This window comes from Monodelphis domestica, chromosome 4 (genome assembly GCF_027887165.1).
Source record: "Monodelphis domestica isolate mMonDom1 chromosome 4, mMonDom1.pri, whole genome shotgun sequence".
In the NCBI taxonomy this organism is placed as follows: domain Eukaryota; kingdom Metazoa; phylum Chordata; class Mammalia; order Didelphimorphia; family Didelphidae; genus Monodelphis; species Monodelphis domestica.
The window spans coordinates 366,232,770-366,719,806 of NC_077230.1; the positions used below are offsets into that span (position 1 = coordinate 366,232,770).

At 40.6% G+C, this 487,037-nt stretch overlaps 2 protein-coding genes and 1 long non-coding RNA gene across 28 annotated transcripts; all 3 read left to right on the forward strand.

The window, feature by feature from the left end:
- Positions 1-4,453: 4,453 nt before the first annotated feature.
- MACF1 (microtubule actin crosslinking factor 1) lies at positions 4,454-409,345 on the forward strand. 26 transcript variants are annotated; one of them, XM_056795190.1, is made up of 102 exons: positions 4,595-4,734; positions 10,831-11,103; positions 151,898-151,959; positions 165,310-165,399; positions 168,253-168,348; positions 170,719-170,796; positions 177,214-177,306; positions 197,092-197,258; positions 198,056-198,168; positions 198,275-198,381; positions 199,046-199,165; positions 199,297-199,392; positions 201,879-202,006; positions 202,098-202,191; positions 202,332-202,486; positions 204,245-204,509; positions 205,775-205,903; positions 206,368-206,445; positions 211,862-212,023; positions 216,150-216,254; positions 216,995-217,090; positions 217,752-217,877; positions 221,236-221,388; positions 222,278-222,432; positions 224,993-225,119; positions 225,362-225,545; positions 226,891-227,060; positions 229,265-229,443; positions 232,626-232,764; positions 233,264-233,457; positions 236,655-236,817; positions 237,006-237,089; positions 238,547-238,654; positions 239,617-239,715; positions 240,225-240,377; positions 240,882-240,970; positions 242,750-242,885; positions 245,746-250,437; positions 251,273-251,422; positions 254,954-255,169; positions 255,265-255,414; positions 258,731-258,964; positions 262,061-262,213; positions 262,750-262,983; positions 264,362-264,586; positions 266,402-266,920; positions 269,089-269,265; positions 269,517-269,640; positions 270,581-270,789; positions 271,366-271,683; positions 271,884-272,050; positions 274,366-274,522; positions 280,926-281,043; positions 282,625-282,687; positions 283,493-283,734; positions 285,479-285,608; positions 292,894-293,093; positions 299,101-299,596; positions 302,053-303,524; positions 338,260-338,421; positions 338,668-338,838; positions 341,911-342,077; positions 347,629-347,788; positions 349,224-349,550; positions 350,062-350,146; positions 350,623-350,864; positions 354,525-354,731; positions 356,568-356,687; positions 358,783-358,890; positions 359,794-360,012; positions 360,726-360,929; positions 362,861-363,092; positions 364,424-364,650; positions 365,983-366,105; positions 366,229-366,330; positions 367,128-367,229; positions 367,343-367,516; positions 367,606-367,761; positions 367,887-368,087; positions 371,104-371,232; positions 371,768-371,941; positions 374,032-374,187; positions 374,511-374,717; positions 374,822-374,941; positions 378,776-378,945; positions 380,504-380,663; positions 381,598-381,792; positions 382,286-382,414; positions 383,341-383,484; positions 384,124-384,312; positions 385,445-385,562; positions 386,244-386,407; positions 387,839-388,001; positions 388,367-388,521; positions 390,518-390,592; positions 391,854-391,871; positions 395,185-395,302; positions 395,969-396,037; positions 403,446-403,657; positions 404,003-404,113; positions 406,268-406,391; positions 407,908-409,345. In XM_056795190.1, exons 2-102 carry the CDS (start codon positions 10,884-10,886, stop codon positions 408,162-408,164), a joined length of 22,005 nt encoding a protein of 7,334 aa, XP_056651168.1. In that variant the 5' UTR covers positions 4,595-4,734; positions 10,831-10,883; the 3' UTR covers positions 408,165-409,345. The 26 variants fall into 26 exon arrangements, with proteins under 26 accessions (XP_056651171.1, XP_056651177.1, XP_056651178.1 ...); XM_056795193.1 differs by lacking the exon at positions 168,253-168,348 and having other exon boundaries at positions 4,454-4,734; XM_056795201.1 differs by lacking the exon at positions 395,969-396,037.
- A 4,200-nt stretch (positions 409,346-413,545) lies between these two features.
- Positions 413,546-461,870, forward strand: BMP8A (bone morphogenetic protein 8a). Its single transcript, XM_007492835.3, has 7 exons — positions 413,546-416,373; positions 439,095-439,287; positions 440,455-440,603; positions 448,619-448,813; positions 450,223-450,302; positions 456,982-457,092; positions 460,988-461,870. Exons 1-7 carry the CDS (start codon positions 415,941-415,943, stop codon positions 461,135-461,137), a joined length of 1,311 nt encoding a protein of 436 aa, XP_007492897.1. The 5' UTR covers positions 413,546-415,940; the 3' UTR covers positions 461,138-461,870.
- Positions 461,871-462,329: 459 nt separating this feature from the next.
- On the forward strand, positions 462,330-477,613 carry LOC130453855 (uncharacterized). Its single transcript, XR_008911485.1, has 3 exons — positions 462,330-463,202; positions 476,254-476,407; positions 476,565-477,613. It is a non-coding gene; the product is annotated as an uncharacterized LOC130453855 (long non-coding RNA).
- The last annotated feature ends 9,424 nt before the right edge of the window (positions 477,614-487,037 follow it).

Consider the following 487,037-nt stretch of genomic DNA (forward strand, 5'->3'; position numbering starts at 1 on the left):
AGAAGCCTGAATATTCTAGGACAAGTGAGACCCCAGCTACTAAGGGAAGCTCTGAGGTGAGCCAGCCATGTAGAAGTACACAAAGTCAGGGACAGAGCCAGGAGGGGAAGGAAAATAATAATACTTCATGCGTTTGTTATCAGGAAGGCATCTTGTAAAGTATGATAGAAATGTGAGTTGTTGCTAATAGTTACTAATGAGGAGGATTAGAGAACATTCCAGAAAGAGATGGGAACCCCCAAACCAGTTTGCTAGAGATTCCATTCATTCTTGGGTACTTGACCTCCTCAATGATTACCCAGCCTACTAAGGGAGAGAAAACATATTTCCTTAGGAGGAATATTGTTTTCCTAATTTATTAGAGCACTTTAAGTGATAAATTTGCACATGGATTAAGGGGAACCAATGGATATAGCTTGTTGGAAATTTCTGACCTCCTTTGATAAGACTCCATAGGAAAAGTATTTTAAATAATTGAGACAATGGATTTGAGGAGATTGTCATTATGGGAGGCTGAGGGGAGAAATAAGGGGTACTTCTTTGGTTACAGAAATGTAAGCAATAATTAATACAGAAATATTTCCCTAGTAACTCCTTTATAAATCATTGAGCAGTAGGATGATAGTATAGTGGCAAGAGCAGGGAATTTGGACTAAGAGGGCTTGGATTCATATCACAGACTTTTCTCTTGTTAATTCTGTGATTTGGGGCTAAATTATATCACTACTCTGGGCGTCTATAAAATGAGGGTCCCTATTTGATGACCTCTAACGTCCCTTTCAACTATGATTTTATGATCATATGATTCATGAAAGGGAGTTCATGGTGAAATCTCAGTTTGTGGATAATGCTAAGCTCTTCTGACAAATGAATGCCAAGCTCCAGGAGATAAAGGGTATAAAAATCAACAAAAGCAGAAAGCTTTCTGAGCAGAAAGAAAAGCACCAGGACACATTTCATTGCGTCCAAACCAGAACTTAACCAGCTGTGACAATTGAGGGGATGTGACAAGCTGGGGAAAAGAGGCTGAGGCCAAGGTCAGATTCTGGGAAAATTTGGGACTCCAGGTGCATAGAGTCAACAAGTATCTGAAGGGCAGATGCCCAAGATATTATTATACATATTGCCTCTATGGTGTAGTGATTAGAGCATAGGTCATGAGACCTGAACTTGAGTCCTGGCTTTGATGCTTACTACAAACCTTCACCAAATCACTTCAATTTGTTGAGTCTCAGTTTCTTCATCTTAAAAATGGGGGTAAAGTTTTTTGTTAAACAAAATTCATAGGATAGTTGTGGGGAAAATACTCTTTTTTTAAACATTATTTTATTTGGTCATTTTCACACATTATTCATTGGAAACAAAGATAATTTTCTTTTCCTCCCCCCTCCCACTACCCCTCCCATAGCTGACACACGATTCCACTCGGTATGACATGAGTCCTTGATTAGAACCCGGGAAAATACTCTTAAACACTATGTAAACATGAACTGACATAATATTACTACTAACTACTGACATTTATATAGCATTTTTTAAAAACCCTGACCTTCTGTCTTAGAATCAATACTAGCTATTGGTTCTAAGGCAGAAGAGTGGTAAGGGCTTGGCAATGGGGATTAAGTGACTTGGCTAGGGTCACACAGCTAGGAAGTGTCTGAGGTCACATTTGAACCCAGAACCTCCCTTCTCTGGGCCTGGCTCTCAATACACTGAGCTGCCCCCTATATAGCATTTTTTGGTTACAAAATACCTGTACTTCCATTGATTTGATTCTGGATTAGTGAGATTCTGGGGAATCGAACTATTATTCTTCCCATTTTTCAAATGAGAGAAATGAGGACTAGAGAAGGAAAGGACTCTGCCAAGGTCAGATACACTCCAAATAACATTCTTCCACAAAAACCATCTTGCATTCACCAGGGCCTCTGCAGAAACAGGTCACTAGAAGTTTCAGGATGGGGAGATGTCCATTGCTGAGTGCTGAACCCATTGAAAAGAGGCTATGTGGGATAATGAAGGTAAAACATTGGAGACAGAAGACCTAGGTCTAAGGTAATTCTGATACTTAAGAACTAGACCTGGCTTTCCTCATCTGCAAAGTCAGAGGAGAGCTGTTAGAAGATCTCTAGGATTCTTTTTAACTCAAGTTATACAAACCTATAAAGGTGTTTAGCTTATATAGTAAATTGCATCTCCTCTAATGCCTTTTGCCTTTCTGTACTAATATGTGGAATAATTCACTTTTTATAGATAGGAAGGAGGCAGGCCAACAGCTTAGAAAAGCTAATAAGTCTCCAGTAGCAAAAACTCAACCGGACTGACAAGCTGGGTACCATCACAGGAGCAAAAATGTCCTGTTTCCTGAAACCTGAACTCAATGTGGTCAATAGCATGAATAATTCAGAGGCAAAGGTAGATTTGGAGAGGGTCCCAGGGTTGGTGCATGCTAGACCTTAGCCAGGGAGGGCAGGGAAAACAGCCTTCCTATGGAGCCTCAGTAGGCTAAATCCCCCTTCCCCCTAATGGCCAATGAGTCAGGTCTGGCCACTAGCTCCAGCTGACTTGTGGGTACCCCACCAGCAGTCTCCGAAAAGGAGCAAACTGTGTGATCTGCATCCTTTGTCGGGAGGCAGCTTCTACTTCCTGCACAGATAGCATCAGGCTCACCCCAACAGCTGAGGGCATCTCTCTGGAGAGAATCTACCAATTCTCTGTGATATTTTGACTTTTCTTTGCCTGATTCCCATGGCCCAGGAGGTCCCTAGGCAGAATGTGCCTTTATTGCTTCTGCTTGATGCTTTATGAATTGAGACCATTCCCCCCCCCCCCCATCACAGTCACTTCTGGAAACACCTCTCCTCCCCCCTTCCCTCTGTAACTGAACCCAGGAATGACCACAATGTATTCAACATTCTGCCCTAGTAGCATTCACCCCCTTTCCACTCCCCAGTCCTGTCAAGCAGGGAAGTATGTTAATTGAAACAATATTTCAGTCCATGGTGTTTCTCTACCAGCTTGAAACTTTTTTTCCTGTCCTCCTCCGCTCCTTGATCCCTTCCCAGGGCCCAGGGTCCTGGGGAGGGTATACAGTAGCAAGAACCTTGAAGTCTTCCAGCTACCCGCCCGTTTCCAGTCTGGACCAAAATCCTGAGGTATAAGTGGAAGAGTTTTAGGATGGCAATCAGGAGACCTGGATTTAAGTCCTCTTCTGCCTCTATTACCCTGTGACTTTAGGCAAGTCATTTCATTTCCTTGGGTGGAGGTCAACTAGATATATCTGGGTCCATTCCAGATCTAAAATCAGGTCGTTATTCTTTCTCCACAGCTCAAGGTTTCTTCTTTTCTTTCCTTTTTTTTAAAGTCCCAATGAAAGATCTTTTTTGAAGTCTCAGTCTGTGTCCAGAATCTCTCAAAGGTGCTTTTCTAAAATGTTGGGTCTTTTTTCAGTCTGCTGTCTAAAGGCTCTTCACCTAGGGAGGCTAAATAGATCTCGGGGAATTTCTAAACATATTACATTCCCAGCCATGGGATTTAGGGACCTGGGGTTTGGTCTAGGCCTCAGCCTCTGCTAATTATGGGGACCAGCACAGGGCAAGGCTCAGAGAGATACAAGGTGAAGATCTGCCAGAGAGGGCTCTTGTGAGAGACAGTCTGGTGTGTGTGTGTAGGGCTGCTGAATAATCACAGAGTTTCAGGAACCTTATCGACCCTCTAGGGGGGGAAGGATGCTGAAGTGTGTCTTTAGTAGAGAAGGGTGAATGAGGAGAGAATGGGCTCTGGGGTTTCCCAATAAGTTTAGCAAAGTGGAACAAAGGGAGGGATGTTGGGGGAAAGGACTAGAAGGAAAGAAGGGAGCTGGGACTGGGGGAGGGAAAAGGTAAGACCCAGTTACTAGGTTTGGGGGCCAGGCCAAGGACGTAAGAAGGAAGGGGAGAGGGGTATGTGGAAGAATTGAGGCAAACTGAGCTGGTGAATGGAAGGCACGGAGCTTGGGCATCTCTCATAGAGCGGGGACCCAGAGTCGAGGGAGGGAGAGACCAGAGAAGGCCAAGGAGGGACTGGAGAAGGCAGCCCCAGACCTAGAGCCCAGGGTGTCAGGCAGCAGGAGTAGGTGGGAGGAGATTTGAGGTAGAGAAGGTGGCCCGAGGATGTGGGGAGAGGAGGGAGTCCGCAGAGTGAGGTGTAGCTGGGAGAGGAGAGACCAGCGGTTTAGTGGAGGAGAGGGTGTGACCCAATTCCTGGGGGTGAGCGGGAGGGGGCTGGGACCTCCCGCCCTGGACTGCCAGAGAGAAGGGAGCAAGGGGAAGGATCGAAGGGGGCGATGGCTGGGAAGCTGAGCGGGGCCCCGGGCTGAAAGGGTTGGGGGAGCAGCTCCCGCCCCCCGAGAGCGCGGCTTGACTCGAAGCAGAGCACTCGGTGGGCGGAGGGGGAGCCGGGAGCGGGGGGCGGTGTCGGCGCTGGGGGTGGGGGGAGCTGGCTGGGCGGCTGCGCCGGCTCGGGCTCCAGCTCTAGCTCCCGCTCGCTCTCTTGCCGCTGCAGCCGCCGTCGCTGCCACCGCCTCCGCTGCTGCGGGGCGGGAGGAAGGTTCGGCCATTGTGGAAGCCGCTCCAGTCCAGGCAGGGTGCGCCTGGCCCGCTGCAGGTTGCCGGCTGTCCGCTGCCCGCTGCCCGTTGCTAGCTGTCTACTGTCAGTGCCCGCTGCCGGCGCCTGCTGCCGGCTCCTCCTTCTCGGGTAAGCAAGAGCGGCGGCGCGCCACGCCAGGGGCTCAAGAGCGCACAGCAAGTGAGCGCTTGCCAGGGGCAGGTGGCGGGAGCGTGGAGGTTCTACCCAGAGGAGGATCGTGGGGTCGCGGCTAGGCCCTAATCTATGGGATCTCTAGGGATCTCAGGCTGGCCCAACGCTGCAGGGGCTCGCGGGGTCCTGGGCTGGGCGCGCCAACACTGTTCTTGGCGCCCTGGGGATATTGACCGCACCAAGTGACGCCGCTGCCCCTCGGGACTTGCACCTGCGGCGCAGTGGGGCTCTCGGCGTTTGCCCTGTTGGGCTCGGGCCCACGCCCTGGGTGGGTGTGTTCCGAACGAAAACGGGGCGAGAGATTAGGGGAATGAGACCGTGGTGGGGTGGGATGAGGTGAAGGGCTCTCTCCCTGGGGTCCATGTGGGAGGGGTGGGCCCCTGGCTTCCCTTGCGGTCAGTACCCGAGGGCGAAGGGAGGAGACTCGGGGATCCCCGTTACCTCTCCCGCTCGGGAGTGGATCGTTTGATCTCAGCGCGGCCTCCTCGGGCAGCCTCCCGACCCATTGACCCCCTTGAACGTGTTTCCTGCTCCCCCAGGCCGGGAGCTGGGGCGGGGGACGTGAAAGGGGGGCGGCGCCTCGATGGGTGCTCTTTGTCATCCGCGCTCGTTGGGCGGACACGCGGGGCGGCTCCCCCCCTTCCGTGGAGCGGAGCGGAGCCGAGCGCGCGTGTCCCTGCCACAAAGCGGGGGGAGACAGAATGGGGGAGGCTTCTGGGCGGAGAGAAACCCGGAGGGCGGGGGGAGCCCGGGGATGAACCCGGAGCCTGATCCGAGGTGAGGCGCTTCTTCATAAAGGGGTCTGTTTCCACAGCACCCTGAATTTATGAGATGAAATGATGGCAAGCGGAGCAGGGCTTTATGAAAGGAACTGGGGAGCATTGAGATGAAACAGGTGTTTTATGAGGTCAGATGGGCATTTTCGAATGAAGGTGGGGAAATTGCAAAGGAAGGCCGCTTGCCCCGGTGACTGACAGCAAACCTCCTTGGGAGGAGGCAAGAAGGAGACAAAGAGACGGTTTAGGAGGGAAAAAAAAAAACCCGAGCATTTCTGAAAGGGATTTGGTGTGTTAGAGAGGGAGGGAGTATTTATTTCTGAAATATGACAAATGTTCTCACTTGTCTCAGGAATACTTGAGGGGTGCCTTTATAGTACCAGGGGGCCTGAGCTCCCCTACCCTGCTCCTTCCTTCAGGATCTCATAGCGCTAGGGTTCTTTCTCCCTCTTCTTCTCTTCTCCAGGCCCGTTTTCTGTTGGGTGGGATCGAGAGAAAAGACTAGGTATAATGGGAGGGGAAGAGAATGGAAGGAGAGCCTGAGCCTGAGCCTGAGCCCTTCCTTGCCTGAGGTGTCTCTAGTGGCTCTTGGGCAGATACCACTGGGAGTAGTATACAGTGGTTGTCACCTCTGTCTAGGCCTGGCGATGGGGCACTGGTACAAATGAAGCCAGGAGCTCCCATGAATTGGCTGCTGCTGGCTCAGGGAGGCTCCGGCTGCCACCCCAGCTGCTCCGGCCTCCCTGCTGCCATGGATCTTTGCTGCTCCCCTGCCTGGGCAGGCTCACATCCAGGCTGTTCTGCACTGGCAGGTGTCGGCTTCCTTTGTAGACTTGGTCAATTTTGTGCCCATGACAGGTTGGCAGCTTTGGGGCCAGGGGAGGTGTGCTTTGGATTGGGGAAGCAGGCTCAGCATAGGCAATGCCAGCCTTCCTCAGCTCACACCGTCTTCTGAGTGTGATTGCTGGCAGCACTTACGGACCATAGACTGGATATGATTAGACTGAAATGGATTTGAATGAGATGGGATGGGATTGAATTGATTAGCAAGCATGGCATCAGAAACATCCTAGTTTCTTGCCATTTTAGAGAGATAGCTTGATATACAGTGGATAGTGTGCTGGACTGAGAGTGAAAGGCCTGAGTTCAAATCCTAACTCTGATGCTGGGTATCAGTGTGCTCCTGGGCAAGTCACATAACTTCTCTGACTCTTAGTTTCTTCATCTATAAAATGGGGATACTAACACCACACCCTGGAGGAAGGGAGTGGTTATGAGGATAAAATGAAGTGATGAATGTCAAGTATTTTGGAGTCAGAAGAGTCTGGCTTACTATTGTTCCACTTTACTACTCATCTAACCTTAAGTAAGTATCCCTTCTCCACTTTGACTTTCAGTTTTATCATTTGTAAAATGACAGGGTTGGATGAAATGGTTTCCTAAGGCCCTGCCAGTTCTGGGGCTCTCTCCTCTAATCTAATGTCTTCAGACCCTTTCAGGCTCCGGTGACACTCCTGAGCTTGGTGTTACAAAACAGGGTTAATAATACTTATGGTCCCACCTCATAGAGGTAGTCAGTCAAACAATAAGTCAAAAAGCATTTATTGAGTGGCTCTTGTGGGCCAGACACTATTCTAAACCCTGGTGATAACAAGAAAGGCAAAACTCTCTCTGTCCTTAAGGAATTCTCCTTCCAGTGGAGGAGATAATGTGCAAATACCTTTCTAGATATAAGATATGAACCGTGTAAATACAAGGTAATTTTTAGAGCAAAGGATAAGTCGAGGTAAGTAAAGGCCTCTTAGAAAAGGTGGAACTCAAGCTGTCTTTTATTTTAAATGAATTTTTATTGTTATCTCTTGTTACATCACCTAAATCTATCTTCTCTCTCTGTCTCTGTCTCTCTGTCTGTGTCTGTCTCTCTGTCTCTCTCTCTCACCTTCTGTCTTGGAATCAATACTGTGTATTAGTTCCAAAGAAGAAGATTCGTAAGGGTTAGGCAATGGGGGTTAAGTGACTTGACACAGCTAGGAAGTATCTGAGACCAGATTTGAACCTAGGATCTTTCATCTCTAAGCCAGGCTCTCAATCCTAGCTTCCCCCTATCCTGAATTTCTACCTAAATTTCCTCCTCCTACCACTGAGAGAGCTGTCTCATAGAATAGTTTTATTTAATGAAAAAGAAAAGGAGAAAGAAGAATAAAACTCAGCAAATCTAATTAACAGAATGAAAAAAGCTTACTATATATAATGCTCTACAGCTATGACTTTTATTTCAGGGTTGTTTCAGTTTAGAAATCATTAACACTACACAAATTTCACAAAGGCTATCCAGCCTTCTCTTCTCCTTCAATTCAGTTCTAGGTCCCTGTCATTAACCATTGCAGTATCTGGTCTAGGTAGGAGTGTGCTAATAAATATTTAATAACCAGCCCTGGGAGTGGTGAAAGGATATATGCATGACCCACTTTTTGGAATTTTCATTATTAGCATTTTTCTGTCATTAAATCTAGACAATTAACTGAAGAATATGTCAGACCCTGATTTGTCATGTTTGCAAAGAATAAATGCTCACACAAAATCTGAGATTTGACTTCTCATTGGGTAATAAGCACTGCCCCCAAACACATCATCCCTAGTCCTTAGGTTCATGTGGGTCCACCATGCAATTTTATATCATAATCTAAGTAACAGGAAATTTTCATCCACTTAGTTTTTCATATGTGAATTGTTAGATCAAATTCTTGTAAACATTTATAAGTCTCAAAAAAAAATAAAAAACATTTATGAATCTCATTTAAGAGATTCTTCAATATTTTAGAACTTCATACAATCAAGTATAATCTCATTTGTAAAAAGGATGTAAATAAAGTATACCTAAATGCCTATGATTATCTCTAGTTACCAAGGACTAACTACCACAGGTTCATGGAAATGAAAGACCCTAGAGATCATATCATTTTTTTAAACCCTTACCTTTTGTCTTAGAATCAATACTTCATGATAGCAGTAATGACTAACCACAGACCCACAGTATTTAAATATTGTACTCATTTGATCTTAACTTGTATTCTTTTTTTTTTCCAAATTGATCTCCAAAAGGGTTGGACTTGTTCATAACTCTACCAACAGTGTATTAGTATTTCTATTTTCCCATACCCCCTTCAATATTTGTTATTTTACCTTTTATCACTTTAGCTAGTCTGATGATGATATCTCAAAATTGTTTTGGTTTGCATTTCTCCAATCAGTAGTGATTTAGAGCATTATATATATATATATATTTCAAATTCTTATATACATTTTCAAATTTTTAATTATTCTTTAACCAACCGTTCCTTTTATTTTTTTTTTCAATTACATGTTGACCAGTGGAATTGCTCCAGCTATGGGAGGGGAAGGAAAGAACATGAATCTTGTAACTATGGAAAAATATTCTAAATTAATTAATTAAATCAATTACACGTGGAAATAATTTTTTAATAGTTGCTTTCTGACCTTTTGCAATCCAAATTTCCTCCCTTCTTCCCTTTGCCCCTTCCCAGGTAGCAAACAATCTGATAAGAGTTTATTCTAGTGTTGTCATGCAATACAAATTTTCCTATTCCTCATCTTGTGAAAAAAATCTTATGTTGCACATGTGAGAAAAAACTCATGAAGGAAATAAGGCAAGAAAAGACGTGGTTTGATCTGCACTCAGACTCTGACAGTTCCTTCTATGGCTGTGAATTACACTTTTCATTATGAATCTCTTGGGGTTGTCTTGGGTTCTTGCATTGCTGATAATAGTTTTGTCCTTCACAGCAGATCATTGTATAATATTTCTGTTACTGTGTACAGTGTTATCTTGTTTCTGCTCACTTCACTTTGCATCAGTTCATACAAATCTTTTCAAGTTTTTCTGAAATCATCTCATTTGTTGTTGTTTTTTTATGATGCAATAGTATTTCATTACAATCATATGCTACAATTTGCTCAGCCAATTCCCAATTGATGGACATCCCTTTAGTTTCCAATTTTTTGCCACCACAAGGAGAGCTGCTATGAATATTTTTGTGCAAGTAGGTCCTTTCCCCTTTTTGATTATCTGTCTGGGATACAGACCCAATAGTGGTGTTATAGAATCAGAGGGTGTATACGGTTTTATAGCCTTTTGGGCATAGTTCCAAATTGTTCTCCAGAATAGTTGCTCAGTTCACACCTCTACCAGCAGTGTATTCGTGTTCCAATTTTCCCACATCCTCTCCAGCATTTATCATTGTCATGTTAGCCAGACTGATAGGTTTAATATTTGGTACATTTATTCTTTTAAAAAAATGTTTTTCTTATTTTTCTCTTCTAGATTACATATAGGTATAATTTTTAAGAATCATTTTATGATCTATACTCTCTCCCTCTCTTCCCTCCTCCCCAAGGTGGCATTTAATATTATATAGGTTAAACATGTGCTATCATGCAATACATATTTTCAAGTTTGTCATGTTGTAGAAGAAGACATATGCTGGTTATGCAAGGAAAAAACCCGTGAAGGAAATAAAACGAAAAGTGGTGTGTTTCAATCTGTATTCAAAAACTCCCTCCGTGTTTTCTATAGTGGTGGATAACCTTTTTTATCATGAATCTCTTGGATTAAGGAGCATTGATTCTAAAAACCAGAAAAGATGTGGGACATTGTCTAGCCCAACCTCCTCATTATATGTTTTAAATCCTTACCTTCTGTCTTACAATCGATATGAAGAATCATATTGATGCTAAGCAGAAGAGTGGTAAAGATTAAGCAATTGAGTTTAAGTGACTTGCTCAGGGTCACACAGCTAGGAAATGTCTGAGACCAGATTTGAATCCAGGTTCTCCTGATTCCAGACTTGGCACCCTTCCACTGTGCTACCTAGCTGATCCATCTCTTCATTACCTCTTGAACATTCCATAATACAAAAATCTCTATTTTGAATGATTCCTCCATTTCTTTTTATGTATTTGATTATTTCTTACCACAACTTTATAGATGAGGAAATTGAGACCAAGAAAATGAAAATGATTTGCCCAAATACACAGGCAATTAGTGTTAGAACCAGGATTTCAACCCAGAACTTCTGATACCAGCTACGTCGTCCTGTCTTCTGAACCATGTTTCTTACTGGTGACCTAGTGGAAGATCCTGGGCAAGAGATCAGTTCTTCTGACTCCCAGGTGGCTTAGGGCCCATGAACATTCTTCTGAATCTTGGTCTAATCTACCATATATACTTATCCTGCAGATCATTGCCCTTGAGGACTTCCATACCATCTTGTCTTCACTACGTCTTTGGAGATGTCTTCCTCAGATGAAGAGACCCTCAGCGAGCGATCGTGCCGGAGTGAACGATCATGCCGGAGTGAGCGATCTTACAGGAGTGAGCGGTCTGGGAGCCTATCTCCCTGTCCCCCTGGGGATACTTTACCCTGGAATTTACCTCTTCATGAGCAGAAGAAACGGAAAAGCCAGGACTCCGTACTCGATCCAGCAGAAAGAGCCGTGGTCAGAGTTGCTGGTAAGAGCAGCTGGTGAAAGACACTTGATGGGAGGATTGGGCTTTCCTGGGGACCTCACACTCATTATTTGGGGGATAGATAGTTACATGTGTATCTGAAGTCTACCAAGATGGATATTGCTCAGGGGTCAGTTAGGTGAGTCAGTGGATTGAGAGTCAAGCCCAGAGACAGGAGGTCCTGGGTTCAACACACTTCCTAGTGGTGTGACCCTAGGCAAGTCATTTAACCCCCATTGCCTAGCCTTTACTGCTCTTCTGCTTTGGAAATGATACTTAATATCACCAAGTAAGGGTTTAAAATAATAATAACAATAACTACAATAATAATGATATTTAGGAAAGCAACTGGGATAGGAAGAAGACTAGACACCAGGTCTTACAAGAATCGATTAAAGGAACTGGAGGTATTTTGCCTGGAGAAGAGAAGATCTGGAGGGTCATGATAGCTTCATGAGCCATTCAAATGGTTGCCATGAGAGAGAGGGATTCGACTTGTTCTGTTTAGCTTCAGAAAGCAGAACCTCAAGCAATGAAGGCTCTTGGAGAAAGTCTTGGGTATCAGGCAAAACTTGCTAAAAGTGGAGCTGTCCAAAGGGCACTCAGATCCTTCTAACGCTAGGTCCAACATCCTATCCACTCTGCCATCTCACTGCCCCAAACTAGAAGGGGTCTCAGAGGGCTTCTAATCCAACCTGGCATGCATTTGACCTCACAACAACCCTGTGAGGTATGTGGTATTATCATTCTCATTTTACAGAGGGAGAAACTGAGACTATTAACTATTATTATATTTTATATCTATATTGTCCTAAGATTTGTAAAGCACTTTATACTTTTTATTGTCTCAGTTGAGGCTCACAAAAACCTTATGAAGTAGGTACTATTATCACCCCCATTTTATAGAGGGAGAAGCTATGTCCTAAAGAAGTTAAGTGGGTTGCCAAAATTCCACAGATAAAGACTAGAGGAATAGAGTTAAGGCTGGAAAGAGCCTATGAAAGTTACAGTATCACAGTATCTCAGAGTTGGAAGGGACTTTGGGGGCTATTTAGTCCATTGTTGTCTTTTTACAAATGAGGAAACTGAGGCCCAGAGAGAGGAAATGATTTGGTCAAGATATTACTTGGAATCAGTGACAATGACTGTCCAACTTAGCCTAACTTAGACCCTGATTCCAGGCAAGGGCTTCTATTTTATCTCATCCTATAGTTGTATTTTTGTGTCATATTATCATCATAAGGCATCCTTTCACTGAATGGTTTCCTGTGATGTTTCTTGACCTCAGGACCATAGATCCAGCAGTGTGTATGGCTCAATCAGAACATTGACCAGAATGTGACCAGAGGATGTTGGACTGCTGTGTTAGGATTAAAAGTTAAGCTATTGGAGAGGGAATAACTGCAGTCAGGGCAGGTGTGAAAAGGCAGAGAGAAGGAACTCTTCGTGGTTGCTAGAGATTGTTAACTTGATATTGTTAATCTTTCAGAAAAAAAAACAAATAAAACTTGCTTATGAGTTCTCTCATTCAAGAATATTCAGTGGCTCCCTATTGCCATATCAAATCTGAACTCTTCTGTGTGCTTTTCTAGGCTATCCATGATTTCTTTCTATCCTAAACTTATCTCTCATTGGTTCCCAACACAACTCTTGCTATAGCCAGGCCAGTTGCCATACTGTTTCCTACACATTATCTTTGTTCCCACTTCTCTGCTTTGGTTCAAATTGCCCTTCCAACCTAGGAGGAACTCCCCACTCATCTAAATGTTCCTCATATTTTAAGATTCAGGTCAAGTTCTACCTTCTTAAGAAGCCTTCCCTAGCTTTAATAATATTCCAGTCCAAATTGTTCTGAATTTTTATAGCCTATGTTCCTATGACACATAGTACCTCTGTGTCATACAATTCTGTATGTTCTATATTGTTTGATGATTGTTTCTTGCCTCTAGAGCTGGGACAAAGCAAGTGTTTTCCCAGATAAGGTTTGAAAACTGTCTCATTGCATTTGAAAGTTTCATCCCCTCTCAATATGTTACTCTCCCGCTGGAGGTTTTGAGCCTGTAATACATACAGCTTTATTTATCCAAAAATGCATGTTCTTGGGTCATGGAGAGCAAGATTTTCTGGCGTAAACAAAGAAAGTCAAGTTAAGTGTTTCTGTGCTGCCCCCTCTTGTGCATTATACCCCAGGCAACTGCCCACATTGCCTGCCCTGAGTTCTGGCTCTATTTATCTCGCTGAACTAGACGATGAATTATAATTTAATAATAACTGACATTCATATAGTGTTTCAAAGTCTGTAAAGACATTATCTCATTTGATCTAGACGCATTCAAAGAAAATTAAATTGTCTTTTCTTTCTTCCGAATCCTTTAACCTGATATTGGCCACATCTCTTGATTGATTGATGCATATAGTATATTACATCACAATGTCATAATTCACAAGAACACAGAATCTCGACATTTTAAGAAACTCCCAAGGACAGTTAGTTGAGCTCATATCTGAGCAGAAATTCCTGGTCTAGCCATCTGGGATTCATTAGATATGGTGAGCTAGCTGAATCTGCTGTGCTCCCTCTCTCGATGAGCACTAGAGCCTGGCTCAGGATAGGTGTTCCAAAATTCAGTGGATGAATGTTCTCAGTTCTTGGGGGGCATTTTTTATGGTTGTTCATTCTGGAGGTGATCTTCCAGGTAGGGGAAGCAGGGTGGGTGGCAAGATGACAGGGATAAATGGACTCTCCAGATCTTCTGGCCAGTCAGGTATGGCTCTTTCAAGTTCATGTAATTTACAAAAAATGAGTTAGCTCTAAATTAGTAGTAGATGAGATCTAGGTTTGCTCCCTCACATTATGACTCAGTCTCTTGCTGCTGCACCTCCAGCTATAGAACCACATGCTCATTCCTTTTCTCTCTGAGAGGCTGATTTCAAGTACTTTCTAGTTCAAGAATGCTCCAAGAACCATCATTACTATTTCTGGGGCTGTGTGGCTCCCCTTTTATGCAGTAAAATAAGAAGATTCAAGTTTTCGCCTCTGCCTCATAGCTCTTTGCTATGCCACCCTCTCCAGAGTTACATGCTCTTTCCTCTTCTTTCTAAGGTGAGCTCAGGAACCCAACACTGTCAAAACCACTGATGGCGAACCTTTTAGAGACCAAGTGCCCAAACTACAGCCTCACTTTACATCTGAGCTGCCCCCTTACTCCAAACAGGGGTGGGGGGGAAGCACTCCCATTGGCTGCTGGGCAGAGGGGTGGGTGATGTGAGAAATGTCCTCAGGCAATGTGGAAAAGGGAAAGGAGCAGCCCCCTCTGGCACACGTGCCATAGATTAGCCATTACAAGTCTAAATTCACCCTTCTCCTTCCTCCTCGAAAAGATGAATCCAAGGCTCTCAAGTGTTCAAAAATTTCCTCCATGAATGGGGTTTCCTCTCTGTAAATTTCTTTACCATTCCTCATGAATGCTACCCTCACTTTGGTTGTGTGTGTGTATTCTTCCTTTTGGGGTTCAAAAGCTCCACCATTGTTGCTCCATAGCTGACATTAACAGCTCTTGAAACAAAAGAAGACAAGTATCAGGTCCTCCTGAGGTCATGCTTCATATCCCATCTAGCCATTCAGTCCTTGCCTTCAGTAAGCTTATATTCTTTTGCGGGGTGGCAGTTTGGTGGTGGGGGCACAACTTACTTTACTGTTGTAGTTCATTCTAAGTGCCCCTCTTAGGATGTTGACAAGTTGGCTTGGGTTTGAGAGACGATGAGCAGACTGCTCACCACATCATTCAAAGGTTAGTGGGTGGTGGGCTAGTAGAAGGAAGTGGCTTTGTAAGTCAAAGACTTTCCTCCTGCCATCTCCTGTCTGCTTTCCTGGTACTGGCTACCACTACTAAGAAACTCAAGTAAGCAGCCCTGCCCATTCTTGTTCCTAAACCTCTCCCCCAAGTTTTTGGTCTGTTTTGGGAGGAGCAGGCTCATGCCAACACTATGCACTGGCTTACTGTTTAGAAGGCTGTGGCAAACCCATCCAATTGTTGCTTTTATAGAGTCTTCTTGCCTGATAAAACATTGCCTGAAGTACCTTTCTACTATAGGGGGGAGGCAGTGTGGTGCACTAGAAATACTACTGGAGTTAAGATTCATGAGACCTGAGTTTGAATCCCACCTTTCCTACTAACTGTGATCTTGGGCAGGTCATTTAATTTCTGGGATTCAGTTTCCATTCATTCCCAAAGTTCTTTTTTAAGAAAAAAAAAGCCCTTAAAAACCTTCCCCTCCATATATACATTCTTTTTATTGTTAAAAGGACCAAGAGACAAAGTTTTGAAATATTCTTTGCAATTGGTGACAAACTAGAATATGAAGGTGAAAAAGATAATAGACTACTTGATTGAGCTCTTGGTATACTGACAAGCACATGCAGCACAGGAATTGTCAGCCTCTACCATTCAGGCAGCAAATGCCTGGAAGCATTTTTCAACTTTTCACCTTCTACAGGCAGAAAATGAGGCTTTTATAAAGGTGATGTATAAGGCAACAAATCATGCTGGGAGATATCCTCGGGCACAGACTGCTATTGCTGCTCCACATAGAGCATCTTATCTTCCATCTTAGGATCAATACTAGCTATTGGTTCTAAGGCAGAAGAGCAGTAAGGAGTAGGCAATGGGGATTAAGTGACTTGCTCAGGGTCACACAGCTAGGAAATATTTGAGTCCAGATTTGAACCCAGGATTTCCCCACCCCAGGCCTGTCTCTCTATGCACTGAGCTCCCTAGATGCCCTCCCCCTGAATATTCTTCTAAGTCTAACCATCAGTGAAATGTGTCTGAACATATGGTAAAGACAGAAAATAAATGCTCATCAAATAGACTCTAGCTTCAATATTCTGTCACGTAAAAATTGGTCACTGTTAAAAAAAATGACACAAAACATCTTTTGTTGTTCTGGTTGAATCATTTTAAAATTGTTTGATTTGAACTCAGAAGTTCCCGACTCCAAGCCTGGCAGTCCTATTCATTGCACCACCTAGTGGCCCTAACCTTCTTTTTACCATCTAACTTAACCCCTTCACATTTCTACTTCTCACTCCTTTCATGCTCTGGGAACTAAAAATCAAATAAGTACTGCCATTGGCAAGGATATTTTCCAAACCTGGAAGGGTTTGCTAGTCATTGCCCAGATAACTTTCCTCGTTGTTCTTGTAGAGCCAACAAGATGGCTCAGTGGATGGAGAGCTGGTCCTGGAGACAGGAAAACCTGAGTTCCAATGTGGCCTCAGATAATTCCTAGCTGTGTGACTCTGGGCAAGTCACTTAATACCATTTGCCTTGGTTTTCTCATCTGTAAAATGAGCCAGAGAAGAAAATGGCAAGCCACCCCTGGATCTTTGCCAAGAAAACCCCAAATGGGATCATGAAGAGTTGGCTATGATTGAACAACAACAAAAACATTAGTGTTCTGTGGTCCGCAAGGACATGAAGAGTCAGATCCAATTGAATGACAACAACAATGCCACCCTTGTAACCCTCCAGTCACAAACACACTTTTGTCTGCCACTCCCCAACATATATGGTCTCCCCCTTTTAGGGAGGCATATATTTGAAGTTAGGGACTAGCTTGCTTTTATATGTGTATATTCTGTGCTTGGCACATATTAATGATCCTCATTCATTCATTCATTCATTCATTCATTCATTCATTCATTCTTCCCCAATCTTTCCAAGTTCCCTCAGCCTTTCAGTAGATGCCATAGTTCTTAATCCTGTCACCTGTGAACATTGGTCAGCTTATCAGTGTTCCTACCAGAATATGACATTTGCCTGCTAACATCCTGGATGTATTTCAGTCCAGGCAGAGGAGAGCGAGTCTGCAATTTACCTTTTTCTAGATAGACTTTTGATTCTGCCTAAATTGAATTGGCTTTTGTGGTTGCTGTGCCATTCAGAGTGGTACAGAGTCCCCCAAGATCCTGAGGCCTTTTCATGTGAATTGCTGTACAAGAATGTCTCATCTATCTTCTACTTATGTTAGAGATTTTTCTGAACCCAAGTGAAGGACTTTTATGTTTATCCTAGTTAAGCTTCTTTTTAGCTACGAGGCAGATTCTACCTGATGAGACCTTTTGGGGTTCTCACTGTTAGTCAATCTATTCATTTTCCTGATGGCTTAATCTTATCTGCATATGTGGTGAGTATACTATGTCCATTCTATTATCCACATTACTATTCTCTTCTCTTTGGCAAGTGTGGTACAATGGAAAGATACCCATATTTGGAGCTGGAGGATGGAGCATAGGAATATTGATTTAGAGCAGGAAGGGACCTTTTTGGTCATCATGTCCAACTCCCTCATTTTACAGAGGAGGAAACTGAGGCCCCACAAGGTTAAGTCATTTGCCCAGAGTTCACAGTGAATGTCTGAGGAATGATTCAAACCTAGGTTCTCTGGTCTCTGAAATCATAGCACCTGAGGTTTAAATCCTGACTCTGCTGCTTATTCCTGCTGTGACCTTGGATAAGTCAAACAACTTCCATGGGCCTCAGTTTCTTCATTTGTAAAATGAGAGAATTGAACCAGATGGCTTCAAGTGGTTCTAGCATTAGCTCTATGATCCAAAATACTTATGGAGTATCTTGTGTTTGCCCTGAATTCTTTTTTGCACCCTGTAATATTAGCAGTTCTTGCCTTCAAGAGCTTTAGTTTGGGAGACCAGGTTTTTAGCCCTAAAATGGTTAGGTGATAATGATAACTCATAAAAAGGAGGGATTAGTGTGGGCTCAAGTAGTGAAGGAAAACCCTCATGGAAGATCTGAGCCTTGAAGAATGGCTAAGATGTTGAGAGATAGGGAAGATGGGAAGAGCACATTCCAGAGAAGTGAACAGTAAGGGCGGGGGTACGTGTGTGTGTGTGTGTGTGTGTGTGTGTGTGTGTACACAAAATTGGGGGAGTCCTCCCAAATAGTTAGGAGAACTTCCCTGCTGGGGGTGTAGGTTTGTTATTGGGCATCCATGAAGGAGAGAAACATTAGATGGGTAAGATAAGGGTAGGGTCTTGGATGCTGGGATGACTGGTTTTGATCTGAGCCAGTACGCACTGGGGAGGCATTGGCTATTTGGTGACCTTTGTTTAGGTTGTTTGTTTATTTCTTTTTTCACAAATAGGGTTTGTGACAGGAGGGGGCAAAATTGGGGCCCAGCTCTAGGGGGAAGAGAATATACTGCTGAGAAGAGCTGGCAGTGATTCAGGGAGGTAGCAAAATGCCTGAAGTTGTATGTACACAGCTGGTTCTTAAACCATTCTCTTTGCTAAGTTATAATGTTCCTCCCTTAGGATGTCCCAGGTGTTCACTGTAATCTGGTATCACTAGGACACAACTGCCAGTGAGATTCCATGGCATACCCCTGGGAGAGCCTCATAACTATGTACATGTCGGGGAAGGGGAAACCAAAAGGGTGTGATCTGCAAACTGAGTTAAATGGGTTCCAATGAAGAGGTGGGGAGAGAGAGAGAGAGAGAGAGAGAGAGAGAGAGAGAGAGAGAGAGAGAGAGAGAGAGAGAGAGAGAGAGAGAGAGAGAGAGAGAGAGAGAGAGAGAGAAGGGGGAGAGGAGAAGGAAGGGGGAAAGAAAGCAAGAAAAAGGGAAACAGACAGAGAAGACTGATACAGAGGAAAGGAAGGTGAGATGAGGGAAAGGAAAGAATGGGGAGGGGAGAGGGATAGAGAGAGGCAAACAGAGATAGAGAATGAGAGAGACAGACAGAATAAAAGAGAAACAGAGAGGGGGGATACAGACAGACAGAAACAGAGAGAGACAGAGAGAGAGAGAATGAAGACATGCAAAAGTTGGAAAGGAACCTTTGCACATATAATTTCAGAACTGGAATCTTAGAATACGGAACCCTGAATGTCAGAGCTGGAAGGGACCATAGTGTTTGTAGAATGCAAGAACATAAAATTGAAGGCTGTTAAACCTGGAAAGGATCTGAGACTATCTACTAGAAAGCCTTTGTTTTACTGATGGGGAAACCAAGGTCCAGATTGGTGAAGGGACTTGCCCAAGATCACATAGTTTTGGCTTTGATGTTTTCTGCCTCATGGTGGTATCTTGAGGTGGGAATGATCCAGCAAGGATGTGTGCAAAAAGGATGTCATGGAATCTAGTTAAAAATAACTTGTGAGTTGCAGCTGGGCTGCAGTGAACAGGAAAGGAAGGAAGGAGAAGAGGCTGTTGAATCTGACGGCTCTGGGAAATGTGCTGAAATATTGATAACATTTTTAAATGATGTAGTGGAGACTCAGCCAGAGATTTCAAAAGGGAGCCTTTCCCCTGGAGGATATCTCTGTCAACTGCTGAGGAGAGGGCAGGAGGGATGATCCCTTAGCCTTCTTTGGGGCTGCAAAGCTGTCTGCAATTAAAACTTTTGTCCTTAACGGAAATGAAATATTTTAAAGGTATGGTGGCCAGCTGTGACCTGTGCCCTTTCCTCTCTCTCTCCACAGGCTCAGGGCTTAGCTCAGGAAATAAAGAGGGGGCTTCGGACTTGGTTTCACAAAATTCACAGTTCTCCTTTATATGGCCTCACCTGGTGTGCTGCATCTGGTTCCCAAAGCTTTTCTTGCTTGAGAAAATTGCTAATGTATACAAGGAAACAGAACTCTAGACTGCCTAAATTTCAGCCTATCAGCCCTTTCTTCCTTTTTTGAACTTCCCTTGGTTGGACTTCCAAAGTTGCCAGACATGGGAGAACAGGGAGTCAGGTGCCTCTAGCCTTAATCTAACCCAGCCTGGAATCCTCTTCTCCTTTTTTTTTTCTTTTTAAAATTTAGAATGTTTTTTCATGGTTCCATGATTCATGGTTCCCCTTCTTCCCTCCCTCCCTCCTGGAGCTGATAAACAGTTCCATTGGGTTATACATGTATTGTTGTTCAAAATCTATTCCCATGTCATTCATATTTGCAGTAGAGTGATCTTCTAACACCAAAACCCTAATCACATCTATATTGAGCTGCATGATCGATCATGCTTTTCTTCTACGTTTCTGTTCCCACAGTTCTTTCTCTGGATGTGGATAGCATCTTTCTAATAAATTCCTCTGGATTGTCCTGGATCATTGCATTGCTGCTTGTAGAGAAGTCCATTACTTTGATTGTGCCACAGTGTATTAGTCTCTGTGTACAAGGTTCTCCTGGTTCTGCTCCTTTCACTCTGCATCAGTTTCTGAAGGTTTTTCCAATTCACATGGAATTCCTCCACTTTATTATTCCTTTTAGCACAATAGTATTCCATCACCAACATATACCACAATTTGCTCAGCCATTCCCCAATTGATGGGCATCCCCTCGTTTTCCAATTTTTGGCCACCACAAAGAGTGCAGCTATGAATATTCTTGTACAAGTCTTTTTCCTTATTATCTCTTTGGGGTACAAACCCAGCAGTGCTATGGCTGGGTCAAAGGGCAGGTAGGCATTTAAAACCCTTTGAGCATAGTTCCAAATTGCCCTCCAGAATGGTTGGACCAATTCACAACTCCACCAGCAATGCATTAATGTTCCAATTTTGCTACATCCCCTCCAGCATTTATCATTTTCCTTTGCTGCCATATTGGCCAATCTGCTAGGTGTGAGGTGGTACCTCAGAGTTGTTTTAATTTGCATTTCTCTAATCAGGAGGGATTTAGAACACTTTTTCATGTGATTATTAATAGTTTTGATTTCATCATGTGAAAAACACCTATTCATGTCCCTTGACCATTTGTTGATTGGGGAATGGAATCCTCTTCTCTACCAAACTTAGCTCACCTGTAAACAAAAGTGAATTTTAAACAGGCATCTAAGAGAAGAGTAGTAAAATAAAACATGCCCTGAGCTATCATCTTGGCTCAAGAAGGAGACCTAACTGCCCCTAGGGAACTTTCCCTGGGGGAATTGTCTTGTCATGCCCCCACTCACCTGTGGATCTGACAGTTTCCATAAATCTACTTTTAAAACTCTATTCAGCTAACATTAAGTGGTCACTGTGTGGAGGCCACTGTGCCAGGCACCAGAGGCACCAAGAGTTCTCCACCAGGCCCTGTTCTTCAGGATTCTCATTCTCAATCCAATGGCTTTTGTTCTTTCCAGACAGAATCTTGGAATAGTTTTTGTGAAGTAAGGGGAAAGAAGCACATTGAGCATATGGTACTGTAGTTAGAAAGCCTGAATTCTCTTCCCTCCTTTAATGGAAGATTAAGAGCTGGAGGAGGTCTTAGAAGCTGTTTAATCCAACTCCCTCATTTTACATATGAGGCAACTGAACCCCAGAGAGGTTAAGGGATGTGCCCAGGGTCACACACATAGTAAGTATCTGAAGCAGGATTTGAACACAGATCTTCCTGTCTCCAAGTCTGGTCCTCTATCCACTGTGCCCAAAGCAGCCTCTACCACATAGCCTCTAGCTATGTGACTTTGGATAAGTGATAGCCTCTCTGCATCTCAGTTATCATCTATTTCTCTTGTAGGTTTCTTGTCCTCTTCATGACTGTTTAATGTGGGGCAGCTAGGTAGCATAATAGATAGAGAGCAGGCTTGGGGTCAGGAGGACTTGGGTTCAAATTTGGCCTCAGATACTTTCTGGTTGTGTGACCCTGAACAAGTCACTTAATTCCAGTTGCCTAGCCCTCACTGCTTTTCTGTCTTGGAACCAGTCCACAGTATTGATTCTTAAATGGAAGGTAAAAAAAAAGGATAGAAGGCAAAGATTTAAAAATAAAAGATTGTTTAATGTAAATATTCATCAAATATCTCTGCTTGACCCTCTTCTTTTCTCTTGGATGCTTTGCTATTAGCTTGGTGACCTTAATCACTTTCCTAGCTTCAACTCCTGCCTTGGTGCAGGTGGCTCTTGAATCTGCCTTGCCATTTTTTAGCTTTTATATTTTATATCTCGTTCCACTTGGATGGTCCACTAGCACCTTTGAATTAACAGGCACCAAACCACAGGTCTTTTTGTCTTTTCCGCAGAGCTTCTCCTTATGAATTCATTATTTCTCTTTGGCATCATCATTTGTCCTTTCTCCCATAGTAACACCTGGGTGTTATCTTTGAATGAAAGAAATGAAGAAAGCATTCTGAAGCACTTGCTATGTGCTAAGTCATTTGTCATTAAACATTTACGAAGCACCTCTCTTGTACTGGGCACTGTTCTAAGCACTGAGGAAAGAAATAGTCTCTTCCTTCAAGGAGTGTATAGTTTAATGGTGGGGAGGGAAGACAATACACAAAAGCAAGCTGAAATGGTTGGGGAGAAAGGAGAGAGATGTTATGGACATGGTAGAGAAGTCAAAGAAGTCCTAAACAAGAAGTCCCCAATATGCGCATCTGAGTGGAAAAGGAGGAGATGTTAGCGTTGGGGATACATATATAAAAGGGAGGTATAGAGAGTCCTTGTCCTCAAAAAGCATATACTTCAATGGGGAAGACAAACTATAGGAATAGTGGTCAGAAAAAGAGGTGTTTTGGCTTGGAATGGTGAGGGAAGTCATAGAGAAATTGATCAATATTTTTCCAATAGCAATGGAGGAATTTCATGAATCAAATTTGAAGTCCTGCCACTTAGGACCCTTAAGAATCTGTGCTTCTGGGGGCAGCTGGGTAACTCAGTGGATTGAGAGCCAGGCCTAGAGACAGGAGTCTAGGTCCTGTCTGGCCTCAGACACTTCCCAGCTGTGTGACCCTGGGCAAGTCACTTAACTCTCATTGCCTAGCCCTTACCACTTTTCTGCCTTGGAACCAATACACAGTAGTGATTCCAAGATGGATGGTAAGGGTTTAAAAGAAAATCTGTGCTTCCCTAAACCTGAACTGTACTCTTCCACCTCCATGCCTTTGCTCAAAGGCTATATTCTCCACATCCAAAATGCCCTCTTTCTCCATCCTTATCTGCTGAATTCCTACTCATAGGAAATATTACCTCAACTGTTACCTTTTCCAAGAAGCCTTCACTGATGGCCCAAAATGATAAACAAGGGCATGGCAAGTAAGTTTATTTGCCTTAGATATGAGTAACTGACAAATATGTATCTCGAGCACCTTGTGCCATTCAGGATGGTGGCTGGAGGACCGTTTTATATTCCTGTCTCAGGCACAGAATTAGCTAGTTTCACAGGCACTGCCCCCCTAGAATTAGTGAGCAAGGCTTAGAGTTTCTGGCTCGTTGCCTGGTGAAGCTGAAGACCAGCTGACCAGTTCTGGGCTCTTTAAGTGAAAATCTGGGTCAGAGTCTCTACAAGGATGGGGAAAAAAAACCAAAACCCAAAACAGACTGCCAACAGAGGTCAAAGCAGACAGGAGGGCATAGCCAGCCTGTCCCTTTCTTGAGGTTCAGGGCTCACTGTTGGGAACGTGTCCTCTGCTTGGTCCAGTAGGGTGGAAGAGTGGTTTCTGCACAGGAAAGAGATGGCTGCTTGCATTTTACAATGCATTTCCTCTTATCCCTCTCTCCAGGGAGCAAAGACCATCTGCCCAGAGGGGAGAGGAGGGTGCGCCTGGCCCAGGACTGGCCCAGTTTTTAGTAAGGGGAAGATGAGGAGGATGACTCATTACCTAGAAGCGTCGTCGTTCTGGAATAATGCTAGCTATTATAGAAGGCAGTCAGCTTTCATTTCCTCCGGGCAGGAGAGCAGGGCAGAGATTTAGCTGCCTGCACAGAGCTTGCTGGAGGAGGAGCCTGGTGCCATCCCTGGCCTCCTCCCTTCATTTGGGGAACTGGGTGATCTCTGGCTGCACTCTATTAATTTCTGAGGGTCATCTTCCCTGTGAGTCCTGATGGTATCTTCTTCTCCCTCCCTCTTTGCTGACCTGTCACAGTAAAGAACAGGAGTTGTCATTTGGGGGCTGGGTTTGCCTGTTGCTAGGTATCAGAATGGGGCTTTCCAGCCCCCTGGAATGGGCAGAACTAAGCATGTTCCTCCCCTTTCTCTTATCCCATTGGCTGCTGAATGTGGCTCATGAGAACTGGGCGGGACATTAGAACAGAGACTGGGGAGGCTGGGAGGGACCTTAATTCTTAGACTATCAGAGCTGGGAGGACGTTAGGAACGAGAATGTTGGGGAGAAAACGATATCCGAGCCGGGAGGAAGATTAGAACAACACAGACCATCAAAGCTGGGAACAGAGGATGTCAGAGCGGGGAGGGAGATTAGAACTCAGCTTAGAATGCCTAAATTCAAACCCAGAATATCAGGGTTGGAAGGGACCTTAGAACTCAGAATCTCCTAAGCCCCGGGCTCCAATCTAACCTCTATGCCACTCTCTGATCTTAGGCAAATCATAAGCTTCCTACTTTCCAAAATGAAGGGGTTGGCCCAGATGACTTTGAAAAGCCTTCCTGACTTGGTTCTATGGCCCGTGGGCACAGAGCTTGTGCAAACTGAGTGGGCTAAATAGTAGCTCTGACCCTATGACTTACACACATTGGTTAAGGTTGTACATAAATGGTGGACGTGGGAGTTGAGCTCAGATCTTCCCTTTTTTGTCTGACTCTGTTCTGAAAATAGCTGATGATCTTAAGGATTCTTATCAGACACCCCCAGAAAGTACTCAGACATTTGTCTCAGTGGCTTGTGGGAGGAATCTCTACTTTTTATGCTTTTCGAATGGGGCTCAGGGGAAGCAGCAAAAGCTATTGCCTATGTATGAATATCTTGCCTCATGGGAAGTTATTGGAATTCATTCATTCAACCACTTTTGGGGGGGGGGATTTAATTAAATTAATTAAATTAAAATTTATTAAGCACCCATTGGATGCCAAGTCCAGTGCCCAAGTCCCTGACATTGACTCCCTTTGTGTCTTTAGGTAAGTCACTTAATTTCTCTCTGGTCCAAGTTTCCTTATCTTTAAAATGAGAGATAGACCATGGGGACAGAAAAATAAATTGAATGTAGGCTCTGCTCAGAAGGAGCATCTGATATGTTTAGTTTTGTGCCCAAATTGACTTGGTTCCTGCTTATGTTTAGAGTAGGAAGATATACAATGAAATAATAAGCTGTGGCAGAGGTAGTCTGGTAAATGTTTAACAGTTGGCTCTCTTGGAAAAAAATATGCAGGGCAAATTAATTTTTAAGTTTAATTTACATTATTGGCATTTTCTCCATTACTTTCTTAAGTCTAGAACCAACAAAGCAATAAATCAAAATCTGATTCGTAATGTTTGCCTATTTCGAAGGTATATTAAATGATCGCATTAAAAAGTTAACTCATGTTCATCAAGCTGGCTGAAGAACACCCCAGGGGTGGGGGATAGTTTGGGGAAGCCCAGTGGATGGATTTGGAGGGTTCAGCCCTGGTCTGAGTCTCCGGAAAGTTTGAGAGCCAAAGCCACAGGGAACCTCTGGCAAACACATCACCCTTTGTGTCTCAGGATGTTTACCTGAAAAACAGGATTAATGCCACGTATCCTGCTTCCCAGAAAGGCCTCAGAAAGCCATGTTTGCAGAATGATTACAATGCAGTAGCAGCTCCTCCCTTGGCATCAGCTGACTGTCCTTCCTGCCAGTGATTCAGGGACCACTCCCAGGCCAGGCCCAGACAGGACAGAAGCCACACAGCTGGTTTCATTTCCGAAAAGGATTCCTTTTGAATATTCTCCAAGTAAAAGGGTTTTGTCTGCTCTGCCTCACTTGTACATAACCAAGTGATCCATTTTTAGGTTCCCTGGTCTTAGATTTAGCCTCTGGTGGTATAATTCAGGAGGAATGACTAAAGCAATTAAGATTTTGCAGTCTTTCTGGATCAAAGATTATAACATAATGAAGGGAATGAATATACAAAACATGGCCATCTTTCATTAACCCTCAGAATTCTTTTTTTTTTAACCCTTATCTTCCATCTTGGAATCAATACTGTGTATTGGCTCCAAGGCAGAAGAGCAGTAAGGGCCAGGCAGTGGGGTTAAGTGACTTGCCCAGGGCCACACAGCTGGGAAGTGTCTGAGTCCAGATTTGAACCCAGGACCTCCCATCTCTAGGCCTGGCTCTCAATCCACTGAGCTACCCAGATGCCCCCAACCCACAGAATTCTAAAAGAAGATTGATCTCGAAATTTGGGGTCGGAAGCCCTGGCTTTGAATCCCTGCTCTGCCACTTCCTATGCCTATGCCCAATGCGATTTTGGACAGGTTATTCAATCTTTCTGGGTCTCTGCTAAATGATGGGGCTAGATTCTAATCACTCCAAGGTCCCTTCTTAGCTCTAAACTAGTGCAAGGTCACATAGGGAAGGATTCAGGCCAGGCCCTCTGAATCCAAATTGCATTGGGCCACAATTACTCCCTTATCTTATATCTTAGTATCAATACTATGTGTTGGTTCCCAGGCAGAAGGGCTGGGCAATGGGGGTGAAGTGACTTGCCCAGGTAGGAAATGTCTGAGGTCACATTTGAACCCAGGTCTTCCCCTCTCTGGGCCAGGCTCTCAATCCACTGAGCCACCTACCTAGCTGCTTCCCACTCTGACCCTTGTAATGCTAATTGTCCTATACATCTCCCCAAGTCCCGAGGAAAGAGTTTCCAAACCATGTAATACTATAGAAATGCACCCATCTACAGTGGCCAGGAGCCTGATCCTCTCCTTTTGCTTCTGGAGGATAACTATGAATTACCAAGAGGGGAAGAAAGATATTACAAAGGAACTCTTCCTCTCCTCCCCCAGTAGTAATAATCATGATAATGACAAGAGCCCATACCACCCTTTGTGCCATTCACTAAAGTTCCCCTCTCTACAACCCTGGGAGGTGGGCAGGGATTATTTTCTCCCTTGCTCCAAAGCCAGTGCTATTTTTTCCTGACTCCATCCTCTTCTTCCCCTCAGGGCTCAGGGAACAGGGTGTAGGTTGATCCCTGATTCATCATTCCCTCCATTCCCATCCGCCATTTTCTTGGCTACAGTGGGATCAGCAAGTATTAATGGCCAGGCACCTGTAAACAAGGGGTGGAGGAGGGGGTTGGTTGGCTGAACTGGGAAAAAAAGGCTTGGTTGGTTGCTGTGGTAACTCAAGTGGCTGAGTAGGCATTTTGAGGGTTGTCATGGAAATGTAAACTGCTGGGTGGCCTTGGTCTTGTCTCTCTGGGTTACTCAGTGGGGGCCTCAGGGATGGAGGCGTATAACTCCCTGGACACAGAGGGGCAGCATTAGCACAGTCACAAACCCAGCTCTCTTTGGCCTAGTCCTTGCTCTGCCTGTGGCTGCCTGGGAACTCCAGAGGAAGAGTCATCACACTAGAGGATCATAGATTTAGAACTGGAAGGTATGGATCTTGGAAGTTATCCGGTCCAATCCTCACCTTCCTCACTTGATGGATTGGAAAATTGAGGCCCAGAGAAGAGAAGTTTAGTAAAAGCTTATTATGTTCCAGCTATGACTTGTTCGTTAGGAGTGCCATAAGGAAGTATCAAAAATGTGGGTGGTTGGCAAAGGAGGTGGGCAGTTCATATTAGTGAGAAGGAGGAACAGGAGATAGAAAGACCCAGTGAGATATTAAGAGAGTGTAAAGGAGGCAGCTAGGTAGCACAGGGAATAGAATGCCAGGTCTGGAGTCTGGGCCAGAAACTTCCAAGCTGTGTGACCCTGGGCAAGTCACTTAACCCCAATGGTCTAGCCTTTGCTGTTTTAGAATTGATACTAAGACAGAAGGTAAGGGTTAAACCGGATAGAGAGAGAGAGAGACAGAGAGAGACAGAGAGACAGAGAGAGAGACAGACGGAGAAAGAGAGACAGAGACAGAGAAAGAGAGACAGAGAGAGAGACAGAGACACAGAGAGAAAGAGACAGAGAGAGACAGAGAATGTCAAGGAGGACTAGTCTAACTGGGTAGATCCTCTGTGCAAGATTTATTGGGATCCCTTGAAAAGAATTGCATGGGATGACAAGGCACTGTGAATGTGAAACCTTTGTAAAGCATTTTGTGTCCAGGATCCCCTTGGCCCTCATCACAGTTCACTGAACAGATACTACATTGTGTCTTCAGTGCCTGTCTGCAGTAAGGCATTCATTTATCATTCACTAAGCACCTGCTAAATAGAGGACCCTATTTGGGATCCAGAGAGGGATGTAGGCTGGAAAGAGCCCTGATTTGGAGTCAGAGGAGCAGAGTGAGCATCCCAATGCTAACATTTAGCTAGGTGACTTTGGGGAAGTCACCCAGTCTCTCTAGGTCTCATTGACCTCATCTTTCAAAGGAGAGTTTAGGCTTACATGGCGTCATATCCATTCGGGCTCTAGATTTTTGAAGGAGAAACCATAAAGAAGAAATTGTTTTCTTTTTTCTTGCTTTCCAGAAGCTCTCAGTCTACGAGCTGTGACTGCAAAGTGTCATATTATAAGGCAGCCTGTGCTGAGTGAGAGCCATAAGAGGTACACACAAAGTGGACTGAGGATGGACCGACCATTCATTTCTGTTGGGGAATCAAAAAGCGGATTAGATGGGGCGATATTTGAACTGAGCTTTAAAGGAAGGGGAAGAGTTGGCAGTGAGGAGAAGAGAAAGGCAGAAGCAAAGGTGTGGATCTGGGCAAAAGATGGGAGATAGTAAATGATCCAGTTTGGTTAGAAGGTAGGGACTTACGAGAGGCCAGGCTAGGAAAGTAGGTTAACGCTTGAATGCTAGACATAGATCGATATCGATTTATAGATTGGGGAACTGAGACCCAGAGAAGAGAAGTTTATAAAGTAAGAGCTTATTATGTTCCAGTTATTACTTGTACACGAGGAGTGCCATAAGGAAGTATCAAGAATGTGGATGATTGGCAAAAGTTTTTAAGAGCATTGAAGGCCACAGACTTCAGCTGCCTCATTTTACAGATGAGACTACGGAGGCTCATGAAAGTTCACACAAGCTGAAAGTTAAAGAGTTGGAGATTTCAGCCCAGGTCCTTTGACTTCAAATCTTATGCCCTTTTTGCTACAGCATGCTCTCTCTAAAACAAAGTAAAGCATTGGTATAATAACTTAATACCTGACACGTTCCCCTTCTCTAGAGAGGGTCTGGCTCCAAGGCCAAGCTAGACACACACTCCTAAGACAGTGGGTGCTAAGGTACCCCCCAAAAGCTCATACTTCATTTGTTTTTCTTCCCCTCTTGAGAACAGCCCCCTCCTCCCATAAGCATCTAGTCCAAGAGAGTGCTTTGATTCTTTCTTCCTGTCTTACCTCTTATCCCCCACTAGATGCCCTTCAAATTACATTTCTTTTTTCCTCTCCATCTCCTCTGGGCTTCTCTGAGGCTGGTGATGTTAGCATGGCACTGCTATCTTGAGAGAGCAAGAGAGAATCACAGACTAAAAAGAGAAAGCCCCAACACATTTCCTGGCGGTGGGGTCTGGCCACAAATCAAGAGCATTTCCTGAAAAATTTCAAAAGAGCCCTTCATTCTCTCTTATTTCTTCCCTTCTCAACCTTCCCCTTCCTTCCTCTTCAGTGGCCCTGCTCCTCTATCCCCAAGTGATTTTCTCAATTTAAAAAAGGGAACCTCAGCAAAACCTGTGAACTTTGCCCTCCTTTCCAGTCACTAAAACAATGCCTGAACTTCCCAAGCTCCTGGGAGCCTCTAAGAACAAATGTAGTGAAGCATGACCGAGGGTAGCCCTCTGAGCATTGTCCGGATCAGGTTCTCCCTTCCTTTGTCATCTTTTCTGGTGAATTTGTGGGCCACTTCTCCCCAGGAGGGTACTTCAGCCCGCCTCTCTTACAGCTACATCCACTTATGCCGACATGGCATCCTCCTGGAGTGACTTGGGTACGAAGCTTAATCTGACCCTGGCCAAGAGACTTCAGCCAAATATTTGGCTCTGGAAGCATGGTGGTGGTGGTGGTGGTGGTGGTTTAAAGGTGTTTAGAGGCTCCTTTCCCTAATGATTAGCATTTATGAAAGTGGAGGGTGTGAGTGTGAGTGAGTGTGAGTGTGTGTGAGTGTGAGTGTGTGTGAGTGTGTGTGTGTGTGTGTGTGTGTGTGTGTGTGTGAGTGGTCTTGTATAGATGTTGTAGTCTTCTACTCTCATCTTGACTGGAATGCCAAGCCTTTAGAAGCACATTAATGACTCAGCAGTGAAGGCTTGGCTTCCCAGAAAATAGGAATGATATATCTGGGAATTTTGACACAGATATATCATCCCTATTTCCATTACTGTTTACAAGAAGAGCATTCATGCCGCCCTGTATCTGGCGTCTTCTTTTCTTTTTTTTAAACTCTTACTTTCCATCTTAGAATCAGTAATACTGTGTATTGGTTTTATAGCAGAAGAGCGGTAAGGGCTAGGCAATGGAGCTTAAGTGACTTGCCCAGGGTCACACAGCTAGGAAGTGTCTTATGACCAAATTTGAACCCAGGATTTCTTATCTTCAGGCCTCATTCTCTATCCACTGAGCCACCTAGCTTCCCTGACTTTTCAAGGACTCCTTTTCAAAGTAATTTCAAATCTATTATTTCCTGTGGTGCATGGGGAAGATTATTGTTATCCCCATTTTACAGATGAGAAAACTGAATTCCCAAGACAGGGAACTGACTTACCCAAGGTCAAATGACTCATATGGCTAGTAAGTGGGAGGACAGGGTGTAAAGAACTAAGTTTTATTGTGAAAAAACAAACAAAAAAAACCCCCAAATGGTAGCTATGGAGTTAGAGGATCTGGACTTTCAGACCTGTCTGTGATGCTCGTTACTTCTACACCTTGGAAGAACATTTATTTTCTCTGAACCCCAACTTTCTTATCTATAAAATGAAAGTTGGACTATCTGGCTTTTGAGATCTTTTTCAGCTTTAGATCTAAGCCTAGTCCAATATTCATTTCACTGACATACAGGGTCTCTTTCAGACTGTTGCTTAAGTTGGAACTTGAGGCATTTGCTAAGGCTCTTTCTCACTTATTTCCCGTTTCTCTCTCAGGTGCCTCATTATATGGTGCCACTCTTTGACATTGCTCAAAACCTGGGCCTATTCAGCAAAAACATGTTAGAACAAGGTGTAGGACTGATGCATTTAATTGTCTGAGTGGATAACTGCCCCACCCTGTTGGTGAGGGTGGCTGGTGGAGCAAACACCAGCCTGTACCTGTCTCTCACAAGTGCTACTGGAGAGGCAACATGAAATAGTGGAAAGGGCTCTAGAACTGGTCACGAGAGCCTTGGATTCAAATCTGGCCCCCTACATCCCCAGGGATGTAGGCTGGAAAGAGCCCTGATTTGGAGTCAGAGGAGCAGAGTGAGCATCCCAATGCTAACATTTAGCTAGGTGACTTTGGGGAAGTCACCCAGTCTCTCTAGGTCTCATTGACCTCATCTTTCAAAGGAGAGTTTAGGCGTCATATCCATTCCATGGCGTCATATCCATTTGGGCTCTAGATTTTTGAAGGAGAAACCATAAAGAAGAAATTGCTTTCTTTTTTCTTGCTTTCCAGAAGCTCTCAGTCTACGAGCTGTGACTGCAAAGTGTCATATTATAAGGCAGCCTGTGCTGAGTGAGAGCCATAAGAGGTACACACAAAGTGGACTGAGGATGGACCGACCATTCGTTTCTGTTGGGGAATCAAAAAGCGGATTAGATGGGGCGATATTTGAACTGAGCTTTAAAGGAAGGGGAAGAGTTGGCAGTGAGGAGAAGAGAAAGGCAGAAGCAAAGGTGTGGATCTGGGCAAAAGATGGGAGATAGTAAATGATCCAGTTTGGTTAGAAGGTAGGGAGTTACGAGAGGCCCGGCTAGGAAAGTAGGTTAACGCTTGAATGCTAGACATAGATCGATATCGATTTATAGATTGGGGAACTGAGACCCAGAGAAGAGAAGTTTATAAAGTAAGAGCTTATTATGTTCCAGTTATTACTTGTACACGAGGAGTGCCATAAGGAAGTATCAAGAATGTGGATGATTGGCAAAAGTTTTTAAGAGCATTGAAGGCCACAGACTTCAGCTGCCTCATTTTACAGATGAGACTACGGAGGCTCATGAAAGTTCACACAAGCTGAAAGTTAAAGAGTTGGAGATTTCAGCCCAGGTCCTTTGACTTCAAATCTTATGCCCTTTTTGCTACAGCATGCTCTCTCTAAAACAAAGTAAAGCATTGGTATAATAACTTAATACCTGACACGTTCCCCTTCTCTAGAGAGGGTCTGGCTCCAAGGCCAAGCTAGACACACACTCCTAAGACAGTGGGTGCTAAGGTACCCCCCAAAAGCTCATACTTCATTTGTTTTTCTTCCCCTCTTGAGAACAGCCCCCCTCCTCCCATAAGCATCTAGTCCAAGAGAGTGCTTTGATTCTTTCTTCCTGTCTTACCTCTTATCCCCCACTAGATGCCCTTCAAATTACATTTCTTTTTTCCTCTCCATCTCCTCTGGGCTTCTCTGAGGCTGGTGATGTTAGCATGGCACTGCTATCTTGAGAGAGCAAGAGAGAATCACAGACTAAAAAGAGAAAGCCCCAACACATTTCCTGGCGGTGGGGTCTGGCCACAAATCAAGAGCATTTCCTGAAAAATTTCAAAAGAGCCCTTCATTCTCTCTTATTTCTTCCCTTCTCAACCTTCCCCTTCCTTCCTCTTCAGTGGCCCTGCTCCTCTATCCCCAAGTGATTTTCTCAATTTAAAAAAGGGAACCTCAGCAAAACCTGTGAACTTTGCCCTCCTTTCCAGTCACTAAAACAATGCCTGAACTTCCCAAGCTCCTGGGAGCCTCTAAGAACAAATGTAGTGAAGCATGACCGAGGGTAGCCCTCTGAGCATTGTCCGGATCAGGTTCTCTCTTCCTTTGTCATCTTTTCTGGTGAATTTGTGGGCCACTTCTCCCCAGGAGGGTACTTCAGCCCGCCTCTCTTACAGCTACATCCACTTATGCCGACATGGCATCCTCCTGGAGTGACTTGGGTACGAAGCTTAATCTGACCCTGGCCAAGAGACTTCAGCCAAATATTTGGCTCTGGAAGCATGGTGGTGGTGGTGGTGGTGGTGGTTTAAAGGTGTTTAGAGGCTCCTTTCCCTAATGATTAGCATTTATGAAAGTGGAGGGTGTGAGTGTGAGTGAGTGTGAGTGTGTGTGAGTGTGAGTGTGTGTGAGTGTGTGTGTGTGTGTGTGTGTGTGTGTGAGTGGTCTTGTATAGATGTTGTAGTCTTCCACTCTCATCTTGACTGGAATGCCAAGCCTTTAGAAGCACATTAATGACTCAGCAGTGAAGGCTTGGCTTCCCAGAAAATAGGAATGATATATCTGGGAATTTTGACACAGATATATCATCCCTATTTCCATTACTGTTTACAAGAAGAGCATTCATGCCGCCCTGTATCTGGCGTCTTCTTTTCTTTTTTTTAAACTCTTACTTTCCATCTTAGAATCAGTAATACTGTGTATTGGTTTTATAGCAGAAGAGCGGTAAGGGCTAGGCAATGGAGCTTAAGTGACTTGCCCAGGGTCACACAGCTAGGAAGTGTCTTATGACCAAATTTGAACCCAGGATTTCTTATCTTCAGGCCTCATTCTCTATCCACTGAGCCACCTAGCTTCCCTGACTTTTCAAGGACTCCTTTTCAAAGTAATTTCAAATCTATTATTTCCTGTGGTGCATGGGGAAGATTATTGTTATCCCCATTTTACAGATGAGAAAACTGAATTCCCAAGACAGGGAACTGACTTACCCAAGGTCAAATGACTCATATGGCTAGTAAGTGGGAGGACAGGGTGTAAAGAACTAAGTTTTATTGTGAAAAAACAAACAAAAAAAACCCCCAAATGGTAGCTATGGAGTTAGAGGATCTGGACTTTCAGACCTGTCTGTGATGCTCGTTACTTCTACACCTTGGAAGAACATTTATTTTCTCTGAACCCCAACTTTCTTATCTATAAAATGAAAGTTGGACTATCTGGCTTTTGAGATCTTTTTCAGCTTTAGATCTAAGCCTAGTCCAATATTCATTTCACTGACATACAGGGTCTCTTTCAGACTGTTGCTTAAGTTGGAACTTGAGGCATTTGCTAAGGCTCTTTCTCACTTATTTCCCGTTTCTCTCTCAGGTGCCTCATTATATGGTGCCACTCTTTGACATTGCTCAAAACCTGGGCCTATTCAGCAAAAACATGTTAGAACAAGGTGTAGGACTGATGCATTTAATTGTCTGAGTGGATAACTGCCCCACCCTGTTGGTGAGGGTGGCTGGTGGAGCAAACACTAGCCTGTACCTGTCTCTCACAAGTGCTACTGGAGAGGCAACATGAAATAGTGGAAAGGGCTCTAGAACTGGTCACGAGAGCCTTGGGTTCAAATCTGGCCCCCAACAATGTTTCTATGAAATGTTTAACCTCTTATTCAACCTGTGGGCTTCTTCATCTGTACAGAGTGGATTGTACTGCAACAAGATTGTCTAAGTATTGAATGATACCTAAAGGCAGGTTCTTGACCTATTTTGAAGTGCTATATAAATGTCAGTTGCTAATCCTAGTAGAGTATCTGTGATCTTACTGGCAAGGATTCCCTCCAATAATGCTGATTGCAACCAGTCCATCTCTGCCTATCCTATGTGACTCTTCCATATTCTCTTATACATTTGACTTATGGCTGACATCATTAGGATGTCACTGGAGCCAGCAGACTGTACATCCATGACTTTTAGGATGTTGTCAGTTCACCTTTACTGCTTTTATGGTATTATTTTGGTGTTATTAGAGCATCATTTTAGTTATTATTCTATGCTATAAATTTTGTTGAGAGCAGTGACCCAGGACTTGGCACTGATTACATCAAAAACTGGATCCCTCCCCAAAAGGTTAGAGCAGAGTTTACTTTGGTTCTGGACTGGGAACTGGAAGAGAAGACTGAGTGCCCAATTAGTCTGCTCAATGTCCCATTAATGCCTTCTGCTGTTTTTGCTAATGTACTCTCACTACAAGTTCAGCACTCTTTACTCACAACCACTGCACTGAAAAGGAGGTTAAGAGCATTTATTCAGGGGGCAGCTGGGTAGCTCAGTGGTTGAGATCTAGACCCAGAGATGGGAGGTCCTGGGTTAAAATCTGGATTCAGATATGTCCTAGCTGTGTGACCCTGGCCAAGTCATTGTCTAGCCCCATTGCCTAGCCCTTACCACTCTTCTGCCTTAGAACCAATTCACAGTATTGATTGTATTGATTCTAAGACAGAAGGTAAGGTTTTTTGTTTTTTTTTAAAAAGAGCATTCATTCTATGATATTGGAGAGAACAAACTATAGAACAGGGTAGCCATGGGTAAAAGGTCTTGTCTCTACTTGTTTCTTAGAGTTTCTTATGAATAGATCTTGGGCCTAGTTTAGTGCTTTTAAAAAAAAAAAAACCTATAATTAAAACTCTGAAACAACTGAATAGGAAAATCATTGCTCTGTGGGAAGATCTATCCCGAAGTGCCCCATCCCTAAACAAATCCTCTGCCTTTTTGTTTGGCTACTTTAATTTTTCTCTTCTGGTGACCTTTCATCCTCTGGTGACCAAGGAATGGGATGTCTTCCTTTTCTTGTAAATCTCTTTCAGTCTGTGCTGGTCTCCAGAGCCTCTTCTTTGTTCTGTGCAATTGGAGTTGAGTTCTCAGGTTCCCACATTTCTCCATCTCCATTTAGCTTCTGTTCAGATTGCTGTCACATTTTAACAGCTCTGTTGGGGTTTTTTTACTTCTTGATTTATGTGTTCCTTATTTCCTTTCCCCTGTCCACTGACTCACAGTCCAGTCAAACTTCTGGTCTTATTTTTCCCACATTTGTCATTTCTTTGTGACTCTGGCTCAACATCCTTGGTCCTATTTAGTACAGTACATATTTCTAAGTGTCTCCTGGTTCTGTCTCTAGCATCTACTCTTTCTAGAAACCTTGTGCCTTCTCTTCTTTGAATTTTACTCATTCAACGTTTATTCTTTATTCTGGCTTCAGTTTTGTCTGTACCCTACTTCTGAAAGTCCTTACCCTTATCTTGACCATTCCATAGTATCCTTTGGTCTGAGATGTCTTGTTTTTTTTTTCTTTTTTCTGAATTGTATGGCCTCCTTCCTTTCTTCTATTTTTCTCCCTTGTCTCAAGGCTGCACAATCATAGCCTGATTTTTCCTCTCCATTCTTACTTCTTTTTCCCTGTGAAGGGCAGTTTTGTTATCTTTGTCACTGATTGGTTCTGCCATCTCTTTTATTGGTCCTAGATTCTAATTTTTAATCCTCTTCTTCACTGGCATTCCTATCCTTTTCCCCTGGCTTTGGCCTAAAGATTCTCCCAGAACTCAGCCCTTGATGTTCTAGGCCACTTTGATTCCTTCTGCTTTGGGACTGGAGTGCTGTCTGGAGCTGTTTTCTCAGCCTGAGTCATCACAATTTGGGGCTAGGGTCCTCTCAGTTCCCAGTTCAGACTGGGAACTCATTTAGAGACTGAGGTCCATCCCTCCTGTCCTTTGCTCATTTGGGGTGATGGTGTCCTCCCCTCTCAGATCGGGGCTCTGTTCAGTTTGGGTGCTCTTATGTCCAGTTCTCTCTGGGCTTCCCCAGAAGCAGTGCAGCACGGTGGTCCCAGCCCCATGGAATCAGTGTCGTAAGGGAGGGAAGGAAAAAAGTGTTTCACGCTACCGCCAGGGGGCGCCCGCGCCCCGGCGGGTCCTGGGTCGAGCTGGGGGCGGGGCTCGTGCTCGCGCTCTCGCTGGAGCCGCGGCCGAGGGCGGAGAAGGGGGCGGGGGGCCAGGCCGGGCCGCTCATGACAAGAGGAGTCGCCGCCGCCACCGCCACCGCCACCGCCACCGCCACCGCCAGTGCTTGTGCCTTGGTGGACCCCCGCTAGCCTTGCTGCCCAACTTCGGGCGCGCTGAGGGAGGAGCCGGAGCCGGAGCGGAGCTGGAGCAGGGAGGCGGAAGCGAGAGGCAGCCCCGCGGGAGCCCGGAGCCAGCGAGCGAGCGAGAGCAGATCCGCGAGGCCGGCCCGGGAGGGAGGCCCCCGCCCCGCCGCCGCCGCCGCCGCCGCCTCGGGGAGACGGCACAAAGAGCCGGCTGGGCCCGGGGCCACTGCCGGAGTGTCTGAGCCCCGAGGGGCCGTGCCGAGCCGGAGCCGGAGCCGGGGCGCAGCCATGGCTGGCTACGTGCCGGGCCAGCAACCGGTCAACCGGAGCCAGGAGAAGGAGTTCGTGCAGGCGTACGAGGATGTGCTGGAGCGCTACAAAGGTACCGGCCCAGCCCGGCCCAGCCCGGCCCAGCCCAGCCTGGCGCGGGACAGCCCCTCCCCCTGCCCTGGGAGGGACGAGGGACGTGGAGCCCCGAGCTGCCCGCGGGGCATCATGGGGTTAAGGCTTTGAAGGCTAGACCCTCAGTGTGGTCTGGCCGACGGTGGAATGAAGGAGTTAAAGCCTGAAGGGAGCCGGAGACCCCCAGGGTGGCCTGGCCCACCGCAGGAAGGGATGGAGAGGGGGCCCCGTAGAGAGGTGATCCTTAAGGTGTTTTGCCCCACGGCAAATGATAAGGCTAAGGCACTGACCCTTTGGGTAGCTTGACTCACACCGTGCAGGTGAGGAGGAAAGGGAGATCCTTAGATACCTTAGACTCTGTGTATGTAACAGGCCCCAGTGACTGCAAGTGAGGGGTTAGGGACCTGAAGGGAGACCCTTAAAGTCTCTTAGCCCACTGCAGGTGATAGGACTAACACTGAAGGGAGTCCCTTTGGGTAGCCTGACCCACTCATTGTAGATGATGTTTTTAGGGTTCTGAAGGGGACATCTCAGGGTGTTCTGGCTCACTGCAGTTCTTGAGGTTAGGGCCTCTTAGGGTGCCTTAACCTACTGCAGGTGATGAGTCTTTAAGGCACTGAAGGAAGACTCCTTAGGGTGGTCTGACCTTCTGCAGGTGATGAGGTTAGAACTTTGAAAGGGGACTTTTAGCATAGCTTTTGACCCATTTGAAGATGATGGAATGAAGTTCCTGAAGTGTGTATGGGGGGAACATTTTCAGGAGAGGGGGTAAGGATTTAAACCAGGGTTGCTTGCTATGGGAATGTATGACTATATTAAAAAAGTCTCAATGAGTTGTGCTCTCTTACTGTATTACACCAGTATCTAGGGTTTGGCACATTTTACCTTTTGTTGGGGAGAATTTGTTTGCTGAGTTCAGATAGGGTTTTGGAACCACTATTACAGTAGATAGTACTGGAATTTTTTTCCTTTTTCTCTCTATTGTTGGTTAAATTACTCTACTCTGTTATATGAGCCTCACCAGAAGCCAACAAAAAAAAAAGGGTCTGAGTTTCTAGGATGGTTGGGAACTTCTGAGGAGGAGGAGGAGAAAAAATTGGGTAATTGAAAGTCATGAGTTCTGGTCATTCTTACTCCTCTTCTATGACTGACATGTTTGCTAAAGCTTTTTTAAGGGCTCATGTTCCCCTTTTGTCTTCTCAGAAACTCAGAAAGAGAATAGGATATGGATAACATAAAACTACCTTTGGTTTCTTTTGTGGTTGTGTGTGTGTGTGTGTGTGTGTGTGTGTGTGTATAGTGTGATTGTGTGTCTGAACTCTCATGTGCTCGTCTTTTGCAGAGAGAAAGATTTGTCTTACAGCCCAGATTTCAGTCCCAAGAGGTTCCCTTGCTAAGCAGTTCTGCAAGTTAACGACTAACCTAAGCCCAAGATGGATAAGGAGAAAGTTTTTGTAGGCCAAAATCACAATGCATTTCATTTCTTGGACTGTTGTGTGTGACCTCCAGATTGTATCCAGGAATATATAGAGATGTGGAGCTACTAATTGAACCTTTCTGGATGTGAATGTACTTTGTATGTATTGAGGGAGATATTTTGCTGGTTTTCACAGATTTTGAGATTCTTCTAAACAACCACTGAAGGCAGTATTTTCTGTTTTGTCCCATCTTGGGTCTGTATGACTGGATCTCTCCAATTTCCTTTCCTTTGACAGTTCTGGATAGGATACTTCAGTTTTTGTATACTTGTTTTTGATACCTGCCCAAAGTAGAAGAACCTTTAAGTTTTCCTTTTCCCCCTAGTATTAGTCTTGAAGGAGAGTAATTAAGAGCTTGTTGAAATGAGTGATGGAGTTGTTTTAGCAGGGCCCTAATGCTCCAACCCAATCTGGGCTATCTCTAGGTTTTCTTCCCTATATCAGGTTTTCTGTTGAACCCCCATGGTAAGTTCTCCAAGAAATATGGAACACTCCAAAACACAAAGAAATAAGTTGTTTATAGCCTCTAGCACTCTGCATTTAAGAAGGTGGAAGCTCTGGGAAAGTCTTGAGTTGTGACATCTTTAAGCCTTTAGAATGAATACCCTTCAATATTCCCTAACCCCACCCCCTTTTATTCCCTTCCCACAAAATGTAAAAAATATTTCAGGGCCTCATTTTCATGGTTTTGAGGAGGCTTTTGATAAAATGAAGTTTGCCCCCCAGAGAGTGATTGATCAATTCTTCAGGATTGGAGTTCTGGAGAATAAAACTCTGGGATGAATTTGGCTAGGGAAAAATGGGCAGTTCTTGTTTGAGGTTCTGTTTCAGGAGCTACTGCTTGTTTTTTGCCCTTTGAGCTGTGTCACTGAGTTTGGCTTCCCTTCTGAAATACTTTGATCAAGTGTATAGGAAGGAATTTGAGTTCCTTCCCAGACCTCTTGTTTTCTTGAGGGGAGGAAAGGGTTGAAAAGATTTGGCCCAAGTAAATTGACTTGAGTGCTGCTGCTCTGCAGTGGATTCTGTGATTGCAGAGGCATTCTCTTACATCACTGGGGCTGGAAAGTCCACCTGACCTAGCATCAGGGCCCTTTGTTAGTTTGTTTTGTGGGATTCCTGCTTTTCCAGACTTGTGAGAATTCCCTTAGCTCTATAAGGAGTGAATTGTCTGCCTGAGCAGAAGTGTGAGCTGAAAGCAGTCGGGTGACTCAGGAGAAGGGAAGGTGGTTTGTATAGACAATATCAGGAACTAGTTTTGAAGAGAGATGGGAAACTGATATGGAAAAAGCTGGGGTTCCACCCTCTTGAGATAACTACTAAAATACATCTCTCTGTGTAACTGAATTTAGAGCCTTTCAAACACCAGGTTCTGCCACTATTGACCTTTCTAAGTTACAACTTCATCAGCTGTCAAGTCAAAGTATCAGTCTAGCATCCAGCTCTGACATTCTATGACTCCAGACTTTACCACATTTACTAGTTGTGGGACTTTGGGAAAGTGACTCCCTCCCAGCATCTATTTCTTTATCTTTAAAATGGGAATAGCAACATATGTACTGCCTTGATCATAAGGTTGTAAAGAAAGTACTATACAAAGTGCCAATAGGAGTATTATAATTACCTACTTTAGGCTTAGGATGAGAAAGATAATTTATAAACTATAGAGTGCATAATAAAAAGCGACCAGTTATTTTAAACTCCCTTAGCTTGCCTCTCTACAGATGTGAAGTATGCAGAAACATGAGCTGTATCCCAGGAGAAGCAAAAATGAAGAGAAGGCTGTCTTTAAGTGATGCATTTATATCATATTCAGCTTAGACTCTGCTATTTAGAGTGGTACTCCTTGCAACTAACCATATTGGGAATGGTTGTCAAACGTGGATCTGTTAGCACTGTGCCTGGTAACAGTTCTCCTACATGCTGGTAGTGAGCATGGCCAAAAAAAAAGTTAGATAATTTAGCAAAGACATGGAGGATTTTCTGCCCTGCTGCCCAATTTCCTATCTTACGGACTTTCTCCTTGATACCTAACAGGTCAGCTTAGAAGCCTTTGCGCTAATAACCCTTTAAATTGTGTATCAGCATTGGTGGATACCAACAAAACACATTCTTTTTCTTGCTCAACATGAAGACTGATGTCAGGTCTACATTGGTAGTCTCAGATGGGACTCTTTAGAAAGTAGTTGAGAACGGACAGTTTTAATCTATGGTGGATGTTTGAGCAGGACACAGAGTATGATTCAGCCTGAAGCAGACCATTTCTCTTCAGAACAGATAAATCTTTGAAGAATAAAAGCTAGGTTAGGTAAGAGCGAGGGGAGCATTGTGTCATCTTCATCATTGCCCTAGGAAATATGGTGGTCATGGAGTTCCTGGAGCCAATTAGGTGTGGCAAAGACTATAAAGTTAGGACTGATCCTTGCTTGTGGTGGAAAGTAGCCTAATGCTGCCAGGCAGAGTGAAGGAGTTATGTCTCATTTGGAATAACCTGATTCACTTAAAGCCAGGAGATGCTAAGTATGCACTCCCTCCAGGGCACTGTATTGCAGAGATTGTTCTTCTCACGGCCTCACAGAGCTTTATGAATTAGAAACTGCTATATAAAAGAGAGTGAATGCTTGAACGTATCCAGAACTTTATATTTTTCAAAGCATTTTCATATCCATTACATTTTTTTTCTAGTTGGTATTTCTTTGCATAGGATGTTTCCCATGAATGTTCTCCTTCTTCCCTTCAGCCTCTTGGGGTCCTGGTGCCTATCAATGCTATCTCAAGTGCCACTTTCTTTCACATATCAACAAGTATTTATTAAGCACTTGCCCTGTGTCAGGTGCTGTGTGGTAAGGACTGAGGATACCAAGAAAGGGAAAAGTCTGTAGGAGTCCTCCAAAGGGGCTTATATTCCAATGGCCTTTCCTGATTCCCTTAGTTGTTAGTGCACTCCCTTGAAATTATATGTATTTTGGATTTACTTATGTGTGTACCTGTGGTTCCTCCCCCACAGTAGACATTTCTTAGAATCAATACCTACATTGATTCCAAAGCAGAAGAGTGGTAAAGGCTAGGCAATGGGGGTTAAGTGACTTGCCCAGGGTCATACAGTTAGAAGGTGTCTGAGACCAGATTTGAGTCTAGGACCTCCCATCTCTAGGCCTGACTCTCAATTCACTGAGCCACTTAGCTGTGCCCCCTAGGTTACCCCTCCTCCCCCCCCTAGATTTTTAAGATGCTCAAGTACAGGAATTAGTTTGAATTTTGGTTTTATATCTTCAGCACTTAGCATATCCTGCCCAGGATCACAGAATTTTGGAGTTGGAAGGGATTTTTTAATGACTACTTAGTTTAACTCATATCTGAAAAAAAAATTTCCTTTGTTATATACCTACTAAGTGCTATGTAAGTCTTTGCCCAGAAGACCTCCAAAAAAGAGAACCTATCACCTCCTAAGGTGCAACCCATTTCCCTTTTGAACTGCACTTAAATGTTTGGAAGTTTGTTTTGATATTAAGCCTAACTTTATCTCTTTGTAACTTCAGCCTATTTTCTATTGTGCTGCTCTTGGATAGAAAAGGGAGCTAGAACATCCTATACTGTGACAGTTTGAGTACAGAAGAAATCTAATCCATCTTCCACATAACAACCTTTCAAAGCAATCAACAAGCATTTAATAAATGGCTCATGTGTGTTGGGTGCTGGGGATTTAAAGACTAAAGTGAATCTGTCCTTGTCCTCAAGGAATGGACATTCTGATTATAAAATGATTTGTATGTAAATGTGCAAAACTGACCCAAGGGGACCTGGGGGTTTGGGAAAGGCACTATCAGCTGGGGTGATCAGGCAATGCTTCACATGGGAGGTGGCACCTGAGCTGAGTCCTGAAGGACACCAAAGATTTCAGAAGGTGGAAGTGGGGAAGGAAGGCATTTCAGGCATGAGGGACAGCTACTGCAAAGTCATAAAAATGAGAAATAGTGGGTTATGTGAGGAAATTATTAGAGTTCATTTATGAGATGGGGAAAAAGTGACATGGTTAGATTAGCACTTTAGGAATGTCACTTTTAATGAAGGATAGATTGGAATAAAGAGAGACTTGAGGCAGGGAGACCAATTAGAAGGTAAAAAATATACAACTGTCCAGAGGTGATAAGGACCTGAACTAGAGCGATGTCTATAAGGGTGGAGAGAAGGGAACATTTATGAGAGACATTGTAAAGATAAAAAGGGGATGATAGATATGAGCAATGAGATTTGGCAGCTGATAACATGTGTGAGATGAATAATTGAGGAATCAAGTATGTCTCAACTCAACTCAACTCAACTCAAGCGACTCGAAGGATGGCAGTGCCCTTGACTCATTTGAAGCAATATGAACATGTTGAGTTTGATATGGAATATCCAATAAGTGGTTGCTGATCAGGATTGGAGCATTAATAAGTGATTTGAATTATTCTTTACAGCACCCTTTGAAGTATGTGGGACTGATATCTGTTTCTCCATTGAGGAAATAATGACACTAACATATCTTGTGTGGAGGTCCAGGACTAGTTCATGACAGCCAGGTTTCTAGTCTTTTAGTCCAGTTGTATTCATTGCCATCATCATGATGGTAATGACACTAATAGCTGATATTTATACAGCACTTCAAGGTTTGCAAAGTACCTGACATACATGAGCATATTTGAAGTCTAGAAATAATAGATTGATTTCTTAGTGGGTTGGGTTCTGGTCTCCAGTTTAGTGAATGACACAAAGGGACTTTGTGCTGAATGTCTTCATCTCAAGAAGGGGCTTAATTACTCCTTCCCCATGCTAATAAGAAAGATTTGTTTCATGGGTGAAAGTAATTTTTACATCTTTGAAGAGAAGCAGCTGTAAAAGTGGCAACCTTAATAGATTATGTTAATACGGACTTTTTGAATTATGAGGTTCGGAGTTTTGTGTGTTTACCCCAAGCATAGATGCAAAGTAATCTCTTGGCTTCAATGTAGCCTCAGTTGTGAAGCTTCTCTTAAGAATAAGATGGATCAAAAAAAGAATGAAATGGATCTTAGAATTGGAAGGAATGGCTTTTAGATAGAACAATAGGGTCATTAGTACTTATGGACATGGACCCTATTAATTCATAAACTATGCAGAAAGTGAGTCGGGTCAGGCTCCTGGGAAATTAAGAGTTTTGGCTAAATGTTGCTAAAATAATAAAATGTGTGTGTGAAGTAACCATTGCATATGGGAACTCCTGTTTCCATCTCCTGCTTGTTTGTTAAATGATAGAATGTGGTTAAAGGAAGTGCATCAGCACTGTCTCAGGCCACACTATTATAGACTTTTCAGTGCCTGTTCCAGTTCCAAACAGCATCAGGGAAAAATAGTGGTAAATCTGGTAAGGGCAACATCATGAAGTCAGAAATCATGAATCAAAAATCATGCTTCACAAACTGAACCATGAGCTGTCCTGCATGCTGTTAAAAAGCCAGTTCTTTCGGGCCATGTTAAAGACACATGGGCTAAATAGAGTATTTCTAAGCATTTATTATGTAAATACTTGTATGAACATGTAAATGTTCATACTGTATGTGAAATGGTATAAATAGTATGTAACAGTTCTTCAGTTCTGTGGATGGTGCATCCCTAACTCTATGACATCACTAACTTTTCTTTTCTGAAGGAGCTTTTTAGAGGTGTTTGGCTTGGGAGATCAGTCAGGATGCATTCCTCTTTCCAGATTGCCCTTTGAGAAGTCTATTGTGCATTAACACATTTATTCCTACCCAAAACAGAGCTCATTATCTTTTCCCATAAACCCTCCCCATTTCCAATCTTTTCTATTATTATCAAAGGTACTGCCATCCTCTCAGTTCCCCAGACTTGAAACTTGGGTGATATCCTTTACTTCTCACTATCTGTTATTCCTTATATTCTATCTGTTTCCTTAGCTTGTGGATTCCACCTTTATAACACTTTTTGAATATACCATCTCCTTGCTGCTAACATCAGGCTGCAGGCCTTCATCACCTCATTCCTAGATTATTGCAATAGCCTTCTGATTGGTTTGCCTGTCATAAGTCTCCCCCATTTCAGTCCATCCTCCATTCAGATACTGTAGTGATTTTCCTGACGTGTGAATACTACTGTGTCACTCCCCTAGCTTCAGAAAACTCCAGTGGTTCCCTATCACTTCTAGAATCAAATAAAAAACTTTGTCATTCAAAGCCCATCATAACCTACTCTTTTCCTTTACCTTCTACTTTTCTTACACCTTACCCTTGCACCCCCTCCTCCTCCCTCCCTACTTTCCTGTCTAGTGACACTGATCTCTTCATTGTTCCACAAAGAAGACACTCCATTTCTCAGCTCTGGGCATTTTCTCTGGCCCTCCCCTATACCTGGAATGCTCTCTTTCCTGCCTACTGCCTTTCTGGGATTCCTTCAGGTTCTAGCTAAAATTCCACTTTTAATTGGAAGCTTTCTGCAATCCTGCTTATTTCCAGTGCCTTCCTTCTGTTAATTATTTCTTGTTTATCCTGTATGTAGCTTAATTGTATATATTTTTTGCTTATTGTATCCTCCATTATATTGTTAGATCTTTGAGGGCCAGGACTATCTTTTCCATTTTTTTATTCCTAGGGCTTAGCACTGGGCCTGGTGAGTAGTAAGAGCTAAATAAATGCATATTGACTATTGATATTCTAGTCTGTGATCACTTCCTCCTCTAACAAAACGTTTTACTTTTTCTACTCTTTCCAATTACTTGGAAAACTTACTGTAGCTCTTTGTTTACTCCTCTGTTCAGCATTTGAGACCCTATCATCCAATTTTATTTTTCTGCTCATCAATACTAGTCCCCCCACCTTCCCACCCCCACAGTTTTTGAGGCCTCATCCTATCCATCCAGTTTATTTCTCACTTTTCATCAATATTAGTCCTCTACTACTGGCAGGTTTTTTTCGTCTCCATGTTCCTTCACAGTATGTGTTTACATGTTTGTGAGAACCCTAGAATGCCTCTTCTCCCTTCTCCATTCTTCAAAAAAACAACTCACATTCCAGTTCCTTCATGAAACCAGGCTGGATGGAGTTCATTCTCCCTGTAAAATAATTCTTTCTCATTCAGATTCAGTAGTATTTACAGAGTGAAGCCTTTGCCACTCCATTCAGAACATAACCATCTATCATTTTTTATCATTCTTTTATAATTTCACATGCCTTTAGTTTTATTTCTCCAAAAAGAATTTCAAGGCTTTGAAAGCAGAGATTGTAATTTTTTTCTACCTTTACTGGGTAGGTGATTTGTAAATACCTGTTAGTAGGTTGAAATTTTCTCTAAGAATGGGAATGGCCTAAAAACTTTAAATAAGTCTCCTTCCTTCCCTCCTTTCCTTCCTTCTTCCCTCCCTCTTCCTTTCTTTCCTTATCTTACATTTTAGAGTCAATATTTTGTATTGCTTCCATGGCAGAAGAGCTGTTAAGGACTAGGCAATGAGAGTTGTGACTTGCTCAAGATCACATAGTTAGGAAATGTCTGAGGTCAGATTTGAACCTAGGACTTCCCATCTCTTAGCCTAGTTCTCAATTCACTGAGTCACCTAGCTCTCCCAGTCTTCCTATATCTTAACTTTGCATTCTGGAATCAAGGAAGGTGACTATGTATGTGAGGGAGAAGAAGCTCTACCTTCATGAATAGCATGCCTTACAAGCATATTTTGACCACTTGTAAGTGGGTGGCCACAGGAAAATATTACCCTCATTAAGCCAAGGCATTAATTTTTGCTTCTGGAAATGCTATTATATTTTTTGCCAGGCAGTTATTTCAGTCCTTTTGGTGGGGGTAGACATTTAGCTTCAGGAAGGATTTGGTTCTGTCTTAAATATGCTTATTGGTGTGTATCTCTTGGCACTTTTCTTTTGTGTAAAGGTTTTTTCAGCTGCTCTTTTGGGATGAAGTTACTTGTTCAGAGTCACACAGCAGATATTTATTAACCCGATTTGACTTAGAAGTGACATGTTCTTGTGGCTTTTCTTACCTGTGGTCTTTAACCTACAAACAAGTATGAAATATGGAGTATGCAGGTTTTATTAGTCTGACCAATAAAGGCTCTTTGTCAAACTCCAGGGAGTGGAGGTCATGCCTGGGAAAGCCTCCAGGATATGTCACTTAGGAAAGTAGCTGGTTTAGGGTAGCCCATTCTTGTGGGTGAAGGGCTGGGGTAGGCCTGGTTTTTGGCAAGACTAGACAGAGTTTTTACTGTGGAAGATGCAAGCACCTCCTGTTTGTTTTGGCTATTGAACATGAGTGTAGTGGAGTTGTTCTCATGACTCTTTGCCTTACCTCAACATATTCAATATAATCACTAACTTTCAGAGTGTGGTAATGTCCTTCATCAATCTGACCTTTATATCTAGAAATAGTCTTTATTGTACTTCCCATTATTGGACACTAGTTGGGTTCATTTTCCTTTGCTCCAGAGGATATTGCAATATTGCACACTGTCTTGGACCAATTCAGAGGAAGAGTTGGGGACTTATGACACTTTTTGATTCCAGCTTTTGCCTGTTTCTGGACCTATCCTAGTGTGGGTTGTCTTCTGCTCCCCCCCCCCCTTTTTTTTAATAGGTTTTGGCTCCAAACTGAATGAACTTGACATGAGTCACCCCAGGGAGTGGAAGGTGTGTCACCACTAATTTGGAGAATCTTTGATCTTATTTCAGTCTCTGGTTTTAGAGATGGAGGTGTTTGGAATTGGTTTGTCCTTTGGAATTTTACCCTCTTTCTTCCTGATTTCCATGAGTGCTGAATTTAGTTCTGTTCAGCATATGTTTCTTGAGCCTATACTCATGCTTGGTGCTGGGATGGTGAAGCTATGACAAGGGCTCTGGTTTCAAGGATCTTATAATCTAATAGAGGAGAGACAATTTGTTGTAGTGAGGTAAGCACTGCCATAATTGGAGGGACATTAGACTTTGGTTCAAGTCCAATTCACACACTTTTTAGCTGTGTAACCATGGACAAATCACTTATTCTCTCTGAGTCTCAATTTCCTTATCTATAAAATATAGTACCAACAGTCATAGTTTGATGTGAGACTCAAATGAGATTATATTGGATGGTGCTTGGTAAATCTTAAAGTGCCAATAAATATTAGTTATTATTATTATTATTATTATTTTCATTCTATGGGAGGCCACATGGTACAGTGGAAAGAGTACTGGAGCCAGAGGTCCTGAGTTCACATTCTAACTCGGGTATTAACATCCATGTGACTTTGCTCAAGTCACTAAACTTTCCTGTTCTTCAATTTCTTGAGTTGTAAAATGAGAGTTCAGATCCCTCTGACATGCCTTCCAGGTGATCCATGATTCCTATTATCCTATGATCCAAAGAAAAACGAGCTATCTGTAAAGATGGTGGTTCAGACAAATCACTATGAGACATTTGAGAGGAGGAAGAGGTCATTTTCAGCTGAGATAAAACAAAAATCATTGAAGGTAACATGGAGGAGGTGACTTTTGAGGAAGAAGGAGCTTCAACAGCTGGGAAAAGGGACATTAGTTTATTTCAAGTATGGAAATGAACAAAGACAAGGAGACAGAGGGCAGAACTAAAATAGGAGATGGAAAATAAAGCATAGAGTATATGAGAGGGAGTTGGCCTTGAATTGAAAGGTTAGAAGCTAATATTTCAGTAGTCCATAAAGATCTATTGACAGTTTTTGAATAGAGGAGTCACCCAAGTATAGTGGGTAGGTACGTTAGAAGAATTACCTGGGTAATAGCGGTTATGTAGGACACTGAGCCAGTATTGTACAAGTTGACAAGTAGCAGGCTGATTCCCCATTGTAAGCCTATCAAGGGCAATGCCATTTTCCCAGAGGGAAATACATTTGAAAAGGAAATTTACTCCAGAATGATGACCCAGGTTCAAATTCTGGCTCTTCAACTAATTAGCTGTATATTCTTGTACAAGTCATTTCATTTCTGTGACTTAGTAATTCTTCTGCAAAATTGGAGATAATTTCCAAATCCTGTAATAAGGAAGACAGGCAGGGAGGGGCAAACTCTGAATTTTGTTTGTATTCCTGGTGCTTAGCACATTGCCTGCATATAATAAATGCTTAATAAAAGTTTTTTCATTCCTTTATTCACTTCTGGCTACACATCTATGATCTTGTCCTCTGCGGTGACCCAAATATTGCCAAGACTTGTGAACAGTGTGGTTCTTTCAAATATCCTCTGAACCTAGGATGATTTCTTCTCATTGCTATGTTAGCGTCCCTTGCACCTGGGCCAGGATTCTGGTAAGGGCCCTTTTCAGTGACCTGTGCCTTGAGCTGCAGGCTCCAGTTTCTAGTAGGGAGAGCACCTGGAAAGCTCTGGTCCTCTGGGGGTGATTATCTTTGTAACATGAGGAAACTCATCCCAGATCCGTTGCAAACACTCGTGCACACAAACACCACTAACTATCTGAATTGCAGCCAGAGCCAGCCAGAGCATAGGGTCAGTGTAGGGATTAAAGAGAGAGATAGCCTGTTCCGAATAAAGATTGGGAGTCAAGACTGGAAGGATCTGTCTCAGCCTTACTTGGCTAAGTGACTCCTTGTAACTGCACTATGAGGTCCCCATGTGGACAACAGAACAAACCACTAGCTTTTGGGGTTATATTTAAGTGCTTTGTGACTGATGAAATACAAGATTCCAACAGAAGTCTAATTCACTTTTTTTTTTAAACTCTTACCTTCTGCCTTAGAATCAATCCTATGTTTGGTTCTAAGGCAGAAGAGTGGTAAGGGCTAGGCAATGGGGGTTAAGTGACTGCCCAGGCTCAAATATTTAGAAAGTGTCTTAGGTCAAATTTGAACTCAGGACCTCCTGTCTCTAGGCCTGGCTCTCAATCCCCTGAGCCACCCAGCTGCCCCCCCAATTCACTTTTTAAAAATAATTTTTTACTGTTAAATATATAACAAAATAGGTAGAGAATAAGGTCTTTATTAGGAAGAATAGGCTATTAGGGGTAGGAATCTTGAATTAGAATTATCATAGAGATCTTGTCTCATTTCATTTTACAGATGAAGAAAACAAGGTATATAGAACTGGGGAGTTACTAGCTTTAAGTCAAGTAAATAGCTCAAGAGGATGGAAAATCAGTTTTACATTTTTAAAGTCTTTTCTGCTCTAATCAAGCCATGTGGATTCTCTTTTGAAAGATGGAACTGGGGGGCAATGAAGGAGTGTCTCAGGTTTGTTCTTTTCCTTTCTCTTATCACTTCCTCTTTCTTCCGCCTATAGTTGGAGTTTGGGGGCCAGGCCCTGGAGTGGCTATGCCAAAGAACAAGGTCACTGTATGGGATAGTATTCCTTTGCTGGCTTCAACATAAGTTCCTGTATTAGCAGAGCAAGCAGGTGTGGGGGCAGAGCAGGAATGTTGTGTTAAGGGAGCTGACTGGGGCAGAAAAGATTATTTGTTGCTGTCAACAGCTTCCCTTTAGGTTGGGATTGACTTAATGCCCTCCAGTCATCTCCATTTAAGACCTGTGTCTGCATGCAGATCTGAATCTCACTGCTACATCTTTTTTTTTTTAATCTTTTTTCAAGATCATAGCTATTCCATCTCTGACATTTAATAGGACAGTCTTCTTTATAGACAGGCAAATGCAGTGAATGGGAGTTATGGGTATTAAAGTTTAAGAGAAGAGAAAATTAAAGAACTCTTAAGATTACTTTCTTCAATAAAAAGGTTTATCTATGAGTGCATTTACAAAAAGCTGTGTAGTGACATCTTTTGTATTGTTTTGTATCATGTGCATATGCCTTGCCTTCCTAGTAAATAATATGTAAGCTTCTTGAGGGCACTCAGTCAACATGCATTTATTAAGCATCTACTGTGTGTTAGATATTGAATAGATTCTTGGCTTACAAAGATAAAAATTAAGCCCTGTCCTCAAGGATCTAACATCACACATCTTTATTTTTTGGTATTCCTTATAGTTCTATGCATATAGTAGGTGCTCAATAAATATTTGTTTTTGGAATGATCAGTTAGAAATGGTACTTTCATTGATCTCAAATATCTCACAATATGGTTATGATATTATTAGATAGTATTGCATATTTGCATCTGTTATATACTCCCTGCGAGAATGTAGTCACCCCATGGAGAGGTACTATGTTTCAATTTCTTTACATCCTTTTCAGTGCCTAGCATGGTACTTTGCAACTTATATCTCTACACTTTTATATCCTTTCTTTCTCTACACTAACACAGATACTACCATAGTTCAAACTTTAATCACCTTCCCCCCAGACTGTGACAGGAGCTTCAGGACTGGCCTGCCTACCTACTTCCAGGGTCTCCTCTCTCCAGTCTGCCCTCTACAAAGCTCTCAAACTAATATTCCTAAAACATAATTCTGACAATATCATACTTTTGACTTCCCAGTGCCTCTAACATAAAATAAAATAAAAGTTAGCCTGGCATTTTAACCCCTCTACCATCTGGCTCCCAACTTTTTCAAGATTCATTTCATTTTATTTCATTATTATGCACATTATGTTCCAGGAGAGACTGACTATCTCCCAGTTCTGATACTCCCCTTCTCTGCCTTTGGATATAGTCTATCCCCATTTCCTGGAATATATTTCCTCATCACCTCCAAAAATCTCTACCTTCCTCCAGAGTTTAGTGCAGAGACTACCATAAGAAGCCATGGCTCATTTCTCTCATTTGTTAAGGTTTTTCTTTACTTTTTGTGACCATGTTGCACATTTTTCTTTCCTCCAGCAGAATGTAAGCTTTAGAAGAGGGACTATTTCTGTTTTGTTTGTGTCTCTCAGCAACTACCACCAGCTCTGCACATAGTAGGCACTTAATATTTATTAAAGTGGAGTGGTTTGTTAAATAGTAGGTACTTTCTTAATGGCTATTGAATGCTGAATCAGGAATGGAACTGTTTGTACAAATAAGAAAAAATGGACTTATTCAAGAGGAATTTTGTCAGTAATAAAAAATAAAACCACTTCTTCCTGAAAGAGGTAGGTATAATCTTTGCTCTTAGAGATTTTAAGAAATTAGACAGCCTTTTCTCTTAGAGTGGGCCTAGTCATCCATTCACTTGTCTGGAAATAGGGGACTGGAGCAGTTTCATCAGGTTCTTCTCATGTTCATGATAAGATATTATGAAGATCAGATTAGTGTTTCCCCTGGGAAGCAGTGTAAGGTAACTGTCAGAACCTTGGCATTTGATTGGAGGCTTTCTTTTGTTTGGAGGTTTCTCTGGCTTTTCTTCCTCCTCTCAGGATGGAGATTATGAAGCCCAGAATATGAACTTCTCACAAAGGATTTGTCAGTATGTCTGTCAAACATACAGCATTAGAGCTGGATGGAGATTGGGGTTTGAATCCTAATTCTCCTACTGCCTGAGTCAGTTTAGATGAGTCTCTTGGCCTCTAGGACCTCTAGATCCTCATCTGTAAAATGAAAGTTTCAAACTAAATGATCTCTAAGACTCCTTTCAACTCTAAATTACCTAGTTCTCATTTTATAGAGATATTTATTTTATTTATCTTAAAACATCCCCTGAAACCGGCACCTTTGTATTTAAAGCAGAACTTGTTAAAATTGTATCATTGCCTGTTGCCCCAAGGGATCCTGGAAACCTATGGAAAAATAATCACATCACACCCTTCTTTGTTGTGAGTATTTCTGGGGTGTGTGCAGCTTTACTCTTGAACCTTGGAGTGTGGGGTGGTCCCCCACATTCTTCTGCATTGTTTTCAAGGGAGAGGGCTGAGCTCAACTGAAACTTCAAGAGAGTTTCATTCATAAGTAGGCTGTGTTAATTATCCTTGTTACCCAGATGTCTAGTGGGTGGGGTTGGGGGTAGGGTATGGTATCACACCCAATTCTCTGTGGAGAAATGGTTGGGGGATCTTTTACTACAGGAGTAAAGGCCCTGAGTTTCATTATACTTTAGAGATATTCTTTCTACTTCTCCAGTAAGACATTTTGTCTCATCTATGTCATGGTGGAGAATAAGGGTTTTGAATTGGCACCATAACTGTCTTGTTTCCTCATGACACTCTAACCTAAGTCATCCTTAAGGTCTTAAGGCCTACTTAAGGTCTACAGGCTTAAGGTCTACACAGCTACTTTTTTGGGACGTCTCAGTAGTAGCTGCTTCTCAGTTAGCTTGTTTAGCTTAAGTTAAGAAGAAGAGAGCTAAGCCTTGAGGATTTGGGGAGAAGATGAAGCAGAAGTGGTAGATAAACACAGTATCATTTGGGAGTTTCTCTTCCTCAAGAAGATAAAGGCCTTTTTATCTGAGGGATTTTGGGTGCCATAAGTAGGGATAGACACTTGGGTACCTGGGGAAACTGACTTTTAGGGAATTAGCCTAGAAGTACTTCCTGAATCCAAGCCCTGTGTTAGATGACTAAAGACCTTTATGCTAGAATGAAGCTATAAGAGTAGGGACATCCTGTACATAGGGTAGTAGGGGAAGTATCAGTTCTGGTTGTTTCTGTCTTTGTTTTCCATGAGTGGTTGACTTTTAGAAAACTTTTTTTTTTTGTTAAACCCTTACCTTCCTTCTTGGAGTCAATACTGTGTATTGGCTCCAAGGCAGAAGAGTGGTAAGGGCTAGGCAATGGGGGTCAAGTGACTTGGCCAGGGTCACACAGCTAGGAAGTGACTGAGGCCAGATTTGAACCTAGGACCTCCCATCTCTAGGCCTGGCTCTTAACCCACTGAACCACCCAGCTGCCCCCTAGTATCAGTTCTAAGGCAGAAGAACCACAAGAGCTAGGCAATTGGGGTTAAGTGACTTCCTGGGGTCACATAGCTAGGAAGTGTTTGAGGCCAGATTTGAACTCAGGTCACCATGACTCCATGTCTGGCTCTCTATCCAATATGCAACCCAACTGCTCCACTAGAAGACAGTTTTGTGAGAAATGAGCTTTACAAAGTGAATAGAACCAGGTGGATCATTACAATAATATTGTAAAGATAAGGAACTTTGAAAAACTTAGTAAATCTGATCAATACATTGACCAATCACATTTCCAAGAGACTCATGATAAAGCATGCTAGCCACCTTCAGATAGAGTGTATAAATTCAGAGTGCTGATAGAAGCATTCCTCTTCTTTTCTCTCTATTTTTTTTGGTGGGACATGACTAATGTGAGAATTTTTTTGGTTGGCTATGCATATTTGTAATAGGTTTTGTTTTTCATGTCTTCTAAATACTTAGGAGAGTGGAAGGAGGGGGAGAAAAAATTTGGAACTGAAAATAAAATAAAATTGAATTAAAAAACAACACTTTACAACCTGAGGGGAATAAAAGAATTAATGGACTTCGAACAGAAAACAAGCATAATAACAGTGTCTTAAACACATTTCTGGAAACACATACCTTTTGGTTTTCAGTGGATACCTTTTCTTTTTAGAGAGCATCATTAAGAATTTAAGAAAACCAGCTTTTATGAGATGTAGTTAGAGGAATCCTATAGGGCCTTTGGTGAGTTCAAATCTAATGTTACTAAAGCAGTTAAGTCTTGATGGGGATACAAAGGAAAATAGCTTCACTCATTGTCTCACTGAACTTGCAATTTTTAGTGTAATCACATGTATCAGGATCAATAAGGGCTTATTAAACACCTACTTGGCCAGGTGGTCTGCTAGGTATATAAAGACAAAAATGGAAAAGTCTCTGCCCTCAAGGAACTTACCAAGAGAAACAATATGTACACATAAAAATATATGCAAAATATATGCAAAATAGATACAAAGCATTTTGGTGGCTATACTATGGGCTAGGAAAGAATAGGAAAGGGCTTCATACACAAAGTGGTACTTTAGCTGAACTTGAAAAGACACTGGGGATTCTAACAGTTAAAACTGAAGAGGGATTTCATTTCAAGGACATGGAATTTAATGTGGGATACTTTATTACTTCTGACTAGAGAAGGGAACATGACTTCATCAAGCACATTTCCTCAGTGGGCTTAAATGTCTTAAACTTTGCCCAAGTGATATCTAGGTCATTGGGTACCAAACAGAAGAATATCACTTGTCAGAGGATTTGCAGAAGAAAATCAAGCCAGCTTTAGGGCTGGCCACTTTTGTTGGCATTCCTATAAGGGGCTTTTCATCATGATCTCTTTTCTGCCATAGTGGCCAACATTTGCCTTGTTTCCTCTTCCTTCTCATGCTTTTAATATCGAGTATTTGTGGTTTTGCTCAGCTCATTCTCTATTCCTAAATGTTCCTTTTCCTTCTTTTTAGCTGGTGAAATCTTGCTTGTTCATCAAGGCTTAGTTCAAGCCCTCATATGAAACCTTCTAGGCCCTTTTGCTTCTAATCCCTCTACTGTCTAATTTCATTATTTTGTGTTTATAGTTTTTTGGCTCTCCTGCTGTTGTTTAACTTTTCATCTGTTTTTCTTATTTTTCCAACTAGATTGTAGATTCTTGGAGAAGAGAAACAGTATCTGATTTCTTTGTTTTCCATAGGACCTTGCATATAGTTAAGTGCTCTATGAAAATAAGTAGGCATAGGAGGCAGCTAGATGCTTCAGTGTATTGAGAGCCAGGGCTAAATACAGGAAGTGCTGGGTTCTAATATGTTCTCAGCCACTTCCTAGTTGTGTGACTCTGGGCAAGCCATTTAACCTCCATTGTCTAGCCCTTACCATTCTTCTGCTTTGGAACCAATATCCAGTATCAATACTAAGACAGAAGGTAAGGATTAAAACAAAGCAAAACAAAAAAAAGAGAGAAAAGAAAATAGGTAGATGTAAGGGAAAACCAAGGGAAAATACTCAACAATTAGAACTATCCAAAGTGGAATGGGTGTCCAAGGAGGTCTCTATTCCTTTTCACCAGAGGTCCTTAAACAGAAACCAGATGCCATTTGTTGAGAATCTTAAAGAGGATTTCTCAGTCAAGTACAAATTGGATCAGATTCCACCTCTGAGATTCTCTGCTTCTAATTTTGTGATTAGTTGTCTAATGCCCACCCTGCTTCTCCTTGAAGATCAGGTGTTCATAGGGGATTCAGCCAAAATCAAGAGATGGAGGTAATTTCTGGTTACCTTCCTTAATGAGGTGGGGGCCACAATGAGTGACAGCATCATATGTAATTCTTGTATATAAGGTTATATTTACTCCTTTAGTGAATGGGAGGACTAATCCCCTCTCTTGGAGATGAGAGAGGGACAGTGAAAGAAGTGAAAGGAGAATGAAGTATAGGATCCTACATTGAATTTCAATCAGCTGGAATTTATTAAGTGCCTGCTATATGCTGGAAATACAGAGAAAGGAAAACAGTGTTCTATCCACAAGGAGTTCACAGTCTAATGGGGGAAAATCTGAACATTTATGGACAAACAAGATACAGACAGGATACGTTGAGGATAATTGTAGGGGGATGGCCCTAAAATTAAAGAAGATCCAGAAAGGCTTCTTGCAGAAGGTAGGAATTTAGGTGGGATTTGAAGGAAACCAAGGGAGTTGGTCCAAACTCATACCCAGGACAAACTGGTGTCTAGAGGGAGAATATTATTAATTTTATAGTATGCTTTCATGGTCGTCTCAATAAATATAGTTGATTCTTGTCATTTGTGGTAACTATGTTTTATAAAGTCTGCATGAACACTGAATTTATGATACTGAACCATTGAATCTAGGGGAAATAAAGTGTTAGGTTCCTATAAAGCCTCTGGTCACAACATTTACTCTAGCACTTTCTTAAGTGGACTCAGGTACAGATTGATGAATTTCCTCTTCCTTTTTCTAGATGTACCATATTGTTGATTCATTAACATTAAATTCACAGTGAATAGCATTATAATTTTCACCTGAACAAAGCTTATCTAACCATCTGCATTTTCTCTGTAAGGCACATTATAGCTTTTTTGCACTTAGGAACACCAGTCAGCACTTTAACATTATACTTGGAGGCCCTTTTAAACTAACATCAACAAAAATGTGAAAAACATGGAACTAAAAAGGCTTCAAAAAGATCAGTTGCTTACAGAATGAGAACCGAAACAAGAAGGCAGAATGTTGCCTTGTTTAACCTCATGGGGAATATGCAATGTTGGGTGACTCAAGAGACTATACCTTTTCCCTAAGTGTCATATTGATTTTGAGTTTGCAAAAGGAGAATTCACAAACATTTGATCTATGAATAATGAGGATCAACTCAATTAAAATGTGTGCTTGGCATTGTAGGCAGAATGGGGTGCACTGGTATAAAGGCACAAACAAAATAGGCCTTTACCTTAAGGAGCTTACATTCTCCTGAGGGAGTTACAACATATACCCAGGTATGTGAAAACAAAATATTTACAAAGTAGCACAAAGTAATTTCAAAAGGGGAGAGGGAACTAGAGACCAGAGGGTAGCAGGAAAGGCCTCAGGAGATGGTCCCTGGCCTGTGCTTTGAAAGAAGCCCCAGATTCTCCAAAGCAGGAATGAAGAAGAGAAGACATTTCAAACATCTGATACTTTGTGCCCCCCTCATGCTCACTGCATTTTAGGGGGACTGGGGTATATCTTCAAAGGAGAACTATCAGAGCACATTGAGAGCACTGGAAAAACCATGTCATTAAAAGGATCTTATGAAGGGACTTTGGTATATTTAGTTAGGAAAGAAGAAATGTGTAGTGGGGAGACATAACAGCTATCATCAGATACTGAAGGGCTATCATGTGGAAGTAGGATTACACTTGTTGACCCAAAAGGAGAATAGGAATGGAAAGGGAGTTACAATTTTTAGCTCAATATAAGGAAGTATTTCTTTCTTTTTTTTTTTAACCCTTACTTTCTGACTAAGGATTGATATGAAGTATCTGTTCTAAGGAAGAAGATCACTATTGGGCTTAAGTGACTTGCATAGGGTCACATAGCTAGGAAGTGCCATTGAGCAACCTGGCTTCCCCTGTCACTTCAGGTCTACCGTTACTTGGTGGTAGGTATGGGTGCTCAGGGAGGGGTAGTATCTCTGGTATGGAAGGCTTGTCATGCCCTTCTAGGGCAGCTCTCCAGCCTCTGAACCCCCACCTGACACCCAGCTCTCACTTGTGGCTCCTAGTAGCTGCTAGCATGTGGCATCGGCCACACCCTGAGCAAGGGCTTCGACAGGCCAGCTAAACCTTGTGAGGGTAGCCATCGGGTCGACGTTGACCCCTGGTGAACCAGGGCTTTGCTCACCCAGCATGTGAAGACTGCTTTGGCGGAACAGGCGGAAGAAACCAACAAGAAGGTTCAACGTCTGAGATGGCGACGCAGCAAAGCACTGTGGAGTGCTTAGGGCGTGTTGGAGCACAAAAGACAACATGGCCATTCAATGCAGCTGAGGAAGTCTCCAAGTGTAATGACTTTTCGTGCCAATGGACCCAAGCTTCCAACGCCGAGAGAGCGGGACTGTCTCTGTGCATCGATTTTTCTGCTTAAATCTCCGTCACGCACAAGTGTCTGTGCACACTCATCTATACACCATAGATAAAAACACACAAAGACAATCGTCATCCTCGGTTACCGAGAGACTACTACTACTACTACTATTTGTTAGATGGGACTTACACTTCAAATAAGAGCTAGGCTAGATGGCCTTCTAGTTCTATAATTCTGTGATTCCTGCCAGAAAGCTTTCCTTAAGGCATTTTGGGAATAGATTTATGAAAGTCACTTAAGTCAGAGTGCTGGAAGGAAGATAATGCTTGGTTATACTGGGCCAGTTGGTTATACTAGATTCTCTGATACTAACTAGTTATGTTACATAGCCATCTTGTTTTCTCTTGCAGTTTATTTCTGAGAAAAATCCCAAGATAGGGTTAGTAAATTATGGTAGAGGTGAGATCTTCATAAAAGGATTGGTTGGTTGTGACTAGCTATGTGACTAGGTATGTGCACATATGCTATTTCCTAGCTGAACAGGAGCTTAGAGGATCACTGGATCTTTTTCAGCTCTCATTTTGAGCTGCCAGCAGGGGTTGCTGCTGGAGTGGTGGAATGCTCTTGGATCCACCTTCCCTTTTTTTTAACCCCTCCATCTCCTTGAGAAGTCAGCATTCCCAGCTGTTGCTGCTCTAGGGAACCAAGAGAACAAAGGGACTAGGAAGAACTCATGCCTGGGGCTGCCCAGGTCTGGGAAATAACTAGGTACTTGTTCTGAAGTGGGAAGGCACTGAGAAGGATGGAACAGATTAGTTTTAAAATTCTCCTGTAGTTCTTCCATACTCTTCTGAGGATAGAATATTATGGTTTCTTGACACAGAAATTCTAGTGTTGTGGGGTAGAAGATTTTTTTTTTTCCAGGGTCTTGGAAAGAACTGGATTCAGGTTCTTTGTTATGCATTTACTGTGTCCATGGATAAATCACTTACCATTCTGAAGCTTGGTTCCTACTTTTCAAAAAGAGAATAGTAATATTTGTATCACTTTTCCCCTAGGATTGTTATGAAGAAAACACTTGTTAAATTGTAAACCTTTATAGAAATGAGAACTATGATTTCCCTGGCTCCCACGATGATCAACATATTGATAAATTCACATAATTAATTTTTTCCACTTTGCGGCCCAGAGAGGACTTAGGCCCAAAAAGGAAACAATTTTTTCTCCTTCTACTTGGTGGGGTACTATAGTATAGACAGGATAGGACTGACTGGGTTTAGTCATTTTCTCCCCTGGTGAATAAATCCTCCCACATTGCTTTGGTCTTTGTCTCTGGGGAAGATTGGTGGAATGGTAGAGGGGAAAGGAGAGTACATTAATTGTATTTTTTCTCTCAAGTAGAAGGGTATGAATTTCCCTGGGTGGGGTTCCTCTGGAGCTCTCAGGAAGAGCTGACCTCAGTATTCTCTCCCTTTATGGTGGTGTTCTTGTTTCCACATGTCATACCTGCATATGGTTCTGGAATTCTTGTAGGCATTAAATGGAGCTTTTATGATGGGAATGTAGGAAATGAATGAAGCCTTTTGATTGGCTACTTGAGAGCTCCTTTCACTAGATAGGGCAGATCTCCTTGGCAGTAATAGCTGAGAGAGAAATAGCCAGGTGTGGAGGTAAAAGAACATTAGAATCAGATTTCTGTTCTAATTGGCTTTGTTTCATGTGTGACTGGGCAAATCATTTCAGTTCTCTGAAACTCAGTTTCCTGATTTGTAAAATGAGTATGTTGAATTAAATGTTCCCCTGAGGTCTCTTCTAGCCACAAAGCTCTCATTATTCAATTATTTGGACTTGGGTAAGATCTCTTTCATTACTGGAGTGGCCCTACAGATCAACTATGAAAATATGCCCTGGCCATAAGAAAGCAGACCTAATAGAAAATGAGGCACTGGCCTTGAAAATAATTGGAGATAGACTCTTTCTCAAGTCATATTGTGGTTGTTTTTTTGAGAATTTGTGCTTGGAGAGATGAACAAAATGCATTTGTTCTGATGAAAGGTGAAAACATTTATTACCATTGCAACTGGAGAGATGGTGAAGAGGGGCTAGAAAACAATCTAGGTAGGTAGGTAGGTGTGGTGGAGCTTTTGAAAACATTGTAAGTGATAGGATCTTTTACCACCTAGTGATTTTGAAAAATATTTGATTTGCTACTGTTTTGGCAGAGGAAGCAGCTGGAAGGCCTATGTGCTAGTTTCAATGACACTCGTGTGTTAAAACTTGTTATGTGACTTTAGATGTCACCTAAATATTCTATTCTTTGTTCTTTCTCTTTGGAGAATGGAGATAAAATCCCTGACCTATTCCCTTCAAAATTATCATAGGTTTTAGAACTGTAAGAGATTCAATAGATAAATTAGTCGGATCCCCTTCACTTTACAGTTGTGTCCCAGAGAAGTTAAATGATTTGCTTGCTTAAGATCACCCAACTAGTAAATAACAGAGCTGGGATTTGAACATCAAACTGAGCCCCAGAGATTAATTAGATTGAGAGTCAAAAGAAAGGACTGAGCAGCTCATTTTAGAGACTTTTAAGCTGCTGGGATGATGGGTGTTTGCAAAACAAGTAAACAAAAGTACAGTTCCTGCTTTCTCTCAGACTTATCTACCTATCTACAGTTTCCTCTGAGTGGAAGCAGGAATGAAGTGGCTACTTGGCTCCTGGCAGATGCTCCTAGTGAAGTCCTGGTACATTGGCTCATGCCTATCAACAGCAGATGCAAAGGGCTTGGAAGTATATTCTTGTTTTGGGACTAGAGTATCTATCTGTTCTATTTCTCTCCATTTTGTGACCATTAAATACTTAGGCATTTTTCAGCGTGAGCGGACAGGTACTGGGAGGCTCCGGGCGGGCTGAGGCTTGGGCGGATCCAGCGAGGCATTTGTAGGCCTCCTGCCTTAAAACAGGGCTGTCGTTTTCCCTGGGGCCCTGCTTAGATCATGATCAGCTGATTTCCTGTCTGCTGGCCTATGGAGCAACTAGTTTTTCCTACCTTAATTCTTCTAGTTGAGATCTTTTTTCATTTCTGCTTCGAAATAGTATATTTCTCTTACATGGCAGAAAGACTCAGGAATCTAAACTGACCCAGAAGGTGGGGAAGGGATGACGCTGATTTAGTCCACTACCAGAACTCTGAGCACACACATAAATTTAAGTATCCTTGCCCAACTGGGAGTGGTGTGGTTGGGCAGGCAATAAGGCTGTTGTTTGTTATTGCCTATTGATTGTATAGGGGACAGACTAGGTAAGCTTTTAGTGAACCTATGGATGGCTGGTTATTCTTGGCAGGAAAATGTCCCCACTCTTTCTATTCCTTCCTGAAAGCCAGGAAATTGAAGACCTTCAGATAGAACTAGTTTGTAATAAAATCTACTCTTGCTACCCTTTGCACTTTAATACGAATTTATATGGGAGAATGTTAGTCCTTAGTAGAGCAAATGCTATCATTTTGCAGGTATTAAACTGAACTTGTAGTCAGGAAACCTGACTACTCTGATCCTCCCCTTCTTAATTTTCAAAATGGGGGTAATAATTACTTGCACCTTGCGATTGTTTTGAGGAAAGCACATTGTAAGCCTTTAAATGCTACAAAAATAGTATTTGTTGGGCCTCAGAGGTCATTTAGTCTAGACTCCTTATTTTCCTTTATTCCTCAGTTGAGGAAACAGAGGTTAAGTGATTTGCCACTGTCACAGGGTAAGTTGCAGAGCTGGAATTCAAACTTAAGTTCTGATTCTCCAAGTTGGACAGTTTCTGAACACTGTACCTTAAAAAAAATTGAATGTGACTGGTTTCTCCTGGGGGATTTTTGCCCTGCTTGGGCCTTCCCCTAACAGACCTGTATTGAACTGAGACTAAAATTCTGTTGTTTTCTATAACTCCTAGTCCACTACCAGCAGATCCTACTAATTTCTTTCTGTGGAGGAGGGGATTTGGCTCTTTATCCCTAGCATGGAACAGTGCACAGTTTGTGTGTTCAGATCAGTCAATAGCTGCCCGTCCAGTTGGGCTTGTTCCTGTTCATCTTAAATGAGAAGTAAGGGCCACAATTAGGGAGTAGGTAGCCTTCATTATGCTACTAGAAGAACTCTTGACTAGTAGGGGGGTGGTGAGGGTAGGGGGTCTTGTCTCCCTTAGATTCTTGACTTGTTGGTTAAGGAGTTCTTTATAGCCTATCTCTGGTTTCTCCCCTGAGAATCAGCATTGATTTATAGATAATCTGTAGGTTTTGATACTATAATGGCCAACTGTAGAAAACTTATTTTCCTTTTTTCCAAAATGTTATCAGGCTAAATAATAGATGTGGTTAAGTACTCTGAGATCAGCAGTGCTCCTGTAGAAGTACAACCCCATAGCTGTGAGTAGTGAGACTAGACTGACCTCAGTACTTTTTGGATTTGTGTTGGAATGGCAATGATTTCTTAACAGTGATTTTTCTAGTGTTAAAAACTAGCTTAACTTTGTAATTTTCTATTGGCAATAGCTTGGATTCTCTGTCTGAAGTAATTTGGAAAGAGAAGATGGAGTATAAATAGGAAGTCAAAGTCAGCTACATCTCTGGCCTAGCCCTAGGCCTAGACACATTAGATTCTTATTGTATTATTTGGCCTCCTTTGGTTACTGAAACAAGAGCTTTATGAGATGGTGGATACCAGTTCTACCAGGTAGCTGTCCCTACCAATTTCTCTACAAGATACCTTATATTTTCTAACTTTTTTTTCAGTCTTTTGACTTTCCTTTATTATTTCTTGTTGTCTCATGGAATTGTTGACTTCTGTTTGTTGCATTCTAATTTTCAGGGAGTTCATTGCTTGGGCAAGGTTTTTGTACCTCTTGTGCCAAACTGCTCATTCCTTTTTGAAAACTTTCTTTCATAGCTTTCATTTCTTTTCTAATATTTTCCTCCAGCATTCTCATTTTGTTAAAAAAAAAAACAACTAAAACATTATTTAAACTCTCGATTTGTCTCTTTTAGAAATTCTAGTTGAATCTGTTCCCCAGCTGTTTTTCTTTGAGGCTTTACTTGCAAATGATTGTCATTCTCCCCTGGGTTTGGGTCTTGAGCTTCCTTGTCACCCCAATAGATTTTCATATTGGGATCCTTTTTTGTTTTGCTCATTCTTCAAGCCTGCTTCCTAACATCATGTTAGGACTCTGGGTACTTCTGGAAGGAAAATATGGACTATTCTGGTTTTTACTTTTTTTGGATATTGAGTTCAGAGACAGCTTAGGTTGAGGAACTACAAGCTTTAGGTGAACTCCCAAAGTGATCTGACTGTTGCTCCCTGGTCTGAACTCTACAAATTCCTGATCTGGGTTTGGGTCTGAGCTGTAACAGATGGTGATGAACTCAGCCCCTATCAGCCAATTGGAAAATTCTGCTGATTCAGAGTCACAGAACTGTAGGTTCCCACTGTGGTCTGGAATCCTGGACCTGGATATTCCTCTATAGGCTGAGACTTTTTCCTAGAATCTGAGCAAGGTTGCTGCTCCTCATTTTTGAGCTTTCTTCTCTCTTAGTGCTCTACTATAGGACCTTTGGTAGCTCCTTACGTTAGAAAGCCACTTCCTAGGTAAAGGTCTGTCCATTTTCTGTAACCTGGACTCACCTAACTAGGGAGAGTGACAAAGCTACCAGATTGTACCCATTCTTGTCTTGGTGCCTAGGATGGATCCAGGACTTATTGCTGTCATGCACAATCTTTTCCTAGTATCTGTAGATCTCACTATTTGTGTCCTGATGTTAAAATATGACTTTCTTGGATTTCCTTATTAGGATTTGGCCTAATACATTTAGAGATCTCTTTGAAATTTTTTTATATTGGGGGATGTGAGGGGTGTATTGCATTATACAGCTTCTTGCTACTTCACCATGATGATTTCATTCCCTTCTTCCAGTTTCTCCCTGGCATGGAAGCTTGCGTTAACATGTCCTGAGGATTTGGGCATGGTCCAGATGAAAGAAATCTCTTTCCAGTACACATCAGCCCATGGAGAGGACTTATTTTTGTATTTATTCCCAGAGTCACTACATTGTGGCAGTGGCAGGCCCTGGAAACATCTCTCAACATTTTCCTTCCTCTCTGCTGTCCATTCCCCACTACCCAGCTCTTCTTGTACTACCCAGCCCCTCATCTATGTAATAAGTTGTTTTAGAGAATTGTGGGGGTCTGAGCCCAGTAAAATGGAAGCTTCTTACTGTATGCCAGCCAAAGTGATCATGATGGGAGTATGGAATATTTATTTTGTTCTTTACTGTGCCAGGGTCTTCTTTTCAGCTTATCCTTATAACAAAAGTGCTTCATAGAACCACAGAATTGGAAAGGATCCAAGAAATCACTTTAATTCCAGCTGTACCTAAACTCTAGGCCAGTGGTTGTGAACTGTTTGGAACTTTTTAGGGACTCGGTGCCATGCCCCCCCACCTAAGATTGTGTGCCCATGCCCTTCCCCATTGTGTGCCATACCCTGTCCCCAACCATGTGCCCTGCCCCTTGACTGCATGCAGTATCCCACCTACCCCTGTGCTGGCGGGGGAGCGGGGGTGGGGTGAGGGTGGAAGTAGGAAGGCCAGGGGCAGAACCATGAGCATGGCTGAGCTCCTGGGGGAGACTCCAGTGCCCCATACCTTCCCCTTACCTTTGGGGGGCAGGGCTAGGCTACCAGCCCTGGGCCTACCATGCCCTTGGGATCCGCCACACTCAGCCCCTGTGGCAGGGCTCAGCCTCTCTCAGCCCTTTCAATGGTGGAGAGAGGATAGAATGCCCTACTCCTTGCATTCAGAAGCGGGGCCAGGCTCGCAGCTCGCCAAGCCAGGGGACTGTGCACCCCCAAAAAGAGGTCTCTGTGTGTCATCTTTGGCACGTGAGTCATAGGTTTGCCATCATGCCACTAAGGAGTGCAGTGGACACAGTGCCAGGCCTGGAGTCTGGAAGTCTCATCTTTCTGAGTTCAAATGAGGCCTAGCAGTGTGATCCTGGGCAACTCATTTAACCCTATTTGCCTCAGTTCTTCATCTATCAAATGAACTGGAGAGGGAGTCGACAAACTACTTCAGTATCTTTGCCAAGAAAACCCCAAATGGAGGCATGAAGAGTCAGACAAGACTGAAACAACTGAACAATAAGTACCTGAAAAGGATTCCCTATGCACATGTAGTCAGAAGACTCAGAATCAAATTTTGTCTCTTCTACTTTACTAAACTTGGGAAAGTAGGATCACACTCCTCTAGGTTTTAGTTTTCCCAAAGGAGCCATTCATACATATGTACGCATAATGCTAAAAAGTAGTTATTCAGCTTTTTAAAAAAAAAACCTTAACTTCTGTTATAGAATTGATTCTAAGTATCAATTCCAAAGCAGAAGATAAGGGCCAGGAAATTGTCTGAGGCCACATTTGAATCTGGGTCTTCCCAATTCTAGGCTTGGTGCTATAACCACTGAGCGATTTAGCTGCTGCTTATTCAGCCTCTCAATGACTATTATTGATGGGGAATTCATCACCTTGAGAGACTATCTATTTCACTTTTGGACAACTGTTAGAAATTTTTTCTTTACACTGAACATGGAAAAAAGACATAATGGGGGAGGAGGGCACGAGTAGGGTTTTACAATTATTTCCCAGTGAAGTTAATATGGTAGTCATTTTCCATAGGAATCATGATTTTTAGGGTTGGAAAAGATGTTGAGAGATCAACCTTATTTCACAGTTGAAGAAACTTTGACTTGCCTAAGATCACAGAAGCAATTAGGAATAGAATCTGTGTTTAACCAACCCAAATGTTCCAACTTTTAATTTAGTAAGAAAAACTGAGATAGAGAAAGGAATTGTGTGCCATGATGTGGAACCATTAGGCTGTATCTGCCACATAACAGTGATTCCATTACTTCTTGTTTCTCCTCTCCCTGACCCTCATCCTAGAAGGTAGGGTTTGAAGTGTGCTATTCGTGGCAGCTAGTGCCTCTGCTTCATGAAATCTACAGAGGGCAACAATTGGCCTGAGGGCTGGTTTATTACAAGGTTCTAGCGGAAACTTCATAGTCTGGTTTGCTTCATCCTCGACAGCTGGTTCACATGCTTCTGATTCTTGCTGAGAAAGGCAGTTGCTGGGTTGGGAAGTTTTTAGATTCCAGAGCCAGCCAGACAGCTGGCTTTTCAGTAGCTATTCCAGAAGCTGTCGGCTCTCTCTCCTTGTACCTCCCTGGCTTCCCCCTCCTTGATATAAATTCAAGACCCTGAAGCAATATCCTGTGTTCACCCCAAGCCAGCTGGAGTGACTCTTTCCCCACCCTGGAATCCTTGGCACTTAGCTGGATAGGGAATTTAATTCCAGAACCAAGATGTGTTCTATGCCAAATGCATTCCTTTCTGTACCAGGAAATCTGGTGGGGCTAGACATTATGCTGAGATGGTGCCCCTAGCGCCTGGTAAGGAAGGGGTTATTTTGAGTATCTTGGAGAAATTGGTGAGGAGAGAGAGAAGAGAAGTCAGGTAGCTCCATTTATGGTTGAACAATGACTGGTATCTTGTAGAAGGGATGATGTGGATAGTGAGGAAGTGTTCAGTTTTCAGAGTTTTCAACCATTTGCCCCCTCCTCCCAGGAAGATCATTAGCCATCAGAGTTGACTAAGACTCAACTTTCTTCCTTCCACTTCAGTTATCACTTAAGTTCCTAGGTCCTTCTGTGAGCTATAGCCCCATACTGTAAGTTCTTTTTGCTCTTTCAACCTTCAGAACCACCTGCTTTGAATGGTGTCAACCAGGTTACTGTCTTGAACATCAGGAGAGCTCTTGGCATTACATTCTGTTGTCTGGTTTTGGTCTCCTAGACACAGTTTGGGCCTCTCCAAGCCTGTTGGAGCAATGGGCCCTGCTGAGCTGGGGCTTAGTCCCTCCAGCAGCTTGATCTACAAGGCACTGACCTACTTTTTAGGGACAATAAAGTGTTTGTGAGCTAAGGAAGGCGGGTGACTAGAGGAGGGTGAACTAGAGTTGCATTAAATGGCATTTAGAGTTACTTTTTCATTATTACCCAGCAGGGCAAAACTCACTCTAAATGTAGGAAGAAAATGGAATGGAGAACCAGGCTGACTTCCCACTAAGTCATTGATCAAATTCAGGAACCTAGTAATTTAACTTAGGATCATAGAAGTCTCTGACCTGAAACCAGTAGGGACCTTAGAGGCCATCTAGCCTAGCTCATTTAATTTTACAGATAAGGAAATTGAGACCAGAAAGAAGTTAAGTGAATTGCTCAGTCTCACAGAGGAAGTAGGATTGGAGATTGATCTGGGCTCTTGCTATTGCACTCCCATGAATGAATCTTTGGGCATTGGAAGGAGGGGAATCAAAATATTGGGAGTCAGTTAAAGCAACCAGCTAGGAGTTATTTTTGTATTAGATCTCTGGTCTGTCTCCTTTGCAGATATGAGTGAGAGAATACAAATCTCTGCTGGTATGTGGTGCTGGGATAATGGATTAAATGGGAGACTAAAACTTTTTGGAGTAGATGGGTTGTTTTGATATTCCTGTCCCAGTAAGATAAAGATTAGGTCCAAACTACCTGTCTACACATAAAAAAAAGGAATTGATCATTTGTCTCCTGATTACTCAATTCTACCTAGTGTAGACTATATATGTTTGTGTGTGTGTATGTATGTATACATATACACACAGATATATATATGTGTATGTATATATATATACACACATGTGTGTGTGTATGTGTGTGCGTGCACTTGCCCCTTCTGAAGTCACTTTGCTATTGAAGGGAAAGACCTATATAGGCCTATGGAAGGACAAAAATAAGGAATGACATCCATGGTTCATCTCTTATACTAGCTAGGTTCAGGCATTTGGAGGCTGCACATTAAGCCAACATTGGTCAGGGTTCCTATAATCATTATAGAATACTGTTTTATATAGGATATTATAGTATAATGTTTTGGAGAAGACCATAGATATTTAAAAAGCTAGAAGGGAAAATTGTGAGGCCATCATTCCTTGCTTGATAGTTTCATCTTTTTTTAAACTTTATAATATTTTATTGATGTTCTTTGCTTTTTTTTTAACGTAGCATTGTCATTTTCCAATGATTCTCCAGCCCCCAAGAGAATCCTTTCTTGTATCAACAAATCAACAACATATCAACCATATCTGGAAATCTATACTGCATTAGATACCAGATACCTGTATGTCTCTACCTCTTTGTTGAGAAAGACATGCTTCATTCACCATGAGTCTTTTGAAATTGCTATTGGTTACTGCAAGTTTTCAATATTTTACATGATTGTAATTATCGTATAAAGTGTGTTCATAGTTTTGCTTGCTTCTCTCTGCACTACTTCATACAAGCCTTCCTAAATTACTTTATATTTGTAATTTTCTTATAGCACCATAATAAATTCATGTACTACAATATATTCAACCATTTCCCAGTTGATAGGTGTTGATTGGTATGTTTGAAATTTGATAAATTTTTAAAGGTTAACTCCAAATTGTTTCCTCTAATGGTTAGAGCAGTTTACAGTTTCACCAGTAGAACATTAATGTCCTTATCTTCATATAGAGCTTTTAATATTTATCATTTTTGTTATTAGTCATTTTTACCAATCTGTGTGAGATTAAAAAATTAAATTGTTTTAACTTTAATTTCCCTTATTATTAGGAATTTGGAACATTCTTGCATGTGGTTGTTGATTTCTTGTGTTTCTTTTGAGAATTGACTATCATTTGATGACTTATCTATTAGGGAGTGGCGTGTTTTTTTTTTTTTTAATTTGCCTGATAGTTCTTGGATGAGTCATGGCACCTCTTTCTCTTCCTATGCTAATAAATATGAATAACCAAGAAGAGGAAAAAGACTAGATGTAGAGAATAGTGTATTTTATCCTCATAGCCCCATTTGTTCCATTTTCATGCATCGACTTCATACTTCAATAATCTTTTTCATCTTGAGTAATAAACTCTAGTTTGAAGACTTGATTTGAATTTTTTGAGGGAATAATAATGAGTTTAGTTATAATAATATGAGTTTTTAATGCTATATTTATATGGAAATATATAGCAGAGAAGTAGAAATGGGAGAGAAGTAATTTCTCAGGGTGACATTTCAGATCCTTGATTCCTAGATGATATGTATGTTTATATATAATATACAGGCAAACAATATGATTTCAGTAATACATTTGAAGTCATGCAAAACATATTTCCATATTAGCCATGTTGCAAAAAAAAAGCAAGAAAGATAAAGAAAGTGAAAAATTTATACTTCAATCTACATTTAGAATTCATCAGTTTTATTTAAAGTTGGATAGCATTTTTCATCAAGGGTCATATGAATTGGATCATTGTTAAAATATTGCTGTTACTGTGTATAATGTTCTCCTGATTCTGCCCATCCTACTCCAAACCAGTCCATATAAGTCCTCATGGTTTCTCTGAAAACTTCCTGCTCACCATTTTTTATAGCACAACAGTACTCCAGAATTTTATCTTTAAAAATTATCAATTTTATAGATCTCAACAAACATCATTTCTATGCATGTAGTACAGAAAAAGAGGATAATATTATATATGAGACTGAGAATTTCTATAACATGTAGTATAATTGTTAAAAAGTATATAAGAAAAACAGCTAGGTGGCACAGTAGATAAGAGAGCCAGGCCTGGAGTCAGGAGAACCTAGATTCAAATATGGACTCAGATACTTCCTAGCAGGGTGGGTGACTCTGGGAAGTCACTTAGTCCCAATTACTGCTTTTCTGTCTTAGAGTTGATACCAAGACAGAAGGTAAGGGTCGGTAAGGGTTTTAAAAAATAAGTATATAAGAATTTCAATTTGAATTCTAAAAGTTATCATGCTTTTTGTTTATCTTTTTGAACTTCCTTATAATTCTCTTCTGTGTATTAAAAAAAAAACAAACCCTTACCTTCTGTCTTAGAATCAATACTAAATATTGGTTATAATTCAGAACAGTGGTAAGGGTTAGGCAGTTGGGTTAAGTGACTTGCTTGGCTCTCTATCTACCCAGTTACCTAGCTGTCCCCTCTGTATTTTTAAATGTTTCATCATTGATGTTCTTCATTCTTTTCTTTTCTTTCTTTTCTTTCTTTTCTTTCTTTTCTTTCTTTCTTTCTTTCTTTCTTTCTTTCTTTCTTTCTTTCTTTCTTTCTTTCTTTCTTTCTTTCTTTCTTTCTTTCTTTCTTTCTTTCTTTCTTTCTTTCTTTCTTTCTTTCTTTCTTTCTTTCTTTCTTTCCTTCTTTCCTTCTTTCCTTCTTTCCTTCTTTCCTTCTTTCCTTCTTTCCTTCTTTCCTTCTTTCCTTCTTTCTTTCCTTCTTTCTTTCTTTCTTTCTTTCTTTCTTTCTTTCTTTCTTTCTTTCTTTCTTTCTTTCTTTCTTTCTTTCTTTCTTTCTTTCTTTCTTTCTTTCTTTCCTTCCTTCCTTCCTTCCTTCCTTCCTTCCTTCCTTCCTTCCTTCCTTCCTTCCTTCCTTCCTTCCTTCCTTCCTTCCTTCCTTCCTTCCTTCCTTCCTTCCTTCCTTCCTTCCTTCCTTCCTTCCTTCCTTCCTTCCTTCCTTCCTTCCTTCCTTCCTTCCTTCCTTCCTTCCTTCCTTCCTTTCACTGTTTCTCTCTTTTCTCCCTTAGGGGGGAAAAATCTTTCCCTTCTAAACAATAAATATAGTCAAGAAAATTAAATCCACACATTGACCATGTCTGAAAAAAAAAAGATTTATCTCTATTAACGATTTATCTATATCTCATTCCTCACCTCGTCTATCACCTGCCAAAAGATGGGGAGTGTAATTCATCATTGATTTTCTGGGATCATGAATATTTATTACATTGGTCAGAATTCAGTTTTCCTTATAGAGTTGTGATTATTTGCTTACAAATTATTCTCCCAACTGCTCACTTCACCTTGCATCAGTTCTACTTTAAAAATTTCTCTTAAACCACATGACATTCTTTCTTGAGCACATCTTGGATCCCCTTGCCATCATTCAAGTCATTCCCTCCTACTGGAATACCTTTCTCTTCCTTATCTGCCCACTGAAATAGAATCATAGGATAATACATTTAGAATTGGAAAAGTTTAGTGATCATCTAGCCTAACCCTCTCATTTTGTAAATGAGGTACCACGGCCCAAAGAAGTAAGTTAAATGACTAACTGAAGATATGGAGTAAATGGTAAAGCCAGGATTCATACTGAGGTCCTCTAGCTCCAAATCCAACGTTATACCCTGTTTGTGGAAGGTTATATAGTCTATGCCTCTCTTTATGACCAACTGCCAACTTCATGTGGCTCAGCTTGAATACTATCCTCTCCATGAGCCATTGTGTGATTGATGATTGCTCATTGTATCTCATTGTAACCTTATGTTTCTCAGACTCAAAGGCCATTTATTATGGAAGGTTTGCAATCTTGATGAAAAAGTGAGTAGCCATCTGAAATTATAGTGTAATTTTAATAACAACATTAATGCTTTAAAGTTTGCATAGTATCTTATGATACATTATCTAATTTTGAGTCTTCCAACAGTTCTGTGAAGTAGGTAATATAGGTATTCATTTTTAAGATGAGGAAACTGAGGCTATTAGTTGTGAAAGATGGGATGTAAACTTAAATTTTTCTGAGGCCCAATCTAGCCCTCTATCCATACAATGCTATATCTATGTATTAAAGCATTACATAGTTTCTTTAAGGGCTAGCATTTCAATATGGTGTAGTCAGACAATCAGAATGAAAACTTCAGGGTTAGAAGGGTTTTGCAGTTCTGGATTAGAAAAAGAGGTTTGATTTCCTGCTCTAGCATTAGTGAAATATGTGGCTTTGGTCTAGTCATTTAAGTTCTCTATGCCCTTCTTTCCTTATAGTCTATAAGGCTGCACAAATATGAATATATACAAACACAGGAATGATCTCTTGATTTTCATAGTGTAAGATACCCTGTGTGGAAACTCCTTCCACCAAGGTAGATTGACAACTATAGATAGATAGCCCTTGCATACTATAGTTGAAAAGATATAGGGTAACTAGAAATTAAGTGAATTGTCCAGGGTCATGTGACTAATGCGAGAGATTAGATTTAAACAACATCTTCCTGACTTCATGCACTATATATTTATTTTTAGACCCTTACCTCCCATCTTAGAATCAATACTAGGCTTTGGTTCCAAAGCAGAAGAGTGGTAAGGGCTAGGCAATGGGGATCAAGTGACTTTCCCAGGGTCACACAGTTAGGAAGTGTCTTGATTTGAACCCAAGACCTCCCATCTATGGGCCTGACTCTCAATCCACTGAGCCACCCAGCTGCCCCCTATGCACTATATAATTGTGGGAGAGTGTATCAGAAGGTTTTGTGGGAAATTATTTTGTAGCTATTGTTTTTATTATGTCTTTTAAGTAAATGCAAAGAGCTTTGTGAGTTTATTGGCTAATTTTTAGGGGAAGTATTTTTTAAATTTATTTTTATTATCATTCAAAACACAGTTCCATATTGGTTATTTGTTGTAAAGAACACACTCATATAAAACCAGAACTCCAGAATAAGGTTTTGAATACACTGATGTGAAGATAGTATGCTTTGATCTTCATCCATCTGACTCCTACTGATCTTTCTCTGGAGGGGATAGGATTTCCTGTCATAAGTCTTTTTGGATTGTTCCAAATCATTGCATTGCTGAGAGTACTCAAGTTTTCACAGTTGATCATTGTATGATATTGCTGTTACTGTGTACAGTGTTCTCCCAATTCTGCTTATTTTGTTCTGCAGCAGTTCATGCAGATCTTTCTAGCTTTTTCTGAAATCATCTTATCATTTCTTATAGAACAATAGTATTCCATTGCCAACATGTATCATGATATGTTCAGCCATTCCCCAATTGATGGACATCCTCTCAATTTCCAATTCTTTGCCACCACAAAAAGAGCTGCTATAAATATTTTTGTACATGTAAGTTCTTTCCCTTTTTAAAATTATCTCTTTGGGACACAGAAGGGAGAAACATTTTGGGGGAGGTTAAAAGCTAGTGTTAGAATAGCTACCCATAGAACCCTGAGAATAGTAATGACTATTGTAGGTTGAGATAGTGAGACTAGTTGTAGTAAAGTTATTGTGAAATTAACCATCTCCTGTAACATAATTTTATCTAACTTGTTTTGTAACATTAGTTAATCCTAAGGAAGGAGAGCAATAAGGACTGGACCTATGCTTTCATAGACATTGAGAATTCATGAATGAGAAAACTTCTATTAATGTAGATTGGTACCTTTTTTGCAAAATCCTATTTTAGAGAATTGCCTAGAGCACTGAGGCTATATAACTTGTTATACAACCAGTATGTGTCAGAAGCAGGGCTTGAATCCTAGTCTTTTTTACTTTGAGGCCAGCTCTTTATCTGCTCTACCATGCTACCTCTTCTGTTTATCCTATCAGATTGTAAATTCTGTGAATCTAGGACCATATTTTATACATCTTTGTCGCTTCCAAAAATGCTGAGTCCAGGATGGTGTTTGTGTATAAAAGCTTTCAACAAATATTTTTTAGGGGTTGAATGATAGTCATGCTACCATAGATTACATATTTTTCTACCCAGGAAACTGCTCAACATAATTTATGTGTATTATGTGTGATTTTCATGAAAGGCTGAAGCACATTTATAGCTGAGGAAAGTCAGATGGTCTGTGGCAGAACTGAATTTGGAATTTAGATTCCTAGCTTAGTGCTCTACTGCTTCCCTTTAAACAGGTCTTTTGTACACACTTCTTACTTGGTAATGTCCTGGCATACAGTATAATTTCCAAACCTATGAGCAACAAGTCTCTCCAGGTTCCCAGTTTTCCATATTCAAATTATTCTTATACCCTTTGTTATTGGGCTCCCCTTTTGGGTTGTAATCTCATTATTAGCAAAAGGCAGTTTCAGAGGAAAATTCCACTGTGCTATTTATAGTGACTAGGATTTGACTTATTGAAAGCATTTATTTTCTCTCTCTCCTCTACTCAGAGGCAACAAAGGAGTATTTCCGGAAGTGGAAGGGCACAGAGGGTTATTCATAGTGCCTAGAAGAATTAGTAGAGGGGCACAGGTGTAAATGGCAAATTCCCTCTAAATCAAATGAGAATTCCCCATGCAAGTGTTTTTTTTTTCAAACCTTTACTTTCTATCTTAGAATCAATACTGTATATTGGTTCCAAGGCAGAAATGGCAAGGGCCAGGCAATGGGAGTTAAGTGACTTGCCCAGGGTAAGTGTTTGAGGCTAGATTTGATTTGAGGCTTGGATCTTAATCCACTGAGCCGCCTAACTTCCATGCCTTTTAAAAAAAAAAATAAATTTCTTTGAACCTTTTTATTTTTTCAATTAGTAAACATTTATTTTCTTTTCCTTTCACATTTACCCTCCATTAAAAAAAGAAAAAAAAACCTTTGTAAAAAAATATGTATAGTTAAGCAAAACAAATTCCCACACTGACCATTTCCAAAAATTTATGTCATTCTGCATATTGATATGATTGGCACCATTTCAGGAGATGAGGCGAGTAGTAGTCTTAATAATTGATCTTCTGAAATTCTACTTGGTCATTGAATTGATTAGTCAGTTTCAAAAGTGTTTATCTTTGTAATGTTGTTATTGTCAAAACTGTTCTCTTGGTTCTGCCCACTTCATTCTACATTAATCCATATAAGTGTTTTTAGCTTTCTCTAGGCCTATGGTTTTATTTCTTGAGGTGTAATAATATTGTATTACATTCATATACCCTAATTTGTGTAGCTATTCCCTAATTGATAGTCCCAGTTCTATGCCACTACAAAAAGAACTTAATAATGTTTTTGTACATATGGATCCTTTTTTTAAATCTTTTTGTGGCATATAGGACTAGAAGTGGTTTTAGTAAGTCAAAGAGTATGCACAATTTATGAATTTTGGGCATAGTTCCAAATTGCTTTCCAGAATGACTTCATCAATTCACAGCTCCACTTGTTTTCTCAAAACTTTGCCAATATTGTACCTTTTTTGGTCAAATTGTCAATCTAATGAATATGAGGTGAAACCTTGGAGTTGCTTTAATTTATATTTCTCTAATTCTTAGTGATCTGGAACTTTTAAAAAATATGGTTATTGGTAGTGTGCTTTTCTTCCATTGAAAAGTACTCATCCAAATTCTTTGACCATTGTATACACATTTAAGTTTAGCTTCTTTTAAACCCTTAACTTCCATTTTAGAATTAATACAGTGTATTAGTTCCAAGGCAGAAGAGTGGTAAGGGCTAGGCAGTAGGGGTTAAGTGACTTGCTCAGGGACATACAGTTAGGAAGTATCTGAGGTCAAATTTGAACCCAGAACCTCCTGTCTCTAGGCCTGGTTCTCAATCCACTGAGCTACTTAGCTGTCCCCCACATGTAGTTTTTAGACTTCTTAGTAGGCTTGGAAATTGCAGCTGTGACTTCTGGGTTTTGGTGGTGGTACATGAGAGAAGCCATACTAGTAGAAACTGAAAGCTGCTGGTCTGTTATCTTTCTAGTTGATAAAGGCCAATCATTTCTGTTTCATTTCTTCTTGTCCCTTTCCCACTCCTCATTGCCCCCTCCTTCTCCTCTTCCTCCTCCTCCTCCCTCTCTCCTTATTCTCTCTGATCTCTTTTAAGTTCTCAAAGGTCTTACTTGTGAACCGTCTTGGCTTTCAGTAAATTTTGTGATTTTGCAAATGCTTAAGGAACCTCAGCTGCTGATGAAGTTAAAGCTCCAGATAATGTATTTTTCAATGTGTCCTGGATGAAAGGTCATACTGAGAACTGCACACCTAGAATTAATCATTCTATTGCTTTTCTTCTCAGCAAATCACAGAGCTTCTTAAATATTCTAGGAATATTGTAAACCTTGATTCATTCAGCATTTATTTCCTATTACATACTAAGTATTTTGCTCAGCACTGATAATTATCAAAGAATATGAGTTGGAAGGGACTGCAGATACCAGCTAGTCCAGTACTATATCCAACAAATGGCCATCCTTATGTTTTTTGAAGAATTGAAGTGAACAGGCCATCATTACTTTCCACAGCTGACCATTCCTTTTTAAGACAGCTTTTTATATATGTTAGGAAGCTTTTTTCTTAGATGTGGAACTTGCATTTGTTCTAATTTTGCCCTCTGAGGCCAAAGAAGGCAAGTCCAAACCTTTTTTTTTCCCCATTCTACAATCCTTCAAATACTTGAAGACAATTATTCTGTTTCTCCAGAGGCTTAGCCAAGCCCAGATTCCTTCAACTGATTCTCATATGGTATGCACTGTAGGTTCTTTTCTATCCTAACTGATTATCTAGCTCATCAATATCCTTCCTAAAATATGTTGTCCAGAACTGGCTATATTGCCCCTTATATGGTCTGTCCAGTGCATAATTTGGTGATACTCTGACCTTCCCTCCAAATCCTAGTTGATAGTCTTCTCTTGTTGCAATCTAAAATTTCATTAACTTTCTTGCCTACTGTTTCACATTATTGACTCATGTTGAGCTTATAGTTCACTAAAACCATTAAATCTTTTCCTTTTTAAAAAAGCCTCTTTTAAAAAGAAATTCTGATTATAAGAAACACCAAAAAAAATCCTCTATATAAAGTATAGCAGAAAAAGAGGATTATATGTGAAAACACAAATCTCTATTATGTACAACTTGCTTTTTAAAACTTATTAAATAATTCAACTTATTACTTTCACAGCTGTCCTGTTTGATTCCTTCTGAACTTCCTTTTTTTTTTATTCAATCTAACATCTTTTTCACACCTATTCCTATCTAGTTATGTCTTCCATATCTTGTATTTGTGATGTTAATTTTTTTGAATACAAGTATAAGAATTTAACTTTACCTTATATTAAATTTCTATTTATTAAATTTCTCTTTATTAGATCTAGCCAACCAAGTGTTCAAGCTTATCAGGATCTTTTTTTGAATCCTGACTTTTTCAGTATGTTAACCATCCCTAATGGGAAGAAAGTATTGAAATAAGCTCTCTGTTTATCAGTTATCTCTTCTGTAAAATGAGGTGGTTATACTAGATAATCTTAAAATTCCCTTTGAGTTCTAAATCCCAAGGTTCTACATTTTATTTAAGAAGGCTCTGGCCTTTATATGAGTTTTTCCCCTTGATTATATTTCTGCCCCTATGAACACATTTCTTGTGTCTTTTAATTGAATCAGTTCAACAAAAATTTCACAAATCACTAAACAAACAACATGAAGTATGTACAAGTGAGGTATATACTAGTATATATAAGTGTGTGATAGTATCTTGAAAATCTAGCATTCTGGTGAAAGAGCCATAAACTATGGTTTTCGGATCAGAGTTTAACCAGAGTTTATGCTTCCTGCCCACTGGTAACATTTCCTTTTTCCAGGGCACTTTTGGCATAGTTTTTATAGTACAAGTAAGTAGATGAGCCCAGCTATCAGATATCATTATTCCTTCTGGTTACCCCTGCCTAGATACTTCGATAGATCTATGATCTAAATACTGTGGATACTCTGCCAGATTTTCTTAGCCTGTGGGAATTTTGTCTGTAGATCTCATAAGAGGACACACCCCAGTGTTCTGGAAGTCTTCCCCTGATTCTTTTTATTTTAAAATCTTTACTACTATTGTCATTCTTGGCCTCCTCAGACCAGCTACTGAGGTCTGAGCCTCTGACTTCTGTTTCTCAGTCCTGCAGAGGCATCCCTTGGGAAGAGCTTTCTTCACCTTCTAAGCTCATTTTCTTTTTTTTTTTGCAGACCAGAGGGACAAGATGTAATTTAAACCCTCTCTCCATCTGACATTGTTGCCAGAAGGAGACAATGAGGGAAGTGATCTTTGTTATGGCCAGAAAAGGATTGTGAATCTAGCACCTGCTTTTGTGCCTGGCTTTTTTAAGTGACTAAAGAAATATTATGCTTCTATCCTTGGTCAGCAGCTGCTTTGCCATGATAGTGGTAACTGCCAATCTTATGGGAGTGAATATGCCTGAGAAAAGAAAAACAAACCAAAAACCAACTGATACGTGTTTGTGAAGGGAAGAAATGACAGGAAAGATTCTGGAAAATGGAATCTAAATGGAAAAGACTGTACCCTTAGATAATAATTCCTTTAGATTTTGATTATCTATCTACAGCCATACTATACCTTAGCTAAACTTTTTGTCTTCTCCAGAACCTAAAAGACTATTATTCAGCCCACAATAGGCATCTCATAAATAAGTGATGACTGAATTTAGGTAATTTCTTCATCTGTAAAATAAAGATTGCTTTGTATTTCCCACCAACTCCTTAGATATCCTGATCATCACTTAGTTTGATGGCCTTCTATAATTTTGTTGGAGTGATTGTTGGAAAGAGCTGGGCTATATTAGTTCTTCCTACTCTGCCATTTTCACAAGTATCTGAGATCTTAGACTGTGCTGAAAAAAAGAATCTAATGAAATTTAATGAGGACAAACCTTGAGTCCCATTTTTAGGTTAAAAAAAAATCACTGTCACAAGTATAAATGGGGGAGGGGCATATCTAGCTAGCACTTAAACTAGGACAGATCCAGGGATTTTAGTCAATTGCAAGCTCCATACAACAAAATTAAGATAGTCTTAATTTTGTATTAAGTGAGGCTTAGCTTCTAGGAACAAAATGATGTCATCATTTTCTGTCAGATCACTCTTGGAGTGTTATGTTGAGTTCTGAACACTACATATTAAGATGGACATTGGGACAACAATTAGTGATGGGACCAAGGTTTGTGCCACATGAAGATTAACTGAAAGGATTTGGAAATAACCAGGAGAAGAAAAGTCTTTGGAGAAACATAATAGCTTCCTTTAAGTATAGTATTTGAAAGACACTCCGGGGCAGTTAGGTGGTTCAGGGTATAGAGAGCCAGGCCTAGAGATAGTAAGTATGTCCTGAGCCCAAATCTGGCCTTAGATACTTCTTAGCTGTATGACCCTAAGCAATTCACACAACCCCTTTTACCTAGTCCTTACTTCTCTTCTGCCTTGGAACCAATACTTAGTATTGATTCTTTTTCTGTTTTCTTTGTTTTTTGACTCTATATTATATTTACTGTGTACTTTACTGTGTATCCACTGAACCACCTAGCTGCCCGCCCCTCTAATTGATTCTAAGGCCTTTTTTTTTTTTTAAGACAATCAAGTAGAAGAAGGTTCAGCTTTATCCTGCTTACTCAGAAGGCAGAATTAGGAGCAATAAGTGGACATTCAAACTTAGACATGATTTGAAGGAAAAAATTTAAAGTATCCACAAGCAGAATATGATATGATCAGGTCCCTCTCATTGGCATCAGAGTGGATATTAGATATTCAAACACAGACCAGAAAACCATTTTTGGGGATATGTCATAAAGGGTGATTTTATTCATATGTATGTTGGGCTAGATATGTATATTACTGAAACACCCTTTCCATTTCCAAAATTCTTTGATTCCTTAAGTATCTAGCCCAGACCCACCATGATATTTTCTACATCCATAATCCTTGTTCTGCATTATGATCACACCTTATTCTCTCCTTCATTTCCTCTCCTATAGTTCTTGATCTAAGACACTAAGATCACAGTTGCCTGCTGGCTGCTTTCAGTCAGCACCCACTCTTATGTTTTAAGTGTCAGAGACAGCAGGAATTTTTGTTTTGTCAGCAGCTTCCCTGAGTGAGAGTACCTGGCAGTTTGCCTAGGAATCCAGCCTCTGAGACTTCCATATTTTGGTCTCAGTTCAGGACAGATCTCCTACAAACTCTGAGGTCACATTTCTTCACTAGTATGCATTTGTGGATTACATTGGCAGCTTAAAGGATGAGCACCCATGAGGTGTTTACAGAGTGAATCATGGTGCTTGGTAAAGAAATGATTTTGGGGAAGAGGCCCTCCACTGAAAGAAGGAATCTAAAGCTTCAGTTCTGCCAGAGCCCAAGCTGGATTAATTACTCTGCAGTGCCAGACATCTTTGTTTCTATTTATTTTTCAGTTTAATAAAGTGCCTTTGAACAATTTCAATGGTGAAATCTTGAGTAAGTGACAAGCAAGCATATGTTGTCCTTTAAACACACCAAGTTCAAGTAGTTGTTTTTAAAGTGGCTTGCTCCTGCTGTTAGATTCTTGTCATCTGAGCAGCTTTCTTCCTCTTAGGTAGGAGGAGTCTCTTGAATAAGGTTGATAGTGGCATTAAAATTCAACTTAACTCTTTTGGCACTGTTCTACCTGATTCTTGAATGCCTTTGTTCACAACTCTCTTCATCCCTGGCACTTGTGTATTCTTAGGATCATAGGATTTAGAGTTAGCAGGGGACCTTAAATATTATCCATCTGGTACAACTTTCCAATTTTACAAATTAGGAAACACAAGTCCAAAGTAATAAAGTAACTTCTTTTAAAGGTAGTAGTCATAGTTGTTGTTGTCATGGTAGTCATGGTGGTAATAGTAGTAGTAGTAGTGATGTTGGTGGTGATGGTAGTAGTAGTTGTCAGAGTTTAAGCATTTGCCTTTAAAAAATGATTAGTTATTGTTTGATCTAGCACTGTGTGTCATACTATAGGAGACCCTAGAGGCATACAAGATAAGCCCCCACTTTAAGAAGCTTATAATCTAGTTATGAAAAGTACAATATAAATAAAATCTCAATCAGTAAGTCAATCTTCAGGCCTCTTGCAAGGAGAGATGATTTCATTTGTTTTATTTGTATTCACAGGGCCTAGCATTTTTTAATGACACATAGTAGGCACTTAGTAAATGCTTGTTGATTGATTTGGTACTTAGTATATGCCAGGCGCTGTACTAAGCATAGGGGATACATAAATCCAAAATGAAATCGTCCTTTCCCTAAAGGGACAAAATAAATACAAGATGATAGTTTGGGGAGGAAATACAATAGCAGCTGGAGTTGGAATTGGAAAGAATCAGGGAAGACATCTTGTAGGAGGTGGCCTTTGAATTGAATCTTGATGAAAACTGGAGATTCTAAGAAGTGAAGGTGGGGAGGTAGGGCTTTTCAGACTTGGAGGACATTAAGCACTAATGTATAAGATGGGAAATGGAGTGTGTGTGTGGAATTTGTTCAGGCTGTTCAATTTGGACAAAAGTAATGTGTAAAATAGAAAGGCAATGATGAACTTCTACACAAGTGTTTGTTACATTTGATAATAGAAGTAATAGGGAGCCATTATAGTTTATTATGTTTGGAGAGGAGTGGAATGATTGGACTTGTGCTTCAAGAAAAGCACTTTGGTGACTGTATGGAAAATGAATTGAAGAAGGACAAGAGATGGGAGACTAACAAAGAAGGCATTAACTCTGGTCCAAGTGAGAGATGATAGAAGCCTGAACTTCTGAGTTCAGAAGCCTGAGCCATACCTATATGAATAGAGAGAAGGGAACATATATGAGTGATGTGGTTATATTTGGAAACTAATTGGATATGAGAGTTGAATGAGAGTAAGGAATTAAAGTTGATGTTGAATTTGTGAACTTGAGTAACTGGGAAAATGGTGGTGCCCTCTCCTATAATAGGGAAGTTTGGAACAAGGATGACTTTTTGGAAGAAAGATAAAGAGTTCTTTTTGGGACATGCTGAGTTTGATATCCCTGTTGGATACAAGACAGTTAGACAACAACTTCCTTTGCTTGACATTAAAGATTCAAATAAAATAATAGTTTAATAATAATAGATAACATACATATAATGCTTTAAGGTTTCTAGAGCATGTTGTATGTGTATGCAGTATCTCTTTTCAGTTTGATAGTTTACCCTATCAGTCAATAGGCATTAAGTGCCTTCTATGTATGTACCAGGTGCTGTGCTAATTCTAGATTTTAGAGTCACAAAGACTAAAGTGAAAAAAATTCTGCTTTTGAGGAGCTTGTAATCTGAGAAAGGGATGCAATCAGTGTATGTGTAGATGTCTACAAAATATTGGGGGGGGGGGAACCTTACTACAGGTGGGGAATTAGGAAAGAATATGGAAGATAGCTTTTGAACTGAGATTCTAAGAGGAAAATATGAGGAAGTGGTTAATTTTGCTTTAATAAATAGGATATCAGGGTTGGAAAGAACATTAGAAATCATGTGGGTCAACCACCTCATTGTGCAAATGAGGCAATTGAGATTTAGTAGTTATTTCCCTGGTGGTTAAGCAAATCAGAGTGGAGTAGCAGATTAGGGGACTAGAACCCAGAGTTCCCAATTCTTTCATTGTATTAGTGCTTCTAAACTTATTTGTCTGTTATTTTGTTTTTTATTTAGTTTAATTTTCATTAGCAAACATTTATTTCATTTTCTCCCTACCTCCTCCCTCATGGAAGGGGGGAAACTTTTGTAACGATTATACATAATCAAGCAAAACAAATTTCCACATTGGCCATGTCCAAAAGTATGTATCTCATTTTATATCTTGAGTCCATCCCTTCTCCATCAAGAGATGGGAAACTTCATCATCAGACCTCTTGGAATCATGTTTGCATTGATAAGCATTTTTAAGACTTTCAGAATCATTTGTTTTTATAACATTGTTGTTATTGTATAAATTGTTATCCTGATTCTGCCTGAGCACTTTGCCTCAATTCATACCAGGCATCTGACATTTTCCCCTGAAAATGATCCTTTAAAAATAATTTCTCATGGTAGTGTTATATTACATTCATATACCATGTTTTGTTCATTCATTTCCCAAATTGATGCCCCTCCCCCCAGTTTCCAGTTGCAAAAACAGCTGTATATAAATATTTTTATATAGAGAGGCCCTGTTCCCTTTTTAAAAAAATCTCTTTGGGTTATAGGCTTATAATGGTAATGTAGTCAAAGAGTATTGTGTTATTTTGTAAGCACCCTTAAATCTTTCCCCTTTTTATGCCATGTCTGATCTCAAAAAACAGGATAAGCCTTTTTAGAGTAAAGTAGAGCCTAGTTGGGGAGTTTAGATAATCAGCTGGGCTTTATTGTGGCCCTTTTTAGAAATGATGTTTAAATGTATCCAACAAACCTTTAGGTGCCTACCACTTGCAGTCTCCTGTGCTAGCCTATTCTATGGATGAATACATATGCCATTGTCCTTGCCTTTGAGTTTACAAATGATAGAGGCACACAAAATATAATGTGATCAGTGCTGAAGAGGAGAGACTAAGACTGATTGAGATTTAAGAGGGAAGAGATTCATAACATTCATAGAGCATCTTAAAGTTTATAAAGTACTTTATGTAAATTATTTTACCTAAGGTAAGGTAGGTCCTACAGATAATACTGCAATTTTTAGATAAAGAAATGAGATTCAGACAGGATAAATTATTAGTTCCTTATAAATGCTGAAGGTAAGATTTGAATATGAACCTTCCTGATTCTGTATCTAGCATCTTTTCTGTTATACTGTGCTGCTTCTTACAAAAATTGCTTCTGATAAGTAGGGAAAGGAATGGACATATGTGCTTCTGAGTAAAAACATTTAAAGTTGGACTCAGAATTGGAAGGACCCCTTTGAAGATCATCTAAATCCTACAATTCTAAGTGCTAGTTTGACTGAAACAATACATGAAGAGGGAAGCAGTAAGTGAAAAAGGCTTTTCACAGGAAGATTGGATGAAGACTTTGGAGGACTACTTTGTCAAGCAGTTGGGGTAGAGACAAGGAGGATGCCAGAGTAGAGAAATTATTAGAACTGCATTAGAGATATTAATTAGAGTATGCAGGATAACTTGGGGGTAGAATAAGGTGAATCAGGGAGAGTAGTTAGACATTTAAAAAATTAATACCACAAAGCTTTTTTCTACATATATTACATAGCAGAATACAAAAAGAAGATTGTATGTGAAATTCTGCTCTATTTTATATTGCTGGCTTCTTTTTAAAATTCACACACTGATGATGTGTGATAATGGGCAAGCCACTTAATTGGACTGGTGTTAAAGAAGATGAAGTGTTTTAGATGAAACCTGATCCCCAGACTCCTTGAGTATTACAGGCCAATATAAGAATAATAATACAGATGTGGATACATAGTAATAGATTATAAATGAATCATTGAATTGCAAATAAAGTTTTATGTGAGAGGAGATCAGGAAAGGCTTTTTGAAAGAGTTAGCATTTGAATTGGGGTCTATAGGGTATAAGATAGGTAGAAGTTTAATAGGCAAAGGTGACATTCCAGAGATGGGAAACAGTAAATAAAGTCCCAGATGTTGGAGAGGACAGGGCTGGCAGGTTTGAGGAATCAGAGGATAATCTGGTCGGGCTGGATCATAAAGTGTATCAAAGGGAGTGGTTGGAAGGGTGCTGGATGTTGTGTCAAGAGATTGAAGTTTGAATCTGTTCATCTGCTTGCTAGATGCATGGCTCTGAACAAGTCATTCTCTGTTGTGGTCTTAATTTCTCTCTCTGTAAAATGAAGAGATTATAATTTCTAAAGTGCTCTCCAGGGAAATCCTTTGACCCTTTAGTCCTTCTATACTTGTTTTTCCATGAAAAAGAAGTTGTATTTGCGCTTTCAAGTACATACAGAATGTCTGTCCCAAAAGTCTTAGCACACTTTTTAGCTTTAGTAGTTTAGGATGAATGTGGCAGCACAGGTTCTAGAAATTCTAAGTGTTTTTTTTTAATTCTCTTTTCTGGAAGTCTTATCTCTCCTTGGAACCTGTCACTATGGAACTATTAGATACTATAAGTTAAGACTGGAAAAGGCCTTGGGCTATTGGTTATCATCTCTCTCCTCCCCCCCCCCCCACCCCGTGTGCCTGGTTTTTTGGTGAGATTATTGCAATAGAATATTTCTGAAATATCTCCATAGCAGACTTTATAGAGGAAACCTTGATCTCAAAACCCTGGTACTTGGTGAGGGGTGGCAGGAGAAACAAACTATGTAGTGTCTAGGTTCATTTACACTCAACAAACATTTACTATATCTAAAGTGGGATCTCAGACTTTGGGAATACTGTACAAAGGCAAAAAGGCAATGTCCTCTAGGAGTTTATATTCTACAGGGTGAATACACTGTATTCATGAGCAAATAAATACAAAGTAACTTCAAAAAGGAGAGAGTGCTTACAATGAGGAGGATCAAGAAAGACCTCTATCATCCTATTTGCCATCTGCAAAATAGAGATATCTTCATCTACTCTTTCCCAAGGCTGTAGTGGATATAATGGTGTCTGCTCAGCCCAGTGACATGATTCAAGTATAATAATAATAACTCACAAATTCACATTTTCATAGTACTTTAAAGGTTTATAAAGCACTTTTCTCAAATCAATCTTGTTAGATAGGATATTATGTGTTCCATTTTATTCAGGAGGAAACTAAGATTCAGAGAGAGTGCAGGATCATCTGGCTTGTTTAAATACTTACCTCCTTCCTCAAAGTCCAGTCCTCTAAAGCCGAGGGGACTTTAGAAATGATCTCGTATAACCCCTTTATTTTATATATGGGGAAATTGTAACCCTGAGAAAGGAAGAAGACTCTTTTAAAGGTCAACCACTGGATATGGTTAAGTGAAGCAGAAACTAGAATGACCATTTCTTGACTCCCAGGTGAGGAGCAGTTTGTGTTTTTTTGTTAAATTATTTCATTGCCTGTTGCTTGCTGAGCAGCTCCAGGTTTGTAATTATATCCCAGCGATTATGGCCAGTGAGAGAGAAAAAAATTACATACTCGTTAATTCGGATTGGAGGTGGGAGAGATCAGAGAATACCCAGACTGTTAGGTGATTGTATGGCTTTCTCAGCATTTTTTTGGTGTGTGTGTGTGTTTGTGGGTCAGTCCTGAAGTGGGCCAACCACTTCCCCCAGCGGAGGGAGGCTGGGTTGGGGTCTGGAAAGGGAAGGTGCTACATGATAGGCAGGAGCTGTTGTGGTTCATTTGCACAAAGGGGGGGGTGGCCTCAACTAGGGAGGTATTTCCGCTCACGGCAGCAAATGAGGGCACACAAAGCATTGTAAAGCAATGAGGCTCTCTTGGTGACGTCACTAGTGTGTTCAAAGTCCAATTCCTGGGGGCTTCCGAGGAGCCAGAGAGGAGGATCTGGGACTATACTGTTGCTAGCTGCCTGGCTCCTGTCTCAGTTATCACTGAACCATGGTGCCTACTTTTTGTCACTGATCCAAGGTAGTCCGGCAGGGAATGAACGCTGTCAAGTACCAGAAGTTCCTGGAGGGTCTCAACAATTTGAGAGGTATTGGAAAGTCTCAGGGCCTTTGCTTTTATTCCTATGGCAGATCTAGGGCTGGTGGGGAACCCTTGGGTTTATATCCCATTCTGGCAGTGTTTAGGGGCTTAGATTTCCTCCCTCTCTGTCCAAGCTGGGTGTACAATATATAATGTGTTTAGCTGATTGTATAGAAGAAATAGAGATAATGATGGAATGTGAGATGAGGAGGGGAGAAAGAGTCCCATAGGAGCAAGTGTTCTCCATTCCTTGGATTGAATTTGATTCTGAGAAAGGTGGCAGGTTCTTAGGAGTTCTCTTCTTATAAGGTTGCTAACCCCATGGTTCTGTAAAAAGAACACTAAACAAAAAGTCAGAAGACCTGCTTTTAAATCCTGATTCTACCCTTTCCAAGCTGTTTGCCTTAGGGTAAGCAAGCCACTTTACCTCTTGGAGTCTCCATTTTCATCAGGTATAAAATAGAGTTTAGATTTATATGACCTTTAAAATAATTCCAGTTCTAAAATTTTAGGATCCCTGTTGAGTCCTGCAGCCTCCCTTACCAAAGAGTGTGTGTAGCTTTTCAGTGTCTTTGTGTGCTCAATGATTCAGAGTCCTTATCCCACGAGAGAGGAGCCCACCAAGAAGGAGTGGCTGGCAGGGATGAGAGCACCTTGAGAAAGAACAAAATATAGACAGACTCTAGAAGAATACTTTTTTTTTTATTAGAGGGAGAAAAATCTTTTCTTTACCTCTTTGACAAGCTGTGCACTGACCATAGAAGAGAATGTATTCTTCTTAAGTGGGCAGAGCAGAACTCTTTATGAGAGACAAGGATTTATCCAGACTGAAAAATGAATGAAACCTTATTCCCTTTTCCTCTTCACACCCCCTTCCTCATATCTTTTATATCCTGGGTTGTTTTGCTTCCTTCTACTGGGGATAATAAGGGAACCAGCTCTCTTGTATTGCTATCAAGATTCTGGGCACAGAGTATATATATACATACATATATGTGTATATATGTATGTGTATGTGTGCATGTGTATTTAAAGAGACTGAGACAGCGAAACACACACACACACACACACACACACACACACACACACACACACCCTTTGAAGAAAGTGGCAAAGGAATGGGACACTAACTATTGCTTATAACTACTTGGGAAAGCATGTAGTTGCAACCTAGTTCCTCTGTCTAGTCTTAGAAAACAGGTGAGTGGAAGTGAGATTGAGACTATTGCTGAGCTGGAGGTGGGAGAGTTGGGGATCTCTTAGGCTATGATTCTGGTCCATGGTAGGGATAGGTATAGATTTCTGGGGAAGGTTTGGACTTACCCATGGCTCAGAAAAGGCCTCCTCTTTCTTTCCATTCCACATTTCCTATCTACAAAGGAGCCCTTCTGTTTTGTTGGGCATGTTGCCTACCCAGCAGCAGGACTTCTCTCTTCCCTGTGCTAATAAGCCTGGTGGCAGGATTACCCTTTGGGTTGCTCAATGCCAAGCCTAATTAACCTGCCTGTTTCCCTGATGGGAAGAAGATGCCTGGAGCAGAAATCCCAGGGTTCTCCTTGACAAGCTTTCTCCCCTTATTCTTCTAGGCCTTTCTCCCTTTTGCTGAAAGGCAATAGGGTTTTCTCAAGATGGCATGCACAAGTGGGAACTGGCCAGAAGAGGCTGAGTTACTTTTTTTGTTCATTGAAAATTTGGGAGGGCTTACCCTGCTTTTTTGTGCTTTATATAATCAAAGTCAGGGCTTTGACCACCAGGTCACCTTAGAGTGGCCATGGCCCTTCTACTGAATTGGACTTGGCAGTGAATCAGTTCTCAAGACTCTGGGGAGAGCTAATCTTCCTCCTCTTTTCACTCTCTTTAAAAGTACAGAGTGATCTAAAGGGGAGGAGACTGCCTTTGAACTTCCTCTGTAGAGATGTTTTGATCCAGAATCTTTACTCTCCATGTTCAGTCAATCAATTAATCAATAAACTTTTATTAAACACCTACTATGTGCCAGGCACTGTGCCAAGCAGTGGCAAGAAAAAGAGAATATAAATGACTTCTGATTTAATGCATGCAGGAACTTTGAAATTACACCTTGGGAAGGGTGAAGACTTATGGTCATGAGGCCTGATCAAATGGAGGTCATCTTTGGTAATAATTTATTGCTCTTTTCTATCATGGTATCTGACTTTTAAGTTCTTGGGTTTTTTTTTTTTTTGGCAACCCTTTCATAACTAGTACTCCTGGATGACAGGCTATATGGGTCAGGAGGTCTATTTACAAACCCCCAATCTTGGGACAAAGACTTAACTTTTGTTTTATACCAGTAGGCTGAACCTTTTCACATGTACTTAGGGGAGGCACTGTATGGGAGTGCTTCTGGCCTCAATTGGACCTTTGTCATTGTATCATGTTTAGAGTTGGAGGAATATTAGAAGTCATCTAGTCCAACTCTCTTAGGAAATTGAGACCTCAGGAGGTTGTGACTTACCAAAGATTATTTGACCTTAGGTCTTCTCATTCCAAATCCAGTGTGTTAAGTAGTTGTGATTGTCCAGAGATATTTTAGAAGTTTACCTTAAAGTTATTAATAATATGGGGGGGGCAGCTGGGTAGCTCAGTGGATTGAGAGCCAGGCCCAGAGACAGGTCATGGGTTCAAATGTGGCTTCAGACACTTCCCAGCTGTGTGACCCTGGGCAAATTACCTGGCCCCCATTGCCTAGCCCTTACTGCTCTTCTGGAAGAAGTTGGAAGGTAAGGGTTTAAAAAAAAAATGGTACTGGGCTTGCTTTGGTCTCTCCTATGAGGACCCAATAGAGAAGGAGAGGTTTCCTTTGACCATATTGAATTCTCCATTCATGTCTTAGTATGGTTTCTTACCTTCAAAATGAACAAGAACAGGCCACATTTTGATGGGACAACTAAAACATCATTCATCTGCCAATAATAATGATATACTAGTAGCTTGCATTTATATGTCATTTTTAGCTTTACAAAGCATTTTGTATATGCTTTCTTATTTTAATCTCTCAACAACTCTGCTATTATCATCCCTATTTTATATATGAGGAAATGGAAGCAGAGAAGTTAAGGAATTTGCCCAGATTACACAGTTAATAAATGTCTGTGGTAGGATTTGAATTTAGTTCTCCTGACTTCAAGTTCAGCGTATTGTGCAGTGTATGACCTACCTTTCTACCTCCTTTCATTTCATGTCCTTTTAGGACAACTGTGAGGGTTGGGAGCATGAGGAAGCTTCAGGATTATAGACTTTTTGCTGTCTTCTCAATTTGTATTTTCTCTTTTGAAATGTTTATTTAAACATTCAAAAGTTAGGATTAGCTGAGACCGAGTACACACCAGGATTTCTAGTTGTTTTGCCATCCTCTCAGACTCCATGCTCTAAAAGAGCTCTCTGTGGGCTCAGAGCTGCTTCTCCTGGGCTATAGGGCTATACTTGCCTTCTATAATATATTCATCTCAAGGGATTACCCCCACCCCCCACCCAGACTGGTCTAGCTGGCACTGGGCTCTCTTCACCATCTGTAAGGCTTGCTGCCTGGTACTAGTACACTCAAGGCTTGGCTAGTCTGGGAAGATGAGTCAGATTATGACCCTGGAGCAGGGCTTGCCCTGGGGCAGGCATTTTTACTATGCCTGGTAGTTGGTTTTTGGCTTCTGTTCTCCAGTTGTCTGTTTTTTGAGACCATGCAGATTGTGAAGTAGACTCCTGGAACTTGAACAGCCTTTTGCTCCTTGTCTTCCCCTTAGGCAGGACTTTGGACTTCTGAGAAGATGTTATTGTGGGGAAGTGTGTCCTATTAGCGTTCTTTAAGTATCTTTCATTGTAACTCGTAGCTGATTTTTCTTAAAGGACATTTTTTTGGTGTGCTGCTGATGTTTATAATTTTACTTTCCCCCCTAAGTTAGCAATATTTCTTATTCAAACAGAATAGTTTTAGACCTGGGAATATACCTTATTCCAAATCCTAAGGGTATGCCCAGGTATGCTGTTGGTTCCAGTTTGGTACCAGTAATCATTTCTGGGGTCTTGCTGTAATGTTTAACTACCTGGGTGAACTCCTAGATTGGATTTGATTACTATCACTAATGATGATTCTTAAATCTATCTTCCTGCCCTAACCTCTTTGCAGACCTCCAATCTCACATCTTTAGCTTCCCTTCAAATATCCCAAACTGAATGTCCAGTAGAAAACATAAGCTCAGAACTAAATAGCATATGATAGGCACTTAAATGCTTATGGTCTAACTAGATAAGAACTGCAAATTCAATAGGTCCAAAACAGAATTCATTATCTTTATTCTCACACTTCTCATACAAATTTCCTCACTGTTTAAAGACAACAACATCCTTCCAGTCTTGTGGTTATCTTTGATTCCTCATTCTTACCCCATAAATCCATTATGCTGCTCAGTTCTTGTTTCTTTCTCAGCAACCTCTCTCTTAAAAATGTTTTTTCTTTATTTTATTTTAATAACAAATTTCCACATAAGTTTTCCAAAGTTATATGATTCCCTACTCCCTCCTGGAGTTGACAAGCAATTCTATCTGGGTTGTATATGTATTACCACACAAAACATATTTCCATATTATTCATTTGTGTAAATGAATAACCTCAGAAAACCAAAACCCCAAACATATGCCCCAGAAAACAAGTGATAAATCATATGCTTCCCTCTGTGTTCTGACTCCAGTAGTTTTTTCTCTAGAGGTGAATAGCATTCTTTGTCATAAGTCCCTTAGAATTGTTCTACCCTGGTTCAGTCTCTTATCACCTTTTGACTATGCTATTGCAAAAGTCCCCTAACTGGTCTCATCCCCTTAAGTCTCTCCCCACTTCAGTCCATATTTCATAACACTTTATTATAATATTTTTTTCAAAATCATTGATTTTTCTAATGTATCAGAGACATCCTCCCCAACTCAGTAAACTTCGCTGGCTCCCAGTTATCTCTAAAATAAAATATAAACTTCCTTTTTTCGTATGTAAAGCTCTTTCATCACTTGCCTTATTCCTATCTTCCCCTTCTTCTTAGATGCCTATTACTTCACTTTCTACATTTTATGATCCATTCATACTGGTCTGCTTGTTGTTCCTCACAAAATATACTCTTTCTCCCATCTCAGTATATTTGCTCTGGCTGCCTCCCCATACCTAGAATTGACTCTCTTCTCACCTTCACCCCTTAGAATCCCTAACTTCCTTCAGGACTCAGATCAAATACCACCTTTTTCAAAGGAAATCTTTCCCAGTACCGGTTTCCCCAAGTGTTTACTTTGTATCTACTTTATATGTATCTGGCATATACCTATTTGTGTATGAATTGTCTCCCTTTAGGATGATAGCTCCTTGGGGACAGGGGCTGTTTTCCCTTTTTCTTTGTATCCCCGGGCTTATCTTTCAAGTACTTCATAAATGCTTGTTGCTTGATTGATAAGATTACTTTCCCTATCTTAAAAATTCTAAGATTACTCAATTTGATCACTTCCTTATTTTCTAAATTACTTTTGGCCATTTCCAAAATGGAAATTTGCCTTCAGAGGACACATTTACTGCGGATAATGGAGATACATCTAAAAGAATATACTTTGATGGCACTTCCCAAAGAGTATTTCCAGAAATGTTTTTAATAGTGACTGCCTTGCTTTGACACTCCTTAGGATCTATATACGTTGGCCCATTTGTTAAATATCCATAATGTTTTGTGGACCATATCTATACATAGTTGCAGTAGAGCATATCTACATTTTTATTTTATAGGCCAATGAATTGAAACTGTCACTAAAGCAGTCCATCTCGTGTATCTTGTACATTCTTTACTCAAACTGTTGGCTTTGGGTGCTTGTTTTGTATTTTTAATCCTGTCTCTTGATTTTAGTTTTAACCTGTATACATCTGTATACAAATCTTTTTTTGGGGGAAGGGAAGAGGTAGAGTAGGAAGCATTGGGCAAATGCCTGGTGGAATCAGATAATATGGATTTGAACTGAATTTTCTAACATTTAATAGATAATAATAATAATGATAGCTAGTGTTTATATAGCACTTTAAGATTTGCATAGTGCTCTATAAATGTGATTTCATTCTATCTTTACAACAATCCTAGGAGTTAGATACTATTATTATCCGCATTTTATAGATTAGGAAACTGAGGCAGAAATTAATTAACTTATCTCTCAGGGTGACACAGCTACTAAGTGTCTGAAGTCAGATTTGTCTTTCTTCCAATATGTATTCCAAATCTTGCCATCTAGCCCATCTCTACCATTTAGCTACCTTCCATTTATTAGCTATGTGACCCTGGGCAAGACGTGTCCCTGATCCAAATCTCATTTGCCTCATATCTATACTTTGGACAATTCAGGTACCAGCTCTGCCAAAAGCCCACCCTGGGCTTTCCATTTATTAGTGCTCTCACTCTTCTAAGTTTGCAGATTTGGAGTTGGAAGAGACGTCAGAGGCCATCTAGTTCAAATCCATTGTTGTATATTGAGAAAATTGAGATTCAGGGCATTCAAGTGAGTTGTTCAAGTTCACAAAAGTTGTAAGAATAAGAGGTGGGATTTGAAATCTGGCAGCTCCTCTGACTCCAAAGTCTGAGCTCTTTCCATTGGATCATTATTCTCCCATTTATAATGAAAGCTTATTGTCCTAGGGACTATTTAAAAGTTGTTGTCTTTGTATTCTTAGCATCCAGTATGGTACCTTCCGCATAATAGATGCGAATTGATATGAATAACAGTTCTTATCCTACCTTCAAGGGTTATAGTAGGAAAGCACTTTGTATACTTTCCCTCATCCCATACTCCTCTGGAGACAACCATGGATCCATCCCCGTAGAGACGATCCTGTGTTTAAGCTGGTTTGCAGTTAGCTGGTCCAGATTTTTTTTTTTTAATTACTCAGTTAATTTAATCTTGGAAGTGTTGCCAGGAGACTCATTTAGACAGCAGCTCCTACATATCTTCATCACATCACTCACTCATTTTACTCTGAAGCCTCAGGATTTTACATGTTCACATTTGTTCTCCCAAATCTTGATCTTCTCCTATTATAGGAGAGAGGCAGATATCATGCCCCTTTTGCAGCCTGGGAAACTTTCCAGAGATTGTGACTTCCACAAGGCCACATAACAAAACGAAGGCAAAGTCCAGGCTTGGATCCAGACACATCTTTAATGGCATTCTCCTTTTCTGCTTTCTCTGCTGCTGTTGTTCAATGTGTCTGATTCTTTATGACTTGGTGGACCGTAGTGACCATGGGGCTTTCTTGGTAGATATTGGAATGGTTTGCCATTTCCTCCTCCAGTGGATTAAAGCAAACAGAAGTTAAGTGATATGCCCAAGGTCATTCATCTAGTAAGTATCTTGAGGCTGAATTTGAACTCAGGTTTTCCTGACTCCAGGCTCAGCGCTCTAACCCCACCTAACTTCTTTCTTCTTATTGGAGCCACATGGAAGCTGAAACTAGAAATATTTTTAGTTTGGGCTAGCTTTCTCTGTAGTGAATAGAGTAGTTGCCTGCAGGAAGCCAAAAGGCCCTTCCCCACAAAGGGATATCAGCCCATGGAGGAAATGATGAAGAAGATGTGCCTTTGATGGCCAACATGTAAAATATGGCAGCAAAGCACTGGTAGAAGAACTGAGTTTGCATATTGGTTCTAATATTTATTAACTTTGTGATTGTGGGAATGTATGTCACTTCTTTCCTTGAGTCTCAGTTTCTTCAACTAAAGAGTATGTATAAAAATTCTTGTACTTTCTATCTTGTGGGGTTGTTGTGAAGAAAAGTATTTCATGAACTTTAAAGTGGAAAATGAGCTGCTGTTATTATAGTAGGCTATAAATGATATTCTGTTTTCAAAAAAAGATGTGATTTTATTATTGTATATACTCCCACAATGTAAGTCACAACTGTTTGCCTCATTGGATTGTCTTTATGAGTTTTTATGACTTAAAAAGTTCATTCATTTGTCATCAGTCTTCCAATGATGAACTTTTCTGAACTCAAGTTAGTCTTCAGAAGATAAACTTCAACCTTTTTTAGGTTGGATCTTCTAGAGTTTGAACTCTGTAGATTCAACCTTAGAGAGCCCAGTGTCACTATTACTCTAGGGTGAAGTATTAGAGGAGAACTTGCAGTAGGACTATGTGTGTTGTATGAATGTTGTTGCCCAATTGGTCTGAATTGATAGCCCAGAAAGTATCAGAACTTTCTTTCAGAATCTCATATCTAGAAGGGATGTTAGAAGCTATCTGGCCCAGCTTCTATAACCGCAGCTACAATATACAATATTCCCTAAAAATATTCACATGGCTTCTACTTGAAGGCCTACAGCTATGGGGAACTTGAAGCAGCTCATTTGATTTTTGATCAGGTGTGATTGTTAGAATGTTTTACATACCATGGAGCAGACCCTGTGGAAGTTCCTAGCTGTTTGGTAGGCAAGGCTATTTGGAAGTTAGCTGTACATCCAAATGTCAGGAATTTTGTTGGGGGCAGGGGTGGGGAAGAGTTGGTGGAAAGTCTTTCTAGCATACAGGATTGTGGATGCTTTCTTGAGTGACAAAGAGGATTACAGACTCCTCTTTGGGAACTTCCTGCCTCTTTCTCCCAAAGCCCTTAAGCAAACTGTTAAAACTAATTGTGGTTGGACTCTGAAATATATTATAATTAGGTGGTTGCCAGGGATTTCAATTTCTAAATTGCAAAATGAATTACTAAGTAAATGGAATTTATGGTAGTTTATTTATAATATTTACAATAGAAGGAAGATATTAAGGAATGAGAGAGAGAGAGAGAAAACTCTGGCTTCTTCTGATACCAGTTAGAATTTCTAAGCCCCAGTCAGGGGTAGAGAGTCTCAAGAAGTTGGGCCTTACCTGGAGGCTTCATGCCTCATGAAAGGTGGGGGTCACTAAGTCAGCTTTTCACTCACTAACGGTAACAGTCTAAAAGAAGTCTGGGTGTTGGTCTTCCAATCACTCCTCAGAGTCAGTGCCGGAATGTCCGCATTCCCAAATGTCCACATCTCTGAATGTCTATCTTCCCTTCAGCTCTGAGTGACTGATCCTTCACTCTAAGCCGGGTGTGACTGACTGTCTCTGAACTCATTCGAATGTCTGAATCCGAATGACTCTTCAGTCTTTTTTTCCTCTATTTATTTTTTCTCTTGTGTCACCTTCTCTAAATTTTCACATCTACCATTCACAGCAGATGCTTTTCTCCAGGACTGCCCATTCTTTAGTTCTCATCTTCTTTGGTTAGATTATATCTTTTTGAGTTACTTAACACTTTTTTGTGGTTAATTTACCTTTTGTAGTTACTTAACACCTTTTTGTAGTTAAAATCTAAAAATAGACTGTAGCTTACAATTCTAACTTCACTATAAAGGAAGAGCTAAGTACCTTCATTGTTACAATTAGAAGATTACAATTTTATCTTCACAATAAAGAAAGAGCTAAGTATCTTCATTTTTACAATCAGGAGATAGCTAAATCCAGTCTTCACAAAACTCAGCACAATGAGGTGATTCTATTACACAGGTCTACATGCGTGGGAAGTTCAGCCTGTCATTTCCTTTTAGGAAACAGGCACATAGTAGGCCTTTAGAGCTTGCTTTGGTTGGTTAATTTTTCTATCACTAAAGCTTTTCTAGTTTTCAGTTGCTCTTACTTCAGGCTGCCCTAACCAGCCAGTTTGTCTGGGAGTAGGGAATGGGGGAGGGGAAAAGAGAAGAGAGGTTGGAAGTTAGAACTGGCAAAGAAGAAGGCCTTTATTGGGATTAGCTTGACTGTTAGAACTGAGTGTATAAGCTGCTTTTCCCTCAAAAAGCTCATGTCATATAAAATCCCAATTTTTTCATCCTTGGTCCCTGAGGCAAATAAGTGATCATTTTAAACATTAAAGCTTCCCTGATGTTTCCATCTGACATGTATGTAGTATTTTACCTTTATAAAGTTCTTTGTCTCCATTATTTCATTTAATCCTCATAGCAGTTTGATTAGGGAGGCAGGTCAGCATCTGTTTCCCCCATTTTACAGATAAAGAAATTGAAGCTCTAGAGGTAAAGTGAATTTTTCAGGGTCACTCAATTAAGTGGTGGAACTGGAATTTGGGTCCAGGTTTTCTGCCTTCAGAGCCTTGGTTTTTCTACTTTTATGGTGCCTGCCTTAATTTCTTTTGAATGAATTAGAACCTAGACCCAGAGACCACAAACCAGGGTTCCAGAGCTGCTGCCATGGCACCAGTGAGGGGCAGACACGGAGAAGGAATATTGATTGCTTCACAACCTTTTTTTGTCTCTTGTTCAAGAGAAATATCCATATAACTCTGTGTCTAAATGTGGTTATAAAGTCTGCTGTTTGGGAAAATGGCTTTATTTCAGGCCCTGAAAACCACCCCACTTCATGAAGATGAATTCATTGGACCTTATATAACATAGCCAAATAATTAGGAAAAGACTTGTTCCCTTACTGAATGGTTCAATTTAGCTGTGGTATGGAGAGTTGTAGCAAAGGAAATGTAATAGGCATGAGAAATCTTTTAAAGGAGATGGTTATATCTCAAGTAGCAGAGGCAGAAGATCATCATGTTGGTGAGACCAAACCCAAGTTCCCCTACCAATTGTTCAAGTTGACTGTAGCTCTTTGGGTTAAGCATAGTAGGTAGCCATTTCTTGGGAATTGGTCATATACTAAACCTCAGCATGGGGCCCATACAACAGATAAACATAACTGCCCCAAGGTGTTTGTCAGTGATAAAAATGTATATGGAGGAGAAAGTTGAAAGGTTCATCTCAACTAGGGTGGTGCCTCTGCTTTTCTGAACTTCTCTTTGGGACCAGTTTTCAGAGAGTTCTAAACATTTATATTTGGTGTTTTTTGCACTTCTGTAATATTTGACATTGAACACATTTCCTTCTTTTTGAACTTTGCTTTTCCTTTGGTTTTCTTCTTGTCTTTCTTGTCTATTTTTCTCCTGCATTCACTTGTGACTGTTTGCTTAAAATTCTTTCCTTATCCTTGTATTCCTTCACTTCCCACCTAGGGAGCTCATGGATTCAATTATTTCTATGTAGATGATTCCTAAATATATATCCTTTTGCCCTGTCATCTCTTACCTCTTCTCCACTCCCATATATATTCACTGCAGGTTATTTCCACTTGATGTCACCTTGAAATGAGCATTTCTGGAACAGAAATATTTTCTTCAGTCGTACATCAAAATGGACTTTTCTTCTCCATTTTGTCAGTGATGCTACTCTTCCAGATATTCATGCAAGAAACCTGGGAAGAATTAGGCCTATTACTGCAGAGGGCAACACCATCTTCTCAGTCTTTCTAACTCATGCCTTGGAGTTATCCTAGGATTCTTCACAATCTCTCATCTCTTCCCCTCCCACCCCAATTATTTGCCAAGATCTGTTGCTTTCATTTTTGCAACATCTCATGTAGATTTTCCCTTCTGGTCCCTTAATTGCCACCATCCTGGTTCAGGGACCTTCTTACCTTACGCTTGGACTGTTGTAATAGCCTGCTTGCTTCAAGTCTCTCCCAATCCATCTACTGGATGGAGTTAGCCACTAAAGTGATTTTTCTAAAGGACAAATCCAACCATGTTATCTTTCCCCTCCCCCTCTTTAATAAATTCCAGTGACTTTCTATATCTTGCAGGATCAAATGCAAAATGCTCAGTTTGGCATTCAAAGCGCCTCATAACCTAACCCTCTCCTACCTTGCCAGTCTTCTTACATCTCACTCCTTGCTATGTGCTCTTTGATCATGTACACTACTTTCCTTGCCACAAACAAGAGACACTGTCTCTTCTCTCAAACTCTGAGCATTTTCTCTGGCTGTTCCCCATGTTTAGAATGTTCTTCCTCATTTCTTCCCTCCTGGCCTTCTTGGCTCCCTTTAAGTCCCAACAAAAATATCATTTTCTACAGGAAGCATATCCAAATCCCTCCTAATTCTAATGCCTTCCCTTTATTAATTATTGCCTAATTGTCCTATGTATAACTTGTTTGTTAATCTCCCCTATTCAATAATGAGTGCCTTTAGGACAGAGACTGTTTTTTGCCTCTTTTTTGTATCTCTATTGCTTAGCACGGTTCCTGGTATATAGCAGGCATTTAATAAATGTTTATTGATGGATTGATGGACTTTTATTTCTCTTTTATGCTCTATATTTAGTGTGCCCAGTCCCCACTTTCATCAATCCTCAGCCCTTCTTTTCTTTAGAATATTTCTGATTTGTCACTTTCTCCATTTCAACTAGCAGCTTCCTAATTGGATCCCTCTGTTTCTGGCATGCCCATTCTTTCCCTTCCACTGCCCTTTCCTCAAACCTTTTCCTCCTTCTCCCTTTCTCTTGTGCCCTCCCTGCAATCATCTTATCACTTCCTTATTCAAGAGAACCTATAAAAGTTCCCCTGTAGTTTACATCTTCAAGTCTAAAATATTACAACTTTATTCACCAAAGTACTCCTTCCCTCCCTTTCCTTTTTATGAATGGGATTTGGAGGCTGATACAAGACCGCAGACATTTGGAGAAACAAAGTACCAAAAATGAAATGATTAGTATAGAAGGAAATTGAAACAGGGGTATTTAACAGTGAAGGGGAGATAAGTGCCAGCCCAGCAAAGAAGGAGTTAATTTGCTTGAAGGGGAGGGGGTCTTCTGGAGTCAGTGAGACAGATGGCATCTTTACTCAAGGGTGTGCTTTCTTACTGGGATTAGAAGACTGGGCTATGGAGAGAGGGTATTCCTTTCTCTTTCCTCAGTGCACACACCTGCTGCTCTGGCGCCTGATGATCCTAAGTAACTTGCCTTCCTGATCCTAGGCACTTGTGGAGAGGGATTGAGGCTGTGCCTGGAGCTTTGGAGTTGGTTTGCTATGTGCCTTTTGCCTCTTTGGGACAGTTCAGTGTGCTGTTCCAGCTGTAGGAGAATCATTGCTTCTCAGCTTCTTCATTTCCTAGACCAGGGCTCACAGTCACTGAAGAAATGTGCTCTTCTGGAAAGAGCACTGCATTTTAGAATAAGAAGCTAGGTTTGAATACTAAGCTCTGCTAATTGTAACCTGTATGTCTTTGGACAAGTCACTTAATTTCCCTGGGTCTCCATTTCCTCTTCTACAAAGCAAAAAAATTGAACTAGATAATTGTCAATATCTTTATATAATATTAACCCCCTTCAGTTCTGGGGAAATGTTGTGACCCTATGGGTCTATCAGGCCCTTTGGTGAGAAAGTCTGGGAATCTGAGGTCTTACTTAGAATATGTTGCAGTTAATCTAGATCTTCAGGGGAAACACCTTTTGGTCTGATGACATGAGTAGTGTCATACTAGCTATGTGACAAGGAGAAGACTATTTAACATCAGGAAACCCCTTAGAATTTATCTATTACTTATCACAGATTTGTTCCTCTCTTGAGGGAATTCTAATACCAGGAATTCACTGGGCTGAAGAACTCACAAATGAAGACAAATATTATGGTACCTACCTTGCAGGGTTTTTGTGAGACTTCTATGAACAATGTAACCCCCTGCAAAATCTGACATATAACACTGAAAAATTTTAAAACAATTATAAGTATTACTTATGTTCTTATTAGAAAGGAGAGTTGAACATTTTATTGAAATAGACCTTATTTTCAGGGACAAGAGCTGGGAGGGAGTATCCTTAAAGATTTTTTCTTTAACTACCTAAAAGTCTTTTCTGCTTCTGCCCCCTCTTCCCTCCCCAGGGTATAGGTGGGGGGCAAGAACTGACAAAAGAATGTGAATAAGACATTTGAAACGTAACAGTGAGTTGAGGTCAGGTTAAACATGCCTCTACCACTATTGGGTTCTTAGTACTATTTGGAAATGTGTATATAATAAGATTGGGGTTTCCCAGGGTTGACCAGGGAGCTGATTCAGAAGCCTAAGCTACCCTGTGCATTTTTATAATTACTTCATGTATTTAGTTGTTTTCAGTCCTGTCCAACTCTTCCTGATCTCCATTTGAAGGTTTTCTTGGCAAAGATACTGTGATTATTTGTCATTTTCTTCTCTGGCTTATTTTATAGGCAAGGAACTAAGGCAAACAAGGGTAAGTGATTTACCCAAGATCACATAACTAGTGTTTAAGATTGAGATTTGTACTCAGGTCTTCCTAACTCCAGGCCCAATGTGCTATGTACTCTGCCACTTAGCTGCTGCTTGATGTGAATTCATATTTTATTATGCATTGATCTAGGACTCTGTTGGTGAAGCTGTGGCACAGGTATCAGGGTGATATGAAAGGGGCTACTCTGTTCCCCTTCTCCAGAGCTCCTGAGGACTTTTTTGCATGCCCTGTCCCTTTGTCCAGTTGCCCAATTTGAGCACTTCCTCCCTCCACTGTCTGGGGTAATGTGGGAGCTCACAGGCAGATTGAAGTTGCAGTTTGGGCATGAGATTTCAAAAAAGTTTGCCAGTGCTGATCTAGGGCTTTTCACTACAGTGGTTTCTGGAACTTGGCCCGAGTTCACACACCAGATAAAGAAAGGTGCATCTACCCAGGAAGTGAATTAACCGCCAGTTCTTTGGTATGAACTTCTCAGGATAGCTATAGGCATCCTTATGGGTGAAGGTGTCCTTCTTCAAGCAAATTATGCAGTTCTTAGATTCAAAGGTCCATGGGAAGCCTTTAATAGGAATTTCATTAGTGTGAGTGAAAGAGTATGCCATCTAGTGTCCCTTCAGAAACATTGTCTGAAGAGTACAGGATGGAAGAAGGGCCATCAGGAGTGGATTATAACCCTTTTTCTTTGATATTTGGGCTTAGAACATGTTGGTCTTTCTGGAAAGCCAGCCTAGAGTTGATTCCCCACATATAGGCTCTTTAAAAATTTTTGTTGACTCAGTCAGTTAAAAAAATAGCTCAACTTTCCTTCCCCCTTTTTGGAAAGTTCAAAGGTCTAAATGCCTCTCTAATCCTGTATTGAAGAGAGAAAGTGTTTAGAATAGACTTGCTAGTTTACTTGGGAAAGAATTCAGACTTCAAATTCTTGACTGGGTTAAAGGCACCAAGGCCAAGAATAGCAGGGAAAGAGTTAATCTTTCATTCTTTGTCAACCTTTTGTGGTCTTTCTACTGGGGGGAGGGGAAGGGAGTGGAGAATGTACACTTCTGTATTTTTCTCTCTTTTATACTTGCACCAAGATTCTTGAATGAAAAGTTCCACATTTCCCTCTCAGGTTCCCCTCCTTTGTCTCTTCCCCAGGTCCAGTAGTCCATCTGGATTGACAAGGCCAGACTTTCCATCAGAAAGCAAGAATTGCTGGACTGTGGGGCTTGCTTGCTCTGTTTGTCTTTCAGTGGGCTGAATTCACTGAGGGGACACAGAGCTGTAGCATAGGCTATTCCCACAAGCCTAACATTTTCATATTCCTTTTTCTGCCAAAGAATCTTTGGTTGATGTTAAGAATAACTAGTCTGTTTTATGTAGACAGCAAGACCTTTTGTTTGCCAGAAGAAAAGAGGTTTTGATTCAGGCCTTCTTTCTTTCCTTTCCTTGTTACTTAAGCTGCTGTAGGAAAGCTATAGTCAGAGCTCAGTCTTGGGGGAACCTAGGAAGGTGTTCCAGTTCAAGTACTGCTGGGAGGAGACAGGCTGATAGAATGAGTACAGATTTAATAGTGCTTTTCATCCTCTTTGTGCAAAAGACAGCTTTGGGGGCTGTTTTGATTTGTTTTTCTTTCCTCCTCCCCTTTATGAAGTCTGTCTAGAGCAGCTGTCCCAGTATGAGCTTTAGCAAAAACTGAACTGTGTCTGAAACAAGCATACCCTATGAATTCTTGGCTCCAGATGTGGTCTTCTTCCAGGCGGTTGGGCTTTTCATTTGTAAAGGGGTTAAATTTATCAGTAGTCAGATAAAGGAAAGGGCATTCTTTATGTGGCTACTGACCTCAAAGGGCCAAAATTCTCCAAGTGAATAGTTGAACTGCTTTTAGCAAGGGAGGGGAATCTATCTAGTAAAAAGGAACCTACCTATAGGTCATGATTTCCTTTGGGGGGTGGAGCATTAGCAAATGCCATGCTCTTAAGACCAGAGGGATGGAGAATGGGAGAGGATCCTTGTTTTACCCCTATGAGGACAGGCAGAACCAGCTGAACTGGGCATTGGGAGAGGCACTCCTGACCTGATTCCCTAAATAGACAGTGGTGAGAAAAATCTGAAGGTACCTCCCTAGGAAAATGGGACAGTCCCAATACACATGCTTTTGTGGAGAGAAGCTAATCCTCAGAGCTGAATCTGGGCCATGAATACTGTCACTATGGGGGTATTAGGACTAGACTTCTGGTGGTTTCAAGAATAAAGGATTTTCACTTAAGTGTCATGTTTTTTAAAAAGAAATCTTTACCTTATGTCTTAGAATCAATATTGTGTACTGGTTCTAAGATAGAAGAGTGGTACAGGCTAGGCAATGGTATTCAAATGACTTGCCTAAGTTCATGTAGCTAAGAAGTGTCTTAAGGTCTGATTTGAACCCAGGACCTCCTGTCACTGGGACTGCCTTTCAATTCACTGAGCCACCTAGCTACCTCGGTTAGTAGTTATGCTTCTTAACTGACCATTACTTTCCCAGCTCCTCCTAATAATTAGCCTTCACTTGGTGGGAAGGGGGAAGCTGAATTTTAGAAGCATACCAAAATTTAGATTTTGTTATATTTTCTCTCATGATTTAACTCCTTGTAAGATCTTTTTTGGTGTGTCTCATTTTCAGAGTTCCCCTCTCCCCCCAATTCCTTTGTTCATGTCTCCTTTCCTTCTCCTTTCCTGTATTTGCTTTCCTCACTCCCTCTTATCTCTTCCCTTTCTATAGTCCCTTTAATTTATAGCTTTTAGCAATTTTCTCTCTCTTAACTCCAGTTTTCCTTCTCTTGCCTGCTTGTTTGCATTTCTTATTTTTTTGCATTCAGACTTCCCTCTTCCCAGGGACACCCTCAATTAGTTTACATCTTTCTCAGTCTACAGTCATCACTGCCTTCCTACTCTACTTACTCTCTTTGTGTCAGCGTCTTTCTTATTTCTTTTCCTCCTCATTCCTCACCATGTCTCTTTGGCATACAGCTTTTGCCCAGTGTCAGACTGCTTGGAAACAAGCTTCCCCTTGTGTCTCAAAAGTAAAACTGCTTTACAGGGTTCAGCCCTGTGAGACAACTTGGTCATTTGTTGTTTTCAAGGAAAAGTTGAACATCATTTTATAGATAAGGAATCTGAGGTCTCAGGAGAAGAAGGGACTTGCCCGAAGTTACATAGCTTTTTTTTTTTGAGTAATAAGTACCAGTTCACTCTTACAAGCAAAGAAATCTTTTATATTTTTCTTCTTTCTAATTTTGGGGTCAGATAGCACTGAGAACTCACTGTTGTATATCCATGGTTTCCAATATCCCTACACAGTTAGTATATATAGAGGAAGCAAAATGGGTAGACTGCTATTGGAGGGAAAAATATAGGGAAATGCTATTTAGGAAACTTCCAGAATGCAGGACACTAAGTGTCAGTTTGGATCCCCAAATAGGCTTTATGAGGAAGCCTTTACTCTCAGAGGTAGAGTGGCTGCTTTGAATTCAGTTTTTCTTTTACTGTGATTACCAAGTATGCAAGCTTAGCTAGAAACATATGGCATTCACTTGTGATATATCTCCTTGCCCATCTTCCCCCACTTTCTCCCCTGCCCCCAAGATTTTCTGCCTTATTGGAACTGTTGATAAGAACTACAGGAAACTTCCAAGCTATTTCTGTATTTCCTGTGGGCAGAGGGACTATCAACAAGAGTTATGACTAATAAGAACAATGATTTTCAGCCTTGGATGTGGATTGAGCCATCTCTTATGGCTGGGGAAAGTTTATGTGATAACTATGTTTTAGATATGGGGGTAAAGAGAAGGTAGCTTCTCTCTGCTTCTGATTAGAATATAGAAATGCTTTCTTTTCTGGCTTCTTATGGATAAGCAGAATTAAGCTTCTCAGATTTTTCGAATCCTTTAATGTAGGTCAAGGCTCCAAAACACTCATTTTGAGAGATTAGAAAGAGAGTAGATCAGAGTTAGCTCATTTCCTCAGTGCAGACAGATAGCAGAGAAGTTGTTATTTATTCCTAGGGAAAAAAGGATATTTGACTGTAACTGAAATAACAACTCACCAGAGGGAATTTTAGCACTTATCATATGGCTGTTTTCCAGGGAGAAGTAATATGTGATATAGTTGCCTTGGCCCTATTATTAACTGGGTAACCCTGGACATGTCACTACTCATTCCTCACCCTCAGTTTCTCCAACCATAAAATGGGGAAGTAATACTTGACACAGGTATGTTGTATGAAAGTGTCTTGTTATCAAATTCTAGTTATAGAAATATGAGCTATTTTTTTTTTTATATTCACTATGGCAGCATACAAATTGAGCAATTATCTTGCTGGCCAAGAAAGAAACATAGATGAATCTCAAACCTCATAATGGCATTGACAACATAATTTGGGAGATGGCAAGGAGAATAAACTGGAGTATTTTGTCCTTGTGTGGCCCCAGGTAGGCAAGGCAAGACTAGGATGCAATATAGTAGGTAGAACTATGAGTCTGCAAGTCAGCAGTGTGCCTTCAAATCCCTCTACAGCTGAATCCATTATGAATATTGTAGTCATTTTCCTAGAGTCTTACCTGTTTAGCTATTAGTACCAGGATCGGTGGCAAATGGGAGGCTTATTATCCTCTGTAGTTTTGTACCTAGTGACCCCATGTGGGTAAGTAAAAGTGATGCTTAAATTCAGTAGCTTCTTGTCATGGTAATAACAATAGCCAGATTATCTTTTGAGCATTATGGTTTCAGGATACTTTATGCATATTATCTCCAAGCAGCCTGGTTAATGGAGGCAGTGAAAGTGATGTTTCCTCAATTTTACAGATGGGAAAATAGAGGCTTGGTGGAAGTAAAGCATCTTGTTCAAGGGCACATAGTTTGATAAGGCTGATCATATGGTAGGGTCATGGGATTTTGGATCAGAAAGGACCATAGAGTGTTTTGTGTCAGAGTGGGAATTTGAACAAGGTCTCTTGACTTTAGATCCACTGCACTCTCGATATATTACATTAACTTCAAGCAAAAGCTAGACTATCCTCTCCTGAGCACTTTTATAACAGCACTTTATAGTAATCTGAATGGTTGTATCTCTGTCAGGTGGGAAAATAGCTATCCAGAAGGGAATTTTTGTGCTCCCATCACAATATTTATAGATTATAGAAGGGATCATATTGCTCCTAAATTGATTACAACACTGGCCAAGTTTCCTCACTTCATAGTGAAAATGCTTTTAACTTTTCAAAGTGTTTTTCACATTTTATTCATGACCTAGTTATGTTCTAGGTATGCTGTGATTTGCCATTTTCTGTGGGGTGAGGGAGTGGAGAGGAAAGAGAGATATATCTGTCTGCTTCCTCCCTACCCTTTTATCTGGTGGGAGCTTCTCTTTAAGAACTTCTCACTTCTGGCTTTTTTCCTACCTCTACTGAAATAGACTCCCAACAACTTTTTGTCTTTATTCTCTTCCTTAGTCTGATCTATATTCCACATACTGCCAAATTACTTTTACTTAGGCGTGGCTTTGGCCATGACACTTCAGCTCAAAATTTTTTAGTGGCTCCTTGTTGCCAATTGAATAAAGTTCAGGTAAGTTAGCCCAGCATTCAAAGCCCTCTATAATCTAGTACTATCTTACCTTTCTAGCTTTATCTTCTACTGCATCCTTCTATTTACTATTTGGCCAAATTAGACTAATTTTGCCTCCTAAACAAGCTCCTCCTTGCATATTGTTTTGTATGTCTGGACTATATTCCCTCTGCCTTATTGGCCTGTTAAATTTCTACTCAGCCTTTAAAGATCAATGTGAATACCACCTGCTCAATGAAGCCATGCCTATTTCTCTTCTTTCTTCCCCCACTAGTACTTACTAGTTTTTGATGATAGGCCACTCAGCCACTCAGCTCTTCATTTGTAAAATGGGTCTAATAATTTCTGCACTAACTACCTCACAATTTTTTTAAATGAGGATCAAGTGAGATGTATGTCAAGTTCTCTTCAAACTTTAAAAAGCTATAGAAATGCTTCTTGCTGCTGCTGCTGCTGCTGCTATTACTACTACTACTATCATCCTTCTGCTGCTAGTGTGTAAACCCCATAAAGTCAGGAATAAAGTCTTATCTAAATTTTGTATTTCCCTCATTATTGACAATGGTGATCTGCAAGTATTAAATAAATTTTTGCAAAATTCAATTAAATTGCTGAGATTTAAAAGCTCTGACCTCACCAACATTGAGAGAAAGCAGTGGCTTTGCTGAATCCTTTTGTGGGATTTTCAGCTACCTAGGAACCTTGGAAATGCTTCCTAGGCATGTTCCAGTTGTCCTGAAATTCCAATAGTCAGTCATCTTTCCAGCATGCAATCACACAATATGGAAATTGGAGACAAGAAAGGACAGGTGGACTTTAGTTAATATAAAACTTGGCAAACCTGCCTTGGGCTTATTTCAAATTTCCTCCTGCTAGGAGATCTCAGTGGTCATCTTAGCTTTCATTCAGAGTTTCCTAGAGCATGGCAAGTGCAAGTGGTATCTAAGGAGTTAAACTTCCCTGAACTTGTAGAGAATGATTAAACTGTGGTTAGGTGACAGTTTAACTTCAGTAGGCAGGAGAGAAAAGAAAATCACTAAGAAAAAAGTTTGTTTGCAACTTTGATAGAAGCCGACTTATCTAGAAGGCCAGGGCCACTTGGCCTTATTCAGTTTCATTTTTAACTGCAGTGCATGTCTCTCTCCTTTGAACTAGTTGCCTTGGTAGCTCTAGTAGAGCTAGTTTCATAAAGGGGACAGGCACAAGTCATCCTTTTGTTGGGAACTCAGGTTGTCCCCAGTTTTGTGATGCAGTAAGAGTGGATGTTTGGAAGAGGGAGATTTACTGTGGCAGGAGAAGCAGTTGGTGAGAACTCTAGCTGCTGTGACATCTTGCTTGGCTGGATAGTGACTGGCTCAACAGAATGGAAAGAAACAAACAGATTTGGTTCTTACTACGAGTGTGTTTCCTTTTCTCCCTTTTTGGGTCCTTACTCTATTCTTTTTACAAAGTTTTATTTGACATTTTGAGAATGATTTTCTCAGGATTCTTGGCGAAGCTATGTTTTAAGGGATGGGTGGTCCTTTCTTGAATATATTAATTTCTTTGTCATACAAAAGTGGCAGAGAAAGTAGGAGATGCCTGTTAATCATTCTTATTTTTCTGCCAAGAGGTGTGCTCAGAATCTAGGGTGATCTTGTGGTCAGTTCTGTTATTGTCAGTTTGAACTATACTTGGTAACCCAGTCCTCTTTACAATAGCTTATATTTAGTACTTTTAAGGTTTTTACAAAGAGCTTTCCTCATAACAGCCCTATTAGGTAAAAAGTGTAAGTACATGGTATCCCAAATATCTTAGACTTAAACTTTTGGGGTACCCTTTATTATTTTTCTCATTTTACAGATAGGAAAACTGAGGTTCAGATTGGTTAAATTAAGTGTTCTGTGTTTTAATTTTTGTGTGTTTCTTATGAACGCTTAACTCACTCAGTGTTGTTGTGAGGATCAAATGAAGTATTTGTAAAGTGCTTAGCACAATGTTTGGCACATAGTAGGTATTTAATGTTTATTCCTTTCTCTCTCTACCCTTCCCCCTTTCAATCCTTTGGACATTCAGGGAGAGTAGACTTGCCTACTGGCTTTGTAGTCAACATCTTCTAGATATTTGTTAAGGTTTTCCATTGTGTGAAGTATTGAATATTACTTAAAAAACTCTCAGTCTCAGTTGCATTATCTATGAAATGAAAAGTTAATGTCATACTTGTCTAAAACCAAAGATCAACCCTCAGATGATCTCTTAAACTTTTCTGACATGTAATCATTTGCATTAGTGTAAAGAGACCCAGACTCCTCTCTTTTAACTTGATTCTCAGAAGAAAAAAGGTAAACTTATTTCTTTAATAAGCCACACAAAGGGGGCAACTAGGTGGCTCAGTTAGGATAGAGCCAGATCTAGAGATGGGAGGAGGTGTTGGGTGTTGGGTTAGAATTTGGCTTCAGATACTACCTAGCTGTGTGACCTGGGCAAATAGCCTCAATTGCCTAGGCCAGTGATGGTGAACCTTTTAGAGATAGAGTGCTGGGTTCCTACTCCATATCCCCCTGCCATGCCATGCCTGCACCCCCCAGAGACCATGTGCAATGCCCCTCCCCACTCCCCCCCCCCCCCCCAGGAGGGGGAGAAAGTGTTCCCATTGGTCTACTGGGTAGTTTGCAAAAATGTTGTCAGGCATGGTGGAAAGGGGGAAGGTAGCTGCTCCACCCAAGTCCCTCTCCTTTTCTAGTAAGAGAGTAGTCTGTGTGCCATCTTTGATACCTGTGCCATAGTTTCACCACCACTGACCTAGCCTTTACTTAGTATCAATTCTAAGATAGAAGGTAAAGGTTGAAAAGAAAAAGTCACCTAAGGACTTAACAGGTAGAATTTTGGAGTGCTTTTGCATTGATAAATTGTATATAGCTTGTGCTGTTGCTTCTCTCCCCACCAGTTTTAGGGAGTAACAACCTTTTGTTATATTGAATATACTCTTTGTAACTAATATCCTAAAGGCCTCAGTGAAACATCGGTTTAGAATAGCAATGTGTTACAAAACACTGGTCCTGTGTTTCCTCCTACCCCAAACAGTGACCTCTTAATTGCTGTATCTAATGACCTTTTCATACTACTTGACTCATGTACCACTTGATACCATTGATCATCTCCTCCTGGTTCCTCTCCCCCTCTGGGTTTTGGTTAACACCACTCTTTTCTGGTTCTCCTCCTGTTAGTCTGACTGTTTCTAAGTGTACTTTATGGGTTCTTCATCCATGTCTCTCTCTGTGAGTGTCTCCCAAAGCTCAGGCCTGATTTTTTTCTTTTCTATTCACTCTTGTTCTGTCTCAACTCTAGAACTCATTTGCTCTCACAGGTTCACTTACCATCTCTGTACAGATGATTCCTTGATCTACATTTCCAGTACCAGCTTTTCTTCTGAGCTTCCTTCCTTCCTTCCTTCCTTCCTTCCTTCCTTCCTTCCTTCCTTCCTTCCTTCCTTCCTTCCTTCCTTCCTTCCTTCCTTCCTTCCTTCCTTCCTTCCTTCCTTCCTTCCTTCCTTCCTTCCTTCCTTCCTTCCTTCCTTCCTTCCTTCCTTCCTCCCTCCCTCCCTCCCTCCCTCCCTCCCTCCCTCCCTCCCTCCCTCCCTCCCTCCCTTTCTCCCTCCCTCCCTCCCTTCCTCCCTCCTTCCCTTCCTTCCTTCCTCCCTTTCTCTACCCCAGAAAAAATTAATAATCTTTCTCCACAAACCCTCTTCTCTTCTGAACTTTCTTCTTCCAGTCACTTTGGCTCACAACATTGGTACTGTTTGATTTTCCCTCCACTCACTCCACATATTCAACCTGTTAATCTTATTTCTACCTTCACAGTACCTTTCCTATATGCTCCCTTTTTATCTACTCACATTGTCACCATTCTGGCCTATTGCAGTAATCCTTGGGGTCTTCATGCCTGAAGTCTTTTCTCATTTTAGTCTTTCTTCTAACAGTTGCTAAGCCACATTTTCTAGAATGGAGGTCTAACCATGTTACTTTACTGCTTATTGGGCTCCAGGGGCTCCCTGGTTCCTCCAGTATGAAATATAAACTCCTTTGTTTGACACAAAACACCCCCCCCCTTATCTTCTATCTAAGAATTGATACTAAGTATCAGTTCCAAGGCAGAAGAGTGGTAAGGGCTAGGAAATTTGGGGTTAAGTGACTTTCCCAGCATCATACAACCAAGAAGTGTCTGAGACTAGATTTGAACCCAGGACCTCCTATCTGTAGGCCAGACTCTCTATCCATTGAACCACCTAATTGCCCTTGGCCTGTTGTCTTTTCCAGTCTTCATACTCTTTACTTCCCTTCACATGCTCTATGACCATGTTGGTGAATCTCTGGCATGTGTGCCAGAGAGGACTGCTTTCTTTCCCCTCTCCATGCATGCCTGAGGACATTTCTTACATTACCCGCCCCTCTGCCCAGTCTGGGGTAAGGTAGGGGGCTCACATACAGCATGAGAATTGTAGTTTGGGCACTCAGTCTCTAAAAGGTTTGACATCACTGCTCTATGTTCTAGGCCCACTAGACTACATGTTGTTCCTCACACACTCCCATCTCCCTTTTCCAGGCTTTTGATCTTCACATCCGTCATGCCTGGAATGCTTTGTCTTCTCTTTCTTTTGGTTTCCTTTAAGATTCAGCTCAGGGTTCCCATTCTGTAGGGGCCCTGCTGATGCTAGAGCCTCTCAGTTACCTTCTGTGTACTGTGTATCCACCTTGTAACTGCCTATTATTTGTATGTTGTTTCCTCCAGTTAGAATGTTATGTTCCTGGAGGTCATGAACAGAGTTTTGCTTTTCTTTGTATGCCCAACACTTAGTACAGTGCCTGGCATATAACAAGTACTAATAAATGCTTGTTGGTTGACTAAGATAAGAAAATCTAGATACAGATTTGCCTAGGCTCACATATTTAGAAAGTATCAGATTTAGGACTTAATTCAATTTGTTCTTATTCTTTCCATTCACTGCAAGGGGAAATAGATCTTTTAAGGTGGACATTAACAACCTTAAATTTTTCTAGGCATTGTGTAAGCTATTTGTAACCTAATTTAACACTCATTTCATCCTCACAATTTTCCATGTTTCCCTGCTGATGATCTTTACTGAAGCATTTGACTTGAGAAAAGTTTGTTTCTGGGATTTCAAGCTCAGGCCCATTCTGAGCAGGAATCCCATTTGCATCATTTCTTCCCCATTCTTTCCCAATCCTTCATCATGCCCAGGAGATTCTCTTCTGGCCCTTTTCCCAGGTAGCATGGGGATAATGGTTGGAGAAGCCTCTGGGTGGCACTCTGTCCCTGAAGGATCACAAACCTGAGTAATATGACTGGAAAGTGCTTTAGCCTGTGCTGGCAGAAACCAGGTGACTCATCTTCAATCAAAGGAATTTTAAAGAAAGTATAATGATAGGATGATGTCAGAGAAACAGGTGGAGGCAAGAGTTTAAATTGAGATGCTAGAGGGTGGTGCTACATGGCATAGTTAGTTGGATTCTGTCAAGTTGATTGAATGGCATAGATCACAGGAAATATCACGTCACCTGTTTTCTTAGTTCTTTTCCCATGTAGCCTTGTCTAGCCAACATTCATGCACATTCCCAGTTTGCTGTTAAGTCTGTGCATGCCCTGGGTGTAACATATTTGTGTCTGATCCAGATGGCTCATGGCTAGATGATCAACCTCTTCCTTCACATTTGGGCATTGTTCATTGTGGGATGTTCACATTGTGTCTGTCCATTTTGTGCTTGGAGTGGGTTAAGTCTTGGAGTTTGACTGCTTGCTTTTTTTCCTTGGTAGCTGCTTAGAGGGCATGGCATTTCCTTGAAGATTTTAAAGTACAGCAATATGCCTAGACATCAGAAGGTCAAATCTGAGGGACTAGACTTTGTTCCCAGAAGTCACTGTGCCTCTTTTTTGAGCTCTATCAAGTTTCCTTTTTGGATCTGAGCTAGAGTCCTTGGTGAAAGGGAAATCTGAGTGTGGATGTAGTTGATAAAAAGGGAGAGGTGTGCAGTCAGGTGAAAGAGTAGATTAGATTACATCATTCATTCAATTAGCATTTATTAAGTGCCTACTATGTGTCTAAGCACTATCCTAAATGCTGGGGATACAGAGGAAGGCAAAAAAATTGTCCCAGTTTTCAAGGAGCTCACAATTATATAGAGGAGACAGCATATAAACTTCAATGTATAAAAGAGTGAGGTAAAGGATACATTTATAATCAACAGAGGGAAGGCACTAACATTAAGGAGGATTATCAGAGGCTTCTTGTAGAAGGTGGGATTTTTACTGGGACTTGAAGGAAGCCAGGGAGAATAGATTTGAGAGAATTCCAGGCATGGGGGACAAAATGAAAATGCCTAGCCAGATAAACATTTTTATGTATTTCCAGGCTACTATTTGTAGCTAGGCCCAATCTTAACTATGTCTTGGTAAATTGGCTTTATATGGTCCTGGGTTTACTTGCAACTTGCAGAAAGAAAGACAGAAACCTTAGCAAAAAGGTCAGTAATAAGTTTCCCATCTTTAGTGAGAGAGTCCCCTGAAGGGGAAGGGTTTTTAAGAGAGATAACATGGCAACACTAGTTGCTGCTTCTGTGACCTTCTCCTGGGACAATCTGGTACAGTAGAAACCATGCTAGATTTGGTGTTAGAGGACCTGGGTTTAAATTTGGCTCTGCTACATGTTATTTGTGTGACCTTGGACAAATCAGTTTACTTTTCTGGTCCTCATTTGTAAACTATGGGGGTTAGACTGGATGACTTCTAAGGCCTTTTCCAGTTCTAAATCTACAATCCTAAGAATTTAAAGAGTCTTTATTATAAGTTTTCGAACTAGAAGGGGATCTTAGTTCAACCCCCTGATTTTATAGACAAGAAGCTTAACGGTTAGAGAGCTTAAGTGACTTATTAAAGATTACATGGAGATTGAATAGCAGAACAGAGATTTAATTTTAGGTCTTTGGGTTCCAAAATTGGGCACTTTTTACTCAAAAATAGCAGAGAGAGGGGGTAGTTAAGTGGCTCAGTGGATTGGGAGCCAGGTCTAGAGATGGGACATCCTGGGTTCAAAACTGACCTCAGACACTTCCTACCTGTGTGATTCTGGGTAACTCACAACCCCCATTGCCTAGCCCATACCACTCTTTGGAATCAATACACAGTATTGATTCTAAAATGGAAGGTAAAGATAAAAAAGACATTGTGATTATCCCAGGAAACCCAGAAAGGTTTATGAGAGGAAGGGAAGGGAATAAGTCTACTATGTGCCAGGTACTATGCCAAATGCTTTACAAATATTATCTCATTTGAATCCACAACAACCCTAGGAGGAGGGTGCTATTATTGTCCCCATTTTATAGTTGAGGAAATAGGCATGAAAAGATTAAGTGACTTAGCCAAGATCACACGGCTAGTAAATGTCTGAGGTCACATTTGAACTTGGATCTTCCTGACTTCAGACACAGCTTTTTTCCCACCATGCCACCCAGAAGAGAGCAAGAATATTCCAATAAGCATATGTGAAAACCCAGAAGAAATTTAAGGATATTTTAAATATGGAGGAGGAAAGATAAAAAAATAGCTAGAAGTTTGAAAAAGGGAAGGAAATCCTACTTAATGTCTTAGCATTGCCTCCAACTGCTTCATTGCTGATCACAAAGTATGTCTTCAGTCAGCATTAGGAGATGTACATATTGGGCCCCAAACTGGTCTTGGATAAATCAAGAGGGTCAGAATCAGGTAACACATAACTAGACTGAGGGGACTAGGCTTTCTTGGCTCTCAGTTATTATGGTGGAGACATTCTTTTCCCCATTTTTTTCTATGGTGCAAACCATTTTGAGATGCTCCATTATTGATGCTCTTTGGATATTAATATGGGTGTGATTGGCCTACCTTCATTTCTAGTCATATATGTTCTCAATGATATTCTTTATAACATTTCCAGCTTGCCAGTAATAATCATTTATAAAATGCTACATTTTCCATTTGCATGTGGAAAACAGCATATTTAATTGAGATGGGTTCTTATTTCACTTGGTGATGTTATATTAGGGATTCCTGAACATGTATGGGTTGGACTGATATCCGAAGTTCTTAATAATTTTGAGATTCTGTAATTCAGTGTCTAGTTGAACTCGAGAGTTGCTTCTAGCTCTATATTCTGTGCTTTTTATAATCTTCTGTATTCACTGTGAAGTGTTGTGAGAATAGTTACTTTCTGGGTCAGAGAAATGACCAGAAATGGGCACCATATTGTGTCAATCTTGGGTTTTGTTATTTCCATCCAGAAGTGGGAGCTCTTGTCCCAAAGTTTTCCAGCCTAAGATAAATGCTATTTCCTGCTGGTTTGTGTGTTTCTATATTGCCCCCTGGTGCCATCTGGGGAAATTCCCTGTAGCTCTTCTTTTCTTCCAGAAGCCTGGTGGACCCTCCCACCTTGGCATGGGGATAAATGAGAAGGAACATACACTGTTTCCAGGAATGGCCTTTTCCTGTCCCTCTAATGTATTAGGAGATTTTGCAAGTCATAAAAGGCAATCTAGGCTAGCTAAGCCAGAAGCAGCTTAGGGAATTCAGGATGCAGGAGGTAGCATTACTCACCAGACATACATAGCATTCCTGGCTTCATAGGCCTGCAGCCTATGCTGGCCTTGGCTTGAGTGAATCACACAGGGGAATGAAAAGCTGCTAATGGGGGACCATGGGGGAGATTTTGATGGCAGTGGATTCTTCCCTCCCCTTTCCTTACTACTGTAGTCATCTCAAAGCTGAGATCCTCTTGGTGAGTAGGGACCAAGATAAACTAAGCATTAACTTAGTTGCCTCCTGTGTCCTGGGTGTTTGAGGTCAAGGCTGAACCTAAAAACCTGTTTTGCTTGTGACTGAGGTTTAATCTAGGATTATTTCCTTTAATCATACCCCCTTTGTCCAGGGGGAGTCACTAGAAAGCCCTCTATAAGTATAGGTACTAGAAAAATTATTCTTACTGGAGACAAATAGTTTCTGGTGATTTTCATGGATTCTCAATCAGAAGAACTAGGTCTGGGGGCAGCTAGGTATAATGGTAGTTAGAATACCAGGCTGGAGTTCAGAGGACCTGGGTTCAAATTTGGCCTCAGACATTTCCTAGCTTTGTGACTCTAGGCAAATCACTTAACAAGCTTTGCCTAATCCTTGCTCTTCTGTCTTAAAGTTGTTGCTAAGACAGAAGGTAAGGGTCAAAAAAAAAATTTCCTGGTGAAAATGAAAGGCACCTCCTGCTCAAAAGAACTAGGTCTCTGATTCATAGTAGCTCCGGCATGTTGAGGTCCAATCTCCTTTTCCAACAGTGTGGGAGAAAAAGAGGTGAAAAATCATTAGCATATTTGCTGATCTAATTTATACTTTCTACACAGACCTGAAGGGCAGGGTAGTGCCAGAATGAGAGACTAGGCTTTGAGTCTGAAGACTTAGGTTATCCCCTGACATTACTTACATGACAGTGAGTAAGTCATCTAACATTGACAAGTCTCAGTTTCTTCCTTGTAAGTTAGTTATGATAATTACCCTCCTTCCCAGGGCCTCTGAGAAGAAATTGCTTTGTAAGAGGCAACATTTGAGTTCTGGCCTTGGTACATACAATAGGAATAGAATGCCTTCTAGGAATATTTTAGAGAACAAATGAAATAATATGTCTGAATTTAAACTGCTATTCAATTATGAACTTTTATTCCAAGTGCTAAGAAGAGAAAGACTTAGGTCCTCCAGTGAGATTTGAAGTTCAGTGAAAAGACTGAAACTTCCTGGGTGAGTGAGATATAGGAAATAGGAGCAAGAGAGAATTTTTAGGAACTTTCTTTTTCATTTCTAATTCTCTGAAATGTAGGAGACATAATTCAATAGACATAAATCAAGGATCCTGAAGGTTCAAGGCCATGTCCTAATAATAATAGTAATAATAATTGCTGGCATTTATAGAGTGCTTTAAGGTTTGTACAACTCTTTACAAATATTACCTGATTTTATCCTGCCAATAACCTGGGGAAATAGATGCTATTATCTCTACTTTACAAGTGAAGAAACAAAAGTAGACAGGTTAAGTTATTTGCCCAGGACCACACAAGTAGTGAGTGTCTGAAAAAGGATTTAAATTCAGGTTTTCCTGAGTCCAATTCCTATGCTTTCTAAAAAGCTTCTTGAGGGGGATGAGAAAGGGTAGCAAAAAGTCACATGCATAAATGGTTATAATACAAAACAGAGGATGATATTGGTTGAGAGATATAGATACTTGTTCTATTTGTACCTCTATTCTTTGCTTTGCCAGTTCATGGGTAGATCAAATTTTGACTAGGGAACATGGATCTGGAATGGCTTTGAAGGATGAGTAGGAGTGGACTTTTCCAGCATTGTTACCAATTGTGAGTAAAAAGTATGAGATGTGCCCAAGGAAGAACCTGGGTACTCTTACTTTCACCCTCCTTATTGGATCTATTGCCAAAGCCTGTTGATTTTATATTCCTAACATTTCTCAGATATGGACCCTTATTTCCTCTGTTCCTGCCCCTACCTTGGTACAGGCCTCTTGTCACCTCACACTTGCAGGCTTGTAGCCTGCTGGTGGTTCTGCCTGCCTCAGGTCTCTCCTTACTCCTAACCATCTTTTACTCAACAGTCAAATTGATCATGTATCTGAACAGATCACTACCTTCCCTATTCAGTAAACTCAGTAAAATTTTCAGTCACTTCCAGAATCAAATATAAAATCTTTTGCTTAACTTTAAAACTTTCACAATCTGTGGCCCCTACAGTGTTTCCAGTCTTCCTACACTTTACTCTCCAGACATGTATTCTTTGATCCAATGACACTGGCCTCTCTGCTGTTTCTTGCCCAAGTCACTCTGTCTCCCACCTCCATATATTTTTACTGGTTCTCCCTGTGCTTGGAATTCTCCCACCTCATTTCTGTCTCATGACTTTCCTGACTTCAAGCCCCAGGTAACAACTCATCTTCTATAGGATCCTCCTTAATGCTAATGGTTTTTCCTTGTTCATTATTTCTACTGTATCTTTTCTTGATCTTGTTTATACATAGTTGCTTGTGTAAATTTAAAAATTAATATTCAATATTCCAAGTATTATATTTAATAATTATTAATATTTAACTTGAAGCAAAGGGAAAGTAAAAGATTAGAGAAACCAAGTGAGCTCACCAGCCTCCCACGTGGAAAAGAGGGTGAGGGAGGCCTTACCCACAGTATAAAACCCATAATGTAAAGGACCAACGTAAACAGAAAGGGAAAAGGGAATTTTGGGATGAGGAAAGAATGATGGAAGATGAAGTCGAAAGGATACAAAATTTCCACTTACACACTAGACTATGGGATATTCAGCATGTGAAGGGGGAAATTGGAATATGGAGGGCCCTGAATCACAGACTAAGAATATCTTTTAATCCAAAGGAGCCATTGAATGAAGATAGGTCAATATAGTTTTTTTAATAGTCATTTTCTAATATTTTATGATCCATGACCTCTCCCTCCCACCTTCCACCCATCTTCCCAAGGTGGCAGGTAATATAATATGGTTGTGCATGTGTTATCAGGCAATGCATATTTCCATGTTTGCCATATCACACTAGAGAAAAATTCATGGAGGAAATAAAGTGCTTCAATCTGCATCCAGACTCCATCATTTCCTTCTATGTCATTGGATATGAATAAAGATTTCTCTGCATTCCTGATGTGATAAGACTTCTATTTGATGATATTAGTTTGGTAGAGACTAGAGTAAAGATCAATATAGATACTGTTAAAACAGTTCAAGTGGGAGATGGTCTAGGTCCTAGGGGGATGATGGTCAGTGAAGATGGAGAGGAGACCAGGGATGCTATAGCCTTTGAGTTCAGAATATATCTAGTAGCCAAAGATTGATATGGCTTAATAAAAAAAATAGGAGCAGTTAGAAGATGGGCTTTCCCAAATATTTAAAATCTTTGGGTTTTTGAGCCGGTCTAAATAAATATCACCAAGTAAAGCCACATGGTCTGTCTGTTTCTTGTATTCCTCTTGCATTCTTCTTCTCTTTCCTTCCACTTTAGGCTTTTTTGGGAACCTGGAAAGCTGCCTCTAAACGACCTAAAATTAGCTATTTGTTTGTGTACAAAAGCTTGGTTTCCATGGCTGAGTGGGTTTAGCCTACAGCTTCTTACCTAGCTCTTATCCACCAGTGCCTGGAATTTACTCCATAGTTCCTTTGTAAGAAATCCTGAGGGTTTATCCCTTGGTATGTATCCTTTGTAATGGTTAGAACACTTTAAAAAGGTTCCTCATACAGGATCTATTCTACTTCTCCACTATCCCCTGGAAAAAAATTTCATAAATTAAAGTGCATTCTTCTGTGTGTACATACACTGACCTTCATTGTGCAGTCACTCTGGATGAACACTGTCAGTTCATGGCACTGTTTGTATTTCAGGAGCTGAGCAACATTTCTTCAGTAGCAGGGGCAGCTAGGTAGCTCAGTGAATTGAGGGCCAGGTCTAGAAATAGGAGGTTCTGACTTCAAATGTGGCCCAAGATATTTCCTAACTGTGTGACCTTGTGCAAGTCACTTCACCCCAATTGCCTATCCCCTAACAGTCTTCTATATTTGACAAAAACTGCTGGGAAAATTGGAAAAAAGTATGGGAGAGATTAGGTTTAGATCAATATCTCATGCCCTATCCCAAGATAAATTAAGAATGGGTAAATGACTTAAATATAAAGAGGGAAATTAGAAGTAAATTAGGTGAATGTAAAATAGTATACCTGTCAGATCTATGGGAAAGGAAAGCATTTAAGACCAAGCAAGAGATAGAGAATATTATAAAATGTAAAATGAATAATTTTGATTATATTAAATGAAAAAGGTATTGTATAAATAATACCAAATGCAAACAAAATTAGAAGGGAAGCAACAAATTGAGAAAATATCTTTATAACAAAAATCCCTGACAAAAGGTCTAATATCTCAAATTTATAAGGCGCTGTCAATTGTACAAAAAATCAAGCCATTCTCCAATTGATAAATAGTTAAGGGACATGAATAGGCAGTTTCAAATAAAGAAATCAAAACTATCAATAAACACATGAAAAAGTGTTCTAAATCTCTCATAATTAGAGAAATGCAAATCAAAACAACTCTGAGGTCCCACCTCACACCTAGCAGATTGACCAATATGACAGTAAAGGAAAATAATAAATATTGAAGGGGTTGTGGCAAAATTGGGACACTAATACACTGCTGGTGGAGTTGTGAATTGATCCAACCATTCTGGAGGGCAATTTGAAACTATGCCCAAAGGGCTTTAGAAGACTGCCTGCCCTTTGATCCAGCCATACCACTTCTGGGTTGGTACCCCAAAGAGATAATAAAGGAAAAGACTTATACAAAAATATTTATAGCCATATTCTTTATAGTGGCAAAAAAAAATTGAAAAATGAAAGGGTGTCCCTTGATTGGGGAATGGCTGAACAAATTGTGGTTGTCTGACCGTGATGGAATACTATTGTGCTGAAAGGAATGATGAACTGGAGGATTTCTATGTGAACTGGAAAGACCTTTAGGAATTGGGGCAGAGCAAAAGGAGCAGAACCAGGAGAGCATTGTACACAGAGACTGATACACTGTGGCACAATTGAATATAAGGAACTTCTCAACTAGCAGCAATGCAGTGACCCAGGACAATTCTGAGGGACCTATGAGAAAGAACACTATTCATATCCAGAGAAAGAACTGTGGGAGTAGAAATGTAGAAGGAAAATATATGCTTAATTAGTTCCACAGGTATATAATTGGGGATTTCGACTTTAAATGATCACTCTATTGTAAATATTAATAATATGGAAATAGGTTTGAACAGATATACATGTATAACCCAGTGGAATTGCTCATCAACTCAGGGAGGGGGGAGGGAAGAGGAGAGGGGAAAAAATATGAATCATGTAACTATGGGCAAAAACCCCTCTAAATTAATGAATGAATTAATTAGAAAAACATTCTTCTGCCTTGTAACTGATACTTAGTATCTATTATAAGACAGAAGGTAAGGGTTTTACTTTTTTTTTTTAAACCCTTCCCTTCCCTCTTGGAATCAATACTATGTACCAGTTCCAAAGCAGAAGAGTGGTTAAGGGCTGGGCAATGGGGGTTAAATCCAAGGTCACACACAGCTAGGACATGTCTAAGCCAGATTTGAACCCAGGACCTCACAATCTCTGGGCCTGTCTCTCAATCCATGCATCCATCTAGCTGCCCCCACTAAGGGTTTAAAAAAAAAGAAGCTTCACTAACTGATCTTCCTCTTCAGGGTCATTTCCACCATTGTTGGTATAAAGTATTAACTTTCAGCATTGACTTAAAGAAACCTCTCAGCTGGAGTTTTTGATTCTAATATGGGAGTTATCAGAGCCTCAGAGAGAGAGAAAAAAGGTGGAGGGACTGGAAATCATGACAATCTTTGGGCAAGTATAGTTTATTAAATACTTCTTTTGGGACATAAAGATAAAAACAAAGCAATCCCTGCCCTCAGGAAGCTTCTATTCTGCTCTGGAACCTTATCTCCCATCTTTACCCTCACAAAACAGTGTCAGAGGAATAAGACTAATTAATTCATTGAGCTGGTTGCTTTGTCCTGAGAAGTGAGACATTTTGAATTTTTCTGTTTCTTCTCTGATCCAAACAGAGAATTGAGGCTATTATCTGAGAGGAGAGACTAGTCTCCTTGCTTTCTGAAGGTGACTTTGTCCAAAATCTCAGAGATGGTCACATTGACACAGGGGACTGTTAGATAAATAGGGCCATGTAGATGCAAAGGGGATTTTTTTTTTAATGTCAAGAAATAACCTTTTCCTCTCTTTATCAATAGTCATTCTCGATCACCGAGAGACTACCACTATCCTCACTTCCCCTCTCACTTTGATCTTTTTCTTCCAACTGTGACAAGGGAATCACTTTAAAAGACTGATATATATTAATTTAAGGTCGCCAAGGAATTCAGCTATGTAATTCCTAAATGAAAAACTCAAGTCAGCCGTCAATCTTTTTTGGAGTTTAATTACAATAGGAGCAAGAAAGAAATTAGAGATAGAAAGAAAAAGGGAGAGAAGGGAATAGGGCTTAAATACCCCTTCTGTTTAGGCTGGGCCAAAAGGCCCAAGCCCTTAGATAGCTGGGACAAAGAAAAGAGATCAGTCCCTATCACTCAAGTGACCAAAATGGAGAAACAGTCTCAGAGGCCCCCACCTTCAGCTTCCTTCAGCGCAAGCTTCTCCGAGTCCACCGCAATCACCCCGACCAAACTCCTCAACCCTCCTCAAGTCTCCAGACCCTCCTATCTTTCAGGAAACCATCCAAGTTCCTCCTCTCAGTTCACCCATCTACCAATCACTGTTCATCAATTTCCCTGTGCCAATGGAGGCTCTAGCTTAACCCAGGACCGCCCAGAGGTCTCTGGCTTTGCACATGTCTGTTGAAGGTCATATTTTCAAATAATTAAATCTTTGATCCTTTGCTACAGCCCTTCCTAAATCCTGTTAACCTGAGTAGGGTAGAGATTGGAATAATTAAATTTTGATCTATGCTGCAGTCCTTCCTCAATCCTGTTAGGACTGAATAGGGTGGAGATTTATTCCAAGTATCTCCATTGTATCAATTCTAAAATCAATCATGATTCAAAGAAATTCCTGTTCTATGCTTAAGCATAGGTCAAAGTCCTTTCCATTGTTCAGCAAAAGGTTTCTGTCCTAAAGTAATCTTAAGAAGGGAGGAGGAGGAACCTCCCATGCCAATGGGGTTCCCATTCCAATAGACTATCAGTAAGAAATTTTCCAAGTATGAAATATCCCAATGGTGAAATTTCCAACATTTATAAGTCTAAGGAATTTTGAGGTTTACACAACCAAAGATGATAGCTTGTGAATCACTGTTGGGCACTAAGGTCATTGAAGCCTACCCTGCTTGAATCTGACTTGATGATTTCCACAGGTCAGCTTTCTGCAGTGACAAAGCAGTTATAAGCTATTTACTCTGAGGGTACTCACTGCAGCAGCTATGCAAATACTAAATACCTCTAGCATATCTATCCCTTATCCTCTAGATCTCCTCATGATGATTTTGGGATTATGAGTATAGCAGGCATTTCTTGGAGGCAGATTCTAGCCCTGGAGCAGTGACCAATAAGAGTCCTGTCTCCTTCCTTTTCATTTTGGGTAGGGCAGTGTGAATAACATTGGATGAGCAGGTATGGATGATTTGCAATATCCATTGAAGATTTTATTACAATACATTATTTTCTTCCCCAAGCCTATCTCGTGAAATTTTCCACTATTGAGCACACTGATATCCTTCTAGTAAGCTACCATATCATCTTCTTTATATCATCTTTGACTTATCCCTCCCTTACCCCATGAATATAGTCAATTGTTGAGTCTATTTTTTACCTTCCCAACATTTCTTGCATTCCTCCCCTTTTGTATAGATAGCCACAAATCCGACCTTTTAACTTCTTACTTGTACTATTGCTATAGCCTCCTAATTATTATTCTCTCTTCCTCTACTTTTCCCTTTCCCCCATAGAACAACCAAAGTGATTTTCCTAAAGAGAAGATCCGATCGTGTCATTTCCCCACTCAGTAAACTTAAGTGACTCCATAGTAACTCAGGGCTCAATTATTATTTCATCTTTATCTTGTCCTTTTTAAGTGTTAATTATTGAATGAATTTTATAATGTACAGTTACTATTGATATAGTAGTAATAGATGTTTATAATTTATAAGTGAATATATATATGTATGTATATGTATATATATATATATATATATATATATGATGTTCAAAAGTGTTTTGTTGTTGTTGTTTTTGCTGATAGTGATGTGTAACTAAAAAAGTTAGAGACTACTGACCTAAATGATGAAGTGTTCCAAAGAAGCAAGAATGTCTCAAGAGTGTCCAAAACTTGAGAATCCCAACTATATCTATTCTGCTAGTCTTTCTCCTTGGCCTTATATTTTTTTCTTTTTTTTTTAAATAATATTTTATTTGATCATTTCCAAGCATTATTCATTAAAGACAAAGATCATTTTCTTTTCCTCCCCCCACCCCGCATAGCTGACGCGTGATTCCACTGGGTGTCACGTGTTCTTGATTCAAACCCATTTCTATGTTGTCAATATTTGCATTAGAGTTTTGTTTAGAGTCTCTCCTCTGTCATGTCCCCTCAACCGCTGTAGTCAGGCAGTTGCTTTTCCTCGGTGTTTCCACTCCCATAGTTTATCCTTTGCTTATGAATAGTTTTTTTTCTCCTAGATCCCTGCAGATTGTTCCGGGATATTACACCACCACCAATGGAGAAGTCCATTACGTTCGATTATACCACAGAGTATTAGTCTCTGTGTACAATGTTCTCCTGGTTCTGCTCCTCTCGCTCTGCATCACTTCCTGGGGGTCTTTCCAGTCCCCATGGAATTCCTCCACTTTATTATTCCTTTGAGCACAATAGTATTTCATCACCAACATATACCACAATTTGCTCAGCCATTCCCCAATTGATGGGCATCCCCTCGCTTTCCAGTTTTTCTTGGCCTTATATTTCTGGTTCATTTGTTTCTCTTTAGTCTTACTTACTAACCAATAATTTGTCAAGAGTAGTGATAATCTCCATTTGGATATTGGAGCTGGATATTGCCTAGATCCAGGAATCTTTGTGATATGGTATGATTTGGGATATAATTCAGGCTTATTTAACTCAGACAAGAAATTCCAAGATTCTGTGGTCTCACTGTAGTACATTCAAGTTGGTCATCGCTAGACAATTTAGAACCAGAATAGATAGTTACGCTTTCTGTCATAAAAAGTTTTTGCTTATTAAAAAATAAAACAAAATAATTTACATGTTGGTGAAAGATTAAAAGGTAATTGAATTTAAAAAAAGAACCAGAACTGAAATAATTTTTTCCTAATGTTCTTAACTTTGTAATTTCATGGAACCCATAGCAATTTGGTGGAGCCTGTGGACCCCTTCTTAGAATAATATTTAAAAAAATGTAAAATAAAATATGTAGACTTAAAAAGGAAACAGATTAAGTTGAAATAATAATAAAAACATTTTTTAAAAATTCAAAGATTTCTGTTTAAGAACCTTTGATTTAGTCCAATTTCTCTCATTTTACTGAGGAGAATTTAGAACTGGTGACTTTTTTTGAGTTCACAGAGGTACTAAGCAGCATTGCCAAGATCCATGTATGTGTATATGTGTATACTTCTGAACAAAGAATATTTTAACCAGACATTTTCCCCTCTATACATATACTCAGTATAATGCAGCTAAACTGAGTTCCTTGCTGTTCCTTACAGAGACTATACTACGTCTCATCTCCATGCCCTTGCATAGACTGTCTATAATACTTGGGATATACTCCCTCCCCATCTTTACCTCTTAGAATAGCTAATTTCCTTCAAAGTTCAACTCAAGCCAAGGAAGACCCATCTGCATGTACCCTTGATCCCATTCCATCTTCAAAATAGATGGGTCCCATCTTTCATCCATACTCTTTCTACCTCTTCAACATCTCAGACTGCATGTCCTATAGGTATCTCAAACTCAATGTATCTAAAAACAGAACTCATTATCTTTCCTCACAAACCCTTCCCTCTTCTGAACTTTTCTATTCCTGTCAAGTTCATCACTAGCCTACCATTTATTTACACTCAGCACTAAGGTGTTATTCTTACTTCCTCATTTTCACTTACCCTACATATCCAAGCCATTGCCAAATCTTGTCATTACTTTTCTCTCTGTTCACACAGCCACCCCTAGCCTGACCTTTTGTAGTAGCTTTCTAATAGATATCCCTGTTTCAGGTCTATTTTTGACTACATTCCATTCTACCACATGACTACCAGGCATCCTTCCTTCTTCTCTCCTTGCCTCCTTTCTTCCTTCCCTCTCTCCTAGTTTTGTTATGCTTTACTCCCTTCTATCCACTTTGCAGTCTAGATACACTGGCCTACTTGTTCCTTACATAAGACACTTCATTTTGGGACTGTCCTTTTTACTGACTATACCTGCTTGAAATGCTCTCTCTCATCATTCCTGCCTCCTGGCTTCCCTGGTTTTCTTCATTACTCAGCTTAAAGCCTACTTTCTTCAGGGACCCTCCTCCCTGCAACCCCTCTCCCCACAGTGTTTTTGTCTTCTTATCCCCAACACTTAGCACTGTGCCTGGTGCCTAATAAGTGCTTAATAAATGCCTTTAAAAAAAAACCATAAGTATGTAATAAATGCTTAAAAAAAACCAACCTTTATCTTCTGACTAAGTATCAGTTCTAAGACAGAAGAGCAATAAAGGCTAATTAATTGGAGTTAAATGATTTGCCCAGGGACACACAGCTAGGAAATATCTGAGATCGCATTTGAACCCAGGTCTTTCTGACTCCAGGCCTGGTTCTTTATCCACTATACTTCCTAGCTGCCCCAATAAATACTTTTTGACTGACTGAGGAGCCATATTCTCTATGAAACTTATTGTAATCCACAATTGCCAGATGCTAGTTGTTGTTTATTTGTTCAATTGAGTCTGATTTGAACCATGTATGTGTATATGTATACTTCTGAACAAAGAATATTTTAACCAGACATTTTAACCAGACATAGCACACTCATATTATTCGTAGAGTTTTCTTGGTAAAGATACTGGAGTAGTTTGCCATTTCCTTCTCTCTGCTTAATAGAAGTTAAATGACTTGGCTAGGGTCACACAGCTAGTAAACGTCTGAGACTGGATTTGAACTCAGGTCTTCCAGACTTCAGGCTCAGTGCTTTATCCACTATACCACCTAGGTGCCTTTCAGCTTTTAGTACTTCCTCCCAGTTACCTTGAATCGATTTTGCATATCTCTTACACATCTTAGATTTCTGTAAATGTTTTATATGTTATGTATATGTTTTCTCCCCAGACAAAATGTCTTTCTCAATGTAGGAAATGTTTCATTTCTGTATCATGAGTGCTTTGAACATAGGAAATGCTTAATAAATGCTTAGTAGTTGATTTGATTGGTCTCCTAGTTCTATATTATTGAAATTACATGGCCAGGATACCATATCAAAGCAACCAGATACTCTATGAACAACCATTGTTTTCTGCCTCCTAGTGGATTGTGGCACAATGCCTGGTAGGTTAGAGGGATGAATTGTGCAAACAATACAAAACTAGGCTTTGACCCTGGGAACCTCTATTCCCAGAAAAACATTTTATGCCACTATTAATAATAACTTGGCTTCATTTGCATAGTACTTAACAGTTTATAAACTGTTTTACTTAACATCTCTTTTGATCTTTCTTATACTCACTTCCACCTCCCAGTAATCTAGGAGATAGGTAGTAATTTTATTAGTTTATTAGTATTACAGATGAAGAAATGGAGAGACTACTATAAATAGCAGTCAGGACTTAAACCCAGATCTTCTGATTCCAAATTTCTATACTGTATGACATGCTATTTTCACTTACATGTCTTTTGCAGAAAAAGCTACTTCTATTCTCTTTACTAGACTGAGGTATAACTCTTTAATAACAATGTTTTTCTTCATTGGATTTTGGCCTTTTAAACATGATTTCCATACACTTTCCCAGATCTACATGGTTATAAACCTTCTGAATGTCAGCATTTGGGACTCCTGACTTTTGACAGTTTATATAATATTACATATGATTAGATAAAATGATTAGACATGCTGTGGTGATAGCCACAGATGTTACAGCTATTCTGGGTGCCCTTTTGTGCTGATATTTCTTGAGGTTAACAGTTGTAGGTGGTGACAATATAGCAGCTCCAGTGGTAAAGTAGGAATAGAGGAAAGTAAAGCGACTGGAACAGTCTCTTTTTTCTAAGAAGTTCATTTGGTGGTTGAGGACATTGCTTTTTGTCCTGCTGGCTAGTGAGGAGCACATTCTGGGTTGTGTATTCAATGTGACATGAAATGTCATCTCCTTTTTATTTATCACACAGTGGCTAAAAAGAAAACTAGCCTCTTCTTCCTGCCAACTTTGTATCACTTCCTGTAAAGTACTGCTCAGGCCACAGCCCCATTCTTCATTTGATTAGATGGAATGTATCTCTTTCATGAGTACAGAGACTAGTTTACCCCCTAGGTAGTCTGAAAAGTAGTAATAACTCATATTTTTCTAGGATTCACAATGATCCTGTGAGGTAGGTAGTATAAATATTATCGTTACTTAACATATGAGAAAATTGAGGCTCTGAAGTTGTTTTTTCTTGGAGCAGGGTTAAAATAAAGTTTTTGTCCATTCTTCATTTAATAAACACTAAAATGGGTATTTCAGTATACATAGATATAACAGAAAAAGAGGGATTGTATCTGAAACTATAAATCTCTATTATGGACAACTCACCTTTTAAAAATATAAATACAAAATATATATCATAGCTCTCCCCTTTCCTGCCTTTTTTGTTTTGTTTTGTTTTTGCTACCATTGGCTATTTTTCAGATTAAGAAACTGAGGCTCAGCTAGATTATGGGATTTGTCCATATTCATGTCATACTGTCAGAGGTGATATTTGAATCCAGGTCCACTAACTGTAAATCCAACACTACTTATACTATCCTTTGCTACATTTTTTACTACATACAAAGAGAAAAAGATAAGTACAGTATAGAGGTTGATGAGAGATGCTTCTGACTGGTGTGGTTAGAGAAGTCTTCATGAAAAGAACATTTGAGCTATAATTTGTAATTATGGTACAATTTTAATAATAGAGATATGGAATGAAGAAGGATATTTCAGATATAAGGAACGGTATGACTGTGACAAGGAATATTTAGTGACCAGGGAGTAGATTATTTTGATTGATGGGAAGATTTATGTAGGGGAGTCATTGAGATAAGATGGAAATCAGATTGTGGAGAATGCTTGAATGCCAGGTGAAGATGTTTGGATTTTATTCAGTAGGTAGTGGGTAATCACTTGTAATCTTTCCAGTTGTGTAGAATCAGAGAATTCAGAGTCAAAATGGAACTTCTGAGACCATCTGATGGCCCTGGTTGCTTAATTAGGAATCTCTTCTACAACATTCCAAAGTGGTCATCAGCATTCATATCTGAAACTTTAAAGGGAGAGGGGGTAGAAGGGAAGGGAAGGGAGAGAATCTGCAACTCTCAAGGTAAATCATTTCGTTTTTTATGAATAATTGTTGGAAGTTGGTTTTTTTAAAATATTGATCAAACCTTTGCTTCCAGTTTAATACTTTCAGATCAAAGAGAATAAGGCCAATAATTTGTACACAACTTGACAGCCCTTCAAATATTAAAACAAAACTGTTAAATTACCCCCAAGTCCTTTCTTCTTCAGCTAAAAACTCCCATTTCCTTCAAGCAAGCCTCATATAGTATGATCACCATTTTGATTGCCCTTTTTGGGGGAATACTCTGCACTGTCTCAATGTCTTTCCACATTTTTTGTGGTGTCCAAGAAGTATTCTCTTCAGTAGACTTTCCACACTATGCTTTACTAAAGATGATAGAGGCAGAGCCTCTGTGCTAGGATTTTTCTAAGTCAATTTTTGAGAATACACAAAATATTTATATGCCATGGTGATAGGTACCATAGAAATACATAAATAGCTAAATATATAAACAGTTTGGCACAAAGACAATCCCACAGCCCACAGTGGAGGATGTTGATCTGGTAGACAAAAGTAGTAGAGAATCACCTGTCCAGCTTATAGTGGACATTTCATGTTCTTGTGTGCTTGTGTGTTTTCTGTTGTATGAAATCTCAGATTAGAAAGGAACATCAGAGGTCATCTAATTCAACTCTTTTTCAAATCACAATTCCCTCTACAATATCCTCAAGGTGTTTACTCAGCTCCTACTCAAAGACTTTGTGACAGAAAACTAACCCTTCACCAAGGTAAATCTTGAGTCCCTTCTTGGACAGTGAGATTGTTTAAAAATGTTTCTTTATTCTAATAGAAATTTGCCTCCCTGTAACTTCCACTTATATCTTTGCTTTGCCTTGTGGGCTAAGCAGAAAAAGTTTTAATCTCCCTTTCAGTCATCTTTTACAACCATATGTACATGAATGTAGCCATATGAAGCAGGCCAAATCAGGGAGGAGGACTGGTTTTCCCACATGGTTTTGGAATATTCAACTTAGTTTGTGGAAAGTTCTAGTCCAGCTCACAAATTATTTTCAGCTGCTGTTTGGGCATCCCGTCATCTTAACATTTGGAATTGGCTTTGGTTTTTGTAGAACTCAGTGGGTCATTATGTTGACCAGTACCACAAACTGGAGAATTCCCTGGCACCTCTCAGTTTTTCTCTTTGAAAAACCATAACTTTTTTTTTCTTTGTCTTGAAAGATTCCTCCCACTAGTATTTTTGGAACCCCTGGGAGCCATCAGAATGGGATTAGAATTTGTCTCGTGGGAGAATTTGTTTTTTAAATGATATTAAAAACGGAGGACTTGAGCTTTATTTAGTGAAAGGCTGGCTACCCTTTTCTATGTGCCTATATTTCCTACTTTTCTGTTCCTTAAGAAATCTCTCTGCTTTTCTTGTTTGTAACTTCTTTTTCTACATCCCTGGTTCTGACATTCCAACCAGGCCAGGAGTGGAAACTTAGAAGTATGACGTCTTTTGACACCCTCCCAGCTTGCTGATCCGTCTTAGGGTTTGATGGTTTAAGTTATGTAGAGGATGCCAAAAAAGAAGTTTGAGTCAGCCTGACACTAGCTTTCAGAGTCCCCTTTACTCTCTCCTCCCTCCCATTTTCCCCACAGCCCCCCTCTTCCTTTGGTCTTTCAGTTTCTCGGGTTTTGTCTGCCCTAAAGAATTCTAACCCCAGCCTCCTAGTGTCTGCTGAAAGAGATAGAGAACAAGGGGCTGTGGTCAGGAAGTTTCTGACAGCGCCTCTGTGGCCTTGTGATGATAGTGCGAATCAGCAGCAACCTCAGGGGAAAGGCATTCAGAGGCAAGCTTGGAGTTCAGGGATTATGACTACAGAGGAGAAAGGAAGGCTGGATCTGGGGCCTTGACTAGAAATGCCTTTCCTAGACTCAACTTATTTACCTCCAGTACTTGTTATCTTAAGTCACGTTCTTGGAATTGCTGGAGTCTTGTATTGGAAGAGGTTTGCCAAAGGTAGATACGGTAAGGAATTTGTTTTTCTTTATACTTCACATGTGACTTGGGAAAGTGTTTCCTTACAGTCTACCTTAAAGGACTGGCTCATGTGCTGGAATGACACTGTCAGGGTGATGGCACGTGAGGTCTGGAAGATAGACGTACTCTTATGTCAATTAAGAAAGAACTCTGTTCTCTGTCCTGGGAGGCCAACCTAACATAGAGAGTCTCTATGAAACTAGGGGACATCCGGACTCTTAAGGGTTTTAGAAAACCAGCAGCTAAGCAGTTTTGAGGCTGTCTTCAGATTAGGAGGTTCTTTCTGTTAGATTTTTTCACTGTGGTTTGGATGGATGCTGTAATGTTCTTAATTTATTTTTTTCTCTTCTACCTTCCTCCTAGAGAAAAATCGGGAAGATTGTGAAAGGGGAAGAGATTCTGAATTTGATGTATTGTTTGGCTGATAGAAAAGAATGGAAAGGGCAGGGTCAAACTATGGGGCATGAAGGAAAAGGAGGGGGTGGAGAAAGTAGTTCTTTCTTCAGAGTCTGGTTGTGTATTTAGCTCTTTGCTTTGGAGCTGGTCCCTAAACCAGCTAGTCATACACTTCATCCTTTAGTGATTAAAGTAATCTCATTGTTTAAGTCTGCAGTGAACCAGAGCTCTGACAACCAAAAAGTAGAGACTTCTTCCTGTGGTGTTATAGGACATGTTTATCATAGAATCCCAGAATGTTAGAATTGGAAGGGATTTTAGAGGCAATTTATCCCAAATTTCTCATTTTATAGATGGGGAAACTGAGACCCAAGGTGCTGGAGGATCATAGTTACTTTCTTCATTATTTCTTATAGCTTAATATTAGACATAACATAGTTTTTGAGTTAGTGCTTTAGAGTTAATGACAGAACTGAGATTTAAACCTAACCCTCCAGATTCCTGCTCCAGAGTACTTTATTCAACAAAACATTTATTAAGTGCCTACCATGTGCTGCCGAGTGCAGGTCACATAAAGATAGAGAACTACAAAGTTTCTCCTGTCAGTTTAAGGGAGGTGAAGTGGGGGTGGAGATGATGGAGAGCTTTGCACACAAGTAACCATGATTCAAGGGAGAGTGGCATAAATGGGATGCAAATGCCATAAACTCTTGCCTTTGTTTCCACAGTATTCCAAAACATCAAACTCTAAATCTGAATCTTCAAGGTCTGACCTGGGAGAGCTGATCACACACCCACATATAAACACACACATCTAAACTTAGAGAGGCAGTATAGAGAAGTGGTGGATTGACTGCTAATGTCAATCAAGAGATCTCAGACACTGTATAAGAACAGAACAGTCACTTAACTTGTAGGAAAATTCAGTTTCCTCATCTGGAGAATTAGAATATTAATATACCAACAATCTCACATGGGTTGTGGTTAAGAAAAGCACTTTGCAATTCTTAAAGCAGTATGAAAACCTGAATTGTCATTATTTTTGTTAATACTACTACTAAACTATGAGGCTATTGGTGTGACTAGGACTCCTACCCTCAAGCTAAGGTATTTAATCAATTAGAAGTTTTCTCTTCACATGCTTGATCCATGTTATAATGAATGCTTGGAATTGTCCTTATTACTCTTCATCCCAGTTTGACTAGTTGACTGTGCTTCGGAGGAAAACTATAAAACATTCAGGAGGAGTATGTCAGGTGGTAGTTTAAAAAAAAAAAAGGAAGTAAACACAAGATATAGCAGGTTTGCCCTTATATTCTACCTTGTGTACTTGGTAAACAACCTACAGATTTCTGTGTTAGGCAAGCACAGAACAGTCTTTTTAACTTGTTACATTTTTTATATATAATACAATAATATTTATATAACTTTATGGCTTGCAAAGCCTCTTCTCATAGCACTCCTCTAAGGTAGGTAGTACATGTAGTCTTGTCTTCATTTTACAGAGGAGATAACTGAGACTCAGGTGAAGTAGCTTGCCCCATGGTCAAATAGCTATCAATAAACCAATTACTGTCTGCTATTAAGTGCCTACTATGTGCCAGGCATTGTGCTTAGGTCTGGGGGTACAAAGATAAAATCAAAATAGTCTCTGTTTTCAAGGAGCTTATATTCAAATAGGGAAGAAAACATGTAGATATGTAGTTAAAAATAAAACACAAACTGAATCTGAGGTCATCTTGTATTTGCTTCACAGCCAGGATTCAAACCCATATCTTCTTGCTCCTAGAGTTCTAGTCTAGGGTCTTTTTCCATTACATTTCTTACATCACAGTATCACACAATAAATAGATGCCTCTCTATTCTAAACTACTGTGATAACCCTAGCTACACTACTGTAGTTGATTGGTATTGATGATGGTGACTTCTTGATTGACTTGATAGTTCATAAGCATGGATTTAAGTTCCTACCATGTGCCAGATGCTGTGCTAAGCCCTGGGGATACAAAGAAAGGCAAAAAATAGTCCCTGCTCTCAAGAAGCTGACAGTCTAATAGGAGAGAGAAGGTAAAACCAACTATATACAAACATACTAGACTAGAGGCAAAATTTAGGTGTCATCACCATGCTTGTGAGTGCACATTTTCTTTCCAAGTTGTAGTTCCCATTGGTTTTATTAGAAACTGTACATATTATGCTATCAAAATAAGGTTATTAGACTAGTTAGTTAACAAACATATTAAATGTCTTCTGTGTATGAGGCACTGTACTAAGTCCTGAAGATACAAAGGAAATAACACAAACCAACAAATTATGTGCAGGATACATCAGAGCTAATCAACAGAGGAATGGCACTAGTTATCAAGAGGGATCAGGAAAGACTTCTTGTAGAAAATGGTATTTTAGCTGACACTGGAAGGAAATAAAGAGATGGAGCTGAAGACGGAGAGCATTTCAGGCTTAGAGGACAGCCTGTGAAAATGCTTGGAGTCAGGAGATAGAATGTTATGTTTGAAGAATAGCAAGGAGTCCGATATTATTAGATCCCAGAGTTTATGAGGGTAGGTGAGATGTAAGAAGACTGGAAATGTTGCTGACACTAAGATATGGAAGGCAGGCTTTAAAAGCCCAAGGATTTTATATTTTATTCTAGAGGTGATAGAGAACTACTAGGATTTGAATAGGGGAGGCAACATGTTCAGGCCTGTGCTTTAGGAAGATGAATAATTTTATAGCTGGGTACACTGGAGAAGGGAGACTGACCAGAAAACTCTTGAAATAGTTTAGGCATTAGAGGTGAGGGCAAGGATGATGGTAGTGTTACAGATGAAAAGACAACATATTGAAGAGGTGTTATGAATGCAAAATTTCTAGAACCTTACAGAAAATTGGATATGGGGAGAGAGAGTGAATAGTTGAGGATAACACCTTAAAGCTGTGAGTGTGGGCAACTGGAACAATGGTGATAACCTCAGTAGTAATAGGTAGTAATTGAAAAGAGGAAAGCTTGGGGACAAATATAATGAGTTCAATAGGTAACTAAGGCAAAAATCAGCAGATGGATTAGAATTGAATAAGTAGATCTGACAGTTGTCAGCAGACTAAGAGTTAAATCTACGTGAGAGCTGATGAGATCACAAATAATATAGAGGGAAAAGAGAAGAGGACCCAGGACAGATCTCTGGGGACACTCAGTGGTTAATGGGCATGATCTGGAAAAAGGTCCAGCAAAGGTAACTGAAAAAGAGAGTGGTCAAATAAGAAGGAAGACGGATACAAGAGAGTATAGTACCACAGAAAACTGGAGAGAAGAGAGCATCAGGGAGAAGAGAGTGATGGACAATGCAGAGAAACCAAGAAGAAGAATTGAGGAAAGGTCATTGGATTGGGCAAGTAAGAGAGTACCAGTAACTTTGGAGAAAGCAGTTTCAGGTGAAAGGGGGAGTAATGAAGAGGGGAAAAAAAGCATTTATTAAGTGTCTAATATGTATCAGGCACTATAATAAGTACTTTACAAATATTAATTCCTTTTATTTTTATAAGAACCCTAAGAGGTAGGTGCTATTATTATGCCCATTTTTACAGTTGAGAAAACTGAAGCAAATAGGTTAAGTGACCTGCCTTGGGTCACATATCCAGTAAGTAATAATAGAGAATTTAGGAAGAAGAGAAGGTTTAAGAGGAAAGATAATGAGTTCTGTTTTGGAAATATTGAGTTTAAGATATCTACTGGATAAGTGTATACAAGATATCTGAAAATTAATGGGAGATGCAAGATGGGAAGTCAACAGAGAAATTAGAGCAGAATAGGTAGATTTAAGAATAATTAACATAAAAGTGATAATTAAATCCATGGGAACTAATGAGATCACCAAGTGAAGAAGCATAGAGAGAGAGGAGGACTCAGTACAGAACCCTGTGGAATGCCTATAGTTAGAGGACATGATCTGGAGGAGGATCCAGCAAAGGAGATAGAGAAAGCAGTCAGATGAGTAGGAGGAAAACTGTCAGAGAGTGGTATCCTGAAAACCTAGGGAGATGAGAATATCAAGGGGGGAAGAATGATGAATAGAATGTCAGTGGTTGAAAAGAAATCAGGGAGAATGTAGATTGGATTTAGCCACTAAGAGTTCATTAATAACTTTGGAGAGAGCAATTTCAGTGGAATGATAAAGTAGTAAACCAGATTGTAGAGTTAAGGGAGTGAGACAAGAAAAAGTGGAGGTATCTCTTGTAGATGGCCTTTTTGAGAAGTTTAGATACAGAGGGCAGAGGAGATATAGGGCCATAGATAGGGGAATGGAGGGGGGATCAAGGGAGGGTTTGGTGTTTGTTTTTTTTTTCCCCAGAAGGAGAGAGATGTGATCATGCTTGTAGCCAGTAGAAAACCAGCCAGTGGGACAGAAAGAGGTTGAAAATAAGTGAGAGTGGGATTGATAATCAAAGGAGGAATCTGTTGGAGGATTTGGTATTGAATAGGATCGTTTGAACAAATAAGGGAGATTGCCTTGGTTGGAGTAAAGTCACTTTTTCATGTGAGCCTGAGGTACAGGAGAAAATAATTTGAGGGATAAGAGCCAGGAAAAGAGAATAAAAGAGAGTTCACAGAACATGTTCTCTGTAAAATAAGAGGCAAAGTTCTTATCTGAGGGGAGCTGTGAGAGGTTTGAGGGATAAAAAGTTCAAAAGAGCTGATGAGAAGAGTAGGATAGTGAGTTGATATGGGAGGCATAATGAGATTTTCTACCAGCAATAAAGGCCCATGTTGGGTAAATGTGTATTGAATTGAATTGAATTATGCAGTTAATATATTTTTAAAATTTAGATACAGAACTTTGCTACCCCACTAATATATTTTAAATGTAGAATATCTAAAGGCAGTCCCCCACTGTTTTGGCTAGATCCTCTGTGGAAGAACATGGACAAGAATTGCCATGTTTAAAAAGGCACAGATAGGCAATGAGCAGCCCTTACCATTAAAAAAATAATGGCCCTGTTGAAGTAAAGGATTTAGCATATATTTATGCTGTTTGACAGTAATGATATTATCTGGAATTTTGATTCTGCCTCCATGGTGTTACCTATGATGCCTGTATATATTGCGTCTGCAAATTTGATAAACTTGTGTCCTGTGACCATGTTAACAAATGAAAAATGTTGAAGGGTATGACCAAAGCATCATATTAGCAACTTCCCTCCACATCAGTGCTGAGCCATTCTCTGCACACAATTGTTCAAATAGTTTTGAATTTATTTAAGAACACTGTTGGTGTTAGGATGGGGCAGCTATGTGGCTCAGTAGACTGAGAGCCAGAACTATAGCCTGGAGCTCCTGGGTTCAAATTTGGCCTCAGACACTTTCTAGGCGTGTGACCTTGGGCAAGTTACTTCACCACCATTGCCTAATCTTTACTGCTTTTCTGCTTTGGAAACAATATGCAGTATTGATTCTAAGATGAAAGGTAAGGGTTTAAAGAAAAAATATAAAAGAAAACTATCATTCAGTCCATCTTTTATCATTTTCTTCATAAGGATATCATGAGAAATTGTATTTTTGTGCATCAGCTGAGAGAGGATTTATATTTGACTATGGATTAGATAATTCTCTTTCTTTTTTAAAAAATTTTTATATTTTTTTAAACATTATTTTATTTGGTCATTTTCAAACGTTATTCATTAGGAACAAAGATCACCTTTTTTTTCCTCTCCCCTCCCATTGGCGATGCGTGATTCCTCTGGGTATCACATGTGTCCTCAACCAGAGCCCATTTACATGGTATTGGTTTTCTTGGTAGGGTGTTCATTCAGAGTCTCTCCTCAATCATATCCCCTCCACCCCTATAGTCAAGCTGTTGTCCTTCCTCAGTGTTTTTACTTCTACCATTTGTCCTCTGCTTGTGGGTAGTGTTTTTTTTTTCTCCTTGATCCCTGCAGGTTGTTCAGGGACATTGCATTGAGACTAATGGAGAAGTCCATTACTTTCAATTGTACCACAATGTATCAGTCTCTGTGTACAATGTTCTCCTGGCTCTGCTCTTCTCACTGTATCACTTCCTGGAGGTCATTCCAGTCTCCATGGAATTCCTCCACTTTATTCTTCCTTTTAGCACAATAGTATTCCATCACCAACATATACCACAATTTGTTCAGCCATTCCCCAATCATAGGGCATCCCCTCATTTTCTAGTTTTTTGCCACCATAAAGAGTGCAGCTATGAATATTCTTGTACAAGTCTTTTTCCTTACTGTCTCTTTGGGGTACAAACCCAGCAGTGCTATGGCTGGATCAAAGGGCAGACATTCTTTTATCACCCTTTGGGCATAATTCCAAATTGCCCTCCAGAATGGTTGGATCAATTCACAGCTCCACCAGCAGTGAATTAATGTCCCCACTTTGCCACATCCCCTCCAGCATTCATTACTTTCCTTCACTGTCATGTTAGCCAGATAATTCTCTATTTCAAAAATAAAAACTGGCCTTTGGTTGTAAAGGTGGGAAATGTGGTATAGGAATCAGTAAGGAAGATTGAAATAAGGAAAATCATCTTTAGAAAAAGAAACTTAAAATGGACATGGCTTATCTCTTTAATAATGAAAGATTTGTGTATCTTAACAAGGAACTGAAAAAATACAGCTTATTTTGTTTTCTTTATTATTGGAAGAGGCATAAATTATATATGCATGGATAATGTAAACCCCTTACCAGCCTCTGATTTTACTTCCTATCCCCACTCAGCCTTTTTGAAAGCTACATTTGGCAACTGTAGAGCTGGTTAGTCCTATCTAATTCATACTCCCTTCTCCTACACAAATTCTGTGACTGTCCTTGTAAGCAATGGATGGACCAGAAGTTGGAGCAGAACAAAGTAGTAGAAGGCAGTGTTAATAACAAACGAGGTCATCTGCCTTCTGGTGAATCAAGAGCTGGTTATCTCAATCAATTTGTCTTCAGAAAAGGAGCTTTGTAGTTTGTTGGGACCTGGAAGACAAAGGACCAATGTCAAGAATCCTTAAGATTTATCTCCAAGGGGCAGCTGGGTAGCTCAGTGGATTAAGAGCCAGTCCTAGAGACGGGAGGTCCTAGGTTCAAATCTGGCCTCAGCCACTTCCTAGCTGTGTGACCCTGGGCAAGTCACTTGACCTCCATTGCCTAGCCCTTACCACTCTTCTGCCTTGGAGCCAATACACAGTATTGACTCCAAGACGGAAGGTAAGGGTTTAAAAAAAAAAAAGATTTATCTACAAGGTAACTTTTCCTTCATGCTTGTCTCTCTAATCATCCAGCAGTGCCTCTGAAGGGATTTCTTCTTTCTGGAACATCCAGCTGAAGGGACTAGTAGGTGCTATATAAATACTTATTCCTTCTCCCCCTGCCCCCACCTCCCCCACCTGATTCAGAATGGTCTCATGTCCTACTTTGAGCTCTCATGTTTTAAAGGTGGTGAAGTCTTTTAGCAGGCAGATTCTGTTTCCTTCATAAGAAAATAAAGCCCTGCAAAGTTGGGACATTAATGCACTGCTATTGGAGTTGTGAATTCATCCAACCATTCTGGAAGGCAATTTGGAACTATGCCCAAAGGGCACTAAAAGACTATCTGCCCTTTGATCTAGCCATAGCACTGCTGGGTTTGTACCCCAAAGAGATAAGTAAAAATACATGTACAAGAATATTCATAGCTGCACTCTTTGTGGTGGCAAAAAATTGGAAAATGAGGGGGTGTCCCTCAATTGGGGAATGGCTGAACAAATTGTGGTATATGTTGGTGATGGAATACTATTGTGCTCAAAGGAACAATGAACTGGAGGAATTCCATGTGAACTGGAATGACCTGCAGGAAGTGATGTAGAGTGAGAGGAGCAGAACCAGGAGAACATTGTACCCAGAGACTGTGTACAATGTGTACACTGTGGTACAATTGAATGTAATGGACTTCACCATTAGTGGCAATGCAGTGATCCTAAACAACTCAGAGGGATCTATGAGGAAGAACACTATCCACATCCAGAGGAAAAACTGTGGGAGCAGAAACACTGAAGAAGAAGAAAAACAGCTGCCTGATTACATAGGTTGAGGGTTGGGGATGTAGACTCTAAATGATCACCCTAGTGCAAATATCAACAACATGGAAATAGGTTCTATTCAAGGACACATGTAGTACCCAGTGGAATTGCATGTTGGTTATGGGAAGGGGTGGAGGAGGGCAGGGAGGGAAAGAATATGATTCTTGTAACCAAGGAATAATGTTCTAAATTGACTAAATAAAATTTAAAAAAAAGAAAGAAAAGAAAAGAAAGCCCTGGTCACTAATGTGGGGGGGAAAAATCTTCCTTTTATGTGACAATTTCCAGGTATTTGATTTGAAGTCTGAGGACCTGGTCTTGAATCCTGGTTCTTTATATGACGCTGGGAAAGTCAGTTAATATCTCTGGTTCTCAATTTTCTTACCTTTAGAATGAGGGGATTCCAACTGCTATTTGCATCCTACAAGTATTTTTTCCTTAGCTTTTGTGAAAGAGGGATCCTCAGGGCTCAACTGTCTTGTCCCCTGTTCTAACTTCATCTTTGCAACCTCTCTTCCTCTTCCTTTTCTTTCTCTTAGGTGAATCCTTGATGGGTTCTCTTTTTATTTCACCTTAAATAAGTATCATTGGATTATAGATTTGGTGCTAAAACAGATGAAGAAACTGAGACTGATAGCAGTTACTTTGTCGAAGGCCACAAGGCAGGGATTTGAACCCCAGTCCTCTGACTTCAAATCTGGCATACTGTCCACTGAACTTTCCTGTCTAGTTGTGGAAAATGAAGAACAAACAGAGAGACTAGCTGCAGGGTATTAGAGTGCCTGAGAGATTAGTTATGAAATAGGCTGATCATGATTCCTTACTGTTGTTAGTAAGCAAGAGGGAGATTATTTATTGGTGGGAAGTCTTAGGTTATATGAAGGAAGGAGCCAGAGATGGTTGAGACTGGACCCAGGTCATGTAAATTAATAAAATTTTTCAAGTCAGACTCCAAGGTTGGAGTTTCATTCACTTGCCCACTTATAACAATTGGGGCTGATTTGTTTGGAAACTTTGTTTTATTTCTTCCCCACTCTCCTACCCCTCCTTTACTGTCTCCGGATTTTAAAACAGCATTAGCCAGAAGTCTTTCTATTTAGGGAGTTGGAGCAGAGGGCTAGTGATTACGCCTGCTCTTATCAGTGCAAGAGCTGGATTGGAGCTTTTAGCTGGGGCAAAATAGAAGCCTGAGGGTTAGGTTCCAGAAACTCAGCTTTTCCACTTCCCAAGTTGAATCCAGAGCTTGGAAGAAGCTACAGGCAGGCTGGGGTACCCATATGAAAAGGCCCTTCATTGTGTCTCTTCAAAATTCCAGTGTCTGGTACAATTAGCCGAGAATTGGAAAACAAACTGGAGAAACAAACAGCCCCTATGCTGGTCCAGGCTGAAGGGATTTTTGGCACAGGCAAAGATAAGTGCAGTGGCTTCAGGGACAAAAGGGGAGGGTCTGGGAGTGGAAAGGGGACTCAGAGAAGCCAATTCTACTGAGTTTTAGGAGAGATATGTTTGGAGTTGATGAACTGAGCTCTCTTTTGCTGTTGATACTATTCCTCCCTGACTGGGGTTGTGCTACTTTGGAATGAATAAGGGTGGCAGGGGGAATATTTCACCTCGTGCATTACTGTGCATTTAGGACTCAAGCTTTCTTGAGTGCTGGGTACAGCAAGAAAAAGGCAGTGTGTGAAGTTGGGGCCAATTCATTCTTCTTCAGAGTGTCATCCAGTTACTAATTTCTTGGTTGAGAGGCCTTTCAACTGGTTGCCTTATACTGGACTCTACTTGAGAAGAAACTACTGATGGAACAGGATTTTGAGTAATGTGTAGCCTGTCCCTGACTTTGTAGTGGGATATTTAAATTGACCAATGGGACATTTAAATGAAAACTTTTAGAAAAGTGTCTGAGAGAAGCATCTATCTAATCTGATATTTACCTGGCTATAGGCTCTGCCTTGCAAGCCAGGGATCACAAAAGAGAGGGCCTGTTTGGGCCTTCTTGAATTGAATTAATCACTTCTTAGGAACCTGCCTTTTGTTGTTTTTTCTGTACCCTCATTATATCGTTAGCCTGTATGGGACACTTTTCACTGAGTTGCTGCCATTTTTGAATATAAGTCAATTGCCAAGGAGAACTGTACCCTTTTTTTTGGAGCTCTGACCCAGGGTAGCACTTCCCCTCTCTGATCTCTAGGGGAGGAGGCCCTTAGGAAGTGGTGGGTGGAGCTGCTTCTCTGAACTGTGTGTCTTTCAGCTCAACCTAGGGTTCCAGCCCTTTTCTGTGTTAGCTGCTGAGGGGCCCAAAGCCAAGAGCTAGAGGTACTTTGTGGATCCCCTATTCTTCATAGCTGTGCTGGTAGGAAGCAACCAGGGAATCATGTGGCCCAATTATCAAGAGGAGAAAGAGTTCAACGCCCACCTGGTATGCCGAATGTGCTGCATGGGTTAGTATCTCAAGCCTTCCCTTCCTGTGGGCCTGAAGGTCAGGCATGACCATGGCTTTCCTTTGACTCATTGAATCCTATGATCTTTGAAATCTTCAAGACTTTACAGTCTTTGGGCTCATTAAAATATTGCAGTAGTTTGGAGTTCCTGGGGAACTTCTTATGGGAGGAGATGAGAGTAGCATGGTGACTGGACTAGGCGCTTGGAGAAGATGGACTCTGTGTGTGTGTGTGTGTGTGTGTGTGTGTGTGTGTGTGTGTCTGTCTGTCTGTCTGTCTGTCTGTCTGTCTGTCTGTCTGTCTCTAGTTTTTTGTATTTTTCTGTCTGTACCAGGAAACCACTGTAACTGTAAGTTACATGGTTCTGAAGCTCTGTGGTATATTTTTAGCAGAAGTAGGTTCCTTATAGTTTATGAATTCACTTTTGGGCGGGCAGAAGGGAGGAGTTCTGGCCTAATATACTTTGGATGAACCACTCAGGTTTTTTGGGGGGATCATTTCTAATCCTATTGCCCTTCAGTTTTCTAATGGCTGTGTCTGGAAAAGGGAAAAGTTGGAAAGTTGTTTTGGAAGCAAGGATCTGAAGATTTAAGTTTAGGGGAAGAAGTAAACACTATAACTTAGATAATAAAGAACCATTTAATGTTAGAACTGACAGAGACTCTTCCTTGTTCAGCCTCTTCATTTTTACTAGTGGGGAAATAGGCCCAGAAGGCCTATTTCCCCACTAGTGTATTAGTTGTACTGTATTGTAGTAGATTGTAGTGTATTAGTTGTAGAACCAGAACTAGAATTCCAGAACAATGTTCTTTTTCCCTAAACGTTGCCTCTTTGAGGCACAAAAGTTTATGTGAACTTATATATTCTGTCTCTAAATCTGAACAAGAATGTAGTCCAAATAGGTAAATTGTTACTGTAAATTAGATCTTCCTGGACTTTTGAAAAGCAGAGATGGTGATTGATTAATACCTTGGCTTTGTAGTGTCTTGTTCATTTCTTTATCTTGTGAATCATTGTAGTTTCCTTTTTGAGACCTGCTGGAAGGAATCCTTTGTAGCTTTAAAAGGTTGAAAATCAATTTAAATACTCTTCCCTCCATTCCCTCATTCAACATGTAGGGGCATGGAAAGTGAAGTAGTTATTGAGCTCTTAAGGACAAGCAAGGGTCTGGTGCTTGCCTCCCTCCTCTGAAAGTTTATTCATGAAGAACTTTTATGTATTCTTTGGGCAGCCTGGCCCAGTTAGCATCTTCCTTTTCTCTCTGCAGTTTCAGTCCAAAATTTTGTTCAAACCCATTCCCTGGAGCCTAGTAACAAATTGCCCTTCTTCCACCTTTGAGGTATCTGCATTGTTAGAATGAGTTTCAGCACCTTTCCCTGCGACAGCCTAAGCTTCATCTGGGATTGGGCTGGTAGCAGAAAGCCTGTTGCCTTACGTGAAAGGAGATTTCCATGGACATCATCCTAAATGTAGAAAAGAGATTTTCTCTGTGACCACGCAGTTTATGGGTAAATTTGCTCTAAATCAATCTTCTGAGCCTAGACTCAGTCCATACTGGGGTTACCTGGTGATTCAATTTTCAGTTGTAACAATTGAATCCCTGTTATCTTTGGATCTCACTTCAGGAACCTCACTACCCTATGGAAGAACATCTCCTTCTTCCCCTCCCCCACGTACATTCTAGAACACTTTCTGTAATCTCTGGGAATCCTGGAAGATCTCTGAATAGCTAACTAACTTTTCAAAGGGCATAGATTGCTAAAAGATGTCATGTGATCCTCTCCCACCCCCACCCCCATTGAGGTACCTCTCATTCATGTTATCTAATCTGAGGATCTTTAATTTGTATCATTTCTTGATTGACTGATCTTTTTACTTCCTTTAGTGGTTATGCCAAACCTATTCTTTTCTCCTCAAGAACCTTATCCTCTTCTCTTAGCAGCTATCCTTGGCTCCCACCTTACTGAGAAAATTAGGATGTCTAGTTGGTGCTATCTTATCTCCTACAGTTTATAGCTCAGAGCTCTCCTACATCTTCATCCATTATTTTTTACTTTCAGCAGCTCTTCCTGAACTCAATAGCATCCCATCCCCTCTCTGTTCTCCTTTAGGAGATTACCTCATTTTCATATCGTCCCTCTTTCTCATTTTTACGTTCCCCTCATATACTCAGTTTTATTTCCAAACCTTTACTTGATTCCCCCCCACACCCCCAGGTGTCTCAAGCTATTGTTTTATATTTACCTTCCCTCTCTTTGCCTGGCTTCTAGAATCCTGTTTACTCTTTCACTTCCTCACCACTTACTCATTTCTCAGTCCCTAGTAATTTGTCCTCTGACCCTACCACTCAATCTATTTTCTTTTTGCTAATGATCTTTAAAAAAAAGGTTTTTAATGTTTATGTTGTTTTTATAGACTCTATGTAGTTCTATATGACAATCAAATTATATTAGTCATAAATATGGCCTATTAAAAATTAACATTTTAAAATATATTTTCAAATTTATTTCTACCTATTAAACAAGTCATTGAAGCAAAGAATTTAAAAAAGGGGAAAATTCGCTTAAACCTATCACTATATTAATTAATCATAGTTACAAGCAATATTATAACATGGTAGTTATATGAGAATATACACAATATTTCACTCCCGTAGTATCCTGTCTTTGCAAAAAAGGCAGTAAAATACATTCTTTTTAACTTCTTCAGGGTCAAGCTTCTCAGACATTATAATGAATTATACAGGACTCACTTCCTTTTTTTGTTATTATTTTCATTTACATTGTTGTGGTCATTACATGTATTGTTTTCCTAGCTCTTCTTCACTATGTATAAGTCCATATAAATCTTATGCTTCTTAATTTTTCATATTCATAATTAATTATGGGGCCCTGGGTGGGATATTGGATGGAATGCTGAGACAAAAGTCAAGAAGACCTGAGTTCAAATTCAGCTTTAGAACCTTACTAGGTGTTTGATCCTGGGCAAGTCAGTTAACCTATTTGACTCAGTTTCCTCACAAGAATTGTTGTGAGTAGAAAATGAGATGATATTTATAAAGTGCTTAGCACAATTTTTTCCCCTTCTCTTTCCTCTCTTCCCACTTATGGTGCAGCAATATTTTATCATACTCATGTACCATAATTTGTTTCGACATTCCTCTTTGATGGGCATCTACTTTGTTTCTAAATATTTGCTACCACAAGAATTGCTGCTTTTAAATATTTTGGCGTATGTGATAAGTATCTTTTTGACCTCCTTAGGTTAAAGACTATGTACATTCTAGTAACTTTTCCAAAAGCATAAATATAAATTACTTTCCAGGGTGATTGTAGTAAAAAACACTTAAGTATTAAGTCCAGTTGGCTTTTTCTTAGTCCTTTCCTTCTCAATTTTGCTACAGCTTTTAATATACTGTTAAGTACCTCTTTTTCTTGAGCACTTTGTCTCTTTTCTTGACTTCAACATTATTCACATTCCTTTTTAATCTCCTGTGATTAATTATCTTCTGCATTCCTTACACAGATGTCCCATGGACATTCTGCCTGGTCCTCTTTTATTTCATCTGCTCCCATGGGTTCAAGTAGCTTCTCTAAGCAGATTGACTCCCAAACTTACATATCCAACCTGAATTTCTCTCTTGAATTGAAGTTCTGCATCATCAGCTAACTACATGTTCTTGGTCAATAGGCATTTTTTATTCTTTCTTTTAGGGAGTCTCCTTTCCAAAAGTGGAAGATCACTCATCAGAAGGAACTGCAAAGTAGCAGTTGGAGGGAGATATTCAGAAAGGGATATGGTGGTAAAATTAGAAAAGTCAAAAAGCAAAGTGAAGAGAGGAATTAAAGATTGGTGGTCTAAGTTTCTTTAAGGGAGTTCTGAGAGGAACTCATCAATTGAGTTCAAGGATGAGTTTATCACTAAGGATGGAGGGATGTTCAGGGTGAGAAGGCTAAGGGCACCGAGGGAATAACTTGATTAGCTAACCTTATCTTGACAATTCTTCCTCTATACCGATATTCTTAACTCTTTTTTATATCATGGATCCTCTTTGGCAGTTTGGTGAAGGTTAATAATAAGGTTTTAAATCATGAATTAAAATATATAGAATTACAAAGAAAACCACTTATCCTGAAATATAGTTACAAAATAATTTTATTTCATTTCTTCTATGGGTTTTCAGGTCCTAACTAATATCCCATCTTCTACAGGGAGCTTTCCCCAGCTCTTAGTTCTAGTGTTTTCCCTTACTTAATTATTTCTTATTTATCCTCTGTATAGTTTGTAAATATTTGTTTTCTTATTCTAGCTTCTATTAGATTCTGAGCTCCTTAAGGGCATGAACTGTTTTTTGTTTTTCTTTGTATCTGCTGCACTTAGTGCAGTGCCTGGCGTATTTTAGGCCCTTAAATGCTATTGACTGATTAATTTACTGACAAAATCCTAAAAACAAGAAGTTCTAGACTTCCTCTAACTCCCTGTACTCTAATATAGAATATACTTATTGTTTTTTTTTCTTCATTCCATTCTCACAGGTGCCATTCAGGATTTCAAAACCCTTCTATATTGTTTCCAAGACCTACCAAATGAAGGTCTTTCTTTAATCTTTCCCCTCTCCAAACCATTCTTCTCCAATGCTGCCAAAATAAACATCTTAAGGTATCAGACTGATCAAAGGCTCAAACACCTTCAATGACTCCTCATTTTTAGTAGGCTAAAATACAAAGGTCTAACATTTAAGGTACACCACAATCTGGTTTCTACCTCCTTTTTCAGATTTATTTCATACTGCTTCCAGCCACACAGGACACTCTATCTCCATTCATTCACAGAGACTTTCACTATGCTTAAAATAAAGGTCCTTTTCATTTGCCCTCAGAATCCTTAGCTGTCTTCAAAGGTCAACTCAAATGCCACTTCTTTGAATCCTCCCTACCTCTCCTGATGGTATTTGTGTAACAATGCTATTTTTTAAAAGACTTGAGTGTCTCTATCTTGTCCAGGTTGGAAGTGCAATGGCTACTTAGCAGCTTGGTTCTACTACTGATTATTATAGGAACTTTGAACTTCTTCAGCCTGGTTACTGGTTCTCCTCTCCTTAAGGGGACCTGTGTTCAAGTCCCCCCCCCCTCCCCCCAGCCCTTAGCTTTCAGCAGGGGGCAGTGTTGTTATTGAGGCTGAACTTAGTGCTTGGTCCACTGTAGCTCAGAACTCCCCAAACTCAAGATATCTGCCAACCTTAGCCCTCCTGGAAGTAGAGATGACAAGTGTATTACTATGATACATAGTTATAATAGTACAGTGGCAATAATAAGCGATAAGAGCACTGTCCTTAGAGATTTGGGTTTGAATCCAAACTTTGACACTAGCTTGGTCACCTTGGACCATATCACTAAACCTCATTACTTGTATTGTCTTTATGAAGAAAGGATATTGTAAACCACAGAGTGCTATAGAAGTGTTACTATCCCCATTCTACAAATCTGGAAATAATCTCTGAGTGAAATGACTTATCCACATAAACAAGATTAATCCTAGGTCCTCTGATTCCAAGTCCAGTGCCCTCTTTATTTTCCTAGCACTTAGCATAGTGCTTGACATGGAGCAAGTGCTTTCATTCATCCATACACTCATTCACTCATTTATTTAACACTTCTATAATGGATTTTTCTTGGTCCTAGTTTAGGAGTTATATATAAAAGCCTATGTTAAGCCTCAGCTTTCTTGGTTAGAAAAGTCTTTGCTTCTCTCCATGTAAACATTGTTGCTATATGCACTGATTATTTCCATTTTTCTGCTGATTTATTGAGATCTTATCCCTGAGAGCTGTAATAATTTTTTATACTGCTATTCAAATCTGGAGGGAACCTATGTGGCTGCAGTATAGAATTATCCAGTTTAGGAGCTACCTATTCTTTATAATCCTCTTCTAAGGGTTTATGATAAAGGACTGATTTTAGGAAGGTGAAATTAATAGTACTATGATAGTTGCCAGTAGTAAGGATATCCATGTCTAGACCTCTAGTATTTCTTCCCAAGTTGAACTGGAGGTCTTTGTGCTGGAGAATGACTGGTTGGGACATGCTTCCCTAGTACATTATCTTCACAGAAGGACCTTGAAGAACAACTGGGGTTCTAACAGATAATGGAATTAAAAGAGGACTTGAGGATGCCTAGTAATATGGTTAGCCCAAAGGAAATTAGACAAAGGACTTAAGAGAAACTCAGTGAGCTCTACCTTTCTTTTTAAATTGTCCTTCTGTTACTACCACATTAAACTGGAGAATACCACCACCCCCCAAAAAAAAAGCAAAGCAAAACCAAAAAATGTAGTGGAGAGAAAAACACTACAAAGGTCTTATTCTATTTATGTTGTTTCTTTGTATATTGAAATGTTTATGTTTGTTGGTTGAAGAAGATTTAAAATAATGATTGTTCAGTTTTGTTTTTAAGGGGAATTATATATTTAGAAGTCAAAGTCTTAGTTTAGCCACTGACAGATCTTGAATTAATTAGTGAAAATTTGGTAGGTGAGTATTGTTGGACTCTATGGGTTAAAAAATAAAAATAAAAATTTGAAGGAGTTGTTTCTAGCACAATAATACCACCCTCCTTTTAAACAAATAATTGTTTTTTGTTTGTATTATTTCATTTGATCAATGATTATTAAACCCAAGTCAGTGCCAAATTTGCAGGATGTTCCTGTACATACATATACATACATATATATGTGTGTGTGTATATATATATATATGTATATATATATATACACATATATATGTATATATATATGTTGTCCTAGATGTAGTCTGGGTCAAAAAAGTATAAAATTAGATCCTTTCCTCAAGTAATCTTCTCTCACAAAGAGAACACATCAAAAGTTAATCACATACTACTTAGTATTGTTACTTAATTGCCAAAGGAGTTGGCATATAACCTATATATATAATATATCCATATACATAGTAAACACTATAGAAGCCTATGGAAACAAAACCTTTTTTGAGGTGGAATGATCAGTAAAGGCTGGGCATTAGGAGACCTGATTTCTAGTTCTAGCTCTACAACTAGTCCTTGCTATATAACTTTGGCTAGATCAGTTTGCTTTTGCTCCCTAATTTCCTCATCTATAAAATCTGATAGCTTCTAAGGTTCCTTTCATTTTTTAAAATACCACTATATGCTAATTACTATGGCTTCATGGAGACTAGACTTAAGGAAGAATGATAATGATGGCTAGTATTTCAATAGTATTTTAAGTTTTACCAAGTGATTTATATAGGTTATTAATCTGATCTTCCCAACAACCCTGAGACTGGTGCTATTATTATTAGTTAGGAGGTGGGGAAACTGATGATAAGAGAGATTAAATAATTTGACTAGAATAACAATATTTAAGGCAGTATTCAAATCCAAGTCCTTCTAACTCTAAATCCAGCATTTTCCCTATATGGTATTGCTTCAGATGAAATTTAGGTAGATGGAAAAGAGAACAGAGGATATTTTCTTTCATTTTAAAATTAAAAAAATTTTTTTCAATTACATTTAGAAATAATTTTTTAAAATTATTTTCAGACATTTTGTGATTCAGATTTTCTGCCTCTCTCTCCCCTACTTCTAGAGGTGGCAAATAATCTGATTATAGATTATGCCAGTGCTTTCTTATAATATATATTTCTGTATTCTTCATGCCATGACAGAAGACACATATCACACATATAGTAAAAAACTTCTGAAGGAAATAAAGTGAAAGATGACATGATTTGAACTGCAACCAGACTCCAGTTCCTTCTTTGATTGTGGATTGCTGATAATAGTTTAGTCTTTTATAGTTAATCATTGTACAATGATGATACAAAGTTCTGCTTCTCACTTTGTTTCAGTTCATATAAGTCTTCCCAGATTTTTCTGCACTCATCCTATTCATCATTTCTTATGGCTTAATAGTATTCCATTACAAGTATATACTATATAACTTGCTCAGCCATTCCCCAGTTGATGGATATCCCCTCAGTTTCCAGTTCTTTGCCACTACAAAAAGAGTTGCTAAAAATATCTTGGTACAAGTAGGTCCTTTCCCCCTATCTCTGATCTCTTTGGGATACAAACCCAGTAGTAGTATTATTGAATCAAAGGGTATGCATAGTATTGTGGTCCTTTGGGCTTGGGTCCATATTGCTCTCCAGAAAGATTGTATCATTTTACAGTTCTACCAACAACACCTTATTGTCCCAGTTTTCCCACATCCATGTGGAGGATATTTTCAAGGGGGATGGTTAGTAACATGAGCAAAGACAGAAAGGCAAGAATGAATAAGTTATATTTGGGGAACAATGAATGAATGGAACATGGATGATTCTTAAGTTTCATATTTACTCTCTTGTTCATCCAAGATTCAAACTGGGGAAGTAATTTTAAAAAGCATATTATAGCTATTTTGGAAGGTCTTAAATAGGCCTTCTCTTGAATAGAAGAAATTTGAACTTTATCCTCTGAGTGGTGGATTGAAAATTTTCTTACAATTGAAAAACACAATTAAAATTATTTAAAGAAAATAAAAATCCTGTGTAGGGTATGTTGGATCTATAAGAAAATAGAGTCAGGCTAACCAGTTAGGAGTAATCTATTAAAATAATCTAGTAATGAAATATTTGAGAACTTGGTGAAGGTGCTAGTGGGAATGGAAATAAGAAAAAGAAAAAAGGAAGAGTTGATAGTTGATTGAATGTAGATTAAGGAAAGGAATGAATCAAAGATGACTCCAATGATTCAATGTCAGGAATAATTAACAGAAAGATAGAAATCACAAGGAGGAGCTAGTTTGAGGGAAAGCAAGAGATTAGTTCTATTTAGAACAGATTGAGGGGCAGCTGAGTGGCTCAGTGAATTGAGAGCCAGGCCTAGAGACAGGAGGTCCTGGGTTCAAATGTGGACTCAGACACTTCCTAGCTGTGTGACCCTGGGCAAGTCCCTTAACCCCCATTGCCTAGCCCTTACCAAGGCTCTTCTGCCTTGGAACCAACATACAATATTGATTCTAAAATGGAAGGTAAGGGTTTATTTAAAAATTTTTTAAAGAACATATTGAATGAAATGATAGCAAGATGACCAAATGTAAATGTCCATTAGATAGTGGATACAGGGGACTAGACTTTTGGAAGTTAGGGTGTGAGACAGAGATTTGAGTTTGAGAGTCATTAACATAGAAATACTGTTGAAACAAATTTATGGATTATTTCTTTGAAGGAGAGAGAGAGAGAGAGAGAGAGAGAGAGAGAGAGAGAGAGAGAGAGAGAGAGAGAGAGAGAGAGAGAGAGAGAGAGAGAGAGAGAGAGAGAGAGAGAGAGAGAGAGAGAGAGAGAGAGAGAGAGAGAGAGAGAGAGAGAGAGAGAGAGAGAGAGAGAGAGAGAGAAAAGAAGGAACCATGAAATAAAATAGGGTTGATATCATGGATGTTCAAGTTGTGAGCCAGATTTTTCCTGAAATCTTTGTGTTTTGAGAGGTTGTAGGTAACCACTACTAATGCTTTAGAAGCAAATTAAGGGAGCATAGAATAGTTTATCTGTCAGATCCATGGATAAGGGAAGAATTTAGGACCAAAGTTAGAGAGCAATTTCATGATGTAAAAGGGACAATTCTGAGTAAAATTTAAAAGGTTTGCACAAACAAAACCAATGCAACCAAGATTACAAGGAATTCAGAAAGCTGGGGAAAAATTTTCACAGCAAGTGTCTCTGAGACCTCACTTCACAATTATATAGAGAACTTGAGTCAAATTTATAAAAATTTAAGTTATTCCTCAATTAATAGTCATAGGATATAAATAGGCAGTTGTCAGATGAATTAATCAAAGCTAACTATAATCATGAAAAAATACTCTAAATCACATATATACATATCTATATATAGTAGCATGGGACAGGTAGGTGGTGCAGGGGATAAAACACCAAGCCTAGAGTCAGGAAGATCTATGTTCAAATCTAGCCTCAGACACTTATTAGCTTTGTGAATCTGGGCAAATCACTTAAGCCCTATTTGCCACAGTTTCTTATCTATAAAATGAGGAAACACTGGAGAAGGAAATGGCAAACCACTCCAGAATCTTTGCCAAGAAAACCCCATGGATGAAAGTCTATGAGGTCATTTAGAGTCATATACAACTGAACAACAACCTCAGCTGTATGTAAGTTTCTTGAAGGCAGGGAGTGCTTTATTTTTGTCTTTGTATATCCCCAATACCAACCAACAGTGCCTTGTACATAAGTAATTTAATAAATAGATGTTGAATGGAATTGATTGTCATTGTGAGTGGCCCTTAGATGAGACTTCCTGGTACCTGTTGGCAAGATGACCGTCATTTGATATGTCCAATCTTGACTAATCTCAAAAGTAGAGGGTTTTTTTATGGTGATAAAAGTACATCTTAGGCTAGTCATTCCTTAGATACAGGGTGAGACAACTTCCTTAGAGCCAGAAAGGAAAATTTCCATGATGCCAGAGCACTGAATAGTTTTTGAAGCTCTTGCTATCTTCTGAGTATACAAATTATTCCTCAGACTACCTTGCCCTTGGCAGAATCCAACCCTATCAACGTTTCTGAGAAAATTGGGGCATGGACCAGTATAGATGTGATTAGATTTTTAACTGGATAGTACTAACCAAATAACCTTTGTTTTTTTTTTTAACAGATGAACGGGACCGTGTACAAAAGAAAACATTCACCAAATGGGTCAACAAGCATTTAATGAAGGTCAGTCTTATACCTGCTACTCTGATCATTGTTTCTATGGCAGCTATATATTCCCCTCCCCCCCCTTTTTTTAAACCTTTACTTTTCATCTTAGGATAGGTGGAAGAGTGGTAAGGGCTAGGCAATGAGTGTTAAGTGACTTGCCCAGGGTCACATAGCTAGGAAGTGTCTGAATCCAGATTTGAACCCAGGACCTTCTGTCTCTAGGCCAGCCTCTCAATCCATGGAGCCATCTAGCAGCCCCTATATATTCCCTTGCAATCCTGTTATTCTGAATGGAGTGTTCCAAATGGAATATTTGGAAAATTCACTATTTATTGTCTTCTTCCAGGAATCATAGCAGTGATAACACTATACTTTTGTATAGTGCTTCATAAATTATATGATGTTACTTATACCTGTTATTTGCTTTGATCCTCACTATACTACTATGAGGTAGAAAGGAAGGGTATTCTCATTATCTTACAAATGAAGAAACTGAGACTCAGTGAATTTAAGTGGAATCACATGACTAGTAAGTGGTAGAACTGGAACCTTCAGAAACCAGAACTGGAACTGCCTTCTGACTCACATGCTGGGTTTGGTGCTTCTTTCTATAGTAGACTACCCTAGTAATTAGGATAATATAATGTACTATTGGAGAACCAGGAATTTTACATCAGAGTTATGAATTTGATCCTGACTGAGCCATCCAGTTAAGAACTCTTACGAGCCTATCTTGGACTTCTAGGAGAACTTAAGATATCCTATCTTATTTCAGGATTACTCTATGAGTCTTTTATAGTTGAATTTAAATACTGTGGTCTACCGCTGCTCAGCTGTAGATGGTGCTGCCTGGTGGCTCCAAGCTTTGGTATTGTAAGAGGAGTCTGTAGAAGAGAGGCACCAGGGGAACACATCATAGCATTGTTAGGAATGGGAGATCAGCCAAGCTTTTGCTTAAGTCCTTATTAATTTCTCTTCTCTCCTTCCTCTTTCAAGTCCTGATTCAAGTATCCATTTTCCATTGTGAGACCTTTGATAGATACTAGATCATAGATTTAGAGTTGAAAGAAGGAACCTTTGAGATCCTTTAATCCAAATACTTCCACCTTTTTTTTTCCTCCCAAGCCTTTACCTTCTGTTTTAGTATCAGTTAAGACAGGAGAGTGGCAAGGGGAAAATAGGGTTAAGTAACTTGCTCAAGGTCACAGAGCTAGGAAAAGTCTTAGGCCAGATTTGAATCATGACCTCCCAACTCCAGGCCTGGCTTTCTATCCATTGAGCTGCTTAGTGCCCCTCCAAACACTTCATTTTACAAATGAAGAAACTGAGGCCTATAGGAATTAAGGGATATGCAGTAGTTTATACAAGTGAATTGAACCCAAGTATTCTGACTCCAAGTCTAGTATCCTTTCTACTAAATCATGCTGCCTCCTTTCTGAATGGGATGCAATAACTATCTTTTATATAAAGTTTTAAGTTTTACAGAGTGCTTTAGAAATATTATTTTATTCACATGCTCCCCCTCTTCCCCTCCCTCCCCCAATCCTCAGAGATAGATACTGTTGTCTATACTATTTTACAGATGAGAACACCAAATCAGGCTGAGATTAAATGACTTGCACAGGCTCACAAAGCTAGTATTTAAGGTCAGAATTGAACTCAAGACTCCTAACTCCGGACTAGTGCTTTATCATTGTACTAAATTTGAACTCACAAAAACTCCTGACTCTAGGCTCTATCCACTATACACCTAGCTGCCCTTAAAGAGTTTGTTTTCTACTAGAGAATTCAACTGATGTAAAGATAAATAAATATAAAGGATATTCAAAGTTAGGTTTAGGAAGGAAAGTATTTACAACTAGGAGAATCTGGGAAGGCCTGGGATAGGAGATATGGTGCCTGAGTTCAGCCTTAAAGAGAGCTAAGGATTTTAGGAGGCAGAAGTGAGAAAGGACAACATTTCAGACATGAGGAAATAGCAAGTAGAAATTTTAAGAAGTGGTATATAGAATATCTTGTGTGTAGAGCAACACTAGTTTAGCCCGAAAATAGAATGTACGGAGGGGAATAATGTGGAACGAGTCTGGAAAGGTAGGCTAGACTCTGATTGTGACAGACTTAAATGTCCAACAGGTGTTTGTGTTTTATCTAGAGGAAATAGCAGAGCTCTTTGAGCAGGGGTTTACCTGCCTTTTATGATTGATTATTAGTTTGCCAGCTGTGTAAAGGATAGATTGGGGAAGAGGAAGAAGGACCCTATTGCAGTAGTCCAAGTGAGGGGCGATGAGAGCCTAAATTCTAGTAGGGGTTATGTGTATGAAGAGAAGGGGAATGATGTGAGCAACAGTGTGTATATAATTGGCAAGATTTTACAGCTAATTAGTTATGAAATATGAAGAGGAAGAGAGTCAAGAATGACTCTGAGGTGGCAAGCTTAGGAGACTGGAAGGATAGTGATACTCTTGACAGAATTAGAAATTAGAAAAGATAGACTTAAGGGGAATGATGATGAACTGTTTCTGGACTTGTTAAAATAGTAATTTCTAGCATTTATAAAGTTTACAAAGAAGTGAGGGGCGATGAGAGCCTAAATTCTAGTAGGGGTTATGTGTATGAAGAGAAGGGGAATGATGTGAGCAACAGTGTGTATATAATTGGCAAGATTTTACAGCTAATTAGTTATGAAATATGAAGAGAGTCAAGAATGACTCTGAGGTGGCAAGCTTAGGAGACTGGAAGGATAGTGATACTCTTGACAGAATTAGAAATTAGAAAAGATAGATTTAAGGGGAATGATGATGAACTGTTTCTGGACTTGTTAAAATAGTAATTTCTAGCATTTATAAAGTTTACAAAGAGTTTTACACATGTAAAGGATCATTTGATCCTTACCACAACACAGTTGAGGTGTTATTATTATTCATCTTTTTCAGATAAGGAAACTGAGGCTGAGAGGTTAATAAGTGACTTACCTGGAGCCCCTTGGCTAGTAAGTGTCTGAGCCTGGATTCAAAGGGTACATAATTAAATATGACATAGGGTAGCATGGAATAAGGCCAAAGGAGACAAAAGAGAAATTTAAGAAAGTAAGTAGAGATAATCTGCCTGGAGAGGTCCAAGAACACTTCATAGGAGATGGCATCTGCACTGGGCTTTGGAAGGAGGAAAGAAGAGAGAAGGACTTGGAGAGGTAGAAATGGGGTGGAGGTGTCTTTTGTCATTATGAAAGATGGTTTGAGCCAAGACAATGAGATATGAAAAGGTGTAAGAACAGGAAATGGGAAGCTGTCTAGTTTGACTGGAACCTGATATCCATGAAAAAGAGGAGAATAAAATAATGTATAGATAGGTTGGAGCTACTTGGTGGAGGCCATTGAATGCCAAAGTCAGACATTTAAACTTTATTCCATGGGCAATGGAAAGCCATTGAAAAAAGTTTTTGAGTAGAGGAATGACATGATCCTAGTATGTTAGCATGGTTGTTAGAATAGTAGTATGGCATGTGGATTGTAGCAATGGATAGACTAAAGTCAGGAAGACTAGTTAAAAGCCTGTTGAAATAGATTAGGTGAGAAGAGATGAGGACTAGAAGTTGGGTGGTCATAATGGGAGTGGATGAAGCAACTTGTATGTCACACAGTGAATTGTACTTTTTACCAATTTTTCACAGAACTATCCTCGGTGGGCACACTGTATTGAATTTTTGAAAACTTAGAGGCCCAACTTATGGCTCCCTTCCTGTGCAGACCCTACATACACTCCTATCCACCCTTATATTCTGTTCTTCTTAGTAAGACTCTTTACAGGATTACTCAAATACATTTTACATAATCTTAAGATCTGAGCACATGGGTAGCTGTAACTTGACTTTTTTTCCTTGCAGAGACAAGTAATTAAGACATTTAGATAATCTTATCCTAGTGTTTAATTGGGGGAAAAGCATGGAGTGTAGTGGGAAGAGTTTTGCACCAGAAAGAGAGATCTGAGTTCAGTTCTCTACTTGGTAGGTATGTGCCCATAAACAAGTCATTTAACCCCACAAGCTTCAATTTCTATTCCTTCCTGTAAAATGGAGTAAGTAATATGTATACTACCTACTTTACAATATTTTTTTGTGAAGAAAATGCTTTGGGAACCATAAAGTATGATGGAAATGAACTATTATTAAAGTAGCATTTTGTCATCTTGTTAGTATATAGTCCAAGGATTAGACTTGATCTTTACTTCCAAATGGTAAAATTCTTCTACCATTTGGGCATCCATAAATCCTGAAATCTGCCTGGGTCTAGTTCTTTAAAAAAATCCGTCACATTCAGAAATCCACTCTTTTTATTCCCCTTCTGCTCTCTCTTTTATTGTTGGTGGAGTTAAATGTTTATTCACCTTTTCTTGCCTTTCTCTCCTGGCCTTTTACCTTAATCCCCAGAGTTGAGTTTAATGCATGCAGATTGAACTATTTCAGCAGAGGTTCTGACCTCACTTAACAGCCACCTCCTTTTTTGACTTTCCTAAATAGAAGCTTTTTTAGATTAGTTGTCCTACATAGATTTAAGAAAGCCACATGGTAGGGATCCCATTTTTCTTTACAAGATCCAAGCAAATAGTCAAACCTTGGTTAGAATTCCAACCTTTGTAACTCTTGAGCAAGTTGACTTCACTTATCTGTTTCTTCATCTGTTAAAAGGAGATAGATAATCTCTAAAGTCTTTTCTGGTTGTAATTCTGTGATCTTATGTTGCCATTGTTGATATGGTGAAACTGAATCACAGGAAATCAAGAGGTTTGATCCCAGCCTAGACTCAAATTATAACTCAGCTAAATTCATGTTACTTGACCAGGGCTGGAGGTGGCCTACATAAAGCAGATGAAATAAATATAGTCCATTATTGGTTCCATATCTAATCTTTTCTGACTTCAGAGAGACTGTCATAGGTTTTACTCCTCTTCAAGAAGACAGCACTACCTCTAAGCCGCAATGAACCACCAAGAGTAGGGCTTCCAAAGAGATTTGATTTGTATTGGGTTAAAACCTGCCTCCTTATAACACACATCTGCTCCCTTGTTCTGGCACTCTGATTTATATTGACCAAACCTTGTCTTCATCACAGGAGGTAAAACATCATATATTTGAAGATGGTGATTCTTTTTTTATATATTAAAATTTTTTTGTTGACATTTTTAGTTTTTATATCATGCTCATTTCATTGCTCCTTCTTCTTTCCAGCAAGGCAGAGGCTGGCAAGTGATTCTTTCCTCTCTGAATAATCTCTTATTCAGGCCAAACATTTCCAGTTTCCCTAACTGTTCCTAATATACTTCATTTCCTGTTTTTTTTTAGCATTCTGGTTTTAATACTTTGGGACACTTTCTAGTTTGTCATTTCTTCTTTGAAAGTGTGGTTTCTGGGACCAGTACCAACATCCAGTGTTAGCTCATATGAAGGTGATACTCATTTAAAATTACAAAATCTTATTTTATGTTTTTTTTCTTCCTCATTACCTCACTTGGTGGTTTTCTGGCATAGATACTGGAGTGGTTTACCATTTCTTTCTCCAGTTCATCTTACATATGGGGAAACTGAGGTAAACATAATTAAGTGACTTGCCCTGGATCACACAGCTAGTATCTGAGGCTGGATTTGAACTCAGTAAGATGAGGCTTCCTGACTCCAGGCCCTCTGTTTTCACAGGCACTCTATCCACTTTGCCACCTAGGTACTCCTTGTTTTATGTACATTGTAGTTAAGCCAGTTCTAATATTAATATAATTTATATTTGAATCCAAATGTGTGACTTTTTCTCAATCCCCAATAAATTGTGATTTGTTATGTTAGGGAAGGCAGTAGGATGTAGAGGATAAAGAGTCTGCCTTGGACTCAATAAGATCTGGATTTAGATCTTGTCTCTGTCACAGAGTAGCTATGTAACCATGGAATTTTTTTAAATTTATTTTTTAAATTTTATTTAATTGATTAATTTAGAGCACTTTTCTAGGATTACAAAAATCATGTTCTTTCCCTCCTCTCCCCTCAATCCCCTCCCATATCTGACACACAATTCCAGTAGGTTTTATATGTGTCTTTGGTCAAGACCTTTTTCCATATCATTGATATTTTCACTGGGGTGATCATTTAGGGTTTATAACTGCAATCATATCCCCATTGACATTTGTGATCAAGCAGTTGTTTTTCATCTGTGTTTCTACTCCTACAGATTTTCCTCTGAATGTGGATAGTGTTCTTTCTGATAAGTCCTTCAGAAATATCCTGGATCACTGCATTGCTCCTAGTAGAGAAGTCCATTACGTTCGATTGTACCAGTGTATCAGTCTCTGTGTACAGTGTTCTTCTGGTTCTGTTCCTTTCACTCCTGAGGTCATTCCAGTTCACATGGAATTCCTCCAGTTCATTATTCCTTTGAGCACAGTAATATTCCATCACCAACAGATACCACAATTTGTTCAGCCATTCTCCAATTGAAGGGCATCCCCTCATTTTCCAATTTTTTGCCACCACAAAGAATGCAGCTATGAATATTCTTGTACAAGTCGTTTTCCTTATTATCTCTTTGGGGTACAAACCCAGCTGTGCTATGGCTGGATCAAAGGGTAGGCAGACATTTAAAGCCCTTTGAACATAGTTCCAAATTGCCTTCCAGAATGGTTGGATCAATTCACAACTCCACCAGCAATTCATTAATGTCCCAATTTTGCCACATATCCCCTCCAACATTTATTACTTTCTTTTGCTGTCATGTTAGCCAATCTGCTAGGTGTGAGATGATACCTCAGAATTGTTTTGCTTTGGATTTCTCTCATTATAAGAGATTTAGAACACTTTCATATTTATTGATAGTTTTGATTTCTTTATCTGAAAATTGCCTATTTATGTCCCTTGAGGGAATTAGGTGAACACAAAATAGTATACTTCTCAGATCTTTGGGAAAGGAAATATTTTAAGACCAAGCAAGAGTTAGAAAATATTACAAAATGTAAAATAAATACTTTTGATTATATTAAATTAAAACGGTTTTGTACAAACAAAACCAATGCAACTAAAATTAGAAGGAAAGCAACAAATTGGGAAAAAATCTTCATAACAAAAAACTGACAAAGGTCTAATTACTCAAATTTATAAAGAGCTAAATCAATTGTACAAAAAATCAAGCCATTCCCCAATTGTTAAATGGGCAAGGGACATGAATAGGCAATTTCAGGATAAAGAAATCAAAACTATCAATAAACACATGAAAAAATGTTCTAAATATCTTGTAATCAGAGAAATGCAAATAAAAACCTCTCAGAATTTTGAGGAAACTCTCAAAAATATTACAGAGGAGTCCCTGTCTTCGTTAGTGAAGGTAGTTTCCATGCCAAGTGTTTTCTATACTGAAGTAACAAAACTTTTGAAAAAGAAAGCTGTCTCAGTAGCAAATAAACCAGTATTTGTTAAAGGCTTATTATATGCCAAGCACTGTGCTAAGTGCTGGGGATACAAAGAAAGACAAAAAACATTCCATGCCCCCAAGGAGTGTGCATACTTGTGGGGGAGGCATCCTATAAATAGTTTTATACCAGGTGAACCCAGAGTTAGGGAAGTAAGAGGTTGAGGAGAAAATGCTTGCGGAAATGCCCACTATATACACAAATGGATTCCATTCTATCCCATCTTTTTCATTAAATTGCCTCCCTTTATCTTCCCCCTCTTTGATCTTTAGTCTGACACTGTCTACTAACTGCTTCCCTTATGTCTACAAACATATCCTTATCTCTTACATCCTTAAAAGAAACCCTTACTTGTTACTACCATTCTTAATAGTTGTCACCCTATACCTCTCTTCTCTTTCAGGGATAAAACTTCTTGAGAAAGCTATATCTGCTGTTGATGCTTCTCTTTCTTGTTTCTTTACTCTCTTCCAAACATTCTGCAGTTTAGCTTTCAACCTTTCATTCAAATGAGATTACTTACTCCAAAGTTACCAGTGCCCCTTAATTGCCAGACCCACTGGCTTTTCCTCAGTACTCTTTCTTCTTGACTTCTAAAGTCTTTAACAATAATACTGTCAATAATGCTTCTCTGCATTCTCTCACCCCTCCAAGTTTTTATGGCATTATTCTCTACTGATTTACCCTTCTGCTAGCTTGAGTGCTCCTTTTCATTTTTCTTTGCTAGATTTCCTTCAGGTCATACCCCCTAATTATAGGAAGTCTTTAAGGTCTGTCCTGGGTCCTCTTCTCTTCTCTTCTCCTTTTTTACTGTCTCAGTTGGTGGGTTCAGATCTATTTATCCATGTCCAGCTGTTCTCCTGAACTCCAGGCTCAAGGCACCAACTACCTTTCAGATATTTCAAACTAGAGATCCTAGAAATCATTGGTATCCAATTCCAATAGAAATGGATCCCTGCAGACCACATATTGACTTAGAAAACCACAAATAAACATTATTCCTGTAGCATTGTGTTTTCATTAAATTAAAAAAACAACAACCCTATAACCCTTACATTACCTTCTGCCTTAGAATCGCAGTTTCAGGGGGCAGCTGGGTGGCTCAGTGGATGGAGAGCCAGGCCTAGAGATGGGAGGTCCAAGGTTCAAATCTGGCCTCGGACACTTCCTAGCTGCCTAGTCCTTACCACTCTTCTGTCTTGGAACCAATACACCGTATTGATTCCAAGATGGAAGGTATGGGTTTAAAAAAAAAAAAGAATCTCACTTCCAAAGCAGAATGGCAAGGCCTAGGCAAATTGGGATTAAGTGACTTGACCAGATTCACATATCTAGAAAATGTCTGCATCCAGATTTGAACCCAACTTTAGGCCTGGTTCTCTATCCACCAATTGCCCTGTTTTCATTAATTTTGTTCAATATTGACTAATTATTTTTTAATCTGGTTGGATTTTTCAGCTAAGCTTGATACCTTTGCTACAGATAACTTCAAACTGAACAAGTCCAAAAACAGAGCTCATTTTTTTTCCAAAGCCTTTACCTTTTCCCAGATTACTTGTTGTATGAATCTATCAAAAGTACTTCAAGCCTCACTGTCATCTTCAACTTCTCACTCTCTTCACCCTATAAAATTCATTTCTGTCTGCACAATTACATCCTTTTCTGTGCACTGCCACTCACCTTCCTCGTTCACATTCTAATTTGTACATGATCCCTTTTAAAATAAACTCAGTATTGAATATAATGTTCTCGATGTAGTCTGAGTAAGTAGAGTTCTCTGAGAGTTATTTCTCATGATGTTGATAGTATACTTATTATGATACCATCATATTTTCTGGCAACTACATCCCTTTGTTGCTTCCATGAAACAGAATAATGTGATGAGAACTTGCACCTCATTTTTCAGTAGTGCCTGACTTCTTGTGACCCCATTTGAGGATTTCTTGGCGAAGATATTGTAGTGGCTTGCCATTTCCTTCCCCAGATGATTTTACAGCTGAGAAAACTGAGGCAAACAGGGATCTGTGATTTGCCTACTGTCACACAGTTAGGAAGTCTGAGGCCAATGAGCAACTGAAAAGCACAGAATGCCAGACCTGGAGTTGGGAGAACATGGGTTAAAATTTGACCTTAGACACTTCTTAACTGTGTGACCCTGGGCAAGTCACTTAACCCTGATTGCCTTGCCCTTGCCACTCTTCTGTCTTTGAACTGATACTAAGTTAGAAGGTAAGGGTTTTAAAAAATAATTATCTGAGGCTATATTTGAACTTGTCTTCCTGATTCCAGGCCTGACACTATATCCACTGTGCCACCCAGCTGCCCTATGAGAACTTGATTAGGAGATCATTGATCTCAGTTCCTAATCTTTTTTTTTGACAAATCACTTTAACCTCTTTAGGTTTCAAGTTCTTTATTATATCATCAAATGAGATAATTATAAAGCCCTTAGCACAGTGCCTGGCCTATAGGGGACACTATACACTTACTCTCTTCCCTCTTATCTATAAGATGAGGCATTGGACTAAATAAACTCAATAGGCCCCTCGGGTTCTAAATCATGCAATCCCTATAACAATTTTTTTTTTCTTGTTAAGAACTTACTAGGGGGCAGCTGGGTAGCTAAGTGGATTGAGAGCTAGGTCTAGAGACGGGAGGTCCTAGGTTCAAATCTAGCTTCAGACACTTCCCAGCTGTGTGACCCTGGGCAAGTCACTTGACTGACCCCCATTGCCTAGCCCTTACCATTCTTTTGCCTTGGAGCCAATACACAGTATTGACTCCAAGACGGAAGGTAAGGGTTTAAAAAAAAAAAAAGGACTTACTAGCTTTTTTTATACAAATTGTTGCAAAGCCAAGTCTTTCCCATATACTTGTTATCATCATCATCATCATCATCATCATCATCATTATTATTATAAACTAACTATAAGAGTTTGTGCATTCTCCCCATGAAATTTCATCCTTACTGAATAAAATGTGTAAGGGAAAGAACCCTGAAGCCAAGTCTTTGCCTTTAATTCTATTAATTCTATTTAATTCAAGTCCAAGGCTTTAATTCTATTTCTAGACCGACTTTTACCAGTGAATCTGGTTCTCAGTTTCCTTAACTGTAATATAAGGGGGTTGACCAGACAGTCTTTCAAATTGTTGTCACTCCTAACATTCTGTGACTTTGATTCTAGCTTGGTACATAGTGTTAGCTTTCCATTCCAGCTTTGTGTTATCTGCATTCTTGATAAGTTATGTCTTCTGGATAACATTGTTGAAAAGAACTGGGCCAAGGATAGAGCCTTGTAGCAACTCCTAGGTCAGTCAGCATTAATCATTATTCTTTGGGTATAGTTGTTTTACTAGCTAATCATAATACTGTTCAGCTGTTATGTTACTGTTTTATCCATAAGGATATCATGGGAGACTTTGTCTAGGGCTTGCTGAAGTCAGGCTAACAATGAGTCAGTGTCATTCCCCTGATATACCAACCTAGTAACTTATCAAAAAAGGAAATGAGGTTAGTTTGACATGACTTGTTCTTAGTGAAACCACAGTGACTCCTAATGATCATGCCATTCTCTTCTAAGTACTCACAAACTATTCTGGATTGACATTTCTCTCCTAAAAAGGAATGTTTGTTTTTTAAAATTTAGACTATTTTTCCATGGTTACATAATTCATGATCCCTCTCCCCTAACCCCCCTTTTCGCTCCCCCCTCCCGGAGCTGACAAGCAATTCCACTGGGATATACATATATTATTGTTCAAAACCTATTTCCATGTTATTCATATTTGCAGTAGAGCAATTCTTTAACATCAAAATCCCAATCCTATCCCCATTGAACCACATGATCGATCATATGTTTTTCTTCTGCGTTTCTGCTCCCATAGTTCTTTCTCTGGATGTAGATATTCATTCTCTTAAGTCCCTCAGAATTGTCCTGGATTATTGCATTGCTGCTAATAGAGAAGTTTGATTGTGCCACAGTATATCAGTCTCTGTGTATAATGTTCTTCTGGTTCTGCTCCTTTCACTCTGCATCCATTCCTGGAGGTTGTTCCAGTTCACATGGAATTCCTCCAGTTCATTATTCCTTTGAGCACAATAGTATTCCATCACCATCAGATACCACAATTTGTTCAGTCATTCCTCAATCGATAGACACCCCCTTATTTTCCAATTTTTTCCCACCACAAAGAGTATGGCTATAAATACTAAAAAAGAATGTTAATGCTAGTTAACAAATACTTATAAAATACTTCTTATATGCCTAGCAATGTACTAAGTGCTAGTGATACCCCCTCCAAAGGGCAGAAATATTCTCTGCCGTAAATAAATTTACATTTTAATGTAACAAATATATACATTGTGATGGGGGAAACGACTTTTAAACAACTCATTATTTATGACATATACAGACTGAGGGAAAGGTGATCTGAGAAGGAAAATATTTGGAATTGGAGGTACCAGCTAAGGAGAGAATGAATTGCAAGAGAGAGAAGGAGATAGACAGAAAGACAGAGACTGAGATTGACTTGAGGGAGGGACACCAACCAGAAAATTTATTTCAAATAGTCCAGTGAGAGGTGAGATGGACCTGGACCAGGGTGGTAAATATGTGCTAGGAGCTTTAAATGTCAAATAGATTTTGTATTTTGTCTTGGAGGTAATAGGGAGCTACTGAAATTTAGTGAAGAAGAGAAAACACTTTGTTTTAGAAAAATCACCTTTGGGCAACTATAGCACAGTGGATAGAGCTTCAGGCCTGGAGTCAGGAGTACCTGGATTCAGGAATCTGGCCTTAAGGGGAATGGAATGTAAGTCATCTTCCCACCTGCTAAACATTTCAACACATACCCCATGCCTTCATGCAGGATTCTACTTGGAGACCCCTGTTTTTAGCAACCAAGAATTTATAGTTTAATTCTTAGTGTCCTGGACCAAGTAAATTTTAAAGATAGTTTCATTCTGTTTTAAGGTTGTGATGACAAACCTATGGCACACATGCCAAAGATAGCATTCAGAGACTTCTCTGTGGGCATGTGTGCCATCCCTGGCAGTTAATTTAAGGCAGAGGGACTCTGGTGGAGCACCCTTTGGGCTTACTTACTTACACTCCATTCCCTGAATGGAGTGCTCAGGCCATTCCCCTTCCTTTATCCCTCCCCTGTCTGGGGATGGGGCACTCAGTCTCTGGGAGGTCAGGGCACTGCACACAGTCTGGGGAGGCACTACAAGTAGTCTGGAGTTAAGGGGAGGCATGGCATGTAGTCCCTAAAAGGTTAGCCATCACTGTTTTAAGGTAGTTGTGGATTTGTGATAAATTTGGAGATGTGAAGTTGATACTTAAAGCCATTGTAGTCCCAGCCAGTTTGTTAGTAGATATTGCTTCTCCCTTCTTCCTCCCTATCCCCGAGATGGGGGATAGGTGCCGAGAACACCCACACACCTTCATAGCTCCACTTAATGAAATTGCTTTTTTCTTTCAAAGTCAATATTTAGAGACACCTTTTCCAAGAAGCTTTCCCAATCCTCTCAGCTAAAATTATTATTTTCCTTCTCAAATTATCATAGGGCTCTTTGCCTACATCTTTTCTTTATTCTTTGTTCATATTCTTGATATTAGTTAACTTGTATATATGCAATATCTTACTTATTAAGATTTTTAATCTTCTTTAGGGTAAGAACTATTTTCTTCTCCAAATTTGTATTACCAGTGCTTAACAAATTTTTGATGATTAATAAATGTTGCTGAATTTAATATAATATACCCCAATTTGAATAATTTCTGAAGTCAAAGCTTTTTATCATGTCAAACAACTCAGTTTCCTAGACCATTAATTTTGTATATTGAGTTTTGAACCACGGATGATTGGACTGATGATTAATTTCAGATTAAACAGCATTAATTTTACTCTCACCCCCAGGTCCGCAAGCACATTAATGATCTCTACGAAGATCTTCGAGATGGCCATAACCTGATATCTCTTCTTGAGGTTCTCTCTGGAATCAAATTGGTGAGCTTCTATGTTCTTGTCTTGGGGCATTAAGGTCCTCTATAATTTTATATATAGGGTCTTTGTGCCTCTGGTTTCCTTATTTTCTCTTCATAAGACACAGTGTTCCACTAGAGTAAAAGACATTGGTGTTCCTTCTTTATTGGAAATAACTCTATAGGTAGTACTTTCATTGTGTCCTAAATGACATTATAATTCCTCATCAGAAGCCAGAAAAGGATATTAATTTCCATCTCAAAAGCTATGTGTTCTCTATTATTCATATTTTATCACTATACATTTTATCACTATACAATTTTCAAACTTTTGGGGGGTCATTTGGAGATGCAACTTTATTGAACAGAACTTTATTGATTTCTGCTTCCTGAAAATTGTCATTCAATCTAATAATAGACTCTTCCATCTATCTGTAATTTTTAGTCATTTCCTTAGATCATCGGAAGAACTAGTTTGCCTGTAAAAGCCAAGGTGTGCCCCTGACCCACCCATGCTTAATCACCTCACTTTTTCTCTCTTGAGGAATAGTAAGTTGACACTTTCAGAGGATGACCAGAATTTTTATATGAGCACAGCCTTCTAGAAGCACTATCCCTGCTTTTTCTATAGTTAAATTAATTTCCTTTAGCAGGCCAGCCCCATTTTAGTCTTTGGGAGACTTATTTACTTCTATAGTACAATAGTGTGAGAGTCTTTCTGTCTTGTTGACCTGCATTTGCCCATGCTATATTTGAATAGTAAGTAGAGTCTATTGGCACACTGTCCCATGAGTTGTTAATCTCATGAGAGCTGTATTTTGTCTCTGGCATCTTAAGCAATTTTTTTTTTCATTGTGAGAAACTCAAGGCCATAAACCCACAATATTCTTTCCTTGTTGGATAATTTTTTAATTTTTAGGTAGATAGGGAAAGATAATGGGAGATCTTGTTCAATCTTGTTCAAATCTTCATCACATTCTTACTTCAGTGTCCCATATAAGTGACCTGTGTAATTAGAACCTGCTCCCCTGGACTTCAGTTTCTAGTATCCCACTTTCCTTTTCACGTTACATGCTGATATAGGGAGGATATAAGTTTTGTGTAGCACTGTCTCTCGCTTTTTCTTCTTGTGATCACAGTTAGCTGAAGCAGACTCTTTGGAAGAGGTGAGAGAACTTAATCACATAGATAATTGTTTTATGTTTATGTAACATTTATCTAAATGTTAGATAATAGGTTTTTATTCCTTTATTTCAATATAATAATAAAAATATAATATAAATAAATATAATACTCCAAGTATTATATTTATAAAGTTTATTAATAATAACTTGAAGTAAGAGAATAAAAACCTAATTATCTAACAAAAATAAGACCATGTGAGTAAGTTCTCTTGCCTCTCCCAAAAAGCCAGCTTCAGCTAGCCTCGATTGGAAGAAAAGAGAGAGAGAAAGATGGTGCTATACAAAACTTATATCCTCCCTACATCAGAACATAACATGAGAAGGAAAGTGGGATGCAGGGAACTGAAGTCCACAGGAGCAGGTTCTAATTTCACAGATCCAAGGCTCATGAGGGCTACTCGGTTGAACCACAAGTTCTACTTAATTTGAAAGTCTTTGAGTCTAATATTGACAATAGTCTTTGCTTTCCAGCTTAGTTAAGTATGGAAGAGACTCTATATCAGGAAGCTGATCAGTAGATAATGAAGTCTTTGGCCATAGGATCCCAAGAAATATACAAAGGTTTAGTTAGTTGGCTCCATTGACTTGTGTATATCTTAGGGTCTGTGGCATGAATTTAAAGAATTGAATTAGTCAAATTTAAATTGTGTTCCTTCCACATTCTTCTTCTTTTGGTTTCATACCTATATGCCTTCTAGCAAGAATGATTTTAGATTCCTCTCATGCATTCTATGTTCTTATAAACATGACTGGTATATGAAGCTTTGGTTTTTCCTTTTCTCTCATTTGTAGGCTTGGAAGTTATGTGCCCTATCAAAATTCTGCTGTTACTTTGTGATTTACTTCTCAATCCTCACCTATGAATGAATTGGGGATTTTGGCCAGTGTATTTGATAAGCTAATATTTTTATGTTGAAATTGTCTTATTAGGAGAAAGGGACAGCTAGGTGGCTCAGTGGGTTCAAATTTGGCCTTGTTTCCTTCCTAGCTGTGTGTCCCTGGGTAAGTCCCTTAACCCCCATAGCCTAGCCCTATCTGCTTAATTAATTCTAAGACAAGGTAAGGGTTTTATAAAAAGAAAGAGAGAAAGAAATTGGCTTATTGGTAACATCCTCTTTGGTTATATTACTTCTATATGGTAGAACTATCACATTAAGTTCAAGCCTAAATGAGATCCCTTTTTTTCAGTTTGCCTCCATTAGAGAGGCCTTTTTAATATTATTCCACATCTTTATACAGCCTTCATAACTGTTTTTGTGGAAAATTGATATCTCCTATTCACCTCCACTCGTCTCCCTCCCTTTCCTTCTTAGCTAAAATTCATGAATGTCCATCAGGAACTTGAAAGGACTCATTGTTAGTATACTATCATTTGCTCTGGTTTTGATAGTTTTCTTATTTTCATTGGGAAATGGCTATTTTCCTCTTGTTTTTGTGCTCCCCCCCCCCCATCTATACACCATTCATTTTTCTTTTTAGTTTTGTGTTGTATAGGTAAAGTGGATGAGTGACCAGCAAAAACAGGATGTGTTTCATTCTTAGTCTTGAATTTTCTTTTGTCTTCTTTGGGAGGGGGGCATTTTCATGCTGACTTTTACCTTTCTTCATCTGTGGTGCATTCATTCTCTTTTTTGATTTTGTGTTGTGGATTTTCTGTTGTTCTGTTGTGTCTGTGGCCTGACTGTTGATCAAAGGAGCCAGCAGGGCTGAAGACCCTCCGCCTGGTGAGCATGCCCTCCTGGCGTTGTGCAAGCAATGAAGAGCAGGAGGAGGAAGATGATGATGATGTAGTAGGTCTTAGACCCTTGGGGTCATCAGTATCCCAGCTGACACTGCAGGGGACATAAGATGTTCTAGCTCACTCTAGGTCTCCAGAAACTCAGTTAACTATTGCCTCCTTTATCATTGTGCGATTTTGTCCCAAAGATAACAGTTAAAATTAATTGTGCTTCCTGCCACATGGTTAAATGATTTTGGATTTTCTGAGAGCATGTGGCATAAATAAGTAATGATGTTGAGAGGCAAGAGATTCTTTTGGAGCCTAGAGACTTGGAGCTATCAGATAGTCAAGGAGATCCTGTTTGTTTTTCTGGAGAAGTGGTCTCTAAGTGGCCTGCAGTGTGAGAATGTGGAACATTTGAGCTATAGCATATCCATCAATTGCTCATATCCCCCACCCTCTCAAAGACTAATTTATACACTTCCTAGCCTCTCACTCTTATAGACAATGGAAGGGAAAAGAAACCCCTCCCTTTGTCTTTGCCAAAGGCAACCTTTTTTTGCAAATCACTCACTGCATGGAGATGTTTTACTTTGAACACTACTAACTTAAGCTTTGTGGATTGATAGAGAACAAAGACTTAACCTTGCATGTCATTAGGATGGTTAGGCATAAGTGTAGTGACTGGAGAGACTATGAGGAGCCTTCTTTGCCCTCAGACCCTATTCCACAGACAGTATTCTCCCTTCTAGAAATAGGGCACAGAGGGCATCTAAGAAGCCTAGTGCTATTCCTTGTCTACCTGAACCCAATTTTTCTCCTGTTTGATCCTGATTCCCATGTTCCAGAATTGATATTTCAGAGGCTATTATTACTTGAGTCATATGCAGACCCCTCCCAATGAAAGGTGACAGAGAAGTTTCTACTGGGCAAATCCTATATTCTTTTTCCTAACTTAGAAGACATCCTTTTGCCTTGGAAAGATTTGGCATCCTTTCAGAATGCCCTAGGCTTCTCTGCTGCTCTAAGCCCTATCTAGAGGGAGAAAGGATTATCTATTTCCTCTCCTCTCTTTCCCACCTCTATCCCTCCTCCTTCATATTCCTTTCCAATTGGTTAGCTTAGCTGAATCTGGACCCTGCCTTCTCTGGTCAGGTACCTGAAGCAGATCTACCCATCTCTTTGATGTTATTTTTTAGTATCAATCTGGCACATATGGGCTAATTGGATACAATTTAACAGGAGGGAAGCATTGAGGCCAGAATTGGTAGAATAAAAGCAGCTCTGGATTTATTTCTGATTTGGATAAAAAAGCCAGGAAAAAGAAGGATGTTCTAGAGTTAGACAATTCTGTGCATAATTATCAGAAGATTTGGTTCATTAGTTGAATATTAATGAATCTTAGGATCAACTAGATAATAATATTATAACAGCAGCTAGCATTTACATACTTATTTATAGAGCACTTTAAAATATTCTCATTTTATTTTTACCACACAAAGCTAAGAAGTTGCTATTATTATTATTCCCATGTTATAAGTGATGAAACTGAGGCCAACAGAGGTCAAGTGACTTGCCCATGTAGTGTATGAGAACTGAACTCAAATCTTCATAAGTTCAGATCTAAAACTATCCATTGTACCACCTTGCATAGTTACAGAAATAAGTTCCTGCTTTGGTGGTGATGGGTCTCTTCTCTATGAACCTTTTTGGTGCCATCATACCCAGGTATGTGGTCCTGGCTTAAACATCTTTTTTTTTTTTTCTGGGAATTATATGCAACAGCTAAAAGTTATCGTGTAGAAATGTACCTCATATTTTTTTCCACTGGATATTTCACATGGTAAAAGAAGCTGTCTTTCTTACCTAGGCCTCTCCTGTAGATTGACACTCCACTTTTCCTAAATTCTTCCTCCTTTCCTGGGCACTTTTGCTTGCCCTTCTATTCTTGCATAAAGAATATTGCCTATAGTCCCCATCTGCCAAAGTCCATAATTTCCTAGAGAATGAGGCATCTTAGTATAATTTGTTGTGTGACACTAGATCTTCCCACCCTTCTCTTAACAGGAATTATTTTAAACTTCTGATTTAAAGAGGTTTCTTGTAGTAAACAATTATCTAGAGTCATATTTTGCCAAACTCAGGCACACAAAACAACTAGCAGAGGCTAATGCACAGAATTAACACCAGTGATGACAATGTGTTATGTTCGTTATATGCATGGAAATAACCTAGGTATTATTTGGAGGGAATGGAGATGGGGATCAGACTGTTGGAGAAGATATTGAACTTTTCTTCAAGGAATTTATATTCAGAAGCAAAAAGCTCATCAAGGAGCTATTCTTTTTCAGTCTAGCTTCAAATTTTTGAAATGATGGGTAAAGAGACTTAATTTAGAGCATCAGGCAGAATTTAAAGCTTTTCTCTCTTCTGATTGCAGCCTCGAGAGAAAGGCAGGATGCGTTTCCATAGACTGCAGAATGTACAGATTGCTCTGGACTTCTTGAAGCAGCGGCAGGTAAGATCACACCCTTCCTGTCTTTCCCTTTCCTCCAAAGGTTTAGAAATGCTTCAAGTACCCTTGGTCCTAGAGTAGTGATCAGCAAATATTTATTTTTTAATGATGCTGAAACAAGGACCTGGTTCTGATTTTCATTCTCTAGAATCACTGGAAGAAAACATCACTACATATGTTGTTGTTTAGTTGTTTACAGTTGTGTCTGACAGTTCATGACACCTATTTGGGGTTTTCTTGGTTTGCTATTTTCCTTCTCCAGGTCATTTTACAGATGAGGAGATTGAGGCCAACAAAGTTAAATGACTTGCCCCAGTCTCGCAGCTAGTATTAGAGGCAGATTTGATCTCAGGAAGATGGATCTTCTTGACTCCAGCCCTAGTACTCTATCCACGATACCATCTATCTGCCCTCACTACAGAGGAATGGGCTGCTAATCCTCACCCCGTGTGTACTCCTGGTGGTGATGCTCTTTTCCAGCTTTGTGAATACTTAGGCATGGATATTATTATTAGTTATTAGTATTTTGTTTTTGTATATTGTTATTAGTATCTTGTGTTTACATACCCTTGCTATCATAATATAGCAATATTATATTCTTATTATATTCACGGTATACCTTGTCAATGGTAGGTCTCTGCCAAGGGTTCTGTGATAGAATAGACAGTCTCTAGGACTGGCTCTCAATTCAGACTTTAAGGTTTAAACAATGGCCTTCTAAGAAGGGTAGGTAATATGAATATTATTGTCCTTATTTTGCAATGAAGAAACTCAGGAAAAGAGTAATAATAATTTGCCCAAGTAAGTGTGTGAGATGTGATCAGAACCTGGTTCCCTGACTTGAAATCTGTACAATTTTCATTGTATTGAGTTGACTGTTTGGTGTCAGAGTTATTTTTATTGCTGAAATGCCATTATCATCTCAATTTTCCAATTCCATAATTAAATGTGAAACTGATGGTGGCATTAACCCGAGAAAAGTCCAGTGGGGACTTTTGGGCAGAGAAAGAGCTTTTGTTGTTGTTTTTTTACTTGAAATTTTTTAATTAATTACTTTAGAGTATTTTTACATGGTTCCATGATTCATGTTCTTTCCCTGCCTTCCTTCCACCCCCCTCCTGTAGCCAACGAGCTGCTCCACTGGGTTTTACATGTGTCATTGATCAAGATCTATTTCCATATTATTATTAATATTTGCATTAGGGTAATTGCTTAGAGTCTACATCCCCAATCATATCCCCACCAAACCATGTAATCAGGCACTTGCTTTTCTTCTGTATTTCTATTTCCACAGTTCAGAGAAAGAATTTTTAGGATAAAGATACATGAGTTCCCTTGAATTTCATGTGAAAGGGATGATCACCTAAAAGTATTTCTTTTTAAACTGACTTCATAATATCATGGCATATTTTTTAATTCATTTATTTATTTTAAACCCTTACCTTCCATCTTGGAATGAATACTGTGTATTGGTTCCAAGGTAGAAGAGTGGTAAGGGGTAGGCAATGAGGGTTAAGTGACTTGTCTAGGGTCACACAGCTGGGAAGTGTCTGAGGCCATATTTGAACCTAGGACATCCCATCATAGTATATTGACCAGTAGACCTGGAGTCATGAATACCAGCTGTGTAATTATGGGCAAGTCATTTAATCTCTCTGAACTTTAGTTTTCTCATTTGTAAAAGGGGATAATAATACCCGTAACACCCATCACACAGGTTTGCTGTGAAACAAAATGGGATTGTACGTTTAAACTGCAATCTAATGGTCTTTTCTCAATTCTGATCCTCTTGACCTCTGCATTTGACCCTGTCATTTATCTTTTCTTTGATACTTTCTCATCTCTGGGTTTTTGGGACACCGCTCTCTCTTACTTTCTCCCCACCTCTCTTATTGCTCATTTTATTTCTCTTTTGTTAATTCTTCATCCTGGTTATATCCCATGACTATGATTTTCCCCTAGGGATCTGTGCTGAGTCATCTTTTATTTTCCCTCTATACTATCTTTCTTATCTATAAAATAGGAATAATACTAGAACCTACATCATAGTGATGTAGTGGGTATCAAATAATATATATAAAGGACTTCATAATTTTTTGAGTACTGTATAAATGCTTGTTGTTATTATCATCATGATTATTATAGTAGTAAGTTCCTTGAGGTTATAGGGACTATGATTTATTTAAGGAGCTTTCTTAGTGGTGAGCAAAATATGTTGCAGAGAGGTACAAAGTTAGATATTCACAAGTTAAACTCAGGAGAGTGGTTTGGGAATCACTTAGTTAAAGGGTAATAGCTAAAATCATGATGGTGGTGGTTGTCTTTTAGAGAGACTTAATTCAGTTCCAGAAATAATTGTCTTTGATGCAAGATGCAGTGCCAAATTCAATAAGAATGAAAAGAAATAAAACCTTCTTTGAAAGGGCTTATACTCTTGTTGGGGAATAAATCCAGAGCTTAAGGAGAGAAATACCAAAAGTCTATGCTTTTGAAGTAGGCTGCTTTTGAAGTAGGCTGATATCTATAGGGAGAGGAGGAAGTAGGGATATTGGAAACAAAGGAGATAAAAAAAAGAATCAGGAGAATCAGAACAGTATGGTTTATCATCATCATCATCATTGTTGTCACTAAGATCACTAGATTAGTAAATATTTATTAAATGCCTTCTTTGTACCAGATTTTATGCTAAGTATCAGGTACACAAAAGGAATCAGAAGATAGTCCCTGTCCTCATAGAGCTTTCAGTCTAATGGGGAGACAACATGCAAACAAATAAGTACAAAGCAAGCTATATAAAGAATAAATAGGAGATAATTAACAGAGGGAAAGTGCTGGAATGAAGAGGAATTAGGGGTTGAGACCTAAAGGAGGTAAGGGAGGTCCACAGTGAAAGCAAAAGAGGGAAAATGTTCCAAGCATGGGGGACCGAAAAAATGCCTGGAGTGGAGAGTTGAAATGTCTTATTTGTGGAGCATCCAAGAGTCCAGTATCACTGGATCAAAAAGTATGTATTGGGAGAAAAAGGTGTAAGAAGACTGGAAAGGTAGGAGGGGGCTAAGTTATGAAGGGCTGTGAATGTCGTAGGGGAATGACATGATGGATCTGTACTTTAGGAAAAAAGAATAGGATGAGACCCGAAGTAGGCTGACCCACCAGCAAACTATTTCAGTAATCTAGGCTTGGGACGCTCTAGAGTGGTAGCAGTGTCCAAGAAGAGAAGGGAGTCTATTTGAGTGATGTTGCAAAGGTGAAAACAAAAAGGCCATGACAACTTGGACCCGAAGGGTGAGAGATAATCAGGAATCCAGGATGATGTCTAGGTTGTGAACCCGAGGTAGTAGGAGAATGGTTTTGCTGTATTTAGTAAGGGGAAAGGAGGAGGAGGAGAGTTTTTAGGGGGAAAGATAAATGAGTTGTTTTGGACATGGTGAGTTTAAGATGTGTATTTATATGAAATGATGCAGAATGAAATGAGCAGAATTCGGAGAACATTATAAGCAATATTGCAAGATAATCAACTGTGAATAACTTAACTATTCTTAGCAATACAATGATCCAAAAGGATCTTATGATGAAATGACATAGTATGAAAAATACCATGTCTGGAGAAAAAAACTGGTGGGGTATAAAGACAGATTGAATCATACTTTTTTATTGTTCTTGGTGTTTTTTCATCTGTTTCCTTTTGCAACATGATCAATAGAAAATGTTTTGTATGATTAAATGTGTATAATCCATATTATGTTGCTTGCTTTCTCAAGGAGGGAAAATAGGGAGGGAAAGAATTTGGAACCCCAAATTTTTTTTAAAAGTTAAAATTTTTTGTTTGCATGTAATTGAGAAAAAAGAAAATAAATATTTGTACTGTACATCCAGTTTGAGATATCTAAAAGGCATTCAGAGATGTGAGATTGAAAGTCAGAAGAGAGATTGGAGTAGAATAAGTAAATTTGATAATCATCAGCATCGAGATGGTCATTAAATCCATGGGAGTTGATGAGATCTCCAAGTGAAGTAATAGAGAGGGAGAAGAGAAGAGGGTGCAAGGCAAGTACCCTCAAAGATACCTGTGGTTAGAGGATATGCCCTAGAAAGAGAATCCAGCAAAGGAGACAGAGAAGGAGCAGTCAGATAGTAGGAGGAGAACCAGAGTTATGTCCCAAAAACCTAAAGAGAAGAGAGTATTAAGGAGGAAATGGTGACCAACAGCTAAGATTTATATATCATTTACTATATGCTGGACACTGTGCTAAGCACTTTCCAATTATTACCCCATTTGATGCTCAGCAACCTTAATTTGATTTGATCATTTGATCCAACAATCTTTGGTAGGTAGCTGCTTTTATTATCCTAGTTTTGCAGGTGGCTTCTTTTATTATCCCAGTTTTACAGGTCAGGAAACAGAAGCAGACAGAGACTAAGTGGCTTTCCCAGAGTCATATAGCTAATAAATGCCCATGGCCAGATTTGAATTTAGACTTCTTGATTCTAGGCCTAGTGCTCTATCCAACTGAGGCATGTAGTTGTCTCCAAAAGCCATTGGAGTAGAGAGTGAACAGTATTAACTGCCACAGTGAGATTAAATAAAGTGGGGGCTGTGAAGAAGGCCATTGGGTTTGTTGATAGTTAGTATTTATATAATGCTTTATGGTTTACAAAGCTCTTCTTCCTGTTGAATCTTCACAGAAATCCTGCAAAATAGGTACCCACAGGTATTAACCCTGTTTTATTGCTAAAGAAACTGAGCCTTAGCAAGATTAAATGGTTTGCCATAGTCATGTAACTTGAAAGTATCAGAGCTGGAATTTGAGTCCAGGTTATTATTTACTCTAAATCTAGTACCTAGTTACTTGAGAATGATAAATTACAGATTCACAGAATTGGAAGAGACCTCAGATGCTCTCTAGACCAATCCACACCTGACCGAGAATTCCTTCTACTATATCTTTAGCAAATGGTCATTCAACATTCCCTGGAAGACCTTAACTGAATGAAAACCCACTCTTTCACAAAACAGTCCATCCTACTTTTGGATGGTTCTAATTACAAGAAAGTTAAGCTGAAATCTTCTTTTTCAAAACTAACAGTTACATCTAGTTTCTGCCCTTTAGTGCCAAGCAGAACAAGTCTAATCCCTGATGTTGCAGTGTGAGTATAGGCTAATCTTTAATAAAGTTTGTTAGTGAAAAAGAAATAATTAGGATTGTAGCTTGAGCAATATTGGGATTTTTTTTTTGAGAGCAAAAGACCCAAGAATGTTTATTGATAGATACAAAGGAACCAATGGAGAGATATTAAAGATGGGGGGATTAATAAAAAATTTAGAACCACAGATAATTAAAATTTGAAGCTGACTTTGTAGATTATATAGCCTTATACTGCCATTTTCCAGCTATGGAAGCTGAGACCCAGAGACATGAAGTGACTTATTTCTAGGTCATATAGACAGTTAGTGATGGAGACTGATGTAGTCTGGTATTATTCTGCTATATGTACCAGATGGCCTGTCCTATACCAAGTTTCTCCTAATTGTTCTTATTCCTCCCAGATCATGAACTGGGGGCCCAAATGAGATGGGAGTGAATTGGATCAAGAGCATAGGTGGGGCCTGGTATCTCAATGGATAGAGTGCCAGGCCTGGAGGCCAGAGGTCCTGGGTTCAAATCTGGCCTCAGACACTTCCTAGCTGTGTGGCCCTGGGCAAGTTATTTAACCCCCCATTGCCTAACTTCTACCACTCTTCTGCCTTGGAATCAATACTTACTATTGATTCTAAGACAGAAGGTAAGATTTTTTTTTTTTTTAAGAGCATAGGTGGAAGTATCAGCTTCAGAAAAAAGGAGAAATAAGTAAGAAAGAAAGTGAAGAGACAGAGATCTTTTAAGGCAGAGGTGAGAGTTCAAATGATGTCAGGTGTTGGACTAGAGAACACAAAAGGGCCAGGCTAAAATGCAAAGAAATAAGAGTCTAGGTAGCCAAGGCTGGCAATGACATTGAGGAACTTGGGGAAATTAGTCCCTATACCACTTCCACTGCCTGAGGGAAATGAAGAACATTGTGAAAGTGAGGGCTCTCTTGATTAGAGCCTCTAGCTAGTGTCCCTTGAGAAATATTCCTGGTTTTAGTTCAGGGAAGGCTGGAGAAAGAAGGAGCAGAAGAGGAATAGAGGGAGATTGAAGTAATATTTGACTCTCAAAATAGAATAGACTTTCAATGGTTATGTAGGAGAGGAGGGATAGGGTTGGTTTGTGAAGCTAGGGGTGGGAAGATGCTGAGGTGAGAAGCAGTGAGTGATAGAGAAAGTAGGGCAGATGGAGAAAGTGTAGGATAATGCAGGTGAAGGAAGCAGAGGGTTGGGAAGCAGTCTGGATATACATGTAATGAGAAGGGTTCTGATAGCCACTTGTACTTCTCTTCCAGGTAAAATTGGTGAACATTCGCAATGATGACATCACAGATGGGAACCCCAAGCTGACTCTGGGCTTGATATGGACCATCATTTTGCATTTCCAGGTAGGCCTATGAGGATGGTTCTTGTTGGGTCTTGGGTATATGTGCCACCTGAGAAAGAAAGGAAATAACAGACTTCTGGTATCAGTTTTGAGTGGAAATTCTTTGGTTGTATTTAAGAGAGGATCATTGGGGGTTGAGGGTTGTCTGGTTAGTTTGAATGTATATATTGGGATAGGGGAGGCTCTCATTTGGAAAAAGTATTAGTAGCAATCTGAAGAAAAAAGCCACTGAAAACTAAGCTCAGAACTTTTCAACCATTTGCATGATGAAATTGGGGATTTCATTGTTACTTGTGCTTTGTTCTGTGATTGGCAGCCAGATTATTAGAAGTTTCTGTTTGTTCAGCTGGGCTTTTTTCCGACTTTTGAGAGTTGTTTGAAGAGAAAAGTTGATTTTGGATGAGTTATGGTTAAAGGATAATAATCTTACTTTGGCATAGCATTTTTTTCCCATCCAATGATCTTAAAATTAATCTTAATTGACTGCAGTACCTCTGCATCTGGTGTATATATAGATTTCTAAACAGAATCTTTCACAGTCTTGCCCCCTTCCTCAGGGCAGTGACATCTGGTGAGAGGTAGTCACAGAATTGCCTTGTCACTGTTCTTGTTCAGACAGAACTGCTGCTGTTGATGATTACTATGCTTGTGTCTGACTGTGACTCAGAAAACCTATGGAGAACCTATAGTTCCTTTCCATGTTTGATTTATATTTCCAAAGTCCAGCACTGTGTGAGATTGCCTTTCCAACTCCTGGTTGGTCCAGAAGCCATTGCTCAGAAAATCAGATGTCTCTAATGCAAAGTTAATCTGTGTATGGATGGTAGTTCTTGAAAGTAGTAGATCATTCAGCAGGCTGGGGACTTAAGTAAATGTCATATCCCTGAATTCAGAGGACTGGGTGTCTTCAACATTTTATCTGATCAGTGGGGGCAGAATTTGTCAGTAGAACAAACTGGACCTTTTCCTAGGATGCAAAAGTTGTGGGGGCACAATGAAGGATACTTTTTAATGTTACTTTAATAAATGAATATAATTTTAAGGCAATAAATGTCTGGGTTTTTTTGGAAAATAAATCATCTCCAAATCTAAGTCAGATATATCTAATTTTAATCCTCTGGTAAATTATGGGAACTCCTGGTGACTTGTACAGGACAGACAGAATTCCATCTTTTTTGGAGACTCACTCATATCTATGAGATCACAGACCCTTCGACATACAAGAGCAAGTCATATATAACCTTCCTAAGCTTTTAGTAGGTCCTTCTCAAGCTAGAATAGCTTCAGCTATATAGGCTAGGCAAAATACATGCATTGCAGTCTGCCCTCTCAGTGTGAAGAGCCTTATCACTGGAGAGTTGGCCATTAAAAGCCAAGTTTTGGGAGCTCTACCAACCAATGAATGCCATATAAAGGAGGCACAGTGGAAAGCATCCTAAATGTAGAGTCATTGACTACTTTTGTCACTTAATACTCTTGGGGCCTAGAGCAAATCACCTTACCTTGGTGAGCCTCACTTTACTGATCTGTAAAATGTGAAATTTTAACTAGTTGCCTCTAAGGTTCCATAGAGCTCTAATTCTGTGATCCTTTGATATACTAAGGTCTGGAAGAGAGGGTTATCTTGGAAGGACCAACCATATAGTAGTGAAATCACAGATCCTAAAAGTATGAGAGTCAAGTTACATGTATTGCGGCAATAGTAATGCATAATATGGACAGCAAGCAATACACAAGGGGTGCCATTTTAAAACATTGCCCAGGACACACAAGTTTGGCTCATGCTGCAATCATGAGTTTTCTCTGTACTATAACAATAGGGAGAATAATGCCACCTGCTGATGGAATGAAGAATAAGCTGTAGAAGTAGTGAAAGGAAAATAATTCCTCAGAACTTGAAGTAAAAGTAGTAGCAGAGGTACTATTAATAATTCACATTTCAATAGCGCTTTGAGATTAGCAGATGTTTTACCTCACAACAGCCTGGTGAAGTGGGGAGAACAGGTGAAATGATGCCTTCCCTCTGGGAATGGAGAAGCTGAAATTAGGGGAGTCTTGTCAGTTTGGGGGGAGTGTTAGTAGCAAGCAGGGAAATAAACACCTGTTACACTGTGACAGTGGCATGATTTTCTTAGATTTTCAGCCACTTATTGGGTTAGATATAGGAGAAATATTCTTCAGAGGTTTTCAAGTCTGCCCTGGGAAGCTGGACAAAGGTCCTTTGCTGGGAACTCCCTAGACTAGTTGCTTCCCTGGGATTCTCAGCTGAGCAGATGAGATTTCAAGAGACATTCCACTCCACATCTTTACCCTCACTGGGGGTGACCATTGTGGGCCTGAGATCTAGAGAATACAACCACTGTCTTTCCCTCTCCCCTCCCTACTGTGACAGCAACTAAATTATTAAGGTCCAAGAAGGCAAACTCCAGGGTCAGTGAGTTAAAAAATGAACTTTGAGCTGCTTAATTTGGTTTGGAAAGGCAAAGGTGGGGTAACAGCAGCTGAGGAAGAGAACAGCATAAAAATTCACCAGAAAAGCTGCTATGTATATAGGTTGCTAGTTACCAGAACCCTCTGCCTTTCTGAGCCACATCTATGCACAGGTAGAAATTCTCCAAAGAAATATAGGCAGGCTTAGTACATGCTATCTATAGACATAGAGTGCCGTTTCATGCTGCTCCCATAGTTCTTCTTGAATCCCTTCTCATGTCTTTCTCTTGGAGAGGACTCTCCTAAGTGAGGACTCTCTTCCTAAAGCCGTTTTCTTGCATTTGCCCCTGCTGTTCCCCTTGGTACTCTGAGTGAGTTAGCAGTCACTCCTGTTGCTCAGATGACCAAAGGTCCTTTGTGTGAGAACATGTTTGCCTGCAGAACTGTTTGACTGGATAATAAAGGATGATTTGGAGCCTCTTTATCCCTGTCTTGCTTCAGATTATTTGTGAACATGTTTTGTTTGCTTTCTATGTGTAGAGTGGTTTATTCTTTTATTCTTTTGAACATCCGAGTCATAGAAATAGTTGGATTGGGCCAGCTAGGTTGCACAGTGGATAGAGCACTAGGTCTGGAGTCAGGAGGTCTTGAATTCAAATCTGGGATCAGATACTTCCTAGCTATGTGAACCTGGGCAAGTCACTTAACCCCATTTGCTAGCCAGCCATTGCTACTCCTCTGTCTTAAAGTTCTTAACTAAGACAGAAAGCAAGAATTAAAAAAGAAATAGATGAGACTTTAAAGGGCATCTCATTCAATAAGTACCTGAATAGGAATCTCCCTAAGTACATCCCCTCTACATGAAGACCTTTGGTGGAGAGGACTAGCCCATTCCAAGTGTGGATACTTTGTGTTGTTCAGAAGTTTTCCCCCACCCTGGGCCTAAACTTGTTTATATTTCTGCCCACTAGGACTAAGTAATAATATAAGTGGGATCCCTTTTCTGTCAAACAACTCTTTTGTAGTATAACTATCATTGTCCTCCCATAAATGTGGCTAGCAGCCAATTGTTAAGCACCTACTGTGTGCTAGACTCTGTACTAAGAACTGGGAGAGAAAGAAGGATGAAGGAACTCATGTGCTAATTAGGGATACTGCATGTAGACAACTCTGTGACTGTGGGCATGTATATACATTTGCTTGCACATGTGTGTGTGCAGACTAGGAAAGCTGCCTTATAGATGGTAAGACTTGAGCTCTCTTAAAGGAAGCCAGGGAATCTAGGAGGTAGAGGTGAGGCCATGGAAGATAGTAGCCAGTCTAGAGGTATGAAGTCAGGAGATGGAGTGAGAAAAAGCACTTTAAATGGATCCTAGAGTGTGTGGAGGGGACTAAAATGTGAGAAGATTTAGAAAGGTAGGAATGAGTGAGTCAGACTGTGAAGTGACTTAAATGCTAAAAAGAGGATTTGATATCTAATCCAGGAGGTAATAGGGAGTCACTGGAGTCCATTGAGTAGGGGGTGACATGGTCAGACGTGAGCTTTAGGAGAATCACTTTGGCAGCTTAGAAGATGAATGTTGAGGTAAGGAGAAATTTCAGGAAGGATACAGTTATTTCTGTAGTTCAGGTGTGAGAGGATGAGAACCTGAACTATAATGTGGTAGCTCTGTGAGTGGGATGATACTGTGAAGATAGAACTGACAAGACTTGACACCAGATTGGCTGGTATGGATAAGAGTGAAAAGTCAAGAACAATACTTAGATTCCAAGAATAGATGACTAGGAGAATAGTGGTGACCTTAACAGTAATAGGAATGTTAGTATAACAAGAGGGGTTTGCAGAAAAGATAATGAATTCTAGTTTGGAAACAATGAATTTGATATGCTGGTAGGACATCCAGTTTGAGATGTCCAAGAACAAGTTGGTTCTTGAACAAAAGTTTTAGGAGAGAGACTAGAGCTAGATACATAAATTTGGGAATCATTTCTGTAGCATTGTTTATTTAATTCATAGGATTTGATGAGATCACCAAGTGAAATAGGATGGTGGGAAAAGAGAAGAGTACCCAGGATGAACTTTTAGGGGTTGTTCAATTTTAGGGGGGAAGGAATATGTGACCTATATCAAGCTGCAGCAAAGGAGACAGACGAGGAACTGTCTGACAATAGGAGAATCAGGTGAGAGCAGCAGCATGGAAACTACAGTGGAGAGATTACCTAGGAGAGAAGAGGGTTTAATAGTACCAAAGGATGCAGAGATGTCAAGAAGGATGAGGAAGGAGGAAAAAGGAATTGATATCAGTGGTCATTATGGAAAGAGAATTGAATGATAAGTTCAGAAGCAAGAATACAGATGATTTAGAAGAGAATGAGAGGAGAGAGAAGAGGGCGCTGAATTTACTTACTTTTTCAAGGAGTTGGGCTGAGAAGGGGACAATGTGCATAGCGGAGGCAATAGATGGGAATAATCTTGGGCTTGAGGTTAGCAAAGGATGAGTGATCATAGACTAAGGGAGCAAGGAATTTGAGAGCAGAATGTGTAGTGAAATTAACTAACTATTAGGAAAAGATCAGAAGGATATAAAAATTAAGTCAGGGCATTTATTAACATGTATTTATCAAGTGCTCATCACTATGCTAGGGACTGGGGATAAAAAAAAACAAAAAAGGGGAACAATCTGTGCTCTCAGAGAGCTTGCTTACATTCTACTGGAGAAAATAATATGCACAATATAACTATATACAAAATACATAGATGCTTAGTGAATATAAAATTAAGGGATATCAGAAGAATAGAGAGAAATCCAGTTTGGTTGGACCATAAAATATTGGAAACAGAGTCTGGAAAGATAGATTGGAACCAAGTTGTGAAAGTCTTTAAAAGTCAGAGAAGTTTATATTTTATACTAATGGCAGTAGGTAATCCCTGTCCAAAGCCAGGCAGACCAAAAACAGAGAAAGAAAACTATAGACCAATCTCCTTAATGAACATAAATACAAAAATAGAATACTAGCAAAAAGATGTCCAGCAAGTGATCACAAGTATTATTCACTATGATCATCAAGTGGGATTTATAGTAGGAATGTAATGGTGGTTTAATATTAGGAAATCCATCCACATAATTGACCATATCAGCAACCAAACCAACAGAAAGCACATGATTATCTCAATAAATGCAGAAAAAAAAAACTTAGACAAAATATAACTCTCATTCCTATTGAAAATACTAGAAAGGGGGCAGCTGGGTAGCTCAGTGGATTGAGAGCCAGGCCTAGAGATGGGAGGTCCTAGGTTCAAATCTGGCTTCAGACACTTCCCAGCTGTGTGACCCTGGGCAAGTCACTTGACCCCCATTGCCTAGCCCTTACCACTCTTCTGCCTTGGAGCCAATACACAGTATTGACTCCAAGATGGAAGGTAGGGGTTTAAAAAAAAAAAGAAAATACTAGAAAGTATAGGGGTAGAAGGGCCTTTCCTAAAAATAATAAACAGTATATATTTTAAAATCCCTGGAGCACCTTGGTAGTAGAGTGACATGATCAGGTCTTTGTGTATGGAAATACAGGAATACAGAGGATTGCAGAGGAGAGAAATTCATGAATTTTTTGATGTATGCTTTTTTAAGTATATACCTAATATGTGAGATCTTCAGGTCTGAAAATATGAACACTTTAGTCACCTTCTTAACGTAATAGCAAATTGTTTCCATAATGTTGGACAAAATCCCAGCTTCCCCACCAATGTTTACCTTTTTTTCCACAATCCCTCCAACATTAATTTTTCTTCTTTTCTGCTATCTCTGGCAATAAGAGATAAAACCTCAGAACTGTTTTATTTGAACTTCTGTTATTATTAAACATTCAGAACAGTCATATGGCTGCTAATAGTTTGCAGATTTTTTTTTTTTAAAGAACTCAGGGATGTGTTCTTAGGCCTTTTTGTATCCTCTGATAACAAAGCATAGGACTTTACACATAGTTAAGGACTCCACAAATTTTTACTGAATGAAAGATCAACCATGTTGAGTCTTTGGCAAATTCCTGTGGCATTTGCAACAATAAATTGATCTTGGAAAAAGTAATCAGCCAGCATTCCTGTGTTAAAGCTCAGGGGAAGTTAGTAAAAGATGACCCTTAAGATCTTCATGGTTAGTTAGGCTCCCACATTGGAGGATAGGGTCCAAGGAAAAGCTATCTTGGGGTCAGCCAAGCTTGACACAACAGTGCCTATAATCCTGGGAAAGACCAGCCTGCTTCCAACTCAGATCAGTTCAACAAGCATTTGTTAAGCAATTATTCCCAGTAAGGCACTTCCCCAGGTGCTAGGCACACAAAGCTTAACAAAAAGATTTCTGCCTTCAAGGAGCCTCCATTCTAATGGATAGCAACTTGGTACCATAGTGGAAAGACAGAGCATTAGATTTAAAGTCAGAGGAACTGGGTTCAGAGTGTTAAAAGACCTTTATTAAGGGCTTACTATCATCTAAGTGCTGGATATACACAGAATAGCAAAAGAGTCCCAGACCTCAGAGTTCAAAGTCTAATGGGAAGAACAGCATGTGACCCTGAGCATACAAGATATATACAGACATTTACAAGTTGGGTGGACCCAGAAAGGGAGAAGGTGGGGTTCAAATCCAAGTCTTGTACTTCACTGACTTTAGGCAAGTTTCCTATTTGTAAAAGGAAGAGCTGGACCACATGGTCTTTAAGATTTCCTCCAGAGATAATGTTAGCATCCAAGGGCTTACATTCATAGAGGCCATAGAGCTGATGAGAGTCTGAGAGGTCATTTAATCACCTCTTCCTTCTATAAGTGGGGCATCCAAGGTCCATAGAGACTAATTGCTCCAAAGGGCTGTCCAGAGTGTGCATTCATAGCATAGATTTAGCTATTTTGCTACAAATCTGCCTCCCCTCCTGGTCAGGGTCAGCTTTATGATGAGAGAGGTTGGAAAGGAAATGGAATGGCTTGATTGAATGTCATATACTAGAGGCTCTTGAGCGGAGAAAGTGCTTGGTTGTATCAGGTATCTCAAAGAAGTCTAAAGCCCTCCTTATGATGTAAAATCTGTTTTTTACTTCTCCACTCCACTTTGGGACTTGGTGCTATTTAATGAATAAAGCTGGATACCGTGTTGCTATTTAACAGTCCACAACTTGAAGCTGCCCATTGTACTCCCAAACCCCAATGAGGGTATTTTATTGGTGGAATGAGTTGTGTAGTTTAACTGATGGAAGTCCCTCAGTTTTTCTCTATTCCTTCCAACTGGAGTTTGCATTTTCTTTTTAGTTCTCCTGTTACAATCCATGAAAGTCACTAGGTGGTAGTATAGCTCTTTGGGAGGAGGGTATGCTTTTGAGAGACAGACACAGACTGCAGTTGTGAGACCAAAGGAGCATCCCTGGAAAGATTCTGACAGAGCAAGGAGTCACTGCTTTAAAGCATATGTCTCTCCTCCTTAGTAGGAAGAGCTTCAGGATCTCCAGAGAATTTATTCAGTAGTTTGATTGGCACAGGGATCTTCAGGACTTAGAGTTAGATTGGCAGCCTCTGACTACTACATGAGCTCAATCAGCCTAGAGCAATCAGGCCACCTTCTAGGATGCATCCACAGTAGGAACCAAGTATATATAATCCTATTTGTTGTGCTCCCATCCTGAGCCCCTAGACAGGCCCTTCCTTTGGGTAGAAAAAATTGGGAGGAAGAATCACTAAATGTCACAAATAGGCAGTCTGTAGTGCCTTCCACATAGGTGGTAGATGGGGTGGGCCAGGAACTTGTTTGGTTTTGATTCTGGTTTTTGTACCTGGAGTCAGCATTCACTGCTCTGCAGTTCTATCATCTGGTGTGGGTGGGGCTCTTGGAATAATTTGCAACTTTAGTGATTATCCATCTAAATTCTTTGTTTTGCAAATGGAGGGACTAAGATTTGCTTTCTTCCCTCCCTCCCTCCCTCCCTCCCTCCCTCCCTCCCTCCCTCCCTCCCTCCCTCCCTCCCTCCCTCCCTCCTTCCCTTCCTCCCTTCCTCCCTCCCTCCCTCCCTCCCTCCCTCCCTGGAGGCTCCAGTAGGAGCATCCCTTTCTCTTTCCCTTCACTATGGCTTCTGACAACCACAAGAAATGTTACAACAAAATGGAATCTCAAAGCATAGGTTCCTTTTTTTCCACTTAAGCCCCCATCCTGATCACACAAGGTTGGGGATATCTCTTTAGGGTATGACTTAATATGGCAATCAATTGACATTGGTCAAAAAAACAAAAACAACATCCCCCAAAATGTCTGTATCTTACCTAAAAATCATGGAATTTTAGAGCTAGAAAGTACCTTATATATTGCCTTTCTATATTTTATTGTAACTACCAAGGTTGTTTTCATTTTCGACTCTGGAGGGCTCCCTAATTGTAATTGTAGGCTTCCTAACCCCTGGTTGATTCCAGATTTTACCACCTGCATGCTGAATATGTCAGATCTTCCCTGTTCTTGTTTTCCTTCTCTTTCTTTTATATTATCTTCACCGTATTCCTCCTCCATATATTCATACATTTCCCACTCCTCCCCCAATACACACCCATTTCTGCCCTCCCCTTTCCTTGTTTCTATCTCCTTTTTGCTTTCTGTTTGTGTTCCTGAGGGCAGTGCTCCAATTACCTCATATTTGGAGAGAGGAAGCTGCAGCCAATCCTGTGTCTGTCTGCTTTTAGGTCAAGTGATTTCTGAACTGCAGTGAGATGCTTTGAATTTGTGTCTTGTTGCAGCTCTGAGCCTGTAAGATGGCTGTCTGAAACAGCGGCAGCTGGAAGAGAGACAGGGAGGGGGAAGAATCAGAGGGATTGTCACCATAGTGCGTGGTTGGAAATGTACAGCTAATCTGATGAAGCTAAGGTTGAGATTTTTTTGGGAGCCCAGGATCAGCTTAACTGCATTGTTGCCGAGGTTTGGTAAAAGAAGGATATGGGCAATTCTCTGGGATGTGTTAAGGAACCAAAGGATTCAGTGACTGTTACAGGGAAAGCTCCCATATCTCCTAAGAAGAGGGCTCGGTTCAAAAGGAAGTGGAGGGGGAAAAAAACTCCTACACCAGAGGCATCTCCCAAGGAGGAGCCCTCAGAAGGAACTGAAGCAATTGAAGAGAATGAGCCACTGAAGAAGTTGAGAGTGAGTGTGAGTCCTTCCCAGGAGGAAGAAGTAGAAGCTGTGGAGAGTCCTCTCCAGGACCTTGCTCTTCCTACAGACCCTGCCCCCAGCCTAGGGACTGGAGATCAGGGGTTAATTGTACAGGTGAAAGAGAAGTTCCAGGAGGAGATCCAGACAGCTCAGTTACTGATAACTGATGGGCCATTGGGAGCTGAAAGGGTCAGGGATTCTCTTGAAGAGGGGACAACTGTCATTGCTCACCTTTTTGACAACCCAGCAGAGAGGAACTGTGAAAAGTCAGTGAGTCGGCTGGTGGCATTTCCGAGAACAGCGTCCTGCAGCAGTAGGGCTGTGCTGCTGCCTTTGCAAAAAGAAACTGCAGTTGATGGAGAGAATATTCAGCATGGGTCTAGGATGAGCATTTTGCCCAGGACAGACCAACCTATAGTAGCAGAGACTGGAGGCATGGTACTAGAGGATCAGACTCTGGGAGGACAAGCACAGAGTATTTTAATTACTACCTGGACAGACTCCTGGTCTGCAGAGCCTGGGACAGCCTCAGAACTGTCTACTCCTTCACCCTTGGAACAGCTAGAAAGACACAGGTTTGAGAAGCCTCCCAGGGTATCTTCATCTTCTCCCAGGGCTTTTGCTCCCATGGGGCAAGAAACCCACCATGGCTCCAACCTACCCACCTCCCAGAGTGACTTGTCTGTTAGTGCCCTTACCACAAGTGGTATGCAGCCCTCCTCTTCTGGCTATGGCAGCGATGGACCTTACTGGAAAGGACTCCACCTGAAAGATGCCGAGCCTAGCAAAAGCTCCAAATCTCTCTTTGAAGAGGATGGTGCTCTATCTTTGGAAGCTGGCCACATCCTGTCGTGGGGTCCTAAGGAGGTGGGTGGGTATGCTCAGACAATGTTTAGGCTACTCTTCTGATTCTGGGTCCCCTTAATGTGAGGTTAGGGTGAAGAGCAGGGAAGCCCATCTCATCTTCTCTACTGTGATATTAAACTGAGCTCTTTGCTGTAAGTTTTGTGACCCATTGGAACTTGACAAGTTAAATCTATTTTGGGTTCCATCTTGCAGCTTGGAACCAAGTCTCTCTCCCTGGGTAAGCTCATGATTATGGGTAACTAAGCATTGTAAACGTACTCACTTGGGTAGTGATGAGGGTACCTTGCACAGTGTGTAGGGCTAGGGACTGTTTACTCTCTGCTGGCATATGTCTTAGTTCCCCAGCAACCAGAAGTTATGTCATAGCATGTAAGGTAATGGAGAGCCTTGGCTTTAGTTTGTAGAATCATTATAGTAAAGGTGAAGGATGTCTGAAGGGAAGGGGCTATGGAGGAGAAAAAGCATCTTCCCATACAGTTATTCTTCCTGGAGGGATATATTCACTAACTTAAACACCCACTTTCCTGCAGAAGTTAAAAATGACAGTTTTTGTTGATGTATTTTCATGGGCCTCATGATCCAGTGTATTAGAGGAATGGGTACAGAGTTTTTAAAGAGAAGCAGCTTGGCAGTTCCAAGCACTGAACAACCAGAAAGGTTAGGGATAGAATAGTGGTTTGGTTGATTAGATCAGTATCTTAAAAAGAAAGGGACAAAGCCAGGAAGAGGGGCCCTTGGCCATTGATAGCAGGATTCTAGGAAGACCAGCAGGATCCTCTTATAGGTGTCTTGTCCTCCCTCTTACCAAGAACTTTTGGAGCTACATGTATTTCTTAAACAAAAAACTATATGTTTAAGTTCTTTTGAGGGAGATGAGTGAAACTTTAATTGGTGTCCTAGTGCTCTCTTTGGTGAAGATATGATATATGTTTCAATTTGGAGGCTGAAAACAAATGGAGGAAAAAGACCATTGGAGAATGCTTGACCTGTGCCTGGATAATTGGTTATTTGATGGATTTTAATCTATTTTATGATATGTTGGAGAGTGGGCAGTGTTGAGGAGGTGGTGGGAGTATGTGCATGTTTTTGGATGTCAGGGAATAAGAAAAAATTTATTTTGGGGTGAAATCTTTGTGAAACAATTGGAGTTTATTTAGCAGTTTTGGTTTGGTAGAGATATGCTGACAAAATAATCTTTGATAAGATGAAGCCCAGTGAATAAACTCTTAAAGTGTTTGGAGAATGAAAGGACAGAAGTTTGGAAATTGATACTGTTGGCTTCTGGAAAGGTAATTTGCACAATGAGTACTGGATAAGGGAGAGAGAAGCTGTTCTGGCAAAGTTTTTACTTTGAGAGAGAACAGTTGATATGGGATTTGTGATAGAAGTTTCATCCCAAGAAATAAAAGACTCCATCTTTAAATGAGAGTGGTTTTTGTGTTTTTAGGACATAAGAGCTCATTGTTTATGTTTTTTAAACATGTGAATCAACTTTGCATAAGACATTTACTTGTCTACTAATCTTCATTGCATCTATACCCTTTTTATTTATGCAACAACACTTCATGTTCTCATTCATTCAGTAATCCTTTATTAAATCCCTAATGAGGACAAAAACCCTTCTAGGGCAATGAGAAGCTATGACATAGTCCCTGACCCTCATGGAGTAAACTTTATGGTTCTACTAGTAGGGAGGAAATGTAGGACACATCCAAAGATAAATAAGATACACATTGGACTATGAAAAGTGTCAATGTTTTGGAGTCAGATGAGGGAAAAATTGCTTTTGATTTGGGGAGATCAGAAAAGGCTACAAGGAGGAGAGGGCATCTAAGTTGAGCCTTGAAAGGATGAGTAGGATAGCAAGAGATAAAGATGAAGAACCATCCAGGCATAGAAAGATCCAGAAGTGTGAAAATGGGGGGTGTACTTGAGGGATAAAGTATAGAATTCAGTCTGACTCCATAGCTTCATAAACTTGAGGTTTAGACCAAGTTTTTTACCTGGATTTGTTTTGCTCCTATGGGAACATAAACTGATCGGCCCAAGGCAAATGAAGAGTTTTAAAGTTTCTTCAGAGCTAAAGCCCTTGAGATCCAGGCCAAAAGAGCCCTTCTCAGTCTCTAAGACAACCTTCTGTGAGGTTAGTCCTTTGGCAGGAAGCTGCTTCCCAAGGTTGCTGTGTGGAGCCATTAAGTCAGTCAGTTAACAGGCTGTCAGAGTGCAGTATGTTCTGACCCTGAAAACCATAGTGGTATTTTAGTTGAGCATCAAGACTGGAACAGCTGACTGGAACCTGACAACAATAAGGAAGGACACGTGGGTCAGGCAGGGAGCTGCTATTTATACAGAGCAAACCCAGCATACCCCAACGGGGTTTGTTTTTAACATGCCAGGGAATTAACCCATAAGAAAGTCACCGAATTCTAGGATTGGCATCTAACTTGAGAATGTCTTAAGTTCACTGAAGCTCCGGTATTTGTCCCAGGGCATTTCTATGAGAATAGGGGATTCAACACTTGGAAAGGGAATTTGCTTTGGGTATTATGTCTTAATTAAAGAATAGTTGAAGCTTCCTCTAATGTAGGTATAGGGAGTCATTGCTTAATAATGGAGACTTATGCAATTTGTATGGTCTGTGGGTCTATTTCCTTTTGAGGACTTCATGCATCACATACTAGAGTTATAGTTAGGCTAAAAGATTCGAGGTTAGCCCCATGTCCGGCAAGACAGAGTTAATGCAGGTTATGTAGTGGTAGCTGACAGAATGGAACCTAGCAGGCTTTGAAGGAGGAAGTGAGTACCAATTGTGCTTCTGCTGCTGCTGCTGCTTCTGCTTCTGCTGACTGCCTTTCTATGCCACTGTCTGGGCCCACCACATTTGCACGTCTTTTTTGTCATTGCCATTCCCCATTCCATACTGTTGCCATATTCTTTCCCTTTACCCTTTTAATTGTGAGCAAAGAAAGTTGGTTTAAATCCCCTTTCTTTTCCACTGTAGGTGAGGGTGGTATCTCAGCTTGTTTGGACCCTGAAGAATTAGCTACTGGGTGTTATGTGGTGTTTTCCTCATACCTTGGGTTTAATTCTTGACTGTAGCAGTCCCAAAGTGCAGGTGAGCTGCCTCCTGGTCAACATGGGGAGCCAGATGTGGTTGGAGGGATATCAGTATGTTCTAAGTCTAGCTACTTGAGCTTAGAAGTATCTACAAGTTCCTTTTCCCATCTCTTTAATAATAGAAATGATAATATCAACATATTTCTAAAACATTTTAATACTAAGAAAGTGATTTCCTTTATTAAAGTTCTAACCCAATGTCTCATCATGGCAATTGTCTATGTCAGTGAAGTGTAAACTAACAGATTCTACCAAGCTAGAAAACCTTCTCACTGGAGACTCTCTTATACTGTCATTTCAGTCATGTCTTGCTTCTTCATCACCCCATTTGGGTTTTTCTTGGCAAAGATACTAAAATGGTTTGCCATTTCCTTCTCCAATTCATTTTATAGGTGAGGAAACAGAGGATAATAGTAACTTGCCCAGGGTTACATTACTATTAAGTGTTTGAGGCCAGATTTTAACTCAGGATGATAAATCTTCCTGACTTCATGCCCTGCATTCTTATCTACCATGCCACCTTGCTGCCTTCACATCTAATATTTGAGGTCAGGACAGTTTAAATTCTGAGAATTCTAAAGAATTCTAGGTTGGCCAGAGGTTGATCAGTTCTTTAGTAAGAAAAAAATTTGAACACTATTCAGTTACAGTGGAGTTGCATTTTGAAGAAATGAGAGGAACATGCACCCATGCAAAGCAAAATGCATGCCCTTGAAGTAATGAAATGTTTCAGCAGCCCTAGGAGACTGTGCAAGGATTATCCTCATTTAGAGAAACTGAGTCTCCAAATTAGGAGGAGAATTGCTTAAGGTCATCTAGCTAGGAAATTATAGAATTAGATCATGAATAGACAGCCAGCTTTACCTTTGAGTCAGGATAACCTAGGCTCCAGTTGCCCTTGGACAAATCACTTACTCTCTCAGTACTTCCAGGCAACTCTTTTAGACTTGAATTTGCAGGATGGCTGTTGATCTTTGTTGATATGGAATTTCCTCACCAAGGAACTCCCTTCACCAATGAAACCAAAGGTTCAAGCAAAATAATACTAATAATAGTATTATAGTATTTAATTACTGTATTATATTATATACTATTATAACATATAAGTTAGTATATAATAACAAGTATTATTAATAACAATTAATAAGAACATTATAGACTAACATTATAAGAATAAGTGGCTTAAATGGCACAATGGATAAAATGCCAAACCTCAGGAAGACCTGAGTTAGGTTACTGAGTTAATTTACTAGCTGTAAGACCTTGAGCAAATCACTTAACTCCATTTGCTTCAGTTTTCTCAGCTATAAAATGGACATAATACTACCAATCACCCAGAGTTGTTGTGAGGATAACAAGATAATATTTGTAAAGCAATTAACCCAGTGCCTGAGAAATAATAACCACAATATAAATGTTTTAGAGATCCATCCAGCGGTCTCTTTGAGAGTCCAGGCTTACTCTGTCTAAGTGTGACGATTCCAGTTGAATAATGGAGTGAGATGCACTATGTGTTCAGTTCCACATACCTAGGCATCACATAGTGATCTGCTGTGGCACGGAAGTTCGTTTATTATATAGGTTAATGAGTACATAGTTCTTTGGCACACAATCATCAATTTTCTACTTACATGATCTTCTATGTGTAATTGGATATGTCACACACATTAACCTTCATTTCCAAGTATATTCCTCCCTTTCCCAAAGAACCACTCTCTATAACAATGAGTAAAAAAGAACCACTCTCTATAACAATGAGTAAAAAAGAGACTAAAAGTGTAATGTTTCTTATCCATAGTATCCCCCATTTGCAAAGATGAATGAAGTGTGTTTTCTTATTTCTTCACTGGTATCAAAATTGGCCATTATAATTATGCAAAATGTAGTTTTATTGCTCTTGTTCTTTCCATTTACATAGTTTAGTCACTGTGTGTGTGAAAAAAAATTACTTATTGTTTTGCTTTCTTCACTTCCAGTTGTATCAGTTCATGTCTTATACTTCTCTGTACTCTATATATTAGTATTTCTTATGGAGCAAAGTATTCCATCATATCCATGTGCCAGAATTTCAATTCCAAAATCTTCATTTCATGTTCTTTCTTGTGGCTGAGAATGTCCTTTCCCTTTATCTATCCAAATCCCATCTTTCAATATTCAACTCAAGTCCTATGTCCTCTGAAGCTTTCTCAGATCACTACAGCAGACATGAATTATTTTCTGACCTCCTTTTTTCTTTTTAACCTTACCTTCCATCTTAAAATGAGTACAGTGCCTTGGTTCCAAGGCAGAACAATAATAAGGTTTAGGCAATGGGGATTAAGTGACTTGTCCAGGGTTGCACAGCTAGGAAGTATCTGAGGCCAAATTTGAACATAGGACCTCCCATCTCTAGGCCTGTTGTCAGTCTACTAAGTCATCTACCTGCCCCCTGTTTTCTGATCTCTTAAAATCATAGAATATGAAAGAGAGCTTTAAGGACTCTTAGGAAATAGAATGTTAAAACTGATAGGGGCCTTAGAGCATAAAGTGTCAGAGAAGGAAGATTCCTTAAAACATAGAGCATAGAAGATAAGAGCTGGGAAGGCTCAGAGAGCCTACAATCATGAAGCATGTAGTGTCATAAGTATTTCCACAGTATATATAGTTTTTATCATTCTTTTGGATTGTTAATTGAATATTGTCTTGTGTTACTACTTAACTATTTTTTCTTGGCTCTCCAATTAGATTAGAGGCTAGGAATGGTACCTTGTATTTTGTGTGTGTGTGTGTGTGTGTGTGTGTGTGTGTGTGTGTGTGTGTGTGTGTGTGTGTTTGTGCCCAGCACAGTATTGTATAAATAGTAGATACTAAAAAAAGTATTTGCTTAGTGATGAACAAATCATTAAAAATGTATCAAGAGTTTGAAAATTAATAATATGAAAGCCTTGGAAAGTGTGGATCTGGAGAGGATCAAAATAGAGATGCTTTGGCCTTTGATGTGATTGAGGGGAAAGTCCTTAGAGAGGCTTTCTTCACAATCCAAACAGCTGCATTGTTAAAAACCAATCGGCTCTCTGGAACTGATACTGAATTTCAGCTTGATTTTAGAGATTAATTTAGAAGCTTCTGCTCATCCCAAGTAGCACACTGTGCACGGTATGTGAGTATTATATTAGGAGGTGGATGGAAGCCAAATAGAATTACTCAGAAGGTTTGTAACAACGAGGCCATTTCTCTTAATTCTCCTGACAATCCCAGTTACTGCTCCAGAACAGAGTGAATGTTCTTTGTTATGAAGCAGAACAACTGTATTTAACATCCCTGACAAAGATGTTCTGGTATGTATAGTAAGCTGGGTAGGAATGCTATGATTTACTATCTGAAGGCTGATGCTATCAGAGAGGTAGGCTCTGGTTGGGTCAGATTTAAACCATCCAGCTGCCTGGGATTTGTTATTGTTATGGAAATCAATGAAATATAAGAAACTTTATTGTATTTCATTAGGTCCCACCTCCTCTTCACCTCTACTCTTAAAAAAATTCTTTTTATTTTAATAACAAATTTCTACATGAGTTTTCTGAAATTAAATTATTCAAGTTGTCTTCCTCCCTTCTTCCCTCCCCTCTTGAGGAGCTGGCAAGCTATCCAATCTGGGTTATAATCTATTATCATGAAAAATGTTTCCAGTATTATTCATTTTGTAAGTGAATAACCTTATAAAACCCCAAACCCTAAAACATTGACCCAAATAAGTCCCTCAGAATTGTCCTGGGTCATTGTTTGCTGTAAGTAGCAAGGTCTATCTGTAACATTTGATCATTCCACAATATTGCTGTTACTGTGTACAATGTTTTCCTGGTTCTGATAATTTCAATCTGCATCAGTTCATGTAGGTCTTTCCAGCCCTTTCTAAAATCATCCTGTTCATCGTTCCTTATAGCATAACAGTATTCCATCACCATTATATACCACAAGTTGTTCAGCCATTGTCCAATTCAGGGGCATCCCTTTAGCTTCCAATTTTTTGCCACCACAAAGAAAGCAACTGTATATTTTTGTACAAATAGGTCCTTTCCCATTTTAAAAAATCTTTTTGGGATGCAGATCTAGGAGTGGTATTACTGAATCAAAGGATATGCATTCTTTTATAGCCCTTTGGGCATAATTCCAAAATGCCCTCCAGAATGGTTGGATCAGTTTACAACTCTACCGGCAATGCATTAGTGTCCTAATTTTGCTACATCCTGCCCAACATTTATCATTTTCCTTTCCTGTCATTTTGACCAATCTGATATCTTTACCTCTACTCTTCCATTTTCAAGTATACAATGACATTCTTCTTTTATATCTATGCTAAGTGGCAAAAATGCAAAGCGCTAGTATGTGCAGCAGAGGGAGATGTTTAGTCACTAAAATGTGGAGGTAGGAAAACTGTTCATGCTATTGCTATTGAGATTATAAGCCATGCCTTCCCTCTGTAGAATACCTAGAAAGAAAATGGTGTGTCAGATTCATTATCATAGAAAGGAGTTGAAATTTTATCTACCCAGAAGGATTGCTGCCTAGTAAAACATTTTGTTGCATGGGACCTTAAAGGTTTGCTTTTCTACAGAGTTGTATCTTTCTTGTGTCAGTATAACTGAGTAAAAGGAATGTGGAAGAATAGATGTATGTGAAGAATAGAGACCTGGGTTTGGGTCCCACTTCCAGGTTCCTTGGTGTGTGACCGTAAGTTATCTCCCATATCTGAGCCTCAGTTTCCTCATCTGTAAAATGAGAATAATAATCGTGCTATACACCTCAAAGTTATTGTGAGGAAGACCTTTTGAAAACAGTCAACATCTGTCTAGCAGGGAATTCCAAGTTTGAGAATGTCTTCAGATCATCAGGTCGCATCTATTTTGTCTTAGAGGGTTGCTGAATGACTGCCCCAGATTTATGTATGTACTAAGTATCAGAAGTAGGATCTGAATTCAGGTCTTCCAGTCTATAATCCCAGAAAGCATTATCAAAATATAAATAGTTCTTATTGTGCATACAATGATGTGATTATTAATCAAATTGATCAACAATTTGTTATCAATCCATGTTAAATAAATTAAGAGAATGATGGCTATAAAATGAATTTGTGGAGCATGTTGACTTAGAAAACCACAAATTAACATTATCTATGTTATTGTGTTTTTAATTTTTTTGTTAAACATTTCCCAATTACTTGGGGGAGGGGAGAAGAGTTGTGGGGAACATGGGAGTTTAATACCTCATGTAGGAGATATAGAAGAAGCAGAATCATAGAACTGGAAGGGACCATAGAAACCTCTAGTCCATCTTCCTACTCCATGCAGGACTGTCCCCTACATCTTTCCTGACAGGAATTGTCTAATCTAATTTTTGGTTGATTTCTGCCATTGAGTAGGCTCCCTAACCTAATAGCCCATTCTGTTGTTGCACAGCTCTTGGTTATATATATAGTGGTGTCTCTCTTCTAAGGAACTTAGAATCTAGTTTGGGAAAATTGGAAAACAAAACTAGCAAATATGAAATAGCAGCAAATTCTATAAAACAATATCTAATTAAGAGAGAAATTGAGTGACACAGTGTTAAGTATCATAGGAATCCAGAAGAGAGAGATTATATGTGTATCGAGAAACCTTTCCTTTTTCTGCAATGACTGCAATGCAGGAGTTTTCATCTGAAATACTCTCAAGCTACAGATCCCCTTCCTCATCCCATACTCTTTCTTTTTTATACTCGTATCTCTCTCTCCTTTCCCATATTCTTTTCCCCCTTTTTCTTTTCTAATCTAGCATCCTCCTTCCACCTTTAGCTTCACCCTTTCTCCTCCTCTCTCCTCTTTCCTTATTCCCCTCTCCTTTCCTTTCATTTTCTTCTTAACTTTCTTCCCAATTGCTCCCTTCTTCTATTTTGTAGCTAAAAGAGCCTTTAAAAGGTCTTCCTCCTGGGGGCAGCTGGGTAGCACAGTGGATTGAGAACCAGGCCTAGAGACGGGAGGTCCTAGGTTCAAATCTGGCTTCAGACACTTCCCAGCTGTGTGACCCTGGGCAAGTCACTTGACCCCCGTTGCCTAGCCTTTACCACTCTTCTGCCTTGGTGCCAATACACAGTATTGACTCCAAGATGGAAGGTAAGGGTTTAAAAAAAAAAAGGTCTTCCTCCTCCTATTTGAGGGAAATGTCATTCTGTATCCTGTATTTGGACAGATCTCTGACATTTACATCAGTGGCGAGTCAGGAGACATGTCAGCAAAGGAAAAGCTGCTATTGTGGACCCAGAAGGTGACAGCTGGTTACACAGGAATCAAATGCACTAACTTTTCCTCATGCTGGAGTGATGGGAAGATGTTCAATGCACTTATTCACCGATACAGGTATGTGAGCAGGAATATCCACCTTGGGATCAGAGTAGTTTCTTTCTTTTTTCTTTCTTGCTATTATTTTATAGAAGCTTAGAACTGTAAGAGAGTTTAGGATAAGTCATCTAGTTCTGTGTTACATCAAGAATCCATTCTATGGCATCCCTGACAGCCTTTTCTTGAACATGACATGGTAGCACACTACTTTGTAAGGCACTTTGTTCTTCCTGTTAGATTAATTATTGTTCGTTCCTTCTTTTGCAAACTGAGAAACAACAGATAAAAAGTACTGGATTTGGAGTTTGAGATCTGGGTTTGAATCCCAGCTTTGCTACATCTGACAATAAGCCAAGTCCCTTCACCTCTAAGATGTTGTTTCTTCCTCTCTAAAAGTAGAAAGTTAAATTAGATAATCTTTATAAGTCCCTTTCATCTTTAAATCCAGTTACCCTAATTCTGTATGCAACAGGTCTTTCCTTAGTCTTCACCAGACTCTACCCTTGCATAGGAGGACCATTGAGCACAGTTCTCCTAGATGCCATAAACAAAGTGTGTAATCATACTGTTATAGTTTAGATACCTTTCTCTGCCCTCTCAAGGCCTTGGATTGGCTGTCCTATACCTTTAGCATTATGGTAATGTGTACAGTTATCAATGGGATCAGCACCTCTGTACAGGTTCCTATCATCTCCCTTTGACCTTTGCTCCTCATTCCTCAAATGTTAGCCCTGGAAGTATTTGTAAAGTTTCCTTTACTGGTTAGGAACTTTATGTGGAATATCTTTCATTGTTTGCTTTGGTGACTTTTACAGACCTGATTTGGTAGATATGGAGAGAGTGCAAATCCAGAGTAATCGAGAGAATTTGGAACAGGCCTTTGAAGTGGCAGAAAGACTTGGGGTCACCCGGTTGTTGGATGCAGAAGGTGAGAGGTGAACTTGGCTCAAGTTCAAAACACACAGCCTGCATTTATTTAGCAGGTGACTGCTCCTCTACCCTAGCTTGAGAGTCTTGTTTCCCCTTTCCTTCAGATGTGGATGTCCCTTCTCCAGATGAGAAGTCTGTAATCACTTATGTGTCTTCAATTTATGATGCCTTCCCCAAAGTCCCTGAGGGAGGTGAAGGCATAAGTGCTACGGTAAGAATGAATTTACTTGAGACTTTTTCTAGCTGGAAGTTTGGAGTGAATGAATCAGCAGAGCAGCATTTAGTGAGTACACACTATTATGGAGGATGCTTTTACTTTGTGCCCAAAGTATGCCTTTCAAGTAGCTGATGAACACTTCTTTGGATGTGTTCTACAAGAAGAGGTTTTATGTAAGAAATTTGGGAGATTAATGCCATAATCTTCAGCAGCATCCATTGGCATTATTAGATGCATAGCTTGTGTTGCTGTGTCTTGTCCATATTGGATCATGCTAAGAGTCTAGAACATTTTTTCCCTCCCATTTCACTTTTATTTGTCATCTCTAGCTTGAACTGAGACTGATTTTTCTGTTTCAAATGCCCTTTGCTCAAACATGTCATGGGCTTTTTGTGATCATAAAACCTAAAGTTGGAAGATCATCTGTTTTATAGGCCTGGGCAGCTGACTAGTCAGGGGCACCTGGGCCACCACCCATAGCTTCTTTTGGTAACATCTGAAAAGTTAACAGTTGGAGTACCATCATGAATTCACCAAATTCAGAGAATAAGCAAAATATTACTTGGTGGTGGAAAAGGGGGGTGTTACTGAGATTTTTTCTGGGAGTTTTGGAGTACTGCTATTGATAGGGTACCTAATGGTTGTTCCCTGTCAATAGGAAGTGGATTCCAGGTGGCAAGAGTACCAGAATCGTGTAGACTCCCTCATTCCCTGGATCAAACAACACACTATGCTGATGTCGGAGAAATCGTTCCCCCAGAACCCTGTGGAGTTAAAGGTAACAGTTGGGGTTGGATGTCATTTTTACAAAACAGTCCCAGTGAATGACGTCTAGGTGGAGTCACTTCTGACTCAAGGGTAACAGGAGGCAAAAGCCTGCATCTGAAATTATTTTGTGTTCTGTTTCAGGCACTTTATAACCAGTACATACACTTTAAAGAAACTGAAATTCTAGCCAAGGAGAGAGAAAAAGGAAGAATCGAGGAATTATACAAATTATTAGAGGTAAGGAAGCTTACCCCTCTGCTGAAGTCTATGCCTATGCTCTTTTCTAGATTTTCTGTGTTCTCTTTCCAATATAGCATTTATTTATCTAATGCTATCTGTCTTCATAGAGCAGGCTTAGCGCAAAATTGTTCTGAAAAACTGAAAAATGATGATTTCAGTTCTGTGACTTTATTCTAGATAGGACATACAAATGGACTTTTAATTAATCAGTTGGCATATATTAAATACTTACCATGTGCCAGATGTGTAATTAGAATCTGCTGCCCAGGACTCTTAATTCCCAGCATCCCATTTTCCTTCTCACTTTAAGTCCTTACATTTTGGAGATAAAGTTTGTGTGTAACCTCACCCTTCTCTTTTTTTCTCACAAATGTGGCAGGGAAAACTTTCTTTACTCAGGGTTTTAATTTTATTCTTTTTATTTCTTTTACTTCTAGTGATTATTAATAAATCTTATAAAATATAATACTTGGAGTTATTGGATATTATTTTTACTCTCTCACAGGCATATGCTAAGCTTTGGAAATGTAAAAACAGTTCCTACCCTCAAGAAGATTACATCTAATGAGAGACTCTATATACTGAGATAGATGTAGATAGATATTTCTCTTTGGGTGTGTGCATGTGTATGTGTGTGTGTATACACATACACATGCTCACACACACATACATACACCCGAAAGATGTTAATATTCAGAGATAGAGAAAGTTATATAAATAGTGTCTTACATCACCCTTAGAGTTCTTTGTAACAGTTATGAGTCATTTTGGCTTAGATATCAGATGTATTTGTATATATCCCAGAATAACCAAGATGAATACTGTCTCTCTAAGTAGATGGAAGGTAACCTTATTGGGGATGATATTAGAAGCTGAGAAGGGACCTAAAAAGGCCTCTTAGAGTAAGTGGTGTTTGAGGAAAGTCTTAAAAGGATCTAGGGATTCTGAAAGTCAGAGTCCTGGAGGGAAAATATGGCATTATTTAGAACCATAGAGGCAAGAGATAGAGCACCATCTGCAAGAAACAACAAATAGGTCATTGTGGTTGGATCATAGAAATTGTGGAGGAGAATGCAATATAAGTAGATTAGACAGGTAGAAAGGAGACCAGCTGGTAAAGAGCTTTAAATGCCAAACAAAGGACTTTATTTCATCCTTAGGATATTAGAGATCCACTAAAGTTTATTAAATGGGAGGGGGAGGGATGAGGAAAAAGTGATATGCTTAAACCTATGCTTTAGGAAAACCACTTTGTCAGGTGAGTGGAGATGGATTAAAGCATGTAGACACTTAAGCTGAGACACCAAGGAGTAGGCTACTGTAAGATAGGTAAGAGGTAATGAAGGCCAAACTGGAATGGTGAATGTATGAGTGAAGAAAAGGGGATGTTTATGAAAGATGTTGCAGAGAAAGGAATTATGAGATTTGTAATTGATTAGATTTTTGGAGTGAGTGAAAGAAAGGAGTCAAGGATTATACCAAGTTTTAAAAATCTGATAAATAAAGAAGTTCCTTATCTTGGGTCTTTTGGATGGAGTTCTTGCCCTTCAGAGAAAGTTAACCCTTTCTCTACATGTGGAAAAAGGGCTTTCATTGATGTTTTGAAAATTGGAATAGGGATGCATAAGCATGGACAGATGAACAGGACAAGATGATCTACTCCAACATTTCTGTTTTATAGGAGGGGAAACTGAGGTTTATAAAATGGACTGCCTGGTTCCATCCACACAAGTGATAATTTGGATCCTAGGACTTCTATCTAAAAATTCAGCAGCCTTTTCCCCATGGTAGATGATTCATCACCACCACCGTTAGAAAACTAAGTACAAGGAAGCTGACAATGGAAAAGTAGACAGATATGAATATGAAGAGAATTTTAGCTTTGGTAGATTACATTTGTCCCTACTTTTAGAAGAAATATGCTTTGCAAAATTGCATCTTAAAGCTGACCAAAGTAAGGTGAAATTCACTGCTTGTGTGGTTTGGGCATCATTTGTTCAGAGTAACCAAAACTGTAGAATGAATGAGCTTAGGTAGGAAAAAGTGAAGTCTGTGCCTTGATTGGACCATCTCAAAGGAACCTGGTGGGAAGGCAGTACAAAGTACATTTATAAATAGGAGAAGTCTTTCTATGCTTTCATATGGGAGCTGAAAAACAGTGCAGCCTTGTAAATGAAGTGCTACCCTTCAGGTCAGAGTGCTCCAGGTTGGAATCCTGCCTCAGACACTTACTAGCTCAGTGATCCTGGCCAAATCACTTAACCCCTCTTACTCTCAGTTTCTTAATCTGTAAAATGGAGACAATATTATCTTTCTGCCCACCTCATTGTATTATTTCATGGTTCTTGTGATATGATGGATGTTAAATTATGGAAGATACATAAAATAAGTTCGTTAACAGATAAAGGCATTTTGCAAACCTTAAACTATATAAAGTGTGTTTTTCTTCCTATTCTTTTATTCTTCTCTGACTGTGTTTCTAGGTATGGATTGAATTTGGTCGAATTAAGCTCCCTCAAGGCTATCATCCCAATGATGTGGAGGAAGAGTGGGGAAAACTAATCATTGAGATGCTAGAGCGAGAGAAGTTACTGCGGCCAGCCGTAGAAAGGTTGGTTCTGTAAACAAAGGTGACCTGACATTCCCTTTTGGTAGCCTGGATCATAGAGAGATGAAATCAATATATTTTTAACTGATTTTAGGCTGGAATTGCTGCTACAAATTGCCAACAAAATCCAGAATGGTGCTTTGAGATGTGAAGAAAAACTAACACTAGCAAAGAACACGCTACAGGCGGTGAGTTTTTAACCAGTATTCCATGCCTGCTTCCATTCTCTTCTCTGGCGTTTAATGCTTTCTACTTTAAGAGGTAAAAAATGGATCATTCTGGTGATTCAGGAGTGACCATTTTGGCTCTTTCTTCCTTTCTGTTGTAGGATACTGCTCAGGTAGAATCAGGGCAGCCATTGCAGCATGAGCCAGACGCCATCATGTACCTTCAGGAGTGTGAAGGACTCATCAGGCAGCTGCAGGTGGATCTCCAGATCCTCCGGGATGAGAACTACTACCAGGTGGAAGAGTTGGCTTTTAGGTAAGAAATGAAAGTTCAGTTAAGCAAGTGCTTACTAGGTATCTGCTCTACACTAGGTCAGGGGAATATAAAGACAAAATAAACAATCCCTTAAGAAACTGAAGAGAAACAACATATAGAGATAGATAGATAGATAGATAGATAGATAGATAGATAGATAGATAGATGGATATAAAGATATAGATAACTAAATGTAAGATAGATATAAAATGGATACAAAATAATCGATGGAGAATGGAATACTAATAACTGGGAAATCCAGAGAGGTAACGGATGAGCTAGGCTTGAAAGGAAGTTTGGAATTTCATGAGGCAAATGTGAGGAAGGAAAGCAGTCAAGGCATTGGATACAGTATAGGCCAAGGCTCAGAGAGGGAGATGGCAAGCCACAGATGGGAAAGTAGGCTGGTTTGACCAAGCTGGTCGTAGTCATGAGGAGAAATCATAATCTTGAAGAAGAGATTGGAGCCAAATTTTCATGGGCTTTACATCCCAATTAGAAGATTTTATGTTTTTCCAAGAGGCAATAGGGAGGGACTGTGTAGCAAGGAGCTACAGTGATATGGTCAGATAGGCTTTTGGAATATTGTCAGACTAGATATGTGGCTCTTGTCATCAAAGGTATGGAGAGAATAGTTGAATCTGTGAAAATTGATTAGCTCGCCAAAGAAAAGAAGATTGAGGGAAGAGATAAGAGGGTCCAGCATAGAACCCTGTTTTTGTGTGTGTGGCTATGTCTTTGTCTATGTTTCTGTTTCTCTGTGTCTGTCTTTGTGTACCAGAGGCACAAGGTGGGCATGGAGCCAGGGTACCTTATTGATCAGGAAACTACTCATTCCATGAGACCATTGGTTTATATGCTGAATTACTTTCAGAGTTTTCCGTGATTTAGAATTTGAAGAGATATTAGAGATCATTTAATCCCAATCTCTTTTTACTGCTGGGGAAACTTGAGACTGTAAACCTTAAAATTTCTTAGACTTATGAATGTTGGAAATTAGAGGGAAAAAGTCTAGCTCAGGGTCACTCATTGAACTCTTCAGGACCAGAGAGCTCTCATCTCCTGATGCCCAGTCTAAAGATTTTTCTCACTCTATCCCAGCATCTCCACAGATAAGTCATTGTTGATTTTATTCCCTTTCAGCATGTTTTTGGCTTATGCTATCAAGTTCACTCTAAACTAAATGAAGTTTATTAATATCATCACCTTGTAATTTTTTATTTCTTTTCCAAAACACCTTAATTTCTGCAATTCAGAGTTCTATGAAAATCTGTTAAATTACCTGCAAATGTATGATGTTTTTTATAAGACCATAAAAATGCAAAATTCCTCTCATTAAGGGTCAAGTTGATCCTTGACCTTCATGATCTTTTAATTATTCTTATAATATCCCCGTAGGATGAATAGTTTGTGGGAGGAGAAATCCAGAAGAAAACATGATTTGTCACTTGTTTATATGGGTATATGATTTGGGGTTTTGTTTTTAAAAGATTATCCTTATTACAAAAATGAGTAATAAAGAAATAGGTTTTGAGTGATAATATATGTATAACCCAGTGGAATTGCTTGTCAACTCTGGTAGGGAGACAACATGAATCATGTAACCATGGAAAAATTGTTTTAAATTAAATTTGAAATTAAAGAAAAAAGATGAATAGTTCAGAGATTACAAGGTTATACTGAAAAAAAATCACTCATCTTTTTAACTGAATTGAACATTAAACTCTCTTTTCATTTATTCCTCATCTTTCACTCCAGGATTATGCGACTCCAGGATGAACTGGTCTCCTGGAAGCTAGAATGCACAAATCTTTTTTTTAATACACTTGAATTTGTTCAGCCTTCTACTTTAACTACTACCCACCTGAAGACAAACCCCTTGACTAAGGGCACACATCCTCCTTCTACCTCTTGGTTCCGAAAACCCATGACTCGGGCCGAATTGGTGTCTATCTCTTCCTCTGAAGATGAAGGGAGTCTCCGATTTGTTTATGAACTGCTGTCCTGGGTTGAAGAGATGCAGGTGGGTTTCTGTGACTGACAGCAGTGGGTTAGACTAGCTGCTGGTTGACCCTTCTGAAGCAACTCTGCTGAAGGTATTAGACCTCTGACTCATTTGTGTCTGAAATGCTTCCTTATCTTTGGTATGCTTTCTTTTCCTTCTCCTTTCTAGCTTTTCTAAGTCAATCCTTAATGGATAGAGAGCTTGTGTCAACTTATAGCTGATTCCAAGTATAAGTCAGTGCAGGGTTTTGGGAGTTTGCTCCCCTTGAATAACTACCTCAAATTGAAATCTTTGGAAGTAGAGTCAAATTATGAACTAATTAACTTTTTTCTCAAATCCTTTTATGTTTTTTTCATTGAGAATTGGGACTGGTCTATGATTTTGAAAATTGGGTTTAACACTAATTTGAATTTTTGATATTGCTTCCCTAACCCTGATGCTGCATTTTCACTAAGTTTTCGCACCTCTAGCAAAAGATACTCTCTATGCCAATATATCAGAATCTCCAAAGCCATTTATATCAATGATTGTTTCATTTCACTTGGATCTTTGATACTCTGGGGGAGGTGAGATCATTGTAAATGTTCTCTATATGTTTGCACTGGAGCTATAGGTTGTGCATCACAGAGCAGGGCCCAGTAAAAGGAATTGTTCAAAGTAAAATTCTGAGCAGTGTAAGCTGAGTAAGAACCTTTTCCTAGGTTCATGTTGCCACAACAAAATAGGCGAGTCTACAGATTGGGTCTCCAAATTAGAAACCATTCTAGGTAGAGGTAAGATTTTGAGCTATATGGTCTAAGATATCACCAGTGCTTCCATGCATCTATCAGTATCTTTATTCTTATGTGTAAGGCCTCTGTTTTTTTCACCTTAAAAACAAACAAACAAACAAAAGCCTCGTATTTAATAAATGTTTCATTGCAGAAGAGTGGTAAGGGCTTGGCAATGTGACTTAAGTGACTTGCCCAGGGCACACAGCTAGGAAGTGCCTAATGCCAGATTTGAGCCCAGGACTTGTGGTCTCTGGCCACGCTGTCTATCCACTGAGCTACCTAGCTGTCCCCATTCTTTTTTTTTTTTTTAATAAATGTCATGTCCCATCCCCACCCCTAAGAAAACCTTTCCTGAAAACAACACATTTGAGCAGAACAGTTAACACATTAACTGTTTTTTATCATGGATGCCGCTTCTAAGCCTCTATTCCATTAATGTACCTCTTTACTGAGAGGAAGAGGATGTGATTTTCTTTTAATCTACAATTGGTGTCATGTTTCCTCTTCCAGATGAAATTGGAACGGGCCGAATGGGGCAATGACCTACCCAGTGTGGAGCTGCAGCTGGAGACTCAGCAGCACACCCATACCAGTGTTGAAGAGCTCGGCTCAAGTGTCAAAGAGGCTAGGATGTATGAGGTAAGCAGCATACACTAGAACAGAAAGATAACAGGATATTTGTGCCTTGGAAAGAGAGTTCACAGCACATAGACTTTTGAAGAGATGATGCAATAAGATGGTTGTTATTGAGAATCACCATACATGGGGTTCTCTCAGAACCTTCCCAGTGTTGCTACATGAAAAGTGGGTTCTATCCTCTTGTACTTTACTGAATTATTGCCCAATTAGTAATATTTCAATGCTGTAGATCTGACTTACTTATTATGTTAAGTCTTGCCATCTCACATTGACCAGTGGTACTTTGAATGGACCTGCACTTATGTATCATTATATGCCTCCCTTCCCTGAATGAATGAGCTGATCACCATTCTAGATTCTTAATGATTTTGTATAGGCTCAAGAGAAACCTCAGACTTATAATGTCTCAGAAACTAAATCAATCCTTTTTCTAAAACGTTTTTGTTTCTTTTATTTCTCTTTAGGGAAAAATGTCTCAGAATTTTCGTGCCAGCTACACTGAAACACTTGGGAAGTTGGAGACACAATATTGTAAACTGATGGTGAGTAGTGATTAGGTCTTTTTTGTGCTATTGATGGGAATTATCAGTGCTCTATTGACTGAGAAAGTTGAAGGTTTGGTCATTATGTCATGCATGCACAAATACTTGATATTAGAACTGGAATAGACCTTTGGGACTCTCCAGTCATTTTACAGATGCGAATACCACTGTCATAATAAAGTGATTTGCATAAGGTCACACAGCTAATAAATGTCAGAGCTGGGATTCATAGACTCTCAGAGGTCATACATAAAAGTACAGAAAAGATCCTTGGGCTACCAGGGACCATTCCTCAAAATTGAGATCCATTAATGATTATTCCCTGGGTCCAGGCATTCAACCCAGTTCCAAATTCTCCTAACTTATATTATCTTATACACATCTTTCCATCATGTTATTTAGAATGGTATGAGAGATTTTTATCAAATTCTTTGCCTGAATTAATAAAAAAGCAGTTATTAAAAACTCACTTTGTGCCTATGATCCTCCTAAGCCCTGGGAATACAAATAAAAAAGCAAAGACAGCCGTAGTCCTTAAGGAACTTATACATAGGGAAGATAGTACACTTAGAGGAGTGGTGGTTGGGAGGGAAGTTTATATCTAGAAAGTTATATGTATCATGGCTGGTGCCCCAGGGGTGTGAGCTTCCTATGATCAGTGGCAGAGTTGATTTGGTCACAGTTTCAAACTTGGAAAATAGTGGGGTGAGGAGAAGTGAGGGAAGGGCTCAAGTGATCATGGCCACTTGATGGCTGGGGAATAAAGGGAAGCATAGCAAGGGCCCGCCTAAGAGAGTTCACCCCGAAAATGGCTCAGAATAGCTAATAAGCACACATTTAGCCAGGAAAGGAGATATCCCAGGAGGTTACAGGGTTCAGATTCCTAACAAAATATATTTGCAGTTTGCTGCTAATATCTTGGTTAAAATGGAAAATGAAGTCTGTCCAGCATGGCCTTTTGTTGATGAAGGTATGCTGCTTCCTTCTATTCTTTTTCTCATATTTTCATCAACTAATCAAATCCACTCATTTTCTCAGTACCTTGGGATGTTGTTTTTCTTGAGCTGGTGACATCAAGCCATCATGGACTCTTTGTTTTTAAAACCTCTATCTTCTGTCTTAGTATTATTCATAAGACAAAAGAGTTACAAGGGCTAGGCAATTGGAGTTGAAGGACTTACCCAGGGCCACACAGCTGGGAAATATCTGAGATTTGAACAGATTTGAACCCAGGTCCTCTGTACTCCAGGCCTTGTTCTCTATTTCACTGTACTGCCTAACTGCCCCATCATGGGATCTGATAAGTTAATTTTCTTTATTTAGCTTATGTTTTAAATTCCTTTTCAAGAATTGTATTTCAGCCTTTTCTACTTCAATGCTTGTTCTTCTGATGCAAGAAAGGGGCAGCAGCGTGATAAGAATGGAGTTGACTCTTCCTTCTCCCTTGTTTATGATTACTGTTTTAATCACTCACTCATAACACTTCAGGATCATTCTTCAGTCTCTTATGTCCCATCCTTGCTTCCAACTCCTGTGCATGTCTCTTAAAAAATTTAAGCCGATTGATTAGTTCTTTGCACAGCCAGAGATGTCTTTTTGGAAGAGTTCTCCCCTTTCTTCCACAACTGAAGTGTTTCTTTTTGTGTCTTTATAATTTCATTCTTGAAAACTCATCCCTACTGGATTAACTTTACTGTAGAATGCCAATCCATAGGAAACTGTCTATCCTTTTGCTTCAGTTTTGAAATCTTTCCCAACACCTAGAGCACCTGTCAAGTAATATTCAACTTTCCTCTCCTTCTCTGTCATGAATTCTGTAATGGAATAGTCACTTCCCATAAGTTTCTCCATCTTTTCTACTTCAGAAACCAATTCTTCCTTGTTGATCAGAATCGGGTCTAGAATAGCTCTCTCTTTGCTGCTTCCACTTTTTAAAGGTTGAAGATATCCTGCCAGAAGGCTTCCATCTTTTTGATAATTTCCAATTTAAGTTCTTCAAGAGCTTGTGGAGAATTTCCATTTCTTTTGGAAGGTTTTGGAGCATTGTTTGTGTTCCCTCTTCTATTTCCTCTGTATTTTGTATTTTCGCTCCATAAAATGTGTCCAAAGTCACCCCTTTCTTCTTGCTTTTCTTGGTGTTGGGAGGCTGACCCTGAGCACTATTTGCCATCTCTATGGTTTTTTCTCCCTTTTCCAGTCAGAAATCTGAGTGAGGAGGGCTGGCTCTCAGTGTATGGGTCTAATGATCAATCGAAGCTTTAGCCAGGCAAATTGTCCAGTTTCCCAGCTGCGCTGTCTTCCTGGGGAGGCCCAGGGTCTTCCCTCCCCTGCCTGCAGGTATTTCGGGTGTTACTGCTCTCAGTTCTCTCCAGCTGCTTCTCCGTTGCCTTACTTCCACTCTCTGAGCCTGGGACAGCACTGTCTGCAAGGTACCCCAGTGCTTTTGCCCACCCCCACCCCCCAGGTTCCTGTCCTTGCTGGAGGCCCTGCACTCTGGGGGAGGGGAGGGGTCCTGGCCTCCCTGAGCTCTGAGGACTCCTGATGGGATTATGTTCAACTGGGTTGGTCTGGATGTGCCCTGAGGCAAAAACCTCTGTTGAGACCGGAGCCAGATAGAAGGACCCAGCCATGGGGCTTTTAGGCTCCCCAGTCTCTCCCTGGCTTTCTCCCTGCTGCCCATGCTGGACACTCTGAGCCCAGCGCCCTGCTGCTCACAAGGTAGACCCTCCAAACCAGCACTTTTGCCCACCCAGAGGTTCCCGCTGCCACTGGGGGGCTCAGCCCTCTGGGTTGGGGGGGAGGGGTCCTGGGACCTTCCTTCTGCCTTCCCCTTAGACCCAAGTTTTCTCTGATTCCGGCTTTTTGCGGGTGTGTACCTTTTGATTTGAGTCCAGAAGGAGAGTTTCCCGCCTCTGTCCTGTTGTTAAGTTTGAATTTCAGTCCCCTAGGAGCATTCAGTTTGTGATCGGTAAGGAAGGGTTTTCAAAGGTCTGAACTTTTGCTGCTTCTAAGCCACCATCTTGACTCCGCCCCCAAAGGTTGAAGATATCAAGGAGAGTTAATAAGTCATATTATATATTAGTAAGAAGAAGCATGATATAGTGGATAGAAAGTGGACTTTAAAGTGAGGAAGACTCAGGGTCAAGTCTCCTTTCTATACACAGTGGCCCTATGAGTCTGGAACTCTTCCTGTATTGAAACTGCTCTCTATAATAGCTCTCTTGTAGTTATATACAGAAAGGTTTTTTTTCCCCCTTATTCTCTTCCTTTTCTGTTTAAATTAATCTTGATTAGAATCGTGAGTTTTCAGGCTAACACATTTTTACCAGCCCTCATTAGGTTTGTGCTTTTCTGTGCCAAGAATTCTTCATTGCAGTATTTTAAGTCATGCTCCCGAATTCAAATCTTGTTTTCAGACACCTCTTCTTAACTAGCTGTTCATTTCCCAAATTTACTTCTCATTTAACACTCTTGCTTTTTATGGGCAGCAATGGTGAAAATACTCCCTATATCCCTATGGTTGTCAGTTTCTAGCCCAGGATTTCATAAATCTTAGCTATATTTTCTATGTTTCTTTTAGTAGTGCCATTTCTGTCCAAATGAGTCATCAAAAGTGGGTTGTAGTCTTTAAGCTCCTAACTCCAGGGAAGTTCTTTGTTACTATTTCAGATAAATATGCCTTCAATGGAGTGTAGACTATTTTAAAATACATTAAAACATTAAAAAATTTTTTTTACATTCCCAAAATTTTCTCAGTATTCCTCTTCTTTTCTCCTTCCAGATACCTATCTCATTCTACAAATAATATTTTTAAGAAAAAAGAGGAAGCAGAGGGAAAATTTTTTTGAAAATAATGCAATATGCTATTTCCATCTAACCCAGTAATTCTGAACCCTTGATTGTCATTATTCAAACTATTCCCCCATTGCCCACTCTGTTTTTCCTATCCTCATTAACCTAACTTTCTCAATATTCATTTTAAAGTTTTTGTTTGTTTTTATAAAACTAACCTAGATTCTAGGCTAAGTATTGATGCCAAGGCAGAAGAACAGTAAGGGCTGGTCAGTCGGAGATTAAGTGACTTGCCCAGGGTTACACAACTAGGATGTGTCTGAAGTCAGATTGAAAGCCGAGACCTCCTGTTTGTAAACCTAACTCTTTATTCACTGAGCCACCACATTGCCCCCATTTTAAAGTTACCCATCCCTTCCACTGTACTTTGGAATGTCTGCTCAGATGTAACAAATTTTCTTTCATCTTCAATCTTTTCCTTTACTGTTTCCTTCTGTCTTCTGGCTCTTGCTTAGACCTAGTTCCCTCTTGATGACACAACCTCCCTGGTTACCTTTTCCTGGCCCCTTTCTCCATTTTCCCTTTAGAGATGGTTGTAAAGTTGGAATATCCCTTGTTCTGATTGCCTTTCCCAAGCTCTATCTCTACTAACATTACTCAAATCTCTTCTTCATTGAGATTTACTCAGTTCATATATACCATCCAATCAGTGATCCTGTTCAACTCTACAATCTTTTCTTCTCTCAAGTCCCTTAACTCATTATCTTATCATCAGTCTTTCCCTTTTAAGTCTTATGTTTGAGTTATTCCCACTATCTTCTGTCATGGTCTTAAATAAGAGCTGCTAAATGAAGCTAGAGAAATGATGAACCCATGCTGACTTTGCTACAATTTGTAACTGTTATATAATCTCAGTTAGATCCTTATTACAGTAAGGCGTCTTTTATATATTTCTTATACTTACAGCAGTATTTTTTGTGGTATAAAAGAATTGAGTATAAGTTCTGGGTCAAAAGATATGGACATTTAAGCCACTTTATTTTCAAAATTCCAATGCTTTTCAAAATGATTGCACTGATTCTCATATCTACTATCAGTGTACCTATTTTTCCACAACCCTCCAACATTGATTATTCATGTCTTGTCATCTTTGCTTACTATTAATAGGTGTAGGGGGTGGGCTTGGGTTTTTTGTTGTTGTTTTTAAACATTTTCTGCCTTAGAATCAATACTAAGTATTGGTTCCAAGGCAGAAGAGTCGTAAGGACTAATGGGTTAAGTGACTTGCCCAGGATCACATAGCTAAGAGGTGTCTGAGGCCAGATTTGAACCCAGGATCTCCAGTATCTTGGTCTGACTCTTAATCTGCTGAGCCACTTCATTCCCTCCAACAAATGTTTCTACTATTATATTCATTCTTGGTTCAGAAAACTCCTGTAAGACCAGATTTATTTGGGTCCATGTATGGGTCTAGGGCTTCCTTTGTGAGCTCTAAATTCAGTCATTTGCTATTTGACAGCCTCATTGAGAAGTAGGGCCCAAATAATTTCACTTTTTCTAGCAATGTCATAATTAAGTGCATAATAGAAGTAATTTTAACATGGCATCTTCTGCTTTTGTACAGGAAACCTCCAGCTTCCGCCTTCGAAACCTCCAGAGTTTGCATAAATTTGTCTCCAAAGCTACAACTGAGCTGATCTGGCTAAATGAAAAGGAGGAGGAGGAATTGGCATTTGATTGGAGTGACAACAATCCCAACATTACAGCCAAGAAAAATTACTTCTCTGTGAGTTTAATGAAGAGCCCATTATTATAAGCCTCTGTTGTAGTGGCTAGACTGTTGGGAATTTTAGGGATGTTATAGCTAAGCTGCCTGGGGATGACAGCTTAGTCCACTGTGAGCATTGCTTGCTAATGTGAGGAAAGAAAAAACATTCTTGGATGTTACTGTTGGAATCCATTGATCCATGACTAAATTTGGAAAGCTTTGGTAGCTACAGCAGCATTCTGAGGATTGAAGTGTCTGCATTATTTTACTCTTTGCTGCCTCACAACCCTGAATTCTGTTATTCCTACTCCTTAAGTATAGATCCATTTTATTATTTTCAATGAAATGGTAGGGAAAGAAAAGGGATGAGAATAAACATTTATATACCCAGAGACTATACTAAGCAGTTTACAAATATTATCTCTCTGTATCCTAGCAAACCTGCCAGGCAGGTGCTATTATTATTCCCATTTTGCAGTTGGAGAAATTGAGGCAAACTGAGATTAAGTGACTCACCCAGGATGACAGAGCTAATAAGTTTCTGAAACTGGATTTTAACTCGGATCTTCCTGATGACTCCAGACTCCAATGCTCTATCCACTGAGCCATCTAAGTTGCCTCATGATAGGGAAGCTAGCACTCAGTATAATTCAGAACAAAAAGAGGTAATGTTTGTAAAGTGCCTCTGCATGCTTCTCAGAGAATATTTCTCTTCATATTCCTTTATTCCATTGGATTCTAAGGCTTCTGCTTACCCATGAATATTTGGAGGTTGTGTCCAGATGAGTAAACCTGAATGACTGAGGTGGGATCCTTATTCATTTAGAGGGAAAGGTTTCAAAATCTTCTAGAGGTTTAGCAATTGGTTTCTGTAGAGTTTAAATTTTAATCTGGGGGCATCTTGCCCTACTTTCCTATTTGGTTAGTGAGGTTTAGGACAAAAGTATAACTAGGGTTGAGTATTTAGAGCTTTAATACAAGGTGGACAATGAAATTTAGAGGGTATTTACAACACTTAGACTTCTGTGTGGAAACAACTGAACTTGATACATAGTTGGCAAGAATAACAAGCTAAAATCCGGGGTTACAAGACAGAATGCTGGTGTAAAATTGCTAGTTACAGAAATCAGAGAACACTTGGGAATTTAGGTACCTCCTGTGTGTGGAGGGACAATGCTTACTCACAATTAAAAAGTATTCGTTCTTTTCCTCTCTTAAACTTATTTAATGTGACTTCTTTGTAGCAGATAATCTTGATCTCTTCAAGACCTTAGTACCTGTCTCCCACCACTATTATTGTTATTTCTTAGTGTACAAATGAGCTACAGGTTATCTAATGTGAACTACTTTGTCAACTTTCACATCACCATTTGCCTGTCCTCACATAATTTCAATTTAGCTTTAGAGAAGAACCAGCTCTCTCAAAGTTCACCTCACTGAGTGGCTCATGAAGATACCACCCCAGTCCCCCTTTACCTCTCCCTAGTCTCTTATGTGGAAGAAGACATTGGGAAAGCCTGCAACAAGACAGGAATAGCTGAGACTGATGAACTGTCATTCAAATGAGAGCATTCTGGTTTGAAATGTGACTGAGAGAGGCAGTGGGAGGAAGGGAGCAGACCAACTGAAGTCTGGACCTTTTGGCTTGGAAAGACAGAAGAGGTCTGATGTCTCTTGACTTTTGGAGACTGAAACCTGAAGGTTGTCTTTGGCTTTGAAGACAGAAGAAAGACAAAGTCCAGCTCTCTCTGATTTGCTCTGTTGTGATAGTGACTGAACTTCTAGGCCTATCAGCCATTTTTCAAATTGAACTATATTTCACCATCCTTCAATCTAAGACTCATCCTAGCATTAGGGAAATCCCCAAACCCTCTTTCCTTCCATTTCTTATCCTCCCCTATCTTCCCCAATAAATCCCTTACTTAAGATAGAGAAGAGAAAGAGACATCATAAACTCACCCTGAGTAGATTTAAAAGACCAACAGAAGAAGGAGGGGGAAGGGAGGAAGGAAGAAAGGAAGAAGATTAACAGCCTGATCTTTAGTTATCAATTACCATTCAAAATAGTCCCTTATTACACTTAAGCTTTTTTTTGTTTCTTCCTCATCAACTTCTTTCTTAATATCTGCTTTTAAACAAGACCTAGCAATGCCTCACCAATCTTTCTTTCATTAATCCTCTGAAATATGTCTTCATTCTACATCAAAAATATTATCTTGAACCTGTTGGCAAATTCCACTGGTCATCTGAGTCCTCACTCTCAATAGCATCTCATACTGTTCACCACTCTTTCTGCCGCATCTTTCTTTGACTTGTGTCAAGTGTCCTTTGCTTCTCTGCCTTCTTTCCTGGTTTTTCTTCTTATCTCTTAATATGGTATTTCCCAAATTTAATTCTTGGATCTCAGCCCTTTGTATTCTCTCTTTTGGGGAGCTAATCTGTTTTTATGGTTTGGGCTCTTTCCAGTATGTGGATAGTTACTGGCTCTGCTTCTCTTCACAATATTTGGGTCTATGTTTCTCTTATTGTCCATATATTTCTACCCTGATATCCCTTCTTCAAAATTTAGCTACTTCACTTCTCTACCTCCAAACTGCCTTTTCTTCTCAACTTTTTATCTTTCTCAATGGCACTCAGCTCCCTAGGGTCTATCTCTTAGGATTTTTGTTGACTGTCTTTACGTTCATCCCATATATAGTCACTCAGCAAGTCCTATATGTTCTTCAAAACATTTTGAAAATTCATCCTTCTATTCCTTTCTCTAGTTAATCCCTAGTTGCTTCATGTCTGGATTAATAAGAATAACTTTGAATTTGTCTCCTTTGTTTCCATTTTTTTCCCTTCTCCAGATGTCTCCTTAAAATATCATATTTGAAAACATCATTATTGTCTTATTTCTCTCCCCTCCTTGAGAACCTTCAGTGGTTCACCATTGCCTCTAGGATCAAATCCAAGCTCTTCATCCTGGCATTCAAAGCCCTCTTCATTCTGTTTTTACTTGCTTAACCAGCTTTATTTAGTTTCTGCTCTTCTATACACCGAAACTCCACCTTAGCCAGGCTGTTTTTTTCATTATCACCTATGGGAGTCTCCTTGCCTTTGCTCATGATATCCCCACCCTTTTATGTCCGCCTGAACCTTTTTTTTTTTTACAAAATTTTATTTAGTCTATTTAGAACATTGTTCCTTGGTTACTAGAATCATATTCTTTCCCTCCCTCCCCTTCCGCCACCCTTTCCTGTAGCTGACCCGCAATTCCACTAGGTTTTACATGTATCCTTGATCAGAACCCATTTCCATGTTGTTGATGTTTGCACTAGGATGATCATTTAGGCTCTACATTCCCAGTCATATGCCCCTTGACCCTTGTCTACTCCCACAGTTTTCCCTCTAAATGTGGATAGTGTTCTTTCTTGTAAATCCCTCTGAGTTGTTCAGGATCGCTGTATTGCCACTAATGGAGAAGTCCATTACATTCAATTGTACCACATTGTATCAGTCTCTGTGTATAATGTTCTCCTGGTTCTGCTCCTTTCACTCGGCGTCAATTCCTAGAGGTCATTCCAGTTCACATGGAATTCTTCCACTTTATTATTCCTTTGAGCACAATAGTATTCCATCACCAACATATACCATAATTTGTTCAGCCATTCCCATCATTTTCCAATTTTTTACCACCACAAAGCACAGCTATGAATATTCTTGTACAGGTCCTTTCCCTTATTATCTGTTTGGGGTATAAACCTAACAGTGCTATGGCTGGATCAAAGGGCAGACAGTCTTTTAGCAACTTTTGGGCATACTTCCAAATTGCCCTCCAGAATGGTTGGATCAATTCACAACTCCACCAGCAGCTGCCAGAACCTTTCAAAGATTTACTTGGGTCTTATCTCCTTCCTAATGATTCTGTTTATTTCTTTAGATCATTAATTTTCTCTCCTCTGAAAAATCCATCATTTATTGGAAGTATCACCTAGCCATTTATGGTTTTAGTTATTATATGTTGTTTATTATTTTTCATGTGTTATCTCTCTTGTGGGACTCAAGAAAAAAGTCATGTCTTCTCATTCTTTGTAGACTAAACTGCTTAACACAATAGGCTATCATTAAATACTTATTGAATAAAATTAAATTTCATTTTTAGGAGTTAACCATGGAACTAGATGATAAACAAGATGTTTTCAGGTCTCTACAAGATACAGCAGAATTGCTGTCACTGGAGAACCACCCAGCAAAGCAGACTGTTGAGGTATGTGGCTAAAGAAGGGATGGTAATGTTTTCAAGTGCCCAGAGACCTTTGGAAGAAAGGTCTATAAATCCAAAGTTTTCTTATGGTTGAAAACAGACAAGAAATTCCAGAGGTCTTTTGCTCTCTCTTTTAACTTCTATTTCAAATAGTTTGTTTCCTCTGCCAGATTGAACCATTTGCCTCTCTGAGGAAATAAATAGTAACAAAAGTCAAAAAAAAGGAAGAGAGTGGCTCTTGCTTTTGAGAATGATACAGGTCATTTCTTTCTCTTTTTGTTTTAGTAATAACTATGCTAGAAGGGCAAGGGCATGGCAAACAGTTAAATGACTTGCCCAGGGCCAGATAGCCAAGGCCATTTCTTTTAACTATCTGTTCAGGAAAAGAATAGTCTATTACTAATTTATTATTATTATTATTAAAATGTTTGTATTAATATGATGTTTTAGTCAAAAATAACAGAATAGGGTACTCCTCACACCTACAACATGCAGATGGGATCTTTTAGCAGAAATGCCATAGAGTAGAGGGTTTTCCTATGTAACTCCATCAATTCCACATTGGCTGAAAGGAAAACTGTTCTTTATCAGAAGTCCTAAGGCTGTGTCTGCTAAGCTTTTCTCTTTGTGTGCATCCCTTTTCTCCATTGCTCAATTCCCACTTAACACAGCACCTATCATCTATGTTAAGACTTCGGTGTTTTTTTCCTATAACATCTAGTACTCTCTCTTCTCTTTTCAAGGCATACAGTGCTGCTATCCAGTCTCAGTGGCAGTGGATGAAGCAGCTGTGCCTTTGTGTGGAGCACCATGTCAAGGAGAATAGCACTTACTTTCAGGTACAAAGCCTGGGGGTGTAATGGAAAAAGAGAAGAGAGTAAGGAAGATAATATCTTGTGAAGAGAATGCTGATTGTATCAGACTTCAGTCAGGGTGGGGAGGACTTCAGCTGCTGTCTGTGGTGGGGTTTGCTCCAAAATGAGGAATTTCCCATTTGGATTGATAATTGTTTTCTATGAGAAAGGAGACCATTTCCCCTCCCCATATGCTTTCCTGTACCTACTTGACCATGCTGAACCCTTTCTCAGAGAGCTCTGATTGACTCCTAAATGATGTTGGATTCCCTGCTGTTTCTTATTCCCACTTATTATCAAGTGTCTAAACCCAACTGTAGCTCTCTTCTCTTGGGAATAGGAGAGATGTGGCTCTTGTAGCATGAGCCTCTCCATTTCAGATGGTAGTGTTGAAAGCCAAGGATAGGAACAGAGATTTCCCAAAGGAAGAGCAGTAGGAGTTGGTGTGGGTTTTTTGTTTGTCATCATTAATGTTTGACAGAGAGAGAATTTCAAGGATTTCACTTTGTATTTTTGTTTGCTCCTTTGAGTAATGACTTATTGCCCCAGTGTGCCAAGCAGATCCCATTCTGCTTTAGTGGTAGCACTCCTGGCACTTAGTGTTTACTGTTGTGCTGAGCACAAGGCATCCATTGTGTCTCTACAGTTTTTTAGTGATGCAAAAGACCTAGAAACATTCTTGAAGAACCTTCAGGACTCTATCAAACGGAAATATTCCTGTGACTGCAACACCAGCTTGTCCCGCCTTGAAGACCTCCTCCAGGACTCCATGGTGGGTGTTGCCAGAGAATCATCTGGGATGCTTTCTTTCTTCATAAAGTGCCATGAAAAGCAGAATCTGTTTCTGCTTTGGAATATTCCTTAGAAGTGGGGTTGACTTGATAATGTGTAGGCTCTTATTCAGTGAGCAATTTAAGCAGTTTTCTTCTGTCCCTTCCTTGTCTTTTCTGTTCTTTTCTCTTTGAATTGCTTTGCAGAAGTTATTGATGTCACATTTTTATAATACTTTAATGTTTACAGATCAGTGTCCTCACAGCAGCTCTCTGAAAGTAGTAGGAGTATTATTTTCCTAATTTTTCAGATAAGTAATCAGAAGCTCTGCATGGTATTATTCCTTGTCTTGGGCCACATAATTAGAAAGTGTAACAGTTGGCACTTGGACTTCACCACCATATAGACTTTTCAGAATGCCAATATCCTTCTTTGCCTACATTGTTGTTTAGATTCCAGGGGTAGATAATTGACATGTGGTCCAAGGCATCTCCTAAGCACCACTCAGTGCTGATCATACCCTCTTTGTGGCAGCTTTCTTTTAATCTGATTGTTGGATCAGAAGATGAGGTAGAGCAGAGGCAGAGGGGCTCAGTGTGAATTCTTCATTCTCAGCTAGGCAGAAGGAAAGATGTGAGCTGTATATAAATGATGAAACTTAAATTTATGCTCAGTTTTTCCAAGGCCCTCTTCTCTGTGAATTGTAAGATAATAGGAATTTGACCTTCATCTTGCTCAGTGTTTAAAAGTAACTTCTGTGTAGTTCAACAAAAGCATGCATAGTGCTTGGTGAAATAATGGCTGTATTAAATTTCTACCTTCTCCAAGTCCTTGCATGTCCATTATGTTACTTTATCTTGGAAGGGTCTAAAACAGACTCATACTTAAATCCAAATGCTATTTATGCTCATTTGCCCTTGAAAATCAGTCTTTCAAGAGGCCTGGTAATACAACCAACATGAGCAGAACTACGCCATGATTAAATACCAATGGACATTATTCAGAGTTGTCAGGGATAGACAGGCTCAAGCTGCAGTTTAGAATGAATGAAGAGTAATAATAGCTAATGATACTGATACTGATATACTGCTTTAAGGTTTACAAAGTAGTTTTATCTACATTTTCTCATTTGATACTCATAACTTCTCTCTGAGGTAGGCACTACAGGCATTAATTTAGTTTTGCAAATGTGAAAATGGGCTAAGTGCTAGAGTCCCATAATTGATAAATATGACTCTCCTGAGGGTGGAGGTGCTCAATTCTACCATCTTTTACAGTTTTTGTATAGCCCACCACCAATCCACTTATACACCCCACACACATAGTCTCTGGAAGTGGAGATCTGTGTTTATTGGTGAAACAAAAATTGACCTGCTTAATACTAAGAACATCATACTTCAAGAATTCAACAGTATGGGTGACTCCTTGATGTATGCCATTCTTCTTTTTTCCTGATGACCTTTTTTCTGTCTGTCTGTCTGTCTCTCTCTCTCTCTCTCTCCCCCTCCCCCTCCCCCTCTCCCCTCCTTCTACCTCCTCCCCTCTCCTCCTTTCCTTGTCCCTCTTTTGCTCTCTCTCTTACACATATGCTCACTCACTCTAGCCATTGTTAATGTAGTGCTCTTAAGTTTTACAAATGCTTGATATACATGATTTTACTTAGTCATCTATTACAGGTGATTATGTCTGTGTCAGGCTGAGGGGGTGGAGTCTTAAGATGTGGAGACAGAACATTTCAATAGAGGGCTCCCAGTAAGAGTATAGAATTGAGTTAAACTGTAGTATTCACTCATTGTGGTTTGGGTAACAACTGGTCATCTGTGACCCTAGTTGTTTAAATAGCACCCTTAGGGTAGGGGTTCAGTATGAACATCTCTGTTAGGTGTTTTACCCTGGTGAATACTATTAATTAGCCTTGGTTAGGGGATGATTAGACACTGTAAGGGATTTCTTCCTAGATGATAGCTATTAAGTCCTTACTCATTTGGAGGGGCTACATACATGATAAAAGGCAGCTGGTACCCAGTATCATCACTCTCTTTCCACAGACTAACTCTTGCAATTGTTATCATCTCTCCAATTCCAGAGAGTCGCTATGTTCCCTCCTTTCCAGGTCAGGGACATCAGGTTGGCGGAGTCATCGGGGTCACGGAGTCACCTGAGTCTGCTCCTCTGCTTGTACTCTCAAGCTGTCATGTTCGGGGGCATTTCTCTTGGCTTCTGGTTCTTTTCAGAGTTCTCTTTGCTTACCACTCGATCTCTGAAAGTGGAGACCTATGGCTGTTGGTTAGACAGAAATTGATATGCTTAATGCCAGAAGGCTGATATGGGTAGACCAGACTTCAAGCATGGAACAGTATGGCTGCCTCCCTATATATTCCATTCCTCTTTCTTAAGTAATGAGTTAAAGTTGTATTTCTTTCAACCATGCTCCCTGGGACAGGCACAGGTAGTTCAGAATTTCTTATTCTTTTTCTGAATATTCTTAATTCAGTAATGGCATTTCTTTGCATTATTAACTCTCTACCCCTCATCACATCTATTCCTACCTCTTCTGGGGGCTTTTATTCCTCAAAATGGGCTTGAATCATCTTGGCTAATAAATTGAAATTATACTCTATCCTCCAATGGAATTGGCAATATGCTGTTAACCAGTTCTGTTTTAAGAAGCTCATGTGTTTGTGAGATAATTGGGTTAGTAGAGTCTTGACAGTTTCTTCTATATGTTCTTTCTCCTAAACTATAACTAAATTTTTCCAAATCATTAAAGTTGCAAGGTCTTAAAAGCCATAATTAATTGATATAATTAAATCATTTATCTAACCATGATACATTTGCTATCAGTCATAATCCAAGAAGTTAGATTCATGAGCTTTTTCTGAGCTTATATATGAGCTTTTCTAATTTAAGAAATAGTGGTTCTTTTAGCATAGTTTGGAGGATAGACTTCTGTTCTACAAGATTGACAATTTGAGTATCATTCTCCAGCCTCTCACAAATTGGTGGGAACAGCTGGGTTCTGTCAGTAAAAGCCTGTTTTACTATTATCAATATTCCCATTTCCTTTTTCTTTTCTTTCTTTCTTTTTTTTTTTTGCATGTGGATTTCTGATTATTGGGAAAGAAACAGAGGGAGAGAGAGCTATAAAACTGAGGTGCTCTAGCACTTGGTGAAAAGACAGAAATGTTCTCTCCTTGTTCCCTCTGTCCTCTATTTCTCTGAGAGCTCCATAGAGGATCCATGTCCATGAGAAGACTTTCTCTTGCAGGGCTTGGGTGGGTTATTAGTTTATCCTAGTTTACCGTTGGTCACTTAACTAGAAACATTTATGTTTGTATTTTTTTCTTCCTTTATTGTAGGATGAAAAGGAGCAACTCATTCATTCAAAGAGTTCCGTTGCCAGTCTGGTGGGGAGATCAAAAACCATCATTCAGCTGAAGCCCCGAAATCCAGACCATGTGCTAGCAAGCACCATCTCCATTAAGGCTATCTGTGACTACCGGCAGATTGAGGTGAGCAGGTAGAGGAACCCCCTCTAGTTCATTGTGAAGGACGGGAGACAGAGAGAGAAAATGTTGGTTTCTGGATAGTAGGGTAAGAAGAAGACTAACAGAGATTAAAAAAAAAACCTCAAAGTCACATTGCCTTCAGTAATTGATGGTAGTAGGCTAATGGAGAGAGAGTTTAGGGAAAGAATAGATGAAGAAGTGGGCAGAACAGTCTTTTATTTAGAATGTGCCAATACATTCTGGGAATAGAACCCTGGAAATAGAAATTTTAAATCTCTCCCATGACACGTAACATGTGTTTCAGTTTCTTCCTATGTAAAATGACAGTTCCCAGCCACCTTCCCAAGAAAGAGGAGTCCTGCATATATTTTCTCAAAAAAAAAAAAACAAAAAAAACAAAAACTATCACATGCCCTACAATGAGAAAATTGTGGTAACATTTCCCATCTTTTTTGGTGATAGTAGTTATAAAAGAAAAATAATCAAGTAAAATCCTTGGAGGACAGAAACTAAGCCTTCTACTTATTAGGCATCCCCCTATTTGTACTTAACACGTTATCCAGTCAGCATTGGATGACTCCTTCTTGAGGGTATTGTAGAGAAGGCTTGTATTCTGGACAGGATATACCCTAAATGCTCTCTCATAACTCTTTTCCAGCTCTGGGATTCTATCACATGCAGGATGTTAACCTGATTTACACAATTTGTCACTCTTTCCTGAGGTGTGAATGTCAGTGTGAATTTTTTCCCCCCAAATGTCAGGTTATATATTTCAGGTTCATATCACTCTGAATGTGTCTTCCAGGCCATTTCTTCATGCCTTCCAGACTGATCTGGCTTTTGGTGTTGTTTTTTTTCTATTGTTGTAAACTGGCCTTCTTGGTCTCCGTAGATCACCATCTACAAGAATGATGAGTGTGTATTGGAAGATAATTCGCAGCGGACCAAGTGGAAGGTGATCAGCCCTACAGGGAATGAAGCCATGGTGCCCTCTGTGTGCTTCCTCATTCCTCCACCCAACACAGATGCCATTGAGGTGGCCAACAGGTACTTCCTCTCCATCCCAGATTGATGCTTCCTTTCCTGATTGACCTCACACTACCCACAACTGCTAACCTTGTCAGTATGCAGTGTCACTTAATAAAAAGAAATAATCAGAAATTCTTAAAGACAATTCAACAATCAGTACTGAGCTTTGAAGGATCAGAGGAACATACAATTCAGATTGCCGGGCAGATCATTTTTCAGGGTTATCAGGGAGTTTCTGACCGATGAGTTACTGGATTGTGAAATCCAGTCACTGAGGCATGTTGAAGCTTGGTGTACCTGCATATTTTGTATGGACCTTTATGATTGATTTGTATGCTGGCTTCATGAGAATAATTTTCTGTGAGTGAGAATGTTCTGGGCTTGGCTTGTAGCTATGGTTTTACTTGGAATTATGTACCTAAGTAAAAGTTAACCCATAGTAGTCTTTTGGGATTTGAGGGTTTGACCTTTTGGTGATGTTTTGGAGAAATAGAGTACAGGTATTTTGCTCTTGTATTATTCTTCTGAGGATAGGGGGGAATAGCAGTCATGTCAATTCCATAGATAAGGGATGTTAATGAGAGAGGTCATACAAAGGGAACTGAGTGGGCAATGACATCTTGCCAAGGGGCCACTCTGTGACCTCTTTAGCTGCAACAGGTGACCTTGTCAAAACATCGTGTCCTGATGGCTCCCAGCAGGTAGACAGCTCACAGGAGGCAGAGCTGGAGGGGAGCAGAGCAGTTGGGTCATTCTCCTCTCCCATTTCACCTGCTCTGAGGACATTCCTCACTACACTCACCCCTCCAGCCAGCACCCCAATTGGAGTGCTTCCTCCCTCCCCTGTGTGGGATAAGGGTGATGGGTATGCACTTGGCACTTGGTGGGGGGAGCAGGGCACAGCACCTGGTCTCTAAAAGATTCGCTCTCACTGGTCTCAGGAAAACAACTCTGACAATATTGCAGATCTCTGAAGTATTTTAGAATTGAAGAATAAGCATTATTTTATTAGTACAATAATGATAATAATGACTTCTGTTTATATAGCACTAAAATGTTTTAAACAATTTTTTGTATATTATCTATTCATTTGGTTTTCATCACAGATGAAAAATCAATACTTTGAGAGGTTAAGTTATATGCCCTATGTCACACAAATGCTAATGAGTGTCTGAAACAGGATTTGAACGACAGATTCCAATCTCAACAGATTCTACATCAAAATGTTATGTGTATTATTACTCTAAAGGCCTGTGATTTCATCAGTCTGACTCTATAGTAGATAGAATACTTCTTCTACCAATAGAGATTACAGATCCTTCTTATCTAGCATGCTGTCTTCATGAGTTGCTGTTGTCCTAAAATTATCATCTGGTAGTCAACTGTTTAGTGATAAGTCTGGACCTACTTTACTTCACTGGTTCTCAGACAATACAGTCTGTTGCCAAGTTGTATGTTTTTCTATTTTGCCACAGGCTTTGCCTCCAAGAACATAGACTATCACCCACATGCCACACTGAGGCATTAGAAGAAGACTTTAATGGAGGGCATGCTTATGAATGTGCATATACAGCTAAATGATTTTAAGTTTTATATATATCCAAATATGTGTGTGTATATATAAACACATATGCATTTAATTTTGTCAATGTCGAGTATTCCATGAAAATCCCATCTGATTGTATTACCAAGATTTACCTTTTCCTGGCCTTTCTCATTAAGCCTAAGACACTAATTATATATAAAGACCACACTTTGCAGATGTATTTGTCTTTGTACTTAGCTGATAAATCATCTATTTTTTATAGAAATTTGTAGATGTCTTTTATTCTTTACATCCCAGTCATTTTCCAATATACTACCAACCCATGGCCAAAGTTTTCGCTTTTACCTTAAAAAATAATAACAATAATTGTGTCTGATATTTATATAGTACTTTAAAGTTTGCAAAATACTTTGAATATACTAATTCATTTTAATGTCCACAATAAATGTGAGGTAGGTGGTATTATTAGCCCCATTTTATAAATGGGGAAACTGAATCTGGGAGATGTTAAGTGACTTTACTTAGGGCTACACAGCTCTTAAGTGTGGGGCAAGATTCCAAGTCCAGTATTCTCCACTGTATCATCTAGCTACCTACAAAGTAAAACAATCAAGCAAAACTGATCCACACATTGTCCGTGTCTCACTGCATGTGCAGTACTTTGCATACTTAATCCCCTAAACTTCCACTTTTAATCTTAGAATATTTCTGAAATGTAGCCCATGGCCAGCAAAGGACTACTAGCAGGGCTCAATTATAGCAGTTCATGTCTAATGAACACTATAGGGACTGAAACTGTTATTCCATTGATATTGGGAACTTTCAGATAAAGAAACTCCTTCTGCCAATGTAGGCAGGTCTGCCCCTTCTCTGAAACTGAAACTGAAGCACTTATTAGTGCTTTGAGCTTCTTGATATATGAAGAGTTACTTAACTTACCTAATGAACACTTTAAAGTGTTAAAATGTTTACCTTTGTGAACTTCGTAAGCACTTCCTTGACCACACAGTAATTTGTCTCTATTGTTTCTAGAGTGGAGCAGGCCTATCAGAAGGTGATGACCCTTTGGCATCAGCTGCACATGAATACCAAAAGTCTTATTTCGTGGCACTATCTGCGGAAGGACATTGATCTTGTGCAGAGCTGGAACCTGGAGAAGGTAATTTGATGGATTCCTCTCTCCACATGATATTAGTTTGACTTTGTTAGGAGAATTTCTTTTGGTTCCAATGGGAGGCCTAGCCAGATGATTGGAGCATCACAGAGCCAGAGATATTTTTGTGAAAATGTAGTATTGGGAAACAAAAACACTAGCTTACTTGGCTAGGGAAAACAGCAGGTATGTTAGTAAAATAACCTGTATTGACTCTAATCTATGAAATGATTTTTCATACTTCCTAGCTTCGATCCTTGGCCTCTGCTGAGAGCCATCAGGTCATGGAGAACCTCCAGACCCACTATGAAGATTTCCTACAAGACAGTCGGGATTCCTCACTCTTCTCAGTGTCTGATCGTTTACACCTGGAAGAGGAGGTGGATTCTTGTAAAGCACACTACCAGCAGCTGGCTGAATCCTTAGAGAATGGTAGGTGTGGGAAAGATGATCTTAAGAGAGGGAGAACCTCACAAGCCTCTAAACTTAGTTCATTTTTTCTCCCAATGAAATCTAATCTTCTTAACATCAAAGATACATATATGTTGAGAAAGGCCATATAAACATGAAATCTGCAAATCACATTTTGGGAGCACTCCTTTACATAGCACCCTTATAGTACAATGTGAGAAATAGATCAGCATATTAATAGATTACATCTATGTTATATTTTATAATTTACAAAAGGCTTTGTCATAACAGCCCTAGTAGGGAAGAATAAGTAATCATATTCTGATTTTGCAAATGAGAAAACTAAGCCTGAGAGTTGATCAGTCTCATACAGTCTCACACAGCTTTACAGTGAAAGAGTTATAACAGACTCCCACATCTTCTTTACCATACTGTATATTGATTCTTTTTGTTCTGCTATATAATCCCCTTCTCTTTCTTATGTGTTCACATTTTTCACCATGGTATTGTATATAGAGAGCCAAGCTTGGACTCAGGAAGATTTAGGCTCAAACCCTGCCTTTGACACAGGTTTAGCTGCATAACCCTGACAAGCCATTTAACCTCTAAGTGCCTCAGGCAACTTTATGAGATTTTATAGTATACAGCAGTGATGGCAAATTTTTTAGAGACTGTACACTTCCCCCTGCCCCCTCCCCCATCCCCCCATTCCAAGTGTGCCCTGTGGGCCCACACACACCCACACATACAGTGGAGGGAGATAGCACTTTCATTGGGCTACTGACCGAAGAGGTGGGTAAAGTAAGGAATGTCCTTAGCTAGTGTGGAGAGGGGGAGGGGAATGGCCTGAGCACTCCACTCCCCTCCAGCTCTGTCACCACCCATCTTACCCTCTATGAGTTCCCATTGGGCTGCCTGGCAGAGCCTTAGGTGAAGTGAAAAAATGTCATCAGGCACAGGGGCGAGGGGGAAGGGAACAGTTCCACCTGAGTTCCTCTGCCCTTCTAGTAATGAATTGGGGGGGGGGGGTTGTCATGCCCACCAAGAGCGCTCTGTGTGCCATCTTTGGCACATACCATAGGTTCATCATCACTGCTGTAGAGGAAGTTGGGGTCCACATTGATAGTAGGAATTTCCTTACTTGGTGTGCTCTGTACCAGTGAAATAATAAGTTCAGAAAAAAAGTAATAATTATTTCACAGCCACTTGATGGTTGAAAGAATTCTGAAGAGTTCAGTGTAGATAGAATTTAGGAAAAGATTTTGGTTCTTTGTTCCCCAATGGAGTCTTTATTTCAAGCTAGGGGGTAGACTTTGGCTTTATTCTGAGTTGGCCATTGATTGACTTCAATCTTTTGTCTCCACAGAAGATAAGGATGAGACAGTTGCTAGGACATATATCTCAGAGCTGACAAACATAAGGCTCCGTCTAGAGGACTGTGAACAGAGGCTGATCAGACGTATCCAGTCCCCAACTGGCTCTAGGACTGACGAGGATGCTCGACAAGACAATGCTTTACGTATCGCAGAGCAAGAGGTCAGGTCTGGCTGTGGTCTGGGAACTATCTATGTAGGGCTCTAATGGGTGAATTGAAGATGGTGGGATATGTAGGGTGGAGCCTGAGAAAGTAAACCACAGCTTTTTGGTTATCAAAGCATAGGTCTTGAGAAGTTTTCATAGGGAATTCAAGTCTGTAGCTAGTCTTGCTAATACTTATTTACTTGAAGTAAAGACTGGACTTCTACTGGGAGAATGATATAGAGTGTTGGCTTCCATCCTCTTATTTCTAAATGTTCCCTAACCCTTTAGGAGCAAACAGAATTCGTGTAAATTGTTCAAGTCTTGCCCTTTTGGGCTCCTTATTTGCAGTTATTATTAGATGTTTTATTGTCCAGGGCAAGCAGTGCTAACTGGGCTGGCTAATCAACTTTATATTGTTGATAAAGAAATAAATACAAAACGTAATTAAGACAAATGCTTATGAGGGAGAGGGGATAGATAGATAGATAGATAGATAGATAGATAGATAGATAGATAGATAGATAGGAAGGGGGAGGGAAGAAATGAACAGTGATTCCTAGCTTGATATTATTAATAATGCAAACTTGCCTGGTGCCTTCCAATTTTAACTAATCATTCTTGTTCACTAGATGCAAAGTTGTTTCTAAACTGATGAAGGAAAGCCTACTTTAAAATGTTGTGCCCTAGGAATTCAGTAGGGACCATGACTACTTTGACAGTATGGTAGAATGTCTAGATAGTTCCTTGGATAGTCTTGGAATCAGAAAGATCTGGGGTCATCTTTCACCTTCAGTATATTTAAGATTATAAATTGCAGTTGATAGTTTTCATTAATAGAAGGAGTTTCTTTCATTAGTGAAATCACATATGCAGGCAGCAAATGCCCTCATGCACATACACAGACATGCAAAACAAAATATAATTTTCTTTGATATGTTCAATTTCAGCCATGTAATCCAGAAACTCCAGATTTGGATCAATTCCACATATGTTTACTGAGCACCAGTTAGCCACAAGGCCATGTGCTAGTCTATTCATTAAGCACCTACTATGTGCCAGACACTGTGGTAAGCGCTGGGGATATCAATCAGAAAGAGAAAGGCAGTCTCTGCCCTCAGACAACTTTGTTGTTGTTGAGTCATTTCAATTATACTTGACTCTTTATGACTGTATTTAATGTTTTCTTGGCAAATATACTGGAGTGGCTATTCATTTCCTTCTCCAGATCATTTTATAGATGAGGAAACTGAGGCAAAGAGGAATAAGTGATTTGCCTAGGCTCACACAGTAAGTGTCTGAGGTCACATTTGAACTCTGGATGATCAGTTTTCTTGACTCCAGCACTCTGTCACTCTGTCAGGTGCTGTGCTATGGGCTAGGAACACAAATAAAGAAAAGACAGACCAGTCCTGCTGTCAAGCAGCTTACAGTTCACTAAAAGAAGACAAATTCACAAAAAGAACTTAAAGTGGGGTGAGGTACAACAGAGGATACCTATCCAGGGGACTAGATGTTGGTGGAGTTGAAACCAAACAGACTGGCGATGTGAAATGAAGAGCTTACTGGCTAATTGTGAGCCCTCTATAAAGGGGAGCTTTGGAAGGGACTGTTGCTCTGCCTTTTGGCCCTCCATTCAGAGAGGAGAGGCAGCTGTGACTACTAAGCATTGAAGCTGAATGAGCTTTTCCTGATGATCTTCTGTTACTCTCTGTATATCTTGTCTGTATGTGGTTGCTTGCATATTGTCTCCTTAGTAGATTGCGAGCCCTTGAAGGTAGGGACTTTTGTCTTTCTTTGTTTCCCCAGCATTTAGCACAGGGCCTGGCACACATTAGGCATGCATTTAATAAATGCTTGACTTGATCAAGAAAGAGATTTGAACTGGGACACTGAATGGATAGAGAAGATGTGAATAGGTTATGGGGAATGTCATTTCTCTGTTTCTCTCATTATCCTTTAATTCTGGATGAGGAGTGAGAAACTAGCACAGTTTGGATGAAAGGTATCTGATATACTTCATTATGATGCACCTGTGATTTTCCTAGAGTCTCTTTTTGTAGACTCACCCAGAGACCTACTGTCCCAGCAAAATCTAAACTCTGATCTAAAAACTTAATTGGTATCATTTTGGAGGAAATTACATTTATTAATCTTTACTTGTAGTTCTTTCCTATTATTCATTAATTATTTTCTCCATTTTTGTCTCTGGTTTCTGATAGCATACCCAGGAAGATTTGCAGCAACTGAGGACTGATTTTGACAATATTTCTATGAGATGTAAAACTTTTCTACAGCAATCTCCATCTGGATCCAGTATTCCAACCCTTCAATCAGAATTCAGCTTGCTGGTGGAAAAAATGACCCAAGTGTATGGTCTATCCTCTGTCTACTTGGATAAGTAAGTGAACTGGCACTTTAGTTCTAGGGGTAGTAGTTTAGAGTGAGATCATATATGGGAAGGTGATACATTGTACTGGCCTTGAATCAGTTAGAAGAAATCCAGGAAGATTTTGGGGGTGTTAAGAGGTTTGTTGATTTTATTGCCAGGGAGAAAATAACTACAATGTTTAGTTCACAGTATCCTAGGGAAGGGAAATCTAAGGGGAGTGTGAGCTAAATTTGAGTGTTTGGGGAAAAGCTCTTTAGACTCTTTTTTTGTTTTCTTTACTCTGTTAAGTCAAATCACTATGAGTATTATCTTCCCATTCACTAGCAACAAAATAGAAAACAACAAAGTTTTAAACATAGCACTATATTTTCCAAGAACTTGTTTCCATTCTGGTGACCCCTCACCTCCTTGTTTGAAAGAATAATCCTTAAACTCATCATAATTTTCAATGAACTTTAGTCTCACATTTTGCCACTATATATATACTTTATAAAGTGCTCTCCCCACAACAGACCTATGGCATAAGGAAGCAAGTAGTAAGCAATATCCCCATTTTATAGATAAAAGGGAAGCAAGTTGACGTGATTCTTAGCCAAGACCTTACAAACTACAAGTGTCAGGAATAGGAACTACAACCCAAGTTTTCTGACTGACACTAGCATTCTTTCTGTTACGTCATTTTGTGTCCCCTGAGTATGGCATATAAGAAGAGCTTAATTGTCATCAACCATGGAGATCTGAGTAATATGTTTGAGACAGTCAGCATTGTTAAGGCTTGGAGTTATTTTGTACTTTGCCCCACTTGTATTCTTCAGATCACTTACCTATTGGCATAGGACTTTCTGTAATCTTCCTTTCCATGGCTGGCTAAGCCATAATGTTTACCTACTCAATAATATTTGTTCTCTGTTAATTACTGATTTAGTTCTGTGGTTTACCTAACATTTATTTATTTGCTTTAATTATATATTACAAACAATACTGAACATCAAAACAATTAAACTTGCTTTGCAACTTTCAATTAAAGGGATGTGATTCATGACATAAAATGTCATAACCACCCACATTTCACTTCCTCTAAGTCTTCTTCAGTCTGTTTTTATCCATTCTATTTTATTTTTTCCTTTTATGTAGTTGAAGTTCATATATACTCTGCTTATCTACTTCTGTTTTTTCCGCATTGTTTCTTTTAAAAATTTTTTTATTTTGTTAAAAATTTCTCATTTACTGAGCTGAGGAAATTAATGGTGTTATTAACTCACTGAACTTAATCCTCACCACTCTTTGGAAACTGATGCCTGTTTCAATTTTATAATCCGTAATTACTCATTGAAACCTAGCTCTTGGCACTCATAGGCAATGGACAAACCCCAGCAGTTAAAAACAAACTGAATCAATAAATGAGCTTTGTAAAATCTTAAAAAAAAAAAATTCTCATTTACTGCAAATACCAACAAGGAAATGGGTTCAGAGCAAAGACACATGTGATACCCAGACGAATCGCGTGTTGGCTAGGGAAGGGGTGGGGGTGGGGAGGAAAAGAAAATATCTGTTTCCAATGAATAATGTATGAAAATGACCAAATAAAATAATGTTTTAAAAACTAAAAATTAAAAAAAAATTTAAAAAATTTCTCATTTACATGTAAAAAAGAATGTTGGCTATCATTTTTTAAAAAATTTCAATTCCAAATTCTCTCCTCTCCTCAGCTCCCTGCTCCTTGAGAAGGCAAGCAATTTGATATTGATTATACCATGTGAAGTCATGCAAAACCTATTTCTATATTAGCTATGTTCTGTTTAATTTATTAAGGCTTTCCCATATTTTTTAACATTCCTTATAATGGCTTTTATATTTGAATCATAGGTGTAGGGATTTAGAATTGGCAGGGAACTTTACAACTCATTTTCTAGCCCCCTATTTTATAGATCAGGGAATGGAGTTCTAGAGCCATCAATCTACTTGTCCAGGGTCTCATCAGTATTAAGTGGCCAAATTCACCTGGTCCTCTGATTCTAGATGCAGGGGATTCTTTCCCCAGCATCACACTGATGGGGACCCGAGAGTTTAACACTCTTGTGTTCCATTCAGCATTTTTATCAATTATTTAGATTAAGGCAAAGAAGGTATTATCTCATACTTTACTTAGTGTATAAAGAGTTCATACCTATATTCATTCTTTAGCCAGGATGGTCAGTTCCAAACTGTATGTTAACCTTTCCTGCTGGGTTAATGTTCCAATTACATCTGTGTTGTTATCCTTTGCCCAGTAAATAGGTGATTCAGTCTGTTTTTTAGTGCATGTGGCTATCTTTGCCTTGGTACAGTTATTATACCAAAGATAGCTATCAGTCCAACAATGACAGTGTGTTTCATGTGGCCACTCATAGTTGTAATGGGTTTAAACTGGATACCACACTGCTTGTCTGATTTCTTTGAAATTACAGTGACTGTAGCACAGATGATACTTTTTCAGATATTTCTGTGAGTATCTCTCAAACTCAGCACTGTGATGTAGTGGAAGACCTACAGTTCAGAGGCTTAAGGCTGAATATATCTGGACTTTCATTATCCTATTCTTTAAGGCACACATAATGTCAACACTGTTTCCCTCATAGTGTTGTAAACTTTTAAAGTGCCATATAGCTGTGGATAGTCAGAGAAATTGAACCTATGTTCTTATTGGTGTAGCAAATTCTCAAATGAAGAAACTCTCAAATTGCCTTCCTTTTCTGAGTTTCATCTTCTTAATCTATAAATTGAAGCCAGTAGGGCCAGATTATTTCTAAGGTTATTTCTAGCTCTTAAAAAATATAAAATTCCAGAGGCACAATCAGTAGATTGAGAGCCAGGCCTAGAGATGGGAGCTCTTAGTTTCATATGTGACCTCTGATACTTCCTATCTTTGTGACCATAGGCAAGTCACTTAACCCATTTGTCTAGCCCTCTCCACCCTTCTGCCTTGGAACTCATCTTTAGTATCAATTCTAAGATAGGTGGTAAAGGGCTAAAGTTTAGTGACTTGCCCACAATCACACAACCAGAGGCAGGTATGTCATCTTGTCTCTAAAGCCAGCTGTCTCTCCATGATATCCCATTGCCTCCTTAGAAATGCCAGTTGTTATTCCTTTCTGTATACTTAATATCTACCCTTTTTTAGAATGGACGATGTTCTCATTTATCTCTGGCAGACTAAAGACAATTGATGTTATAGTCCGGGACATCCAAGGAGCTGAGCTGTTAGTCAAAGGATATGAAATCAAGCTGAGTCAGGAAGAAGCTGTACCAGCAGATCTCTCAGCTCTGCAGTCTCACCGAGCTGCTTTAGAGGTTAGTAATGATGCATATTCACTTTGCACCTCCATGGCATGACTTCATTAACACTACCTTGTTTGGGAAAGTAATGACAATGATGGCTCTTGGGATCTAAATGAATCCAGAGTTCATGTTCAATACATTTAGGATGGCCCCAAGGGAGGGGGAGTTCAATGTCTGTAGCCAAAAAGCTATGACTTTCTCAAACCCTGCTATTCTTGCCATATCTCTCCAACCCATAAGACTGTTATTAAGTCTCTGTTTTCATTATTTCTGACAAGGCATATTCATGTGGATGCTTTGTTGTCCATTGAGTCCTTAGAAAAGCATGGTTATTACAGGAACATCTCCATGGCTTAGTTCCTGAGTTACACAAATGCAGCCTATGGCCAGCTCTCAGCAATATCCCTGTGTTTTTCCCTGATGTCCTTGGTCCTCCACAATCTGTATTTCACCTCTTGTAAAGAATGTGTAGGTTGCCATGCCAAGACTGACTAGTTGTGTATGTTTATAGCAATGGCTCAAGGATGTAAAAGACAAGAACTCAGTTTTCTTAGTGCTGGATGAAGAAATCGCCAAAGCCAAGATGGTGGCAGAGCAACTATGCCGCCTAATGCCCGAGCGCAGCCTGGACCTGGAGCGGTGCCAAGAGAGGGGGTCCCAGCTTCAGGAGCGCTGGCATAGGGTTGCTGCCCAGATTGAAAGCCGGTGAGTAGGAAGGGCTCTCATTTGCCTGTAATGTTGAGAGTATGAATGGGATAACTGCCAGGAAGTTCTACCCCAGACCAGAAGGGAAGCTAGGAGAAATTGGGGAATGAAGATTTTGGAAAAGGGATAGAAGTGAGCTAGCATTTTTGGACCAGCTGGAAATACCCATCTCATAACAAGGATATCCAGAATGCCCTTCCCAATGACTAGCAGCCTTCTCTAGAGGAGATGCCTCATCACCTCTCTGCTTGTTGCCTTGCTATTGTTGGGGAAAGAACATGCAAACCAGGTCCCTTAAGATTTAATGATTAGAGTTTTTTAATCCGCAATATTTCTTAAGGCCAGAATTTTTGTATCACTTTAAAATAAAAATATGATCTTTTCAAAGGTTATTTTTCCTCTCGGTCACTATAATTTTCTTCCTAGTTTGTGCTTACTCCAGTGTTTATAAAATCTGACATCTCATCCACACCTGTACTCTTTCCACAAGTTGATTGTAGCCCCTCTGTGGTTTGGCAGATATTCTTCCAGAAATTTCATAGAGGAAAAATGTGCATCACTGTGTATCTTCCCTGAACTAAGCTAGGAGGCACTAGGCATCTGTTACCAGGCTTGGGGCTTATTAGGCTCTTCCAAAGCTGATGTTCCATTGGCAGAGCCTCTAAGGAACCAGGGCCATGTCCATATCTTCATGTGGACTAATGGGGTATGTCTTTATGCCAATGGAGGGATCAGAATTTATATTTTTACTACATTGTAGTGCCAACCCCAGATTCCATTCCTGATGTTTAATTTTACATCTTCATCTTTGAGTCCTTCTTTTGGGTGACAATCAGTCAACATTTATTAACTGCCTACTATTAGCCTGTCACTATTTTAAATGGTAGGCAAATGATAGTCCCTATATCCTTGAGAGGTTCATTGTCTAATGGGAGAGACTACAAATGTATTCAAACAAGCTATATACAGGATTGATAGGATGTTATAACTGAGAGAATTCACTAAGATTATGGGTTGGAAATGATTTCTTGTAGAAGATAGGATTTTAGTTGGAACTTAAAGGAAGCCAAGGAGGCCAGTAAATGGAGATAAAGAGGAAGACCATTCCAGGCATAGACAACAGCCAGAGGAACTGCCCAGATCCAAGAGATGAAATATCTTATTTATGGAATAGCAAGGGATTCAGTATCACTTTATTGAAGAATATGTTGTGAAGAGTAAGATATAAGAAAGAAAAAAGTGAATTAAATTTTGATGGAGTACTTTCCTGAGTTTAAATCTGGCCTCAGACACTTTCTAGCTATGTGACCCTGGGCAAAACACTTAATCCTATTTACTTCAGTTTACTCATCTGCAAAATGAGCTGGAGAAGGAAATGACAAGCCACTCCAATATCTTTGCTAAGAAAACTCCAAATAAGCTCCTGAAGAATTATACATGAGTGAAATGACTGAATAATAATAAGTTTTGAAGGACTTTGAACACTAAAGAGAATTTTTGCATTTGATTCTAGAGACAACAGAGAGCCACTAGAGTTTATTGTGTAGGGGGCAACATGGTCAGGCCTGAATTTTAGGAAAATCACGTTAGTGGCTAAATGGAGGATAAGTTATGGGGAGGGACATGAGAAAGACAGAGCCATCATCAGGCTATTGAAGTAACCCAGGAGTGAGGTGCTGAGGGACAAAGTGATAGCAGTGTCAAAAGAGGAGAGTATTATGCAAAAGATATTGCAGAGGTGAAATTAGCAGACTGTAGCAACAATTTGGATATGGGAGTGGTTAGAGATAGTGAGGAATTTAGGATGACTCTTAGGTTGTAAGCCTAAGAGACTGAAAGTATGGGTTTGCTTTCTACAGTAATAGAGAAGGTAGGAGGAGGAGAAGATTTAGGAGGAAAGATAATGGGTTCCATTTTGGACATGTTGAGTTTAAGATGTCTATTGGGGAGTTTGAGATATCCAAAAGGCATATGAAAATGAAAGATTGGAGGTCAGCAGAGAGATTGGTGCACAGCATAGAGACATCCATGAGAACTAATGAGATCAGCAATGAAGTAATATAGAGGGAGAAAAGAAGAGGGCCTAGGTCTGAGGGATGGCCCTGTTTAAAAGGGTATGATCTGGAGAAGGATCCAGCAAAGCAGTTAGAGAAGGTGCAGTCAACTAGGAAGACCAAGATAGAGTGGTATCCAAAAAACCTACAGAAAAGATTCTCTAAGAGGAGTGAGGATGATTAGCAGTGTCAGAGACTGCAGAGAATATAAAGAGAATGAGGATTGAAAAAAGGTCATTGGATTTGTCAGTTTTGGATTAGTTTTGGATGGAATAATTTCTCTCTCTTGAGGCCAAGATATATGTGGGTTTAGGTCAGTATCTCAAACAGAAGTAATTCCCAAGGATTGGCTCTTCTGCGCATGGTATGTAGTGCGAGTGCCTGTGATACTTTGATGCCTACATGGATCAGTATTCTTGTTGGTATAGGGCCTTTCTCTACTGGAGCTCTAATCATTCTAGAGTAACATTACTGAATAGGTATGATTTGTTAGGCATCTCCTCGTTGGACTAACACAGAGAACCACTGTTGTTTCTTTGCCCTATGCAGTAGTAAGAGTTCCAATCCCAACCATTAGTTCAGGATTTATTAGTATAGACTAGACAGCAGCTGCTTACTTGACATTGGGGAATACTCTCTCATGAGGTATAAGATTCTCCAGGTTGGGGTTGGCTACCAGGCCAGTGATGTCATTTCAAGAGCTCATCTGTCTACTACAATCTACTTTTAATACTTTCAAGGATGCAGCCACCTAAAGGAAGGCTAGCCCTTGCTATTTCCTTACCCTTAGAAACTGGAACATATTGAGGTTATCTTTGAGGCCTCTGGATTTTAAGTCAGAGCACCTGGATTGAAATCTTGATTTCAGTGCTTACTACATATTTGACCTTAAATCATTTATTTTTTTGTGGCTGTCCTTTTTCCTCATAAAGTGAGAATATTGAATTATATGATTTCCAAGGTTCTTAGCTCTTAATTCCACATTCTACAATCAAATGAAATAGTCTCTTTCCCATCACCCTTGCATCTGTGATCTCTGTGGCCCTCCCATTAGTGAGTTGAGCCAGAGGGTAATGCTTGTTTCTCTGGACTACATAAACCCCTAAATGTTTAATAGTTACTAATTGCTTTTTGCTCTAACAGACAATCTGAACTAGAGAGTATCCAGGAAGTGCTAAGGGATTACCGGTCCTGCCATGGAGCACTCATCCAGTGGATTGAAGAGACCACTGCTCAGCAGGAGGTGATGAAGCCAGGTCAGGCAGAGGATAGCCGACTGCTCTCAGAGCAGCTCAGCCAGCAGACAGTGAGTGTGACTCTTCTTCTCTTTTCTAACTAAATTAAGATGATTTAATGTGCAAGTAGAAAATAATTTTATTTTAATAATTTTTCTTGTTCAAGTGATTTGTTGTATTTTTCCTAGAAAGAGGAGAGATATGGGGAAAGCTGCAGGAACAACTTCATTTGTAGCTAAATTGTGAAATTTTGTTCTAGGCTCTGGTTGCAGAAATTGAGAGGAATCAGGCAAAACTAGACCAGTGTCAGAAGTTTTCCCAGCAGTACTCTGCCAGTGTGAAGGTAACTACACATTTCCCATTCGGAACTAAAAGAAGTCTCAGGTCTGACATTGTTACCCCTAGGTCCCATTCTTTAGCAAAAGGGAAAAAAAGGAATTCTTGAGAATGATTACTTCCTTTTGATTTCACTGGATTTCTGTTTTGGAAAGGACCGTAAAGGTCATCTAATCTATCCCTTAAACATCCTACAGTTTCCCTTGAAACTTCCATAAGTCCATTGTGTACATACTACTTACTAAAGTTGTCCATTTTTGGAAAACTTTTTTCTGCCTTATGTTGAAACTTCCAAAATTTACTTCCTATAAATTCTACTCATTAGTTTTAGTTTTTCCCTTCTAAGTTCAAGACCAATTTAAAAGCTCTTCCATATGACAACTAATCATCCTTGAAAATAGTGATTGTCTCATCACAAGATTTCTCTTCAGTTATTTCATCATGTAATGTGGTTTCCAATCTTCTCCCCATCCTCATTACCCTCCTTTTGTACACTTTCTTACTCTTCAAGGTCTAGAGCTAGGCATGAAACTTCAGATGGTTTCTGATCAAGTTATAGAATGTTGGGATTGTCTCCTCCTACTTCATATGGCATTTCTTCATGAAGCCTTAAAATATGTTCACTTTAATGGCGTTTTTATCAGACTCTTGATGCAGAGTGGATTGACAAATATGTTGGCCAGTGATGGTGAATATATGGCATGCATTCCGAAGGGGTACACAGGGTCCTCTCTGTGGTCATGCCTGCAGTTGCATGCCAGAGTATGTTACTAGAAAGCCAGAGGGACTTGGGGCAGAGCTGCTCTTCTCCCTCTCCCCATGCACCTGAGAACATTCTTCACTTTACCCACCCCTTTGCCCAGCAGCCCAATGGGACTGCTTCCTCCCTCCTCTGTTTTGGGTAAGGGAAGGGGCAGGCAGGGTGTAGTGCTTGGTTTGGGGTGGGGGCAGGACTGGCACTTCATCTCTAAAAGGTTTGCCATCATTGGTATAGGCTATAATATGGGTTGTTTTTTTTTTTACTTTTTAATATAATTTTCTTTTCTAAATATTTTTCCATGGTTACATGATTCATTTTCTTTCCTTTCCCTCTTCTCTCACCTCTCCAGCAGCTGACAAGTATAACTACTGGGTTATATATTTATTATCACTCAAAACCCATTTCCATAATATTAGTTTTTTATAAAAGAGTAATCTTTTAAAACCAAAACCCCAAATCATAATAAACAAGTGATAAATCTTATGTTTGTCTTCTCCATTTCTACTCCTACAGTTTTTTTTTCTCTAGATGTGGATAGCATTCTTTCTCATAAGCAGTATCATGTTTTTTTCTTGACATCATTTGATGATGGAAAAATTTTAGAAAGCTCCATGGAAGAAGTAATTTTTTTGTTTTGGAGTTATAAAAGTCTTAGGTGTGAGAAATGAGTCTCTGTACCTTCTTCCTTCCCTTCCTTCTTCTAGGACTATGAATTACAACTAATGACATACCGAGCCTTTGTGGAATCTCAGCAAAAATCACCTGGGAAACGTCGGCGCATGCTTTCCTCTTCTGATGCCATCACACAGGAGGTGAGAGGGGACAGAATGGAGTTTTCCCTTTAATTTCTGAAATAGCTCCATCACTCCAAAGGGTTGAGTCAAGAGGGAAAAAAATAATCCATCTGATGAGGGAGTTTGGTTCATCTCTCCTTTATGCTCAATGTAAGACTTATCTACTTCCAAGTCTTTTCTGTTGAGCATGAAAACTTGAATTGAACATGAAAACACACCAGTTTGGTGCTTACTCATGTTAAAAAAAAATATACACACACACACACACACACTTATATACACATATATGTGGAACACTCTTGGAGGAAATGGAGGCAAAAGCATAATTTGAGGCATGGATATATGATTTGGTATCTGGCTCACTTTTAAGGAGGATTGGAAGATAATTGTGCTGATACCACTCCCAATCTTGCTAGGAAATTGGAAAATAACATCCAATACCAGAGGTTAAACAAACTCTCCTCTAATCTCCCTCAGGGGTATTAGACTAGAATTAGACTAGAAGACCTATCTGCTACCCCTCAGATATCTCTGGCCATGAGATATGATGATCTAGGTGCCAAATGAAAAGCTGTTTGCTTGATTCCTTTCAAGGGGTCAGGTAGCCTATGACTTACACTCATAAGCTTTGTCTTTTCTCATAAATTACTATTATGAATTGGAAGTAAACTCATTTATACAAGCAAAACAGTAAACAGATGTTAGTGAAGTTGTGTGGCATAAAATCAACCAAAGAATGGATAATGGCAAAAGAACTCTGTCTGGGAGGGAAATAAAAGGGAATGACCTTACCAAAGGGAGACTTCTGTCTTCTTCTCAGTCAGAAATCCTGACCCTTTATGTGTACATAGTATAGGTTACAGGACTGTTCCTACTGAAAACTATTCCAGGCTTGGATGGAAGCAGGGATATACTTAATTGCTTTGGTATATTTTAAATTTCTGGCCCAAGATCTACATACATTATTGTTTAAAATGTAGTTCATGGACTTGAGGACTCGGTATACAGCCCTGGTGACTTTAACAACCCAGCATGTGAAATATATCAGTGATGCACTTCGGCGACTAGAAGAAGAAGAGGTGAGTACATCTGGATCTTGCTTTCCCTTGAAGAGACAATGGAAAACCATGTCATTCATTGGGCAAAGGGTACGTGGTGTGAATTGAGATTCATGATATCTTGATATGGGTCTGCCATTGACCCTAGATTCTTCTTTTAATTTCTCCACTTGCATGTTTGAAATTATTGTGAAAATGGATGTAGTGCTGTTTTGGGAACTTTTATTAAATCAGCAAATATTTATTGAGTACTACTGTTTGGAAGACACTGCAGTATGGAAAATGTATTATTGTTAAATATAACAATGTATTGCCAACTCCTGTTCTCTAAATCTTCTATTTCCAACTCCTGGCACACATCTGAGCACATTGTAAGCTTTCACCAAATATTTGAGTATTGATTGATTTGATTGGAGCTTCTCAGTTGCCTGGTTATTCATTAGTTGAGTTAGTCTTATTATAATGACTGCTATAGATTCAGTGTAATGATGGCATTGACATTGACTCTGTTGCTCTGTTTTCCATTCTAGAAAGTGGTTGAAGAGGAGAAGCAAGAACATGTGGAGAAGGTGAAAGATCTTCTAGTCTGGGTGTCTGCCTTAGCAAGGAGCCCCCAAGGAAAAGCTATCTCATCTCAGGGCAAAGAATTGACAGACATTGAAAAAGCTATTTTAGAACAACAGGTCAGTGACTGCCATCTTCCTTCTCGAATGTAGCACATTGTATTATGATGAGTAACATAATTCATACATTACTGACTCAGAATCACAGGACATTAGAGCTGGATATCATCTGATAGATCTCTGGATCTGATCCCCTCATTTTACAGAGGAAGAAACTAAAGGCCAATGAGGAGAAGACTTGACTTGCCCAGAGTCTAGCAAATGGTGAAGATAGTATATAAACCCCAATTTTTAAACTCCAAGTCTAGGAGTTTTTCTGTTAGGCCACTTTATTAACTATGCTCCATCTTTATAGTGATGTTTGACCTTAATAACAGACACTATTGACCTTATAATCCCTATACAGCCCAGGACTCAAAGGGAGTTAATTAAAACTTGGATGTGGCACAATCACTGATATATACACCACAAGACTAAGTATGGCTCTTTATGCATAGTCATTTCACCTTTTTTTGAAGACTTCAAGCCTCTTGAGTCTTGAGACTTAATTTTCCATTTGTGTAGGTTCTGACGGAGGAGCTGGCAACCAAAAAGGAACAAATTTCTGAGGCCATCAAAACTTCACAGATCTTCTTAGCCAAGCATGGCCATAAGTGAGTATGAATTAATGCTTAATGTATATTAAGCATGTGGTAGGCACTATCCTAAACACTAGGGATATCAGTATAAAAGTGAGATAATCTGTTTTTAAGGGCCAGATACTCTAATGGGGAAGGCAAAATAAATATGAAAACAATGTCCAAGGAAAGGTGTTTGGTTTTGTGAAGTCTTTGGGATGATGAAGAGGAGGTAATGTTTTTTCTGGAGGCAATAAGACTGTTGGTTCGATTATTGTTCTGGTGGAAAGAGATGGTTGCAGGATGGGAAATAATAGGAGGAGAGATCTCAGGAAGTTCAGAGCTGAGTTGTTGATCTCTGGTTAGGGCTCATCCATAGTGGTTGTCTAGTAATGTGTCACTTACTACAATGGGTGTTTATGTGTTGTTGGGAAGGGGACAGGGATGTACCTAAAAGTAGGAAAAGATAACCTCCCACTAGAAGTTAATTCATGTACTAATGATAACCTCATTTTTCTCTAGCATTTGATTCAGTTTAAGCATTGTAGGGAAATTTCTCAACAGCTCTTTGCAGTAAGATGTATAAGATTATTTCCATTTTGCAGATGAATAAATAAAAGTAAAACTTCACATTAGCAGTAAAAGCAGTGAGATTAAGTCACTTCCCCATGACCACACTAGCAAGTTTCTGAGCACAGATTTAAACCCAGATCTTCTGATTCCAAGTTTAATGCTTCTACTGTCCCATTAAGTTTCTGGCACATAAGAGGTGCTCTGTAAATAAATAATGGCTAAGTTAAAATCTGGATCAGGTTTTCTTAAATAGAGCTGTAGTTAGATTTCAGGACACATTCATAATGGAGAAGAAGTTACAAGAGCAAGTAGCTGTCTCAGTGGATTGAGAGCCAAGCCTAGAGATGGGAGGTCCTGGGTTCAAATATGATCCTAAATACTTCCTAGCTGTGTGAACCTGGGCAAGTCACTTGATCCTTACTGCCTAGCCCTTGCCATTCTTCTTGGAACCCATACACAGTATTGATTCTAAAACAGAAGGTAAGTTTGTTTTTTTTGGTTTGTTTGTTGGTTGTTTTTTTTTTTTTAAGAAAATAAATAGCATCTCTATTTTTGCTATCCTCTAATTGAAATTAATCATTTCCTCCATTTATTGAAAACATGATCCTGAGAAAGGATTCCTAGACTTTATCAGATTGCCTACCAGATTGTCTAGGACTTGAAAATATAGTAGAAACCTGATGTTTAAATGGTCAATAATCTGGTTAACCTAAATGCCTTATTGATAATTTGATTCTATCTGAGTCTAATTCCTGGGGTAAGGCTTTTTTCTCTGTAGCCCTTTTAATGTTTGTGCTAAGGGAAAGGGCATTTACTAGGCACTGCATTTGTACCTTTTCAAATATGATTTCATTTCATTCCCACAACAGCCTTGTGAGGAAGGTGCTATTGTTATTCTTGTTTTACAGATGAGAAAACTGAGGCATCCAGAGTTTGACTCGTCCAGGTCCACTCAGTAAATGTCTGGGGTTGGATTTGAACTCTGGTCTTCCTTACTCCAGGTCTAATGTTTTCTCCATTGCATTTTGTTCTAGGTCTTTAGACTACTGAATTTCAAAAAGCTGAGAGAGAAATGAATTGTTTGCTAATACTCAAGAAGCAGAATTGTGCCTTTAGAGAGATGATTTGTAACTAAAAGTTTTAGACTCTTTTCAGCAGATTATAATCTCACAGCAGAGTTTGAAAGTATTAAATTCAGACCTCATTTCTTCTGTAACTTCATGATTTTCTTCTGTCTTCTAGGCTGTCAGACCAGGAGAAAGAGCAAATTTCTGAGCAGCTGAAGGCCCTGAAGACAACTTATCAGGAAATGTGTGATGGCTCAGCCCAGCAGATTCAGCAGCTTCAGGGCCAGCTGGCCCAAAAGACAGAGCAAAAGGTACCTTGCACTTTGTAACCCAGACACCAGAAGGTTACAGCAACATGAAGCGGGCAAGAGGTTTTGATGGTTGAGCTCATATTCACCAGCCTTTCATGACTAGTTTGCTGTTAATTTTTTTCTTCACATTAGCAATCTAATGTCTCTGTTACATTTTTTTTGAGGGGGATGGTTCTGTAATGTGTTTGTCAGTCAAGAGAACCAGACAAGGTTCTGGGAATTTCCCAGGGCCCATTTAAGTTCCTTCCTATAGGTAACTTTGTAGTTGGTTGTGATTATGGACATCATTAAGTCTTAAGTCACTGTGAATTAGAGAATTTCCAGTTCCTTTTTTGGGGGTAATTTTATTCACAAAGTTAGAACTGAAGGCTCAGCACTCCTCTTGGAAGGACAGTCCCCTCTATGTGTTCTCTCAGTTCCTGCACGAATTGGATGGGCAACCTAGTGCTTGGAAGGTGACTGAAAAATTGACTTTATTGACTGAGACAGAGAACCTACCTCCTCCCTCATCCATGCTCATGCCATCACATGGTGTCTTCATCCATCTCTATCACTTGTTAATTTCCCAGGCCAGATGAAAGGGGTTGGAGGTCTTTTTGATTGTCCTAAGTCCTTCATGGGTATCTGTTGTATGTATGTAAGCTTCCCACATCATATACATGTGTCTCTGGGATATTTATGTGCATTTGCCTGCTTGTTTCTTATGTTGTGAAGCAATGAACAGCTTTGGGTTTGGCATTTGGCCAAGATCTAGGCTTACTCCATAATGAAATTTGGCCCGAGTTATATTCCAAATAAATAGAGGGAAGGAATCATTGGCCTTCCTAATCATTTTGATATTCAGGGAGATCCCACCTCAACTCTGGTCTCCAGATGCCAAAATTGTATAGCAAGAATGAAAGTGCCAGTGTCACTAGTAGTTTGTCAAACATAGGGAAATCATGGGCAAGTTTTTCTTCTCTCTGTGAGAGACCCTTTCTGATGATGGCTTCGTTGCTTCACTATATAAATGAGAATGTGAACAATTTTAACAGTTGCTTGCTGAGAACATCCAATTCTTGTTTTCTAAGGTTATAAAATGGGGGGGAAAAACCCTCTCCTCCCAAAATATGAGCTGCTGAGCACCATTATATTGAGCATGATGTGTCTCCCTGTACCGTTTGTGTGTTTCATGTGAAGTATTGTTATGATTAACTGACATCCTTGCTTACAAGTTTCACTAACCCCCTGGAGTTTAAACACAAATGCACAAAGAAAAAAGAGGACGACCTGTTTGGGGTTCTATTTTTTTTGCAAAAGCAAAACAGTCGCATGCTGGACGCTAACACCAAGCTTACACTGTGTGTGATACAGCTGAGCTGCTCCATAAGGCTCTGTCTCTTAGCTGCTCAAGGCGTACGTAACAACAGCTCTGGTAAGTAAAAGCCTTTTATGTTCTCTCTACTCCCTCTTGCTGTGCTTGGTTAGGTCAGAAACTACAAGTTTTGTAGGACTTTTTAAAAGTTCAATCCCACTTATTGCTGCTCTTGGCTTGTCCTCTCAGCATTAGTGTACTGGAAAAGAAAATCCTGTCTTTCATTGGCCCAGTCACAAGAGTTTTCTTCTCATGGATTGGGTATTACTGAAATTTTATGAATTTTTTTGAAAGAATAGAGCTCAGAATAGAATCATTTTTTTCTCAGTTTACCATAAGGTGTGATTAAATATTTTCACAGGCTTTCCCAAAAGAAATACCCTTCTGAGCAAGGTCAGAAGCTGCTACTGCTCTTGTTTCATCTCCTTGAATGGTTAATTCCCTATAGGTGTTTTCTTCTTTGCATCTGATTTTACCCATTGCATGAGAAGGGCCAAGAGAAGCCCATTGGTGGTTTCCATGACACATATTCCCAATCTATTTCCTTGACCTATTCATGTGACTTCCAATTCCTGGAGCTAGGTTCGTTGTTCAAGGGAAAGCTATCACAGGTAAATAAGAGCATGAATGTCCCTCATTGCCAAACAGCTAAGTGAATTGGTGTTAGAAGGAGGCAAAGCTCCATTGGAACCATCCTGCTTCATTACAGGACTGCCTGAAACTTGTTTGTTTATTTCCTCTTTACCAATTATACTATACTTGGCAATGTAGAGCTGCTGGCTGCTGTGAGAGCCTTATTCATAGGAAGCAGAAAGTAGATATAAAGAAAATAATGGGAAATTGTTATGTAATAACATTTCTATAGTTGCTATGGTTACAAGGCACCTTACATATTTCTCTTTATTAACCCTACCTACAATTCCATGAGCTAGGCAGTATAAGTATTAATTGCCCCATTCTACATATGCTGAAACTGAGACCCAAGAAGTTTAAAAAACTTTTCTGTAGTTGCATAGCTAGTAAGTGGCAGACCTAAGATGTGAGCCTAGATCTTCTGACTCCGTGTCTAATGGTTTTTCCAAAAACAGTATGCTTCCTGTCTAAGTTTGAGTTATTCTCTTTTAGAAACCATTAATGAGAAAGTAAGAGAGCTCTGTGTGTGTGTTTGTGGATGGTCTGTGGTAGTCTGACCATAGACATATTTCCTTTTGGCACCCTTTGCTGCTTGCCAGTGTGTAGTACTGTGAAGTGAGTTCTTCAGTCTGTCCTCAGATCTGTCTTAATTTGGCCCCAACCCAGGTTTCTGGCTGAGTTTACAGCCCAGTTAAACACCCTGCAGGTTAGGAAATATTTCCATTTTGGCATAAGTTTTCGATCTTCTACAAGTGGCATTTCCTCTGACCTGGAATGAGATACCTCTGAATTTTATGCACTAAATTTTCTTTAAATGTCTCTTTTATTTAGTCATGCCTCTTCTTTACTTTTATTCTTATTTTCTTCTTTTAGGGGAGCAGAACAGTAGCTGGGGTGATTGACCTGGGCACAGTGGAAATATTTCCCATCTTCAAGGCCATGCAGAAGGGCCTCATTGATCAAGATACAGGCCTGGTTCTCCTTGAAGCCCAGGTTATCATGTCTGGACTAGATGTCCCTGAGACTAATGAAAAAGTATCTTTGGAAGAAGGCCTATCCAGAAGCCTCATTGATCAACAGACTTGCCAGCTGCTTCAAGAATTAGAGGATGCGTATTCCTCACTAAACTTGCTGTCTGAGGGCACAAGTCATCTTTCTGTTGTTGAAGCAATGGAAAAGGGAAAAATCAGTGAGAGAGTTGGAATGAAGATCTTAGAAGTTCTCCTGGCAACTGGAAGTTTTCCTGTCTCATCCACTGAAAAGCAAATCAGCCTGAAAGAAGCTTCTTACCAAGAACTCACCACAGCACACCTTCACTCAAAGATAGAGACTCACCTGAGATCTTGTAAGAATTTGATTGACCCCAATACAGCTGAGAAAATCAGTCTACTGGATCTCATGCATAGATGTATTGTTCACCAAGATTCAGGGCTAAGACTACTGCCTGTCAAACAGCTGGCAGGAGGGATGGTGAGCTTGAAATCAGGCAGGAAGGTTAGCATTTTTCGTGCTGTTCAGGAGGGCCTGATTGATCGGCAGGTTACTGTTCGGTTATTAGAAGCTCAGCTTTTTGCAGGTGGCATCGTAGACCCCAGAACAGGACATCGTCTAACAGTTGATGAAGCTGTAAGATATAATTTGATTGATCAGGATATGGCCTGTGCCATCCTCATCAGGCAGCTTCAGACAGGTGGCATCATAGACACTGTCACAGGGTATAGGCTGACCATAGATGAAGCACTGAGGAAAGACTTGATAACCTCTAAGATGGCTCTTGTTATTCTCCAATCCCTTTGGTCTTTTATGGGGTTGCTATGGCCTGAATCTGGGGAGATCCTCTCAATTGCTGATGCCTTGGAACAAGGTATCATATCTACTGAGCTGGCTTATGAAATCCTTAGCAATAGGAAGTATATCAAGGCCCTTTTTCAACCAGCAACCACAGAGATTTGGTCCTGGAAGAAAGCAGTTGAGAAAGGCATTTTGGACAAAGATGTTGCAAAGAACTTAAAATCCACTTGCATACCTGATGTGATGCCCCATATGCAATTGGCAGTCTCTTCAGAAAGTCCACTGGGTTTTAGTGCTCTGGTAACAGCCCCACTATACAGCCAAGACCAAAGTGGACATGTACCAGGAAGTTACCATGAAAAGCTCCTGTTTCATCTGATGACTCACAGCTATATTGATGTGCACAGTGGACACAGACTGCTTCTGTTAGATGAGGGGCTGCTTGAACTCCTTACACTAGGGCAAAGAGAAACATCCCATGTTCATCCATTAGAAACTTGTGAAGTTAGCCAGCGAAGCCTAAAGGCTCTCAGAGAAATAAAAGACTCGGCCAGTTTAAGACATCCTGAAGTTGACACACAAGATGGCTTAAATATAAGACATCAAGAATTACAGATTGTCCTGAAAGAAGGTTCTCCAAAAGAACAGCCAACAAATAGTCAAACAGGAAGGAAAAAGATGACTTTAGAAGTAAACTTCTCTACTACATTCGAATCTGAAAAAAAATCATTTCCAGAAGAGCGAGAAGTGAGAATTCCAAATCTTAGTGGTCTTAAAAGCATACTTAACACTGAACCAGAACAGCAAAGGCAAACTTCAAAAATCAAGAAAGAAGAGCCAAAAAAGTTGTATTCCAATGAAGAAAGCATGGGTGTTGCCAGTAGAACTAGTTTTGTAGGACTCACTAAGGAAGCACAAGGCATTCAGTTTTCAATTGACAACGAACCCTTATCTGCTGGACTAAAAAGAAAAGACAGGAGTACTCTAACTGAGACTGTTTCTACATTACAAGAACAAGGGGTTATTTTCAGAATTGAAAAAGAAGCATATATTTCTGGTAGAATTGGAGGAGACCTTGTAAAACTTCAAAGTGAACAATCAGAATCCCAGGAAGAGAAAACTTTGTATCCAGACACAGAAACAAAGCCCTTGAATATTAAGGCTCTTTATTTCCTGGAAAAAGAAAGAACCATGAGTGAATTAATAAAAGAAGAAGAAAGAGAAGTCCAAAACCAGAGTCTAGAAAAAGAAAAGATAACAAATGAAAGTCTGAAGATGGTAAAAAAAAGTACTGAAGCCATGTCAGTTGATGGTGTTATGGAAATGTCACTGGACCATCTTTTAGAGCCAAGTGAAGATGCTACCTTAAAAATGTTATCAGCACAGTTAGAAAATGGGGGCATCTATCACAATGAGACAGGTCAGAAGCTCCTACTAAATGAAGCTGTATCCTGGGGCATAGTGCCCAGCCACACTGCAGTGAAACTTATGGAAAAACTGAAAATGTTCAGGGGCTTCTTTGACTCTCAAACTTGTGAATCTTTGACAACAGAAGAAGTCATTGATGAAGGTTTAATGAATGAAAATCTTCTTCAGAAGGTTTTCACATCTGACAAAACTATAAGTGGTGTCTTAGATCCCTATACTAACACTGTCCACTCTGTGAGAGATGCTGTCAGGGTTGGATTATTAGGCAAACAAACAGCCATGAGAATTTTAGAGGGGCAAGTGGTGACTGGGGGAATTGTTGATTTGAAGCGAGATAAAAAAGTCTCAGTAACTTTGGCTTCAAATCTTGGTTTGGTGGACAGTGCTGATCAGAAAGAACTTATATGCCTAGAGAAAGCTACCAAAGGTAAAGACTCTGAGAAGATAACCAAGCAAAAACTGATTGGTTTACAGATAGAAACAAATGGAATTATAGATCCTGAAACCAAAACTCCATTAACAGTTGTCCAGTCCATTAACAAAGGTCTTTTGGAGAGAGAAGAAGCCATTCAGTTGTTAACTAAACAGGTGGTAGATGGAGGAATCATTCACCATGATTCTGGGATGAGACTTTCTGTTGATAATGCCACTGAACATGGTTTAATTGATGGAGATTTGTCCAAAGAACTCAAACAAGTTGAGAACATGTGCCTTCATCAGTTTATTCATCCTACCACAAAGGTACTTATTTCCCTCCCTGAAGCTATAGCAATAGGCCTTGTTACCCTAGACTTTACAAATCAAGCCCAGGAAATTCAAGCCCTGAAGGGAAGCTTTGTGGATCCCATTTCTGGCCAAAGACTAAGTTTGTCAGAAGCTATAAGAACAAAGCTCTCATCTAATGAAGCCACATTGTCTTCTGGAATGATGCATGGGATTGTAGATCCTGAGAATTGCAAGATTATACCCTATTCAGAATTTATTAAAAAATGTAAGATTGATGTTGAATCTGGGCAGAGATATCTAGAAATAATTCCCTTCTCAGATATTAGAGATGAAGTAACTGGCAAGCAGCTCACTTTGTCTGAAGCAGCCCAATTTGGAAAAGTAGACCTTGTGCCAGTGTTGAGATTACTGGAAGCCCAGGCAGATTCTGGTGGAATTTTCGACATTACTACAGGCAAAAGACTATCATTAAAGGCAGCTTTAGAACAAAAATTGGTGGATGAAAAAATGGTCCAATTAATTGCAACTCATCAGGTATTGAATGGAGGAATTATTGATGTATCCAGTGGCCAAAGAGTAACTTTAATAGAAGCTGCTGAAAGAGGATTAATCCATCCTGAATTGGTAGCTTCTATTCAGAAAGATATTCACAAAACAAACGACAGCTCTCAGATTGAAATTCAAAGAGGAACTGAGTCATGTGAATTAAAGAATGAATTTCCAAGGAGGGAAATATTAGCTGTTTATAAACAGGCATCTGAAATAAGTTGTTATGAAAACCAAGAGGAAACAGAGAAATTGTTTCTAATTGAAAAAAGGGCTATAGACGAAAAAACTAAAATAAGGATTCTTGAAAGTTCTCAGGAAGCAGAGAGCTTAGGAAGGACAAAGAGACCAATACCTGTCCCAGAAGCAAAGCTTTCTCAAGAGAGGACCCCCAAAGATGAACAAGACTCCCCGAAAAATCTGCAAGCTAAAGAGCAAACAGTGCAGGAAAGAGAGGAAGAATCATCTGTCAATCAGAAATTTCCTTTAACCTATAAAGCAAAGGACATAGCTCCTCAGGCGATGTCCATAGGAACAATTGAACAAAATACCCAGGATGTAAACATTTTCCTGACTTTCAATCCAGTGAAGTCACTCCAGAATCCCTCTGTCTCTTTTCGAGATAAAGAAAATGTGAGTGACTCCAGATCTGATTCTCCCAAAGAAAGATCGCACCAAGAGATAATTTGTGAGTTATTAATACCAGATAACACCAAAGTTCATTGGGGATCTTCTATAACCCTTAAAGAAAAGCCATTACAAGAAGTGACTGGAGAATATCCAATTTCTTTAGTGCCCTTTACATCAGAGAAGCCACTTCAGGATATACCTAGAGCAGTTATCAGGGAACCTCAGAAAGATACTGTTCATGCCAAATTTAAGTCTCAGTCTAGTCCAGAAAATAATGGAGAAAAAACAGTGCCCCTGGCATCAACCCAAGCAGGGAACCTGGATGAGAAGACAGATCAGGAGAAGGTGATTCTGAGCTCCAGCAGTGAGCAGTCTCTCTTTGTAACTTCAGCAAAAGGAAAGGAGAATGAAGACACAAGCCAAGAGCCTTTCAAAGCAGCCAAAGTAAGTTTTACTTGGGGGGGGGGGGGGATAATTTTTTTCTTTGGAATATGATTGATTACTAGAAGTTTAATTCAGCAAAGTTGGATGTTGATCAGTATGTGCATGCATGAAATCACACACACATACATACACACATGGTATACTTAATTGTTGCTTCCCTGAGATAACTCAATACTCATAGCTCCAAGTGTTTTACATACTTCATTTTATGTAATGTTTGTAGCAATCACTATTCAGTGAAGTAGTTATAATGCACATATTATCTACATTTAATTGAGAAAGAAACCAAACCTCAAGAAGGTTAAATACCCTAAATTCCTTGTAATATGCCATATTGCCTTCTTTTCTTGCAATATGCCTTATATTTGATAGATCCAGAGATTCTACTCAACTCTTATGACTCCTGATCTAGGGTCCTTTCCATCATAATGACCTCACACTCCCTCCTAATTACCCCCATTTCTTATTCAGGACATTATTTTAGGGAATTGAGGCAATAATTCAGCATGCCTTTCTGCAAAATGTTGCTGAATATTCAAGATAGGGATTTTCCACTGAAAGTAATGTGACAACCATGTCACCTAAAGGCAATGTATTGATGTGTTTGCTAGTTGATAGTAATGATTCAATAAATGAGAATTTGTCAAATCACATTTTATCACTGTTTTTTGAAGTGGTTTTCTAGTAGAAAGGAAGCATATGTAGTTATGGATCTCTCTGAGTTTGTTTTGTTTTAGTATCTTAAAAATGAAAACTTTTCTGTTATTCAAAAAAGGAAAACAGAACCATAAGGGACTTGTCTGAAGTCTGAGTAATGTTTCTTTTGGTTCCACAGACAGTATATAGCCGCCGGCTTTGTTTGGAACATGATGAACAGCTGGTGTCTTATCTCTCTCTCCTTCGGAATATTGAGATGAGAACCAAGCAGATCTGTCCAGCAGAACTGAGCCTGGCAGAATTGCAGGACCAGTTGCGCCAGGCAAAGGTAAGTTCACAGAGCTTCCTATCTGTTCCTAGAACTCCTTTTGTGTTTATCCCTAATGTTCTGGCCCAGGATAACAAAATGAAAAGATATAGCTGATTCACAACATTTGGGTTCAGTCTTACTTCTAGATTCCTAAGGCTGAATGGGATTTCTGAGTAACTTCTGTTCCAAGACCTGTATCTTTTGTAGCTTGGAGTCTCTAAAGTGGGACTGACTGATTTCATAGTACTTGACCACTAATGGTGTTAGGGTCACTTGTAACTTTGGATTGTCTTAACCAACAAACATGTAGTTTTGAAAATATTTGGTTCTTTATCCACTTAGCCACTTGTTAATTCCAGTTTCTTTTACTAGGCCCTTACCCATGTCCTTCTCCTTCATTTCTGGCTGACCTTCAATATTTTGAGTCCCTGGGCCTTCTTCTTGTCTCTTTATATTTTTGATGATGATGTCAGCTCACATTACTTGAACTATGTTCTATCTATACACAGGATTTCTACATCTCCATTTCTCTTCAACTTTAGTCCTATATCACCAACTGCCTGTTAGACATTTCTAATTAGACGTCCTAAAGGTGTCTAAAAATCAACATGTATGAAACAGAACTCATTGTGTTCCCCTAAAACCTTTTTGTGAGTCTTATCTAACCAATACCTTAAAAGAAATGGCATCTCTGGTAAGTGATCATTTAGTCTTATCAAAGACTTCTTATTTGCCCTATTAGGCAGCACATTCCTCTTTTCTGTAACTGATTGTCTAATTTAAAAGATTGATGCTAACTATACTTTCACTTTCTTCAGTGCATCCTTGTTTAGCCTAGTTTTGATTCTCCTTACCATTCTATTCACTCTCTTCTAATCATGTTTCAGCTTAACAATGTCTTCTCTAAAATGTGCCAAACAAAACTAAATGCTCTATACCATATAAGGATTCACAAGAGCAAGAGTTTGCATCCTCCTTGACCTAAACACCATAGTGTAAGGCTCAAAAAGAGACAATGTTTGCCTTTGCAAACTGTAAAGCATTATTTAAATGAAGCAGGCTTTTCAAAGCCTCATGTGGTCTTATGAAGAATCCAAAGAAACATATAAAAATCCCTACCCTGAGGTCTTACAGTATAATTATGTGGTAAGTATAACAACAATAATAGAAATTCATATTTCTTTAAGGTGGTGTTTTTTTTTTAACCCTTATCTTCTGTCTTAGAATCAATACCATATATTTGGTTCCAAGGCAGAAGTGTGGTAAGGGCTATGCAATGGGGGTTAAGTGACTTGCCCAGGGTCACACAGCTAGGAAGTCTCTGAGGCCAGATTTGAACCCAGAATTTCCCATCTCTAGACCTGGGTCTCAATCCACTGAGCCACACAGCTGCCCCCTAAGGTGGTTGTTGTTGTTACTAGCATAGAAAGTAAGGATTAAAAAAACAACTCTAAGACAGAAGGGCAATGACTAAGCAAACAGGGTTAAATGATTTGCCCAAGATCACACAGGAAGTGTGTAAAACTAGCTTTGAACCCAGGACCTTCCATCTTTAGGCCTGGCTCTTAATCCACCTAAGCAGCCCTGTTTCTGTAAGGTTTTAAAATTTATAAAGTGATTTCTTCACAACAACCCTCAAGGTCAGTAGTGGCATGCTTCTTATCCCTATTTTATAGATGAAACTGAGACTTTTAATAGAAGATGAAGCTATGAGAGGTGAACAAAATTACCCAAAACTACAGTGAGATTTAAACTCAAATGTCCTGATCAAATTCAATTCAATAAACTTTTATTTATATGTAAGTGATGAAAAATAGAAGTAAGGCAAGGTCTGCCCTCAAAATACTTAACTTTCTACTAGTGATGAAGAAAGTGGGGAAACATGAATATAGAAGAGTAAATAAAAAGTAAATTTAGGAGGTGCATAACAGTGGCAATTGGGAGGATCAAGAGGACTTTATAGAGGGTACAGCATGTAAGCCAACAGTTGGAGGAAACAAACATTTAATTTAATTGTCTACTTTGTGCCAGGCACTGTGCTAAGCCTTGTGGATAAAAAGACACAAATCATATTGTCCCTGACCTCATGGAGCATTTCTTTGGGGGGGGAAATGTACACATGTAAGCAAACACAAAATATAAAGAAAGGAAGTTAAGGAATTGGAAGAATGGCACCCTTGATAGAAATAGGGACATTTGGAGGAGGGATTGGCTTGTGTAGGAAATAAAATGAGTTGTATTTTAAGTTGTCTGGCATTCCTTTCCTTTCTAGGAACATACTATTATCCCCAAGAAATAGGACATATTTAAAACAAAACATCATACTGTAGTTGCTCTTAATAATTACCTACCATGAATCTGCCATTCTGGGTTTAATTTAAATCTTTTATGAAGCATTGATTTAATTGATTTAAAGCATTGCTACCAAACTTTGAAGGGAATGTCATAGATTATAGCCATCTTCTTTCAGAGTACATCCCATAGTGCTCCTTTTAGTCACAATCTTTGGCTCTCACAAGAGTGACCTAAGAGGTCAACTTTCATATTCTTATATTTTCTTCTTTGGAATTTGAGTTGTAAAAGCTCGGTCTTTTGATAGTCGCAGATTGGTCTTATATTCACCTTAAAGGATGAATTCTTTAAAGCAGTACACTGGAAATATGAATAAGAAGGCTCCATTTTGGAGAGAAATCTGTCTGATATCTTAAATTTGATCGACAGGTGACAGTATCATCAGCTTTGATTTAGAAATCACTTATTCAACAAATATCTATTCAATCTTGCCCATTGTGCTATAAAACATTTTTAGACAATGGAGATACAAAGAAAAGCAAGCTAGGTCCTGTTCTTAAAATGGTTATATTCTGTCAGGGGAATAAAAGGGAAGAGGACTACAGTGAGGACAGCAAAGAACTGTAGGAATATTTAAGGAGAAAAGAACTGGAGTTCAAAAAAGAAGCATGCCTTAGAGGAGGTGGCAGAGAGTCATAGATTTAAAACTAGAAACAACTTTAGAGGCTAAATCCAATCCTAGAAACTGAGGCAGAGAGAATTTCAATGATTTCCCAGGATCCTGCAGCTCTTGGGTATCGGAGGCAGAATTGAAGGCAGCGTCTTTCTGACTCTAGATCCAGGATCCTGGAAGTTCAGGATTCTCCAGGGATAACTGAGGAAAGAGTCATTTCACATGTAGGAAATGGCTTTTGCAGATGAATGGAGATGAAGGTGGTGTGCTGAATCTGGGGAATAAGCCAAGAGCTCAGTCTTACTGCAACAGAGGATTGTAATAAGAATAGTGTGGAAGAAGCCTGGTGATGGCATGAATACTGCTAATCAGCCCAGCAAGCCTGCCATCTTTTTTCCTCTTCTAATCCACCCACATAGGCCTTTTTGTTGTCACTGGTACCTTCTCTTCATGCCCGTTTTAAGCTTATCCTTTGCTTTTCTTTCCTAATGCTATTCTCATTAGTCTGTGTGGTTCCTTCATACTCTTACTTTGTATTCATGCCCTGGTGTCATGTGGAATTCATTTTCCTTTCTCCCACACAGGTCCTGGATAGAGAGCTAAGGGATTTGTCTACTTTGGTGAATCATGAGCTGGAATGTGTTCATCAGATTGTGACCACTCAGCCCCAGGAAGTCCCTGCTCAGTTGCTGAAGGCTCTGGAGAAAGATGCTAAAAATCTTCAAAAGTCTTTCAGCTCCGTGAGTGACACGTGGGCCTCCAGATTGCTTAGTCTTCAGAACAGTGTGGATGCAGAAAAGGTAGAATTATTCTTCAAGCAAAAGGGCAGACCCACAAAGGTTGGGCAGGATTAGGGATTATCATTATAATTCTCTAACACTGTTTTTTTTTCTAGACTAAAATCTTGAACCAATATGAAGTGCTGCAGGGCAGACTTCAAGAATTGGGGACCTGGATTAATGAAACCAGGCATTCTCTGTACAACATGGAACATGTCAGCAAATCAGATGCCACAGATTTGAATAACCTTCTCAAGGAATATGAGGTATCACTTTACTTTCAGTTATTCATCATGCACTTAGATCTTCCTTAGATTTTTTTTTCTCTTTCTATTAAGAACTATTGTTGCAAACAGTACAGTGTTGGGGAAGGAGAGAGAATTTGAGACATGGAATCAAGAGACAATGACTCTAGCCCATCCTTCACCTCCTATCAACTATAACACTTTGTTTTGACTGTCTTTTTTTAAATCCTTTACATTCTGTCTTGGATCAATACTGTGTATTGGCTCCAAGGGAGAAGAATGATAAGGGTTAGGCATTGGGGGTTAAGGTTCATACAGGTTCACATAGCTAGGAAGTATCTGAGGCCAGATTTGAACCCAGGACCTCATTTCTTTAGGCCTGGCTCTCAATCTACTTAGTTACCTAGCTGCCTCCAGCTAGATTATCACTTTGGATAAGTCACTTCATCTTTCTGAACCTCACTATTTTCATCTCTAAATAGGAAATAATAATATTTGAACTGTCTATCTAAAGACACTTAACACAGTACCTGTCACATAGCAGGTGCTCAGTGAAAGCTTGTTGAGGGACTGATAACAGGGATGTTGTGAGGATCTGTTACAAATAAATAAAGAGAGAAATAGGGTTTCAGCCTTTCTAATTTAAGGTTGAATCAGGTCCCAGCTCCCAGCCCAGATTCCCTCCACCCTGCTACTTGCCAGAGATTGCAAGATTTATGAGATAAGTGCTCAGGGAGAGAGAGAGTTAGTTCAGAGACAGGTCTGGAAGCAAATAGAGCAAGTCTGGATTCTGCTTCCCTCAATCCTTTCTGTGGGCAATGACTTTCAAACATCATGCTCTCTGCCCTGGCCTCTATGGCTCAGGCCTTACATTACTGATTCCTACATTGAGTTACTGGGGTGTGTGAGATTAAAGCTAGGATGGAAGTCTCCCAAATATTTACCTCTGAGATCAGTTGGAATAAAAAACTAAAAGTGCTGTTAGGATGTAGCTATTGTGGAGTTGCTATGTGACAGGTATTGTGCTAAGCACTGAGAGTACAAATATGAGTGGTAAAGATAATAGTTCTTTCCCTCAAGGAGCTGACATTCTAATGGGGGAAGCTGGAAAAGGAGATAGGGTAAGGTGGGGTATTCAGGCTCACCTTGTTGATGACTGGTCTTGGAGGCCTGGGTCTAGAGTTGTGCATAGGGCCTATGCTCACTGGAGGACCTCAGTTAAATATCAGTTGGCAACTTGGGAAGTGGCAGCTGTAAAAATAATTTCAGCATTGTGACTTAAAATCTAAATTTAATTGTTCGCCAGGGAAAATCCCAAATAATAAAATACCCAAGTCAGCTGGAAATTTATGGTGATTTAATTGATATAGTGGAAAGAGATTAAGAAGAAGGAAAGGAGTAGGATTTCTCCTGCCTGGCTAGTACCAGAAGGAAGACCAGAGGCTCTAGAAAGTAAGGAGGAAGGAATCAGCCTGAACTCCAATAGGGCTCAGCCAAAATGCCTGAACCTGAATCAGCTCAAGGGCAGACTCGCCACAGATAGCTGCCACCACACCAAGATGTCAGAATGCTTACCATGCTGCCAGCCAGAATCGCCTCTCCGGGGAAAGGGGAGAGAGGAAGTGACGTGCCTCATATAGACGGTTTTAAACCACTTTTCTGCATCTCATCTGTACCAATGATAGCTTAGCTTGACATAGGACAGCCCAGGCATCTGTCCTCTGTTTCTGATTTGTCATTTGCTAGCACATGCCCGTGTCATGTGGGTGTGCACATTCCTGGGTGCTAGGCCAAGCCAGATAGAGAGAATCTAAAAATCACACAGCTGTCATCTTTGACTCCTTTTCCCTGCATTCAGGGAGTGAGACATCTATTGCATGGGAAGTCAGTGCAATGTATATAGCAGCACTAGTGACTATGGGGTGGAGTGGAAAGAGCCCTGAACAGGGGGCTCAGAGACCTGCCTTTTAACCTTGAATCTGCCACTGGTTTATTTATAACCTGGATCAAGTCAGTCCTCATCTGAAGTGGCTGCCTCTACCTGGGTACTTCTCTTTCACTAGCCCAGCACCAAATTTCTTTCCCTGATGACATCTTTCCTATGTGGGTTTTCTTCCCCAGTTAGCATGAAAACTTCCTGAGGGCTAACACTGACTCTTTTTGTAACCTTTGGTTCCCAACCCTGGGCACTGTGCCTAGTACATAATACATGTTTAATAAAGCTTTTTTATTCATTCATTTGAGTTTTTAAAGTAAATAGGCATTGTGATGGGGGAGTTGAATTCCAAAGCCAAATAGAAATGGCCCCTTTGGAATTTTGAGTGTTTGAGATTTAGGTGCTCAAGGAGCACCTCAGCTCATTAAATGTATTTGGGAATCAAAGTCCAATTGAGGCAACTTCTAGTTCCCTTTAGGAATCTAGAGGACATGGAATTGGGAGGCTCTTGGGGCTGGTTTATTTCTCTAGTGCTCAGAATAGCAGAGAAAGAAGCTTCTCTCTGCTGAGTTTTTTAACTAGGACTTCTCTACTGAGAAGGGAGTAAGCATAGCTGTTTATGTAAGCCAATGAAGGTGAAGTTCATTTGTTTTTTTTGTTTGCTTTAATTTTTTAAAATTTATTTATTTAATTAATTAAATTAGAATATTTTCCATGATTACATGATTCATGTTTTTCCCTCCCCTCCTCCCTCTCCCCTCCCAGAGCCTATGAGCAATTCCACTGGGTTTTACATATATCATTGTTCAAAACCTATTTCCATATTATTAATATTTATAAGAGAGTGATCATTTAAAGTCAAAATCCCCAATCATATCCCTATTGAACCATGTGATCGATCACATGTTTTTCTTCTGCGCTTCTGCTCCCACAGTTCTTCCTCTGGATGTGGATAGTGTTCTTTCTTATAAGTCCCTCAGGAGGAGGCAGCTGGGTAGCTCAGTGGATTGAGAGCCAGGCCTAGAAACAGGAGGTCCTAGGTTCAAATCTGGCCTCAGACACTTCCCAGCTGTGTGACCCTGGGCAAGTCACTTGACCCCCATTGCCTAGCCCTTACCATTCTTCTGCCTTGGAGCCAATACACAGTATTGACTCCAAGATGGAAGGTAAGGGTTTTAAAAATAAAATAAAATAAGTCCCTCAGGATTATCTTGGATCATTGTATTGCTGCTAGTAGAGAAGTCCATTACATTCAATTATGCCATAATTTGTCAATCTCTGTGTACTATGTTCTCCTGGTTCTGCTCATTTCATTCTGCATCAGTTCCTGGAGGTTGTTCCAGTTCACATGAAATTCAGTGAGATTCATTTCTAATTTGTCTTTCTCTCAATTTTTTTCAGGCCTTAAAACAGCCCTTCTCTGAGAGAAGGTCTCAGCTGGACATTCTGGCTTTGGATATTCAGTATTTCATCTCAGAGCATGCCCAGAACTTGTCCCCTCAGCAAAGTCGGAAGCTGCTGAGGCTTCTGAATGAACTGCAGAAAGCCTTCCATGAGCTGTCGGTACATGCTATAGCCCAAAAGGATGCTCTCCAGGGCTGTCTTCAGCAAGCAATGCAGGCTGCCCAGGTCCAGGTCAGGCCTTCGGAGAGGCTTTCTCCTTTTAGACTCGCTGGTCACCACTCCTGGCCTGTACTCAGGGACTTGGCTTATCTGCTATTTATTAGTGGCCACCTCCATTCTCTCAAAGGGTGATTAGGAAAATTTCACCAGTTAGGACTAGCCATTTTCTAGTCACTTTCTTTAATAAAGCAACAATAGAGCAGTGAGGTGGTATAGTAGAAAGAGCACTGGACTTGGAATCACTAATGTTGGCTTCCAGTCCCTGCCCAGAGACTCACTGGCTACGTGAGGTTCTATGTGAGTCACTTACCCTTTCTGCATGTCAGTTTCCTCATCTGTTAAATAGGGATAATAATAACCCTTAACTTATAGGGTGGTTGGGAAAATCAAATGAGATAATATTTATAGGGCCCTTTGCAAGCCTGACAGTACTCTAGAAATGCAAGCTGCCATGTTTATGATGCTTCAGTCATAGCAGTCTTCTAAGGATGACAAAGGGATGATAATTTCCTCTTTCTCAATTAAAAAAATTTTTTTAGGGTTTCCAGAGGGCTCTTCTCACAGCAGCACTGTGAGGCCAGTTGTACCAGAGTTATCGTATCCATTTGATTATTGGGGTACCTAAAACTCCATTTCTGAGAAGTGACTTGTTGATAGTCACACACCTTGCAAGTAGTAGTGCCGAGATTCAGGCATCTTGACTTTTACATTGTGGTTGACATTCATATAGAACTTCAAGGTTTCCTGCATGCAGGATAATCATTAAATCACATGGTCCTTACAACATCCCTAGGAAGGAGTGGAGCAAAGATGAGGGAACCTACATGACACAGAATTGGTCTTGTATCTCCCAAGCTCAAATATAATCATTAATCAAATGCTTGCTAAGGACCTAGGCACTGTACTATGCCCTCGGAATACAAACAGAAAGATAGGCTCTGTCCTCCATGAACTTCTATTCCAAACAAGGAAAGACAACATATGAAAGGGAGCTGAGAAAGGAATAAAGGGATGGACACACACAGATACCTGGCATGAGGGCTCAAGAAAGAATGACAGGAAGGCAGCCCAGAGGGTATAGAGGGCTGGCATCCTCGGGTGGAATTTCTGGGAGGAGCCAGCCTGCCTAATCAAGAGGCTACAGGGGCAGGGAGGGGAGTCCAGAGCTAGGTGTCCAGAGCTGGAAAGACTCAAGTATAGCATTCTAACCACTGTGCAATTCTGCCTCATAAGCTTGTCCCTATGGCACTTTGCCTTTCTATAAAACAAAAAACCTCCAGATCTATACAGATTCACTTTTTATTATTCTCATTTTGTTCTATTACTCAACACCCTTGTTGTTAATAATATCATATTATATATAATATACATAATTTCAAAGCAATGGGGATGATTTTTTTCTTACTCTATATTACCTTAGTTTTGAGAAGACAAGTTGTAGAAAGACCATTAGACTTGGGACGAGCACCCCTGGGTTCAAGCCTTGCTTTTAGGTCCTGGCTATATAAATATCCTCCCTGAGCCTCAAATTTATGACCTCATCACAGACTCTGCAAATTGAAGTTAATAATATATCATTACCTTTCTTAAAGTGTTGTTTCAAGGATCAGTTAACGTATATATAAAGCATTGTGCAAGCATAAAATGCTATATCTATGTCAATTATTTATTATTTAACCTTTCTGGGCCTCAGGATACAGTTTGTAAATTGGGACCCAAACCATTGGTACTACCTATCTCTGTTGTGATGAGCACCTAGAAAAGATCAGGATCATGTCTATGTCTCCTCCAATTGTGCCTTTGAATCAGCTTTTTTTAAGAGGGCAGTTGAACGCTGATAAAAGAAAAGCCTTAAATAATGTGGTGCAGATGTGATCATCTAGCCTTCCCAATTCAGAAATTTGCTGCAACTTCACTAAAGCTACACAATCCAAGTCCAGTACATTTATTAATATCTATGAGTAAATAATGAGGCAAATTTGGCCACATTGGCCATGGCAGTAAAATGTGAGGCCCCCCATTGAAAGGACCCCAGCCTGAGAACACCAGTGAATCACAGTGGTAGCATAGCTGCATGTGGATATTCTCACCATTAATCCCACAATCTCTGTTAACCTTGAACCCTTTAAGAAATGCTATGCCTTCTTCTTTATCTACCTGTGTGTATGTTAACCTGTTTGCTTTGCTTTTTTCAGATTCAGGCTGCTCCCATCCTAACCCATGAAGATCCCTCTTTGCAGCTGAAGAGCTCTTAGGAGTTCTCTTCCAGAATCCTTATGTTGTTTGTCTTAAAAGGAGGGAGAGAGGAAGGGGGCCAAGCGAGGCTCCTCCTTCTGAGTGTAGGTGCCAGAGCACCAACATGAGGTAGACACTGGTGAGAAGAGGATGTTCAGTTCAGGATTGTTTTTTAATTGGTAAAAAAGAGAAAGAAAGAAAGAAAGAAAGAAAGTAAGAAAGAAAGAAAGAAAAAGATGGTCAGAGACACACATCATGCTCAATCCCTCCTCTTTCCGGTGCTTTTTTGTCATGCAGCAAAGGTGGGGCCTGGAGATGGGCCAGTCACAGAAGCATACTCCTCTGGCCAAGGACCTCTCTAAGCCTCTCAGTCAGTGTGATTCACTAGGGATAACTGGACACCTGGTCACTGTGTCAAAACTTATCACTGGAGAATTTCTAGGCTTTTGTTCATTTTCTTAGTATTTGTCAGATTCAAAAAGATAGGCAGGAAAAATGAGAGCTCCTAAAACTGAAATCCATTGGTTTAGGAACTCAGTTCTCTAATGAAAGAAAATCTTGAAAATATTAGGTCATCTTTATCATATGTGAAATTAAGTATCTAAGGACCTTTATTCCTATTCACTGTGACTAATGGAGAATTGGTTGTATTAATCAGCCTGGGGAAAAGTGTCCTCATCACAGACTCTTGACACTCAGACTGGGAGGCCAGAAGAGCTTTCCAAGTATGATTTCTGTGCTTGTCCTATCTCACCCCACCAACTCACTTTGCAGTATAACTCTCCAATTTTGCATTGCAAGGTCTTGACCTTTATTTGGACCCCCTCAAGGGGGAGGTGCTAACTTTTTTTAATACCTTTGCATTCTAACCAGACACTACAGGAACAGAAGAACACATGCCACCAGAAGCTAGAGGACCTTTGTGCCTGGGTAAGCCAAGCTGAGCAGACCTTGACAGGCCACCACGTTAGAGGTGGCAGCCCTGAGGACCTCTCCACTCTGCAGCAAAAGCAAGACTCTGTGAAGGTCAGTATTGAAACAGACTTGGACATTATCACCCAGAAGCAGGCCCTTACCCAGCCCTGGTAGAGATGCCATTTTTATTCAGTTCTGTTATCTTCACATAGATTAGCACTCAGGCTCACCAATAAGAAATTTAAAGTCACAGACTGCTTCCTGCCACCCAGTATGCACCCAGATTGTGTTCCATTATTATAATCTAGTATATATTCAAAGAATGAAGAGTTATTTTAAAAATTCTTTTCAACCTAGAAGAGTAAGTCTATTCTATATGTCTCTTTTATATGAATTCTAAAATGAGCTTCTAATGGCTTTTGATTCATCTATGATTCCCTCTGTTTGCATGGATAACTGATAATTGATTAGTACCACAGTTTGTGTGCCATTTATGAGATTCCTAGTTTACCAGTATTGAGAGCAATTCTCTTAAAACATTCATATTGTTCCCTAATTTGGTAGCTTTTTCATGGCTACTCTTCACATTACAATACTTAATGATCCTGAGACTGATAACTCCTCTCCCCCGGTTTTCATATATTAAGGATCTACAGAAGGATGTTCAGAACCGTGCCATCTCCTTTGCCAACATCATCAAAGACACTGAGGGATTCCTGGAGGAGAACCAGACCAAATTAAACCCCCATGAGTTGAGCAGCCTAAGGGAAAAACTGCTCCAGGCCAAAGAACAGTCAGAGGCATTGCAGGAGCGGACACGTATGGCCAAAAAGGAACTGGAGGAAGCAGTTACTTTAGCCTTGCAGCAGGAATCTGAAAAGGTAGTGAAGTGGAAGACTTGTCCTGGACTACAGTTGGATTACCATTTTAGGTCCTGACAATCCCCACCCCACCCCCAAATCCTGAGTAAGGAATTCCAGGCAAGAGTGGTCATGAAATGTGCATTTCAAAAAGAATCACTAATTGCTGACCGTGCTTTGTTGTGAAAAATCAAGAGAACTAAACAAAATAGAATGAAGTAAACCCAGTAGCTCTAGGAGTCAGTTTTGAAAGTCAAGGGGAACAGTTAAAATTGCAGGCATACTTGGAACATAGACACTATTCTAAGTAAGAATAGGAAATTTTAGAAGTCTGAAAGTCCTATCTTTTATTACATTCATTGTGCTAGTATAGGCTTCCTCTAGTTTCAACAGCTAAAGAAAGATATGGAAAATTTTGAAAAGAGTAATAACATTAACTACATGAGTATGAGAGATTTTAAAAATTTTATAGCATGAGGCACTCCCAAGTGTGGCAACTTCCTTCACCAAGACAAATCACAACCTGAATGATGCATGGTAAATGAGCACCAGGGCATTGCCAAAGGTACATAGAGCTGAAATGACTTGTCCTAAGTCAGACAGTTATTAAGTGTCAGGAGCAAGATTTGAACTTTTTGATGTTAAGTCCAGGTTACTGTACTGTAAGAGGTACCTTAGCATAGTGAGTGGGGTGCTGAAATGGAAGATGAAAAGATATGGATTCCAGTTCCAATGGCACTTCATATCTTTGTGACTCAGGGCAAGTCTCTTAGTCCATCTCAGTCTCCTCATTGTCAAATGGAAGAAAATCGTATGTGTTGCATTTGCCTCACAGGGCTGTTTTGAAGTTCGTAATTAACAACTCATGTGTATAATGCTTTGCCAGCTTTAAATGTCAAAAATAACTAAAGAAATAGAAAGTAAGACCTTGGGAAAAGTTTGAGAGCTAACTACTTTGAAAGAGAAGGATGCAAGAAGAAAAAGCCCTAGAAATTTAGGTTGTATGATAGAAAGCATTTTGTCATATTCAAATGGGTGTGTGTACTTTTCTGTCCAAGTCAGCTGACTAACTTGAGTCTAACATGAGTGTAATGTGACCCTGCCAGAGGGACTGAGTGATCTCCTAAAGTCCCTCCCAACTATAGGATTTGCTCTAAGATCACTTTTGTTGCTTAGCTTTGGATATTATATGGGAGGGATCAAAATATCTAGAATGTGAATTTGCAGTAGCTATTTTTCAGTGGACTTAGGTCATGAAAACATTTTGGTTTTTCTGTGCAAATACTTCACATACACAGATTTTCAAAACGCTTACCTCTTAGCTAAAGCCCACCCTTATCCATGTGTTGTAATAAGTGACTTCAGTCCTTTTCTACTGATCTACCACTGTTATTTTCAGACTAAAGCTGCCAAAGAACTGGAGGAGAACAAGAGTAAAATTGATGCCCTTCTGGATTGGGTGGCATCCTTGGAATCAACAAGTGGATTGCCCAAGTCTAGCTTTCCAAAATTAGAAGACTCCCCAGGAGGGAGTTTGGGGAATGGAATCACAGACACCTTAGATGGCTACAGTGAAATGAGCCATGCTCCAGAGAAGCTGGATCAGCTCTATGAAGGTGCAAAGGTGAGCATCTTCATTCATGCTTATTGACCCAGATGAGACCTTGCCTGGCCCTTGGCTTCCTCTTTGACTGGTTGGTGTATGGAGGGAAATGCTTTCAGGTCTGGGAAACTGACAGTACAATCCATAGGGTTGTTTATGAAGGTTCCCAAGACCTTGAAGGAATTACCTTTTAGGTGAGGAGAAATTGCATGGCACATTCTCAAGAGCTCAATCTTGTCTGTGATGGCATCGGCCAAGAATTTATTAAACACCTCATATATAATGGTAGGTCTTAGGGCTACAAAGACACAAAGAAGTTCCTGCTCCATCATGCTGTGGTAATACAAGTATATCCAAAATCAGTGCAGATTAATTTGGGGAGGAAGAGAGCATAATCAGTTACAGGGGTGTGGATAGCAGAGTTTTCAGTAAGTAGCTCATCTGCTTAGGGAGCTATCCATAGGCCAACTGGTGATAGGGCTGGGCTAGGAACAGATGCATATAAACTTGATTCAATTGCACTTCATTTAAGCTATTTATTATTGATGTGATTTTGGAGACATCTCTTAACCCACCTGGAACTCAGTTTCTTCTGTCAGTGGCTAATCTGTCTTATGACAATGTTGTAAGAATCAGATGATGTAATGCATTGGAAGAATTCAGCCTAAGAGCTTAGACCAGTGATGGCAAACCTTTTAAAGATAGAGTTCTGGGCCCCGCCCCCATCACCCAGAAAAAGTGTCTTGCCTGCCACCGCCAGAGACAATGTGCTGTGCCCCTCTCTACCACTGAGTGGAGGGTGTGCCTTGTCCCCCTTAGCTCACACAGGAGGGAGGAAGCACTCCCATTGGGCTGCTGGGTGGAGGGGTGGGTGAAATGAAGAATACACTCAGCGAGTGTAGAGAGAGGAAGGGAAGTGGCCCAAGTACTCTGTTCCTCTTCAGCTCTGCCACCTGTGAGCTGTCCATCCTACCCCTGTGCACTACCATTGGCTGCTAGGCACAGAGGTGGGGGATGTGAAAAAATGTCAACAGGAGAGGTGGATATGGGGAAGGGAGCAGCTCTGCCCGAGTCCCTTTGCCTTTCTAGTAATGAACTCAGGGCAGGGGTGAGAGGGCTGCAGACATGCCCACAGAGAGTGCTCTGTGTGCCATCTTTGGTACCCATGCCATAGGTTCACCATCTCTGGATTGGACCTTGCTGCCCTGTGGTCATAGTCAACAGCCAAGGATTTAGATAATTCAGTTCTCTCCCCCCATCCCCCCTCTTTTACCATCACTATCTACTTGGAGCAACAGACAGGCAAGGAAATGCAAAGCTGATAATTGTGATGATCTACTCATCATTTTTAAAGTTCAAACTGACATTTAGTCATCCCCAGTGTTCCCAAAATTCAGCCCCTTTTCTTAGAAACACCATTCAAACATAAGGTGACATTATTCTGCCTAGAAAAGAAAGGGAAAATCTGATCCCAAGAGGATTGAAGAATGTCGATATAATCCCATTGGACAAAACAGAACCAGATCATCAACTTGGTTCCTCTGATTCCTCACTTGCCAGAATTCTTTTAGATTGAAAAGACAAAGTGAAGTATCAGGCTTGGCAATAGGTAGCCTGAGTTTTGATCCTGGCCCAAATACACAACCAACTGTGTGACCTTGTCTGCTCACCTTACCTCACTGAGCCTCATGTGTTTCATCTAAAAACCAGAAATATTATATGACTTCCTTACCAGGATTGTTTGGGAAATGCTATTTAAACGTTAAAGTGTAATATAAATGTGAGTTCTTATTATCCCCTTCTAATCATCCTTTTGGTTTGGGGTTTCTTCCCTAGACCCGTCACCAGGAACTGTTGTCCCAACAGCAAGACTTCATCCTGGCCACCCAGGCGGCTCAGGCATTTTTGGATAAATACTGCCACAGCCTGGCCCCAGAGGAGCAGCAGAAGCTCCAGCAGAAGCTTGGAGATTTGAAGGAGCAGTACTCTGCCTCCCTGGCCCAGGCAGAAACAGAGCTGAAGCAGATGCAGGCCTTGCGGGATGAGCTACAGAAGTTCCTTCGAGATCACAGGGAGTTTGAAGACTGGCTACAGCAGGCAGAACAGGAACTAGAGAATGTGCACAAGGGGGGTGGCGACCCCGCAGCCCTCCAGTCCCTGCTGCTGAGACAGAGGAGCTTCTCTGAGGACGTCATTTCCCACAAAGGAGACTTACGGTTTGTGACGATGTCTGGACAGAAGGTCTTGGACACCGAAAACAGCTCCAGAGGAGGCACAGAACCCTCAGCAACTAGGCATTTAGTGACCTCTAAGCTGGATGATGCAACTCAAAGATATACAGCCCTTCACTCAAAGGTAATCCAGGGGTCAGCAAACTCATTGAGCTTTCTTATCACTGCTCATGGTCCTCACAGCATTAAACAAGAGGCAGTGATTCCTCTGCTACTATTCCTAAGTAGATTTTTCAGCGACTGGGGCTAGTTACTGAACATGAGGCCCTGGTCTAAGCTATTATGGCTATTCAATCAGCAGACTTTAAGTGCATGCTATATACACAGCAAAACAGACTATGAGTGCTATTTTCTGGGGAAATTACCTACTGTTTATATTATAGCTTGATCCATGAATTCATGGAAAGATGTATTACGGGAATAAGATACCAGCCAACTATAAAAATTAAAATTAATGTGCAATGATAAAAATATTATAATTTAAGAGATTTGTTAATGATCATTGGAAGCAAAGGAATAAAAAGGTAACAAAATAAAACCATGTGCCCATGGCTAATCAACTCTTTTAAAAACCCCACTTACCACCACCATGGTTGCCGGTAGTAAGCCAAAGAGGCAGAGCAGGAACACCCACTGAATTTATCCTGTCTATAGGAAGTACATAACAACAAGAAGTCAGTAGGTACCCCAGGAAATGTAGGGGTTTTTTTAGGGTAACAGATTTTCAGTTATACACAGCACAGAGCCAAATCGCGAAGGCCTGGGTTCAGATCTTGCTTCTGACCTGTTCTGGTGCTTTGTGACCCTGAATAAGTCACTTAACCTCTCAGTACCTGTAGGCAGTGCAGAAGAGTTACATATCTGCTTTGTTTAGAGGGAGTTCCCTCTCCCAGGAATTCCTGGGGTGGCATATACTTGTGAAATCCTAGATCTAAATCCATCCACTATCATATGATAAAGTATCAGGGTGAGGGAATCTGAGTGGAGCAACTGACAAGCTAGGAGAAGCAGGGAAGGTTACATATAAGAGGTGCCATTAGACAGGTAGGAACTGAAGAGACACAGGGAAGTTTTTTTCATTAAGTTTTAATTTTTTCTGTTAAATCTATTTTCTTTTGCTCTCATATTCTCAATTGAAAAAAAAGAAAGAAAATGCTAAAAGAAACAAAACCTTTGTAACTTCATTGTTAAATAAGACAAATTTCATTATTGGTGGTATCCAAAAGATATATAGTTCATTTTGTGCACCCTCAACTCATTACCTTTTTTCAGGATGTGGGTAGCATGCTTCTTCATCAGTGGTCATTGCATTGACCAGAGTTCTAACAGCTTTCAATGATGTTTGTTTACTGTTGTCATTGTCTAAATTATTTTCCAGGTTCTGCTTACTTCACTCTGTATCTGTTCATACAAGGCTCTCCAGGTTTCTCTGAAATCATCTCTTCATCATTTCTTATGGCATATTCTATCTCTTTGAGGATATAGGCCTATTTACAAACAAACAGAGTTTATCCCGAACAATTTTTCTAATTCACAGCTACATAATTAGTGTCCTAATGGGCCTGTTTTTTTGCAGCCCCTCCAGTATTTGTCATTTTCCTTTTGTTTTCTGTCTTTTCAGTGTGTTGGGTGAAGTGCCACCTTAGATACGCTTTAATTTGCATTTTTCTAGTAGTGATTTGGAGCAGTTTCATAGAACCATCACTAGCTTGGGTTTTTCCTTTAAAAACTGCCTGTTCATATATGAATTGAGGAACAGATGCAGTCAGTATGTACATGTCAAGTACTGTTTGAATGGAGCCTGCTGGAACAGGCTATGAATCCACAGAGCCCTAGAGTTAGATGAAATGTGCTCTTTCTTAATAAATGCCTGGCCACTTTCATTCATTAAATGGCTATGTCCTAATCATTTACTGCTTTTCAGACCCAAAACACTGTGGCTCACACAAAGAACAAAATAGGACACTTATCCTCAGGAAGTGATGTGCTGGCAGGGGAGAAAAGTGAGGTAGAAATGAAGATAATGACGAATAGAATATACTAAGTAGCACTGAGGAAATGTGATGTGAACCCCAGAGATCATTTTTGATTGGATATAAAGGAAGGCTTGTGAATGAAGTAGCAATTGAGCAGTCCCTTTCATAATAAATCACTTTTCAGCAGAGGTAAAGGAACAGGGATGTCTGGGAAGGGAAAGCAATTTTCAGAAAGGGGAAAAAAACCCACCTGAAGCATTTGAGGTAGTCCAGACCTATCCTCACTCACTGTTTTCTTCCCTTTTTCTTGAAACAGTGCAACAAACTAGGTTCTCACCTGAACATGCTTCTGGAGCACTCTCAACAATTCCAGAGCAGTGCAGATGGTCTTCAGGCCTGGATAGAGGAATGTGAGAGCAAGGTGAACCAGCTTCTCTCAGATCCTGTGGCCTCTGACCCCACAGTCCTTCAGCAGCAGCTTACAAACACAAAGGTAAAATAAGTCAGCAAATAAACTTAAACCTGATGCCAAGATACTCTTCCTTAAGTCTTCCTTACCATCTTGTGACTTAGAAATGGCTACAGGAGGAAAATTGGAAAAGGAGGGATTAAAACAAGACTAGAGTGCCAAGATATACCCTCTTTTGGAGGGTATATCTTGGGGTAGTTTACTGACTTAAGAGTCCCTGGAACCAGCCATGATCACTAACCCTCTTGGTCTTTGTTCTGCTCTTGGATTAACAGCAGTTACAAGGAGGTCTGGCTGAGCATCAAGTACCTGTAGAAAAACTCCAGAAAGCAGCAGAGGCACTCCTGGAGATGGAGGGTGAGCCAGCTCCTGATCCCCAGCACATCCAAGAAACCACAGGTATGGAGCCAGACCAGGTGGTACCAAGTGAGCAGACATGAGTCAAGAGGCTAAAGGGGGAGATCATTTCCAGGAAGGCAGCCATTGGGTGAGGGAAGATCACTTAACATAATCTGAGCCCAGAACTCATACAAAGCAGATTTGACCCTGACCAGACGTTGATAGGCTCCTCAAGGTGGAAAGATATCTTAGGTATATTTTCTGATCACACATGAGAACCCCAGCACTCTCTGATGTCCAGATGTCTCTGATGAATTTTTTTTAACCCTTACCCTTCCACAGTGGGGGTTAAGTGACTTGCCTAGTGACACACAGCTAGGAAGTATCTGAGGCCAGTTTTGAACCCAGGACCTCCCATCTTTGGGACTGGCTCCCAATCCACTGAGCCATCTAGCTGCTCCCAGTTCATGAATTTCCCAAAGTAATATAAGTAGCAGAGCTAGGAGTTGAACTGGGGGGACTTCTGAATCCAAAAGTATGATATGCTGTGCTAATAGTCTGTGATTGGGATTATGCCTAACTAAACTTGTCTGTTGCTCCAAGGGGAACTTTGTCAGAGAAGAGTTAAGTTTCTTTCAAAAGATGCTTGATTCAGTTATGTTTATCAGGGACCAGAAGAAATACTACAGAGAAAATCTGGTTGGCAGAGGAAAAAGAGCAGCTGAGATATTTAAGGGAAACTTCATTGATTTTCTTTCTGGTTTTGGAGGGGAATGAGTGATTTGGGATTCTTATTATGTTTATGTCATTATGTCATTTGCCTTCCCTTTTGGATTCTCTTGACACTTCTTCAAATGGATTTGATAGTATTTATAGTCAAACAACTTAATTTTTTGGGAACTTCTCCCAGTAGAAATCTCCCAAATTACCTTTTTCTGTATATTCTTTTTGAGGGTGAATGATGATGTACCTGGAAAATCATTTCCTTTGAATTTTGCAGATTCCATTTTGGGCCATTTTCAGAGCCTTTCTGGAAGGCTAGAAGAGCGTGCTGATCTATTACAAAAGGCAATCGCCCAATCACAAAGTGTCCAGGAGGGGCTGGAGAACCTGCTGCAGTCCATCATTGAGGTAGAGAAAAGCCTAGAGGGAGAGCAGGTGGCATCATTGACTTCAACAGCTATCCAGGAAGCCTTGGCCATCAATATGGTGAGAGATATGTGTGGGCAGAAAAGTGAACAATTCTGAAATAAAGAATGACATCATTTCAATGACTTTAAAGTGTTAGGATATAATTAATCCCAAAGAAACTAACTGAAATATCATATTTGTATCATATATATATATATATGTGTGTGTATATGTATATATACACACACACATACATACATATATATATATGTATCACATTTATATAGCATATACTAAGTGCCAGGCACTGTGCTAAACACCTTACAAATATTGTCTCATCTAATTCTCACAACAGCCCTTAGAGGTTGAGAATTATTAGTATCTCCATTTTACAGTTGAAGAAACTGAGGCACACACACATACACACATAGAGTATTGACTTCTAAATTGGTTTGGCATTAGGAAGAGAGATTGTATTGTGGTTATTATGATAAGAGGCCCAGTGGAGGGTTGAGGGCAGAAGTTGGGAGCGCTGAAAGTGCTGTGGAAGTATTTCCCATGAATTATTTGGTGAGGCTGAAGTTGGTGTGTAGTGTTGGTTAGCTTTCCTGAGGTGAGTAAATAAATTTAAAACCAACATATTTTTAATGGCAGAAACTGAAGCAGGACATTGTCCGGCAGAAGAGCAGCTTGGAGGCTACCCGTGAAATGGTGACTCAATTCATGGAGACAGCTGATGGTGCCACAGCCACAGGGCTTCAGGGAAAACTGGCTGAAGTAAGTGAACAGTTCAGCCAGCTGTGTCAAAGGCAGCAGGAGAAAGAGAGCTCCCTGAAGAAGCTCTTACCCCAGGTGGAGATGTTTGAGCATATCTCAGAGAAGCTCCAGCAGTTTTTGGACAGCCGAGCCCGGATGCTGGCCACTGGGAACCAACCTGATCGAGATATTGCTCAGTTCTCCCAGCAGATTCAGGTGAGGATAACAATGAAAACAGTGTAAGGGATTTATATAAGGGAAACAGGAACCCTGACTTTAAAGAGCCCTTGATTGATTGCATCCTCTTTTTATCCTGTGGTTGACCCTGCCAGCTTGACTTTTTTCTAGATTGCCGCTTTTTAGACAGGGTCTCCAGCAGGGGGAACTTAAATAATTATGGTTGTTTGCCTTATCAGGAACTGAATTTGGAAATGGGAGAGCAGCAAGAGAACCTGGATGCCCTAGAGCACCTGGTTATTGATCTGAGCTCCTGTGGTTTTGCATTGGATACTTCCCAACACGAGGAGAGGGTACAGAAGCTAAAGAAGGATTTCATGGGACTGCAAAAGTCTGTTCAAGAAAGGTGAGCCTTTCCTTTATGTGCTGATTAGTATTAGAGACTCACATTTCTAGTCTCTGGTTCAAGCTTGACCTCATCGATAATTGCCAAGACTAGTCCAACAGCTTCTTAATTCATCTCATTGTCCCCAGTGTTTACTTTCTCCAAACCATGTTTCATAACTACCAAAGTAATATTCCCAAGGTATATGTTTGACTGTTAGCTGCTTGCTTGTGAAGTGCCCTGGCTCTCTATTGCCTCTGCAGTCAAATGCATACTTTTCACCATTTGACTCCACTCTTCTTTTCCAGACTTATTACATAATCATCTCTCTCCCAAACTCTGTGGCCCAGCCAAACTGTCTTATTTGCTGTTCTTCAGGTGACATGGCACCTGTCATCTCCATACCTTCCCACATTGGCTTTCCATCCCCAGTGCTGGATAGCCAATCTCTTTCTCTCTCTTCCTCTTGGATTTCCCAGTTCCATCAAAGAAAGCTCTTCATATCCCCAGCCCTTAGCACTTCATAAATGTTTATTAACTATTGTTGATGAAGCAACATGGCATTTTTTAAAAGAAGCAATATGAACTGTGGAATCAAGAGATGTGGCCTTGAATCCCGGCTTTGTTATTTATTGCCTGTGTAACTTAAGCGACTTACTTCTAATCTCTGGGCCTCAGTTTCCTCATCCATAAAAAGAGGTAGTTCTGTTATATGGTCATGAAGATTCTGTCAAGCTCTAAATTCCATGATATCCCAGAACAGCTTGGGAGTAAGGTGAGGGGTCAGAATTAGAGGAAATTTTTAAAAAGAAAAACAATAAGTGGAAATCGCATAAATTTGAATGAGGCGTAGGTAATTTGGCATTCACTTCATCTATTTTGGTCTGATTTAGGAAACATGCTTTTGGGGATAGTTGATGAGAGGTAGGAGATGAGTTCAAGTTGTCCCAAACTAAGAATTTTCAGAGAAAAGAAATCCATGCCAACTTTATAATGGAAGATATAGACAAGAACCTTCGTTCATTCGGCAAATGTTTATTAAGCACCTACAGTGTATAAAACACAGTTCTTAGTATTGTGTGAGGTATGAAGTTCTCATTCCCTAATATAGTCTCAAATAGCTCATTCAGGCCTTAGAGAGTACTAGCCTGGGTGACTGCAGAATAGTAGAAGTCACCAAAACAGATAAGATAAGGACAGACTCTTAAGCAGAAAAGAGAAGGAAGAAGACCAAGAGCCAAAAGTACCCCATAGTTTCTTTCTATTAAGTTGCATGGCTTAGTTGTATGAGTTGGCCAGGCTTCCCTAACTTTGCTGATGGCCACTTCCAAGACAAAAGAACCAATGGCCCACTTCTCATGTTACTGTTTTTTGTTTTCAATTTCTGGCACATTATTTACTGCCAGAGCTGTCAGTTTCCCAGGCATCACATAATAGTACACTGCTGTACTTCTAAGTTACAGGCTGAAAAGGACCAACAAGACAGAGCTCAGGCCTAGAATATGGATAAGGCAGAATGCTTTTTTGCAGTGTGAGGAAAAGAACAAGGCCACTCCTTCCTCCCTTTGGTTCATACAAGAGTGAACCTGGCATCATCCCTAGCCTTTGAGGAAATCAGATTTTTGAGTGACGCCAGTAATGCTGCTTCAGACATATAATGATTTAGCCAAACTCTTCAGTTAGAAAAAGTAACACAGATTATAATGGCTTCATAGCTTTTTAGGTCTTACAAAGTAGTTTTTTTTTTCCCTCACAGTATTCTGTACTATGACCAGTGCCTTGAACATTCTAGGTGTTTAATAAAATGTTTTTTTGAATGTCAGTGGTCTTTTTGCAGTATTTAGTGTAATTAATGCCAAGTTGACATTAATCACTCCCTAGATATTGGGGGAGTCAGGTTCTTGAATGAGGACAAAGGTGCTGCCTTCAAAGGATGTATAATGGTTTAGCCCAACTATTTTGCTAGAGAAATTGTCCAAATTAAAATAACTTCACTTTCTGCAACTGTTTAACATTTACAAAGTATTTCCCCACAGTGCTATGTGCTATACCAAGGTCCATTACATTGCACATTACAGATGCTTAAATAAAATTATTTTTTGGATAAGTGAGTACAATTATTGCCATCCCCATTTAACATATAAAGAAAATAAAGCTTAAGAATGAGTTAGTAAATCCATGATTATTCAGCTAGTAATTGCTGGATTTGAATACAGGCCTCTTGAAGTTCCATGCTCTTTGAGCTGCTATAAGTCCATAATTAGCCCCAATGTATGCTCAAGATTTGCTTCCTACAGAACCCAATCCCTTCTGTAACAAAAATTTCCCATTGACAGAGAGAAGGAAACATCATCCTGCCAGGAACAGTTGGATGAATTTCGGAAGCTGGTTCAGGCCCTACAGAAGTGGCTAAAAGAAAGTGAAGGAAATATGCCAGTGATGGAAAGCTCCATGAGCACCAGGGATCTCCAGAAGCAGATTGAGCAACTTGAGGTAGGCAGAGAATGACTGAATTGACCTTATCTCAAAGCATTTGCTCTACACAGTGGTTTTGGAGGCCTTTTAACTAATTCAATTATGGCCATGGTGATAGGTAGTAACCAGTTCCTGGGAATATCATCAGAATTTAAATCCCTCAGGCCTTAATGGGTGAGTTCCACACAGACACAGAAGTTGTAAAATCTCATATTGTCAAATCTGACCATCTATAGGGAATGAAGTCTGCCATGTAGCATGGTATTGAGCATATATATATGTTCAATTAGTCTTTAATGAGCCTTCTGTATTACCATTTCACTGGACTCTGAGAGAGGCATATAAAGGAAGTATGAGTCCCAGTTCTCTTCCCTTATAGTCTTACTGCCCTGTACACTGGAAGAAGTGTGGACAGTAGATAGCCATATCTGATTGTGTGCCTCATCACTCCTGAAGGCAGGAGCTGTTCTCTTCAATACATGTTGTTTCTTAGTTTGTCTTTGACCCAGGGCCCAGAGATACTTCCTGCCAACTAGGTACCTCATGAATGCTTGTTGAGCCTTGTGAGAGACAGATTAGAGAAGAAAGGGATGTTCTAGCCCTGATCTATCAGGAGGCTTGCAGGTGTTGTTAAATGCAGCTATTCTTTCTATAGTGTGTGTGGTGTCTAGTTATTCTCTGAATTTCTCAAGCAATGAAGCAATTTCTCATTGCCTCCTGAAGCAGCCCATTCCATTGGCAGGTAGTTCTAGATTTTAGACATTTTTCTTGTTTTAATTCATAATCTGTTTCATTGTAAATTGAATTATTTGGTTCTAGTTCTGTAATCTAAAGTATGTTCATCTCTTCTCATCTCTTGCGATAGCTTTTCAGATATCTGAAGCAGCCATACTATCTGCTTTAGTCTCTTCTCCTTCTCACTGATTAAACCCCATTTTCCCCACTCCAGCCTTCTTTGTATAGCATGGTTTACTAACTTTTCTCCCAATGTTGGATATGCTCTGATTGTCACTGTCCATGAAATGTGATGTCCATTATTTTAGATGTGGTCTAATCAATCAGTGAGTAAACATTTATTAATATCCTGCTATGTTCCAGGCACTCTGCTAAGTGCTGGGGATACAAAAAGATGCAAAAGGCAAAGTGTTTACTCCTCAAGGAGCTCACATTCCAATGAGGGAGACAACCTGCAAACAAATAGATATAAATTGTAAACATGAAAAATAGAATATAACTACTGGAAGGAAGGCCCTAGAATTAAGGATTGGGAAAGGCTTTCTGTAACAGATAGGATTTTGATTAGAACTTAAAGGAAATCAAGGAAATCAGTATAGATAGAGTTGAAGTGGAATCATGGTCCAGGCATGAGGGACAGAGAAATTCTAATTAGAACAGAATTCATTAAAATCATGGTGTCCTTTCATTTGGGTACTTCTTTGAGTGAAAAATAATTTCATCAGTTTGAGTGATTTTGTCCATTGTTATAAGGTATCGGTCTTTTCATGCCTTGGTAGAAAGTTTAATTACTATAGTCAAAATTTCATTCCCTGGTGGCCAGCCATTTTCTGGTGATAAAAAACAAAACTCTTGTAACAAGTATACAAAAAACATAGCAAAACAAATTCCCACTTTGACCCATGTCCAAAAATGTGTATTTCATTGTGTATCTTGAATCCTTAACCTCTGTCAGGGATTGGCTGGTCTACATTCCTTATCACTAGACCTCTGAAATCCTCATTAATCCTTGCATTGATCAGAATTCTTAAGTCTTTCAAAGTTGTTTGTTGTTATTGTATATATTATTATTCTTGTTCTCCTGAATTCACTATATCAATTCATACAAGTCTTCCCCTTCTTCATTTCTTATACCTCAATTGTATTTCATGCTATTTTCATACCATAACTTGTTCAGCTATTATTCCCCCATTGATAGGCACCCCTTTGTTTCCAGATCTTTGCCATTACAATAAAAGAGGTGATTTTAACATTTTTACAAATGTGGCTCATTTTTTTTTTTGCTTTGATCTCTTTGAGGTATAGGCCTATAATATCTCTGGGTAAAAGGGTATGTGCATAGTTTAGTAACTGAGAGAATGGTTCCAAATTGTTTTTCAGAATTACTGTTCTAACTCATGTGCTACCAATAATGTCCTAATATTCTTGTTTTTCCACAGTCCTTCCAAACACTTATTATTTTTCTTTTTGTCAACTTTGATAATCTGACAAATGTAAAGTAGAACTTCAGAGTTGCTTTTATTTGCATTTCTCTAATTATTTTTAGGATCAGTGTTTCATATAGCTATTGATAGTTTGGATTTCTCCCTTAGAAAACTATCTATTCATATCTTTTGGCCATTTATCATTTGGGGAATAGTTCTTATTCTTGTACATTTGAATTAACTCCATGTATATCTGAGTGGTAAGGGCTAGGCAATGGGGGTTAAATGACTTGCTCAGGGTCACACAGCTGGGAAGTGTCTGAGGCCAAATTTGAACCTAGGACCTCCCATCTCTAGGCCTAACTCTCAATCCACAGAGCCACCCAGCTGCCCCCTGGGGCTTTTTCTTAAAGGAAGAGAGGGACTTGAATTCCAACAGATAAAGAAGGACTTCATACTAGGTATCAGGAATGGCCCATAGAAAGGCTAGAAAACAAAAGGTGGCTATCTTTCAGGTAGCATAAGTGAAAGACTGAGAGACCAGTTTAGCTAGATCACAGTGCAGGAGAGAGAGTCACGTCCAGTGAAACAGTAAAGATAGATGGGGATCAGGGTGTGTTGAGCTAAAAGACTACGTAGAAAAGTTTCTATTTTATCCTATAGACAGTAGGAAGCCACTGTGGAATTGGTGAGTATGAAAGTCACTTCTGCACTTCATGAAAGTTACTTTGCCCATAGGATGGACTAGAATGGTGAGATCCTTCAGGCAGGCTGTGATAATAACATAGAGGAGAGGTGATGAGGCCTGAATTAAAGTGGTAGCCAGGTAAGCAAAGAGAAGGAGTTGGATGGGAAAAATGTTATGAAGATTTGCAATCAACTTTATATATTAGGTGAAGGAGAGTAATAAGTTGAGGAAAGCCCTGATTATGAACCTGAGAGACTGGTAGGATAATGGTGACTTGGACAGATATAGGAAGTCTTGAAAGAGGGGCAGGTTAAGAAAGAAAGATAAAGGGGGCAGCTGGGTGGCTCAGTGGATTGAGAATCAGGCCTAGAGATGGGAGGTCCCAGGTTCAAATCTGGCCTCAGACACTTCCCGGCTGTGTGACCCTGGGCAAGTCACTTGACCCCCATTGCCTAGCCCTTACCACTCTTCTGCCTTGGAGCCAATACACAGTATTGATTCCAAGATGGAAGGTAAGGGTTTAAAAAGAAAGAAAGAAAGAAAGAAAGAAAGAAAGAAAGAAAGAAAGAAAGAAAGAAAGAAAGAAAGAAAGAAAGAAAGAAAGAAAGAAAGAAAGAAAGAAAGAAAGAAAGAAAAGATAGATAGAGAGATAGATAGATAGAGAGATAGATAGATAGAGAGATAGATAGATAGATAGATAAGGTTGTTCAGATGTAGACAAGTTGAGTTTGATATCCCTGGGACATCTATTTGGAAATGTCAAGATGTAGTTTTGAAGCTAAGGAGAGATACTGGGATTAGATATGGGAATCATCTGCATAGAGATAATAGGATCTGAGGAGGTTACCTGGAAAGATAGATTAGTGGAAGGAGAAGGAATGGCTTAAGACAGAGGCTTAGGAAACACCCACTATTTCAGGGGCACAGTGTCAGTGATATGTCAACAAGGAAGACTGAGAAGTGATCATTCAGGTAGGAAGAAAGAGTTTATCCTTCTAACCTATTAGGAGAATAGGTTCTTCATTAATAAAAATGTTGATTAGGTAAACCATGTTGAGCTCTCAGACCCTATCAGTGTGGAACAATGGTAAAAACTGGATACAATTAAAGAACAAAGCTTGGTCTAACTTCTGACACAGCCTCTAGAGCATCAGGCAAGTTACATCATTGAATTGCACCTCAGTTTTCTCAAATGTAGTGGGAGGAAATTAGCTAAGATGACCTCCAAGCTCTAAATCTATGGTCTAGAATGCTCAGATCTGTAACAGACCCAAAGCCAGAGCCTTGTGGCTCTCCTAAGCACCTCCCTCTGAGATGACACAGAGGCATTTTCAGTGGAATCCCAGTGGAAATTCCTTTAGGCAACTAGAACATGAAATTGGGATCAGGCGAGCTTTCAGAGCAAGCGAGGTATATTTGAGTTCAAAGAGAACTGTTGACTCTTTAAGGATAGATGATTTCTCTGAGGGAAGATATATATATGAAGGCACAAACATACGGTCAGGTTATGTTCTTGGCTAGAAGGAAGAAGGACCAGTAATTGAAATCACAGAATGGTCAAAGGAAATGCTTCATAATGTACTACTGTCAAAGCCAAGGAGGAGAAAGGACATTTAAGCTTGGTGGTCTCTGTTTCTTCTCAGGACAGGAGGAGATGAGGTCATATGCTGAGAGTGAGGCAGGAAATTTGGGATGCAAGGACAGAAAAGGCCAGGAACAGCTGCAATGGGGAGTTTACCAGAAAATCAACAAGAGACAGATGAAAGGATTGTCTGGAAGTGGCAAAGGCCAAATTGAAGTCAGACCACATGAATTTATGGTATGCCAGATCTACATGTTCAGTACTAGCACTTTTGAGCCTAGAATCAAGAACTGACAAATGGGTGGTAATGAAGATCTAGGGGCAGAAATTGGTGTAGCAGCTTCCATGGAGCCTTGAGGATGAGAGAGATTCAGAAGAAAACCCTATCTTTTTAAAGCCCAGAACTCCCCTGGACATTTTTTCCAGAATGTGATGCTAGGGTAGGATTTCCTAGTGTGAGAAGGGATGCTATGCAGAAATGGATTGCTGTGTTCTCCATGCTTTCCCCTAAAATTGAGTTAGAATTAAGTTTAACCTCATTCCCCCTGTTAGACATCATGCCAGTCTTAATTGAGACTCCAGGGCCCATGAGCTTGTTTTCCGAATAGTTTTATAACTATTCTAATAGAATTGCTTTCTTTTGTCATCTTATTTTTTTAATTTTTTTTTTAATATTCTGAGAGGGATCTACTTGTTTTACCAACTATGAAAGGGATATTTATGACACAAATAAGTTTAAGACTCCCTACTCTAGAATTTGTCTTTCACCTCTATAAATCAGTGTTACCATACCTTATTGATTCTTCTTTCAAAATGCCTTTTTCATTTAGTCCTGGCTTTTTTTAATCCCAGTCAAGGTACAGAGCCCCCATCAGACTTGTCTTACTCTCTCCTATCTCTGTCTACTTGTTGCCAAAGCCCATCGATTTTACCTCCATAACATCTTGCATACTGCCACCCAGTTCTCCTCTTAACACTGCTGTCATCCTGGTGCTGGACCTCATCATTTCACACATGGACTATAGCAAAGCCTGCTAGTTAGTCTCCCTGAAACAAGTCTCTGCACTCTAGTCCATCTTCCATTCAGATGTCAAAATGATCTTTATCAAGTGCAGGTCTGACTATATCACCCTGTCTACTGAATAAACTCCAGTTGCTCCCTCTCAGTTCCAGGATCAAATATAAAATCCTCTGATGTTCAGTAATCTAGCAGTTTACTACTTTTCTAATCTTTTTAAATCTTCGATGCTACCATGTACTCTTAGATCCAGTGACATTGATCTTCTTGCTGTCCTTGAACACCAATTTCCATCTCCCAAATCCAAGCATTTTCTTTGGCTGTCCCCAGTGCCTAGAATTCTCTCCCTCCTCATCCTCATCTCCTGGCTTCCTTCAAGTCTCAACTAAAATCCCATCTTCTACAAGAAGCCTTTCCTGATATCCTATGATTCAAGTGCCTTTTCTGTGCTAATTATTTGCAATTCATCCTATATCTCTCTTGCACGTACATAGTTGTTTGTGTGTTCTCTCCCCATTAGACTATGATCTCTTTGAAAGCAGGAACTATCTTTTTGGCCTTTCTCTGTATCATCAGTGCTTAGCATAGTGCCTGGCATATAGTCGATGTTTAATGTTTCCTCTTTCATTAACTATGCCTGCAGAGGGCTTTCTCTTCATCTCTACTTATTGAAATCTTTCTTTTCCTTTAAAGTTTACCTCATGGGCCATCTCCTCCATGAATTCTTCTTTGAGCCATCTACATCAAAATGATCTTTCCACTCTTTAATTTCCTTGAAGATATTGTTGAACCCATTTTTTATCCATATTACATTCTTCCTTCTTTGTGTCATTACTTATAGTTGCTTTTATCCTCCATTAGCTCCTTGAGGACAATAACTATACAAATGTTCATCTTTGTAGCCTCTGTATCAAGAACAGGGTTGGCAGATAGTGTTTCGAAAAATGTTTGTTAAATTATGTTTTTTTAAATAGGCTCTTTTGGATGACTGGACAAGTAAGGGGCTCCAGGTAGAAGAAATAAACCGCAAAGGCCTGGCTTTAGAAAATCTGATTGTGGAGATTACAGCACCTGAAACACAATCCAAGACAGGTAAGAACCAGCCCAGTGGTGACTTGAAAAGTGTGATGCATAAAATAACTCCTTGAGTAGTTGATGAGACCTCTCTTGGTATTGTGTTAACTCTCCAAGAATGAATGCAGTAAGCTGCCTCTCCCATACCATCTTCCCCATTGCTCCTTAGTAGCAATTGCAGTATTCTGGAAGGTTGCCATGACACCTTTATCAGAAGAAAACAGGGAATTTAGACTTGTATCTAGTATAGGTGACATCTCCTTCAGTCTAGAAAACAACCTGGAGACATTAAATTGGGACTTCCAGTCTTGAGAAGCAACTGAGTTTGGGAAATGTTCAGTTGAGAAGGGAGTATGGTTCTACCCTTGATGTGTCTGATGAGACAAAACCAGTATCCAGCCTGCTCCCTGCTAGCACTGACTTCCTGGGAAGTCACAACCACATGTCCCAGGGACCTGATACATACAGAGGCTGCACCCAGGATGGATGTACACTTTGGCCATCAGAGAATACTTTCTCCAATCACAGGCCCTTCTCCTAGTTACTGCACAGACCCCCTGAAATACATCCCCAGCACCAGAGTCAACTCTGGTTTAGCTAAAATGCTTTTTCTCTCTTGATTTAAATTTTGGCTGTGTTTTGTTGCTTTTAACTCATAGCAGCAGTGTTTCAAGTGGATGGGTGATTCAGATGTAAAAATAATGCAGAAAGCTGTCTTAGATAAAAAATAAATGAAAAATGATGACCCTAAGAACTGGTAAGCTCCTCAAATTACTTGTCTTCAGTATTCCTAGAGCTCAGTTCCTTGAAACATGAAGTTGATACAGTAATGTAATGATTGAGAACAAATTCCTGTCCCATGAAGGAGCAGTCAAAGAATAGCTCTTTTTCATAACTTTACTGAACATGCGCTCCCTTTACTATGGTCCCCAAATTCAATTCCTATTCATCAATATCTTTCTAATTGTCATTGATTTTATTATTTAAGAAACCACTATTGGCCCTAGAAAAGCTCCAGGACTCTGAGAAGCAGCATATTGTAATGGATAGAGTGCCAGTTTGGGGGAGTTAGTTGCTTAACACCAGGAAACTTTCTAAGATTACCAGTAGCAGAACAGTTGGCAATCTATATCAATAGTGGAAATTTTCTCACCAGGAATTCCTTGACTCAGTGAAATTATAAATTTGGTTCTTTTTTTTTTTATTAGAAAAAACAATACTGTATAAAATGTGTTTCTCCTCTCCGCCACATCCCCTCCATGGATAAACAAATGTGTTATCTCAATATACAAAATGTGACTGACACTCTTCTAAAGACAGAATTATTTTACCTTTAACTGCCTCAAGGAAATAGGGCTGAAGGACAATACCCTTTGAGATAATGTGATGAAATCCTTTAGAAAGGGCTGTGGATTATCAGTGCTTTGAAATAAATGTCCCTTTGTTGCCCGGCAGCTAGAATGCTGTGTCTCCTGCCATGAGCTCTGTTGTCTTGTGCTGTGTTAACTCCTTGGCCCCTCATCTCCGGATGAGTGCTGACATGGATGGCTCCTAACCGTTTGTCTTGCCCTGTGTTTGTCTCCTTGTCCTTCTGCTTAGGTTCTGTCCTGCCCTCTCTAGGAGGCTCTGTAGGCAGTGTAAACGGATACCACACCTGCAAAGGTGAGCTATACCATCATGACAGTACCTCCTGTGTTGGATGTGTTAGGGCAGTGTTTGTGTGTGCATCTGTATCTGTTTCCATAGAGGGGCAGAAGAGCTACTGCCAAGATTTATTATATGATGGAAGTAGAGGGTGGAAGACAAAATAATTTAAAATATATGAATATATAAATAATGAAGGCGTAGCTCTGGTTGGTAGTTTAGGCTGGCAGGTGAGCCAGTTTTGACATGAAAAGTCCTAAAGAACAATGGTTAAGTACACTCAAATTAGGTGACATCTTAGGTCATTTCCCTCCATTGATTTCTACCTTAAAGAGAAAACCAAATAAAAGGCATGAGCTTTAGAGGACCTTTAGAGGTCATTTATAATAGCCTTCTGCCTCTAAGCAGGGCAGCCTCTAAAATAGAGACAAGAAATCTGGGGGAATTGGCAGTCCTGATGAGGCATTAGCATTAGCTTTCGTCCTTTCTCCTCTCTTCATTACTTGGCCTTTTTGCAGTCATACAGCTGGATAAATAGCTTAGTCTAGAGCCAAGAGGTAGATGAATAGGAGCAGTTTTGTTCTGTGTAAGTAAACAGGAAATACTTAATCTGTACTGTAATCTGGGGGGGAAATCACACCTATATAATTTCAGTTATTATAAAAGGCACAAAGTGGTATTTAATCCAGAACTATAGTTTTAGGCCAGAAGGGATCAAGTGCTATATTCTATATCACTATACTAGGGTGCCACTAGAAGGGGGAGAATGGGCAGCAAGCTCAAGCAACTATCTCTGATCTGCTTTCTGTTTCTCTGAAACTAGATTTGACAGAAATCCAATGTCACATGTCGGATGTGAGCCAGCAGTATGAGAAGCTGGGCGGGGTGCTTCAGGAACGCCGGGATAGCCTGCTGGCCATGCTCAGCAGCATGCAGGAAGTTCAGGAGGAGGCAAGCTCTCTGTTACAGTGGCTCGAATCTAAAGAGAATGCCCTGAAAGCTTTTGATGCCTCTTCATCACCAACCAAAACAGAGACAATGAGAGCCCAAGCTGAGTGTAATAAGGTATGGTTTCCATGGCAGCAGAAACAGTATCCTAGTCTGCAAGGGAAACTCACCTGCTAAACAAGAGTTTTGCCACAGGTTAAGAAAACATGACTAAGGCATTGACTGTGGCCAGGTATTGGTAAGCAAAGTATTTGATACTGAGGAGAAAAAGCACCCATAATAGCTTTGGTAAACTTGCCATCTTTACATTTAAGATCTATCATATTATAAACCAAATTTAGAAACCGAAATCATTGTAAAAGCTTCACAGTATCTTAGCACTGTGGAACTTCCAAGGCCAATAAGGTCATCCTGTAATTGAATGTCAATATCCTCCCTCTACAATGATCCTCAAAAATGTCATTTGGCCTTTGCTTGAGTATCTCCAGAGATGGGGAACTCACTCATCGATGAGGCAACACATTACATTGTGAAGTTCTTTGTTGAATGAAAATATATATTCTATTAAATCTGCATTCCATTAGTCCTGGTTCTTCCTAAAGGGACAAACAAGAATAAGTCCAACTCTTCTTTCATGTCATATCCCTTCAATAGATTGTTGTGATCATATATCACCTAATTTTCTTTACCAGTTCCTTCAACTAGTCCTTTTTTGGATTGATACTGAGTATCTTCACCATCCTGTTCACCCTCTTACTAACATGTTTCAGATGTCATTCAAAATCTAATAGACTTCTCAAAATGTAGTGCCTATAACTTAGTGCAATATTTCCTAGATTATCTGACCAGGAAGGAATAGAGACTATCACTGTCCTTGCCCTGGATCCTTCTTGGAAACATTAGCCCATTCATAAAATTTTTTGCAAGTCACCCTAACACTTCTCTGAATTCACATTTGGGATTTAAGTAAAAAAGTTATATAAATTCATATGTCTGGAAAATAGTGAAATAAGACTATATTTGTAGAAAATCTATTAATGTTTGGAACCCTCTCCTCGCCCTCTCAAGATAATTCTTAACATTCAAGATGAACTCTCTATTTAGTCATAATCATCTTTCTTTTTAAAAGCAATGGGCCACATAGCTCACTTAAAAATAAGAAACACAACCCCTAGATTATTGGGGCTTTTAAAAAATGATATTTATCAGTATAAAAACAAAGTAAGTAGAAGGGAGGTAAAAAAACAGCTCCTGCCCTCTAGGTTTGCATTTTGAATTAAAAATCAAGGTATAAAAAAGTATTTATTAGTTATTAATACATCCACAAAAGAGGCCCACCTGAGCTATTGAGACAGAAAGTTAGTAGTCTTAGACAGGAGCTTAGGGAGTACCTTCAGCTAGCACATAGAAGCAAGCCTTTATTTTCTTGGATCTGAAATGAGCACTAAGTGTGCTTCACATGTAGAACCACCTAGAACTTGGAGGAGGCAAGGAGAGAAGACCTTGTCACAGTGGACCACCATCAGGTCAAGTTTCTTAAACTACTTTTATATCTATGAGTGAGATTTTCCTGTTTCCTGTTGTGTGTTGATCTGAGATAGCTGAGACTTTGAACCTAAAAAACATCAAGGGAAATTTTCTGTGATGAATCTCTGTAACAAGGTCATCCAAAGCTACATTTTCTGAACCCTTCTCTTTACTTTAGTGCATCTCTGGCTCAGAGCAGGGACTCTGCCAAACAGACTAATTGTCAAATCAGGGGCAGAGCCCATGGTCCCTTATTTACTTTATCATTTTTGAGAATCATACCTAACATAGTTTCTTGTCTTTCATTATATATTGATGGAATTTTTACTTCTAGGCCTTCCTGGCAGAATTGGAACAGAATTCTCCAAAGATCCACAAAGTGAAGGAAGCATTAGCTGGTTTATTGAAGAAATATCCCAACTCACAGGAAGCAAAACATTGGAAGGAAATGGAGGAGGAACTCAGTAAGTTATTACAGAGATTTTGTTAAATTCTGATGCAAAATGTTTTATGGCACTCAAATGCCAGGAAAAGGCATATATTTTAGTTAACTCATCTAGCAGGCTGAAGGAATAGACATGGCCTAAGAGAAACCCACATATAGAAAACTTTTGAAAGGCTTCCCCAGGAATCAAGATGGTGGCTTAGTAGCAGTGAAAGTCTGAAACCACTCTGAATATTCTTCTAAACCGATCTTTAAAAGGCATCTCAAAAGAACAAGAGTTAAAGCAGGACAAGTGAGGGTTCTCTCCCACTGAACACAATGTGAAAGTAGTCAAATAGAATGGATTTCTACACTATAAGGGGGAACCAGAAGCAAAACTACGAACAGAAAAGGCCAGGTGGACAACCCCTTCACCTACTGTGCCAGACTCAGAACCAGGGCATAGACAACTTCGGGATTCCAGGTTGCCAGCCACTCCAACAATACAACACCTTAGACCCACTTCTGGAAGCCCCAGGCCCTGGCAGTGAGGTCTGAAGGTCCATAGAGCTGGGTGCTCTCAGGCTTCTGCATCAGAAGAGCAGGACAAAAAAACCCTGTGAGCCAGATACCAAGACAGAAATGCCCAGCAACATGTAGATTTCTCAGTCCACTGGTAGGAAAATGAAGTAAAAGCAGTAAGGGAAAAAAAAACAAACAAAAAACAAAAACCTCTTGACTCTTGAAAATTTCTATAGAGAAAAAAAGCAAAGAACAGAAGCAACAGAAGATGGAGAGATATAAGCAAATGTATACAGAATCTCCCCCAAAAAGAGAATTTGTCACAAGCTCTGGAAGAACTCAAAAAAGAATTAAAAAATCAAGTAAGATAGGCTAGAGAAAAATAGAAAAAAGGAAATGAAAGTAATATAAAAAAGAAAATAACAGCTTAAAAAGCAAAATTTGTCAAATGGAAAAAGAGGTACAAATAGCCAATGAAGAAATAAGCTGCTTTAAAATCAGAATTGACCTACTGGAAAAAGAGGCCAAAAAAATCAAATGAAGAAAAAAGTGTCTTGAAAAGTAGAATGAACAAAATGGAAAAGGAGGATCAAAAGGTCATGGAAGAAACTTCGTTTTTAAAAATTAGAATTAGACAAATAGAAGCTAATGATTTCATGAGACATCAAGAAACAATAAAACGAAATCAAAAGAATGGAAAAATAGAAGAAAATATGAAATATCTAACTGAAAAAACAACTGACCTGGAAAATAGATCCAGGAGAGACAATTTGAGAATTATGGACTACCTGAATGTCATGACCCTCCCCCACCCAAAAGGCCTAGAATCATACAAAATCATACAAAAAAAAAAAAGAATCGTTACAAAAAATTATCCAACCCTACACCAAGATAAACTCAGAATGGGTGGAATGGCTATTGTTTAAAGTAGGAAACCATAAGTAAATTAGGTGAACACAGGATAGTAAACATGTCAGATCTTTGGGAAAGGAAAGATTTTAAGACCAAGCAAGAGTTAGAAAAAATGACAAAATGTAAAATAAATAATTTTGATTACATTAAATTAAAACTTTTTGGTGTACAAATAAAACCAGTGCAACCAAAATTAGAAGGGAAGCAACAAATTAGGAAAACATCTTTATAACAAAAACCTCTGACAAAGGTCTAATTACTCAAATTTATAAGTAGCTCAATCAATTGTTGATGGTATTCCGGAAGGCAAGAGAATTGTGTTTACAACCACGAATCACATACCCATCAAAATTGACTATATACTTTAAAACATTCCTAAAGAAAAGACCAGAATTAAACAGAAAATTTATCCAAGTATAAAATTCAAGAGAACCACAAAAAGGTAAAATAAGGAAGAGAAAAAATTTAAGGACTTCAACAAGGTCAGATTGTTTATATTTTTATATGGAAAGATGATATCTATAACTCTTAAAAATTATCATTTTCATACTAGTTAAAAGAAGTATACATAGACAGAGGGTGTGGTACTAAACTGTTGAAGATGATATGTAAAAAACTAGGATTCAGTAAAAAAGAAGATTGTACTAATAGAAATTGGAAGGAACAAGTAAAATGGGGTAAAATATATAAAAAAAGATACACATGGAGAGGGAGAATTCTGTTACAGGGAGGGGATGATGAGGGTGATGATTGGTAATACTTAAAACTTACTTTCATTGGAATTGGTTCAGAGAGGACAGAAGAGCCAGATTCATTGGAGTATAGAATCTTATCTTACCATATAGAGAAGTAGAAAGGGAATAAGAAAGTGGGAGTGGTGTGAGGAGGAGAATAATATAAGAGGGAAAAATTGAAGATGGTGATTAATAGCTACTAGAGAAGTAGGAGGGGAATAAGAAGGGAGGTGGTTGGAAGGGAAGTAAAAGGAGGGGAAAGGGAAGAGTGAGTAAAATCAAAACACTGGTGTGGAGGGAAAGAGTGAAAGGAAAACAGAATTAAAAGAGAGAATTAAGATGGAGAGGAATACACAGATGGTAATCATAAATGTGAATGTGAATAGGATGTACTTACCCATAAAATGAAGGTGGATAGCAGTGTGGATTAAAAATCAAAATCTTACCTTATGTTGTTTACAAGAAACACATTTGATGCAGGTAGGCACACACAGAGTAAAGATTAGAAGTTGGAGCAGAACCTGTTAGGCTTCAACTGAAATAAAAAAGGCAGCAGTAGCAATCATGTTCTCAGACAAATTTAAAGCAAAAATAAATTTTATTAAATGAGATGGAGGAAGGTAATTACATATTGATAAAAGACAACATAGACAATGAAGAAATATCATTACTTAGCCTATGCACCAAATGGTATCATATGCAGATTTTTAAAGGAGAAATTAGGAGCTCAAGGAAGAAATAGATAGTAAAACTATACTAGTGGGAAACCTCAGCCTTCATCTATGAGAACTAGAGAAATCAAACTGAAAAGTAAATAAGAAAGAAGTAAGGGAAGTGAATACAATTTTAGAAAACTCAAAGAGTTAATAGAAATCTGGAGAAAATTGAATAGGAAAAACAAATATACCTTTTTAACCATAAGTGGCACAAATACAAAGACTGACCATATACTAGTGCACCAAAACATCACAAATAGATACAGAAAAGCAGAAATAATGCATATATTTTCATATATTAATTTTCATATATTAATACAATAAATTTTCATATATTAATACAATAAAAATTATAATTAATAAAGGTTCATGGAGAGGCAAATTAAAATTAATTGTGAACTAAATAATCTAATTCTTCAAAAACTGATGGGCCAAAGAACAAAGTGTAGAAACAATCACTGATTTCACTAAAGAAAATGACAATGAGGAGACATCATATCAAAATGTATAGGATATAGCCAAAGCAGTATTTGGGGGAAATGTATATCTTGGAGTGCTTATATCAACAAAAAAGAGAAAAAGGAAAACATTGAATTGGACATGCAACTTAAAAAACTAGAAAAAGAACAAATTAAAAATCCTCAGATAAAAACTAAATTGTAAATACTAAAAATTAAAGTCAAAATTAATAAAATTGAAAGGGAAAGAACTACTGACTAATAAATAAGACTAGGAGTTAGTTATTTGAACAAACATAGATAAAGTATTGGTTAATTTTATTTCAAAAATAAGAGAATCAAATTACCAGTATCAAAAATGAAACAGGTAAGTTCACTTTTTAAACCCTTACCTTCCGTCTTGGAGTGTGTATTGGCTCCAAGGCAGAAGAGTGGTAAGGGCTGGACAATGGGGATTAAATGACTTGCCCAGGGTCACACAGCTGGGAAGTGTCTGAGGTCAGCTTTGAACCCAGGAACTCCCATCTCTAGGCCTAACTCTCAATCCACTGAGCTGCCCAGCTGCCTCCAATTTCACTTCTAATGAATAGAAAATTAAGGCAATTATTAGGAGCTGTTTTGCCCAATTATATGACAATAAATATGACAATCTAGGTGAAATGGATGAACATTTACAAAAATATAAATTTCTTAGATTAACAAAAGAGGAAATAGAATACTTAAATAATCCCCTCTCAGAAAAAGAAATTGAATAAGCCATCAAGGAATCCCCTAGGAAAAAATATCAGGGCCATATTTATTCACAAGTGAATTCTATCAAGCATTTAAAGAAAAACGAATCCCAATACTATACAAACTATTTGACAAAATAAGCAAAGAAGGCGTCTTACCAAATTCTTTTCATGAAATAAATGTAGTACTGATACCTAAGGTAAGAAGACCAAAAACAGAGACAGAAAATTATAAATCAATCATTTTAATGAACATAGATGCAAAAATCTTAAATAAAATACTAGCAAAGAGACTACAATATATCACAAGGATTATCCACTATGACCATGTGGGATTTATACCCAGGAATGTAAAGCTGGTTCAATATTAGGAAAGGCATCTACATAATTGACCATATCAATAATCAAACTAACAGAAATCACATGATTATCTCAATAGATGCAGAAAAAAACCTTTGGCAAAATACAACAGCCATTCCTATTGAAAATATTAGAAAGTGTAGAAATAAAAGGGCCTTTCCTTAAAATAATAGGTAGTATTTATTTAAGACCATCAGCAAATATTATCTACAATGAGGAAAAGTTAGAAACCTTCCCAATAAGATCAGGAGTGAAGCAAGGATGCCAATTATCACCACTACTATTTAATGGTATACTAGAAATGCTAGGTATAGCAATTATAGAAGAAAAAGAAATTGAAGGAATCAAATTAGGTAGTGAGGATACCAAACTATCATTCTTTGCAGATGATATGATGGTATATTTAGAGAATCCTAGAAAATCAACTAAAAAGCTAGTGGATATAATAACTTTATTTTTTTTTTAAACCCTTACCTTCCATCTTGGAGTCAATACTGTGTATTAGCTCCAAGGCAGAAGAGTGGTAAGGGCTAGGCAATGGGGGTTAAGTGACTTGCCCAGGGTCACACAGCTAGGAAGTGGCTGTGGCCAGATTTGAACCTAGGAACTCCCATCTCTAGGCCTGACTCTCAATCCACTGAGCCATCTAGCTGCCCCCGGATATAATAACTTTAACAAAGTTGCAGGATACAAAATAAACTCACATAAATCATCAGAATTTCTATATATTTCCAACAAAACTCAGTAGCAAGAATTAGAAAGAGAAATTCCATTTGAAATTACTCTAGACAATATAAAATATTTGGTAATCTGCCAAGATAAATACAGTTTTATATGAAGACAACTACAAAACACTTTTCACACAAATCAAACTGGATCTAAACAATTGGAAAAACATTAATTGCTCATGGATATAAGATGATATAATATAATAAAAATATCAGTATTACTACCTAAATTAATTTACTTTTCAATGCCATACCTATCAAACTACCAAAAAACTTTTATAGAAATTAGAAAAAATAACAACAAAATTCATCTGGAAGAACAAAAGATCAAGAATATCAAGGGAACTAATGAAAAAATGTGAAGGATGGTAAGCCTAGCAGTAGCAGAACTATACTACAAAGCAGTGATCATCAAAACAATCTGTTACTGGCTAAGAGATAGAGATAGAAGGGTGGATCCATGGAATAGAATAGGGGGAAATGACCTCAGCAATCTAGTGTACAATAAACCTAAAGATCTCAGCTTTTGGGATAAGAATTAAGTGCTTGACAAAAAGTGCTGGGCAAATTGGAAAACAGTATGTCAAAAAGTAGGTTTAGAACAATGTATCACACTCTATAGCAAAATAAGTTCAAAATGGGTATATGACTTAAACATAAAGAGGGAAATTAGGTGAATGTGGAATAGTATACCTGTCAGATTTGTGGAGAAGGGAAGAATTTAAGACCAAGCTAGAGATAGAGAACATTGCAAGATGTAAAATGAATAATTTTGATTATACTAAATTAAAAAGGTTTTGTACAAACAAAACCAATGCAACCAAAATTAGAAGGGAAACAACAAACTGGAGGAAAATTTTATAACAAATTTCTCTGACAGAGGTCTCATTTCTCAGATATACAAAGAACTAAGTCAAATTTAGAAGAAATCAAACCACTCCTCAAATTGACAAATGGTAAAGGAATATAAATATGTAGTTTTCATATGAAGAAATCAAAACTATCAATAATTATATGGGAAAATGTTCTAAATCCCTCCTGACTAGAGAAATGCAAATCAAAACAACTCTGAGGTGCTACCTTACACCTAACAGAGTAGTCAATATTATAGTAAAGGAAAATAAGAAATGTTGGAGGGGATGTAGCAAAATTGTGACTCTAATGCATTGCTGATAGAGTTGTGAAGTAATCCAACCATTTTAGAAAACAATTTGGAATTATGCCCGAAGGGCTTTAAAAGAATGCATGTCCTTTGATCCTCTAATACCACTATTTGGTCTGTATCCCATAGAGATTTTTTTTAATGGGAAAGGTTCTGTTTGTACAAAAACATAGCTGTGCTTTTTGTGGTGGCAAAAAATTGGAAAATGAGGATATGTGCCTTGATTGGGAAATGGCTGAACAAATTCTGGTATATGATTGTGATGGAGTACTATTGTGTTATAAGGAATGATGAATTCATGAATTTCTATAAGAACTGGAAAGACCTCCATAAACTGATGCAGAGTGAAATAAGCAGAAACAGGAGAACATTATACAGAGTAAATCAAACATTGTGAGACAATCAAATATGTAATTGACTTTGCTACTAATAGCAATTATTAATTATTAATATTAATATTAATTAATATTAATAGCAATGGGTCATTACCCAGGACAATTCTAAGGGACTTATGAGAAAGAACCCTATCCACATCCAAAGAAAGAAATGTGGGAGTAGAAATCCAGAAGAAAACATATAATTTATAACTTATTTATATGGGTACATGACTTGGGGTTTGGGTTTTAAAAGATTACTCTTACAAAAATGAATAATATGGAAATAGGATTTGAGTGGTAATATATGTATAACCCCGTGGAATTGCTTGTCATCTCCAGGGGTATGGGAGGAAGAGGGAAGGGAGACAACATGAATCATGTAACCATGGATAAAAAAAAAATTAAAGATAAAGAAAGCACTCAGGACTCAAAAAAAAAATTGCTTCCCCCATAGCAGGAAAGGTCATCTTACATGGATAAATCAAGAACACTGATAATTTGTCCCAATCTGTTTTGGTAAAGAAGTAAAACAACTGATGCTTAGATGTACTGGGAAGACAGTTATGAAAAGCTTGGTTCCTAAGAGAGAGTAAAGAACCAACTTCTCCCCATTTATTTTCTCCAGGTTCCCGGTGGGAGAGGGCTAATGAGGTCACGGCAGCAAGGCAGCAGAAACTGGAGGAATCTGCTAACCAGCTAGCAAGCTTCCAGGCTGCTGAAACCCAGCTGCGACCCTGGCTGACAGAGAAAGAACTGATGATGAGTGTTCTGGGGCCCTTGTCCATTGATCCCAACATGTTGAATGCACAGAAGCAACAAGTCCAGGTGAGGAGCAACCTAGGAGTGTGGAGGCCCAGCAGAGTGAGGGCTTTGGGAGTCCTTTTTGACTAGGTCCTTCAGTTCTATGCTTATCAATGCTGGGGAGCAAGGCTTGAATTCTGGTGCTTTCATTTAAGGGTTAACTCACATTTTCATCATAAGCAGTGAATACCATAGAAACTCAGAGTCACTGCCTAGTATACTTATTCCCTCCCTACTCTCTACCCCCCATCATCTAGTTTAACTCTCATTATGCTAGGTTGCACCATGGTTAGAGCACCAGACCTGGAGTGAGAAGACCCAAATTAAAACCTTGTCTTAGACACTTACTAGCCATATTACCCTGGGTAAATCACTTCACTTCTGTATACTTCAGTTTCCTCATTTTGCCAACTTAATGCATTATTTAAATGTTAGCTATTCATAATTGTTGTTATTACTACTCTTATTATATATAAGGAAACTGTGACCACTGAGGTTAAGGCATTTGTCCAAGGAAGGCCACATAGGTGTTGATTCCCATAAGATGCATTTGAACCCAGATCCTCTTCCTGTGGCTCCAGAACCTGTGCTGTTTTCACTGTACCAGGTCTCTGTGATCTTTAACAAGTCACTTAATCTCTCTATGCCTACATTTCTTCATATATAAAATGAGGGAGTTATGTCATATAATTCCTAAGATTCCTTCCAGCTCTAAATCTGTGATCCTATAATTCAGAAGATACTTTTCTGAAAGCTGGAGGCGCAATTGGAGCCATTCTGTGTGGATATATGCTGGTGTTATAGGGGGATACTGGAGCAGGGTGGAGATGAGAGGATATCATGATCCTTTCCCTCAAAAATCTTATAACATAAATTGAAAGACAAGACTAACACTTACAATGATAAAAAACAATATGCCTATACAAGTGGCCCCTTTCTTACCAACACTTATTAAACAATCTGAGTTTGAAACATCTGTTCTTTCTTGTTGATTTCAGGGCACCTGATGAGAGATTACTCTAGAGAGTTCACTTCTCATAATGCATGTATAGATTTAACAAATGACCTACTTAACATGTAAGACCAAGAGCTATTCCCCAGTGATTAAATAGTCAGAAGATAAAAACAAACATTTCTCAAAAGAGGAATTATAGACTATTAATTTTATTAAAGATTTCTTCAGATAACTAATAATAAGAGGAATGCAGATCAAAACAACTCAGAGGTTTTACCTCATACCCAGTAAATTCACTCTTTCCAACCTTTGTCATCTATGTCAATATTAAGATGTCAATATTAGAGGTTTGTAGACAGACACAATAACACAGTCAGTAGAATTATGAATTGTTCCAACCATTCCAGTAAGCAATTTTGCATTATGCTAAAAAGCATGACCGAAATGTCCATTCTTTTCTTCATATAGTGAAATAGAATAAAATAGAGAAGGTAAACTGAGGGGAAACTGTTTCTTCTGCAATGACTGCTGTTCTCTGGCTTATGACTAGAGAGAGCTGCTAAGGGAACCTGATGCTGCTTATTTGTAATGGAGGTAGAAATGAGAAATGCTGAGGGATACTGATACACAGAGATGTACTCTAGATAGATACTGGGGAATACTCTGGGTTTGCCTTCTAATCCCTACTGATGGCTGATGGATCAATCTATTTCCTAACCTCCTTCCTCGTTCACCCTCTCCTTTAACCACCTTCTTCTGGAAGCCTTTGACTTCGTCCCTTCTTCCCCCCCCCCCCCCCCCCCCCCCGTAGACTATAAAATACTCTAGTTTTCTTTCTCAGTTAAGGGATTTATTGTGATAACAGGATGGGAAACTGAGGGAAGAGGGAAGAGGATTTCCCTAAACTACAGGGATAATTTTAGGAATGTTTGAGGAAGTAGTCCAGTCACAAACTGTGACTCTAAGACAGTTAGGGAGATGGAGGACAACAGTTTTTTTTTAATCTTCTTTCTTCTTCTTCTTCTCAAAATCAGCAAAGTCTCTCAGCTTAATTTCTGTAGCGCCCCCCCCCCCCCCCCTGCCCAAGGGTCCTTCAATCTGAGACAACTCCTCAAGAGAAAAACAAAGTTCAAAGTCTCTCAGTTTCTCCTGGCCAGCTCAACTCTCAAATAGATCACCAACTCAAAAGCCAAGTTTCTCCTTCTTGTCAAATTCAACTGTCCAAAGTCAGAGAACCCCAAAAAACCAAGTCAGCTCCACCAGGATCTTTTCAGTCAGCTTCCAACCTCCAGAGAGAGAGAGTCCAAGTCCCCTCCCCCTGTTAGCTCAAACTGCCAACTCCTGGGAACACATTCCATTTGGAACCCTGGTTTTTGCATCTTGGTTTACAAGTTCTCTCAGTTTCTCTCCATGCCTCTACCACAAGAGCAACCCTACTGTTCAACATATATCCAAAGAAGTCAAAGACAAAAGGGAAAATGCCTTTTAATGTATTCATAACACCTTTTGTGATCACAAAGAACTAGAAAGTTGATGCCTATTTGGGAGTGGCTAAATTTAGTGTATCTGGAATATTTTTGTCATAAGAAATGATCTACACTAATGTACTGTTGAGGAAACTGAATTGATATAACTTATCTGGAAAATTATTTGGAAACATACACTATACAGGTCACTCAGTTATTGGGGAAGCAGTGCCACTTCTAGGCCTATGTTCCCAAATAAAATCAAAGAAAGAAAGCAAAGACCCTTATGAACCAAAATATTGATGGCAACCACTTTTTGTAATCACAATGAACTGGAAATGAAGGGATGGGAGGACTTTTTAGGGAATGGCCAAACAAGTTATGTTACCTGAATAATATTATGCCATAAGAAATTATAAAACGTATTATTTCAGAGAAACTGGGAAAGTTCTCTATGAACTGATACAGAATAAAGTAAACAGAATCAGGAACACAGTATATATAGAGTCAACATTTTGAAGAAAAAACACTTTGAAACACTTGAGAACAATTCTGATAATGTAGCCACCAACTACAAATTCAACATCAGTCAAACATTTATTAAATCCCTGCTATGTTCCAGGCACTGTGCTAAGTACCAGGTCTATAAAGGAAGGCAATGCAAACATAACACTTTCTCTCAAGGAGCTCACATTCTATTGAGGGATAAAACATGTAAAAATTATATATTCAGATCTATTCAGTATAAATGGAAAGCAATTTCAGGAGGAGGGCAGGATAAAGATTAGTGAGAGTGGAGAGTGATGTACAAGAAAGGCCTCTTGCCATAGATTGATTGGAGCTGAATCTTGAGGAAAGCCAAGAGGCAGAGGTGAGCTGGACCAACATTACAGGCATGGAGTGCCCATGTTACTGAATCAAAGGGTTCCTGGAGGGAACTTGAAAATAAAGGGTGGGCAGGGGCAGGCTTGTAAACATTGTAAAGGGCTTTTAAAAAATCAGGAGATTTCATATTTGATTCTGAACATGTCAAGGAACTCTTGGAGTTTATTAAGCAGGAGGATGACCTAATGTAGTGGGAAGGTTGCTTTGGCAGTTGAGTGAAAGATAGATTTGGATGGGGAGAAACTTGAGAAAAGGCTACCAGCCAGTAGGCTATTGTATTAATTGAGATGGAAATGGATAAGAGCTTGTACCAGGGTGGTGACTGAGTGAGTGAAGAAAGGAGATGTCTATAAAAGATGTGGTGAAGTGAGAAATGACAAGAAAAAAGATTAGATAATCAGGGTGAATGCAAGTAAAGAGTCATGGCTGATATGAGACTGGAAGGAGGACTCAACAGTAATAGGGGAGTTTAGAAAAAGGAAAACTCTTTTTGGCATGTTGAGTGTGAGATATCTAAGAAACAGATAGTGATTCAAAATTTGAGGTCAGGAGCAAGGTAAGAACTAGATAAATAAGTCTGGGAATAATCTGTATAAAGATACTAATTGAATACAGGGGAACTGATGAGATCCAAGTGAGATGGTATGGGGAGGGGAAAGAAAAGGGCTCAGCTCTGTGGATACCTTGGTATAGTAGTTGTGACTTGGAAGAAGGTTCTATAAAAGAGACTGATAAGCAACAGTCAGGCAAATAGGGAGGAAAACCAAAAGAGAACAGGGTCATGAAAACCTAGAGAGGAGTGTATCCAAGAGAATGATTTGACAGTGTTTAAGGCTTCAGGGAAATTTAGAAGGATGGTGATTGAGACAAAGCCATAGATGTGGCAATTAGGAGATCATTAGCACAAACAAGCAGGAGAATTGTAAAATTATAGGTTGAACTTAACATACTTAAAGAGAAAATTGGGGGCAGCTAAGTGGCTCAGTGAGAGTCAGGCCTAGAGATGGGAGATCTTGGTTTCAAATCTGGCCTCCCATACTCACTAGCTGTGCAATCCTGGGCAAGTTACTTAACTTCCACTGCCTAGACCTTACTGCTCTTCCACCTTAGAATATTGGTTCTAAGACAGAAGATAAGGGTTTTTAAAAAGAGAGTGAGGAAAGTAAGCTATACTATACATAATAAAGATCTACAGTTTCATGTACAATCCCCTTTTTCTCTTCTATTTACATGAAAATACTAATTTTGTATTTGTTAAATTCAAAAGAAACATTTAAAAAATAAATTATGTCACCAACAAAGAGGTGATATATTTCTGGTATGTTGTGCCAGAACTAAAAAATGTATTTCCCCACTGATACAGTTTTATAAATGGTAGATAGCTATAATCAAAACATTACTATTGGTATTATATTTCAGAGTGGAAAGTAAGCCATGATTTAAAGCATGGTTTTCATGGGGAAAATGACTTTTAGAATATAAACCCATCAGTATGAGATGGCCTATGTATATTTAATGGCTAAATTTGCTCCAATTATGAGTGCTGTAAGAACTCAAGAGGGGAACCTATACTGTAACTGCTGTTTATATGGTACCTTAATCTATCAGTTGCTTTAACATTTACAAGTTGAAGAGGATGTACTGACTTGAATTGCTGGAGATAATCTCACTAAACTCCCTGGGAGTTCCCCAACCCTGTGAAATCACAGGTCCAGTACCTATCCCTATCTCTTTAATGTTTACAAAGCCCTATATATACATTATTTCATTTGTGCCTCACTACAATCTTAGGAGGTTATAACAATAGGCATTATTATCTTTTATTTTACAAATGAAGAGACTAAGGATCAGGAAGGTTGTTTCTTGCTGCTGATTATGTAGCTGCTAAGTGTCAGAGGCAGGATTTTTTAATCAGGCCTTCCTGACTTCATCTAGTACCCTAGCCACTATGTCTCATCAACCTTCAATTAGAAAAAAATTGAAGTCTTGAGAATTTAACTAGTGAACCTAGCCAGTAATACAGGTAAAATAGGCAGCCTGATTCCCAATACTATGTCCTAAGTTGTCTTTTCATAGAACCATGTGCCAGTACTGAAGAGAGAACTAATCCATAGAGCATGCTTTTTCAGCCCTCTATATATCTTTGAAATCAAGTTTCCCTTGTGTTTGATTCTTGTTTGAGACCAGAATACTGACTTTAAAGTTCATAGGGTCATAGACTTAGAGCATAAAGAGACTTTTGAGGTCTGATGTTCTATTCCCCTCTTTCACAGATAAGGAAACTGAGGTATAGAGATTAAGTGACTTGACCAAGATCATAGAAGTAGTAATTGACAAAGTCAGGATTTAAATTCACGGACTCTGACTTGAGCCCTCCAAGAATTTTTGTCTCCCAGAGACCAGAATTCATTAGATCTCCAAGTCTTTCAGAGAATAAGCTTCTTCACTTCTCTGTATGTCTCCCTTAGTGATTGATTTTCAGCAGAGCAGAACAGATAAGGAAGAGAAGTGAAATGGATAAGAGGAAAGAACTTTTCCAAACAGGCTTTTATAAATAGCAACGCTCTCCTTTTCCCCCAGCCCAGCAGCCCAGACCCAATTGTTTTCTGGTATATTTCTAAAGACATTGGCAATTATTTGGAAAGACCTAAAACCATTTTTGTTTTGACACTGTTTTTAGATCTATCTTCTCTATCTAAACAACTTGGTGTTATTTCTGTTTCAGTTTATGCTAAAGGAATTTGAAGCTCGCAAGCCACAGCATGAGCAGCTGAACCAGGCAGCTCAGGGTATCCTGACTGGCCCTGGAGATGGCTCTCCATCTGCTAGCCAGGTACAGGAAGAACTCCAAAACATCAACAACAAGTGGATCGAACTGACAGACAGGCTTAATTCTCGGTCTAGTCAAATTGACCAAACTCTTGTCAAAAGCACTCAGTATCAGGAGCTCCTCCAGAACTTATCTGAAAGGGTCAAAGCTGTTGGACAGCAGCTGAATGGCCAATCAGCCATCAGCACCCAGCCTGCTGCTGTGAAACAACAGCTAGAAGAGACGAGTGAGATTCGGTCTGACTTGGAGCAGCTGGATCATGAAATCACAGATGCCCAGGCACTATGCGATGAGCTGTCCACACTCATAGGGGAGCAGTACCTCAAAGACGAGCTGAGGAAGCGGCTGGAGACAGTTGCCCTCCCTCTCAAGGGCTTAGAAGACCTTGCAGGTAAGATGATATGAAAAGCACTTTCTGATGCCAAAGAAGGTGCTTTTCAGTGTCCCAGCAATAGAGGATTTATAATTTCAGAAAGGGATTTCTTTATCTCTGAAATAAAATTTCCCTCCATTTGGGCAATTCTTATCCATGACCAGAATGCTGGATTTACATCCTCATATAGCCTCATAGATCATAGAGCTGGAAGAGACCTTTGATGTCCTGTGTTTCATCTCCCTCATTCACAGATAAGGCATCTGAGATCCAGAGATTAAGTGACATGATCAGGATCACAGTAGTAGTAAGTGGCAAACCACAATTTAAACTCTGGTCCTCTGACTAAGGCCACTAGGTGGTGCAGTGGATAGAGTGCCAGGCCTAGTGGCAAGAAAACTCGAGTTCAAATCTAGCCTCAGACATGTCTTAGTTGTGTGACCCTGGGTAATACACTTAATCTCTGTTCCAGTTTCTATCTGAAAAATGGGAATAATAATAGCTCCTACCCCCTGGAGGATCAAATGAGATATTAATTGCACAGTACCTGGCACATAGTAAGTGCTATAAGTGTTAGTTATCATCATTATTATAAGTGGAAGAGCATCTAGTGGAGGGCCACCTAGATGGTAGATGTCCTCAAGATCATATGTGATGATGATGATGATGATGATGATAACGATAATAAGAGCAACTAGTATTTATATATAGCACTTTAAAGTTTGCTAAACATTTAAAAAATATCACATCTTATCTTCATAACAACTCTGAGAAGTAGATGCCATTATTATCCTCATTTTACAGATGAGGAAACTGAGGCATATAGTAGTAGTAGTAGTAGTAGTAGTAGTAGTAGTAGTAGTAGTAGTAGTAGTAGTAGTAGTAGTAGTAAAGTGACTCTCCCAGGATCACAAAGCTATTAAGTACCTGAGGCCAAATTTGAACTCAGGTCTTTATCACTTCATCACTTTATCACTTCAAGAACAATACTAATGTTCTTTGAGCAGCAGTTGAAGGGGATGTTTAACCTGAGGAAGAGAAGCCTTAGGGGTAGGGAATATAATTTAACTGTCTATAAGTGTTCAAAGGGCTTTCACAAGGAAGAGGATTAGATTGATTCTGCTTAAACTCAGAAGGAAGAACTAGGAGTAATGAATAGAACTTTTTAATTTAATTTAATTTTTTGTTTATTTTAATTTTTTCCATGGTTACATGATTCATGTATTCTTCCTCCACTTTTCTTCTCCCCCTCCCAAAGCTGATAAGCAATTTCATTGGATTATACATACATTATCACTCATATCCTATTTCCATATTATTCATTATGAGTAGAATTTACAAAGCATCAGAGTTGAGACTGGACAGAAGGAACAGCTTTGTCACAATGAGAGCTATCCAAAAGTGGAATGGACTCCTTCAGAAAGTAATATGCTAGGGGGCAGCTGGGGAGCTCAGTGGATTGAGAGCCAGACCTAGAGATGGGAGTTCCTAGGTTCAAATCTGGCCTCAGACACTTCCCAGCTGTGTGACCCTGGGCAAGTCACTTGACTCCCATTGCCTAGCCCTTACCACTCTTCTGCCTTGGAACCAATACACAGTATTGATTCCAAGACAGAAGGTAAGGGTTTATTAAAAAAAAAAAAGTAATATGCTCCTCCTTACTAGAATATAGAAGGGATTCTTCCCCAAATATTTTTGTACTAAATGGCCCCTAAGGTCCTTTTTAAATATGAAATTATGCGATTCTTGTGTTTTCTGAATTTCTGGTAGTTTCTTTTGAAGGAATATCAACTAACAATCTTCTTGTAGTTGTCCCAGGTATGACACAGTTGCTATTGTTACTTTACCTTAACCTAAGGTCTATCAACAATAGGAGGCTATTTATGGGTATAGATTGACCCTAAAAATCTTTGCAAATCTTAAAACTATGTACAAATAGGAATCATTATTAGTAGAGAAACAATCCTTATAGACATATCATCAGAATTCTGAATTTGAATCCTAGCTTGGGTACATAGACTACTTATGTTGCTTTAGACAGACAACTTCTCCATTATCTTCAGGTTTTGTGTTTTATTTTTATGTTTCAAGACAGAATTTTGCAAGGTCAGTTGATTTCTAAAGTTTCTTCCACTTCCAAATCTGATCATCCCAAAAATGCACTTTTAGCAATAAAGATGAAAGACCTGTGCTCATAGGCCTGTTCATCATGCCCTCCTCTCACATCCACATGATCTTGTCTCCTCTCCTACACTCTGATAGATAGAAAAGTTTCTCTGGAATTCTTATCTTTAGCCTGTAGTAGGGCTGTAGATGGAAATAAGGACTTTGTTCTAAACTCACAGCTTTCTCCTTGGAAAAAGATCATGACTTCTACTTCAGTTCATTAGACTAAAACTTTGACATTCAGCAGACTTATTTAAATGCCTTCATTAGCCTTGATTAATTTAAATTTCATTTTTTTTCCTTTTTAGCTGATCGCATGAACAAACTCCAGACAGCTCTTGCCAGCACCCAGCAATTTCAGCAAATGTTTGATGAACTGAGGACCTGGCTAGATGACAAACAAAACCAGCAAGCAAAGGCCCAACCCATCTCTGCAAAGTTAGACCGGCTACACTGCCAGCTTCAGGAGCAAGAAGAATTCCAGAAGAGCCTGAACCAGCGCAGTGGTTCTTATGAGGTGATCATAATTGAAGGGGAATCTCTGCTTCTTTCTGTGCATCCAGGGGAAGAGAAAAAGACCTTGCAAAGCCAGCTGATTGAGCTCAAAAGCCACTGGGAGGAGCTTAGTAAAAAGGCTGCTGACCGACAGTCCAGGCTCAAAGATTGTTTGCAGAAGGCTCAGAAATACCAGTGGCATGTGGAAGACCTCATACCATGGATTGAGGACTGCAAGGCCAAGATGTCTGACTTACAGGTGACCCTGGATCCGGTCCAGTTAGAGGCTCATCTCTTGAGGTCAAAGGCCATGCTGACTGATGTGGAAAAGCGCCGATCCCTGTTGGAAATGTTGAACAGTACTGCCGACATCTTAATCAATTCTTCTCAGACTGATGAAGATGATATCCGAGATGAGAAAGCAGGCATCAATCAGAACATGGATGCCATTACAGAAGAACTACAAGCCAAAACAGAGTCCCTTGAAGAAATGACTCAGAGACTCAAGGAGTTCCAAGATAGCTATAAGAATATTGAAAAGAAGCTCGATGGGACCAAACATCAGCTTGAAATCTTTGATGCACTAGGTCCCCAAGCCTGCAGCAATAAGAACCTAGAGAAGCTCCGAGCTCAACAGGAAGTGCTGCAGGCCCTGGAGCCACAGGTGGATTATCTCAAGAACTTCACTCAGGGCCTAGTAGAAGATGCTCCACAAGGTTCTGATGCTTCCCAGCTTCAACACCAAGCTGAGGTCACTGAGCAAGACTTTATGGAAGTCAAAGAAAGAGTGAACAGTAGCTGTGTGGCAATGGAAAATAAACTTGAGGGGATTGGCCAGTTCCATTGTCGAGTCCGAGAGATGTTTTCTCAGCTAGCTGACCTAGATGATGAACTTGATAGCATGCGTGCCATTGGCAGAGACATTGACAGCCTCCAGTCCCAGATTGAAGATGTTCGTCTATTCCTTAGCAAAATCCAGAGCCTGAAATTGGACATCAAGGCCTCTGAAGGAGAGTGCCGACAAATGCTAGAAGAAGAAGGAAGTCTAGACTTGTTAGGACTTAAGAGGGAACTGGAAGCCCTGAGCAAACAATGTGGCAAACTAACCGAGAGGGGAAAAGCCCGTCAGGAGCAACTAGAACTGACCTTGGCTCGAGTGGGAGACTTCTACAGCAAAATGAAAGAGCTGAATGACATGACCACAGCAGCAGAGGAGGGAGAGGCCCTTCAGTGGGTGGTGGGCACTGAAGTGGACGCCATCAACCAACAGTTGGCAGATTTTAAAGTAAGTTATTTTTGTTTTGGTTTTTTTGTCTTATCTTTTGGTTCTTTCTTTGAACAATCCTGTCCTACCTTATAGCAGATCTTAATACTAATTAGAAACTGATTATATGAAAAAATGAACAATGTATGGAAGGTCTTTTGCTTCTCCCTGCCTCTTGGTACCAATGCATGGTTTTAAAAAGATTAGGCTTCCTCTTGGAATTTTAAGTGGTACATGAGAAAGGTGGGAGTTTTTATAGACTGGAAACTCAATATGAGCCAATAATTGGATGTGGAAGCCAAAAAACTTCATATAGTTTTAGTTTGTATTAAGAGAAGCATAGTACCTAGACCAAGGGAGATGGTAATTCCACTGTCTTCTATTCTATCAGGCCATGTTTGGAGGATTCTCTGCATTTAAGGAAGGAGATTGATAAACTAGAGATCATCCATAAAAGAATGACCAGGAGTGTGAGGGTTTTCAAGATCATAGCACTGAGGGTTAGTTGAAGGAACTGACAAGATCTTTAGCCTAGCAAAGAGGAAGAATATAAATATTACCTTCAAGTATTTTAAGGGCTGTCACATGGAAGAGGATTTGACTTGGTCTGCTTGGCCTCAGAGGACCAAAGAAAGTGCAGTGAGATTGGTTTAAACTACCTAGGGCTATCAAAGAATAGATTTGGCTATTTCAGGATTTGTTGGCTTCTGTCTCACTAGAGACTTGCAAAAACTGTAGGAAGACTTTATGGAGTTGCTCAAGAAAGGGCTAGACTGCATGGCCTCTAAGGTTCTTTCCAACTCTTGAGACTGCCATTCTATGGTTTTCTTTTTCTTTTTTATCTCTTATTTCAGTGATTACTTATTAAAGTCAGTGACGTGTCTTTTGATTTTCTATCTTGAAATGAGAAGTCAGCTGGTTTTCTCTTTTTAAAAGATATTTTATTTTCCCAATTATATATTATAATGATTTTCAATATACATTTCACTTTATAAGACCCAGGTTGTCTCCCTCCCTTTCCTCCCCCCTTTCAGAGATGGTAGGCATTTGATCTGGGATATACATGTATTATGCAAAACATACTTCTATATTGGTCATTATTGTAAGAAAATACTCATATAAAACCAAAACCCCAAAATAAAAGCATAAAATAATGTGAAAAATAGTATCCTTTGATCTGTATTTGAACTCGAACAGTTATTTCTCTGGAGGTGGATAGCATTCTTTCTCATTTGTCCTTTATGAGAATAGCTAAGTCTTTCACAGTTGATTGTCATACAATAATGCTGTTACTGTATATAATGTTCTCCTGGTTCTGCTTATTTCACTGCATCAGTTCATGTAGGTCTTTCCAGCTCTTTCTGAAATCCTCCTGTTTATCATTTTTTTAGAGCACAATAGTACTCCATCACCATCATATACCACATTTTATTCAGTCATTCCCCAATTGATGAACGTTCCCTCAATTTCCAGGGTTTTGCCAACACACACACACACACACACACACACACACACACACACACACACAGAGTCAGCTGGTTTTCTAATAGAAATGATTGTTTTCTTGAGCATTTTGGTTCTCTTCTGTGATTGGGATGTCTACCTCTAATTTACTGTAATTCTTAGTGAGAATAGATAGGAAAATTAGACTGGTCCCTAACTAACACTGCTGTAAATATGCAAGAAGGCAGGGGCCTTCAGAAATCTAGAAATACTCTTTCTGGGGCAGCTAAGTTGCTCAGTGGATTGAGAGCCAGGCCTAGAGATAGGAGGTCCTGGGTTCAAATCTGGATTCAGACAGTTCCAAGCTATGTAACCCAGGGCAAGTCACTTAACCCCCATTGCCTAGACCATATCACTCTTACCAATACACAATATAGATTCTAAGATGGAAGGTAAGGGTAGAAAAGAAGAAAAGAAAGAAAGACCCTTACTTTGGGCCTATGAATGTCTCTGCCTTTATCTATTCATACCTGATTGCAGCATCTCTCTCTCTCTCTCTCTCTCCTCTCAATTATCTCATGAGATAATTGGACTTGGGAGAGTAGACTAATAGAAAGCTATGCAAATGTTTGTGAGCGTGCATGTGTAAGTAACTAAAAGAGATGAATTAGAAAGAAATTAAGAGATTAAAAGGACTCAAAATCTGAGTCAGCTGGAAACAGGGGTTGGTTCTCCTAGATGGTCAGAAATCTTTAAGACCTTGAAGCCTCATATAGCAGCCTCATGGACTTCAGACATAAGTGTTTCAGATTATTTCTTCTCCCCTTTAAATACTGTGCTTTTTCTCCCCATCTTAGTTGTAAACAAGTCTTACCTTATCTTCAGTAATCCTTCCTTTACCCACTAATACCTCCACTTTGTCCTTGGAGAGTGATATATTCCACATAGATTTTCTAGATAATGAGATATACCCCCCCTTTAAAAACCTAAACTTCCTGAAATTTTTCTTGTTTAGTTAGAAATATATATAAAATACATTACACATTTTCCTCCTATTTAAACAAGGCTACTTAACACAGTTTAACCTGGATTTGGAGTAAACAGATCTAGATTCAAATCATATCCCTACAGCTTTCTCTCTCTGACATTGTCACTTATACTTTCTGGGACTCAGTTTTCTCATCTGTAAAATGAGGGGCTTGGACTAGATGCCTTTCCAGGCCTAAATATATTTACCTTTTTATAAAAGCTTAGTCATTGTTAGAAACCATAGAGGTGATTGAGCATTCCCTTGCATCGTGGGTAAGGTCCCAGAATTAGAAGTTGGAAGACCTCAGTGCCAGTCCTCCCTCAGTTACTAAATAATTGTATGCCCTGGGATACCTTTCTTTTTCTCTATGGATCTCAATTTCTTAAAAAACAAACAAACAAACAAGGGGGATTGAATTAAATGGGTTTGTAAAATTCTTTCCATCTCTGTTGAAGGGTGAATCTATAAAAATGAGCCATTTGCTGTATTGCAGTAATATCTACATGAGTAAGAAAGGTATATAGGCAGACTTGTCTAGACCCTATACCAAAAACCTTCATCTGCTTAGCTAGTTATTATCTCTTTTCTAGTTTTTCTACCTCCCCCCACATAGGAAAGCTATCAACTGTTGTTTCTTACTGCCATTAGTGTCTCTGGCATGCTGCATCCCCTCCTAACTGACTGGAAAACTAGGAAACAATCCTATTAGCATTATAAATTCAGAGTCAAGGTGTACCCCATAATAATCGCTTCATGACCCTTCTTAGGCTTTTCCATGTTGTAGTCAATAGAGCAGGATTTCTGGGCTGAAGTTCCAGCTTTTCGTGTATTCACCTTGCAACCCCAGACAAGTGATTTAACCTCCCCAAGCCCGAGTTTCCTCATCTCAAAAATGTGGATGTTATTTGAACTCCTTTCCTCATAGGATTTTTGGGAAGAACATAGTTTATGCATTTAAAAGTGCTATGACAATCAGACAAGGCTCAGAAAATTTTCCTCCTTATTTCTGGGTTCACAACTATATTCTGGGGTATTAATGTTACCAGCAGTTATTTCCAGAGGTAGAGAGTGCTATCTATGAAGGTGCAGGAAAGGTAGCTCTTTGTCAGTGTTCAGATTGAGACCAGGCCTGACTTCCAGGTTTAGAATATCCATTCTGCCAGAAGATACAGTCTTACTGGGCAAGGCCAAAGATACAACCCTGCAAAGGAGGACAGTTTCTCCTTAGTAGGAATGGAGGTGTCTTAAGACTGTGAATATAAAGGTACTATTCCTGGTACATCTTTTCAGTAAATAAGCAAATCAGTAATAATTAAAACCCAATAGGGATTTAAGGCCTCCACAGGTTTTTGAGGCTTCTCCCATCATTGCCTTGTCTATACTGGGCTCATGGTAAGTTAGAACAATTGAGGGGTGGAAGATGAATACATATGTTAATCCTCACAGAGCCCTGGAGAATGAATGAAAGGAAGTTCATTTTAGACCCATTTTAAGAGCTGAGTCACAATGTTATGATTCATTTTCATGACAAGAAAGTCTTCATTCTTTAGTTAATAAACTTTAGTCCAGCGACTGACTATTCTTCCTCCATACCAAGGTCATGAAGTATGATTCCTGCTTTCAATTTCTAATTAATTTTTTTAAATGGAATGGAGCTGGGCTACAAACATCAAGTATAATTAGTTTTGAGATTTTATACACACACACACACACATTTTATTTAATGAGGGTCAGGACCTCAGAGCTAAATTAGTCTTAAATGAGAGAAAATCTATATATGTTGGGTCACAAATCTCTGAGTTTAAGGATTACTAGATTGGCCCCATATGGAATCAGTCTGGAATAGATGGAGTCTTGTTTGACAGGGGATACCCCTCCCCTTCCCTGTTGGCACCCCTCTATACTTGCAGGACTGTTTTGGGACCAGAGAGCAGTGCTAATAAATCCCTCAAATCATGAAATAGCCCTCAAAGGAGATAATATAGCGTAAGAGTTCTATGGGAAGAACTATTTCCTTTTCAGAGACAAGAGGAAAACTGAAAAGTCATTATCCCTGAAAAGAGCATTTTCCCACATTGTTTCTGCATAATGACTGGGAGCTTGATATCACATGAAGATTTACATGGTGTGAAATGTAGCATAGGTTTGAGACAGCTGGGTGACTAAGTAGATTGAGTCCCAGGCCTGGAGACAGGAAATTCTGGATTGCAATCTTGTCTCAGACACTTCCTAGCTGTGTGACCCTACACAAGTCACGTAACACCTATTCTGCCTTGGAACTGATACTTAGTATCAATTCTAAGACAGAAGATAAGGGTTTAAAAAGAGAAAGAAATGTAGCCTAGAATTTTGATAGTCTGAAGAGATCTCAGAGATCATCATCTAGCCCTATCCTCTCATGTTACAGATGATGAAAACTGAATCCTAGAGAGATGAAGTTCAGGGTGACAGATTGGGGATTCAGACTCAGGCTTTGGTTCCAAATCTAGTGCCATTTCTCCTAAACTACAGGCTTCCTTCACTTAGAATAGGCTACAGCCACCAGATCTTATCATGGCCTACATCTTGTAAGCCAACCTGTTGTTAATAGTATAAAAACACCATTTTGGAACCCCCAAATAAAGATATGGAATGTTTCTCTCTTGTATCGTCTTCCAAAATAATCTTCTAATTGAATGATCATATTGCTCCCTTGCTCAGATACCCTTAGTGGCCACCCTTTGTGTAGGTGATTTTAAAAAGTTCCTTAGTTCAGCATTTAGAGTTCTCTGCAGTTTGACGCCACACCACCTTCCCAGAATTAATTAATATGACACTCCTTCATGTACTCTAGCCAAATTAAACTTCTGACTGTACTCTTCTCTTGTCTTTCCTTTTCTTGCTTTGATTCAGACATGCACAGCATCCTCCATGCCCCTGGAATAGATTTCCTGCCTCATCTTTGCCTTCACTGGCTTCCCTTTTTATCACCCTCACATGGCTCAGTTTTTAATGAAAGTGATTTTTCTGTCCCCAGATTTCTCATAGTACTCTTGATTTCTCCTTTGTCTCATTATATTTTATCTTGGCATCATATTTATTTATATTTTATCCCCACCTTAATAGACTAATAGATCTCTAAAAGCAGAAACTATAATTTTATCTTTGTATCCCCATTTCCAAACATAAAGTCTTGTAAATACTGCCACCAAAGCTAAATAAATCGGTGCAGTGAATAGAGTGTTGGGCCTGGAGTCTGGAAGATCTGATTTCAAATTCAGCTTCAGATAACTGACCAACTTTATGACCCTGGACAAGTCACTCAACCTCTGCCTGCCTTGGTTCTTTACTGTAAAATGAAGATAATAATTGCCCCTACCTCCCAAAGATGGTTTTGAGGATCAAATGAGATATTTTTAAAGTTCTTAGCATAGTTCCTGGCACATATTAAGTATTATATAAATGTTAGCTATTAATAACAATTAATGAATTTGTTTCCCAACAAAAGTAGAAAGCCTAGCCTCTGGGCTTTGTTTCTCCATTTTGGTCACGTGAGTGATAGGGACTGATCTCTTTTCTTTGCCTTGGCTATCCAGGACCTTGGGCCTTTGGCTCAGCTTTAGCAGAGCGGGTATTTAAGCCCTATTTCCTTCTCTCCTCTTTCCCTCTCTCTCTCTCTCTCTCCCTCTAATACTTTTCTTCCTCCTGTTTCTAATTAAAACACCATAAAAAAAGATTGACAGCTGACTTGAGTTTTCATTTAGGAATTACATAGCTGAATTCCTTGGCGACCTTAAATTAATATATATCAGTCTTTTAAAGTGATTTCCATATCACAGCTTGGTGAAGGAAAGGAACTTTAAGTATACAGAAGAAAAAGAATAACAAGCAGAGAAGATCTTATTTTCTCCCAGCTAGGTAAAAGAATTATGTCTAGGCTGACTTTTCCTGAGAAGGGTGGAGAAAAGACTCCAGATTTGTGGAAGAAATTGAGCCAAAGTATAATAATAAAAGAGCTTTCCTCACTGGAATTTCCCCATTCTGACGTTGCTTAGTCTAGAGCTTGAATCATCCTTCATATCAGCCCCCCAACCCCATGGTCCATCAGGCCCTCCAAGTCAGTAACCATTTTAACAGCTTTTGAATCAGTCATACTTATGAACTCCAGTCTACTGGCCAATACTTGTGAGTAAGGTCAGGATCAAATATCCTGGTTCTCTCAGTCAGATGCCATGGAAGGCATTTCTGTCTCAATGAAAGTAAATGAAGAAAGGCTCAGTTTGGCCTCTGGCAGAGTTCTACCAAATTGTTGAGGAGGATCATTATCTGCTTTCAAAGGTTTTTGAACTGGCCAAGACCCTAGAGATCATCTAGTTCAATCTAGTGTTCCTACTTTACAGATGAGGAAACTGAGACTGAGTGAAAGGAAGTGATGTATCCTGATATACAAAGGCAATATCAGAGCCAGCAGTTAAACTTACATCTTTGAACTCTTTTCCATTAAAACCTAAATTCCTGGTCACACTTAGCTCTTCATTTTCCTTTCCTGTAGTTAAGCCATAGAACCTAAGATCCACAGAAGAGTTCCTTTGAGTACATCCTTTCCATTTTATGTACAAGGAAACTAAGGCCCAGAGAAGGAAAAGAACTTGTCCAAGATCTCACAACTGGTAAATCATTAATTTTGGCAGATTTCCTGACTTCCGGGAATAGGGTTTTCCCACTATTCCTTATTCCCGAATCCCATTCCTGTGTTCTTTGAAGCTAGAACCTTAACAAAAATGGGATTATTGACAAACACTCCCATTTGCCAAGTGATATTTAATCCAGCCTTTCAAGTAATTAAAAGGAATTTATTAACTCATTAACATTTTTGCCATCTTGTCCACCAGAAGGTCCACAGGGAGCAATAAATTAGATGAGCATTCTCTTCCTTTCCCTTAGGGACAGATTGATATGGTAAATTGGTGGTGATCATCAGATAATGAGAGGCCTAGGCATTTCCTGCTCTGGCAACCAAAAGAAGGGGAGTTTTTAATCTGCATGGGCCAGAAGCCTTTGACTGCCAACTCCATGGGCTGAGGTACCAAGAGAAGGAATCTTCTTTTCCAAGACAGCCAAGAGGATATCTGGCCCATTTGGCCTTCTACCAAGAAGAAACTTTACACATACATTGAAGAAACTTGAGGATTTGCTATCATTAGGCGCTTGAGGATTAAATTAAATATTTACAGAAAAAAACAATACTGATAATCTGATTATGAGCTTGTTTATCAGCAATAACCCCTCTTTAAGTTCATGAGTCCAAGGTTAGTCTAGGCCTTTAGGAGCCTTCAATTCTTTGCTTTCTCTGAGTCTCCTTAAAAAAATTATAAATTTGGGGGCAGCTAGGTGGCTCATTGGATTAAGAGCCAGGCCTAGAGACAGGAAGTCCTAGGTTCAAATCTGGCCTCAGACCCTTCCTAGCTGTGTGACCCTGGGCAAATCACTTTAACCCTCATTACCTAGCCCTTACCACTCTTCTGCCTTGGAAACAATTCACAGTATTGATTCCAAGACAGAAGGTAAGGGTTTAAAAACAATTATAAGTTCCCCTTGAGTTTGGGTTTTAATCCATACTTTGCCACATAACTTGTGACTTTGGTTGAATTCTTTCCCCTCTTTAGATTTCATTTTTCTCTTGAAAAATGAACAACTAGATGATCTAGAAAGCTCTAAATTCTATTATCCTGTAACCTTACCTACCCAGCTGGTATTTTCTGGCATTACCTAGGACAAAAGAGCTGAAACTTCAAAATAGTTCCCCCAGCATTGATAGATTACTTGATGTTTGATTAGTGGAGCAGAAACAAAACTTCCTCTGTGGAAAACACTTCAAGGAGTACTCATGTTCAGTGCCTTTAATGGGAGGGACCAGTCTGTCAGTTGTTCTCCACTACAAACTGATCTCACAATCCAGCTGATGGTATTTTTAACCTTTATGTGACCCCCAAAGAATTTCAATGTCTTTCCTTAGTCTCCCTTTCTACCTAGGTCTAAGGGAGTTTGATGATGTTTTTCTTCATTGAACACTTTCCAGACCTGATTAAAGTAGTATCAGCTGTAGTTTAAAACTACAGCAAGACAAGTTACATTGCCTATCCTTCCAGCTGTTACATCATCTTAAAGGTATCAGTTCTATCCAATCCCCACCCAAGGGAAACAAACAGGATGAAAGGCTAGATTGCCCAAAAAAAAAAAAAAACCTGATGGATTTCTTATAACACTGTCTGGGAAACTGGATGGAAGGTAAAGTTTTTACAGATTTAAGTAACTATGTCCCAAGCTGTAATAAAGAAAAGATTAAGAACAATTTAAGTTTAGAGAGGTTATCAATTGCAGTTAAGATTCACTGATCTGTAGTTTTTATATACGGAAAAAAAGAAATTCAAATTCAACCAACATTTAAGTGCCCAGGTGATACGTAAAATACTCTACTTAGGAGCTCAATATGTGTAGATATGTACAACCAGATCCTGCCCCCAGCCAGTTTATATAATCTCATGGGGGATTGGGTACATGTACATAAATAACTAGGATATAAAGGAAAGTACTATTAAGTGGGAAGTTTTAGCTAGAATATCTTGAGAAATTCGAGAAGGAAGAGTCACTTTCATCTGGGTGGAGGATTGGCAGAAGAATTGATAGAAGGCCAGAAAGACTTCTTAAAGGAGGTTGTACCTGTTTTGAGCAGCCTTAAAGGAATGAAGAAACTCTGAATAGATAGTGATTAGAGAAATTTATTCTATGTATTAGTTAACCATTGAATTCCATTTAACAAGTATTCACTAAACATGTGTTCTGTGCAGGGATTCAAAAGCAACAATGAAATAATTCTTGCCCTCTACAAGTTTACATTTTACTGTGTGATTGTTGTTATTCAGTTGTGTCCAACTCTTTGTGACCCTGTTTGAGGTTTTCTTGGCAAAGATAGTGGAATTGTTTGCCATTTCCTTCTCCAGCTCATTTTACATATGAGGAAACCAAGGCAAACAGGATGAAGTGTTTTGCCCAGGGTCACACAGCTAAAAAGTGTCTTAAGTCAGATATGAACTCAGGTCTTTCTGATTCCAGACCTGGATTTCTATCCACTGTGCAACCTAGCTGCCCCCTTTACTGGGTGTTGAAGACAAGTAAATACAGAAAGCATTCAAAGAAATTTTAGGGCTTCAAGAACACTAACCCTAGTGGGGAATGAGGAAAGACCTAAAGTAATAGGTGCCATACCTTTGAAGGAAGTTCATATTGTAAGAAGTGGAATTGGGTAGAGGGAGGGGGTTCCAGGCAAGGGGGACAGACTGTACACAGCCCTAGAAGCAGCAGGGAGAAATCTAGTCTTGTCCCTGGTAAAATATCTAATCTTGTATTTGATGAGCTATGTTTTAGATGTAGGTAGTTTATTAGAAATGCAGATGGATTTAACTTCTAGAAAGAGAAAGAATGGGGTAGCTAGAAAGCACAGTGGGCCCTGTGAATGCTGCCAGCAGTCAGGGGGACATGGGCTCATATCTGGGCAGATTCTTCTTAGCTGTGTGACCCTGGGCAAAATACTTAACCCCAATTAGCTGATCCTTATCAAATTTGATGCTAAGAAAATAAGGGTTTAAAAAAAAAAGACAATATTTTTTTAAAAAAGAAAGACCATTTCTCTCTGAATATGATAGTGACTCATTTTTGACCTCTGCCTACAGCTGAGGATTCATAGATTTAGAGCTGGAGAGGACTTGAAAAGTATAGTCTGACCCCTCACTTTTCAGATGAAGAAAATCGAGGCTTATTGAATTATATTTCCTATCCCCCAGGTGCAAGGAGGCTAAGTGACTTGACCAGAGTCACAGAGAGAGTAAGCATTTGAGGCAGGATTTGAACCCAAGTCTTTCTGTCTCCAAGTCCAGTATGCTTCCTACTAAATCTCTATGGAGTGGGCAGAGCAGTTCAGAGGAGTATTCTGGTAACTTTTAAGCCAAACTGCTGCCACATGAGCAATAAACACTGAACTGGAGAAGAAGGCTCATAAGCCATTGAGAATTGTTATTAGTTATTGTGGAGGTCACTCTGTCTTCACAGTTGGGTAATCCGCTAGGAACAATTGAGTCTGAAAACAAGTCATTGCAGGTCACTGCACCAAATCTTCTGTCAGATCACTTGGCCCAGATCTCAGCTGCCCTGGTTGGAAAAACCCAGATATGGGAAGAAAGTTGTTCTCTCCCAGTTCCTACCCCATCTTTACTGATACTTGTCCTCTCCAATAATTTTTTTTTCAAATATTAACCCATTCTCTAAGGCTTAGCTAGTCCAAAATGCAACACATGGAGGTGTTTTGAAAATGTCTTATTGCTCCTAATTCTTAAGTTGGTGGTTTTCTTTAGTTGGACTACCCAACATGTCCCTTTGAGTAAGGATCTCTGCATTTATGGATAAAAGGCTGGTTCCTGTAGAGAACTCATGCACCTCCCAGTGAAAACTTCTTTGGGGGGAATTTTTTTTCCCTCTTGCCTAAGCTGAGATTTAGTGACAGTCTAAGCTCAATGGAAAACATATCAGGTTTTTTCGTTGATAATAGTTTTGGAGGGTGTCTTAATTATGATTACTCATGTGGTTGGCTTGTTGGGGGTTTTTTAATCATGGGGGGAAATGGAAAAGCCAGGGTCAAGGCAAAGGGAAAGTTTGTTTTGAGACTTTGGAGAACTGAATGACTTTGAAAATAACTGTAATGAAATGTGGGAATTTGTTGTCTGAAAAAAAGATCTTAATTAAGCAGCCTTATAGAGAGTCACTTGTATGTATCTAGGGATGGTACTCAAAGATGACCCTGAAATTGAGTGCTAGGTTTGCCCAATTGTGTAGAGTCAATCAGGAGAAAACAGAGTCTGTTTCCAGATATTACTAGTTCAAAATGCCTTACAGATCATTTATTGTGAATTTGAAATTTGTTAGATGAGGGTTACCTTCTGAGCCCCACCCAACCCAAACCATTTATCTTTGATTCTGGGTAGTGAATTTTGGTCCAGTGGAAAAAGTGGATTTGGAGTCAGAAAGGACCTGAATTCAAACTGTGCGTCTATCAACCAAACCTTCAACAACTCTCTCCACCTTCCTAGGTTTACTTTTACACCATAAAATGAGAGAATTAATGTAGAAAACACTTAAGGTCCTTTCTAGCTCTGTATATAATTCTGTGAAGAACCCACATTTGCAGAGATGGAAAATTAAATAACAGCCTCTCCACATCCCCCCAAACAGTAAGAACTATTAATGAAAATTTTTGCTCTGAAGAACCTCCAGGACTTTTCCTGTTACTTTAAAGTTAAGTTATTGTGTTCCCTGGATAATTCCGTAGAATTAAACAGAAGTCTTAGTGAACTAACAATTTCAGTAAATAAAATAAGGAATTCCCTCCATGGGCCAGTCCCCACCCCACCCTGCCCTGCTGCACATACCCAACCCCTGCTGTGGGTATCAATCAACTGTCTTTCCTGGACTGCTTCCTGTAGGGTGTGTTGTGGAATGGCAGCAGCCCTATCGCCAGCTGGGAGCAGTGAGCTGTTTATAGTGGACAACCTGAGGCCTGAGATCCCAATGTGATTTTATCAGAGAGACTGTCTTGATCAAACTTAGCATGCCAGCTCCACTATATGGAACAAAGGAGTCTTTGTTAAGAGTGCAGAAAGCTAACATCTGATTGGACAGGCACTGTAGGTTCACAAAGTTCCTATAAAAAAAGAATAAATAAATTATACTTCAGCCATCCAAACATTAGCCTTGCAGGTGGTTTTCCATTTAATCTCTGATTTTTACCAAGAGTTTAGGAGTTTTCATCTTCTGGCTAAGCCCCCTCTTCCTTTGGGTAAGAATTATTAGTAACTTTATGAAAGTTTTGATTTACAAAAGATATCACAGAAACCATGGTATTGGGTTCATTAGTTAGCTGTTATAGAACTAGTTCAGGCCCTTATTATGTCACTTTTGGATGATTATAATTACCTCCTAATGCTAACTGTCCCAATCCTAAATTCATCCTATATTTCCACCAGATTAATCTCCCTTCAAACTCTAGACTCATAAAAACTTAAGAGTTGAAAGGGACTGTTGGAGATCAAAACTTGAATTTTACAGATCACACTGGCCCAAAGATGTGGACTGAAATCGTCTAAAACAATAGGAAAAGTACAAGAGGCTCCCCAAATAGTAGGCTTATACTGCTCATGAGATCTGAGAGGACTCAATTTTTACCTATCCCCCTCTTAAGAGCGGGTGGTAGTTCCTTGTTCACTCCCTAGCATAAAAAATAAACAAATTTGATTTGGTGTATGAATTTATATCTAAGGTAAAGGATCTTCAGTCATTGGAGATCTTTAAACTAAGACTGGATAACACTTTTCAGAAATGATGGAGAGAGTATACCTGTGTAGGTATAAGTTAGACTAGAGCCTCCCCCACTGCAACACCAGAAACAAGTCAATATATGGCCCCCAGGGATCCATTTCTATTTGAATTTGACACCACTACTGTATTGCACCAGAGAAGACTGTCATGGAAGAGGCATTATGCCTAGAAATAAATGGTGGTTTTAAAATTGGCTAGCCCTTTACCTTTTTGGAAAAGTGGAGATTATGTGTTGCCCAAGATAACAAGAATTTGGTTTATCATTTCCTGATATCCAAATAGATAAAAAGAACCATCATTCTGGGATTTGAAAAAAGATTAACCAGTGGTCTTCTAAAAACAAGTTCAGGCAGTGTTTTAGCTACACACCATTTTTAACCTTTCTAAAGACAATACAAAGCTCAGAGTGATAAATCAGCCTAACTAAGCATTTGGATGGGAATACACCTTTAAAAACAGTAATCTTTTTTTTCTTTAATTTTTTCTTATTTTAGAAGAGGAACCCACTGCCTTCTAAAGCAGCACATTCTACTTTTAGATAGATTGAATAGTTAGATTTTTCCAAGCCTAAATCTGTTTTCCTAAAGCTTCTGTACATTTATATGTAGTTCTGCCCATAGAGCCAATTAGACCAAATCTTATTTCTCTTCCCTACCATAGCCAATCTAATGCTCAATGCCAAATCTATTTGTTTTTATTGACTCAAGTGAAATATTTGTTATCTCTGTCTAGCTTTGTAAGTTTAGCTTCAAAGCAAGAGTTCTACTTGGGGCAGGTTCCTAATCTCAAACTTTCTTTTCCAGGGTATGTTTGCTATTTTTTCCTGGCTATTAGTGTTTAAAAGAAGATAGTTAGGAAAGGTGGGCACTAGCAATGGAGGAAGGAAGAGGACAAGAAAGGCTTCATGCAAAAACTTGGTGTCTTGAAGTCAGAGATGGTGATAAAAAGGTCCATTTTAGTCATGAGGGATGGCCAGCACTGGAGATAGAGATGGTGGATGGGATGTTGTATGTAAAGATAGAGAAGAGGAATGAATCATGAGTCTGGGAATATAGGCTGAGGCAAGGTTGTAAAGTTCTTTGAAAGCCCCCCCTCCCAAAAAAAAGAGTTTATATATGACCTTAAAAGTATTTGGTAGCCAAGAAGTTTTTTGAGTAGGAGAGTTGGTTGAATCTGGAGGTTAAAAATCACTTTGGCAGGTGTGTAGAGGATAGTTTGGAATAGGAAAAGAAGAGGTAAGGTGACTAATTAGGAAGGTGGCCATTGCAATAGTTTAGGTAAGAGGTGATGAGGGCATGAACTCAGGAAGGAGCTGTTTGAGTAGCATGGTAAGGTCCTGAGTAAGAGATGTTATAGAGGGAGAAATGACAGGGTTTGGCAATTGATTGGCTATTTGAGTAAGGAGTCTGGGATAATGCCATGGTTTTTTAACATTCACCTGGAAGAATGGTAATGCCTTTAACAGAAATAAGGAAGTTTGGAATAGGAGTAAATTTTGGGGAAAAGATAATGAGTTTGGTAATTTGGAATATCTTTGGGATAACTAGTTTGAAATGTCCAGTTAGAATCTAATAATGCAGGATGAGGCTCAATGAAGAGTCCAGAGCTGAATATTTGGATTTTGTGAGTCATCTACATAGAAATGATAATTAAACTTAAATTTTTCCTCTGGGATAAAATGATTCATTTTCCTTCAAGAATCAGCATCTTAAAATGGGAAGAATTTGATATTCAGAACTAAAATGATATCTAATGAATGTTTGTTGAATTGGTTCTTCCAAAGCACATCCCTGCACAGGAGAAATATCAGCCAAGCAAACACAACATTTGTATTTTACAGCTTGAATCTAGAGGCACCTTAAATTGATAGTGTAATGTGTTCATTTTGGGAATTGTTGAAAATGAGCTCACTACTTTAGAAGGCAAAGATTCTTAGAGACCAGCTATTCCAATCCCCTCATCTTTTTTTTTTTTAATTTCTTTTCAAAACTATTTCTTTTGTTTTGACCTTACCTTTATTTCTAAATATATCCATCTTCCTCCTCTCCTTACCAAACTATCCCTTGTAACAAAGAACATAAAGAAAGTAAGAAAGTGGGGGGGGGGGGATTCAGTAAGACTAGCCAGCATATCAACCAAGTCTAGTTCCTCATCCACAGAAGCTCGTATCTGGCAAATAAGGAAGGGGATGATAGGAGGTACATGTTCTCATGTCTGGAGCCAAGCATATTCATTATTATTACACAATGTTCAATTTCTTTTTGGTTTAGTTGCTAGTCCTTTCATTTTATAGGTGAAAAACTTGAAACCTACATCTTATACAGTGTTTTCCAATGAGTCATTGTAGAGCCAGAACTAGAATCTTTGTTTTCTGTTTCCCAGCCCAGCACTTTTTCAGTTTTACGTTGCCTATCGAGAGAGCTAAATTCTGAAGTCATTAAATGAACCAGGGAAACAGTTGCTCAAGCAAACTCATTTACCCACACAGACACCAACTTAGTTATAACTTAAAACTATTTTAGTAGTCTCCTATTTGGTCTTCATGCCTCAAGACCTCTCCAGTCCATTCTATCCTTCACACAGCTACCAAAATAGTTTCCCTAAGGCATAGATTTGGTCATGTCACCTCCTCTCTTCTTGTTCCTCAATAAACTCCAACAGCTTTTGAGTTTCACAGCCTTGTGCTGTCTTTCTAGTTATCTTACAGATTATTCTTCCTGTACTCTGTGATCAGCCATATTGGCCTATTGTCCTTCACACAGGATACTCTATCTCCTCTCTACCACATGCTTTTATACTGGCTGTTCCCCATGCCTAGAATGCACTTCCACTCCTTTAAATTTCTGGTTTCTTTCAAAACCCAGTTTAAGTACTATATTCTATAAGAAGCCTTTTCAGATCCCCCCAGCTGTTAGTATACTCCCTTCCCAAACTCTCTTGTATTCATTTTGTACATATGCTTATATATGCATATGTTGACTTCCCATTAGAATGGAAGTTCTATGAGGACAAAAATTGTCTGTACCAGCATGTAGCAAAAGGCCTGGCATATAATAATATATGTAATTAAATATATATGTATATAATATATATAATAAAAGTTTGTGGATTCACTTAAACTCTTCAGGGTCCATTTTCCCTATAGAATCAGAAATTGGGGGAAAGTAAGAGAGACAAATATGTACATTTTCTAACAAGTCAAAGCATTTAAGTAGGTATTTTGTGACAAGGCAGCTGTGTTCTCCATCACCTTTTACTGCAAAGGCTCAGGAAGAAAGAAGTTTTAAAAACACAAGAATACCTGGTAATGTTGGATCTGGAGGTTTACTAGACAAGAGTTACTAGAGAGTGTTTAGAAAGAAGCCTTTCCCAGGACTTTAAGATTGAGTAGGAATATCAAACTACAAGGCATTCCATTGAAAACAGACTTCATTTCATGCTGTATTGCTTTAGATTGGCAATCCTTTTAATGTTTTTTATTGCAGGAATGACCTAAGTTGGGGTAAGATCCACAGTGAGTGGTGCTATTACAATTACAAGCTAAGACATGGGAGCCAGTACTTGCCACTAAATAATGCTTGTAAAAACACTAAGGTAGTTAGATGAAAGGCGCTTTGTAGATTAAATAGGTACAAGACTCAACGGGCCCTTCACACCCACTCCCCTATCTCCCTTGGAGAGAGATGTTGGGCCTCTGGGTAAAAAGGAAATAATAGAATCTAAATAAAAGCTGATGGGTCATCAGACTGCCTATGGTAAAGCTCTAAACCAGGTGATGGCACAGTGCCCTGGCCAGAATTAGGGAATAGTGTTTTTCATGGGGTGAGAAGAGATTCTACCAGGCAGGCTGGCTGGCTGGTTTTAATTAGGGACCCAGCAGGAAGGGCTGGTGAGGTTTCTTTGCGCCTAAGTTTACTGAAGGGGAATATGACACCAAATTCCACCCCAGGAATCTAGAAATGAATAGAGGATTCTTTGAACTCTGTAATCAACTCAGTGAAAATTAATTTGGTGTTTGGTCTCTGTATTCATATTTGGGTTGGTGAGGCTAGGCAGGCAGCAAAAGAGGTTCTCTAGAACTCCTGCTTTTCTTTTAGAAGAAATTTACATCCATAGTTGTGAAGTGAACCAGACAGTTTTTTTTGTTGTTGTTGTTGTTTTTGGCATTTATCAGCGTAACAAGAGCCTGGAAGCCGTATTGGGCATTTATTTCAGTAACACTGATTGTTGCTGGCAGAATTCCACATACCAGCACTGAGAGATACAGCACTATGAAAGGATAGAAAATAAGATGGTGGGGCCCCATACTTGCCCCTCCTTCATTCTCCCTAAATTCATAATACACGTTAAAAGAAGCAGACTTCTGACAAAGTTGAGGTAGTTTTCTTACAACTAAGCAGCTCTTCTGTAGGTTCTATTTAAATGGGGGGGGAGGGGATCCTCTCTGGAATATTTTCTTAATATCTTAATCAGATGTGTGGTGAATTGATTTCTGAAAGCATCATCAGACTCTAAACCCTGCAGTTCCTGAAATGCTCTAAAGGAAGAGATATTCCTCTTTGTAGAAAGAAGATCTTATCTTTTTCCTAACTGGAATCCCATTTATGTAGGATTATGGGAGTGGAGAGGAGTATATATAGGGTGACTAGAGAGTTGAATTAACTGGTATTTGATTTGGTGAGGAAACAGGGAAGGAATTTCTGGCCTTGAAGCTGGGCAAGCCTGCTGGTCCACATGGAGATAATTCTTCATAATAGTTCAAATACTATCCCCAGGCCCTAGTCTGAATTCCTCTGTTTCTTCCTATCCATGGGGCTCTAATATATTGAAGAGCCCTGTTAAAATAATCTGAACTGCTAAAGTGTGATTTAATATCACTGAGGGAAGGGCCACAAGATTTCCTAGAGAAAGCAAGAGGCTTACTGGTGCTATATTATTTCAGCTGTACCAAATTATTAAATGTAAACAAAGGCCTATACTTCTGTAACTATAAAAATCTCTGTCCTCTGAGTTGAGAAGCCATGTACCTTACTTAGAAGGGGGATTTTGGAGTACTCTTCTTAAAGCCCTTTAGTTCTGGTTGACAGAGATGTTCTGCCTCCTTCCTATATGTGGAAGGCCTGTGTGAAGTCCTTCAGGTTTGTAATTCTGTTCCCTGGCTTCTATTACTTTGTTTTAGGCTGTTGTCTGTCTGGCTCCCTGCGCCTGGATCTCCTATTTTCTACCAGACTCCCACACCATCTCCTGGCCTCCTTTGCTGTTTGTGAAAGGCTAGAAATAACATTTCTAAAGGTTTATATCATCATACTGTCCACGAAAGTTTCAAGTTGACAAAGTATCTTCCCTTTCACCACTCAGAATTGCTGCCTTCCAGAAAGGACATGCACAAAGATGCCTTCTAGCCTTATTTTTGTGTAGGTTTTACTTCATAGCTAGAATTTTTTTTTAAGGAGCTCTTCCCCCACCCCCCAATCACCCAAAAAAAGTCCAGAGTGCTGTGGATCAGATGATCACACAGGGAAGCCCTCTCCAGCATAGGAAGTGTTGAGATTGAGAAACAGCTCGGATGTGGTAGAGAAAAAAATCACAGGAACCTAAATTTAAAAGCCTGACACTAGCTAGAGGATCATGAGCTGAACCTCAGTTCCCCCAGCTGTAACACTTTCAGAATATTTAGTAGGATTATTTATTGTGCTCTGGTGTTTTAGTAAGGGAAAAACTGGAGCTATTCTGGCCAAGGCATGGGGTTTACTTTATTACAAAAATGAAGCTTTCGGGCATGTTTTTCTCAGACACCACCTGCCTCATAGTTTTGCTGTAAGGAAGCATTTTGGCCTTGGCTTGGCACACTCCCCCAAATCCCAACTCTGACTTTATTAGCAGTTGGACTGTGGTCAGGTCACTCAACATCTCAGAACTTCAGTTTCCTCTAAAGTTAACTAATTTATCAGATTCTTATTGGAGATCAGATGTGAAAAATGTTCACAAGGCATTATGCAAACCTTAAAACACTCCAAATGTCAGCTATTTCAGTGGGTTTCACTAGACTTTGGGGGCTTTTCTGGCCCAATTGTGTTCAGAAGTATTCTGCATTTGCAGGTCCTCCAGGAAAGTATGTTGAAACACACTTCTGGATTATGTCCAGTAGAGCCTTTCTCATTCTTTCCTACTATGCGTTGAGGGGTGGGGGCTGAAAACTAAGATTCTTTTTTGATATTGAAAACTAGATGGTAAATAAAATTCAGGCATTTTAATAACTAACACTAAAATGAAGAGGTTATAGGAGATGAAGAGCCGAGAGAGCTCCAAACTATGAGAGCCTAAGTATCTGCCAGAGGAAAAGCCGATTTAAAAGCTGGGCGTCTCTACCCCCAACCCCACATAGTACTTAAGGTGACTTAGGAAAGGTCGCTGTAAACCCGTTGGGGCTCTGTCTAGTCAGAGGCCGGTAAAAGCGGCCTCTCAGCCGGCGCCTGCGGATAACAAGCAGATGGGGCCCGGCAGAGGCATGGATGCCAAGAGGAGGGCGGTTCAGGCATTTATTCTGTATTTGTTCTTGGGGGCCCCTGTGCCCTGCCCTGCCCGGCCGGGAGAACGATGGTAAGGCTCCCGGAGCCTTTGGAGCCTGAGGGCTAGAAAGCCCAAGCGCCTGGGCAAACGCAGGCGGGGCTTTCCTTTGTCAGGGGATTTGAGGGTCTGGGAGTTGTCCTCTCCCTCCTCCCTTCCTCCTAAGGGAGCGAGGGGCGGCGCTTGGAGAGAGGAGACGAGTGTGTGTGCTCAGGTTCCAAATATCCACCTCCCCCCTACTTTTCCGTTTATTCTTTTTTTCTTCTCCCTCTTCCTTCCCATCCGCTCCTCCTAAATTTTCCCCTTCCGTTTATTCCTTTTTCCTCCTCCTCCTATCTCCGCCCCCCCTTTAGTCTCCGCCTAGGCCGTCGCTCCTCCCCTCGTTCTAATGGTTGCCCCCCAGGCCGGCTTGCCCCCAGCTCCTCCCCCAACTCCGCGCCAGCCCTGCCTTCCGAGATTAGGCTTCGGCGGTCGTACCCCCTAACCCTCCTTTGGTCGCCTTGTGGCTCCCAAGCTTGGGCGCGGGGCCTCAGCCGTGCTTGGGCGGCACAGGGGTGGGGAGCCAGCGGGCGCGGGCGCCGGAGCAGAGAGGCGAGCGGCGGAGCGGAGCAGCCCGCCCAACGCTGGCGTCCACCGAGGAACGGGAGCGCTAGAGAGAGGCCGAGAGAGGAGGGGTCGCCCCCGTTCGGAGCCTTTTGTTCCCGGGCAGAAGTTTGTGTGCGCGCGGGGGCCGTGACAGCTGCGAGCGGGGAGGGCGGCGGGCGCGCCGGTGGAGAGGAGGGGCGGCCGCTGGATATGCAGCCCGCCCTGAGGCGGCTGCGCCTCGGGGACTGGCGGCGGCAGCGGCAGCGGCAGCGGCGGGGGAGGCGGTGCCCGCGGCGCCCGGGACTCTGCTACGCGAGAGACAAACTAACTTCGTGAGCACGCTCAGCGGGGCTCGACCGGGCCGGCACCTGCCGGTGGCGGAGGCGTACTGCGCGGCCTCTCTCAGACCTTGGCCCTCAGCAGCCGGACCCCACCCGGGAGCCGCACGCTTTGCTGCTCCAGGGCTGAGACGGGCTGCGGGAGGGGTCCCGCAGTAGGGTCGAGCTTTGCGGGTTCTGAGGAGCAGAGCTGGAGCTCAGCTGCGATCCAGTGCTTCGTCCCTAAACCACAACAATGCCATGATGTTTTGGAGACAGGAAGCCCCGAGCTGGCCCCCAATGAAGGACTTCCTGTGTTTAAAGTTACTGGAATATCCGCCTGACCAACCCAGTTCAAATGCAAACACCCCAGAGCTGGGGAGGACGAGTGGTTAATTTGGACCAGCTGGCCTCCGTTGGACTGCCACTGGGGCTAAAATGAGAAGAATCCTTAGGAGCTTGAACTGTGAGTACACAAAAAGCCTGAGGAAGCAGAGCCTTTGTTATTAAAGAACCCACAGCATAAATTAACTGCTTTTAACTGATCTTTACCTTATGTGGGAAATGATCAGGAGTAAATGTTGGATAGGACTTGTTATACTCAAATGGTTTTTGCTGACAGAATCCAAGTCTTATAGAACAGCTATGCTTTAAAGAACAACCTGAAAGAAAACCAGAAGCCATACAATGAATCACTGATGATTCTATTTGTTGATTGAATTATTCTGTTTACCTGCAACCATGAAGATGCAGGTTTGGACCTCTGATCTTTTTCAAACTTTATTGGGGCCCAAAATGTATTTTGAACAGGCCTCTGGGGGTCTTTTTGGAGTGTTGATGAGACTGTTAGCAGTTTGGGCTATAAACATTTTAAAGGATTTTTAACTTGTACAGAATGCACAAGGTGGAGTCAGGGGAAAACTTTTACTAGGTTGATGGTTCATCTTGATTGAAAAAGAATGGGTAAGCCACTTAGCAGACCAGATTGTTTGCGACAGAACCCTACCTGCTTGGGGAAAGGAGAGGAAGAGGATGGTTATATAGAGGATTGTTATGTCCCACAGAGATCTATATATGACACCATGAGGATAAATGAACAAATTGACCAAGGGTCAAAACTTAATCAGACTTCAAAAAGCACCATGGAGAAGATAGAAGGAAGTACTATATCTAGCAATGGGACTTTAGGAGCAGCTTCTAATGTCTTTGAATCTCGGGCACCTGAAAGCAAAAAGCTAGATGAGAGAATAATCTTTGATGCACTGAAGCTTAGCAGTGATGTGCAAAAGTCAGCACCGGTTCCACCCAGAAGGCGGCCAAATGCAGAACGAAAAGACAATATCAACAGACGGTCATGGAAATCCTTTATGCCACCCAATTTCCCAGAATTTGCAGAGAGAATGGAAGCCTCTCTCAGTGAAGTTTCAGAAGCTGGTGCTTCAAACCTTTCCTTGCAAGAGAAAAAAGGCTCACTGCTAACTGAAAGTTCTGGGCACCTGGACCACAAAGATCCTAGGTCAGAGTCTCTGACTTTGGAACATATATCCAAATCTATTGGCATTCCAGAAGGTCAGGAGGTGAAAAACTTGAGTGGTGATTGCCACAACTTTACATTTCAACAGGACAACGAATTCTCTCATCAAGAATTCCAGCCTCTAGAATCAGAGCCAGCAGCAAGTGGTGACACAGATGTCACACGGGACCAGACATACTCAAGTGCAACCTGGCCCAGAGCCATGAAAAGTTTGGTCAAAGGAAGCTTCAGTGAAAACCAGCACCAGGGGGAAGCAACCCAGGCAGCATGCACTCTAGAAATGCCACCACTCTCACCCTGTATGAGTGAAGAGCTTTTGGATTCAGAATTGAATATTCTCATCACCCCTAACCTGAGAGAAAAGACAGAATCTGAACTGAAATTTGAAGAGGATGAAAGATGGATTATGTTGGAGACTGAGGAATTGGAGGAAGAAAAACTATCAGAGAGAGAAAAGACTATTCTGACCACAGGTGAGGAAAAAAGCTGTTGGACAGAGATTTCTGAAGAAAGGGAGCAAGAATTTCCTACAGAAATAAGGGATGGAGATGACTGTTCAGCTGTTGGCCTGGGTACTAGGATAGCCAGTCATTCATCTCCAAGTGGTCACATGTGCTACTGTAATGACCCACAGCCAGGAGTAGTCCATTTAGCATCTATTCCTCAGGATCTACACCTTGGTTACAGCTGTATTCTCACTGACAGGGATGTTTTACGTGAGGGAGAAGACACAGCTCCTGAACACCAAGAAAGTCTCGTTTCAGATTCAGAGTGTTTTGTCAATTCTACTTTGCCAGAACAGTTCTCTGACACAGATTCAGTACAGATGTTTCTTGAACTTGAAAAACAGTGCTTATGTGAAGAAGCAGAAATTCCTCCATTTGGTTTGGAGAATCTAGCCTCTTCAGAAGGGCTGACTTCATCCCAAGATGAAGAAAAATCACTTTTAGTCTGTGATTTTCTCAAGACTGCCTCAGGAATCAGAACTCACGTAGCTCCTGTATTGAATCATGAGTCTACTGGTGACCTGAATTGTCCTCAGGTGTCTGTTCCTATGGAACCTGGCACCCAGCCTGATGCTAAGGGAGAAATTCCAACTCTTAGCAAGGGGGGGTGTGAAAAAGTGCCTTTTAGCCCAAGGGCTGCAGAAGAACCTAAGTTAGTACCACAGACTAGTATGGAGTTACTAAGAGAATTGAACATGAAAGGATCACTGAACTCAGACCAAAAGGATTCTTGTGAGGAAAAAGGGCTTGCTCCTGTTGTTTCGGAATTGGCTCAACAAGGCAGTCATTTGTCCTTAACAGATGCTAACAAAATGGAGAACCCTGAAGAGTACAGAGAAAGAGTATCTCCCAAGTCTATGCTTAACTGTGAACAAATAGATTATACTTTAGGACTCAAAGAGCAAGAGTTTCTGCAAGATTTATGTTTACCAAAAAATGAGATTAGTTTGGAAAGTAGAGAAATAGAGAAGAACCCTAAAGGCAGTGGTCAAATTCCCTTGAAAAAGGTAGATCCCTTAAAATTATCACCCAGGGAAAATGAGTCAGTATGGGATGAGAACCATGTGGTAAAGGAGCAGGCTTTTAAGACCAGGCATTTGGATGATCAGGGTCAAGCACACTCTCATAGATATATTCCAGAGCAGGTTTGGGAGACAGAAAAAGAATTGGATACCCTAGGCCTGTTCTTGCAAAGGGAAGGAACAAGTTTTGACAAAGAGAACTTGGAATCTGCTAGTCATGTCAAGCAGAAGTGGAATGTGGCATTAGGAGAGGCAGACCTGGTGGGAACAAGAAATTCTAACCTGTTTCTTCCCTGTGGGGAGAAGATTGTTGGAGATCCTCCTAAGGGAAATCTTGATGTATCAGTTATGATGGAACTGGGTGCTGTCATGGTAGAGAAGGTCCTTATTGCTGCAGTGGATATCATAGGGGAGGATACCCCTGCAAATACAGTGCCAATATATGTAAGCAATGAAGATTTCTCTGCTGCTCCAGTGTACATTACAGAAAATGAAGTCCCCAGTGCTGCAGTGCCCATCATAGAAGATGCTTCCAAAGCTATAGTGCCCCCAGCAGGGGAGGATCTCTCCAGTGCTGCAGTGCCTATCATAGGAGAGGATGCCTCCAATGTTCCAATGTCCATCACAGGGGACAAGATCCCCAGTGCTGCAGGGCCTACCATCAAAGAACATGCACCAAAATCTATAGTGCACATCACAGAAGAGGATGCCCCTGATGCTGCAGTACCCATCACAGGAGAAGAAGCTCCCAGTGATTTAGTGCCCATCACCAGGGAGGATGCCTCCAATGTTGCAGTGCCTACCATGGAAGATGACGCTTCTAATGTTCTGTTGCAGGACATCACAAGCAAGGATGTCCCCGATGCTGTAGGGCTAATTACAGGAAAAGATGCTTCCAGTTCTGCAGTGCCCACCATGGAAGATGATGCATCCAATGCTCTGGTGTCCATTCCAGGAAAGAATACCCCCAATCCTACAGAGCCCACAGTGGAAGATGATGCTTCTGATGCTCTGGTGTCTACCACAGGGAAGGATACCCCCAGTGCTGCAGCACTCACCATGGAAGATGATGCTTCCAATGTTTTGGTGTCCATCTCAGGGAAGGATGCCCCTAGTCCTCCAGTGCCCACCATGGAAAATGATACTCCCTATGCTATAGTGTCCATCACAAAAAAGGATACTCCCAGTGTTGTGTCCATCCCTGGGGAAGACATCCCCAGTGCTGTAATGTCTATGACAGGAGAAGTTAGTCCTGCTGCTACAGTGCCCATCAGGGAGGAAGTTGTTCTCTGTGCCGCAAGACCCACTGTTGGGGAAGGTGCACCTACCTTGGGGGAGTTTTCTTCTGTGGTAGTATCTCCCTTAGAGAATCTACCAGTTGAGATACCCTTCCTGGAGTATTCAGCCTTTACTTCCCCAGTTCCTATTGTGGAAGCATCTGCTCCCACTGTTGTGCAGCCCTGGGATGCCCTAGCCAACTTAACTCCTGGAATACAGTTGCCTGACACCTGGCTTCATACAGAAGAATCTCTGGATGTGTCCAATGAATTAGTTTTCAGTGATGAGGTACTTGCTTTTCATACTCTATCTTACGTATGTCCTTTTGGTTGGTGGGGGTGTGGATGGGTTGGTGGGATGGAGAAAGGAACTGGAAGGTAATCCCTCTCTGACTTAGTGATAGTTAAAAGTGGCACAGGCCTCTTTTTGATGTCCCAGTCTTCCTGCCTCCTCTGCAATCTTTAGTTTGCAGTTAGCTGGTGAAAGTAAAATCCATCACACTTTAAACAGATGGCAGATTTTGCAGTTTATATCCCCTTTTCTCAATTTAGACATGTTTAAACCAGGAGAAAATTAAAGAAATACAAGGTGTTACTTAAAAATTTGGAAAAGATTCTTATATTAAGTGGGTTTTGCTTCTGTGACACGGTCTCTTCAAAGTAACATAGTCTCTTCAAAGTAAATTCAGAGTCAAAAGCTGTCAACATTAACTAGGCCTTCAAAATCATCTAGTTTGACCCTCACCCCTCTCATGCTACAAATGGAGAAACATTGAAGTCTGAGGAGGGGAATGGATTTGCTCTAGTTCAAACAGGGATTTCAGGGTAGAGCCAGGAAATATGAATGGTACCTGAATTTGAATATTCTCTACTGCTTACTCATCAGATAACATTAAACATGACACTTCCCTCTCTGGGCCTTGCTCTCCTTATCTGTAAAATTAAGCTGGACTGTATTATCTCAAATGTGATTCTGTGAATACTGGTCTTCTGACTTAAATATAGAACCATTCTGAGTGGCTGGATTTAGGTGAAAAGTGAAATTATTTCAGATGAGAATGTTAGTTAATAGAATTTAGAACTGAAAGAGCAGATTGGGAGCAAACATCCCACAAATGCTTAAATTCAAGTGTCTGTCTCTTGAATGTGCAGTTAAGCAGAAAATATTCGTAACTTGCTAAGATGTATATTTGTTCTTTGGTATTTTTAAGTCGTTTTGACCAACTGCCACTAGTTTACTGTGTCATCTTCTCAGTTCCTTAGTTCACTCACATGTGAAATATGGAGATTAAAACAGATATTCTTCAAGGTCTCTTTCAGCTCTAACTGTTCATGTTTTAATATTCACTATAATGAGGCCCTTTTCTAGATCTAAACATTAGTGTATGGTGTTTAGGGAAGTAATTAAAAGTCTTCCTCATCCTTGAGCACTCACTGCCTGCCTGCTACTCTGTTAAACAGGAGATCCCAGATCCTGCATACTTGCTGTTGGTATCCTTTTCCAACTGGCTGCTAAGTCTTTGCTTATACTATACTGCAGATGAGAAGACTTAGCTGAAACAGAAAACACACTAGACACGGCCCGTATGGAACCTCAGGTGCTGAAAACCTTTGCACCTGTGTGTTAGGTTGGGGTGCTAAGAGGGAAAGGTTTCCCTTCTTCCCTGTTATGCCTGCTAAACTGCCCCCTGTTAAAAATATGCAGGTGGGCATAGGAGAGGTGATGCTTATGAGTCCTTCTCTATGTATTTTTTAATGATCATTTGAAAGGGAAGGGACATGAAAAAAGAAAAGACAATTGATTGGGGAAGTGAGCTGAAGATATTTGAATTCAAAATTTTAGAACCTTAGGAAACCTCAGCAAGTCCCTTTCTCCTTCAGCCTCCAATCACTAGGAGAGGTTATGACCAAATTGAGTGGTTGGGGAAACCTGAGTTCTAGGTTTGATCTATGTAAGATAAAAAATTAATATACATTACTCCAAGTATAACATTTTTTATAATATTAATAATAACTTGAAGTCAAAGATAGTGATAGCCTTAGTAAAGAGGAGGGGGATCCCAGACCAGGAGCAAGGGCGGGGATGTCCACACAGTGTAAGGACTTAACATAGGGGCAAAAGAAGAAAGGAATGCTGGGAGATGAAATTCAAGGGTGCAACATTCTATTTAAACGCCTACCACAGCCTCACTGTAAGACCTTGGATAAGTCTTTTCCTTTTCAGAGCCTCTATACCCTCATATGTAAAATGAGGGCTTGGATTAGATCTCTAAGATAACAAGCATTATTTAGAACTTACTATGTGCCAGGTACTGGGTAATGAAAGGGAAAATACAGACCCTGTTCTTATAAAAACGTTCAGATTGATTGGAGGAGGCAACATGCAAAAATTACTCTATACAAACAAAAGATATACAGGGTAAATTGAGGCAATCTGAGAGGGAAACCACTAACAACATTCAGGAGAACTGGGGAAAAGTTTTTACAGCTGAGACTTGGGGAAAGCCAGGAAATGGAGACAAGGAGGAAAAGTATTGGGGGGGGGGGGCAGGACAGGCAGTGCAAATGCCTGGAGTCTGGAGATGGAAGAACAGTTAGGAGGCCCAAATTGGGGTTTTTGAGAAAGGGGGAGACATGTGTTAGTAGGCAACAGGGAAGCAGCCAGTAAGCAGAAAGATTAAAAGTAAGAGAGGGGAGATGATTGAGGGAACAATCTGAAGAAGATGGGGGTGGGAGCTCTGGGAATGGCCTCAGTTTTTTTTTTAGTGAAATATGAGTCAGAGTTCTCAAATGAGAGGATAGAAGGGAGTAGGGCAGCCATGAGATGTTTGAAGGAGGGATAAATAAGTTTGGAAAACTGCTATAGTGAGTGAAATCATGAATCCAGGAGGGTGGTTGTTGCCTCAGTAAGGGTCCAGTAGAGATTGTGTCATTTGTAGCATTCTTAGTAGCTTTGTGATTTTTCTCCAGCAGCAAATGAATAGGCGCAAAGGTGGTGAGAGTAATTTAATTCTGTGCTGGGTCTTAGCAGGACAAGATCAGCCACAAGATGAGGGGACCAGGGACTCGAAAGATGATCATGTAGAGTTGAGCTGGCTCACTAAAGGATCAAGATGGGAAAGAGAGGAAGGAAAATGTAACTAGACCCCTTTCAGCTCTAATCATTATATTGCTGAAGAAAAGTGAAATGCCTTGTCTGGAGCTACTTGGCTAAACTAAAATCCTGATTTCCCAACACTTAGAATTATATTCATTTTACTATACTAGTACAGCTGGGTTTTAGAGCTGGTCCTGGTACTAAGGAATGTCTCTCTATAAACTCTGCTCAGCGGCCTCATCACCCTGACCACTATTCCCCTCAAAACTGTCTTGAAATCATGCCAATGCCCCCTTCTTTCCTGTAGCCCCCAAAGTCTGCCATTGTGGTGACAGCTTCTTTATAAACTATCCCATAATCCAGACTAAAAGGCAGACATGGGGGCAGCTGGGTAGCTCAGTGAATTGAGAGCCAGACCTAGAGACAGGAGGTCCAGGGTTCAAATCTGGCCTCAGACACTTCCCAGCTCTGTGACCCTGGGCAAGTCACTTGACCCTCATTGCCTAGCCCTTACCACTCTTCTGCCTTGGAGTCAATACTGTGTATTGGCTCCAAGAGGGAAGGTAAGGGTTTTTATTTTTAAAAAAGGCAGACATTACAATTCAGTTACTAAGTAAGGAGAGAGAGTTTCACTTGCACTAAATGGGAGGTTCAAAGGTTAGTTTGTGTTTCTATACACTGAAAACCCTAGTGATGGCTGCTATTGCTGTTGCTCTGGAGAGTTTTCCTTTATTTTAGTTTGTGTACAGTTGGGGAGGGTGAATACTTGAAAAAGGAGAGTAGTATGCTGGGGGGGAAAGGAGGAGGGAGGGACATTTTCAGTGTGAAAATTCCTTGTGGCTTTAACCTGGATCTCATTAATTGAATTGTTAAGGGTTATTCCAGAAAAGCTCTTGGTAGTCCCTAACAGAATGAGCCAAGACCTGGGTTCTGATAGCACCTCCAACAATTTCTGACTTGGGGAAGTCATTTGGCTCTTCCTAGCATCAGTTTTTTGAAATGTAAAATGGAGATAATAATACCTGTAATAGTATTCACTAGTTTGCTTTGAGGCACAAATAAAATTTGTAGAGAGCTTTGTGAGTCTTAAAAAAAAAGCTTTGTAAAGATCAGCTACTGTTGGTATTAGTGTGAAGTTAATTCCTTTGGGGGGGGGCATTTTATTTAACTGGTTAATTTAGAATATTTTTCCATGGTTACAAGAATCATGAACTTTCCCTCTCTACAACCCCCCTCCCCCAGACAACAGGCAATTCCACTAGGTTTTACATGTGTTGTTGATCAAGACTTATTTCCATATTATTGATATTTGCACTAGGGTGATCATTTAGAGTCTACATCCCCAATTATATCCCCATCAACCCACATGATCAAACAGTTGTTTTTCTTCTGTGTTTCTACTCCCACAGTTCTTTCCCTGGATGTGGAGATCGTTCTTTCTCATAAGTCCCTCAGAATTGTCCTGGATCATTGCTTTCCTGCCAGTAGAGAAGTCCATTACATTTGATTGTACCACAGTTGATCAGTCTCTGTGTACAATGTTCTCCTGGTTCTACTCCTTTCACTCTGCATCAATTCCTGGAGGTCCTTCCAGTTCACATGGAATCCCTCCAGTTCATTGTTCCTTTGGGTACAATAGTATTCCATCACCAACATATACCACAATTTGTTCAGCCATTCCCCAATTGGAGGGCATCCCCTCATTTTCCAATTTTTGGCCACCACAAACAGCTCAGCTATGAATATTCTTGTACAAGTCTTTTTCCTTATTATCTCTTTGAGGTACAAACCCAACAGAGCTATGGCTGGATGAAAGGGCAGACAGTCTTTTAGCGCCCTTTGGGCATAGTTCCAAATTGCCTTCCAAAATAGTTGGATCAATTCACAGCTCCACCAGCAATGAATTAATGTCCCAATTTTGCCACATATCCCCTCCAGCATTTATTACTTTCCTTTGTTGTCATGTTAGCCAATCTGCTAGGTTTGAGGTGATACCTCAGAATTGTTTTGCTTTGCATTTCTCTGATTATAAGAGATTTAGAACACTTTTTCTTATGTTTATTGATAGTTTTGATTTCTTTATCTGAAAATTGCCTTTTCATGTCCCTTGAGTGAATGACTTGAATATCAAGAAGGAAACTATAAGTAAATTAGGTGAAACACAGAATAATATACTTGTCAGATCTTTGGGAAAGGAAAGATTTTAAGACCAAGCAAGAGTTAGAAAAAATGACAAAATGTAAAATAAATACTTTTGATTGCATTAAATTAAAAAGGTTTTGTGCAAACAAAATTAGAAGGGAACTAACAATTGGGAAAAAATCTTTATAACAAAAACCTGACAAAGGTCTAATTACTCAAATTTATAAGGAGCTAAATCAGTTATACAAAAAATCAAGCCATTCCCCAATTGATAAACTGAAATTAATTCTTAACTTCATTTCTTTAGGCCCCTTTTCAGCAAGCAATATGATGCTGATGTAAGGTATAGTGGAAAGAGTACACTGGGTTTGGAGTCAGTTGACTGGTGCCCCAAGTTCAGTAGTATTCCATCACCAACATACTCTGGTCCTAGACAAGTCTTGACCTTTCTAAATCCCTGACACCTCATTTATAAAGAGGAGACAATATCCTTTTTGCACTCAGAACAGGGTGTTGTGAGAACAAGTGTTTTATAAAACTTAATGTGCCATAGAAATGTGACCTGTAATCATTGACATGCAATTCTAATCTACTTGACCTGTGTGACTGTGGGCAAGCCCCTCCCCCTCTCTTGGCTTCAGTTTCTTCCTCAGTAAATGAAGATGCCTGCACCAAATGATCCCCAACCTCTCTTCTACTTCTGTAATTGTATGAAGGGGGAAAAAAATGAGTTAACTGTCCAGGGGCAAGTCAGTCTTTTCTAGACCTTATTGTCCCCCTAAAGGGGGTTGGTTTTAATATTGAAGAATAATAATTACTATTAGTATTGATCAAACAAGATAGGAAGAATGCTTTTTCAATAATAATAATAACTGATTTTAATATAATGTTTAAAACTGTCTATACACAGAAATTATGAAGATAGTTTCTGAGATTTAGGAAAATGGTGAGAGGTAAAGGGAGGGAAGTAGGAAAGTACTATATTGCCCATGCCTCTTTGAAGTGTGGTCTGGTTGGGGCTCTTTAAAAGCCCCTGAATGAATAGGCCTTAGAAGACTTGCATTTATGTCTTTCATCAAAGGAGATAAAAAGTAGAGCAAGATCAAAAGCTACATACAGGCTGTCCATGGCTGGAACAAACCTGGACCCAATGTTGAAAGTATTTCCTGGAACAAAACAAAGTACATTTACCCAGTTAATTCATCTTCTAAAAAGAGTAAAATAAAATAGTGGCAACTATGCTTGGGAAGCCAAGTTTTTATTTTCTGTTTTCTTCAGATAAGGCGCAGTTATACTTTTTTAGTTGACTGGGATTTGTCTCCTTCATAAGTTTGTTTCTCATATTTTAAAAGATTATCTCAGAAGCACCTGAGCCAGATTGTTCCTTTATTCATATGTGATTAGAATCTGACAGTGCTACCTAGAATAAGAACTGGGCAAATTGTATTAGATCTTGTTAGAAGTCTTTTCTATAGCAAATTTAGAAGAATACTTTCTGGCAACCAAGGTAATCAGATTGTTTTATTTTATATTGGAGTTTTTTGTACCAAAAAGAGTTACATGAAATATGTATTGCATGGGCCTGGCTCTGAGCTCAGACTGTGCTTCACCTTTTAAAGACAAACTTTAGTAGCAAGAATAATCAATTCTTGTTTTACATTAAAAGTAAAAAAGGAGATGGGTTAGTATTGTACTAATATCAAGTTTACAATCCAAGTAGGAAACTGATTTCTAAGGGAAATCAAGATGTACATGACTATTACTTTAGATCTATCATGTGGGGCAACTTCCCTAAGAAAGGCCTAATATATTTACCTATGTAGCCCCTTATCATTTAGATCTCTAAGGGAGTGGAAATCATGAGTACACTCAGATATACATAATGATGGGTAAATTTTTTTTATTATTTTTAATAACAGGAAGGGGACCAATGTCACTGGATCACAGAGTACTTGGAGGGGTGATGGGGGAAAAAAACTGGAAAAATAGGAAAGGGCCAGGTTATGAAGGATTTTAAATTTGATCTTGGATGCAATAGGGAACCATTGCATATTCATGTTGGTCTCTTTAGATAATTTTCCCTTTTTTCTTTTCATCAGAATTTTCTGTTTGTGACTTTATAGCTTCCTATCCCTCCTAGACTGACTCCTTACAAGGCCATTGAGTCCTGCATTCCCTTCCTGTAAACCTTTTGAAATTCACTTAACCCAAAACTAAGCTACATGGCAGAATATGCCCAGTTTTCCTCTCCTGCTAAATTATGAATTCTAAGGTTTTGGAAACAAATCAGTTTGAAGTGGCATGTACTTAAAGGAGTTACTCAGTAGAGAGATTTGAGTTGGCCAATCACCTTCCCTGGGGATCCCCAGGCTCCCTGGGTCCAACCTCATTTTTTCAACTCTTTTTCTTTCCTTGACCCACTGGCTAATCTTCAGAAAATGGGCCAAAAAGAGAGAGAGAGATAACATACCTGTAAATGGACAGGGTCCAAAAAATTAAGAGGTGCCAGTGGGTTTCTTCAGAGCAAAAATTGGGTCATATCATTTTGAGGATTCGAATTAGTGGTCTGGACTCTTCCATCCATGCTGCTATCTTCAGAAGGAATTCCACATTAGCGGTATCAGAAAATAATTCTCCATGACTTCTATCCCCATGCCACTATTGTGGTGTAAGAATATCATTACAGTGAGTTTGCACCAGTGTGTTTTGTCCTGCCACCCTGGCAAACACCTCTGGAAAATGGCACAGTTCTATTTCACTAACAGCAAACAAGATACTTCTTCCTTGTAGGAGCATTTCTGTGAATTTTAGAAACATTTTCTTCCTAAGCAGGTTTTCTGATTTTTATTAATTTGGGCAGAAAAGCAAAGTGTGTTTTCTGAATCCATTCTTACACTTTTAATGTGCTAGAATCAGTTCATTTGAAATAAATTATTTGTATTCATTTCCAGATGCTCTTATATGCCTTTAAAGAAGAGATGTGTCTATTGCTCTGCTCTATTAACTCCATCATGTGAGGAAACACTGAAAGTTAATAGAAACTTCTTCTGTAAAGGCTATTGAGAAACTGAATTAACTAGTTTTATTATTGACATGAGGGCAATAATTATTATAAGTATCAATAAGATCACAAAATCAATCAAAACTAGAGGGGACTTTAAAGATCTTCTAATCCAACTCTGCCTTTTAAAAGGAGTGGGGGGCGGGGGAGGGGTGTTAATAGCCAGGTGATTCAGTGAATTGAAAGCCAGGCCTAGAGATGGAAAGTCCTGGGTTCGAATGTGTCCTTAGATACTTTCTAGCTTTGTGAGCCTGGGCAAGTTACTTGATCCCCATTGCCTAGCCCATACTGCTCTTCTGCCTCAGAATCAAAACCCTTACCTTCCAACTTAGAATCAATAATTCCCATCTCCAGGCCTGGCTCTATCCACTAAGCCACCTAACAGCCCCATTCTTCTTACTTTAAACATGACAAAACTGAAACCTTGGGCAGATGACTTCCTTTCTCTAAGCCCAAGTGGTTAGACTATATATGTCCTGTAAAGTTCCTTCAAGTTCTAAAACGATGTCTGTATTTGGGAGGGAAAATCCCATCAGTTCACAATGAAGAATAACTCTAATGCTACCTATCTTGTACCAAAAAATAGATTGTTAGCCTGCCCAGTTTTGTTTGTTCTAATAACTTGGGATTTTTATGTCCTTTCCATACTTGGCATCCCAAGGCCATGCATTTTTAAAATTATAGACTGAGATTATTTAGTATAAGTTATGGCCTTGTAGAGTCTATATGAGTATTCTGCATTGGATGTTGGCTTCATTAACTCTGTGCTCCAGCCGGGCATCTCATTATCAGAGTTATGTAGGTGGTGGTAAGCTTTTGTCAGCTAAAACAGCTCTCAATGTTATTTTCTTCTTGAGTTCCAGCTATTTGATTCTATCCTTCTTTTTAAAGGTTGGTATAAATCGCACTTAATTTCATGAAGTTGTAAGGATGCTACATCTTTTCTATTCCTTTTACATTTGGCTTTAAAAATTAAACAGTTTAGAATTCCTTGCAGCAAAGAACTGTGCAAAGCTGGGTATCAATAACTTCCCTGAATAAAATGTTATGTCTAGATTTCTGCTCTCTGCTTGCAGAAAGATCAATTTAGACTTAATATAAAGAAAAACATAAATATGCAATAGGCTTCTTTAAGAGGTAATAATCTCCCTTTAGTAGAGCAAAGACCAGAGGACTACCTGTTGGAGACATTGTAGAAGACATTCCTATATCCTATATAAATTTTGTTAAATGGTCTCTGGGAGCCCTTCTAGTTCAGGAATTCCATGATTCTGTGTATACATGTTTTGAAATGTAATAGCTCAAAATATTATCTCTCATTTCTATAATACTTAATGGTTTACAAAGGCATTTTCCTCACAATATGTATCATGTTCATTCACAGATGGGGAAATAGACTCAGTTAAGTTACTGGTCAGAGATTTGTATGTGTAGTGATGAGTTTGTTCAGCTAAAACAATTCAAAGGTTTTCCATTCTGGTATAAATCAGACTTAATTTTATAAGGGAAATGGCTTTTGCATAGAGACAGAACTAATAATATGGTAGAGCTGAGATATGAGTCTAAGTTCTTAAAAAAGCATGGGACTTAGTCTTCTACACTAGCTTCTCAATTTCCCATATAAATCATTTCTACACAGATTTTTTTTTCTACCTTGTCCCATATTAGAAGTATGTTCAGAACCTTCTAAATGGGCTTCATTTTAGCTGCATGTTATAGATCTTAGCCTTTTTCACCTAATGATTATCCTTTTTGGTTTGTCACTGTCCAGATGTTTCAAAAAGAACAGGTTGATCCCCTTCAGATGAAACTGCAGCAGGTGAATGGACTTGGCCAAGGCCTGATCCAGAGTGCAGGAAAACACTGTGATGTGCAAGGCTTGGAACATGACATGGAAGAGATCAATGCCCGATGGAACACACTGAATAAAAAGGTGAGTGGTTGAGGACAGAGGGGAAGCTGACACTACTGTGGTCTATGAACAAAAAGCACCTTATGAAAGGAGGTGAATAACCTGAATCCAGATTCTCCTTTTAAGATGCAACCCCACATCCAACTGTGGAAAGACAGGCTTTTGTTAAGAAGGAGAATTCATGGGCAAGGAGAGCCAGGAATGTGTTATAATTGAAACCATGATCTTGTCTTTCTATTGACCCTTTCTTATGTACACACAATCCAGGTAGCACAGAGAATTGCACAACTACAGGAGGCCCTGTTGCATTGTGGGAAGTTTCAGGATGCCTTGGAGCCATTGCTCAGCTGGTTGGCAGACACAGAGGACCTCATAGCCAATCAGAAGCCTCCATCTGCTGAGTATAAAGTGGTGAAGGCTCAGATCCAAGAACAGAAGGTAAGTGAGAATGTTGAGACAGTGAACTATGATGATGCTGGGAAGTGGTGAAAGACCACACAGTTGTGTGCAGTTTGGGAAAGCACAGCCAGCAGCTTGAAATCAATTCATCATTCATTTGGTGTGGTATTGAAAAGAGAACAGGAGCTCTGATTTCATGGGCATATTTTAATCTCTGGCTTGTATTCAGCAGTTATAATGACCCTGCCCTATTCTCTATTGTCCTCTAGAACTCTCCTTAGTACTCACACTCCCTACTTCAGGACTTAATCCAGGTATTATGGGGAAAAAGGCAGGTGTCTGAGTGCTTTTAGGTAAGCCAGTCATAGTTTACTGGGAAAGGTATCTATACCGATATTGACCAAGAATTGTCTTGTTTCCATCTTGGTATAGTTAACTTTATAGTTATCTGAGTTTATATTAGGAGCTATGTTAAATATTGACATGATGAAGTTCTCTGCTCTTCCACTTTTATGTAGAACAGATGATTGAAAGAGATAGGAAACATTTATCCCTTGCTCAGAGATAGGCAGCTAAGTATAAAGTAAAGATCTCTGTCTTGGGAGACCAAAAAAAGTTGCAAGTTCTGGATCTGCTGAGGGCTACCCCATATGAACATGAACAAGTCCTTTCCCTTCTGTGCCTTAAATTATGTGGTTTTGAAGGAGGGGATTGGACTGGATTAGTGTTTTTCACACCTTGTTCTGTAGAATCCTAGCTTTCCATACCATGTGAATTGTTGTTACACAATGAAGTTTCAATCCTAATATTTTTCCTTTTAAAATATTAAATGTGAAACCACATATGTAACAAAACCAATTATTAAGCATTTTTATAAGTATATGGATAGACTTTACCTTGTTTTGTTCCATGATTTCCCTCTGTATTCCTCAGGGATATTCCATACTCCCAAACCACTGTGGTCCAATATTTATGGGTTTCTTTAGTATATTTAAAATATGCTGTCTCCAAGGTTCCCACTAATCTTTTAATCATTAAATTTGATTTATCTTTCTTGATTCCTCTATAGCTTTTCAGAATATTGACCAACTCTCTGCCCTGCCTATTGTTTTCTTCCCTTTGCTTTCATGATTCTACTCTTTCCTGGTTCTCCTTTTCCCTGTTGGACTGATCTTTCTCAGTTTCCGTTGCTTAATCATCATCCATGTACCTCCCCCTAATCATGGTTGTCTAATAAGGTACTGATCTCTACCCTTCTCTAAAGATAATCTCTTTTTGATCGAATAAGTTTCCATGGGCTCATTTATCATCTTTATGTAAACTACTCTCAAATCTGTATATCAATTCCAAATTTCTCCTAATTTCCAGTTTCGCATTACCAACTCCTTATTCGACCTTTCCACCTGAATGTCCCATTAATATCTCAAGCTTACCATATACAGGAACTTGGTTTTTCTCCCCCTCCCTTGCCCCTAATCTATTTCTCCTCAAACTTAACTATTTCTCTTAAAGGTGCCTACTACCCTTCTTGTTCTCCAAGTTCACAGACTCTTTGCCCCTATATTCAGTTACTTGCAAAATCTTATCAGTTTTATTTTCACAGCATCTCTTTTCTTCTACTCCCTTCTCCACTCACATGGCCACCACCATGGTTCAGACCCATATCACCTCATTTCTGGACTACTTTAGTAGTTTCCTCATTGGTTTCCATGCCCTTTTCCTTTTCCCTCTCCAAATCATCTTCCACATAGCTACCAAAGTCATCTTAAATTATAAGTCATTACTTTCCCTCTCTGCTCAAGAATCTTCAATGGCTTTCTATTGCCTCTAGGATAAAATATGCACTCCTTCAGTTGGTATTTAAAGCCCATCACAATTTGTTCCTAGTCAATTTATTTCACATTACTCACTTTCACATACTCTTAATTTCTAGCCAACTAGCCTGCTCATTGTCCCCTAATCTCAACATTCTATTTCTCACCTACTACCCTCTGTGCATTTATTTCCCCAGGCCCAGGGAGCTCATTCCTTCCTTGCCAGATTTTGCCTCTTAGAATCCTTAACACATATAAGCTTACCTCAGAGATATTATGGTTTTGGTTCCAGGCCATCCCAATAAAATGGAATTGCAATAAAGCAAGTCATAAAATTTTTTGGTTTCCTAGTATAAAAGTCATGTTTGTACTATTCTATAGTCTAAGTGTGCAGTAGCATTGTCTTTTTAAAAAGATGCATACTTTAATTAAAAAATACTTTATTAACTTTTAAAAATGCTAACCATCATCTGAGCCTCCAACAAAGTGTATCTTTTTGCTAGTGGAAGGACTTGCCATAGTGTTGATGGCTACTGACTGATCCAGGGTGGTGGCTGCTGAAGTTTGGAATGGCTGTGACAATTTCTTAAATAAGAAGACAATGAAGTTTGCCACATTGATTGGTTCTTCCTTTCAAAAAAGATTTCTCTGTATCATGTTATGCTATTTGATAGCATTTTACTCACAGGAGAACTCCTTTTAAAGTTGGAGTCAATCCTCTCAAACCCTGTCATTGCTTTATCAATTAAATTTATGTAAAATTCTTCAAAATTGTGTCTCACTAGGGAGTCCCATGAAGAGAGAGAGAGAAATGAGGAACTGCCAGTTGGTGGAGTAACCAGAACATACTCTGTATCAATTAAATTCTCTCTCCTATCTGGGCATTGTTTGTGGATCCCCTGATTACAGATCACCATAACAATACAATAAAAAAAAGTTTGAAATATTTTGAGAATTACCAAAATGAGTCACAATGTGAGCACCTGCTGTTTGGAAAATGGCATTGATTGATTTGTTTGATGCAGGGTGCCACAAATCTTCAATTTGTTTTTTAAAAATCCACAATATCTACAACTTTCAATAAAAGAACGGTGAAGGACTACACTAGATGATTTCTGCCCTTTTTAACTAACAGTTCTTTGATCTGGCATGTCCCATTATCCTTCTAGTATCTACTTGCTCCTTTGAGATATGACTTGAGCTTAGAGGTTGGTGTTTTTCAGGCTGAGAGATACATACTTCTCCTGACTCAGCTCTGTGATTTTTTTTCCCTTTGTTTAAAAAAAAAATTTAACAGCTGCTCCAGCGGCTCCTAGATGATCGAAAAGCCACTGTGGACATGCTTCAGGCAGAAGGGGAAAGGATAGCTCAATCTGCTGAGCTAGCTGATAGAGAGAAGATCATCAGCCAACTGGAGAGTCTCGGAAGGAGATGGACTGAATTATTAAGCAAGGCAGCATCCAGGTAAAGGCAAAGGGGAGTGGGAACAGGGGAGGACAAGGGACATGTTTTTCTATTCACTTACTTATACTTCTTCTCCAACCTACTATGGATCAATATGTTATGTTCCTATAAGACCAGCAACCCTTTAGTGTGCTTGTATTGTCCCTATTCCATAGCCAATGTTGGAAATCCAATATATGAGCAGCATCTGTGATATTGAAATAAATGTCGCTTAATTTGTGTCACGGATGCTATCAGGATCAATGTGGTGCTTGTCACTAAGAAGCAGAGTAAGAGTTCTAAATGTTCTCATGAATGGGAACTGGCATGTGGTGGGGAGAACTGATTCCTTTTCTAAATCAGAAACATTGCTCTAGTAGGGTTATTCTAGTACAATATATTTACTGTATCAAATGGTAGGAAATTTAAAAGAATCTGGCCCAGATGTCCCCCATTTTCTTTCCTCCCACCCACCAACTATTTGAAATAGCCTTTTCCCTTTATTTTTAAAGAATCATTCTTTTGAAATGAGGAGCTGAAATATCCTGAAAACGTTTTTCCTCTTGTACGCCTACTGATTTGGGACTAGAATGATTTCTGTAGCTAGGAGCAGCTAGTTTATGGCACTGAAGAGGAAGCAAGAACTTCAAGGAGCTACATTAACTCTTTGGTGTTTCCTTTAATGGCCACACAGTAGGCAGCATATAGAAGCAGTTCTTTCTGTCCATGGATGTGAGACCAATGTATTTATTAAAGTGGGTAACTTATAGATTGTACCATTCCAGACTTTGACACTTTTTAGTTCCCAGGTACTTAGAGAGTAATTATAAGATAATTGCTTATCTTAGTGTATATTTGATTGGTTTTAACTTTAACCCTGCTCTTTGCCCCAATATGCTAGATAAAGTAGATGTTCTAAGGGAATAAAAGACCAGGAGCCTGAGGTCTTGCTACTTTCTCCATTTCCCAGGAGTAGTTAAAATGAATTACCTTCCCATAAGTTTCTACCCCTTGACCTTAGTTCTGCCTTCTAGTCTTAAATAAGGGGGAAAAAATCTTGTCCCTTTTCTATAAAACAGATCTTAATGCCTAGTTATAGGCATTGCTATTCTGCAACACTTATTCATAACATTAAGAATGTGCCATGATATAATTATGTCAAATTTTATTAAAAAACAGCTACAGAATGAAGTGGTAAGATGAGCACCATCCTAGGAGTTAGTAAAATAGGGTTCTTGGCCATAATACATATGTCCTTTCGGCAAATCCTTTCATTTCTGGGCATCTGCTTTCCTTATCTGTCAAATGAGGGAATTGGATTAGATGCTCTATAAGGTCTCTTCCAGCTCTAATATTCTATGACTCCAGAAAAACAGATGAACTAATGGTATTAAAGAGAGGCAGAGTGCCAGCAGGAACTTTGCTCAATATGGAAATTCAAAGTTGCATATTGAGAATGCTCAGAGCATATTGAGGTTCAGAAATTTGACTAACTTAAGATGTATTGTTTTTCTATGGTCACAAAAACATCCTATTAACTACTTTTTGCTGGCATAGCTAGAGAATAAATTGATCTTACTACATGAATTTTTCAGGTAATTTGAAGCTTCTTTGATAAAATTGAAAGCACCAAAATGAAAAGCATCAAAACATTGTTGATTTTCACATGTATTCATTGTTAATTAATTGTTAATTTGTTAGTTGAAATCTTTCCAAAGTATGTCATATAGTTCTACCTTCTTTAAACAGATGATACTGGGCTCACTTTTACCTGTTCTTGGTATCTCGTTCACAGTCACTATAATTTATTATTGTATAGATGGACAATATTAAGAACTAGGGAGCCCTGGCAGTCCTATCTCAGCCAGTCTATGGAACCCATGGCAAGTCCCAAGCAATTGACTGTTAGACAAACTTAGAATTAGAAGGGACCCTTACTGATGAAGAAACTGAGGCCCAGGGAAATTAAAGGACTTGTCCAAGGTCACATAGCTATTTGTCTAGAGGCAGGATTCAAACACAATTCTCTCTGAATTCATCTAGCACTAACTGACATCCCATACTGACTCTGTTATGAAGATAAAATAAGATAATATTTGTAAAACACTTTGTAAACTTTAAATGTTAGCTGTTATTATTCTAGGATAAATATCTTCAGTTCTTTTACCTGATTTCTGATTTCAAATCCCCTCACTATCCCGGTCCCTATTGTTTACCTGTATTCTAATTAGTCCATATCCTTCCTAATGGCAACTAGAAATGGATACTACAAGTATGGTTTGACAAGAGCCAAAAGACCATAGGCACATGAGCTCCCTAAGATGACCAACTTTATTAATAATCTAATATTTTAAAAATAGACAAATTCCTAAAGAGAGGCCTGTAGGAGAAAGCCAAATGCTGAAGTTCACAGTTATTTCAACAGTTGTTTTAGGCTTAGAAGTTTTCTAGGTAAGGGTTATTTTTTTAGGGGTCAAATTGCTAGACTTGCCTCCTGGTGGGAAGAGGAGTAGGATACTGTTAGCTACAGTCCTCAGGCATATGTCTGCCTTTGCTCTGTCCTGCAAGCATTTAACTCCTCAATGACCCCACCTTGAAAGAGATAAGAAAAAACCTATACTGTACAAATAGCAACACATTTGTTCTTCTCCTTCACCTTCTCCACCCCCTGTTGTGATTAGAAGAACTAATTGTTAATTAGGGCCAAGGAGCTAGGAGAACTGAGAACTCTGTACTGGACAACTTTGTGGGACTGTCAACTAAAAAGCACCACCACCAAATTTTCTTGCAGTTGATTGACTTTTAGACTACTGGGAAGTGAAAGTTAAGAATTAGCCCAGCCATATTACTTAAATAAGAAATAAAAGAAGAGTGTTTGGAAGGATATTTGTTTCCTAAATTTAAGAATTATTAGAAAAATCAATTAGATTCAGAGACAATGTAGCATTTACTGATTTTTACTAATTTTACTAATTATTGATTCCATGACATTTGCCAAATTTGTATTTTCTATGCTTATGACTAGGTATTTCTTTTTTTTTTTAAACCCTTACCTTCCATCTTGGAGTCAATACTGTGTATTGGCTCCAAGGCAGAAGAATGTTAAGGGCTAGGCAATGGGGGTCAAGTGACTTGCCCAGGGTCACACAGCGACTAGGTATTTCTTATGCAGTACAAACATGTTTTGGTGTTTTCTAAAATTTACAGGGCCAGGAAAGAGTTTTATATACTAGCATATGAAGAGGAGATATAGCTGTATCTATCTTAGGAATTCTAACATTTCTTGATTTTTTTTAGCTCTCATATACATTGAGGCATGGGAGAGGGAGCCTTGATTTCTGAAGGCATTGTCAGTGAAGCATAATATGCTCTTGGAGGTCCTATCAGAATAAAGTCCCAGATATGAACTTTATCTCTCATATGAGGGATCAACTTTAGCTAAATTCATTAAGATTGGGTTGATGAATTGTCTGGGCCATTCAAGCTTATGGTTATATGCTAAGCCATAAAGAAGATGTGATCTACATCAATGCAGAACGGATTCTTGAAGTATGAACATATTCTAATACACTCCATAGGATCAATGTTGTGAGACTATGAGAATATGTATACACAGTACTGTGAAATGAACCCTTAACTCATACTTAGAAGGGTCCATAAGCCACTAGGTATATATAAATGCCTATGGGCAGAAAGAACATTGTCTCCTGAGTTTCAGCCATCTTCATATAGAGTGGAAACTACAGACCCTGGACCCTTCTATCAAGGATGTTGTGAAACACAAAGATAATGGATATGAAAATCTTTTACTTTTAAAAATCAAGTCTCTCTTCATAGCTCAAAGTATATGAGAGTTAAAAAGTCAAAAAATGTTAAAAACTCTAAAGCTGTGTATAAACATAAGGCATGATTCTATTTTCTCTTTACTATGAGAGATATAAAGACTTTGGTAAAGACTGGTTCTGCTCTGTATTTGAATTGGCTTCAAAACTATTAATAAAATGTCCACAATTTCATATGCTCACTCACACAGTGTGTGGCATTCAGTATTTCCCCCCCCCCCCCAATATTTTTTTTTCAGATACATGTTTTTAACAATTGTTTTCTGAAATTTTAGAATTCAGATTTTTCTCTCTCCTTACCCTCTCTGAAGTGGTAAATAGTCTGATATATGTTATACCCATACTTTCATGTAATACATATTTCCATATTGCTCATGTCATGTAGAAAACATATATCACACATTCCTGAAGGAAATATAGTGGAAGATGGCACGTTTTGATCTGCACTAAGATTCAACAATTCCTTCTTTTGCCATGGGATAGCATTTTTCTCATGAATCCCTTGTGGTTCTTTTAGAGATTTGCTTTGCTAATAATAGTTTAGTCCTTTGCCAGGAGCCATCAAAGACCACGTTGTTTGACATGGTTCACATGGAAACTGGGGACTGCAAAGCAGCCCCCAGGAAGGATGGAAACACCCACTGAAATCCCCCTAAGTGACTTTCATTATTAACATCCCTTTATTATTGGAATTGTCATGATTATTATTCTTACTTAGCACCAGGAAAAATAGATGAGAGCAACATGTTTGCAGGGTTAATATAGATGTCCCACTCTGTCCCCCCAGGATATTACCAGGAGAGCCCACTTACAAAATTAAACCTAAGGTTCTTATATACGCACTTAGGTAGGACCCTCTTTTCTAGGCATAAAAACTTCTGGCAAATCTGTGCTCTGAATTCCCTAACCTGTATCTGGGTCGTGTTGATTCTACCCACTGATCCTTAGCAACAGTGTTTTGTTGACTATCTCCCAAGGCTTCCTGTGTTGTTAGGTTCCATGGAAACATGTATGTTGAGAATGAAACTGTGTGCCAAGTAGATGTGTGATCATGAAGGTATAAAATAAAGCCAGGCCTCCGCCAAGGTGGAGCAGTTTATCCTGTGAAAGCTGTGTCCCATCCATCATTTCGCCAACACCATCCCACCTCCAAGACCCCATCCCCTGTGGGAGGCTGGCCCACCCCACAGCAACTGATTCCCAAACAGGGCGTTGTAGTCCTTCACAACTGATCATTTTATAATATTTCTTTTATTGTATACCTTGTTCTCCTGGTTCTGCTCACTTCACTTTGCATCAGTTCATACAAGTCCAGGTTTTTCTAAACTTATCCTGTTCATTTCTATGGTGCAGTAATATTCCATTACAATCATATACCACAACTTATTCATTCTCCAAGTGATAGACAACCCCTCAGTTTCCAATTCTTTGCCACCACAAAAAGAGTTGCTAAAAATAATTTGGTACAGGTAGGTACTTTTCCAATTCTCTTTGATCTTTGGGGGATACATACTCAGTAATAGTATTACTTGGTCAAAGGTTATGCTTGGCTTTCTGACCTTTTGATCCTCTCCAGAGGCTCTTTCCATATTGCTCTCCAGAATGGTTTTATCAGTTCATGGTTCCAATCACAAGCATTCAATATTTTTTAGCAGTAGCAGAAGGCGCTAATAGTGTTGTACATGTTGATTCAATTCTCTGACCCAAGCACCTTCTTCTCTTTTGTATAGGCAAAAACAGCTGGAGGATATCCTGGTTCTAGCAAAACAATTCCATGAAACAGCTGAGCCTGTTTCTGACTTCTTATCTGTCACTGAGAAGAAACTTGCTAATTCTGAGCCAGTTGGCACCCAGACTGCCAAAATCCAGCAGCAGATTGCGCGCCACAAGGTAGGAAGTGTTTATAATGAAACGCTGATCTACAATAAGAAATTAAAGAAACAAACCATATATCCAAGGATCATTCAACAACTAGCCCAGAGGATCTTCTTATACTTCACCTCATTCTTGCATTATGTTGCAAGATCTCACATCTTTTAGATTGAGTCATCAAACATTTAAGTGTCAGCTATGTGTAAAAGCATTGTTCTTAGGACTTGAGAGGCAATAAAAAGATTGTTTAAAATGTGGATCCTGCCCTCAGGAGCCTTATACTTTAGTTAGGAGATATGATTCACATAGAAATAAAATGCAGAGTTGGATGTGCAACGTATCTTAGAAATAGAACTTTTGTTTTTATCTCTGTGAAGTCCAGTTGGGGACAGCTTATTATTATGGTTAAGAAGAGTGTAGTATTGATGAGAAAAAACATTATCCACATTCAGAGGAAAAACTGGGAATAGAAACACAGAAGAAAAACTGCTTGAATACATGGGTTGAGGGGATATGGCTGGGGATGTAGACTCTAAATGAATATCCTAATGCAAACACCAGCAACATGAAAATAGGTTTTGATCAAGGACACATATAATACCCAATGAAATTGTGTGTCAGCTGCAGGAAGGGAGAGGGGAGGGGAGAGAGGGAAATAATGTGATTCTTGTAACCAAGGAATAATGTTCTAAATTGACTAAATAAATTAATTTAAAAAAAAGAAGAAGAGTGTAGCATTGAAACGGAAATTTTTAAAGGATGGTTAGGATTTCAACCTAATGGGGATGGGGTGGAGAATTGCATTCCAGACATAGGGAATGGCAAAAGTATGAAGGTAGGAATGTACATGGTATATTCAGGGGAAAGGGTCCAGGAAAGGCCAAAGCATCATAAGTGTGGAGGAAAATAATAAACTGAGGTTAGAGAGAGATGTTGGAACCATAGTTATGCCTAGAATATAAATTTTATCCCATAGATGATAGAGAGCCATTGTAGAGTTTCAAATAAAACAATATGGCCAATGTAAGCTTTGAAAAAGTTAATGTGATAGCATTGTGAAAGGTGGAGTAGAGTTGGATGCAAGTAGAAGCAAAAAGACTTGTAGGAGACTAGGAAAATAAGAAAGAAGGGTGGTAATGAGCCTACACTGCATCGGTGTCCATAAGAGTGCAGCAAAGGGGATAGATGAATGGATCCATACCAGAGATGTGTCAGAGGTGGAATAAACAGTTCTTAGATAAAAGGACTGGAGTTTGACAGGCTACAATCATAAAAACCTCTTCTGTTGTTCATAAGCATTTCCTATTATTTGTGCCCTTCAGAGGGTGGATTATTATTTATGTTTGTTTTATCATTGATTTTTCATTGTTTGGTGTGTATATTTTAATTCTTCCCTCCCCCTATCCCCCCATTTTTGTTTCTGTTGTTCATTTTTTCCACTTCGGATTTTCAGGCTCTGGAGGAAGAAATAGAGAGCCGAGCAGCTGATGTGCAGCAGGCAGTCAGAGTTGGGCAGTCCCTCTCCTCCCTGACCTATCCAGCTGAGCAGGGTGTGCTGGCTGAAAGACTAGAGGCCTTGCAGGCCCGTTACAGTGAGGTTCAGGAGCGGTGCTGTCGAAAGGCAGCCCTACTTGAACAGGCCATAGCTAACGCCAGGCTGTTTGGGGAGGATGAGGTGGAGGTGCTCAACTGGTTGGCTGAGGCTGAGGACAAGCTCAGCTCGGTCTTCGTAAAGGATTACAGACAGGATGTCCTACAGAAGCAGCATGCTGACCACCTGGTATTTGTGTTTTCCATCCCTATTTATTATGTTACTGAATGATCATTCATTTTTTCCAATTCATATTTGTCCTCCTTTTGGCATTTACATTTTAGTCGGTCCTAAAGGTAATCTTTTTTCAAGGATTGCATAAAAAAATTTGCTTTGTATGGCACACTAGACTAAAAGTCTCCCAGGATTGCATAAATTTAAAATACTTAGATGTTTTATCTTTTTTTTTTTTTAAGTCAGCTATCCAGTAAGAAATATAATGGGAAACTTGGCTATGAGTCCAGAATACCTTTTTTTTTTTTTTTAATGGAGGGAGGTGGGAAAGGGATGTAGCAGTTAATGAAAATAACAGCTGAGGAAAGTAAGATAAATAGTGCTCAGGGTTTGATCTGCTCTTCATTAACCCTGAGTTTGATCTCAATTTCACCTTTATTTTTTTTTAACTTTTTTTGCCCTTTCTAAAGGTGCCATTAGAAGCCCTTTGACAGAAGTATTAAAATACTTTTTTTTTTCTTTTCAGGCTTTGAATGAAGAGATTGTTAATAGGAAAAAGACTGTAGACCAAGCTGTTAAGAATGGACAAGCTCTTCTGAAACAAACAACAGGTATCTTGAATGAGCAGCTCCAACTACTTGCCTAGTCCCTAGGCTACTCACATGCCCAGTCAGTTAGATGTTCCATGTGAGCCAATTTCTTTCTATGAGAAGCCTACTGATCGTGTTACAGGCTGCTCCAGGGAGGCTGTTGACCCTGTGTTCTTATTTCCTGTTAAATCTCTGGAGACACTGAAAGACTTTGTTGTCTCACATCTGCTTCTACATGAAGACTGGCTATATAGAGTTTTTTTTTCTTCTTAAGCAAAGGATGCTGAATGTCATTCTGTGGAAGTCTGAAAAAGTGTATAAGAAGACATCCTATTTTAGTAGTCTCAGAAATTCCTTCAACCACCAGGAAGGGATATTAAAAACCTTTAGTCAAAATTTAAAGGAGGGGAGGGGAGGCATTTAGAAAATATATATCTGTGATTGTGCATTCCCCTCTTGGATATGAATGATTCACAGCATACTACTTTTCCCCACAGGGGAAGAGGTGCTGCTCATCCAAGAGAAACTGGATGGGATTAAGACCCGCTATGCTGACCTCACTGTCAGTAGTTCTAAGGCCCTTAGAACATTGGAGCAGGCCCGACAACTGGCCACTAAATTCCAATCCACACATGATGAGTTAACTGGCTGGATGAGTAAGGTAGAAGAGGAGCTGATGGCTAGCGGAGGGCAATCTCCTACAGGGGAGCAGATTCCCCAGTTTCAACAAAGACAGAAGGTGAGTCTTCATATTAATAGTGTGAGAACTTCCTGCTTTGTCATAGGCAGGAAGTCAGCCCTTGGGTTTAAGTTCTGTTATACTACTCCTCAGCTCTGTGACCTTGGATCAAAACCAAAAATGTGTCCCTATTTTCTTTTTACACTAAATAGAGACCTTCCATGTCCACCCTGTGTCATGGGAAATAGATTTTTTTAGCAAGCACTTTAAACTTAATACAAGACATATGATAGACCAGGCAACTCTTACTGCCCAAATAAGCCTTCCTAAGGAAAAAGATTATATTCAATATCTCTAGGAAACTTGGTTACTTTTAAAAGTCATTCATCCAACAATCATTTTAGAAAATTTATTAAAACCTTTTGGTTTTATATCACCTTCATTTTCCAATGTATATGATTTTGCCCTCTCCCACCTTAGAGCCCTCGTAACATCCCTCATAACAAAGAATGAGGAAGAGGGGGAAAAAAGAAGAAAAAATTTTAAATAGAATTACATTAATCAAGTCTGACAGTTGACTGTGTTCCACTTCCATAATTTGTGTAGTTTGTAAAAATTAGTAAAGTTTGCAGTGTGCTTTACAGATATTGCTCCTATTTGATCTTCACAACAACCCTGAGAGGTAGAGCTGTTATTTAGCCTAATTTTACAGATGAGGAAATTGAGACAGACCACAGTTAAGTGACTTGTCCAGGGTCAGACAGCTAGTAAGTGTATAAGGTCAGATTTGAACTTAGTTCTTCCTGACTCCAGGACCAGTGCTCTGTACACTATGGCCCAACCATCAATCCATATTCCTCCACTTTTGTAAAGAAGGAAGGGAAGTACACTCTCATTTCCCTTTTTCAGAGCCAGTCTTCATCATTAGAGTGGTCAGTTTGGATTTTAATTGTTAATGTTCTTTCCTTTTCCATTGTTGTCATTGTATACATTCATTTCCCATCTCTGCCCAATTTACTTTGTTAATTCATGTACATCTTTTCATGCCTCCCTATATTCTTCATAGTCATGGTATTTTAATGGCTTCCTAATATTGTATTATACTCATAGACCACAGGTTTCTTAGTCCTTCCCTGTTCCATGAGCATCTATTTTGTTTCTAGTTCTTTTCTACCTCAGAAAGTGTTTCCTAGAATACTTTGTTCTGTATAAGGCCTTTCTGGCATTTACTTGAAGTACCTATGTCTAGAAGTGAGGCCGCTGGGTTAAAAGGCTAGGACATGGTAAACATTTTCTTAGCTAATTCAAATTGCTTTCCAGAACATTTGGATTATTTCACAGCCCCATCAGTAGTACATTCGTGTACTTGTTTTCCCACATCCCCTCCAGCATTTGTCATTTTCCTCATCTGTCATCTTGGCCAAGATGATAGGTATGCAGTGCTACATCAGAGTTGTTTTTTAAGTTGCCTTTCTCTAATTATCAATGTTTTTGAGCCTTTTATTATATGCTTGAAAAGAAAACTAAGCTCTACATAAAAGATTGCCATTTTTAAGTACAGTCTTCTCTTGTTCTGTTAAGTACAGTGTTCTCCTATATGTTGAAATGTTCATTTTATTTGGTTTTTGCTTAAATTTAAAAAAAAATTTTTTTAAGCCCTTCCCTTCCATCTTGGAATCAATCCTGTGTATTGTTTCTAAGGCAGAAGAATGGTAAGGGCTAGGCAATGGGGGTTAAGTGACTTGCCCAGGCTCACACAGCTGGGAAGTGTCTGAGGCTACATTTGAACCCAGGACCTCCCATCTCTAGGCCTGACTCTCCATCCACTGAGCTACTGAGCTGCACCACCACCACCACCCAATTTTCTTTTTTTTAAAGGAAAAAAAAACATGGGTGATATGCTTGTCAAATTGACAAATGAGTTAAAGGCTAGAAGTATAATGCATAGGAATGACAGATTCAGGGTCTAAAAAATAATAGGTAGCATCTAAAAGATGGCCTGGATACAATTTTTGACTTCTCAAAAGCTATGCAAGTGGACCACAAGTTCATTCAAGTCCTGCCAAGGCATAAAGACCGTAGTACAATTCTGGGACTCTGTGCCCATTCTCCAAAGGAGAACCCTAGCTAATTTTAGATAGAATGATTACCAGCAAACTGATCCCTAGGTAGTAAATCTTTGGCACACAGCAACTGAAAGTAGTTTTGATGTGTAATGGTGTACAGACAGCTAGGTGTCACGATAGATAGAGGGCCCCACACACACCCCACCCCTCACCCCCAGCCTAGAGTCACAAAGACCTGAGTTCAGATTTGACCTCTGTAAGATTTAACTTAATATCCAATAACTCCAATTATTATATTTTATAAGGTTTATTAATAATCACTTGAAGTAGAAGAAAAAAGAAATAGAAGTAAAACCTGAGTAAAACTCTCCTGGCTCTCACCCTACCCCACCTCTACAAACCAAGATCAAGGAAAAAGAGAGTGAGGGTGGAGTCACACAAAACTTACATCCTCCCTGTTAGCACATAATATGAGAAGGAACATGGCAAACTGGGAAGGAGAGTTTCTGGGGAGCAAATTCTAATTATACACCTCCAACACTTACCAGTTGTGTGACTCTGGGCAAGCTGCTTAACCCTGGTTGCCTTAGTTTCTTCACCTATAAAATGGAGTTAATAACAGCACCTGTCTCTCAGGGTTGCTGTGAAGACCAAATGACAATATTTTCAAAGTGCTTAACACAACACTTGGCACTCATGGGCACTATTAAATATTAAAATATAAAAATTCTAGCACATAAGATACTATTTTTTAACCCTCACCTTCCATCTTAGAATCAATACTGTGTATTGGTTCTAAGGCAGAAGAGTGGTAAAGGCTAGGCAATGGGGGTTAAGTGACTTGCCCAGGGTCACACAGCTGGGAAGTGTTTGAGGTCAGATTTTAATCTAGGACCTCCCATCTCTGGGCCTGGCTCTCTATCCACTGAGCCACCCTGCTGCCCCCACATAAGACACTATTAAAAAAAAGCAGTTACCACCACTACTACTACTAGTAGTCATGGCAAGGAATAGACACTAATGTGTGTGTCTTTGGGGGCGCTAAAGTAAAAATAAATATTTCCTAAGCAGGCTTTCATTTGCCATTTATCATCAAGCATTGAGTGAATTTTAAAATAACTGAAGCAAAGAAGAAATCAGGATGTTCAAAGTAAATTCAGCAGAACCAGAAATTTATATACATTGATTACAACTGGATATATATATATATATATATATATATATATATATATATATATTTGGGGGTGGGGGGGTGGGAAAGAAAGACCAAAGCTGGATGGAGTTAGCCTGGGAAGGGGCACAGAACAAAAGCATTTCTTTGTTGATAGTTATTGGTTGATTAGTTTATTTCTGCCTTATTACATTAAAGTGTAGTATTTAGATAAAATTTCTTAAACATATTGTTTCTTATTTTCTAAGTGACTTGAAAAGAAGATATACAACAAATAATTTTTACCCAAAGATAGGCTGATTCAGAAAGGCTCTTAACATGTAGTGGCTAAGTAAAAAATCGGGTTGGGAATAGAGTGAACATTTTGCAATAGGAAAAACTAACTGAAGGAAAGAGGTCAGAACCCTTTGGGGAATATGTGACACTTCCTACTCAAGGGTAATTGTATTTTACCTAGCTTGAAAACCTGTCTTCCCTTCCTAGGAGCTGAAAAAGGAGGTCATGGAGCACAGACTAGTGCTGGACACAGTGAATGAGGTGAGCAGGGCCCTCTTGGAGCTGGTGCCCTGGCGAGCCCGGGAGGGGCTGGATAAATTAGTATCCGATGCCAATGACCAGTACAAACTAGTCAGTGACACCATTGGGCAGAGAGTGGATGAAATCGATGCTGCTATCCAGAGATCACAACAGGTAATGAATGTACTTATATGTCTGGACTCTGCTACATGTGGGAAGGCATGGCCACTTGGGCCAATATAGGTATAATTTCAAGAATAGGAATTAAAGTATCAAACCAAGTGGAATCCTAGGGGCTTATTTCAGTCCTAGGGAGCAATTGAGTGAGGATTTTGAAGAATGTACCAAGACTGAGGGAGTAGTTAGCAGATAATTGTTTCCTTTGATGAAGAACCCAACGGAGAAGTATGTAGAAAGGAAGGAGGCCCTTTCCTAATTATAGCACTACCAAGTTGGGCAACAGTGTTTTAGAATGGGTAACCCTTAGCCCCAGTTATAGCCTAAATACTTCCTTATTTTTGTTTGAAACAATAAATTGTCTTAGAATTGTACAGACTAGGGAAGGAAGAAGACAGCTATAATTTCTGTCAAATCATAGATTGTAGATCTTTGATGCTTGAAGGAGACCAAGGCAGTCTAGCCAACCCACTCATTAACTGTGCCAATCACTTTTCCAAAGCAACGCTAGCTCAGGAAGGAGAATGGTCCCATTTCTTGACTTCTTTCCTCTTTTTTGGCTTTCTTAGAAAAATGGTAACTAACTTTTCCTTTGTCTAAGTGTCCTTTGGCACAGAGCTGCCATGTGCTTTAAAGCCTGATTAAGATGGATTAAATAAGATGTGACATTTATACACATTTTTAAATGTACAAAAGTATTGTGTGTTGTCATTATTTCCTTCTGAGTTTCAACAACATGTGAAGTGGACAGTGCAGATGCCATTCTATCTGCTTTATAGATAAGACTCCTTCAGTGGAGAGTTGTTAACTCCTTTTGTCTCAGCCCAGCCATCTCTGGCCTGTCTAGACTCACCTAAGATAGACACATTGAAGGCACAAACCTTGTCCAGATTGAATTATTTTTAATTATCCACATTTTCTCACATGTCATTTAAATGTTGATATTCAGCCTTTCAACTGCATATTAAGAGTAAACCATTCTCTTGCTTGCTTAGGAAAAGGTTTCCTTATTTTTAAATATTTGGGCAGCTTGTCAGAGTTGAAAATGAGGAGGAAGCATAGGTCCAATCTAGGTAAGAATAACTTAGTGCGGGAGACATTTACATATGTATTCATATTTCTCTATATTATTTATTCATATTATTTATGTGTTACATTAATATTGTTAACATTATCTATATGATTTCTATAGGTTATATAATTTTATTTTTATATATTCCTCATTAAAGTTTGTAAAGCCCCAGAGCAACAGTTCTCAAGCATTATATCATTGCTTGCATTCCTGAGGGGTTGACAAAACATTAGTGTAAAAAGCACAACTTCTGAGCGGTTTAACATCATCTTCTGGAGCCACAGAGCTCCCTGGCTAAGTAACCATCCCCAGAGCACTTTGAGGTGAACATGAGGTCCACCACCATATCACACTTACTGTAAAACACAACTCTGGTCGTTTGCAGTCTAGATAAAGGGGAGCAATTCCCAGAAATAGACATTTCTTATGTACTTGAATTATCTTTTGTTGATGAACACTGTTTTCAAAGGGTACTCAGATCCATTTTCTCTATCCCATATATTCCTACAACATTCATTAATTGCTGGCACAGAAATAAGATATTAAGTTCAGTAGTTTAACGTGAGATAGTTAGTAACCTATGCAACAGTATTATAAAGTGAGTATTACATCCTAGAGTCCTGGAAGGAGTCTCTACCAAGAGGAAAGGAGACTCTTAGCACAAGTAGGAGCCTTTTTATATTGGGTAAACTTAAGTGTTTTAGAAAGAGACCCCCTCGTTTATACTAACTAATGGGTTTGTTTTCCCATTCTTTTGATAGTATGAGCAAGCTGCTGATGCAGAATTAGCCTGGGTGGCTGAAACCAAACGGAAGTTGATGGCTCTTGGCCCAATCCGCCTGGAACAGGATCAGACCACTGCACAACTACAAGTTCAGAAGGTAAATATGATCGCACATAGGTATGTCTTAACAAAAACAATAATAATAATTAGTAATAATAGCTAACATTTGCAGCTGGGTGACTCAGTGGATTGAGAGTCAGGTCTACAAATGGAAGGTCCTAGGTTCAAATCTGGCCTCAGGCACTTCCTTAGCTGTGTGACTTTGGGCAAGTCACTTAACCCCCATTACCTAGCCCTTACCAATCTTCAAACCAATATGCAGCATTGATTCTAAGATGGAAGGTAAGGTTTATTCATTTATTTATTTAGCTAGTTGTTTATATATTTATTTTAGAAGGGCTACTTCCATATACTCATCATTTGGGGGATTGAGAGCCAGGCCTAGAGACAAGAGGTCCTAGGTTCAAATTTGACCTCAGACACTTCCCAGCTTTGTGACCCTGGGCAAGTCACTTAACCCCAATTGCCTAGCCCTTATCACTCTTCAACCTTGGAACCAATACACAGTATTGATTCCAAGATGGAAGGTAAGAGTTTAAAAAAAAAATAGCTAACATTTATATAGCACTGTTAAGGTTTACAGAGCATTTTACATGTATTATATTGTTACACCAGCTCTATTTTACAAATGAGGAAACTGAGGCTCAAGGTCGTATAGCTTGTATGTATCTGATTCTGGATTTTAACTCCATTGACTTCAAGTCCAGTACTCTATCCACTGTGCTCTAGTGATCTATTTGAGATCAGAGTGAAGAATTAACATCATGTCCAGAATGGTTTTTAAAGGAGTTCAAAGATAGAAGGAACCTCAGAGGCCATCTACTCCCACTTGTTCTAGAACAAGAGTCTTTACTTAAAATATACCTGGCATATAGGCATGCAAGTTTTTCTCAAAAAGCTCTAGGGAGACAGAACTTACTAGCCTCTGAGGCAACGTATTCTACTTTTAGAGAGACTAATTGCTATTGTATTAGACCTCTATCTCCCTTTCTGCACCCTCTACCTATCATTCCTTGTTGTGCCTTTTAGGACCAACTAAAACTAATATCATCTCTCTTTTGAGACTGTCCTCTAGTACCCAAAGAGAGTTCTCAGTAAAAACACAAGATAAACAAAAACTGCTTTTTGGTTGGTTTCATTCAGCACAATATGTTGGATAACACATGATAATTTTTATATTAGAAGTGTTTTTCCTAAAATTTAATCTAATAATAACAACATCGAGGAGGTTATAACATTGGGGATAGAGAATTGGCCTTGGAGTCCAGGTTTCCTTCTGACATATGATGACTTTCTGAGCCTAAGCCACTCTCTACAAGTTGTAGAATAGGAGTTCATCTGCATATCCCACAGTCTGCTCATTTAGGAGGTCCTTATGCAGTTAAATGTAGCTTCAAGCCACAAATGAAAGGTATATTTTCATTGAGCTTTTGAATAAACTTGGCAATACTGCTCGTTGCTATTTTTTTTATTTGTACCAACAAAATGCACTTACGTTAAAAGCTGTCTTACAATATATTATAGCAAGAGTACTTGCTTTTCTACTTTGAAAATTCCATCCTGAAATGAAAGGCAATTCAATTTTGATGCCCTTCAGGCAGCTCTATCTATGAGTCTTGAGTAGAGGTCTATATTATTTGAGAAAGTCACCACACCTGTGAAATCATGGGTGTTTGACATACTGACTCAGACGATTTTGGGGTTTGTTTGTTTTTTTCATGAGAGTAGGTGATTTCAGTCCCTCTTTCTAATAAGTTCTAAATGCTATATTGGCTACTAAAACCCTGTGATAAAGGAAGATTTAAAATTTTTCAGCAGTGGGAATCATCCTAGGTATCTAAACCAAAGGTACTAGTATTTACCCAGAGCAAGGTTGGAATTCAAAATCAAAGCATTGTAGGATCTTAGAGCTTGAGAGAACCTTGAAAATCATCTGTCCCAACTCTTGTTTTAAAGAGGAAGAAAATTAAGTCAGAGAAGATAAGTGACTTTTCCAGGTTCACACAGGAATTAAGTAGTTGAGCTCATTTCCTCTGACTAAAAGTCCAGTATTCTTTCTTCTCTGTTACCTTGCCTCCTGGAAAGCTAGTTTGCTTTTCTTTCTTTGTTAAATAGCATTTTCTCTTTCAAAGGCTTTCTCCATCGATATCATTCGGCACAAAGATTCCATGGACGAACTTTTTAGCCAGCGTAGTGAAATCTTTGGAAGCTGTGGAGAGGAACAGAAAGCACTATTACAAGTAAGTTATTTCCTTATACACAACACATTCAGAAAAGGCATAGGTTCAGGCCTGGCTTAGAGGAGATTAGAAATACTCCCTATGGGGGGCAGCTGGGTAGATCAGTGGGTTGAGAGCCAGTCCTAGAGACGGGAGGTCCTATGTTCAAATCTGACCTCAGACACTTCCCAGCTGTGTGACCCTGGGCAAGTCACTTGACCCCCATTGCCTAGCCCTTACCACTCTTCTGCCTTGGAACCAATACATAGTATTGACTCCAAGATGGAAGGTAAGGGTTTAAAAAAAAAAGGAAGAAAGAAATGCACACTATGAAACAGTACTTTTAAAGATACTTTGCTGCTTTTCTTATTGAAGATAAGAACCTACTACCTTACACTGCAGTCACATTTTAACATCAGTGGTGTAGATTATGAAATGTGTGTCTGTCCTCTCTTCCTTGTAATAATGATGACCCTACTCTCCCCTCCACTTTAAGACAATGATTTTGAGTGGTGTTCCCTGGATAGATGATGGCTTCAGTTGAACCATCCATATATGCTCTCATCAGACTCCCATATTCTCATAGTAAACACTTGTGAAATCACTATCAAAGTTGTATGTGGCCATAGAATACCCTTTTCTAAGCCAACTGGCCCATAGAGGGAAGATATTTATAACCTTGTCTGCAGTAGTTCTCTTACCTCTGACCTACAGAGTTCCAGGCCTACATACATCTTTTGTTCTTAGAAGCTAACAAATGGAGCAGATGAGATTGATGATGATAATGATATATTTCAGTAATGCATTAAGTTTGCAAAGTACTTTTTACCTCATGACAGCCCTACTAAATAAGATGTGCCATGTTGATCTTAGATTTTCACATCAAAATGTTATAGCATTTATTATCATCTTTCTTGGTGGTAGGAGAAAACAGAATCTTTGGTACAGCAATATGAAGCTATTAGCCAACTCAATTCAGAACGCTACGCCCGCCTAGAGCGTGCCCAGGTTTTGGTGAACCAGTTTTGGGAAACCTATGAGGAGCTCAGTCCATGGATTGAGGAAACACAGACCCTAATATCACAACTACCTCCACCTGCCATTGATCATGAACAACTCAAGCAGCAACAGGAGGAAATGAGGGTAAGATGGCTGGCAAGTTAGGAGTTTGTTTTTATACTGTCACTGAAAATGAACTCGGCGGTCTGTTTTAAGCATCTACCAAGTGATATTCTCAGTCATCTTAATGCCTCATCCATTAAAATAACCTGGGAAGTTTAGATTTATATCAGCTTTGCCAAAAACAATCTCTGTGCCAACAGCATTCCTTGAGTTAGAGCAGACCCTAATTAGAGCATCATCCATTAAGTAGAGGGGAAAATCAATAAGGGAAAACCACCCAATGAAGGGACAGAATGATTTAGGTGAGTGAGATAGCCTCATCCAAGACAATGCAAAGTCTTTCCTAGGAATTTGGGGGCCCAATCATCCTCATTTGCTTTTCATTCAGCTTCTCTGACTGGCCAGCACTCCCCTCTTTGCTCCCCCATGAGCTGAAAGGTCTAATCTGTGTAAGTTAGGTGGAGTCCTTGAGTAGCCAGAGGCATAGTTTGTGCCTGCGTCCCCTTTTGGTATGGTTTGCCTGGAATATGGCCCAAGGAACAACAGAGCAGGGAGTGAGAAGGAGCTAGAGCTGCATCAGCTCCTAACAGTCCTTGGACTGTGAAGTTCCCCTAGAGGCTTAGAATGTACAGGGCATATGTTCTGGTTGGAGTACACCAAGAAGTAGTAACCCTGTGGTAGAAGTACTGCGACCATTTCAGTGTCAATCAGCTTAGTTTTGTTCTCTGGCACAGCAACTAAGGGAATCCATTGCTGAGCATAAGCCTCACATTGATAAGCTACTGAAGATCGGCCCACAGCTGAAGGAGCTGAACCCCAATGAAGGTGAAATGGTTCAGGAGAAGTACCAGAAAGCAGAGACGACTTATGCCAGAATCAAGGAGGAGGTGCGCCGGCGCGCACTGGCCCTGGATGAGGCTGTCTCACAGTCTGCTCAGGTATGTGGCTTTGCAGAGTCTCCGAGAACCTCTGGCTTTATTTGACTATAAATAAGCAAACAGTGGCCACACCAACCCTGCTCTGGAGGTTCAGTACAAAAACATCTAGCCCAGTCTGTTGACTGCATATGTCAGAAGACCAGAATATCTTGGAATATTTGGGTTCTATTACAGCAGATCTTAACATATGTGGCCCAGGACTCAGTGTTTCTTGGCAGGTGTTTATTTACTATTTTGTGATTCCTTTAATTCCATCCCATAGGATTTGAAGTCAGGACTAGTTCAGCCCTTTGATTGTACAGGTAGGGAAACAGAGACCCAGGAAAGAATTTTTTTCAAGGTCATACAAATAGTAAGTAGCAAAGTTGGTATTTGAATCCAGGTCATCTCCCTTCATATCCAGGATACCATCCTGCCTCGTTAGCAAAGGCATGACTGTAAGATTCAGTTCTCTTAAGCCCTAAAAGTCAGTGTCTCAGGCAAGACTAGGTTCTTCAAGGGCATGTTGAATCAGGTTCTAGAATGAGAGCATGTTTGTCTTTTTTTCAAGACCCTCTCCTCAGCTGTTCTCTTCTGACAAAAGCAGGAACTTCTAGGAATAGGCTGTTAGGATAAGGGTGGTGAAGAGGAGAGAGATAAAGTGGCCAGAAAGCTCATGTCCTTTGGGGAACTGGGCTTAAAGCATGTAACTACATACTTTTCAACTAATATAATGACTGTTAGTGATATTTTTGTCATGTCTGGGCATTTTATTCCTGCTTTTAGTCAGTTCTCTTGGATGGTATTTGTACTTACTCAAGTTTTTCCCCCACCTTCCGTTCCATCTCTCACTCACATTGTGGAATGTGTTACTGTGTGTTGTTGCTGCCTGCCTCCTGTCTCCCCCACATCGTCACATTTCATTGTTGTGTTGACTGCGCCCTCCATTACAGATTTCAGAGGTAAGGTTCCCATGCCCTTAGGTGATGTATTTAATACAGAGAATAATATAATTAATTATCTTGAGATGGGGTATCCAGGGTGAATTTGGTCCCCCCCCCCCCTCCTTTCAAACTTACTACACAGAAAGAAGATTACAAAGCACTGTGTGATTTTAACAGTAGAATTTTTGGCTTGGGAGTGGGGAAGCCATCTAGAGGTGTGCAGGGGTGGGAGATCATTTCCCTATCAGAAATTTCTGTTGTTGTCTACTTCTAGGGACCCTAGAAGTAGTTGTAAAATATGATCCACTGTATTGTTTGAGGAACCTTAGGGTTGCCAGGTCTCTAATGAAAGATCCTTATTCTCACCAAAATGGTTTCAATGAATGAACTTGGCATTGATAACAATAATTAAACATAACAGTGTCACTTTAAGGTTGACAAAGTGCTTATCATTTCCACTTCCCCAGTCACCCATTTGTTTCCTTCTCTGTTTAAACACAAATAAAATTGTTATCTTGCATGTGAGGGTTGATGTTTTTAATCCCCAAATCTTCTAACATGTTGAGATTTACATACCCCTGACTCGGGGTTTCTGACCCAAATATTCAAGTTGTGCATGCAGCCATCATCTGCAACGTGGATACACTGATTCCAATCTTGTTTCATAGTCTCATCTTTTGTTGCATGATTGATGTAGGAAAACCTCTGAGATCATATATAGCAGTGATGAACTAAGCTAACTCTTCATTCACTACCTGTGAATTCTTTCTGTATAAGGTCTAAATAGCAATCCACAAGGAATTGTCTGTACTTCTTTCAGACAGCTATCATCATCCTGTGTCCTGGAGGACAGATAGATCTGGGCCACAGGATGCCCAAATAGAAAATAGGGTCTACATCTAGCCCCATAAGTAACAGGTAGCTTGAATCACTGCTGCTCCTTATAAATACATAGAAGAACCAAGTAGCTGAGAGCACATCCTATCTGATCAAAGTATGCTTGTTTAGTTCCATGATAAAATGGAGCCCATGCTGGAAACCCTGGAAAACCTCTCTTCCCGCCTGCGTATACCACCATTGATCCCTGCTGAAGTGGACAAGATCCGAGAATGTCTCAGTGACAACAAGAGCACTGCTATGGAGCTAGAGAAGCTGCAGCCATCCTTTGAAGCTTTGAAACGCCGGGGTGAGGAGTTGATAGGCCGATCCCAGGGAGCCGACAAGGATCTAGCTGCAAAAGGTATGTGAATCTCTTTCCCTTATGAGGTCATTTAACTGGTTCTTAACTATTGGATATTTTCCACCATATTCATATTTTGATGGATGTAAAGGGTTAACTTCTCATTCAGACTTAAATTTAAAAATGGATTATAATGCAAAAATGTTTTGAAATCAATTGTCTGAAACTCAGAACATAGTTTCCCATAGAAACAATTTCATGCATAATAGGCTAGATTCCCAGACCACCCTTAAACCTAATCATGACTTGCCCAAGTTCATATAACTAATAAACAGTAGAACTGGAACATGAGCCAAACCCAAGTCCTCTAGACAGTTTAACACAATATTGCTGCACTATTGTACTGATGTACTTTTTGAACTAAACCTTTAAATGGACCATAGTAACAGGGGAATCAAGTCATTGCCACACCTGGAAGGCCATTGTCTATCGACAGAACAAGAACTACTAAACTTAGTATGCCTGGAGTGTATTATGGTTTCATTCTGTCTTCTTCCCACCTCTAAACCCTTCTACCTCCCCAACTAGATCTCCTGAGCAATAGGCTCAAAAACTGTCCATATCCTACACCTTCCTGGTAACAGAAGCAGAAAATCTGCTGCCCTCCCTCTAAGTCTTGGAGAGTCCAGAGATTGTCTTCAGCCTCCTCCATGCTCCTGTCCTACAAGAGAAGCAGCAGCTTCAGCTCTGGAAGCTCAGTCCCCAGAGTAGAGGACAGAAGTGGTGTTGCTTCCTCCTATTGAGAAGAATGCTCCACCAGGGAGAGGCTCTGGGCTCTCCTTACAATGATTCATTTCAATATGTAGTTGATTTGTAAACTGGTCACTATAGATTAGATTCCCAGGGACTGTGGTGATTCATATTTGACAAGTATTCCTTAAGGACCTCCTATGAGCCAGGCTCTATGCTAGATTCTGAGAGTCCTAAGGAGCAAAACAGTCTCTGCACTCAGGATGCTTATGTTTTTCTGGGGAGAAGACAATATATATATACAAATAAATTAGTACATATTTTCAAAGTAAATGCCGAAGTCATTTTTGGCTGAGAGGGACGATACTAACAACTGGGGTAGATCAGGAAATGCCTTATATTTCAGAGGGGCACACTTAAATCCTTCCAAGTAGCACCTTAAGTGAGCCAGGAATTTTCAATGGCAGAAGTGAAGAGGGGATAGCATTCCAGACACAAGGAAATCCATTACAGAGGCCTAGAGATAACTCCCATGGAATTGTGGTTCTCAAACCTCTGTAGGAATATTAGCCCTTATGTTCAACTCTTAATGAGACCAAGCAACTACATGTTGTCTTTATTATCTTCTTTTTCTATATCAGAAATCCAAGACAAACTGGATCAGATGGTATTTTTCTGGGAGGATATCAAAGCCCAAGCTGAAGAGCGGGAAGTCAAGTTCCTTGATGTCCTTGAGTTGGCAGAAAAGTTCTGGTATGACATGGCAGCCCTCCTGGCCACCATAAAAGATACCCAGGATATTGTTCATGACCTGGAGAGCCCGGGCATCGATCCCTCCATCATTAAGCAGCAGGTGGAGGCTGCTGAGGTAAGCACAGGAAATAGTTATCATGTTAATAATAATGGTTGATACTATAATACCCCTTTGAGTTAAGTATTAATGGTCTTATCCCATTTTACAAATTAAGAAACTGAGGATTAAATAGGTTATATAATTGACCAAAAGTCACAGAGCTTGGAAGTATTGGAGGTGAGACTTGAACTCTGACCAGTACTCTGTTCTGTTTTATTTTGTCCTTAAAAAAATCCTCTTTAATGATATAGATCTATACTCTAGATGTTGCCTCATTTGGATTTCATGTTTAGAATTTAGCCAAGTTTAGTACCTATTTGATTTGTTTTCTCTGAAGTCCCCCTTCCCACTTACTCAGTTCTGTCTACATTAGATTGTATAATCTCTCTCTGGTGTCATAGCAGATCCTTTTGTTTTTCTCCTTTTCCTTCACATAACCTCTGTTCTCTCTGCCAATCCAGGGCCAGCTTCAAGGCCTCTCTTACAATATGCCTCCTCCAGGAGCCTTTCCCCTCTGCTCCCATTCTTCACAAATGGTCACTTACTCCCCAGACTCTGAACACTTATATGCTGTTACTTAGGCTTGTTTGAAGATTCTTTTTGGGGTGAGGGGAAGAGGAAATAGGATTTAATCTTTCAGCTAGATGTAAACTCAGTAATAATATGTCGCATTTCTTTAGCTCTTTGCATGTATTCTCTCATTTGATTCTCAACAATAATTCTGGGAGGTAGGGGAGTTCAAAGAGTAGTAAAAGCCCCCATTTTGTCAATAAAGTAACCAATGCTCAGAGGAAAAGGAACTTTTCTGAGGTCACATAGTTAAATGGTAGAGCTAGGCCCAGGATCATTCTTTCAAAAAGCAATGAATCTTCTATTTTGAGGCAGTGGATATGTCCAACAAACTAAAATAAGCCTTCAGAGTATATTGTTCAAAAACAGACAAGTACAGCTGCCCAGTAGTGAATCTATTGCTCTTTCTATATGATCCTCACAAATGCCTGTAGTTCTCTGAAGCCAGAAACACCCTTCTTTTGTATCTTTTTAGAATACCTTGTTATCAGCCTTTATAAACCGTAGGTGCTCAACAAATGCTGGAGAAAAGAAGAACCTTAATAAAGTACCAAAAACCTAGTACAGTCTCCCTGGTCTTCTTTGTGTACATTAAAAAGACCAGTCTGGAGAGCCTCGATCCTTAAGAATCAAAAATACAAGAAAAACCAAGACAACTGTAGAACATAATTGGCAAATCTGTTACCTTCTCTGTTCTGAAGGTTAGGAATTACGTTTAGAGAGTTTGAGTCATTTCCATCCTTCTGTTTAACTCATCCTGTATTCATTTGCACACAGACTATTAAGGAAGAGACAGATGGTCTGCATGAAGAACTAGAGTTTATTCGAATCCTTGGAGCAGACCTGATTTTTGCCTGTGGAGAAACAGAGAAGCCAGAGGTGAAGAAGAGCATTGATGAGGTATGAAGACAAATTGGCTAGAGTCCTCCAGAGGAGACACAGTGCCTATCCTCAGGCTAGGAAGGAAACATGGCAGATTTTGTTACTGGGGGGTTCTATTTGTTTTTGTTTTTTGTTTTTAAGATGAACAATGCCTGGGAGAACTTAAACAAAACTTGGAGAGAGAGACTCGAAAAACTGGAGGAAGCCATGCAAGCTGCAGTACAGTATCAGGACACCTTACAGGTAAGAGGCCAGGAGAGGGCTAATGGAAGAGAGAGGCACATTCGAAACAGACACCTTCATCTGATGGCCAAGTTCCCAGGCACTTCACTCTCAGGACTGATGATTTCACTGTTTCTGCTTTGTTCTACTCACTAGCAACTAGGGAATAGTGAGGTGTATATAATGTAGTATACATTTCCTGGCATTTCTGCTAATCTGCATTTAGACTGACAGACCTTTAAGGAAGGGAAGAAGAACCTTTGAGATCATCTGCTCCAGCCCTTCATTGAACAGAGAAAGAGGTTGTACTAGAAAGATTCAGGGATTTGTCTAAGGTAGCAGATGAGACTAATGAGCAGTTCTTAGGTCTGTTCAGTGACATGTTTTGACTATTAAACTAAATTTGTCCAGGAACTATTCCAGAGGACCAGGAAGGCCAATATAAGGTGCCTGTCTTGATGCATGCCCCTACTAATAAGATCAAAAGAACTTCTTGTCTTGTGTTTTTACCTTTATGCATCAGCCTCCTATTAATAATCTCTCAAATGACAGGGATCGATTTTAATCTGTGTCAAAATTCCTGGTTTTTATCCAAAATTAATCAAACCAGGATATGATTCTTTAATTTTAGACCAAAAGTAGTGGACCTTACAAGATCACTTTCTAAGCTTCTGTTGTTGGAATGAAATCTACTATTTTTTTAACCTAAAAATGAAAATCACAAGGGGATTGAATTTGCCTCTATTTACCTGCAGAGGGGCCATCTACTTTTCCTTAGGTTTCCATAGTCTGATTTTTCTAACTTTGTTTGATTTTAGACTATGTTCGACTGGCTAGATAACACTGTGATTAAACTCTGCAACATGCCTCCTGTCGGCACTGACCTCAACACTGTGAAAGATCAGCTAAATGAGATGAAGGTTTGTTTCCTGAACATGGTTGTGAGGGCTAATTGTACAGATGGAGGCAGGGATGATCTTTGAAAGATTTCGTCCTCTTCACATGCTAATGATAAAGGTTTTGTGTTTGATAGGAGTTTAAAATGGAAGTATACCAACAGCAAATTGAGATGGAGAAGCTAAATCATCAGGGCGAGCTGATGTTGAAAAAAGCTACTGATGAAACCGATCGAGATATCATCCGAGAACCACTGACAGAATTAAAACATCTCTGGGAAAACCTGGGTGAGAAAATTGCCCACCGGCAGGTATGGTAGAAGTTACCAGAAGCATCTATCCATTACTCCCTTTGGTTTTCACTTTTCCTAATTTTTTTTGCCTTCCTTTTCCCAACCAGCACAAGCTAGAAGGTGCTCTGTTGGCACTTGGTCAGTTCCAGCATGCATTGGAGGAGCTGATGAGCTGGTTGACTCACACAGAAGAGTTGTTAGATGCACAGAGACCCATCAATGGAGACCCTAAAGTCATTGAGGTTGAGCTTGCAAAACACCATGTAGGTCATCCATTTTCTCTCTCTAAACCTTTTGACTTGAAACCCAAAACTTGACCTGACACCACCCCTGCCCCCTTGAATTGATTAAACCTGCAAGAGAAGCTAACATGTTCAAAATTCTTTAGGTTCTAAAAAATGATGTGTTGGCTCACCAAGCCACAGTGGATACAGTCAACAAAGCTGGCAATGAGCTTCTTGAATCCAGTGCTGGTGATGATGATGCAAGCAGCTTAAGGAACCGATTGGAAACAATGAACCAGTGCTGGGAATCAGTGTTGCAGAAGACAGAGGAACGAGAACAGCAGCTGCAATCAACCCTCCAGCAGGTAGGTGGCATTCTTCCAAGCAGACATAGCTGTGCATGCATGCATGCATGTCTCTATATTTACAAAATCATGAACATTTAAAGAGTTGGAGAGTCTATAGAGTCCAATCTTTATTTGCAGACCTCCTGGTAGGCTCCTAAGACAGCACATTCTATTTTGGTTAGCACTCATTGTTAGCAATTCTTTTCCCTACGTCAAATCTAAATTTGTTCCTTTCAAACCTCCACCTGTTGGTTCTTCTTTCTGCCTTCCAAAGCAGAATAAATAAGCCTACTGCTTTTTCCATGTGACAGCCCTTCAGATATCTGAAGATAGTTAGGACTTCTAGAAGAATAAAAGTGCCACTGGTTTCTCCATATAATTCTTGTATGACATGATATCAAGGCCCTTTTCCCATCCTAATTGTCTTGCTCAAGATATTCTCCAGTTCAAGGGGGCAGCTGATAGCCCAGTGTATTGAGAGCCAGGCCTAGAGATGGAAGGTCCTAGGTTCAAATCTGGCCTCAGACACTTCCCAGCTGTGTGAGCCTGGGCAAGTCACTTAACCCCCATTGCCTAGCCCTTACCACTCTTCTGCCTTAGAACCAATACGCATTACTGATTCTAAGATGGAAGGTAAGGGTTGAAAAAAACAACAACAACAAACCCACAACAGACAATATCAAAAAACAAAACAAAAAGTTAAAAAAAAAAGATATTCTCTAGTTCATCAGTATCTTTCCCAAAAAAATGTGGCACCCAGAACAGAACAAACTATTCCCCCAGAAGTGTTTGATTTGGGTAGAAGGCAGGAACCGCAGCATCTTCCCCTCCTGTAGCCGTGAAAAAATGGGGTTCAAGTCTGTGAATTTTCAAAACTGTAAAAATAATTTTTAGTGTCTTGATTTAAATCAAAAATAAGTGGTCGCCATGGGAAAAAAATTCCCAAATATGAAAATACCCAAGTCAGCTGGGTTTTAATTAATACAAATGAAGGAATTAAGGGAAGGGAGAGAGAGTAGAGAGTAAGAGAAATTAGTATGAAGGGCCTTGGCCAAATGGCCTAGGCCTGAGCCTTAAGGGAGACTAGTCAGTCTTTAATCACTCACCACAAGATCATCCTAAAGCAAGCTCCAAATCTCAAAACTCCATCTCCAACTCTGAACGCCAACCAACTCAAATTCAGTAAGTTCCTTCCTTTTAAAGAAATTTTCTCCTGTGTCACCTCCCCTAAATTTTCACATCTACCAATCACAGTAGATGCCTTTCCCAGGACTGCCCATTCTTAGTTCTCACCTTCTCTGGGTAGACTAAAACTTCACACCTCTTGTTAAGCTTGCCTTTTGTAAGTTGCTTGACCTTTTAGGGATTAATTTAACCATTATAGATACTTAGCACCCTTTTGTATTAGATTTAAAAATAGACCCAGCTTAAGGTTCTAGCTTAACTATAAGTATGAGTTGGGGACTTTCCATTGTTCAGTAAGGAGTTTACAACTTTATCTTCCCCTAAGGCACTGTCATGAGTAGGGTGGAGTAATTTTAAAGTTCTCACATTGTTACAATAGGGGAATTTGCTTAACCAAATCTTCTAAGGTACAGTTTGAGCTTTTTTAAGTTTTAAGATTAAGACTCCTTCACCCTGAATACTGTGCAACTTATTATGTAGCTTAATATCACATGAATAACCTGCTCTAATTAGACTTCCTTACATGACAACTGCTGCTGCTGCTGCTGCTGCAACCCACTATACCCTACTGTACCTTATTTTTGTCAAGTAGGTTCTCTAAACCCCCAAAGGTGAGATTTTATATAGATATCTATTAAATTACATCTTCTTAGGGGTCATAGCATTTCCAAATCAGAAGATGGGTGTAATTGGTAACTGAGGCCTGACAACTTATGGCACAGCTCCAGATAGTAGAAACAGCTATGCTGTTAGAGTGAGACCATATTATATTGATTTTTATTCATTGATTTTTGCATTACAATTTTTTTTAATCCAAACAAAACCACTCATTGGACAAATGACAAAACAAACAAAAAAATCTCAAACTCCATGAGTGGTTAAGCAAAATAGTTTTCTAAATTATAGTTACACATGATCATGCATGCACTCATATCCCTTTGTTACTTTGGTTGGACTGAATCTCTAATGTCACTGCTATAGAGAACTCTCATTGAAGGAAATCCCCTCTGCCAATACAAATGGGTGCCTGCTCAGCCACATGTAAGCTTAGAGTTGCTCTGTAGACATTGAGAGCTGTAATGACTTTGCTGAGGATTGCTTGGGGAATATGTGAAGCAGAACTTGAACTTGAACTTGCTTCTGACCTTGAAATCACACCTCTGTTCACTACACCATGCTGCCATTCAAATGATTAAGTAAACTAGGACTGTGGACATTCACGTCAACAAGGTAGCACCAATATTGTTCTTTGTATTTACTCTGATATCTTAGTCATGGCATGTGGGACTCCAAAAAGGGATCTCACATATCATCTAGTATAATTCTTTCCTTTTACGGAGGGGAAAAAAGTAAAAGGTTTTTACCCTGGGTCACATGAAACAAATAGTTCCTAGCAAAGCCAGGATTTTAACCTTTTATCTTCTAACTAGAAATTCAGCACATCATCCTGTCCTCTTCCTTTGAAAGGAACAATTTGTGATCTACTAGAGCTACTCTCACAGACCAAATCTGTGGGATCAGACGAAAGTCTCTTGATATAATTATTAGGGTAGATGTCTAATTTCCTTGAAATATCTGAATCTATAGAATAATGAACTGTGTTATTAGGAGACCCCTTCTACTTGGTATTTTGGGTAGTACCTTTTGCTGTAGAGGATAGAAATGTTTATTAGTCAATATCTAGTCTAGGCTGGATCCTAGCTAAGTAATGGGATGACTCTGTAATTGTCAGAATCATTTTTGCCTGGAGTTGGATTCTATATTCAGTAATTTCAAAAATTAAATTTTGAACCCAAAGGTTAACAATTGCTGACATCCTCAATTCACAATCTGAATTTTTTTCAAATAGGCCCAAGGTTTCCACAGTGAAATTGAAGATTTTCTCTTGAGACTGACTAGGATGGAAAACCAGCTTTCTTCATCAAAGCCCACAGGAGGTCTTCCTGAAACAGCACGAGAACAACTCGATGCTCACATGGTAAAAGCCCCTGAATTAGAACACTAAACCCCTTTTTAAAATCAAAAACCTTTTCTTTGATATGTTTTTTTTTTGTGCTGATGTTGATTTAATACAGTATTGTGCAGATGAGCACTAATCCAGAGCTTTTATCAGTTTATGTCATTGTCAGTAATTTTTTGGGAAATTTGGCAAGTAAAAAATTTTTACATTGATCTGTAGGGCTTAGACAACTTCATTTATTGATGACGAAATAACAAGAGAGTATAGCGATCTATACTCTGCATCTGTAATTGTAAGATGGAGATGTACTTCCTAAGAGAACTATTAGTATGAATTTTGAGAAATTCTAATATGGCATTTTTTCAGGAATGAATCTCAGATAAATCCTTGTAAACTTGAGAAAACAAATTCCATATTGATAGTGGCATAAACTAGCTCTGTGGCATTCCCCAACTCCACCTCATTCCTTATGCATATGCAAATTTTATTGAATTGAAATCCCATTGAAATATGCCTTATGGCTATTTTTGCTGCCTCTTTCAATTCTACACAGGAACTCTATGACCAGCTGAAAGGCCAGGAGGAGACATATAACCAGCTGCTGGACAAGGGGAGGCTGATGCTGCTAAGCCGGGATGACTCTGGATCTGGCTCTAAAACAGAGCAGAGTGTCACACTCTTAGAACAAAAATGGCATGTGGTCAGCAGCAAGATGGAAGAAAGGAAGGTAACTAGTATAATGAGCATCATCCCTGGGTTGGAATAGACAAATTTTCATTCCTAAGGATGTCACCCACAGAGGTCATCTTTTCTGGTACAAACTACACTGATCTCAGTCAGCTACACTGCTTTGAGTGGGTGATTCCCTCAATGTTTGGGCTCTCTCTTCTCAAATTCGGTGTATCTACTTACCTTTTTTCATGTCATATGCCCCTGTTAAAACATAATAAGCCCTTCAAAGGCCTGGGAATGTCATTCATTTTGGCTTTGTATCTCTGCAGGATGTGGATACAGTCTGTTCAGGGTGCCAAATTGTATTAGGGGATTATTTTAAGTGGGAGATGATAATTTCAAGATCAGATCTGCCAATCTCCTCCCTCTTTTTTCCCTTTCTCCCTTCCTGTCCTAACTCTCTCCTCCCCTCTCCCCCACCTTAGTTGATTCTTCTGTTGGTAGCACTGAAGTCAGCTCAAAGTGAGTCTCTTGGTATATCAAACAAAGCACTCTCTCTTATCTAAGTTTAAGTAAGGGGGTTTATTTGGGAGAAGGGGAAAGGGAAAAGAAGTTGAAAGGAGAGAGGGCTTGGGGTTTCCCTAATACTAAAACAATTCCTAAATTGGAGGATGGTGGAATAAAGTTCAGATTTGGGGAAATGGCCAACAGGTTTGAAGATTCAGTCACTGGAGTATTATAGGGAGAAACCCAAGAGCAGGACTTTTCTGTCCTTTCTCCTTTCTGTCCCAAGGCAAGAGACCCAAGTGTTTTCAGTTTTGCTCTTCAACAGTTCCCCATTCTATTTAGAATGTCCTCCTTGATTGACAGGTTCTGCAGTCCTGGCTTCTCCAGCTCTGCTGCAGACTTTTCTCATTTTCTCTCCTCCACAACATTACAAAACCTAGCACAGGCTATAGCACGGGCACTTTAATAAGTACTTGTTGGCCAAATGGGTGGACAAATTTACCCTGATGATAAAATATTTTCTCATTTCCTGGAATCACTAGTCAAAGTGGTGATTCACTTTGTGACCTTTTTTTTAGTCACTAACTTTTAACTCTTACCTTGAAGGGAATGCTGATGACTTCTAAAAATTATGATTATTGATAATTCCTTTCCCTCAGTTTTATACATAACCTATGGGCAGTTTCCAGAGACATTTTCAAAAATCAGGACACATGGTATGAGTTCTATAACAGAAAAATCCAGGGTGGGTTTTTTGGTTGTTTTGTTTGTTTGTTTGTTTGTTTGTTTTGTTTTTTTAAGGAAAGGAAAACAAAGCAATTTTGAATAATCAGATCATATCCTTTTTCAGAATAAGTACCAAAACCAGTTGTATTCTTGCCTACTTCTAACTACACTGTTGCCTAAAGATGAGGTGTGTGGCAAGTATGCAGAAGTGTAGAAGAGATAGCCATAGATTGTGAGGGTAGAGGTCCAAATGAGTATTTATAGTGTAATAGTTTTGTCTTTACTGAACCTATTAGAATTGGAGTGTCCCTTGTCCTAATTGGGTCCCTTTGCATTTGTGTTTCAAGTCTTTATGCCGAAATTTACAGGACCTTGAATTTCAAGGAAGAAGAATAGCTGTGCCTGTCATTGCCACACATTTACCTAGAACTACTAATAACTTTCTGGCTGCTTTTATTGCACTGATTGCTTACAAATATAGTATGCTGATTTTTTTGGTAGCACGCTTTCCCAAAGTGGACATTTATACAATTCTAACAGATCAATGAACATACTCTCCTGGATTTGACAAAGTGAAGAATAAACTGAAGGAAATGAGGGTTTTCCCAAGCCAATTCACAGATCCTGCAGCTGTTCCTTCCCTTTCCATTTATTCCTTTCCATTTATTGAATGGTTTCCTTCCCTCATGCCAATTGAAGGCTTCTCTTCTGTATGCACACTTCTTGTCCCTTTGTTCCACTTCAGCCACTAGCATTGAAATCCACCCTTCTTGATAAACAAGTCATGTTAGTGGTTGTCTTAATGAGGTTCCCCTTTTAGAGGTCATTTCATCTAGTACACAATGAAGTTTTTATCTTAGAATCCATAATGCCTAAACTCACATACTTTCTCTTTGTGTCATTAAAATTCAGTCAAAGCTGGAAGAAGTACTCAACCTGGCAACAGAATTCCAGAATTCCTTGCAGGAGTTTATCAACTGGCTAACCTTAGCAGAGCAGAGTTTGAACATTGCACCTCCACCCAGCCTCATCCTAAACACCATCCTCTTGCAAATAGATGAGCACAAGGTATCAATAAGACATGATAATATTATCTTCCTTTGAAAAAGTGTGCATGAAAGGGACTCCTTATTCTGGGTATAGCAGTGGTTATTCTGTCTCTTTCTTTAGAGTAATAGAGTTACAACTCACAGGTATTTGGTACTTTACATTTATTAAAATTAAAAAAAAAAACCCTGTGAAGCAGAAATTATAGGTCTTGATAGCAATTCAGAAAATTGACTAAAATGACCTGGCAAGTAAGTTACAAGAGTAGAATTTCATCGCAGTTTTCTGACTCGAGTCTATTACTTGTTGTCTTCTAAGATTTGAAGAACAGTGTTCTCTTTCAGGTTTTTGCCAATGAAGTAAATGCCCACCGGGACCACATTATTGAATTGGATCAAACTGGAAATCAATTGAAGTTTCTCAGTCAAAAGCAAGATGTTGTTCTAATCAAGAATTTATTGGTTAGTGTTCAGTCTCGATGGGAAAAGGTGGTCCAGAGGTCTGTTGAGAGGGGTCGATCTTTGGATGATGCCAGAAAGCGAGCTAAACAGGTAAGATTTCTTTTTTAATTCTCAAACAATACCAGTTATAAGCCAGCTTCATAGGACCAAACCTCATACTCTAACATGCCAATATTTTTATTTTATAATTCTAGTTCCACGAAGCTTGGAAAAAACTGATTGACTGGCTAGAAGATGCAGAGAATCATCTGGACTCAGAACTAGAGATATCTAATGATCCAGACAAAATTAAGCTTCAGCTGTCCAGGCATAAGGTAAGGCAGTTAATTGATCACAGGTCAATCACTAATATAAAAACAGAGATTATGGCTTGGAAAAAATAATATGACTCTTTTTGAAGAAAAACAGCTGGTAAGTAAAAACAACACTAAAAGAAGACAGACTGCTTAATTCAGTAACCAGTTTAGGTCCCTCAGAATAGATAACATTCTTCCCTTGTCTTGCTAGATGCAGTTGTTTTGTATGTTAATTTTTCCTAACTATTTTTCTTTGTTACAAGGAAAGGTTCTGGGTTGATGGAAAGTAGACTGGGAAATAGGTGTGGTGTAATAGAACTTTATATCAATAAAATAAATTCAGTTCCCTTTATAAAATGTAGAGAGAAGTGGGATGGTGGAAATTAACCTACTTTTAGTCTAATTCCCTCCAACCAGAGGAGTGTCATGTTCCTTTCCACTAAATCAGTCTTGCCTCAGACGTTTTATATGAAAAACATCTTGATTTTAGTGGACCTCAAGCCAATAACATAGTAGAGTCGTCATAAAAAGGTGATGACATTTTCAAACTGTATTATGAGAAGTATGATGTCCCTAATGAGTAAGAGGGTAATTCCACTGCATGTGCCATCCTGAGCAACCATATCAAAAGAACTACTTCCAGTTCTGGGACCACATTCAAGGAGAACAGTAACTAACTGAAGTCCTTCCAAAGGAAACCAACCAGAGTAATAAAGGACTTATGACTCTAAAAGCAGAAGTCTGTTGTAGGTCCAGGGATAGAGAAAACTACAAGAGGGAAGATATGTATTATCTTCCTGCACCTTGAGAGGCTGTGACATGGAAAAGGCATGGTGAGACTTGAGTCACTTGGTCCAAGAAGGCAAAGTTAATTCTCAGAGAGTATGGAAAGGTGACAGATTTATAAGCTTATGGGAAAGAAACATCTCCAAACAATGAATCCTAATGAACCCTTAGTGAGAAAGTCTGGAAAAGAATTTCTTTCCTTGGGTAGGTTGGACTCTTGGCTTTTCAGGCTCTTTTCATCTTGGGTATCCTGTAGTTCTCTGAATTCATTTAAACTTCTCACACTGACCTAAGTGCCAATTCAACGTGACTTCTGCAAGAGCAGCTTTTGCCAGACATCAATTGCCAGGTTTTGTGTCTTGGATAAGAGAATTCTACCCAGTTTCAGCCAAGTGAGTGACAAAGTCTCTCTTGCTGCCTTTAAGTCATGCAGGGCTAAATGTTTGCATACGTTTAGGTACATTTTGAAACGATGGAGTTACTAGAATCCAAGTAACAATTACTAGGTCCATTAGTTTGGAAGTAGTGGAAGACCCTAAGAATTTGCCCTTGACTCTGTTCTACCCACGCATTTTATGGTGACTTAGCTAGTGGCATAGATAGCTTGGACTTATCAGGTTTATAGATAACTTGAAGCTAGATTGAATAGCTAGCATAGCTGAACTACAGCAGCAGCACTGGGATAGTATCCACAACAATAGGAAATGGGTCAAATCAAGCCTAGGAATCCAGTAAGGATCTTTGTAAAGTCCTGTCCTTGGTTTCAGAAAACCCATAGAGAAAAAGCCTCACAAAACAATATTTCGTGTAAAATACCTAGCAAGATTAGTGACTGGCAGGGCAGTTCCACCAGGAGCTAGCACTGTGGCATGACAGCCAAAATAAAGACCTAACATGGCATGAGGCCATCAGAACAGAAATATCATATCCAGAATAGGAATCCTTTTGTCTGGGTCAGACCACAGCTAGAGTATTGCATTTAACTCAGACCACCACAGTATAGAAAAGAGATTGGTGAACTACAATGTGTCCAGAGAAAGGTCCCCAGGATGGTGAAAGGTCTGGAAACTATAGTATTCCAGGACTGACTGAAAAATCTGGTGAAGAAAAGATTGAAAGAAGCAGGTTATAGTTATAGGGCAGTCCTTTGGAATGGTTTGTTTTTTTGTTTGTTTGTTTATTTTTTAATACTATTTATACTGGCTGTCAACAAAAGAGATGCAAACTTTGAATTCAAACTTCCTAACACCAAATGATCCAGGATGATGATGACAATGATTAACATTTACATAACACTTTAAGGTTTATAAGGCATATTACAAATCTCATTTGATCTCCCAACAAGTCTGGGAGGTAGGTGCTAATATTATCCCCACTTTATAGCTGAGAAAAATGAGGGAAATTTTTGCCTAAGGTTCCTCAACTAATAAATATCTGAGACTCGATATAAACTCAGGTCTTCCTGACTCCAGGTCTGGCACCCAATTCAGTGATCCTCTAAAGTATAGTGTGCTAACTCATAAGGTGGTGTGAAACCCTCTGTCAATAAAAGTTTTTAAGCAAAATCTGTATGACACTTTGTTAGGATTGTATTTGGATACAGGTTTTAGGGTAAAGGGCCTCTGAGGTCCTTTTAATTCCATGATTTCTTGATTCTGTGATTACAAGGAATAAATCAGTGTATATATGAGTTGGTCTCATCTTGTGCTACTCTAGACAACAACAAAAGGCTATGGATAGGGGCAGCTAGGTGGCTTAGTGAATGGAGCACTAGGCCTGGAGTCAGAAGGCCCTGTGTTCTAATCTGGCCTCACTTCCTAGCTGTGTGACCCTAGGTAAGTCACTTAACTCCCATTGCCTAGTCCTTACTGCTCTTCTGCCATGGAACTGGTATTGATTCTAAGTTGGGGACAGGTGGAGAGGCTGTGGATAGCAAATTTTAAGAATATTTGAGGGGGATACATTTTGTTTCAACACAACAAATGCCTTTGTAATTCCCCAGACAACTTTCTCTAGGAATAGTTAAATAGTTAAGCACTGCCTAGGTATAGTTAAGCAGGATTGCCTAGTAATGTGCTAATGACTAGTGGTGCAACCTGCACTCCAGTGTTGTAGTTCACTGAACAGGAGAAAGACTTTAAACTTTTCTAGGGTGGGGCCAGCATGTGCCCTGACTATTTCTGCCTTTCCATATTATCTTCATTGCCCTCATTGTTGTGACTTCTGTGGTATCTTTTGGACTCTGCTTCCTTGACTGCTGTGAGTAGCTTTGAAAAGTTCCCTTACTACAAAGTCAACAGAAGGCACTGTCATTTTCATCCTTTGTCCATTGATGTGGCCAGAAAACTTTGTGCCTTTCTTACTGTGAAGATGGGATTGACTCTCTCCTTACCTACTTTTAATCAACCAAAAGCTAAGTAGGGGAGGTTTGAAAGCCATTTGCTAAAGTGGTTGACAACTCAGAAACAACTGACCATTCCCTGCGCAGTGTTAAGCAAATTTAAAGACTGCAATTCATCCCCTTAGTGGAGGAAGGGACAGGAAGGGACCTAACAAAAGGTCTTTAAAAGGACCTAAACTTCCTGTGAGGAAGTTTTTGCACAAGGTCTTTGAGTTCTTGAAGGATCTTGGACTGGGACAGCAATGAGGAGCTATGATTTGGGTGAGTGAAAAGCTGACTCCTTTCCTGACTTCTGGAGAGATTAGTTTTCAGAGAGGCCTCTGGTCTTGGAGGAGCCCCTGTGGGTAGAACCCTTTTTATATTCACCACTGTGTCCTCAGGCTGAGGGCTAATTAGCCCTGCCTGGATTGAGCCAGGGCCAGAGCAAGTAGTTAATGTTAGGCTAGATATCTTACTCTACCCTTTCCCTACTTTCACTCTTCCTCTCTTTTTGTAAATAAATCTGCTAAAAAGTCATTTTGATTTGAGCTGTATTAATTTTTTTTAATTGGCAACCACATTGTCTTATATTTAGTCCAACCATAAATTTAATCCCTACATTTCTTTTTCTAAGCCAGAATTGTATCTGATCTAAAGGCTTTTCCTTTTTTGCTTGAAAACCACAGGAATTTCAGAAAACACTCGGTGGCAAACAGCCTGTGTATGATACTACCATTCGGACTGGCCGAGCCCTTAAAGAAAAGACCTCACTCCCCGATGATGTTCAGAAACTTGACAACTGCCTGGGGGAAGTCAGAGACAAATGGGACACTGTGTGCGGCAAGTCTGTGGAACGGTGAGCATAGAAATAGGCCTCTAGGTCTGTGCCTAATGTTGGTTTTCAAAGAAAATAGCCCTAAAAATAGCATTAGGACCCATCTCTTTACTCTCTATAGCACTTTAACTCACTGCTCGTCTTTGTTAAGGTTTAGATAAGTCTGATGTCTTAGGCTTGTGATTCTGCCATGAATTATGTGATCGCCTAAAAAGAATCCAGCTGTTGCAGGGGGTGTTGTAAAATAGCCACCACACAATTAGATTTTATTCTGTCTCATTTGAAGTTAAACTTCATGTCCTTCAGCACTTTGAGGAGAGTGGGGAAGCTCCTCCACATAAATTAAGAGTCACTGTTTTAGCTGCTTGGCATTATTACAGAAGCAATGTGGCATAATGGAGTGGAGAGCTGGCCTAGGAGCCAAGAAGATCTGGGTTCCAGGCCTCCCTCTGGGCAAATCACTTGGTGCTCTAGACCATATGTCAGACACATAACAGCACTCCCAAGTATGGCCTATACCACTTAAAACATAATTGGGGAAAAGCTGATAAATCAAAATAGACTAGAATGCAGACAGTGGAAATATGTGGTCTTCTAAGTCAGTGTGTGCCCCGTGGGAATTCTTACGGTGGTCCCTGTGTTGGTCTGAGTTTGATACCACTGTGCCAAGCAACATTCTTGAGGTTTCAGAGAAGGTGCTAATCAACGTGAGTAGAAAGAGATTCTTCATGTAGGAATTCCCTGAACTAGTGAAATAGTTTACTCCCCTGCCTGTCCCATTATTTAAGAAAATAGAAATAATAAAAAATGACTGCTGCAGATTTAATGCTTTTATGGCATGTTTGGTTAGAACTGCAATTAAGCTGTCTTAGAGCTTACTTTAAAGACATAAAATGGTGGTGTATTTTTCTCCCATAAGTGAAGAAAACAACCTTTCCAGACAAAAAGCAAATAACTTTTGTACTGTTGTAACAAACAAAAAAAAATTCATCTCCTTATGCCACCCTTCTGAAAGTGAGAATTTTCAAACTGACCCATGTCAGTCCCCAAATGATAGAGCCAATACTCTAAGCCATGACAGGTTGATAGGGTGTAGGGCCTGTTGTGCTTGCTTCTCTGGCATAGCCTGTAAGAACCCAGGCCCCCCTCTGTGCTTCCATTTTTGTGGAGATTCCAGTCCCTGTTACACGAACTAGCTAGATATCTCCCTTGTTCACACTTTCCAGTATTTCTAAGCTTTCCAGATAAGTTATTGTCTGGGGCTATTTCTTAAACTCTGGCAAATACAGTGAGGTCTACCACAATTCTAAAGGATTTATGTAAAATGCTCTCTACCTCCAGACAGAAATGATCATCTCAGAGTATAGATTAAAGCATTTTTTCCCTTTCTTTATTTTTCTTGCCTTTTTTTTAACCTGGCTAACATAGAAATATGTTTTGCATGACTTCATATGTATCATATTTCTTAGCTTAATTAGTGGAGGGAGAGAAAATTTAAAACTCAAAAATAAAATTTTTTCAAAGAACTATCCCCTTTCAGGGAGTTCTGTCATCTAAAGCTCTGATGTGTACTTTGTAGGCAACATAAACTAGAAGAGGCCCTCCTCTTCTCAGGCCAGTTCATGGATGCGCTGCAGGCCTTGGTTGACTGGCTGTACAAGGTGGAACCCCAGCTAGCCGAAGACCAGCCTGTCCATGGTGATCTCGACCTTGTCATGAACCTCATGGATGCTCACAAGGTAGGAAGAAATTGCCCATGCTGAATGACAGGCACTCTGATCTTTCCCCACCTCTCCTGCCCATTTTCTTTATTGGAATGAAACATCTCCAACCAGGAGAGCTTCACCCTTTTCAGATCCAGAGAATGCTCTCATCTCAAGCTTCAGACTCTATTTGTCTGTGATTTTGCTGAAGAGAAACATCTCTTTCTTCTGTTGATATTTTTATGTACTAAGTTGAACCACTGCTGCTATTCTGGATTTTTCTAAACTGGTTCTTTGTTTCTGTCAGAATTTCTAGCTATGTGAACTTCATTTAGACAATCCATTTTATGCCCTCTCTCTATAGTCCATTGACTGATTTAATAAGACTAAGTCATAGAATGAACCAAAATACTGATATAAGAACTCAGAGGACTGAGGCACTTAAAGGAATCACATCTCTAGGAACAACCAGGAAGGCGGATATGAGTTTGGTTTAGTTTTTTTCTCAGTGAAGAAAACAACTTTTCTGTCTTACAAGCCTGTTTTTAAAATATATTTATCAATACTCCATATTCTTTCAGAAGCCATACTCAGTGTCTAGAATACACTTCCTCCCTCCTCCATCTCCTAGTCTCTAAACTTCCTTCAGAGTACTATCCAGCTACCGCCTCTTACATGCATGAGGCCTTCCCTGATTGATTCTCCATTTGTTTGTATTCTCTTCCTCATGAAGTTACTTTGCAATGTGTATATTTAGGATTTGCATATATATCGTATACTGCTATGTTTTTGTCTTTGTGTCCCCAGCCACTAGTTGGATTGAATTAGTCTTGTCAGAAGCTGCATGATAGCCTTAGTTTCTGAAACACCAGAATCCTCATGAAGCCCCAGTCAGTGATCTGTATGACCTGTGTATCCTTCCAGTCTCCTAGTGTGGTGGAGGCTAGCGGGCACCTCTTTCCCTTCGCAGGTTTTCCAGAAGGAGCTGGGAAAGCGCACTGGGACTGTACAGGTCTTGAAGCGGTTAGGACGGGAGCTGATTGAGAACAGCCGGGATGACACCACATGGGTGCGGGTCCAGCTACAGGAGCTCAGCACCCGCTGGGATACTGTGTGCAAGCTTTCCGTGTCCAAGCAAACCCGGCTGGAGCATGCCCTGAAGCAGGTGTGAGGAGATTGCCCACATCTTGTGGGAGTGATCATGAGCATGACTTGCTTCTGAGCAGAACAAGTCGGGAATTCTGAATGTTCTCATCAGGCACTTGCCCTTTTCTGAATGAGAGAAACAGATAAATGCTGCAGTGCTAGAACTTGGCCATTAGTATTAGAAGATCCCCAAATGAAAAGGTGATATTTCTATTGCTTTTAAAACCCACTGACTGATCATAGGTCATCCAGAGATGAAGTGACTTTCCTGCATTCCTACATAGAGTCTTTGCAAAGGCAGAATTTGCTCCCAGAACCTCTCATTCCAATTCTTAACTCTTTCCACTGGACCATGCTACCTCTCCGTACTTCCACTTGTCCAGTATAGGTTAAAAAAAAACACAGCAACAACAGTATGAGCCCTGGGCTCCTTTTCCTGCTATATACCCCAGGTCACAGACTCTGATTTGCTGTAAGAGTCTCATTCATTCACCTGCCCTTGGTTTTTTCAGGCAGAAGAATTTCGAAATGCAGTCCACATGTTGTTGGAGTGGCTTTCTGAAGCTGAGCAGACCCTCCGCTTTCGGGGAGCACTTCCTGATGATACAGAAGCCTTGCAGTCCCTCATTGATGTACACAAGGTAAGGCACTGTGGGGAAAGGTTTTTAAGGACATGCTGATGGGGGCTGCCCACCCTACACCCAGAGATCTGAAGACTCTTTACTCAGAAGCATCATATGCTGTACATGAAATGGAAGAGGCTTTGACTGATCTCAGACTTGTCTAGTAGGAATGAGAGCTGACCATTCTGCAAGAGATGACTGGGAATGATTCACCCTCCCTGAACGATCTCTAAACAGTTTCTTGTTCTTTTTGTAATCTTATTGCCCTTTGCAAAGAGTGAGGCTAATTATTTTAGAGAGGCAGGGGAGGTCCTAACCTTTATAAGTTACTTGCCTCTCCTGGTCTCACAGGAGCTGCTTACTAGCCTGAAGGACATAGTATGATGCCAACTATGTTAAGCTGGTGTGTCTAAGAAGAAAGACAACTGTTAATTCCCACTTGTTATGTTGTTCATATGAATGTTTTAAGCATAGCTGGACCTTGGGGTTTGTTTGCTTTTTTTCTTAGAAACTGCCATATTTTGTAGTTCACTGTGTGCTATTTGTGGCTGAAACTACTCTTTGTCAAAGATTATAAGTTTTAGAAATCTAAAAATTAAGAAACTAAGGTGGGAAAAGGAATAATTAAATCAGCACAGCTAAGAAACTGAAAGGAGCCTCTTTGCCTGTGGTGGCTCTCAGACCTCTATCCCCAACTCAGAGAAAGGCTCTACTCAGGTGCAAAGAACTCCAATGGTTCCCTCCACCCCTACACTTAAATGGGTCTGGACAAACAAAGACTGAAGCTGCCACAGAAGATTTTATGTTTCTTAATAACTGTAAAAGTGAAATAAAATGGACTACAAGTCCCTCCCCCCCCCCACCCCCTCAAGATGATCACTGTGGCTGCTAGCAGTCACCAAGAGAATACACATGTTAACTCATGTTATGGAACGTCTATTTAGGAATTCATGAAGAAAGTGGAGGAGAAGAGAGTGGATGTGAATGCCTCCGTGGCAATGGGAGAAGACATCCTGGCAATGTGCCACCCAGATTGTGTCACCACCATCAAACACTGGATCACCATTATCCGAGCACGATTTGAGGAGGTGAGCTCCTGGTTCTTGGGGAGAGGGAGAATCAAATGGTATAGAAAGCCAGTATCCTGGCTCTGGAAAAGATGCTCTTCCAGGCTCTTACTGTGGCCCCTTCATCAGGGACTCAAGGAAGGCATCTTTTCTTGTTAGCCATCACCTCCATTTCCATGATAATATGCCCTAATTTACAAAAGGAGAAGTGATAAGTAGGCTTCCACTAATCAAACCTTATTCCTCTGCATGGGAAAGCCATGAGTGGTGGTACTGGTGTTTGTGTAGTTGTTCTTTCTTATCACAAAATACATTGTTGCTGCCTTCTGTTCCTCTTCCTGAACCAAGGCATTTTGGTGTAGAAAAAAGGCTTAATGGAAAGGCAGCAGGCTAGGTTTCTGACCTCAACTCTGTCAGTGTCTCCAAGACCTTGAGCAGGTCATTTGGCTTCCAGCTCTCACTGGTTTTGTCTGTGAAGTAGGAGCAATTATCTGCCTATGAAACTGTAGAACACAGGGCATGGCACACAGGGATCTATCTGGAACACAAAGAATTATTATGTCCGCCACCTCTTGTCTCCTCCTTTCTTACTCTGTCCCTCTGACTCCCCCTTCCCCTCTCCTTATGACCCCTACTCTGACTCTCTTGTTCTCTCTCCAGGTTCTGACATGGGCAAAACAACACCAGCAGCGTCTCGAAGCAGCCCTTTCAGAACTCATTGCAAATGCTGAACTCTTAGAAGAACTTTTAGCTTGGATTCAGTGGGCCGAGACGACACTCATCCAGAGAGATCAAGAACCAACCCCACAAAATATTGACCGAGTCAAATCCCTCATCTCTGAGCATCAGGTATTGGGGCCATTCACTCACTATCTTTTCTTAAAGTGTTTTTCCTTGTTTATTTGATCAGAGAATTATTCTTTGATACTACTTTTGATTGTCAGCTTATCTCTCTATTTATAGTAAACATGGCTCATAGAAATACCACTGAATGAGCCTGGTGAACCCCCACAGAAATGTGTACATGCAAGGTCAGGGCCTTTCATTTCATCATGCTCTTTCACTTTCCCTAGGCCCCATCACTGCTCTTCCTGCCATTTCCTACCACATTGCCTAGAACAGCTGTTCTAAAACAACTTCCATTCTCCTCAATTCACATACATTCTCTCTCTCTCTCTCTTTCTCTCTCTCTCTCTCTCTCTCTCTCTCTCTCTCTTTCTCTCTCTGTCTCTCTGTCTCTCTCTCTGTCTCTGTCTTTGTCTTTTTCTCTTTCTGTCTGTCTGGCTCTCTCCACTCTCAGCAAAAGACCTCACCCCTTGTTTTTCTTGTAGATTGAGGTCTTGCAATGTGAGCCTCGGTCTTCAAAAAAATGTAGTTTCTAAAGAGACAAGATGGTTCCAACAAAACTTTCCTCTGTACCTTTTGTTTTCATTCATTCAACAAATACCTACAGAATGCCTACTTTGTGTAAAACCTTGTGATAGGCATTAAGAGGTATACTAAGATGACAGTGATATGGCCCATGTCCTGCAGAAGAAATTAGAATGGGGAGCATGCACACACACACACACAAAATATATAAATTTGAGCTTCATAAGCCTTTGAGGTAAGTGAAGCAAAATTATACCCATTTTACAGATGAGAAATCTTGGGTGACTTGCCTATGGTCCCATAGCTAGTGTCAGATTTAGTATTTAAACTCAGATTTTTCTTTTTCTAAGCCTAGCCACCATCCATTATACCTCATTGCCTCTAGTGATCGATGATATGTTAATTGGCATATGTTAAATGCAGTTAGTGGTGATCATGAACACAAAATACCAAGGCAGCACCCTTTGGAAATACACTTGTGGTTAATGTAGCCATCCAGCCCTCTTAATGTCTCTGTCAGTTTGATGTTTGTAAGCAAAAAACAGCTGGATCCCATCTAGACCTGTGGATATATATAATAGTGGGTTTTCTTGTTCTTTGTGCTTAACAGGCCTTTATGGAAGAGATGACTCGTAAACAGCCTGATGTAGACCGTGTCACAAAGACATATAAAAGGAAGGCCATAGAACCAACTCATGCACCTTTCATTGAAAAATCCCGCAGTAATCGTATGTTCATAGCTTCTTGTATTCTTATGGCTAAAAACTACTTCCTACTTTAAAAAAAAAAGTGCTCTTTTGCTGAGAAGCTTAGTTTTCTCATTTTTTTAAAGTATTAATAAGCCTCCTCTGATCTCCTTTTTAAAAATCTGACCAGTATAAGGGCAAATAATATTTCTAATTCACTTCTTTAAGTTAAAATGTAATTTGGAGAACAGAGTAAATTTTTTTCTATAGCCTATAGAGTTTATAGAATATATAGAATCTATAGCCTATATATTTCTATAGTCTTATCTTCTAATAAGTCCTGCTGAATTGTCTACATGCCATGTACATTGATTTAATTATTGGACATATCAGCATCTATTTAAATCCATTCTTTCCTTAATTGGATTGATATTTTCTTATGGCCAAAGAAGTGAGTCATAAATTTGATAGACTAAAATGGGAAAAGAGAAATCCTGGGGATTTGGAGGAAAAACAAATGCCATTGTCGGAATAAGATAGCTTCTGCATTTAAAGATTTTTTATCCTGTAATTCCTTGTTGTTGTTGTTGTTGTTGTTTTTAATTATCAGATCTCTTTGTAATGTGCTTCTAAATTATTTCTGCTCCAGTAAATGTCTTTCTTCCTTGGCTTATGAAAGTCCCATTTGTCCTCAATACCCCATGTGGTAATTTTTCTTTTTAGGGAAGTCTTTGGGCCAGACTGCTCCTCCTCCTATGCCACTCCTTTCCCAATCTGAAGCAAAAAACCCCCGGATCCACCAGCTATCAGCCCGCTGGCAGCAGGTCTGGCTCCTGGCCCTAGAACGGCAGCGGAAACTGAATGACATGCTGGATAGATTGGAAGAGGTAATGCCATTGGTATAAGGGAACAGGTTGTCTAAAAGAACAACATTCCTGAACCATTGTCCGTGGGAAATGGGCTTTTCCACTAATCCAAGAGACTTTGTATTGTACCCAGACCTCCTTTTAACCAAAGGTACTTGTTTGTGAGGCAGCTAGATGAATTAAAGGCTTTGGAATAAAGCAAAGTATATTGATTCCTATGAGAATGAAGCCTGTAACCTTGACTGTATTGGCACCAAGTGCTAATTAAGAATCAAGAAAATAAAGGGGAAAGAAGATGTGATTGAGAATTTTCTAGATTGGCAGTTGTGAATCCCAGAGGTGACTTCTGTGGCTGGGTAGCTGATAAATCCTCATTAAACCTAGGGAAATTGACTTTTTTTAAGGTATCATCACCCACACTATAGAACCCCAGCAGTACTCTTCATTCTTTGTAAGAAACTGATATTCTTTTTTGTTTGTTTTGTTTATGCATAACAAAGCAGCTCTGCCCAGAAGTGAGTGGTTTTTTTGGTTTTGTTTTCCTTTTTTTGTTGTTTGATTTTTTTTGTATTGTTTCTTTTCTCCCACTATAGGTCAGTTGAGCTTTTAAGCATAATATGTTTTCCTTTGTTCTTTCCAACTTTGAAAGTGTTTGGAAGTTTGGAAAACCAAGGGGAGGAGGATGAAACTGCTCTTTGTTTGTTGGTTCAAGCACTATGGGCATTTTGAGTTAAAATAGTCAAAATGTTTGAGAACTGCCCTGCATCCTGCATAGGCTTGCCATTTCCCACAAAGTCTCAGGACCAAAAAACCAAAGTTTCATTGGCAATTTGTTCCTGTTAGGGCCATTTCAAAACAACATGCTTAAGTGCCATATTGGGCTTCTCATGCTTCAGCCCCAGAGAACAACCTAAGACATCCTGTGGGGATGATCTGGAGAAGGTTGGAGAATGCAGCCCACATTGCTTGGATCCTTCTATTTGGGTGGATCCCAATAGGATCCATGCTGACCCAAATAGCTGGAGATTTATTGAGGGCAACCTTTCTGAAACCTTTCTGAAACCTTTCTGAAATCCACCTATTCTTTAATGTCTGAAAAGGTGCTGCTCACTAAAAGCCCAAAGCAATAGCCAAGCATCCTCCACCTGTTTTATTTTGATGCCTACAGGCTGCATTTTCTCTATGGCAGTTCTTTAGTTATGGCGTTTGTCCTGCTACTCTACTACACCATAGCTTGTATGAGTAACTGTGCCTTTAAGCAGAGTAGCAAAGTCATGCCTTTCAAAATTTGCTCTTGTCCAACTGTAAACTTTGGTGGTCCCTTCTCTCCCACACCCCAGGAAGGCCTGCATGGCTTTACTGAATGTCTGAAAAGCTGCAGTATGCTTGGGGGCAAATTTTCCCGGTAATCAAACTCTCAAGTCATATTGATTCCTAGTCATGTTTTTCCAGTTGAAGGAATTTGCAAACTTTGACTTTGATGTCTGGAGAAAGAAGTATATGCGCTGGATGAATCACAAAAAGTCCCGGGTGATGGATTTCTTCAGACGCATTGACAAAGACCAAGATGGAAAAATTACCCGGCAAGAGTTCATTGATGGAATTCTCGCATCTAGTGAGTCCTTTCACAACCCTAAAACAAACCCGTGAATGTTTTTCCCACTTGCTTCAAACAAGCAAAATTTTGGCTTAGTACCATTCTTTCTTGAAGAAAAAAACTTAGACAAAGAGAAGAAATAATTTGAGAACCAAAAATATTTGTAATGTTGGAGGTCAGGAACTTAGAGTATTCCACCAAAAGCAAAAGCAGTATGAAGTAGTATAAGAAAGCTCACTTCATAAAAATAGGGATTCAAAGTTAAATGTTTTAAAATAACAAATTGTTTTGTATTTCATAATGGAGAGCCAGCTTGCTCTAACTCAACCCTCTAAGAACCTTCCTAATTGGGGTTTCACAAGGCGATTTCTTTTTCAATTCAGAGTTCCCCACTACCAAGTTAGAAATGACTGCCGTAGCTGATATTTTTGACCGAGATGGTGATGGCTACATCGATTACTATGAATTTGTGGCTGCTCTTCATCCTAACAAGGATGCTTACCGACCAACAACAGATGCAGACAAGATTGAAGATGAGGTATAAAGTCATTTTACTTCCATTGTGTTTCTAGCCCTGGATTCTGAACCTCCCAGATAGTAATTGTGTCAACAACAGCATTTCATGTTTGTCAGCAGAGGTGGGATTAGCCTTACTTCAGAGGGTTCTTTGTTTAGTTATATCATGTTCCCAGGAGAGCTTGGCTGTAGTTTGATGACCAAAAGTAGAGGGCTTTAGTGGTCCCCCTAGATACTGAGCCATGAGGCATCATATATAATGACTTAGTGCCACTTCTAGGCAAGCCATCTATACATAACATTGGAATGTACATAAGCAGGGAAATGGAAACCAGGCACAATCTATTGGCTTGCTACAACTGCATAAAGATGCATAAAGAATAAAGTCCTAACTAAAACTGAAAGTAATATATTAACAACCATGGATATAAGATAATTGAGGCAGGTCTTGATCCAGCCTCCTCAGATGACATTCAGTTCAATTCAATACACATTAAGTACCTGTTGACTGCAAGGAGCTATATAAAGTATATAAAGTATATAAAGACAAAACATGCTGTTTTAAAGGAACTTCAATATCCTGGAATGCTAAGCACAGGGTTGGTAAGGGGATACAAGCCTGTTAACAGTAACAATGAAGGTAATAATAATGTCTAATGTTTATATAGCACTGAAGGCTTTCTAAAATATTTTACCAGTATTGTCTTATTTGATACACAACCCTATGGGATAGGCATAGCTATTGTCATCACTATTTTTCATTTAAAATGAGAAAAATACGCTCAGAAACCATTCATCAATCAGCAAGCATTTATTGAGCACTTAATGTAAGCACTGTGGAGGCAAAGAAAGTGCCAACAGGGTCCCTAATCTCAAGGGTCTAGGTTTCCATGAGGGTACACAGAGTGTACCTAGAGGAAATCTATCTTCAGGGTATACAGAGGGAAAGGCCCAGCCTGTCAGACCAATACACATAGGAAGCCAGTGATTGTGAGAGTCTGAGGTAAAGATACAGGAGAAGCCAGAGTCTGGGAAGAAAGGAGAGCTGGAATGTCATGGGAGAGGACCGGCCAGCAGACCAGTTTGGCTAGACTATAGACCACATCAGAAGGGGAGTCATGAGAAAAGATAGGAAGAGGCCAGGTTTTGAAGGGCTTTAAATGCCAACACCCTGGATCCTAAAGATGACTGGGAGCCTCTAGAAAATCACTGTGGCAGCAACACTGAGCAGAGATTAAAATGAAGAGAGACTAATTAGGATACTACTTAAATAGTTCAAATGAGAGGCAGAGTGTTGGCCATGTGAGAATGTTTGGGGATAGAAATGGTGAGATGGAACAACTGATTGGGTATGTAGGGTAAATTGTAGAGTTAATGATGTCACTGACATTATGAGCCTTGAGGACTGAGAAAAGTGGGGTATCTTCTAGGCTGATAAGAATATTTGCAGAGAAGATAATGGAAAGTAACAGATTCTTTCTGTATTTTGAGATTGCTCTAGGATTTCCAGATGTCCAAAAGGCAGCTGGTTATGTGGGACAAAAACTCAGACAAAAGATTAGGAATGCATTTACAAGTCTAGGAATTATTTCCCAAGAGATGATAATAAAAACTGGCCAGATCATCAGGTGAGAATACAGAGGGAAAAGAAGAGCATATATGACTTACTGTGGTTATAGAAAGTGATCAGAGGCAGGAATTGAGCTCAGGGTTTTCTTGATTCCAAGTCCAGCATTATTTCTGCTCTACCACACCGCCTTTAATTTTGCCCTGGAGAGAATTGACCTGTACAGTTTGCCTGTTCAGGCCCTGTTCAGACCCCATATGATGCTACAATGGGCAATGCAGCCCTCCTGTTGCCCCTTGGGCGGCCCATTGTGGGAGACTATAGGAAGCAGAAAAAAAGGCCTTTGATGTTTACCCAGGCACTTGTGCAGACAGGTGGAGCTGTGCCATTAACCTTGAGAGGGCATGTTTCTGGCCTGTGCTCATCTGTCCCTTTTGTCCTCTCATCACAGGTTACAAGACAGGTGGCTCAGTGCAAGTGTGCAAAAAGATTCCAGGTGGAACAGATCGGGGAGAACAAGTACAGGGTAAGTACAAGCATGCCAGGCACTCATGGCCCTGGTCAGAGGCCTCATATGACAAAACAGATGGGCATCCTGGAGCCTCAGGGCTTTTGAGTTCTCCAATCCCTCATCATTAGAGACTTGAGGTATCCTGTTCAGCAGCTCATTCAGTTTGAGAAAGAGCTGCATTCTGGACCACCTCCAAGGTGCACATCCCATTCACCAAATACTTCTAGGTCTTATAGGAGAGGGGTGCCAGATCTTTCTTTTTCTTTCTTTCTTATTTTTTTTTAAAGGCAATGGAGGTTAAGTGACTTGCCCAGGGTCATACTTTTTTCTTTCTTGAAACCATCTGAAGTGGCGAGTGACATGCTGACTAAATGAATAATTATCAGAATGATAGGCAGTCTGTACTGGAAGGGCACCTGCTCCCTCTTTCATATGAACTTGAGGAGGTATCCATATATAACTGGGTCACTTAAGGGCCGTCATTCACTAAGAATGGATGAGTAGCAAGTTTATAAGACACATTCCTTTCACCAACCCAAGTACTCACCTGGGTCACAAAGAAAATGGAGTCTCAAAGAAGTTAGTTACCTTACTAGAGCAGCTATTGCACTCTTACTGTCTGCTGGAGTCAGCAGAGGTTTGCAGGTGCAGCAGAGGAAGGAAACTTCGAGCCAGGCTGTCCTGGAAGCCTCAGAAAGCATATCAGAGTTTCCTAGAATCCCTCATCAAGGGAGGCTCCCAGAGATCCAGGAACTTACTATCCAAGGTTACAGTCAGCAAAGTCAAGTCCTCTGATACCAAAGCCAGTGCTCCTTACTTACCCTTGTCTCCCAACAATAATAAATCTCCTCATACAAAGTCAGTATTTATGTAAGTGACACCGTACTAGTGTTTATACTTTCTTTTCTTCCATGAGTGATAACCTCAAAATAGAATAGCCATCATCATTTAGTGCTTTGGAAAAAGGAAAAAGCACGTGCGTGAGTGCATGCGTGCATATGTGTGTGTGGCACCAAGCATAGTGGAGGGAGGGTGCTTCAGGATCCCCTAAATCTAGACCCAGCACAAAGAGATCATTTCCCGAAGTACTGACAGCCTGGTTCTTAGCTTTTAAGGTGAGTTTCTACTTGTTATAAGTCCCTTGAATGTGAATATATTTCTAGGGCCTAGTAACCTGATTGAGTGATTTTTCACAGTTTAATATTAATTTGATCAAATGTTCTTATTTGTTTTGTTTCTCTTTCTTCCTCCCTCTTTTGTCCCTTGTTTTCCATAGTTCTTCCTCGGCAATCAGGTACAGTGTGCCTTGCGATGCCTACCCCCCTCTCTAAGTGGATGTGGTTTGTTTGGTTAATGCTTTCTGTCCTTTGCTGTGGTGAAAAGTGATCAGTAGCATGCTTGTGTCTCATCTGGTCACACAGTTCAATCAAGAACCTCATATACAGGCCAGGAGTTCAGAGCTATCTCAGTAGTGAAAAAACTCCACACACAATTTGAAATGGAAGCTAACAATTCCACTAACTCTGAAGAGGCAGCTTTGTGGCTCAGGCATTAAGCTGTCTCTTAATCAGGATAATCTAATTATTTCATGATAATTGGAGCATTGGCTATGTTTGTTTATTGTTTTTATTATTTTTTAAGAGATCATGACCTCTTCTCTCTCTCTCTTTTTTTTAAATCAAAACCTGGCATGTCAGATGGCATAAATTCCAGTCTTCTAATTAGAAAAAATTATGCTAAGCAAAGAAGGCCCAGAATGATTATTTTGTGCCCTTTATTTGAATGCTTTGGTAACTGTTAAGATATGCCAAATGAAAAGAGAGAAGCATAATTGGTACTAAGTAATTTGACTTCCTGAGCTTTCTGAATCTGGCCTGCATACTAGAACTTGATGGAATTAAATTTTTTTAATTGTAGGAAGAAATAAATTCTCTTCTACCCACTGAATCACTTCAGTCTCTCATGGCTTCCCAAAGAGACGTGGCATCATTTGTATCCTACGTTGCATGATAAATTATATTCATGTGTGATTATATCCAGCTTATTAGTGACTTGATTTACCCTAAATAAATAGGAAAAAATACATTAGATTTTACCCTGTTTTGTTCAGAAGTACTTGATTAATCGTCATTTTCAGAGGAGTCTTTGTCACAATAGGATTTGATCTGAATTTGGATAGCATAGAAGAAACTAAATATAATCAGATGATAAGAAGGGGCAGGTGACAGTGTAATAGAAATTTTAAAGAATAGGTTTTTTAGAAGTGTATGTAAACTGATACCTGGTTTATGCAGAAGTAGGCTAATACCTACCCAAAAGAAATGAAAAGATGAAAAAGCAGCACTTGGAAATAATGCTATTGAATAAGTGGTGGGGAGGGCGCCACTCCATGGAGCCCAGGTTCTCTCTATTAAACAAGAAAGAATGCTAGCACACAGACTCAACAGTGGGGAAGGGATGGAAGAGGGACCTTAGGATGCAGAATGGCAGAACAACAGAAGACCTTAGAATATAGAGCATAGAAACTCAGAGCTGAATGGAACCTTAGAATGTCAGAGCTGGTCCTTAGAACACAAAATGTTCATTCAAGCTGAAAGGGCTTTTAGAGATGGAGCCAAGTAATGCACAGAAATTTTAAAAATGGATCAAGATCATTTTGTTGGAGGCAATGCTTTTGCCTTTCTGAAACCTTTCCAAAATTTTTTATTTTAAAGTTTATTTAAGTGAGATTAGCAGTCAGAATATAAATCCTCCTTCTGAAAGCCTCAGTTGTGTCTCCATTCCAGATGGAATCCTTGAGGAATCCTACCTCTTTGGCAAGGGTTCTAGCCCTTATTCTCTGGGTAGTCATTAACTTTGTGAACCATAATAGGTTGTTCTCCCTTCTCATCCATTTAATAAGTATTTATTAAATACCTACTCCCTTCTCTAGTTTACCACTTAGCCACCAATGTGATTTTCCTAAAGCACAAGTACAAACCATGTCACCCCTTACTCCTTAAATTTCAGTAGTTCCCTAATGCCTCCAGGACCAAATTTAAAATCCTCCCTTCATAATGCAGTCCCCTTCCCCCCCATTTTTTCTTACCCCCTCCCTTCACCCCCATTTTTCAATCCAGTGACACTAGCTTCCTGACTGTTCCTAAAACAAGACTCTCCATCTTCTGATTCTGATCATTTCCTCTGGCTATCCCCCCCAGCCTGGGGTGCTCTCCCTCCTCATCTCTACCTAGCCACTTTTCATGCTTCTTTCAAGTCCCAACTAAAATCCTGGAGGGCAGGGAACCACCTTGTGCCTCTTTTTGTATCCTAGGACTCATCACAGTGCCTGGAACATAGTAGGCACTTAAATCAGTATTTATGAACCTACTATGTGGAAGGCATTGAGGATACAAAGGCAAAAAACAATCCTTTCCCTTACCTTTACATTTGGGGTGGGGGTGGGGGTGAAAATCTGCACAGACAATTAAATACAAAATAGATCTTCTAAGTAGACAGAAAGTTTCAGAGGTGAGAGAACAGCATCAAGACTGTCAGGATAGCCTTCCTGTAGGAAGCCAGCACCTCTGAGAGGCAGAGCTGAAAAGAGAAAGAGGAGTATTTTCTAGGATTAGAGGATAGCCTGCACAAAGGCATAGAGAAAGGAGATAGGAATGCCATTTAAGTCTCCTGTATCAGTCATTTCACCTAGGGATAAACACCAAGACATCAAGGGAAGGAAGACAGGACCAAGAAATAGAAACATTAAGAAAGGCACTACTAGATATGCCAAAAAGATATAAACTTGAAACAAACATCAGAAGAAAGTAGGTTCCAGACTAGCTTCTGTGATTTTAAAAGAGATAATGCCAAATCTTTTTCCACTAAAATCACTCTTTATAATGGTGTGAACTTTTATTAGAGTATCTGTTTTTTCAAATAAGTATTGATGATTAAAAGACAAATTTCTGCAGCTGAATTTTGCTGTAAATATCTTACTTTGGTGATTGACTCTGCTGGTGCAGCTTTCTGCTGGTGGCATCACCTCAGGGACTCCTTGAGATTCTGGGACCCCGGCGAGGCTCAGGGCTGAAGGATGCTTGCAGAAGATGAGGTTAACCTAAAGCGTGATGCCACACTGTTATATGTTTCTCTGTCCAGTGCACTATATCCAGGAGCCAGCAGCCAGCATGCATTTCACAACTTCCTATCCTGCATTAGGAGTAAATGGGAGAAAATTCCTGTCAAAGAATGTTTTGTTACCCCTTGGAGCAAATCTTTAAAGGAATCAGACTGGCGATATTTCTGCCCATTCATCCCTTTGGGTATCAAAACATAGCTTTATATGAACAGGCAGTAGGCCAAAAATATCATTCATTGGGAGAAGAAAAGTTTGCAAAGAGGAAATTGATATTACTAGAGTTTCTGGGTTGGGTTTTTATTAAGCCATCTTAAAAAAAATACCTTTTAAGAAAATGTAAGAAATACAAGGCTTCTTGTTTGGAGAGATTTTAAATCCTCCCAAACTACTCTGTCAGAATATCTACCTGGATATAGCCTAATTTGAAGAGGAACTATTTCTCAATTCACTCTTCATTTATTCATCTAATTCCATATCAATTCCACAGTTTGGAGATTCCCAGCAACTGCGACTGGTCCGTATTCTGCGCAGCACCGTCATGGTCCGAGTTGGTGGAGGATGGATGGCCCTGGATGAATTTTTAGTGAAAAATGATCCCTGCCGAGGTAATGAAAGCCCCTAGGGAGGGATTATGTAGGTTTGATGGATGTGCACAATCTTTCCTACCTGAGATCCATGTTCCTGTTTGGTTTCTTGCTTTGTTTTTAAGCTTTCCAGGTTACCCACTATCACCATTTGGGATTCTGGGGGGAAGGGGCAAGAAATGGGCTTTCAAAGAATAGTTGTGACTTATTAATAATGACAGAATTTCCCATTCAGGAAATTTCATTTTAGGCTTTCAGATTAACACATGCTTAGGAGACAGTCTTGATGAACCTGCTTAGGTTTTTTTCCCTAGGATTTAAAATATCTCTCCCTGTAATTTCTTTCTGCCGGCCTGATGACCCACCTGTCTGCTTGAAACTTGGCAAGTGTGGGATTCAGGTTTTTCTGAGAGTCAAAGAGCCTCCTGCTCCTGCTGGCTAGATAATCCTGTTTTCCTGAGGTAGAACACATAAGCATTTGCAGGAGTAGGCCCAGGCAACCTGAGGCTTCTCACACTATGGTTCTCTTGCTGGTAGCTGCTGTGATGGTACCAGGGGATGGAGGGTCATCATTATCGTCCTCCCCTCCCCCGACAGAGCTGCATAGTGGTATGGCAGCAGCGTCCCTTTCTTGACCAGCTCTGTCTGCAGAGATGTCTTTGTACATGTGTGTGTGTTTTATTCCAGTGCACCACCCTGGGAGTAAGATAAAGCGCTCAGACTCCAGTTCTTCGATGGCCAGTCAGTCTTCTATAGGTTGGCCAAACTTTCAGTTTTGTCATCACTCATCTGCCATGCTTTGCTCCCTTGGCTTTCTGACCCTGCCGCCTTTGTGCATGCAGTAACATGGCACAGTGGCAGCCTACTCTTCTGGCTGGCAATGCACACAGTATTTCAGAGAAGGCGGAGCCATTGAGGTTCATTCTCCTGAGAGTACCAGGGAGCTTAGAAGCTAAAAGCCAAATGTCTTCTTTCACAGTGACCTCACTTCTTAGTTAACAACACTGATTTTTTTTTTTATATAATAGTACGAAGGATCAGTGTTTCCCATCAGATAGGATTACCTGACTCCTCTGGAGATGACTGATCACTGTTAGGAACATTTAGAGAGGATGAAGGAGGAGGTCAGAGATCTCTCAAATGTAGAGCTCTGGAATGTATCCAGTATGGTTTCACTTGGCCTCCTGGATTAGTAATGCCTTTGGTCATACAAGGTTGGATTCGTTTTTTTCCTGTAACAAATGCTTCTTGAACTCCCTTTAAGCAAAGTCAGGCATGATATTGAATTTCTTGCATTTGACTAAGTATAACCTCACTCCTTCCTTTCCAAATGATTCTGCTGACTTAAAAGCTTATCTTTCCATCATCTCATTCAATCTCTATATCTATACATCTGTATTGGAATAGCCCAAAAGTTGCTCTTTGTGACATTTGGGTTGCCTCTGTTTCATATTTGCATGCTGAAGAAGTGAATGTGAGCAATAATTTCATTACATAATAAGAGCATAAGAAAAGTGGGATAATGGAGAAGGAGATTTAGTAGTAATGAGGGGACCAGTAGTAGGCAAGTTGGACTTTAAAAGATAACTTAGGAAATTAACTAGACCTTAAAGGAGAGGGAAGATGTTCTATGGATATGGAACAACATGAGCCAAGGTATTGGAAGCAGGACATGTTCAGGGAGACACAGTCATTGATGGTCAGCAGTGGAGATAAGAAGGAAAGGCAACATCCAGTTTTGGGGAGCCTTAAATGCTGAGTAACATAGGGTTTACTTTACACAATAGGCATTTTTTATCAGAAGGAATGTCATGATCAGATCACTGAAAAAGGGAAACTAACCTAAAATTAATATGATGGACGAATTGGAAAGAAAGGATAGAGTAGGCCATCTGGAGGCTTTTAATAATCCCATCAGGTAGAAATGAGGATTTAAACTACTAGTAGTGAGAGATAGCATAGACGAAGAGGAGAGACTGGATGAAAGCAGTCCTGCAGAGGCAGAATTTTTAACTTGATAACTGATGGGCTGTGAGAAGGAAAACTCACAGTTAATACCAAGATTTTGAGCATGATTCAGTAAATCATAGAGTGATGGCAGAAACTCTTAAAGGTGTTTTGATGAACAAGTTTAGGGAGATAGGCAATAATTTTTTTAACCCTTACTTTCTGTCTTAGAATTGATACAAGTATTGGTTACAAAGTAGAAGAGCAATAAGGGGTAGGCAATTGGAGTAAATTATTTGCCCAGGGTCACACAAGTAAGAAGTGTCTTAAGGCTAGATTTGAACCTAGGACCGTCTGTCTCCAGGTCTGACTTTCTGTCCACTAAGCCAGGTGCCCTGAGACAAGTAATAGTTGAGACCAGATACTCCCCATCTTGAACCATAAACAAGTTCTCTAAACATCTCAAGAGTTGCCAAGGGTTTTCATAGGTTAAAAGATCATGTGAAGAACTTGGAAACTCTTTCTGGAGATTTTTGACCATCCAGAAGCTGCTTGACCAGAAAACTTTTCCAAGTCCTATTGGAATCCAATTCGTTTCATATCCAGATAGAGTGAGAGAACTTTATTTTCTATTCTAATTACTGATCTTGTTCTCTGACGGCCCTATTTATCTTCTGTCTGCTGACTATTCCTAGTTTGTGCCTGTCTTGAGACAAGGGGAAGCTTCTTTTTCATTTGTTGCTATATAAGTATAGCTTCACTGGAGTTAAATAATGAAATGTTACAGGTTGTGTTTGTTTCTAACATGGGGCCTTTTCCAGCAGTTTTACAACTTTTTATCATCAGTGGATGGGATGGATAGGAAAATACATACGAAGTAGCAACAGCAAAGGACTAGGGTAAAATATGGTAACAGTGCCTTGGAATCATATAAACTGGAAGTAGAAATCACGTAGGCAAACTGAAAGGTAGCCCACACCAGCTGAGAGAGTGGGGAATGCAAGACAGTGCTCGCTGGAGGTCACATCCTAGTTGGGATTTCTGCTTCCTTGTTCTACATCCATGACTATCCAACCAACAGGATGGAGTTTTTCTGAGCTTCAGATAAAAAGCTGGGCTGATCTTGTACCTGATTTGTTATCCTGAGGAAAGCCCTAGCTGTGGCCATTTCAAACTGAGCTGCAGTTGACATGTGGTTTTTTAGCTCTAAAATATTTCATTACATCAGGCAGTATTCCAGTGAGACAGCTAATCAGCATTAGCTTCAGAGCACAGCTATGGGATGTCAACTTCTAATTGGGTTTGGGGCGAAAACCACGTAGTGTTTCTTTGGCAAGATGATACCCAGGATAATGTATATGTCTGTTCGTGTATGTACATACATATACACATGTTGTAGAGGGGATTTGTTTGTATTGGAGATAAACCTCCCAGCACATAGTAAGCACTTTATAAATTAATGCTTGTTGACTTCTAAGGTTCTTTATGTGATTTCCCCCCCAATTACTACTGCTCCAGAGAAAGTAGATGGAAATATGGGATCATTATTCAAAAGCAGCAACTGTATTTTTTTTCTTTAACTTTCTATGCAGCCCAAAAGGGTTTCTAAGAATTTACATAAAAGATTCCCAATGGGCCAAAAGTCATTTTCAAACACCATAGCTTTTGTTCACACTCACTGCCCTTCTCTGCTCCTCATGACTTCCCTACTTGAATTTGGAGTTGAAACATTATTATTGGTTGTTCATCCTTTGAAAGATCTATTCCTGAATTCATTGGTATAATTATATCTATATCAGTGAATCCCAGGACTCATCAGTGCCCTTTCTTGTCAGTGTACCTCTGACATGATTCTACACCTTATGTGAAGTTCAGAAGAAAGAACCCATTCTGAAGGCAAGGAACCAAGGTTTCAAATCCCACCACTTATATTTACTGCCTTTCTGATATTGGGGACAAGGCCTCAGTTTCCTCATCTGTAAAATACAGAAATTAGACTAGATAGAACTATGAGGCTATGAGAGTCACACTCAAGATGGTTGGTCTGATATTCCCTGCTAATATGACCATCCTTTAGCATTCATGCATTTTCCTAGCTATATGCCAATTACTGTGTTTAGATCATAGTTAGAAATTCTCAGCTTGCTTGTGTCCTCCATGTGCCTATCCATTCATCTTTGGACCAGCTTTACAGCTTTATAACTTTGAGTTATAATGATCTTCAGAGATCATTGGGAGAGTTTTCCGAGATTCCCAAACATACAACTTCTCCACTTTCTGAAGTGTCTTACACAATAGGCACTTACCATATACTTGAAAATGATAGTAACGAGCAACTATTTTCACCAGGATTTGGTACAAAAAACAAGGAGGTAATGCCAAAGCTAGTAATGTATTATTCCAAATGATGTCTACTCCTCTTAGCTTCCATAACATTTAGTACTTTCATGGGAAATGGAAAGGTAGAAGCTCTCAATGCCAGATCATTCACACACGCTCAAAGAGAATATAGTCTGGCTTGGTCACAGCTCCCAATCTCCATATCTTCCTCCTGTCCTCTCTTCTAGAATGGACTACCTGCTTCTGGTGTACATATCACTTGATCCTGGTATTTCTGGCTCCTAAGTGGGGACTTTGAGAATATCTGTTATTGGCACCCTACCCCACTAGCCAATTCCTCCAGCCCCTCAGAATCTTCTCTTTTTTCCTTTGAGCACTTCTCTTCTTATTGCTTCCCTTTTGCAGTGAGAGACTACTTTCAATTCTAAGTAACATATATCAGCTTTGGGCCCTGATTCCTTTAAGGCCATTTCTTTGTGTTACCTCTTCCTGTAGTCTCCTTTCAGATGCAGCTATCAGAATATAAAGGGTAATCAGTCATTTAAAGCTTAATTTCTCAAATGCTAACCAGATAACCAACTAAGATATGGCACTTGAAGTTAAGATTTATTTAATAATTATAGAGAAGAGATGGTTTTAGTGTTTGAATTACTGTCTGTGCATTGAGGACAGGCCTTGAGTGAGCTGCATGAGGGATGGGAGTAGGAAAGAGACCTCTTGACAAGGTCACCATTTTCCCTGAGCAGACCCAATCCTCTAGATTCTTGTCACCCTGATTATTCTGTTGTGTAAGACATTGCCAATGATCATTTCTTTCATTAACAGCCCTAAGTCTCCTTAGGGGCCATAGCATACCTCTAAGGAAACAAAAGGGATGATTATTCTACAGGCTGCACAGTCTAGAGCAGAGCCCCCGCTACTTCAGACCCAGAGCCAGCTCACTCTTCCCAAAACAATCTCTTGAAGAAATGGGGTTGTCTTACGTGGCTGTGAGTTCTTCCTAATGTGCCTAGCATTCCCTGGAGACACAATGGGTTAGACTTTCCCAGCCCATGACTAGAAGATGAGAACACCAGAAACCCTGCAGGCCGTACAGCAGCCATGAATAAAGCACTGCATGCACTCCATGCCAGGCTTGGAGAACAAGGGAATTGAGAGCAAAACCCTCTTGAAGGAGTCTTCTTACTGGCAAAGACAGAGGAAGCCTTAGGATTGCTGCCTCTCCCTCCCCACCCACCCCCCCTTTTTTTTAAACAGATAGTTTTTTTCCTCTTTATGTGTATAGTTATATAAGGCTATTCCCTAAGTCTGCTATTGAGGGTTTATGGTATCAAAAGGTAGAGGTCCGATTACAGGCTGCTGTCATTCTATTTCAGTTCAAAACAGAGTATGGCATCCTCTTCCTTCTCCCTGCTCTCATCTCAACTTCTATTTCTAAGTCTTCCCTTTTGATTTTATTAATTTTCTCATGGTTGCAATTGGATAACCTGTTAAAAGTTCAAGTCTGGACCACATGACCTTTGGGGTCTTGTGGATCTGCAACAGTGTAAGGATGTCTGAATCTTTAGGTAACACAAAGAAATGGCCTTAAAGCAATTTCAGGGACCTGAGCTAATATGTGTTACTTAGAACTGGAAGTAATCTTTCACTGCAAGGGGAGACAATAAGAACAGAAGTGCTCAAAGGGAAAAGGAAAGATTCTGACAGGCTGGAGGAATTAGCTGGTGGAAGAGGTCAATCTTCCCACCTATCAATAGCTGATGACAGATATTCTCAAATTCCTATTTAGGAGCCAGAAATACCAGGTTCAGGTGATGTGTACACCAGAAGCAGGTAGTCCATTCTAGGGGAGGGGACAGGAAGAGGATGTGGAGATTGGGCACTGTGACTAAGCCAGTCTGAGTCCTTAATATCTGAGCACGTTAATTCCATAGAGATTTTTGAAGCAACTATTGTGTCCAACCCTTTAACAGATACAATGAGAAATGACACACTTTCATCTGGGCAGAGTTTTAGAAATCATTCAATCCATCCTCATTCTACGAATGAGGCAACCAAAGCCTGCAGAGGTGAAGTCATTAAACCAGTGTCACAAAAGGTAGTAAGCAGCAGAGCTAGGTTTTCTGACTCCTCCGTACCCAGTAGAGAAATACAAGCTATAGTTTTACTCTTAAAGAGCTCGTAGTGCATATAAGGAGATAAGGCACATGGTCAGAACAGTTCAATGTCCCCATGGAGCATGGGGACAGATGCCAAAATGATTGGTAGTTTTAAATGCTATGAGTCCAGATGTGGGAGTCTTAGCAGAAAAACCCAAAGAGTGAATGGGATTATCCAAGGAAAGAATGTAGGAAGCTGAGTATATGGTCAAGAAGAATCAAAGAAATATTAGTTTGCATCTAATGAGTCTGTTTCTTAGAATACCAGATCTGAGAGCTCAGATATCAGCTAAGACAACCCTCTGTGTTGTAAACATAACCCCAATGTCCACAGAGGTGGGACAGCATTCCCAAGGTCACTGGCAGAGCCAGCATTTGAACTGAGATTGGGTAATTCCAGTCTAGTGCTCTTTCATCATCCCATGTGATCCTTGCCACAGCCCCGTTGGGTACATGCATGATGATGGTATCGTTCCAACTTTTACAGTGATGAAAACTGTAAAACTGAATTCTCTTAAGGTCCAGTGATTTGCCCATGACCATGTAGATGGAAAGTGTCTAAGGCAGGACTTGAAGCCACTTGTCTGTTGACTCCAGATCCAGAACTCTTTCTGCCAGGCCACAGTTGCCCTCTGGCACTTGTAAAGGGAAAGCTTTTAGGGAGAAGCAAAAAGAAAGAAGGAAGGGAAAATCCAGAGAATCATCTCTAAAAAACCAGCCACTTTTCCTTTTTTTTAGATTTGCTTCAGCTAAATTTAAGGTATCTTTTGAATCTAAACTTGATTCCTGGTCTTGTTGGCAATAGCAGGATGGAAGAAGCCACTCCTGTCCAAAATGCCTGCACTCACTCTATGCCCTTTATTGTCCCTCCACACTCTCCTCCATTAAGTAATTTTCTCTCTCGCTCTCTCTCTCCCTACCCCCGCATAGATCTACTTGGTAGTTGTTTAAATAAGTGACTATGTGCTTATTTCACTGGCTAAACTACCCCAACTTTTTTTTTTTTAATCCTGCTTTCTAAGCCCTGCCATTATCTGAATCAGAGTTGTAAAAACCAGAGGTCTTCTCCTGAATGGTGTCAGAACCGGATTAAAATGTAATTGGGAAGTAACAAAACAAAAATACAGTAGGAGATAAATAATGCTAATTTTCCGTTTTCTAAGGCAGTGTGCTGCGTTGGGGATCTGTTTTTATTTGAATTTGACTCCACTGGTGAAGACTATTAACTCTGCAATTCTCTACTCTTTCAACGTCATGACTTAGAAGCTCCAGTAGATGATACACATGGTGTGAGAAAGAGAAGGGAATATTTCATTTGACCTCCTGATCATGGAAGGCTCGGCTTGTCTTTTTACTTAACAGTATGCAGTGTGCTTACCCTAGGAGCAGTGATAAACTAGCATTTTGACATCCCATTTAGATAATAGCACTCAATACATTTCCACCCTACTTTCTTGTAAATACCAATTAAGGAAGAGTTTGTATATGGAGCAATCCAAGGAAACTTGATAACATAAATGCTTGCTATAATGGATGAGAATGCTGATAAAAAATGAATTCATTAAAGGAAGGGTGGGATTTTCCTCTCTATGTTGACAATATTGAATGCATTAATGATGCTTAATTGGCATCATGAGGTTGAGCATCATTTTGAGAATCAAGAAAATGTCAAGATTAACTCTGTCTATGTACATACATATTCTTGTCCCCTTTTTTAGCACGAGGAAGAACTAATATAGAACTTAGAGAGAAATTCATCTTGCCTGAGGGGGTGTCCCAGGGAATGACACCTTTCCGGTCCCGTGGTCGAAGATCCAAGCCATCTTCACGGGCAGCTTCCCCCACCCGGTCCAGCTCCAGTGCCAGCCAGAGTAACCACAGCTGTGCCTCGATGCCATCTTCTCCAGCCACCCCTGCCAGTGGGGCCAAAGTAGGTTCTGGGTGTGATTGTGGGTTGCCTTTCCTTTCTCCCAAGGGCTGCCAAGCATCTTCCCCACTTGCTGGATATAGGCTGGAAGCTGCCTCACCAAGAGCATCCCAGCCCCCAGAGGGTTGGGCCCTTCATACTCCCCATTTCAGCCTCCTAACTGTGTAGCTGCGGGGTCTGCAGGGGAAGAGCAGCCACTTCTCCACTGGACCAGCCGACACTACTTGGTTTTGTCTCCATTTCTGTAAAAATTCAGGATCCTCTGTTTGCATTTCTTTCCCATTTTGGCCCCTTTCTATTCCATATCCAACCACTCCACCCCCCCCACTTTGGATTTCCATTCCACAGACTCCACATCAGCCCTCCCGCTGTTATGACAAACCCTGGTTGGTAAACAGTAAAGCTGGCACCCCCCTCAGGGACAGCGGTCCTCCTGACCTCCAGCTCCCGGGTTCTGAGGTAGAGTATGGCATCCCTGGCCACGACCAGTGTGCCGAGGGGAGGCGGCCAGTGGCTTCTCTCTCTGACCGCCAGCTCCCTCCTCTCCTCTCCTCTCCTCTCTTAGCACTTGCTCCCATGGCTAGTTCACATGGGGAAGTGTTTTTCAGGAGTTTCTAACTCGGACTTATAGAAGTTTGATGCACATGATCTGATTTTATGGCCAAAAATCAGGTCATTAGCAGCTTTACTGCTAATGCAGCCAGGAAAAAAAGTCATGGTTTCTGATCCCTTCACTTATACTGTGATTTTTAATTAGACTTTTATGAAATTCATTTATAAAGAAAAGTGTCATCCAATCAAGAGCCGAGTTATTAACACCTGAAATTCAGCAATTGCGCATGTATAATGATTTTTCTCTTGCTTTTAATGGGGTATGTGATTAATGTTACCCTGGATGGTCACCCTCAGCATGCATTCCACTGGCCCCAAAGCCTATAACACCAGAAGAGCCAGGTAAGGCCAGTGGAAATTGCTTTGGGCTCCAGATTGAGCTTTACTCCAGACCTTTTGGACCTAGCCTTTAATTCTTCATAACCTTATTTCAACCTGATACACAAACCAGGGTTTCAGCCTATTCATTTGCTACAACTAAACCACCTCAACACTTTGGGTATGGCAGTGTTTGAGAAATAAAATGCCTTGCCTGGTTCGTGGGTTCTCATTTCAAAATTCTGCTCTTCACAAAATATGCATTTGTGATCCTGCTCAAGCAGCACCAGGTTCCTATGTCAGAAGCTTCAGTGAAAATATCAAGGAACCTCGGGCTTAGGCATTCATGGGGCTTTGGGGTTAATCTGGGAATTCTGCCCAGTTTAAACCAAATTACAAACTCTTATCTTTTATCCCTTGCTGCTACTGAATCCCAGGATTCAATCTGCTTATCCTGCCTCTCCTGCCTTCTTTATGGCTCCAGTTTCAAGAGAGTGAGAAATTCTAAAACTCAAAAAACACTGTGCAAATTCTAGGCCTATGGGTGAAAACTCATCTTGTGGCTATTTCATTTTCTCAAGACTTACCCATTGCAGATGAATAGAAGTTATTATATAACCAGCTCATTTTGTAACAATTGAATTGTCACTTAAGAGCTGTTATCCCCAAACAATCTGACCATAAGAAAGGGTAGCTTCTGAAACTGGAGTTCCTCTGACCACTTAGATTTGAGGCCCTTCGCTCAAATAGCTTGATGGATAGCGTGCTTTGTTTGACATTCTCTTGATTTGTTTGGAAAATTTATAACCCCAAAGTACATCAGCAGAAATGTCATGCTGGGTTATTTTTCTCTTCTGATCAAATTGAACATTTTAAAAGTCTTGGAAAACATTTAAATAGTTTATTTCAAAGAAAAACTAGAAGGACATGTTGGAGGAAGAGTAGTATTTAAAATAGAATCAGAATGTATATCCACCCTTCCCCAAAACTAAGTCTAGAATTCCTAAATGCAACTGAAAATTTTGTTTTTTCAAAACCCAGTTGTGTCCATCTCCTTCTTGAGACACAGTAGCTATATATGAGGGAGATGGGTCAGGAATAAATAATATCCTCGTTTTGCAGATAAAGAAAAGTAGGGTTCCTGGGAATGAAGCCACATATTAAGGGTAATAAACATACTTAGTAATAAAACCATTTAGAACCCATCTGGCCGGGCCCCTAGTCTCCTGGGTGTCCTCCCCTGCTTTCTTTAATCAAGTCTAATAATTTTATGACATTTTGGACTGAAAATTACCTTCCTGGCTTTTGTCAAAGAAGCTTTGACCTATAAGTTTTAAAAATTCTTCCCATTTCCTCTTCTCTCCATCACCCTTTCCTCTCAATTAAATTATAGCGTTCTCAATATGGCCTTGAAAATCTGAGAAAATTTTCTACCTTTTGCTCATAGATATTTATGAAAACCACAATAGTGATAGAACATATTTTTAAATCACAAATCATAATATTCTGATTTCCTAAACCATAAAATGCATATTTTTGAAGCAACAACAGAAGACTGTTTTCCTTGACTTTTAATTTGCTTTTCAGGACCTGTATTAAAATCCTGTGGCAGGGGCTAAAATATGCTTCTTTAAATCAAATCACTATCATTGAGCTTAGTAACAACACCCTTTTCTCCCAAAGGTGATGCCATCCACAGGCAGCAAGTTGAAGCGTCCAGCTTTTCATTCTAGCCGAACCTCTCTTACTGGGGATGCCAGTAACAGTTCTTCTCCAGTCTCCAGCAGTGCCAAAACCAATCGGGCTGGTAAGTACACGGAACTCCAAAGAGTCATCAGTGCTGCTCTTTTTAAGAGAGGCAGCTCTATAATCAAGAGTAGAAAAGATTTGAGAAATAGGCACTTTCCTAATGAACATTGTCTAGTGTGGGTATTCATGCTCTATTCAGAATGATTCACTGGCTCTTGAAGATCAACATATACCTTTTGATACTCAGGAAGAAACCCATGAAGATTTCCAGCCTCTCATAATAGGTTTCCTCTGAACTAGCTGTAGTCTTCCCTCTTGATAGCAGAAGAGATGGTGATGATATTTAAATTTTTCGTGATTTCATCATTGTGTGTTTGCCCTCTAGCAGTGGAAGGTACTATCACCCATTCTTTGTGAGTCTCTGTGGCCAAAAAAATAATCCCCCCTGGTGACCAACCCTCTATTGGACAGGGCGTCTGTGTCCTTATTTTTTAGTATTTTGATAACTATATATCAATATAAGTGGCTTCCTTTGTTATTTATTTTATTTATACATACATTTGAAAACATAATTCTCATGTGGAAGGTGGGAGATGGCAACTCAGAGGTCCTTGATCCAAAAAAGGTTGCTGCTCTACTGATTGTCCTTAAGGTCCTTGACTAGTTATCAGATATGAGAATCCAGTACTGGAACCCTTCCTAGGCTGGCAGTCACGTTGATGATAAAGCTGCCTTCTGCCCCTCAGCAGCCTCTGATTAGCCCAGACCGTAGCCAGCTTTTACCCCCTGTGATAGGCACTCCTTGTAACCCTGCCTCTTCTAGTCATCATTTACTGCCATTTGGGGATGACAACAGCCTGATAGAAAGACATTTCTAGCTGCCTAAACTAACAGAGACCCCTTTTGCACACAAAGACTTCTGTGTGCTCAAGTTTTTATTGCTGGATACAAGAAATCAGTGCCCTGCAAGATACTTACATGAGATGAGTAACCCTCCCCCAAGCCCATCCTCCTCTTTGTCCTTCCCTTCGACATGGTAATGGCCAGTGAGCATGTCTGGGTGGAAAGAGAATGCTCAGATATTCAGCAGGCACGAAGAGTCCTTGTTGTGAGGAATGTGTACACTGGGTGCCAGAGAGGCAGCACATGGGGCTTGGGTCAGGAAGACCTGAACTCAGAGCCTGCCTCAGACATTTGATAGTTGTGTGACCCTGGCCACGTCATTTCTCTGCACTGTGCCTCAGTTTCCTCATCAGCGAAAACAAGACAGTTGGACTCTTGGGTCGCTTCCAACCCAAAGTCTGATTCTATGAAATCCCCTTCATAAAGCTCAGGTCTATTAAATCACTCTCCTGGCTGTTTTTCAGCTCCTTGCAGAAAGCCTTCCCCAACCCTCTCAGTGCTGCTGCCTTCCCTCTGTTCATTAGTCCTGTTTAGGCTGTATATAGCTTATTTGTACACCGTTGTCTGCTTGTTGTCTCCCCCATTAGCATGTAGCCCTTGAGGGCAGGACCTTTTTGGCACATAGTAAGTGCTTCATAAAACTATTGATTGATTTCGTGCTTAAATTCCAGATGCAAAAAAGACAACAAGCCGCCCCACAAGTCGTGCTGGAAGCCGGACCGGGAGCCGTGCAAGCAGCCGCCGAGGAAGTGACGCCTCTGACTTTGACCTCCTAGAGACGCAGTCGGCTTGTTCAGACACATCTGAGAGTAGCACAGCAGGGGGCCAAGGCAGTTCCAGGCGAGGGTTAACAAAGCCTTCCAAAATCCCCACCATGTCCAAGAAAACCGCCACAGCTTCCCCCAGGACTCCAGGCCCAAAGCGATAACGTCTCCCTTCTGAGGCTGCGTCCAGTTTTAAGCCTGCTCCATATCCTGGGTGTATATTTATTCTGAATGGGAGAAGTTATATTGTTAAAAGTGTAAAAGAATAATTGTGTTATGAAGCTGCCTTATTTTTTTTTCTTTTTGTAAGTTACTATTTTCATGTGAATATTTATGTAGATAAATTTTGCCTTCTGGGAAACCCCAGTACCAATTGGGGGGCCGGAAACTGAAAAGTTTGAGAAACACAAAAGAGGTCAAGATGTGAACATGTATTAAAGGATGGGGAGAAAAAAACTATAAATAGATTTTCTTCATGGTGCAGGGTTATAAACCTGCTTTATCTTTTAGGATTATTCCTAAATGCATTTTCTTTATAAACTTGACTTGCTATCTCAGCAAGATAAATTATATTAAAAAAAAAGAGAATCCTGCAGCGTGGAACGGACTCTTTTTTTTGTAAATCATAGACACCTCGAGAAGCACGAGGAGAGGGAGGGCACCTCCAGCTGTTTTTTCCATCGTTTTTAACTTTGTGATTTTAGCCGAAGAAAAGAGGGATTTGAATTAATAAGATTTGCACATGTTATAGTAAACGTTCATTAAAGTGCTGTCTTTAAACTACTGTCTCAGTCACTGAGTGTTTAAAAGTCTCATGAACACTGAATATTCAGGGCTCATCTGGAGACCGCTTGAGAAGCCCTGCTTGGGAGTGAAAGATCGGGAGATGACGGGTTGCTTGAGAACATCCTGTCCTGTATGGGTGGAAAGCCTTAGTCCTTGGCCACCTATTTTCAAATTCTGAATTCCACAATTATTCATCTACATGTTTTCTTTTTTTTATTCTTCATGCCATTTATTTAAATAATCATTCAGCTTCCCAAGAACCTATTTGGAAAGCTGATACCCAAATCAAAGTCTCACCAGCACACTCCCCATCAAGGCCTATTTCACTCGTGTCTTCGCTCTTTTTTAAAATTTTGTTTTCTAATAATACCGAGTGACCATGAGGAAGAAGAGAGTCCCTCCAAAGCTCCTTGTGTGTCTTACTGCTATTCTGCAGCTCTGGCCAACCATGGTGCTGTGTGATTTCACTTGGTTCTAACTGAGGCAGAAACAAAAGCTGTACCAATGAACTGTTTTAAAACAAGACACCTTTTTGTATTAAAATTGCTTGCAGTCATGATGTTTTGGGATGGTTTGTTTTTTTTCCCTTGTTTTATTCCAAACTCTACTTTTCTGTATGACAGTTAGCCAGAAGTTAAGATTACATGTATTTAGATTCATCACTTGGTACAAAAGGCTGAAACAGTTGAGTTCGAGTGAACGTCTCCCATGTATTTTCCTCCCTACAAAGCGCCATCACCTCGGATGCCTCATCCTGGTACAGAGGTGGCCACTAGGTTCTCAAAGGTTACTTGGCAAAGCCTGTCAACCTGGAAACGCTTCAAGTGTGACCCACTTCTCCAAAGTGCCAGCCCAGCAGACTAAGCACCAGAAGACCCGTCTCCGGGTTATCAATGAACAAGAGGGAGGGAAGGAGGAGGGATCCCTGGGTCCATGGCAGAGGCATGTTAGAGTAGAAAGATCAGAAAGCTGACTCGGCTTTGCACAGGTGATCTTGGAAAAGGGGTCTCCTGGCTGGGTCAGCTTCCGGAGTGTGAAGCCATTTCCCTCAGCTCTTAGCTGTGGAGGGGCATCAGCCGATCCAGGCGCCTTCACCCGGAGGCCACAGGCTCGTTTTTATGACGACTTGTAAGCCCTGTGTGGTTCACACTATGGTTCTGTAGGAGGGTCTGGAAGGCTCACCAGACTGGCTGCCAGAGGGGGAAACCAAGGTCTAGAGATAGTGACTTGTGACAAGAAACGACATTGTTGTGATTTGAACCCCTATTGGATGCCAGATAGTGTTCTACCACTACGCCTCTGCCAGGCACGTACCTTTCCAGAATTTGGATCTGGGAGTTTATGGCCCAGCCCATCTCGCCTTGTCCTTTCAAATAAGAGCGGATGCTGCCTCTTCATGTCTTAGGAAGCACAGATATTTCAAATAAGGATATCTGTTTTTATTTGAGGCAAAACTAACTTAGAAGTTCCTTCTGGGGTCAGTTAATGGATCAGTGAATAATTGAGTGCCAGGCCTAGAGACAGAAAGTCCTGGGTTCAAATGTGTGCCAGCTGTGTGACTGGGCAAGTCACTTAAGTCCAGTTGTCTTGCCCATGCAATGATTCAGCCTTCAGATTTCTAAGAATTAGGGAAATAGTAGCCAGCATTTATAGGGTTCTTTATGGTTGACAAAAACACGAAGACCTTGATGGTCTACCATTTCATCTTCCCGACAACTATAAAGGTAGGCGGCACAGGCATTATCCCCATTTTACAGAGGAGGGAAATGAGGCTTTTTAAAAGACTGCACAGCTCGGAAGAGGGGATTCTGCAGTCGGAAAGGATTTCTCAAGCCCAAGGCTGGGCCTCCTGTTCTCCACAAAGGCTTGTTCATTTAGTCTCTTCTTGGGGAGGGTGTCAGCGCCTCAGAAAATGGGCATCACTGATCACCAGGCTCAGTAAACATCAATTCCCTCTAATCTAATATCAGCTGACAGCTATGCTTCAACGAGATTTGCAAAGCACTTTCATGTTTGCAAAAATGTCCATTCTCTCCTGATCCTCTCAACCGCCCTGTGCTAATAATTGCTACGGATGTTGTTCCACTTCACAGGAAAGGGTCCAAGAAGCCCAGTGCCTTCCCCGGACTGGGTCTGCATCCAGAGCTAGGAAGGCTCGGAGTTCTGTCCTCTGCCGAGCCATTAAAAAGTGCCAGTTTAAGTGGATTGGGAATGTGGGAGAAAGCGAGAGTGGCAGGATGATGCCAGGACTGGCCAATCGGTCTGGACCACAAGATAGAAAAGAAGGGAGAGGGAGACTCTCGTAACATCCAAAAACTTAAAACTGGTATTACGTGTAATTGATAAAATAAAATATCTAAAAGAGAGAGAGGCAATAGGGAAGAGGCACTAGCCTTGAGAGTTAACCAGGCATTCAGCCCAGTCCCAGAGAAGGAAAAACTCCCCAACAACGAGGGCTGCCTCCAAGGCTCTGGTCTGACTCCAGTTGTCTTAGACTGAAGGAGGGCCCCTTGCCCAAGATGCTAGGGAAGGGTTCAGAGGTCTGCGTGCGAATCCAGGCTCCCCTGCGGTATCCATTTGGCCTTGGATAATTCACTTCCCTTCTATGAATCTCAGTCTTCTCATCAGTAAAATAGAAGACGAGCTCGACTAGATGTTCTCCAAGAACCCTCTCAGTCCTGGAGGGACAGTGAGGAGTGCTCCACCCAGAATCAAGAAGAATTCAAATCTGGCCCTGAAAATCCACTTTACCCGGCTGTCTGCCTCAGTTTCCTTATCTGTAAAATAAGGATAATAATAGCATCTACTTTCCGAGATTGCAATGAGTGAAGATCAAATGAGATATTTGTCAAGCACTTAGCAAACCTTAAAGGGTTATACAAATACTATTCTTACTAGTTTTTGTTCATTATTATTAATAATTCATATAATAATCCCTTCTGACTCTGGGAATCTACTCTCTAGGGAAGATGGAGAGACATGCATAAGATGCCGCGGCAAAAGGCATTGCCGTTCAGGGGTTCCGATGACGTCTCAAACAGATTTTTTGCCTGCCCGCCAACCCCTTTATCCCAGAAGCTCCCCAAAGGTTTCCATGCCCACCCCGCAGGATAGACAGAGCCGTCCCTGGGAAGGCCAAGCTGGCTGTGGCATGAGGGGCTGGGCTGGACCAGAGAGCCCAAAGAACTAAGTTTGCATTTTAAATTCCGCCCCTCCCCTCCTCAAAAAAGTCTTGATAAAAGTGCCCAGGGAATTGGTGGGCCACAAACTCCCTCTTCCTTTGCTTTATGAACATGCACCTTTTTTATTTAGAAATACAGCTCTCTGGGAGCCACTGAGTAGCTCAGCGGATTGAGTGCCAGACCTAGAGAGAAGAGGTCCTGGGTTCAAATCTAGCCGTGTGACCCTGGACAAGTCACTTAACCCCATTGCTCATCCTAATACACAGTATTGATTCTAATGGAAGTAAGGGTTCAAAAAAAAAAATACAGGTCTCAGCCCCAGCCCAGTTCAATAGGAATCCTTTTATCAGCCTGAGCTCGGTTCTGCCCTTGGGCTCTTTACAGGTGCAGAAGCATCTTGGAAACATCTTTCAAGTGGCTGGGTTGTCTGGAAAATGGACTACATATAAGCAATGAAGGAGAGATGGCGTAGACCTGGGTTCAGATTCTGCCTCTGACAAATCCTGGCTGAGTAGTCTTGAGTGATTTACAACCTGTCAGTGCCAGAATCAACTCTTTTTTGCTTGGTTAATCATTCCATGTGATTAGTTTTTTTAATCAATTAATCAGTAAACACTTATTAAGCACCTACTATGTGCCAGGAACAAGGACATGGTAGCCCTGTGGATGGAGGAGAAGAGGCAAACCTCAGGCATTGGAAGGAAGGGGATCCTGCCTTTGCAGCCTTATTACAAATTCTCCCCTCCCATTTACTCTTCGCTCCAAACTGGACTCCTCTCTGCCCCTACTCTCTTCCTTGACTTGGCTTGATCTATGCCCAGTGCCTGGAACACCCTCCTTGCAGTTCAAAACCATTCTGTAAAGCCCCACTCAAATATCACCTCCTCCAGGAAGTCTGCCCGGTTCCCACATGTTCCCATCTCTTCCAGGACCACCTTCCCCGGGACTCTCCAGAACACTTCGCCCCTCTCCAGGGCTCACCGGAGCCTTGTATGTATTATTCCCTTCTAGCCGGGGATCTCCAGGAGCCAGGGCTCCCTGCTTCCCGTGGGAGCTCTCAATGGGCTGCTGAGGGAGCTCTGCTTTGTGAATTCCACCTGCAATGAAAGTTGATGGGAGTCTGAAGCTGTGGCAGCCCCTGGTCCTATGCTCAGGGAGCCCCGCCATGACTTTGCTTTGGAAACTGAATAGTCCTGGAACATCTAAGAAAATACAGCATAAAGCTGCAATGAGAAGGATCCAGGAAGTGTAAGCTGGAGAAGAGGTTTCTGGGAGGGAAGAGGTGGCAAAAGACGGAGGGGGAGAGACAGAGACAGAGGAGAGGAGGAGGAGGAGGAGGAGAAAGAAGAGGAAGAGGAGGAGGAAGAGAGGGAGAAGAGGAGGAGGAATAGCTTTAAATTATGCAAGGCTGTTAGAGGCAAAGAATTCGACTTTGCCTATATGGTACCAGAGAATTTGTTCCAGGATTAAATATTTTGTATTAATATGAAAAAAAAGTGACAGAAAAAAATCAAGAGAAATACAGGAAGGGAAATGGGGTAGCCGGTTATGTGGAGATGCCCCATGGGCAGACTTTAGTACTCCATCCATCCATCCATCCATCCCCATTCCAAGTCGGGACTTTAGAGGAGGCTCGCTGGGAGGATCACAGAACTGGAGTTGGAAGAGGTCTTAGAGTTCTGCCTCAAATTCCTGACGAGGAAACAAGCCCTGAAGAGGGAAAGGTCTTGCCCGTGACAGCTAGAGAAGGGGCTGGGATTGGAACCGCGTCCTCAGACTCCAAACGCAGCACTTTTCTCCCCGTTCATTTGAATCTTTGGAGGAAGCCCCCACCTCCCAGAGCCAAGATCCACGGGAGGGGGAAGACCTTCCAACAACCAGGGAGCTCCCCAGGAATAGGAATGCTGAAGGTTGTGTGAGCGAGCTCCCCGACGTTGCAAGTCTTTGAGCCGAGGCTAAATGCGACGAAGTAGAGGAAATCGCCTCAGGTGCGGCTGGGACTAGACTAGACGCCCTCTGAGGGAGGTCTGAGGGTGATCCTGGTCCCTGATCCTGGGGCCGGTGAAGCTCCAGGGAGAGGCTGCACATTGATCTTCACGTGCGGAGTTCCGGCATCCGGGGTACAAAGTACAGAGGGAGGCTTTTCATTTGTGGAAGGATTTTCACTGAGGTGGCTCTCCCGGAGAGCGGAAGCAAAGCGAGAGGGCAGGAGCGGCCGAGCCAGGGATGTCCAGGAGGGGGCAGAGGCGCCTGCGAAGCCCCCAGTCCCAGCTGGGACCAGCTGGCATCCCAGGGCGCGCGCGTCCCTGGGGACCCCGCGCTGGTCAGCGTGCCCTAGAACCAAAGCTTGTGCCCGCTCTTTGGTCTGTTGTGTGTGCCGAAAGCCTAAGAAAATGAAGGCACTTCAGACTGGCCGGGGAGCACGGCTCAGCGTGTGCCCTGCCGTCTCTCTCCTGGCCCGGCCTTGGGGTTAGCCCGAGCCCGGGCGGGGCTTCGAGCCACTCACTCACTGTTACTGTGGGAGCGAGCGCCCGGCTAGTCCGGCCCCCTGCCAGGGAGCCCGGGCGGCCCCTCACCGGCAGCAGCGACCTGCGGGCGTAGCGCGAGACAACGCAGGTGCCCACGACCGCGCCCACAGACGCCTGCCCTGGGTGCCCAGAGCTCTCGTTCTGCTCAGGGAGCCCGGAGACCCCCACGTCGGGGCCGGCCCAAGAGAGAGGAGGAGCCACCAGAGGGCGGGGACGAGGCTTTGCCAAGGGAGGCGCGGGGGCCCCGACGGGACGGACAGACGGACAGACGGACGGACATACAGGCAGACGGAGGAGGCAGGTGGCGCGGTGTCTCCCCCAGGCCCCCACTTGGTCCTTCTGCCACGCCCCCGCCCCACCCCGCGCGGGCCCCTCCGCCCTCGAGCCTCACCCGCCCAGGAGCCAGAGACAGAACTCGACGGAGGAACCCGGCTGCCCCTCGGGGCTCTGCGGGAGGCCCCGACCTCGCGGGACACGCAGCTCGGCCAGAGCCCGGTGGGTCCGGCAGAGGAGTCCCGGGGGAGCGCCACTGCGGGCAGGGGTCAGGGCCGGTTCTGCCTTCATTCCTTCCCTCCCTCCTTCTGGCTCTGCCAGGCTTTCCTGAGTTCTCGTTTCTTCGGTCTCCCTTCCTTTTTTAACTCCCTGCCTGGTCCTGCCCTCTTTCTTCCCTGCCTCCGTCTCAGTATCCGCCTCTGTCACTGTGCACTCTCTCTCTCTGGTCTCTGTCTCTGCTCAGTCTCTGCCTCACTGTTGTCTCCCTCTGTCTCTGTCTCCCCGTCTCTCCCCCCACCCCTGACCCTTGCCTTTCTCTCCCACCTGCCTCTCTTCCACCCTCTCGCGGCTCTCCTCTCCTCTCTTCCCTTCTCCTTTCTTTCTCCCTCCTCCCCATCCCCACCTTCCCCTGCCCGGGCTGCGGCTCCCGGGACTGTCTGGGAGAATCTCTGGGCTGGGGCTCAGTTCTCGTTCTACTATGCGCCCCGGGACTTCTCCCGCATCCTAGAGAAAGCCGCCCACGGAGCCCCGCGGAAGGTGGCAAAGCAGCTGCCCCCACCTTCGGAGGAATTCCAAAGGGAAGAAGGCGGAGTGCTGGCGCTTCTGGGGCCCGGCTCATTTGACAGAAGCGCAGTGTGACCACCGGGCAGCCTACCTTGACCCCTTAGAGACGGATTCCATTTTAATTTCATTTCACAGGCTTCAGGGTTTCCTTTTTGATTTCCCATAAGTCTTCACACTTCAGTTTATTTTTTAACAAAATAGTCCAATTCCTAGTTCTTGATTTCAAAGCCCATCCGTGAATGGGCCACTTGTGATCCATCCCCTTCACCCCCAGTTAAATCCCAGGACTCTGCGCTGGCATAGCTGGATCCTAAGAGAAAGGGGGCAAGGAGAGGGGGAGAGTCCTGGAGCAAGGGCTCGGCAGGAGCGGGGCACACTCAGCAGGACCATGAGACTCTTCTCCAGGGGGCCCCTCGGTGGGATGGCCCACCTCTGGCTCCTGGGACTTCTCCTGTGTGAGCTGGGCAGCAGCAGCTTCCTTGGGAATTACCTCCACACCTCCAGCTTCCTCCAGAGGAGACTCAGCGGCCGGGAGAAGCGGGAAATGCAGCGGGAGATCCTGTCCATCTTGGGACTGCCAGGCCGCCCCCGGCCCAGGTCCCCCCCTGGGGCCAAGCTGCCATCTTCGGCTCCACTCTTCATGCTGGACCTGTACCACGCCATGGCCAGTGAAGAGGAAGATGGGCACGGCAGTGAGGACGCAGAGGTGTCCTGGGGCCGCGGGGTCTCCAGGCCTGTGCTGACCAGTCTGAGCACCCAGAGCCCTCCTCTGGAACGGGTCATCAGCCATGCTGACATGGTCATGAGCTTCGTAAATATGGGTGAGTGGGAGACCCAAGGAGGAGAGGGTGGAGGGATGCCACGAGGGTAGGTCTGACCATGAGACAAGCACGGGGGATTAAGAGCTCAGGGGCCTTTGGAGCCCAGCTTTGCTACTTACTATCTCTAGGGTCTTGGATAAGTCATTTCCCTTATTTGGAATTCAGTTTGTCCTTCTGTGATAGGAGGTTGGACTGGATGGTTTCTCTATTTTATGAGCCTTTGAGCCTATAAAGCCAGACCCCTCCGGGTAAAAAGGAAATCCACCAGGGGAGGGGAGAAGCCATGCAGAAAAGGGATTCTCAGCCAGTCTCACAGCTCTGGAAGCTGAGGCCAGAGTAGCAGAGATAGGTTGGCTCAAGTCCAAGGATTCCAGAATCTCCCAGCTCCATAAAACGGGAGATGTGCTTCATTGCCTGTGTGCTCTTTCAAGTTCAATGTTTCTTTCATTAATTCAAGTTTAATTCTTTTCATGGAGACAACTGGTGGGCCTGGAATCAGGCCTCAGACATTTACTAGCAAGTCAATTCACCGCTGGTTGCCTCAGTTTCCTCAGCTGTAAAATGAGGATAATAACACTACAAAAGGTTGTTGTGAGGATCAAATGAGATTGGTAAAAAGCTCTTAGTACAGTGCTTGGCACACAGTAGGTGATATCTGTATGTTTCCCTTCTCCTTCCTCAAATATTGCCTGAGCACTGTTCTAGGTACAAGAAAGGCCCTGTGCCTAGCTCTGTGTGTGTGTGTTGGGGTGTGGGAGACAGATGAAAAGATATCTGGATGTTAGCAGCAGGATGAGGCTTGGAAAGAACTGAAAGTAATAGAAGGTCCCCACGATGGGTGCCACAAGAAAGAAGCCCACAGTGCTTTGGGAGCTGAGAGGATGAGAGAAGGAATCAGGGGAAGCTTCTTAGAGGAGGCAGTATCCAAGCTGTGTCTTAAGGAATCATATAGACTTATCTAATAGTATGTTTTTATCCTGGTCTCTGTTTGGCCCCAGGGCCCTGCTCCTGTAGGCTGGATATTTATGCCATAAATGAAATATACTTGAACACACATATTTATATTCACTAATACAAGAGTGAATGGACAGAGATGCCTGGAGGAGGCAAGAAAGAAGTAACTGCTACACTGTTAAATTTGTTGTAATGGAAAGCATAGTTGGTTCTTTATTGAATTTAAGTTCATGATGAATTATTTTAAAAAGAGAAAAAGCTTCCAAGGGACTTCTTCCGTTCATCCTTTAGCCCTAACTAGGATCTCAACTTATGTATCTAATTTCTTGCCAGACTGTTTCCCTCGGCCCAAGTTATCTGCAGGCTTGGAGGAAACCAAATTTTTCCCATTTCAGAAGATTTTTGGTGAATAAATCCCATGCTGAAGGTGCAGGTCCTTCCTTTCTGGCTCATCATCAGGAAGCATTTTGCAGCTAGAATGTATTAGAAAGATCCCTGGCCTGTGAATGAGGTTCTGAGTCCAGCTCTGCCACCAACCTACTGTCTTGGCAAGACCCTTCAGCCTGGACAGGGTACTTCATTCCTTAATCTAGAAAATGGAACCACTTTCTTTCATTGCCTGACTCATAAAGAGAAACATTTTAAGTACTATGGAATATAAACCTGCTTTCTTCCTTTGTCCTGTCCTTCCTTCCTCCCTCCTTCCCTTCCTTTATTCTTTCTTTTTTCTTCCTTCCTTCCTTCCTTTTTCCTTTTCTTCTTCCTTCCCTCCCTCTCTTCCTCCTTCCCTTCCTTTCTTCCATCCTTTCTCTTCCTTCCTGTCTTTTTTCTTTTCTTTCTCTCCTTTCTCTTTCTTTTTTCCTTCCTGTCTCTCTTCTTTCTTTTTTCTTTTCTTTCTCTCTTCTTTCTTTCTTTTTTCCTTTCTTTCTCTTCTTTCTTTCTTTCCTTCTTCTTTCCTTCCTTTCTTCTTTATTTCTTTCTTCCTTCCTTCCTTTCTTTTTTCTTTTCTTTCTCTTCTTTCTTTTTTCCTTTCTTCCTCTCTTCTTTCTTTCTTTCTCTCTTCTTTCTTTATTTCTTTCTCTCTTCTTTCTTTCTTTCTTTCTTTCTTTCTTTTTTCCTTCCTTTCTTCTTCCTTCCTTCCTTTCTTTTTTCTTTTCTTTATCTTTTCTTTCTTTTTTCCTTTTTTCCTCTCTTTCTTTTTCTCTTCTTTCTTTCTTCCTTCCTTCCTTTCTCCCTTCTTTTTTTCTTAAACCCTTACCTCCCATCTTTGAATATGTACCCAGGAGTGGTAAGGGCTAGGCAGTGGAGCTTGTGACTTGCCCAGGTTCACACAGTTAGAAAGTGAGCCCTCATACTTCAGAGTTATTCCTATTGTCAGCTGCCCATAAGTCTCACAATTTCGTGACCTACCAGCCTTTCCTGGCCACAGTACAAATATCTCCCTTCTGAAAGCTCTATTCCTGATTTGTTCACTCAGTTTCGGTGAGAAAACAAAACCGCCTGTAACAATAATCATAGCTAACATTTATATAGGTTAAAGTAAGGTTTGCAGAGAACTTTAAAAATATTATCTTCTTTTACCCTCACCACAACCCTGGGAGGCAGATGCTTTGTTAACATTAACAAACAAGGAAACCAGGACAAACAGATTACATGACTTACCTGGCGTCTCACAGCTAGTAAGTGTCTGAGCTCGTATTTGAACTCAGGTCTCCCTGACTCCAGGCCCAGCACTTTGTCCACTGGGCCTGATGCTTCCACGCCTCCCATTTTCACTTACCTATTAGATTAGCCTTCTATCTCCTATTTCTCATTTGTCACAGAATGTCAGAGCCCTCAGAGATCGCTGAGTCCAGCACACCAATTTTACAGAAGGAGAAAGGCATGAGGCTTGGGTCATGTTATAAAGAATTAGTTGGGGCAGCTGGGTGGTTCGGTGGATAGAGCATCAGGCCTGGAGATAGGAGGTCCTGGCTTCAGATATGACCTCAGACACTTCCTAGCTGTGTCACCCTGGATAAGTCACTTAACCCTGATCAGCGGACCTTTGCCCTTCTGTCTCAGAATTGATACTAAGACAGATGATAAGGGTTTTTTAAAAAATGTTAGTGACCGAGTCTAGCCTTAAAGCCGACCTCCTTCAGGTCACTTGCCTCACTCCACAAGGGTCTCAAAAAGCATCCTTTGGTTATACAAGATTCAATTTCAAGGTTCTTCGTTGTTATCTTTTTTTAAGTCACAAACCTCGGTATTGGTCTGAATTTTAACCTGGAGAAAAGACGTAGGGAAGGGGGTCCTTCATCCTGGGTCCTCATATCCCTTAGGGATTTATGGAGAATTTCAGGGAAGTCTGTGACTATGGATGAGGACCAGCCTCGAACTTCCAGAACTTAAAAGTGTGACTTGGAGAAGGGGGTCCAGAGGCTTTACCAAAGCAAGGCAGACCAGATGAGAAGAGGAGCTGGATGTAAGAAGGATCAGGAGCTCCTGCCGTAGGGACCAGGGTCATTGTCTTCCGGGATCTGGAAGGTTTTCACATGGAAGAGTGATTAGACTGGTCCTGGGAGACTCCAGAGGGCAGTGGGAGAAAGGAACACTGGAGCTCAAAGAAAGGGGAAAAGCTTGGCATTTAGTATGGTCCGGCAGTGGGATGAGCTGCCTTGTTAGCTAGTGAGTTCCCTGGCCCTAGAGGTCTCCAAACAGAGACTTCAGGACTACTTTTCAAAGATCCTGTCTTGGGGGATTCTCTTCTCTTCTTTTAACTCTTTCTGTCTTAGGACAAGAGCTCGGCTAGCAGGGTTCAGTGACTTGCTCAGGGTCACACAGCTAAGAAGTGTCTGCGGTCAGATTTGAACCCAGGCTTCCCCATCTCTAGGCTTGGCTCTCAATCCACTAAGCCACCCAGCTGCCTCTGTAGTGGGGATTCTTGTCCTGGGTGGGAGGCAGGGGAAAGGGATGTTGGATTAGTTGAGAGAAGAGGTCCCTCCCTGCTCTGATCCTCTCCTGTGAAGGTTTATTCGGGTTTCCTGAAGACTCCCGACTTAAGCATCTAGGAGGTATGGAGAATAAGGCTCTAGCCTTAAAGTCAAGAAGAGCCGAGTTTGAATACTGTCCTAGCCATGTCCCTGCTGTGTGACCCAGAACCTCAGTTTTCTCCTTTCCAAAACAAGGATATTCCTTTTGTCAGTTACCCATAGGGCAGCTGGGGACAACAGTACCGTCTGCCTCCCAAAGGAGAAAATACTTCTGAAGTGCTTTGCTTTAAAATGCTTAAACTTGCATAAAAACATAAACTTATTTTTATTCGGGGTGGTGCTGTGGATTAGATTAGTTATAAGTTTGTTGTTCCATCTTGTCCAACTTTTTGTGACCCCTGTTTGGGGTTTTCTTTTTTCTTTTGAAAATTTTATTTAGTCAATTTAGAATATTATTCCTTGGTTACATGAATCCTATTTCTTTCCCTCCCTCCCCTTCCCGTAGCCGACACACAATTCCACTGGGTTTTACACGTGTCCTTTACATGGTCAGAACCTATTTCCATGTTGTTGATGTTTGCACTAGGATGATCGCGTTTGGGGTTTTCTTGGCAGAGATACTGGAGTAGTTTGCCATTTCTTTCTCCAGCCCATTTTACAGACAAGGAAACTGAGGCAAATAGGGTGAAGTGACTTGCCCAGGATCTCACAGTAACTGTCTGAGAACAGATTTGAACTCAGGTTTTCTTGATTCCAGACCCTGAACTCTATCCATCGAGCCACCTGGCTATCCCTAGAGCCCTGCATTCAAATTACAACCCAATTATTGCTTATGTGCCTGTGTGACCTTGGGTAAATCCCCTCGCTGGTCTGGGGGGGCATTTTCCTCATTTCTAAAATGAAGGATGAGGCCTGGGGGACCCCCTATCTGCCCCGACATCGCTTCTACCTCTAAACCTATGTCTGCTTGAGAATAGTTGCTGCCTTCTGCCAGAATCTGATAAATTACCATCCTCAAGAGCAGTTCAACTGGATAAACTGGTCAGCAGCAAGAAGTCTTTCTCTGCCCAGGCAGAGAAATACTCTGATCACGGTTTCACCATCACAAGGACGGGCTGTGGCGTTTGGGAGGCCCCGTAAGTGGCTCCTGGGAAGCCCTAGGGGAGCCGAGTAATACTGGAATGGGAGCCTGAGGTCCTGCCACTGAGCATCCCCGGAGGCCCGCTCTAACAGTCCTGACCAGAGACACATGTATGCCCAGCCCTGTTCTTGGAGCTGTCAGAGGTCTAGGAAGCAGGCATGGCGTGATGGGGAGGCAGAACACACAACTGGAAGTAGGTGCTAAGATTAGTGGTCCAGCAACCTGCTTCTCACTCTCTGTGTTCCCTCGGGCAGATCGTTGTCCTTCTCTGAGCCCCGATCTTCCTCTCAGTAAAATGAATGGGGGGGGGGGGGGGGCAGTTAGTGCTTCAGTGGATCAGGAACCAGGCCTGAAGTTGAAAGGGCCTGGGTTCAAATCTGACCTCAGATACTCCCTAGCTGTGTGACCCTGGGCAAGTCACTTAACCCCCAACAGCCCAGCCCTTGGTGCTCTTCTGTCTTCGAATACTTAGTCTTGATTCTAGGGCAGAAAGTAAGGGTTTAAAAATGGAATGGAATGGAATGAAAAATGAAAGAGATGGATTTAGAACTCAAAGGAGCCTTAGAGATGATCTAGGCCAAGCCCACCATTTTCCAGATGAAAAGGCTGAGGTTCAGATGATCTCCAAGAACTGTTCCAGTTGTGTCATGGTGTAATTCTGTGAAATAGCCCCGGTGTCTGCCTAAGGAGACCTCCTGCCCTCCTTGTCCGGCCAATTTCCTCTTCAGTGGGCCACACCAAGTACAGAGGTGAAAGCATTTCTAGATGGGAGAGAGACTCTTCTGGGTTTCAACAGAAAAAAGTGCAGAGCCCAGGTGGAAAGCCGGGAGCCCCCCTGGGCCCCGCTGGCAGGAGCTCCCCCAGCACGGCCAGGCTCCCACCCCCGAAGGAGGAAGAGTAGCTTGCGCAGCCCCCACCTCACCCCAGCTCACCGGGACAGAGCTGGGAGATGAGTGTGTCCAGGAGACGGAGCCCCGGATACCACATCATCCTCACTCACGGTGGCTGGAATCTGGGCAGGCTGGTTCCGTTGCCACCCTCCCATGTCCTAGTTAGGACGAGCTGCCTCTACCTGGAATTAGACGGGAGAGGGGAGAGAAGAGCTCTCCTGGGGACAGAGGCTGCCTCGCAGAGCTCAGGTAGGAAGGAAACATATTTCTCAAGCATTCACTAGTTCTTTTTGGTCAGGCGCTGTGCTAAGCATCTTACAAGTATCTCATTTTATCTTCACGCAACAGCCCTGGGAGGAAGGGGCTTTTATTATTCCCATTTTACAGGAGAAGAAACTGAGGCAGACAGAAGAAAAATGGCGATAGAACTGAAGAATTGTGAGGCACTTTAGCACACGGAATGTCAGAACTGGGAGAGAATCTAGAAAGACAGAGATGGAAAGGGCTTCAGAGCATAAAATGTTAGCCCTAAAGTGAAGCTTAGAGATCATCTGGTCCAGATTCCTTATTTTACAAGTAAATAAACTGAGGCACAGAAAGGGGAAATGACTTACCAGTCAGTAGTGACTCCACTGGTAAATGATAGAATGATGATTTCAGCCCCTCTTGTTTCAGATACAAAGTAAATCCCAGTACACCAGGCTGCCCCTTTAAAAGCATGGAACCTGACCAGGAACGATCCTGGAGCCCAAGCTGTTTGACAGTCCCACTAAAGAGAGAGAAGGGGGCAGATCTAAGACTCAAAAGATCTAGGTCCCAGACCCATTTAATTTTGTTTCCCAGCATGGTGACCTTAGACAAGTCACCTTTCCATCCATGTCCGGTCCTCCATTTTCTCATGTGTAATAATACCCATTTATTTACCTTATAAGAAAGTTGTGAGAAAAAAAAAAACAGTTTCAAGGGCTCTAGAAATGGTTATTAACTTAAAAGAATAAAACCCTGAGAGCCAGAGGCAGCAGAAGGACAATCTGGATGAAAAGACCTCCCTAAGAATTCAAATGGGCACTGGGAGCCACGGTAACATCATCCAGAGAGAAGTTTCAATGGAAATTTCTAAAACTGGAATTAAAGTCTCTTTAGAAACCTGATTAGAAATGCCAAGGAACCAGGGTGTGACCCTGGGCAAGTCACTTGACCCCCATTGCCTAGCCCTTACCACTCTTCTGCCTTAGAGCCAATACACAGTATTGACTTCAAGAGAGAAGGTAAGGGTTTAAAAAAAACAAACTGGGAATACTAATTCTAATAATTATATTATTAATATTATTTATATAATTTTTATTTTATTTTTATATTTTATATATATTATAATTTGTATAATAATTAATAAAAATACTAATACTAATAAGAAATGCCAAGGAAGACACTTCCTAGCTGTGTGACCCTGGGCAAGTCACTTACCCCCCATTGCCTAGCCCTTACTGTTCTGCCTTACAATCATTGATTCTAAGATGGAAGGCAAGGGTTTAAAAATATAACTATATATGTATATATATTTATTACACATATATACATATATGTGTATGTGGAAGTGTGGAATGGCTGAGTGGGGAGGGAGAGAGAAGGGACCTTATACCAGGTCAATTGGTCAATTGGAGCACGTCTTTCCCTCTCACCCTCCACCTCCTGACAGTCTAACACTAGAGATGAATTTCTTATGAGTGTAATAATAATGATAATGAGCCTGACTCTCATTCATTGCCACAGTGCTCTGTGGTACATAACGGGCTTTCGATACGTTGTTGTGTCCATAAATATTCATAAAGTAGTTACAAATCTTAAAGCACTAGATAAAACTTTATTATTGTTGTTGTGATTATGGTTACTATTACTACTGCTGCTATGTCATTAGAGCCTTGCCACAAGTGTGGGAGGGAGGTTAAAGTAAGACACAGACTTTCTGATGCCATTTATTCATCCCTGGTTATTGAGGGAATCAGTGGCCAAGCTGGTATTGGCACTGAATCTCTTGAATCTCAGACCTCTTTTTTGGTTGTTGTTTTTTTAAACCCATACTTTCTGTCTTAGAAGCAATATTGAGTATCAGTTCCAAGACAGAGTGGTAAGGGCTAGGCAATGGGGGTTAAGTGACTTGCCCAGGGTCACACAGCTGGGAAGTATCAGAGACCATATTTGAACCTCCTGTAACCACTTCTGGTTCTCTACCCACTGAACCACCTAACTGCCCCTCCCAGACCTCTCTTTACTGACCTACATAGCTTCTCTCAAAATCTCTAAAAAACCATGGGAGCAGGGGAGGGGAAAATTTTATTATAAGGGATTATAAGTCAAGGTTTTTGTTTGTTTTTAATTTATTTTTTTTTGATGAACAAAGATCTACTTCCTTCCTACCCCTTTCCATCGAAAAAGGAAAGAAAAGAAGTGGTCCGATTAACCCAATTGACTAGCCCCATGTTGGCAAACCTATGACATGTGTACCAGAGGGTGCTGCTCCCTTCTCCCTCTCCACTCGTGCCTGAAGACAGACATTTCCAAAATCTCCCATCCCTCTGCCTACTAGCTCAATGGGAAAGCTTCTTCCCCGCCCTTGTCTGGGATAAGGGGGGGGGGGGTGCTCACATGTGGTATGAGGGTTGCAGTTTGGGTACTTGTTCTCTAAAAGGTTCACCATAACTGGCCTAGGCCTTGCTGCTCTTGTGTCTTAGAATTGATACAAAGGAGGATAGGAAGGAAGGAAGGAAGGAAGGAAGGAAGGAAGGAAGGAAGGAAGGAAGGAAGGAAGGAAGGAAGGAAGGAAGGAAGGAAGGAAGGAAGGAAGGAAGGAAGGAAGGAAGGAAGGAAGGAAGGAAGGAGGGAAGGAGGGAAGGAGGGAAGGAAGGAGGGAAGGAGGGAGGGAAGGAAGGAAGGAAGGAAGGAAGGAAGGAAGGAAGGAAGGAAGGAAGGAAGGAAGGAAGGAAGGAAGGAAGGAAGGAAGGAAGGAAGGAAGGAAGGAAGGAAGGAGGGAAGGAGGGAGGGAAGGAGGGAAGGAGGGAAGGAAGGAGGGAAGGAGGGAAGGAGGGAAGGAAGGAAGGAGGGAAGGAGGGAAGGAGGGAAGGAAGGAAGGAAGGAAGGAAGGAAGGAAGGAAGGAAGGAAGGAAGGAAGGAAGGAAGGAAGGAAGGAAGGAAGGAAGGAGGGAAGGAGGGAAGAAGAAGGGAAGAGAGGAAGGAAGGGAAGGAGGGAGGGAGACAAAACCCTTGTTTCAGATATACAGAGTCAAACAAAACAAATTTCCACCTTGGCCAAACTAATTGGTCCAACTAAGGTTCAGAGGTAAAATTCCCAAGGACCTAGAAGTGTCAGAGGCAGACTACAGATCCAGGTCCTCAAACTCCAAGTCCCATCTGCTAGTTTGTCTCAGACAGCATCAGGTACCATCAGCCAAGTCAAGTCAACACGCATTATGTGAGGTACTTACTATAGGCCAGGCACTGTATTAAAGTACTGGAAATACAAGTAGAAATAAAGATAGTCCCTGTCCCCAAAGAACTTACATTCTAATGGAAGAAGACAACTCATAAAAGAAATGCAAAGGGAAAGAATCCCATTCAGAGGCAACCCCATTCAGGAGCATAGGTGGGAGGTTTAGAGAAGGAAGAAAGGCTGGTCTGGGTTCTTCCACAAAATGGAGGTTCTAGGAAGTATTCAACAGTGGAAGAAGGCCAAGGAAGAAAACAACTGAGGCATGGTGGCAAGGTTCCTAGAAGTGTGTATTTTATGTATCTAAAATCTTTATTCTGTGAAAGGGTCCATAGGCTTCCCCAGATTGTCAAAGAAGTCCAAGACCAAAAAAGGCTAAAAGAGGGAGATCCTAAAAGTCCAACCAAAGGATAGCCTCTCAATAAAGTTCAATTTAAAAAGCAAATTCTTGGACAAGTCACTAAATCTTTCTAAGTCTCCGTTTCTCATTTGCCAAATAGGAATGCTAAGACTTGGAATAGTTGGGTAACCTAAAAAAAAAAAGGAAAACATACAAAAGGAAACCCCAAAGAGTATCTCCTCCTTCTTCCACCATCTTAGATGTTAAAAATCTTTTCTTTTTTTTTGTGCACTAAAAAACGTCTTCCTAACCAGAGGACAAAACTGCTGTATGGGCTTCTGAAGAAGCAGATGGTTTGGGGACAAAGGGTACTGGTGCTGAGTTGTGATGCCAGCCATCTCCTTTGTTCTTGTTGTTTAGTCATTTTCAGTCATGTCTGACTCTTTGGGACTTCATCTTTAGGGATTTCTTGGTAAAGATACCAGAGTGGTTTGTCATTTTCTTTTCCAGCTCATTTTATTTATGAGGAAACTGAGGCAAATAGGGCTTTGTGACTTGCGCAGGGTCACAAAGCTAGTAAGTATCTAAGGTCATATTTGAACTTGGGTCCTCTTGATTCCAGGATCGATCCACTGTACCACCTCGATGCCCCGTCTGTCCTCACCCAATTACACATTTGGGTTTGTGCAATGGAAAAGTCATTGGAGGAGTTGGGAGAAGGGATAGGAGTAGAGGAAGGTACCTGATCCTTCATTGACTGATGACAATTCATTGGGATCCCTTTTGGGGTCTGGGTAGCTATGGAAGTCCCCTCTGTGCTCATTCTGGTCAGCCAAAGAGACTCCTTTGAAACTGGAGCCCACAAGGGGAAAATGGTGGCCTCCAGCCAATTTGCCACCAAGGGAAGCCACTCTAATGGAATAGTGACTTCCCCATAAACACCCAAACAAGCACACCCACACCTGCTCTCCCACACCCAAGCCTTCCACACCCATGGCCTGCAGGCCAGGCTCACCTTTCATGCATCAGACAGGCTGTGGGTGGCTAATGGCTTCCAAGGCTATGTTCTGGTGGAAAATCTGGCCTCACTGCTCTGTAGACCTTAGGGGCAGGAGAGCTGGGACCCACAGGAGAAGGGAGAATCCCAGGGCAGCTCATGGGAATTGCCATCACTCACCCAGACCTACAGAGAGCAGCTATTTTCAGGTGTTCAAGCCCTGTCCAGGAGCCGCCCACATTAATGATTTACTCATGATGCCGGAGCTCAGCACCAAGGCCCTCGGCAAAGGATGTGCCCCATCCTTGTCACAGTTGGGCTGCTTCGAGGGTGGGCAGGGCCGGGTCAGGTACAATGATTCTTTAGAACAGGCCTGGGATATTCATGTTGCAACAGAACCCAAGAATGGATGGATGGGCTGTTGGCGGAGCAAAGAACTTATTTCCTTTTCCAACGTAGCATCCTTCAATCCAAATGAACAAACATTTACTCAGTTCCTTGTGTGACTCCTGAGCGGTTGCTTCCCTGGCCGAGCCTCAGTTTCTTCATCTGTTAAATGGAGATTCCCCACAGCACCCCTCCTCCTTCCGATAAACACTACCCATCTCACAGGGTAACTCTAAAGGAAATGCTACAGAATCTTGAAGCCGCTTTAAAGATGGGAGTAGGTGGTAGATACAAGACTTTGCTGTAAATCAAACATGAGACATCATTACCAGAAGGATCCCCATATTATCTGATCAGACCCTGTTATAGAAGGTAGCCTAAGTATTTTTTTAAAAAATCATTACCTTCTCCCTTATATCAAATCTAAGACAGAAGCAGCAGAAAGGGTTAGGCAATAGGGGTTAAGTGACTTGCCCAGGGTCATACAGCTCAGAAATGTCTGAGGCTAGATTTGAACCCAGGACATCCCATCTAGACCTGGCTTTCAATGCACTGAAGCACCCAGCTGCCCCATTAGTATCAATTCTAAGACAGAAGCGCAGAATGGGCTAGGCAATCAGAGTTAAGTGACTTGCCCAAGATCGCACAGCTAGGAAGAGTCTGAGGCCACATTTGAACCCAGGACCTTCTGACTCCAGGCCTGGTGCTCTATCCACTGTGCCTCCCAGCTTCCCTTTCTCCTGTGTCCTTAATCATATTCCAGTGGATGCTATATTTAGTTCTGGGCATCATCTTCAACATTATCTTCCCAGACTACAAGCTTCCTTACAGTCAGGATTGGTTTTTTATTCTTTCTCCCCAGTGGTACCAAACACTGGCCTTCTATGCAGTGGGTGTTAATAATTGGGTTTTTTTTTTCTATTGAAGCCTGATTCCAAAGTCAGGAGGAAGAAATATGACTGTTGTTTACACTAACTTTTTGACTTGGGTTAGATTTGAAAGGGACCCCAGAGGCCATCAGGTCCAACTACCTTATTTCATGGAAGGAGAAGAGGAAGTTTGGCTAATTTGTCACACAGGTAGCAGGATTTGAACCCAGATTCTCTGACTCCTAAGGCAGAGTTCTTTCCCTTGTCCCATGCTGCCCCCCAAATAAAGTTTAAAGCTACCCCTTTCTGAAATGTTAATATGAGCATTGGTAAATGTCTCAAAAAGGTGAGTTAAGATTCCTGGATTCTAGACCTGGTTCTACCCCTAATCAACTGTGTGACCTTGGGCAAGTCACTTCAGAGTATCCCATGAGACTATCTTTTGGCACACGGACAGGACATAGAGAGAGTGTGAAGGCAGCAAGGGGGTCAGCGTAGACCATGGAGGGGAGTAAGCTGTAAGGAGACTCAGAGGGTAGGAAGGGGCAGCTTATGAAAAGCTTTAATGACCAAACAGAAGGTTTGTGGGTAATAGGGAGCCACAGCAGTTTATTGGAAAGTGGGGAGGGTTATATGGTCAGACCCAAACTTTAGAAAAATCTCTTTAACAGTTGAGCAAAGGATGGACAGGATGGAGGAGAGACTTGAGGCAGCAGGCCATTGCAGTAGTCTAGGTGAGAGATATGCTGAGGGAATCACCTAGGATGGTGACTGTATGAACCAGGTCATGGTTCTATGCTGTGGAAAGGATGTAGGATGGAAAATCAGGGGACCTGAAATTGAATCTTCCCTCTGCCTCATATAGAGTTTCCAGGCAAATCACTAAACCTAGAGAGCCTGTTTCCTCATGCATAAAGCACAGAGGTAGAACAAGATCCCCTCTGATTTGGTCCTTGCTGTGTGACCCTGAGTAAGACTTCTCCCTCTCTGAGCTCCGGGTTTTTCCTCTGAAATGGGTCAGCCCAGATGACCTCTGTGGTCCTCCTCCCAAAGGAGGAGGCACCTCTTTTGTTGTTGTTCTGTTATAGGCTCCTGTCATTTATTCCCCCTCCCACCACACCCCCCAAGTTTCAGCTGAAGGCACTGAACCCTCCTTGCTTGCTTCCCATGGAGTTATATTTTAAGACTTGGCGCACTTGATGTGGTTGGATGGGACGGTGTTTCCTTTTAATCTGATGTCTGCGAGGCTCTCCAGGAGAAGCTGGGCCTCATAATTACGAGTACAGAGGAGTTTATAGAAACACAAAGAACGTTTACAATAAAGAACAACTAAAAATACCTTGGAAATAGAGACTTGGGCTTTTTTTTTTGCCCAACCAGGCTGAGATTTCTGGGCGGGAGAAACTATTTGAGGCCCAGGAATCAATGGGGCCTGCATTCTGCAGCTGCCTGAGGGGGGGGGCAGGGGCCTTGCTGCCCAGCCCAGGTTCCAGGGGGCCCCCCACCTCCTTTTCTGTAAGCCAGCTGTTCTAACCAAGGTCAGGGCTGGAAACTCCTTCCTTGACTGGGAAGCAAAGGTTGCTTCAGGATAGGCTTTCATTAGGAGACCAAGGAGGCAGGAAGAGCTGAGTCCCTGGAGAACTTAAAGGGGGCTGTTGGATAGTTGTGCCCAGACCAGAAAGCAGAATGATTCTGCCACTGACTGGCTGTGTGACCTTGGAGAACTCACTAGCCCTGAGCCTCAGTTCCCTTCTTTTTTTTTTTAACCCTTTACCTTCCGTCTTGGAGTCAATACTGTGTATTGGCTCCAAGGCAGAAGAGTGGTTGTAAGGGCTAGGCAATGGTCAGTTCCCTTCTTTGTATAATCAAAGTCTTGGGGAGATGGTGAAGCTCTAAGGACATTTGAGAACGTTAAGTCTGTTGTAAACCTTAAATAAATGTAAAAATGCCTGTTAGTATTATCTACTACCGTTTAATTGTATGGCTGAGAAAGTCCCTTCTCCAGCCAGTGCCTCGGTTTCCTTGACTGTAAAATAAGGGGGGTAGACTCGGCTGACTCTGAAGACCTTCCCAGCTCTGATATTCTCTATTCTCTGTCTCAGCCCCGACCCCTGCCATCTCCTCTGCCATTCTGTGTCCTACAGCCCCTTCCATCTCTGAGAGTCTATTCCGACACTCTGCACCCCAACGGCCCTTGGAGCCGCCAGTAGGCACTCGATTTCTGTTCGGTGGGACCCGAGATGGGGAGCACCGGACAAAGAGGCGGTTTTCTCTCCAAAGCCAAAGGAAAGCAGACTTTCCCATGCACACCAGAGAACCTCCGTTCAGCACATGTTGGTGATTAGCAATTGTGTATTTTCCACTGGCCACATGAAAGAAGCCCCAAGAGTAAACTCGTTAGCGATTCCCCCAGGAGGAAGCCGTCTGGGCCCTTTTGAACGTTATTTGGTACGTTTAAAATTATACAGAACGTAAACATCCAAAGGCCCCCATGGCTTGACAGTGTTAACTTTGTTCATCCCTCGGAATGCGAGCCTCTCCCTTCCTGGGATACTTTCAGGATACTTATACATACATCACCTGATACGTCTGCATGAGGATGGGGGGAGTCACAGAATTTTAGAGCTAGAGAGAACCTCGGAGGAGTCCTAGTCCGACCCATGTCTGGCCCAGCATCCCCTCCACGAGACGTGTAACAAGTGGTCATCTGGTTCTGTTTGAAGCGGAGCCCTCCAGGGAGGGAGAACCCCTTGTCTCCTGAAACACCCTAGAACTGCCTCAATTCCCTGGAAAGATTCTTGGACTAGGGAGGAGTCTGCAGACTTGGGGTTTGGTCCTAGATCTTCCACTAACTCATATCCCTTCCTCTCAGCCTCAGTTTTCTCCTCTGTAAAATGGAAAGATGGGCTCTCCCTTGGGCTCTGGTTGGCTCCTTTTTTTCCATTCTAAGGAAAATGTTCAGCAACTTCTAATATAGAATTACCATCAAGGGGGCAGCTGGGTAGCTCAGTGGATAGAGAGCCAGATCTAAAGATGGGAGGTCCTGGGTTCAAATTTGGCCTCAGACACTTCCCAGCTGTGTGACCCTGGGCAAGTCACTTAACCCCCATTCCTTAGTCCTTATCACTCTTCTGCCTTGGAACCAATACACAGGATTGACTCCAAGACGGAAGGTAAGGGTTAAAAAAAGAAAAAAGAAAAGAATTACCATCAGGCTATCAAAACCCACTAACATCAATCAAAATTAACATCTAACAACTTCTTGGAGGTGGAGAAAGGCCTTCTTTTGAGTAATAGCCCCCATAGTCCACAGGTACATAAATGGTTTCATTTAATCTGCCCAGGGGGCCTGTGATTGAGGCAGGACAAGGAACATTATCCCCCATTTGACAATAAAGGAGACATTAAGGGACCTGCTCCGTGTCACCCAGCTAGTAACATGACAGAGTCAGGACTAGAACCCAGCTTTCCTGAATCCAAACCCCCAGCTCTTTTCACTCTATACAATATAAAATGAGATAATATTTGCAATGCACTTAGCACAGTACGTGGTACATTTTTGTTGTTGTAATTGTTCAGTCCTGACTGACTCTCTGTGGCCTCATTTGGGATTTTCTTGGCAAAGATACTAGAGTAGTTTGCCATTTTTTATCCAGCTACTTTATAGATGAGGAAACTGAGGCAAGTAAGATTGACTTGTCCAGTCTGAGGCTGGATTTGAACTTGGGTCTTTCTGACTTCAAGCCCAGCTCTCTATCTCCTAGTTGTACCTGGTACACAGTAGGTACTTCATAAATGCTTGCTCCTTTCCCTAATTTGTGATGCCAATATAGGGAGTGAGAACAAAAAATATAAGGGCAGAAATGTAGCTGGAGAGAATCATGGGAGGTCCTGGAATGAAAAATGCAAGGGGATCAGACATCCCATAACAGTCTTTTTGTCTCTTCCTCATTATTATGTTACCCAGAGATGGAAAAGACTGGCATGGACCAGTGGGATCTTCCCTATTTTGACAAGATTACACCTCTTTAGTTGAAAATAATCATGGAAATTAAAAGCAATCCGACGTATTAACAATGCAAAAGTAGAAAATCATCATTTAAGAAAAAGCAATTTAGTTGTATTGTAAATACCTACAACACAGGATTGGAGAGGCAAGACCCCTGAGTTCTAGTCCTATTTCTGACACTAATGAACTGTGTAGCTTTAGCTCATTTCCTCTCTCTTGGCCTTAATTTCCTCCCCTGTAAAATGAAGGAGTGGGACTAGACAAAATCCCTGCTCTCCTTTGGAAAGGGCATCATAGATCAAGTATTATCGGGTAAAATAAGTGATGTGAGTAGCTGAACTATCCTGGAAGCACATCTCATGCTCTTCTGCCTTGTGAAGTGGTGAGGTCCCTGTCACTGTAGGTCTTCAAGATAAAACTGGATGATCGCTTTGAGGAGGGGTGTTGAGGAGAAGTCTCTTCCAGGGACATGAATGGTCACATTTTGGCTCTGGGGCCTCAGTTTCCTCATCTGTAAAATAAGAGGGTTGGACTCCAAGGCCTTTAAGGCAACTTCCTAGTCTCAATCTATGATCCTGCTTATTTATAGAAAAGAAAATCTTTTCGGCCCGGGTAGCTGATGGGTCTCTAGGCTAGTGTGGTGGAGGGAAGTCCTGAGAGACTTGAGGGAAATTTGGGGATGCCTCCTAAGTGGGGGTCCTTAATTTGGACCAGCTAATATGACCCCTTACAAAAGTCTCAAAGAGCCAGGATTGCTCACTTGCTATTTACTCTGATTTCTCCGTGTCCCCTCGACATATAGCATGGGGGTGTTGTCACCTAGCTCAGAGGAAAGCAGAACAGACATCGAGCCTCTTCCCTCCCCACTCCCCCACTCTGCAAGGGAGATGTTGATTCCTGCCAGGAAGGGAAGCAAGAGGTTGGAACCCCAAACTTGGCCACTCTGCTCCCCTCAGAGAGAAAGGATGATGCCCGGCTAGAATTCTAGCTGCTCCCTTCAATATGATTAGTCCAAGTCCTAGTCTAGGGTGTGTGGTTTCCAGGTTCAAGCTAGACTTCTGATCATTGCTTCTTAATGAGGAAAGGAGGGCCCAAGCTTTCTCTCCAAGGCTTGACTCCTTCCCCACACTCCCTGCCAAATACCACAACGGACACACATAATAAGTAGCAAATAAACCCATTGATCCAACTTGACAGCAAAAGTGAAGTCAGAGAACGTATCCACAGGAGAACAGATGCCAGAGGGAAGGAACTCTCCCACTGGGAGTGAGATAAACTGAGCAGGAGAGACAGAGACACCTGGACCTAATTCAAGGGGAAGTTCCCAAAGTTTCTGGAATACCAAGCTGGGGAGAAAGAGAAGAGAGATTGCCAGCTCCTCTCACACCGCTTCCTTCCCAGAGTTTTCTCCTTCAACAATCTGAATTGGGCTTGGCGTCTTTCATCTTTTCTCTTGAAGCTGGAAGCCAGAAGTGTCAAATCCAAAGACCCTAAAGAGACTCTAAAGAAGAACCAACCCTCTTTGCTCTCTGCCTCTTACTAACTCTGGCATTGAAGTCCACCAAAGAGAAGAGAGTCCCATCCCAATGGGCTTTGGGACGTGGGGTTACATGAGAGTCTCACAGTTGGAAGGATCTTCAGAGGGCATCCCGGCTGACCCAGAACTGGCCAAGAATCCCCCTTACAACGTTCCAAGGAGCGATCATCCAGTCTTTCCCTTAAGACAATTGGGAGGAGGAGGAGGAGGGAGGAGGAGGGAGAACCCCCATCTCCCATGGGAGTCGAGCGGGCTTGGGAAGAGCAGCTCATCGCTTAAAATATTGACTGCACCTTCTGTCCATTACATCTAAGCCTTCATTCTAGAGCCACATAGAGCAAGTCTAACCAACCCCTCTGCAATGGGACCCTTTCAGATGTTTCAGGACAGTTGTCAGGCTGCAAGTGTTCATTAAGCAGCTCCTACCATGTGTCAGCAAAGGCTCTGCCTTTAAGGAGTTCATATTCTGATGGCAGACACTTAAATAACTTGGGAAATAATAATTTCTGTTTTGGAAAGGTTACATTTGGGGACGCTACAGGTCATCCAGTGGACAATGTCTAAAAAGCAGTTAGCAATGTGGGACTGACTAGCTCTGGAAAGAGACTAGGGCTAGATAGATAGATAGATAGATAGATAGATAGATAGATAGATAGATAGACAGACAGATAGATAGATAGATGGATGGGTGGGAAAGATTGATAGAGAGATGGATAGATGAAGAGAGAACAATTGATGGATAAATGGTTAAAGAGAGAAAATACAAAAATAGGGGGCAGCTGGATGGCTCAGTGGATTGAGAGTCAGGTCTAGAAACGGGAGGTCCCTGGGTTCAAATCTAACCTCAGACACTTCCTAGCTATGTGACCCTGAACAAGTCATTTAACCCCTATTACTTAGCCTTTACCACTCTTCTGCCTTGGAACCCATACACAGTATTGATTCCAAGACGGAAGGTCAGGGTTTAACATTTTAAAAATATATGTAAAAATATATAGAGATAAAGACAGACATATGTGTGGAGCATCTACATAAAGGAGATTGTTGAACTCATCCAAAGACCCTAAAGAGACTCTAAAGAAGAAACCAACCCTCTTTGCTCTTCGCCTTTTACTAAGGGATGAGATCACCAAGTGAGATAGTCTAGGGGAAAAAGACCAGGAAGCCTTTGGGGTTACTTACAGTCAATGCACATAACATCGATAAAGAACCAACAAAGAGAGTCTTTCTTTTCTCTGAGATTAAGGGTCCCCAGTTCTTTCCCTTGATCCTTATATGGCATGAACTCAAAGCCCTTTACCCAGACCCAATAGGAACTCAGATGCCTGAAATATGACCCTGAGATTTATCAACTTGTATTTTCTTAGTTTGTTCTTAATTCTGAAATAAGCCTTGCCCTTGGTCTTCAGCCTGGCACCACAGGGGCAAGAACCCTGAACTGGGCATCTGAAAACTTGGGTTTTAATCTCAGTGAAGCCTCTCCCTTATTGTTGTTACCTTAGGCAACTCTTTATTTGGTCTTTGGGTTACAGTTCTCTCCTTTGTAAAAAGAGTTGATTTGGGGTGCAACTAAGGTGGCACAGTGGATAAAGTGCCAGGCCAGGAGTTGGGAGAATCTGGGTTCAAATATGGCCTTAGATATTTCCTAGCTGTGTGACCCTGGACAAGTCATGACCCTAATTGCCTAGCACTTGCCACTCTTCTGTCTTAGAATTAATAGTAGGACAGAAGATAATGCTTTGAAATTTTTTTCAAGAGTTGAAGGGGTCTTCACCATCAGGGATCTATGAAATTGTTTTCAATATATATTTTTAAAAATTTTAATTTTTTAAAAATTTTATTTTATATTAATTAATTTAAAATATTATATTGATATTTTAATATATTTGGTTTCCTTTATAATTCTGCGTATATATTTAAAAACAGGTGGTATCATGCATAGAGTGCCAGGCCTGAAGTCAGAAAGACTCTTCTTTTGAGTTAAAATCTAGTCTCAGACCCTTACTTGCTACATGACCCTGGACAGGTCACCTAACCCTGTTTGCTTCAGTTCCCCCATCTATAAAATGAGCTGGAGAAGGAGATGGTGAACCACTCCAATATCTGTGCCAAGAAAACCTCAACTAGGATTTATGAAGAGTTAGACCCAAAAAATAAACATTTAAAAATATGATTCTGGGAATGGGTCCCTTCTCAGAATCATATTTTTAACATTTTAAACTCTATTTTTACTATCATTTTTAAACATTTTAAAACTAGACTGCCCAAGAGGTCTTTGGCATAAAAAAGGTTCTAGACTGTCAAGTAGATGGTCTGTTCCCAAGATCCCATCTAGCTCTCCCATTCTTCAGATCTAAGCCCTTTAAAGATCAAACTGGAATGAGGCAGGCTTAGCTGAGACTCTACAGGAATTGGCTGGCCCTCATCTGTCCTCCACTTTCTTTACATCTGCTTTGATGGGGACCTAGTGAAGGCCTCCTGAGAGACCTTGATCCCCTCTGCCGTGCCCATGAAACTCCTATGAATGGATGAGGAGGGATGAGGAGGAGCTTTGGCTCTGTTCCCATCTCCCAGAAATTTAACACACACAGTGGGAGATGCACATTTAGCATAAATTGTTTTCTCCTTGAGTTTTGTGTGACCATAGGCAAGTCTATTTCCTTCTGCCTCAGTTTCCTTTTCTGTAAATGGAATAATTGTACGTGTACAATCTTCCCAATGAATGAATGAGACAAGTTTAAAGCCTTTTTGTAGACAATATAATTGGGACAGCAAAGTAGCTCAGTGGAGAGAGAGCCAGGCATAGAGACAGGAGGTCCTGGGTTTAAACCTGGCCTCCAATACTTCCTAGCTGCATGACTCTGGGCATGTCATTTAACCTCCATTGCCTAGTCCTTACCCTAAGTCTGCCTTGGAGCCAATACTTATTATTGATTCTAAGAAGGCATGGGTGTTAAAAAATATATATATATATTAAATATATATATATATATATAAAATATATATATATATAGCCATAGAAAAGTTAGTGATTGTTGTTGTCATTATTTTTTATGTAAAATTTTTCCTGAACTGGAAAAGTTATTAAAAGAGCCGCAGACCCTTGTGTCCCAGCTCCAGTATCACTTTCCACACCCCAGGCTCAATTCTCATTTCAGAGACAGATGAGTGCTTCTCTGACAGATGGCCCAGTTTTGGGAAAAGTACAAAAAGATTTCCTGCCCTGGAATCCCCAGGAAACTTATCAGGACCCCAGATAAGCACGGAAGAGTCCTGGGGGGAATCAGGGAAAGAACCCTGGTTCTGGAACCAGAAGCCCGAGTCCCAGGTCTTCTATTTACTATCTGTGTGACCTTGGGCAGGTCATTTCCCCTTCCGTGAGGGGATGGGGAAAGGACTGGACCCTTGGAGCTTTGACATTCTGTGTTCCAAAGCCCCTTTCTACACTTTAAAAAGCCCTCCCTATCTCTGACATTTGATGTTCTAGGTCCTTCTGAGCCCTGCTAATGGATATTTTAAGGTTCCTTCCAGCCTTTTTGCTCCTTCTGGCCATGACAGATGATGCCCTCTGAGCTCTGACATTCTGTGCTTTCAGGAAGCTTTGGAAATGTGGAGGACAAGCCTCCCTTCCTCCTCCTCCTCCTCCTCTTCCTCCAGGCAATGGCCTGGGGTCTGTGTCCGCCCCATCTCGTCAGCCACAAAAAGCACTCTCCAAGCGCACCTTTCCATTTGGGACTGGGGAGGCAGAAGGTTCCTGCCCGGCTATTCTCTCTGGAGCTGCCTTGCTGACCTGGGAGACCTGGGCGGGGGGTGGGGGCCCCCCAAAAGCCGAGGCCAGCCAAGGGGGTGGCAGATGTCCCCAGAATGGGCTGGTTCTCTCTGCCATGTGGAGAGATGAAAATATCAGGCCCCCTCCGCTCCCCCCTGCCCCAGCATCCTGTCCCGTCCTCCCCCGGCCCAGCTGTCCAGCCTGGGTGCCAGGCCCACACCGCGAGGGCAGGAAGTGCTCCCCGCATCCGCCCCCAGCCAGCCAACCTGAGGCTTTTTTAAAAATGGGCTTGCGGTGAGTGAATGCTAGGGCTGAGGGATGCAGTGGCATTTTTTTTTAAAGACACACAGGCTCCTCGTTAAATCTCAGTGCTCAGTTTCAGGGATGCTCTGCCCCAAGCATTGCTTTACAGGCTCCCAGGTTTCCGGCGTCTGAAGAGCCCCCCTGTGAGGCAGAGGGGAGGGATCTGACAGTTATAATCCTAAGGGTCAAATCAAGTCAAAAGAGGCATTTATTAAATGCCTACTGTGCGCCAACCGCTGACGACACAGAGGACAAAAACCAGCTCCTATTCTCTAGAAGCTCCCAGTGTCGTGGGGGAGATGACATGAAAACAAGAAGCATACAAGAGAAGAAGGGAGGCACGAGCAGTAAGGGAAACCAGGAAAGACTTCCTGCAGGAGGCAGAGATAAGGAAGGAGAGTTTCAGACATGGGGAAAGCCAGAGAAAATGCTCAGAGCTAAAAGAGACCGAGTGTCTTGTGTGAGAAACAGCCAGGAGGCCAGTCTCCCTGGATCACTTTAAAAGCTAAACAGAAGAGGGGTAGTCAGGTGGCTCAGTGGATAGGGAGCCAGATCTGGAGATGGGAGATCACGAGTTCAAATCAGACCCTTCTTAGTTGTGTGACCCTGGGCAAGTCACTTAACCCTTCCTAACTAGCTCCTACCACTCCAATTGCCTTGGAAATAGTACTTAGTTCCAAGGCAGATAGTAAGGGGTTGGTTTTTTAAGCTAAACAGAAGATTTGGACAAGCCAGCTAACAGGACGATTTCCCCTTCCTGCTAGAAAGGCAGTAGAATCAGCACAGAAGGAAACACGTGTTTTGGGACTTGGCCAGTGACAGAATCGGTCTTGCTCGATGTGCCGATGAGACAACACGGATACAGAATTTCTCAACCCTTAAGGCCAGTCGTCCTTTTTATGGTGCACGTGTATCAGAAGGAGGCGGTAGCTAAAATCCAGAGAGCCTCGAATGCCGGGCAGAGGAGGTGGGTGGGCTTTGGTCCTGGAGGCAGTGGGGAGCCAGGAGGCTTTTGCATCCACATTTCTTTTTCCACATAACCCTTCCTCCTCCCACATTTCTTTTCCAGTGGAACACGACCGAGATCTCTTCTACCAGGAGCCCTACTGGAAGGAGTTTAGGTTTGACTTGACCCAGATCCCGTCGGGGGAGTGTGTCACCGCTGCCGAGTTCCGCATCTATAAGATGAAGAGTTTTACTCGACACCTCAACAAGACCCTCCACATCAGCATCTATGAGATCGTCACCGAGCAGTCCAACAGGTGTGGAGCCTGGATCCCTTGGGGGGGGGCTTCATTTCCCCCAGGAGGGCAGAACGGGCGCCCCCCAGGGACAAATGGAGGCTTGATGGGGGGAACCTCCTAGTGATAGAAGTGGTCCAGAGAGGGAATGGGCTGCCCCTCCTCGGAGCTCTTCAAGCAGAGGCAGACAGTAAATAGAAACCACTGAGGCATCCTTAAAGCGGCATGAGGTGGCTTCCCAGAAGCCACAGGTCCCAACAATAACTGGGGGAAAGGGAAGGAAGTGTGCGCTTATCTGGTGCCTCCTATGCCCCCGGCACTGAGTAAGCACTTTTTACTTCTCATTTGGTCCTCAGGCGACCTTGTGAGGTAGGTGCTCTTATTGTCTCCATTTTACAGATGAGGAAACTGAGGCAAACGAGCCATTAAGTGACTTGCTCAGGATCACAGAGCTAACAAGTGTCTGAGGCCAAACTGGAACTTGAATGGAACTGGCTCCAGGCCCAGCACTCTATCTCCCGTGCCTCCTAGAGGCGTCTCCTGAGAAGCTTTTCTGTAGGGCTGGCAAGTTTATCCCAAACTTTTCATAGATTATCTCATCTGAGCCACCTTAGGAGGTGGATAGTACTGCTGTTCCCATTTCAAAGAAAAGGAACCGGAAACTCCTAGGAATAAAGGGACTTGTCCAGGGTCACTGAGCTATGTTGTCCAGCCCTTGGTCCACCATGCTGACCCTGCAGGAGGAAGCATGGTCACTTAAGAAGAGACCTTGTGAGAATGCAGAAAGGGTGGCTTGAAAATACCAGGGTGAGTGCTCTGCTGGCTGAAAAATAAAATCCCTTACCTTCCATCTTGGAATCGACACTAAGGACTGAATAGCAAGCAAGAATACCAACGATCAATGCCCAGGCAGGAGTGGTCAGGGCTGGGTAATTGGGGTGAAGTGACTTGCCCAGGGTCACACTGCTAGGAGAGGTCTCCCATCCTTAGGCTTGCCCCGCTGTGCCATTTTAAATGGTATCCTCCTCTGGGAAGTAGTTTCCCACACAAATAAAGACAAGCTTGAGGGGACCTTTCCCTAGTTGTCCGGGTTAGGAAATGGGAACAGAACTTGGACTCTCCATGGTCCTGATACCTGCCAGAGAGCAGCCTCTGACCTGACCTGGGGGCTTTCTTCTGTTTCCACAGGGAATCTGACTTGTTCTTGTTAGACCTGCAAACCCTCCAGGCTGGTGATGAGGGCTGGCTGGTTTTTGATGTGACAGCCGCCAGTAATCACTGGTTATTAAACCGGAAAAGTCATCTGGGACTCCGTCTCTATGTGGAAGCTGAGGACGGTAAGGCTGCCCATCGGAGAGATGCCTGCCTGGAAGAAGATGGGGTTAGGGGGCCCAGAGGGGGCAGCAGTAGAGTCCGGCCAGCTTTGAGCTCTTCAGAGGGCTCCCTCTGCCTGGGGGGCTTTGTGAAATGGACTGGGGAAAGGTGGGACCTCAGGACCCGCTCCCATCCTCATAGAGGATCGGAAATGGTCTGGGACTTCATTTTTACAGGAAACTCTTCTACCAAGGCAGGGTGGCACCTGTGATGAAACTTAGTGTTGTCGAGGACACGTGAGAGTTTAAGGGACTTGTTCAGGGTCACACAGCTAGTACTGTATATGTCAAAGATGAGGCTTGAACCCAAGGCTCTGAAGCTGCCTTTCTCTTTACTATAGCATCATTATAAAATCACAGAATGTCAGTGGGAAGTTCCCTCCTGGAAAGACTGTCTAATCCAGTCCCTTCACTTTAGAAATGAGGAAATTGGGGGCAGCTGGGTGGCTCAGTGGATTGAGAGCCAGGCCAGGAGATGGGAGGTCCTGGGTTCAAATCTAACCTCAGACACTTCCTAGCTGTGTGACCTTGGGCAAGTCACTTAACCCCCATTGCCTAGCCCTTACTGCTCTTCTGCCTTGGAACCAATATTTAAGAATGATTCTAAGACAGAAGATAAGGTTGAGGTCTTTAAGTGCTGTAAAATTACTCTAGAAATTAGAGTTTGTAGGAGCAGCAGGGATAATGCTAACACAGAGAGGATAGCATTATGAGCTATAACTAGCCAGGTAAATTAAAGGCCTCTCATGGAAACCTTCAAATGCTGGAATTGAAAATTTCCATTTTGTTGCTCAAGCAGTGGACAGCAATGATGGTTTTTGAATGGAGAACCAGCATGGCTCTGGAAGTGCTGGAGGAAGGTTATTCAGGCACTAATTTGAAGATGGGTGGGCAGGACACAGTGGAAGCAGATGGCTCTAGTCCTCTAGGGCAGCAGTTCTCAAAATGTGGTCCAAGGACTTCTGGAGGCCCCCAAGTCCTTATTGGGAGTCTTCAAGGTCAAAGCTATTTTCAATGTAATATTAATGCTGATAAGATGTACTAATATGAAAAATAGGGCTATTAATAAGTGAAGGTCTTTGGGAGATTCCAAATTATTTTTAGTATAAAATTTTTTTTTGTTTTATCCACCAAGATCCCTCTTTTTCCTTTCTGATCAGCCCTACCCCTGCCACCCATGGAGAGCATGAGAAAAACAAACCCTATTAAAATATGCAAGTCAGTTAAAACAAATTTCCACATTGGCCATGTCCCCCAAATTTTTTTTTGTCTCATCCTCCATTCCTTCAGTAATTTTTAAAAGTGAAGGGTAGTGGGGGCAGATGGGTGGCTCAGTGGATTGAGAGCCAGACCTAGAGACAGGAGGTTCTGGGTTCAAGTCTGGCCTCAAATACTTCCCAACTGTGTGATCCTGGACAAGTCACTTGACCCCCATTGCCTAGCCCTTACCACTCTCCTGGGCCAGTCACTTAATCTCCATTGTCCAGCCCTTACTGCTCTTCTACTTGGAACCAAAACACAGTATTGATTCTAGGAGAGAAAGTAAGGAGGTTTTTTTTTTAAATAAAAAGAGTAAAAGGGGGTCTTGAGCCTCCAAAAGTTTGAAAACTACTGATATAGGTAAATAATGTATGTGAAAAAGATTTGGTGTCATAGGGAAATGCAAAATTAACATGAGCCATTAATGTGGTGTCATAAACTGAGACCCAGAGAAATTAGATAATTTATTCCAAAGGTCATCCTTTTAGTAAGTAGCCAAGCCAGAATTTGAACCTAGGTCTTATACATTTAAATTACTTACTCTTCCAATTCAGATGAAAATGGACCTAATTTTTCTCTTCTTATATGTTTGGTCTTCTTGAGCCACACATATGATAAATCCCTTTTTAGAATGTCACTGTGGGGAAACTGGGTGGCTCAGTGGATAGAATGCCAGGCCTGGAATTAGGAAGACTTGAATTCAAAACTTGTTTCAGATCTATCTGTGTGACCCTGGGCAAGTCATTTAACCCCATTAGTCTAGCTTTTACTGCTCTTTTTCCTTGCAACCAATATTTGAATCAATTCTAGGACAGAAAGGAAGGGAGAAAGGGGAGGGAGAGGAGAGGAGAGGAAAGGAGAAAAGAGAGAAAAGGAAGGAAGGAAGGAAAGAAGGAAGGAAGGAAGGAAGGAAGGAAGGAAGGAAGGAAGGAAGGAAGGAAGGAAGGAAGGAAGGAAGGAAGGAAGGAAGGAAGGAAGGAAGGAAGGAAGGAAGGAAGGAAGGAAGGAAGGAAGGAAGGAAGGAAGGAAGAGAAGGAAAGAGGGAGGGAGGGAGGGAGGAAGAAGCCACCTTCTTTCAAGTTTCAATCAAGTGAGATAATATATACAAAGCAATTTGCAAGCTTTGAAGCTCTGGATGGACTAGCTTTTACTATTACTACTGTTATTGTTGTCATTTTACTATTCCATCCATACTATACCATCCATTCCTGTAACTGGATTGGCCTGGAATATTGAGACTGGAAGGGCTACACCATTGTCCAGAGGAGGAAACTGAGGCCCAGTGAGAGAAAGGAACTTCAAAGTATCCCCATGAGTTGCTGACAGGACCAGGATCAAGGTCCAGGTGTCCACCGTTCATATTTCATTCCTTTCATGGATTTAACCTTGTGCTAGACCTATGCTAACCTAGAGGTGGAATTAGAGCTGGATTTTAATGTCAAGGTGGGATTTATGGATGTTAAATTGCTATTATTTAGCATTGACAATAATAATATAATACCTTAAGTCTCACAAATACTTTCCTTAAAACTCCATTAAGTCAGAAGTATAAATGTTGTCATCCCTATTTTTACAGATGGGAAAACTAAGACTTGCAAAGTGACTTCTTCACAGCTGGTTAAGCCTTAGAGCTAAGATTTGAACCCACAACTCCTGACTCCAAATCCTGTGATCCTTCCATTATATGCCTCTCATAGGTGGAGAGGTGGGAAGAATGTCTTGAGTAAGAAGGGATAGTGTTTCCAGGTATAACAGAGGGAAAATGTCGGACATATTTAAAGAAAAGTCCATTGTCTACTATGATCAGAACTATAGGAGAAGAGTGTGAAATAAGGCTGGAAGAGGAAGTGAAGCTCAAATTCTGAAGAGCCTTGAATGTCAGACTAAGGAGTTTGGACTATAACCTATAGGTGGTCAGGAACAATTGAAGGAGAACAGCCTGACATGGTATGTACAAAAGACCATGGAGTAGATCCACCTCAGTTTCTTCCTCTGTCAAAAGGAGCTTATTCTTGGTATGTGTTATAGACGCAAAGATCAGTGCTTGGGTTTGGCATAGGTAGATGAAAATCCATGTTAGTAATAATAGCTAGCTTCTATGTAGTACTTCACAAATATCTCATTTGATCCTCACAACAAACACTATAAGGTGGGTGCTATTCTTATTCCCATTTTGCAGATGAGGAAACTAAGGAGGAAAGTGAGAAAGTAAATGACTTGCCCAGGGTACTACAGCTTGGAAGTATCTGAGACAGGATTTGAACTGAGATCTTCTTGACTCCCAACTCCAACATTCTCTCTACTTCACCACCTAGCTATCTATGTGAAAGGATTTGGGTGTCATAGGATGTCATGGGTCAACATGAGCCATCGGTGTTATCTTAGTGATAGAAACTCGGTGTTCAGAATGAAGGAGATGATGGTCATGCATTCTGCCTGGTCAGACCAAATATCGTGACCAATTTTAGAAGAGATATTAACAAGGGGAACAGGTTCAGAGGGAAATGATCGGGATGGCTAGAAAACTGGAAACCAGCTGAAAGGATCAGGGGTGTTTAACCTAGAGTAGAGTAGCCTTTGGGGTCATGGCAGCTGTCTAAGTATTTTGAGGTCTAGAGTTATTCTGCTTGGCCCAAAGGTCAGAACTTGGACCAGTTACTAGAAGTTTACAGGGAGCTCAACAAGAAGATAAACTTTGGAATGCCTAAGAGTCATGGCAGTGAGTTCTGCATCTCTAAAGGTCTTCAAGTGGAGGCTGGATGACCAATTGTTGAGAATACTGTAGAATGCTTTCTTGCTTAGGTATGGGTTGGATTAGATGCCTCTAACCTCTCAGTTCTAACTGCATGATTATGGATCTGGGGTATAGATTGAATAGAAAGGGTGGGGGTTCCATCATGAAAGACTTAGAATGCCATGCTGTGGATTCTGGACTTCAGGCAGAGCATAGAGTGATGTAATGAAGTTGGTGCATCAAAAGAATGAACCTGGATGGGGTTGGAATCAGATGATGCAGTGAGAGTCAGGATTTTTGCCCAGTTCATCCAGTTTATTTCCTCCATAGGAACCTAGAAAATGCACCAAACCAAATTCTGATCAGGAAGCCCAAGTCACAGCAAGTCATTTTTCCAGTAGAGTGAGCTTAGAATAGATAGAGAGGTCTGTGGACATTGGTTTAAAGGCTGATCAGGAGCACAGCTTGGGAGAAGCAAAGGGGAGTATTCCAGTGTCCAAGGATGGTAAAGGAACTGAGACCGAACCCCAGGTCAAGGAAAACTAGAACAGAAAGAGATCCATAATCTGAAAGGATCAAAGAGCAATCAATTACTTCAATAGAAATAATGATAATAATGAGACAACATCCCAAAATTTGTAGGATTTAGCCAAAGCAAGAAGTAGAGGAAAATTCCCTACAAGTTTACATCAATGAGAAAGAGACAGGGAGAGAGAGAGAGAGAGAGGGAGAGAGAGAGAGAGAGAGAGAGAGAGAGAGAGAGAGAGAGAGAGAGAGAGAGTCAATGAATTAGGCATGCAACTAAAAAAAATAGAAAAACAGCAAATTTAAAACTCTCAATTTAATACTAAAATTAAATTCTAGAAAATCAAAGGAGAGATTAACAAAACTGAAAAAATGTTTATTTGAACTAATAAATAAAACTGGAAGTTGACTTGAAAAAATAAAGTAGATAAACCACTGGCCAATTTGATTTTAAAAAATAAAGAAAACCAAATTACCAGTATCAAAAATGAAAAAGGTATATTTACAACCAATGAGGAGGAAATAAAGCGATTATTAGAAGCTATTTTATCCAACTATGTGCCAATAAATCATCACTCTAAATGAAATTGAATAAATAGCTATAAAAATATGCATTGCCAGGTTAAAAAATAGGAAACAGAGTATTTAAGTAAACCTATCTAAGGAAAAATAAATTGAATAGGTAATAAATGAGCTCCCTGAGGAAAAAAATGGATTCACAAGTGAATTCTACCAGATGTTTAAAGAACAATTGATTCCAATACTACATAAACTGAAAAAATTAAGTTTTACCAAATTCTGTGACACAAATATAGATTGGTATTTAAATCAGAGAGAGTCAAAACAGAGAAGTAAAACTCTAGACCAATTGATGAAAATTTTCAAATAAAATATTAGCAAAGAGATTACAACAATATATAACAAAGATCACATATGCACTATGCAGGGCTGGTTCAATGTTAGGAAAATTACAAGCATAACTGATCACACTAATAGCTAAAATAGCAGAAATATGCTACTTCATATGCTTTTCCAATAGAGGTTGAAAAAAAGGTTTTGCAAAATGCAGCCTCTGAGGGGAAAAACACACTAGAAAGCACAGCTATAAATGGAGCCTTCCTTAAAATGATACATAATATCTAAAACCAAGAGCAAGCATTATTTGTTATGTAGATAAGTTAACAGCACTTAGGATCACAGGGAAACAAGGATGTTCATTATATCATATTTTACTCGTAATGCTAGCTGTTGCAGTAAGACAAGAAAAAGAAATTTCAAGAGTTAAGTGTGGGCAATGAGGAAACAAAACAAAACAAGACTTAGAGATCCCTAGAGACTACTAAAAACTAATCAGCAATAATCAATAACTTAAGCAGAGTTGCAAGATATAAATTAAACCTACATAAATCATCCAAATTTCTGCATATTACCAACAAACTCATCAGGAAGAGAGAGAGAGAGAAATTCCAATTAAAAGAACTGCAGACAGTACAAAATACTAAGGAATCTACCAGCCAAGAGATGCAAAGGGATTATATGAACACAATCACAAAACATGTTTCACATACTAAAGACAGATTTAAATATCTGGAGATATATTAATTGTTCATGGGTAGGTCAACCCAGTATTATAAAAATGACAATGTTTTTAAATTATAATTATATATATATATAAATAAAATATAGTTATAAAAATGACAAAGTAAAATAACTAAGTTATTTTACTTATTCAGTACCATTCCAATTAAACTGCCTATGAGTTACTTTCTTAGAGCTAGATAAAATAATAAAATTAACCTGAAGCACAGTTAAGAATAATGAAAAATAGGAAGAGAGACTAATAATAATAGATCCCATACTAAACTACGAAGCTATAATCATCAAAATGATTTGGTAGAGGGTAAGAAGTAGATATCTTGATCAGTGAAAAAGATTTAGGTGCACAATATACAGAAACAAACAAGTACAGTAACCCAGTGTTTGAGAAATCCAAAGATCCCAGGCATTGGGCAAGATTTCATTATTTGACAAAAATAATTTGTTAGGAAAACTGGAAAGTCATTTGGCAGAAACTAAGCATAGATAAACATCTCACACATACTGAGTTAAGCTCATAAAAGGATGCATTATTTAAACATAAAGCAAATTAGTGGGACAGGGAAGAAATTACCTGCCAGATCTTTGGAAAGAGGAAGAGTTTATGATCAAACAATAGATTCACAAGAAGCAAAATGGATAGTTTTGATTACTTAAAGTTAAAAAAGTTTTGCACAAATAAAACCAGTGCATAGGAGAAAATTATTTATAGCATGTTTCTCTGATAAAGGTCTCATTTCTAATATATCTAGAAAATCGAGTCAAATCTACAAGAATAAGAGCTGTTCCCTGGTTGATAAATGGTAAAAGTATATAAACAGAAGTTTTCAGGGAAAGAAATCAAAACTGTCGATAGCTATATGAAAAAATTCTCTGGATCACTAATAATTACAGAGATGTAAATTAAAACAACTCAGAGGTACCACTTTACACACAGCTCTGCTAAAAAAGAAAAAAAATGACAAATGCTGGAGGGATAGGGGGAAACTGGAATGTACACCAATGAACTGTTGGTGGACCTGTGAACTAGTCCAACCATCCTTGAAAGCAATTTGGAAAAAGAGCAAAAAGCTATTAACTTGTGTATGCCCTTTGACCCAGTCATACTGCTACTAAGGCTATTCATCAAGGAGATCAAAGGACAAGGAAAAGTGCCTTTTATAGTGGCAAAAAATTGAAGCTGAGGGGATGCCCATCAATTGAGGAATGTGAATGTGAAGGAACACTATTGTGCTGCAGGAGATGACGAAGGCAATGCTTTCAAAAAAATCTGGGAAAACCTGCATGAAATGATGAACAGACTTTGCAGAATAGTCCACAAAGCAACAGCAAAATCATAAAGATAATCAAGTCTGAAAGACTTAGGAACTCTGGTCAATACAGTGTCCCACCACAAATCCAAAGGACTCCTGATGAAACGACTCACCATGCACACTGAGGCACATTCTTCCTCTTGTGTTTTTTAACTAATGTGGAAATTTGTTTTGCATAGCTATATGTATTTGTAATGGATTTGTTTTTCTTGCCTTCTCAATAGGAAAGGGAGAGAAGGGAGAATTTGGAACGAAAAAAAACATTTTCAAAGTTTCTGTGCAAAAAAAAGAAAGATGCGCAGGATGGATTGGAGGGATACAGATGGGAGGCTGTTGAGTTAGCCCTGGAAGATAACAGTAAAAGCTAGTGGCCATGGGAGTGGAGGAAAGGGCATGTATGCAAGGGAGATAGCGGAGGAAGACTTGGTGGCAGGTTATAGATTTGGTTAGTTCATCGGCTACATAGTATTCGTAGGGGCTCTTCTGTTGATCATCTCATATGAATATATTCCACCAGTAAATAAATGTGTTTTTTCTCCTGTATGTCTCAGGGCGCAGCGTTGATCCTGGATTAGCTGGACTGCTGGGTCGGCAAGGGCCACGCTCCAAACAACCTTTTATGGTCACTTTTTTCAGGGCAAATCAAAATCCCATCCGAGCTCCAAGAGCACTCAAGCAACTGAAGAAAAGGCAGCCGAAAAAAAGCAATGACCTCCCCCACCCAAACAAACTCCCAGGGATCTTTGGTAAGAGGCAGGAGATGAAAGGCTCCAAATATAAATTAAGAGGCATGGTACATCTTTATTTGGAATTCAGAGAATACAGTAGGAGAGCCCAGGGAGAGCTTCCAGATCCTCACTATTCTATTGGGACTTCCAGGCAGAAGTCCCAATAGGAATTCTAAAAAAGAAATTAAGATTAATACTTTGACACTGCTTTAAAGTTTTCAGAGCACTTTACATTTAGTATCTTATTTGATCCTTAGGAACATGCTGAGAAATAAGTATCAAGTGTGTCATTAGCTCCATTTTAAAGATGAGTAAATTGATTGGGAGAAATGGCTGAATAGATTGTGATATTTTATTGTAATGGATTGTATTGTGTTATTAGAAGTGTCAAATATTAGAAATACAAAGAAAATAAGGAAACATATGAAGAGATGAAAAGAGAAGAAAAGAAAATAAGAATAATACATACTATGATTACATTTGAAAATAGCAGCCACAAAATCAAAAGAAAAAATATCCAAGTAAAACAAATGCAAAGTGAACTCAAAAGCAGAGGATGTTTCTTTTTTTTTTTAATGACAAAATTTCCATGTAAGTTTTCAGAAGTTACATGATCCATATTGTCTCCCTCCTTCCCTCCCCACTCCCAGAACTGACAAGCAATGCAATCTAGGTTATAGATGTATTAACATGCAAAACAGATTTCCATATTGTTCATTTTTGTGAGTTCTTCTAAAACCGAAACCCCCAAACACACCCAAATGAACAGGTGATGAATCGTGTTTTCCTCTGCATTTCTACCCACAGTTCTTTCTCTGGAGGCATTCTTTGTCTGCATAAGCCCCTCAGAAGTGTCCTGGGTCATTATGTTGCTCTTACTAGCAAAGCCTATCACGGTTGATCATCCCACAATATTGCAGTTACTTTGTACGATGTTCTCTGGTTCTGCTCCTTTCACTCTGCATCAGTTCATGGAGGTCCTTCCAGCCCTTTCTGAATTCCTCCAGTTCATCACAGCACAATAATCAGATACCTCCATTTGTTCAGCCATTCCCCATTGATGGGCATCCCCTCAGGGTCCAATCTTTTGCCACCCCAAAGAGCGCAGCTGTAAACACTTTTGTACAAGCAGGTCCTTTTCCATTACAGAGGATGTTCTATTAGCACACATGTATAACTGATATATTTTCCCACAAATTGTGAACAATGTGGAATCGGTGGTTTTGCAATTTGTCACGCATTCATTTATTTACATTTGAGGGGTGATTAGTAACTATATAATAAAAAAAAACTGAAGAAATAAAGTCTTGCAGATGCAAACAATGGAAACCTGGACAAGGGAAATTCCCTCGTCCATGCCACACTGCCTTGAACTAGATCTGGCCAAGAGCATCCCAGAAAAGCCCTTTGCTCTTCTCTTCCTCCAGATGACATCCACGCTGCCGAGGGCAGACAAGTGTGCAGGAGGCACGAGCTCTACGTTAGCTTCCAGGACCTTGGCTGGCTGGTAATTTCCTGTCTCATTTCTTAACACAAAAGTCCTTTATTGTTTAAAATTGTGCACACAAGATGCCAGTGTTTCCTGTCCTAACTGATCTATCTTTCAACAAGTCGAGTGTGGGGCACAGGGAAAGACTGCGTGTGACTGAAGCCACTTTCTCCAGGCTCATATGAAAGAAGGGAGGAGGGCCTTGGGAGAGAGGCAGAGAGACCCTGGGGGGGAGTTGGAGATGGAGTGGCCCTCTACTCTTCCCCATTTTGCCTAAACAATGTAGTAGAAGACCTACCACGGACAGCTCCAAACTCTGCAGACCAGCAGGAAGAAAAGGCAAGGAAGAAAAGGAATCCCTTATGAGTTTATAGGCTTAGGCTTCACAGAAAGCAGGAGGCTGGGGGTAGCAAGGTGACTCAGGGGATAGAGAGCCAGCCCTGGAAATGGGAGGTCCCAGGTTCAAATTTGACCTCAGATACGTCTTAGCTGTGTGACCCTGGACAAGTCACATAACTCCCATTTGTCTAGCCTTTGCCCTTCTGTTTGAGAGCTATTTTGAAGACAGAGAGCAAGGGTTTGAAAAGACAAAGAAAAGAAATAAGGGGCCTTTGGTAGTAAAAGTTAAGATTGGGGGAAATTTTGCTGTTAGCCTGCCCCTCTACCGATGCCTTCCTTTCATTATGTCTGTATCTCCTCCATTCCTATTTATTTACATGTTGTCTCCCTCACCAGAATGGAAGCTTCTTGAGGGCAGGGACGACTTGTGCCTTTCCATGTCCCCAGTGATTGGTTGACCACTCAAGAAATACTTATTGGGGCAGGTGGGTAGTTCAGTGGATAGAGAGCAGGCCTAGAGACAAGAGGTCCTGGGTTCAAATTTGACCTTGGATACTTCCTAGCAGTGTGACCCTGGGCAAGTCATTTAATCCCCATTGCCAGCCCTTACCACTCTTCTTCCTTAGAACCCATCACAGTATTGATTGTAAGGCAGAAGGTAAGGGTTTAAAAAAAAAGAAATGCTTATTGATTGATTGATTGATTGATTGATTGATTGAGGGCCCTCAACAATCTGTAGATTAGAGGTTGGAAAACCTTGATTTAGTCCAACCATATCATTTGGCAAGTAGGGAAACCGAGTCTCAGGGAGGGGGCACAATTTTCACACAGTCACAAAACAAAGTAGTGGAAGAACCAGGATTGGAAAGCACATCCCCTGACTCCTGGCATTGCCACCATTCTAAGGGGTATATTTGGGGAAGGGCTATGGAGATAAGGGTCCTTGATGAGGAATGCCTAAGAACATTCTCCTAGGAAGCATGATTTACTTCAGTTGTGGCAGAGCCCTACAAGCCTGGGACAGCATGCCAGGTGCTACCACTACCCTCGTAGACCTGTGGGGTTATTGGCTTTGGGGCATAGCTCTTCTTGCTTACTTCTCCTAGCTTTCCTCCTTAATGATGTGGACATTACTAGTGCCGCCACTTTTGTCCAGGCCCTGATAATCTTTCACTTGTACTATTGTAATGGCCTCTCAACTAGTCTCTCTGCCTCTAGTCTATCTGTCTATCTGTCTGTCTGTCTCTGTCTCTATCTGTCTGTCTCTGTATCTCTTTATCTCTGTCTCTGTCTCTCTCCACCAGCTGTCAAAGTAATCTTCCCAATCCAATAATCTGACTCCCTTGCTCAAAAACCTGTTGTGGCTCCCTGTTTCCTCAAGCACAACATACAAACACATTTAAGGTCTGCCTTGTTCTAGCTACAATCTTTATTTCCAGTCTTATGTCAGACTCCTTCATGTATTCTAGGATCTAGCCAGCCTGGACTAATTGTTTCCTTTCTCAGATCCAAATGTCCATGCAACCTGGGCCATATTCCTTAGCTGCCCTCGTCTCATCTCCTTTTGGAGATCCTTCTCTTTCTTCAGTACACAGCTCTTGCAGGAAACTTTCCTTGATTCCCTCCCCAGCTCCAGCTCCAAGTGATTTCTCCCACTTGTCTGAGGCTCTCCTTTGTGCCTGGTTATTGGATTCTACTTTGTACCATGCTCATTAGCTCCCAAGCTGAATCCTTCCCATTCCTTTCCTACACTTTAATGATTGCATAAATACTACTTTGGGGATTGCTGTCAACGTATGTTTGTTCCAAGTTCTTCTCTCAAGAGGCTATTAAAAGAGCAACTAGGTAATGCAATGAACTGATGGCCAGGCCTGGAGACGGGAGGTCCTAGGTTCAAATGTGACCTTAGACATTTCCTAGCTGTGTGACCTTGGACAAGTCACTTAACCCCCATTGCCTAGCCCTTGCCACTCTTCTGCCTTGGGATTGATATTCAGTATCAATTCTAAGATGGAAGGTAAGGGTTTATAAATATATATGTGTGTGTGTGTGTGTATGTAAAATGTCTATTTTTAGAACTGGATCTTAAGAACAATAAAAACACTATATGGAACCTATATAGAGAGCAAGAGTTAAAGAAGAAGGAATGAAGCATTTATTAAGCACCTACCATGTATTAAGGGTAAAAGAGAAGGGAAAAGGTGTGTCCCCCCAGGGCAAAAGAAGGTGAGGCTATCTCAGACCGGCAGTTTTAAAGACACAGCCTGTTCCAGGAATGCCATTCCCACCCTTTAGATTAGAAAATGCAGAGAAGCAACATCTCCACATTAGAGGGGGGGAGATAGAGAGAGACAGAGACAGAGGGAGAGGGAGAGAAGAACAGAGAGGAGAGGTGAGAGAGAGTGAAAGGGAGAGAGAGTGAAACAGGAGAGAGAAGCAGAGAGAGTTCCTTATCCAGGTGCACAGTTTCTACCCTACACCTAGTACAATGTAAGCTCTTTTCTTTGATCCAAAGGTATTTCATTCTCTCAACGATATGTAATAATAATATTCAACATGTTTTCCAAAATTACCAGATCCAAACTCACTCCATCCCTCCCTTTCCTCCCCCTCCCTGAGATGGGAAGCAATTTGATCTTGCCCACACATGTATTCTCATGCAAAACACATTTCCTTATTGGTCATTGTGGTAAGAGCACACTCATAGAAAACCAAACCCCAAAATAAAACCATAAATACACTGATGTGAAAGATAGTCTTCTTTGATCTGCCTCCATCTGACTCCAACAGTTCTTTCTCTATAGCTTTCCCTGTCGTGAGTCTTTCAGGATTGTCCCAGATCATTGCATTGCTGAGAGCAGCCAAGTTTCACTTCATACAGTGTTTCAGTTACCGTGTACAATGTTCTCCTGGTTCTGCTTATTTCACTCTGCATCGGTTCATGGAGGTCTTTCCAACTCTTTCTGAAATCGTCCTGTTCATCACTCCTTAAAGCACAATAGTATTTCATCACCATCATATACCATAATTTGTTCGGCCGTTCCCCAATTGATGGACATCCTTTTAGTTTTCAGTTCTTTACCACTACAAAGAAAACAGCTAAAAATATTTTTGAACAAGTCCTTCCCCCCTTTTTTATTATCTCTATGGGATATCTCTATGGGATAGACCCAATAGTGGTATTACAGGATCAAAGGATATATACAGTTTTATAGCCCTCTAACCATAATTCTGAATTGCCCTCCAGAACAGTTGGATCAGTTCACCACCAACAATGCATTGGTGTCCCAATCTTGTCATGTCCCCTCCAGCATTTATCACTTTCCTTTACTGTCATATTGGCCAATCTGCTAGGTATGAGGTGGTATCTCAGAGTTGTTTTAATTTGCATTTCTCTAATCAAGAGGGATTTAGAACATTTTTTTCATATGATTGATAACTTCGATTTCTTCATTTGAAAATTGCTTGTTCATATCCTTTGACCATTTGTCAGTTGGGGAATAGCTTATATTCTTATAAATTTGACTTGATTATCTGTATATTTGAAAAATCAGATCTTTACCAAAAAAAATTGCTATAAAAATTTTCCCAGTTTGTCATTTTCCTTCTAATTTTGTTTGTACAAAACTTTTTAATTTAATATAATCACAATTATTCATTTTGCATCTCATAATACTCTCTATCTCTTGTTTACTTATAAATTCTTCTCTTCTCCATAGATCTGCCAGGTAAAATATTCTGTATTCCTCTAATTTACTTATGATATCACTCAGTGAGACATTGGTCTCTACCTAATTTCTGCCATATTGTTTTCCAGTTATTCCAGCAGTTTTTGTTAAACAGTGAGTTCTTAGTCCAAAAGCTGGAGTCTTGGGGTTTATCAAACACTAGGTAGCTAAGGCCATTTACCCCATATATTATGTATCTAATCCATTTCATTGTAAGCCCTTTGAGAGAAGAGACTCATTTTTTGTCATGGGATCATAGGTTTGGAGCTGGAATGGACCTAGAAATCCTCAAATCTAATCCCTCCTTTTTACAGAAAAGGAAACCAAGGCCCAGAGAGGGGAACTGGCTCACCCCAAAATCCACAGGTTATAAATGGCAAAGCAGGGATTAGAACCCAGGTCCTGCAAATCCCTTTCTTTTCCCATAGTGTGACATCTCAAGTACAGTGCCCATATTATAGAAGGCACTTATTAAATGCTGCTTGAGTTGAATCCCTCCCAAGTTGACCCATGGGGGTATGGCTTCAGTCCAGTTTGGTGTCAAAATCCCTTGATTTCCCAGGTATAGGGAACAATGGGAGCAAATGAATGGAGATAGGAAAGCCCCAGGAGAAGAGAGTTTCCTCACTGTCACATTCACATCCCGGCTTCCTTCCACCCACACAAGCCTTTCTGACCTCCCAGTTCCTGAGAAGAGTGAGCCTTGGTGCACACCCAGTCATTCTGATGAGGAGTGAAGGAAGACGCCTCCTTCTACCCAGGCAGAGAAAAGTTGATAGTCAGCTTTGACCATCCTTCCAGGCTAGCCAACATAAACACAAGAATGTCTTTCCATGACGGCCTCCTCACATTCCTGGTCTCTGACTCTCCCTATTTCTTAGTGGAGTCCATTCTGTGCCAACAAGCATTTATTAAACAGCTTCTGTATGCATAAAGAGTTATTTAGCATCAGTGCTGTTATCATGGAAAGGTTGGTTGGGTTTGGGTTTGCTTTGCTTATTTTGTTTTCTTTTTAATGGTACTTGTTTTAAATTTTGATTCAAGACGACTTTCTTTCAAGACCTCCAAAATTTAAGTCTGTCATGGCTGCCCATAGGGTTTACCACCACAGCCTCTTGCTGTAGACTGACTAGTAGGACTGAGCTCTCAGCTTTCAGGGAAGTCAATCAATCAATGACATTTATCAAGCACATTTATTAAGCATCTGTTGTTGGTCAGTTCTTTCAGTAGCAGCCAACTTTCCACAATCCCATTTGGGGTTTTCTTGGCAAAGATACTGGAGTGGTTTGTCCTTTCCTTCCCCAGCTCATTTTACAGATGAGGAAACTGAGACAAACAGAGTTCAGTGACTCACCCAGGATCACGCAGTTTGAATTGAGGTTGGATTTGAACTCCTATCCTATAAATTCTTTGCTTCCTAGCCATGTGACCCCCAGGCAAGTCACTTAACCCCCATTGCCTAGCCTTTATTGCTTTTCTTCAAGGCTTCAGGCCCAGTAGCTAGAGCACTGGGCCACCTTGCTGTTCTGTCATCATGTACTTATCAGAAATACCAAGATTAAAACAATCCTTACTCGGAAGCTCATAGTGTGATGGAGCAAGTAACAAGTACACATAGAAACATGCAGCTGATAGTTAAATCCAAGGTGGCTTGGTGAGGGGGGTGCTAACATTTGGGGAGATCAGGAATGACTTCAAGTAGGAAAAGATACCTTTGCTAATTAATTATTGAAGGAAGAGAAGTGGGAGAAAGAAAGAAAGAAAGAGAGAGAGAGAGGAAGGAAGGAAGGAAGGAAGGAAGGAAGGAAGGAAGGAAGGAAGGAAGGAAGAAAGAAAGAAAGAAAGAAAGAAAGAAAGAAAGAAAGAAAGAAAGAAAGAAAGAAAGAAAGAAAGAAAGAAAGAAAGAAAGAAAGAAAGAAAGAAAGAAAGAAAGAAAGAAAGAAAGAAAGAAAGAAAGAAAGAAAGAAAGAAAGAAAGAAAGAAAGAAAGAAAGAAAGAAAGAAAGAAAGAAAGAAAGAAAGAAAGAAAGAAAGAAAGGGAGGGAGGGAGGGAGGGAGGGAGGGAGGGAGGGAGGGAGGGAGGGAGGGAGGGAGGGAGGAAGGAAGGAAGAAAGAAAGGAAGGAAGGAAGGAAGGAAGGAAGGAAGGAAGGAAGGAAGGAAGGAAGGAAGGAAGGAAGGAAGGAAGGAAGGAAGGAAGGAAGGAAGGAGGGAAGGAAGAAAGGAGAGAAAGGGAAAAAAAGGAAGGAAGAAAGGAAAGAAAAAGAGAGAGAGAGAGAAAACCATCCCTGTCAAAGAACTCAATTGGAAAACACTATTTTTACTGTTTCTTAGCTTGGTAATATTTGCAAAGGCAAAATTCTTCTTTTCCTTGAGCCAGTTAAATAATTTCACCTAGTAAATAGAGAAAAAAAGGGGGGGAAGAAGAGAGGGATTCTAAGAAACAGAGAAGGAAATGGGCTGTTGGACATTAGGAACAGAGAGGACAGGTTGGCTGAGTCACAGTATTCAAGAAAGGGAGCAGTGTTCAGTTAGGAGCAGGTGACTTGTTCTGCTGCTGTCAGATGTGTGGATGGGTGAGTGGGCCGATGGTGGGTTGTGATTGGCTAATTGAAAGTCTTTTCTCTCCCTAGGACTGGGTCATTGCACCTCAAGGGTACTCTGCCTATTACTGTGAGGGGGAGTGTGCCTTCCCTCTGGATTCCTGCATGAATGCCACCAACCACGCCATCCTGCAGTCCCTGGTCAGTACCTGCCTTTCTGCTCCCAGAGAGCTTGGTCACTCTTTTGGCTTCCGTTTCCGATTCAGGCTAAAATGACACAGCTAGTCTAAAAGACTGGCTCAGGGCAGCAGTGTTATAAGAAATCCTTACATTGAATTAGGTCATGGATGGGGAACTTTTTACTTAACTGCCTTCATGTGAGAGTTTCTTAAAACAGCCCTCACAGGTTGGCTTATTGACTGTATAAGCTTGCTGACTTTACTTAAGATCTGAAAGATTTAAAATATAAATAATAAGTAGCTTGCATTTTCAAAGCATTTCAAAGACATTATTTAATTCAGTCCTTACAACTAGCCTTGTAAGGTAGGCAGTGAAAGTAATATTATCCCCATTTTTCAGATGAGGAAACTGAGGTTGGCAGGAAGGAAGTGACTTGCCAAAGATCACTCATCCAGGAAAAGGCAGAACCAGAACTAACTCCAAATCACATTCAGTCAGGATACCCTGAATCCTAAAAGTAATTCTCTGGTGACCTTTTTAATGTGGTAAGAGGGAGGGAAGGAAGGAAGGAAGGAAGGAAGGAAGGAAGGAAGGAAGGAAGGAAGGAAGGAAGGAAGGAAGGAAGGAAGGAAGGAAGGAAGGAAGGAAGGAAGGAAGGAAGGAAGGAAGGAAGGAAGGAAGGGAAGGAAGGAAGGAAGGAAGGAAGGAAGGAAGGAAGGAAGGAAGGAAGGAAGGAAGGAAGGAAGGAAGGAAGGAAGGAAGGAAGGAAGGAAGGAAGGAAGGAAGGAAGGAAGGAGGGAGGGAAGGAAGGAAGAGAGGGAGGGAGGGAGGGAGGAAGGAAGGAAGGAAGGAAGGAAGGAAGGAAGGAAGGAAGGAAGGAAGGAAGGAAGGAAGGAAGGAAGGAAGGAAGGAAGGAAGGAAAGAAGGAAGGAAGAGAGGGAGGGAGGGAGGAAGGAAGAGAGTGAGAGAGGGAGGGAGGAAGGAAGGAAGGAAGGAAGGAAGGAAGAGAGGGAGGGAGGAAGGAAGGAAGGAAGGAAGGAAGGAAGGAAGGAAGGAAGGAAGGAAGGAAGGAAGGAAGGAAGGAAGGAAGGAAGGAAGGAAGGAAGGAAGGAAGGAAGGAAGGAAGAGAGTGAGAGAGGGAGGGAGGGAGGAAGGAAGGAAGGAAGGAAGGAAGGAAGGAAGGAAGGAGGGAGGGAGGGAGGGAAGAAAGGAAGGAAAGAAGGAAGGCTAGATTTATTAAGCTCTCATTCTATGCCAAGCACACAGGATATAAATTTATGGGAAAACAACAACAACAACAAACAGTCCCTAAACCCAAGCAATTTACATTCTAACAGGAGAAGACAATCTGTTAAAAGGAATATGGAGTAGGTGATGGGGTAAAGCTGTCCTGTTTCATAGCCTGAAACAATGTTCATTTCCCTCATTCTCCTGAGATAAAACTGCTCTACCGCATATATTTGTGGGAGAAAGGAGAGAGGCTTGCTCCTTACCCTCAGAAGATGCCCCGGCAGTCTCTAATCTAAGATGAACAAAGAGGCCCACAGGCCAGTCTGGCAGCCTTGATTTCAAGCCAGAAGGGCCCTTTTGAGTCACTGAGAGCAAACCTCTCATTTTACAGACAAGGAAACTGAAGAGCAGGCAGGAGATGTGACTGTCCACTGTGCCCCTGTCAGGATTCTACCTCCTGATCGCAGCCCTAATGAGATCTCGTTGTCCAAGATCAGAAAGAAGGAAGGCAGATTTTTTGTGGCCTGAACCAGTCCTACTCTTGTCAGTCACCAGCTTCTCAGACCAAGTAGATTTCCCCCTCATCCTCCTGTGGGTCTTGGGCAAGTTCACCCATCTGGTCTGCCTAGCAGCAGACTTTGCCAGGCTACTGGGTTACCGGAATATCCCCAGGGCTGAGGCCAGTTTGGAGAGGAGGAAAGGACAGTTCATTGATAAGAGATCCATGATCAAAAAGCAAGCTGGCACCTGATCTCCTGGGGCCATTGGTCCTGAGAGAAAACCCCGTATTTAGCAGAAGTGACAACTGTCTCTCCTTACCTGGCTCTCTGCTGCGGGGGCTGGGGCCTGGCGGATGGTCGAGGGGCAGATTGCTGCCCAGAGGCTTCAGTCTGGCCACAGGAGGGGCACCGCCTGCCACTGCCGCCACCACCACGAGAAGGGTTCCAATGTAAACTGCAGCCCAGCCTACCAGGAGTTTAGAATAAATATTTTCATGAAGGCTGAAAATAATCTACTCATTCAACCAGAGTCTTTTTTAAGGAAAGAACTGGTTTAGGGTGTAGGGGAGAGATCACTGACTTGCTGGCCTTACAATCAGGACACCTGAGTTCATTCCTGGGCTGTGCCAGTCGTGACCTGCATAAGTTTGGGCAGGGCATTTTTCCTCCTCCATCTTTTCTTCTGTAAAATGGACCTAACAGCCCCTCACTTGACTCCTTCAGGTTCTATAAAGATCCAGTGAGATAATGGATGCTAAATTGCTAAAGGATGCTAAAGGACCCTAAAGAGCTGGAGAGAATTACTGTCTCTGAGTGTCCCCTAACTGCCCCAGGGGACATCACTCAGCGTTCAGGGCCTGGCTCTAAGGGTTGTTTCATAAGAAACACTTTATGAAGGACTTTTTGCCTCCCCTCATTGTGGTGGGCAGAGACAATCCTGGCATACACAGAGAGTGCCCCAAGGGAGGGCAGGCTCTATGATGCTCGAAGGGCTCTGAGAGTATGCCTACTGATGCCACCAAGAGGGCAGCCTTTTGGTCCCCCAGAGGAGGAATTCATTTGGCCAGGGCAACCCTTGAAACCCTTTAAGGGTCTCTATAGATGGAGGAAGTCCTCATCTTGCTGAGGTCTGTTTAAATATGAAGAGTATTGGTTTAAATTTTTTCATTGACATTTTTGGCTTATATCCCTTTCAATTCCTAATCTCTCTCTCAGAGAATCACCCTTTGTCTTTGTTTTAGTTTACTTTAAACCTTTACTTTCTGTCTTAGTATCAGTTCTAACACAGAAGAGTGGCCAAAGGCTAGGCAATCAGAGTTAAATGACTTGCCCAGGATCACCCAGCTAGGCAGTGTCTCAGGCCAAATTTGAACCCAGATCCTCTCATCTCCAGGCCAGGCTATCTCTCTATTGTGCTTCCTAGCTATCAGAAGGTTATCTTCTTTTAAAAAAATTTTCTGATGGAAGAACTGAATTTTAGGGTGTGTATTAGGATCGTTCTTTACATGATCATGATCGTAGTCAGTGTAGGTCGTATTCTGTGACTGCTCCTTACTTCACCCTGCACCAGTTCATAGGAGTCTTACCAGATTTAAGAAGTGGTTTTAATAAAAGAAAAACAGAAAGACCTGGGTTCAAATCTGACCTTAGCCACTTCCTAACTAGGTGAGATCTTGAGCAAGCCACTTGTCTAGCTCTTACCACTCTTCTGCCTTGGAACTAATACTTTGCATCATGCTTACCAAAGCCAGAGAAACGGGAGTGAAGCTAAAAACTAGAAAACAATGGGAAATGAATGCTCTGAAATTATAGGGAAAGAAGAGACAGAAGACGTCTCTACCCTTTTGCAGAAGTAGGGGTCTGTGAATGTGTAACATGGCATACCATGGGCAAACTTTTCCATGTGTTTTTCTGGGTTATTTTTTTTCCAGTTTTGCCGAGCTTCCTCTCCTTCCCTCCTCTCCCCCACCCCTCTCTCTCTTTCTCTTTAACATTCTGGGAGGGAGAGAGGCAGGGATATGTTGGGAAATGTAAGTGATATGAAAACAACAAAAAGATTTCTTTGGGGAGAAAAATATCATGCTGACCTTTATTTCCTCCCTTACCAAATGGCCTCTGGCCCGCTGGAGCACCCTGAGCAGTTCCCCCCAGGAAGGCTAAATCTGCTGAATGCTGTGCCCTTGCAGGTGCACCTGATGAAGCCTGACAGCGTCCCCAAGGCCTGCTGTGCCCCCACCAAGCTGAGCGCCACCTCGGTCCTTTATTATGATACCAGCAACAATGTCATTCTCAAGAAGCACCGGAATATGGTGGTGAAGTCGTGCGGCTGTCACTGAGCCCCCTGCAAGGGACCTGCAGCTCACAGAGAAGCCCCACCACTGAGCCCCCACATCAGGGAACCTTCTGCCCACCAATAAAGTAATGCAAACCCCCCTGCTCCCTGATGGATGGACGGACGGATGGATGGATGGACAGATGGATGTCTCAAGAGGCTTCCTAATGACGGCAGCCCACTAGCTGTGAAAGGCTGGGCTGGGGTGGGCAGCTGCTGGCTATGGCCTTCTTCTCCTGGACAGTGAGGGTGCTTCTCCACTGATTTGGGAGCCTTAGCTAGGAGGCCGCCATTGGGCACGTGGCCACCTCTAGACACCCAGAGAGTCCTGCCCAGCAGGCTTCTAGGAGAAGAACGGTTGCCCTTTGTCACATGGGGCTGCCCTGGAGATCTAGAGGGAGGAGGCCATCCAGCCCACCAAAGATGTGCTAGACAAGAGGGAGCAGCCCGGTAGACGATGTACATAATCGTGGCCCCCACTTGGCTACAGAGCATTTTCCAGTTTGCAGAAGTCCCGGGTTGTAGGGAGTCGAGCAATTGTATCCCTATTTTGCAGACAAGGAAACGGGCTCCGGGGAAGAGTGATTTCCCAGAGTCACCTAGCAAGGTAAGAGGCGGAACAAGAACGGGAATGTTCAGCCAGGGCTCTGACTCTCAATCCTGTGTGCTTCCTACTGTCCCCCTGGGGTTCCCCTCGTTCATACAAATAAACTACGTGAATTGGTTCGCTTTCTAAATCCGTGCTAGCCCTGTTTCTTGAAGGCTCCACTTTATTACAGAACTGGGTTCAGTTCCACCCTGCCAGCACATCAAAGGGCCCGCTGGCAGCCCTGGGTTTATTCAGATCAGATACCAATAAATGCTTTCCAGTTCCAGGCTCCCGACTTCCATGATGCTCTGGCTCAGTCTGGGAAGGGTTAGGGGAACACCGGAGGGAGATCCCTCTCACTGCAGCCCACCTCCTGGGACTGACCTTTGTTGTAACAGAATCTTGTTCAGAGGAGCATGAGGCGCAAATGTCGTCTCCTGGCGGCAAAGGCTCGTCTGTCACTTCCCAGGGCTGATAACCAAGAGAAGACCCAGGAAGGAAAGTGGGTTACAGCCATTGCTGCTCTTCTCCAGAGGCCACTAGATTTAGGGTGGGGGCCCTGGAAAGGGGTTATTTTCCCCTCGGCTGAGGGAGGGCTTTGGATGTTTAAGGGGACCAAGAAGGAAGGTCTAAAAGATGGATGCTGCGGGAAGGTAGGGAAGCAAGGTAAGAAGTTCGGTGTTCCCCTCCGGCACACTGCCGGCCTGCAAGGGCAGACACATGGGCTGCGACTCACAGAATCGGGCCCTTTGGCCAATGGTCGCTGTCCTGCCAACGAGACCAGAGAGAGCTTGTGTTGGCTATATAGGAGTGTTTTCTCTAAAGTATTTGCCATGAACGGATGAGCGCAAGCCCAATACTCGGGCCGCCTTTCTGAAATGGCTGTGACGGCTGGGGGCTCTTGCCTCTTCCTTATGGGCTCCTTAGCCAGCGTGAAGGTAGTCCAGTCCCTGGCCCTGCTCCCCTCTCCTCAGGCAGCCTCTTGGGCCCTGCTGGATGCAAGTCCTGGACGGCAGAAGTCAGACACCACCGAGCTTGGGTTATCTGCGGGACTTTGTTTCCCAGGAGCCCGGGGCGGTCTGCAAGAAGACCCTCCGCCAGTGCCAAAGAGTAGCGTTCTGCTGCTGCCGAGAGGTCGGTCTCCGAAGAGATCGCTACCGTGAAAAAAATAGAATGAACTTCCCGGTGAGGTAGTGAGGGGTCAAGCAGGAGCTCTGGGAGACGGTGGTTTATCAGCTGCGTGTTTTCACGTTTGGAGGAACAGATCGTTACTGTGACTGCCTAAAGGCAGAAGGAACCCGGGGCCAAACTCCGGTACACTGTATCAGTAGCAGCCGGTGAGCTACATTTCCAGAGTGGAGGGGCTGCGCCTGCTCGCAGGGAATTATGGGACAAGTCGTAGCAAGAGAGGAAAATGCTCTTGTGGCACCAGTCGCTCCTCCTCGGTCTAACGTTAGAGCTACATGGAAATAAAAGGGAGGTGGGTGTGCGTGTGGGTGTAAATGCGTGTCTGTGTGTATGTCTAGGTGTGTCTGTATGTTGGTGTGTGTGAATCTGTGTCTGTGTGAATCTGTGTCTTATCCCTGTGTGTCTGTGTCTGTGTGTCGGTCGGTCACGTGCAGCCCCCCCCCTCCCCGAAGGTCTCCTTGGTCGGGGTGCTCCCGAGTGAGTGTTGGGGTTGCAGCGCAGGCCGGCATGAGGGCAGGGAGGCGGCGAAGCCACCTCCGCGGGGTTCCTCCGTGACTTAGAACAGAAGGGGCCGCGGAAGAAAGGCTTCCCTCAGAGGAGCGGATAGCGCTGCGGCGCCCTCTGTCGGTGCCTGGGAGGTAGTGCCGCCTCGGAGACGGTCCGAGGTACGGGGATTGGGGGATGGGGGAGGCGGGCAGGACGCTGGGGACTCTAGTCTGGTTATCTCCCTTTTGTTAGTGGGGAAGCTGAGGCCCAGAACTCCCAGAGCCCTGCTTCCTCACGTACACGCTACATCAGGCTTTAAAAACAGAATGGGGCTTGGGACAGCGAGGTAGCCCTGCGGACAGAGCATCAGGCCTGCAGTCCGGAAGTCTTGAGTTCCAATGTGACCACAGACACTTCCTAGCTATGTGACCCTGGACAAGTCACTTAACCCCGCTTGCCTACCTTTGCCACTTTTCTGACTTAGAACTGACGCCAAGAGAGAAGGGAAGGGTTTTAAAAAACTGAATGGGGCTTAGAGGTCATCAAATCCAAACCTCTTCTTTTCCAGAGGCCCAAAGAAGTCAGTACACATGCCCAAAGCGGCCCAGACTAGGTTGGAATAGTGTGAGGGCTAGAATTTGAACCCAGGTCTCCTGCCAGCAAACACAAGCCTCTTTCTACTCTCCCCAAAGACATTCGGCTAACTGTCACTGCAGGGTCCCCCGGGAGACTTTCCAGGGGCTCCGGCTCCTTGACAGATTCACCTGCTTCAGAGGATAAACAACAGGCAGCGGGCTATGAAGCTGTCAGTGGAATATTAGCGAACTTCGCCGAAACGAGATTTCTGAAATGCAGCCTAAACTCCAGTCTTTCATCTGAGCTACCATTTACCCAGTTACCCTCCCATCATCCACAGCGGCCGACTCCCGCTTCAGACTCCAGGCTTATGACTGAGGAGAAAGGCTGCTCGGCGCTGCCGCTCCTGCTTCCGGCCGCGTCCATTGGGGCGGGCGAAGCCGGGTGGGGAGGATGGAAGCATTTCCCGGAGCAGCCGGCTCACTCCCATTCCTTCTCCCAGCTTGGCTTCCTCGGAGTGCAGCTCCTTCCCGAAGGCCATTAGCAAGCCTGAGTCATCAGGCTACAAAGGCAGCGCGGCTGCCTGGGGCCCTGGTGGAGAACCAGCCCTGTGCTAGCCCCACTCCGGGCTGCCCCCGGAGGCCCCAGCCATGGGGCAGATAAGTCGAGGCGCAGGCCGGGACTTCCGGGCAAGGGTCTAACCTGGCCTGGGAGCTGGGCTTCTAAACCGGAGAAGGGCATGGGGAGGGCAGGAAGCTCCTCCAAACCTTTGGGAAGAACAATCCCAGGCCAAAGGAATTGTGGTCCAGCCGGTCGCAGCAGGGTGGCCTGGGAAGAGTCCTGAATGCAGAGATCCAGGGCATCTGATCAAACAGACATTTTTCTGTCGTTGCCATTAAAGTGAGCCAAATCTGGAGGCGCAGGACCTGGGTTCCAATCCTGATTCTGTTACTTAATGCCATATGACTCTGAGGAGGTCATTTAAGCCCAAGGTCTCAGTTCTTCTGTAAAAGGACCTGGAGGGCCTCTAAGGGCCCTTTCAGCCCTTGGTCCAATTTCTTTTGATCTCTGAATCTCAATTTCTTCCTCTGAAGAAGAGACTGGATTATCTCTGGACTCCCTTCTAGCTCTAATATTCCATGTCCTAAGACCCCTTCACTACTCTGTTCTCTGTTCTAAGCTCCCTCCCAGCTCTGAAATTCTAGGTTCTAAGGTCCCTCTTATCTCTGACAGTCTGTGTTCTAAAGTTCCCCTCCCTGACATTCTCTGTTCTAAGCTCCTTCTCAGCCCTGACATTCTGTGTTCTAAGGTCTCTCCCAGCTCTGACATTCCCTGTTCTAAGTTCCCTCCCAGCCCTGACATTCTGTGTTCTAAGGTCTCTCCCAGCTCTGACATTCCCTGTTCTAAGGTCTCTCCCAGCTCTGACATTCTGTGTTATAAGGTCTCTCCCAGCTCTGACATTCTCTGTTCTAAGGTCTCTCCCAGCTCTGACATTCCCTGTTCTAAGTTCCCTCCCAGCCCTGACATTCTGTGTTCTAAGGTCCCTCCCAGCCCTGACATTCTGTGTTCTAAGACCTCTCCCAGCTCTGACATTCTCTGTTCTAAGGTCTCTCCCAGCTCTGACATTCCCTGTTCTAAGCTCCCTACCAGCTCTGACATTCTCTGTTCTAAGGTCTCTCCCAGCTCTGACATTCTCTGTTCTAAGATCCCTCCCAGCCCTGACATTCTGTGTTCTAAGGACTTTCTCAGCTCTGACATTCTGTGTTTTAAGACCCCCTCCAACTCTGAAATTCTGGGTTCTAAGCTCCCTCTCAGTTCTGACATTCTGTTCTAAGCTCCCTCCCAGCTCTCACATTCAGCCTCTTGGGATGGAAAATGGCTTTGGCAAGGAAGTGCTATCCAGCAAGACTTTCTTTGTTGCCCAGTCAAACTCCTCCAATAAGGAGGGAGACTAGACATTGTCCATGATGCCTACATTTGCCAAGTGTGCAAACTCAGATTAGACTCCAAGTGGCGATAAATAATAATCTCAGAGAAAAGTGTCCAGGCCATGTTTGGCAAGTGTTTTTCGCCCCCTTTTCATTTGCTCTCCTGCAGGGGTAATGATACAGGATCATCACACCTGCCTGAGAAGGGTGGCTCAGAGGACCAGCCTCAACAACATAATTTCCTCTAATGGCTTATTGGGGGGTGGGAGAGATGCTGTTCAATGTTTCAAACTAAATTCTAGGCAGAGGAGATGAGGGAATGACAGGCTCGCCAACCTCCCAAGTTCCATTCTGGCCCCAGCTGTGTTAGAATCCTGGGATCTCCATGGGCTCTGCCAGTGCACAGAGTCCAACCTCCCCCTGACAGAAGCCAGACATCCCGAAGACAAGGGGCTCTTTTTTTTTTAAATCCTTACCTTCTGTCTAGTATCAATAATAAGACAGAAGAGCAGTAAGGACTAGGCAAATGAGATTAAGTGACTCACTCAGGATCACACAGCTAAGAAGTGTCTGAGGTCATATTTGAACTCAGGACCTCCTGTCTCCAGACCTGGCTCTCTATCCACTGTGCTACCTAACTTCCCCTAGATCAGGAGTTCGAGATTCTGAGAACTTAAAAAAATCTGTTGATAAGTGAATTGAAATAGAATTGGTTTCCTTTGTAATCATTTTTTTTTAGTTGTACTAAATACAATGTTGACTTTCTTGAGAATTCTATGCTTCTCCCTCCAGGGACATATGGGGGACATGAGGTTGTCAGCACAGGGAAACAGCTTAGGGATGTGGACTCCCCAAGAATGAGGATCCCTGACTTTCTAGCTTATTTCTAGGAGCACAGGCAGGCCATGAAGTCTGTTAAGCAGCTGCCATAAACCATACTTGTCATATGAGGAAATGAGCATGATGAAGTGTTCACTAAGGGCAATGATAGCAAGATCAGGACCAAAGGTAGAAGAGGGGCTTAGTTATCCCCTAACCTGTGTAAAGGTTAAAATTAAAGGTTGGACAATGATTATATGAAATTATGTGGTCACCAGTATTTATTATATTGAGTCAGAAATTTATTTACAAATAGAAATATTTACAAATAGAGAGAAAACAATAAAGAAGAGAAATGTGAGGAGGATAGAGAAGCTATCTATCCTATCAACCTAAATGTTTTGCTCCAGGTCTACTTAATCCAGGCAGAGATTAATTAGCTCTCAACCAGGAAGGCTAGTGGTGAAGGCCTCCTCCAAGATGGAAGCTAGTCTCTCCAGAAGCTAGTAAAGGGATGAGTCTTTTACTCATCCAGTGAAATAACCAAAGAGTCAGAATCCAAGTCTGAGCCCACAATCCAAGCCATAGACTTCATCAAAGCTCCCTGAAAGACTATCTAAGACTATCTTTAGAAGACAATCTCTTCAGACTATCTTGTCAAAGACAATCTGCTCTGAAGGGATTCAAGGCTTGCTTTTTTATGTTGACTTCTGGTCCTTTCCCCTTTTTACAGTGGCCAATCACAGTTTTTCCAATGGGGAAGTGCCTATAGGATTGACTTCTCACCTTCTGAAGGTTAAATACTCATCAAAACGATTCATGGATTCCGGTTTGACTGAATTTCTAAGGGTGTGAATTCTCTAAGTACCTTGCTAGTTTCTCACCTTGTACTAAGTAGGGTGTTTAATCTTTTGTTGATTCAATTAATTAGAAAGTAGACAAGGGGGAGTTAATTCTAACTTCATTCTAGTGAAGTACTAAGTGGTACTAAATAGGGGTACTTAAGTTAGTGTTAACTCAGGATAGATAATAGAATAAAGAATTCTCTTTCACACCTGGTCCTCTGAGTAGACCCAGATGCCCTCCAAGGGCTCCTCTGATCCATCACTTTAAAAAAAATTTTTTTAAACCCTTACCTTCCACCTAAGAAATCATTACTATGTATTGGTCCTAAGATTGAAGAGTAGTAAGGACTAAGCAATAGAGATTAAGTGACTTGCCCAGGGTCACACAGCTAGGAAGTGTCTGAGTCCAGATTTGAATCCAGGACCTCTGGTCTCTAGGCCTGGCTCTCAATCCACTAAGCCACCCAGCTGCCCCTATCCATCACTATCTTGATAACATCATATGTGTCTGGCAGGTTTTCCCAAAAGGCAGATCAGATGGACAACAGATACATTGGAAATAAAGAGATGAAAGGCTTCCTTTAGCCTCAGACCAAGCTCTGGAAAAACCTTGGCCACGGCCTTGGCTGCACCAATGGAAGCAAGAATGATTTCAGCAGCATGTGCCCATTATGCCACAATTGGTCAGAGGGGCCACATGTTCTTTGGAGTAGCCAGAATGGAATGGATTTTCATTATGAGTTCTTCTGCAATGCCAAAGATTCCATGGCTGACCAGAGGGACCAAGCAGGTAGTGTAGAGGCATTCCTGCCACTCTTAGGAATGACCATATTTCTCATAGTTTACTCGCACCACAAACCCTGGGCCATCAGTGGAAGGAGCAGAGATAATGGTGTGATTAGCTCTACCCTTCAAGTGAGCCCTTGACTTTGGATTCCAAAGTGGTAAAAATAGTGGTGGACTCCACTGCATATCTGACCCCAGTACCACCTCATTTAGTTTTGTGAAGATCATGATCCTGGAAGGTAGTCATGACTATTCCACTGATCCCCCCCTTCCATTCTTGGTCTTGATAGTCTTGATAGAATCATATTGGAAGATACAAACCATGTAGTTGAGGTGAAGTAGTTCTATTCGCCCAATTTAGTCAAACTCATGGATTCCAACCTTCATCATCTTGTCTCAGAGATTTAGATGCAGCAATGGGTACTGAAAAGAGCCAAGAGGCGATGTCTTTTTTTATGCATTTGAAAACATGACTGAGAAGGGGCTCACAGGTTGCCAGATGGGTCCATAACATCCCAAATGGTTAAGAACCTTTCTTGTAGAACATCAAAGCAAAGAGACCTTAGAGGTCCTATAGTTCAACAACAGTCTCATTTTACAGATGGTTTAACTAAAGCCCACTTTTCTCATCTCTTCCCAGCTTAGACAATCTTTGGACTTCAAAGTAGAACAGCAAAGGAAATAGGGCCAATATCAGCCAAACTGATGGTTGGACGACTTGTTCAAGGTTTAGAATCAGGCGCCATGTTACTCTCATCCCATTAGCCCATGAGAGCCAAGACTAAAATCAAGGATTTTTTCAACCACTTTGCACCATTCCTTCCTCACCTTCCACACATACAGATACACAGTCTATCAATCATTTGATTCAGAAACAAAGTTGCTTCCTTTTAGAAGAGCCTTAGATCATTATTACCTCTACGGAAAGAGTACAGATCAAGAATGTTCACAGTCTGGTCCAACCAGTCTGGAGAACAATCTGGCTAAAAACCTGGGCATGCCCTTTGACCCAGAAATACCACTACTAGGTCTCTATCCCTAAGAGATCAAGGGAAGAGGAAAAGGGCCCATATGAACAAAAATATTTATAGCAGCTTTTTGTGTTAGCAAAGGATTGGAACTGGAGGAGATGCCCATCAATTGAGGAATGGCTGAACAAGTTATGGTATATGATGGTGATGGAAGACTCGTGCTGAAAGAAATGACAAGAGGTATGCTTTCAGAGAAACCTGAGAAGACTTAAATGAACTGATGCAAAGTGGAGTGAGAAGAACCAGAACATTGTACCCAGTAAAAGCAATAATGTAGTGATGGTCAAATGTAAATGTCTTAGCTACTTATTAAGACAGTTTCTAAGGATCCATGATGAAAAATGCTGCCCACCTCCAGAGAGATCTGATGAGCTCTGAGTGCAGATTGAAGCAAACTTTTTCACTATCTTTTTGTTTCTTGCCTTTTAGTATTTTTTTCTTACAACATTGCTAATATGGAAATGTTTTGCATTATTTCACACATATAATTGGCATTGTTTTGTGTGCTTTTCAAGTGGGAAGAAGAGAATTTGGAACTCAAAATTTTCAAAAATGAGTGTTAAAAATTACATTTAATTGGGAAATATTTAAATAAATAATATATGCTTAAAAATGAATGAAGAAATAAATAAAAGGAATGTTATAGTCTACAGAAAGGAGATGGGTTTTTACACATACCAAATCCACCAAACAAGCCTTTAATTTAGTTGATCAAAAAAATAGGTGTTAGGTATCTTCTTTGTGCCAGAGAGTGGCAGGGAGAGACCTCCACACTGCCAGGTTTAGAGCTGAGCCCAGCTCTGTTCAACATTAGGCTCTCATCTCAGGTGTGTGCAGAATCTCTCCTTGGAAATGTATTTTAATGCAATATAAACTGAAGGGAGGAGATGTCTGCACCAGGCAGTCCTGAAAAAGAAAAATAAAAACCAAAGCTTAGCCACAGGATGACCATTTGGAAACCGCAGCTGGCAGGCGCACATGTGGATGATGGGATGGGAGACCCCACGGAAGGCAGCAAACAGAGGAAGCACAAACTGCCACAGTCAGTGGGGCTGCCTATATGGACCCAAAATATTGACTTCTTTCAAATCCAAGAATTGTCCAAGCAAGACAGAAGTGAGAAAAGGAGGAGTAAAGAAGACCCCAACAATAACAGCCCCCAGGATCTCCATCCACAAGATCATCTACGGTCAACCCTGTCAGATATATGAGAAAACAGGCCCAGAGGGGCTGTGTCAAGGTCACATACAAGCTATAAAGAGGATTTTTCAATGCCTAGATCCAGTGGCTCCTGATTCAATGTCCTTTGGGAGTCGGGAGGTCCTAGGTTCAAACCTCAGACACTTCCTAGCTGTGTCACCCTGGGCAAGTCACTTAACTCCACTTGCCTAGCCTTTACCTCGCTTCTGACTTGGCATTAATACTTCATATCAATTCTAAGGCAGAAGGTAAGGGTTTAAAAAAACAACAAATTCTATGGCCTTTGTGGTATATCCCAGCGATGTTTGGTTGGTTGGAGAGGGTTTCAGCCCTCTAATTGAACCTTCTCCAGAGGGTCTCATCGGCGTGGGGCGGGCTATCCTGAATCCCCAGGCCACGGCAGGGCACCCAGATTTTGAAAAGTATTTCTGCTCCTCAGTAAATTCCTTGGGATGAGGACCCCACCCAGCAGACGGGCAGTGACAGGTGGTGATTAGCAGGGAGCTGCTGAGGCGTTGCCCCATGAGCTGTCAGTCTCGCACCAGCTCTCTTCCCAGAAGCAGCTGGGCCTGGGCACAGGGCTAAAGGGAGGCTGGATGACTTGATCTCTGGTCCTTGAAGCCTGTAATTTACACTGTGGGCAGGCTCCGTCCAGTGAAGGTGCCCATCCTGGCTGCCAGTCTCACTCTCTAACCCAGAGCTTGGCATGTTTGAGGGAGGAGAGGTACCCTGTAGCTCAATGGCTGTCATCGGCGTCATCAGCATCACCCAGGGTTTATTACATCCCTAGTATTTGCCAGGCACTGTGCCAAACAAAGGGCATACCAAAAAAAGACAGAATCACTCCCTGCCCTCATGACACTCATATTCCCACGGAGGAGACACCCACTATGAACAGATAAGTGACAGACAATAGAGGAGAGCCAGGGCTGGAGTCAGGAGGACCTGAACCTCAGACATTTACTACTTGTGTGACCCTGGGCAAGTCACTTAATCCTGTTTGCCTCAGTTTCCTCATCTGTCAAATGAGCTGGAGAAGGAAATGGCAAACCACTCAAGTATCTTTGCCAAGAAAATTCCACAGAAATTATGCCCAAAGGGCTTTAAAATGTCTGCCCTTTGATCTAGTCATAGCACTGCTGGGTTTGTACCCCAAAGAGATCATAAGGGAAAAGACTTGTACAAGACTATTCATAGCTGCGCTCTTTGTGGTGGCAAAAAATTGGAAAATGAGGGGATGCCCATCAATTGGGGAATGGCTGAACACATTGTGGTATATGTTGGTGATGGAATATTATTATGCCCAAAGGAATAATAAAGTAGAGGAATTCCATGGAGACTGGAACAACCTCCAGGAAGTGATGCAGAGTGAGAGAAGCAGAACCAGGAGAGCATTGTACACAGAGATACACTGTGTGTGATACAATACAATTGTGTGATACAATCGAACTTAATGGACTTCTCTAGTAGTAACAATGCAATGATCCAGGACAATTCTGAGGGACTTATGAGAAAGAACGCTATCCACATCCAGAGAAAGAACTGTGGGAGCGGAAATGCAAAAGCAAATCATATGACTTATCACTTGTATATGTGGGTTTGTGATTTAGGTTTTGATTTTAAGAGATCACTCTATAGCAAAAATGAATAATATGGAAATAGGTATAAGTGATAACATTTATATAACCCAGTGGGATTCCTTGTCAGCTCCAGGAGTGGGGAAGGAAGAGGGGAGGGAAAGAAAATGAATCATGGAAACATGGAAAAATATTTTTAATTGATTAATTAAAAAAAAAATTCCACAGAGTCCCTGTGAAGTCACCAAGAGTGAGAAAATTCAGTCAGATACAATTGAACAACTACATATAGGAGGGATGGAGAGCCAGGGAGGTCCTGGGCTCAAACTTCTATCTGTGTGACCTTGGTCAAGTCACTTACGCCCAGTGCTTAGCCCTTACCTCTCTTCTGCCTTGGAGCCTATACTCAGTATCAATTCTAAGACAGACAATAAAGTTTTTAAAACAACAGCAGCAGTAGCAGACAGACAGACAGACAGAAGGTAGTCCCAGAGGGAAGGCACTGGGAGAGGAGAGAGGGAGCAGAAACCTGAGAAAGGCTCCTCACAGAGAGGAGGGAATTCGAGATGAATCTTGAAGGAAGTCAGGGAAAACAGGAGGTGGAGGTGGGTGGATGACCCCTCAATGCTGTAAAAGGCTTGATAGTGATAACTGCTGGATGATCACATTTTATCCTTCTAACCCTGAGGGTTTTTTATACCCATTTTACAGAGGAGGAAACTGAGGGGACTTGCTTTAGGTCATACAGCTAGTAAGTGTTTGAGTCAGGATTTGAACTTAGATCTTCCTGATCCACCTAGCTTCCTTGATACTAGATGGTTCATCTTGCAAGGTTTCAGGGTCTTTGTACTCTGATTTCTGGATGAGAGAGCACCCACCCTCCAGGACTGTAGCCAGGATCAAACGAGATGCTCTTTGGAAAGTAATGAACCCGACCTAAGAACTTAAGAAGTGTGAGGTAAACGCTTGCTATTCCTACTGTTATTATTAGCATTACTTCTAGGCAGGGGAGGCAACATACTGATTAGAGAGGACCCTTCTCCATCCATCCAGGCTCTTGCTCAAGGAGGTTACTGGGAGGCCTGGTCAGGGGAAAAGGAAAGCATATAAGCATTCATTATATCATTACTTTTAAATTATATTTATTATTATATTCTAATTATTACACAATATACATATAATATGATGAACATATTTTATATATAAATATATACAATATAAATATTTTCTATCATAATTGTCATATAACACATCTGTAATATAACAAATATATATTTTATATATGTAAAATATACACGATAAATGTTATAATTATTTTATAACATAATAAATATATTTATGTATATAAACACATATAATATAAATATATTGTAATATAATTAATATATAATGTATAATAAATATATTTTACACGTAAATATATACAATATAAATCTATTCTATCATAATTGTTATGTAATGTATAATATGTAATATAATAAACATATTTATATGTAAATATATACAATATAAATCTATTCTATCATAATTGTTATGTAATATATAATATATAATAAACATATATTTTACATATGTTAACATACACACTACAAATATGTTATAATTTTTATATAATAAATATAATTCTGTATGTAAATATATAATATAAATATATTATAATGTGAATATGTTATATGTAAGTATGTAACAATATATGATATAATATATGAATTATATGAATAAATATATAGAATATTAGTATACTATATTATTATATAATTACTACAACCAAGCACTGTGCTAAGTGCTTTACAAATATCTCACTTGATCCTCCAAAAAACCCTGGGTGCTTGGTGCTGTTATTATTCCCATTTTACAGTTGGGAAAACTTAGACAGACAAGTTAAATGACCTGCCCAGGGTCATATAGCTAGTTAAGTGCCTGAGGCTGGATTTGAATTCAGGTCTTCCAGTTTCTGGAACCTGTGCCCTATTGCCACAGGCAGCCTCATGGACTAAAGATTAATTCTGTATATGCTAAGGACTGTTAGGAAAGAACCTGGAAACAAAGTAGATACTCATCAGGTAGGAAAAAAATGGTCATGTGTGAATGTAAGAGAAGAAAGGAGGAGCACGAGGAAGTCAGAAAAACTTGGGGAAACTTAACCCGCACTGATACAGAGGGAAGTAGGCAGAGACAGGAGTGACCATGTTGGAAATGGAAGAACCACCATAGAGCACGGGGACATGAAGGTTGTAAAATGACAACATCCCACTTGGCCCCAGAGAAGAAATAGAAGACACTTGCCTTAACTTCCTCCTGCTCTTTTGCAGAGGTGGGAGGGTGATCCACAAGTGTGGAACATTGCCGAAAAGGTCAGGGTTTTTTTCTATGGATTAATCAGTTTTGTTGAATTTTCTCTTTTCTTAAAAAAAAAAATATTTCTTATATATCTTTGGGACTGTCCTCTGGGAAGAGAAGAGAGAGAATCTAGGAAAAAATGTAAGTGATGGAAAGAAAAAGGTACTTTAAATTTTTATTTTTAAAAAGACAAAGAATGTTACAAAACTATAAAGAACACATTTTTCTTTTCTTTTCAAAATCCTTACCTTCTGTCTTAGAAGGTTCTAAGGAAGAAGAGTGGTGAGGGCTAGTCAATGGGGGTTAAGTGACTTGCCCAGGGTCACACAGCTAGGAAGTGTCTGAGGACAGATTTGAACCCAGGACTTCCCATCTCTGGGTCTGGCTCTCAATCTATTGAGTCACCCAGATGTCCTGGAACAAGTTTTTCAAAGAGCTCTGAGAAGATACCTCCCCTCATTCCTTAGAAGAGAAGAAGAGGGTTGGAGGGGGCTCAGGAGTAAGGGACATAGTATGAAATGTCAGGGGGGTTTTGCCAATTGTTTTCTCTCTTTTGCTTTTAAAAAATAATTCTTGCTTAGCTCCTCTCAGCTTTGCAATGGTCCAGGACAATTCAGAAGGGCTTATGACAAAGAATGTTATCTAACCGCCTCCAGAGAAAGCACTGGGGTGTTGGCTGTAGATAAAAACAGACTATTCTGCACATTAGTCTACTGATGGCTTTATTTCGGAGCTTGGCTCTATATGAGTATTCTCTTACGAGGACCGATATGGAAGTAGGTTCTGCAGGGTAATACATGTGTAACCCAGATCAAATTGCTTACCATCTCTGAGAGGGGGAGGAAAAGGAGGGACGGAGACAATTTGGATCTTAGCACTTCAGAAAACATTGAAAATTGTTATTACATGTAATTAGGAAAATAAAATATCTTTGAAATTTAAAAAAAAATTCTTAGTTTTAAGGGAAAGCTATAGAGAGAAAATGAAGAATTATCACAGTAGATAAAGTGCCAGACTTGGAGTCAGGAGGTCTTGTGTTCAAATCTGGACTCAGACACTTCCTAGCTGTGTGACCTTGAGCAAGTCACTTAACATCATTTGCCTAGCCCTTGCCTTTTTGTCTTAGACTTGTTACTAAGAACATGAGCATTTTTTAAATTATCAAAACAAAAGATATCAATACAAATTTGGTTTCAAAGAGAGGTAGAGGGAAGCAGCAGCTACTGGCCTGGCAGTCATACTGTGATCTGCCCACCCCACACTTCTTTCCTTAAAAAAAGAAGGAGCCACAACAAACTCGGTGTATAGACTCTTTTTTTTAATCTTTAACTTTTTTTTTTTTTATAAAAACCCTTCCCTTCCGTCTTGGAGTCAATACTGTGTATTGGTTCCAAGGCAGAAGAGTGGTAAGGGCTAGGCAATGGGGGTCAAGTGACTTGCCCAAGGTCACACAGCTAGGAAGTGTCTATGGCCACATTTGAACCCAGAACCTCCTGTGTCTAGGCCTGGCTCTCAATCCACTGAGCTACCCAGCTTCCCCTTTGGTGTATTCTTGAGAAGAATGGTCTTCAGAGATGCCATCCCTCCATTTAGCCGATGAGGCAGTGCTCCTGGCTCCGGCTTAGAAGCCAAGAACAGAAATCAAAGTCTTCCCGAGACAGCCCTGGTGTCAGGATGACTCCCAGTCTCTAAACTGGTCTATGCTTTCCCAGCCTCAGGCTTTTGTTCACATCCATGTACTCTTCCTCCGCCTAGACAACCTATTGGTGTAGCTGGGGATGTCTGAAGCCTGGAGGAGACTGAGGGGAAATAGAATCATGGAAAGGCACAGAGGATAGAGCGCCGGACCTAGAGTCAGAAAGACAAGTTCAAATCCAGCCTCGGAAATGTCCTAGCTGGGTGACTTGGGGTAAGTCACTCAACCTTTACCTGCCTCAGTTTCCTCAACAATAAAATGGGGATAAGAGCCTGTATTGTGATGATCAAATGAGATACTATTTTTAAGTGCCTACCGCATTGTAAATAATAAATCCTCATTTCCTTCCTTTCTCCCTTCTTTCTTTCAGAAGACAGAACCAAAATGGCAGCAGTTAGAGGAGGCGGATTTGGACTCCATATAATGAAGAACTTCTTAACAATGAGAACAATGAAGATGCTTAGTCTAACAAAATCAGGCAATGTCTGTAACCATGCTTGAAGATTGAATGTTTAGGAGGATGGCCTTTGATAGAGAAATTGACAAATCAGAAACAGCTGACAGACCCCTGGGCTGTCCTAAGTCAAGCTTAGGCTACAATTGGTACAGAGGAGACGCAGGAAAGGGAGGTAGAATCGTCTAGGGATTTTTCTGCATCACTTCCTCTCCTCTGTCTCTTTTTCCTTGGAGATGTGGCTCTGGCTGGCAGCGTGCTGTGTCCTGACATCTTGGGCGTGGTGGCAGCTAATTGTCTGGGTTTTGGTGGTGAGTTTGCCCTTGAGCTAATTCAGGTTCAGGCATCTTGGCTGAGCCCTCTTGGAGTTCAGGCTGGTTCCTTCCTCCTTTACTCTCCAAAACCTTATCTTCCTAAAGCCTCTAATCTTTACCCCCACCCCCACCCCAGGCACAAGCCAGGCGGGAGAAATCCTACAACCTTTCCTTCTCCCTTCTTCTTAATTTCTTTCCACTATGTTAATTAAATCACCATAAAATTCCAGCTGTCTTGGGTATTTTATTTGGGATATCCCATGGCGACAAATAGCTAATATAGTTTAGGTCACAATGTTAAATTTATCCTTTACAGTTTTGGCTGACCACATCGGTTGTGATGAAATACCCTCAATCTTAACTTTCCTAAACCTTTTCTCTATTGTGCCTATCCCTAAGTTCAACTTTTAATAGCTTATTTGGATCAGCTGTAGAGGTAAGTAAATTTGGATTTTTTTCCCTCTCTCCTTAAATTAGATAGAATACGACTGTTTTTCTTTTTTTTTTAAATCCAAAGCGCAGGACTGGGAAAGCTGTTTAGCTATGAATCCCCTTTCCCTCAGGGAACAACTGCCTGGATTACTCTTAATTAGGAGTGAGGGAGACCTAAAGAGAGTTTTGGCCTTGCCCTGCTCCCCATGTGTTTTGTGAAGCCATCTAGGAAAATAATTCCAAAACATATATATATATATATATATATATATATATATATGCATATATATATATAGATGTATATATATATATATATATAAATGAATAGTACATTCTTCAACATTGATATGGCAGTTGAAGAATTAGGGACATTGAGGAATTCAGCATACCTCCAATTTTTTAATATTATTAGGTAATGTCATTTTTGTACTCCTCAGTACTGTGTTTAGAGATGCTAACATAAAAAAATTATTTGAAGCTGAAATTCAGAAAAACACGCAAAATTCCAAAGCTAAAATACAAGAAATTATGCAAGAATATGAAGCTAAAATACAGAAAATTATTTAAAAAAACATGCAAGATAAAACACAGGAAAATATAAAAAATTTGAGGCCAAAATGCAGGAGAATGTACAAGCCCAATTGGATAAGAGGTCTGTGAACAATCACGTTATAGACACTCCATAGTTTCCAACATAAATACAATTATTTCCTCTATTCCTAGCACAGCTACATACTTTGCAGTAGTAGACTTGTGCTCAGCTTTTTTTTTTCCATTCCTATACATGAGAACTCTGGGCATATTTTTGCTTTTACCTGGAAGGGCTTCAAGAATACATGGAGTTGTCTGCCCCAGGGTTGCGTGGAAAGCCCAAGTTTATTTGCACAAATGTTGAGCCAAGACACAAATAATATAACATTTAAAAATAGCAAATTAATCAAATATGTAGATGATCTACTCTTGGCTTCAACAGATGCAGAAGCATGTCAGGAAGATAGTAAACACCTTCTTTTGGAATTGCACAAAAGAGGGCATAAAATCTCGAAGAATAAGGTTCAGTGATGTCTCCCTGAAGTAGAATATTTGGGGTTCATCCTACCTGCGGGTGCTCATTCTATTTCTTCAAAATGAATTGAAAATATTCAAAATTTAAGTGCTCCTACCACTAAAAAACAGTTGAGAGCAATTTTAGGAGCAACAGGGTTTTGTAGACAATGAATTCCTTGCTATGGAGAAATTACTAAACCTCTTATAGCACTAACAAGGGATTCGGTCCCTGAACCTCTCAAATTAGAGCCAGGACACTTGTCAGCTCTATCAGATCTAAAACAGGCTATCCTGTCTGCCCCTGCTCTAGGCATCCCAGATTACAACAAGTCATTTACTTTGTATGTACATGAGTGAAGAGGGGTACCCAGCTTCAGGTGTTTTAACTCAGACTTTGGGGCCTACTCAGCACTCAATTGCTTACTATTCTGCCCAACTGGACCCAGTAGCATCACGAGCACCACCCTGTCTTAGAGGAGTAGCTACTACAGCCTTACTAGTGACAAAAACTGTTGATCTAGTATTAGGATGCCCATTAACAATTATGTTCCCACATGAGGTAGAAGCATTGTTGCTAAAACATAGAACACAGGCATTCTCAGATCAGCAAATTATAAGGTATGAAATAACCTTGTTAAATAGCAAAAACATTACCTTGAAAGCTGTACAACCTTTAACCCTGCCACCTTGCTTCCAGATTTACCTACTTCAGGAGAACCATTACATAATTGTGAAACATTAGTGTCCATGGCAGAAAAGCCTCGAGATAATCTCTTGGACACTCCCTTAGACAATCCAGATCTGATCTTATTTACTGATGGTTCCTCTTTTATGAGGGATGGCATACGCTACACTGGAGCTGCTGTAGTCGCAGAATTTGCCACTGAGTGGTCAGCTTCACTGCCCTCTAACATTAGCGCTCAAGGGGCAGAACTCATAGCTCTGAAACATGCCTGTATAATTGCCAAGGATAAAAGGGCAATAATTGATACGGATTCTAGATATGCCTTTGCCATTTGTCACTCGGTCAGCATGCTATGGCTCCAGAGAGGATTTTTAACCTCAGCTGGAAAATCTATAGCTAATGCAGAAATTATTAATAAAGTTCTTTCTGCTCTCCAGCTGCCTGAAGCCCTAGCTGTAGTTCATTGCTCTGCACATACAGGTGGCACTGACCTTGTCTCTAGGGGAAATGATTGAACAGATGCTGCTGCAAAGCTAGCAGCCATAAGAAGGCCTGAATTAATTTTAACATTAACAACCACTGATGACTTAAATTTATCAAATTTATTTAAATTTATTTTTATTTCCTATAATGAAAAGGAAGTGGAAAAATGGAAGCAAAAATTCAAAGCAAAACAAATTAATGGAGTATGGGTGTCATCTGAAGGAAAACCCCTGCTCCCTAGAAGTTTCTATCACCAAATCTGTCAATCTATTCATAAAAATGGTCACTTTGGCACCCAGGGAATCATGGACTCTGTTATTAGAGTATGGGTAGCCCCTGGTATAACTACTATAGCCTCAAAAGTGTGTACAGCCTGCTCTACCTGCCAAGCATATAACCAACATGCCTTTTGTGGCAAAGCTTTTGGTGGGCATCCTCTGGCTTACACACCTTTTGAGCACCTACAGATAGATTTCATAACAATGTCAAAGTAGATCAACTGACCAGATGGCCGGAATCATTTCCTGTGACCTGAGCCACAACAGCTCTTGTTGCAAAGGTGCTTTTAAAAGAAATTATTCCTCATTTTGGCCTGCAAACACATATTGATTCAAATAGAGGAAGTCATTTTACTGATTCTGTCCTAAATCAGATATATTCTTTCTTGGGGATAACTCCAAAATTCCATGTTCCATATCATCCCCAGAGCTCAGGCCAAGTTGAAAGAATAAACAGAGAACTTAAAAGTATGATTGGCAAATTATGCACTGAGACCCATTTAAAATGGCCTGAAATTCTCCCTCTGACCCTATTTTATCTTAGAAGCAGGCCCAGGGGAGACCTACATATCTCACTATTTGAGATGCTTTTTGGACATCTGCCTATACAGGCTAAGCCTTTCTCCCTGGAATATACATCACTATTAGGGGGAAATACTACAATTGCTTCCTATATACAGGAATTATAGTACAAACTGCATGAACTCCATGAATTCAGAACTGCAGTATAAGCCGGACCACTAGATTTTTCACTACATGACCTGAACCCAGGAGACAAGGTGTATATAAAGAACTTCCAGCATACAGGAACAACTCAGCCTTCCTGGGAAGGGCCATTCCAAATATTGTTAACTATTCCAACTTCTATAAAAATTGGAGAGAAGGACTCTTGGATTCATTGCTCACATGTAAAGAGAGCAGCTTCTATTGAAACTGATTGACTGTATCCTATACATGCATTGGAGGTAATAATCCATTGGCAAGCAGATGCCTTTTTTTTTAACACATTTTATTCCTGAATTTTTTCTTCTCTTTTTTCTTTTTCCTTATTTTCTTTTTTCTTTTCTTTTATTTTGATTAGAATATTTGATTTTTCCCTTTTCTCATTTCTTGTACTTCAGGTACATTGTTAGATTTAAATTAGTTTTGAGCATTAAATAGTTGTAGATAAGAGAGTGGGAGCCATAAACTGTGATAATTAAAATATTTGGGAGCAAGGGAAATATATAACAATTATGACCACTGAAATATGTTTTCTACTGTGTCTTGGTTTTATATAAATATAAGATGATCGCCAGGGAATATATGCCCAGTTTATGAATATGCCCAAGCCAACTGGGTTTTATAGAGAAATTTAATTTATAATACACTGATTAATCAATAGAAAAAGAGAAAAAGTAAGAAAGGAATAAGAATGAAGGGTCTCAAGCCAATAAGGCCTAGACCTCAGTCCTAAGAGATAAATCAGTCAGTTGGTTTTATCACTCACCCAAGATCTCTCTAGGTAAGGCTTCTCATGCCAACCTCAGGCTCCACCTTCAAGAGAGCCTCCTTTCAAGAAAAGAATTCTCCTCCTGACTACTCCTGAATTCTCCTTCCACAGCCTCCTTCAAGACCTCTCCAGGAGCTCTCCCTCTAGGACCTCTCTCCTCTCCAACCTCCTTCAGAGCATCAACCTCCTTCAGAGCATCAACCCCCTCAGTCCTCAGACCCCGCTATCTTTAAGCCAAAAATCTAAGTCCCCCCCTCAGTTCTCCCATCTACCAATCACTATCGATCTCTCCTCTCTGCCAATGGTGGCTCTAGCTTAACCCAGGACCGCCCAGAGGTCTGCCCCCTTTGCACATGTCTGTTGAAGGTCATATTCTCAAATAATTAAATCTTGATCTTTGCTGCAGCCCTTCCTAAATCCTGTTACTCTGAGTAGGGTGGAGATTGTAGTTTCCAAGACCTGGTTCTGTCATTCCAAGTATCTCTATTGTATCAATTCTAAAATCAATCATGACTCAAAGAACTTCCTGTTCTATGCTTAAGCATAGGTCAAAGCCCTTTCCATTGTTTAGCAAAAGGTTTCTGTCCTAAAGTAGTCTTAAATAGGGAGAAGGATCCTCCCATGCCAAGGAGTTTCATATTCCAATAGAGTTCTTACTATCAGTAGGAGATTTTTTTCAAGTATGAAATTTCCCAATGGGGAAATTTCCAACATTCATAAGTCTAAGAAATTTTAAGGTTTACAACATACAATCAATATTAATTTTTATTCTACAATAATGTTTAAATACATACATATATATGTGTGTATATATATATATATATACTTACTATAATATTAATGCATACACAAACAACTTTAGACTGTGGGAACCTGCCATTTATTATTTTTTTATTTTTATTTGGTAATTTCCAAACATTATTCATTGGAAACAAAGATCATTTTCTTTTCTTTCCTCCCCCCCCCCCCTCCCATAGCCCACGCACAATTCCACTGGGTATCACATGTGTTCTTGATTCAAACCCATTTCCATGTTGTTGGTATTTGCATTAGAGTGTTCATTTAGAGTCTCTCCTCAGTCATATCCCCTCCACCCCTGTAATCAAGCAGTTGCTTTTCATCGGTGTTTTTACTCCCACAGTTTATCTTCTGCTTGTGGATAGTGTTTTTTAGATCCCTGCAGATTGTTCAGGGACATTGCATCGCCACTAATGGAATAGTCCATTACCTTCGATTAGACTGTGGGAACCTGCCATTTATTGATAATTGTTATGAAACTATGATTAATGTTTGTGTCTGATTCTAGGAAACGAGATCAAAAAAGGAGCCAGACTTAACCTGAATAGTGCCAAAAGAGCACACAGGTCAAAAAAAAAAAAGAAGAAGAAACGAATCCAGGTAGGATTGATACACTTCTAAGCCAAGACAAAGGACTTGAACCTAGCATAAGATTCGAGGTTGTGACACTTGACATTTGTTAAGATGTAGGCCTTCCTTATATCCACACTCTTTGTGAAAATACTTACAGACAAGTACCAAAGTTTGACTATCATCCTGGCTCCCTCTATTCCTGAGAATAAAGGTAAAATCAGACCAGGGAATGACACTTCCCTATCAAAATAAAATTCTAGTTCCTTTTCTTCTTATAGTATGGCAACTTCCTATAGTCTTGGCTACAAATGGGTAAGTGAAATATTACTGCATTCTGTCCTTTAGATTCGTGGGATAGAAATTACTTTAAATTGGACCTGTACAAGGGCCTATTATGAATTTATTCTTGCTTACTCAACATTTTATGTACATAGATTTTGGTATTTTATTCTGATTTTGAAATTTTTTTTCTCTTTTTCTCCCAAAAGTTTAACTTTCTTCCATTTTTCCCTTATGCTTTTGGTTTTGTTTTTTCTCTTCTTTTTAATAATCGACTCATACACCCCATAACTCAAACATTGCATCCTGAGCTGAACTGGATTTTTTTTAACACCCACCTCAGGGGGGAATTGTATTTTAATAAAAATCCAAGATATTGAAATTTTTGTTCGAGAAAGATCTTCAAGGAAGAAGTTTGCTAACTCCTAAATCCAGAGAATGGACTGTTGCAGAAAGATGCAGAAAACCAACACTACCTCAAGAAGATCAAGAATGAACTTTGGGTGTGGTTAATTGAACATTTATTTGAATGTATACTCCTATGCCAAAAGGGAACTTCCCCCAATTGGGTTTTGTCAATGCGCTCAGCAAACATTAGTTTGCTGTCTGTCTTTCTTCTATTTCCCTCTTTATCTAACTATTGTAACTTGTAATTTTCCCTTAGAAATTGTATATTGAATACATCTGTAGTTACAAGTGCTTTAGGACTACAAGATGATTATATTAAATGATCAATGGGGAGACTAGTCTCCCAATGATCATCAGGGGGGGGATGGTGAAGATTAGATTTAGCTATCTCCTGATTTGTAACAATTTAGATTCTTAGTCTAACAAAATCAGGGATGTCTTAGGAAGTTTGCATTATTCCACCCTTCTTTGTCTAACAAAATCAGGCAATGTCTGTAACCATGCTTGAAGATTGAATGTTTAGGAGGATGGCCTTTGATAGAGAAATTGACAAATCAGAAACAGCTGACAGACCCCTGGGCTGTCCTAAGTCAAGCTTAGGCTACAATTGGTACAGAGGAGACGCAGGAAAGGGAGGTAGAATCATCTAGGGTTTTTTCTGCATCACTTCCTCTCCTCTGTCTCTTTTTCCTTGGAGATGTGGCTCTGGCTGGCAGCGTGCTGTGTCCTGACATCTTGGGCGTGGTGGCAGCTAATTGTCTGGGTTTTGGTGGTGAGTTTGCCCTTGAGCTAATTCAGGTTCAGGCATCTTGGCTGAGCCCTCTTGGAGTTCAGGCTGGTTCCTTCCTCCTTTACTCTCCAAAACCTTATCTTCCTAAAGCCTCTAATCTTTACCCCCACCCCCACCCCAGGCACAAGCCAGGCGGGAGAAATCCTACAACCTTTCCTTCTCCCTTCTTCTTAATTTCTTTCCACTATGTTAATTAAATCACCATAAAATTCCAGCTGTCTTGGGTATTTTATTTGGGATATCCCATGGCGACAAATAACTAATATAGTTTAGGTCACAACGCTAAATTTATCCTTTACAATCCCATTGCCTAGCCCTTACCACTCTTCTGCCTTGGAGCCAATACACAGTAGTGAAGGTGGAAGGTAAGATTTAAAAAAAATAAAAGGGAGTGGAGGGAGCTAGACAACATCATCTCTGAGATCCCATCTACATCCTGATAGAACAGACCAGCATGTAAGTGCTGCAAGGTTGCTAAGAATTATTTCACCCCTTGCAAAGACCCAAAGACTTGCAGAGATCTGCCCAAGATGGTGCAGCTGGGAAGCTGCAGGCTCCAAACTCAAGCCCAGGGTCCCCTAGTCTAAGTCTGGAGCTTTTCCTCCAAGAGCTCCAAGCACTCTCCCCTGGGCGGCCTGCCAGCTCTTAAAGGCAGGCAGCTGTGCGCCGGCTTTCTAGATGGAGAAACGAAGGCAGAAAGCTCAGATAATAGACTAACATTCATGAGAGGAGCCGAGGAACCTCACCTGCCTTCTCACGCCCTCGCCCGGACACTAAAGCTGCTCTTTTCCTGTGGCTTGCTCGTCCCACAAACATTTATGAAGAGTTTTTTGCTGGGAAAAAAATCTTTGTGTCAAATTTCTCAGATGAAGGTTTGGTATTCAACATATTTAGATAACTAGCGGAATGTAAACCTTAAAATTTCTTAGACTTAGAAATGTTGGAAATTTCACCATTGGGAAATTTCATACTTGAAAAATTTCCTACTGATAGTGGGAACTCTATTGGAATGTGAACCCCATTGGCATGGGAGGTTCCTTCTCCTCCCTACTTAAGATTACTTTAGGACAGAAACCTTTTGCTGAACAATGGAAAGGGCTTTGACCTATGCTTAAGCATAGAACAGAAAGTTCTTTGAGTCATGATTGATTTTAGAATTGATACAATGGAGATACTTGGAATGACAGAACCAAGTCTTGGAAAATACAATTTCCACCCTACTCAGAGTAACAGGATTTAGGAAGGGCTGTAGCATAGATCAAGATTTAATTATTCCAATCTCTACCCTACTCAGGGTAACAGGATTTAGGAAGGGCTGCAGCATAGATCAAAATTTAATTATTCCAATCTCTACCCTACTCAGGGTAACAGGATTTAGGAAGGGCTGTAGCATAGATCAAGATTTAATTATTTGAGAATATGACCTTCAACAGACATGTGCAAAGCCACAGACCTCTGGGCGGTCCTGGGTTAAGCTAGAGCCACCATTGGCACAGGGAAGACATGGACAGTGATTGGTAGATGTGAGAACTGAGGGAGGGAACTTGGATGGTTTCCTTAAAGAGAGAGGGGTCTGATGACTGAGGGGTGGGTTGGAGAGTTTTGGCTCTGGTGTGGTTGGAGAGGTGCTCTGAGAAGTTGGTCATTCTTCAATATTTCTGTTACTGCATACATTGTTCTCCTGGTTCTGCTCACATCACTTTGCATCAGCTCACAGAAGTCTTTACAAGAACTCATTCTGTTCATCATTTCTTATGTCACGATAATATTCCATTACACCATTTTTAATTCAATAAATGAATGAATAAATTACACCATAAAACAGGGGCAGCTAGATGGCTCAGGGGATTTAGAGCCAGGCTTAGAAATAGGAGGTCCTAGGTTCAAATCTGACCTCAGACACTTCCTCACTGTGTGACCCTGGGCAAGTCACTTAACCCCTATTGCCTAGGCCTTTATTGCTCTTCTGCCTCAAACCAATTACACAGTATTGATTCTGACAGATGGTAATAATTTTTAAAAACCCATCAACCTACATACCACAGCTTTTTCAATCATTCTCCAATTCACCATACTTTTTAACTAAAGTGGCCATCATACTTTTTGACCCAGAGATTCCATGGCTATGCATATACCGCAAGGAAGGGTTGAACAGAAAAAAAAATCTCCACAGACTTACATCAGAGTACTTGTAGTAGCTTTTGACAAAAGTGGTTGCAAAGAACTGGAAACAAAGTGGATGTTTATTATTTGGGAAATGGCTAAACAAAATATGGCAAACAAATGTTAGGACTATCACTGGGCTGCCGGAAACACCAAATATGATGAATACAGAGAAGCACGGGAAGATATACATAAACCTGATCGTTAGTAAAGAGCCAAGAAAATAATAAATATAAAGGGCAGCTAGCTGGCTCAATGGTTAGAGCACTAGGCTTGGAGTCAGGAGGACCTGGGTTCAAATCTAGCCTCAGGTTATGTGACCTTGCACAAACCACTTCGTTCCAATTGCCTAGCACTCACCCTTCTGTCTTAGAGTTGTCACTAAGGCAGAAAGTTAGAGGAAAAAAGGAAAAAAAATGTATGTTGACTACCACAATGTATCTGGAAAAAACATCCACAAAGCCGAGAGTGAATGTTGTGAAATTAAGAACAAGCTTAGTCCCAAAGAAGAGATAAGAGACAACATCTTCTCCATCCCCACAACCCAACTCCTTTGCAGAACTGGGCAAGGGCAAGGGAAGCTGGGGGGCTCAGTGGATGGAGAGCCAGGCCTCAGACACTACCCAGCTGTGTGACCCTGGACAAGT

What these genes read in the sequence shown, in the direction of transcription:
- MACF1 (XM_056795177.1), top strand. Translation starts at nt 186,695, where the DNA reads ATGGGCAATTCTCTGGGATGTGTTAAGGAACCAAAGGATTCAGTGACT. An exon ending in AGAGCTGGAACCTGGAGAAG is followed by an intron (nt 225,120 to 225,361) that starts GTAATTTGATGG and finishes CATACTTCCTAG; the next exon opens with CTTCGATCCTTGGCCTCTGC. An exon ending in CTGATGCCATCACACAGGAG is followed by an intron (nt 238,655 to 239,616) that starts GTGAGAGGGGAC and finishes TTTAAAATGTAG; the next exon opens with TTCATGGACTTGAGGACTCG.
- BMP8A (XM_007492835.3), top strand. Translation starts at nt 415,941, where the DNA reads ATGAGACTCTTCTCCAGGGGGCCCCTCGGTGGGATGGCCCACCTCTGG. An exon ending in CATGAGCTTCGTAAATATGG is followed by an intron (nt 416,374 to 439,094) that starts GTGAGTGGGAGA and finishes TTTCTTTTCCAG; the next exon opens with TGGAACACGACCGAGATCTC. An exon ending in TCCAGGACCTTGGCTGGCTG is followed by an intron (nt 450,303 to 456,981) that starts GTAATTTCCTGT and finishes TTCTCTCCCTAG; the next exon opens with GACTGGGTCATTGCACCTCA.